Below are 550,753 nucleotides of genomic sequence, written 5' to 3'. Positions count from 1 at the left end.
AAATTATGCTAATGTTTAAATATGGGTCCATAGTTTTAGTAAAATGCCCATTTAGCCTTGCTTTTTTTTATCTAAGCTTTGCTATATTAGTGGAGCTGGTAATCTGAGAATGTGCAATGTTTCTTCCGTTTATCTACAACTAAAGCCATATGGGCAATCCATTGTGAACTGCGCGAAAGAGGGTGCTTGCTATTGAGAGAGTTATTACGGCTTCTTCTCCTTCTATTAACGTATCGAGCGCGGGAAGAATGTTTCAATACCTCTCTGCGTCTATAATTAATCTAACCTTGTTCTCACGACACTTATGGGAGCTGTACATAGAGGGTTGTAGTAGGGCAACATTCCTAGTCTCATCATATAGAGCCGGCTAATGAAACTTTGAAAGAAGACTTCCTAAGGGTGGTCTGTGTCTATCTTCAAGCGTCTGCCAGTTCAGTTTCTTCAGCAATTCTGTGAGACTCTCCCACAGGTCAAGCAAATCCTTGACCATCGTGCTGCCCTACATTCAATATCCCCTACTACTCTAATTAGATACGGCTCCCACACTCGCAGACAGTACTCTAGGATGGATGATTTGTAAGCAGAACACTCTCCTTTCTACATTGATTGTATTTCCCTTGTATTCTACCACTACATTGAAGTCTGCCATCTGCTTTACCTAGGACTGAACATAATGGTGGTTCTACTCGCAATTCATATCCCGATAGTGTTACACCCAGGTATTCGGATGCGTTGACCGATTTCAACTGCGACTCGATGATATTGCAGTCAGGATACGACGTTTTAACTTTTTGCAAATGCACAATTGTACATTTTTGAACGTTTAAAGCATGTTGCCAGTTTTTGCACAATTTCCAAATCATTTTAGATCTGACTGAATGTTTGTGTACCAATTTCCAGAGAGTACTTCATTACAGAAACTGCGTCATCTGCGAAACTTCGGGGATTACTGTTACAATTGTCTGTCTGTAGGGTCCCACGAAGATGTTCATGTCAGTAGTCTTCCGCCATTTACATTGTTTTGTGCTGGTCCCATAAGCGCTATTTTATCAATAAATCGTTTCCCTGCCACTGAAAACTGTTTGAGCACATGAAAAAAATTATGCTTATTTTGCATAATATACGTCGCTCATGCAATGAATGCAATTGGAATCAAATTATCGGTTCGCGAAAAAAAAGAAAGAAAGAAACAGGACATTACATTCAACTCAGTAAAGTTGGTCAAGTTTACTTTCATTGCAGTGGAAGCTCTGTCGAATGCACCTAACAATAGTGTTCTACAAGTATGTTGTGTAGTAACAGCAGATGATTGTTTCAAATGTATCACCCCATTTTGGCGTACGGTATACATGTTTCGAATGGGCCTGTACTGCTTCAGACAAGATACAGAAGCTGCAAGTGCTGCAGAAATTATTCTTGCGGCGACCATTACACGCCCTCACTTCATTAGGGTCGCTGAGTTGCCTGCAAAACATTCATTAAGCATTCCTCCAGTGATAAAAGACGCTGGCAAACAATTTTTGTCTTTTCTGTGGTATGGATCGAAACCATCACATCTGGAACCCAAGGACGTACGACAAGAACGATGCCTGGAACCTCAGGCTGCCGTTGTGGCAGCTAAGGGGGGCAAAACGGATAAATAAGCAGTAGCAGATCATTCACTAGAACCTGGAAACAACCACATTTGTTTCTCTGACACTGTGGTTTCAGCAAGATCTAATAATTACTACGTTAGGGTGTGCAGCTATGCCAAGGAAATTCAAATGAACACAAAAAATTTCAACAAAAAGGAGCACTGAATCAGACGACTTGTGGGCCTTAGCGCTAAATAAAACAAACAGCGCCAACTGTTCCCCACTACAAGCACCACAACATATGTCGCTACATCTCCACGATTTTAGGCAGTCGTCTGATAGCGTTACGAATCGACCATTGCATAGAAGCATATAAACAATGGGGATTTCTGAGCTTGTTTGAGTGTGTAAAGGCCATTTCACACTGCCCTTCGTGGCACCATCATGCCACGGCATCATCACGTCAAGGTATATTCATACTGTTTGATACATTACTGCATGTCAAGACAATTTAAGTCATGTGATCTCAACTCGCATGGCCGACATCGACTTTTTTTTTTTAAGCAGTAATTGCGATCCTCGAAAGATGATTTTCAATTGCTTCTGTGCGTGAAGGTCACATATCCAACAAGGTATTTTAGGTACATGGATGATGGAGTCCAAATTTGTGCCAAAATGACATTTTTTGCATTCAAACGGTTCGCAGCTTGCAAGGGTAGCTTGCATATTAGAGAAGGAAGACAGAAGTGCAAAACAACACAAAAAGTGTGGGTCTGTAAAATGTTGCCATGTGGCACAGAAGGGGAATTTCACACACTATGCAACCTGCTCGAGTAAGAGGAATCTTCATTTCATAAGTATTTTAGAAAGTCGAAGCATGAGTTCTTTTTTCATTTCTTATGTCAAATTGGACCCAGAATTAATAAAAGGAACATGATGGTACAAGCTGCAATCACATCCCTTGAAAAACTGATTTGTTTAAACTTAAACTTAAATTTAGTTGCCAGTCCAGTGCAAATTTTTGTGGAACAGTCGTATCTGCCTCAGTACGTTTCACTTCAGGATTTATACGTTTCCTTTACATTTTGTATTTGGATTTCAATAGTTCCTCTGCCTCACCCGTACTGAGGCTCGGTAGTGAAACCACGTAAATATTGATCGCTAAGTTTTTTCAAGTTGTTTCACACACAACCCAGAGATCTACTTAACAATTAATAAACTTGTCACAAACACATATCTAAACAAACACATCTAACACATTACCTGATGTAAACTTCACAAAAAACATTTACCTAGTGTTGCAGTGCCTGAAGGTTTCATTTAATAATAAATGCCTGACAACACACAAATAAACTCCACTTACTAATCAATCTGATTCTATCCACAGTACTCTTTTCACTTCAATTCGTAGCCATTTTGCAGTTCATTTCATTAAAAAATTATAAAAATTGTACAGTCTGTAAAAAACTCCATATTAAAACTGTAATAGATGGCAAGTAGTTTTGTAGACTGAAGTTGTATAATTCAGACCACTGCCTCACTACTTGAATTAATCTTTCGTCATTTATTAAAAAATCATAGACTTTAACGAAAAAACGACGAAACAAAACAATTTATAAAAAACAACAAAAACAACCAACAACCAATTTGCACATGGCCATGTATCAGGAGGAAATGGGCTCGGGTGTCACATTATCCACAACTGATGTAAGCTAGCAAAATGTCTTTCCCAAGAAACCTTGATGGCGCTGAGATATGACACGGTGGGACAGGATGGCCAGTGTGGATTCCGCCATTTGAAATGCATTGCATATTATTTTGATGGGATGTAATGTGATGTGACAGCCAGTGTGCATTGGCCTTAATGGCCATCTGGGTCATTAAAACCTCTGATGGTATCTCCACAGTGTAAGACGATACATCAGGGAGAGAATTATGCCTTGGACCACGCCTTTTTCACTTTATTTTAGTTTATCTTTTTGAGTCATCAGTCTTCTGACTGGTTTGATGTAGCCCACCACGAATTCCTCTCCTGTACCAACCTCTTCATTTCAGAGTAGCACTTGCAACCTACAGTCTCAATTATTTGCTGGGTGTATTCCAATCTCGCTCTTCCTTTAAAGTTTTTGCCCTCTACAGTTCCCTGTAGTATAATGAAAATCATTCCCTGATATCATAACAAATGTCTTGTCATCCTGTCCCTTCTCCTTGTCAGTGTTTTCCACGTTTTCCTTTCCTCTCCAGTTCTGTGCAGAACCTCCTCGTTCCTTATGTTATTAGCCCACCTAATTTTCAACATTCGTCTGTAGCACCACATTTCAAAAGTTTCGATTCTCTTCTGTCCCTGTTTTCCCACAGTCAATGTTTCACTACAGTACACTCCTGTGCTCCAAACGAACATTCTCAGAAATTTCTTCATTAAATTAAGGCCTATATTTGACACTAGTAGATTTTATGTCCTTCTTGCTTTGTCTGTCAGTGGTTATTTTGTTCCCTAGGTAGTAGAATTGCTTAAGTTCATCTACTTTGTGACCATCAAGCCTGATAAGTTTCTTGCTGTTCTCATTTCTATTACTTTTTATTACTTTCGTCTTTTTTCGATTCATTCTCAATCCATATTCTGTGCGCAGTAGACTATTCATTCCATTCAATAGATCATGTAATTCTTCTTCACTTTAGCTCAGGATAGCAATATCATCAGCACATGTTCTCATTGATATCCTTTCACCCTGTATTTTAATTCCTTTTCTGAACCTTTCCTTTATTTTCATCATTTCTTCTTCTATGTGCAAGTAGTGCAGTAGGGGCGAATGATTACATCCCTGACTTACACAATTTTTTATCTGAGCATATTGTTCTTGGTAATCCACTCTTATTTTTCCCCCTTGGCTCTTGTACTTATTGTTTATAACCCATCTCTCTATAACTTACCCCTATTTTTCTCAGAATTTCGAACACCTTGCACCATTTTTCACTGTTGAGCGCTTTCTCCAGGTCGACAAATCTTATGAGTGTGTCTTGATTTTTCTTTAGTCTTCCTTCTATTATCAACTGCAATGTCAGAATTGCCTCTCTGGTACCTTTATCTTTCCTAAAGCCAAACTGACCACCACCTAACACATCCTCAATTTTCTTTTCCATCCTTCTGTATATTATTCGTGTCAGCAACTTAACTGTATGAGTTGTTAAGCTAATTATGCGATTAGTCTCGCACTTGTCAGCTCTTGCAGTCTTCAGAATTGTGTGGACGATGTTTTTCCGATAGTCAGATGGTATGTAGCCAGACTCAAACATTCTACACACCAATGTGAATAGCCCTTTTGTTGCCACTTCCCCCAATGATTTTAGAAATTTTGATGGTATGTTATCTATCCCTTCTGCCTTAATTGACCTCAAGTCCTCCGAAGCTCTCTTAAATTCTGATTCTAATACTAGATCCCATATCTCTTCAAATTCGACTCTTGTTTCTTCTACTATCACATCAGTCAAATCTTCCCCCTCATAGAGGTCTTCAGGGTACTCTTTCCACCAATCTGCTCTCTCTGCTGTGGAATTCCCGTTGCAGTCCTCATGTTAACACCTTTGCTTTTAATGTAACCAAAGGTTATTTTGACTTTCCTATAAGCTGAGTCAGTCCTCCTGACAATCATTTGTTTTTCGATTTCTCCATATTTTTCATGAAGCCATTTCGTCTTAGCTTCACTGCAGTTCTTATTTATTTCATTCCTCAGCGGCTTGTATTTCTGCATTCCTAGATTTCCCTGAATATTCTTGTACTTTCTTCTTTCATTGATCAGCTGAGTATTTCTTCTGTTATCCACAGATTTGTGGTAGTTACCTTCTTTGTACTTATGTTTTTTTTCAACTTGTGTGGTTGTCCTTTTTAGAGATGTCAATTCCTCTTCAACTGTACTGGCTACTGAGCTATTCTTTATTTCTGTATCTATAACATTAGAGAACTTCAAGCATATCACAGCATTCTTTAGTATTTCCTCGTCCCACACTTTGTGTACTGATTCTTCGTGACTAATCTCTTAAAGTTCAGCCTACTCTTCAACATTATTACATTGTGATCTGAGTCTATATCTGCTCCTGGGTATGCCTTACAATCCAGCATCATATTTCGGAATCTGTATCTGACAATGATGTAATCTAACTAAAATCTTTCTGTAATACCCTGCCTTTTCCAAGTATACCTCCTCCTCTTCCGATTCTTGGACAGAGTATTCGCTATTACTAGATGATATTTATTATGGAACTCAATTATTCTGTTTCCTCTCTCATTCCTTGTCTCCTGTAACCTTTCTTCTACTCCTTCCTCTGCAACTGCATTCTGGTCCCCCATGACTATTAGATTTTCCTCTTCCTTTATATACTATATTACCCTTTCAATATCCCCATATACTTTCCCTAAATCTTCATCTTGCGACATTGTCATATATACCTGAACTACAGTTGTTGGTGTTCGTTCACTGTCGATTCTGATAAGGACAACCCTATCACTGAACTATTTAGAGTACCACACTCTCTGCTCAATCTTCATACTGATAACGAATCCTATTCCCTTTATATCATTTTCTGCTACTTTTGATATTACTCTGTACTCATCTGACCAGAAATCCTTGTCTTCTTTCCATTTCACTTTCCTGACCTCTGCTATATCTAGATTGAGCCTTTGGATTTTCTTTTCAAGCCTTATTCCCATACATTCCATAAATCAAATATCAGCAGTACGTTTTATATCTTCTATGTACAGTATTGTCCTAGTTTCATCGAGCTATGTTACTGGGTAGTGTGGCTTCATGTGAAGTTTACTTTTGTCCTGTAAGTTTTGCACACCCTTGCAAGCTGATAGTTTATCTGCTTTTATCATTGTCACACCAGTTGTTCCACATATGGGTAATGAAAAAATTATCAATATTTTGTATCGATATTGCATCAAATGTAATGTCTATTTTGGAAACTTCGATATTCATGTGTCAGTTTTTTAGATTCTTTTTGGAAACTAAAGGAAGTTATCAGTGCTCTCTCCTGTTGTTTCAGCAAATGTTGAAAGATTTTCGGCTACAAGCTTGTGTTGTCCAGCAATTGACGTTTCCTCACTTTCGAGAATGTCTGCTCACTGTCATGCACTGTGTAACTCCACGATGGAGACACGAAATTTCGCACATCTTCAAAGAAAGCGATTTCCTAAGTAAAACCATGGCGATGTTAATATAATTACCCTTTTTGTATTTTCAGTTCTAATCTCTAATGTTTTTAATTACTGTAGTTTATTTTATAACTCACTTTATGTATATTTTGTGTCATTTTTACTTCATTGTATGGATATTTGCAGGGCATTTTAGTTACAATTTTCAAAGTATTTCGGGTCATTGCAATCTGGGCCCCACAGTTACAAGTCTTTTCTCATATTCGTAAAATAAACAGAGTCTCACTAAGGTCAACTCCCCTTATTGCTCCCCCCCCCCCCACCCCCACCCCATGCAGGCACCACTGTCTGTAAGTTAATGAATGTCGAACATGAACAGCAAGGACCCCAACACACTTCTCTGGGGCGCACCTGAAGTTTCTTCTAATTCTGTCGATAATTCTCCATCGAAAATAACATTCTGCATCCTCTCTGCCAAACAATCATAAATCCTGTCACAAATTTCGCTTGATACCCAATACACTCACTCTTTTGATAATAATCAAATGCTGCCTGGAATCGAGAACTACTGCAGCTACCTGAATGCCTTTCCCACGACTTTCAGGATGTCATGTGAGAAAATTGCAAAATGAGTTTCACATGAGTGTATTTGGAATCCATGCAGTTCGAATGGAGGAGGCTATTCTGTTTCAGATACCTCAGCACGCTTGAACTAAGGATATATTATAGATTCTACAACAAATAGATGTCAAAGGTATCAGACAGTAGTTTTGTGGATCATTTCCTCTACCCTCTTCATATACAGCTGTGTCCAATGCTTTCATCCAACTGCCATGCATGGTAGGTGGGTTAACTCAGCTGCAAATTCTATATACTGAACAAGATGGCACAGTGGTTAGCACAATGGACTCACATCCACGAGGGTACTGGTTCAAACCCAAACCCAGGCATCATGATTTAGGTTTTCTGTGATTTCCTTAAATGGTTTCAGGCAAAGGCCTGTGTAATGTGTTTGAATCCATGAGTCATTTGAATAAACAACTGGCCATTTTAATTCTTATGCCTCATGTTTTTGTATAAAAATCTCATGTTCGTTATTTTTACAAGTATGTTCTCTTGACTGGACAGAATGATTCGTCCAGTCAGCCACCTTTTAAAACCCAATTCCATAGATGGAACAGTTCTTTTTAGTTTCTTTGCTAGCCTGAAAGTACAGCTTTGTATGACGAAAGTTGTAAAGCTTTTGGAAAGATGGCGTTTCTTTTTAATTTTTTATTTGACTTTGGTTGTACACCATTTAGTCATTTATGTGTGATAATAAATATTTTATAAGCTTGATATTCATTTCTATTGATATAAATTAACCTTTAATGTCTATGGAGTTGAGTCTCATCATTTATATCTTCACATTTACATTACCTATAAATCAGATAATGCTGTTCTAGGTTGTTATGTTGGATGCAAATAACAGCGACTAATAGTATTCATTATTTTGCGGAAATTCGTGTTTAAAGTAGTGCTAGATTGTCAATTATAGTGTGCAATATTTTGTATTGTGCAATATTATTGATCATCTAGATTGAAGGGTATGCAATATATTGTACAAGATATCGATAGATTTACTGATATTAGATTTTTATTGGACAAATTGGCTAGACTGTACAGGCTCTTGTTAACATTTTATATCTCTGTCATCTCAGTCCCATATGCCAAATTTCTTATTTTGAACGATTTCTTGTGTTGTAGAAACTGAACTGTGGAATTTGCCGTATAATTCCCCAGAATGTACCTTCATTTATAATTATTGTAAATCTATAGGGGCTTCACAGCTTCATAGTGTGTAAAATCTAATGAATACAGTAACAGACAGAAGAAAACTATGCAATACAATCAGGTTTTTTTTCAAATATAGAGAAATTTGTCCAGAAGCAGGTAAGTGTCAATTAAGGTCAATTCACACTGTATGTCAGGGCACCAACACATCAGATGATGTCACATCAAGATGTATTCACAAGTTCATCACGTCACAACACATCAAGTCAAATCAAGTCATATGATCTCAACTCGCACTGCTGTCTTCAACCGTCCTTTTCAGGGGCTTGCGATCTTCACAAGATGATTTCCAACCATTTTTACAGGCGAAGTACACGAACATAAAGCGGTAGCTTATATGTGTGGAAGCTACATTTGTAGAAAAATGACATTTATTGGACTCAAATTATTTGCAGCCTACAGGGATAGCTCATATATTAGAGAAGGAAGTCAACACAATAAAGAGTCTGGCCCTGAGAAATGTCAGAATGTTGTATAGAAGGGGAATTTCACACACTATACAATGAGCTCGAGGAAGGGGAATTGCATTTTATATTTTAGAGAGTCAAAGCATCAGTTTTTCATTTCATACATCAACTGGCAACCATAATTACTGAAAGGAGCACAGTGCTACAAGCTGCCATCACATCCTGTGAAAAATTGGTTTATGTAAGGTTAAGTTTAGTTGCTGGTCCAGTGCTAATTTTAGTGCAATGGTCATATCTCCCTCAATACCTTTCCCTTTAAGATTTATAGGTTTTTTTTACATCTTGTATTTGGCTTTTAATAGTTCGAGTGCCTAACTTGTACTGGGATTAGCTAGTGAAACCAAATATATAGTGAGCACTGATGCTTTCAAAACTATTTTATACACACTCCAAAGAGCTACTTAATAGTAAATATACAGTGTCAGAAGATTTCAGTTTATTTATTTATGAAACACTACAAATACCTAACAAAATAAAGATACATTCTACCTAATAATCAATTTGATTCTACCCACAGTACTATTTTCACTATGAGTAGCAGCCAGAATGCAATCCATTTCACTGTAAAATAGTAAATACGGTACCAGTACATATAGAAATCCACTTTATTAATGAAGTAGACGCCAAGTAATTTAGTGCCCTCACATCATAAAATTCAGACTGCTGTCACTCTAATTCAATTAATCTGTAGTCTTTATTTTAAATTTTAACAAAAGTCATAACGAAATGAAACAATTTGTAGCAAATAACAAACAACAAACAACTGATATCAACTACAAAAAGAACAACAAAACGAAATATGGAGATCTGCTCAGGGCTGTGTATCTGGAGGAAATGAGCTTGTGGGTTACATGATCAGCAACAGATGGACAATGCTGCTTGTCAAAACTTTCCTCCACAGAAACCTTGATGGTGCCCTGACACGATGTGACGTGACGGGATGGACACTGTGGATGCCATAATTTGAAATGCACTACAGAATGCTTTGGTGGCATGGGACATGATGTTTTTTTTTTTTTTTTTTGTGGTTTTAGGGCGCAAAACTGCTATGGTCATTAGCGCCCAAAAGGGACATGATGTGACATGATGGCAAGTGATAATTGGCCTTTAGTAATCAAGTTAAATTCACTAAGCACGAATTTCAGGAGGACACTGCATTGCACGAATTTTGTCTTTGGAATGTTTGCCGAACCATTTAAATGTAAATTAAATGAAGAATTTCAGAAAATTCTGACAGTCATTGGCTCACATATCCTCAAATCACACCACAAACTTTCATTACAAGTTGTCCTCTCTTATACAGTTCCTCTATTCATGTACACTTCTCCTGGCCTTTCCACAAGCACACATCCAACAGCTGGTGACCATATCGAAAGCATAAAACTTAAAGATAAAAAAGGATTTGCACAATGTCATTCAGTTGTTTAATTTTAATTATGATGGTGTGCTACACCCTGACGATTGTAATAGTATCAACTCAATATTGGCAAATATGAAAGCAAATTCATATTTTATGAAGTTATATAAGACACATATATGCCTGTTTGTCTCCAACTAGAGAAACATGGTTTCTGATTTTTGCAAATGAAGCCTGTTGTAGACTCTTGAATATCCACAACTTAAACCGATAGTAATATGGTAACCTCATACCCTCTCACTACGCATGTAATTGTAACAGGTAACAGTTATTAGCAGTTTACGTGAAACACAATAAATTTATATGTATACCATTCTGTCAACAAGGATGCATTATGCCCTTTCTCAGTAATGAAGTCCAACACATTTTCTGATAGTGAAACTGTATCTAAGAATAAAACGCTAAGCTGCAAATTCTCACATAATACATTACACCTGTCACAAATTAGCTGAGTATTAATTGCCATGCTTGTGTGTAAGGACAAGAGGAATGTTCGATACGAATCGTCGGCTTTGGCCAGTGATGTAATCTTATTATCAACTTTTTGCTTATCAAAGGAAGCTGTACGTCGTCTTTTCAATCTTTTATGTGAGTTAGTGGAGCATATGAGGGTTAGGTTAGACTATTCTCTGTTTTCTTAAATAATACTGTTTATTTGTGGTAATACGCATTTGATTTCAGTCCTTCGGAAATTGTGTTGTGTTATTTATGTACATCAGGCACCTTAAAATAGTGATTCGTGCAACAAGAGTCTCATTTCTCTAGAGTGTGTCACCATTGCTACAGTAGTGGAAAGGACTGCTTCGTTTTATTTAGTAGACAGTGCCATTATAGACTTAACCAAATCGAAAAAACACATCAGTTACGTGTACTATTCGTATTAACAGATTTTCTGTTTTAAACAAAACATCCGTTTTTCGTCTTGCAAAATTTTTGACATAACAGTAGTGACCCAGTTTCACTCAGCCACATTACGTCAATAGTATAAAATATTTTTCACTCTGTTTTCTATTGAGACTGCCGCTTTTTGTGAACACCACAGCAGTGTCAGAACAATTTTCCGCCTTACAGTAAAAATATTAGGATCACAGGCACACTAATGCTCCCTCCTCTCGTTATTCACTGAAGCCTGTGAACTATTTGTGCTTCCTCAGCCTAAGTTCAACACTGTAAGATTAAGAGGAAAGTGACCCTTCTTCCCCAGCTATAGAACGTAGCTGTTGTGTTTCTCAATTATCTGTATTTTCCACATAAGCCCACCCATACTTATCATAAAATAATAGCTATAAATGCATATTATAAAAGCAGAACAGGAGTCGACTTACTAAATCTTCAGTAGCTGTAACATGTGGAAGGAGTGCCTGGAATGCCGTTTTTAACATCCTTTAATATCAAGTTATTTTCGTGTCGTCCTTTATGTCAAACTGTAGCTTGTTGAAGATAATTTAAATTTAAATTTCTTGTACTGTTCTTGTGTGACAATTTATATATGCCCAAGAACTGCAAAATGGATGCATAAATATTGTTTAATAACTCAACAAAAGTATGTTCTCTAGAACATCCACTGTCGTTGTAATGAATTAATCATTCTAAGACATAACTACAACAACAAACTAGCCAGTAACACCTCTCCAAATTTTCAGTCAAATGAATTTCTATTATGTCTGTTTGTCACAGTCTGTTGGATGGACTGCAAAGAACAAGTATTTTACAAAGTGGATCACAGTTCACAGTTGCTTCTGTATTACATGTCTACCTACAATTCACCATCTACCATATAGCTACATCTAATGGAATACTGACATGTCCTGAAATGTTGCATCAGGAATCGAACTGACTTTGGCGTCCTTCTGTTGACAACTTTATCAAATAGTGTATTTCATTGTACACAATTTGGAACTTACAATCCCTGTGATGGGCGCGACCAGTTTGTAGTCTCTGCTACATTTTCTGGAGATTATATTTACGTGTTTCTTTCTTTAAAAAAATTAAAATAAAAAATCATGCATCTGTAATAGCTGCTCTGTCGATCTATAGGAAGTTACTTATGAGCGAACATGTTGCATATTTTTCCCATGCTTTATTCAGAATCCTAGGAAGATCTCTTACTGGTCAAACAATTAATACCTAATCTTTAACTAATTTCAAGATATATCATTATATAATGATACATACTAGGTCTGGAGCTTTAATAATGGCAACTATTTATTTACAGCTCAGACAAAATAGATACGTGTTTCAAAGTTTTACTGACCTTCAAAGTAGTCATCAGAATTGTGTATAAACCGTTGCTAGCAATGTGGAAGTCGTAGGATACTCTTAGCAGTGCCAGTTGTACTGACAGTTCGAGCGGCGCAGTCTACTGCCTGACGAATTTGTAGCAGCTCTGAAGTGAATGCCGTGAAGTGTTTCCTTCAGTTTAGAAATCGAGTTGAGCTCACGAGGGCTTAAGTCAGGGGAGTGCAGTAGGTGGTGTAGCACTTAGCAGCCCTATCAGTCAGACAAATCAGTAACAGCTTGCACTGTACGTGCTTAAGCATTTTCCTGCAAAATGATGGTCAGGTCCTGCAGAAAGTGTCATCACTTTTGCCTCTATGCTGTTCATTTTTAGAACACAACCTATGACCAGCTTAGAGACAGAAGTGATGACACTTTCTGAAGGACTTGACCATCATTTTGCAGGAAAATGCTCAAGCACGTACAGTGCAAGCTGTTACTGATTTGTGTGACTACTGCGCTCCCCTGACTTAAGCCCTCGTGAGTTAACACGATTTCTAAACTGAAGGAAACACTTAACTGGCACTGCTAAGAATATCCTACGACTTCCATATCAATAGCAATGGGTTACACATAATGCTGGTGACTACTTTGAAGGTCGGTAAAACTTTCAACACGACCTGTAAATAAATGGTTGCCACTATTAAAGTTCCAACCCTTGTATAAGTATCCTACCAATTTAGTTAAATGTTTTACACTAATATTTTCATTGAATGAGACTACAGCAGTTTTTTAGTTTTATACTACGCTATTGAACGTATTTGCAATATCTACCTGTCTCAAAGTACCCACAAGTGAATAGTTTTGCAATACAGAACACTTACTACTCATACATGACGCGCTATTTCTGATGACAAAGTAAATATGAAATGATGTATGTGAAACCACCCAGAGTGCTCTTCATTTGTTGCCAACTTAACTGGACATGAACACTATTTCATGAATAACTAACCAATGTATAAAATGGTGTCATACAACATGCAGTCCAAGTTAACTCATGGTTAGCCTATCATTAAGTTAGCTATCCCCAGTTTTATCCCGAGATTTTACGAACAGCCCTCAGTGACCTCTATCCTACCTAGATGTAGATTTCTGGTCTCAGAGCATGAAGCTTCTCCATGCCTGCAGATTCTTGTCATCTCCATAGACCGCCACGTTGCCGTTACATAATAATTACCAACAGTCTGTATGTGATGAAGAGTCTTTACCCGTTTCTAGCTTTGAACTTTAGATCAAAATGTGATGTAGCAGACTGATCTGGGAGCAGATTCGAAATGTATTTTTATTTTGTGCTCTCATGACAGTTTGTGGCAGCCATATTGTAATTATGTAAGAAACGAAATACAAACTTCTTTGGCTGGCACTTGCAGACAGCTGGATTTCGACATCCAGATAATAATAATTTTATTGTCATTTGGCCTTTACAGCAATAGAAGTGACACATATAATACAACACAACTGATAATTTAAGAGAAATAACAGGCTTATTGTTAGTGTCATAATATTATATTAGAGTTGAAACATTCATTTATGTCATAGAATGGGTGGGTAACTAATCAGTCATACAGTATTTATTTGGAGGCTTGTTCAAGTAATTCTTGTACAGGCTGTGGAATCCTTCTAATAATTTGTGCAACGTGAGTTCATAACCGTTTGGTGATTTTCACATCTCTAGTATAGAGTATAAATGCAACTTTTCCCTCTCGTATTGTAAAAATGTACATTTTCTCCACATTTTGTTTCTGGTAATGTCTATTTTGTGTAAATTAAATCATAGTACACGTATATATTTATTACAGTCATAATCTTTCGGTCGCAAAACAATAGTTTACAGTATGCCTTATAAGAAGAACCAGTAATCACCCTAATAGCTTTCTTCTCCAGTATTAAGATGTTCTGCACACAACTAGCTGTTCCCATAAAATAATACGATATGTTACTGTGCTTTGGAACAAAGAAAAATAGGATGTTCTAACATATTTTCAGGTACACAATCCATAAGTTACCTTCTTATATAGGTTACTCCTTACAGCTTGTCACTAATGTATTGTACATGATGATCCCAAGATAATTTATCATCTACATATAGCCCCAAAAACTTAAAATAACTAGGATCATTTGATTTGAGTTTGCCTTTCAGTTTAAAAACCATGTGCTGTGTTTCCTTATTATTCAGTAAGATGTCATTTGCTCCAAAAAGTTTGCATGCTTGATCCATTGTCTTTACAGGCAGATCATTAATCGTTATTAGGATTAGAAGGGCCCAGTACAGATCCTTGTGAAACATTTGCCTTACCTTGTTCTACACTCAATATTTCCTTGCCAACACAGACAAATATCCTACTGTTCTGTAGACATGGTTTTAATAGTTCAAGGCTGTTACCTTAAATGCCATAGAATTCCTTTTTTCCAGAAGTGGTGTGTGCTCTGCACAGTCAAAAGCTTTACTCAGATCACAAAAACTGACTTAAGCAAAGCCTTTTTTCTTAAAACCATACTGTGATTCACTAATTGTTCCCAGATTTTCAAAGTAGACAGATAACTGTTAATAAATTACCTGTTCCAGTACTTGAAAAGCCTAGTCTGCAGAAATTGGCCTCTAAATTTTTTTATGTAGTGGAACTATCCTACACAACCCTAGCTCACCTGGAAAATATCAATCAGATATACACTTGTTTATGTTAAAGAATATACAATACAATGTATTACTTTCATTAACATGTTGCAAGATGTGTCACATATATCTACACTGTCTGATTGTTTTAGTTGTTTTGCTACTTTGAGGACGAGACTAGGCGAGAGCTCGGAGAAGCCAGACATGTTTGCGTTTCCAGGTGATTTACAAACATTTTTTGATAGAATCTCTGATGAACTATATTATCAGGTTTGACAATAGCTTTCTCTGCTTCTTCAGCTTGTTTAATAAAAAATCATAGAATTTTTGGATAGGTATACTAATTTTCTTCTTTCTTTATTTTTACCTTTACTATCTATTAGTTTCCACGTGGCTTTGCAATTATTGGTGGAATTCTCAATACTGCTGAGATTGTGTGCATTTTTGGCATCCACAATGGCTTTTTCATACTAGTTCCAATATTTAACGTAGACTAATCTGGCAAGGTCAGTCCTCAGTCTTTTACAAACATTGTACAATAGCATAAAACGGTTTTTCGGCTTTTTTGTTCAGTATACCACGGATTTTTTTTATTTGCAACCTTACTTTTGAAGTCTTTGTCAATTATTTTGCATTTCTTTATGGAAAAGTTCTCATTAAATTGTGTCAAAAATTCTTTAAAGCTTTTTCAAATATTAGCTTCGCTGACAAATTATTACATGACTTATAATGTGTGTCACCATAACATTGGCCAAACCAGTCTCTGTCAGCATGGGAATTACGAAACCAGATAATATTATCATTTGTGTCAGATCTGGCGACTACAACTTTTGGGACAGGCCTTGCAGTATTACTTGTATCAGCAGAGAATCTAATTATATAATTTAAAGATACAGAATCATGATCTGAAAATGGAAATATTGTCATATCACTAGATTCCTCTGTACTTTTAAAATAGACAAAAAGATGTCAGGACATGTTTCATCCCTTGTGTGTCTATTTTTGATAAAGTGCAAACTGTGGTCTCTTTCAAGATTTTTTAGTTCAATGACACCACATTCAGCTCTCCACCTATAACAGTGTCATGTGCAGCCATTTTGTCTCTCTAGGTACATCTAACATTATGAGCAGTTTTTCTAGAAATACACTGGTGATATCATAAGGTGACCTGTGCAAGAATATTATAACTAATTCAAAGCTGTCAATAACTATACCAGTAACTTCAAAATTCTGTTTGTTGCACAAGTACTCTCGATCTATCCTATTAATGGAGCAACTGAATGACTGGTTAATACAGATTGCTACACCACCTCTTATATGCAATTTTCTACAGTAACCATTTGCTATACCACAACCATTAAGGTTGACGACTGTAAGTTCACCCTCTGTAGCCCATGTTCATTCAAACAAAAATATAAAATTAATTCTTTAGTCCAAAACTGTTCACCAAACATTCTTTATTTGTTACTCCTTTAATGTTTGGGAAGTAAATTTTAATCTCGAAATTGTTATTCCCTTCAGAGAGAACATTTGGCGAGAAGCTGTAGTATCGTTTACACTACTTATCTTATGGGCTTTTTCATCTTGCTGTGTTCCACTAAAAAAGGTTCAACAGAGAGGGGGCACTGTTCTCTGCTTACCTGCAACATTTGACACAACTTCTTCAACTGCACTATGGAGATCCCTGCGCTATAGAATCACAGTCCATATTTTAGACTGTGATGTCACCAGTAATCTCTACCACTGGACTTCACTATCTCATCATCATAGATAGTAGGTACAAATACTTCAAACAAAGAATTGTAACGTTAAATACTGGAATAATGTATTACCTTATATCACGATTTTAAGGGTCATTGTTGCTTTTAGTTCCCTAGAATATTGTTGTTCCTCTACATGTTGTTGTTGTTGTGGTCTTCAGCCCTGAGACTGGTTTGATTCAGCTCTCCATGCTACTCTATCCTGTGCAAGCTTCCTCGTCTCCCAGTACTTACTGCAACCTACATCCTTCTGAATCTTGCTTAGTGTATTCATCTCTTGATCTCCCTCTAAGATTTTTATCCTCCACACTGCCCTCCAGTGCTAAATTTGTGATCCCTTGATGCCTCAGAACATGTCCTACCAAGCGATCCCTTCTTCTAGTCAAGTCGAGCCACAAACTCCTCCCCAGTTCTATTCAATACCTCCTCATCAGTTATGTGATCTACCCATCTAATCTTCAGGATTCTTCTGTAGCACCACATTTCGAAAGCTTCTATTCTCTTCTTGTCCAAACTATTTACCATTCATGTTTCACTTCCATACATGGCTACACTCCATACAAATACTTTCAGAAATGACTTCCTGACACTTAAATCTATACTCGATGTTAACAGATTTCTCTTCTTCAGAAACGCATTTCTTGCCATTGCCAGTATACATTTTATATCCTCTATACTTCAACCATAATCAGTTATTTTGCTCCCCAAACTGCAAAACTCATTTACTACTTTAAGTGTCTCATTTCCTGATATAATTCCCTCAGCATCACTAGACTTAATTCGACTACATTCCATTATCCTCGTTTTGCTTCTGTTGATGTTCATCTTGTACCCTCCTTTCAAGACACTGTCCATTCCGTTCAACTGCTCTTCCAAGTCCTTTGCTGTCTCTGACTCAATTACAATGTCATCGGCGACCCTCAAAGTTTTTATTTCTTCTCCGTGGATTTTAATGCCTACTCCGAACTTTTCTTTTGTTTCCTTTAATGCTTGATCAATATACAGATTGAATACAGGGGCTACAACACTGTCTCACTCCCTTCCCAACCACTGCTTCCCTTTTGTGCCCCTCGACTCTTATAACTGCCATCTGGTTTCTGTACAAATTGTAAATAGCCTTTCGCTCCCTGTATTTTACCCCTGCCACCTTTAGAATTTGAAAGAGAATATTCCAGTCAACATTGTCAAACCTTTCTCTAAGTCTACAAATGCTAGAAACGTAGGTTTGCCTTTCCTTAATATTTCTTCTAAGACAAGTCGTAAGGTCAGTATTGCATCACGTGTTCCAACATTTCTATGGAATCCAAACTGATCTTCCCCGAGGTCGGCTTCTACCAGTTTTTTCATTTGTCTGTAAAGAATTCGCGTTAGTATTTTGCAGCTGTGACTTATTAAACTCATAGTTCGGTAATTTTCGCATCTGTCAACACCTGCTTTCTTTGGGGTTGGACTTACTGTATTCTTCTTTAAGTCTGAGGGTATTTTGCCTGTCTCATACATCTTGCTCACCAGACAGTAGAGTTTTGTCAGGACTGGCTCTCCCAAGGCCGTCAGTAGTTCTAATGGAATGTTGTCTACTCCCGGAGCCTTGTTTCGACTCAGGTCTTTCAGTGCTCTGTCAAATTCTTCACGCAGTACCGTATCTCCCATTTCATCTTCATCTACATCCTCTCCCATTTCTATAATATTGTCCTCAAGTACATCGCCCCTGTACAGACCCTCTATATACTCCTTCCACCTTTCTGCTTTCCCTTCTTTGCTTAAAACTGGGTTTCCATCTGAGCTCTTGATATTCAGACAAGTGTCTCTCTTTTCTCCAAAGGTCTCTTTAATTTTCCTGTAGGCAGTATCTATCTTGCCGCTAGTGAGATAAGCCTTGTCCTCTAGCCATCCCTGCTTAGCCATTTTGCACTTCCTGGCGATCTCGTTTTTGAGACGTTTGTATTCCTTTTTGCCTGTTTCATTTACTGCATTTTTATATTTTCTCCTTTCATCAATTAAATTCAATATTTCTTCTGTTACCCATGGATTTCTACTAGCCCTCGTCTTTTTGCCTACTTGATCCTCTGCTGCCTTCACTACTTCATCCCTCAGAGCTACCCATTCTTCTTCTACTGTATTTCTTTCCCCCATTTCTGTCAATTGTTCCCTTATGCTCTCCCTGAAACTCTGTACAACCTCTGGTTTAGTCAGTTTATCCAGGTCCCATCTCCTTAAATTCCCACCTTTTTGCAGTTTCTTCAGTCTTAATCTACAGTTCATAACCAATAGATTGTGGTCAGAGTCCACATCTGCCCCTGAAAATGTCTTACAATTTAAAATCTGGTTCCTAAATCTCTCTCTTACCATTATATAATCTATCTGATACCTTATAGTATCTCCAGGATTCTTCCATGTATACAACCTTCTTTAATGATTCTTGAACCAAGTGTTAGCTATGATTAAGTTATGCTCTGTGCAAAATTCTACCAGGCGGCTTCCTCTTTCATTTCTTAATCCCAATCCATATTCACCTACTGTTTCCTTCTCTCCCTTTTCCTACTCTCGAATTCCAGTCACCCATGACTATTAAATTTTCGTCTCCCTTCACTACCTGAATAATTTCTTTTATCTCATCATACATTTCTTCAATTTCTTCATCTTCTGCAGAGCTAGTTGGCATATAAACTTGTACTACTGTAGTAGGCGTGGTCTTCATGTCTATCTTAGCCACAATAATGCATGCACTATGCTGTTTGTAGTAGCTTATCCCTATTTGATTTTGTATTTATAACCCTGTATTCACCTGACCAAAAGTCTTGTTCCTCCTGCCACCGAACTTCACTAATTCCCACTATATCTAAGGGATCTGACATTCCACACTCCGATCCGTAGAACCCCAGTTTTCTTTCTCCTGATAACGATATCCTCTTAAGTAGTCCCCGCCCGGAGATCCGAATGGGGGACTATTTTACCTCTGGACTATGTTACCCAAGAGGACGCCATCATCATTTAATCATACAGTAAAGCTGCATGCCCTCGGGAAAAATTACGGCTGTAGTTTCCCCTTGCTTTCAGCCGTTCGCAGTACCAGCACAGCAAGGCCATTTTGGTTAGTGTTACAAGGCCAGATCAGTCAATCATCCAGACTGTTGCCCCTGCAACTACTGAAAAGGCTGCCGCCCCTCTTCAGGAACCACACGTTTGTCTGGCCTCTCAACAGATACCCCTCTGTTGTGGTTGCACCTACGGTACAGCCATCTGTATCGCTGAGGCACTTAAGCCTCCCCACCAATGGCAAGGTCCATGGTTCACTGGGGGGGATGTATTTCATATGCACTCAAATATCATGATCCCAACGAGACTGAATATTTATATGCATATAATAATTGTTTCAACTCACTTTTGGCAGATTTTTTGAACATAAAAGATGATAATACGTTTTTCACTGTAGTACCTGAAATTTAAGTTAGTGGAGCAGACAAAGATCCAGCAAGATACTTAATTAATGTCCTGTCGACAGTGAGGTCATTAAAGAAGGAACAAAAGCTCAGACGGTTTCCAGGATGGGGAAGGGATCAGCCACACCCTTTCAAATGACCCTCCCAGCAGTTTTCTGGAGTGATTCACGGAAATCACGAAAAACCTAATTCTGGATGGCCAGAGATAGATTTGAATCGTCATCCTCCTGAAAGTGAGTGCAGTGTGCTAACCACTGCACTACATCACTTTGTCTTGCTCTAATGATCAGTTGCTAGTGTGCAGTGGTGGTGATAATAAAACAACAAAGTCTTACAACATCAATACTTTATATGAAGATTAGAAATAAATAGCGTAACACTGTCAGAAGTTGCAAAAATGAAGTACATTCCACAAAATCATCACCTTGATCTAATTTCTTTTATCAAATTGTTTTCATCTTCTCAAAGAATGGGAACTATTCTGTTGTGACTTAAGATATGGATAAATTTTGATGGAGATGCTGCTCTGTTGGACTGAGAAAACCCAAAAATGTTGGTTGAACAATCTTATCCACAATAAAATAAAAATTTATGGAGATTTCTGAATCATTTAACTACTTCAAAAATAATAAATGGACATTCAAATTACAGAATTTTCATTTAATTTTTCTAACTATAAATTTGTATTGAACACCTGAAAGACCTTCTAGTTGAAAGACTCTTTCACCCCTTTCCTGTCCTGTGTAAAAATACAAACCAAGTGAAATGTAAAAGTCTAAACACTGCAGTTTTTATAAATTTGAAATATAAAATCAAAAGAATGTGAAATAATTAAATGGACTAGCTCCTGGCAATGGAACTTCATGGAATGCTTGGCAAATTTTTAATATTTCGATTATTTTAGTTTCCATTACTGACTTCTAAATGTTTTAATGAAGAAGCATATTGTTAAGCTTTTTTTGCAGGATTACTTATAAAAATTACTGGACGCTTTTATTTATTAAAGTAACAAGATCTAAAGTGTTAACTTTTTAGGGAAATTGCAAAACAGACTGAGTTTCTACAAATGCCACAAACAAAATTACATATTTTGTTTTCTGGAAGTCAGATGAAAAAACTGCAAACATTTAATACCTTAATTTGTCATTAAGTAACAATTTTTAAAATATTAATCACCAATTTTATTACTTGTCTGTGGGAACAGTGCACAAAAGAGTTTCACAATCCAGTGATAGCAGTGCACAGTGAAGTGTCTACTTCTGAAACAGTTAGTTTGCACCAAGCGATGACGATTGTAAGACATTCCTGTATCGTGATGTATAAAATAAATGCTATATGTTGAGGTTCTATGTGTCTGCGTACCATTGGGTCATTCCCAGTCCATGGCACAGAGGAAACAATCCACACTGAGATCAAAGCACATTTCCGGAAGTCTAACATAATTTATTTGCTAACATTTTCATTGGGGTTCATAAGGAAGAAAAAAGGTGGATTTGTGCAACTGTTTAATATGAGTTTCACATTGCAGAGTCACAGGGGTAACTTGTACCAGTGTCTATATCGTTTTCTTTGCTAATTTGGTCTCAGATTCCCGAAAACGTTATAAAACTTGCACCTACTGTGCATTTACAGATGAGAGAACTGTGAACATTTCATACAAAGTATAAAGGATAATAATCATAAAATGGAAGATTGTAGGAATACTTCTGTGAATGATAGTGCATTCAATTTGAAACTATCAGTGAGTACCTGAGTTCTATAATTGTTGACAGTTAACTGATATTTGTATCATAACATTACAATGAAGTAGCGCCATTTGAGACCTTATATCTGTTTTATACACAATACGATATGGCTAGGGACAGTGCGTGCTGTGACCAGCACAAGCTGAGTTGGGTACTGTCTGTAAACAGCTGGAAGTTGCGTTGGCTTCCGTTGACAAGCTTCTAGCTAATGCTCGAAGTTGCGGTGACATCGGGGGCAATGACAAAGGTGTCACTGGAATCCCCTGGGGACCCACACGTCATGCGGCTTCCGATACGTAACATCTGACTGGTCTGTCCTCACTCCAGAGTGGGTGGAAGACAGCGAAAGAGGGAGCAGGCCGTGCAGCTGGCTCCCTATGTCTTAGGAACAGGTACGAGGTGCTTCCCAGTGTTGATGATAGCTCTGAGCCTGCACGGGATGCCTCTCCTGTTGGGCCAGCGATCTATTTTCCAGCCCATTCCGGACAAGTACAGAGGGTGGGTATGCTAGTCATTAGGAGCTCCAATGATGGAGCTGCTCAGGAGATAGCAGGCAAGGCGAGAAAGAATTCCAGTGTGTATTCGGTATATTTGCCGAGAGGTCTCATCTGGGATGCGGAGGAGGCCCTGCCAGCGGCTATCGAGTGCGCTTGGTGCAACCGGCTGCATGTAGTGGCACGTGTCGGCACGAATGACGCCTGCCGCTTGGGTTCTGAGACCATCCTTGGTTCCTTTCGGTGGCTGGCTGATTTGGTGAAGGCAACTAGCAAAGCACATGGGGTGCAGGCTAAGCTGTCTATCTGTAGCATCGTATCCAGGGTTGATCGCGGTCCTCTGGTTTGGAGCAGTGAGGAAGGTCCAAACCAGAGCCTCAGACGGCTCTGCGACGATATCGGATGCGAATTTCTTGACCTCCGCTATCGGGTGCTGAATTGTAGGGTTCCCCTTAATATGTCACGCGAGCACTACACGCAGGAAGCGGCTATTAGGGTAGCGGAGTATGTGTTGCGTGCACATGCGGCTTTTTTAGGTTATAGGACCCCTCCCTTGGGAGTAAACACTATTTGCCTGTTAAATCAGCCACAGAGACCGAGAGAATCTTGTTCCCCGCATGTCAGAGATAGAAAAGATGATTTTAGTAAACTGCAGGAAAGGTCCCACAATTAGTATCGCTTATTGAAGGTTATAATGCACAGACAGTATTGGGAACAAAAAGCTGGTTGAAGCAAGACGTCAATTACAATGAAATCCTAAGTTCAGACTGAAATGTTTATCGTAAGGATAGGTTAGTCGCCAATGGTGGCGGCGTGTTTATTGCAGTAAAGAACTCGATAAAATCTAGCAAGGTTATCGCGGATTCCGAATGTGAATTAATCTGGGTGAAGCTGAGTATCAAAGAACGATCAAAAATGGTGATCGAATGCTTTCATAGACCACCTGGATCAGGATCTGTAGTTGTAGAGCTTGCAGAATATCATTAGTAATTTTCCTGATCATTCCGTTGTAATAGGGGGTGACTTCAACTTGCCAGGTCTGTAGATTGGGAGTGTTATGCCATCAAAATTGGTGCCAGAGACAGGGAATCATGTGGCATTGTTCTGGATGTCTTGTCCGAAAATTACCTTGAGCAGATGGTTAGAAAACCAACGCGTGAGGGTAATGTCTTAGACCTCTTGGCAACAAACAGACCTGAACTTCTCGAATCAGTCAATGTAGAGGAAGGTATCAGCGATCTTAAGGCTGTGACAGCATCTATGACAACGGGCCCTACAAGGAATGTTAAGAAGGTAGTAAGATATACTCATATTTGCTCAGCAAGGGTGACAGGGCGAATTTCAGAATATCTTAGCAGACAGCACCAAATATTCGGTGATGAGGACGAAGATGTGGAGAACAAGTGGAAAAAATTCAAAGGCGTCGTTCAATATGCCCTAGACAAATATGTTCCGAGTAAAGTTTTATGGAATGGGAAAGATCCACCATGGTTTAGTAGCCGTGTTAGAAAAGCGGTACGTAAACAAAGAGCACTTCATCTCAGATTCAAGAGAAGTAAAAACCTAGCCGATAAATAAAAGCTGAACGAAGAGGAAATTAGCGTATGGAGAGCAATGAGAGAAGCGTTCAATGATTTCAAAAGTAAGACGTTGTCAACCGACCTGTGTAAAAATCCTAAGAGATTTTGGTCATATGTAAAATCAGTAAGTGGGTCAAAATCATCTATTCATTCTCTCAGCGACCGCACCGGCACCGAAACGGAACGTAACAGAGAGAAAGCCGAAATACTGAATTCAGTCCTCCGAAGTTGTTTTACCGCGGAAGATCGTAACATTGTCCCCCCTTTCAATCGTCGTGCGAACATCGAAATGGCAGATATTGAGATAACCGATCGCGGAATTGAAAAGCAACTACAATCGCTTAGTAGTGGAAAGGTCTCAGGACCAGATGAGATACCTATAAGATTCTATAAAGATTATGCAAAGAACTTGCTCCCTTTCTAGCAGTAATTTATCGTAGATCGCTTGAGCAACGAAAGGTACCTAACGACTGGAAAAAAGCTAAGGTCATTCCCGTTTTTAAGAAAGGCCGTAAAACAGATCCACACAACTATAGACCTATATCGTCGATGTCAAACTGTTGTAGAATTATGGAACATGTTTTATGCTGACGAATTATGACATTTTTGGAAAATAAACAACTCCTCTATAAAAATCAACGTGAATTCCGTAAACAGAGATTCTGCGAAACTAAACTCGCTATTTTCCTCTATGAGATCCACAGCGCAGTGGACAACGGCGCACATGCCGTGTTCCTTGACTTCAGAAAGGCATTTGACATCGTCCTGCATTGCCGTTTAATGAAAAAATAGGGGCTTACGGAGTATCGGAGCAGACCTGCGATTAGTTCAAGACTTGCTTGCAGATAGACTCAACATGTCGCTCTTAACAGAACTAAATCGACAGAGGGAAAGGTAATATCCGAAGTACCACAGGTAACTGTGATAAGACCGTTGCTGTTCGCAATATATATATATAAATGATCTAGTAGAAAGCGTCTGATGCTCTTTAAGGCTATTTTCAGATGAAGCAGTTGTTTATACCAAAGCAGCAACGCCAGAAGATAGTAAGAATTTGCAGAACGACCTGCAGAGAATTGATAAATGGTGCTGGCTCTGGCAGTTGACCCTGAACGTAAATAAATGTGACATATTGCGTATACATAGGAAAAGAAATCCACTACTGTACAGCTACACTATTGAAGAGACACAGCTGGAGACAGCGTCTGGCGTAAAATATCTAGGCGTAACTATCCAGAGCGACCTTAAGTGGAATGACTGTATAAAACAAATAGAGGGAAAAGTAGACACAAGACTCAAATTCATCGGAAGAATCTTAAGGAAATGTACCTCATCCATGGAAGAAGTGGCTTATAAGGCGCTTGTTCGCCCGATTCTTGAGTATTGTTCATCTATCTGGGATCCCTATCAGGTAGGACTGATAGAGGAGATGGAGAAATCCAACGAAGAGCGGCGCGTTTCGTCATGGGATCGTTTAGCTGGCGAGAGAGTGTTACACAGATGCTAAACAAACTCCACTCGCAGACGTTACAAGAGAGACGTTGTGTATCATGGAGAGATTTACTAATGAAATTTCGAGGCAACACCTTTCAGGAGGAGTCAGACAACACATTACTTCCCCCACAAACATCACGCGTATTGATCACGAGAAGAAAATTCGAGAAATTAGAACCAATACCGGCAGTTACCGACAATCATTCTTCCCAAGCACTATTCGCGAGTGGTACAGGATTAGAGGGATCAGATAGTGGTACCGAAAGTACCCTCCGACACACACCATTAGATGGTTTGCGGAGTATGATGTAGATGCAGATGGACGAGTATATGACGTAAAACCTTATCAAATGGATTGCTTAAGCCAATTTTCCAATGTTACTTGAAGCTAATGCAAAAATATCACCACCACTTCACTGCAATAATTACTCTTCCCACAAATTGCAGCCATAATGTATATGTGACATTTTAAATGTGGCGCCATATAGATTGTGATCTATGGAGATGTTCATCTAGTACAGAGACTAAATAAATTTAACAAGAAAAAGATCAAACTTTTCTTATGCTTACACACTCAAACTTTTCCTGTTAAACGTGTGTCCTTAAATAGAGCTATTTTATATTAAATCAGCATAAAATCGCACAACTAATAGTTATGTCCTGAAAATACTGTGTATCGTTATTAAAAGGATACCTTCCATATGGAAGCATGGTGTCACATCATCAGAAACAGTTGCTACCATTTAACTTCCACTTTTTGAAAAAGGCTTCTCTAGACTTTTCCATGAGATATAATCTTCATTCTCATGCACCCATGTTGCTCCTACATGTTTTCTAATGCCACCTACCCATGGTCCATTAAATCACTGCATCAGGCTTTCCTTACCTCGAGGAATTTCTTTATTTATCATCCATTCATCTTTCTTTATCATCCATTTGCCTGGCTACTTATTTATTTTTTACCTACATTTAATTTTCATCTAAGTTAGGTCTTCCACTCCAGTTTGTTTTCTGTTCTGTTGTTTATTTTTCTGTCACTTCTGTTGTTGCTATAATACTTCTCTCCATTTCTTGGTGAGCTACAGTCTATTTTTGAATGGTTATCGAATTTAAAGCCTATATTCTACAGCTGTAAGTGAATACAATAGCCGACCGGGGTGGCCGAGCGGTTCTAGGGGCTACAGTCTGGAACCGAGCTACCGCTATGGTCGCAGGTTCGAATCCTGCCTCGGTCATGGATGTGTGTGATTCCTTAGGTTAGTTAGGTTTAAGTAGTAGTAAGTTCTAGGGGACTGATGACCCTAGAAGTTAAGTCCCATAGTGCTCAGAGCCATTTGAACCATTTTTTTAAATACAATAATATACACAAGTGTAAAATTTCTATTTCAGTTACAAGAGGATCTTGTTAATGTGCTGGTTCTATGTCTGCATTGTTAATTTGTAATATTTAGTTCTCACTGTGTTCGTTGCTTTCAGCTGTCTCTGTTAAGATTATTCTTTAGTTGTAGAAGTTTGTTTTCGCTAGAAAGAACAAATTTTGTTGTTATCAGTGAAATGTAAATAGTTTAAGTATATTTTATTTATCTATCCATCATTCATTCATCCTTTGATCGATGTTTAGGCCAATATTGGATATGTCATATACATTTACAGCTACTAGATAATTAATTTAGTTTACAAGATATAGGCACTCAGTTTCACTTTGTATTGTAATGTTCTATTAAAACACATTCATTCCTCTATTTCCCAGACTAAGCATATGGAGACTTCATCTGAAAAGAAGGGAAGATTATGGTTTAGTGTTCCATTGATGCCAAAATCATTAGAGATGTACGACAAGTTCATATTTGGGAAATGTAAGGAAGGAAACTGTCCATGACTTTTCAAAGGATACATTCCACCATTATCCTTGTGCTGTTTAGGAAAATCATGTAAAACCAAAATGATGATGCCAGGCTGGAATTTCAGTCACTGTGTTCCTGAATGTAAGTCCAACTGATCACCTCACTTGGTAAGACTTTCTGTAAGAATGCTAAGAATAGTTTTGCTGATATGGAATCTCCTTGCCATAGTTCTCCTTTTTTCCTTATTCTTAAACGCCCTCCCAATCCAAGAAACCCTGATAGAAGCTGCTGTACTGATGTAATGTAATGTCCTTCACTATGTTGACTTAGGAAGCATCAAAACCTTGTACTCCAAAACCTGTTAGCATAGACTTCATTGGAATTGCGTCAAAACGATCCCCTAAATCTATGCATACCAGGAATAGTTGTAATTCACACTCACTGCTTCACTTTATGAACTCCTTTATGACCTGCAGATGCTCCATTGTGGTTCACACTCTCCCACAAACATACAGTCGCAACAGTTCTCATGACCCGTAATGCAGAAAAAAAATGAGAATTATGTCAGCTTACTTCTAGGAGACAACAAAAAAGGAAACAAATTTCAACTGTTGTTACGGTTTTGTGGAATTTTATTATTCCACAGAGTAAAATTATTTACACAATTTCTTCTGGTGTCCCATTTTATCCCAATTTAAAGTGAATTAACACTTTTCAGAACGTCACCATGACGGAACCGTCACGTTTTTGAGTATCGACGATCAGAGGAATTCCTGAACATCCATACTACACGGCACGTCAACGCCGAAAGAACGTTGTTCCGTTATAGCTAGTTCATAATAAACACATTAGAGGAACTATGAATATTTCATACTGTCGAGACAGCAGTTTTTTACCTGTTAAGCAAGATACAAATAACAATTACGAAGAGAAAATCAAGATTTAGGCGTCTGGTATCACTAAGGCAGAAGCTGATGGTTTGCCTAAGGTATGTCTACATGGGCCGTTATGCTGAGTTAAACAAAATGTCACGTGACTCCGTCAATGGCCCATCAAAACATTCTTCCTGAGAAATATTGACGTGATACTGACGTGACATAGCGTGTCGATTTCTTAGCATTAGCGCATATACTTTTTGAGAAAAGGCTTCTAATGACATGAAAAATGTAAAACAGAGAAAACGAAGTTCAAAGATTTTCTTGTCATACTTCTACATGTAATAAACTTACCTTAATTTTAAAATCCTCCGTTCTGATACTCCTCATCCTCTAGGTTTCTCTTCTCTCCTCTTCGAATCCGCCTGGCCTGTATTTGCAGCTAAGACACTGATCTGTTAGCTTTCTTGATCCTGCTCTCGTCGATGTTATAAAATGCTTTTGTTGTAAACACACCAAGATCTATACCAACTCTCTTCAGCATTTCAATTCTGCCAGTATTTCCGTTACTGAAACATAAGACAGCATCACAGACGCCCATTTTGAGTACTTCAAGTCTACAGCATCTAATTCATATTAAAGTAATGAGGCTTTCACTTGCATTTTGTGTCTTTCCACGTAGACACTTCCTCAATAACACAGGGTCTGCAAGAAACCTGAATGTGGGCTTAATTGCATTCATAACAAGTTCTGGTTATGAGTGGTTATTTGAATATGTCTCATTTCTGTTGCTGAATTTACACCAATCGTCTTTTGGACACAAATTGTGTATTGGTGTTTCATCAGTGGATAGTTTATGGAAAAAATTGCCCATACAGCCCACCTCATTGCCTCTAAATTATGTCTGTTTTTCCTGATAGCTCTCCCATAAAATAACTGAAGAGAATCAATTCCTTCCAGAGTAAGCCTGCCTTTTCCTACTAGTGGTTTTCCATTCTCAAGTACTTCACCTTCCTTCTCTTTCAGCAAGTGGCAAAGCCTACCACCAAGCCTTTTTTGGATGTGCCAACACATTCCAGCTTTTCTATTGTGGTATTGTACGAATTTTTATCAGTTACAGCTTCGAACGAATAGGAGTCCCCATCACCAAGGTATTTATTATATCTAACACCATACTGGTCCTCAGGTGGGAGTGGCCAGTGCAGAGTTAACCAGTTTAACAATTTAAAGGCATTTCTAAAGCTGCTATCACGATAAAATTCACACACAGCATAGATTAAACTGTGTAGATCAAGAAAATAATATTTTTTAAACATCGATTTTTTGGACCAAAATCCATAATATCATCCCTTAACATCTTCTGCTGAAACAGTCGCTTTGTTATTTTATGCTGATGAAATTTGCTTTAAGTGTGTCCATCATAAACATAAATTAGTGTGCATATTAGTGAGATCATGCAAGCAACTATGTATTATACATTTCATTCCACAACTACAAAGTCTCCATAAACAGAAATCTACAGAAACAGAAATCTCTGGCAAAGCAGAATATATTTTAGATGCATTGACAAAATTAACTCTCTATTGGCTATGTTTTTGGATTTCACTGCAGATGAACGTAATATGATGCTCCTTTCAATCATCGCATTAACGCCAAAATGGGAGATGCTGAGATATATGACAGCGGAATATAAAAGCAACTATAATCATGTATCAATGGAAAGGAATCTGGATCAGATGAGATACCTATAAGAGTGTAAGAAATTATGGAATAACTTGCTCTCATTCTAGTAGCAGTTTATCAGATGTCGCTGGAGTGAGTGGAATGACCACATAAAACAAACAGTAGGAAATGCAGATGCCAGATTCATAGGAAATTCAAGATTCAGGCGTCTAGTATCACCACAGCAGAAGCTGATGGTTTGCCTAAGGTATGTCTATACAGGCCATTTTGCTGAGCTAAGCAAAAGAAAGAATCTTTGGGAAGGAAGAAGCTTTAGGAAATATAATTCATCCACAAGAGAAATGGCTTACAAAACGCTACAATTCCAGATATTGTTCAGCGTTTGAGAGCCTTACTATGTTGGATTAATAGAAAAACAGACAACAAAGGGTGGCGTGTTTCATCATGGGATAGTTCAATCGGTGCGAGGGCGTTGTGAAGATGATCAAAAAAACCCAGTGGCGGACATTGCAAGAGAGGCAATGAGTATCAGAGAGGTTTTTTATTGAAATTTCGGAAAGAACGTTCCGAGAGAAACAAAGGACCCTCTAGAATACTCAGCAGTTGGTATGGCTTTTGAGGGGCACATCTCATTCACAAGGATTGAGAATTCGGGAGGGTGATATCGCGTCCCTGTCGGGTTTTTGGAAGCATTCCTCCCTGTCTTGGAGACTGAGCTCCTCAAAGTCCTAGATGATCCAAGATTTAATAATTACTGCTTGTACGACACCCTCCTCAGCTCCCTCCCTAGGCATAGAATCATCTAGAAAGAAAAGAAAAGAATGACTCAGACAGCTCAGTCTAGGCACTTGGAAAACCAATAAATATTACACGAAATTATTTTATCCAAGAACTACGTTTTACAAATGTACATACATTCACGCTGTTCTCCTGCCCTCTCGACCTCTAGCTGATGGGCTAGGTCAGCTAGCATGCAAAGGATGGATTCTAGAAAGACATAAAAGACTGAGTATAATATCCAGTATGGAAAAAAAATCTCTGTAGCATACATACACACATGCACACACACACACACACACACACACACACACACACACACACACAATCTGTTAAAGGGCGCAGCAGTCTGTGGACTGTGGCCCAAACAGATATTTGATAAACAAACACATAACACAGACATATAATATGTTAAAGAGCGCAGTAGTCTGTGTAGACTGCAGTCCAAAATAGATATAACACACACAATCCGTTAAAGGACGCAGCAGTCTGTGCAGCCTGCGGTTCAAAACAGATATTACACACACAATCCATTAAAGGTCGCAGCAGTCTGTGTAGACTGCAGTCCAAAACAGCTATAACAGAAACAAACATTGAACACTGAATCTGTTAAAGGGCGAAGCAGTCTGGACTGTGACTCAAACAGATATTTGAACAACACCGAAAAAGTACTCACCAGGATATTGATCTTCATCTCCTCGGCGGCGCTTGCAGCTGCTGCTGCTGTCGTTGCTGCTGCTGTTAGTACACTTCATGATGAAAGTACAAACGATTGACCTCTGGGAAACTCGTAGAAGTACAAAAGCAGAATGATGGCGAGTTCGGTTATGGCTTGGCTTATATAGCTTCTATGATGTCAAATCACGTCACTGATGCAGTACCAATAGGAACGCAGCATTCTAGGATTGGGGGGGTGCTACGTCATGAATGATCTATGAGTGCGCTCCTAGTCGGAAAACCTCAAACATCTCTTTTGATCATTGAATCTCCAACTGATACATTCAGTTATCGAATATCATTAAAATCGGAATGGAATTAAGTACTTAAGTAACTCATACATTAGATGAGTGATGTGTCAGATGTGTTACATTACAACCGATAGCATATTTCTAGAAGACGATCTATGACATCAGTATGAGTGTGCAGGCTAGAGGCCATGACATCAGCATTCGCGTGCTCGGACCTATACACATGGCACATGCCCTGTTAGAACAGCATGAGAAAGAAATCATTACAACATCTCTTTCTCAGTGCTTGACTGCAGGTAGAGAGGGGGTGACGGGACTTTCACATACTGCAGACAATAGCGCTCTCTGGTGGTGGTACTGTGTACTAGACAATTTGGGCCTCATAGGGAACACACTGTTTGCTGTCATCTTGAATAAGGGTACTTGTGTCATCAGCTGATGTCATGTCCATCATCTTGGATGACAGCGCCCTCTGCTGGTGGTACTGTGCACTAGATCCAGACCTCGTGGTGAACATCCTGTTAGTCGCCATCTTGGATAATGGTACCTGCGTCATCAGCTGATATCGCGGCCGCCATCTTGGATTATGTAACAGGACAAACGACACAACCCTCTGGTGGTGGTACTGTGTATTAGGTCAGTTGGAGTCTGGACCTCATGGTAAACACACTGGATGGCTGGACTGCCTCAAATTGTTTAAATAAAGTCAGTCTGCTAAATAGAGACTTATTTCCAGAACAGGCTGAGTCCTCTCCCAGCCATTTCCTAGGAAGAGATGGCGGTCTGGTGACTTAGTGACTTAGGTTTGTGGAGATAACATTTCTTTCACGCCATTTTCTTAGCTTAGTAGAGATAAACGAATTGACCTTTCTTTACAACCAAAATTCGAACTTGGCACCAATTCCTAGGAAGAGGTGACAGTTGGGTGATTTAGGTTAGTGGGGGTAGCCCAAGTGATCTATCTTCCCCCGATTTTCTTAGGTTAGTAGAGATAACTGTGGTGTGATGCATCACCCTGTTGAAATTTGAACTTCCCGCCTTTATATATTTATATATTTTTCTAGAAGAGAGAGGGGGGTTAGGTTAGTGGAGATAGCCCACTTTTCCTATCTTCCCGCCAAAATTCAAACTTCCCACCAAAAGCCGCCATCTTGGATGACGTCATGGCCGCTATCTTTGATACATCTGGAAACAATGCAGAATGGGCTAGAATCCCCCTTGCCCCAATACTGGTCAGCACAGTAGATCTTGCTGCCACGTGATGTATGCCCTAAGTCAGCATATAACAACTTCAAACTCCTCTTTCTTTGATAAGAGCTATTTAAAACACTGCAGATTTAATAGCAGCAACTTTATCTCTGCCACCTGAGGCTTATATAACAATCATCCTCAGTTTTATCCACCACAATATATATATGTGTTCGCCATGCCACACATAACCCGAGACTGCCTTCCATTTCCATTTAGAGAATGTTCTAATGAGTAAAAAGGCGGTAATTTTGCCGCTAAAACTCATCCACCGGAAAGTCCCTACTGATTACGTCTTAAAACTAAGGTCATGACCCTGTACACTTATATTTACATAAGCTCATGACAATTGCAATGATGAAAGCAGTTTTACAAAATATAGATAACAATACACAAGTCATTATTTGAACAGTAATGTTAAAAAAAATATATTGACGATTTAAGATTTCTTATTTACCTGTCTAGTGGCAGCACTGTACAGTGTTAGGTGAGCTCAGTTTATCCCTGTTATTGCTAGATGGCCTGAGGGGGTATTATGCTTGATTCAGATTACAAATTCCTGCAGATCCTTGTGTGGATAAAGGCCCTTGTCCTTTTCTCTCATAGGTGATGCTAGTCTATATGATCCTCAATGAGGCACTTATGTAATTACAAACAGGCCAATGTATAAGAGTAGCCATTTGTGGTTAAGTTTTCCGTGATTAATAGCTAGTAGACTTCAGGTGCTTTGGGAGCAATACTTCTTGTCCTATATGGAATTGTACAGTGTGCCCTACACTTTTGTCATAAGACTTTTTTCTCTGCTCGGCCTTTTGTCCTATATTTATCAAGGCTTGGTGTATTTTTTCTTCAAATGACATATCTCCCTCAGGTACTTTAGGCAGTGGTTTATCCCACTATTCTATTTCTCATTTCTTAAACATTAATTCTGTTGGTGTAAAACCTGGCGAAGTATGTTGCAAGTAATTAATGATTTGCTGCAATGGCAAGATGAACTCGATGCATTTGGTATGTTTCTTGAGTGTGTAGCTGCGTATAAATCGATTAAATTCCTTAAAGATCCTTCCTATAGCGCTTGCTTCGAGGTGGAATCGCGATACCAATATGTGTTTTATTTTATTTGTGGTCGCGAATTCCTTCCATTTGTTACCTGTGAAGTGCATTATCAGTTAACAGTATCTGAAGCTTCCCTACTCTCAGGTGATAATCATCTACAGTTCTTCGAATAATAGAATCGGTGGTCACTGACCTCATTGCGCACAACTTAACAAACTAGAAAAAAAATCAAATAAGATAACTACATACTGTATTATTAAAAAACTAAAAACCGCCTCGATTGCGAAAAAAAGCAGCTAGTGTTAAGTGTTAACCCAGGTTTCGGTGTAGATAACTACACCTCCTTCAGAACAACAATAAAACCCACAAGTGCCTAAGAAGACCTTTGTCAATGATTAAAAGAATACCATAGCTATAAATTTATAAACGAAAAAGAAAAGGAAAACAGAAACAGTACATATGTACAAAGTCAAAACCACTACTTAACTTAATGGTGTATGCTCCACCTCACATCGGCCTATGTCTGATGGGCCATGACCCGCCATAAACTGCAGCCACAAACAGTGGCTCACTTACAATCCTGATGTGCTATCTATGCACAAGTGCAAGACAAGGGAAGTTACTTGAATGCGCATGTACATACGAAAACGAGAAAGTTTATACATGGGTTGGGGCTAAATAGCCCATATGTTCCCAACCGTGGAGCAACGTATATCAAAAAATGAAATGGATAGAACAAGAGACGTCCTAAATAGGAGATGAAACCTAAAAATAACCACACACGGTTGCTTATGCTAGTAAAGAAACTTATATATGAAGCTAAGTGTTAACCCAGGTTTCGGTGTAGATAACTACACCTCCTTCAGAACAACAATAAAACCCACAAGTGCCTAAGAAGACCTTTGTCAATGATTAAAAGAATACCATAGCTATAAATTTATAAACGAAAAAGAAAAGGAAAACAGAAACAGTACATATGTACTGACCTCATTGTGCACAACTTAACAAACTAGAAAAAAAATCAAATAAGATAAGGAGGAACTCTTAAAAACTATATCTAAAGCCAGTAGTTAGCCTGGGGGGGGGGGGGGGGGATGAGTGGATGTAATCTAAAGACGTCGTGGTAATAAAGCTATAGGGATAAAACGTGAGGTGTTCAACAGGCTAAAATAACCTTCATCATAAAAGGAAAATGAGGATATAAAGAAAGAACATGAACAGCTTGACCAACCACGCTCGCCAATCAGTGTGCGCATGTGATAATCGCCAGATCCTCAGATTTACAAGCATGAAGAACAAAGTAAAGGCACGAAACCTTCAAAAAATTTTCTATTTCTTAGTAGGAGTTGGTCATTGAGAATATTGTCTTTACCATGTTGCAGATGCTTAAAGATCTGCATTTCTTCCAAAACATCCAGTTTTAAGCCCTTAACCTCGGCATGAAGTAACACTAGGTGTTTTTTTTCGCAATCGAGGCGGGTTTTTAGTTTTTTAATATATTAAAAAACGATTGCTGACGTGCTGCGAAGTTGAAGGTTCTACAATTACATACTTTTCACCCCCTTTTCCTTTTGGATAGCGACCAGCAGCATCCAATGATACTAATTCTAAAGGTTTCGTGGGAACTACTCGATTCAGTTCAATTATCTTTCATTTATTGGCGCGTCTGGTCTTCGTACAAGTAATACATTTTCGAATTACTTGGAGAATTCGGCACCGCATGTTGGAGATTGTGTGTTCACCTTATCAGTGCATTAAGAAACACCATAATGATCCCATACATGAATTCATCTACAAACTTTTAAGGTAAACGTACGTACCACCATTTTAGTTAGATGTATGTCTGTGAAAAAGTACTCATTCCTCAATAGTATAAATATTTTTTAAGTTATACTCATTATCTTTTTAAAGTAGTTTGAGTCTTTCCCTTTTCCAACGTGGATCTTCTTCTTACAATTGCTTCAGGCTATAGCAGATTTTTACATATTAGAGTTGGTGTGTTTTATCTTGCATAAGTAGGGCATAGATTTCAAAATTCTGTTCAGTGACTTCTAAAAATTTATTTAACTTTTGGGTAGCCTCGTCAAGGTGTTGGCAGTTATGTTTCACATCTGAGTACATTACCTCGAAACTGAAATCCTGCAAGTAAAGACACCATCTGGCTATTTCTCTGTGCAGCAATTTACACATCAAGAGAAAAGTACATGCTTGGTCGTCACAACAGACTTTGGTGTGTTTTCCCACAAATAATATTCGAATTTCTTGAAAGCCCACACTGCAGAGAAAGCTTTGAGCACCGTTACTGAAAATGATCAGTCACATTCACTAAGAATTCTGCTCGCAAAACAAGTTATCTTGGGTGGTTGTTGTCCATTTGTCTTGGTGATTTGAAATACGTATGCCCCCAGACCCTGCGAAGGCGCATCAGGGCTTAAAAAGAACTCTTGAGACCTGTCTGGATGATGTAATATATTTGCACTGAATAGAGCTTAATTTATGTTGTCAAAGTCGATTGCACACTGGTGCATATCCATTAGTTATCCTTCCATAACTGATTGCATCTAGTTTTCTCGGATCTGGCAGAATATCTTGGATAATATGATGGGTGCTAGGAATTTGGCCTTTTCCTTCACAAATTGAGACTTCTTTACATATGCTATAACACTGTATTCTGAGGAACGATACAGTACATTCCCCAGTAGTGCAAATGCTATTCCCAGATAGGCATTGCTATTAGCTGGTCATCCTCATAGAATGTGACTTTATTAAGAAGTTCTGGACCTAAGCCTTTTTCTACCATGGAAAAGAAGACACCTGCGTCCACATTTAAACTGAAAGGCAAGACACAAAATTCATAGCTTTTGCCCCACCTACAAAGGCTACGTACTTCCTACTGTCTTCATGGAGGTATCTGCCAATACAATGCGTTTCAGTCGATTATGGTAATGTATTTGACTTTATGGATCCTTAGTAACTGTTTTTCTAAGTGGTTGGGACTCGTCCTAACCATCGGCGATAGCTTATATAGGTCTACAATATGGCGAATATGAGTGTTGTATGACACCCCAGTCAATCAGTCTCTCAATTTTCTTTTACTGTGTCCTTCTTGGACCAAGGTATGGGCTATGATGAAAAACAGAACGTTTCATATGGGTAAACGTCCATTTTACATGTGCAGTCTTATATTTCTCCTCGGAACTTTACAAATACATATGCTTACCCAAGTATTAATTCCTGTAGCTCCTCTTTCTGGTCTTCTCACAAGCAAACTGATCCACTTACTTTTGCTTGTACTAGTGTTAGACGCGTACTGTTTTCATGTGGTTGTTCATCTTTTTGGCCATCTCCAAACAATACATCTGAATAAAACAAGTGTACTCTAATGTCTGTATTTGGCAGAGTTTTGTTTCCTATTGTACTTGTTCTGATTAAATCTACTGATATCCTTTGTTCGTTAATTGTAAAGAAACACTTTCCCTGTCCTATGTCAGCTGTACCTTGTAATGTCAGAAGGTCTCCATACCAATTAGTCAATTAACTACAAGTTTTCTAAGACTAGATACAAGCATTTTAAAGAAAATTTTTTTATAGGAATGGATATTATTGCTTGAAGTCTCACCTCTTTAGATTTGCTCCCTACTGCAGTCAACATTCAACAGTTCTGCACCGGGAAAGTTGGTATGTGTTTTCTCTTTTGTAGCTCAATAAATAAACCTTATGAGATCACATTTGTTAATGTACCTGTATCCAGTACAATGTACATATCTAAATTAACTATCCTGGCATTTATTAAGGCTTGTACAGACTCCCTTCTGTTCTCTTCCAAATTGTCAACATTTTTCTGATACAGGTCCTCATTGTATCTACTTCTTTTCCATATCTCAGAAAATCATTTGTAATTAATTTTATGTCCCCATCTCCTTTCTCAGTCTGTGAACGAGGGTCTATTACGCCTGTTTTGATTTTCCTGATTAGCTGGGGGGAAGGGGGTAATCTCTTCACTCTGGGTAACCTCCACTTTATGCACAGGGTCTTGGAATTTGTGTCTTGCGATGCCTGTGAATTAAATGCCCTTTGACCTTGACCTCCGCCCAGCACAGAATTGTTGTTCCACTGGTTGCAGCTATGGAGATGGGGTGGTGGTGGGGGTGGGGGGGGGGACTGCGTCCTGGCTACCACAGGTTGGCCCTTGCCAATTATTATATTGGTTGTTACCACACACCAGGATTTCATTTTGAATCTGTTGTCCAAAACTTCTCTGTTTGGTATACACAGGTCCCTTGTAATTAGGGTTGCAGTTTTCTTTGAAGTCTTGTTTATGTCCTTGGTTTTCCCGGTACCAAAGTTACCTCATCTGTGATCATTATTACATGGGTATTAAGGGTGGCCATTGCCTCCTTCATTACTACTTTGCAAACCACTGATTCAAGGGGGTTCACTTTACACATTATTGTTCTGTTGTTGTGACTGTCCTTCTTCATAAATCAGGGTGGTTGAGTAAAGAACGGATAACAAATATTCTATATCATTCTTGGGAATTGCGATCAATAATTTTTCTTCACATGTGCTGGTAACTGACTTTTGAGTATTTTTAGAACATCCACATGAGAGAGAGGATTTGTCCACTTCCATGTTTTGTTCAGATATTCTTCAAAATTCTTCCAGATCTCCCATGTTGTCTGCTCCTGCACTGCTATGTACCAGAATTTCTCCAAGAAGGCACACTCAAATTGTTCATAAATATGGCACCACTTGGCCATATTGGTAACATCGCCTTGGTTGTACCCCACAACGAACATGATCTTCTGTGCCTTAGTCCAGCTGCATAGTAGCAAGTTGCAGAAGGCTCTGATGAATACCACAGGGATTCTTCTTTTGCCGTCTGTAGCAAAAATCGATAACTGCCAATGCCGGAGTAACCCTTTGTCAGCTAGAAGAATAAACAGGCAGGAGGTACCATCTGCTACTGCCATTGCATGTTTCAGTTGCATACTGGTAAACGCCGTATATGCTGAGGCCACTATTATTGACACTGGCAGTGCCTGTTGCATTTTATATTCCCCATCCTCCGCTCTTGAAGGACTAGTGGTGAACTGCAGACAGGTATTTCAGCTCTCTGTTCACCTGAGTGCAGCAGATTGCTAGTCATTAGTGACTCCTTTGTGATATCAGTAACACTAGTTAAATTTTTCTTCAATTTTTCTTCTTCTGCCTTTAAACCTGATTCAATCCTGGCAATTAATTCATTTTCCTTCTGCTTGACTACTTTTTCTACCCCTTCTGCACAGACATTATGTTCTTGCATTCCCTTCTGTGTCAGTGTTGTCCCTCATCTAGTAATCCTGACTTGGCGTCTCCATTAAGTTCTTTATGTCTTTCTTGTGGTTTCATTACGAACTTACTGCTCAATTTTGAATTAGTTATTTCTACAGACAATTCCTGTACTTCCTCAGGCAAATCTTTACATATAGCTCAATAATAGTATCTTGCATCTCCTTTACACTTTATTAATTTCTGATTGAGTCATCTGCATTTTGATCTGTATGTCACACACATTTTTCTTCTTACCTGCCATTTCCTCTTGTGCCTTGTCAACATCCATTGCCATTTTACTTAGCTAATCTAATTGCTGAGACAGATCTGTGAATAGCTCCACTTTTAATTATTTTCCTATTTCAGTCGACTTACATGTTAAAGCATTTGACAGGGCAGTGTGCAACTTTTTAATTAGGTCCTCAAATGTTTGCATTTTTTTCATTTGGAAGTTACTTAAATCTTTTTGTGTCACATGATTTCTAAAATCAGTAAATGTTTGTGTACATGGTTTTGAAGAATCTTCGACTTTTTTTGTTAAATTATTAAATTTTTGTGTCAGATCATTAAAGTTTTGTGTTTGTTCATTAAATTTTTGTTTGATCATCCCTACAATCATTTAACTTTTTATCATCCTTTGAATAAGCTGTACCAACGTTGGGATATCATTTTGAGCACCTACTGAGCTATATCTGATTACATTCGGTTCCACTTCGCCCGATGTGGAAATTTTAGTTGTACTAGAATCTGTGCTATCATGCCTTTCATTGCCCTCATGTGAAAACATGATTCCCAGTGATATTCAAGAATTTATTTCGTCTCTCAAAAGTAAAGTCATATTATTAATCACAACATTGGTATCCTCAGTCATAGCTGAAATTAAATAATACTCGCGGTTGTCATCTGACTCACCAACATTTCCACACTCACTATCACTTGTTGCTGCATTAGTTGAGGAGATATTTTGTGCTTGTACATTAATTTCAACAATGGTTTCATCTGCTGTATCCATTTCTGTCCTTGTGATTTACTAACTACAAAATTTTAAAATGAATATCCCTTTTTTACTTACTCTGAGAAAATTTTCTAAATTATCGCTTGATGTGTTGTGAACATACACTGCAACTCAGTTTGTTAGCTCTTACACTTACTCAAAATTACCAGCCAAATAATCATTTTTAATAAATAAACTTTTTACTACAATTTAAAATCCTTCAGTTTTAGGATGGAATGGGTGAGGTACGACTGCTGTTAGATAAGTGTGAGGTGCTGCCAACCGTAACCATGCAAGCTATACGTTGGAAGTTGCCTCCCTTCTCGATGGGGTTTTACAATTTTTTGTTGGTAGTCCCTATAAATACTTTTTCTCCCTCTGTGCCTATCCTTCTTTCGTGATCTTTCCTCTATTTCTCTTGGCAATATTATTCGTTTCTTGTAACAAAGAAAACAAAAGAGAATTAATACAATGGCTAATTCTTACATCATGTTTTATATATTTTAAATACTGCAATTATCTATATATGGCACCATCATTTTTATGGTCGCCATTTATACTAATATTTAAGTACTGGCGCCGTAAGAAGGTGCAAATAATGTGGATTACTTCGAGGCATGTGGGTTGTGGATACTTCCATCAGCAGCAGTTCATACTACTACAGTCTCTCGCTATGATTACCGCTGTAACAGTATAAATTGATTGACATAGTATCACTCCTTTGAACAGAGTGATTTTTACCTCTAGTTTCATGAACAAAAGGATGCACCATCCAGCTCCATCATAACACAATTATAAATAATGTCCTGTGTTTTCCAAAGTTTGCAGGCTACGATGTATCCAGGTATCATTTTCAGGATGAAACAATTCAGAAATGAAAGAAACTACCTCCATTTCCAGAATATGTTGTAAAAACTTTTAAACAAATACGTATTGTTGTCTGACTTACATGCAATATGTCCACCCAGAATCATGGACGGGAAGAGACAGATAGCTGAAGAGTGAAAAATTCGATATTGACTTCTAGAAAGATTAGAAGATAGATTTATCTTCGTCTTTCTTTTCGAACCTATCTCTTTTTGGCACAGGCGCGTTTATATTACATCTTTTCCCTGCACAGCTCCCTGATAATTATTAAATGACGTATGTTTTATGGCTCAACAAAAATAAGATCTACCACACAGGCCACAAATGATCCATTCCACAGACACATGCAAACTGTTACTTCGAGACTGTGTGTCATCAGCTGTAAAACTGCAGCAACTCACCCAGTGTTACCTCAACATCACACAAGAAATACTTTCCCTCCACAAAGAGAACCACACAAAATGTTATAAAATTCGCATGTCTAATGACAAGCTCACTGCTGCTCACTGTTCTTGGAAAAACTCACTTGAGAACAGTCTTGTAATTCGGACATTATAGCCGTGGCTGGATCATCAGATGTGGGGCACAACAGCCATACACATACCATTGAAGCAGGTTGCAATATCTGAACTGACATCAACATAGGTCCGTGCAGTTTATCCTTCTTCTGGTGCCCACACATTTGTGTGAGTTTCTCCAGCTACACTATCTGCAATGGAGCTGTTCATAAAATTGACGCCATACCAGGCCCACAAGTCCAACACAAGGTGCTTAGATTAGCTCCAGTTAGCCGGCCGAAGTGGCCGTGCGGTTAAAGGCGCTGCAGTCTGGAACCGCAAGACCGCTACGGTCGCAGGTTCGAATCCTGCCTCGGGCATGGATGTTTGTGATGTCCTTAGGTTAGTTAGGTTTAACTAGTTCTAAGTTCTAGGGGACTAATGACCTCAGCAGTTGAGTCCCATAGTGCTCAGAGCCATTTGAACCATTTTTTTTAGCTCCAGTTAAACTTCATGTGGTCAAGTTGACTATGGATGAGTGATTAGAAGTCAGCATAATCATACAGTCTCATAGTCCTTGGGTATCACACATTCACCTCATACCAAAAAAGGAAGGTACATACACACTTTGCAGCGACTATTAGGCCCTTAACAGCTGCTTAATCCCAGACAGTTATCCAATTCTGAATATTCAGGACTTAACTCATTATTCAGGATGTGTATTTATGTTCGATGCATTGAACGGTAAAAAGACTTGTTGAAGATTCTCATGAACCACTAGGGTGTGCCAAAGACAGGTCTTATCACCACTTTCAGACTTTAAAAAATCCTTTACATGACTCTTGGTCTTATAAATCCTGCCCATACTTGGTCAATGTTCATAGATAATGTTCTTTTTCCTTTTACTACTCCTAATTTAGTCTTCTCTACTTCTCAGCATGAACATAAAGAGCGTCTCTGACAAGTTTTCGATGCCCTACTTGTGCTCTGCAGGAGTGTCAATTACAATAAATGTCAACTGCAACAGTCAGAGGTTACCTTTCTTGTCTATCCAGTTAGCAGCTGAGGCAAAACAAGCATTGTATCATTGCAACAGGTTCAGAGGAGACCGAGTGTGCTCAGTCTTACCCTAGTTCACCACTACCAGCACCACATCACCATAATGCACCTGTGCTTCACATACAAAAGATTACACCATAATTTAGAAGTGAAATTTGAAGTTAAAGTAAATTTTCCAAACTTCTTCAATGTATGTTGAAGTCTGTTAATTTTAACATTGTAATGTCTCAGAATGATCAAATGAATAGATTAGGTAAAATATACGATCTTAAAAAAAAGGCGCTGAATAATAAAAGTAAAACGCTAAAATTACTCAGAATATGCAAATGTATGTCGCAATTACAAGAGACAAGTCTCAACTTGATCAAAACAATATTATTGGTGGTTTTATAAAAAAATGAAGCCACTAATTATTGAAGCTGAAAATTCGTTTGAGCCTGAGTTTCATGTAAAAAAATTAAATACATGATAACAATAAGCTACCTCTATTAATTTTCAAGTTTTTCACTAAAAACCAAATTTCTAACACAAATGTCCTTATTTGTAGTAGATTAAATATCACTTCTATTTAGAACAGAAAGTTCTAATTACAGCGCTCGATTATATGCATGAAATAATACAGCTGTACCAAGTTCCAAGACTGTATTGTAAGTAACAATTGTTACAAGGAATTTTAAACAGGCACGTCAGAGGTCATGTTCTACTATTCATTCCATTCTAAAAATTCTAATCGGCAAAGTTTAAATGCTGTCGAGCTAAAATGTTTTCAGTAACTAAACTTAACTCTATTTATATAACATTAAGAATTTGTAAATTGTCAAATGGCAGAGCTATTAACTAATACATATTGGAGAATTGGATTATTTAGATACTACTGGTCATGCCTAGGTCAGTTGAAAGAACATGTTCTGTTTGGCGCTCCACTGCGCCTCTGTATAAATATAGCCAGAGAGGCAATGATAAGAGACACTTTGGATGAATATATCATGTCAGTCAAATGCCCACGTGTGTTGTGCTTCGGATGACGTCAGCGTCAGCGTCAGTGTAGTTTTCAGGCTCTTGTAGATGGCGAAGGTACATAGAAAGCATACCCAGACAATTTGAAAGCCTTTTCATAATTACATAATGATTGTTACCCATCACTCCACATATGGTCTGCTCACAGGATACCGAAGTGAAATACACCGAAACCAATGCGAGAACAACGTTAAGATTCGCTCACGAGTGCGGGAACTATCTTGTGAATGTTAGCCACAGAAGAAGACACAACATCGCTGCTACCGCTGCCGCTGAGGTTAGAAGAAGGTAGTGGATCATCAGGGAGCTGCATGGACCTGTAAGTTACCTACATGCTACTTCACGTGCCCCCTAATGCCCATGAGCCCCTGGAGTTAATGCAGTAGGCAGCATCTGCAGCCATCCTCACCACCATAGCTGCTGTTGCTACTTCCTTTACATCGCAAAATGTCACATCATGTTTGCTGGTATACTCCGGCAGCATCACTCATCGAGGTCAAGCAGTGAAGTGAACTCAAGAATATCTAAAGTATTTATTAATTGGTTGTAACAAGCTTTTACAAATGGAATCTACCGATAAGAATGATGTGAAAGTTAAGATGGAACCAGTCTCTGATGATAAATTCTCAGAATTAGAAACTGAAATTAATGAGGAGGGTTCTGCCAAAGTAATAAATCCAAAATCTGAAGGTGATTTGTCAAAAATAGAATCGGAGATAAATTTCAATGTTGCTGCAAAACTGGAATCAATTTATGATGACGATTTAACTGAAGTTGAAGTCAAAAACGAAAAGAAGAATTAACAGAATTATCAGGTGATGAAATTGAGTTCAATATTTCTGAAATCCAGCCAAGTCAGGGAATGCTAGACACTCATTTAAAACCGGTTGAAATGCCAAGTGGCAATGTAGAGGCACCAAACTGGATGCAATTACTGTATTCTAAAGTTGAATCGCATCATAAGGAACTGGATAGTAAGGTTGATTCTAGTAGTAAAGAAGCAAAGGATAAATGAAGTTAAAACTGAATAGCTTAAATTATAAAATGATTCTAACCACCATGATCTGTATGTCAAAGTATGGCAGCAGTTAACATAATTGCTTAGTATTTTCAAAACCTAATTATGAAATTCATAAAGATTTCAAAGATGCAGATAATCTTTTGGAAGAGAAGTTGTCAGAAAGAATAGGAAATGAATCCAAACTTGGCTCTAATTGGTTTGAGGAAGTAACTAATACAGTCAATTCTTCTCTGGAATATTAAGAAAGTAAAGTATGAGTGTTTAAAATTATGTGAGGAAATTGATATTTTATGACAGAATGGAGTCAGTTGAACTACAAGTAGACGAAATAAATATTAGTATTACTAACACAGATAAATAAGAGTAAACTTTGGTAGCTCTTATAAAACTGTTGTTCAGCATGTTGTTGAGTTAGCACAGGATGCTGTCACTTTTTAGGTTTTGATCTAGGCAAACAAATTCACCTGTTGAATATCCGTTTTTTACATCATATGTTTGCCTGTTAATGCATTCAGCAGTGGTGCCTGCATGGCAGCTGCATGAGGTAGGTTGTTGTTGTTGTTGTTGTTGTTGTTGTTGTTGTGGTCTTCAGTCCTGAGACTGGTTTGATGCAGCTCTCCATGCCAATCTATCCTGTGCAAACTCTTTCATCTCCCAGTACCTACTGCAACCTGTATCCTTCTGAATCTGTTTAGTGTATTCATTTCTTGGTCTCCCTCTACGATTTTTACCCTCCATGCTGCCCTGCAATGCTAAATTTGTGATCCCTTGATGCCTCAGGACATGTCCTACCAACCGATCCCTTCTTCTAGTCAAGTTGTGCCACAAACTTCTCTTCTCCCCAATCCTATTCAATACCTCCTCATTAGTTACGTGAACTACCCATCTAATCTTCAACATTCTTCTGTAGCACCACATTTCGAAAGCTTCTATTCTCTTCTTGTCCATACTATTTTTACTTCCATACATGGCTACACTCCATACAAATACTTTCAGAAATGACTTCCTGACACTTAAATCTATACTCGATGTTAACAAATTTCTCTTCTTCAGAAACGCTTTCCTTGCCTTTGCCAGTCTACATTTTATATCCTCTCTACTTCGACGATCATCAGTTATTTTGCTCCCCAAGTAGCAAAACTCCTTTACTACTTTAAGTCTCTCATTTCCTAATCTAATTCCCTCAGCATCACCCGACTTAATTCGACTACATTCCATTATCCTTGTTTTGCTTTTGTTGATGTTCATCTTATATACTCCTTTCAAGACACTGTTCATTCCATTCAACTGCTCTTCCAAGTCCTTTGCTGTCTCTGACACAATTACAATGTCATCGGCGAACCTCAAAGTTTTTATTTCTTGTCCATGAATTTTAATACCTACTCAAAATTTTTCTTTTGTTTCCTTTACTGCTTTCTCAATATACAGATTGAACAACATTGGGGAGAGGCTACAACCCTGTCTCACTCCCTTCCCAACCGCTGCTTCCCTTTCATGCCCCTCGACTCTTATAACTGCCATGTGGTATCTGTACAAATTGTAAATAACCTTTTGCTCCCTGTATTTTACCCCTGCCACCTTTAGAATTTGAAAGAGAGTATTCCAGTCAACATTGTCAAAATCTTTCTCTAAGTCTACAAATGCTAGAAACGTAGGTTTGCCTTTCCTTAATCTTTCTTCTAAGATAAGTTGTAAGGTCAGTATTGCCTCACGTGTTCCAAAATTTCTAGGGAATCCAAACTGATCTTCCCCGAGGTCGGCTTCTACCAGCTTTTCCATTCGTCTGTAAATAATTCGCGTTAGTATTTTGCAGCTGTGACTTATTAAACTGATAGTTCGGTAATTTTCACATCTGTCAACACCTGCTTTCTTTGGGATTGGAATTATTATATTCTTCTTGAAGTCTGAGGGTATTCCGCCTGTCTCGTACATCTTGCTCACCAGATGGTAGAGTTTTGTCAGGACTGGCTCTCCCAAGGCCGTCAGTTGTTCTAATGGAATGTTGTCTACTCCCGGGGCCTTGTTTTGACTTAGGTGTCTGCAATAAAAATTTGCCATACAGAGAAATCAGCATAATTCTTGAAAGATCCATGGCTATGGTAGTTGATCAATGAGCTCTGTCTGTTTTGTAATAGGCTGTATGCCGTTACTGTTGGAGCGTTGGGATGGGGGATAATAATCACATTATCGTTACATTGTTATGTCATTTGTTCGTGAGTGCTTTCCACCTACCTTCGCCATCTACAAGACCCTATTTTCGCGGTCAACCAGAAAGCGATGGAAAACATACTGACCACAATTTCCAATCTGCAAGTCCACATTACTCCTAGAGTTCACCGAAAGAAAACGCTCATACTTGCTACCTACTTAGTGGGATCAGGAACTATGACTATAAATAACAGTTTTGAGTTTGACCTGACTGATTGTGCAAAAGTTCACATGCACAAAATATAAGTCTCAGTATTTAATTAGTATCCTTATAGGAAACAGCACTATTAACAGTGCCAGAGGCGACCTTTATGGGAAACTCTAAGTAGAACGGTCTACCTCCCTGGCTTTTATTCACCAAAAGGTAAATGCTCAACTTAAAAGTGGAAAATAATCTCACCAATTGCCATGCAGTTTTTTCAACATTACAGGCGGCACATAAACAATTACTTCTGTGAAATCTAAGCGATCCAGGACAGTGAACGGTCCTCACGAGTTCACTCCTTACTTTTACCGAAAATGCATTCAAGTCTGTCCAGCCCTAACGTCATTCGAGACACAATGCACTCGTGCATTTGACTCATACAAACTCTAACTATAAGAATTATTTGCAAAAATTTCTCATCATTCACGTTTCATGTGTGAAAAGTCATGCTTTTGCATATGAAACTGCATTTCACAAAAATGTGTTGCACTTTAAGGCCAATTCACGCTGGCCATCACATCACGTCCGATCCCATCAAAACATTCTGCAATGCATTTCAAATGGTGGCATCCATGCTGGCCATCCCATCCCATCCCACCACATCATATCAAGAGACCATCTAGGTTGCTTGGGAAGAAAATTTGATGGCTGAAGTATCCATCTGTTGTTGATCACATGGCCCCAAACGCTCAATTTCTCCCAATACATCGCCATGCGAAGATCATATTTAATTCTATTGAGGTTTTTGTGGTTAATATCAGTTGATTTTTCTTTTTTTGTTTGTTATAAATTCTTTCGTTTCCTTTTTTCTTTAACTAAAATTTATAATACATGGGGAAAGGTTACTCGAAACACTGAGGCAGCACTCTTAATTTTACAAAGTGAGCATGCCAAATTAGTTGCCCTCTACTACATTTATAAAGTAGATTTTTATAGATACTGGTACCAAATTTAATATTTTACAATGAAGTGCATTCCAGTATAACTGTAACTTGAAATGAAAAATGTATTGTGGGCAGAATCAGACTGATTAGTTAGTGGAATTAATTGCATATTATCAGGAATTTGTAGCTTTTCGTAAAGGAATGGACTGAAACCTCCTGACATTGCAATTTGTCTGTTTAAGTATGGGTTTGTGGTGGGCTTATTTATTGTTAAGTATCTCTCTGGATTGTGCGTGAAAGAGTTTTGCAAGTATCTGTGGTCAACATTTATGTAGTTGCACTAGCTAACACCAGTACAAATAAGGTACTTGAACTACTAAAAGCAAAAAAAAAATTGTAAAGAAAGCATATAAATCTTGAAAGGAAACATATTGAGGGAGATATGACTATTGCACAAAAATTTTCACTGAACTAGCAACTAAACTTACCTTTAAAGAAATCAGTTTTTCATGGGATGTGATGGCAGCCCTTAACACTGTGTTGTTTTTAATAATTCTGGGTGCAATTGGAAGTAACAAAAGAAAAAATTGGTGCTTCAACTTTCTAAAATAATTATAAAATGCAGATTCCTCTTCCTTGAGCTCCTTATATAGTGTGTGAAATTCCCTTTCTGTACCACGTAATGACATTATTCAAACCACACTCTTTTTTGTGTTGTTTTGCATTTCTATCTTCCTTCTCTAATACACAGTGTATTCCTGCACGCTACAAAGAATGTAAGTTCAATAAATGTCATTTTCGTACAAATGTGGACTCTAGCATCCAAGTACATAAGCAACCACATTGTGCATGTGCACTTTGTGCATAAAAACAGTTGAAAATCATCTTGTGAAGATCACAATTCTCGTGAAAAAACAGTTGTGGACAGCCATGCAAGTCTATATTAAGTGACTTGAATTGACTTGATGTGCCATGATGTGACGGCCAATGTGAATTCACCTTGATGTGATTGTGCCATCACAGACAATATGAATTGGCCTTTAAGCACTGCATTTGTATATAATGTAAAAAACAGGTTATTACAGTTGATTATCGTTTCGTTGTTTATACATAAAAGATTTTGTAATTCACATAGGTCATCACAGCACCATCACATCAAGGTGTATTCACACTATCCGTCACTTCATGGCACATTAAATAAATACAAATCATGTGATATGAAATTGCATGGCTATCCACAACAATTTTTCACAGGAATTGCGACATTTGAAAGATGATTTTCAACTGTTTTTACGAGCGGAGCGCATAAACACAACAAGACAGCTTATATTTGTGGATGCTGGAGTCCACAATTATACAAAAATTACAGTTATTGGACTCAGTTGCTTTGCAGCTTGCAGGGAAAACTTGTATATTAGAGAAGGAAGATGTTAGTGCAAAACAACACAAAAATAGTGTGTGAGTCCGAAAAAGTCACTAAGTGGTACAGAAGGGGAATTTCACACAGTATACAAGGAGCTTGGTGAAGAGGAATCTGCATTTTATATTTTAGAAAAGTGAACGCCAGTTTTTTATTTGTTAGGTCAAATTGTACCAGAATTACTAAAACAAACACAGTGTTACGAACTGTCATCATATCCTGTGAAAAATCGGTTTGTTTGAGGTTTAGTTGCCAGTTCAGTACAAATTTTTGTGCAATTGTCATATCTCCCTCAATTTATAAGGTTTCTTTACATCTTGATTTTGGCTTTTAATATAGTATCTTATTTGTACTGAGGTTAACTAGTGAAACCAGGTAAATATTGACCACTGATCCTTGCAAAACTCTTCCACATATCATCCAGAAAGATATATAACAATAAAAAAGCATGCCATATATGCATATTTAAACAAACGACTGTAATACATTACTTTATTTATAGTTCATAAGTAATGCATATTGCCTCTATTGCAGTGTCTGAAAATTTCAGCCTGATTGTCTGTCAGACATTACAAATGTCTGACAATGTACAAATAAATTCCACTAATTAATGAACCTGATACTACCCACAGTACCTCTTGCACTTTAAGCTGCAGACATACTACAATCCACTTCATTGTAAAATATTAAAAATGGTGCTGGTATGTACAAAAGTCCACTTAATAAATGTAGTATACTACAAATAATTTAGTATGATCGTATCACACAGTTCAGACTACTCCCTCACTGCTTCAATTAATCTTCATCATTTATTACAAATTCTAACAAAAGAAAAAATGAAACAAAATAATTTATAAGAAATAATGAACAACAAGCAATGACATCAACTACAGAAACCAAGATGAAATGAAATATGGATCTTCACAGGGCCGTGTATCTGGAGGAAATGAACTCGGGGGTCATGTGATCAAAAGCAGAGGGACGATGTCAGCCATCAAATCTTTCTTCCCAAGAAATCTTGACAGAGCTAGGATGTGACATGACAGCCAGTGCGGATTTGTCTTTAAAGCTTTATGGTTGACAATGCATAAAATTAAACTAACCTGAAATGTCCTACACAAATAACTGTCTGAAAAAACGGGTACTTTATTTCTAAGCAATAGAAAATGCTTTACTGCGTTTTCTCCAAAAACTGCTGTGATATCTTGTAGAAAATTTGATAGTATTTTGTCATGCATATATTGCTTCACAGTTCTGCTTATTTCAGTGATGAATTCCATACTTAATTCGAGGAGGCAGACTAACAGTGGCCACCTCAAGCAACATAGTTGGAAAGACAATACAAATAACCTATTCCAGATCAGTCGTCCAAATCAACAAAAATCTACATTGGTTGCAAAGTTATGGCGGTCCAATGGCAAAATTATGATAAAGTAAGCCTTAGGTACCAGGATGAAAAATATTCCTGTCGCAGCACAAAAAAGGTGAAAATGTCCTGGGCAGAGTTAGTGATGTGAAAGAAGGGAACTAGCTTTTCGACTTATCTGGCAGCTTCAAAGACATTTAAATCAGAATATCTCTTAGCTGCAAGGAGCTGGCATGTCTGCATATTGTAGTCCCTAAACTATGCTAAAAATCGATAAGATTCGTCAGGCATGGTAAATAATACATAGTACCATATGGGTGAAGAGCATACACTTAGTAGCTAAAAAAGTTTTTCTGGGGTGATAAAATTTCTGGAGTGTATCTGATCCTGGGATACGCTATTTATCTATTTATTTATTTTTATTTATGGGTGGCGAGAGTTGATTTTTTCCCCAAGGGGACCATTTCTCCCCCAAGTCCAACTCCTGTTACATGTATGGTGAGGGACGTAAGAACAGAAAGACATGAAGTTTTGTGCTTCTTGAGAGTAGGAATACCATGTTGGATGACATGATGGCATGTGTCATGTTGTACAACATTACATCATGTGTCATATTACTTTACTTGACATGATCCATCACATTACATGACATAATTAATAATACTAACAAGTAAAACAGCCCGATTGTGTCAGGATATTTTTATTTAAATGTTTTTGAAACTGCCAGTTAAGTCGAAAAGCTAAGTCCATCTTTTACACCCCTACTCTGTCCAGGAAATATTTTTTGTGATATGATAGGAGCATGTTTCATCCTGGTAAAATATATTTATTTAATGATCTAGATTTTGGCCATAAATTATTTTCAAATGCCACGCTGTATTGATTGTTTTTCTTATTTGGAAGTGGATTTTGTCATCAGGTGGATGCAACTGGGTCTGAAGACCAAATACACTTCAAATGCTTCATAGTGAACAATAACAGTGTTCCACTAGAAAATAGCCTAAGGTCGAAATCTGGAACAAGATATAAGTATGCTTTATACAGTCAAATGGCATTAGTATTTTGTACATGACTGTTAGCTGATAAGCGACATGTTTTTACTGCTTTATTTTAGGGGCAGGGAAGGTTGTTGATATGTATTTGAGATTGAGGGTGTTAGAGCGCTTAATAGTCATATAAATAGGGAACTAAAAGTGATCTTGACAATATTTAACGAATCATCATGATACCCTGCAACACATCGATTATGGCACCCATGGTCAACCTGCTTTCAGTCATAAAAGATGGTTTTACCAGTCACACATTGCACATTTCATACAGTTTCATGATTTGACATCTTTAATGTCTTGATTTCTTTTATGGATTTCAGCCATCGCTTGGACGTGTGTGTGTGTGGGTAGTTATGGGTGCTCAACAGGATTACCAGTGCTCTTAATAAAATAATCGGACAAATGTGGTTAAAATACCTAAAGTATTAAAAAAAAGAGATAAAATACAGTTTTGTAAGTTTCACTTACTCCCTGCCAATTTCACTCATGCACAGCAACACACTCACATTATCACACGAACTTTAAGATACTGTAAATCTGAATTTTTATTTTATTTTACGAGTCTACTTCCATAGGATCCAATTGTAGATCAAATCTCCATGGTCATGGAACATGTCAGTACATGAAATTACAACTGAAACATAATTTTGCAGGTAAAATAAAATGTTTGTGGATCCTAAAAACACCACAAGCCTTAAGTTTATATAAAGTTACTCAAGAACATAACACAGTAATCAGCTTAAATTTTCAAGGAACTCCTCTACAGAATGGGAGTGACCCATTAGGAACCACTTCAGTTTAGATTTGAAAGCCTGTGGATTTGTGTTAAGATTTTTGAATTCTTGTGGTAGCTTACTAAAAATGGATGCAGCAGAACACAGCATGCCCCTCTGCACAAGAATCAAGGAAGTATCATCCAAATGCAGATTGGATTTCTGTCTAGTATTAACTGAGATAAAGCTGCTAGTTCTTGGGAATAAGCTGATACTGTTAACAAAAAGAGACATTAAAGAGTAGATCTAGTGAAAGGCTGTCAGAATGCCAAGACTAATGAACAGTGGTTGACAAGGAGTTCGCGAACTTGCACCACTTATTTCCCAAACTGTCCCTTTCTGAGCTAAAAATACCCGTTGAGAATAGGAGAGTTACCCCAAAATAAAATACCAAATGTCATAAGTGAATGAAAATAAGCAAAGTGGACTGCTTTTTGTGTCAAACTGTCACTTACTTCAGATACTGTTCTAATAGAAAAAAGTCAGCATAAAGTCTTTGAACAAAATCCTGAACATGAGTGTTCCACAAGAGTTTATTACCTATCTGAACACAAAGAAATTTGAATTATTCAGTCTCACTTGATGTAAGCCCATTTTATGTAGCTAAAAAGTCAGATTTTGCTGAACTGTATGTTACAAATTTAAAATCTGAGTCTTATTGTGATTAACTTTTACTTTATTTTCTACAAGCCATGACATTACATCTTGAACTGCTCTATTTGAAATAATGCCAACTTTGCACACATCCTTTACTATCAAGCTAGTGTCATCAGCAATCAGAAATATTTTAGAATCACCAGCAATACTAGAAGGCAACCATTTATATAAATAAGGAAAGGTAGTGGCCCCAGCACTGATCCCAGAGGTACATTCCATTTAACCACGCCCCACCCAGACCCTACATCATAGCCATTCTCAGTAGTGTGGAGCATGACGTTTTGCTTTCTGTTCTTGAATGATGAGGTGAATCAGTTGTGAGGTACTCCCCATATTCCATAATGGTCCAACTTCAGGAGCAATATTTCGTGATCAACAAAATCAAATGCATAGTGAAATGAAAAAAGATGTATAGCGTTCGAAATCTTTCGTTTAATCCATCCAGTACCTCACAGAGAAAAGAGAATATAGCATTTTCAGTTGTTAAACCACTTCTAAAACCAAACTGTACATTTGATGACAAATTATGTGAAATGAAATAAACATACAAACACAGCTCTTTCAGTAACTTTAACAAACAATGATGGCATAGAAATAGGTCTAAAACTGTCTCTAACATATGCTGTGCAGTACTTTAGTATTCTGCCAGGTACTCCATCCATTAGAGTCAATATTCCTCAATGATTTAATCATTGACTCAATCTCCCCAATCATTATCACAGAGGAACAGTTCAGATATCAGTCTCAGAAAGGCATTTTCCAAGAGAGTTACAGATTCCCTGTAAAGGCTGTTTTTATTTAATTCACCAGCAATGTTCAGAAAATGATTGTTAAATATTCTACATATATCTGACTCAGGTGTAAAGGAAACATTTTTTCTATGTACTGACTTTATATCCTCGACCTTGTGCTGCTCATCAGATACTACCCCCATGACTGATCATAAGGTTTTGACTCTGTTCTGTGAATTATCTATTGTATCTGCATTCTACTTAAACTTTGCCTTCCTAATAACATTTTTAAGCATCTTAGAGTACTGTTTGTAAGGGGATTCTGTAGCTCGACTGTAACTACTTCTAACATCTTGATGTGATTCTCACTTTCTTCTACATAATATCCTTATTTCACTAGTCAGCCATTCAGGCTGCCTTTTACTATTAGTACCCTGTTTTCAACGTTCTAATGGAAGGTATCTTTCAAAGAGCATGAGAAATGTGTTAAGGAAAGCATTATATTTGTCAGCTATGTTATCATATGTTATCAGCACTGTAAACATCCTGCCACTCCTTTTCCTTTTTTTTTTTTTTTGTCATCAGTCTACTGACTGGTTTGATGCGGCCCGTCACGAATTCCTTTCCTGTGCTAACCTCTTCATCTCAGAGTAGCACTTGCAACCTACATCCTCAATTATTTGCTTGACGTATTCCAATCTCTGTCTTCCTCTACAGTTTTTGCCCTCTACAGCCCCCTCTAGTACCATGGAAGTAATTCCCTCATGTCCTAGCAGATGTCCTATCATCCTGTCCCTTCTCCTTATCAGTGTTTTCCACATATTCCTTTCCTCTCCGATTCTGCGTAGAACCTCCTCATTCCTTACCTTATCAGTCCACCTAATTTTTAACATTCGTCTATAGCACCACATCTCAAATGCTTCAATTCTCTTCTGTTCCGGTTTTCCCACAGTCCATGTTTCACTACCATACAATGCTGTACTCCAGACGTACATCCTCAGAAATTTCTTCCCCAAATTAAGGCCGGTATTTGATATTAGTAGACTTCTCTTGGCCAGAAATGCCTTTTTTGCCATAGCGAGTCTGCTTTTGATGTCCTCCTTGCTCCATCCGTCATTGGTTATTTTACTGCCTAGGTAGCAGAATTCCTTAACTTTGTTGACTTCGTGAGGATCAATCCTGATGTTAAGTTTCTCGCTGTTCTCATTTCTACTACTTCTCATTACCTTCGTCTTCCTCCGATTAACTTTTCCTTAATGAGGTTTAAAAAGCTCTCTGTTGTCATTGGATTAGCTTTTCTACATAGTTTTTAATTATATATAACATATGTTTGAGTAGAAAAACCTTTAAGTGTTAAAATTTGTGCATCATGATCTGAAATGGCATTCACTCTTTTCTAAGAGAAAGCACATCTAGTAATGAAGAATGAATAAAAATATTGTCTATGATTGCGTTACTGTTTCACTACTCCTTCATTGGAAAAAATAGTTTGTTTCAGATCAAATGACTTTAAGAGATCTTCCAATGTCCTTTTTTTACACAATCAGATACAAAATTAATATTGAAGTCACCATGAACAACTAATTTTTGGTATTTCCTATAGTGTGAACCAAGAACTGTCTGTAGCTTGAGCGTAAATGCTCTGAAGTCATAGTTAAGGGACTTATAAATAATAACAATTAGAAGTTTAGTTCCACTAAATTCAACTGCCCCTTCACAAGATTCAAATACCTGTTCAGCGCAGTGCTTTGATACAGCTATGGACTCAAATGGAATACTGTTTTTTACATACATGGTGTTTATAATTAAAGTTAAACTTTCAAACTGCTGTAGAAATAACATCATTGATCAGAATGACGTTGAATTGCAACGGAATATTATCGGAGAAGGGCAGAAGAAAAATAAATAGTTACAAAATGTAGCAATAGATGGCACTGTAAGTATCATAATTTAATCGTAGTCGATTACAAATGACAAATGAATCATACAACAATGTTTAAGGTGTATGTTTGACGTTAAACAAACTGTACTACTCATTGTGCATGGCTGTAAAGGTATGATACTGTTAGTTACATAAGCCCATCCACCACGGCAACGTCATACCACATTGGATGGGAAAAATTGGTTTTTAATTGTCCTGAAGCGAAATAGCGAATAAAAAGCGTCAATCATATCGGTTTTTAATTGTCCTTAGGTCAAAAACCACATAAAAAGGATAAATCAAAATCAAATCGGATTATTGATTTCCGTGTTACTGGCGCATAGTATGTTCAATATGATGTCCACCGTATTCTGCAACAAGTTGAAATCGAGAAAGAGCATGTTCCACAACTGATCGAAGTGTTTCTTGGGTCACGTTCGGAATGTGTTGCGCAATGCATGCTTTCAATGTAGCTAAGTTTGCAATCGGAACACTGAACACATCTTTCAGATAGCCCCACAGTACAGATTAAGATCAAGTAATGAGGATGATCCGGCTGTAGGGAGATGGCAGTTGGTAATTCTAGCATTTCCGAAATGGCGCTTCAACAGCTGCTTAAGTGGATTTGCAATGTGCAGAAGTGCGTCATCTGCATAAAAATGATCCCGTCCACACATCCACGCTGTTGGAGAGCTGGAATGACATGTTTCAGCAAAAAATACTCATAGCACTTACCAGTGACGGTACAGATAATAGAATCAGAAGCACCCTTCTCTTTGAAAAAATATGGGCCTATGATAAATGATGCTGTAAACCCACACCACACAGTGACCTTTTCAGGACGAAGTGGTACTGGTTGATTTGCGTGTGAATTTTCCGTTGCCCCGATATTCGACAGTTCTGTGTATTGACATATCCTGTCAGATGGAAGTGGGCTTCGTCTGTCCACACAATCTTCCACAGCCAATCATTGTCCACATCCATGTGAGCAAGAAATTCTAAAGCGAAGGTCTCTCTTGCTGGCAGTTCAACAGGAAGAAACTCGTGTGCATGGGTGTTTTTGAATGGATAGCAAAGAAGGATGTTTCATAGAATTTTACGCATCATGCTCACAGGTATGTCCAATGTTCGGGCAATTCGTGCACTACACGTTTGCACACCACCGCTCGTCTGCTCCTGCATTGCTGTGGCCACTGCTTCCACCTACGTCGAATCAACACGTTTCCTCCCTCCATTTTACGTTTCACATAAATTTTCTCAGCCTGTTATAGTCTTAGGTGGAGATTTCAATTTACCAGATGTAGACTGGGACACTCAGATGTTTAGGACGGGTGGTAGGGACAGAGCATCGAGTGACATTATACTGAGTGCACTATCCGAAAATTACCTCGAGCAATCAAACAGAGAACCGACTCGTGGAGATAACATCTTGGACCTACTGATAACAAACAGACCCGAACTTTTCGACTCTGTAAGTGCAGAACAGGGAATCAATGATCATAAGGCCATTGTAGCATCCCTGAATATGGAAGTTAATAGGAATATAAAAAAAGGGAGGAAGGTTTATCTGTTTAGCAAGAGTAATAGAAGGCAGATTACAGACTACCTAACAGATCAAAACGAAAATTTCAGTTCCGACACTGACAATGTTGAGTGTTTATGGAAAAAGTTCAAGGCAATCGTAAAATGCGTTTTAGACAGGTACGTGCCGAGTAAAACTGTGAGGGTCGGGAGAAACCCGCCGTGGTTCAATAACAAAGTTAGGAAACTACTGAGAAAGCAAAGAGAGCTTCACTCCAAGTTTAAACGCAGCCAAAACCTCTCAGACAAACAGAAGCTAAACGATGTCAAAGTTAGCGTAAGGAGGGCTATGCGTGAAGGGTTCAGTGAATCTGAAAGTAAAATTCTATGTACCGACTTGACAGAAAATCCTAGGAAGTTCTGGTCTTACGTTAAATCAGTAAGTGGCTCGAAACAGCATATCCAGACACTCCAGGATGATGATGACGGCATTGAAACAGAGGATGACACGCGTAAAGCTGAAATACTAAACACCTTTTTCCAAAGCTGTTTCACAGAGGAAGACCGCACTGCAGTTCCTTATCCAAATCCTCGCACAAACGAAAAAATGGCTGACACCGAAATAAGTGTCCAAGGAATAGAAAAGCAACTGGAATCACTCAACAGAGGAAAGTCCACTGGACCTGACGGGATGCCAATTCGATTCTACACAGAGTACGCGAAAGAACTTGCCCCCTTCTAACAGCCGTGTACCGCAAGTCTCTAGAGGAACGGAAGGTTCCTAATGATTGGAAAAGAGCACAGGTAGTCCCAGTCTTCAAGAAGGGTCGTCGAGCAGATGCGCAAAACCATAGACCTATATCTCTGACGTCGATCTGTTGTAGAATTTTAGAACATGTTTTTTGCTCGAGTATCATGTCGTTTTTGGAAACCCAGAATCTACTCTGTAGGAATCAACATGGATTCCGGAAACAGCGACCGTGTGAGACGCAACTCGCTTTATTTGTTCATGAGACCCAGAAAATATTAGATACAGGCTCCCAGGTAGACGCTATTTTCCTTGACTTCCGGAAGGCGTTCGATACAGTTCCGCACTGTCGCCTGATAAACAAAGTAAGAGCCTACAGATTATCAGACCATCTGTGTGGCTGGATTGAAGAGTTTTTAGCAAACAGAACACAGCATGTTGTTATCAATGGAGAGACGTCTACAGTCGTTAAAGTAACCTCTGGCATACCACAGGGGAGTGTTATGGGACCATTGCTTTTCACAATATATATAAATGACCTAGTAGATAGTGTAGGAAGTTCCATGCGGCTTTTCACGGATGATGCTGTAGTATACAGAGAAGTTGCAGCATTAGAAAATTGTAGCTAAGTGCAGGAAGATCTGTAGCGGATAGGCACTTGGTGCAGGGAGTGGCAACTGACCCTTAACATAGACAAATGTAATGTATTGCGAATACATAGAAAGAAGGATCCTTTATTGTATGATTATATGATAGTGGAACAAAACAGTGTAGCAGTTACTTCTGTAAAATATCTGGGAGTATGTGTGCAGAATGATTTGAAGTGGAATGATCATATAAAATTAATTGTTGGTAAGACGGGTACCAGGTTGAGATTCATTGGGAGAGTCCTTAGAAAATGTAGTCCATCAACAAAGGAGGTGGCTTACAAAACACTCGTTCGACCTATACTTGAGTATTGCTCATCAGTGTGGGATCCATACCAGATTGGGTTGACGGAGGAGATAGAGAAGATCCAAAGAAGAGCGGTGCGTTTCGTCACACGGTTATTTGGTAACCGTGATAGCGTTACGGAGATGTTTAGCAAACTCAAGTGGCAGACTCTGCAAGAGAGGCGCTCTGCATCGCGGTGTAGCTTGCTCGCCAGGTTCCAAGAGGGTGCGTTTCTGGATGAGGTATCGAATATATTGCTTCCCCCTACTTATACCTCCCGAGGAGATCACGAGTGTAAATTTAGAGATATTCGAGCGCGGACGGAGGCTTTCCGGCAGTCGTTCTTCCCGCGAACCGTACGCGACTGGAACAGAAAAGGGAGGTAATGACAGTGGCACGTAAAGTGCCCTCCGCCACACACCGTTGGGTGGCTTGCGGAGTATAAATGTAGATGTAGATGTAAATGTAGATGTACCAGGTTGCTCTCACCAAAAGGAACCGTCTTTCCGAATTTGCGAATCATTTTCTCCAGACCCTGGTAGTTATCGGACCAGCGCCTTTTTTCAAACCCTTCAGTGTGCGGAACTTCTGCAGAGCGACGTGTGCGCAGTCATCATTCTTGTAACACAGCTTTACAAGCAGAGCGCGATCCTGCATTGAGACAGTATGGCGAACGTCGCAGACGCGAAAGGAGGAAAAGCTATGTACCCAGCGTTTTTATACCAACTTCAATGGTTCGTGAGCATGACAGGTGTTTTCATTTACGTATTCTGAGACATACAGCGCCATATATTGATCAATTTTCACACTATTTTTTCCTTTGCTGTACGTTTTCCCCCTTCTCCGATAATATTCCTTTGCAATTTGACGCCATTCCGACCAGTGGTGTTATTTCTACAGCGTTTTGAAAGTTTAATTATAATCACCTTGTATATAGCCACTCCCCCAGTTCACAAAGAATTCCTTGAAAAAACAGCCGGCTAATGTGGAGCCTGGTAAAGGAAGTCTCTGAATGATCATATTATTTAAGTGATACTCTGATACACCAGAAATGTCAGAGTCAACACTTATAAGCAGTTCACTAACAGTATCTCTAATACCTCTTATATTTTGATTAAATATGTTAATTTCTTCACTATTTGGATACCTGACCTTCTTTGAAGGTGGTTTCTTAGAGGGACCTCCTTTAGGAACGGATACTTATTGGCTGACTTCAATCTAAAAAAGATGCAGCTCATACACCAACTGCTGCAGGAATTTTCCCATAAGTGATTCCACCGCTGCCCACTAAACACTGTCACCTACAAGCTTTGCAACCTCCTCTTCCCACACCTACTGAGGTGCAGGCTCACCTAGTGATACTTGATCTATTGATAGAAATGACTGACTCCGCCGCATGTGAGTCATGCTTTCTGTCATCAGTTCATTCTGAAGTCTCATGTTAAGGCACCCAACATCAGCATTAAGATGAGGCTGATCATGTCTCCGAAACAGTTGCATGAAATGCACATTTATGCCACCAGTTTAAGTAGCTATCTTTTCCAGGTCACCACCTGCATCACACTCCCCATCCCTGTCCAGACTATTCCCAGATCAACCCACAATTATTACCTGATCCTCTTTCATAGAATGTTCACAAAACTCCCCTAAGTTAACAGTCACTTGTGTCAAGCTTGCACTAGGCTCACAATGCTGGTGACCTGGTACTCACTCCCCAATACTTCCTGCAAGCCGGCCGAAGTGGCCGTGCGGTTAAAGGCGCTGCAGTCTGAAACCGCAAGACCGTTATGGTCGCAGGTTCGAATCCTGCCTCGGGCATGGATGTTTGTGATGTCCTTAGGTTAGTTAGGTTTAACTAGTTCTAAGTCCAAGAGGACTAATGACCTCAGCAGTTGAGTCCCATAGTGCTCAGAGCCATTTGAACCATTTGAACTTCCTGCAACTGCAAGAAGCCTCTCTCTACTAAACTCCAACAGCTGGTCAAATCTATTGGTGATATGCAAAGTGTAATTTTCTGAATATTCCTCATCCTAGCTCCCGTTTTGCCAACTGTCAGTTCCCTTTCCCCAGCGCCCTTCTCCCTCCTCATCCTATCTAATTCCTCCTCTGCATTTTGTAACTGCACCTGAAGAGCGTGGGTCTTATGCCCCTGTTCCTCTATTAATCTGCTACAGATTCTCCATTTTCAGGAGAGGATTTTGCTAGAATGCCCACTAGCACACTCACTGCCTTCCCCACTGCATCCCCCTCTCCCCATGAAGATACGTGGAACTACAGATACTGCAACTCCAGGAGAGGATTTACCTAGAATGCCCACTAGCTTCCCCACTGCATCTCCACCCCTCCACCCCACCCCCCAAATGAAAATACTTGGAACAAATCTCACACTGTAACCCACTACTCACAAACCTACAACAAAGCCCACACTTCTCACTCATGATAAAATGTTAACAATTACTGAAAAACTATGTTCAGTTACTACAGTAGAATGATTTAAAGAACTAACAACAGTGATCTCGAATTTCGCTCTCCACTAAGAAAGCAACTACATCTACTAATACTACTAAACCACAACTAATACCAATGCCATAAAAACTTCACACAATTTCTTGTCTAAAGCCAAAAATCCAAACGTCCACTGGAACATCAATGAAACTATACATAGTGAGCGACAGTTTTAACCGAATATTTCACTAGGAGCAGCAAGAAACATTGGCTGTAAACCACCACACTAAATTTAATAAATGACTACAATGCACAAAAACTTCATACCACACAGTGAGTGAAAGCTTAATCAAACTGTTATTCCACAAGAACTGGCACAAGACACTGCTGAAAACTACTAAATTTTTTTGTCGAATATAGTGCACTGAACTTTGTCAGCAGTTGCAGCTTGTAGATACACATTCTCAGTGATGAGAAATTTTTAAATTCAGATAAATATGAGCCTGCAAAATTAATAGCATCTGCTGTACAATAGTTATGCTTATCAACATATTTATACAACTTCAGTCACTGTCAATAACAATAATAATAATGACAATGATGATGAAGACGATGATAATAATAATAATAATGTGTATAATGTGCCTAAAAACGGAACAATTTTTTGTGGAGTTTTGTTGTTTTGTACATAATTAAGATCAGTTAATGAAAAGAATGGAATAATGTATAAGCTTTCACTAAGCCCCATTTCGCATTATTGTGTAAGTGAGAGTTTTCGTGCTATTTTTATTTTTTTGGACAAATGTACAAAGATCCCTACTACATGTCTTAGTTAATGAATTAACTTCTGGCCAAAAAAATCATACATTATTATGTTGCACCCACACAACAACTTACACTTATTATAGACTTTTTTCTTAAATTTTCGCTTGTAGTCACTCTTATTTAATTTCATCACTTTCTCAGGCAACGGATCTGGTCTGGGAGCCCTACATAATTTGAGGTTAACTTTTTGTGGTAATTTCCTGTTCTGTCAGCACGTAGTGCAGGTTCAACGGAGTTAATGTTGACACTGCACAAGTTAAGCCGATTCCTGCACAGTAAACAATCAACTCCTAACACAAACTGCCATTAGCGGAAAATATTAAATACAAGTAGTACTATCTACCAACAAGGTAACTTGTATACAAATGGGGTGCTGAGAGCCGTAAGGGCCAAAAGCACACTGTCTTTGAACCCCCATATTTATGTGAATATCAGAGAAACCAGTGAGACAGCTTTCTGCAAATGTTCAGATATACATACAATTTGGGCCTACAGTACAGATTATTTTTCTTTTTTGAATTTCAATTCCCCACATGGGGCGGGCTGGCAGCAGCATATGTGCTGCTCTTCAGCCAAAAAAACAATAATGATACAATGGAAGACATTTAAAATTACAAAGGAGAAAACATGGCAGACAAAAAGATAAAAATAGGGAATATAATGGACGAGAACAGAGAAAAAGGGGGCGACTGTAAAATGGAGACAAAAACCTTAAAAAGTATTGAGCACAAAAAACCACACACTGAGACAATTAAAAGAACACAAGGCGAAGTATGGCTGCAGCATAAAAGTATCGATGGATGGCATAGCACATAACGATCACTGACAGTAACAATATGTACAAGTCCACCACATTATTAAAATCACAGCACTTGACGCACAGGAGAACAGCACCAAACACAAAACTGACGTAGCACATTCATGACGATGAGCAAAACACAGGATCTTCCAGGGGCATGGAGATGAGGGAGAAGGGAGGGTGGGAGGGGGAGACGGGCGGTGGTGCGACGAAGAGGTCTGCGGAGGGAAGGACGTGTGAGGGACACAGTTGAGGAGGGGGGGGCAGGGACTCAGGGGGGGGGGGGGGGGGGGGAAGGAGGAAAATTCGTTCTGGGAAGAGGGAAGAGGAAAAGGGGACCCTGGGGAGGGGAAGGAACAAGGGCGGATTACAGTTGGAAGGAAGGGTAGATGTCACGGCGAAATTCAACATCCAGGAGGGGGAGAGTACAGATAAACCTGACATACCATAAGATCAATAGATGTCAGATGCATAAATAAATGCTAGAGCCTCACAATCGGCCGTGATGTGCTTTATGGTTTTCAGCGCATCAAATGGATTACTGTGTGGCAAAATCCAAAACTTAATTTACTGTACCTCATTAAGAATCCCACAAAATAGTTTTTTATCTGTGTAATTATAATACATAGTGATGTACAATCTAATTTCACTATACAGTGAGTGAATTGACAAATGTGTAGCGTGTGCTACCGTCTAGCCGGATTTATGCCAAGCAAATGTGGGTAAGTCTGCTGCTGTGTGCTTCCACCTGGTGGCATTGACCTAAACTTGTAGTTGAGTGGTAAGGCCTTGCACTGCCGGTGTGAACCGTGCAAATTGTTTATCAAATCCATATGTATTGGGCCCATAAGGCAATTATGCCACGCCTGCTGCGCAAGTGCAGAAGCTCCTTAAAACATCCACAACTGGAGGTATGCTCGCAACCCGGACGCCAAATTTCACCGTGTCTAGTGGAGTAATGTAGAACAGCGTGGTAGATGTAGTGCCGTGTATTTCAGATTACCGCATCTGCATTACGTTTAAGAGCATTCAAAGCAAAATAACCAATAAATCCGCAAGGTGTCAAAAGTTAGGATTATAGGTAGTGTGGGGGCAGGCGTGGTAATTACAATGATAAATAATCATTTGCACACCCGTCACTTACTGTGAATATTTTATTCTCGCAACGTAATGCGTGTAGTATAGAGCGCGTACTACAGAGAACTGATCTGGCAAAGTTACAGTTCTTCTTGCTGTGATAGGGCAGCGATATTATTGGAGGGTAGAGCCAGTGGTTCTACATCCACATAGGGCTTTCACGTTCACTTGTGCTCTTACACAATATGCGCCACTGTTTGTCAGTACTTACAAGGGCATCTCCTCATCGCACACACCTCAGATTTAGTGGTAAGGTGGCGCAGTGGTTAGCCTGTCAAAATGAACACAGATCACGCATGAAAACAGAAAGAAGGTGTACTGAACTGTGAAAAAAAAAAGTAAAATAAAAACCATGGAGGTAAGAATAGAGGGAGACGCCATGACGTCACAACTGTGAAGCTATGTGAAGCCGAAGGTAGCCATCTCAATCCGACCAAAACATTGCTGCTGTAAGCTTGTGTGCATAGGCTTGTCGCTCGCTTTTGGAAGGATTTTGCGCTATTATGGTGACTTGTGTGGTGTTCGGATGTACGAATCGTTCTGATTGTGATGCGAAATCGAGGGGAATAACATTTCATGTGTAAGTTGTCTCGTTAAGTGTGATTTTACAACTTCATTGTGAATGAACGTGTGCTACATCGGTACTTGTACTATAGCGTGTTTTTCTCCTGTATGATTTTAGATTTCCTAAAAATGAAAGTCGGAAAGCTGTGTGGGAGAATGCCGTGAGGAGGAAGAATTGGCGTGCGTCTAAATGGAGCACTATATGTTCTCAGCATTTCCGAGAAGAGGATATAGACCGAACTTCCCTTTCAACAGTAAGGCTCCGAGAAAATGCTGTACCATCAGTTTTCCCTACACACCCAAAACATTTTCAAAAGGTATGTTAATTCAAAGAATTAAATTCTTAGTTTTCAAGTTCACGTTTCAGTATAATACGTACGTATTGTCGATAATCGAAGTGTTGAGTAACTCACTTTGTCTTCATCATGTACCAAATTAAAAGCTAACACTACATTAACTGGCGTAAAGTATAGGCCTAAACAGGACACTGTGTAGATTTGCCATTCTATGTACCGTATTTCAGTAAATATTGGTGGTAATGAACAGTGTTTCCCAGTAGTGTAACGTAACTGAAATGTCCCAGTACGTATTACAAACAAGATGTATTTATGGGGCGTCGGAGGGAGGGAGGGTATAGCTAACTTAGTTTTCAGTTTCTATTATTTAGTTTGTGATACACGTTTATTACTGAATTAACAAAATTGTATCGTTTACATTGAAGGCTAGCTATTCGTAATATTACATTAAAAACTATTTTTAATCAGAAGAAACACAGAATTTCGCCTTTACGAGATTTTATTTTAAACAAAAACTTTGAAACAACCAATCTGATGACGTTACATGCGTATATGGTGCAATTAGCGACTGTAATACACGCAGCGCTATAGCACACTGGCAATGTTTTGGTCAAAGTGTCATGGCAGCGAGCCACGCCCCCATGGTTTCAAAACGTAGTACGGCTGGGATACGTAGCGCCATCTCCCCTTATTCTTCTCCATGATAAAAACAGTGAACAGTCCAAGTTTAACAAGTGCAGTATCGAGAAAAATCGAGCAGTTGCGATATCGTAGTTCAGTGGTCATTTATTTTTATTTATTTTTTTTTCCACAACATTATGAACTGTCTTTCCGGTCATTGAATTGTTTGTTTTCCTTCTGTAGTCTTGGCAGTTGTCATACTATACGTAGGTTATAGAATATGAGTCATGTGGTAAGAACTCGTTACCACTGCAAGTGCCGGCCGCGGTGGTCGTGCGGTTCTAGGCGCTCCAGTCCGGAGCCGCGCTGCTGCTACGGTCGCAGGTTCGAATCCTGCCTCGGGCATGGATGTGTGTGATGTCCTTAGGTTAGTTAGGTTTAATTAGTTCTAAGCTCTAGGGGACTGATGACCACAGCAGTTGAGTCCCATAGTGCTCAGAGCCATTTGAAACATTTTTTTTTTTTTTTTTGGAACCACTGCAAGTAAATCTGATGAGTAGCGAGAGCAGGCGAGATACTACATAGGCGTCTCACAGAAATGAAAACAGTAAATGAATTGATGTGAACTATGCTACAACAAAGGAATTCAAGGGTCAAAACTTCCAAAACGGATCGCAATTTCAAAGTTAAGAACATATGTTTTGACACAGCAGAGAGAAACTATGTGATTGTGAACTGTTGCATTATTTTTTGCATCTTATGTGAGAAACTATCATATTTCCATCATTTCCTTGGGATTAATCACATTCACAGTCATATGAACACCTAAATCGGGCAAGGAAGCATAGGTCACTTACTTCCCAGGCATACAAATTACCAGCCCTGGATCTACGATATCTCCGAACCGGGGCAAAAACTTGATGATGGCGCCCCGTCGAGTATTTGAGATATGACGCCAAAAATTTAATTAAATCATATGTTCATTTTGTAGTGCACATTTTTCTGTAGTGTTGGATACATAAAACATACGTTCGAGGAAATGTAAGACATGTTACTTGGTCCTGCAAAAGTGCACTGCCACTACTCTTCACACAGCATTCTCCGGTCGCACGTCACGGTATTTCGCTCTGTGGAACTCAAACTCATTTGTTTTATATTGCAAATGGACATTACACCAAAATATACACACAAATTTGGATACATCGAATAGTGTGTGGGGGGGGGGGGGGGGGGGGGAACTGGCACGAAGGAGGTTTAAACACGACTCGTCCGCTTGGCAGTCCAACACCGTGACCACTTAATGACGACACCGTTCCTCTTTCATGCTGCTCTATGTAGCACTTTGTGTCCTTGGACTGTTCGCTGTTTCTATTTTGCTTCTTTCTTTCTTTTTTTTTTATAATTCAGTACACCTTCTTCCTGTTTCCATGCTTGATCTGTGTACAATGTTTGAAGGGCTGTCCACTGTGCCCTCTTACCACTAAATCAGACAGGGTTGCGATGTGTAGTTTCCCTTGTTAGCTCTAGATCCGCTGCAACTGTACGCCGCGAAGAGTAAAAACTTCTCTTAAAACATGACTAATATAAGGAGAAAATTAGAGACACCAAAGGAAAATTCCAGGCGAAAATTGGAGTGACAAAAGGTAGAAATAGTAAAGATATAACAGAAGGGTAGGATGTTGAGGAAAGGTGGGCAGGATATGTAGGAAATCTGTACAAGATAGAACTGCATACTGACAATGCTGACAGTGATGAAGTTAGTGTTATATTAGAACTAGAGCCTAATATTTTGGAGAGTGAAGTCAAATAGGATCTCCAAAATATGGCTAAAACCAAAAATAGTGGACATGATGAAATTCCAGCAGAATCGTTCACAGTCACTGGAAACAATTCAGTGATAGTGCTGCATTCTATGTGCTATAAAATGTGGAGGACGTAACAGTTTCCAGAAGACTGGAAAAGATCAGTATTATTCCCAATCCCAAAGAAGGGAATTTCTAAAGAATGCTCAGATCACCAAACAATAACACTTATCTCACATGCTAGCAAAGTCGTGCTGAAAATCATGCAAAATAGACTTCGCCAGTATCTAGAGAGAGAACTATCGGAAGAACAAGCTGCATTTCGTAAAGAAAGAGGAACCTGAATTCAAATTACCAACATTTGGTGGATTATGGAAAAGGCAAGAGATGGTTCAAATGGCTCTGAGCACTATGGGACTTAACTTCTAAGGTCATCAGTCCCCTAGAACTTAGAACTACTTAAACCTAACTAACCCAAGGACATCTCACACATCCATGCCTGAGGCAGGATTCGAACCTGCGACCGTAGTGATCGCGCGGTTCCAGACTGAAGCGCCTAGAACCGTTCGGCCACTCTGGCCGGCAAAGGCAAGAGAATTTCAGAAAGACATATACCTCTGCTTTATTGATTACGCCAAAGCCTTTGACTATGTCAATCACAGTAAATTATGGAAAACTCTCAAAAATATGGACGTACCAGATCACCTCATTTATCTCATACGGAATTTATACTCTGACCAAGAAGCCAGGGTGAGAACTGTGTATGGAACAATTATATAGATTAAATGGAATTAAAGTAGCTGGGAAAAATATAAACAACCTTAGATACGCAGATGATACTATACTGTTGGCAGAAACTGAAGAAGAGTTGAAGTTTCTATTGATGATGGTGAAAGAAGAAAGTGAAAATGCTGGTCATAGGCTGAATATTAAGAAAACGAAAGTTATGTCAACTATACCTATCATTTCATGGCATACAGGAGCAGCAACACTGAAAGCCATGTCTGCGTTCAATTACCTCAGTTCCTAGAGTTCTGCTGATGGTGACTGCAGCCACGAAATCAGGAGACGCTTGCTGCTTGGTAGAAAGGCAATGTCAGACCATGACAGGATTTTAAGGAGTAGAAATATAACTTCAATAACAAAGATCCATATTGTAAGGGTTATGGTCTTTCCAGTTGTGATGTATGGATGTGATACCTTGACCATTAGAAAGACATAACGGTGAAGAATAGACTCCTTCGAACTGTGGTGTTGGAAGAAACTTCTTGGAGTCCCATGGACTGCAAATAAATTGAAGACGTCAATATCTGAGAAAATAAAACCAGAGTGCTCCCTGGAAGGTCTGATAATAAAGCAAAAGCTAATCTACTTTGAACACATCATGAGAGGACATGTTTCACTGCAAAAAAACACCAATGCTAGGGAAAATCGAAGGCACTAGAAGAACAGGACGTCAGAAGATGAGGTGGATCGATGGTATCACAGATGTAATGTGTTACAACATATAAAGCCTACGAGAGAAAGTACAGGACAGACGAAATTGGCGTTCTTTGGTTCATGGAGCCACAGAGAGTCAGAACCGACTAACTGTACAGAGAGAGAGACAGACAGGCAGAGAGAGAGAGAGAGAGAGAGAGAGAGAGAGAGAGAGAATACAAGGAGGAGGCTAAATCAGTTATGTGTGGTCACTTACAGCAAACATGTATTAGTTAGCCTCCCTGAAAACAAATAAAAAGTTCCTCTGTAATATTTTAAGTCTTTAAAACAATACATAGGAATTCTTAATTTAATTAATAAGTTGAGCAAGTTGGAAATTTCATAGAATCTAAAAAGTTGAGCCACAGTCCTCTTATTGCTTGCCCACTCTCAGGATATAAAACAATCAACAAAAATATGGTACATAGCAATCTGTTCATCACAAACATTGCACACTTGAGGGATCTCAAACTGGAGCAAGAAGCTATGGGTGATACGACTATGTCCTAAATGTAGATGCATGAGATGGACCTTTCTCGAATGTGGGGCTGAAATGAGGTATGCCACCATCACATTATTGACTTTACTAGCTCCAATGTCTGGTCCATCACTTCCAGCTATTTTTCTCTTCATCTACGCATGACTCTGTGCCTCAACAGTAAGATGGTTACACGTTAGGGAGTTTTCATTTCTACACATATGCCTTGAATCTGTTTCTGTTCCACTGCAACATGGGAGCTATCTTAGTGGCGAGGCTTACCTCTGTATTTCCTCTTAAGCTTCCATAAAATCGTGGAACCTAAACTGGATGGTGGATTGAATGAGGGCCTCACAGACTGAAGTCTGCTGATGTGTCACCGATTCCATCAGAGAAAATAGAGTTGAGTGGTCTGACAGCCTTGGACGTAAGTTTTCTACTTTTATACTAGGCCTAACTTTCAGTCATAATGGAGATTTAACTAGCATACAGGTGCTAGTTTGTTCTTTATGTAGGTGTTGTTTGCTGTGCACTATTTGTAAGTGTGGTCTTATAGTAAACCGCTTTGTAGTCATTGCATTTGCAGGTGCATGGTTTTTTCTAAAGAGCTACATATAAAGAAATGGCATGCCCAGTGGGAGGCGGCAGCTGCCTCTCCCTCTCAGAAAAATAGTGATCTTCAGAATTCAGTCACATCCTGCACTGCGCAAAGACAAACATATCAATTCAGTTTCAATCTGATAAGCAGCAAGTATACCCAGAACCATTTACTGAGAAACCTCAAAACTGTTTTATCATTCACTATGAAACTAATCAACTGTTCTTGTCTACATGAAGGCTACAGCTTTAGCAAAATTGAAACAGTTATATTTTGCAGAGATCAGTATGCAGAATTACAAGTATATGCTTGTGAAAAGCGACTAAAGAGTACCGGTATGTCATAAATAACTGCAGCAGTTCCCAGATTGCCATTTGCATACTTTGAACAGTTCATTACATATAATGATTCTTTGTTATGCTATCTGGAAAACAAAAACCATCAGATAATGGTCTGCAGTGATTTTGATACACATTTTCAAACGTATTCTGAGAGGAAAAATGATCTAGAAACACTATTTGGATCACAATTTCTTCCTCTTCTTCTTCTTCTTCTATGGCTGACTATGGTTGCTCCTATTTGTCTATCTTATTTCGTGGATTTACTGGACCAGCAGCTTTCCCTCTCTCAGGTGGTTATCTGGTTAGTTGTTCCACTTGTGGTCATCTGTGGTTACAGATTTTAGCTAGTCTTGTGGAGTCCGTCCTTTCAACATGATCCAGTTTCTTCTTCTTGTCATCATTCATTTATTTATATCTCGTATTCTACTCTATTCCTTTAGCAGTAGCCTACATTTGTTCTTTGGTCCCACATGATTACACCTTGGATCTGTTTTAGTACCTTCATTTCCACTGATCTTAACTTTAGTTTTATCCTTTTGATTTCTGCTGCATATGTTGTAGTAGCACACACAATTGTTTTATATAATTTTATTTTCCCCTCAATTGTCATAAATTTGTTTCTTCATACAATATTTTGCAGGCATTGAGCCAACCTTTCTCTTTAGATTTTTCACTTCAATGCATTTATAGGTCAAAGTAAGTAAATAAATTTCAAAATAACGTACATAGCTGGAGCAGCAATTGTATGATAAAATTTTCTTGTAGAATTAATAAACAGCCAGTCAGTTGTAAAATATAATGTTTGTTTAACCCCTCTGCCATAGTTTCAAAGTTTACAGGTACCATAATATCTCTTTAATACAAAAGACTATTCAGGCTTACTGGTTTGCAAAGTGGTTCAAATGGCTCTGAGCACTATGGGACTTAACTTCTCAGTTCATCAGTCCCCTATAACTTAGAACTACTTAAACCTAACTAACCTAAGGACATCACACACATCTATGCCCGAGGCAGGATTCGAACCTGCGACCGTAGCGTTCGCGCGGTTCCAGACTGAAGCGCCTAGAAACGCTCGGTAACTCCGGCCGGCTTACTGGTTTACACATTGTGACGTTCACCTCCATAATAATTAAAACATGCAGAACATGGTTGTTGTCACTAAGTATTAACGTTACCCATGTATAGCTGGTGCACTGTCATCACGTACGCAACATTTGGGCCAAGGAAAGCTTCCGGCAAGAAAGGCACTAGTAGGATGCGCGAGTGGTTGCCTGATAGTGAATGAACATTATTAATACTAAACTTGCTTAAAGATAGTGCGAATAGGACACTACAGCAAAAAATGAGGGAGAGAGGGGGAATGGGGGTAGAGGGAGGTGAGGCGAGCATTATTCGGTCTAGAATCTTACTCATAGTGCGAAACACTCATTAAACAAAACAATTTATCCCATATTAATGTAAAACACGGAAATGCGTTCCACGCAGAAAAAGTACTAAAAGTTTTTTCTTATTCATGCCATTTATTCAAAGAAATTATACATCAGTATTATGTACTTCAATATTCATGATAGACAGCTGATTTTGTTTTCCTACTATCGCAAGTTGAAAAAAGAGAGAGAATCAGAGAGGGTGATATTTATACGTGTATATGATAAATACCTTCGCTCAAAATTATTTTTCTTCTTCATGCCTCCTGTGTGTTACCACAGATGAGGTGTCACTGATCTCATTTGTGCTATGACTGCAGTACACGCGAGGTGCCTATTTGCTTCCACTGCCGTGAGTGGAATGCATAAGTTCTAATAAATGTTCACCAACCTGCAGTCTCCTATAGTTGTTGTCCCCTGCGCAGAAAACAACACATAGGTCGTGAATCCGTAATCTTGAGGCTGTAAGAAACGCTTAGCGAAGAACTGTTGTTTTATAAATAATTAAATTTCCAAACAGTTTGTTTATAGGGCATGCCGCTCATTTTTTTTTTTTTTTTTTTTTCAGAACACGAGAAACTGCATATTCACATTCCACTTTAGAGTCACAAATATTTTCCATTTTTCAACAAAATAATTAACTGCGTATTTCTGTAATTACAATCACACTGTTCTCAACTAGACATTGCAAGTTAAATCTTAACATACACGGCGGACATGACCGTCCTCCGAGACTGCCAAATGAGCTCTGATCTTAACGGCCGAACCACTTCGCCCGCCATCCAGGTTAGGCTCGATCCGAAGTGCTTTGTCTGGCTTTTTGTTTTGCAGTTGTTTATTATTCTGCTGGTTATTAATACTTGTGAAATAATGGAATGATAGCACACTATTGAGAGATGCTTTAATTTGAAATTCAAGTAAATACGCTATTTAGTTTGTCTAGTATTAATAATAGAAGATTACCATTTTGGTGCGCAAATTCCGAACGCAACAGCCACTCGCGGAGAAGGACCACAATTTAGGCGGTCTTTCTCACGAAACCTCTACCGAACAAAATCTGTCATCGGTACCTCACATCACATTACGTCATCTTGCCCTAGCTGCCTTCTCAACTGCTCTAAGAAGAACTTCTTGTAGCCGAATATGATGGCTGGAAAGCTTAATAATATTACACTAGGAAGCTATCTATAGTCATTTGTTTCTGCCCACACCTCAACACTTGGCGGAAATGCAACATAATATTATCATCAAATAAATTTGTAGCACGCTTAACCACTGCTTTATTGGTGTGATGACTTTTCAGTGTATGATGCAACCGATTGCCATGCTTTCAGCATTTCTCTTATTGCACCATAAGATTGCTGCTTCTCTGTTGCTGCCTCCTCCTCCTCCTCCTCCTCCTCCTCTGAAGAGCTCCTCTCTACAACTTCCTGCTGTAAAACACACTGCAACTCCAGAAGCTCTTCGGTAGTCATTTCATGGCTGTGATCTTCCACCAGCTCATCAATATGATTGTTATACATTTCTAGTCCCATGTTCTTGGCCAAAGACACAATCTCGTTGACTACGGGCTAGACAGGTACTGATTCAAATGTCTCAGAATCACATTCGACAATGCACTCCGGCCAAAGTTTCTTACAAGCCGAAGTGAGAGTTCTCTTTGTAACCCCCTCCCACGTCTTTTCGATCATCTTGGTGCAGGCAATAATGTTGAAATGATGTTTCCAAAACTCTCTGAGAGTGAGATTGGTAGCTTTAGTCAACTCGAAGAACTGTTTGAAGAGTGCTTTAATGTAGAGCTGCTTGAAGTTAGAAATAATCTGCTGTTCCATAGGCTGGAGTAACGGAGCAGTGTTGGGAGGCAGAATTTGGATCCTGCTGAATTGAAATTCTTCAAGGAGGTGGCCTTGTAGACCTGGAGAGTGCGCAGAAGTGTTGTCCATAACAAGCAAGACATGGAGAGGCAGATTCATCTCAAGTAAATATTTTTTTCCCCGAAGGACGAAACACTTCATTGATCGAATCACAAAAAAATCACGTTCAAAATGGTTCAAATGGCTCTGAGCACTATGGGACTTAACATCTGAGGTCATCAGTCCCCTAGAACTTAGAACTACTTAAACCTAACTAACCTAAAGACATCACACACATCCATGTCCGAGGCAGATTTCGAACCTGCGACCGTAGCGGTCGCGCGGTTCCAGACTGTAGCGCCTAGAACCGCTCGGCCACTTCGGCCGGCAAAAATCACGTCACCCAAGCCTTGTTGTTGGACTTCTACATCACATTTAATCTGCTCTTCTGGACTAGACACTTTCTAGAGGCTCGTAGAGTTGCTGAATGGTAAATAAGCAGCGGTTTAGTTTTCAAATCGCCGCTTGCATTGGCATAGAATAGCAGTGTGAGACGGTCTTTCATCAACTTGTGACCGGGCAGTGCATTCTCCTCTGCTATTATAAAGGTACGCTTCGGCATTTTTTTCTAGAACAGACCCGTCTCTTCACAATTAAAAACCTGTAGTGGCAGATAACCCTCAAGATCTACGAGCATCTTGAAGTTTCTGATGAAGTTCCTGCTCCCTTTTTGTCGGAGCTGGCTGCTTCCTGTACCTCACAATGCTGTGGATGCCGGTTCTTTCTTTAACTTCTCGAACTACTCACGGCCTCCCTTAAACACTTCTTCGGCCCGTGACACCCTGGCATCTTCTTAACGAGGTCGGCGAAAATAATTTTCGTTAATGGTGTCGCCTTGCAATTGCTTCTCATTTATCCGTATAAGAAGCAACGTTTCGACATCGTCCAGAATAAGAAACTGTTGTTTGCATACTTTAGTCACTCCCTTTGAAGCATCTGCCTCTTTAATCTTGTTCTTGAGGATAGTGCAAATAGTTAATGTAGATCGATTGTATGTGCGTGCTAAATCAGCAACGCTCACATCACGTTCGCGTTTTTCAATGATTTTACGTTTCATTTCTAAGGTCATTTTCTTTCTCTTGTGATCATCTTCTTGCAGTTTTATCCTCGGGGACATTTCTACGAAGGTTATTAAAATTTGCACACAAAAAACACTGTGTGAACCCAAGTTTAGATAAATGTGCGATCACAAGCTGCTGTAAATACTAACAGAAAGAGCACTACACCCAGATCGCAATACATACGTAAGACACTGTTCGTATACCGCTGCCGGCAATGAAAGGTGTTCATGTTGAACGTTTCCCCCGCCACGTGTGAACGGCTGTTAACATCGTACTAAATCGTCGTCACTCTTTATGAGAAACATTGCTCGTTAAGTGAATCATTGTTTTACAATTTGTTTTGCTCGTTATGCGAATTATGCGTTATGGAAGATGCTCGTTAAGCGAGGATCCACTGTTACCTTACAAATATATCTGAAATACTGTTAACATCATAGCATCTAGAAATACATTAGCATCATAACAAAGAAGAAACACAAGTAGCACTAGCATTAAAAGATGAGGAAAATGACATATCCAATAGTCATGTGAAAGATCGAGCCACTTCTCTGTTTCATTAACGGAAATACGGCTCTGAAACTATATGGAATATTTCTGTTTTAAGTTGCATGGATCCATCTTCTAGCATGTCAAGCCTGTAACCTTTCCTTTCTTTACGAAAATGCCCTAACTGTTCTAGTACTCTGCTGGTACTTGGGTTTCTTCTTTTTTATGATGTAAATGTATTTCTAGAGCTTTTAATGTTCACAGTTTTTCGAAAATGTTATATTTTTGAGTTATAGATTGTACCAACTTCCCCTCCCCCCTACCCTCCCACCTGAAAATCTCTTTCCACCACCTTTCCTCTCCTTCCTCTATCCCAATTCCCCCGTGTCTGTTTTTCTTTGCTATTGTTTTCAATGTGCTCTATCTCACAGTTTACATAATTTGTGTTTACCACAATGACCTTTTCTAGATGGTAACTTATTATTTGTCATATTTTATTAATTTTAAATATGTACACAGCTAAATATGACCTGGGTATTAAAGTTATAATTTTAATTTCAACGTCTTAAGCAAGTTTAGCATAATAATTTTCATTCAGCATTGTGCACATCAACCCACATACTACTAGTGCCCTCTCTTACTGGAAGCCTTCCTTAGCCCAAGCATTGTGCATGCGATGCTGGCACACCAGCTGTACATTGGTGAGATTTATGTTAACTATAACAACCAAGTTGTGCATGTTTTAATTAATATGGAGATGAAATATTATATTTGGCTCACGCCTTTTGGCTATGTTGTTGTTGTTGTTGTTGTTGTTGTGGTCTTCAGTCCTGAGACTGGTTTGATGCAGCTCTCCATGCTACTCTATCCTGTGCAAGCTTCTTCATCTCCCAGTAATTACTGCAACCTATATCCTTCTGAATCTGCTTAGTGTATTCATCTCTTGGTCTCCCTCTACGATTTTTACCCTCCACGCTGCCCTCCAATACTAAATTGGTGATCCCTTGATGCCTCAGAACATGTCCTACCAACCGGTCCCTTCTTCTGGTCAAGTTGTGCCACAAACTTCTCTTCTCCCCAATCCTATTCAATACTTCCTCATTAGTTATGTGATCTACCCATCTAATCTTCAGCATTCTCTGTAGCACCACATTTCGAAAGCTTCTATTCTCTTCTTGTCCAAACTATTTATCGTCCATGTTTCACTTCCATACATGGCTACACTCCATACAAATACTTTCAGAAACAACTTCCTGACAGTTAAATCTATACTCGATGTTAACAAATTTCTCTTCTTCAGAAACGCTTTCCTTGCCATTGCCAGTCTACATTTTATATCCTCTCTACTTCGACCATCATCAGTTATTTTGCTCCCCAAATAGCAAAACTCCTTTACTACTTTAAGTGTCTCATTTCCTAATCTAGTACCTTCAGCATCACCCGACTTAATTCGACTACATTCCATTATCGTCATTTTGCTTTTGTTGATGTTCATCTTATATCCTCCTTTCCAGACACTGCCCATTCCGTTCAACTGCTCTTCCAAGTCCTTTGCTGTCTCTGACAGAATTACAATGTCATCGGCGAACCTCAAAGTTTTTATTTCTTCTCCATGGATTTTAATACTTACTCCGAATTTTTCTTTTGTTTCCTTTATTGCTTGCTCAATATACAGATTGAACAACATCGGGGAGAGGCTACAACCCTGTCTTACTCCCTTCCCAACCACTGCTTCCATTTCATGTCCCTCGACTCTTATAACTGCCATCTGGTTTCTGTACAAATTGTAAATAGCCTTTTGCTCCCTGTATTTTACCCCTCCCACCTTTAGAATTTGAAAGAGAGTATTCTAGTCAACATTGTCAAAAGCTTTCTCTAAGTCTACAAATGCTAGAAACGTAGGTTTGCCTTTCCTTAATCTTTCTTCTAAGATAAGTCGTAAGGTCAGTATTGCCTCACGTGTTCCAGTGTTTCTACGGAATCCAAACTGATCTTCCCCGAGGTTGGCTTCTACTAGTTTTTCCATTCGTCTGTAAAGAATTCGTGTTAGTATTTTGCAGCTGTGACTTATTAAACTGATAGCCGGCCGGAGTGCCCGAGCGGTTAAAGGCGCTACAGTCTGGAACCGCACGACCGCTGCGGTCGCAGGTTCGAATCCTGCCTCGGGCATGGATGTGTGTGATGTCCTTAGGTTAGTTAGGTTTAAGTAGTTCTAAGTTCTAGGGGACTTATGACCACAGCAGTTGAGTCCCATAGTGCTCAGAGCCATTTGAACCATTTATTAAACTGATAGTTCGGTAATTTTCACATCTGTCAACACCTGCTTTCTTTGGGATTGGAATTATTATATTCTTCTTGAAGTCTGAGGGTATTTCGCCTATTTTATACATCTTGCTCACCAGATAGTAGAGTTTTGTCAGGACTGGCTCTCCCAGGGCCATCAGTAGTTCCAATGGAATGTTGTCTACTCTGGGGGCCTTGTTTCGACTCAGGTCTTTCAGTGCTCTGTCAAACTCTTCACGCAGTACCGTATCTCCCATTTCATCTTCGTGTACATCCTCTTCCATTTCCATAATATTGTCCTCAAGTACATCGCCCTTCTATAAACCCTCTATATACTCCTTCCACTTTTCTGCTTTCCCTTCTTTGCTTAGAACTGGGTTTCCATCTGAGCTCTTGATATTCATACAAGTGGTTCTCTTATCTCCAAAGGTCTCTTTAATTTTCCTGTAGGCAGTATCTATCTTACCCCTAGTGATATACGCCTCTACATCCTTACATTTGTCCTCTAGCCATCCCTGCTTAGCCATTTTGCACTTCCTGTCGATCTCATTTTTGAGACGTTTGTATTCATTTTTGCCTGCTTCATTTACTGAATTTTTATATTTTCTCCTTTCAGCAATTAAATTCAATATTTCTTCTGTTACCCAAGGATTTCTACTAGCCCTCGTCTTTTTACCTACTTGATCCTCTGCTGCCTTCACTACTTTATCCCTCAAAGCTACCCATTCTTCTTCTACTGTATTTCTTTCCCCCATTCCTGTCAATTGTTCCCTTATGATCTCCCTGAAACTCTGTACAACCTCTGGTTCTTTCACTTTATCCAGGTCCCATCTCCTTAAATTCCCACCTTTTTGCAGTTTCTTCAGTTTCAATCTACAGGTCATAACCAATAGATTGTGGTCAGAGTCCACATCTGCCCCTGGAAATGTCTTACAGTTTAAAACCTCGTTCCTAAATCTCTGTCTTACCATTATATAATCTATCTGATACCTTTTAGTATCTCCAGGGTTCTTCCATGTATACAACCTTCTTTCATGATTCTTAAACCAAGTGTTAGCTATGATTATGTTGTGCTCTGTGCAAAATTCTACTAGGTGGCTTCCTCTTTCATTTCTTAGCCCCAATCCATATTCACCTACTATGTTTCCTTCTCTTTCTTTTCCTACACTCGAATTCCAGTCACTCACGACTATTAAATTTTCGTCTCCCTTCACTATCTGAATAATTTCTTTTATTTCATCATACATTTCTTCAATTTCTTCGTCATCTGCAGAGCTAGTTGGCATATAAACTTGTACTACTGTAGTAGGTGTGGGCTTCGTATCTATCTTGGCCACAATAATTCGTTCACTATGCTGTTTGTAGTAGCTTACCCGCATTCCTATTTTCCTATTCATTATTAATCCTACCCCTGCTTTACCCCTATTTGATTTTGTGTTTATAACCCTGTAGTCACCTGACCAGAAGTCTTGTTCCTCCTGCCACCGAACTTTACTAATTCCCACTATATCTAACTTTAACCTATCCATTTCCCTTTTTAAATTTTCTAACCTAGCTGCCCGGTTAAGGGATCTGAAATTCCACGCTCCGATCCGTAGAACGCGTTTTCTTTCTCCTGATAACGACATCCTCTTGAGTAGTCCCCGCCCGGAGATCCGACTGGGGGACTATTTTACCTCCGGAATATTTTACCCAAGAGGACGCCATCATCATTTAATCATACAGTAAAGCTGCATGCCCTCGGGAAAAATTACGGCTGTAGTTTCCCCTTGCTTTCAGCCGTTCGCAGTACCAGCTCATCAAGGCCGTTTTGGTTATTGTTACAAGGCCAGATCAGTCAATCATACAGACTGTTGCCCTTGCAACTAGTGAAAAGGCTGCTGCCCCTCTTCAGGAACCAAACGTTTGTCTGGCCTCTCAACAGATACCCCTCCGCTGTGGTTGCACCTACGGTACGGCTATCTGTATCGCTGAGGCACGCAAGCCTCCCCACCAACGGCAAGGTCCATGGTTCATGGGGGGGGGGGGGGGGGGGCTTTTGGCTATATTTTGACATATCTCTGATATGAAACTACACGTGATCCAGCAAGTTTGAATAATATTTTGAATTCATAATGGGATATTATTAAACCTTTTCAAATACGTTTTTTTAGATTGAAACACTGGTAAAGGGTTTTAAATAAACCTTCAATTTTGCAACTGATTGGTAGTTTATTAATTCTGCAAGAAAATAGATGTCTGCACTGTAACTAACAGACTCTCAGATCATGATGCACAGGTTGTTAGGGTAAACCGCATATTGCAAATGGTTCAAATGGCTCTGGGCACTATGGGACTTAACATCTGAGGTCATCAGTCCCCTAGAACTTAGAACTACTTAAACCTAACTAACCTAAGGACATCACACACATCCATGCCCGAGGCAGGATTCGAACCTGAGACCGTAGCGGTCGCGCGGTTCCAGACTAAAGCACCTTTAACCGCGTGGCCACAATGGCCGGACCGCATATTGCCAACATGCTTTCCATATTAATCATCGTCCTCTCTGAAGCATGTAACGCCTCACTAACACATTTTTCCAGACAGATAAGAATATGTAATTGTTCAAACCGTCTATAAGGAAGGTGATAGGAGTCGTGCAAAATCACCTACGCATTTCGTCTGGCATAATTTTCTAACATTTTTGAGAAGGTTGTGTACTCTACTTGGTGATTCAAAAGAACGCTTACAAATTGACATGGCAAAATAGGCATAAAACAAGGACCAGTTATCACACGGGAACCAAAGGTTGCAAATGCCGTGAGAGGGTGCTACGTTCACGAGAGGGCGTTACTATACAACTAAGGGCAGAGTGCATGAAGACCGCCGCCATTCACACTGTGGAAGCGTTGGGAGTAACATGGCTTCCTGGGACAGTACTGGAAAGGGCTTGTGTCTGAAACACCTGCTACATTGCCACAGGATTGTTGCTGCAGCAGGATGAATACCAGGTATCTTTGGCATGGTGCGCCATTCACTGCAACGTCGACATTGACATTCCTGCTTTATTTTTTGGTTGATAGTCGTTGGTGTCGACGCATTGCATTGTTATACTGGCTAAAAATAGGGGGTGGAGGTGGAAGTTCAACACTGACTACTGTAAATGATGTAGGACAGTTGCACTGTTGCATTTCACAGTTCTTTACTTTCACTGTTCACAACCCCCCAATATTACACAATTATATGGCCAGTTCATTATAGGTAAATGTTAAGCCTCATTAATAGGGTGCAGGCAAACATCAGCATACTTCTACAGTAGTTTGCTGCTGAACGTGTATGAGCTGTAAATACCTAATCACACCTTCACAGTTATTGCAGAATAATGAGGTACGCGTGACACAATAAATTGAACAGACACTGTCATTGTTTTGACCCATAGCCTATTTATGTTACACTAATTTCACTGTTATGTTGATGCATTGTTGTTCAAATGGTTCTGAGCACTATGGGACTCAACTTCTGAGGTCATTAGTCCCCTAGAACTTAGAACTAGTTAAGCCTAACTAACCTAAGGACATCACACACATCCATGCCCGAGGCAGGATTCGAACCTGCGACCGTAGCGGTCTCGCGGTTCCAGACTGCAGCGCCTAGAACCGCACGACCACTGCGGCCGGCGATGCATTGTTGTTACTTGAAACAACAAAACTGAAAATTGGCTGTTGACTGACTGGCTCGGGACCAGAAATCGGGCCTTGGAAGGGTTGGAAGTTTAATAGTGGCAACTACTTATTTACAGCTCATACAAAACAGATACGTGTTTCAAAGTTTTACTGACCTTCAAAGTAGTCACCCGCATTGTACATAACCCGTTGCCAGCGATGTGGAAGTCGTAGGATACTCTTAGCAGTGCCAGTTGTGTTGACAGTTCGAGCGCCGCGGTCAATTGCCCGACGACTTTGTAACAATTCTGAAAAAGCTGTTGCTGATATGTTTGACTGATGGCGCTGCTAAGTGCTACACCACCTACTGCACTCCCCTGACTTAAGACCTCGTGAGTTTAACTCGATTTCTACCCTGAAGGAAACACTTAACGGCATTCGCTTCAGAACTGCTACAAATTCGTCGGGCAATAGACCGCGCCACTCGAACTGTCAACACAACTGGCACTGCTAAGAGTATCCTATGACTTCCACGTCATTTCAGTACATTATGGTTCTCATTTAAACTTACTCGTTTTCATTACCCCCTACCATTAAGTTTTAGAACTCTGTCTTCATCATAAAATTACAGTCATATTCAAACATAAAATCTGTTCCCAAGACGATATTCATTGCCAAGATAGGCACAAGAAGCCTACTTGTTTTAAAATAGCTTCCATCTATCCAAATCTCGAACAGCTTGCTGCTCCTATTGCTGGACAACACTGGGCCATAACAGAACAAGCATTAAATAGAATAAGGCAGCAGCTTATAAAAGAACTACTTAATTTTTTTCTTATTGATAAATGTGTAGATAATTATTCGACTCTCAGAGCAAAGATCCACTTGAAAAGTAGCTTTATGCTCTTCGTTTATTAGTTTTAGTATCAGTTACCTTTCGTTGTTCTCATGTCCAGGTGACAAGACGTGTGTGTAATTTTAAAGTAACATTGTGATATGCAATGAAAGAAATTTATGAACAATGTGATTTTTTGACTTACAATAGGCCGAGCGGTTCTAGGCGCTACAGTCTGGAACCGCGCGACCGCTACGGTCGCAGGTTCGAATCCTGCCTCGGGCATGGGTGTGTGTGATGTCCTTAGGTTAGTGAGGTTTAAGTAGTTCTAAGTTCTAGGGGACTGATGACCTCAGAAGTTAAGTCCCATAGTGCTCAGAGCCATTTGAACCATTTTTTGACTTACAATACCATGGATTCCAGCTCCTGTAACTCTGGAAGATTATTATTATTTTAATTTTGTATGGAGAATATACGTGGAGGCGACGCTACTCAACAGTAGAGGTACTTGAATGTGTTCATCTTTTTCCCTTCGTGGCCGCCAATGACAATTTCAATATATTTGCAGCGACATTCAGAACCTGCAATCTTTCTTTTCATTTAATTGCGAAGTCCGATTACTTTCTTTCTCAGATGAATAAATGCATTTCATTTAATTGCGAAGTCCGATTACTTTCTTTCTCAGATGAATAAATGCATTTTAACCACAATTCTTTTTACCCAGGCAAAGGGGAATGATAGTACTTTAACGTACGTGCCTCTATCCCGATCGTAGATTCTCGTATACTTGAGTGTGCACCAACATAACTATACTTATGACCTGTTTCCTTTACAGTATTAATTCTAATTTTGAACCACTCACTCTCGAATGTACATGCCCTCTTATTTTGTATAGTCAGCTGGGTGTACTCCTTAGTATCATTACTTTTAAAATTCAGTAGATTGGTTTCCACAATTGACCTTTGCCTGTGTCGCAATGGCACTTCACGCGAAATACTTATTACGTGACATTCATAATAACTCTCATTTTAAAATTACGGCACTGGCTGACTAAGCTTCTAACAACTGTAACAGGGCAGTTACGATGGCGACCATGACAGGACCTTTGTTTCAGAAAAAAATAGTACAAATTTTAAGTTGAAATATTTAAGTATTTTTTTCCATCCATTATTGCGACTATAACCAATTGTTTCTGTTACATGTTCCGCCAACTGCGTACTAGATAAGAAAATTATTACCTAAATCAGTCTATGGGATTCACAAATATTTATCCCAACAAAAATTTGGAAATGAAGGAACTTTTGGAGCATTAAATATTAGACTGACTACCAAGAGAACCGACCGGCTGAAGAAAATACATAACGTAAGAGCAAAAGCACTACTATACTTTTGGTTGATCGTAAATGTGGGCTAGTTTTTCATTTTTCCGACACCCACTGCGTAGAACGCATTAATATTTCCAAATTCTTTTGATATGAATTTGCGAAAAATTTAGTAGTCTACTTATACGTGAATGTATCACAAGATGGCGCATCATTTTCATTGATTGCGCACGTAGAAGTCATTTATCACTCTACTGTTTCACCAGAGACACATTTTACTACATTGAATTTCACGAGCGAGCGCGACATCATCTGTGATTTGTTTACGTGTAGTAGGAGCTGCAAACGTAGCGAAGTTCGGCTGCACGCTGGTTTACAGTTACATACAGTTATGTTGAAATTAAGATCACAAACCAAAACGATGGATAATTCATCCGACGAGGACTCAGTTGCTCAGCCTATGCCTAACACAGAGGGAAAAAAACATTGCAGATACTGATAACGCAGTCGCAGCGACCAGTGGTACTCAGTCGCAAGTGACAGACGATAATGTGTCAACTTTGGAAACTATTCCATATTCCGCAGATGTACAAGGTGCAGTAGAGCCAGACATTATGCAGATGTTTAGAGTAATGCACACAGATTTGATGTCACAATTTGTAACACAAATAACAGCCCAAATAAATACACAGATAGGGAATGTAACAGCCCAAATAAATACACAGATGGGGAATGTAACAACCCGAAGGAATACACACATAGGAAATGTCACAGCACAGATAAGCAATGTCACTACACAGGTAGACACTGTCACAACACAGATAGGGAATGTAACCACTCAAATGAACAAGCCAGACAGTGATGTATGAAACCTTACTGATATGCACAGTAACCTGACAACACAACTAAAAAGAGAGGTAGTGGATCAGGTAACAGAAGTGGTGCGTGAAGATTTAAATTCCATGAATCAGGCAGGGTATTGATAATTTGATAACCACAGTTAAGGATGTGCCAGATCAGATACGTAAGTTAACTGAAAATTTAAATGCTATGACTGTACAGCAAACCGAACTCCATACAAAAATGCAGGAAACTGTAAATCAAGTTGAGGATATGACAAAACAGCAGTCGGAGGACTTTTTAGAAGAAGCAGACACACACATAAACCGTACTATAGAAACAGAGCTACAAAAAGCAATAAGCAACACAATGGAACAAGTATACACTACACAAAACTAATCTGCAGGTAAACTGCGAACTGACATGGGCCAGATACAGGAAACTTTGACACAGGACTTACTAGGCTGGCAGAATCAAATAGTCGAGCAACTTAACAGGAAATTTAGTACAATGAAAGTTCGACACCAACACGCCGAAGAAGAGCTTGACAGTATACCCACAGGCAGTCGCGGCTCGTGGTTTCTCTACTGGAGAAGGCTGCGCTATTTATCGATCGGAGCCAACATAGAGCTCGGGTTACGCTACAGATTAGTCTGACATAAACAACTAAGAATTCATAGTGGGGGGGGGGGCATATCACCCTCTACCCATAATTTTACGTACTGTGTCTTTTGTAATCAGGTATTAAATATCATTAGAAGCTAACTTCGAGTTAAAATCTTTGGTTAGTGTTTTTATACGTCATCATTACATTTTCTGACACTTTGCAGCAAATCATATGAAAAGACGCGTTTCGGAGAGATCTTTAATGCGATGAATGTTAACTTTGTGGCTGCTTAATATTTTAGGTGTTTTCAATTCTAAACTTAAGGCGTTTATTGTGGTTTACCTCCAAAGCTCGAAGTTTACGAGTTCGCATGACGATATTGTGATCTTTTGGTGACGTCACATGTCTTGTGCAAGTAAAACTCACTAAAATCTTGCAAAATACACTCCTAAAAAGAAACTTGCTAATATCACACGATATCAACAAAAGCAGTCAGCATCAGCAAGCAAGGAAAGTAAAGTAATGGAACAAATTTCGCGCGCTTTGTTCTCTAATCACTTATGAAACTCTCGCTAGACGGCAGTACTGTTTTGTTACTGTAGTATAGTGCACTCTGGCGGGATATTTGCAAACTTATTCTAAATGTGGATAAAACAGGCAATGGCAGAAAGAAAACAACTATGTAAAACATTGTCAAAACAATAATACTAAATGTCGATTAATGACGCATCGAAGCGTAGTAGAGATGTGCAGAGACAGAGATTGGATAGCGAAGTTTTGGCCACTCTACATTCCTTTATTACATAGATACTGGAACGTGAAAAACGTGTGGTGGTTGGTATGACACCCTTAGGCTGCAAGCTCTGAGCCTTTGGGTCGCCCATAAAGAGCAGTACTATGTAGAAGCCACGCCCCCAAACCGCTACTATATGCAGCTTACGGACGTTCCAAGGCGCAGCCTAAACACTATTAACCGTTCGGAAAACATCTATCGATACAAACAGTTCCAAAAACGTTGACCATCGTTATTTTAATCGGAATGGGAAATATGCGAAATTCGTCCTGATAATTTAAATTATGTAATACGTTCTTGCAAAATTTACTTTAACATATATTTTGGGGCGGCTCCGCCTCAGAGCCTTTAATTACGAGCCGCGCCTGCCCACAGGTAAGAGCGATAGTGTAATTCGTGACCATCCTACCCCAAACGTACAAGTGTGTTCACCAAATTATGAGATGTAGGATAACCAACGACACCGTAATGAAAGAAAGCACCAGCAGATAGCTGAACCCACTTTGTCATCAGTTTTGTTAGAAGACCGTCTTATAAAACACAGGCAATTTCAAGTGTTTATCCCTCAAAAGAAGTCTGTGCATCTGGTAATTTTTATAAAGTCATTCAAAAATGTACTGCCTAAAACGTGGTCGGAACAGCAAAAGATTCTGTATGTTATGGGTTGTATCCAAGGCGATGGAGCGTTATGGGCGATGAAAATGTCAGAAACTTGTAAGACATTTGAACAGTTTAAAGCGTTTCTTTCGAAGTACTAGTCACATGGCATTCAAGAGAGGTTAAGAAGAGCGTTATTAAACCGAGCGAGGTGGCGCAGTGGTTAGACACTGGACTCGTATTCGGGAGGACGACGGTTCAATCCCGCATCCGGCCATCCTGATTAAGGTTTTCCGTGATTTCCCTAAATCGGTCCAGGCAAATGCCGGGATGGTTCCTTTCAAAGGGCACGGCCGACTTCCTCCCCCGTCCATCCCTAATCCGATGAGACCGATGACCTCGCTGTCTGGTCTCCTTCCCCAAACAACCCAACCCTCTAAGTCACAAGTTGCACACAAGAGCGTTATTCAACCCTGAACAATAAAATCCACAATTTTGATCATTGCAAAAGTATTTTGGGAAATATTTAAAAAAGACGAGGTTCTGGGATGAGCCAGTGACACACACTGACGTCACGCGCATTCTGAAAGCTAAACTACCGCTTAATATTCGGGAAAAGCTAGTACAAGTATCCGAAAGCAATTTGGAGTATTTTCTACCTGTCTTGGGCTCTAATGACTTAATTAATGAAGATGCAAGACAGAGCTACACCAACCAAAATAATTTCCGTAGCAGTGGTGGCAACCAGCCTCTGCAGCGCCAGCAGCCGCAACATGGCGTCAACAATGTAGCGTGCGCGGCTGAGTCACGACCGGCTATTTTCGATCCCGTCACAGCAGCGCATGTGCCAGGCCCGAGTTTGGGAGGCAATTTTAGTAATAACTATAGCCAAAATTTTAACCCAGAATATAAAAGGAAAAGAAAAAATGGTGACAGAAACTACTCTGGCTACTTCGGTAACCGGAAACGAAATGGGAATAGAAACGAAAACGGGAATCAGTGGGGTAACACAGTAATTTTCAGCCTCAATTTAATAACACGGCTGACTCACGAAATGTGCAGTGGCAGTACCCGATTAGTAATCAATCCTATCAGTCCAAAGCGCAAAATAATATTACGCCTATAAACTAGGGGCAGAATCATGATGGGGATGCGCAACAGAGGGGTGAATATTATAGAAGTAACAGACAAAACACCTACAAACAGTAATAACGGGGCCTTAAATTAAACGTGGCCTCATTATGTTCCCCAGTGTTGGCCATGGATAGCTGTGGGGGCGATCCATGCTACCATGACAGTAATTTGCTAAGGTATCAAAATGAAGCATCACATCTGTGTCCGCCCCCGGTAGCGGAGTGGTTAGCGCGACAGACTGATAATCCTAAGGGTCCGGGTTCGACCCCCGGCTGGGTCGGAGATTTTCTCCGCTCAGGGACTGGGTGTTGTGTTGTCCTAATCATCATCATTTCATCCCCATCGACGCGCAAGTCACCGAAGTGGCGTCAAATCGAAAGACTTGCACCAGGTTAGCGGTCTACTCGACGGGAGGCCCTCGTCACACGCCACTTATTTATTTATCCCATCTGTAACAAGACAACCAGTAGATTTAAATGAAAAGGTAAGAGAGGTTTTGGTCTCTATTACAGAACAAGCTCAACGTCATAAGAGGCACTTTGACAAACAGCCACATGGTGTTACCAGATTTGTGGTTAGACAAAAAGTATTACTTAAGACCCATGTGAAATCTTGTCTGTTCAAGAACGCTAAGTGGCAAATAAGGTATACTGGTCCGTATATTATTGTACATATTCCGCATGACGGATGTTATTTACTTGCGCATCCTAACAATGGTAAAATCAAAGGACTCTCTGCACACAGACACTTGAGGAAATTCCACCATGTTTAAGTATCACACTTTACATCTATGCACACGAGTGAAATAAGTAACCTATGGTAAAAAAAAAAAAGGAATACGATTAGGGTAAAGTAAGTATATTTTATGCAACTACATAAATCAGAGCACTTCACTATTTCTGTTTCCATTTGTCAGTGACTGTGGATACAATACACAAGCAAGCTAGGACATGGTTCAAATAGCTCTGAGCACTATGGCACTTAACTTCTGAGGTCATCAGTCCCCTAGAACTTAGAACTACTTAAACCTAACCTAAGGACATCACACGCATCCATGCCCGAAGCAGGATTCGAACCTGCGGTCGCGCGGTTCCAGACTGTAGCGCCTAGAACCAGCCACTCCGGCCGGCGCAAGCTAGGACATACACATCAATTGATGTGTAGCAATACTGGCACAGGGTGTACTTGGCAGGTTTGACTGAATAGTTCATGATCACAGTGGTGTTTTAATTTTACGTTTATGCATGAAGGATTCTGGAGTGAACAATTAGCACAGACCTCGAAACAAAGTACCGGTACCTGTAAGTTTGTTTTTATGCCGCTTGTGCATTAAGGTTGTAAGGTACAGGGTAAGTTACAGAAAATATTGGACTCCCTAAAATACTGCACAAGTGTATGGTCACGCAAGTACATGTCATGGTGCAGAGAGATTTTTTTTTTTGGGGGGGGGGGGGGGGGGGGATATCCACACCACTAGGCATTATCTATGAATATGCCGAGAAAAACAATATTTTTTTTCTTTGTATGCTGCGATGATGAAACGACTTCTGGCTGCTAATGAAAGCCGGCCGGAGTGGCCGTGCGGTTCTAGGCGCTACAGTCTGGAACCGAGCGACCGCTACGGTCACAGGTTCGAATCCTGCCTCGGGCATGGATGTGTGTGCTGTCCTTAGGTTAGTTAGGTTTAATTAGTTCTAAGTTCTAGGCCACTGATGGCCTCATAAGTTAAGTCGCATAGTGCTCAGAGCCATTTTGCTAATGAAAGTTTAGTGTGCTATATACCATACGCACGATAACCTAATCTAAGTAAAGTGCATCTAAAGATATAACCTATGCATGAAAACTAGTGTGATCTTACTGAAATACAAATATTTTTTTTCGACTTTATACCCACGTTTGAATGCAAGTACGCTGTTGAGGTAAGATTTCTAAATGTTATCTGAGGCAGACTTAAGACTATCTCTTATGATAAAAACAAAACAAAAAATGTACGAGTTAAGTTACAGGAAACTGGCCAGAAGAGAAATTAGGTAATGCCGAAACAAACATAATACTTTACAGGTGACATTCATCGAGATGCTACGAGACTTCAATCAGCGATGAGAAGCAACTATGTTACACTAATGTCACTACGATTTACGATCTATGTTATAAAATATTACCAAGATCACTGAGACGTACACTACTGGTCGCTCAGTAACACCATAGAATTTTAATAATTTGTCTTTTCTTCGGACTGAAAATACAAAGAATCTATGTTTACTTTAAAGGAATACACACACAGATTCTCTTTTATGTTTATAATATTTTATCCAATCTGAGTTGAAGATATTTTGTGAATGAAATAAAGTAGGAAGTGACTAAGGTCACGTTCAAAATATATGTATACGGGGCAGTACATCTGAAGTTTCGGATGAGATTATCTCTAAAACTATACGTTGGGTAAAAATAGTGGGGAAGACAAGTTCGTAAGCTCAAAGGAGGACATCAAATGATACTACACGTAACCCCCAGCTCCGTCCCCTTGGACGGGGTGGGGCAACTTTTAAATCTTGAATGGAAACTTCAATTTTTATTGCAGATTCGGATTCTCCTTAAAAAAGTAATCAAGTTTTGTCTGAAACATGTTTTTAAACCATTGGCAGATGGCGCGAAATCGAGAAGAATTAAAATTGAGGGAAGAACTCCGATTTATTTAGAATGATCCGAGAAGGATGCATCAAATCGATACAAAATGTGCACCAATTCTTTCATTACGCCAAATTAAGCTATTTGTTTACAAAATGTATGTTACCCACCACAGTTTTTGATGGAGTGAGGCGGAATGGCATTAAAATCTCGTTAGGGAACTCTTCACAATTGCATTACTCACCCGACTGTGGCGCTACCGTGGCCAAACTGCGGAGTATGGCTCACAGGCTCAGTATAAAGGTCGGTGCAATGCGATCCGACACACAGGAAAACAGTCAACAAGACATCGAGACTGTAACCCACACTACCATCCCCCTCACAGAAGCAACACGGGCGCCACAACCTCTGTCACAAAACATAGACACAAATAACACAAATGCCACTCCTAACAAGACACCAAACCCGCACAAGCGGCCGCTAACTCTACAACAGCACCTCAGGCTGCCACACCCAACACCAACACATCATCTGGTGGAGTACTGGAAACACTATTCCCTCGACACACGACCGTTCAAATCCTTACCAAGGTGCTGCCGGTCGTCACTACAATCATCACCCAGCTCATGAGCGCCGAACCCGGGCAATACTGGGCTGTCATACACGCTGCCATCACAACACTCTTTCACATTCTTACATGAATAACATACCACACCTGGCCCGTAACGCAAACCCGCCCACACTATCACAGATCCTGTTCTGGAATGCAGACTCGATCCACAACAAAAGGGCAGAATTTGCCGCGTTCATGGAGCGCAAGGGAGTCCTTGTCGCGCTACTGAGCGAGACTAAGCTTAAACCGCACAAACCGTCAAACTTTCCTGGCTACTGCGTCTATCGTACCGACCGACCGGGCGACGCCGTGGCAGGTGGAACTGCAATCGTCATACACAAAGCCATTGAGCACACAAACATAGAGCTCCCTGAACTGGAAAAAATCGAGGCTACGGCCGTCAGAGTCAAGTTCAACGGAGCCTACACCACACTGATATCGGTATACAACAGTCCTGTAGGCATTTCAACACGCGATATCAGCACACTACTCAACATCTCACCGCGAGTAATAGTCGCTGGAGATCTGAACGCAAAACACCCAGAATGGGATTCATGCATACGAAATCCCAACGGCAAAAAACTGTATGAACATTCACTAGGCAGAAACTACATTGTACTAGCGCCGACTGAACCGACGCACATTCCCTATCAGATGGGACACAGGCCAGACGTGTTAGACATGGCCCTCATCAAGGGCTTTACATCGACACTCAACGTAGCCGTTGAAAACGATCTGCCCTCAAACCACCAACCTGTAATACTATACATTGAGGAAACACTGCAGCACATGGAACAACGCAGGATGTTGGACTACGGGCATGCGAATTGGACATTGTTCAAGGAAACGCTCAATAGCCACATCCCACCCATACACGAAATTAACGAAACAGCACAAATTGACGAGGCAGTAGAAACCCTCACTAACGCCGTCCAGGACGCAATGGCGGACACCATACCTGATCGCACCCCACAACAACACAGTGCTGCCCTGCCCCAGGAAATCCTGGACCTAATCTCAATGAGGAATCGCCCGAGGAGACAATGGCAGCGCACCAGGCGTCAGTACTTCAAACGACACATTAACAGGCTACAGGGCATCATACACGATAAAACACAAACACATAGAACACAACAGTAGAACCAAAAAATCGAAGGGCTGGACACCACGCGACCTGGCGTGTGGCAACTAGCCCGACACTTCACCAGGGAGAAAATATACACCCCAAAGCTTCAAGGGCCTGCCGGACCTGCATACTCAGCGGAAGAGAAAGCAGAACTAATGGCCCGCACACTCGCAGCGTCATTCACACCGAACTTGGTACCATCAGATCCAGTGTTCACACTTGCTACTGACCAGGAGGTTACACGCATTTTAGCCCAACTATCGCGCGACGACATGCGACATGCTAGCACAGCCGAAGTCTGCTGGGCTATAATGCATTCCGCTGCTAGGAAAGCCCCTGGTCATGATGACACTCAAAACCGTGTCCTCCAGGAGCTCACAGATAAAGCAGCTGAGTACCTAACACACATAATGAATGCCATACTAAAACACCAACACTTCCCTGCCTTTTGGAAGACGGCCAAGGTCCTGATGTTCAGGAAGCCAGGGAAAGACCACAGCCTCCCACAAAGTTACCGACCCATCAGCCTTCTGAGCTCGCTCAGTAAGATTGTTGAGAAGGTAATTCTCAAACGCATCACTAGGCACTGCATAACAAATGACATCCTGCGACCGGAGCAATTCGGCTTCAGGAATCAACCACTCCACAACACAACAACTCTTACGGGTCGTTGAACATATAACACATGGCTTCAACACAAACAAAGCAACAGGGGCAGTGTTCCTGGACATCGAAAAGGCTTTCGACCGTCTATGGCACAACGGCCTCATTCGCAAACTCAGCGACGCGGGATTCCCCGACGGGCTGGTGCGTCTAATACACTCATACCTCACAGACAGGAGTTTCAACACTGGCATGCAAGGAAAACAATCAACACGACACGGTATACACGCAGGAGTACCCCAGGGAAGCATCCTAGGGCCCCTACCGTTTAACCTCTACATAAACGATCTCCCAACAACACACAACACAACGATGGCAATCTACGCGGATGACACAGCCATCCTCGCGCAAGATTGGAAACCATCAAACATTACGTCACGCTTACAGACTGCACTCAAGAGTGGCTGAGCCTTGGTTGGAGAAATGGCGTGTTAGAGTAAACATCGACAAGTGCGAAGCCGTTCTGTTTACTAGAAGACCGAAGCAACTGCGCAATCAGCGATAATGCAGACCAATAACTCTACATGCACGCCAAATACGTTTCCGTGAGAAAGTCAAATACCTCGTGTCTTGCTGGACCGGAAATTACTCTGGGGGGACCACATACAACACATGACCAACCGAACAAGCGCGAGGCTCAAACAGCTGTACCCTATGCTCAACAGGCGTAGCACACTGAACAGAAGGGTGTCGAGGTCCATGTACATGACACTTATTCGACACCTGATGACGTACGCAGCTCCTGTCTGGAGACACGCTGCGCCTACACCCCTGCGCCGTCTGCAGCTCATACAAAACAAAGTTCTCAAAATCATAAGCAATGCTCCACGATACACACGCATCGCGGACTTTCACCGGGAATACCGACTTGAGACTCTCACGGAGGTAATCCACAAACTCACCACAAGACTATACAGAAACTCCAGACATTCGCAGAACCCGTTTATTCTGAATCTGGGGAACTACGACCACAACCATAGATGGAAAAATAAAAGACCAAAAGACATACTTGTAAGGACCTAACATCTATGGCCAAGCACACGCAAACACAACGGTCCAGGTGAGCCCCTGTTAATCAGACGCCATTACTGGATGTCCAGCTGGAGCAAACTGCCGATGCCGAATAACTGGCACCACGCAGGGAAGCCGTAAAGTACACTGCATGCAGACAAGCTCCACCCCCCCCCCCCCAAAACACACACAGTGAGATGATCTATGGCCGATCTCCCTCTACTATATAACGATCTTGATTGTTCCGGGAATGCAGCGGCTGCAGCAACTGAGCCTTCGCACTTTTTTCCCCTCTGCTCTTCAAATTGCTACCCTCATTCGCGTTTCGTCCACTATCTATCACCTGATGGGCCGTGTTAATGCGTAGTCTTACCCAGACGCACGGATATCACAGCCCAGCATCCTGTGATCCACTTACTAGGTAAATGTTGACGGAGGTGAAAGTAGAACTTTTGGTCTGGTCACTACGTTGGAGCGGGCGTGGAGGGGCCCCATCTCTATTTGATCAGACGTCACTTCACTTTCAGATTTTGAACCGTAAACATCAACTGACGAAAGTAAATTATTCTTTAGCGAAACATGGCTCACTATCCTCCTACAGAAATTGTTGATATGATGTTAATTTTAGGTGAATACCATAACAATTACGCTGCAGCTGCGCAACTGTATGCGGGTCGTTTCCCAAACAGACGAAATCCAAGCGAAAACATTATTCGAAATTGCACTTTAACGAGCTCGAAATGGATACATGCACCGTCCACCTCGTCATCGCAAATACAATGAAAATGACGCTCGTACCCTTACCGTTCTCGCCTGTGTTCAACTGGATCCTGAAATTAGTAGTCCTGCGATTCAGAGATAAACTGGAATACCGAAATCAACTGTTTTGAGGATTTTGAAGGCACATAATTATCATGCGCATCATATTACACTGACACAGGCATTAAATGCAAATAAAATATGCAAATAAATGTGCATTTCTACCAATGGACCTTGGAAATAATGAGAGGTGAAAAAAATGGTTTAAGTAGTTCTAAGTTCTAGGGGACTGATGACCTCAGAAATTAAGTCCCATAGTGCTCAGAGCCATTTGAACCGTTGACAGTTAACACAAATGGTCGTTAATGGTCTGGTGTGGAATTTTAAACGGTTACTTGATAGAACCGTATTTTTTTGACCGAAATGTTACTGGGGAATCTTATTTACAACTTCTCCGCGATGATTTGTTGGAGCTAATGGAAGATGTTGATTTAGAAACTAGGTAATGAATGTGGTTCAAACAGGACGGAGCAGCTCCCCATTATGCTAAAAATGTGCGGAACGTTTTAAATTTACGGTACCCTGGTCGGTGGATAGAAAGAGGCGGACCAATTCAGTGGCCTCCACGTTCACCAGTCCGAACATCTCCTGATTTTTTTCTTGTGGGGTTATTTAAAAAATATTGTTTATGAAAGACAGCCCACAACCAAAAACGATATGGAGCAACACATTCGAAGAGCGTGTGTGGCCATACCACGGGATGTGCTGCTCAAAACTGTGGACAACTTTCGTAGACGATTGACTTTATGCATTGAAGCAAATGGGGATAATTTTGAACAATTTCTCCGGGGCTAGTTCCATTAATTAAGCACCCCAACATGTGAGAGGCAAGGGGAATCACACTAACGAAGCACCCCATGGGAACATCATTCTACTACGTCCATGCTGTTGTTCCTGGGTGACGCTAAAAGTAGGATACAGTACATTTTGTGCAAAAATAGCTTAATTCAGCGTAACGAAAGAATTGGTGCACATTTTTTATCGATTTGATGCGTCTTTCTCGGATTATTCTAAATAAATCAGAGTTCTTCCCCAATATTACTTTTTTCTCGATTTCAGCGCCATCTGTCAATTGAAACTTCCTGGTAGATTAAAACTGTGTGCCCAACCGAGACTCGAACTCCGGACCTTTGCCTTTCGCGGGCAAGTGCTCTACCAACTGAGCTACCGAAGCACGACTCACGCCCGGTCCTCACAGCTTTACTTCTGCCAGTACCTCGTCTCCTACCTTCCAAACTTTACAGAAGCTCTCCTGCGAACCTTGCAGATCTAGCACTCCTGAAAGAACGGATATTGCGGAAACATGGCTTAGCCATAGCCTGGGGAATGTTTCCAGAATGAGATTTTCACTCTGCAGCGGAGTGTGCGCTGATATGAAACTTCCTGGTAGATTAAAACTGTGTGCCCAACCGAGACTCGAACTCGGGACCTTTGCCTTTCGCGGGCAAGTGCTCTGCCAACTGAGCTACCGAAGCACGACTCACGCCCGGTCCTCACAGCTTTACTTCTGCCAGTACCTCGTCTCCTACCTTCCAAACTTTACAGAAGCTCTCCTGCGAACCTTGCAGAACTAGCTCTCACTCGTGATACATATATAGGGTGGTCGATTGATAGTGATCGGGCCAAATATCTCACGAAATAAGCGTCAAACGAAAAAATGTGTGTGTGTGTGTGTGTGTGTGTGTGTGTGTGTGTGTGTGTAAATTGTGCACATACGAGTGATACAATGACGAGCACATGAACATGAAAACGTGTACAAACACAGACATAGATTTAGGAAGCAGTATAGCATACAGCAGCCAAGCTTCATTATCAATCTGTTTTTCGTACTACCTAGCATTTTAATTTTCTATTTATGTGTGAATTTAAGTATAGTGGTTTGTTTATTTATGTGTTATTATTTCATTCTACTTGTTTTTGATGCGTGTACCGTGCTTTGTTACAATGTTGGGTGACGTAAAGAATTCTCTCCCCCCCCCCCCCCCCCCCCCCCCCCAAGTACCTTGCGGGTAGTTGATGCACAGATTTTGCTTCATTTGGAGACAATTTCTATAAGTACTTTTCGTGTAGTCATTTTTTTAATAGTCGTTTCAACGTATAAGTGCATTTGTAATACGATCCTAAGTTAGGGAAGTGCTGTTGCTCTCGAAAACATGTTCTCTCATGCCCTGTGAGATGTCAGATACTATCGCGACCGCGAATTGTAGTACTAAAGGCACGTATTTTTTGAGAATTCATTCGCCTACCAACTTGTGTAATGAAATATTTTGAGTAATATGTACACCTTTAAAGATCTGAAAGAGAATACAGGAGCAAATACCTAACCTGGGCATAAACTACTAAAAACTAGCCAGTTGTCTCACGACCACAGTTTTTTCTCTTTTTTTTTTTTTTTTTTTTTTTTTTTTTTTTTTTTTGAATGGTAAAAATGAACGAAACAGTGTATAGTTACTCAACGACAGTGAGTTATTCAGTGACGGCGATTTACTCAGTGATATGTGAGTTACACGCATAGAGGCAAGTTAGCTTCGAAATAAAGGAGACTTGGTGAATCGAGGAAGCCTGCTACGGTACGGGTGTTTGTGCGGACAGTGTGCCGCTGGCAAGCTAAATAATAAAATGCAGTACTTACCTTCGTGCAGTGAACGCAGGAGGTGACCTGGGGTCCCTTCTCACAGCCAAGGTGTTCGACGAGTTGAAGTAGGCGCAGTAGTTTCGATAACGCTGCGAACGGCGCACAAAACATTTCATAAAGATGTATTGACCGTCACGGCTTGGCAGTGAGTGCACGATTAATGGACTCCAAACGGTGCGTAGTAGCATGCTGCCAGACTAACGGTTGCGTTTGTGGATACTTGTAACTGACGCATTACTGACTGACGGCGTGATGCAGGGGGACAATCTAAATGGAAAGCAAACTCTATTTTCAAATGGACACTCACCGTATTGCAATGAGATGTAGAGACACTGACCCACTAAATAAAGTCTTACCACTATAGTTCATGATCTACGTCCCACGTTACGAAGTAAAAACGTCACCCAGGGTTCACTGAACTTAAGGCACAACAGCACCTATGTTTATGTATATGTTAGTGCTAAGTTAGACTAAGTACTAATCTCTGTGAATTTTATTTGTTACATGTTTATCTTCCCCGCTGTTGAGACAACTATAAAACCCAGAAAGGGGATATACTGGGACGTTATCAAAATATCCTAGTGTAAAAGAGATAGGCAGCGGGAAGCATAAGCAGCCGTAATGAAGAATTTATCACACTTACCACTATACCCTTGCTAACCCTACAGCCTGGATCGGCACACCGAAATATACGACGTTATTGTGAAGCTTTTTTTTATTTTCGGGAAAAATGTAATTGTAGAATCATAAAAAAGACTTGTGAAATGTAATTTTGTTGTCAGCAAGCTACTGAAAATGTTATTTGTATGCAGGACCAATAACGATGCAAACCGTCGTAAAGAACTGAACTATGGACTTGTATAAAATGTAATGTAATAATCATGTATTTGATGTAAAGGACGATGCAGTAATTTTTGTGTTTAGTATGTAAGTTAATGTTTATTTTGTGTATCCTAGTGTAAAGATTTTGTTTTCGTTGCTAAGTGCCAGGGCTGGCAACAGAACTATATAAGCAAAGTGATGGTCAGATATCCCTTTAAAAGACACGAACAGTGCAATTCAAGTACGTGTGTAAAGGAGTGCAAGAACTACCAGTGAGTAAAGTGGATGGGCTCATTGCCCGGAATTTGACATTTCCTCGGACAATTCGCCCAGGGGAGGGGGGGGGGGGCGATATAGAGGAACTTTATAAGGATTTAAGTATTGTGCAGGTACTGGGACCAGCGAGTGGCTGCTGGACGAGTATTTGACGCTATAGTGTGATCGGTGTGGAGTAAATGTGTCTGGGCGGCAGGGAGAAGCCTGAGGGAGGCCGCTGTCGGTCACGACACGTCCCCCCTTCTACCTGGGGGCACGATGGAGTGTGCCGCCCGCCTGTTTAGCGCAGTGTACCACTGAGGGCTACGGTGGGGACGAAGTCTCTCCGTCGTTTCTAGGTCCCCAATTCAATACATACAATGTACAGATAATTACTCGACTCTCACACCAACGATCCACTTGAAAAGTATTTAACACTGACTGACAAAAGAAGCTTTATGCTCTTCGTTTATTAGTTTTAGTATCAGTTACCTTTCGTTGTTCTCATGTCCTGATGATAAGACGTGCTGTGTAATTTTAAAGTAACATTGCGTTATACAATCAAAGAAATTTATGAACAATATGATTTTCTGACTTACAAATACCATGGATTCCAGCTTCTGTAACTCTGGAAGCTTATTATTATTTTAATTTTGTATGGAGAATATACGTGGAGGCGACGCTACTCAACAATAGAGGTACGTGAATGTGTTCATCTTTTTCCCTTCGTGGCCGCCAATGTCAATTTCAATATATTTGCTGCGACATTCAGAACTTGCAATCTTTCTTTTCATTTAATTACGAAGTCCGATTACTTTCTTTCTCAGATGAATAAATGCATTTTAATCACATTTCTTTTTACCCAGGCCACGGGGAATGATAGTACTTAGAACGTACGTGCCTCTATCCCGATCGTACGTTCGCATATATTTGACTGTGCACCAACATAACTATACTTATGACCCATTTCCTTTACAGTATTAATTCTAATTTTGAACCACTCACTCGCGAATGGACGTGCCCTCTTATTTTGTGTAGTCAGCCGGGTGTGTTCCGTAGTAACATTACTTTTAATATTCAGTGGCTTAGTTTCCACAATTGACCTTCGCCTGTGTCGCAGTGGCACTTCACGCGAAATACTTATTACGTGACATTCATAATAACTCTCATTTCAAAATTACGACACCGGCTGACTAACTTCTAACAATTGTAACAGGGCGGTTACAAGCTAGAGACAGGAAAACCTGTGTGGATACAGGAGCGCGAGAATATAGTTTTCGTATTGGGGAAAAAGTTTTGGTGAAATCTTTTCGGCTTTAAAATAATCAAAAACAGAAACTCCAAAACGTTTTTCTCAGTGCACAATGGGCCCTACATGGTTAAAAGAATCGCCCTCCAAAACACGTACAAACTTGCAGGGCAAGAAATCCATTGGTATTCACCACATATCCCACATCAAGCCGTTTGTGGTATGTCTTGTGTGTGAAACAAATGGGAAAATTTTGTAAAATAAACTGGGTTAGAAAACATCTTTCCGTTGTATACATAATTTGTGTAACTTGTACGGGCTACAAAGCGACATATGATCTTGCGCGATGTTGGTTAACTCTGAAAGCGAAGATAGGAGCTGTGTCGGACGAACTCACTTTTCTGGACTTTCCTTTACATGGGGGAGCCAACACTCTTCCGAGTCAATGGAAACACAGACTTGATATTCATGTAAGTTTTGTCTTTACACCATACCTATTACTATGTCTTTGTTGAGGAAGAGTTACTGGATGTATATCGACAGTGTTCTGGGCACGCCTTACAACGTTGCACCATTTGTTTGTTTACGCAGTTTTTGTCACAGATGTTATGGGCACACTATTGCAGTGTTGCACCTATTTTCAATGAGATTTTCTTTCTTTCGTTGGTGCGTTGGGTGCACCACAGTGCATTGCACTATACTGGTTCAAATGGCTCTGAGCATTATGGGACTTAACGTCTAAGGTCATCAGTTCCCTAGAACTACTTAAATCTAACTAACCTATGGACATCACACACATCCATGCCCGAGGCAGGATTCGAACCTGCGACGTAGCTGTCGCGCGGTTCCAGACTGTAGCGCCTAGAACCGTTCGGCCAACACGGCCGGCTGCACTATACTCTTAGGGTTTGGAGGCGGATATACAAAGGTGTACCCGCCCATGCCGCTGCTGCTGGGAGTAACCTTTCTGGAGTGGGGCGAGTTTCTCGCACGATGGTATGTCCCGTCCCTGAACGTGTGCGGTCGTCGGAAATTATCGTATGAGTGGCGTATTGCAGAAGGTTTGTAAGTTGCGAAGCCTGCCGTGTTATTTGTGTAAATTTTCCAGCATAAGTTTCAGTACATCAAGTTCCATCTCAGACGAGCAGCGACTGACAACTTATCGGCTACGCCAGAGACAGCAACATCAATCTAGTTGTCTCAACGGGGCAGCACAGGGGCATATGTAAGATAAACAGGTGTAGTTGATAAGTTACATTAGTATTTTTATTAATTTCCATCACTGAGGAAATTGCAGCTAATTTTATCTGTCTAATATGCGTTCATTGTGTGTTTGTGTGCAGTCACCATGCCTTGAGCAGTTTCAGGGATCCATCGAGGCCTCTGGGATCAGAGACGGCGAGGCGCAAGCAGTGGCGCCAGTAGATGTGTAGTTAGGGAAGTTGTGAGCATGCTCCTGTGATGGGTAGGCTGTAGTTGCGATTACGTATAGTAGTTTAAGGTTACGGGTAGTGTACTTCAGAGTATTCTTTATCTTAATACGTCAATAATTACACACACACTAATATTAACAATGGGCCCATAGGTTAAGTCACCATTCTTTATAATTAGTACTACTACAAATTCTGTCAGCAGAGTATAAGACATTTTATATTTATAATGAATTAGTGTAACAGTTCTATTCATGTAAATATTCATTTCTATAATTTCTTTTTTTATTGTACAAAATATTACCTGAGATAAATGTATGAATTTCTTATTGCTTTATTTGTAAAAAAGTTTTGGGGAGGCACACTTTATAAAAGGATTTAAGTATTGTGCAGGTACTGGACCAGCGGGTGAATGCTGGACGAAAATTGGCGCTACAGGGTGGTCGGTGTGGAGTAAATGTGCCCGGGTGGCAGGGAGAAGCCTGAGGGAGGCCGCTGTCGGTCACAACACATCCCCCCCTTCTACCCGAGCGCTCGAAAGTGTTGCCACCTACCTGATTAGTGCAGTGAATGTAAGATGGGGGCTCACTTGGTGGATGGTTCTGGGTCAGTTGCGAGCGGACACAACCCTCAGAATCCCCCCGGGATGGGGGAACCTCTTAGCGACTGGCAGGGGAAATAGCATGGCGCCACTCAGCAGTGATGCAGAAATGGGGACTCCAATGCATAGTAGGAGCCGGACAACGAAGGTGTGCTCCAAGAATTGTGGCACGAAGTGTCGGAGAGAAGGGCTCTTGAGCCACACTTATGACAGTTGCCGTTTTCATTTCCTGCACGAGTTTACATAACTAATTACAATAGGCCGGACTGCATGCCCAAAGCAGTTCTGTGCTGGGTATTGCTGGACTGCAGTTTGTTGTGATTATCTCCTCTCCTACAGAGAGCAGTTGAGCAATCAAGCACATTGATTGATCTATTATCCTTGTGTTAACCTAAATTGGATGATTCCATGAGTGTTGGGAGTCACTATAATAGTAGTATCCCGTATTGCAATTTTTCGGTCTATATAAGACCAAGTGTCACTGTCTTCAGACAGCCAACTACCTGTCCCATGGATCTGTCCCAAATCTTGCTATCCCCAATGACAATCAGAGCCTATACATGTGCTTGCCATCGCACGGCACAGTACTTCAAATCAACAATAGGCTGTCCTACCACCACATGAGCCTCCTGTCGACTGACGACACAGCTACAGAGAGAGAATGATAGTGGAGACACCTGTCGCTCACACCACTAGTCAGTCACACTCCTCCCAGCAGGCGCTCTTTACTCCACGCCAGGGACCACAACCCCACTCCATAGACAAGTGCAGAAAAGTCCGTGTTTTGAGTGATTTGTTGCGTGATGTTGGGGCGTGAAAGATGTTATGGTCAACTATCCTTTTTCGCTCTAACAGCTGCATGAACCCAGTAAAATTTCAGAGACAATGTCAACTACATGTATATTGTTTTGTTATATAGCTTCCAGTTTTTTTTTTCATACATATTCATGTTCAACATATCTTGGTCGCCTATCACCCAGTCAGCTTGGAACAAGGTTTTTTTTTTTTTGTGATGAACACTATGTTGCATTATCTTGATCACACAGGTACACTTACACAATTTCTGTCTTTTTTGTGTATTCCATCTTACTTATGTTGATGCCTGTCAATTACTGTCACTATGTGTACAAATTTCTTGTGTATGCGCCAATATTTACTAAATGCTTTACACAATAATATGCCAAGTTACACGAGGGTATTTTTGTTTGTTTTGTGTATGAACAGGACATCAGCGGTACAATTCTGGTTAATGGACCTTCAGTCAACCAACCAATCACTTTGAAAAATTTTCATCCTTTCTGTTCAGGGAGAAAGAGAGAGAGAGAGAGTGTGTGTGTGTGTGTGTGTGTGTGTGTGGTTAAATGTTTCAACCACGAAGCATAGAAATATTGTTTGGCGTTTTGGCTTCATGCAGAAGTATGTGTGAGTTTGAGTTGGACACCAATCGCTAATTCTTAAATGTTACCTTAATGAGAAGCTTGCAAGGCCAATAAGTCCACATTTTACTGCAGCTTCGAATTTGGCCTTCTGGCATGTGTTCAACATTTGTATGAATGTGCGAGAATGTCCATGAATGACAGTGGCTTCCCTGAGGGTGAATCTGTGTTGGGTGTAACTTATTCGTCAATGTAAGATGTTGGCAAAGTCATAAGAAAAATTCCACCTTTCTTTTTATCAATTTCCCATTTAATCTGGCAATTTATTGCGACATTCTGGAAACCGTTTAGACAAATTCTTTTGGGGTGACAGACACACTACCTCTGTCAAGTGAATCAAGCACTACCAAAAAATAATCTGAAGTGACTGGGGGAGGGGAGGGGGGTAATGAGAGGTTTCATGCATTTTTTTTTGCATGTTGCCTCTTATTTTCATCAATTTTATTGATGTTTTTTTTATCATTTCACAGTGGAAACTGGCCGAAGAAGGTTATTCTGAGAGTATCTGTACTGAGAGTTCAAATTACTTTTCACTTGATTGCTATGCATGTTGGGAACTGTATCTGGTCTTGCTTTTAGTTTTCTCTGTTACTTCCCAGTGTGGTTCATTGTGAGATGAACCCCAGATGACGTGACATACTGCGTTTACGTGAACAGGGAGAGGGTGATACACTTTGGGCTTGAGCACCTATCAGGGCTACTGACCTCGGTGGAGTTTCACCTACTGTATGGAGGGTGAAATGACCTGCAAGCCACTCGAGTGTCGTCACAGTTTGTGTGTTTACCATTCTGGTGCATCTGGAACGAGGATTGCTGGTGCCATCTGACTGTATTGTCTTCATGATTCTGATAATTCTTGTGGACGGTGCCCTGCTGTGTTCAACTGCCTGGTGCCGGTGGTCCTGGCATGTTGTTTTTGAGGCCAATCAAACGACAAGTTCAGTGCCCCAGCTAAATAGCAGAGGCACGATTGGTCAACTGAAATTGAGGCCAGTTGATGTCACAAAGCCCTGAATGAAATTGGAGGGGACAGTTGCTATTGGTGCGAATGATGTTCTGAGATAGTGTGGGGGAATTTTGGAATCAGCACTGAACGCTGATTCGTGACTTTTCAAGGACAGTGGGGAGTTGAATAACGTTGGCTTCGCTCTTGCACTGTGCGAACGCATGGCACTCTGGATCTGATCTTCATCAGAATCGCATGATCTTGCCACACGACTGTCGCACTTTTTCGAATCGTTGTAGAGCATGACTTTGGTCATACTCCAGTTTCATTCTGCAACTTAAGACCCAGATTCTGACTCTGTGTTTTCGCACATGTACAGGGCGAGTTTAGGTGGTTTTGCTGTCTCTCTTCCTGGAGATACATCCTTGTGCATCCAGGAGTTTCCCTGCTTCAGCCACTTGAGAACTTAGAATTCTCGGAAAGCATTCGAGTCCATGGGTTAAAACAGAGTTGCTACACAGCAGGAGTCGGCACCTACATCATCAGAACACTGCCTACCGACGATGTGTTGCAGGTTCAAGTCTGGTAAAGTATTTTGTGGCTCCGGCACTGTAGGAATCATTTTTACACTGAAGTCCTCAGCATCACGCACACTTGCTTGGCTACAAGCCCACCTTATTTGTTTCTCCATGTGTTCCCACTGGAGCTCTCACTATTAATCGTGACACTGCACTATAGTCGGGGGAGTAATATTTGATTTATTTGGACCTCCAGTCATTATCGTCAATCTATTGCATCACAGAGAGTAGGAGCCCCTTGTTCTCTAGCCAACTCATCCTCATAATAGTTCAGTATACCCTATCCTTTAGCCTACTTTTGGTATTTACAATCAAGTACCTTTATGTTCTGATTTATAATAAATCTCATTGTAATATTTAATCCGCATATCATTTCACAGATTGATGCAGAATCCCATTTCCTGTCGTTTACAATGATAAAATTCCCTTTTTTTACTGAGTAGATTACAATTTTTATTACAATATTGTGAGCGTGCACTTTCTATTTTACCACCTAACAGGGTCCACCATCAATTCCTTTTGTTACTGTTGTGCACATAATTAATTAGGTGGTAGTTAAGGAGGTGGTCGAGTGTATGTCTAGTTGTCACGCAAAATTCGCCAGAATTAAAGATGTACAAACTCTTCTCCACCCCAGCACCTTGCATAGTGACTCAAAACACAAACAAGAGGAAGGTAATTTCTGCTGTTCCTTCTGTTAAGTCTCTCACTTGCTGCTAGGACGCGATGTCTTGCAGAAGGCGATATCAGCGATCATAATTTGTGGCAAAGAGATGATGCAGTGGCGGAGCGGAGACACTAGTTCAGCGGCAGCAGGGCAGAGATGACATGGAGGCGGCAATGGCAATGATGCTGCAGTATGATGTGGAGATGGCACAGAGGCATCATGGTACGAGTAGCAACATGGTGGCAGCATCAGCTGAGATGCTGTGGTGCTGCGCAGCTTGACGATGATGGCACGAAGATGATGTGGCATTGGTTGTGACACTGAGGCAGCAGCCATGCCATCAGGCAGCAGCATTGCAGCAACACTGTGACACCTGAATGCTGCAGAACAGTGTAGAAAGACTGTGACATTGGCAGACAGTGGTGTGGTAAGTGGCAGCCCCTTGATGACAGTAGCTCTGTGGAGACTAATGTAAACATGTGGCACCCGAAGCTGTGAGTCAGAGACTGTGCTGTATACACTGTGGCATCACGTGATTGCAACCACTGCAACAGCAATTGTTCACTTATGCACAACGATTGCACTGCCTTTAGCACAGAGCTCCCACACTAACTGTTCAGAGACCAAAACCTTTAGAGGGACACCGGCCCCAATATAAATCATGGAATGGAATGCAATCTGTTCCAGATCAGTCTATCCTCTTGCAATGTACTGAGTCCGATGGTGCTTTATTTTTGATGAAAACTAACCAATTTTCCCAAACCAGGTGGACAAGCACACAACAGTTTAAAAGATTTAGTGGCTTTACTAACAGTGTGGGGATGTGGTTGTGTGCATTGCACCCTTTAGAAATTCTTTAGATAATTGACCCACCTAATGAACAGTCAATGAATAAATTGAAAGCACAATTAAATAGAATAATGAAATAAGATGAACTGGGAAAAGTTTGTTTGGACAATCACATACCTTAATGCTGATTTAGATTAAACTTCAGTTTTATTAACGTCAAAGAAAAACATTCCCCAAGATGGTGGCCTTTTAGAGACTAATATTCACAATAATTAAATACAGGGTGTTTCAAAAATGACTGGTATATTTGAAACGGCAATAAAAACTAAACGAGCAGCGATAGAAATACACCGTTTGTTGCAATATGCTTGGGACAACAGTACATTTTCAGGCAGACAAACTTTCGAAATTACAGTAGTTACAATTTTCAACAACAGATGGCGCTGAGGTCTGGGAAACTCTATAGTACGATATTTTCCACATATCCACCATGCGTAGCAATAATATGGCGTAGTCTCTGAATGAAATTACCCGAAACCTTTGACAACGTGTCTGGCGGAATGGCTTCACATGCAGATGAGATGTACTGCTTCAGCTGTTCAATTGTTTCTGGATTCTGGCGGTACACCTGGTCTTTCAAGTGTCCCCACAGAAAGAAGTCACAGGGGTTCATGTCTGGCGAATAGGGAGGCCAATCCACACTGCCTCCTGTATGTTTCGGATAGCCCAAAGCAATCACACGATCATCGAAATATTCATTCAGGAAATTAAAGACGTCGGCCGTGCGATGTGGCCGGGCACCATCTTGCATAAACCACGAGGTGTTCGCAGTGTCGTCTAAGGCAGTTTGTAGCGCCACAAATTCACAAAGAATGTCCAGATAGCGTGATACAGTAATCGTTTCGGATCTGAAAAATGGGCCAATGATTCCTTTGGAAGAAATGGCGGCCCAGACCAGCACTTTTTGAGGATGCAGGGACGATGGGACTGCAACATGGGGCTTTTCGGTTCCCCATATGCGCCAGTTCTGTTTATTGACGAAGCCGTCCAGGTAAAAATAAGCTTCGTCAGTAAACCAAATGCTGCCCACATGCATATCGCCGTCATCAATACTGTGCACTATATCGTTAGTGAATGTCTCTCGTGCAGCAATGGTAGCGGCGCTGAGGGGTTGCCGCGTTTGAATTTTGTATGGATAGAGGTGTAAACTCTGGCGCATGAGACGATACGTGGACGTTGGCGTCATTTGGACCGCAGCTGCAACACGGCGAACGGGAACCCGAGGCCGCCGTTGGATCACCTGCTGCACTAGCTGTGCGTTGCCCTCTGTGGTTGCCGTACGCGGTCGCTCTACCTTTCCAGCACATTCATCCGTCACGTTCCCAGTCCGTTGAAATTTTTCAAACAGATCCTTTATTGTATCGCTTTTCGGTCCTTTGGTTACATTAAACCTCCGTTGAAAACTTCGTCTTGTTGCAACAACACTGTGTTCTAGGCGGTGGAATTCCAACACCAGAAAAATCCTCTGTTCTAAGGAATAAACCATGATGTCTACAGCACACTTGCACGTTGTGAACAGCACACGCTTACAGCAGAAAGACGACATACAGAATGGCGCACCCACAGACTGCGTTGTCTTCTATATCTTTCACATCACTTGCAGCGCCATCTGTTGTTGAAAATTGTAACTACTGTAATTTCGAAAGTTTGTCTGCCTGAAAATGTACTGTTGCCCCAAGCATATTGCAACAAACGGTGTATTTCTATCGCTGCTCGTTTAGTTTTTATTGCCGTTTCAAATATACCGGTCATTTTTGAAACACCCTGTATGATTTTAGTATAGCAGGGCAAAAAAATAATTGGTACATACACAGGCAACATCTTACTCATACAGTAGCATTGCCCAGTACACTAACTCTTAAGTGTGTCAGTTCCCAAAATTTAACTAGTTCACACAGCCTACTGAATGACTGAATCTTAAATAATAGAATTGTTCATACTAACAAACAATGAACAAAAATGGCAGAATTGCAAACTGTTGCAACAAAATAATTAAGTTCAAACTATCTGCCAACCACATTGTCGCAAACTAACATCATCAGAACTTACCCCGCAAATCTCTCATCGAGACTGAGTACACTGACAATAGAACCCTACACATGTGCTGCTTTCTTCCTTTCCAACTTGATCACATGACCACTACTGTAGTCAAATTAGCTTTTATGTTCTAGACCACCATTTGAAATTATTTACAATTTTTAAACATATTTAATATTAAGCATATAAGATACAGCTCCGTGATGCATTTGCATACCATTATTACTGATAAATTTGGAAAAAATGGCTTTTGAATACTATTTTTATGTGACAATACAGAACTGCACAAACTTAGTCAAGTTTATAACTTCATTCTTCATGCCCTTATGTTGCTATTCCAATCAAATGACTCACTTACAGCATTAGATTATCAGAATTCCATAAAAGACAACAACACAAACTGTTTATGCAGTGAGTGTGTGTGTGTGTGTGTGTGTGTGTGTAAACTTCAATAACATTACTGATTTTTTTGTAGTACACAAATGATGATAACTTTCTTGGGATTATCGTTCTATTGTGATTTTTTAGTGTTTTCTGTGACAATATAATTTAGTTTTAGATATGCTTAGAACCTCGCCTAACATTGTGGTATTTCCTGCAAGCTGGATCTGTGTATTTCCTTCCACTTCAAGATTTACTTCCCTTATTTCTCATTTATATTACAAGGATGCACTATTACACAGATTATGTTCCACTTCTCGTATTTTCCACACACAATAAATACCTCCAAAGTTATTTACAGCTACAAGTAATGTAATCATTATGTGCAATTCTGATTCACACAGAATTAATCATCCCCGCTAGACACTTTCAGAGAGCTTCAGGCACTACTTCCATTCCAGTTGTTCATATAACCGTACAACATACAGTGACATTATTTTATCATAGTCAAACAACTTATCATTTGTCTGTTTCAACAGCCATACTTCTCACTATGTTGTTGGATCACAAAATAAGTTTCTCCAAATTACTTTCAGCTGCTACTTCACATCCATGTTAATATCTGAACACTGCTATGTGTGTGTTTACAAATTAACACCAACCTCCCTAAAATCCTCACTTATGCATGGGATTAATATTTTCTGAAAGTGCTTGGTATGTAGTATTAAGTAGCTAAACTCTACCATTGTAGAGGGTGTTTCAAATGAATATACGGGTTTTAAGGCTTTGTAGCATTTATTACATTCATATTAGAAATATTACACCAAGTAAAAGAGTTACTCAAAACATTTTGTTTGTATAGCTGTGCACCATGGGATGTGTCTGAAACGACCAAAAGTGACTGAAGAACTTGCTAACTAGGTGTGTTTTTTATGCGCATGGCCCCAAGATAGCAGTTTGGAAGGTTAGTCATGAATTAGCAGTTTCAGTGGTGTCCTTGGTCAGATTTTTAATGTGATGCTTACAACTATGTCCTTACTGTCTGCAGTTACTACATGCTCTAGGGCCTACAGGCTTTGATTTACATGCCAATTTTGCAAATGGAATGTTGCTGCATGACAACAAATATTTTCTGGATCATATCATTTTCAGTGATGAATTGACATTTCACATACACCGAAATGTAAACACACACAACGATTGTTACAATTGCAGTGGAATGACTGAAAGCTTTTTGTGCCATATCCTGATGAAAGTTTATGGGCCTTCCTTTTTCAATGGAGCAACTATAACTGGTGGTTCTTGTCTTGATACACTAGAACTATGGCACAACTGCAAAAAGCTGAACCATAGAACTTTATTTGGCAGCAGGCCAGAGCTTGTTTTGCATGACTTCCATGTTCACACACAATTTTACCGTCAGGGTTCATAAAAGATCATCTGCATGTGCCTCCACTACCATCTGACCTACTCAACTTTAGAGACAGCATTGTTATAATTACTCCGGACACACTGACCAAGGTTTGGAAAAAGCTCGCTTGTCTACTCAGTGTGTGACAAATGGTGCTCACATTGAACACTTGAAGAGAAACCGTAGGAGTAAAAAAAAAAAAAAACACTAATGGTAAGGTCTAATGGGAGCAAACGGCATCGGTTCGGTCCCTAAGCTACACACACACACACACACACACACACCTGTGCCCGAGGAAGGACTCGAACCTCCGATAAGGGGTGTGGTGCGGACCGTGACAAGACGACTTAGACCGCGTGGCGAGAAACCGTTTGAGTTGCACTAAGCTGTTTGAGCTGCTCTTTCAGGTGACTCCTGGAAATGGAAAAAAGAACACATTGACACCGGTGTGTCAGACCCACCATACTTGCTCCGGACACTGCGAGAGGGCTGTACAAGCAATGATCACACGCACGGCACAGCGGACACACCAGGAACCGCGGTGTTGGCCGTCGAATGGCGCTAGCTGCGCAGCATTTGTGCACCGCCGCCGTCAGTGTCAGCCAGTTTGCCGTAGCATACGGAGCTCCATCGCAGTCTTTAACACTGGTAGCATGCCGCGACAGCGTGGACGTGAACCGTATGTGCAGTTGACGGACTTTGAGCGAGGGCGTATAGTGGGCATGCGGGAGGCCGGGTGGACGTACCGCCGAATTGCTCAACACGTGGGGCGTGAGGTCTCCACAGTACATCGATGTTGTCGCCAGTGGTCGGCGGAAGGTGCACGTGCCCGTCGACCTGGGACCGGACCGCAGCGACGCACGGATGCACGCCAAGACCGTAGGATCCTACGCAGTGCCGTAGGGGACCGCACCGCCACTTCCCAGCAAATTAGGGACACTGTTGCTCCTGGGGTATCGGCGAGGACCATTCGCAACCGTCTCCATGAAGCTGGGCTACGGTCCCGCACACCGTTAGGCCGTCTTCCGCTCACGCCCCAACATCGTGCAGCCCGCCTCCAGTGGTGTCGCGACAGGCGTGAATGGAGGGACGAATGGAGACGTGTCGTCTTCAGCGATGAGAGTCGCTTCTGCCTTGGTGCCAATGATGGTCGTATGCGTGTTTGGCGCCGTGCAGGTGAGCGCCACAATCAGGATTACATACGACCGAGGCACACAGGGCCAACACCCGTCATCATGGTGTGGGGAGCGATCTCCTACACTGGCCGTACACCACTGGTGATCGTCGAGGGGACACTGAATAGTGCACGGTACATCCAAACCGTCATCGAACCCATCGTTCTACCATTCCTAGACCGGCAAGGGAACTTGCTGTTCCTACAGGACAATGCACGTCCGCATGTACCCCGTGCCACCCAACGTGCTCTAGAAGGTGTAAGTCAACTACCCTGGCCAGCAAGATCTCCGGATCTGTCCCCCATTGAGCATGTTTGGGACTGGATGAAGCGTCGTCTCACGCGGTCTGCACGTCCAGCACGAACGCTGGTCCAACTGAGGCGCCAGGTGGAAATGGCATGGCAAGCCGTTCCACAGGACTACATCCAGCATCTCTACGATCGTCTCCATGGGAGAATAGCAGCCTGCATTGCTGCGAAAGGTGGATATACACTGTACTAGTGCCGACATTGTGCATGCTCTGTTGCCTGGGTCTATGTGCCTGTGGTTCTGTCAGTGTGATCATGTGATGTATCTGACCCCAGGAATGTGTCAATAAAGTTTCCCCTTCCTGGGACAATGAATTCACGGTGTTCTTATTTCAATTTCCAGGAGTGTATATATAATTGTAAATTGAATACAATGAGTACCACAAAGCCTTAAAACCCATGTATTAATTTTGAAACACCCTGTATATTCTAATTTTTCTTAAGTCTTTTAAGTTATGTCACGCCACATTTGACACCAGAATCTAATTTCATGGAATTAGTAAACAGACAGCCTATTTATAGAGTACACTGAATCAATGACAGATACCATAAGAACTGGAAAAGTGTTATTTATTCTATGAAATTTCGGGCAAATTGCTGGATGGAAGTAACAGCGGCAACAAGTTATTGACGTCTGGCAGATTTTCTGAAATTTCATGGAACAATTTATACACCACAAAAGTTTTAAATTACACAAGGTATTATTTATTTACAGAAATGATGCACATTATAAAAAGTATCTAAATGCTAGTTTATTTAAAGCCCACAGACAATTGCACAAGTAAGTTATACAAGTGTGAATTCTAACGAAAATTTCATTTTAGATCTCAGAATTTTAAACTGGCAACTACTTCATATACTGCACTTGGAGATGGATGCTGACGTCTGTAACAACGTGGCCAGATTTAATGTGAACATATCTCACTTCTCGGTTTTGTCAATGCGTGGCACTATACTATCAAATTAATACAATCTAGTAGATAGTAATACTTCTGGCAGGTATTCCGACTGAGCGTAGCTCAACTGCATTTCTAATTACAAATTGTAGTAGCTTCTATGAGTGAGACATTTATGCCAAGAAACTGGTGGTGTCATCTTGCAATGAAGGGGCTGGATCTCTGAGCTACGAGTACAGAGGGTCTCATGGCCAATAACACATGGAAGTAGGTTTAACATGAAAATCAATACCTATGTGAAACTAGCTCATGTTCTGAGCTTCCCTTCTTCTCACAACAGGTGAATCCCTTCCAACCATGGATGAGTGACCTGTCATCTCCATAGCTCCTCCCCTTTCTCCATTCCGAAACTATCCAGCTTTCCTATCTAAAGGAGTAACATATACTTCTATAAGCCAGGATTACCATTTTTACCTTTCAAGTGTGTGTATCAGCAGAATTAGGACTGGTCATAAGTACTAGCCAGCCATTCCATCTATCTTTGCAGTTTTTACAATTTTGTCAACTGAATTTTCTATTTGATACAAAACTTTTGATAATATCACTAATACCACCATTAAGACAGTTTCATTACATTCTGACATGTCATTTTCAAGCAAAAGCTGAACACAGCAATTAAATGATAATCAGTTGCCTAAAATGTCACTAAGCTTAGTGACAACTAAGAGGAAGTGGAAAATCTAATAAACTGGTCAAATTTGAATTGAATTATTTGTGTGGATATGATTACTGCAAAGTATTCAGAGATCTGTTTCGCAGATTGTCTCCTGCACGGTAAATCTCACTAGTGACTGCATGACATTAAGAAGAAATTTTTTTTTACGATCAGGAGAAAGGCTACTAAAAAGCCAATTGAGTCTAAAATTTGATGACCTTATGTCTTATTAGCACTGTAGCAAATCACCAGGAGTGTTTTATTGTGCTGTCATTTGCAAAACATAGGGTGGTTTTTGTGGTTAAGAAAAATAAATATATGGGTTATGTAACTACTGTAGCTACATCTATTGCTGAAGCTTGTCAGGAAAACATTCTGTGCGAATGGTAACTGATATGGTGGAAGTACTTCAGAACTTGTGTTGCCCGACCATACCTACATCAGTGTGCAACTCCTGTTTTGTGAGATCTCTTAAAGTTTTTGATTACTTTAAGGGCATGACCATGAAATGGGAAACAAATTACCACGAAGTGTAAGAAGGCTTCTGTGAGACACCATACATTGACCTGTATTCTGGACATGCCCTAGTTATAAATACCATTATTCAATTCCCATGGAATGTACTTAACAGAAAAGGAAGAATAAAGAATGCTTATACTGATTGTCATGTAGTATGGCTGACCAGAATATAGAAGAAATCGATTCAATTCAAAGCAAAAATGCAGGCACACAATTTGATATGAGTATCTGAAATGTGATACACCCAGTCTTGTAAAGCAAGCTAGAAAGCTGCTTGAAGAGAAAAACAATTACATTGATATTCAGCTGTCAGATTTAACAATGGAATAGTAGTGACACCCTATTCTCATTTCAGTCTTGATTTTCCAGAAGGCTACTTTCAAACCAATCGAAACACGACGCACTTAACACTGCCATTCATTCTGAAGCTTGTTATGAACAGATACATTCCTATGCCAACAGAGGATTAAATTCTTTACTCTTGGCAGTGAATATGCCATCTTGAAAATTTCTGAAAAGTGAGTTTTAAGGTCCCACAAAGCGATCATGTATCAGCAATTATTTTATATTAATTGTGATTTACAGTTCATATTAAATTTTTGCAGTTGAATACAATCTATATTAGTAGAACATATGGCTCAAAAATAATTTTTCACTGTACAAGGAAAAGGGAGGGGGGTTAAAAGCAGCTAGAGTACCTTCTTTCTATGGGTGGAGGAGGTATGATAGTCCTGCCATGTTTTTCTAGTGAACTCTAGTTTGAATCAGATAATAAACTATAATCGATATGGAACTATTAGATTAGAGTACAGTACAGCATCAATTTTCTGAGCATCAGTCAACCAAATGCCTGCTTAACTGAACTGTAACTAACTCACACATGCCGCCATTCCCTGCCACAGTCTAGCTGTCCCCTTCCTCTTGCACCAACGCCAAGTTGCAGACAATAATAACCATTTGCATTGTTACGATCACTTGTGCCAACTTTGCCGCATAAAGTAAACTTGTGATATAAAACACCTAAATGTAAACTTGTTATCCATTCTGTGGGAGATAAGTACAAGATCAGTATAAGGTTAGATGAAGGTGAATCTGCAAGCAAGTTTTTAATGAATACAAGGTGGATAAGCTGACAATTACGGATACAAAAACACGAAAGACTTGCACCGCAAATTTTATATCGAAGCTGATGGATCAACAAATCATAAAACTATGAAGGTCGCTATGAACATGGATCTAGATCAGGCTCATCCAAGAATTGCTCCTGGCGGGTGTGGCTGCGCTACGTGGGCGCAAGGCACTGTAGTTCAGTGCCCCGTACATGACTGTGTGTCGCTAATGCCGGCATAGGAGCGAGAGAGATAGCTGTGGAGCGAGTGAGATCCACAGCACTGCTCTGTGCTGGACTGTCCCGTGGTCAGATCCAATGTAAATAAAATAACAGAGGAAGTGCAGCTCAGTAAAAGTGATCAGGCAAACCATTTACTGTTTAGGTAACAATTAGTGTTCGTGTTGCAGAATTACTACGCAAAGCTGTAGAAAACAATATACAAAACAAGAATCGAAGAACTACTTAGAAGTTGTGGAATAATCGGGTCTACTGCTGAGCAACACAAACATCTGGCAGTAGACCCGAATATTCCACTTGTCAAGATCTCGCCGGGAAAGCCTGCAGAATTAAACTTAGAAGTTTTCTGACCCACAGGTTGAGTCTGTTAGTACTGTACATGCACACTCGTCATATGAACAGCAGGTGTCTTTTGAAAGGTATATCAATTTCTTAAATGAACTAATGTCATAAACATTGTATTTCAGAAATAATTTTATGTGAGGGATATAGTGTCATTCCTATTGTTAGTAGTTACAAGTCAATATTTTTTGTTGAATTTTGTGCTATAGCTTTTTGTATCCTTTTTCAGAGTTTAGACATTGGATCCTTAGTTTGCTGTTTTGTACGCAATATTTTAATTGACCAAGTTTGAAAACTAATTAAAAAATAGATTTAAAGTTATAAAGATCTTTAATCCTTACAGTCAACATTGTTAAAGATACAATTAACATTTTACATGTTTTTCTTCCTCGAGGAAATGATTATATCTAGGTTTGGTACAACATTCTGGGAGACTGCTACCTTCAAGGGAATTTTGTGGTAAGGTTCTATGGGACCAAACTGCTGAGTTCATCGGTTTCTAGGCTTACACACAAATTAATGTTACTTAAACTACATTACGCTAAGGACAACACAAGCACATCCATGCTCAATGGGGGACCTGAACCTCCGATGGCGTAGCCGCACGAACCGTAACAAGGCATCTCAGACCGCGCGGCTCCTCAAAGAATTGGTCAAATTTGTATCGCTAAGTAGTGAACGGTTCTTAGTTCTAGCAAGCTTTAAATGGGAGAAAAAACGCTCACAAATATATGTAGAATGAAACACTGAGTGAACTTTGGCCGTGTGCTTGTGCAGAAAGAGGATACTTCTCTCATGGAAAACAGCTGTAAAAGTCATTTAAAGTTTTACACATAAGAAAGCAGTCCTTCAGGTGAAGATCACAGTGCACGTGAATCAGCTCTAGTTGGAACACTTGTGAGACGTCCTCTGGTCAAAGGGAAAATTGGTGAGAAATATATCTAAGGCAGCTGAAGCTCACTTATCTTCAAAAATCTGTTTTCAAACTCTCCTTGTAATTCGCAAATGATTTGAACATAATCTGAAAAATCCTCATCTTCTAATGCAGGGAAGCGTCCACAATTCTTCTCGCGCAACTATTTTTCCCGCAAAATAAGTTTTTTGTTATGCTTTGAAATCGTCTGCACTAAAATAACAACAGAGTGGTTTTCGCCTCGGAGTGATTGTTCGAAGTGTTTAAATGACCAGTTAGGTCCCTCAAAAAAGTGAAATTCGCCACCCACTTAGGATCAAGAAGTAATACTTCTGGACATCCTTTCACTTCCAAAAAGATATTGATATCGTCCTTCAAGCAGAAAAACTGATTAGGCACCTTCCCTCTACTCAGCCATCTTACTTTGGCATGGTAGGGCATGTCCGGGTATTCCGCTTCGATGTCAGCCAGAAGTTCTTTAAATTTGAGATGTGCGAGTCCATGCGAGTGAAGATAATTAACCGTTTGAACAACTGTGTCCATAATATTTTTTATGTTGACAATGTTTGCACAAAGTGCCTCCTGGTGTATTAGACAATGGACTGCCGCAAATAAGGAACAGCCAACTTCAGCCATTTTTGACCTGACGTAACCCTGGAATCCAGTATGTATCCCTCTTAGCGCAGGGGCTCCATCCATTGTTACACTGGTCAGGCATTCTCATTTTAAATCCATTGACTCAAACACATTTTCCATGGATACAAAACTTCCAAACCAGCTGTTGTGTCGAGAAATTATTTGGTGACGTGGAGAATGTCGTCAGAGCCCTGAATGAGTACGACGAGCTGAGGTCTGTCTGCAACGTCCGTGAACTCGTCAAGAGTGATGGAAAATGAAACGAAATTTGCCACAGTCTCCATTAATTGCTACTCCATATCTGCGGCCATATCTTCGATTTGGCGAGCAACAATTTGAGGCGGAAGACTTATGTTTTCATATTTTTCTGTGGGGTCTGCTGGACAAATACAGGCCGCCTAGTCGACCAGGCAATCCTTGATGAGATTCCCAGCTTCAAAGCGTTTCACTGCATTCGCAATTCTCAGTGAGCATTTGTAGCTTGAGTGCAAACTTTACCCACCCGTTTTCTGCCACTGCCACGGTAATTTTTTTTTTTTTTATTATTAAAAAAAGAGCAACAACTTAAAATTAATTTTGTACAATCCTGTTTTTAAAATACTTATCATTTAACATGTTGTGAAGACCACAACAACAACAACAACAACAACATCATTTTAACAATTAATTGTTTCATTTGTTGAAACCAAAATAAAAAAAATAACAAAAAAAGATCAGTTTTAGGTGCGTTTTCTCCAGTTCCTCTGAAAAGTGGTCATAGATGCAAGTAAGGACAGCGAGAAGTGATCGCAAAGTAAATTTTTATCTATTGGAATATTTGGGTTTTAATTAATTGAAAACATAGATCAAACTACAGCATATGCTTTTCCATCCGCCATAACACAACAACAAAGAATGACTCTTAATGACACTTTGCTGTCCAAGAGAGCACTTTTGACGGCTTTTCAGAAAGTGGCAAAAAAATAATGCACCTGAAACTTTTTCTTGTGTCTGTGCGACACAATTTAATGCAATCCAAATATAAAAATCAACGAAAAAGAAATGTTCCTCGTTGCTGACAATCTGATATTCGATAACTGGCACATTGCCAAGTGACGTATCGGATTATAAAATATAGTTTTATTTATCACCTTTATGTATAGTAAAGAGTCATACAATAGGAAACACTTACTTCACTGTAATGCTGCTTGAAATTTTCTTTCAGATCTCCTCTTGCGCCAAATTTTCAAACTGATCTTTGTGACAGGAATTAAAGTGCTGTTCAATCGAGTACTTTTTAAAATACGTGAGGTTCTGATGACGTAGTACACATTTGGCATGATTTTTGACTGCAGTACAAAAGAAATTAATTTCCCAGTCTGGTTTCATAGTGTGGACGTTCTGCTCCTCCTCTTTTTTTTGTCTGCTGCTGTTGACCATCCATCTCGATCTACTGTAGTCTTACATCTGTTGACTAATGGCTTTGTGTTGTATCAATGCTTTTAACCACAGCTGGTGCGGCGGTCTGTTTTCCGTACGAAGTGCTCGTCCAATGGTACGGCGAGGTGGGACGGATGGACCACATGGTCAGCACATGACACGGCTCAGCCACTGCAACAACATACGAATTCGCCCGGTGTGCTGGCCTCGAGTGATTGCAGGCGCTAGTGCCCCAGGGGCACAGTTTGGATGAGACTGATCTAGATGATGCCTTAGCCAGGAGATGATGGGTACGAAACTCATCGAGACGTTGCAACCAACGATGCCACCACTCGGCTGATATCCCGAGAATTCATCATTGGAATACGTCGAGAAAGACTGCGATCAAACAAACCATGTTGTTTCAAAAACGTTAATGTGTCTGCGATGCCTATTGTTTACATCTCACAAAAGAGCACCTGGGTGAATAATATGATCTCCAAGGCATTATTGAGACGTTCAAACGGTGTTATAGAAAAGAACTGTTACAAAAGTTATTGTTAGAAAGGGAGGAGCAGAGGAGGGATAGGGAAGTCTATAAAGAAAGCATAAAAATATTGACTTGAAAGATACATTCGGAGCAGTAGAGGATAGGGTAAGGAACAGAACTTGATAGAAGTGTGGAATAAAATAATCATTATGATAAAAGAACTTAATTGCTATGAATGTGAAGAAGACTTTCAAGAATGGATGAGAGTTGGCAACGCAAATTAAGGGCACCAAATCATGCAGAATAGTGAAATTGTAAACCTTACCCCTGATAATCTTATCAACTAGAAGTCCATAAAATGAAGGTGAAAATATATCAGCTGCTTCTGAAGCATTTACATGTTTCGGCACTGCCTTGCAATGATTTGACACTCAGGATTGAAGCAACCACTATCAGAGATTTGCCCTGGAAAATGTGTGTTTTGTTTTGACCATTGTTTACAGAGACGTGGTGCTATGTTGGAAAATAGTGTGATGTAACCATGCCACTTTGAAGTGTGGCGCAGCATTCAAATAAAAGTTACCTGGCTTGCCACATTACTGTGTAACTTACTTTTTGAAGTCCACTAGTATTCTGCAAACGCTTTCACATATAGGGCAATTTTTGTTTCATATCTTTTATGTGCTGAAAATACTTACCTTTTAGGATACCTTTCATTTTAGGGAACAGCAAAAAGCTGCAAGAGTCAAGATCCAGTAGGGCAGATGCAAAACTGTTGTCATTTTGTTTTTGGTAAAAGAGTTTCATGACACTAAATGCTGTGTGATTGAGCTTGTTCCAATGGAGCAGCCGGTGCCACAATGCAGACAGTATTTCTAAGTGTGCCTCATACATTATAGGGTTCCCACAAAGCATCATTTGAAAAATGTTTAACTTGGAAACTATTAGAAATGAGAGGACTATAGTTTGTTGTTAGCAGCACTAAAAGCTTTTTTCCACCCTCCTTTCAAACAAAGGAACAAGTTGTTCCTAGAGGAACAACAACAATAGGGTTCTGGGCAACTCTTCCAAACTCCCACTATTTCCCACACCTCACTAATCCTTTTCCTTCATATGTATTCTTTCCCCTTCAACACTTCTGCCAGGAGGAGGAGCCACTGTGTCTGAAAAATTCCAAATTTCAATGTCTTTATATGTGTGTACTCCCACTGCTGCTTGGTGAGGACAGACTGCTACTCACCATATAGAGGAAACACTGAGTCACACACAGGCACAACAAAAAGACTGCTATACGTTTGAGCTTTTGGCCAATAGGCCTTCTTGTAAAGTAGAAAATACAAACATATTCAAACAAGCACACCTCATGCACAAATGACCACTGTCTCTGGCCACTGAGCACAGAAACTGCAGCTGATGGGAGAAGCAATCTGTGGGTGGTGGTGATAAGGAGGAGGCTGGGACTGGGAAGGATAGCAGGGTAGGGTAGGGTAGGGTAGGGTAGGGTGGGGTGGGGTGGGGTGGGGAGTGTGCTGCTTGTGGAAGTGTGCAAGAAGCAGTGGGGAAGTCTGAAGGGAGGGGGAGACAGAAAACAAGAAACAGAGGACCGGAAAAAAACTGATGATTACATTAGTGGTATAAAAGGCTGTTTAGTGCTGGGAAGAAAGCAGGGAAGGGAATGGTAGGTGAAGGACAGTAACTAGGAAAGATTGAGGCCAGGGGGGTTACGGAAATGAAGAATATATTGCAAGGAGAGTTCCCACCCGGGCAACTCAGGAAAGCTGATCTTGGCAGGAAGGATCCAGATGGTGCAGGCTGTGAAGCATTTTTTGAAGTTAAGAGCACTGTGTTGAGCAGCTGTTCAGGAACAGGACGGTTCAGCAGTCTTTTGGTCACAGACGTCACTCATGCAGACAGTTTGTTGGTTGTCACACCCATGTAGAAAGCAGCATAGTGATTGCAACTTAGTGTGTCGATTACTTGACTACTTTCATAGATAACCTTGTCTTTGATGGGACTACATGCCTGTGACCAGACAGGATTATATGGTGGTCGGTGGATGTGTGGGACCCATCTCGCATTTAGATCTATGCAGGGATATTAGCCACGAGCCATTTATGCATGAATCAATAAAGCTATCAGAATTGTTGATTCTGCATACTGAACCATACATGGCTGGACTTGGATATCACCTGGGTCTTTTAAGAGCAAGTAATGCACAAATTTAAATTCTGGAAAAACAGAAAAAAAACTTAAGAGCGCTGCTAAAAATCTGACGTTTCCAAGTTATGATTTTTTCGAACAAAAGCAGGACATTTTGGGAACCCTGTAGTTTTAGCACTTGACAGTTGTATGCTGGTTAACTGGGTAAGCTGCAGAACCATTTGTGGTAAACCACACCCTTCATGGTAAAAAATTAAATCAACATGGTATTCCCAATGTTTATCATTCATTAGGCTTTCTTTGACCTTGATTCTGCAGTAATCTTCAAACGGTTTGACTACTGTTTGGTTTCTAAGCTGAAATTGTACCATCACATTTTGTTGCCAATAATAATTACTAATATAGTTTGATGCTAAGCATGTTCTATCACATCTGCAACGAGAGAAACAATGTTCATGAAATCAAGCACTCCAACATAACATCTTTGCAGATGGTGATTGGTTAACTGATTCAAACCACTGTGCAGGGATGTAGCAGGAGAATCCTACACTACGATCAGTTAACTTGCAAGGAATTAATTCTTTTAGGCCACCACTTCCATTCATAGCCTCTTATCCAAGTTCATTTTCCCATTGACAAGATACATTAACTTCTCTGTAAAACAATATTTCATTAATTCCATCTGAAGGCACATCCAACTGCTCCTACGGAATAAAAGTTTTCAGAAGTTAATACTGTGCAAGATAAAATTTAGCTTTTGAGCCGGATCCCTTATGAAATCCTCAAACTTAACTGTTGAGACAACATATTATCAAAGGTTTTTCATGCAAATATAAATAGAGTGGCTGAAAGAAAGAATGAGAAGAAGATCTGACAACTTTTGTTTGATGTTCATGGAAGAAAATGATTTTAAAACTTCACTTTGTTTGCAGTACTACCAACAAAAGAAACTGAATCTCAACTTTTACTTTGTGCTTTGATAAGAGAGCATATAAGCTTTTTCTAGCTGTTTTCCACAAACCAAACCACAACAATTGTATGATTGGGTGTTATGTTGGTGAATGCCACTGTTAAATAAATGATATTCAGTGTGACAATTGCCAACACATTTATGACTATTTGAGTTCTCAGACACAATACAGGACAGCATTGACACTGAAACAATACCACATAATTTCAATGTTTAACTAACTTTGTCAAAATTGTTTGAGTATTCCGCTCCTTAATGAAAAACATGAATTACTTGTTGTTGCTCCAACATTTAATTACAAAAGGAATGACACAAAATTATAATTCATAACAATGATCACAGTTTAATAAGTTACATATAAAACATTTAATGTTGTCTATAATACAATGACAATTTGTTTTCAAGTTAAGTACAAAATTAATGGACTCAATTGACAAGGCTTCTGCTGTACAAGCATCACTTCTCACGATGTTTAGCAAACCAGTTTTTGTTTTAAATATAAAAATACAATTTATTTGGTTAATAAAAAGCAAAAGCCCCATCAACTTTTATCCACAAATTTTGCCTTGATCTACTATGTACAATTGATAAAATATCTCAACACAATACATATACACAATAAAAATGTACACTAACAAAAAAATTGCCATTACGGTCAGTCCATACAATTCAGCATAAAATATACAGCATTTTGAAGGAGTTTCTCTCTCTCTCTCACACACAAACACAAACCACTTGGGGAAAAAACCACAAAAACTTATGGATAATAAGAATGTTTACATGAATTGTCACGTTAAGAAGTCCTTTTATTTGGGTGATGATCATCTTCCATCTGCAACAAATTCAAATCACAGAATAATACACATTAGATAAAATATAAAGGAAGAAAATCGACAAATGAGCTTAGGGATAAACTGGAAATTTATATGTAGCAAAATAAAAATTTTGGTATTTCTTCAAATGCCGAGGGTGCAACAAGAGATATGAGAATTTATAAATAGGGAGATAAGTTCACTGGAGTGTTGAGGTGTGTTAGAGAGTGAGACACACACACACACACACACTGAGTGAGTGAGAGAGAGAGAGAGAGAGAGAGAGAGAGAATTTTTCCTTGCCGTGTTGTCATGAAAATATGATAAAACACACATTAGTTTCTGCTGACATTTCAAACTGTTACAACATACACCCTTATAGTTTACTGATGGGAGCTTTGCTGGTACTATTCAGCATCTTAGAATGATGCTGTTAAGTCCTACTTTGTGTTTCAACGTATCTCCCTGCACCATGCCACCTAGCCCTTTATCTGGAATAGTTCCAAAACATAATCACATGTTACATATGAGAAATGAAGTTTGCCAAAAGCATGGTATTGCAATGGATATTGTTTTATAAATAGTTCTGATTTGGTTTCAAACTACAAAATATGTATGCTCTTCTTAGCTTTCAGATGCTATAAAATACAAATTAAATTATGGGAATCAGTGCACAATAGAATGTTATAAATCATTTGAAACTCATTTGCCTTTCATTCGTATGTTTGAGTGTATTAAATAAATAAAAGAAGCTGCCAAATTTATAAAAATCAAAAAAGTCTAAAGAACGGAATAAATACATGTGAGTAAATTATTTAAGCAAAGTGGACTTGGACACACATTGAAAGCTATTTACATTCCTTTTATGGGGGATGCAAAGAAGCTGAGATGTGGCCTCAAAGGTTTTTGGGACAGCATTATTTACCAAAATTCTCTGAAAAATTTTGCACTACTTATTTAGAAGGGATACACTGGTATCTGCAGCCCACCATTTCTCAAAGACAGTGAGTTAGAAAGCTCAGATTGTTACTCATATGAGGTGTGATTGGAAAGTTTTAAGAATGGATCCCCTACTGCTTACTGCTTTGACGAGCAGGTACATGGAGGGTGGGGAGTGAGTCATTGCCTTGTACTTGAACTCCCTCTGACAGGAAACCGCGTTTCCTTTATTCAGTTCATTGTGAAAGCTGGTTGAGTGCGGGTCAGTTGGCTTGTTGCCAGATTCTGTCTGCGTGAAAATGAACATAAAAACAGAGAAATGAGTTTGTGTGAAAATTTTGTTTTAAAACTGGGAAATCAGCTTCTGAGACTTACGAACTATTGGAAACAGCTTTTAGAGGTAATTTTAGAGGTAATGTATGAGCCAGTCAAATGTTTTTGTCTGGTTCAACATGGCTGCAAATCATTTGAAGATGAAGCATGGTCCGGCCGTCTTTCACCTCAAAAACGAATGAAAATGTTGTAAAACTTGGCGGATTTAGTGCGCTCTGATCGTAGACTTACAATTAAGGAGATGGCTGATGAACTTAAATTAAGTTTCTATGCAGTTCAGTCAATTTCAACAGAAGATTCCAGGTTCACCATGACCGAAAAAAGCATGGAAAAGTCAGTCGAAGGTGAAGACAATGTTGGTGACTTTTATTATTATTATTATTATTATTTTGTATTCTACTGGTATTGTGCATCATGAATTTACCCCTGGAGGACAGACAATTAACCAGGTACACTAAAAATGTGTCCTTGGGTGTTTGCGCAAAAAGACGCAGAAGAAAAAGCCTCCATTGTGGAAAGACAGGAGTTGGGTGATACACCATGACAATGCTCTGGCTCATAGTGCCTACTCCAGCGTTGAATTTTTGACCAAATTCAAAACTCCTGTGCTTCCACAACCACCATATTCCCCTTATTTGGCCCCTGTGGACTTTTATCTGTTTTCTAAACTGAAATTTTCACTGAAAGGGAAGCGATTTGACTCTATTGAAGACATCCAGGCAAACACAAAGAGCGTCCTTAACACACTCCAGAAAAAAAATTCCAGGACTGTTTCCCAAAGTGGAAACACGGTTGGAGCTGCTATGTTCAGTCAGAAGGGGACTATTTTGAAGGAGATGCATCACAGTAGCATGTAAGTACCACCACTGTACAATTACAAGCCCATTTTTAAAAATTCCCAAACACACCCCATATGTGTGAGAATTTCACACTTCTTTGAACGACCTCTAAAAACATTTGTGTATATTTACATAAAAAACTCACAAGATTCAATTAGGAATTTACTGAAATATATCAAGAGAGGATTTTTACACGTAGTTGGTAGGTATATCCAGAGTTTATATGCAAGAAAAAAAATTGCTTTCAAAATTAATGATTACATACTGGAAAGTGACTGCTATTTTTTTTTTTAAAGGAAAATGTGATTGAAGTATTATCAACAGTAAAACCTCAACAGTACTAGCTTCTTTACATAAGGCATTACTGTAACGTCTAAACACTGACATGGACCAAACTAGAACAAGAACTGGTCCAACAAATGTGCTACACTAACTTTGAAAGGAATGTTGGTGTTTTCATAATAGCTCATTTTAATGCCGAGAATAACTCAAAAAAGCATAGCCATAGAAAAATTGTGTGTTATATCCTACAACAATTAAATAGAAAGAGGAATCCATTTCCAGATCATAGAAAGATGTTTTTAAGACTTAGTACAGTAAAATAAAATAAAGTGGAAGATACTAATTCATCAAACATCTGTAAGTACTCTGCGAGTTAAAAATTAAAGCTCAAGCTGTATTTGATAACCGATCTTACATTTAGAGATATCTTGCATTGAAGAAACTTGACCAGTACTTTCACCAGTTACTAAACGGTAACATTCATTTTTTTCAAGAAGGATTCTACAAATGACGCAACTTTTTGTCAAAGAGGTTGCATTACACAAAGGTTAACCAACACATTCTTCAGTCATCATCAAGTGTGTTACTATTAATCTATCAATTTATGTTCACAACTGCCATACATACACAGCAAAGCACCAACGTCACTTGGGTGTCTTTAATGACACCAATGCCTAAAAGATATTCCAGATTAGACTAACTGTTTTAGAAAATGCTAGACCCCAATTTTCCATTTTTTATTACCTTTGTTCCCATTTATAGACAAGATACACATTTAGACGGGCTGCTCAATAAAAAATGATGATAATTTTTTTATACTCATAATTTCTTGTGCTAGAATTTAACTTAATGTGTAACACACTATACTAGTTTCACTGTTGGCACTCCTGGCTCCCAACTGTGAGAGGTAGGCAAGCTGAGACGTGTGCAGTATCACCTACTGCAGTAATAGAGATGACGTGCAATGCAGATTTGAAATTCTGCTTTTGTCTGAAAAATCTTTGACTGAGGTTATGCAACGATACAAGAGACTATGGAGACTGTTCTTCCCTATGGCACAATCTGAGAAGGGTCGAAATTGTTTAAAGAGAGGAGACAATCAATCAGTTTCAATGGAAGGTGGACCCAGTGCTCCAGTTACTTCTCTTTATGAAGAAAACATCAACAGCATTGCTGTAATTGTGCAAGATGATGGACAAATAATCTTTTGAACACCTTCTGAAATACTGGTGGAAGCTGCACCACGATATGCACAGCTGCACAGTGCAAATGTTGTTACTGAATACCTCGCAAAAATCAATGCTAAGTGTATCCCTTACTCTCAATCATTAGCAGCGGTAGTGATGGCTGCAGAGGTGATTCTGAAAGGTGTTTCGAAAAATCATTTCCAACATGTCTTTTGCAGACTGGCGGAAATGCTGGGACAAATGCATATCATTCTCCATTGGCCAGCTCTCATATAAAGACGTAAAAGATAATAAAAATTATACCAGCAGGAAATGTAACTTGTTTGTGGACATAAAATTCAACATTTAGATAAGGGCTTTAGAAGAGGATCGTCAGTTTGCATGGATGATGTAACAAGTATAGCACATCTGACAGATGACTAGTGTGGCAGTTAAAAATAGTGAAGGAGGGTAACATTTGGCATTTGTAAGTTTCAATAGATTAACTTATCAGCAATATCTTGAAGTTAGAAACAATGTTGCATGACCTCTTGTCACTTCTTAGTTACAAAATATGTGCTTTTGTTAACACTATTTATACCCACTGGCGTTCACAAAACAACCTACACAGTATACTGTAAACATACTTACAATTTAATTTATTCAGAAATATGTGTCCCCACAAACCATAGACCATGCAGTGGTGGGGTGTCTTGCACGTCTCAACATTACAAGTGCAACCACACCAGAAGGCTATCTACAGAGTGGTCGCCGAAGATGGGCAGCAGCATTCCCAGTAGTTGCACGGGCAAGTCTAGATAACTGATGTGGCCTTGCTACATTAGCCAACATGGCCATTCTATGTTGGCAATGTGGCACAGCTGAAAGCATGGGAAACTACAGGTATAATATTTCCCAAGAAAGTGCAGCTACATTGCATGGTTTAATGATGATGCAATACTCCTGGTTAAAATGTTCCAGATGGAAAATAGTTACGCATCTGAATCTCTGGAAAGGGATACTAAAGTGGATGTTCTTACCAGGAAGAACAAAACTGGCATCCTATATGTCATAGAATGGAATGTTAGATCCTGTAATTGAGCATGTGGGTTAGAGAACTTGAAATGAGGAACAGATAGATTGAGGTTAAATATAGAGTGGTGTAGTGAAGAAAAGGATTTCTGTTTAGATGAGTACAAGATTATAATCACAAAATCAAAGAATGGTAACAAAGGATACGATGAATAATGAATTAGAAACTACGAAATTAATAGGAAGTGTAGTGAATACATTGTCATGCTCAAGATAGACACAAAGCCAATCTCACTAAAGTAGTGCAAATGTAAAGACGAAACTGCAAAATTATATGATGAGATACAATAAATTATTCAAAATACACTGAGGTGACAGAAGTCATCGGATACCTCCTACTATCATGTTGGACGTCCTTGTACCCGGTGTAGTGCAGTGCAACTCGGCGTCGCAAGGACTCAACAAGTTGTTGAAAGTCCCCTACAGAAATCTTCAGCCATGCTGCCTCTATAGTTGTCCACAACTGCAAAAGTGTTGCTTGTGCATGATCTTGTGTACAAACTGATCTCTCAATTACATTCCATAAATGTTTAACGGGATTCATGTTGGGCAATTTTGGTGGCCAAATCATTCGCTCTAACTGTCCAGAATGTTCGTCAAACCAACCGCAAACAACTGTGTATTGATGACATGGTGCACTGTCGCCCATAAAAATTCCCCATTGTTTTGGGACCATGAAATCCATGAATGGCTGCAAATGGTCTCCAAGTATTCAAACACAACCATTTCCAATCAATGATCGGTTCGGCTGGACCAGAGGACCCTGTCCATTCCGTGTAAATACAGCACACACCATTATGGAGACACTGCCAGATTGCACAGTGCCTTGTTGACAACTTTTGTCCATAGCTTTGTGGGACCTGTGCCACACTCAAACCCTACCATCAGCTCTTACCAACTGAAATCAGGACTGCAGAGTCCCACATAAATGGACCACAAAGAAACCGTTAGTACAAATTCTTCTAAATTTCGCCACAAACTTTACAAAAAGATCGACAAACAACTAAAAATCACCTTTTCTTATACATTGCAGTAAAGTCAATGAAATGAAGCAGACTCTCGCACATCGACATCATCACATAGAAATGGCATAACAAACAAAAAATGCACTTGAAAATGGGAATCATTTCCCGAAACATGTTGAGCGAAAAATAAAGAAAATCACGAATGGTAGCAGATGAGTTATTTGTAACCAAACCTATTGTTTTCACAGTCACAGGCTTTCAGAACAATTTATGATTGATCAGATCAGATTAATTCTTGCTAACACCTGCTTGAGACAGAAGGCTTGTATGCATTGGAGAGACCTGGAGACAATGTAATTCAGCAGCTGATGCTGAAGAAATTGCATTATGGTTGCAAAGGGGACCTGGATAACTTGGGACAACCAGAGGTTGTTGAGATTTACAAAGAGATGATAACAGGTAAAAGAAACATGATAGAAGATGAATGGGTGCTTTTTTGAGATGGATTACTGAAGACAGCAGGAACAGCTAGGCAAAGTCACAAAGGCAGCAGAAATCCTTGGGTAATTTACTTGACTAAAGAAGAAAATTTGGAAATGCAACAAGTGAATATGGCAAAAGAGAGTGAAGATGTCTCAAAAATGAGATTCACAAACATTGCAAAATGGCAAAGCAGGATAGGCTACAGGAGAAGTGTAATGCTTTAGAAGAACGTATGACTACAAGAAACAAAAATACTGTGTATAGGTTTATTTAAAAAAATAATAACCTTTGGTGGGAAAAAGACAAGTTGGTCGGTGAATATCAAGAGCTCAGATCATAAGCCAGAACTATGGAAAGAAGGCAAAGCTGAAGAGTGGAAGGAATATTTAGAATGGCTGTATAGACGAAAGAAATTGTACAATATTTGGGAAAGGGAAGAAGAAAAGGATGAAGATGAAACAAAGCATACAATACTGCAAGAATAACTTGAGAGACAGCTGAAAGACCCAAGCAGAAACAAGGAACCAGGAGATGACATTCCCCCACAATTATGATTCTTGGCGAGGACCAATCATGGCGTAACTGTTCCACATGGTATGCAGCATACACAAGACAAGTAGAGAACATCAGTCTCTAAGAGGCATCTTATAAAAAGATGGACTTGCCGTGAAGTGTATGTATGAGTCATTGGTTCAATAAGTCGTGGCTGAATAACACTAACATGAATCTTCTACAGAAGAAGGGATGATATTTATAAGTAGATATGGAGCAAGAAAAATATGGCTTCTGGAGAAATTTAGGAACATGTGAGGCATTACCAAACTTGTGAATTATATTAGAAGGTGTGTGGTGGTGGTGGTGGTGGTGGTGGTGGTGGTGGTGGTGGGGTGGGGTTTGCGGCACTCTTTATAGCATCCATAGATTTAGAGAAAGCTTTACATAATGTTGACTGGAATAGCTTCTTTGAATTGTTAAGTTATCAAAAATATAATACGGCAGGCAGAAGGTCTTCTACAGCTTGTAGAGAAACTAGACTGCAGTTATAAGAGTTGAGAATGCAGTAGAGGAAACCAAAGGGAACGTCAAAAAAGAAATTAAAGTTTAGGGAGAATAAATAAAAACATGGAAGTTTGTTGATGAATTTAAAATTCTCCCTAAGAGTTGCCAAAGACTTGAAAGATCAGGTAAATGCAATGGAGTGTCTTGCAAAGAGGTTATAAGATGAACATCAACAAAAGTAGTTGAATTAAATCAACTGAAGCAATTAGATCAGAAAATGAGAAACTAAAAGCAGTGGACATGTTTTCCTATTTGGAAGCACAATAACTGACAATGGTCGAAGCCGAAGCAGAGAGGATGTCAAATTGCTGACTGCAAATAGAAATGTATTTCTGAAGGTTATTTTGCTGGAGTGTAGCCTACATCTACATATATACTCCACTAGCCACCAAGTGGTGTGTGGTGGAGGGCACAATTTGCACCAAAGTCATATTCCTCCCCCCTCTGTTCCACTCGCAGATCGTGTGAGGGAAAAACGACTGTCTGAATGCCTCAGTACGAGCTCTAATTTCTCTTATCTTTGAATGGTGATCATTGTGCGATTTGAAAGTTGGTGGTAATAATATATGCTCTACATCCTAGGTGAAGACTGGATTTCAGAATTTAGTGGGCAGCCCCTTTCATTTAGCGGGTCATCTATCTGCAAGTGTGTCCCACTTCAAACTTTTAATCAGATTTGGTACACTCTTGTGATGGCTAAATGTACCAGTCACGAATCTTGCCGCTCTTCTTTGGACCTTCTCAATCTCTTGAATCACACCCAAGTGGTAAGGGTCCCATACAGATGATCAATACTCTAATAAGACTGGACGAACTAATGTACTGTAAACAATTTCCTTTGTTGAAGGACTGCAGCGCTTCAGGATTCTACCAATAAACCACAATATAGAGTTCGCCTTGTTCGTTACTTGTGTAATCTGCTCATTGCATTTGAGATGATTTTGAATAGTCACACTCAAATACTTGACGGATGTTACCACTTCCACAGACTGTGCATTTATTTTGTACTCTTACATCAATGGGGATTTTCGCCTTGTTATACACAGTAGGTTACACTTACTAATAATGAGAGATAACTGCCAGTCATTACACCACGCATTTATTTTCTGCAAATCCTCATTGATTTGTTCACAACTTTCATGTGATGTTACTTCCTTTAGACTACAACATCATCGGCAAACAGTCTAATACCACTGTCAATACCATCAACCAGATTGTTTATGTAAATAGTAAAAAGCAGCGGACCTATTATGCTGCCCTGGGGCACACCTGAAGTTATGCTTGTTTCTGTTGAAGTCACCCTGTTCAGGATGACATACTGCTTCCTGCCTGTTAGGAAACTTTCTATCCAATCGCATATGTCATAGAATAGACCGAAAGCATGAACTTTTTGTAGCAAGCGACAGTGCGGAACGAGTCGAACACCTTTCGAAAGTCGAGAAATATGCCATCAACCTGGGAGCCGGTATCAAGAGCCTGTTGTATATCATGCACAAAGAGGGCCAGCTATGTCTCGCATGACCGCTGTTCCCTAAAACTGTGCTGGTTTCTGCAGATGAGCTTCTCAGAATCTAAAAAGGTCATTATGTCTGAACACAAAATATGTTCCATTATTCTACAACAAATTGACATCAGTGAAATTGGCCGGTAATTATGTACATCAAATTTTCTACCCTTTTTATAGATTGCTATGACCTGGGCCTTCTTCCAGTCCCGTGGAACTTTCCGCTGTTCCAATGATCTCTGATAGATGATTGATAAGAATGATATTATATTTGTAGCATATTCAACATATAATCTTATGGGGTCACAGTCTGGGCCAGATGCCTTCCTGGTGTCTAAGGATCTTAACTGTTTTACAATCCTAGATTCACTAACCACTATGTCAGCCACCCTTGAGTTTGTTCAATCATTGAAAGGGGGAATGGTGCTGCAGTCCTATACCGTAAACGAGCTTTTGAAAGCTAAGTTTAGAATTTCGGCCTTCTGTTTATCATCATCCGTTACATTACCCGCACTGTCAGCAAGAGAAGCTATTAAATTATTTGTAGCATTCATAGATTTTACATATGACCAAAATTTTTTGTGGTTATTTTTAGAAACTGCAGATAAAATATTGCTTTCAAATTCGTTAAAAGAATCTCTTATTGACCTTTTGACAGCTGTTTTCATTTCACAGAATTTCTGTTTGTCAGCGGAGCAGTGACCACACTTAAAACGACTGTGCAAAATTCTCTACTTCCTCAGCAACTTCCTAATGTTTGTTGTACTACGGTGGATCCTTTCCCTCCCCTGTATTTTTGCTAGGCACATAATTCTCTAGCACATAGTGGGCAATACCTTTAAATTCCTACCAAAAATGCTCAATATCTTTGTGTGCCGCGGTGAATGCTTGGAGCTGACTATGAAGATATTCATTAATGACACTTTTATTTGCTTTCCCAAACAAGAAAAATCTACACTGTTTCTTTGGTTGTTATGCAACTTCCACTGACATATAAGCCACAATGACATTATGGTCACTAATACCTTCTTCTAGATTAACTTCCTCAAAAGATCAGGTCTGTTTGTCATCAAAATATCTAATATGTGGTTTTCTAACCAACTGCTCAAGGTTGTACGTTGAGAGTGCTCCTAGAATAACTTCACACGAGTCTTTGCTTCTGCCTGTAGCGTCGCAGCTATTACATGTCTGCAGATTTTTGCAGTAAGTTTTGTTACGTTATGGCAAGCTGTTTTGGAAGCCTGCAGTATAGTAGCATTCGGCGACGGCCGACTTGTGGCCTGCCGAATGCGTCATAGCCACACCTGTAGCTAAAGCGGATCGTGAGAATGCTCACTGTGGCACGCACTAAAATCACTTGTTCACTTCACCTAAGAAACTAAATAACTATGTTAAATATTATCTGTTTTATTCCTAATTTGGTACATGATCTTTTGTTATTCAGATGAACTTTGTGTCAAAATTGGATATCACTACCTATAATAGTTTCGGAGATAAGAAACCCATTAAAAAAACCACTTAACCGACACTTAAGAAAGTAAGTTCAGATAGGAACAATAACAGTTTATATTTATTTTGTTATTTGAAAACAGTAATAGCACTCTCAGTGTGATGATTTATTTTATAAAGAATTTCAATTCTAAACTTTTGGTAATTTTTCTTTTGTAATGAAAATAACAGTTTTAAAAGTTAATATTTATATTTTGTGTTAGGGTGAGAGTAAATGAGAGTGAATGTGAGCTTGTATGTGGGACATGCGTCAAATTTCAATTCCATATTGTATTACACCTCACACAACTAACAAGTGTTACGCCACCAGGGTTTCATGAAAGCAGTAAATTGCCCTAAATGGCGGATGACTTACGTCTATGAGTATTTGCTTTTGTAATAAGGAAGCCAGAAAGGTAATAAGAGGATAATCAGTTCTAAAGTATATTTCAAGCTCAGTTTTCGTTTGGTTTGGTTTGGTTTGGTGGAACATTTTGTTAATATTTGCAGCTTGAAATGACATAAATGCATCTGCGAATGTTAATTGGAGTAAAACAGTTTAAGAGCGAATATGATCTTGAAAGATTGATCTGATTGGCTGTTCATTTTGATCAACCAATCACAGTTAAGTCTTCCCCACACATTGGAATGAGTTATATGCCCTGAAAGCAACGGCGTTCAGTCAGTCGTGGACTAGCTGCTGGATGAGAAGGTAATGTTAGACATGTCCGAAAAAGTTATTTGTAAAATGAAGAATAGACTGTTATTTCACATTTGGCTTATATCGCCATGCAAGCAGATGCAGTTACGGATAGTTCTGTGAATTTTGGGAGATTTTGGAGTGTTTGTTGTAGAGAAAACTGCGTGTGAAACTATCGATCTTTGTGAAGAATTCTGTGTGGCGTGCTCAGTAAGCATTTACAGAACATTTCTTGGTGAGCATCTTCCTTTGAAGAATCCAATGAAAAGGACTGAGTGTGAAACTTATTTTGTAGCAGAGTATTGACTGTATTAATCTTGTAATATTTCGGGTTGGACTTAGTACATTTCTGGCTGTCTTGCGTGTGATATAAGCTGTGTGAACTAGCAGTAGATGTGCTACTGACATAAATGTGGGCTTGTTGACAATAAAAAACATTAGTATCGAGAAGAGGACATTTTCAATGAAGGAAGGAAGCATCCACTTTTGCCAGTTATTGCTAGAGATTTATAGGTTTATTTTGTTACTTGAGTTACAAGGACTATGTAATTGTAAGTATGGATGATGGTTTTCTTCAATGCTGCTCTTAACATCAACTATGTAGTACCTACGAATGCAGAGCAATGGATGGTGAACGAACGCTGTACTGAGGTAGGTGAACATTGATTTGCAGCTTGCTTCACTCAGTGCTGGCGAATATTTTAACACCACTCTGCCGCATGCCCCCTGTGATAAATGCATAATTTTCCCAGTCAATGGATGCTAGATTAAAGTTTACACCTATAACTAATGGATAATTTGGATATTTATTTCCTTTGTACTCAAGACATTCCCTGAAAGGTTCTGCGACATTTGTTGCGGATGCTGGAGGTCTATAAAACATCTTTATACAATGGTCAATCCTTGTCTGATTGACAGCTTTATCCAGACTATTTTGCAGTCTGATCCTAACTGCAATGAACACACCACCTCCCATAGCATCAGTTCTATCCTTTCTAAACGCCATCCAATCCAAGTTCAAGATTTCACTGCTACTTATGTCTGGTTTTAACCAGCTTTCGGTACCTAATACAATATTGGCATTGCTACTGTTTATTTCGGAGAGTAACTTGGGGATCTTGCTACAGACACTTCGATAATTTACTAACTGAGATTTAGCATATTTAAATCCTTTGGAATGACCTGTTTAGGCGAACTAACAATTTTTACAGTTGGCACACCCACGTGAGTGTCATGAACCGGTAATTTTTCAGGCCAATGGTTTGTTTCCTGTGGGGAGGAACTTAATCTAAGAAACCCCCATGTGCACGCCCAAAGTACTGTGCTACCCATGTAGCCTTGTACAAAGTGAAATGTGAGCGATAAACATTTCAGGTGAGAACAGTGTAGCTAAGAGATCTAAATGTGCTGATACGAAAGGATACTGAAGATTTAAATCACGTAACCAATGGAAGAGGCACTAAATTGAGCACAAGGGAACAAATTCTTATGGCATAACCTGACTAGAAGACTGAAAAGGCTGATATAATGCATAATAGGACACCAAGAAATAGTCAATTTGGTAAAGGAATAAAGAGTGAAGGAAAAAATGGTAGAGAGGGACGAAATCTTGAAAACACGTAAGTATGATGCAGTACTGGGCAAGAGAGAGACACTTGCACGTGGTAGATTAGTGTGTTTAGATCCATCAAATCTATTTCTGGGTTGAAGATCATAACACAAACATGAATGGCAGCATCTTCAAGGTCTTCTTATACTGGAGGAACAAATGAAGAGGCTGAAGTAAATTTTTAGATAACACGGTTGGAGATAAATTTGCAATAGATTGCTGTTTTATCACTTAATGAGACAGCCAAGATTGCAAATAATCATTCATTTAAAAGGATGACTGGTTTTGGCCTTTATGCTAGCCTTCTTCGGACGTATGGCACCATATGGCTGAAACTGGTGGTGCCCAGAACAGACTCCTATAAGTACGAGCTGGTACATCCGCCATTTTGTTTCCCAGAACTCTGAAGTGTAAATAGGGAGTTTATGCAGACAAAAACCACCCTTGTAGTTCATCTTTTAGCGCAAATCTTTCTGAAAAGTCTGAAACATAAAGCATACGTGTTCGAGGAAATCTAAGACATGTTACAAGGGGGAACTTAAATAGTGGCAACTATTTATTTACAACCGATACAAAAGATTTACATGGTTGCACCTTTTACTGACCTTCAAAGTAGTCACCAGTGTTGTGTAGAACCCATTGCCAGTGATGTGGAAGGCGTAGTACACCATTAGCAGAGCCTATTTTGTTGATGGTGCGAATGGAAAGGTCTACTGCCTGTCGAATCTCTACAACAGTTCTGCAGCGAATGCCACGAAGCGGTTCCTTCATCTTCAGAATCAAACCAAAGTCACAAGGACTTAAGTTCCATCGACCGAACAGAGCAACCACAGCTTACGCTGTATGCGCCCAGGCACTGTCGTGCAAAAAATGGGTGGATTGCGCAGAAATTGTCGCAGCTTCTTCCGCAAAGCTGGTCGCAGGTGATGCTCCAAAGACAAACAGTAATACTGTGAAACTTCTTGGCAGATTAATTGTTTTATGTTTCAGACTTTTCAGAAAGATGTGCGCTACAAGATGAACATATTTTTGAAAATTCGATTTCATTCTAGTAATGCTGTGCATTGATGGTCTGCTGTGGGGGAACGTAATGCGTTAGGATATCATCAGCACAGTCGTACACGAGAATCACCGTAACTGCTAACGGTGTACTACGCCTTCCACATTGCTGGCAACGGGTTCTACACAATGCTGGTGACTACTCTGAAGGACACTTTAACAGGTGCAAGCATGTAACTCTCTTGCATCAGTTATGAATAATTTGTCGCCACTATTTAAGCTCCAACCTTTGTATTTTGTCTTATGTGTGAAAAAGTGCAGTGCCACATCTCTTCATACAGAATTTTTCTGTTGCACGTCACTGTATTTCACTCTGTGAAATTGAAACGTGTATATTTTGTAATGGACCCCATCAAACTATATTTAGGACAGTGGAAATTGAAATGTCCTGTGGTGCCCCTCCTGCACCCAGTTGGTTGGATTAATCTCGCAATTAATAGCAGATGGGATTATTCGTAATTGGGAGAACAAGAACTCTTCAGAAAATTTGCACTCTTTATTGCCTGTTAGCTAATAACTTGCTGTTTTGTGTGACGTAACCAATATAAACAAGAGACAAACAAGAAAGTACACATTTCTTCAGTCCTTAGCTCCCGGCATTCTTTTCTCTGTAATCTTGCTACAGCTTTACACGGGGTGCTTTCCTTTCTGCAAAAGAATCTATTACCTCATCAAACGTTTTGCTACATGAAAAATCGAAATGTCGTTATCTAATACTGAAAAAGTTGTTAATACAAATAATACCCAAGACTGGTGTGGTTTCTCGATTGGTTTCGTGTATTTTGTCACTGTCTGCTTGATAAAACAAAATAGCCCTTTCTAATATTGCAGCAGTTTTATAACGCACACCAAATAAACGAGACTGTTTTGGCACAAACGGTCATTTTTATAAAACGACAGAATATAATTCACGAAGTACCAATATCAAATGCCTATTAGGCCTACTACAAGCACAAAGCTTTACGTTTGGAAATAGTTTCACATTTCATTCATACGCTCCAGCTTCTCAAGCATAGGATCGAAAAGTAGCAGTACGAGATTTTTATATAAATTTGGAATCGTCATTTTCTTCCATAATTTGTGTGATGTCCCCGTTTCTTATCCTTCCTGGTTCTAACAAACAATCCTGTCATTTCTAATTCTGTAACTATTCCTACCAGCGTCAAAACCTATTCTCCGGTTAGCTTCACTAACCCTGCCACAATCACTGGTTTAGTTTTCCCGTGTTTATTCTCTGGTTCGGCGTTATAACGTGTTCATACAATGCGCTTTCCGCGCTACTCCCAGAATAGAACTTAGGCGGCTGCTACCGGGTACTGTACTACTGGCCCTTACTAGTGTAGCGGTTGGGCCAAAAATTTTCTATAAAAATTTCATTTTCTTGGCTACACCGAGAAGACTATACGTAACCTTTCTTACCTGTTATTCATTTATTTCCACTCTGGTAGTCTGAATCTACGGATTTCAATGGCAATAATAACAACGCTGATCATTTACAAACCCAGTCAACCACATAAACAAACAGCGATTGGCATTCACCCGTTCGGCTTTATTCCGCTCAGCTCGTATAGCCCCATCCCCTTCTGTCTGCAGGAAAGTTCATTCCTAAATCCCCACATTCAAAAATCAACAGGGATGTGTTCAAAATCATATGAATAATCAATAGACCAACGTGCGCTGGATACTAGGTGCTTTGTGAAACAAGGTTTTTTTCCTCAAGAATATGAATTTACACCCCCCCCCCCCCCCCCCCCCCCCCCCCCGAAATTGTGGCTCCGGGCAGATACCCTAGTTTTCCCCCAGTGAATCTGGCAGCTTGCGCGTGCCAGTAACATTTTTCAGAATAGCATCTTGCTGCTTGCTGCTACTGCTTATACAGCTAACAGCCACACTTCTGTAGCCAGAAGTGAGAGAAGGCACTACACATGCACGACTAAACTGCGCATATGCATGAGCCCGCTCGTAATTGCTAAAACCAAGCTAATGTAAACCATTGTGATGTCATGCTCACTGGAGGCAGTTTGTTGTCATGAAGCACTGCACAGTATTGCTAAAGCCTTGGACACATTTTGCTGTTGGCAGACACTTGTATGAGCACTGTGTTTTGTTGTTGTATATGGCACATTTCCTTTGCAACTTAAGTTTTATTTTCATTCTTTTTCTCGCTTTGCTTTACTGCTGCAGTATAGTTCTGTAGTAGCAGGACTGTACATGCTTTGTTAGCGTATTGTTCCTTACCAGCCAAAGTTACAAAAATTTCACTGAAAACTAAAACAAACAAAAAATTCCCACAATTCTAAAAAAAATCCTGGGTTTTTCCCAGTGTTCTCCCAGATGAAAAAAGTTTCAGATTTTTCCTGGATCTCCCGGTTGTCCAGGGGCATATACACCGAGGTAAAAGTTCTGCAGTGCTATAGGATTTGCGTCAAGGCACTTTAGCACAAAATTATGGGGATTGCGCTGCCATAAACTGTTCTAACCATTACAGAAGTGGATTTAGAATGGTTTGTTTCCCCAGAAGATTCAGAAAGAAGAAAAAACTGGACTGTTAACTGTTGTTGCTAAAACTGGGAACCTGGATGGAGCGCACAGTTATGTATTGTAAGTAAACAACATTTATTAAGACCTGAAGCAATATTTAATAGTAAAAATCGTATGTGATATTCTGCCTGTAGGGAGTTAGCAGTCCACTGTAAAAACTACAACACTGTATTAAGAAAAGTTATTAAAAAACCAGAAGTATGTGCATTATGTCTGAGATTAACTCCTCTGATAATAAAATTAAAACAATCTGGAATATTGTTAAAAGGGAAACAGGACAACCAAGAGCACAGGAAGACTGTATTTCTGTCAAACTCAATGAAAAGTTTGTTAACAGAAAGTCAAGAGGTAGAAAATATTTTTAATAATAATTTTTTAACTGTTGTAGAGAAAATAGGATCCAGCTGTTCATTACATAATGCAAGGCTGTATTTGGAGGAGGCAGTACCTATGCAATTTGATGAAACTGAAATTCAACCAACCTCTCCCACTGAAATTAGGAAAATAATAAATTTTCCCTCAAAAGTAAAAGCTCACATGGAATTGATGGCATTTCCAACAGAGCACTAAAAGCTTGTACCCAACAGATAAGTAGGATTCTCAGCCCCATATGTAGTAGCTAACTGACAGATGGCAGTTTTCCAGATAGACTGGAATATGCTATTGTTAAATTACTGCCTAGAAAGTGGGATATGTCTGATGCTAACAACTATCGCCCAATCTCACTTCCGACAACTTTATCCAAAATTCCTGAAAAAGTAATGTATACAAGAGTAGTTTCATATATTTGTAAAAATGAAGTACTAACAAAATGTCAGTTTGGTTTTCAAAATGGCTTCTCAAGAGAAAATGCTACATATGCTTTCACTCCCTCCCCCATGAACCATGGCCTTTGCCGTTGGTGAGGAGGCTTGCGTGCCTCAGTGATAGAGATAGCTGTAGCGTAGGTGCAACCACAACAGAGGGATATCTGTTGAGAGGCCACACAATTGTGTGGTTCCTGAAGAGGGACAGCAGCCTTTTCAGTAGTTGCAGGGGCAAAAGTCTGGATGATTGACTGATCTGGCCTTGTAACACTAACCTAAACGGCCTTGCTGTGCTGGTACTGCGAACGGCTGAAAGCAAGGGGAAACTACAGCCGTAATTTTTCCCGAGGGCATGCAGCTTTACTGTATGGTTAAATGATGATGGCGTCCTCTTGGGTAAAATATGTCGGAGGTAAAATAGTCCCCCATTCGGATCTCCGGGCGGGGACTACTAAGGAGGATGTTGTTATCAGGAGAAAGAAAACTGGCATTCTACGGGTCGGAGCATGGAATGTCAGATCCCTTAATTGGGAAGGTAGGTTAGAAAATTTAAAAAGGGAAATGGATAGGTTAAAGTTAGATATAGTGGGAATTAGTGAAGTTCGGTGGCAGGAGGAACAAGATTTCTGGTCAGGTGAATACAGGGTTATAAATACAAAATCAAATAGGGGTAATGCAGCAATATGTTTAATAATGAATAAAACAATAGGAATGCGGGTAAGCTACTACAAACAACATAGTGAATGCATTATTGTGGCCAAGATAGACACGAAGCCCACGCCTACCACAGTAGTGCAAGTTTATATGCCAACTAGCTCCACAGATCACGAAGAGATTGGTGAAATGTATGATGAGATAAAAGAAATTATTCAGATAGTGAAGGGGGACGAAAATTTAATAGTCATGGGTGAATATGGAATGGGGCTAAGGAATGAAAGAGGAAGCCGTCTGGTAGAATTCTGCACAGATCATAACTTAATCATAGCCAACACTTGGTTCAAGAATCATGTACGAAGGTTGTATACATGGAAAAAGCCTGGAGATACTGGAAGGTGTCATATAGATTATATAATGGTAAGACAGATTTACGAACTGGGTTTTAAATTGTAAGACATTTCCAGGGGCAGATGTGGACTCTGTCCACAATCTATTGGTTATGAACTGTAGATTAAAACTGAAGAAACTGCAAAAAAGTGGTAAACTGAGGAAATGGGACCTGGATAAACTGAAAGAACCAGAGGTTGTAGAGGGTTTCAGGGAGAGCATTAGGGAACGATTGACAAGAATGGGCGAAAGAAATGTAGTAGAAGAAGAATGGGTAGCTTGGAAAGACGAAATAGTGAAGGCAGCAGAGGATCAAGTAGGTAAAAAGCCGAGGGCTAACAGAAATCCTTGGGTAACAGAAGAGATATTGAATTTAATTGATGAAAGGAGAAAAAACAAAAATGCAGCAAATGAAGCAGGCAAAAAAGGAATACAAACGTCTCAAAAATGAGATTGACAGGAAGTGCAAAATGGCTAAGCAGGGATGGCTAGAGGACAAATGTAAGGATGTTTAGGCATATCTCACTAGGGGTAAGATAGATACTTCCTACAGGAAAATTAAAGAGACCTTTGGAGGAAAGAGAACCAATTGTATGAATATCAAGAGCTCAGATGGAAACTCAGTTCTAAGCAAAGAAGAGAAAGCAGAAAGGTGGAAGGAGTATATAGGTCTATACAAGGGCGATGTTCTTGAGGACAATATTATGGAAATGGAAGAGGACGGAGATGACGATGAAATGGGAGATATGATGCTGCATGAATAGTTTGACAGAGTACTCAAAAGACGTAAGTCAAAACAAGACTTCGGGCGTACACAACATTCCATTAGAACTACTGATAGCCTTGGGAGAGCCAGCCCTGACAAAACTCTACCATCTGGTGAGCAAGATGTATGAAACAGGTGAAATACCCTCAGACTTCAAGAAGAATATAATAATTCCAATCCCAAAGAAAGCAGGTGTTGACAGATGTGAAAATTACGGAACTATCAGTTTAATAAGTCACAGCTGCAAAATACTAATGCGAATTCTTTGCAGACGAATGGAAAAACTGATAGAAACGGACCTCCGGGAAGATCAGTTTGGATTCCATAGAAATGTTGGAACACGTGAGGCAATACTGACCGTACGACTTGTCTTAGAAGAAAGATTAAGGAAAGGCAAACCTACGTTTCTAGCATTTGTAGACTTGGAGAAAGCTTTTGGCAATGTTGACTGGAATACTCTCTTTCGAATTCTGAAGGTGGCAGGGGTAAAATACAGGGAGCGAAAGGCTATTTACAATTTGTACAGAAAGCAGATGGCAGTTACAAGAGTCGAGGGGTATGAAAGGGAAGCAGTGGTTGGGAAGGGAGTGAGACAGGGTTGTCGCCTATCCCCGATGTTATTCAATCTGTATATTGAGCAAGCAATAAAGGAAACAAAAGAAAAGTTTGGAGTAGGTATTAAAATCCATGGAGAAGAAATAAAAACTTTGAGGTTCACCGATGACATTGTAATTCTGTCAGAGACAGCAAAGGACCTGGAAGAGCAGCTGAACGGAATGGACAGTGTCTTGAAAGGAGGATGTAAGATGAACATTAACAAAAGCAAAACGAGGATAATGGAATGCAGTCAAATTAAAACGGGTGATGCTGAAGGAATTAGATTAGGAAATGAGACGCTTTAATTAGTAAATGAGTTTTGCTATTTGAGGAGCAAAATAACTGATGATCGTCGAAGTAGAGAGGATATAAAATGTAGACTGGCAATGGCAAGGAAAGTGTTTCTGAAGAAGAGGAATTTGTTAACATCGAGTATAGATTTAAGTGTCAGGAATTCATTTCTGGAAGTATTTGTATGGAGTGTAGCCATGTACGGAAGTGAAGCGTGGACGATAAACAGTTTAGACAAGAAGAGAACAGAAGCTTTCGAAATGTGGTGCTACAGAAGAATGCTGAAGATTAGATAGGTAGATCACGTAACTAATGAGGAGGTATTGAACAGAATTGGGGAGAAGAGAAATTTTGTGGCACAACTTGACTAGAAGAAGGGATCATTTGGTAGGACATATTCTGAGGCATCGAGGGTTCACCAATTTAGTATTGGAGAGCAGCGTAGGCTCGCATGAAGGGTCGTACTTATATGAGCCTGGTGCATGATTTAATAAACATCATTATCGAATATTTAATTTGAATTCTGCTAATAAAATAAAACAAAACAAACACAATTCTCCATTCAGACAGCAAAGAAAAGCAGCAATAAGCAAATAATATGCGAGATTTTTGTGTCTAATTCACATAAGTGGAATGAAAGCTCAAAGTAGCATGATCTAAGGCCCTATGCAGGACACTTCTAAAATATTTCAGAGAACTTGAACACAGTTCGCATAAGCTACGTGTTACGTTTAGCATTCGTTGGGAAACAAAATGGCTGTTTTGCCAGCCTGTGTTTTTAGGAGCTCTACCAGAACAGTTGTGTCATGCCACAGTCACACAGTAAACAACCATGGCATCATGCAACTGTTCTGTGCACTGCCAACCTCAGCAATATGGGTCATGTATCTGAGGATGGTTAGCATAGAGGCCAAAACTGGTCATCATTTTTTAAATAAATGATTATTTGCGATTATTCATTATGGGACAAAGTTAACTGCAACTTTTACTGCTAACTGAACACTGGTTGCACAGCATGGAATGCACTCTCAGCATGATAAAGCAGTTTAACATTTTAACATTTTGTTTTAAGACAATATCTCAGTCAAACTTTTCTTAAGCAGTGGATAAATGGTGGTAGCACTATTACATGGCCAACCGGGTTATCTAATGTAGCAACCTTGATTCTCCATGAACGAGACTGGACAAAATGAATCTCACACAGTAGAAATATGCTTAAAGAAACTAGACTACTAGCTAATATAGCTGATGCTGCTGCCTCTAATAAAAAAGGAGAGAGCTGCATCAACAAAGAAATGATCACTCTTATGTAGAAACCTGTTTTGATTTTTCCTGTTGTTAATAAAGCTTACAAATATTCCATAGGCAAAATTTTAGCTGCCAACATGAACTCAAAGGTATTAAAAGTTATGGAATATGATTGTTTCCGCACTTGAAATTGCCTGGTTTACAGAATGTACTCCCTCACAACTAACCCAGTGCTCTAGTGACTGCTTGTATTGATTTGCATGACTGCTGAACAGCCAAATGAAAATGATTGAAACATAATTAAGTATTCAGAGTGTGAAAAACAAATGTATATTCCACCTGTAACATTCTTTCAAAATTATAAAGGGCATAAGCAAAACAAAACTTCCAATGTATGACTTATTGTAACTAGGACACAACTGTGAATACTGATACGATGCTTCAAATAAACATTATTGAAATACTTTCTGCAATCAGAGCTCCACTGCTCTTAACTTATGCAGGAAAGACATATTAAAACAATCAAATTATGAACATTAAGTAAATAAAATAAAACTGCCAAATTATAGATAATTTTTATCCTTTTTGACTAGTTTTCATCTTAAATCAGGATCAGGTTAGCAAATAACATTGACATAACATATCAACATTGAGGTTTTACAACACTATGTTGTATATTTAGATTAACTAAAAACTATCATTTGTAACAAAAGTGTTAATATCTTCAGCTTCAATCATATACTTTTTCATGATTCCTGATATAAATTTTGTAATCTTTCTAGATGCAATTTTATATGATTTCTTGAAGGGAGTAAACCAAAAACGAATATACTCAATCTGGAAATAATTTTAACTGATGTTGGTATCCAAAATAAGAGTTATATAAGTTTGCAATGATTTCTGGCTTCTGCTAAACTTTTGTGGGCCAAAATGCCATGAAAATTTTGTACTTCTTTCAGTATATTGCCTGTAGCTCAAAAACAATGCGTCTTACATAAAATTTCATTGTACCAAAATGAAAGAGCATAAAATTTCATGTAAAATGGCTTACTTGAACACTGAAATAAGTCCAGTCATTTAGCCACAATTGATTATCAAGCATTGGCAATTTTTACCAATTCGGCAAAAAGTTGAGTTATGCTCATGTTCCGATGCCTCTTACTAAAAAATGGCCAATCCAAATGATAAATACCATGAAAGTTGAAGAGCATCAAATCCTGCATAAAAAAAAATCTCTTAAGTTTTAAAATACACTGTCCTACACTCGTACTCTCTGCTGGAAATATCACTTTGCCACAAAGAAAAATAATCCTAATCCTACTCCTAATGATCCAACTCCCCAAGACACTATCCAAACTGAACCCTGCCAGGAACAGTTCCGTCCTCCGTCACAGCGGGACTCGCCTCCTCTTCCTCAAAATCATCCTCTCCAAACCTTCCAGGTATTTCTCACTTCCAGCCTTGCCTCTCAATTCTTCTTGAAAAACCTTAATCCTACTCCCATCATCACCACTGCTGAAGCCCAGGCTATCCGGGATCTGAAGGCTGACCGATCCATTGTCATTCTTCCGGCGGACAAGGGTTCCACGAGCGTGGTACTTGATCGGCGGGAGCATGTGACTGAGGGACTGCGTCAGCTATCAGACAACACTACATACAAAGTTTGCCAAGGTAATCCCATTCCTGATGTCCGGGCAGAGCTTCAAGGAATCCTCAGAACCTTAGGCCCCCTACAAAGCCTTTCACCTGACTCGATCAACCTCCTGACCCCACCGACACCCCGCACCCCTACCTTCTACCTACTTCCCAAAATTCACAAACCCAATCATCCCGGCCGCCCCATTGTAGCTGGTTACCAAGCCCCCACAGAACGTATCTCTGCCTATGTAGATCAACACCTTCAACCCATTACATGCAGTCTCCCATCCTTCATCAAAGACACCAACCACTTTCTCGAACGCCTGGAATCCTTACCCCGTCTGTTACGACCCGGAAACCATCCTTGTAACCATTGATGCCACTTCCTTATACACAAATATTCCACACGTCCAGGGCCTCACTGAAATGGAGCACTTCCGTCCACGCCGATCACCTGCCACCCTACCTAAAGCCTCTTTCCTCATTACCTTAGCCAGCTTCATCCTGACTCACAAGTTCTTCACTTTCGAAGGCCAGACATACCAACAATTAAAGGGAACAGCCATGGGTACCAGGATGGCCCTCTCGTACGCCAACCTATTTATGGGTCGCTTAGAGGAAGCCTTCTTGGTTACCCAGGCCTGCCAACCCAAAGTTTGGTACAGATTTATTGATGACATCTTCATGATCTGGACTCACAGTGAAGAAGAACTCCAGAATTTCCTCTCCAACCTCAACTCCTTTGGTTCCATCAGATTCACCTGGTCCTACTCCAAATCCCATGCCACTTTCCTTGACGTTGACCTCCATCTGTCCAATGGCCAGCTTCACACATCCGTCCACATCAAACCCACCAACAAGCAACAGTACCTCCATTATGACAGCTGCCACCCATTCCATATCAAACGGTCCCTTCCCTACAGCCTAGGTCTTCGTGGCAAACGAATCTGCTCCAGTCCGGAATCCCTGAACCATTATACCAACAACCTGAAACCAGCTTTCGCATCCCGCAACTTCCCTCCCGACCTGGTACAGAAGCAAATAACCAGAGCCATTCCCTCATCCCCTCAAACCCAGAACCTCCCACAGAAGAACCCTCAAAGTGCCCCACTTGTGACAGGATACTTTCCGGGACTGGATCAGACTCTGAATGTGGCTCTCCAGCAGGGATACGACTTCCTCAAATCCTGCCCTGAAATGAGATCCATCCTTCAGGAAATCCTCCCCACTCCATCAAGAGTGTCTTTCTACCGTCCACCTAACCTTCGTAACCTCTTAGTTCATCCCTATGAAACCCCCAAACCACCTTCCCTACCCTCTGGCTCCTACCCTTGTAACCGCCCCCGGGGTAAAACCTGTCCCATGCACCCTCCCACCAACACCTACTCCAGTCCTGTAACCCGGAAGGTGTACACGATCAAAGGCAGAGCCACGTGTGAAAGCACCCACGTGATTTACCAACTGACCTGCCTACACTGTGATGCATTCTATGTGGGAATGACTAGCAACAAACTGTCCATTCGCATGAATGGACACAGGCAGACAGTGTTTGTTGGTAATGAGGATCACCCTGTGGCTAAACATGCCTTGGTGCACGGCCAGCACATCTTGGCACAGTGTTACACCGTCCGGGTTATTTGGATACTTCCCACTAACACCAACCTATCCGAACTCCGGAGATGGAAACTTGCTCTTCAATACATCCTCTCTTCCCGTTATCCACCAGGCCTCAACCTCCACTAATTTCAAGTTGCCGCCACTCATACCTCACCTGTCATTCAACAACATCTCTGCCTCTGCACATCCGCCTCGACTGACATCTCTGCTCAAACTATTTGCCTTTCAATATGTCTGCTTGTGTCTGTATATGTGTGGATGGATATGTGTGTGTGTGCGCGAGTGTATACCTGTCCTTTTTTTGTGTGTCTATCGACGTGCCAGCGCTTTCATTTGGTAAGTCACATCATCTTTGTTTATATAAAACGCTGGCACGTCGATAGACACACAAACAAACACAAACATACACACAAAATTCAAGCTTTCGCAACAAACTGTTGCCTCATCAGGAAAGAGGGAAGGAGAGGGAAAGACGAAAGGATGTGGGTTTTAAGGGAGAGGGTAAGGAGTCATTCCAATTCCGGGAGCGGAAAGACTTACCTTAGGGGCGAAAAAAGGACGGGTATACACTCGCGCGCACACACACACACACACATATCTATCCACACATATACAGACACAAGCAGACATATTTAAAGACAAAGAGTTTGGGCAGAGATAAACTCTTTGTCTTTAAATACGTCTGCTTGTGTCTGTATATGTGTGGATAGATATGTGTGTGTGTGTGTGTGCGCGAGTGTATACCCGTCCTTTTTTCCTTTTTTCCCCCCTAAGGTAAGTCTTTCCGCTCCCGAGATTGGAATGACTCCTTACCCTCTCCCTTAAAACCCACATCCTTTCGTCTTTCCCTCTCCTTCCCTCTTTCCTGATGAGGCAACAGTTTGTTGCGAAAGCTTGAATTTTGTGTGTATGTTTGTGTGTCTGTCGACCTGCCAGCACTTTCATTTGGTAACTCACATCATCTTTGTTTTTAGATATATTTTTCCTAGGTGGAATGTTTCCCTTATATATATATATATAGATAGAGAGAGAGAGAGAGAGAGAGAGAGAGAGAGAGAGAGAGAGAGAGAACTATTACACTATTTGAGTACTGAAGAAAAGTATCTCAAACCAAAAGTGCGGAAGAACCAAGAAACACAACTATATGCCTGCTGTAGAAAGATTAGTGCCACATAACTACTGTAGAAAGATCGTATTATCAAACTAACATTTGAACTTTGCCTCATCCCAGATGGACATTGGGGGGGGGTGTATTATTGGCACAGCTGAGACACATGATCAGCAAGGAGGGGATAGGGAAGTACTGGAAGCTTGGACCTGTTCTAAAATATGAGAACTGTTCAAAAAATTTTGGAGCATTTTTAATTTTGCGCCAATGGTGTGTCGGAGCGAAGTGTGGTTGCCATCTACGAACACGCCTGTGTTTAATGTGTAACCGTTGGAATTTTCAGTGTTGTACGTCTGTCAGTTATTGTTCAGTGCTGTATTAAGTAGAATGTTGTGTAACACGGTTTGCGAATTTCCAGATGGCAGAGTTAAGAAAGAGGACGAACACATCCGCATTAACTTTTGTGTGCAATTCAAGAAAACCTTTACAGAGATACACCAAATGATGCAGGAAGTCTATGGTGATTAGTGCTTAAGCGGTACTCGGTGTTACGAATGTTTCACATGATTCAAAAATGGCCAGACGGAAGTTGAAAATGAAACTCGTTCAGGATGCCATTCAACGTCTACCGATGACACTCACATCAGGAACATCATAAAATTGTGTGTGCCAGTCAAAGACTCATTGCCACGAGATTGTAGAAGAATGTAACATTTCAGTTGGATCATGTTATGAAATCCTAACACAGCCCCTTGGAATGCATCGTGTTATACACCCCCATCCCCCAAGTTCACCCCTGGCTCATGAGTCAAGACCAGAAAGACCTTCACCTCACAATCAGTGAAGAGCTTTTGGATTGTGCAAATGAGAAAGAAGTGTTCCTTAAGAGAATCATAACTGGTGATGAGACATGGGTCTATGATCATTATGCTGAGACTACGGTTCAGTCTTCACAATGGGTCAGGAAAGGTTCTGCAAGATCAAAAAAAGCTCGTCAGGTCAGGTTAAAGGGCAAAGCTATACTGATAGTTTTCCTTGACTTTGAAGGGTTAGCTCATCATGAATTCGTGCCACAAGGAAAAACTGTTAATTGATGGTACTATCGGGATGTCTTGTGAACCTGCCAAAAAATGAGAGAAGGAAATGGCTTGAAATGTGGTCAGTCAATTCATGGATCTTGCATCACAATAACAGACCTGCAAATTCATTCCTGTTGGTGTGTGACTTTTGCACAAAAAATGAAATCATTGTGCTGGCTCATCCTCCATACCTGGCCCCTGTGGACTATTTTTATTTTCGAAGTTGATAACCCTGTTGGAAGGATTAAGATTTGCAGCGATAGATGAGAAAATTCACAGACAGCATTTCACGTGACCCAGCAAGAGGCATACCAAGACTGCTTCCAGAAGTGAAAACAGTATTGGGAGGGGCGTTTCAACTGTGGAGGAGAGTATTTCAAAGGAGACAATGGACGGTAAGTGAAAGGCAATGTAGAAAAACTTTGTGGGCAAAGTTCCAGAATTTTCTGAACAGATCTAGTAAGCTATGTCACATACCATGTGGGCTGTAATTACTGTAGAGTCTTCCTATGTGGTCATGGCAACTGGTCAGCTGTCTGCCGATGTGAATAGTCACAGGTAAGATGTCGCTAATTGCAAATTTGGTTACTAAACAAGGGCAAGAAGGTTTTCAGTACCACTGGCTGGAGGTAGATTAATTTTAGTAACAGTTAGCAATGGTGTTCATGGTGTATAATTTTCAGACAAGAAAAACGGGGTGCAATATGACAACAGAAGGGTAGAGTGAGGGCAAAGGAATGAAGATTGGGTAAAGAGGTAGAAAGGGTGTGGTCAATGACATGGAATAGCAGAGGTGAAGGGCAGGTGGATTGAGTGAAAATTCACATCTATTTGGTTTGTGAGGAGCTGTTTCTAGAGGAAAATGCAAATGGCTCAAGTACTGTATGAGCTACTGAAGTAATTAGTGTTACTTGGTGCATGTTCAGCAAGTGACTAGTTGAATTTAAAGTTAGTGACAATTTAGTAATGTTAATTATCACAATTATACCGTTAATTAGTTGTCATATGTAAATAGAATTGTCTTTACCGGGATTTTGACGATCTGGTAATGATAATTAATGCAATCATATAGTTAATTAGTTGTCATATGTAAATAGAATTGTCTTTACCAGGATTTTAACTATCTCATGCTGTGTCCAGATATGAAAGATATTTCACCCAAATCTCTACTTACAGTCCCCAAAGAGGCACTCAGCTGGCCACGTGTCCTAAACCATCCCTAAATCACTCATATTCACAATCTTGCACACCTTGGAGCAATCCCATTTAACTACCATCTACCTGTCATTATCCCATCAAAGGTTGGACCATGTTTAAAATAAGCCATCATACACCAACTGGGTTACAATTACTTTGAGAGTTCTAAGTGGGAACGGCAACTAATTAGCAGTCTGTCCAAGTGAACAGTCACTGGTAAACTGTGGTTAACAACCAATTAGGTTTCTGAACATACTGTACAAAATACTAATGACTTCAACAGTTGGTTCGACACCAGTACCGTTTTGGATGCTTACACCCCCTCCCTCTGGGCACATCTTCTGTTTCACCAATCCTGCAAATGGTAAAAGGGAGGGGGGGGGGGGGGGGGGGGGGGGGAGAGAGAGAGAGAGAGAGAGACCAGGGAGTGGGGTGGGAGAGGCTGTTTAAGCAGATGTTGAAAAGGTAGTGCGACATTTTGATATTTAAAATGTACGGATTTTCTTTCTATCCTGGTATTTCCACAACTGAAAAATCATAAAATATGGAAAACAGTACAGTAGTGATCAATAAGAAAAAAGAGCAGTGGATCATACCAGTGAAGGTGAGAAACTGAAATTAAATGTAATAGAAACTAAATGATTTTGAGCAACATAGCAACAGAGACTGCAGTCCAACCGGTAAGGACACTAGCTCTCTTCACAATAGAAATAAAAATTAATCTGAAACTATTATCACTGACTGCCAGTGGCAAGAGCTGCCAGGGAAAATAGTGTACAAGTGATCTCAAAGGTCTTCAATGTGTAATTCCCATTGTGACTGTGAATGAGGCAGCAACATTAAGTACTGAGAAAACATTATAAAGTTTGAAGATCACTATGTGTGACAATGGATGTTGCTGTACATCAACAGTCTAATATTAACAACAAGAATGGGAAAGAAGAGAAAAAAGAAAGTGTTAGTATTTTACGTCTTACTGATAAGGGCAATTTACGGCTGCATTTGTTTTAAAAAAGCTTTTTACTTACCACTGGAAAGCTAAAATTATAGATGAAAGACTTGCAACAGCAAAACTCCCTTTGTCCCTATGTCAAGCATCAAATCAACAAAGTTCTTAACTAACTCATATTGCATAGTCCCACCTAAAGCTCTGCAAACGTCCACAGAACTACAGATGTAAGGAAACCAAGGATGAGGTTGAGTAATTTTCCCTGAAACAACAGGCTTTTCTAACCTTTCACCAACGAAAATTTAATAAAGTCAGTAAACCAAGACATAAAACCAACAAAGGATGGGTCAAGATATTTTTATCATCTACAATTTTTCAGTCTGAGTTGCATACAAAACCTGCCTTTGTAGATTAGAGAACAGCATCAACTACTGAAGAGATCAAGGAAATTACCTGTTGCTTCCATAAGAAATTATTAACAGAATCCTACTCAAAATGATTGAAATGTGGCCGAAAATTTATATGAATTCACCAAGTTTTTAAAATGAATTATTACATTATATGCAAAGGACCTCTCATCACACATTCAAGAAGATGAGATGGTTCTCTTCCCCGACAACGTGTTATAGAGCTGGTTAGTGAAGCTATTTCAACAACAGGAGAGCAAAATGAAATTTACTTACATGTATCACTCACATGAAACAGCTACAGCATTATAAGAGATCCTTGTATAGTGTCTGCTTTCACACTGCATCGGTTATCTATTGAGTGCCATAACTGAGAGCACTTGTGGAGATTTCCTGATCATAATACGCAGCATGTTGCCAAATGTTTTCCAACGATTAACATCTTGCGCAGTCCGAAAATATTCCCCTTCAATGTAAGGCAAATATTCAGATGGTGTAGCATCGTGGTTATCAATAATTTAGGTGACTATATGGCTGATCATGTAATGTTCAGATAGCATGCGTTCGTCCTATCAATGATTGCTAGTCGGTGGCTGAGAAAGTTCCACATGTCCAACGCTCCACCACAAACAAATCTGTGAGTCGATATTCCCGCATTTGTGGCAGGCGGCTGCTGCACTAAGGTGGATTCAGTGCTGTTTATCGACTGTGGGGATTTGGTCATCAATAATCAGATATCGCCATGAGTAAATCTGTGAAGCCATTAATGACAGGTGACTGTTTCACCACAGCACTGTCAAATTCACCAGTGGCTCCTTTTCTTCAACGGTGTTTTTACATGCAGTCCTTGTCATGATTGTGTATATTGTCTTGTTGATGAGCTGCGAGGTAACTAAATTTGAGGAAGTATTTCTGGATGTGTTGGTATTCTGGAGAAATTATCGCGAAATGTATTGGTGGCACTAAGCTCATTGGTCTCATTTAATTTATGAGGAGTGCTGCACTTTTGTGTCGGACATTGATTACCCCAAGGTCTTGCTGTGAGAGGGGCAGGGCGAGCAATGCAAACTGCACTTTAAAGATGTTGTCACAAAGAAGAAATCAGCTGAATGCCCGCTGAATATTCACCGCCAAAGCTGCAGGAAGCAGACGTAATTGGGCCGTGTAGTATATTTTGCTTGAGATGGATACACGAATTGTTTGCACCTTTTGCAGGAGGTTCAGGTGTCCATTGGAGTGCAGTGTCAAGTGTGGCCCTGATGCTGTTCAGGTCTGCACAGTTCTTAGTTATCATGCAGCCAGGTGTGCCTCACAGTAATGCCCAGAAGAGAATGGTGCCAGGTATTTTGCTCAGCCCATGTCACTTCAGAAGTGTCGCCAAATCCACAACGAAGGGGAAGTACAGTCATCTTCCTGCTGTTGATCAGAGCACCACACGCCTTCATGTAGATTTTAATTACACCTTCCAGGAGGCCAGGTTCTGTTAGGAAGACACAACAACAGATATGTCGTCTGCATATGCTGTGCAACAGATCAGTGTGTTCTGAACCACTAGTTCTCTAATTCTGTTTTCAATTATATGTAGTAGTAATACAATGGCTATGGCATATAGAGCCATGCAGTGGGCATTCTTGGCAGGCAGAATGACGAATGCGGAGAGATTTTGTGAGGTGACCACAAAAGGAAGCATTTGATAACAGACAGAAGAGAATATCTGTAGTACCATTGCCATGTCCCACCTTCTTCAACGTTTCAATTAAAAACTCATGGCTCACACGACCTACATCTTTAGAAAAGTCTAAAAGTACAACTGTTCCATTAGTTCCGGCTGCTGCTGCAGAGCATATCACGTCTTTTAGTTCACATGCTTCAATAAGGATCCGTCTACAAGGGATGGCACAATGTTGCTAGCTGCCTAAAGTGTTCTTCAAAAGTGTTTCCTTACGAGTACTGGTTGCACTTGTAATGATTTTGAAATCTGTATTAAGCAGCAAAACAGGCTGCAGGTTACTTACAGGCGTGCTTTGACCAGGTTTCAGAAGTACAACTATCCATCCTTTCAGAGGGTCAGGTACTGGTATGCCTTGCCGCACATCATTAGCAATAGCCTGAAGAGACACCTGAGCATGTCCCAATAGCATTGGTAGAATTCTGCTCAGAGGCTATCAGGCCCTGGTGATCTTTCCTTAGCTGAGTGGAAGGTTGCTTCCTCAATTTCGTCAATCATGAATGGGGCTTCCAGAATGACTCTATTGACTTCTTGCAGGTGTTCTTGGATGGTGTTTAGCACTACGTGACAGGCCTGATCATCGGTATTTTGTCTTTCATGTAGTGTACTATATGCATGGGGACAGTGCATAATTCCCCTCCGGGTATCTACTCACTGGCCAGAGTCATTCACAACTCCAATAATTAGTTGACCTTTCTGTCAGCATGCAAGGGGTGGGGGGGTGGGGGGGGGGGGGTGGGGGGGGGTGGGGGGGGGGGAAGTATCAGCAATATCCTTTCTTTGGCCACTATGTCTTTTGGTCAGGACTGAACAAAGACTCGAGAGAGCTGTGTTCGTTGTGTGTCAGTGATCAGATTTAAAGAACTTGAGTTTTGCATACAGATGCAGTGTCTAGGACAATAGTTCTTTGATAAAGGTCTCTGATACATTGATAGTAAAACTCTATGCCTGATTTTTGCCAGAATCGTTTCTGTCATGTGCACTGTTTCACTATAGACTGAAGCCTAGGCTTTGTGTAGCAAATCCGCCATGTCAAAACGCCGGGACACAGTGTCTTTGAAGAAGAATTTGATACCAGCTGAGTCTTGTTTCATTTCTAAGCTCGGGGTCCTGCAGGAGGTTATTATTCAGCTTCCAGTAGCTGAAAAATTGAGAGACTTGTTGCTGTTGAAGATTTACAAAACAGGAATAGGCACAGAGGTCAGAAAAAACTGGCACTATGTCATCACTCATGACAGGTGGTTGCAGAGCAGGAGAAACATGTATCCAATCCAGACTGCTTGCTGCACAGTGGGACAGACAGGTAAATGCTACACGGGGGGCCATGTAACTTTTCCCAAGTGTCAACGAGATGAAGACCGATGACCAGAGTTCCCAGTTTGTAACACTTACTGAATTTGGGTGATTGATCATTAGCACGGACGACACAGTTGAAGTCTCCAGCAACGAGCAGCAGACTGCCATGGGTACCAATAAGACTTGGTAACTCTTATTTAAAAAACAGGGAGCACTCGTGTCGTTTAGTTGAGCCTGATGGAGCATGTATGTTTATTATCTGTGTTTTGTCTATGGTACATCAGCTGCCTGGACCATTAAGATGATGCTGGACATTTGTGAGAGGAATGCCATCATGCATCAAGACAGCGGTTCCAGTAGAATATTCACTAATCACATTAAAAATGGCAGTATGACCCACGACAGCAATACTGGTAGTATTAACTACCTGAAGAAAAACAATATTGACTGCTGTGCCGTCCAGAAAGTCTGCGAACATGAATTTTATGACCAAATGTAATCTGGTTAATACTGAGTGCAGTAATGGTGTAATTCTGGCCCTACATTGGAAGGCTGCAGCTTCATTGCAGCAGGTGGAGGCATTCTCGTCTTGATTTCAGTCCACCAGGGCAATGTTTTGCAGCTGGGTCTTTTTCCTTGGCTGTAGTGCCAGCAGTGACACCAGGTGTAGATTCTGACGCAGGTGCAGCACCATTAATGGACATGACTGTTCTCAATAAAGTAGGTTTTAGTTGTTCAGCTTCCTTCTGTGCTCCAGGATGCATGACACAAATATTCCTCTTTTTGGGTGACCACTGGAAGGTGTGTCCATTTCCTTTGCCAGTCGTGTTCTTGTTATGTTGCTGTTTGGGTTGCATTTCGTTGTTGGAACACTTAGTGGAACCTGTGGAGTTAAGGATGGGTGCGTCAATAATTCTAACTGGAATTACACTGCTTGATTTGCCAGCAATATTGACACCCGAATGAGTGGCAGATGTTACCATTTCAGCATCGAGGGTGCCTGCAGTGAGCATCTTCCATGTTATGTGATGGCACCTTCTCCATCACCATAGCTTCCTCCAATTCAAGAGTATGGTCTTGGGTAAGAGAAAGTGCAGCTGCTTGCTCAGGCTGCTGAGCAACAGCAATGGGATTGCCATTAGTGGCTGCACTGGCCATGTCAACCAAAACACTGCACGAGAGTGATGCATCGTAGTAGCTATTTCTCTGCTGGGGCAGCGGCTGGCTCACTTCACAGGGACGTTGCACCATTCTGCACTTACTACAGGATGCTCTCATGTGCTCAGTGAACCTGCTAAATGAGCAGGTGGGAGACTGTCCACTGTACGACATGAATGTGTGTATGCCACCAACGGAGAATTATGAAGGTATATGCTTCTTCAAACCAATTCAAACATTCCTAACACCGCTGTCAACTTGGCAGATGTAAGCAAACAACCAGTTTTCGTTACTGATGCTACGGCCAGTTCCATAGGGACTCTGTCATCCTGACAAATTCAAATGGGAGATTGAATATCATACATTATGGATCCCATAGCCAGCATGTACAATTTCTAAATCACTATTAGAGCCCTCAAAATGTTTAAATTTTTGTTTACCGCCAGTGGGAGTTACAATATTTTCACATAACTCCTAACTTTTCATTCTTATAAATAGAGAGTTCAAAATGAAATCCAATTGAAATCCCATATCATATTCATGAGCAATCTGTGCTGTTTGATGCGGTCAGCCATTGTCATCTATAAAAATAAAGTTGGGCCAAATACCCCTGAAAAAATGCACACAGGGAAGGAACACTGTGTCACAATAATGTTGACATGACAAGTGAGTGTACTGTTGTCAAAGATTTGGAGCACAGTATGCCTACATAATGTTATGTCTCCCCACAACATAACACCTTGACCACCAAAACGATCTTATTCAACAACGTTCCTGGATGCATTACGTGTTCTCAGCTCCCGTCATGTGCTGGTTTGTTGTTGAATATGATTGTTTTGGGAATCCAGGTGTTAAGCGTGTGGAGGCATGATGTTGCATGGACATACTGACCTCCAGTTACACTCACTGGTCAATGTTCATGTGACACTGTACTCCCTCCTCACGGTCATTTTTTCAGGAGTGCATTTGGCCCTGGCTTCTTTTATGAATGACAATAGCGAATGTAGAGGAGCTCCTGGAATGTGAGGATAGTTGGTGAATGGACTGGTCTGCCTGTTCCCCCAGCTTAGATCTATCAAGCACATGTGGGATGTGTTTGGGAGACATATTGCAGCACACCCCCGTATACCAATCATCACTCACAGATTGTCATTCATGCTGGAGGAGGAATGAAGACCCTACAACCAGGACTCTTTACCAACTGTGTGGCTAGCATGGGAGCAAGTTGCAGAACTTATATTGTTGTTCATGGTGATCACACACACTCCTAAGGACCACGTTCCAACTTTTTCTATGCCCAGGGGGCCATCACAGATGACGGCAATTTCAGTGTAATTATTTTCTTTGAATATATATATATATATATATATATATATATATATATATATATATATATATATATATATAATAGAGGGAAACATTCCACGTAGGAAATACATATCTAAAAACAAAGATGATGTGACTTACCAAATGAAAGTGCTGGCAGGTCGACAGACAGATTGTGTGTCTGTCGACCTGCCAGCACATTTATATATATATATATATATATATATATATATATATATATATCCCCTTTCGTCTAACTGCATATTTCTGCCTGTTACCTTCTGTACTATACTGTAGCAGTTCTTTCTATGTATCGAGCTACGTGGTTAGGTAGTGACGCATCATACAATGTTACTTTCATTTGTAAGTTTAGCTTAAACATTATCAGGCAGCCAAAAAAGAATGAATCTTGGTCAGCATCGTTCACACAGATGAGCAATTACAGTTTAAGCATTCGAGTAGCATAGTACCAAGTATTTCTGTTTTCACTTAAGGTAAGACAAACACAGTAGTAGTTCCCTGGCACAAGTATCACCATTACAGAAGAGTAACAACTGAAGGGAGACAATTATGTTTTGAATACTACTTACACATTTCCACAACATTTAGTAGTTTAAATGCACCCATGACCAAATAAATGATCTGTAATTGAAATTTATAAATTTCTTTGTGTGTCATGTCATCTATTGGCAATCATACTGCCAACTGTTGCAAGAAAACAATATTAACTTACAGAACTGTACTTATTTCACAGATAGTATGCAATCTTTTACCATCCTTTCTAGATGAATAAATTACATAATCGTAACTCATTTTTGGGAAAAGAAGTGTTGCATAGTTTTTGAGCTTCATTTCCAACGATACAGAGGTCTTCCTCCAGATAGGAGAACTGAGGCAGCACCTGCAAGTGCCTTATCTATTCTGCAGTTCTTTTATGCAAATCTGTGGATATTACATTTTCGGAAATCCTTTTAACCTAATTGGTACTTGAGAGATCTAGCATGATGACGGTTCCTGGCCTAAATATTTGTTTGCTGAAGTCAGATCTTTTAATTTACATTCCACTGACTAAAAACGTAAATGCCAGCTATAGCCACATTTTAATACAACACATCCAGTGTTATTCTGGACACATTCTTTCTATTGCAATTAGATGAAATGGATTTTGTGCATTTCTTGTGGAAAATAAGTAGGGGTAGACAAACATTAAAATGCATACAACAGATACTTGAGGATGTGGGGTTGTGGGGTGTAGGTGCTCCTCTGAAATTACGTAATTGGCACAAGAGATGAAATCATGGTGGGACTCTCCAAATCAGTGTGTGTGTGTGTGTGTGTGTGTGTGTGTGTGTGTGTGGGGGGGGGGGGGGGGGGGGGGGGGGGGGGCATGCGCGCGCAAAAAGGCAAAAGTGATGTTTTAATAGGGTAGAAAATATAATCTTCATTGTCATAATCCAATGAAAATAGTTTGTCCTTTCAGTGTATTACAATAAAGCTGCATTCGCACGGAATATGGTTTTTGTTAATGCTGCACGAAACATTTAGTTCTATGCAGAATGCCTTTGGGTAATTTTTAATACACACGGTTAATAAAAACACGCATTTCATAAATAATTTCAATAGATCTGTGGATATTGGAACACATACAGGAGTGAAACAAAAATATGAAACACCAAAAACATAACACGGTATCATGCCTATTATAGTAAAGGAAAAGCCCTGGCATTCAAAACAGTTTCTAGTTGCCTCACCCTGAATTGTTTTTCAAGGGAATATTATACAATTCATACTGAAAAATAGTGGCAAGTTCAGGTAACGATGACTGAGGTGGAAAGCAATCGTGCACCCTTCTCTCCAAAGCAGACCACAAAGTCTCACAAAATAAGTCCTGGACAATGTGAGCTGTATGAACATGGACCCTGTCATCTTGGAAAATAGTGTGACCACTGGGGAACAAACACTGTACCATGGGATGGACTGGATCAGAAAGAAGGGTCACATAATCCTTGGCTGTAATGTGACCTTACAGTATGGCTGCCCAAATCACCACCCAACTCCCGTCACATTTCATTCTCAGGACATAAACTTAGCTGGAAGTTGGAAACGGTTCTTACTGAGATTCATCCGACCAAGAGACCAATTTATGGAGCTCCCATTGTGTTGTGTTGATGCTGATAGGGTTCATGAGTGTGGCATCAGTTCCACGATGACTTTTGCGTTCTCTTATTTTTTGCCACAATCCTCTACAATGACACTCTGCCACCACTGTTCAATGTACACATTTTCATCTACACTGTGATTTAGCATATTATAAATTTTCACTTTCCCTGTATGCCATACAAATGTTTCAAACAACACCTCTTGAAACACCAAACACTTCGAATACTTTGATTACGAAAGCATCCACCATAAGAGCACCGACAATTTGACCACGTTTGCATTCAGGCGTTTTTCGCAGTGTTTCCATAGTTTCGTCCAATCCCTGTTTGCATAAACACAAACTTCTTTTAATGGTGAATGTTTTTACCGACTAGCACATGTCAGAAAATTGCTCCACACATTGCTCACACTGTAGTAAACGTAATTTCTGGAATACTTGTTACTGAGTTCTACAAACAAGTCAAAAAGGGAGTGGGCTGATAAATCTAGGTGATGTCATGACTACAGAAATCGGGTATATTTCTTCACTCTAGAAAAAAATTCTTTTCTTGTTTAACGATTGTCATTGTGTGCTAAAAACAAAAAGGGAATGAAGTCACACAGTATTTTGTCTGGACCGCTATTGTGTAATGTTAACAGTTTTCATTGTACATATACAACATTCCTAACCCCTCCCCCAGAAGCACACAAATATCATCCGGTACTTAGTTACTTTGTGAAACTTATGATAAGAAACGAAGGATGGAAGGGGAAGGAAAGATGATTAATAATGAAATCATTGTACACAGGGAACAAGCACAGATAGATAAAGGAAATTATACACAATGAACTAGCAAGGCCATCATTTCGAGTCCATATCAGGAACCATCACAGTAGACACCTAACAAATTCAAAGGTGTAGTGGCTTGTCCATATCACATGAACTATATCAGCATTTGACTTCAGTGATTTTGAAAAACCATGGGAAAACTAAACCTGTAGTATGGCTGGATAGATTTCAACCCTTTCCCTTCTGAATATGACTCCAGTGCCGTAAGTATATATAAAGGGGAGGAAGGAGACAGATTTGTTTCAGATGTGACATAACAAAAGGGTATTACAGAAAAAGCTCACTACAGCAGATATATGTGGACTGCTGATCACCAAACTAAAAGTGGACAAGCCACCCACTTTGCAACGCATCAAAATCTTCCAATTACACAGGGCCCCAGATATGTGTATCTCTCACCTCAACAGGGGCCCACACACACACACACACACACACACACACACACACACACACACACACACACACACACACAAACGCGCACGCGCACACACACCTATGCCCCATATTGGGCAATACCCAGTTTTAGTTGGAGGTGACTTTAACCTACCAATATAGACTGGAACGTCTACGGCAATTAGTCTGACTTCTGAACGCATTTTCCAAAAACTAACTTGAACAACTAGTTAGGCAACTCACATGCAACAGGAATATTTTAGACCTTGTAGCCACAGTATCAACAGTATCAGTATAGTAACAGGACTTAGAAATCACGTCATCGTCATAAAGATGATCGTTACCAAAATTAATAAATCTGCCAAGAAGGCCAAGAGCGAGTTTATGTTAGAAAACAAATTAATGATATCAATATAATAGAGGGAAACATTCCACGTGGGAAAAAATATATATAAAAACAAAGATGAGGTGACTTACCGAACGAAAGCGCTGGCAGGTCGATAGACACACAAACAAACACAAACATACACACAAAATTCTAGCTTTCGCAACCAACGGTTGCCTCATCAGGAAAGAGGGAAGGAGAGGGAAAGACGAAAGGATGTGGGTTTTAAGGGAGAAGGTAAGGAGTCATTCCAATCCCGGGAGCGGAAAGACTTACCTTAGGGGGAAAAAAGGACAGGTATACACTCGCGCGCACACACACACACATATCCATCCACACATATCCATCCACACATACAGACACAAGCAGACATATTTAAAGACCAAAGTCTGCTTGTGTCTGTATGTGTGGATGGATATGTGTGTGTGTGTGCGCGCGAGTGTATACCTGTCCTTTTTTCCCCCGAAGGTAAGTCTTTCCGCTCCCGGGATTGGAATGACTCCTTACCTTCTCCCTTAAAACCCACATCCTTTCGTCTTTCTCTCTCCTTCCCTCTTTCCTGATGAGGCAACCGTTGGTTGCGAAAGCTAGAATTTTGTGTGTATGTTTGTGTTTGTTTGTGTGTCTATCGACCTGCCAGCGCTTTCGTTCGGTAAGTCACCTCATCTTTGTTTTTATATATATTTATGTTAGAAAAATCAGATAAGAAGTTGTTAGCACCCCACTTAGAAAATGAATGGACATCATTTAGCTACTGTATAAGGGACACAGAGGGATTACGGGCAAAGTTTACACTGATTGTAAATCACACTCGGGTGGTGTATGTGCCTAGTGGATTAAGGATGGAACTGGCCCTCTGTGATCTAATAATCAAATTTGGAAAACGCTGAGGAATTTCCTTAAGACAGAAACTCTTCTGTCCACAAATCAGCACTGATTTAGAAAACATCGCTTGTGCAAAACTCGGCTTGCTCTTTTCTCAAATGGACAACAGGCTGATTCCATATTACTCTATTTCCGGAAAGCATTGGACGTGGCATCCCACTGTACATTGTAGACAAAGGTCTGAGCATATGGTTTAGGTTCACAGATTTGCGAGTAACTCCACCACCTTTAAAGTAATAGAACCCAGTATGCAATCCTCAATGACAAGTGTTCATCAAAGACGAGAGTATTGTCAGGGACAAGGGTATTGTTAGAAGTCTCTCTGGTAAGTGTGATAGGACCACTTTTATTCTCTGCATATATAAATGACCTGGTGGACAGGCAGAACAGCAATTTACGGCTGTTTTCTGATGATGCTGTGGTGTGCAGGAAAGTGTCACTGTTGAGTGACTGTAGGAATGTGCAAGATGACAAAATTTCTAGTTGGTGTGATGAATGTCAGCTCTAAATGTAGCAAAATCAAAGTAAATGCAGGTGTGTATGAAAAACTGCCCTGCACATTCAAATACAGAATTAGTAGGGCGCAACTTGACAGTCACTTCAATTAAATATTTAGGCATCACAATGCAAAGTGATATTTTAATGAGGTCAGGTTGGCAGTAGGGAAGACAAATGCCCAACTTAGTTTTATTGAGAGAATTTAGGGGAAGTGTAGCTCTTCCATGGAATCATCATCTGGTCAGATTAATGGAAGACACTGAAGCAATTCACAGGCAGGCTGCTAGGGTTACGTGATATATTTTCTAAAATTTCTCACCTCAAAAACAACTGTTTTCTTCTAATTGACAAGATGGTGACTGACTGCAACTTTGGTGTAACGTATGACATTCACCTCACACATATCTAAAAAGACAGCTCTTAAGGATAAATCCCACATGATATCGCTGCTTATAAATGATTACTGAAAAAATGTTAGATGGGTAGAAGAACAATGATACAGTATGCAAGCACCTAGACTATATGTGTGCAGTACAGTTTGTAAGTTTGTGAACTGGAGACTCACTAACCCCACTACAGACAATCTTGGTCTGCTCTCATGTTCTATAAATTGCACATTTTAAAATACTAAATGCTTCAGGGACAAAGTGCCTTGAGGAAGAAATAATAGATTCTAAGCAAAAACAAGGATTGAAAACTGAAGTTAATTTTTAAAATTTATAACAGGTCTTTCAAAGTTCAGGCAGGTTGTAAATAACACATTAAGAATATACGTAGGGGATAAGTGGCAGACTTTTCAATTGAAAACTGAAAACCAGTATTGTCTGGCCACTCCAACAAATGGTGTGGTCATGCTGCAAGGCATGAAGGACTAAACACTAAAAAAGTTGATGACAAGTAAAGAACACTAAAGAAGTCCACTTACCGTGGATGTAGTACTACTACTTGCAGCTATTGCAAACATCATCACACTACCTTGATGGGCACAGTTCTCTTGTTCGAAGCAGTCAGATGAGACATCACCAACTTGATAACTAAAATTATGTGAGAAGAGGAAGCTTGGTGAAATAAAAAACAACAAAAAAACCTAACTAAAAATAAAAAATGGAAAAAATAAAAAAATTAAAGGAAGTCATCACCAGAGTTCCATACATCTGGCTGCCAGAGAACACTGTCTTTCAGTAGCAACTTTGATCTTCTCAAACGCAAAGAAAACACACATGTAGAAAAACTTCTTGTGGATTAATCGGCAAAGCGAACTGGTATCTCGTCTGTAGTCAGATCAAACTTGGTCATGTGACGAGGCACAGTTACTTTCTAATACAAAGTAGCACACATTGTTAATTCACAATGTGAGCGTGAATAGTAACAATAGGCGACTGTGGAAAAAACAGTAAGTTGCAACAACTTTCTGTTAACACCATTAGTTTTAGTGACAATGGAAATGAGAAAGGTGTGATAGGTGATGGAAGTTGCAAGTAAATGTTGGCAATTAAGTCAATGGTGTGAAAATTACAGGAGGGGGGACACGATGCCAAGTGGAGCTGAATTTGAGGATAAGTAAGAGGCATAAAACACACATTTAGTTAAGGACGTAGAAAAATGTATTATCAGACAATTTCTGTGATATTATGAACATTATAAAGAAAAACGTATCTGCAAAAACTTCACAGGTCTTGTAACAGAGAACTGGACTTACAGGCTAACAAGGAAACTCTAAAAAAGCTGCTCTTTTTATATAAGATCTGATTTTAAAAGGTGCCCCCAATAAACAAGTAATTAAATGTAGAATAACAGGAAAACTTTGAAGCTTTTCGCAAAGGAGCACCAACCTTCTCTACTTTATTTCACTGACAAACTTTTACAACAAAATGGCTCCTCACCTACTGCTGATATACCATCTAGATCTAAACCCTATACAACTGGTCTGGAATTTGGGGAGAATCAGATCAGTAGTTGTAATATGTCAAGCATCTTGCTCTCTAGCCCAAAACAATAATGGCTGACACTTTTGCTGCTTATAAATAAATATAATGTGTCAATCCACCTTGTGCAAGCCTTTCAACACACTGATACTTCGGTGACTTGTACGTCAGTTTTGCTACTTTTATATTAACATAGCTTTTCAATTACCCTCACAAGGGCACAACCTTTCCATCAGAAAAATATCTGCATTGGTTGCCGGGAACTGAACCTGGAATGCTGGAAATACTGGCGAAAAACACTAACCACTGCACCATGTAGTCACTTTGTTTTTGCTGATCTGATAATAGTTTTTACTGTTGTTATGGCATTAGAAGACTTGAAATACTATGTTATCACGCCAAAAAAGTGTGTGATCACTACTGGAGGGGAGATACTATGATGGACAAAGGAACAAAACATTATATAAACGGTTGGCACAAATTCTAACAAGGAGTCAGCATTATCATTCGCAAATGAAACAGCAGACGAAGAATCAATAGACACTACTGCGAAAAACAGTGACATCATTGGGGAAGAAAGATTTACGGATACTGGAAGCGAAATGTCAACAGCAAAGGTGAGTACACTGTACGTTCCATTTTTGTTCTTCTAAACAAGCACTTCATCAACTGACGCATGAAGGCCTATAGTGCATTGTAGTAATCCACTTAGACGAGTACTGGAGTATACTCTATTGCTACCCCTTACCTCCCTGCTTTTTGGCGTAAACACGATACTGCTGCAACCCTGGCCAGATAACCAGTTCGCTTTGCCGTCTAATAACTATCTGCAGCGGTGTCCAATAATCAATGCAGGATTAATATTAGACAAGGAGAAATTCTCTTCACTTAGCAAAGAATGGTGATGGTACAAATGAAAATTTGTTTTGTAGATGTTATGTAACAGTCAAATGCCAAGTATCTATAACATAATTTTGTTGATATGGGTTTATAAAGTAATTTTGAGTGTTTTTTGTTCAGATGGATTACCTAGAATAATGAGCTTTCATAAAATACTTTGTGCCTGGTAGAAAACTTACAACCTTGCTCTTGCACTCCCCTTCATTCAATGTGAAACACAAAGTGACAAATACCGCTAATCATCAAACTAACATTGAAAATCCTTCTCACTAATACTGAAGGGATGGGGTGAGGGATGATGACTACTAAATTTGAGAAGTACTTCCTGGAAGGTAACAGTTCTCTTTTCTTGTAAATGATGGAGGATTACAGTACAATTTCCTACCAACGACGTCGTTTGAGACAGCAGAACTACTTCTGGCCTGTAAGCCATATGGCCATTAATCAAAGAGTTTTGGAATTTTACAAAGTAAAGTTACACGTACCTAAAAATTCGGAAAGGCAATCAGAAGGGTTATTTTCAATGGAATCATCTTTGCATCTGTTTAAGTAATTTATGGAAACAACAGAAAAATTAAATCTGTATAGCTGAATGGGGATTTAACCACTGCATTCCTGCCTGCATTTCTATTCACACTTGTTAAGTGAATATCTTCACACATCATTCTTACCTTGTCAGGGCCATTGTGATCTCGCTGCCAAATATCTTTAGCATATAGCTGTAGTGAGAGGGATGGGGAGAAAACTATGGAAGAAGAGAGTGTGTGAAGGAGAAGAGTTACTTTATAACGCAACAAAAAACTTACCAGCTTTGATACACTCCTGGTGAGTGGCCTTGCATTTAGGTTATCTCTGCCTTTCTTCTGCTTTTTTACAGGTGACTTGCGATCTGTAAATAAAATTTATTTTCAATTGAAACCTATTTGTTGATATATAATTTAACTTAAGGGGAGTTGGAACGCCCTATACCGACAATGTTAAATTTAGTGACTTTGCTTCTGTGTATTTCTGAACTACAATAATTGCATTTCTGCCACTACTTTGGGAAATACAATTTTTTAATTACACGGTTCAAATTTTGTGTACTTTTTTGTATGTTATCCAGAATAATTTTAATTATATATAACATTATGTTCTTCTTTTAGTTCAGTAGACTCAGGATATGTCATATTACTCCCTGAAAATTTGAATACTCTACTCGAAGTGGTTTCTGAGTTTAGGGAAAATGCAACAAAAAATGTAAATTTTCAGGAGCGGCTTCTAAAGTTTCAAAAGACTGTAACTCAATATATGCTTAATTTTTTATTTTTAGACACTCAGAAGCACCCTGCACCATACTGTATATAATTCTCTTGATCTTTTTCCAAGTTTTTTCTTCTTTTCTTCCTTCTGGACTCCTTAGTGGCCAACTATGCTGCATACTCTGTTTTATCAATGCGAACTTTGTCCATCTGTTAATAGTTCTCTGATGCAGTTTGCTCCAGGAGTAATTCCCATATGCTGTAGCTCTTTCACCCTACTAATGTTGCCATCACTGACCCCCCCCCCCCCCCACTCTAGTGTCATCATTCCAACAAACATCACTGATCCCCCCCTCCCCCCACTCTAGTGTCATCATTCCAACAAAAACACTTTTTGGTAAGAGAGTCCATGTAAGATTACTGAACGATTCATTGGGATTTTGAATCTGACCATGCAGACACTTCTTCAGTAATTCAGGATTTGCCATGTCTCTGTAAATAGGTTTTATGATATCCCTTACTGCTGTTGGGATAGCCTGCTTATATGTATGAACTGTTTGAGTACTGAGCATTGCAGTAATTGCACCCTGAATCAGGTCCAGAAGGCCAAAGGTGGTGTACTGGTTTTTCATCAGTTGACAGTATGTGGAAGAAGGTAGCCCATACTGCCTGCTTAACTTTCAACAAATCCTCAGTATTACTTCTAATGGACATCCCATAATACTGATGTGGTTCATCAGTCATTTCGCCTGTACCCTGCCTCTTATGGTTTTACCATCAGAAAGTTTCTTGTCCCTCAAACTTTGTTTCAACTTCCTCAACCTGGTGTCCACCCTCTTCTGGACATGGCCAACAGTGTTAACCTTTATAACACAGCAATCCACAGCCTTCTATATAAAAAATTACCAATTTTATTAGATCTTGAAGTAATGCAAGTGAAAATTTTAACATTTTCAACCGGTGTAGATTATATTTAAAATAAATAAGTAAATAAAATACTTCCCATGTGAGTTTACAAGTGATGTATACATCATTTTATTCAGAAAATTGCAAATTTTATAATGAGATAAAAATCCGAAAATGTGGAAAGTTTTTTTTCCCCTGTTCTAACTCCCATTAAGTTGCACATTACAAACATATTTTACAGTACTCAAATATGAAACACATAGTTATTTAGAAACATGATCACTTCTGCCTATGGCTTAGAAGATTATTTAGCTTTGGATTTCAAATCACTGCCTTCAACAATTTAAAAAAATTTAATTGTGCTTATGATCTGGATATTGTGATTCTATGACTACTGACTATTCATAAATGAGTCAATATTCATCAGCAGGCTATTGTACGCAAGAATTAATTGACATTTGTTTTAATGGTCAAAATTTAAAACCATGTTACTTCAAAGATTTAGTTTATAACTGCAATAAATTTAAACAAACACACACACACACACACACACACACACACACACACACACACACACACACACAAACCAATGCATTTGATCTATGAAGATTCCAGTTTTTTTATTCTCTTATTAATGAAACTCATTTCAAAGTCTGAATAAAACTTGTTTACAGCATAAAAGCATTTTCATTTGTAGATACTTTCATTCTTCTAAACCAATTTTTAGGTTAAAGAAAAGTCACATGGGGGCCAAATCTAGAGAGCAGGTCGATCAAGAACTGTTTTGAAACCTGAGTAATTAGCTTTTGGCACTGTAATGGCTGATGTGTTAATGGGTGCAATGTTATGAAGCAAGAACAAGTTTTTGCATGCTAATTTGCTCTCTTCTGTTTAAACACACTATACAAACAAATGAAAAGTTTTGTTTAAATCGATAAAGTTATCGTTTTACTATTTCCTAAAAAGTTAATAATGACGACACCCTATGGGCATAAAAAGCCTTCAATACTTTCTGCATGGACCACTTGCATAGTTTTGCTGTTATGGTTTCAATGATCCAATGTTGTGGGTGTAGTCTAGTCCCAAGGATGTAAAACTGAAAGCATGTGTAATCTACAGTAAAATAATGGTAGGAAAGGGTTTTAAGATTACACTTCATCTTATACACATCTAATTCTGAATTTTTTAAAGTGTTTTTAGCATCATCCAACAAATTTGACATTTACTGTGCTCTGTTTCTTCATAAACAGAATTCAATTCAGAATGATAGGTGCACCTATTTACATTTGTTCAATCCTGACATGATGGTTTTCTATCCTAAAACTATGCATTTTATTAACCATTTGTTCAGAAGAAACCTCATTACACGTCTACAACATGATAAATCTTCAGTGTTGGTGCACGGTCTTCCTCAACTATTCCCAACTGAGTTTTTATCTGGTCTGCATCTGAAGTCACTTTGATACCCTAAGTTGTGGCAATGTTGAACGTTGCTTGGAGAAAGGGTCACATGGGCACCAAGGAGAATATTTCACAGAAGATTTTACTATCTCCTGTGAAGAAGAAAACATGATTGGGATTTAATGTCCTGTAAATGATCAGGTACTGAGAGACAGGGCACAAGCTCTGATTGGGAAAAGATGGAGAAGGAAATCTGCTGTCATTCACAAATAAACAATCTCACATTTTTCCCAACATGATTTAGGGACACCATGGAAAATCTAAATTTTGATCAATGGATGGGTGTGTAACTCTACTCAGTCTTAATACAAATCTGGTGTCTTATAATTGCCCATAAGTGCCTGAATCACTAAATGAGCTTTTCTGCTCAAACTGTATCAGAATTAACAGCAGAGGCCAGTATTCATGAGGCAGAAGGGCATTCATTAGCTTTCACCAACTGTAAGAAGCACAAAATTTACTACAATGCTCCGACTATGATAATAGTATGTGACAGATCCATTTCCATGAGCTTGTTGTGAACTGAAAACCTGTGGTTGAGAGAGCTTTCATTGCATAGGGTCTTACACTCTAACAAAAACTCTGTGCCTCTTTACGAATATCATAATTTTTGCCTTTTCTGTATGCCTGTTGTCACACATAGTTTACCAATTGATTTGCATACAAAAGTTATGTTCAGAGAATATTCACATCAGTCTGGTCTCAAACAGATACAAATGGCAAATCCACTCAGACAGAAATCCCATTTGTTCCAGTAAATCCAACATGTATATGAAGTTTAAGAACATCCCATAGGTGCATGGAAAAGGTGGTTCACCTTAATAGTCATTCTCAACATTAGCAAATTCCTTACCTTGAAACAGGATTTTCTTATTGATCTTTGATATCGACAGATAGTCACAGATTCTATTACCTTCAGCATACTTCATTTCAGTGATATAGTGAACAATGGCTACTGTATTTGGCCAGACTGACAGAGAAAGTATTTGCTATTCTGAGTATAAATTCTTCTCAAAAGTACGAACTACAAAGAAAAATAATGTTATTAAAAAATAAATGTATAACTATTTTAAAGGACTTACTGTTCTCTAACACTCTGCTCTGTCTTCTACACTTTGGTGGAGGCGGCCCTGGAATATTTGAAACACTTTACTAACACATTTTATTTTTTTACATAGTAATAGTTACTTTTACTGGGATACTGTGGTCAGTTGTTGAAAAAGAGAGACTAGTCAAATCAATGAACTACAGTGGAACCTAGCTTCATGAGCACCTCTCAAAACGCGCAATTCACATAAAGACTTGCTTCACGAATGATGTATCGCTTAAAGAGTGATGATAATTTATTGTGACATCACCAGCTGTTCATGCCCAGTGGGAGAAACGTTCAACAATATGAACATCTTTCATTATCGGCAGCAGCATATGAACAATGTCTTTAGTACGTACTGCAATCTGGGTTTAGCGCTCTTTTTGCTATCATCTTAGTGCAGCTTGTGATCACACATGTTTTTAAATCTTGTGTTCACTCGTCCCCGAAGGTAAAGCCGCGAGAAGATGACCATAATAGAAAGAAAATTACCTTAGAAATGAAACGTAAAAGCATTGAAAAATGTGAATGTAGTGTGAGCTGATTTAGTGCAAACATACAACTGGTCTAGATCAACTATTTGCACGATCCTCGTCAAGAACATGGAGACAATTAAGGATACAGGTGCTTCAAAGGAAGTGACAAGAGTATGTAAACAAAGGTTTCATATTCTGGACAATGTCAAAAGGTTGCTCCTTATATGGATAAATGAAAAGCAATTGCAAGGTGACACTGCTAATGAGAAGATCATTTATGAGAAGGTGAGAATGATTTTCGCTGACCTCATTAAGACAACGCCAGGATCATCGCAGGCCGAAGAAGTGTTTAAGGGAAGCCGTGGGTGGTTTGAGAAGTTTAAGAGAAGAACTGGCATCTCCAGCATTTTGAGGCACAGGAGGCTGCCAGCTACGACTCAAAGGCAGCAGAAAACTTCATCGGCAACTTCAAGATGCTCGTAGATCCTGAGAGTTATCTGTCGCAACAGGTTTTTAGCTGTGACGAGATGAGTCTATCATGGAAAAAAATGCAGAAGCGTATCTTTATAACAGTGGAGGAGAATGCATTGCCCGATCACTACCCAATGAATGACCGTCTCACACTGATATTCTGTGCCAACACATGTGGCGATCTGAAGATTGAACTGCTGCTCTGCTGCTTTTTTACCATTCAGGAACACCATGAGCCTTCAAGAAGTGTGAAATCCAGAAGAACAGGTTAAATTTGATGTAGTGGCCCAACATCAAGGCTTGGGTGACACATGATCTTTTTTTGTGATTGTATCAATGAAGTGTTTGGTCCTGCGGTGAAAAAATATTTGCTCGAGATGAATCTGCTACTCCCATGTCTTGCTTGTTATGGACAACATTCCTGCCCATTCTCCAGGCCTATAAGTCCACCTCCGTTACTGCAGCCTATGGACAAGTAGATTATTTCTAACTTTCAGAAGCTCTGCACTAAAGCACTCTCCGAGCAGTGCTTTGAGTCGACTGAAGCTACCAATCTCTATCTCAGAGAGTTTTGGAAATGTTACATCAACATTGTTGCCTGTGTCAATATGATTTAAAAGGCATGGGAAGAGGTCACCAAGAAGACTCTTACTTCTGTTTGGAGTGAACTGTTGAATGTGACTCTAAGGCATTTGAATCACTAAATGTAGAGCCTGTAGTCAACAAGATTGTGTCTTTGGCCAGGGACATGGGATTAGAAGTAGATAACAATGATACTGATGAGTTTGTAGGTCACAGACAAGAAGTGACCATCAAAGAGTTATGGAGTTTCAGTGTGTTTCACAGCAAGAAGTTGTGGAGAGGAGTTCAGAAGAGGAGGAGGTGGTAACAACAAAGCAGCAATCTTCTGGTGCAATAAGAGAAATTGTGAAAGCATGGGAATCATCACCCCAATAAAGCAGTGGCTACGCGTGCTATAAATATATTTCACGATCATGCTGTGTTCACATTTTTGCAAATGTTGAAGTGTCGGCAGAAACAAATGACTATAGATAGCTCCCTAGTAAAAAAGAATTAGTTATGTATTGTAATAAAATGCATAATACTGTACATATAATTTTCATTGAATAAATGGCCTGAATAGGATAAAACATGTAGTACTTTTTCTGTATGAAACACATTATCTTATTTTACATTAATTTATATGGGATAAACTGATTTGCTTAATGAATGTTTCAATCTATGAGTAAGATTCTGGAATGAATTACACTCGCTTCACGAAGTTCCACTGTATTGATGTCACAGAGATAGTAAGCAAAATAAATAAATAAAATAAAAATTAAGGTCATTTCTTTTTGTTTATTTCATTTCTCTTCTATTATCAATATACAGACAATCAATAAATGAGATAAGATAGGTATAGTTATTGTGTTAACTTTCTTGGTCAGAAATTTGATATCAATAAAACAATTTGTAATTTTGATTAGTCAGATTATGTCAAAACAAAATTATCTCAAGGAACCTCTTAAAAGGATGGTCATCTTACAAACATGTAAATATGGTAATTAGGTCTGGGTTGATACCAATAGTGTAGAAAGTTCAGGCAGAAGCACTGCTCTTAGAAAAATATTCAAACTTTACTGTCTGTAAAAATCATGTGTACTTCAAAATTTGATCTCGCTTATTTTGGGATTGACAAATCTAATTGAAAGCCTTTTTTTTCATCTTTTCTGAAAATTGTTCAAAAGTTATATTTATTCAAGTTTATTAGCTTCTAAATTGACGTCCTTTCAAAATTTCAATGGTACTGTGTTGCACTCCTGAACTTTTTGATTCTAAAAATGCGTAACATCCCTAGCATAACACATTACTTTATGAAATATAAAAATTTGAAAATTTGAGTTTTCAGAATATTCTTGATGGGCTTTTGCATACTTGAGTGCATGCTAATACTTCCGCAACACAAAACATGAACATCAGTTGTAACTATTTAAGGATGTCCAACCAATGGTTAACCAAAATGACATATTTATCTAATCTGAATCTGTATTATATGTTTTTTCTGTTTTCTATGTTAATATTTAGAAGGTAATGGCTTTATATGTTAAAATTTTGTAATATCTGTTCTATGCACATCTCAAAATAGGTGTAGCGCGCACAGCCATAATCAGTCTGTAACCAGTCATCAATGATTGCATACCCTATGTAATGTTTTGTGTCAATAAGTAATATTTTCAACTCAGTAGGCAGCATACATTAAACCTGTACAAATGTTCGGTTACTCAGTTGTTTAAAGCAAGTTTGCATCTATCAGCGACTGTATAGAGTTCTACGTAATCATCATCTATTATTACCATTTGCATGTGAACTTGCCGACCGGTTACAGAAAAGTGTGAATATTAATCTACAGATGATCAGCACCATGAATCATATTATTACTAAACACGTATAAATGAGAGAGAGAGAAACTTTAATTTCTTTTTCAATCTGTGATTGGCTACTGATGTAAAGAAGACAAACAATGAGCACAAAAGCAGGTCAGTAAAGATCCACAATGAACAGCTTTAAAGTTTCCTGGCCAGAAGATAACTTGTATATTTTGCTACTAACATTTCTTCACAGTACAGTAAGTAATTTCAATGAAAAAGATCTGTTCAATTTGTGAGCAATAATGGACACAAAGACTTACATAAACTTGGCCTGCTTAGCATCAAACCACTGAACTTGAAGAAATGAAAAGCTCTTTCATTCCCGATGGTAAGTTCAGTTGATTTTGTAGTATTGCCTGATGATAATCAAGATATTTTCATGCTGTGATAATGCATTGCAATGTCCTACAATAATTCTAAGTATTAGCATGATGCTAGATGACGGAATGAGCAGGTGAATTTCACATAGGTGATGGGTGTGGAACAATGAAATCTTGAAGTGAAATAGATTCTCTCAGTTCTGGCAATAAATCACAAGATTTATTATTAAATGACAGGTCAGCAATGAAGTAATCTTACCCTATAGTTGATGTTACATTACTTTTAGAGCACCAACTTGCTAGACATTACATTATACAATATACAAAAATATGATTACACCATGTTCCTGAGGTCTTATACTAAGTTTAGAACTGTTGTACCACAAGCCTTGCAAAGGGCCTTCATCTTGCCTCATAACATCAAAAAGATTTATTTTCTGTGTGCAAGTGTTTCACAAATGCACTGACTGCCCCACCTGTTGACTTAATGATGACAACTTATGGTTTCCTGTCCCTGAATTTATTTCTGAAAAAATTCAGATCCATTATAAAAAGATGAAGCTGGCTGATTGTCAACTTCCATCTTAAATGCGACCCTAGTCCACTACTGAAAAAATTATCAAACTCACCAACCAAACTACGTTAAAAAAATCACTGTCTTCAATCACAAATCTTTAGTTTTTCTATTTAAACAGCTCATGTAGATAGATCAGGATAAAAATAATAATACAATGGAAAACAGATACAACTAGAAATTTAAGTAGCATTTGATGTTGATTATAAAAATGATCTGTGTTTTACTAGTGTAAACCCTTTAACTGCTCTGGACGCGTTAATACACGTGCCTTTGAACCTGTCCCTGTGTGCTCTGAACGTGTTTACACGTGCCACCAGTCCTTCTACGCGTAGACACGTTCAGAGTACCAGGTAGAAGGACTGGTACAAACGCGCACACGTTGACACGTATAGAGCAGTTAAAGGGTTAATACATTTTACAGTGCAAAGTACTTTTGTTGTCAATCCATTTTCAGCCAAACTACACACATAAAACAGTATGCAATATGTTTTTACCAGTTTATGGCAGTTACTAAGTGTTGATTCCCTTGCCAACTTAAAATACTGGTATACAATTATATAAAACAGCAGCAGTAAGAAACATATTTTGACTTTGTGCTTACCTTCATCTTCTTTAACAGCTCTACCAGGCGATTTCAAACAATATCTTGTTACCCGATTAACGGTAGTTGACTTCGAAGCTGGCCGTCCTCTACGACCTAGTATACAGTACAGTATAATTAATTTAATTTAAAGTCTTAAAAAATGTCGAGTAAGAGAGAACAATTATTCTGCCAATTACAACCAATGCTATTAACATAGTTACATAGTCAAATTTATAAGACTTTTTGTTTGTTTTTACAAACATACAAGTTTTTATTTCTTCTGTTAATGTGTTACAAATACATGAAAAAACTGAAATCTTACCTCTGAGGTGTATTTCCTTTGCATGTTGGCAACTGTTCTTCCAGATTATGTCATAAAAATTTCAACTGGTTTGCAATAAAAATGCAACTGAAGCCAATTTCATAATTTAACGTTGCAAAGAAAATACACTATAATCTTTTGCTTTCTGTAAATTTTTCCGGTTCTTTTGAATTTCAGTTTACACAAATGCTTCTTTACTGATTTGATTCCTTTTAATAGTATGCATTACTATCTTTTGACATGATTGTAATATTTTAAGGTATACCTTTACATCTTTTCTGAACTCTTGAAACTCCTGCCTTCCTTCTGATATACTAAAAATCGGCACATACTGATGAAATGAATACTTTTGCATTTTTCATTAGCTTTTAGAAAAAGTATTTTATTTCTTTTTTAAATCTATTGCGCTCTACTTTTAAGATTTTTCTTTTTTCATTTTTTATTTGACTGATGATCATCATCCTTATTTGCAGGCTTATAATTAGTGGAGTCCTTTACAATACAACAGTTTCTTAACACAAACAAATTCTAGTTCAGATACCTTTACCAAGTCCTTTCTGTTTAGTAAATACCTACATATATACTTTCATTTGTCATCACTGAATGCACCATTTTGCGTATTTAAACTCCATATTTAAATTAATTTTCAAATAAAAGTGCAGATCAATGCCTCCATAATGTTGTTAACCTAGTCAGAGCAGCTGCTTATGCAAAATTAAAAGATTTACTCTAAAAGGATTTCTGTTTCTCTTGTTACATTTTTATGCAATGCTCGGTTTATTATAAACTCACACCACAGCCTTAGATTTCATACTTTTATATCAAAGTTAAAGGCTGGTACACATACACACTTTTGCCAGCTTTCGTTTCAATGTCTTTCTGCCTATGCTGTTATTAACTTTTTTATTCAAATCTTATACCTCAAAATTTTCAACAAGATGCTCGTTAAATCTAGTTCAACAGAAACAGTATGAGCTGATAAATTATATCACTGAAAGAGTGTTTTATATTGACTAACATCTCTTCTGAAATTTTTTGATTCACAATTTTTTTTTTTTTTTTTTTTTACTTTACTTTGTCCTATCCACCAAATCAGATGTATTTTGTATGCCACATTTTCATTTTCTTCCAAGTCTTCACATAACTTTGGCCTCTGTCGTGATGGGTTTTTCTTTGTTTGCTATTCATAACTTTTTTATATATCTCAATGCTTCGTCCAAATGATTTGTGGTTTAGATATCAGGATGAAATGTCTACTACCAGTACTGTTTCTGCTGCTTTCACTTGATACCGCTCTATTACACTACTGAGATTTTAACTAATTTATGTCATAATGCAAGAATTCTTGACAATTACTCCTGTGACCTAATAGTTTATAATGGTTACTTCTCTGCCACAATTCAGAGTTAAATAGTTGTAGATTATGCAATCATGTTGAAATAACACTGCATCTGTTGTCGACTCTGTTCTCTTCATGTTCGGATGATACTTCTCTTGTTCTTTAGTGATCATATATGAAATTATATATTACGTTTATTCCTGGAACAGCTGTAAAACTCTGGTCTTCTTGTTATGTTCTTCAATTTCTTCAGGTACCACCCAATTCATTCTTCTCAACATTTTACCATTACAGACCCGTTAGTTCTCTGCTACGACCCAGAAGCCACATTGTTATAGAGTATGCAACCATGTTGAAGTAACTGTGTTCAATGTTCTGCATTTCATTAATCAATTTCTTCGATAATTTGCTTTCCTTTTAACTTCAAACTCTCCTTCTACAATCTCTGGAACGTTCCACAGGAATTCAATTTAGCTTGTACATGCTAGCACACTTTAACAACTGCTTTTAGAAAATGATATTAGTCTCTAAACAATATTTGCTGTCTCAGTTTTCTGTAAGTGTTCACACAATAGTCATTTATTATTGAAGGATTTGGAATATGCATTTATTTGATCTGTGTATTTTTCTATCCATTCTTTCCAATAAAAACCATTCTAATCTTGAGGATTATGTTATTTGCAAGTACAATCAACACATTTTATGGTAAGCATAGGAATTCTGTCATTCTCTTTGTATCGTTGTCGTTGCATGGGAATGGTTCCTGGTTAATTGCACTCTGACTAGTCTTAAACAGATTTAAATTAATTTATCAACAAATTCAATATAAATTTTTGCTCAAATTTCTGTAATATTTTCTTGTAAAAATCTCTATGTGAACCACAAAATTTAATTGATACACGAATGAGCAAACTATTGTACAGAAATATCAATAAGCCAGAATTTCTGCGTAACAACAAACTAATTGCTCAGTTATTATCAAAACTAAGGCAGAAATATTAACTAAGGAACATGCTTCACACTTAAATCTGTTGTCAATTTTTGTACAAATGAATGGCCACACAGAATACTGAGATGACACACAATTATAAACATTCCTGATTTACTAGAATATTTTACTGAGACGGAATCACCAACACAAAGAAATTTAATGCTTTCAATTATACCAATCGCTCAAAGAATGTTGAACCATTGTCTGGCTCAACAACCTACGGCAAAATAGAACTTTTTTCATCATCTTCTGCATTACAGAATGACTCTCGTACATTCCCATATCTTGAGATATTTCTCTCAACTTTCATTCTTTACACTCAAAATATCTGCTATTATGTCTTCTATGTGGCTTTTTATTTGAATTCATTTTATCGGTGTATTTCCTGATATCATGTGAGCCTCATGTTGTTATCCAGAGCACTGGATGCACAGATATCTTGGAATTTCTTGATTCGTATACTGCATATTTTGTACGACTATAATATTGTTTCATCCTGTAAGTAGTTGTGGTATTTTTCCTGTATTTCTCACTGTTTAATCAACATCTCTCACACACAGAACAGCTTAAAAATTTGAGCATGTACTGAAGAATGAACTCTTCAGTTTTTTAAATACTACAGAAACATGAAAAGAAGTACTTTTCCTTTGCTATAACACACACAAATAAAATCAAGTTACGATAATCACAGCCACCAATAGTTTCACGCATAAATACTGTGTTTGCTCTTGAAAGTAATGCGAGTGAAAATAAATTGATCCCAGGTCTTTCCTACTGCTAAAAATATTTAAATATTTTGTAAAATCTGTCAACACTTCTTCACACCTTCCATTAGAAAAATATAATAGTTTGATCAGACTTTTCAATACATATGCAACTAAGCTATATAATAACTTTGAAATATCTAATGCGAGAAGTTAACCTAATAACAGTGAAATGCATAATTTATGGTAACAATAACATGACTAACTCCATATGCAAATGAAAACTGCTCAGTATGATAGTGAAAAAGTATCAGACGTATAGGTAGAATTTACAAAATAATCAGTCTTAATATACCAGAAACACTATCAAATTTATACCATGTAACACTTTCTATTCGAGGTATTTAACAATTTCTTTCCAGTTTAAAAAATACAAAACAGTTTATGATACAAATTCAACATTAAAACACCACATCAAATCGTTTCACAGTATTTACTGACTAGGGTTTGATTAACTTTTTGTGAAACATATCCCTGAGCTCATGGAATATGGTTTCCATTGCCTTAATGTAGTATACCTGAACTGTATTTACAAACCATATACATATATTAACACTTAGTTCTTACACCAACTAAGACCTGAATACTATAACACCCTGAATAGGATGATCTAAGTCTTTATTAACAATCTGCTATCTGTTTAAATTTTTGCGCTTCCTTTTATTTTCAAAAGACTTCATGAAATCATCAACAGTTTCAGCTTTCTGTATGACTGATTGATTCCTCGATCTACTTCTTTTACCTGAACTTTTTGAATGACTGTCTGAAGTGTGACACCTCTTTTTCCTTGAACTTTTGTGTGTTTTTGTTTCACTAACTGTGTTTTCATCTTCAACAGATAAATCCAAAATACTATGCTTTGTTGTACTGTACCCTTCTCTTGAAGATAAATAGTCAACTTCACATTTAGGAACTATGTATCTGTTGCTCTCTACAGCCCTCTCTGCATCAGGAGTCCGTTCACTATTCCTCTGGTCCAATAAAACAGAACTTTTGTCGTCTTCTTTCTTCATTGCAGAATAACTGATGTATGTTCCACTCTCTTCAGGTATTTCTTTCAACTGCGCAGGAGTTTTGAACTGTCGTCCTGAATACTCATAATTTACTTGAGAAGAATTGACACTTACAGCTCCGGTAGTATATTCAGATTGATATGACTGAGAATACCTTGGATCTTGACAGGGATTTAACACTTGTCGGTAAGCATATGGAGCTACACTTCTGTGCGAACTATGTTCTACTACAGATGGAGGAACCACACCACGTACATAATGATGCATTATATCTCTTGGAGGTTTTTTGTCTGGCACATCAACAACAATCTCTTCAGGGGGATAGTCTGCAGGAAGCACATTATAGTTTTCAATACGATAAAATTTATTGTTTCCTGGGTATTTGATATATTTTGCAAAACTGTGAACTTTTTCTAGCTCAGCAATACTCATCATTGGTTTTCTGGGATATGATGGAAAACCATCCAATTTTTTGGATTCTTCATGTTCCTCTTTTATTTTTGTTTCTGCTTGAACACGGGCCATAGTTAACCTCTTTTTCAAAGGCAGAGATGAATCTATGTCAGTTTTACATTTTGATTCATATTCATCATTAGGTTTTTCACATTTAACAGATTTGTCTGCTATCAGCGATTCTTCAATTTTTCTCAGCAGCTCCTGGTCCTCTGCTTTCAACTTCTCCATTTCCCTAACCGTATCTGAACTAGTGTATTGTAAAGGACTCTCATAACAATTTAAGCCTGCATTATAATTAGATAAACGTAAGTAGTAATTACTGTAACATTCACTACAGGCACATTCAGGATAGGCTGGCAAAAACTTACTCATTTGTACAGGTGCCGGATAGGTATAAGGATACAGTCCCTGCATAGACAGATTTGTATATGTTAACTTACCACGTGAATTGTTATTTTCCACAAACATACCTCTTTGAGATGGTTTTGGCAGTTCCTTTACAGGTTGTTCTGATACTTTACAAGAATCAGATTCAACACTTGGAAGGCACTCTGCCAATTCTGTATTATATTCAGAAACAGTAACCGTAACACTCTGATACTGGGTGTCTTCAACGCAGTTTTCTTTGATCGGTTCAACACAGTGTTCTTTAACCGTCTCAACACAGTGTTCTTTAACAGTCTCAACACAGTGTTCTCTAACTGTCTCAGTGTTTTCCAGGCTTCTGGGAAGAGCTTTTTCAGTTGATGGTTTTTGAAGAGTTGCTACATCTTCTTCTCTTAGTTCAGGAACTTCTATTCTTTCAGCACAAGGCTGGGTCCTCGTCTCAACATTCACGACAGGTGTATAATTGTCAATGGTCTGAATCTGAGATTCTTCACTGGATGTACTACTAGCAGAACTCAGAGGTGTAGAATTAGCAGTGATGTGTGGCTGAGAAGGTGCTTCCCTAATACTACTAATTTCACAAGCATTACTCTTACTATTAGGGAATGAATCATCTGCTGTTGCACTTTGACGAGTATCATTTTCAATACCATTACATGAAGTATCATTTTCTATACCATTACATAAAGTATCATTTTCAATACCATTATGAGAAGTATCATTTTCAATACCACTATGAGAAGTACCATTTTCAATACGGTTACATGAAGTCTCATTTTCAATACCATTACATGAAGCATCATTTTCAATATTGTTACACGAAGTATCATTCTCAATACCATTACGTGAAGTATCACTTTCAATATCATTACGTGAAGTATCATTTTCAATATCATTACGTGAAGGAGATTCTGCCGCCAATTCTTTATCTTTCACAGTCACACTGACGCAACCAGTGGAAGAAATTACTGCAGTTGGTATGACCTTCCCTCCTGCGCGAAGCCTATTTTTGTCAACATCATCACTCTGTGGTCGAGAATTTTGACATTCGTAATAGTTTTCAGTTTCTTCATCTGTTGAACCCCCATCTCCTTCCATAATCTTTTTGCTTGGTTCTTCTGTTTGTACATTCACAAATGCTGCCTTTGTTGCTGACGAAACTCCACGCAAAATGCATTCTTGTTTCTCCTGTGAAAAATCCTCTTTCGCACTGAAGAAATTATTCATCATGTTATTTAAATAAGCTGTCTCAAATGGATCCAGAGTTTCTGCATCTGAGGAATCATGACTTACATGGGGAGAGGAAGAGAGAGTCATATTGTGTTCAGGCAGATCGCCTAACAGTTCTATTACAAATGCTTCATTTCCAGTATTAAACAAATTATTTCCATTATTAAACAAATTATTTCCAGTATTAAACAAATTATTTCCAGTATTAAACAAATTATCTATGTTGTCTCGTCTAATAAATTCATCTGGCAAAACTTCATCTTCTTCACCATCACATTTAACACCACCCCGTGATGCGAGATCTGACAACATCTGTTCATCAGCATCAATGTCCATTGGAGCTTCATTGTAGAGACTGACTCCTGGAGTACAAACATCAGTTGGCAAAGGAACCTCATTTTTTACAGAAGAGTCACAAACATATGAAACTGTATCTGGTACTTGTGAATTAGCAGTTTGACTTGACACCAAAACAGGGTCCCTAACAACCTTTGGCAATACAATGTCAGTATTTGTAACTTCTGTATGTTTGGTTGCTAATGCTTCATTTTCTGTAGTCACTGGAACCAACTGACTAGATCCTACAGATACATCTGGAAGCTGGATATGTGCTGTCACATCGACTGGTGGACTACTGCTGCTACTTGGTTGTACTACATCTGCCATATCAACAACCTTAACAATAACCCTACGCTGAGTTTCAAAAGCCTCCTCTGATCCAGCACTGTTAACAATATGCACCTGATTCATAGGACTTCGTTCATTTTCTGAGGACACTTTCTTGATTTTGTCTTTGGGCACTGATAAAATAGAAGTTTCATTTGAACTAGCACTATTTACAAGGTCAACCTGGTTCAATGGTTCATTTATTTGTACTATGCTGTCACCTTTTGTTACTGCTAATGAATTTTGCTTGACAATCAATGTTGTTCCTACACAAACACTCTCTTTCTGCAGAGCATCTGTATTTTCAAAACCCTCTTTCTTTCCACTATCAATTTCTTTAACACTGCTGACACTAGTTTCCACTTTAACTTCAACAGTTTCTTTTAAGAGCTGTTTCTCACTCTCTTTATCTGTACCTAATAAATTGTCACATTCATTTGTTTTTATATCTCCCACTGGCACAGGACAAACATTGGAATTCTCTTTTAGTATTTTTTTCTTTTTCGTCTTTTTTGCCTTATCCCCTTTGCAAAGTTTTTTCAGAAGAGAAATATTACTTGCAACACTACTGCCTAGTAACATTTCACCAAACCCCACAATTATTTTCTTTTTTAGTTTTTTCTTTTTCATTTTTTCAGGATTTTCTTCACTTGTGACCTTTTTGTCATCTTTTTTCTTCTTAACTTTCTTTTTAACAGACTTGTCCTTAATTTTCTTCTTTTTGACTACTTGTTCCGTGTTTTGTTTTTCTACTTCTAAATCTTTCAGCTGACTGTTGTTCTCCAATGCAGAACCCACATTGCATATACTTGACCATATGTCATTTATTAAGCTGCCACTTCCTCCACCAATCTGAAATGCACACAAAAAGCCAATTGAGAATTAACTGATCACATGACTCACCACACACTTTTCAATATGTTCAAACTTACGTCCTTTTCATCAAGACCCGTAGGTGAATTGGCACGACCATCCGCATAGAATACAGGTTTGTCAATACTTAAAGCTAATGCCTGTGAGAACCCAGGTTGCTGTGACTCTCTGCAAGTTTTCAGGAAAGCCTGAAACAGCATTCAGTAAAATTTGCAGAAACAAATAAATATGCAACAAGTCTTGCCGACTTCACCACTTCTTGTTCTCAAACATGTTTCAAATTGTCACAACAACAACAATACTCAGGGAACTTAACTTTGCAGAACAATATACCACCATTACACTGCAATCAATTCCAAGGAATTCTGTTACTATGAATTTTCGGAAGAGCCTGCTGTAATGAAATATGCTGTGAGTATTTATGTTACATGGACGACCACCAGCTTGTCTTTTGAGTATAAACGGCACAAAAAGTTAAATTCTGAAATGCACTAGCAGATAACAAACTAAACAGTATAAGAGGAGGAGGAAAATAGTGTTTAACGTCCCATCGACAACAAGGTCATTAGAGACGGAGCACAAGCTCGGATTAGGGAAGGATGGGGAAGGAAATCGGCCGTGCCCTTTCAAAGAAACCATCCTGGCATTTGCCTGAAGTGATGTAGGGAAATCACGGGAAACCTAAATCAGGATGGCCGGACGTGGGATTGAACCGTCGTCCTCCCGAATGCGAGTCCAGTGTGCTAACCACTGCGCCACCTCGCTCAACAGTATAAGAGAGCCTACTGTTGAGATATGATGACAGAATACAAAGCAAAGGGCAACAACCTACATATATACAAGCAACTATGCATTAGCAAATGCAGTGTGCTGTTTGTATAAATCCAGTTCCTTTACCATTACGTGTTTGGCTTTCACATTTCATACAGCAAGGTCATTAGAGACATACTCACATTCGCTCAGATCTGACAAATAGTGTCGAACAAATTGTTTAGTCAAGGCACTGAGTCACTTGAACAGACACAAAGAAACTACTGAAATGTAAATAATGATGGTCTTGCAAATTTTACCAGTTTATATGCCATCTATAAATCATTTTGAAACAACACTATTTCATTCTTTGTGGAAAAAAGCAATGTGTACAAGGCCTAATGATACATCGCAATTAAATAATGTACAGAACACAATTTCATTTTGCATCACAGCAAGTTAGCGCAGCACAGTACAACTCCTGCAAAGAAATCAGCAACTGCACAGAAATGAGGTAGCTAGACTTTTATGCTTGTTTCCTGAAAATATTTATAATGAGCAGTCAAATGAAAACATGTCAGATGGAAAAAAGGTAAACTGTTTATTATTTCAAAAGTAATCACCATAATTGTTAATACACGTATCTCACTGCGAGGCAAGGCGATCAATACCTTTATGGAAAAATATCAGAGGTTGCCTACAGTACCATGTTGTACCCATCTGTGCATGTCTTCATCCAAAGGAAATCAATGGGCACAAACGTCTTTCTTCAGGGCTCCAAAAATAAGGATATCACATGGGGAAGATTGAAATTGTGTGGAGGATATGTAGAGGCTTCCCTGTTAAACTTCTGCAGCATATTCAAATCACTCTCTGCAACACATGGGCAGGTTCATCTTGTCTCACAGTGGGATAATTGACTTAACTGTTATGGAGATTACTTCTGAAATAATAAACAGTTTACTTACTATTTTCCAAGTCTTATTTCCACATGACTGCCCCTTATATCATCTGGAAAAGAATAATAAAATGAAAAAATAAACAAATAAAAATTAAATACCAGCAATGATTTCCTCCTTCGAAGTAAAACTAAATAAATAAATTCACCATCTCCTACACTTTACTGTGAATATCTCTTTGAAAATTGTTGATGCAATGTTTCCAAGATATTGCCACAGCAACATAAATACTTTAAGGAAATAAAAAAATTACACAGAACTGACATAAGTGTCGCATGTACCAGGATACCAGAAAGAGTAGAACACTGTAAATAAAACAGAATGCTACAAAAACCACTTTACAGAAACTTTTGTGTGTTATAACGGAAATTTCAACAGTATTTGCCTCAGTTACCAATATTTTGAAATTCAAGAGAAAACACACCAAAGTGCTGCGAAAGGGGGTATCAGGAGAAAACCAAAACAAACTGATGAAATCAGTGACCAACCAACAGATTTACCATAAAGAAAACATATTAAACTGCAGACAGGCACAACTAAAAAACACTTACATAAAGCTTTTGGCCACAGCCTTCGTCAGCAAAAGATAAACACACACCATTCATACATACAAGCAAACACCCCCCATGCACACATGACCGCCAACTACAGAATCTCAGGCTGGAATGCAACTATCATGTGGGATGCAAGCAGCAATCTGGAGAGGGCGAGAAAGGGGAAAGGATAATAGTATACGGGTGGGGAGAGAGATTAATGTCATCTGGCGAAGTGTTAGGTACTATAATGCCAACAGGCGCAGTGTCAGGAGGTTGTGGGGCAGTGAGGTGGGGAGAAACAGGAGTGAAAAGGAGAGGAGTGGTGGGAAATGTGCATTGGCAGAGGGCAGCAAACAAAGAGAGTGGGAGATGAGAACGAGGAGGAGATGATAGGACAGAGAGGATGGAAACTGTTGGGTAGAGGATATGGCAACAGTATGTATGTTACCATAGGTTGAGGCCGAGATAACAATTACCCAAGGGAAAGAAGAAAACAAACAAGACGTACAGCACCAGCACAATAACAGGAGAAAGGAAGAACAAGAAAAACGACATGACAACAAACAGTACAAAGGACAAAACAGGACAAGAAAACCACAGAGAGACGCACGAAACAGGGAGAAGGGATTAAAAACAAGAAAACAGATTACCATGGCTGGCTGACCATGAGAAAAAAAAGGAGAGGCCAGCCAAAAACCTTCACTCTAAAAGACAGGGTGGAGGAGACAGAGGAACAAAGGACACACACTAAAACTCAGATCAAATGATAAAAGCCACCCTCGCAAATAAAACTTAAAACTAAAGCTGCTGTTGAGGCATTGTCACCCAACACCGAAGGTGTGGTGCTGCGAAAGTTAAAAGTCCACCGCAGAGCAGCTAAAAGTGGGCAGTCCAGAAAGAGGTGGACAACTGTCATTTGGGAGCCACAGCAACACTGAGATGGGTCCTCGTGCCGAAGGAGGTAACCATGTGTGAGCCACGCATGGCCAATGCGGAGCAAATGAAGGACAACTGATTCCCTGTGACAAGCCTCCACTTCCACACATTCGCAGTCTCCTTAATGACACGCAGTTTGTTGTGCATGCTGTTATGCCATTCCAACTCCAAAAGCCGAAAAACCTTGTGGCGTAAGACAGAACGCAGGTAAGTTTCAGAGGTGCCCATCTCCAGGAGCAGTTTCCTTGAAGACTGTTTTGCCAGCCTGTCAGCGAGTTTGTTGCCTGGGATTCCGACGTGTCCTGCGGTCCACACAAATGCCACTGAACGACAGGACCATTCCAGGGCAGAGATAAGACTCCTGGATGTTTGCTACCAAAGGATGGTCGATAGCCTGTAAGCTGCTCAGGGAGTCACAACAGATAAGAACCAACTCACCAGAAGAAGAACGGATTTACTGAAGTGCACGAGATACGGCCACAAACTCTGCAGTGAATACATTGCAACCAGCGGGCAAAGAATGCTGTTCAATATGGCCTCTGTGGACATAGGCAAAGCCAACATTACCATCAGCCATTGAGCCGTCGGTGTAAACAACTTCAGAGCCCCGGAACACGTCAAGAATTGAGAGGAAGTGACAGTGGAGAGCAGCGCGGTTAACGGACTCCTTAGGACCATGAAAAAGGTCCAGACAAAGCTTCAGCCAAGGTGTACACCATGGAGGTGTACTTGAACGGACCTCAAGCAGAGGTGGTGAAGGAAAGGACTCCAGTTCGGAGGGAAGGGATCGCACGTGAACCAGAATTGTGAGCCCTGACCTGGGTCCCTGATGCGGGAGATGAACTGCCGCAGGTGGGAAAAGGTGACGGTAATTCGGATGCTCGGGAGAATTACGAATGTGTGAAACATAACTGGCGAGCAGTTGTGCACGTCGGATCCGCATGGAGGGACCCGGCCTCCACCAGGACACTGGTCACCGGACTTGTTCTAAAAGCTCCTGTTGCTAGGCGAACGTCACAGTGGTGCACTGTGTTGAGTAAACCCAACACTGAGGGCGCCACCGAACTGTAAACCAGGCTCCCATTGTCAAGGAGGGATCGAGCAAGGGCTCTGTAGAGCTGCAGCAGCATAGAGTGATCTGCACCCCAGTTGGTGTTGCTCAGGCAGTAGAGATCATTGAGGCGCTGCCAGCACTCCTGCTTAAGCTGACAAGGTGAGGTAGCCAATTCAACCGGGCATCGAAAACCAGTCCTAAGAATCGATACGTCTCCACAATAGTGAGTGGATCTTCATTAAGATAAAGTTCAGGTTCCGGACGAATGGTACGACGCCGACAGAAGTGCATGACACACGACTTCACAGCTGAAAATTGGAAGCCGTGGGCTACAGCCCATGTCTGCGTCTTGTGAATGGCTCCCTGAAGGCGCCACTCAGCAACACCAGTACTGGAGGAGCAATACAAAATGCAGAAGTCATCTGCATACAGGGAATGGGGGACTGACGGTCCTATAGCTGCTGCTATGTCGTTAATGCCCACCAATAATAGAGATACACGCAATATGGAGCCCTACAGAGTGCCATTCTCCTGAATACTGGGGAAACTATGGGAGGCACCAACTTGGACATGGAAAGTACAAAGCGACCGGAAGTTGTGGATAAAAATTGGGAGCGGTCCCTGGAGATCCCACTCATACAATGTGGTAAGCATATGATGTTGCCAGGTCGTGTTGTATGCTTTACATAAGTCAAAAAAGACGGCAACCAGGTGTTCGCGTCTGGAAAAGGCGTTCGGATGGCAGACTCAAGGGATACAAGATTATCAGTGGTAGAGCGACCCTGCCGAAAGCCACCCAGACATGGAGCCAGGAGGAAGTGTAACTCCAGGACCCAACCCAACTACCGACACAGCATACATTCGAGCAACTTACAGAGAACATCGGTGAGGCTGATGGACTGATAGCTATCCACATGAAGTGGATTTTTACTGGGTTTTAGCAACGGAATGATGGTGCTCTCCCGCCATTGCGATGGGAAGACACCATCGCACCAGATCCGGTTGAAGATGCCGAGGAAATGTCGCTTGTAGTCAGATGAGAGATGTTTAATCATCTGAATGTGGATCCGATCCGGCCCAAAAGCTGTGTTGGAACAATGTGCAAGAGTGCTGAGGAGCTTCCACTGTGTAAAAGGGGGATTATAGGGTTCACTGTAGTGTGTAGAGAACGAGAGGGCTTTCCTTTCCATCTGCTGTGTGAGGGTGCGAAAGGGTGGGGTGGGGGGTTGTTCTCTGAAGCAGAGGCTAGAGCATAGTGGTCAGCAAAGTGCTCGGCAATCGCGTTTGTTTCAGCAGAAAACACCCCATTGATGTTAATGCCAGGGACACCTGTTGGGTTCTGATACCCAAAAAGATGTCCGATTTCTGTCCAGACTTGGGAAGGTGACGTATGGCACACAATGGTTGACACCCACCTCTCCCAACACTCCTGTTTCCATCATTTTATAAGCAGCTGAACGCGGGCACGGAGCCACTTAAAGGCTATTAGGTGCTCTAGGGAAGGATGCCACTTATGTTTCTGTAGAGCTCGCCGACGGTCTTTAATTGCCTCAGCAACTTCCGCCGACCACCAAGGGACTGTCTTTCGCCGGGGGCACCCTAGAGAACGAGGGATCGCGTTGTAGTGACCTGCTCAATCACATCATCAATGGCACCACATGGGGAGATTCAACGGTGACAGGAGAGGTGAAGGCTACCCAGTCTACATTGTTTAAAGCCAATCTGGGCAGGTGTCCGTGGAAACGATGCCGGGGGAGTGACAGGAAGATGGGGAAGCGGTCACTACCACACAGGTTGTCATGTGCTCTCCCGTGGATAGAGGGGAGAAGTCCAGGGCTGCAAATCGATAAATCAATGGCCGAATAACTACCATGAGCCACACTGAAATGTGTGGTGGCCCCAGTATTTAAGAGGCAGAGACTGAGTTGGGACAGTGAATTTTCGACATCTCTGCCACAGCCAGTAAGCATGGTGCTACCCCACAAGGGGTTATGGGCATTAAAATCTCCCAAAAGCGCCAAAGGATTGTTGTTGTTGTGGTCTTCAGTCCTGAGACTGATTTGATGCAGCTCTCCATGCTACTCTATCCTGTGCAAGCTTCTTCATTTCCCAGTACCTACTGCAGCCTACATCCCTCTGAATCTGCTTAGTGTATTCACCTCTTGGTCTCCCTCTACGATTTTTACCCTCCGCACTGCCCTCCAATACTAAATTGGTGATCCCTTGACGCCTCAGAACATGTCCTACCAACCGATCCCTTCTTCTAGTCAAGTTGTGCCACAAGCTCCTCTTCTCCCCAATTCTATTCAATACCTCCTCATTAGTTATGTAATCTATCCATCTAACCATCTAATCTTCAGCATTCTTCTGTAGCACCACATTTCGAAAGCTTCTATTCTCTTCTTGTCTAAACTATTTATTGTCCTCGTTTCACTTCCTTACATGGCTACACCCCGTACAAATACTTTCAGAAACGAAACGACTTCCTGACATTTAAATCTATACTCGATGTTAACAAATTTTTCTTCTTCAGAAACGCTTTCCTTGCCATTGCCAGTCTACATTTTATATCCTCTCTACTTCGACCATCATCAGTTATTTTGCTCCCCAAATAGCAAAACTCATTTACTACTTTAAGTGTCTCATTTCCTAATCTAATCCCTTCAGCATTCTCGTTTTGCTTTTGTTGATGTTCATCTTGTATCCTCCTTTCAAGACACTGTCCATTCCGTTCAACTGCTCTTCCAAGTCCTTTGCTGTCTCTGACAGAATTACAATGTCATTGGTGAACCTCAAAGTTTTTATTTCTTCTCCATGGATTTTAATACCTACTCCGAACTTTTCTTTTGTTTCCTTTATTGCTTGCTCAATATACAGATTGAATAACATCGGGGATAGGCGACAACCCTGTCTCACGCCCTTCCCAACCACTGCTTCCCTTTCATACCCCTCGACTCTTGTAACTGCCATCTGCTTTCTATACAAATTGTAAATAGCCTTTCGCTCCCTGTATTTTACCCCTGCCACCTTCAGAATTCGAAAGAGAGTATTCCAGTCAACATTGCCAAAAGCTTTCTCCAAGTCTACAAATGCTAGAAACGTAGGTTTGCCTTTCCTTAATCTTTCTTCTAAGACAAGTCATAGGGCCAGTATTGCCTCACGTGTTCCAACATTTCTACGGAATCCAAACTGATCTTCCTCGAGGTCGGTTTCTATCAGTTTTTCCATTCGTCTGCAAAGAATTCGCGTTAGTATTTTGCAGCTGTGACTTATTAAACTGATAGTTCGGTAATTTTCACATCTGTCAACACCTGCTTTCTTTGGGATTGGAATTATTATATTCTTCTTGAAGTCTGAGGGTATTTTGCCTGTCTCATACATCTTGCTCAACAGATGGTAGAGTTTTGTCAGGACTGGCTCTCCCAAGGCTGTCAGTAGTTGTGATGGAATGTTGTCTACTCCGGTGGCCTTGTTTTGACTCAGGTCTTTCAGTGCTCTGTCAAACTCTTCAAACAACCTGTCAAACAAAGGTTTAGGGAGCTGATAAATCAGTGCAGCCAATACGTTCTGGCGTACCGCACCATCTGGAGGGAGATATACGTTGCCCAGTTATTTCCTGCATCGTCCATTTCCTGACAGCCACAGCTTCAAGAGGAGTTCAAAGGGGCACAGGTTCACTACATACCGAGTTCAGGACATAAACGCGAACTCCACCTGACACTCTAGTATATTCGCTATGCTTCTTGTAATATCCGCTGTAGCCGTGAATGGCAGGCGTCCGCATTGCTGGAAACCAGGTTGCCTGGAGGGCAATGCAGAAAGCAGGTGTAAAGCTTAACAGTTGCCGTAGCTCAGCCAAGTCGTGGAAAAAACCACTGCAATTCCACTGGAGGATGATGTGATCGTGACACTGTGAAGGCATGAAACACTCAACGAGGCAGTTTATGCCTCAGGGTCAACTGCTGCCACCAACTTATTTCCTGAACAGACTTTATTCATTGTGTCTGAGGTTCTGGCGAGATCTAGGCCCTCAGCTGATGCCAGAATCTTCACTTCATCCTCAGACACAGAGCTTGCAGGCATCGGTGGTGTGGGTGCAACCACAATTCCCTTGGTCTTGGGGGGTCTTCTTTCTGGATTTCTCTCGATGATCCTTGGAGTTTCTCTGGCTGGGATGGCTTCACTGATTCAGTCTCTGGGATGGAGGATGATCATGAAGCTTTATGACCAGCTGCTTTTGGGCACTTCAGCCACTGGCAGGTGTCCTCTTTCCCACCAGCAGAAACCTGGGAACGGAGTGACCCAAGGGACTGCTTTCCTAGTGTGAGGAGCCGAAGAAGACTTACACTGCTCCGGCTGAGAAGTGGGCACTGGTGACCCCATGGTGGGGGGCCAGTGCTCCTGAGGTAGGTGGTGCAGGAGCAACAGGGAGGGAAGTGCCCCCCGCCATCAAGGGGGCAGGTGTAGTCTTCTGGCTCTGAGAGCCGACTGGAACTCATGGAAATGATGGGGCTACAACTGTTCTTGTAGCGGCAGCATAAGAGGAGGTCACAGCCATAGGATATAGGCGCTCAAATTTCCTCTTAGCCTCAGTGCAGGTCAGTCGGTCCAGGGTATTTTATTCCACGATTTTACTTTCTCACTGTAAAATCCTGCAGACTGATGAGCAAGGGGAATGATGCTCTCCACAGTTGACACAGATGGGAGGAGGGTCACATGGGAGTATTGGGATGGGACGGACATCCACAATCTCGACATGTGATGCTTGAAGTACAGCGGGAAGACATATGGCCGAACTTTCAGCACTTAAAGCACCGCATTGGGGGAGGGATATATATCTTGACTTCATGGCAGTAGACCGTCACTATGACCTTCTTGGGTAATGTGCCACCCTCGAGGGCCAAGATGAAGGCACCAGTGGCAAGCTGATTATCCCTCGGACCCTGATGAATGTGCCAGACTAAATGAACTCCTCAGCGCTCTAAGTTGGCACGCAGCTCATCGTCAGACTACAAAAGAAGGTCCCTGTGGAATATAATACCCTGGACCATATTTGAGGTCTTATGAGGCGTGATGGTAACAGGAACATTCCCCAACATGTCACAAGTGAGTAATGCCCGTGACTGGGCAGAGGATGCCGTTTTTATCAAGACTGACCCTGACCGCATTTTGGACAAGCCCTCCACCTCCCCAAACTTGTCCTCTAAATGCTCTACAAAAAACTGAGGCTTTATCGAGACAAATGAGTCCCCATCAGCTCTCCTACATACAAGGTACCAGGGCAAATAAGGTTTGTTGCCATCCTTAGCCTGGTGTGCCTCCCATGGTGTGGCCAGGGAGGGGAACAATTTAGGATCATACTTCCTTGCATTGTACTGAGACTTGGAACGCTTAGAGACTGCTGGCGTTTGATCATCAACAAGTGATGACATGGTACACTTCATCGCGCATCGTCTGCCCTGATGCCACCCACTCCAACCAGGGGGCCTCCCCATGGGTGCCACCAAGCAGCAGCAAAGGCCACATGGCAGGACGGTCATTGCCGGGAGTCCCAATGCCCCAGGATGACGGGCATACACTCCTTGGCACCTGTGGGGAGTTAAACAGTGCAGGCATCAGCAGAGCGATCCCTGCGTAGTCAGGGGGCTACAACCAACAGTGTACATGGCGGTCCCACCAACAGACTGGCTACTGTGATGGATATAAGGTGCAAAGAATTCCATGGTCATTGTCGGCGCAGAAAACGACACTGCATAGTGGGTGGAGGAAAACACATACAGGAAGGCATCCTCATCCAAGAGATGAAGGATGAGAAGGACTGCAATGCCTTGACGAGAAAGTGGGCTAAAGATCTCAATGCAGATGATGGACACGATGCACCATGCAAGGCGCCCTTCCCGAGTTGGCTTGCTCTTCAAGAAAATTTTGAAAAATGGAAGTAAAACCCTACAGGGGACAATCACATAAAGGTCGAAAGGTGTGAGACTCCTCTCAGTTGCCTCTTACGACAAACAGGAATACCTCGGGCCTATTCTAACCCCTGACCCGCAGGGGGAACTGGTGGTAGAGGAAATAATCCGATTGCTTGGGTAGTGAAGCAGTCATTGAAATCAAGTTTGTATGTTCAGCTATTGCGCCACATGGTAGTCTGCTTTGCTCTTGGTCACAGTTTGGCAGTGGCTGTTCATCTTGGTGGACAGCTGGTTGGTAGTCATACAAACACAAAAATATGTGCAATGACTGCAGCATAGCCAGTAAATGATGTGGTATCTTTGAAAGCAGCCATGTCTTTTAGAAGCTGTGCTGCAATCATTGCACAGCTTTTTGTATTGGTATTGGCCCACCATTCACTGCTCCTCTCCTTTTTTGCTCCTTTTTACCCCACTGAACAACCTTCTGACACTGCGCCTGTTGGCGTTCTAGACCCTGCACACTCTACCATACAGCATCATCTCTCTCCCCACCCATATACTACTATCCTTTTCTCTTTCCCTTCATCCACCCCATCCTGACTGCTGCTTGCATCCATCCCAAGTGATATTTGAATTTCGGCCTGTGATGCTGGAGTTGGCTGTCATGAGTGCACAAGGTGTGCTTGCTTGTGTGTATGAATGGCGTGTGTTAATTTTTTGCTGATGAAGACTATGGTCAAAAGGTTCATGAAGTGTATTTAATTGTGCCTGCCTGCAACATAATGTATCTTCTTTATGGTGTAGCCATCTATCTTTTCCTACATTGTTAACATTCCTATCTGGAGTTAACATTCCTATCTGGAGTTTCCATTGTTTGGTTCTATCAAATAGACTACTACTTCCCATCCAGTATTAGGTCTACTGGTCTGTTACACTCTCAACTAATCTCAATACATCTCTTCTACCTCTGGATTGGCATTTAGAGGATTTTTTGGGGAATCTTACTGGTCTTCATTTGTACTACATGGTCTTTTGTTCAAGGCATTATGTAGTTTTCTACTGTGCTGAGAATTGGTTTTACTTTGAGATCCTTAAGGATGCCATCAGATATTTTCCTGTCCCACAATGTGTAGCCAGTTGTTCTTATGAAATGGTCTCGAGGTTCATTAGTCTCTGCTCGTCACATCTACAGAGTGTTTGACCTCTGCTGCCATACAAGAGGGTAAGTTTGGCCAGGGTGTCGTATTGTTTCAATCTGGTGTGCCACTGAATAAGAGATGGTCTGAAGGTGTTATTTATTACTCCAATGATTTTGTGTTGCATTTAATTTTCTTGAATATAGCTCAGGCTATACATTCAGAATCTGAATGTTGATACTTGCTCGAGGGTTGCGTTGTCTATTGAAATTTCAGTTCTCTTGCAATCTTTCCTGGTGAAGGCCATAACTATGGTTTTATTGAGGGAGATCTCCATGTTCAACAATCCTACTGCTGTGAGTGGGTTACACTGATCTCTTTATATCATCCTTGGATTCTGCATAAAGCAGCTGGTAATCTACAAACAGTAGTATGTCTATGTCAGTTTGTCTGTCTGCTTAGATTTTGCTATGAGGATTTTTCAGCCATTTATTGACAACTTTATATATATATTTCCTCCAATATTGGTTCCAGGAAGGAAAACCATGCGCACATGGCTACTTCAGAATCGGGATGGTAATTGAGGGGAAAAATAAAAAATCCAGTATGGATACACATCTACTTTTTATTGATCTTAAATAAACTTTCAATACAGTTGACAGAAGAAAACTTCAGAAAATCATGGCAGAAGATAACATAATGTCACCCATCATAACAGCAATTCATAACATTTACAGTCTAATATATTCAGCTGTTGTTCGAATCTGTCTACAATCTTATTTAGGTTGTAAACATTCTGAATTGCTTTTATAATATGTGACAGTGCATTATCTTCTCCCATGGCTTTCCGAAGTTTTCTTGTGTCTACAGTATTGAAAATTTACTTAAGATCAAAAAAGGTAGGTGTCTATCGATACTGGATTCTTTATTTTATTCTCAGCTAGCATCCCGAGTCTGAAGTAGCTATGTGCACACGATTTTCCTTTCTGGAACCTACGTTGAAGTAAATTTTTTGTGTTGAGTAAGCTCATTTCTCTACAGTTACTGCTGTCTCTGACATCACTATTTTTTATGGATTGGGATAACAATTGCTCTCTGACATCTTCATGATGGAGTTTCTCCTTTTCTGATTCTGTTCATAAAGCTGAGCAACTTTTACTTGAATCTGGAGTCACCAAGTTTAAGCAATTCCCTATTAATGGCATTCTCAGGGAATCTGTTATTTTTAGTGGATTTCAGCACAGATTCTAACCATTTACAGTGGATTACATCTACTGTGCTAGTTGTTGAAACAGGAGTAACTGTGGCATCTCAAGCATTCAGAACCTGAAAATACCTATGTCAGGAGGAAAAGGTTCTCACAGGGTGGGGATAAACAGTACATGAAGATGAAGGAAAACGAAAATTACTCCAGATTTTACACTAGAAGCACTAAGTAATGAACCTGAAGCAATTATAAAATGTAAAAACCAAAATTTAAATTTCAGAACTGCAGCAAATCACTGGGTTAGAGATGAGAGACAAAAACTGAAAAGAATGGTGCAAATATAAGAGGAAAGGGCTTTTCAAAATAATTTTAACCCCTCAAGCCAGGAGCCCGAGTACATACTTGCGCGCTGCGAATGTCCGCACTGGCGGCATCCCGACCACATGCTCGCCAGTTGCAGTCTCGGAGGTAAAACTGTATTGCTCTTCCATCTGTTGACAACAGCCGATACTACTTCATCAGCTAACTACAGACGTATCTGTGCTGCTCTGCTTCGAAGATCTTTGTCACGAAGTGAGGCAGTCGGGAGAAATAACGTGTTGTATCTTACAGTCCGAGCGACACTCTCGAACGCAAAACGATGCAGCCAAACACTTCGCGTGGTCTTACTTCAGAGCAAATTCTCACAATGGCTGACATCGAAAAAAGTGCCCAAGGAACAGAAAAGCAACTGAAATCACTCAACGGAGGAAAGTCCACTGGACCTGATGGGATACCAATTCGATTCTACACAGAGTACGCGAAAGAACTTGCTCCCCTTCTAACAGCCGTGTACCGCAAGTCTCTAGAGGAACGGAAGGTTCCAAATGATTGGAAAAGAGCACAGGTAGTTCCAGTTTTCAAGAAGGGTCGTCGAGCAGATGCGCAAAACTATAGACCTATATCTCTGACATCAATCTGATGTAGAAATTTAGAACATGTTTTTTGCTCGCGTATCATGTCATTTGTGGAAACCCAGAATCTACTCTGTAGGAATCAACATGGATTCCGGAAACATCGATTGTGTGAAACCCAACTCGTTTTATTTGTTCAAGAGACCCAGAAAATATCAGATACAGGCTCTTAGGTAGATGCCATTTTCCTTGACTTCCGGAAAGTGTTCGATACAGTTCCACACTGTCGGCTGATAAACAAAGTAAGAGCCTACGGAATATCAGACCAGCTGTGTGGCTGGATTGAAGAGATTTTAGCAAACAGAACACAGCATGTTGTTCTCAATGGAGAGACGTCTACAGACGTTAAAGTAACCTCTGGCATACCACAGGGGAGTGTTATGGGACCATTGCTTTTCCCTAGTAGATAGTGTCAGAAGTTCCATGCGGCTTTTTGCGGATGATGCTGTAGTATACAGAGAACTTGCAGCATTAGAAAATTGCAACAAAATGCAGGAAGATCTGCAGCGGATAGGCACTTTGTGCAGCTAGTGGCAACTGACCCTTAACATAGACAAATGTAATGTATTGTGAATACATAGAAAGAAGGATGCTTTATTGTATGATTATATGATACCGGAACAAACACTGGTAGCAGTTACTTCTGTAAAACATCTGGGAGTATGCATACGGAACAAATAGAAGTGGAATGATCATATAAAATTAATTGTTGGTAAGGCGGGTGCCAGGTTGAGATTCATTGGGAGAGTCCTTAGAAAATGTAGTCCATCAACAAAGGAGGTGGCTTACAAAACACCTGTTCGGCCTATACTTGAATATTGCCCATCAGTGTGGGATCCATACCAGGTCGGGTTGACGGAGGAGATAAAGAAGATCCAAAGAAGAGCGGCGCGTTTTGTCACAGGGTTATTTGGTAAGCGTGATAGCGTTACGGAGATGTTTAGCAAACTCAAGTGGCAGACTCTGCAAGAGAGGCGCTCTGCATCGTGGTGAAGCTTGCTGTCCAGGTTTCGAGAGGGTGCGTTTCTGGATGAGGTATCGAATATATTGCTTCCCCCTACTTATACCTCCCGAGGAGATCACGAATGTAAAATTAGAGAGATTCGAGCGCGCACGGAGGCTTTGCGGCAGTCGTTCTTCCCGCGAACCATATGAGAGTCGAACTGGAAAGGGAGGTAATGACAGTGGCATGTAAAGTGCCCTCTGCCACACGCCGTTGGGTGGCTTGCGGAGTATAAATGTAGATGTAGAATTCTCAATTAACCAACGAATGGTTTAGATCAGGGGCGGGCAAATGTTGCACGTGGCTCATGAGCGCACAGCGCTGCACGTGTGCTGCTCGCGTGCAATCGTCGACCAGGGCAGTGGCGACAGCTGGCGGTGTAGTACCAGGCTAAGCTGCGGGCGTTGATGTGAAGCGACCACTACATAGTGAACGTTGTATTTCAACAACCGGAAAATGCAGAGTGAATCAAGGAAACTGAGAAGTGGAGATTTGCTATCTTTTAAAAAGCAATGGGAGAATCATTTCTTCTTTGTGCAAAAATGTGAAAATTCCAAAGGTTTAATATGTGGCAGTATTCTCACTGGTCAGCAGAAAAATGGTTCAGATGGCTCTGAGCACTATGGGACTTAAAACTGCCGAGGTAATCAGTACCCTAGAACTTAGAACTGCTTAAACCTAACTAACCTAAGGACATCACACACATCCATGCCCGAGGCAGGATTCGAACCTGTGACCGTAGCGGTCACGCGGTTCCAGACTGTAGCGCCTAGAACCACTCGGCCAACCCGCCGGCGGTCAGTGAAAGTTTAGTTTTGAACGCCATTATCATAAATATCACAAGTACGAGTACAATTTATTGTCAGATTCTGAGCGGATAGGGAAATTAACTGAGCTTAAGAAGAGCGATCTGATGATACTAGAGGAATCTGACGTAAGCTGCTGTTGTCACGAGAGATCTGCGCCTTTGTTTCGTCGTGTCACTTATCTAACTGATTTAACATTTTATGGAGCACTGTTTTCAATTTTTGAGGACGACAACAACAACGATAGCCCAGCAGAACGTGCAAGTCATAAGACTGTGCTTAATATAGCGAGAGCTGGAAAACCATTTGCTGAAGGTGAGTTTATAAAGGAGTGCATCAATGACGCTGCTGATTTACTTTGCGCACTGAATGCAAATCAGTTTCGAGCTACCACTCTTTCTCGGCGGACTGTAAGTTGTCGTATAAGTGACATGGCAGGTGACGTTTACCGTCAATTAAGGAGTGCAGTGCAGGAGTTTATTGCATTTTCCATCGCACTTGATGAGTTCATAGATATTTCAGGCACCGTGCAATTAGTGATTTATGTCCATGGCGTGGACACTGCTCTGCACACAACGGAGGATTTTTTTTAGATATGATATTTTTTAAAAGCACGTCACCAGCGCAGACATCCTAAAGCCATTGAAGAAGCTGTTGATTGAGCTGGCTTAAACTGGGAACATTTGGTGTCAGTGACAACAGACGGAGCACCTGCAATGAAAGGGGAACAAATGGGATTTGTTGGATTATTAAGAAAAAAGCTACAGCATACAGAAGAATCATTGTACAGCGTCCACTGCATTTTGCACCGAGAAGCACTCTGTGCAAAAGCAGCAAAACCGGGGGCCGTCATACAAGTGGTTATTCGGCCAGTTAATTATTTGAGATCCCACGGGCTTACACATAGACAGTTTCACACACATGTAGCTGAAATTGGGGAAGAGTATGATGACATACCATATGACAGTGAAGTCCTCTGGCTTAGCCGCAGTAATGTACTCAAAAGATTTTTTGAGCTGAGCCAATAAATCAGGATTTAAAGGACAAAGGAAGGCACGACACCAAGTTAGAAGATCCAGAGTGAGTTGCCGACCTTGCATTTTTTGTGGACATTATCGGACATATGAATGCATTGAACACAAGTTTGCAAGGAGGAAATCAGCTAATTTGTGAAATGGCTGAAAAGGTGCAAGCTTTCACTAGCAAGCTTGAGCTGTGGGAACGATAGCTCTCGTCAGGGAATGCAGTGCATTTCCCTACTCTGTCTGCTGCGTGAGAACAGAATTGCAAAGAATATGTTTCCGTACTTACAAGGGGAGGCCGCCAATTGTGAAATTCAGATTCGATTCATACTGCGCATAATAAAAGCTCATGGCCAGAGGTGTAATGTGGCAAAGCACCAAGATGCACTTCTCAGCCGTTGTCGAGAAAATCGACAGTTAAAAGAAACCGTTGCGGTGAAATACTCTCTACTATTAATAATTTTGTATAGCGTCGTGGCGCAGCGGTAAGCGCTTTGGTTTGTAATCCGAAGGTCGCCGGATCGAATCTCGCACCATGCAACTTTTTTTTTTTTTAGTATTTGTTTCTTGTAATTCAAATGTGTGTGTTATATATATATATAAATTGCCTTCATAATGTTAACCACGTATAGTTAACGGAAGACGTAGAAACGATATTCCGAAACGAATACGTATAGGCTAAGTCAAACGTTCGAATTGGAATAGAGACCCCACTAACACAAATTCGCTGTGGCAGGTATGAAATATAAACTCCGTTACTCGCTCGTTACACTTGAAGGACAGATGAACGGGCCGAAACGAGCCGCCGCATAACAGTGTAGTTGCGTGCTAACTTCGAAAGAAGGTAGATGCGGTCCCTAGCGCAACTTATAACATCGTCGAAAATCAGTGCGGACGGGAGAGCTTTGGTACACCCTGTTAAAAAAACGGAAAAATGGAGGCGGTACAATTGGAGAGCGATCCGCCTTCACCAACATGCATAAGCAATTCATTAATAGTTTATATATATATATATATATATATATATATATATATATATATATATATATATATATATATATATATATATATATTTTAATTACAAAAAACTAATAATAAAAAAAATTGCTCGGCGCGAGATTCGATCCGGCGACCTTCGGATTACGAACCCGAGCGCTTACCGCTGCGCCACGATGCTGTACGAAACTATTAATCGTAGGGAGTATTTCACAGCAACGGTTTCTTTTAACTGTCGATTTTCTCGACAACGGCTGAGAAGTGCATCTTGGTGCTTCGCCACATTACACCTCTGGCCATGAGCTTTTATTATGCGCAGTATGAATCGAATCTGAATTTCACAATTGGCGGCCTCCCCTTGTTAGTGCAATGAAAGAGGAATTTCTCAAGCGATTTGGGGATAAATCATATTCATCCCAAGTTTTTGAATGGTTCTCGAGACATTTGCTGTTTCTGTAGATGATATTCATCCCAATTTGCAAACAAATTAATAGATCTACAGTGTAATTCTCGTCTGAGAGACAAATTCCTTTTGGCAAGACGTGTAATAGACTTTTATCACGACTTTCCACAGCAAGAGTTTCCTCGTCTCCATTGTGAAGCCGCGAAGATAATGTCAGTGTTTGGCTCGACATACGTTTTTGAGAGATTTTTTCTCTTATGAAAATTAATAAGTCTCTGTTAAGAGCAAACATCAGTGATGAAAATTTACGTAACTGTTTGCATTTGTCTGTATGTAGAAATTTTGTTCCAGACATTAAACGTATTGTAAACTCCACTTGTGATAATTAAATAAAACGTGTCGTAGGTAATAGGTACTCTTTCAAACCATGATTTCTTTCAAGCACTCCTACTGACCTTATTCCTTCATTCAATAAAGCAAGCTAGGAAACAAAACGCATTACAGAGGAAGGAGCGGTGAGATGGTATGGTGGGGAGGGGAGAGAAGCGGGAGGGGGGGGGGGGTAAGCTTGCCCGTGTGCACGCAGAACACCTGCTAACTGCACGCGTGCAAGTGCACCGCACACGTGCAGGATTCCTGCCCGCCCCCGGTTTGGATAGTATAAATGACAGTGGGAGTGATCTAGATGTTGACAAAGAAAGTTATTTTGACTGTTTGGAAGAAACACCCGAAAGAAGTGAAGAAGAAATGGCAAACAGTGATGATAACATCGAACAAGGCGCACCAGTGAAATGCGCACAGTATGAAGAAGACTGGAAATGGCAAGAAGTTGACAGCTCTTATGTCTCTTTGAAAACACCATTCATTGGTATATATGGACCTGTGATACAGGTAAATTCTGGAGCTGAAGCATCCAAGCTGTATTTCGACGAAACCATCATAGAAACAATTGTGTGTGACACTAACCGTTAGGCTGCAGATTGTATACCAAAACAGACTGTTCTACAACCTTGTTCTAGGCTACGAAACTGGGTAGATACTGACAAAGATGAGCTTTATGTGTTTTTCACACTGCAAATGTTGATGGGAATTATTCAGAAGCCATCCATAAAGTTGTATTTCAGCAAGCATCCGCTTTTGAACATGCCGATTTTTTATCAGAGTATGCAACAAGACAGGTTTGAGCTACTTTGCAGATCCCTTCATTTTGTAAACAATGAAGACCTGAATACATTTGAAGGCAATAAGAAATTGTTCAAGTTGGGTTCCATCATTCATCATTTAAATGATACATTTAGAAATACATACAACATGGGAGAAAACATTTCTGTTGATGAATTTCTTGCGCTATGGAAAGGAAGGCTGGCAATAAAAACCTATCTACCTCTGAAATCAGCAAAGTCTGGTATAAAGTCCTATGAGATCTGTGAATCTTCCATAGGTTATTTATGGCAATTTATTACTTATGCAGGAAGTTCCACAGAAATAGAAACAAAATTTCTTTCTGCAGATACCCTGAAAACCAGTCAGATTGTAATGAAGCTTGTTGAGCCTCTTTTCAACTTAGGCCATACGCTCGGGACGGACAATTATTATAACAGCGTCCTTTTGTGCCACTTTTGAAGGAAAGAGGTATGAATGTTGCTGGCACACTTCGACTGAATAGGAAGAATGTACCTGATGCCTTGAGACGTGCAAAACTAAAGAAAGGTGAACTCATAGTGCATCATTTATAAGGCGTAATGGTACTGAAATGGATGGATAAAAAGCGGATGCCTTATTTCTACATTTCATAATGATGCAGTTGTTACAGCAACCAAAAGGGGCAAAGAGATAAGAAAGCCTCAGTGCATAAAAGAGTACAATAGTTTTATGAGCAGTGTAGATTTGAAGGATCAAAAACTACAACCTTTTCTCATGGAAAGGAAGAAAGGTGTAAAGTGGTATATGAAAACGTTTAGCAGGCTGATGAATGTTGCAGTGCAGAATGCTAAACACAAATTAATTTCAGGTTTCTGCTCATAACACAATTGCTGGAAATTCACGGGAAGAATGTAACTTCACCTCAATGTGGACGACCTTCAACAAATCCTGTGCCTGAACGGCTCACAGCAAGGCATTTTATTGAGAAGACAGAGAAGAAGAGTAAGCCTACAGAGAGATGTGCACAGTCTGGTGCAAGAAGACAAAGAAATGTAAGGAAACAGCGTTCTGGCTCAAGGACTGTGGTGTAAGACTTTGTTTTGAAGATTGTTTCAAAATATCACTCAAAATTCATTTGAAGTGACAATGTACGTTTTAATCGTAATAAATATGTATTGATACCAAGTCCTGAAATATTCGTAACATTTGAACAAGCAATTCCCATCCTAGAGCAATTTCACTGAAACGCTGCATTCTGGAGCCAGCCAGCCACATAAACTACCGCCAGTAGGCTAGGCACGCGCCCAGAAACTATCGGCTTGAAGGGTTAACTTTCAGAGAATCCTTTCCAGTTTCAAATCTTCTCTCTGTCCCAATGATTGCTGTCAGCACATAATTAGTGCTGCGAACATTCATCTGGGATTTTACAGCTGACAGTCAACTCTATACAACAACGGTTGCGTCTCCTACTCACCTTAATATCAGAACTGCATGAACAGTCAAATCAATCATTTTCAACATTTGTGATATTTATTTCTTTTGAGCTGAGAGTGTACTATATAAATTACAGACCTGTAGCTACAATCACTGCTTTTCTTTATCATTGGAGACCTAGAATTGTGTGTGTGTGTTTGGAGTTTACAGACACTTAAGGAGGTATGAGGTTAACAGCATTCTTACAAATAATAACAAGAAACTAATTTGGACAAAAGGGCTAACCATTTTGTAGCAACATGAGGACTAAATATATTAAATGATACTCACTCACTGTCATATCACTTGCACTGACACACCTAGAACTGCAGAAGCACTCACTTTTGACCAATGTTTTCTTCTATAACTGTATCACCTAGAGTAGAATCCAAAGCTTCTGAGCTAAATATTGGACCTTGCTATACCTAAGGTGCCTGGTTGTGTGTAAATCATAACACAAGATATAAAAAATGGATGATACATTTTCAGACAAGCAAGTAACGAAATGTTTACACAACCTGCAGCGAGTTCCAGAGCAAGAGTTTGGAGGTAAATATGTTGAAAACACAAAGAAACCAATATTTATGATTATATTCCAGATAATGTTGGATCAAATGAAAGTGTTGGCGAGATGTCACATGAAAAACTCTTATAGCAGAAGACAAACCATCAAAATCAGCATATCATTCAGGAACAGAAGACATTTGATACAAAAGAGAATGACAGGGAGGAATGTGTAGGTGCCAGTTACTGCTGTCATTTTGTGTTCAATGCTCAGAATTCAGAGGACAGGAGAGCACTGCAGATTTTGGTTCATATCTTGAATGCTCTTGTAAGACTTCAAAACCAAAATGTTTTATGAGAGCAGATTCAAGTACAATTGGAAAGAGAAACATTAACAAAATCCAGAGTTCTTTAGTGCTAAAACATATCAAAGTGTGCACAGTGACAACTCTGAAATTGCAGTTGGTGTGTTTTTCATTCTGATCTGATCTAGACTTAGTCATGGTAGTTTTGAATGCCTATAGTTTTTGAACGGAATTTGGGGGCTTATGGTAAAAAAAAGGGGGCACAGTTATTTTGCAAATCAAAATCAAAAGAGAGAATCAGACATTATAAAATTGATATGCTTTGGTAACAGGGAACAATGTTCATTAATACTAAAAACAGGCAATTCTGTTTTGATGTCAGAAGTTAGGAAACATTTAACAGGAAATTGCTGAAGAAAAATCGTAACTTATTAACAGCTCTTTTCCGCTAATGCCACATAAGAATATACACAGTGCATTACAGGTAAGCCAGACAGATTTCAGGTCAAATGTTAGTTAGCTGTGGGCAGCAAAAACCAAATATCTATTCAATTTCCACACCTATGAAAGGATGAACATAAACCAGAGAATCAAATGTGTTTTGAATATAGTGTCACGCACTTCACAGCACTATTCCATAGAAGCAGCAGAAGGAATGTGAAAACAACTTTCGCACGTCTTTGCACCTGGCTGAAATACTGAAAAGTTCAAGAAGAAAGATAACAATAATAGTAAGACTATATAAAGCAACACTGATTAAACAATCTATGGGTGTACTTTCGGTTCACAGGGGGCCCATGGCCGACTTACACTATGGTGACAAAAGTCATGGGACGGGAATTAACAGATTTTGAATGTGGAATGGTAGTTGGAGCTAGACACATGGAACATTCCACTTCATGAATCATTAGGGAAGTTGATATTCTCAGATCCACAGTGTCAAGTGTGTGGTGAGAATACCAAATTCCACACATTACCTCTCAGTACGGACACCGCAATGGCCGATGGCCTTCACTTAACGATCCAGAGCAGTGACATTTCTATTGAGTTGTCAGTGCTAGGAGACAAGTAACACTGCGCAAAATAACTGCAGAATTCAGTAAGGAGCTTAATGTATCCTTTAGGAGAGTGCAGCGAAATTTGGCGTTAATGGGCTTTGGCAGCAGAAGACAAACGCAAGTGCCTTTGCTGTCAATGTAACATCATCTGCGGCACCTCTCCTGGGAAAGTGACCATATCACTCAGACCCTAAATGACGGGAAAACCTGCCCAGATGAGACCTGATTTCAGTTTGTAATAACAGATGGTAAGATTCGAGTGCAGTGCAGATCCCATGAAGCCATGGAGAAAAGTGGGTAACAAGGCACTGCGTCTGGTAGTGACTCCCCAAGGGTGTGGACTGTTTTTACATGGAATGGACTGGGTCCTCTGGTCCATGGTATGTTTGTATTCGATTGTATGACATGATTCTTGGGCAAACAGCACTTTGTGACTGCTAACTTGGAAGTCATGGCACATGAAGTATTAGTTTTGTGAGAACATTGCTTTCCTGTCTACTTTTTTTGGTAGGTTATGGTAACCATTAGCACTTTTACTTATGCGGGTTCCTCCTATATGCTGATATGACGTGAAGATATTACCTCCAGTGTATGAAATCGGACGTCATACAGTGAAAACACAGCAAACAGCTACTGCGGATTTAAACTTTCACTCAGTTTAATATAGATTACGTTCCCGTCTCTGATTTTAAATTGTTTGGTTGTCATTTGTGTTATATACTTTGATTTTTATGGTGTGCAAGGAACTTTTTCTCTTGACAACTTTCCTAGTACCTGTCTGAATCAAATGAAGTATCAGACTATTAAAATAATATTTTTGTCACAATAATCATGTCAAAACATTAATAAATATGTTTTACATTTCAGACACATATACCTAATAACCTCATTGCTGTAATTATATGAAGGAAATGTGTTAAGAAAAAAGGCCACACCTGTTATCACCAAACAATAATTATACCAGTCAACTAAAATCATCATCCACCATACTTAGACCAGACACATTTTCTTACCACACAAGCAGCTTTCAAATTGAACTTTGCTTGCATAAAAAACATGGTCACATTCTTCTTGGACTTTGGTATTTTTGGCAACACTGTGTTAAACAGTTTAGACTTCTCTACAAAATGTGGAGGTGGAATCAATTTGGCAACAGCCAATTTGTTTATACGGCGGCGTTCATCAGCATTCGCAACAACTTTCTTCCACAGTTTGAACACCAACAGATAACGTACATACAATGTTTCATACATATTGTATGTGTGACTCCTGTTAAGTATTTTCCTGAAAAATAAGGAAGTAAGAACATTATATTAGACAGGGAAGTAAGAACATTAAATCACACAGAAGGAATTAAAACAATATGAGAAACTGTTGAAACAACAATTAATAAATTGAGTGAAATGAAAAAGTTCTAATTTACATTGAGATATCCTCCAGTGCTGGAGACATCATCAAGGCTTTAACAACACTAAACGCAGTTACAGTTGCAAACAAGCTCATCAAGTCGAACTGTTTAAATGTATTCATGCAACAATTGGTTTGTGATGTCGTCATCAGACCTTTCTCTAAGATAATAGTGTCTATGGGGCTTACGGAGGGGAAAGAGTGGGCACCATTTGTTTTTCACTTTTCCCATGGTGAACTTAATATGAGAATATATTTCCCAATGCAAGTTCCGTAACATACACTGGCATTGTCCGAGATCTCAGGCAGTGATGTGATGATGTCACAAACCAACCACTCTGCAGATACACAAATAGTTCAGCTAGCTGGGCTTGTTTGTGGCTTTAGCTGAGTCTGTGGCGATGGCCCCAACATTGGAGGAAGAAACATTAGACAGAGAATTATAGCTTGGACCATGGCTTAATGCCCGTAAACAAATATCACCAATAATAAATGATTTCAATACTCTAAGGGTAGAGTTGACCCTATGATTACTGCGAAAGGTTTCATCAAAACAGGATAGTGCAGGGTAATCAATTGTCCATCTCCCTTTGTGTCTGACATAGCGTATAACTGGAATCCAGTCACTGATAGATTAATTCCAGCACAGTATACAAGGTGTCAGACAATTCAAGGGAATTGTTTTTGCAAAACAGGAAAGACTTGAGGCTATCAGGGTTGGCCAATATCTTAACGCAATCAAGATTTTTGTTTGAAGTAAATGACACTTTATAAAAATCTGTTAAATACTGTAATAGCGAATGCAAAATATATATGCAAATGTTTAACTACTAAAAATTTCAAACAAGGATTGAGTATTTCATCTACTCTACTACATCCATACTCACCTGTACATTCACAAATATTCACTTTAACGTATTACTTGGGTTCATACTTGTCCCATTTCAATTACTTTTCCTAGTTTCTACACTGTGGTGTTTTACTGCTTATTTTAAGAGAAATTTAAGTGACAAGCAAGAGCAATATCCCTAAAGTTTGAAGACAATGGAAGTTTGGCATTTAATGTTGACACCAAAGCCATTCCATAACGGCGGGCAATGTGCAACATCAGGGCTGCAAGGTGGATGCAGTATACAAGTAATACTGAACTGAGTCAGAGACAGTACGACTGGAGTTGTGACACGAGGATGCACATTGTCATGACGAAGTCACCACCCAGTCCGAAAAAGTTCTGTCATTTCCTTGGAATATGCTTCCTCTGTTTAGACAACACTGATGTTATGTATGCCACTGTAACAGTAATGTGACTGGGAACTGCATGCTGGTAAATTATTCCATGACAATAAAAAAATGTGATCACCATCACTTTTCTTGCAGATGCAACAACTTTCACCTTTTTTGGTGCCAGAGAACCTAGTGACTTCGAAACTGTGCGGCCTCTCTTTCCTAGGATTATAATGATGCAGCTATGACTCTCCACAAATGATAATTTCAGAAACGCGTACCTGCTGTCGGCGAAGAGACACAGCATCTCACTGGTTGTATCCATTCAAACAGCCTTTTGCTCAGGAGTCAACAAACATGGTACCTGACAGGCACAAATGTGTGTCATGTGGGGGATTGCACAATTGCAAAGACACTGCCATAGTAAATTCTCAACACTTCACTGAAGTTATGTAATGTCATCCATTAATCTTCACTGACAATCACAGCAGCTGTGTTTACTGACTTCAGACACAGCAGGAGCTGATACATGAAGCCCATCTTCCTTACCACAAAATTGGTCTTCTGTGAAGTCCACGAACCACCTTAACACTTTTGGACAAGGTAGTGTATCTTCACTAAAAACTTGCTGCAATCTTCCGCAAGTTTCAGTGGCTGTATCATTGAAACGAACACAGAATCTCAAAGCATTGTATTGTTCCTCTCACATCGCCTCAGTTGTTTGGAATGTGGAATGCAATGAGAGTCTACATCATAGAGCATTACTACCAACCCATCGATATGAGAGTACTGCTGCCCGGAGAGTACACACAAATACAGGTAGGAAACTATCACAGAAGCTACATGAAAAGATCAACCTCAGTCTTTGTTAATCAGCCCTTGTATTTCTGACAGATTGTAGCGATGCAAGGGGTACCAAATGTTATAAGAGTCAGTACATTACTCAACATATATCATTTTTCAGCACAGGTATTTTGTTCACACCAAGTAAGTGTCGATTCATGGCGTCATCGTCCAGACACGAGTTGACTGTAATCTGAATCCATTTTAGCAAATACAAGTTTTTGAAGTTTATACAGATTCGGAAATGTTTGGTTAGTAATTACATGCCATAATTTATTTGTTTAATATAAAGGTGTTTTGAATTTTGTACGCATAAAAAAAAGGGTGAATTTATGTGCAGCTTTTACTCTGAGACGAGTTATCAATTAAGAGTGCTAAGAGTGTGCACGTACAGTTCACTGATCTATGTGGTGAATTTTATTTTGTGATCTTGACCCGAATGGAGAGTAAATCCAGTTTCATTTAAACTTTACGTGAGAGAGACACATCACATTATGACAAAAGAGTAGTTTAGCCCATTAGGGAAAACTGAAACCCGCATGCTCTATGTGAAATATGTTACACGCCAGTGCGTGTTCGAGCTGTCCAGTAAATCAAGTACAATAGTTGCAAATGCGTTTGGACTTAATGCACGGAGTTGGACATTAATTTTGAGACAATTGTTGATTTGGACAAAAAAAAAAAAAAGAACTAAAGTTTATTCAAAATATTGACGTCCAGTTTTAATTGAGACACGCATCACCTTGTTGATTATGTTGCCTAGCAACACTGTAAAGCAGCTTAATTAATTGATTAGAATGATTTGCGACGTAGTAAGGCCCATTACACACACAAAATGTTACACGAAGTTTGCTGACCGCATGAGGGTATGAGTGTGTTTTCTTTCCATAAATGCGAATAAATCAGCAGTTTCAAAAGTTAAATTGTTAACTGTTGTGTAACTTCATTGATTGTCCTACACCACTATGGAACTTGTTGTATCGTGTCTTCACAAGAGATCTCAAGAAGCCGGGATAAACAAGAAGAAGAAAAAGACTAAAGAAGAGGCAACGGTATAAGATGTCGAGCAACTACTTACAGCCCAATGAACCAAAAATGATGTCAAAAATCTCGAACTTTATGGATAAAATTAAATTCCACATTCACAATGGGAAACAAAAAGTAACTAGTACAGAACAAACTCTAATCTTACAAAGATGGGGAAAGAAACTTGGCCTTGTTTAAGAAGCTCTTCTGGTATTTAGCTCAAGTGATTTACAGGAATCATAACAGTGGAAAGAGATTTTAGTTCCAACCTCTCACGTAGGATTTCAGTGAGCTAACCACTGTGCCCCTTTACGCAATTAAAGTTTACAGTGCAGTGATTTCACGTTATGTGAGGTTTTACATGTTACCCTTCAGCTAATGATGCATGTTTTGTCGTGGTGTGAATGGATTACACAATCAGAATGAGATTTTCACTCTGCAGCGGAGTGTGCGCTGATATGAAACTTCCTGGCATATTAAAACTGTGTGCCAAACCAAGACTCGAACTCGGGACCTTTGTCTTTCGCAGGCAAGTGCTCTACCTCATCTCCTACCTTCCAAACTTCAGGTACTGGCAGAAGTAAAGCTGTGAGGACGGGGTGTGAGTCGTGCTTGGGTAGCTCAGATGATACAGCACTTGCCGGCGAAAGACAAAGGTCCCGAGTTCGAGTCTCGGTCCGGCACACGGATTACACAATGTTTGCATGGTATGTGTGGTAAGTTTCACAGTGGACCGTTAAGAGGATGAGACAACTGCATAATAGGTATCAAAGCACAGGACTATAGAGAGATGTTGAACGAAATTTGTTTGGCTGTCAAGAGTGCAACACGTGAAGCCTTCAATGACTACCACAGCAGAATACTGTCAAATGATCTTCCACAAAACCCAAAGAAATTCTGGTCATATGTAAAGGCTGTTAGAGGCATCATAGTTAGTGTATAGTCACTTGAGAATGAGAAAGCAACTGAAACTCACTAGTGAAGAAAATGCTGAAATGCTGAACTCTGTTTCTAAACATTCCTTTACAAAGCAAAGGCCATGAGAAACACCCCAATTTAATCCTCTTACCACTGAAACAATGAGTGAAATCAGTATTAGTATCAATAGTGTTGAGGCATAGCTGAAGTCATTAAATTGAACAAAGCTCCAAGACCTGATGGAATCCTCCTCAGGTTCTATACTGAATTTGCAGTTGAAATAGCCCCTCTTCTAACTATAATCTGACGGAGATCCTTTGAACACAGAACCACGCCCAGTAGTTGGAAGAAAGCACAGGTAACAACCATCAACAAGAAGTGTAGTAGAAGTGATCGACAAAACTACTGTCCAACATCTTTGTCATCAATTTGTTGTAGAATGTTAGAATATACTCTGAGGTATTTTGAACAAATGACCTCCCCTTCATGCCAACCAGCATGGATTCAGAAAACATTGATGTGAAACCGAACTCGTACTTTTCTCACATGACATACTAAAAGCTTTGGATCAAGGCAGTCAGATATATGCAGTATTTCTTGATTTCTGAAAAGCATTTGACACACTGCCAAGCCTATGCTTACTTTCAAAGGTACGATCATATAGTGTACCAAGTGAAACTTGTGACTGGACTAGAGACTTTTTGGTAGAGAACGCAGCATGTTATCTTGGATAGAGAGTCATAATCAGGTACTGAAGTAACTTCATGTGTGCACTAGGGAAGTCTGTTGGGACCCTTGCTGTTCATGTTAATGACCTTGCATACAAAATTAACACCACTTCAGATTTTTCACACATGCTGCTATATACAATGAAGTACCATCTGAAACAAGCAGCACAAATATTTAGTCAGATCTTGATAAGATTTCAAAGCATGGTAAAGACAAGCAAATTGCTTTAAATGTTCAGAAATGTAAAAGTGTGCACCTCACTAATTAAAAAAACATATTTACCCAAGTTGCTACTCACAATACAGCGGAGTTGCTGAGTCGCAGATAAGCACAACAAAAAAAACCTATCACAAATAAAGCTTTTGGCTAGAAAGACCTTCACAAAAATAGATGGCACACACACACACACACACACACACACACACACACACACACACTTCTGCAGTCTCAGGCAACTGAAACCGCACTGCGAGCAGTAGCACCAATGCTTGATAGGAGTGGTGACTGGGTTGGGGTAAGCAGGAGGCTGGGGTGGGGAGGGGGTGGGGTAGTAGGGTAGGGGTGGCGAACAGTCAAGTGCTGCAGGTTAGACCGAGGGCAGGGGAGAGGTGGGGACGGGGTGGTATAGCGGAAAAGGACAGAAGGAAAGACTGAGTGCGATGGTGGAATGGTGGCTGCACAGTACTGGAATGGGAACAGGGAAGGGAATGGATGGGTGAGGACAGTGACTAATGAAGGTTGAGGCCAGGAGGGTTATGGGAACGTAAGATGTATGGCAGGCTAAGTTCCCACCTGCGCTATTCAGAAAAGTTGGTGTTGGCGGGAAGGATCCATATGGTATAGGCTGTGAAGCAGTCACTGAAATGAAGGATGTTGTGTTTGGCAGCAGGGTGGTCCACTTGTGGGATGGATGAGAAAGATAGTGGACAGGACATTTATCATTTCAGGGCACGACGAGAGGTAGTCAAAGAACTGGCGGAGAATGTAATTCAGTTGCTCCAGTCCTGGATGGTACTGAGTTACGAGGGGAATGCTCCTCTGTGGACCCAGACTTCTTGATATGGAACGGCTGTCAGCTGTCGAAGTGGAGGTTTAGCTGGTAGCTAGTAGGTCTCCCACCCCCTTCCAAAGTCCCACCGTTCGGCCACAGAGGAGCATTCCCTCATAACTCAGTGCCACCCAGGACTGGAACAACTGAATTACATTCTCTGCCAGGGTTTCAACTACCTCTTCTCGTGCCCTCATATGGGAAATTTCCTTCCCACTATCCTTCCCACCACTCCAACAGTGGTATTCTGCTATCCACGGAACATATACAATATACTCGTCCATCCCTATACAGCCCCTTCTTCCAATCCCTTACCTCATGGCTCATATCCCTGTAATACACCTAGATGCAAGACCTGTCCCATACATCCTCCCACCACCAACTACTCCAGTCTAGTCACAAACATCATCTATCTCAACAAATGCAGGGCTACATGTGAAACAAATCATGTGATCTACAAGCTAAGCTTGAACCACTGTGCTGCATTCTGTGAGGGCATGACAACCAACAAGCTGTCTGTTTGCATGAATGGCCACCAGCAAACTGTGGCCACGAAACAAGTGGACCACCCTTTTGCTGAGCACGCCGACAAACATGACAACCTTCATTTCAACATTTGCTTCACAGCCAGTGCCATACGGAAACTTCTCACCAACACCAGCATTTCTGAATTGCGCAGGTGGGAACTTTCTCTACAATACATCCTATGTTCCTGTAGCCCCCCTCACCTCAACCTTCATTAGTTACTGTCCTCACCAATCCAGTCCCTCCCCTGTTCCCATTCCAGCACTATGCAACTCTCATTCCACCATCACACCCAGTGTTCTTACTTCTCTCCTTTTCCACTACAGCCTACCCCCCTTCCCACCTCTCCACTGTGCCTCTGTCACCGCTATCCTACTACCACTACCACTACACCACCCCCCTCCTTACACCACCCTCCTCCTTACCCCCAATCAGTCACCCCTCCCATCATGCAGTAGTGCTACTGCTCACAGTGTTTCAGTTGCCTGAGACTCCGTGTGTGTGTGTGTGTGTGTGTGTGTGTGTGTGTGTGTGTGTGTGTGTGTGTGTGTGTATTTTTGACAAAGGCCTTAGTAGCCAAACGCTTTTTTATAGATGAACAGTTGGGAAAAGGTAGGTTTTTTAAATTAAAATACAGAACGTAGGTACATTTGAACATTTTATTTCGGTTGTTCCAATGTGATACATGTACCTTTGTGAACTTATCAGTTCTGAGAACGTATGCTGTTACAGCGTGATTAGCTATAAATACCACATTAATGTAATAAATGCTCAAAATAATGTCTGTCAACCTCAATGCATTTGGCAATATGTGTAACGACATTCCTGTCAACAGCGAGTAGTTCGCCTTCTGTAATGTTCGCACATGCATTGACAATGCGCTGAAGCATTTTGTCAGGCATTGTCCGTGGATCACAATAGCAAATATCCTTCAACTTTCCCCACAGAAAGAAATCCGGGGACGTCAGATCCGGTGAATGTGCAGGCCATGGTATGGTGCTTCGCCGACCAATCCACCTGTCATGAAATATGCTATTCAATACTACTTCCACCACATGCGAGCTATGTGCCGGACATCCATCATGTTGGAAGTAAATCGCCATTCTGTCATGCAGTGAAACATTTTGTATTAACACCGGTAGAACATTATGTAGGAAATCGGCATACATTGCACCATTTAGATTGCCATCGATAAAATGGGGGCCAATTATCCTTCCTCCCATAATGCCGCACCATACATTAACCCACCAGGGTCGCTGATGTTCCACTTGTCGCAGCCATCGTGGATTTTCCTTTGCCCAATAGTGCATATTATGCTGGTTTACATTACCGCTGTTGGTGAATGACGCTTCATCGCTAAATAGAACGTGCGCAAAAAATCTGTCATCGTCCAGTAATTTCTCCTGTGCCCAGTGGCAGAACTGTACACGAAGTTCAAAGTCATCGCCAGGCAATTCCTGGTGCATAGAAATATGGTACGGTTGCAATTGATGTTGATGTAGCATTCTCAACACAGACATTTTTGAGATTCCTGATTCTCATGCAATTTGTCTGCTACTGATGTGCGGATTAGCCGCGACAGCAGCTAAAACACCTACTTGGGCATCATCATTTGTTGCAGGTCGTGGTTGACGTTTCACATGTGGCTGAACACTTCCTGTTTTCTTAAATAACGTAACTATCCGGCAAACGGTTCGGACACTTGGATGATGATGTCCAGGATACCGTGCACCATAAATAGCACATGCCCGTTGGGGATTTTGATCACAACAGCCATACATCAACACGATATCGACCTTTTCCGCATTGGTAAACGGTCCATTTTAATACTGGTAACGTATCATGAAGCAAATACCGTCCGCACTGGCAGACTGCTGTGATACCACGTACTTATACGTTTGTGACTATTACAGCGCCACCCATCACAAAGCGAAAAAAGTGGTTCAACTAAAACATATTTATTTATCTACTATACGAATATGTAGGGTGAAGTGGGGTAAGTGTAACCATGTTTTGGCATAGTTCAACTTTGACGCCAAATTGCCAACTTGTTATAGAAGATATGATTTTGAAATTTCTCATGTTTAAAGTTTGACTTTTAAACAATCTACATTTTGTTTTTGAAAAAAGAAATTATATGGTCAATTAATTGTTTTCAAAATTTTGTGTTGTGAGGTTACACTTGCCCCATGGTTCGGGGCAAGTGTAACCCCGCATTGTTGTACCCATACAGAGCATTGTAAAAGAGACTTGGGGTAAGTGACCTGATTACCCAATTTTTACTGAATTTGAGAATTTTTATATTATTAAAATATCTTAAATTTTACTCAAGATGTGAACTTTTCTGCACACGCCTCTTTGTATATTATGAAATACACAGAAAATGTTAGCTAAACTAAAAAATAAGTGTTAGCCTAAACCATAAAACACTGAAACAGAATGCTTCATAGATGATTTATTTTTGTTTTAGGCCAGTAATTGATTAGTTTAAATTCTACAAAAGTATTATTTTTTCTTTAGTAGGCAATTTAACAAAAATAATAAAATACCTAGTATCAAGAAAAAAGAAAAATTCACTTTATAAGTTCACTTTCTATTACTTTTCATGGTAATTGAACTAAAGTTGTTGGCAATTTTTGTTTAACGCTAAACTGCCCTAATTCAACTTATTATATTCACACTTAGGCCCTAACTATTATTTAGTCACTGAATGTTGTATGAATCAAATGTAACACCAAATGTCAGGTCTGCGACTCAAAGTAGGCTCAGGCAGCACTGAAATGACATCAGAGGATGGAACTTCCGTCTCATCTCTTCTATCAGGCCAGTAGAATGTGGTGCCATGCTATTTTTGCATCTGAGGAAAATCACTTCTGGATCTCCTAAATCACTAATTTTTGAAACTTGGCCAATAAAATGAACTTTCTTACATTTTGTTGCAAAAGCTACCAGAACATAGTTTCCAACTGTATTTTTATCTTTGGCTTCAAAAAAGTCTGCCTCTTCTTCCTCTTCTTCTTCACAGTTTATCATTTCTTTCCTGATATTGTCTCATTTTCTTCAACACTACTTATATTAAAGATAGGCCTTCAGTTTCACTTTCTTCACTTGCTGATTCAACTTCCAGTCTTTTTTTTCTTGATTCCCACATGAGCAATCAGGGACTTTTTTCCACAACATTCCGAGATGCCATTTCGAATAAAGTAACAGCACTTTGCTTGGATGATTTACTTTTCATTACCAAGCCCTTTTTTATGTCGATAATGCTTTTTCGTTTTGCTTTCTCCTTATTATTCTTGGTTCCTTTAAAATCTTTTTCTTTATAGATGGCTGGCATCTTGAAAAGTGACAACTTCAGCTCCTGGTGCAATCCTTTTCTTCTTTGTTTTACCAGTGGGACTACACTGTCGGACAGTGTCATGTTTTATAAAAGGAAACGTGGTTTAAATATAGTAGTATAGTAATATAGTAAATATAGTAGACTTAAATAAAAAATAAAATATATCTCACACAAACTCAGTAGGCCTACAAATCCAGCACATCAAGTATTCTGGTATCCATATGTACAGGAAGGCCAGTTCAGTTGATCTAGTGTGATAGCAAAAACAAGGTTACGGCTCAAATAAAAAATCTGTTCCGGTAAATTAGTTTGGGGCAAGTGTAACCCCCCCCCCCCCCTGGTTACACTTGCCCCAGCCTGTTGGTTACACTTGCCCCACATGGGAAATGGGAAAAAGTTGGGGTAAGTGTAACCATGCCTGGCATATCAAGAGCTTTATCAGTAGAGTAAAATGAATCTAATATTTGAAATTATTATGCAAAAGTTAGTTTGTAACCAAAAAATTGTGCAGTTATCTTTAAAACTGCAAAAATGACAGACCACCAAATTCTGAGCATGTCACTCACTCGCAGAGTGAAAATGTAGACGCTAATTCAAGTCCAAAAATCAATTACCAATTTATGTCAGATTTGACAACTTATGGTGAAATATAACAAAGAAAGGAGTAAATTAATATGTGTGATAGGTCAGAGGTAAAAATACAGCTTCTTTAAGGCACCATAAGCCGTGGTTACACTTACCCCACTTCACCCTAATAAAAAATGGAGGTTCCTATTTTAAAAAAATGCAGTTGATATCCGTTTGACCTATGACAGTGCCGTCTAGCAGGCCATTTGGTTTCCCCCTTCACGCTAGATGAGTTTCGTTCTTTGTAGTTTTTTTGTTTGATGCTTATTTCATGAGATATTTGGCCTGGTCACTATCAATGGACCACTGTGTGTGTGTGTGTGTGTGTGTGTGTGTGTAGACTACACACACTCACTCACTCACACACACACACACACACACACACACACACACACTTTGATCTTATTGTGACTACACACACACACACACACACACACACACACACACACACACACACACACACTTTGACCTTATTGTGACATCTCGCCAATTTTACTGTGTTTTCGCCTTTCGCTGTTGTTGACTCCCTCAGATTTAATCTTGTTTCCCCCTTTTGTATCCGTTTCATCTTTCTCGTGATTTTTTGCACATATTTGGGTGTATTTTCCGAAATTTTTCTGACATAATTCTATGTTATTTATGTAATTTTTCACATTTTTCCCACCACCATAGATCCTTGCTCCTCCCATCTGCGTCAATATGGAAAAGTTTCCTTATCCCTAGCCAGAACCCAGTACCACATACTGTTCCTGCATTGTTGCTTGGCTCATGGAATCCCCCCAAATGGCCTTACCATCAAATTATCCATCTCCGTCTGCCACTCCTCCTTCCACAATGACCTCCATTTTTTCAGATTCCACCAATCCTTGGCCCTCACCAACAGTCTTGCAAAACCATATCAGCCACGCCAAACCTCCTTGCAGTACCTTCTCTCCATCCACAAAATTCTCCTGCTATGCAATCCCAAATTCCTGGAACCCGTAACACACACTGAAACACTTGCTTTCCAGAAAGAGGAGCAACATACACAACGCCACCTCAAAAAGCTCTCCACCCTGGTCACTTTCTACTCCCACCTTGGAGTACCACTATCCACCATCTCTATAACAACCTCCAAACCTCCCCCAGGTCCCTCATAGCTGACAAACCCTGTCTCGCAGATTTACTACACTTACTCCACCCTCCAAAGCAACTCCCACCACCACATAGAATCCAGAACCTAAACAGACCTGTATCACAATTATGAACCTTTCCTCCACAAGCCTTACCAACCAGTCCTTTGCCCCACTTCCAAATTCAACCATGCAGGACCTGTTAAAGACCGTCTCTCCTTCTCCCAGTTCCTACATTATAAACACATTTTCACTACCAATCACACTCAACCAAAGACCAATGTTGAACCCAGCATCACTCAGTTCACTCCTCCATGCAACGGTGATCCACCCCCACTGTCCCCAAATCAGCCCCTGATAACTTTCCTGCATTCGTTAACCTCGAACCATGCCTCATCATCATACCCCAAATCCATCAACATTTAAACCAATCTTATGTCCGCAGAAAGAACTGTAGTCCAGCATCTAAAAGCTGATCCAAACCTTGTAATCCTACCTGCAGACAAATTTCCACCACTGTTGTTTTGAACCGCAAGGATTACCTGGCAGAAGGACTCCGTCAGCTGTCAGATACTTCCACCTAAGAACCATGTCACAGTGACCCTATTACAGAAATCTCGCAGAATCTCTAGTCACTCCTCAAATCCTTAGGCCCATCCCAGAACCTCTCCCCGAAGTCAATCTCTCTGCTCACCCCCACCACTCCTACCTTCTACAGGTTTGCTAAACTTCATAAACCCAACCATCCAGGACACCCTGTTGTGGCCAATTACTGTACCTCTACTGAGAGACACTCTGGTCTTGTAGACTGACACCTTCAACTTATTACTCAGAACCTCCCCTTCTACATAAAAGATACCAATCACATCCTCCAACTCTCCTTTACCATGCGGTGCCCTGCTCATCACTACTGATGCCCATGACCTTATCGCTATTGAACAATATCTTTCCCAATGCCCGACAGATGCCAAACCAACAACCTCATTCCTAGTTGCCATGACCAACTATATTCTCACCCACAGTTACTTCTCCTTTGAAGGAACTTACCTATAAACAAATCTGGAGTATGGCTATGGGCACCCACATGGCACCATCCTATGCCACCTAGATGAATCCTAAGCCCCTCACCTAGTTCATATTCATTGATGATATCTTTGCGATCTGGATGCAGGGTGAGGATACCCTATTTTCGTTCCTCCAGACCATCAAGAACTTTTCTCCCCTTTGCTTCAACTGGTCCTACTCAACCCATCAAGCCACCTTCCAGATGTTGACCTCCACCTCAAAGATGGCTACATCAGTATCTCCATCCATATCTAACCTACTAACCACCAGCAGTACCTCTACTCTAACAGGTTCCACCGGTTACATACCAAGAAGTCCCTTCTATATAGCCTAGCCACCCATAATCGTCGCATCTGCAGTGACAAGCTGTCCGTCTTGAAATATACAGTGTGTCTCACTGAAGCCTTCACAGACCGTAATATCTTCTCAACCTTGTACAATAACAAATAACCTCTTCCTTATCTTTCCAGACTTCCACCACCTCCCGAAGTCTCACCATCCGGCCACAGAGGAGCATTCCCCTTGTAACACATACCACTCAGGACTGGAGCAACTGAATTACATTTTTCGTCAGTGTTTCGACTACCTCTTGTTGTGTCCTGAAATGAGGAATGTCCTTCCCACTATCCTGCTCATCCCTCCAACAGTGGTATTTCGCCTTTGACTGAACCTACACAATATGCTCGTCCATCCCTACACAACCCCTGCTCCCACCCCCTTACCTCATCGCCCACACCCCTGTAATACACCTAGATGCAAGACCTGTCCCATACATCCTCCCATCACCACCTATTCCAGTCTGGTCACAAACATCACTTATCCCATCAAAGACAGGGCTGCCTGTGAAACAAATCGTGATCTACAAGCTAAGTTGCAACCACTGTGCTGCATTCTATGTGGGTATGGCAACCAACAAGCTGCCTGTCTGCATGAATGGTCACTGACAAACAGTGGCCAAGAAACAAGCAGACCACCCTGTTGCTGAGCATGCTGCTAAACATGACATCCTATATTTCCATGACTGCTTCACAGACTGTGCCATAAGGATCCTTCCCATCAGCACTAACATTTCTGAATTGCGGAGGTGGAACTGTCCCTGCAATACATCCTACATTCCCATAACCCTCCTAGCCTCAACCTTCGTTAGTCACTGGCCTCACCCATCCAGCCCCCTTCCCTGTTCAGCACTATACAGCCCTCATTCCACCATTGTACTCAGTCACTCAACTTCTCCCCTTTTCCACTACACACTGACCCCCTACCCATCTCTTCCCTGCCCTCTGTCTTACCTGCAGCACTTCACTGTCTGCCACCCCTACCCCTCTATCCCTCCTCCTCTCTGCCCCAGACTCCTCCTTAACCCCACCCAGTTACCACTCCCATCATGCACTGGTGCTGCTGCTTGCAGTAAAGTTTCAGTTGCCTGAGACTGTAGATGTGTGTGTGTGTGTGTGTGTGTGTGTGGGGGGGGGGGGGGGGGGTATTTTTGACAAAGGCCTTACTGGCCAAAAGCTTTACTTGTGACAGTCTTTTTGTTGTGTCTATCTCCAACTCAGCATCTCTGGTATATCGCGAATAACAACTTTCCTTTTCAATATTGTTACATTCCACCCTTGATTTTGCATTGTTTGATTTGTACTTACCTGAGTGTAAGATGATACCCTCTTTTTTTAAGAGGCTCCATGAGGAAGATTTTTTTTTTAACTTATTCTGTCCAACCGAAATTAAAAACTTTCATTCACATATGGTACCCGCCTAACAAGTTATATTACACCTATTCCAAGCTTATGTCATTTATTCATTGTCTACATTTTACATTTTGATAATACACAGAGAAATAAAATCAACAAAAAGGAATTGTTTGTGGTGTCACCGCCAGACACCACACTTGCTAGGTGGTAGCTTTAAATCGGCCGCGGTCCATTAGTACATGTCGGACCCGCGTGTCGCCACTGTCAGGGATCGCAGACCGAGCGCCACCACAAGGCAGGTCTCGAGAGACTGACTAGCACTCGCCCCAGTTGTACGGACGACGTAGCTAGTGACTATACTGACGAAGCCTCGCTCCTTTGTCGAGCTGATAGTTAGAATAGCCTTCAGCTAAGTCAATGGCTACGACCTAGCAAGGCGCCATTAGTAACATTGCATGTATCTAAAGAGTCTCACTTGTATCGCCACAATCTCCAGATGTACCAAAAGGATGGATTAAAGTTAAGTATTCCAGAAGCTACGTACTTTTCTTTATAGCATTCAATACGTATCCTGTTTCAGCCCTCACGCCATCCTGCTTTAGCTTAGCGCGTGCCTTTCGGCTTCCTCTCATTGTGTCTAGGCTGTCTTGTCTAGACACAGCATTGTTAACACTGATTTTTATCTCCACTGTCTATTTTGCAGCAGCTGACTAACACCCAATAGAATGACCTTGCCCCTTATCATCCTGGTCATAACTAATAGTGAGTGTCGGCAACATTGCTGCATTAAATACGTCACTCACCCCGTCTAGATTTTTAGCATTTCCCACAGAAATGCATGCTATTATTGGGTGGTTGTCCAGTTTTAAAGTCAATTTCATTCTGAGTACAAATGGATTCTGGCAAACTGCAGTTTACACATGATAGATGCCCATAAAAAGCCAAAGTATGCAGTATACAATACAAGAGAAGGAAAGTTGCTACTCACCATATAGCGAAGATGCTGAGCCGCGATAGGCACAATAAAAAGATTCACACAATCTTTTTATTGTGCCTATCGTGGCTCAGCATCTATGCTATATGGTGAGTAGCAACTTTCCTTCACTCGTATTGTTACATTCCATCCTGGATTTTCCATTGTTTGAAAGTATGCAGTATAGATTCTTTTGGTTTGCAGCACCACAAAGTTTGCAGTATGCTCACCTCTTCCCTCCCCTCACCTAACTCATCATAGTTCCCCCTCCAGCCCTTCCGTAGTGCTTTGCTTGAGCAATAATGAAACATAGATGGAAATGTCTTCTACAGTGTGGGTCGTATGCAACAACAGCAACTAATTCATAAATAAAAGATCGCAATCACGATTCAGTCCAGTTCTCAAACTTTCGCTCATCCCACTATACAGTGATGTCTGTTAGTGCTGCCTTCACAATGGGTCTTTTCACTTGAAATTATTCTAGCGATAACAATTGCTGTCAGTTTAACATGATTTATTTCATTTGTTAGACATTTAATTCTGGACTGACTTTCCTTCTTGTTTCATTTTACTGTCACTATCTTGTTCTAAAACTAATTAAAAGTTAGTGACATGAACAGCCACCAAATTTCTCTTTTGCAATCTGCTTAATAAATTATTACAGTTTCTCACAACCAAACAGAATACCGAGTTGAGTTCAGAATGAAGTAATGGTTTTTGAAAGAAGTTGAATGTTACCTTTATTTAAAAAGCCACATAAATGTATGTAGGGCCTATACAGTATGCAAGCAGGTATGAGAACTTATTTGCAAACCTGGTGAAATACAACAAAAGTTTGTATGACGATAGAATTCAATGCTGTTTCCTCCTGTGTCTCACAAAATTGTCAATTTTTTAAGCAGAGCATTAGATTGTTGCAGTGGTTAGCTCATAGCTTCTCGCGTATCCCTTGTTCTAGCACTGCGAGACAAATGTCACGATGTCACGTGATTGATTGTGCAAGGTTGATAATGCATCGAGCACTTTGGCGTATAAGGAAATCTTTAGTCTTTTAACAGGACAGCATTGTTTGCTCAGCCCTATCCTTCAGAACTCTTCAAAATAAATTTTTAAAAACCTCAAAGGCCAAAGCTTCACCTATAAGTATAGGACAATCCCTATATTAATCTATTAAACAATGTAAACCCATTGACTTCAGCAGTAGTAATTCAGTCCACAAATATAAGATGACACCATTATGTTTGGAATGATGAATTTTGGGAAAAACCTCATCTTATAATTGGGTAAATATGGTAGTCTCCTGAGACTATAACATTGAGGCACAGTTGGAATTGCACACTTCATACAAATACATGGGTGTAACATGTTGAAGAAATATGAAATGGAATGATCACATACACTCAATCATGGGTAAAAGCAGATGGCACACTTCAGTTAATTGGTAGAATATTGGAGACATTCCATCAGTCTACAAAGGAGATTGCTTACAAATCACTTGTGTGATCCATTCAAAAATGTTGCTCAAGTGTGGGGTATCCATACAGAGAAGTGCAGCATGAATGGTCATAGGTTTGTTTAAGCCATGTGGTGATGTCACACAGATGCTGAAGAAACGGAACTGGCTGACACTCCAAGATAAAAGTAAACTACCCCAAGAAAACCTATTTCAAAATTTTAAGAACTGGCTTTAACTGATGACTCTAGGAATATATACAGCCACCAGTGTATCGCTCACATACACATCGTGAGGACAAGATCAATTACAGCACACACAGAGGCATTTAAGCAATTATTCTTTCCACACTCCATATGTAAATGGAATGGTAAGAAACCCTAATAACTTGCACAAAGGGACATACTTTCTGCCACGTACTTCACAGTGGTTTGCAGAATATACATGTACATGAATATTAGGGCATATTATTAAAAGTGCATCTCATTATTAACAATACTTCAGAATTTGAGCATGGCTGTTAGTGCTTTGTAACTACATAATAATTTTCTCTTACTTCTCTCTCTCTTCTGAATCAAGGGATCACCCATTTAGTATTGGAGGGCAGCATGGAGGGTAAAAATCGTAGAGGGAGACCAAGAGATGAATACACTAAGCAGGTTCAGAAGGATGTAGGCTGCAGTAGGTACTGGGAGATAAAGAAGCTTGCACAGGATAGAGTAGCATGGAGAGCTGCATCAAACCAGTCTCAGGACTGAAGACCACACAACAACAAAAAATCACTCCTTGTTTGTTATTTTTGGGCCTAAAAATTGGATTTTTGAAAATTTGGATACCCAACTTTGGAGGTCATTTTGACTGGTTATTTTTGGATTTAGGGTATTTTGTGTAATAGACAATGTTGTAGAGGACACTTTTCTAAAAACAATCATTTCAATTGCAATGTTGTAACTTAACCCAGTGCAGAGATATTCAAACTGAGAAATCGCCGCATGCCTACAAATAAAAATGGCGACCATCCAGTAAAGGTGCAAGATACATTATTTTTTAAAAAAACTGTTTTGAACTTTTCAAACATAGGGCAATCACCAATAAAAAAATTAAAATATTTAAAAATGGTCAAGCAACCATCACTGGACCACTCCATATGGATTGACCCTCTGCACACCACCATGGGGAGCATACCAGAAGGTATGTACCATTGTACCAGTTATTAGGATTTCTTCCTGTTCATTCACTTATAGAGTGTGGGTAGAATGACTGTTTGAATGCGCCCGCGCACGTGTGTGTGTGTGTGTGTGTGTGTGTGTGTGTGTGTGTGTGCAGTAATTATTCTAATCTTATCCTTACAATCCCCAAGTGAGCAACACATAGGGGGTTGCATCGTATCCCTAGAGTAATTATTTACAGCCAGTTCTTGAAACTTTGTTAACAGAATTTTTTGAGACAGTTTACGTCTGTCTTCTGTCTTTAACAGTCTGCGATTTCAGTTCATTCAGTATCTCTGTGACAGTCTCCCATGGATTAAACAAACCTGTGATCTATCATTTGTACAGTCCTCCTCTGTATATGTACAATATCCCCTGTTAGTCCTATCTGGCATGGGTACCACACACTTGAGCAATAGTCCAGGATGGGTCGCAGGAGTGATTTGTAAGCAATCTCTTTTGAACACTGACTGCATTTCCACAGTATTCTACAAATAACCAAAGTCTATCACCTACTTTACCCATGACTGAACGTATGTGATCATTCCATATCCCTACAGAGTGCTACACCCACGTATTTGTATGAGATGTCCAATTCCAACAGTGACTCACCGATATTATACTTGTAAGATACTAAGTTTTGTTTTGTTTTGTGAAGTGTAAAATTTTACATTTCTGAGCATTCAGAGCAAATTGCCAATCTCTGCACCAATGTTGAAATTTTGTCAAGATCTGACTGAATACTGAAGCAGCTTCTCTGAAGTATTACTTCAGCATAGATAACTGCGTCACCCGCAAAAAGCATGACTTCTCTATCAATATCGCCAGCAAGATCTTTAATATACAACATGAGCAGCAAGGGTACCAAACACACTTCCCTGGGGCACACCCGAAGTTATTTTTACATCTGACGATGACTCTACATCCAAGGCAACATGCTGTGTCCTCCCTACCAAAAAGTCCTCAACCCAGCCACAAATTTCACTTTATACTCTACAAGATAGTACTTTTGACAAAAAGTGTACATCCAATTCAGAGTTAAATGCTTTTCAGAAATCGAGAAATACTGCATCTATCTGACAGCCTTGATCCAAAGCTTTCAGTATGTCATGTGAGGAAAGTACAAGTTGGGTTTCACAAGATCGATGTTTTCGAAACCTATATTGCTTGGCATAGAGGAGGTCTTTCTGATCAAGGTAGCTTATTATGTTTGAGCTCAGAATATGTTCAAAGATTGTACAACAAATCGATTTCAAGGATACTGGATGGCAGTTTTGTGGATCACTTCTACTACCTGCTTGTTGATGGTATGACCTGTGCCTTTGCCCAAGAACTAGACATGGCTTTTTGTTTGAGGGATCTGCGATAGATTATAGTGAAAAGAGGGGGCTAACTCTGCTGCAAATTCAGTATAGAATTCGACAAGGCTTCTGTCGGGGCCAGGAGCTTTGTTCAATTTTAACAATTTCAGCTGCTTCTCAACACCAATGACACTAATATTTATTTCATTCACCTTTTCAGTGGCATGAGAATTGAATTGGAGCAATTCTCCTTGGGTTTCCTTCGTAAAGGAACATTTGAAAACGGAGTTAAGCATTTCAGCGTTTGCTTTGCTACCCTCAATTCCAATTACTGTCTCATCCATTAGGGACTGGACACTAACTTTGGTGCCACTAACAGCCTTTACATACAACCAGACTTTCTTCGGATTCTGTGAAATGTCGTTTGCCATTATTCTGCTACGGTAGTCACTGAAAGAATTACACATTGCTCTCTTGACAGCCCGACACGTTTCATTCAGCATCTCTCTATCTACACATCTACGCTTCGTTTTACATCTATTATGCAGTAATCTCCGTTTTTTTTTAGAAGTTTCTTTACAGTGACTTTATATCATGGAGGTTCCATCCCATTATGAAATGTTCTACTGGGTACATATCTACCCAATGCATGGTCACTTTCTTTTAAACTTGAGCCAGAGTTTCTCTACATCCTTCTGACCTGTGCTGAAAGTTTGAAGTTCCTCACTGAGATACGGCATTACTGATTTTTTATCTAGTTTACTTAACATATATCTTTCTTCTTGTTTCAGTTATCCTTTGTAATTTGGTGATCACTGCTGCCACAACCACATCATTGTCACCGATACCAGTTTTGATGTGGACATCCTCAAAGAGGTCAGGTCTATTTGTTGCCATCAGATCCAAAATATTTCTACCACGAGTAAGGTTCCTAACTGCTTGTTCTATGTAGTTTTCAGAGAAGGCATTTAGTAAAGTTTCAGAACATGTTTTATCACATCCACTGCCAACAAAACTAATTTTCTGGACTTATTGTTGGATGATTAAAGTCTCCATCAAATCATCACAGTAGGTTTGGGGAACTTATGCACAAAGGAACTGAGGTTTTCTCTGAAGTTTTTGGTTACATCAGGAGAAGAATCTGATGTGTGACAGAAGGATCCAATTATTTTATGCCCACAGGTACTGGGTCTTGTGCAAACAATCACACATGCAGCTTCAATTTCTATCTTGGTGGATTTAAGTTTTTTGTCTACTGCAACAAATACACCACCTCCATTTCCCAAAAACCTCACTGCCATCAATTCCATGTTTCAACCAGCTTTCTGTACCTAGTATTATGTGAGCTTCACTGATTTTCATGAGTGCTCTGGCATTTGTTGCGAATGCTTCGGCAGTTTACATTTTAATACTGTCACTGTAGGAAGCATTTCTCTCGATCTTACACTGATATTTCTGGGTTCCCTACAGCTTTCCTCGTCTGGACTGGATGGAGAGTCGGCTAATCAAAAACCCTTATGTGCACCCCACAAAGAGTCAGCTACCTGAGTAGCAGCCTCTGATGTGTAGTGCACCCCTGACCTATTTGGGGCGCTCTGCAGTTCTCACAACCCTTTGGAGCAAACCCAGGAAGCAGCAGCCTAGACTGTCACAGAACTTTGTAAGTCTCTGGTTCAGTCCTTCCAGTACACTCGGAACAAAAGGGCCACGATCAGTTCTGAGGACAATGCTGCAAATTGTGAGCTTTGTTGAAACTCCAAGATCGGTCTTCTCAACCTTCTCTGCCTGTCACCATAATGACCCTAGATTGACTTCGGAGCCCACAGGACCGGCATCATTTGTTCCAATGTGGGCCACAATCTGCAGTTGGTTGCACCCTGTTCCCTCAATGGCTGCTGAAATAGCCTCTTCAATGTGCTGAATGAGGCCTCCAGCCATACACATTGAGTGCACCTGGCCTCCTTTCCTCTTCATTGCTACCATTTCCCTAAGGGTAACACCATTTGCAGTGTGTTTGAACTGTGGATGATTAACAGATCCATACCCTTTTGTGTTTGCCCCCTCCTGACATAGGAAAGAGGATTCCCCACAACAGGTGAAGTGAGTCCCACCGGGTCAGATTCAGTTTCAGTGAAATGAACTTGTTGGTTATGGGGATAGGTCGTCACCCTGAGTCCACCCTGGTCCCTGTGAATCCCGTGTAGGACACCTAGATCTACCACTACATGCCACTCACAGTCAAGTGGACAGGTTAATGACAGGTCCTGTACTTTCTGCAGACGAAACAGGATCCACAGGAGATGATAGTACCTGAACACCTCTGGTACAGGTATCACAGCTACCTGACTCTCGGGAGCTCTTCCAACACACCAAATCGCAGCAGCTGTCGATTTTTAGACAGTAGTCAGGGCGATTTCCAGCTGCTTACGAACATCAACCAACTCATCCTGTCTTTGAGAACAGAGTTCACGTTGGGGCTGCATTTTGTCTAGTGCAATGTACTACAAGGCAGTGAACAAAGGACTTTAAATCAAACCTGCTGATTATCGTTTAATCCGTAAAGCTAAAAAGTTGCTAATTCCTTATAAGAATCGAAATAGGTACACAAAATGAGATTTCTATTAAGTAAACACAAAAACCTATCGTAAAAATTACTAGTTTCCTAAAATGTTTTGATGTTAAAGTTGTTAGCAAACTCGAAAACCAAGTCAATTTATGATAAATGCAGATAATATATAGAGCTACTCCTCTCTAAGGGAAAACTTGATGCAACACAATATGTTAGTTCGAAAATCTGCTACAACAACTACATCACAAACACCAATTTGGTACCAACTGCTGGTAGATAATGCAGAGGACAATGGTAGCTTTCGAACATTCTCAAAACGCACATTTATTTGAGTTGATATACAATGAAATTGAGGGGTGATGAATACTTTGGCTGAACTGTGAACCATAAACACTGATTTGCTACAAAGTGAATTATGTATCCAGAACACTCATAGCAGTAACTTACGAAAGTATTGACTTGTAAGTGTCGGAAAATTCTGAAGCTAACCTATTTCTGGTAACTGCGCAATGAAATTAAAGAGTATGATTGTTTTGAATGAGGATAGGCCTACTGTCCTTAAAAATTTTACAAGAGCGCAATATAGTTTAAGCCTACAACTGACAATACCAATACTAGTTTATCATGGCACTCACGAATGATCGAAATTTCACAATACAAATGGATATTGATACAATCGATGAAAGATTACACAGAAGGAGCGAGTCAGTAAAATATGTGAATATAGACCTTTAAATCGACACACGATCTTGTACAAGTGATCTCAAACGAGAAAATTCGGAAGATACCTTTTATATATAAATAAACGTGCATATTGCACAGATTTTTCACTTGGCTGATTCTGTGCATTTCTACACTGGTGTGCCAAAAGAGGACACTGCAGCATAAGTTTTATCTCGATGAAAATCGGTAAAATTTGCAGCAGCAACAAAGCATGTCTTCTGCCTGTTTTGAGCTAACAATGCACAATACTGCATACTTTATTATTATTTATTATGGTATTATTAGTATTATGGTAATGCTCCACAAATTGAAATGGGAATCCCAGAAGGGAAGAAGACTTTCTTTTCATAAAACACTATTGAGAAAGTTTACAGAACTGGCACTTGCAACAGACTGCAGAATGATGCTATGGCCACACACATACAACCTGCGCGAAGACCACAAAGACAAGATAAATCCGGGCTCATTTAGAAGCAGGTAACAGTCCTTTTACCCTAACTTCATTTTTAAGTACAACAGGGAAGGAATGATTAGCAGTGGTATAAAGTACCCTCTGTCATGCACCATGTGGTAGCTTTCGGAGTGTGCATACAGATGTAGAACAGGACTTGGCAACTAATACCTTCATATATGCAAGTCATCCTGTGAACTAAGGATGGTACAAGATATAGAACATTTAACAAATATGTGAGATTTATGTCAATATGGCCCTTGCATGCTAACCACAATAAACAAGACAGAACATTTGAAAACAATTTTGAAGATGAACAGGAATTAAATAATAATAATAATAATAATAATAATCACATAGATGAGGAAGTGTGGCAGCTGCATACCAGTTTGAAATGTAAGTGCTGCCACTGCGCAATACTGACAAAAGTTTCTATCATTTATTATGTGGAGAAGAACAAGAGAAACCTGAATATTTTTTGAGGCATTATGCTATAGCCAATTACATGCAAAAATATTGTTTCCAAAACAGAAAGAACACTAAGTAGTACTTATCCCATATCAAAAAGGAGCCAATGAAGGTGAAAAGCATCAACCGCTGGAAAAACAATGCTAACAATTTCCTGGTGTTCTAGTGATGTGCACATGAGAAGGCAAGAATTGGAGCAATGCAGAGCAACAAGGGCAGCATATCACATTATGCTCCATTCAATAATGTCATTCAGCTACATCTATGTGTAACGTGAGTGTCGGGGGCCAGTGCAGAACATTTAACATTTATTTTCATGTTAGTTTCAGTATGGTTAAGATATTTAGCCACCCTCATGTTTATCATGGGTGGTATAATGCACATACATCAAGTATTACTTTAGAAAGTGACAGTAATAGGTTGCCCAAACACACAACTTTTCTAGGGTGAGCCAGGAGCAGAAACAGTGGCCTAATGTGGCACTTGTCCCAGTGTTGCCAGTTAATAGTGAGGACAAAATTGTCCCCCCCCCCATGCACACCACTATAGCATGATATTATACTTAAAAGATTAGTAAATCTCTATTGCGCACTTTAATTTACATAATTTTTACAAATAACTGATGTTAAACAAACCTATTTATCTAACTAAAATAGTTATTTTACATGAAACAGGATACCTGCTCACAATCTACCACTACTGTTGCCACACTGTCAATATCTGAATACAATATTACCATATTTACTTGAGTATAAGACGAGGTTTTTTCCCAGTTCACCATTTCCAAAATGCAGGGTTGTCTTATATTAGCAGATTAAAACTATTTCCACTGAAGTGAAAATTGTTACGTTGTTTAATAATGTAGAGGGTTGTCTTAGATTTACAGATGAAGTTTTGGCTATTGAGGTCATGTGCAGATTTGTTTCGATGAATTCAGAATGGTAAAGCTGGTCAAATGATACTAATCTTTGAACCAGCTCAATATTTTCCAATATGCTGAAGCATACAATACTGTATCGATATTGCTCGAACAATCACATTACATTTGACTCTTGCAGCACTGGTGCAAGGAGTACGTGAGAAACTGTGAACTGGCCACTACAACAATCTATTTCTCTGCTTAAAATGTGACAATTTTGTGAAACACGGGTGAAAACAGTACCAAATTCTATTACTTTACAAACTCTTGTTGTATTTGAACACGTTTGCAATGAAAGTTCCCATACCTGTATGGATGCTGCATACAAACAATACGCTGCTTTTTTAAAGTAACGGTCAAACAATACGCTGCTTTTTTAAAGTAACGGTAAAATTAAGAAGTGGAATGTTGTCCTTCAAAAACGTTACTTATTTTGAATTCAGATTAATATTTTATTTGATTATGACACATTGTAATGGTTTACTAAGTGGATTGCAATTTAGTTGCTATTTGTGTATTTGAATACTGGGCGAAAATGTTGCCTGCTTTAAATCAGCTGACATTCAGATGAAACAAGATGGAAAATTCATAGAGAATGAAATGCCTTAACAAACTAAAAATCATACTAAACTGACTGTAGTTGTTGTCATGAGAATAAATTACAGCTGCCTGTCATGGAAATAGTACCAATAGACATCATTATATGGTGGGACGAGAGCTGTTGTTAATGTGTGTTTTGTGCTGCAATGTTGTCGACACTCACCGTGAAGTATGCCGGGAGTAAAAGGGAGTGTGTCAGCTAATTATATGTTTAGAAGATAGACACACTGTAACATTTTCACGTCAGTATACAAAAATAATTCAAAACGTATTCAGATAAAAACAGCTGTTTTCCCACCTTGTCAGACACTATACCCACCCACATTCCTACCAAGACCATATCCTACCTGACCTTCCCTACCCCCAAAAGGCCTATTACTCCTCCAAGAATCCCATATTATGTACCGCTCCCTCTTGAAGTGTTGTCACCCAGATACATTCACATGCCACGGGCAAATACAGAGACATATAAGGCATTTATTAAATGCAAAAAAGCGCTGGGACTGGTGCCAGATATACTACAAACTCAACGCTACACTCCCCATTAACTGTTCCAGATATTATAAAACATTCCACTGACACTATACCTTACTACTCACTTCTCCACGATAACCATCCCTTACTTGACAGTCCGCAGCTCGTGGTCGTTCGGTAGCATTCTCGCTTCCCACGCCCGGGTTCCCGGGTTCGATTCCCAGCGGGGTCAGGGATTTTCTCTGCCTCGTGATGACTGGGTTTTGTGTGATGTCCTTAGGTTAGTTAGGTTTAAGTAGTTCTAAGTTCTAGGGGACTGATGACCACAGATGTTAAGTCCCATAGTGCTCAGAGCCATTTGAACCTTACTTGACAACCCGAGGAAAGCTAACCACTTTGCATCCTATCTGTCTGACATCATCTCCATCCCCGATAAGCCACATTTTGAGTACTCTCTTTTCCCTACTGTCCATGAAGTTACCAATACCACTGTCCCACCCCTGGCTCCTAGCTTCCAGTAATTGGACAACACACCAAACACAGAATTAAGTATACCAATTACAGCAAGCTACATAAAACAAGTACTCCACAAAAAAATGTAACATTTCCCCCCATCATGACTGCATTATTTATCGACACCTCAAAGAATGCCCCTCTCCTTTCTCATTACTCTTGCAACCCTTTACACCACTATCCTCTCGACAGGTTATTATCCTCAACAATGCAAAACACCTAAAATCCTACTTTTCCACAAAACCCCAAAAACTTCCTGCTGATATCTTCTCCTACTGACCCATCTGCCTCACCTCAGTATTTTGCAAGGACTTCAAACCCATCCTCCCCCAGCATCTCCATCAACAACTGAACCAGTACCACTTTCTTCCAGTTAACTAGTGTGGCTTCTGTCCCAATTTATCCTCTGATGACCAGCTCCTGCACTTCACCCATTTCCTATCTCACCAACTCAACTCTCATAAATCCACTATTTTTGTCTACACTGACCTATAAAAAGCCTATGACCATGTATGGCATTCCAGTCTCCTTTTCAAACTCAAGGCCTACACTTTCCGCCTCCACTTCTTCTACCTTACCATTTACAACCATCCTACCCAGAACCAACACACTAAAATATCTTTGACTGACCCTTGACTGGCAACTAATATGAAATCCTCACCTACTAACCATCCTACCTAGACTAAAACTATTAATATGCTGGGATTACACCCCTCCACTGTTCTCCACACCTAAAAAAGCACTGATTCGACCCATCCTTTTTTATGCAAATGTTGTGTTGATCTGTACCCCACCAAAGTTCTACAAATCCCTCCAAATTCTTGAACACCACACACTCCATCTCACTTTCTCCATCCATTTACATTCCCCGACATGAGTTACGTACTATCTCAACAAATACCCATCCCTCCTAACCCACATTGGACAACTTCACATCTCATATACCCACCGCAAACTAGTTTCCAGTAACCCCATTGTCTCCCCTTTGATCGTCAACCCTTTTATGCTGCGTGGCCGTCACAAACACTTCCCTCCGCCTCTGTAGGTACACACACTCCATATCCTATTCCAATGCAACTTCAACCAACTGCCTTTCCCAGACAACGAGATCTCCCCTGATAGTTATCCCTCCCACTACACAACAGGGTTCCTCTCTCCCCTTTATTTCTCCATCCATTCCCATCTCTTTCCTCTTGCAACCACTGCCCTACCCACATAACACACTACTCCTCACCCTCTGTCTTTCCTGCCAACTGCATTTTCCCCTATCCACCTCAGCTCCTCCCTCTCATCTTCACAGTTTTTGTTTCTAACGGACCCCTACTTTCCTACCCACATCCCTCAATCCTATGGGATATACTTTCGTCTCCAGCAATACCTCTCACCCTTATGCAGATCCTTCAGAATTTACCCTGAAACTGCAGAGCTTCAGTGTTTTTATCCGAAGGTTTTCACCTTCCTCCGAAGTGTTTTAAAATGCATAAATATTTCTGTTGTTTTCAACTGTCCATCTTTTATTTTTAATTTAAAACAGAAAACAGTCTAACATTTTCTTTGTATTTTTCATCATAAATTTTTTAATTTGCTTGGCTCAAGAGCGGAGAATTGCACTGCTGACAGCCCCCCCCCCCCCCATATGCAGTGAGGGGCATGGAGGGGGGAAGAAAAAAAAAAAGAAGCTTTTTTTTTTTTTCAGGTCCCACAGTAACTACAACCTCGGAAATCACAACATATTCAAAAGAAATATGTATGACAATGAAGATATAAATTTCACAGCTGCACCATGAGGATCATGATGATTAAAAATAGTGAAACTACAGATGCTCGTGTTAGTAAGTGAAAAATGAAGAAAAGAAAATGGTTTGTAAATTAATATAAACCATTTGTTTTTGTTTATTTTATTTTTACTTATATAATCAAAATGCAGGCAATCAATAAACGGCATAAATGTAGAATAGGTATAATGTTAATTTTTTAAGCAGGTAATTTATGTCAATAAAACAGTTTGTAATTTTGATTAGTCAGAATATTTAAAAAAAAAAAAAATTTGTTCTCCAGAATTCTCTTGGACAAAAGAGAATCGTCTTATAATCAAGGTCGTCTTAATACTCTGGTAAATATGGCACCTTATTCTCAAAATATTGCGCTTTGCATCTACTTTCTCTGAACAAGAAATAGCTTACTAACAAGAAATACACAGTGAATGAAGAATGCCTGAGAAATTTTTATTTCTGAAAGATACTGATAACTTAAGAGAAAAATTACACAGAGTGGATGGGGCTAAAGACAGATTATGTTGAGAACAAAACTTACAATTTTTCTTCTATTCAACTATAACTGACTTCTCCTATCATATGTACATACAAAATAATTTAAAATATTGTGATTATACTTACCCTAAAAGAGGAGCACACAATTCTCTATGGTGTTTGTTTATAAATTTTGCTTTCAGGATTGCATCCAACATGTGTTCTTCAGAATTATCTGAAAATTATTTTCAGGATTAAAGCCAGGAAGAAATAAATTAACAATCAAACAACATTACCTTTGTGTGTTTCTATGAACTACTTTCCAACATTAGAACAAAAATGATAACATTAAAATTGGTCCAATGACTTATTTCCTCTCTAAAACATGCTTTCATGAACTTATCTGGAGCTGCGAAATTCTTTAGATGAAACTACAAGAGACTAGAAGAGGCTAATTAAAGAATGTTACAAAACTGAAATGTTATAATGTACTAATTTTGGAATCATTATATAAATTTCCACTGGTATACTCTAGACTACAGCTACCAAAACCTGGATTTGACACCCTGCACTGAGTGTCTGACTGAGGTTTTAGCAGCTATCATCTGGAGCATATCAATGGAAAAATGTGTATCCACGCTATTTTGTTGAAGGAGTTTAGAGTTGACTGCTGAGATGAATGGACCCTTGTGCGAGAAGGTGCAATAATATTGAGATATAGATAAAATTAAATAAATAGGTGGATATAGATGAAGACTGGACTTTGGTTACCCCAAAAGATTTTATTTCCTCCCCTTTAACTTCCGAAGTTTCCCTTTGTTTCCTTCACAACTTGCTCAGTTACAAACTGTACAGCATGGGGAATAGTTTCTGACAATCTCCCACTCCCTTGTCAAGTACTACTCCCATTTCATATGCTTTGACTCTTTAACTGTAGTCTGGTTTCTGTACGAGTTGCAAATAACCTTTTGCTCACTGTATTTTATTCCTGCTACCATCTGAATCTCATTGTGTATTTTCATCACCACTGTCAAACTTTTTTATAAATTTACAAATGATATGAACATTTTCTTCAGCCTATCTTCTAAGGTAGGTCGTCATGTACACCGCGAGTTTCACAACTTGTTCAGAACCCAAACTGATCTTCCCTGAAGTCTCCTTCTACCAATCTCCCCAATTTTTCTGTAAATAACTTGAGTCAGTATCTTACAACTACAAATTTGCCTTATCACTCCTAGAACATATCAGAGTTGCTAAGTGGATAACAGTATGAACACGAATCTATAATTGGACGTGTACTCTCTCCACGATACAGGATCTGCTGTGCATAAGAGCAACTGGAAGTTATGATGACAGATAATTAATTTATAAGTAACAAACTACATATGAGACAATTAAATGTGATTAGATGAATAAAAAATTCTACTCACCAAGCGGCAGCAGGAGAACACACACACACACACACACACACACATACACACAAAAGGTTTCACTTATGCAAGTTTCAGAGCCAGTGGCTCCTTCTCCCAGCAAAAGAGTTGAAGGGGAATGAAGAGGGGAGAAAATAAAGAACATGAGACGTTTTTCGCTGTTACAAACTAAATATGTGGTAACAACGCCCAAGGCTAGTAGTCAAAGTCAAACGCATTATACTGCATTCCATGTCACATGAAACAGTGAAACAGTCAGTGTTTCTTTTTCAGATGATGGTTCACATCATGTTCTCAAATTAGTTGGTCATTTATCAATGTAAAACTACCAATCACAGTAAATCACTATAGCTTGTACACCTGTTTTTTGCTAAGCACAAAATTGTGAAATTTTTAGAAAATTTTACAGATTTTAATCAGAGAGCAAAATAATTGACGAAATTGTGTGGAATCGGATAATTTGTAGTCGATGGTGAAAATTTGATCTGAGTTATGCAATGATATGCAAAAATCGATGACAACTGATTCTAAACAAACTTCAGTATACATCAATATCTTATATGGTATGATGTAATGCTAACTTCATTTCCTCTGCAGGGAAGTAAGACATCCAACGATGTCCAGCGCATTCTTTGATCTGGCAGTGTATTGTGTGTTGGAAATTGGTGCTCATCACTGGTGCCCACTCTTATATTTTGAGATTTGTTTTTGTCCTGCAATTTCTTAATATAGTAGTGACGGTTTTCGCTTGAGAAAAATAATTTTCACCAGAAGGATTTTACATGTTAGACACAACTAGAAAGATACTTATGTGCAAATACTGCAAACTGAATGGCCGCGAAAGGACATGTGCCTAAAACATATTAGTAACAGTTTTCCCCATAAGAAGAAAAAGGAGAAGATGCTAACAATGACAGGCGTCAAAAGAAATGTAACTCCCTCAGACATCAGTGTGGCAACAAAAACGAGCTTTTGTTGAGGCTAATATTCCATTGGAAACATTCGATCATCCAAAGCAGAGAGAGCGAATGAACAAATATGTACCAGGTTTGTGTAATATTACACATTTTTGGAGGAAAGGAAATACAATTTACCTTACACTGGAGTCGATTCAATTGTGGGGCATCGGAGCAATAATTTTCCTAGTGTTATTAAAAATAGACAGACATGGTTTTATGTAGTGAAATGTAGCTAGCAGGGAAGATAATTCCTTCATGTTTGCCTACAACCCACCATTCTATCCCACCCCAAAAACTATCTTATTTTTTGTGATAAGAATGAAACAGAGACCTTGTCAATCAGCAAAATTTGGACTTTTCTGTGCTGACAACTGTCATGCTTCTGGATTTTATAACATTTACATCATGAAGTTTTGGGATGATGTATCGAAAGTGGTATGCCTCTATTTAAATGTGCGCGAGTCAGCTGCAACAACGCGTGATTGCTGCGCAGTTGCGTGTTAGCAATGAGAACTCCCGAGTCAAACCAATACCCATATTTTTCACAATATTACTTACTATGTTTACATGGGACCTGGAATTGAATACACTTTCTGTACTCAGTACGTTAATTATTATTCTGATATCAGGCATAGCAAAATATGAAGACTAATGAGCTGAAACCATTGAACACAAATGCAATTGCAGGTGGAACACATTCGGCACATATGATGATCAAACATCCATAGGAACATTTTCAAATAGATTTCAGTACCCCTGGATAATTACTAACCGTATGGTTGTGCTCTTTCTCTCATTCAATGATATTTACACTTAAGTAATACATGCTGGATCCCTCACTCATTTCAAAGACATGGAAATTAATAATTTAATTCCATAAATGGTGTTCAGTAGTACTCTAATATTAGACCGGTTGATATTTTTAAGGTATTAAGGGACTTTCCCTCAGCTGGAAGCTTTCATGGAGATTCTGAACCTTCATCAAAGAGGAGGAAGAAAGATTAAAAGAAGCCGGGAGAGGTTGGAGTGTTTCAGTTCTTTGTGATGAAATGACAGAAAGATAAGAGAAGTGTGTTTTCATAGTTCTGATGAAAGTGCTTTGTTGCAGCGATTGAGCACTACAGAAGTTGTTTGTTGGGGGAATGAACGTTGTTGCAAATGCAAATGCTTCAGAATGTTCACAAGCAATTACACGTGTAATTCAGAAACTTGATATTCAGACCCAAAATGTACTTTCTGTAACTTCGGATTCAGGCTGTTATATGTGCAAGTGTTTAAATGCAACCCTTTCAGAAGTGTTAGTACACAAGCAGTGCTGAGCTCATAAATTGAATTTGGTGGGCAGTGTGTGGACCTCGTGATTTGAACCGTAGTATTGTGCTGACAAAACACATCTTCCTCAGTACCCGAAAGAGAAAGTATGCTATTACATTCAAATCTTAAATCAGGAAGATGAAGGTAAATCCACATAAGCTAAGCTTTTTTCTATTCTTATAACCACCACATGGAACTCATGGTTTATAAGTGTCACGTACCTTGGAGAATACAGCAATGATACAGAAGAATATACTTGAAAGTGTTGAAGATGTGTGTGTTGCTGTGAACTATTTTAAAGTCTTGACCTCCAATGAAAATTAGGTGCCTAGCTGTTTTTCTTTTTTAGCACTGCTCAAAATGTTGTGATTTGCTGCTGATATTAGAGAGCATCAAGACACCACTAATTCATGTTCTACAATCTTAGTGACCTTTCAAAGAGCATTAAACCACTAGAGGATACTTTTTTTGGTCTCAGAGAATCTCTCCATAAGCTGCCAAGCAGCCTGATGAAACTGAACAACTTCATGGAGTGTGACACTGGGAAGATTGTCACTTCTTCCATCAGTAAATCGTTTGATCTGAGAAACATAATGAAAGGTTACTTAGACATTGTTGAAATCTCTCATCTAATAAAGCGAATTCCCATCCTACAAGAACTTTCAACATCAGAATATCTTGAACCATACACAGTGTTCTTGCAGAGAAGGTAAATACAGGGTGTCTACGTGGACAAGGAAAAAAAATTCCCAGATTTTTCCCGGATTACCCGGTAAAAATACACTTTCTCCCGGGCGAAAATACACTTTTTCCGTGTTAAGTGACCGTATACTATGCCTTGGCACTGTAAAACTCATCAATCCTTTGAATGTTTATGGTTTTATATACCGAAGTAGAATTTCCTATCATTTTAGAAAACGAAACTCAGGGGGGAAAAAAAAGACGTTTTGAAACACCTTTGATGTGCAGCAATATGTACACTGCATATTTTCGTATTACGAAGGTATAAATTCAAATTCCACCAAATACCGCATGTTACTTTCTGAAGCATTGAAATTGAGACTGTGATGCGCTTTTGTAAGCCACTCATCACTCATGCCATGTGATCTCGCCAGCTGATGACAGCATAGGACACGTGATGCAGTCAGCGAATAGCAAGGTCACTCTTAAGTAGCGCGAAAACACAAATGAGAAAAGTTAATGGTTTAAATTAATATACATAGTGTTCACATATAATATTGGTCTCCAAGATTAATAAGCTGGAAAAGAAGCTAAGCTTCCACATATACCGTTTTCTGCGCGTGATACACTTTAATATACATCACACAAATGTGCCAGTAAAATTTTTAATAATGACATAAATGTGTGATCTGCTGAGCTCAAAATTCTTCTAAATGGCCGTCCCCAAAGAGTTGATTTTTAACTGAAAGTCAAAACGCTTTGTTATTTAAGAAATTCATCGTTCATTCTTGCACATAGTTCATCTTGCATAAAAGGAAATTTGCTTTTAATGTATGTAACGCTGATCAAACCACCGTTCGCAATATTTTCCCGCTATCTGTTAGAAATACCGTAGTTTCGTTTCAGCAGTTGCAAGAGAGCACCAGAGAAAAGTCGTGACCGCGCGATAACGCAGGAAGGCCATATGTTCGTACGTGTAAAACATTAAAAGATCTTACATTAGGTCATAAAAGAAACAAGACATCAAGGGATACTTCAAGAGCATCGGAATTTCGTGAACCATACTAAAATGCATAACTCGGCTTACAGTGCACATTCGTATGTCCAGATTCGGATGTAAATTTTCTTGGAGTACCAGTATTGTATTATCTCATGTTTGGTACTTTATTATGGCATAATGTCATACGAGCACTTGTAATTAGCGAACAGTTGAAACCAGCCAACAGTGTGAAATTAAACAGTTCGTTTCAAATAAACTGGCTGCCTCAGGAGAAAAGATTAATAAAAGCCAAATCTCTTTAGCCAACCGACAAAAATAACTTCATTGTTCTGCAAGGCGATTAATGCTTGACTGTCAGAAAGGTGGAAATAAAATCTGAAACTAATGACATATTTTAGCCATCTGTGATTATGCGAACGTATTTTAATTCATTTGATATCTCCCGGTCACAAATATCCGTTTTATCATTTAACGTGAGAGCAATAAACAAAGAGGAAACAACAAAATTACTGAACGTAAACACAGGTCACGTGGAGACGACCCACCTCCCCACCGCAACTCAGACTGCTCTGTGCATCAGGCCTGGATTTACTATATTTCTGAACTGGTGCAATACTAGGTAGTGGCGCCAAGCCACACTTCTGTAACAAGAAGCGCGAAAAGATACGCGTCTCAACTATGCATGCACAAGAACCCGCCCGCAACTGCTCAAAGGAATCTAATTTAAACCGTTGTGACGTCATGCTCATCGAAGGCAATTTGTTGTTATGAAACATTGCATACCGTATTTACTCGAATCTAAGCCGCACTTTTTTCCGGTTTTTGTAATCCAAAAAACCGCCTGCGGCTTAGAATCGAGTGCAAAGTAAGCGGAAGTGCTGAAAAATGTTGGTAGGTGCCGCCACAACTAACTTCTGTCGTCGAATATATGTAGCGCTACGCAGGCATGCTTCGCAGGCACAAAGACAAATACTGGCACCAAAACCTCTGCGTCAGTAAATAAATAATAAAAAGGTGGAAGACGAGCTTTTTTTTTCTCCGCCCCGAGTTTCGACCACTGCATTTTCATATATTATCCAACGAAGTAAATACACATTCCGTATTGTTCCTCTTTGAACGTAGCAGCATTTCAATGTACTATGAAAATCCGACTGGCAAGACTGTTTGGGATATTTGTCAATATGGCCAACTTTGCTTTCTGAATTTTTTCCTAACTGTGAGAAGAAATGGTTGCTAATAGGAACTTTTATGAATTGTGAATCACATGCAGTATTCTCTTCACCATAAGAATAATACGAATATAAACATTTGGCCATGTATTCTTTCGTGTTTGCTGCTATCTCATTTAAATCCTGTCCGCCTAATAAACTACGAAACTAGAGTGAGAAAACAGCAGACGCGGAAGAATATACATACCATGTCATGTTTATATTCGTATTATTCTTATGTCTAATAGTGATACAGTCAGAAATGAAGCACGGCAATTGACTAGATTTTTAAATCTAAGATGACTCTAATTTCTGTGCACAATGTAATGTACTAAAGAGGCGTCTGCAAAGATTTTCAAACGGAAAAAATTTTCGCTAAATTCTCGTTCAGAACATCTTCTATCATACGCAGTTTATTATTTGATTCTTGTTGATCATTATCAAAGAAAGCAGCAGTGTAAGTAGCAACGAATAGCAGTTTCATGCCATTGTTTCGCTAATGAGACGATTCCTCTCCTCTTTTTTTTTTTTTATTTGTAAGCGGCGGTAGCATGCACAAAAGCGAGCCATGCCGCGAGCGGCGACAGGCCGTAAACCCTCATTTTCAGAATGCGACAAGCAATGCATGACACAGTACAGTAATGCATTTTCAGCTTTCAGTGACGGAAACACCTATAACAAAGAGAGCTGCACTTGTCAGGTCAAAGAAAAATAAGCAATCAATTCAAACCAGACAAAGCACGTGAAAAAGGAAGGGTACCCGCATAAATACGGATGGAGCGCCTGACGCATAACACAACGGCTACCTGGTAAAGCGTAACTGCTAAGCTTACGACTCGAACCAAACTACTACAGCTGTATCGTCATTCATTCAACCTAAATTGTGTCTCATATTACAATGGACCAAGTTTGTTTCAATTTGGAAGTGAGGCCTAAAACTTTTCTCTCCCCTTGAATTTCAAGTCTCATTTTTCAGGTGCGGCTTAAATTCGAGTAAATACGGTAGTCTTCCTAAAGTCTTTGACACATTTTGCTGTTGGCAGACGCTTGTATGAGCACTGTGTTTTGTTGTTGTATACGGCGCATTTCCTTTGCAACGTAAGTTTATTTTACTCCCCCCCCTCATTCATGTTTCGTTGCTGCTGTGTTATTCTGCAGTAGCGGGGGTACAGTAATATCCTTTGTTAAGAGTATTGGTTCTTACCACTCCAAATCACAAAAATTTAATTGAAAACTAAAACAATGAAAAATTCCCAGAATTGTAAACAATTCCAGGGTTTTTCCCAGTTTTCTCCCAGATATAAAAATTCCCGGGTTTTTCCCGGATCTCCCAGTTGTTCCGGGTCGTATACACCCTGTAAATATGTTGATGTGATTGCTATTCTTCTTTTTCTGAAACCAGAATATGGGCATTTCGTGGAAGTTGCAGTGAAGGCTCTGAGGATCTCAGTCAGCAATGGTGATAAGGAGAGGTGATTTTCAACAGATTGTGATAAAATGTCTGACAGGAAAACATTTACGAGTCTCCTTGTAATGTGGAAGTCATGGTATCCCTGTCTTTCTCATAATGATTTGTAGATTATGTACATAGGTTAGCCTCTACTTATTAAAATGGCACGATAAATTTTATCCAACATTCATGCTTTGAGGTGTGTGTTTTAATCAGATTTATAATTCTCAAGATTTTTGAATTTATGTAAAAATAAAAGCTGTTCCACTGCATATATGCTACCAATGATTTTTGCTTTAGCCTTTACTGTTGAAAAGAGGAAACAAAATTTAGCAGAATTATTGACAAAATGATTTAAAAATAGCAAAAAATATACCAAAATAGCTTTTTAAAAATAGTAACAAAATCAAGCAAAAATTTTCAACACTAACAGGTTCCTCTAACTGTTGCTCTTTCACATTGACAGAAGCAAGTGAAATACTTGTTTGCCCTCCATACATTCTACACGTCCATCGGGCATGTTGTGGTCCACCAGTTCAAATTCGATAACCAGCAAATACTTGTTTGGAGTTTATCATTTCTGGAAGTTTCTTGGTGTTCCTTATATCTATAATGTTTCTTTATTCTACAATATTCTATGTTCATATAGCAGCTCTTTCAGTCCAGCAGTGTGTTCAGTTCTGTCTGTACATTGGTGTCCATAATAAACACACTTTCAGTGCTAAGTGTTGTATTTCATTGTTGATGTTTTCGGATTTGGACTTGATTGTTATTACGATGCCTAGTGGAGATGTCAGGTATTCAAAACACCTGTATCATCATGGCTCCAATTGGTTGATGTAAAAGCCACTACCTATGGGATAGGACTCCGAAAACAAGCAGGACATTGGTCCCAAGGTTTTTATATTCAGGAGATCAATGGATTCCAGAACAGCAGTACTTCAGCTGCCCATAAGGCAACCATCAGGTTTTTGTTCGGAGATGCTGTTTAGGACTGAAGAAATGGCTGAAGGAATTCTGCAGAGAAAATAAATTAGGTGACAATCAGCAGCAAGTCTTACTTACAGAATGTTTTGGCGTCAAGCCACATTGTGCATCCAAATATAACTGAAGCTGATAAAATCTCTCACAAGGCATGTACCAAACTCTTCTGGTAAAGGGTGTCATGACAACTGAGGGATTTATCAAAGAGTGCCAGCACACTGAGGAAATACAACAGAAAAGAATAGAATGAAAGATGTATGATGAACTCCCAAATGTGGTCCCTATGGCAGTTGTGGAAGATCACCATTACCTCATCTGTCTCATACAACAGTTTGTAAGACAAGTGATACAGAGTTTTATATCACCCAGACGTGTCGAACAAAGTACACACGAGTCATTAATGTCAATCCCATACGTTAGGAGGTAATACAGAATGTTGAAGAAGAGGTGCATTGATCTTTAGCATCAATCTCTCTCAACAGTTGAACACACCATGTAGAACGAACTCTGCAATGCCACAGCCATCAAACAGCAACTCAGCATCCAACCAATCAAGATACAAACAAATCGACTGCCAAGTGTAAAGCGGGTATTACATGACAATCCATCGTGAAAGGTACTGGTCTAGTGCGACATCTATCTAGTGGCAGAAAGGGTTAAGCTACGAAAATTACCAGACACATTATCCGCGCTCCAGAATAGAGAGCAGTTCTAAACTGCCACCAATCCGCGCATGTGCACTAGGCAGCAATAACTTGCGCATGCACAAAAGGGGATACTGCAAGTGCTTTCTGTTTGTTATTTTTTTATTGTTAGATGGATAGTGGCTAATTTCAGACTTTCGTGTTAGGGATTTTCCCGCATTTTTCTCAGTACTAGGTTTCATAAATGCAGAAAGAAATTTTTTTTTTGACAGTAGACTCTTCTATATTAGTTGTTTGTGAAAGCATTTTTTCTGTGGATTGCTTCATATTCTAGAAATGAAATGATGCAAAGAGGCGTTAAGTGTATTAATTTGGGATATAGTGAGGAAAGGTGTATGTATGGCTCGTTGTATCATAATAAAGTATGCCAGCATTCATTTCTTTCCGAGTCATATGCATAACATTATACGGTGATTTTCAATTTGTATCATAATGCCTTACTTATGAAAGTTCATGTTTGATTTGATTGCATCTCTTGCCTTATTTCAGCATGCCCCAAAGGGAAACGCAGTGATAGGGGAGAAAGTTGCCAGGAAACTTAATGTTACAACCAGTCTGCAACATAACAAGGCTTTTACCGGTTATTTTATTCGTAATCTGGGCTGGTATGATCACAAAACGTATAAACATATGACCTAATTCTTACTTTTGAGAATGTGAGACAGCCTCCCTCATGACTGTGTCACACTTGTTACTTCCATCTTCTATCAAAGACAGCAGCTTCTCGAAACAGACCATGTCCATCCTCCTGAAGTTTCAAAATACTTGCGGCTCTTCGAGCCTCAGTTCTTTCATAAGCAGTGAACATAAACCCCTCCCTTCATCCCTTCTTTTCGGCCAGGGTCAAACTCAAATAACTCAGGCTTTTCGTTTCCATCGCCGTTCTGCCTTAATCTGAAGATTTACTGCCACTGTCAGGGCAATAGCTCCAAAAATAAGTGGGTTCTCCATGTGCAAAATGCTGTATAAATACATATATCTTTGTAACCAAGTGTCGTAATATAAAACTAACGGTTGAATCTGTAATTCAGAACAGTAGCAACCTACATAAGAGAATAACAATTACTTAACAAATACTGATAAAAACAATTTCTTATTAAATAGGAACCTTGAGCTCACATAAATAATTTGAACGAATGACGTTCCAATATGTCCCACAGTCCCCCTTGTGTTTCGCGCGACAGAACTAACAACTTTACAAGAGATTAGACAGTTCTATCTGTGTTTTGCATGTTATTACTGTCTACTGCACATGTGAGCCAGGTATATCCTGCGTGGATGGTGTAATAGGTCTACGTGAAACAGCCTGTAGTTACAGATAGGCACACTTGGGGCACTGGTGCATAGGTGTATGGTTTAGGTGCATCATGCAATAGAGGCTTAATGCCCCACAGAAGGGCAGACATTAGGTGCCACGTGTAATGCCCAGCAGAAGAGCAGACATCAGGCATACAGAGGACACCACGCCAGTATGTTTCCACTGTGGACACCCTCAGTACAATGTAGGCTACTGCAGAGGAAGAAGACGAGGAGGAGGAGGAGGAGGAGCAGTAGGAGAAGGAGAAGGAGAAGGAGAAGAAGAAGAGTGTTCGATGACTATTATGGTGCAAGACAACACCTATTACAACAGTCCTATTCATGCTAGTCAATTGTGCATGATTACAGTCTGGCTGTTGAAAGAGTGCAGAAAATCTGAGAGTTGAATTTACCATTAAAGACACTGTTATCCCGTTGTTCTTGTTGTCTAGATGCACAGCTAAATGGTGAACTTTTGTAGATTGCAAAAAACTGCTCAGGCTCACAAAAGAAATCTCCATACCAGTAACAATCAGAAGCATTGTAGGTGGTGAAGAAGAGCATTGGATCACTGTTACATGCAGCCACAACTCATCCCTGTAGTAGTATGTATGTAAAACAGTCAAAACAGCCCATGATGGACATCTTGGTGCCATTAATGAAGACTCATGCTCTGTCATCAAAAAAGTGCGCGTCTTTTATGTTGGCGGCCGAGTTTAGGTTCGTTCTGCGCATCTGACGTCACAAAACACAGTCAGCCAATGAACAGAGAACGACGTTGCCAGATCTCGACTGCAGTGCAGAGCACGGACGAGTGTCTTCAGTTTTAGAAACGTTCAATCATAAATAACGTAATCGAACAAAAGCAATGTCTTGATAGCAGACTTTCTTTTATAGAAAGTTTGGAAAAAGCATTCTTTATACCAATTGCTTCATATTCTATTAATTAATTATATCAAACAAGCAATAAGACTCCTAATTCAGGCGATAGCAAGGAAAGGTGTTTGTATCAATCTCACGAACCACTTTTTTGCAATGAAGAACAGCGGTAATTGTTTATTTCCTATTGTACTTCGACGAATTCATAGTAATACCAACAGTGTTTGTCAGTATTTTGCGTGACGTGTTAGAATCCTCATGGAGTTACCTTCTGAGATGAGCTGCGGTAGCGTAACGGTTAAGCTGTTGGGCTACCAAGTGAAAGGTTGTGAGTTCAAACCTTGCTTAGTGTTTAATATTTCCTTTATTTAAAAACAATATCATAGTGTCTTACTTCACGAATTTTATTCATTAGAATGCAATTTTTTGAAATTTCTAGTGCTTTGTCTCTTCATTAACCCTTTCGCTGCTGCAGACACTTGCTCCCCGCATTCCGCGCTGTGCGCGATTTTGTCATCACTGCACTGCTCGCCTGTGCAGACACATGGTGTTCCCACTGCTTTGACACACTTGTCATTCGATTTCACAAAAACTATTTGGCCCAAAAATTTGATTTTTACACATCTTCTTGACTGATACCTTCCCCCCATAAATGACTTAATTTTGTTTCGATATTCAACGCAGTTATTGTGCAGCATTAAATGTAGTAAACCATTGCACGAAATTTTGAAGAGTTTGCAGAGGTAAAAAAAAGTCCATAGCGTATACTTTCCGTATGGTCGATTTTAGTTGCCACAATGTTGAGAATGAAGTGTGGACAAGATACCTAAATTTCATATAAAATTTACTGTATAACAATATCTCATTTAATTTAAGTACCACATAGCTGTCGTATGTAATAATGAGAAATATTCCGTCTTTCGCGACTGTAATAAAAGTTTTATTTACATCGGGCGTGTTTGGCTTTATTTTAAAGCACTTCAATCAATGAAAGGTATGGCACATACACAATGGTACTCAAGTTCTCTTTCTTGTTTTTGTTCCACAGTCGCAGTTTTACCAATGGTATTGAAATATATTCCTCTTCTGCAACTGTAATAAGCGACTTATTTAGACCAGACGCGTTTCTCTCTTTTGAAGCATCTTCAGTGGACAGTATTTTGTCTCCTCCATTGCCAAGTCACCTTTCGTAGTTTTGTGCTGCGGTAACACAGTATTCAACGTTTGTGTCGGCTGATCAGTATTTTAGCAAATAAAGCTCAGAGCATTTCACTGATAGACGGTATATTCAAGCCCTAATGTTTTTGTAAGTCCACAGTTTTGTTTAATGTATTTTGTCTACTTCCTTTTGATCGATTGAAGTGCTTTAAAATAAAGCCAAACGTGCCCGGTGTAAATAAAACTTTTGCTACAGTCGCGAAAGATGGAATATTTCTCAATATTACATACGACACTTATGTGGTACTTAAATTAAATGAGATATTGTTATACAGTAAATTTTATATGAAATTTAGGTATCTTGTCCACATTTCATTCTCAACATTGTGGCAACTAAAATCAACCACACGGAAAGTATACTCTATGGACTTTTACCTCTGCAAACTCTTCAAAATTTCGTGCAATGGTTTACTATGTTTAATGCTGCATAATAACTGTGTTGAACATCGAAACCAAATTACGTCATTTATGGGGGGAAGGTATCAGTCAAGAAGATGTGTAAAAACCTAATTTTTGGGCCATATAGTTTTTGTGAAATCAAATGATAAGTGTGTCAAAGCAGTCGGAACACCATGTGTCGGCACAGGCGAGCAGTGCAGTGACAAAATCGCGCACAGCGCGGCATGCAGGGAGCACGTCTTTGTAGCAGTGAAAGGGTTAATGTGGCCGTGGTGGCTTTACTTCATGAACTGCGCACTCCCCCCTAAACGTAAGCTTGCGAACTATGCTATACTATGGCGCGAGCCGCCAAGATAAAATAATTGAACTATAGACACCCAGGAAGCTACTACTGAAGTACCAATAGAAACTGGTCTGATCAGGGAACAACAAGGGCGAGCGTCAGATGTTTGCTGTGGCACTGTACGATTTCATGATTTGAATCTAATGTCATATAATCAATGACACCAACAATCCTTAGTTGCAGGCTAAGCAAACACAGCTGTTTATATCAATGATACTCCTCCTCCTCTCTGGTGAACTCTGTTAACTACTAAACATTGGCTATAATGAAGAAGGTTTGTTCCACTAAGAAATTATGTCATTTAAACATTATTTATTTATATAAATCAACTTTTCATAGTATAAACTTTTCAAAACACACATCCACTGTCAATACTGCAAGCCACCAAATCAAAGGCAAAAACCATTTTTCTACATGGCTGCTCATGTGTCATCGTAGACAGACACTTTCATTTGCCGAGCCTGCTGCTAAGCACTGTTGGCATCAGCAATTATACTATATTAGATTCAAAGCATCCAATGGTATGGCGCCTTTACACAGCCTTATCAAAATTGAAAACTTCAACTTCTTCGTTTGTGCCTAAATGTTCTGTATACAAAGATGTCTGACAAAGTGTGAGGTCTATCCCCAAAGCTGTGAAATATAATTTTTTACTACACCCCAACCAGCCACAACATGTTTGAGCCATTTAAGATAGATTGGGAGGAGGGGGAAGCACCCTCAGCCTTTGCACTGCAACATGCATTGTTGGCATCAGAATTGCTGATTTAGGACACCTGATTTGATTCAATGTCATGGCGGATACTTTCGAACGATGTTGGGTGATCAAGTTCTGCACACAAGACAACAAAAAAGCTGCAGAAACTTGCACTGCTTAACAAGCCTAAACCATCAAAAGGAAAAACTGATGAAAATGTGATACGTGTGTGGGCTATTGCTTGTTGAGTGTTGATGGGACCTTCTACATGGGCATTTCAGAAAGATCGAGGAAAAGGATCTCTGGAAGTGAAAAGACAGCACCGCTACCTCGCTCTTGTGTCACAATAATGTGCCTGGCCACATGCCTCTCTGTGTCCATGAGTTCCTGATGAAGCACAACATTGCAATCCAGCCAACTTACAGTTCCGATTTCACTATGAGCAACTTCTTTCTGTTCTCAAAGGACGTGCTTTTGACAGCACTGAGTCAATTCATGCAGCTGTGACAGCAGCTTTACAGGAAATTACTGTCACACACACACACACACACACACACACACACACACACTCTACTTAAGATTTTTATCAGTCCTATTTATTTTTTTACAGTAACAGACATGTAATAAAAATAAACTCACCCAACAACACATTGAGACTCGATGATAACCTCCAAGCGATTTTCTTCACACTTTCTTTTCTTCGCCTGAAACATTTTGCTATGTTTAAGAGCTGTAACGAACAAATCAATGGAACTGATATTAAATATACTCACCATGAGAAGGCAGGAGAACACACATATAAAAGGTATTACACAAACTGTAATATGTTTTATATGTGTGTTCTCCTGCTGGCTCTTGGTAAGTAGACCCTTTACCTATCCAATTACATTATATTTTCAAACCTTGATTATTTTCATTGATAAATTCAATGGAACTGTAAGTCTTAACATTTAATTACATAAAAATGAGTCCTTTGCTGTTTTAAATTGCTATAAAATGTTGGTTGGTTGGATGGATGATTAAAAGCACCAAACTACTAGGTCATCAGTCCCTTTTCCCTTGAACAGACAGATCTACATGACTGTACATCCGAGATGGTCTACTGTGCCAAGATCCAGAGGAAGAAAACCCCAAGATCTATCAAAGATCAACAAAGGTAAGATAAGGGGCAAAAAAGAAGAAAGTGAGACATAGGAAAAAAGGCACGAAAGGTGCCCCATCTCGGGAGCAGATGGAAGTCCCCGAAAGCAAAGTGCAATGAGGGAACACACATCCCCCAATTACTGCCACTTTCCAGAGGTACCTTGCTCAGAAACTGCCTAGGAAAGACTAGCAACACTGACAGGGCAAGAGAAAAAGACGAACTAGTCGAACAGACCTTGCGAGAGGGGAGAAGAAGAGTAAAAGAGCAGGTAACTGGATCACCAAGCCCAGACAGCTGCAACCCAGTCCGGGCAGAGAAGGCAATAGAGTCTTCTGCCAACCCCTTAATGGGCTGATAACATAAGTGGGCCTCCCTTAGCATGAGTGGTAAAAGCTCCCTTCAAGCGTAAAACTTAAAACACATTCAGCCACTGAGGCATCGTCTCCTAACACCGGGGGCAGCAAGTCATGGAGGAGTCCGCTGCAGGGCAGCTGGTTTGGGACAGTCCTGCAAAATGTGGAGCACCTTCAAATGGGAGCTACAACAATAGTGAGGCGGGTCCTTGCGACAGAGGAGATGACCATGAGATAGCCAAGTATGGCCGATGCGGAGCCAGCAAAGGACCGTAGTCTTTGCAAGAGGTCTGCAGTCAGGGCCTCCACAGATTCAAATTCTCCTTAATCACCTGTCATTAGTTTGGTGGAGTCATAGTGAGCCATTCTGTATTCCAGATTCCTAGAACTTGATGGCATAATACCGACCAGATGTCTGTTTCCAGAATAACAATCTCAAGGGTCAGCTTACTGGTAGCCAGTTCGGCCTGGCTATCAGGGAGTTCATTTTCCAGGATCTTTATGTGGCCCGGAGTCCAGATGATGGTCAATCGAGGATCCACATAGTTCAACGGCATATAGTAAATCCTGGATAGCAATGACAAGGTGTATAAGCGGGCAAGAAGAAAGACGAAATTCCCCGATCTCCTAGTTAAAAACGCATGTTTTCCCCACATGAAAATACACTTTATCCATGATAAGCAACCACTTGCTTTCCTTTGGAGCTGTAACAGGGTGTATACGAGCCGCGACATCCGGGAAAAACCTGGGAATATTTTCATCCAGGAGAAAATTGGGAAAAACCCAGCAATTTATTAGAATTCCGGGAACTTTTCATTATTTTAGATACCAGTTAATTTTTTGTGATTTTGACTTGTAAGAACAAATACTCTAACGAAGGATATTACTGTATCCCGCTTCTGCAGAATAATACTGCAGCAACAAAACATGAACGAGGGGGGGGGGGGGGGGGCGCTTGAGTCGCAAAGGAAATATGCCATATACAACGTCAATACCAGCGTCTGCCAACCAAAGGCTTCAGGAAGAATATGCAGTGCTTCCTAGCAACAAATTGCCTCCAATGAGTGTGACGTGACAGCTGTTTACATTAGATTCATTTGAGCAGTTGTGGGCGGACTCTTGCGCATGCGCAGTTGAGTCGCATATGAGTAGTACCTTCTCCCACTTCTGGCTACAGATGTGTGGCTGGGCAACACTATCTAAATTGCTATGGTTCGGAAATATCGTACATCCGGGGCTGATGCACAGATAGGGTGTATACGTGGACAAGGAAAAAAATTCCCGGATTTTTTCCAGATCTCCCGGTTAAAAATACATTTTCTCCCAGGTGAAAATACACTTTCTCCGTGTTAAGTAACAGTATACTTTCCGTCTGAACTGTTATACTTATCAACCCTTTGAATGGATATGGTTTTATACAGCAGCGTAGAATTTCTCGGCACTTTAGGAAAAGAAACTCAGGGGAAAAAACAGGTCGTGGAAAGATCTTTGACGCACAGCAATATGTACGCTGCATACTTTCGTATTACGAAAGTATATATTCGAATTCCACCAACAGGAAAAGATAATTGTTTAAGTTAATATACGTAGTGTTGCTACAAGAAAAGAAAAGCTTTTGCACATAATATTTGCCTCTAAGATTAAAAGCTACAAGAGAAACTAAGTTTTCACATATAATGTTGATCTGTTTAATGCATGTTACACTTTAAGATACATCACACAAATACGCCAGTAAAATTTATAATACCGACACAAATCTCTTATCTTCTGGGCTTGAAATTCTTCTAAATGGCTCATCATCAAAGAGTTGATTTTTAAAAAAGAGCAAACTCTCTGTGATTTAAGAAATTCATCGTACATTCTCGCACATAGTTGATCTTGCGTAAAAGGAAATTTACTTTGAAAATAACGCTTTTCGAACCACAATTCGCAATATTTCCTGTAACCTGTTAGGAATAGATTCATTTCAGCAGTTGCCTGAGAGCGCCAGATAAGAGGCGTCACCGCACTTGCGCAGCTACGGTGACGTAGGAAGCCCTATGTTTGCGTGTAAAACATTAAAAAGATCTTTCTTACATTGTGTCATAAAAGAAACAAGACATCACAGAAAACTCCAAGAGCGTCGGAATTTCGTAAACCATACTAAAATGCAAATTCGCCTTAAAGCGCACATTCTTATCTCCAGATTTCCAATGATGTAGGCCTCGATCGGTGTGGTTTTCGGGACGTAAATTTTCTTGAAGTGCCAGTACTGTATTCTCTCATGTTTGGTTCTTTATTATGGAATAATGCCATACACGCTAGAAGATGACTTTAAATGCAGCGAACAGCTGAAACTAGCCAATAGTGTGGAATTTGGAATTTACTGCCTCAGCAGGAAACCCTAATAAAAGCAAAATTTCTTTAGCAAACCGACAAAATTAACTTTATTGTTCTGCAAGGCGATTAAAGCTTGACTGTCAGAAAGGTGGAAATAAAATAAAATCTGAAACCAGTAAAATATTTTAGCCTTCCGTAAGTATGTGAACGTATTTTAATTCACTTGATAGCGCCCAGCCACAAAAATCCGCCTTGTTTTCATTGGACGTGAGAGCAATAAACGAAGAGGAAACAGAAAAACACTAAATGTAAACACGGGTCACGTGGAGACTAACCCCCCCTCCCCCCCTTCTCCACTGTAAGTCAGACTGCTCTGCGCATCAGAACGTCAAAAATTAAAAAAGAAAAGACTTTTCAAAAATAAGTTCATTTTGTAGCGCACATCTTTCTGAATAGTCTGATACATAAAACAATAATTATCGAGGAAATGTAAGACACGTTATTTGGTCTTAAGTGTGCCGAAGTGCAGTGCTGCAATCGGAATTAATACTGGATGGGATTATTTGCAACCGGCAGAACAAGAATGCTTCAGAAAATCTGGACTCTCTATTGCCTATTAGCTAATGACTTGCTTTCCTGTGTGACATAAAATTAAATATAGGATACTTAAACCAGTAAAGACAAGAGACAGGCAAGACAGTACACATTTATTCGATCTTTAGGTCCTTGCGATTTTTCTCTCTAACCTTGCTACAGCTTTCCTTTCTGTGAAAGAACTATTACCTTATCAAAGTTCGTCAAACGTTTTGCTACACGAAAAATCGAAATGTCGTCGTCTAATAGTGAAAAAGCTGTTAATACAAATAGTACCCAATACTGGTGTGGCTTCTCAATATGATTACGTCTCTTCTGTCACTGTGTGCTGGATAAAACAAAATAAGCCTTTCTAATATTGCAGCAATTGTAACACACGCCATATAAGCTAGACTGTTTCGCCAATAATGATAATTTTTATAGTACGATAATATAATCCACGAAGTACCAATATGAAATACCTGTCTGGTCTACTACAGTCAAAAAGCTTCATGTTAGGAAATAGTTTCTTATGCACTAGACCGAAAAGTAGTAGAACGAAATTTTTGTATAAATTTGGAATCATCATATTCTTCCATAATTTGTGTGATGTCCCCTTTTCTTCTCCTCCCTCGTTCTAATAAACAATCTTATTAGTAACTCTGTAACTATTCCTACCACTGTCAAAATTCATTCTCCGGTTAACTTTAGTAACCCTGCCACAATCACCGTTTTAATTATCCAGCGATTATTCTCCGGTTAGGCGTGGTCGTACAATGCATTTTCCGTGAAACTCCCAGAATGGAACTTAAGCAGCTGCTAGCTGGAGACTACAACTGGTCCTGTCTAATGTAGCGATCAGGCCAAAAATTTTCTGTCAGAATTTCACTTTCTTCGATACACCAAGAAGATAATACATAATCATCCTTGCCTGTTATTCCTGTTAGTTGTTTATTTCCACTCTGATAGTCTGAATGTATGGATTTCGCTAGTAATTATAACAACGCTAAACATTTGCAAACCGAATCAAACACATCAACAAGCAGTAGTTGGCATTCACCGGTTCGGCTTTATTCCACTCAGCTCGTATAGCCCCGTCCCGTTTTGTCTGCAGGGAAGTTAATCTCCAGATGCGACGAGCATTCCCCTGGCAGAGACATCACGTACACTATGCACGCATTCAAAAATCAACTTGTAATTCATTCACAAATCAACTTAGAAAGTGTTCAAAAATGTCCAATTACCAGCGGGGGTGCGTTTCAAAATTAGATGAATAATCGATAGACCGATGTGCACTGGATGCTAGGTGCTTTGCGAAACAAGGTTTTTTCCCCTCAACAATATGACTTTGCCACCTCCCACCGAAATTTCCGCCCGGTTCAGTTACCCCGGTTTGCCCCTCCCAGATCCGGGCCTGCAGCATACGCGTGAATCTAGCAGCGTGGGCGCGCCAGTAAAATTTTTCCTGGTTCCCCATGTGGCTGGTTGTTGCTACTGCTGCTTACACAGCCAACAGCCACATTTCTGTAGCCAGCAGCGGGAGAAGGTATTACTCATACACGACACAACTGCGCATGTGCATGAGCGCACTCGTAACTGCTTAAATGAATCTAATGTAAACAGTTGTGACTTCACGCTCATCGGAGGCAATTTGTTGTTACGAAGCATTGCATAGTCCTCCTAAAGCCTTTGACACAGTTTGCTGTTGGCAAACGCTTGTACATGCACAGTGTTTTTTTATATGGCGCATTTCCTTTGCAATTTAAGTTTTATTTTCGTTTTTTTCTCTCGTTCATGTTTTAATGCTGTAGTATTATTCTGCAGTAGCGGGATACAGTAATACACTTTGTTAGAGTATCGGTTCTTACCAGTCAAAATTACAAAAATTTAACTGAAAACTAAAACAGCGAAAAATTCCCGGAATTCTAAAAAATTCCCGGGTTTTTCCCAGTTTTCTCCCGGATGAAAAAATTCCCCGGTTTTTCCCGGATCTCCCGGGTCGTATATACCCTGACAGAGCAGTCTGAGTTGTAGTGGGTAGTCTCCACGTGACCTGTGTTTACACTTAGTGATTTTGCTGTTTCTTCTTCGTTTATTGCTCTCACATTAAATGAAAACAAAACGGATTTCTGTGGCCGGGAGCTACCAAATGAATTAAAATTCGTTCACATAGTTACGGAGGGCTAAAATATGTTGTAAGTTTCAGGTTTTATATCCACCTTTCTGACAGTCAAGCATTAATTGCCTTGCAGAACAATGAAGTTATTTTTGTCCGTTTGCTAAAGAGATTTGGCTTTTATTAATCTTTTGCAATGAGGCAGTCAATTTATTAGAAACGAAGTGTTTAATTTCACACTGTTGGCTAGTTTCAACTGTTCGCTGCACTTCAAGTGTAAGTTTTCCATCTTCTAGCTCATATGGCATTATGCTATAATAAAGAACCAAACATGAGATAATATAGTAATGGTACTCAAGAAAATTTACATCTGAATCTGGACATACGAATATGCACTTTAAGCCGAATTATGCATTTTAGTATGGTTCACGAAATTCCGATGCTCCTGAAGTATCCTTTGATGTTGTGTTTCTTTTATGACACAGTGCAAGATCTTTTATGTTTTACACGTACAAGCATGCGGGCTTCCAGCATCATTGTGCACGCCTGTTACCTGGTGTTCTCTGGCAACTGCTGAAACGAACCAATTTCTAACAGGTCATAGGAAAATATTGCGAATGGTGGTTTGAAAGTGTTACTTTCAAAGAAAATTTCCTTAACTATGTGCGAGAATGTACGATGAATTTCTTAAATCACAGAGCATTTGACTCTCATTTAAAAACCAACTCTCTGAGGATGACCACCTACAAGAATTTCGAGCCCAGAAGATCAGACACTTACATCGTTATTAAAAATTTTACTGGCACATTTGTGTGATGTATCTTAAAGTGTAAAACACACAAAAAGATCAGCATTATATGTGGAAGCTTAGCTTCTCTTGCAGCTTATTAATCTTCGAGACCAATATTATTTGTGAAAGCTTTGTTTTTCTTGTAGCAACACTATGTATATTAATTTAAAGCATTATCTTTTCTTTTTTGTGTGTTCACGCTACTTAAGAGTGATTTTGCTATTGGCTGATTACATCACGTGTCCTGTGCTGTCATCAGCTGGCGGGATCACGTGACACTGGCTTACAAAAGCGCGTCGCAATCTCGATTTCATTGCTTCGGAAAGTAATATGCAGTGTCTGGTGGAATTCGAATTTATACCTCCATAGCACTAAAAATGCAGCATACATGTTGCTCCACGTCAAAGAGCTTTCCAAAACGTCCCCCCCTGCTTGGGTTCGTTTCCTAAAGTGCCGACAAATTCTCCATCTGTGTAGAAAACCATAAACATTCTAAGGATTGATAAGTTTTACAGTGTCGAGGAAAAGTATAGTGTCACTTAACACGGAATAAGTGTACTTTCACTTGGGAGAAAGTGAATTTTCAACCGGGAATTTTTTTTCCTTGTCCATCTATACACCCTGTGTAAAAATACCAATCCTTTGACTGGTAAAGGTCTTCCCAGCACTTTAGAAAATGAAACTCAGCATGAGGGGTGGGAGGAAGAGAAATGCCTTTCAGAAAGGTCATTGACATGCAGTAAAATGTACGCTGCATATTTTCATATTACGAATATATAAATTCGAATTCCACCAAACACAGCACATTACTTTCCGAAGCACTGTGATAGAGATCGGAATGCACATTTGTAAGCCAATCATAGCTAGCTCATGTCACGTGATCTCGCCAGCCAGTGACGAGAGATATTCAGAGTGGCACTGTAAGTAGTGTGAACACACAAATATGAAAAGTTAATGGTTTAAATTAATATACGTAGTGTAGCTACAAGAAAAGCTAAGCTTTAATGTACATTCTGGTCTTGAAGACTAATAAGCTACAAGAAAAATTAAGCTTTCACATATAACATTGGCCTTTTTAGTGAGTGTTACACTTTAAGATACATCACACAAATGTGCTCGTAAATTTTAAATAATGACAATGTCTCGTCTTCTAGGCTCCAAATTATTCTAAGTTGCTGGTTCTGAAAGGGTTAAGTTTTAAATGAGAGCCAAATGCTCTTGTGATTTAAGAAATTCATTGCACTTTCTCACATGTACCGTAGTCCATCTTGCGTAAAAGAAAATTTCCTATGAAAAGAATGCTTATCGAAGAACCATTCACAATATTTTTCCGCGATCTCTGACACATGGGTTCGTTTCAGCAACTGCCAGAGAGCGTCAGAAAATAGGCGTTACTGTGCATGGGCAGATATGACGACTTAGGAAGCCCATATGTTCATACGCATATAGCAGTAAGAGATCTTACATAACGTCATAAAAGAAATAGGACATCAGAGGAGACCGTAGGAATTTTTTTAAACCATTCTAAAATGCCTAATTCGGCTTATAGGACACATTCATATGTCCAGATCACAATGAAGTAGGCCTCAACCTGATATTGAGCTTTAGAAAGCACTTTTTGGGATGCAAATTTTGTTGGAGTACCAGTACTATATTGCCTCATGTTTGAGTCTTTATTATGGCATAATGCTATAGGTGCCATACGATGAAAATGTGCACCTGAAATTCAGTGAACAGTTGAGCCAGTAGTTTGGAATGAAACACTTTGTTTCTTATAAATTGACTGCATCTGTAAAAAAGATTAATAAAAGCCACATTTATTTAGCAAACCGACAAAAATAACTTCATTGTTGTGCAGGATGATTAATGCTTGACTGCCAAAAATGTAGAAATAAAATAAAATTACCAAAACTAATAACAGCCTTCCGTAATTATGTGAATGTATTTTAATTCACTTGACAGCTTCCAGCCACAGAAATCCATTTTGTTTTCATTTGACATGCAAACTGTAAAAGAAGAGGAGATAGGACATCACGAAACAGCAAACTCACTAAATGTAAAACGGGTCACTATCCCCCTCCCCACTAAAACCTGGACTGCTATGCGCATGTGCGAATCTGACAGCTTGGGCATGCCAGAAAAATTTTTCTGTGTAACATGACTGCTTCTTGCTACTGCTGCAGCCACACTTGAAGTAGCCAGAAGCAGGAGAAAGCACAACTCATATGCAACTCAACTGGACATGTGCATCAGCCCACTGGCAACAGCTCAAAACAAACTTAAAGTTAACAGTTGTGATGTCACGAACATCAGAAGCAGTCTGCTGTTATGAAGTATTCTACAGTCTTTGTCCTAAAGCTTTTGACACATGTTGCTGTTTATCCGTTCTTACCAGTAAAAATTACAAAAATTTTAATGAAGACTACAACAATGAAAAATGCCAAGAATTATAAAAAAATTCCCATGTTATTCCCCTGTATTAGGTGGCAGACTCCGGCATGAAGCCGCTTAAAGGCAATGAGGTGCTCCATTGATGGATGGCGCTCATGGTATTGGAGAGCTTGCCTATGATCTCTAAAGGTTTTTGTGATTTTTGATGACCACCAAGGTACTGTCTTCAATAGGGGCAAGCCTGAGGAATAGGAGTCGTTAAATCAGCTGCCAAAAGAATGGCTGCAGTTGTACTCTGGACTGCCTCACCAATATCTCCATGCAGCGGAGACCCAAGAGCAACAGCAGAGGCAAAATTGCCCCCGTCAACACTGTTGACAGCCCGCCATCCACAGGAGTGGCGTTGGGGGAGGGACACAAAAATTGGGAAGTTGTCACTACCACACAGGTCATCGCAGACTCTCCAGTGGGTGGATAGGAGGAGACAAAAGCTGAAAATTGCAAAGTCAATGGCCGAGACAATTCCGTGGGCCACACTGAAGTGTGTGGGGACGCCAGTATTCAAGATGCAAAGGTCAAGTTGAGCCACTAAGTTTTCGAGGTTTTTACAGCAGCCAGTGACTGTGGTTCCACCCAACAAAGGGTTATGGGCTTTGAAATCATCCAAGATCAGGAAAGGTGGGAGGAAGCTGAGGAACCAATGCAAACAATATGTACTGAGACACTTAGCCATTGGGAGGGAGATAAACATTGCAATGGTAATATCCTGAAATGCCCGTACTCAAACAGCCATGGCCTCAAAAGACATATTAAGAGGCACACAATTCGCAATATAGTGTGTCCAGACCATATGTACAAATTCTGGCCAACACCCTGTCATACATAGCACGATTCTTATAATATTCTCGGTATCCACAAAGGGGCATGGTCTTCACTGCTTGAAACCAAGCCTCCTGAAGGGCAACACAGAAGACAGGGGAAGTGCTAGAAAGATGCTGTAGTTTGGCCAAGTTATGGAAAAAACCACTAAAATTCCACTGGAGGATAATATTGTAGATGTACTATGATGGTGCAAAGGGACCAAGGAGGCAGGTTATGCCCTAGGGTCACCTGCTGCAACTGGCTGAGGGCTTACGGTATCAATACATACAGGTTCTGGGTTGCGTTGAGCGGTACAAACTGGGATCACCGGAATCTCAGGCAATTAACTGCCCTCAAAGGTCAAGATGAAGGTTCCAGTAGCAACCCAATTGTCCTTTGGCCCCTGGGTATGCAATGGACATAGTGTAGACCCCCCTTCGCTCCAAGTTGACTTGCAGCTCATAATCAGACTGCAAGAAAATTATGCCCTGAATCATACGCTACTGGCCATTAAAATTGCTACACCAAGAAGAAATGCAGATGATAAACGGGTATTCATTAGACAAATATATTATACTAGATCTGACATGTGATTACATTTTCATGCAATTTGGGTGCATAGATCCTGAGAAATCAGTACCCAGAACAACCGCCTCTGGCCGTAGTAACGGCCTTGATACACCTGGGCATTGAATCGAACAGAGCTTGGATGGCATGTACAGGACAGCTGCCCATACAGCTTCAACACGATACCACAGTTCATCTAGAGTAGTGACTGGCGTATTGTGGCGAGCCAGTTTCTTGGCCACCATTGACCAGACGTTTTCATTTGGTGAGAGATCTGGAGAATGTGCTGGCCAGAGCAGCAGTCGAACATTTTCTGTATCGAGGGAGCCCCATACAGGACCTGCAACATGTGTTCGTGCATTATCCTGCTGAAATGTAGGGTTTCGCAGGGATAGATTGAAGGGTAGAGCCACGGGTCGTAACATATTTGAAATGTAACGTCCACTGTTCAAAGTGCCGTCAATGCGAACAAGAGGTGACCGAGACGTGTAACCAATGGCACCCCATGCCATCACACCGGGTGATACGCCAGTATGGCGATGACGAATACACGCTTCCAATGTGCGTTCACTGCGATGTCGCCAAACACGGATGCGACCATCATGATGCTGTAAACAGAACCTGGATTCATCTGAAAAAATGACCTTTTGCCATTCATGCACCCAGGTTCGTCATTGAGTACACCATCGCAGGCGCTCCTGTCTGTGATGCAGCGTCAAGTGTAACCGCAGCCATGGTCTCCGAGCTGATAGTCCATGCTGTTGCAAATGTCGTCGAACTATTCGTGCAGATGGTTGTTGTCTTGCAAACGTTCCCATCCGTAGACTCGTGGATCGAGACTTGGCTGCACAATCCGTTACAGCCATGCAGATAAGATGCCTGTCATCTCTACTGCTAGTGATACGAGGCCGTTGGGATCCAGCATGGCGTTCCGTATTACCCTCCTGAACCCACCGATTCCATATTCTGCTAACAGTCACTGGATCTCGACCAACGTGAACAGCAATGTCGTGATACGAAAAACCGCAATCACAATAGGCTACAATCCGACCTTTATCAAAGTCGGAAACGTGATGGTACGCATTTCTCCTCCTTACACGAGGCATCACAACATAGTTTCACCAGGCAACGCCGGTCAGCTGCTGTTTGTGTATGAGAAATCGGTTGGAAACTTTCCTCATGTCAGCACGTTGTAGGTGTCGCCACCGGCGCCAACCTTGTGTGAATGCTCTGAAAAGCTAATCATTTGCATATCACAGCATCTTCTTCCTGTCAGTTAAATTTTGCATCTGTAGCACATCATCTTAGTGGTGTAGCAATTTTAATGGCCAGTAGTGTATTTACACAACTATGGGGAGTGGCAGTTACTGGTATGTCTCTCAGGTTGTTAAAAGCGAGTAATGCCCATGACTGGGCAGGGAATGCTGTTTTGATCAAAATTGACCACCAACTTTTCATTTTAGAGATGGCTGTCAATTCCCAAAACTTCTCTTCTATGTTCTCCATAAAGAATAACGGTTTTGTGATTGAGAAGAAATCCCCCTCAGTCACCACGCAAAATAAGTATTTGGGGGGAGGGGGGGGGGGGGGATTATTTCTCTGCTTGCCACTTAGCCTTATGTTCCTCCCACAGCCTAGCCAGGGAAGGGAACATTTTAGGGTTTTATCTCTCTGCATTAAACTAGGACTTTCCTTCCACAGAGACTGCTGGGGCTGTATCACCACCTGCAGGAGATAACTTCATCTTCTTCATTTGCTGCTCACATGCCATGTTGCCACCCACTCTGAATGGGGTGTCTCCCCTTGGGTGCCACTCAGCCTCAGCAATAGCTACCTGGCCACTAATCTGTTGCTCAGTGTCCCCGTGCCTCAGTAACGATGGGCACATACTCCTTGGCATACATGGGGAGGGAAGAGTGCAAAGATGAAAGGCACAAAGGTGGAGCACACACCACATTAGGCAACCTTCCCTGCACGAAACGCACTTCTGGTGAATTTTGAAACTTGGTAGCAGGTGAAATTCAACAACGGGGACCATGTGTTTATTTAAAGAAAGTTGAAGAAATCGCTGCAAGTGGAAACTTGAGTTCCGTATCATAAACCAGGTCCATGCAGGGTCTGCACCAAGGAAACCATCCGATGGATATGCAGAGGGGGAAAGGAATTTTGGATGCACAAGCTTGTAGCACAAAAAGGAAGTAATGTTAGTAATGTTGCAAAGACTGAGTGCCAGTCGTAGCCAAGCATTGTGAGCCACGGGGTGAGGGAGGGGGATATAAAATGGGAAAAGTTTTATTTGTAACTCAGCTGCCTCTGTTGCCAATACTAGTTCCCACAAACCAAATGATCTGTCTTTCTGGAGAAAATATGCACCAACAGTTATTGTGTCCTTAATTTTTATGTATATCTTCCAGAGGGAACAAGTAAATTACAGATACAGTTTAAAATAATCTCCTAGCTGCGAGTTGACGTAGTACATATTATAGTCAGGCAGAACCAGTGGAAAAACTGTAGCAAAAACATAAATAAATTAGTTTTAAAAAATTAGGAAATTATGTCACTGCTTACCTAAGAAAGATTGTTGCAGGTTGTTTTAATAACATGGACATGCACAAACCACCTTTTCTATTTTGGAATTAAAAATCTGAAACTGAAACTTGCTTCTCTTACTAGTATGTTTTACATATCTATTTTTTTTCCTATCAGCTCAATACAGATCTGTCTTTTAAGACTGTCATAATGTTAAGAGGTAGTATTTTCATTTCAGATATACCAGTCACAGTTATTGCTTAATTTCTGGAAATGAACAGTAATTTACTTCTGAAAGCTATTCACTGCTAAAAACAAAACTGACATTTTACTTACTTCTTTACCTAATTAGTTCAAAGACAAGTAGCAAAAACTGGGCAGCACTGGAAGTAACAGATCGAAGTGATCAAAATGATTATGCTGCACTGTGTGGTGTGCTTTTTTTATTTTTATTTTCTTGGAGGGGGGGGGGGGGGGGGGTTAGTAATAAACAGAGCAAGGCATCACCAAAGTATTAAATGCTTATTGTACAATTTAAACTAAATGCAAACAGAACAAAAGCTAACATCCAGACTGCTCGTCAATATAATTTCATTTGCAACAAAAGAAAAAGGCAGCTTACAGTTGCTTATAGCTGCAGAAACTCCCTACATCTACATCGATACTCTGCAAATCACACTTAAGTGCCTGGCAGAGGGTTTATCGAACCACTTTCACAATAACTAACTATTATTCCAACTTTTCACAGAGCGCGGAAAAAACACCTATATCTTTCCATGTGAGCTCTGATTTCCCTTGTTTTATTATGATGATCGTTTCTCCCTATGCAGGTCAACGTCAATGAAATATTTTTGCATTTGAAGGAGAAAGTTTGCAATTGAAATCTCATAAGAAGATTCCACCACAACAAAACATGCCTTTGTTTTAATGATGTCCACCCAAATCCCTTATCATATCAGTCACACCCTCTCCCCTATTTTGCGATAATACCGAATGTGTTGTTCTTTTCTGAACTTTCATGAAGTACTCTGTTAATCCTATGTAGTAAGGATCACAGACCCTGCAGCAGTACTCCAAAAAAGGATAGACAAGCATAGTGTATGCACTCTCTTTAGTAGATCTGTTACATTTTCTGAATGCTCTGCCAATAAAACGCAGTCTTTGTTTTGCCTTCCCCACAACATTTTCTGTATGTTCTTTTCAATTTAAGTTGTTAGTAAAGAATTTTATGACTGATCCAGTCAAAGGCCTTTGATAGGTCAAGGCACAGACCCACTACCTTGCAACAAGAGGGTGAGTGTGTCTAGTCCTATTTACAAACATCTCATTACTGACCAAACGGGAAAGTAGTGAAACCTTAAGTCCACACTGTCAGAAACTATTATGCCAATTAATAGCTAGCTGAAATAGTAATAAAAGGACACATTAAAGTTGGGTCAATTTCAAACCTGCTAACTAAAAGTTGATAACTAATAGAGGCTTACATAAGATCCAAACTGAGACGAATTTTACATCATGAAAAAAGACAGGTAAATTTTAAATTAGTGAGGACACACAATGATGCAGCACAATAATGCACATAGTCATAGGACAAAAAATGAATAACATGCAAACTTCTATTAAAAGAGGACATTTTCCAGCTATGTAAAATGAACTGGATGGATGCTTGTAAATAGGAGTGGCACATGTGTATGTTCTTTTAACTGATGACTGTGGTGTGTTTTTACGTCTAGCCACATATATATCCCCACTAAATTAAGAACTTGAATACCACTTGGGTAAAGGAAAAAATTTCACTGCATTTCATGGTTTGTACATGAAATTTATGTCGCCAGCTTCCACTCAGTTTTACTGCAGTTCTGTACTACTCCTTTACGACACATAATGAACTTTCTGTATAATGTTTCCTTTTTTCATTTTAAATGTAAATCAGTAATTCAACTGAACATCTGGGCTAGTGACCCAGCATTCTTATTCCTGTCAACAGATGACAGTACTTTTGCCATTCTGGTTTACCAGTTGGCTCCCTCCTTCATGAATGCTAGTCTGCGCTCTGGACTCGCTGGTAGCACACCGCATCTTGCACTCATCCACCGCGGCACTCGGAGTCACAGCACCAAGTGTGGGTGTCCTGGTATTCTTGGCATATTTCTTTACTCAGGCAATCTTCTGCAGTACTGTCTGGTGTTACTTTGGCATTGACTTACATTTTAGAGGACCTAGCCCAACTAGTGGTTTTTAAATTTTAAGAAATTTTTTGTTTGTGTATTACTGCATGTAAAAATTACCTCCTATCTCTTGCTATTTTCAGTACGACATCTGAAGATGGCCGGATAGGAGCCCAAAACTGGTTGTGTCCTAAATAAAAGAACTTTACAACCGTAACGGTATTTTCAAGCTCTGGTATAAAGTTCGGTTGCGGATGTTCCTCAAACAGGATTGTTTGTGTATATATTCAGTTTTTGCTCGTTTATAACTATCTTTGTGCAACCCATTTGCACTATTTACAAAGAAGTCACACACACATTAACAGTGTTTGCCATTCACATCACCATATAAGAAAACCTAAATAACTATGGTCAAATTGCAACAATGAAAACCTACAACATGTAAATATGAATGATTACCTCATTGGCAGCAAAGATTTTGACTGATTGTAGGGCTTAACCTAGATACTATTTTGAGGAGGTAATGACTCACAGATCGTACGAATTATTGAAAAATCATGGTTGCACACAGCTGTATCAATCACGTTATAAAACAAACAGTTTCGATAATAAACAGACCATCTTCAGGAGTATTGTATCCTAATTAGACGGGTTACAACACACAACAACTAATAAGAAATGTGCTGCAAACCAACATCTCCATTCAATTATAAATCTGGGGCACATACAGCTTACCGCAAATCTGTGGGGAAACAAAATAACAATAATCATGTCGTGTGCTTGCCTCAGATTTATTATACACTGCATGTGCTTCTGATTTACAGTTGAATGGAGATGTTGATTTGTAGCATGAAATTTGATAGTGGTTATAAGTTGTCACATTCCTGAACATTATCTGTTTATGAATAAATTGATTAACACAGCTGTGTACAACCATGACTTAAAAACTAGATACATTGAAAAGCAGCATTTGAAGAATGTAACATCACTATATTATCTAGAACTAAGTGGCAATTTTCCATTTTGTATTCAGTCAAATACACAGCCTACTTTTTGGAAAACAAGACACACTGTGGAGGATTACAATACCTTGAAGCCTTTATTTCCATGTCCAAATACATAGAAACCAACTCAGTCATTCGGTCAAGATAGGTGGAATGTTCCATAGACTGAAAACAAACAGAAAATATGTTTTACATTACAGAATGATTATTGATGATACACAAAAGTCTAGAGGTTAACAGGGATTATTAAAATTATCTAAATGATTTTAAAAAATTAAACTGAACTAGACGATAAGGACACAAATTAGGGATACAATCAAATAATATTCAAGGAAGCATTCTGGAATCAGCCTCTAGAGAGGAAGCAGCTGAAAACTAATTTGAAAGTGGGTAAACAGGGAACTAACCCCACTACTCCTGAATATAATTTTTTTGTCTTACTGTCATATCAGCCTGCACAGTTTTAAATTTGTTGGATAGAATTATCTACTTTTATATGCATTTACCAGCAGTCAGAATCTCACTTCTAAAAGTAGATTCTCCCTTCTTGACAGTGTGAAGCAGGCAGCAATACTGTCTCCTTTTAATTGCATTTAAAAATTAAAGAATTAGTGTGAAATGCTCTGCAGTAGCTAGTGAGCAAGTCAGGTAACTAAAATTAAACAAAGCATTTAAAAACCACAACTTTTATTGCAATGGATGAATGAATGAAATGGCAGACAAGTCATCACCAACTGGCATATTTTCTTATTATTCCTCAGTTCACTGTAGTATTTAACAAATTATGACAGTATTTTTGGTTCATTTGGTTCCGTGCTACAAAGGATCTTACAAGAGGAACTTACAGAATAGCCCTTTTCAATTTTCTTCATATTTATAGGGTTTGAAGGTGTCTGAATATAGATTTCCTAAAAAAATAAGACACAAGGCTTTAATAATAATAATAATTGTAATAATAATAATAATAATAATAATAATAATGGCTTTTGGAGATTAACCCTCTGTGACGATGTGGTTTCATTTGAAGCCACCAATGACGTTTTGATTCTGCACTGTCATCTAGCGATGAAAATTTGAACTACGTCAATATTTCTCACGTGGTTGCAGTTAGCTATTCAAGTATAAGTGCCATTATTGTCTGTGGTATGCTGGTTCTCTTTTTCTTGATTTGTGATTGAATTTGTCTTTGAAATGTAAGTTTCACACATGGAACAAATTCATAATACTTTGTATATAAATACATGTGATATGTATTGCAACAATAATGAAAATCATGTACTTTTTCCGTATTTACTCTGGTGGTTTTGTTTGAAACCACTGCGGCTGCAGGGGTAGTATTAGAAGCTTATCTCTCTCTCTTTTTTAATTTCAGTTTTGCGAAATGTTTTCTCGCAAATTAAAGGATGAGGAAGTTCTGACATGTCTTTTAGAAGAAATTACTTCTGTCGTGGACTCTGAGACTGGCAGTACCAGTGATAATGAAAGTGATATTTTGGCTGAGGACAGTGATCTTGATTCACAAGTGCGAAGACCAGTAATGTCTAATGTTGTTTCTGAAAGTGAAAATCGTTCTGAAAATGACAGTGATTACAGTTTCAGTTCTGAAGATAACGTGCCACTAGTAAGGTCTTAGAGGAAGTTGGTGTCAAAGGAAAACTGAAAGTGAAGGTATGCTGCCAGTTGATTTCTTTTTATAGCTATTTGGGGAAAATTTGCTCAGGTGTTTTTGGCTATAAATATTCTAATGGGTAACAAACAACCCTGCGCATATCGTGATTGCTGGTCATCGCACAACGAACTCAGAGATCAGTCCATTTCTTCACTTGTGTCATTGAAAAGATTTTGCTGGATTTTATCTCATATACATGTAAATGACAACACCCTTATGCCACAAAAAGGGAATAAATGTTACTATAAATTGTATAAAATTTGACTACAAATTAATTAATTACTGACAAGTTTCAAAGAATGTTATGCTCCCAGTAAGGAGCAATCTGTTGCTGAATGCATGGTGAAATTCAAAGGGCAAATATCATTCAAACAGTATATGCCTCAAAAGCCCATCAAGAGGGGGTACAAAATATGGGTCAGAGCTGACAAAATGGGATATACCTGTGATTTTGGGGTATATACTGGGAAATCAGATGGTGCAGTGGAGAAATGTTTGGGAGAGAGGATTGTTAAGAGATTTGTCTAAAGGCTTAGAAGGCAAAGGATGTCACATATATTTTGACTTTTTTTAAACTAGTGTTCCACTTTTGCAGACACTAAAACTTGATGGTATCCTAGCCTGTGATACCATTAGAGTCCACAGAAAAGGACTTCCTCCTCTGAAACGGGACAAAGAGTTGCGAAGAGGAGAAAGTGACTGGTCAGTTCGTTCTGATGGGATTGCATGCATGAAATGGAAACATAAACGTCTTGTCACAAATTACTATCAACAATTGGCTCACATGTAACTTTGAAAGAAGTCGGTAGGAAAGAAAAGGATGGCACAATTACAAAAATACCTTGCCCACAGATAGTGAAATCTTGTAATTCGAACATGGCATGTGTAGATAAAGCGGACATGATGAATAGTTTCTATGCAATTGACAGAAAATCTAGACGCTGGTGGCTCAGACTGTTTTGGTATATGATTGATATTTCTGTTGGAAATGCATTTATATTGTTTCGACTAACCAAGCCAAATGAAAAGAAAAAGCTAAAGGAATTTCGGCGGTGTGTTGTTGCTGGCCTTGTGGGATCCAGTGTTTTCAAAGACAGTCCTGGTCACCCAAGTGCATCATCTGAACCATCCATCCGATGTCACCGGCGTGCACACAATCGAGGGAAACACAGTCTTGTGAACAAGCTGTCTAACTTAAAGATGTCACTATGTTTTTGAACGCATTACGCTACCCTAACACATTACGTTTCTCCACGGTAGACTGTCAATGCACAATGTTATTGTTTGTTTTTGGGGCATCACCTGCAACCAGCTTTGTGAAAAAAGTGGCGACACTTTCTGCGCAACCCACCCATCATTTTGCACAATAATGCGATGCCGCATACAGCGCAAGCTGGGGCTGCTCTGTTCAGTCGATGGGACTGGCAAGTATTGAACCATCCACCATACTTCCCGGCCTTAAGTCCTTGTGACTTTGATTTTATTCCAAAGATGAAGGAATCACTTTGTGGCATTCGCTTCAGAACTGTTCCATAGATTCGACAGGCAGTAAACTGTTCCATTCGCGCCATCAACAGAACAGGCTATGCTAACGGTATACTATGCCTTCCACATCGCTGGCAACGGGTTCTACACAATGCGGGTGACTACTTTGAAGGACAGTAACAGGTCCAAACATGCAACTCTTTTGTATCAGTTGCAAATAAGTAGTGGCCACTATTTAAATTCCATCCCCCGTATTTTAATTCACTTGATAGTTCCCGGCCGCAGAATCCGTTTTATCATCATTTGACGTGAGAGCTGTAAACAAAGAGGAAACAGCAAAATCATTAAAAGTAAACAAGGGTCACGTGGAGATTACCCCCTCACCGCTAGAACTCAGACTGCTCTGCGCATGTGCGAATCTGGCAACTTGGGCGCAACAGAAAAATTTTTGCAGGTAGCATCTGTCTGTTTGCTGCTATTGCTGATACCAGCTACACTTCATGTGGGCAGAAGTGTTGCTCATATGTGGCTTAACTGTGCATGCACATGAGCTTGCTGTAAATTGCTCAAATGAATCTAATGTTAACAGCTGTGATGTCACGATCATTGGAAGCAGCTTGCTATGAAGCGTCCTACAGCATTTGACACATTTTGCTGTTGGCAGACACTTGTGTGAACACCCTTGTTTAGTTTTTTATTTTATCTTTTCCCCCTCTCAGTTATGTTTTATTGCTGCAGTATTATTCAGCAGTTGCAGAATACAGTAATATTCTTTGTTAGAGTGCAGGTTCTTACCACTCAAAATTACAAAAATTTAACTGAAAACTAAAACAATGAAAAATTCCCAGGTTTCTCCCAAATGAAAAAATTCTTGGGTTTTTCCAGTATTTCCTGGGCCTTATACACCCTGTTCTTTAACCGTTTTTGGAAATTCAGGTGTTAAGTGGTGAAATAGGGACTAAGAATTTGAGAAAATATTTCAGTATATCAAAAACATTTAAAGCTAAATCTATGAAAATTGCTACTACACTTCTGGGTTGGAGAGAAAGAAATGTGTCTTCAGTAAAGAAAGTTTCTATGGAAATATTACAAGAATGCAATATGCACGATAAATAAAATCCTTGGACTCAAACTACCAGAACTGCTCTTTGGTCAGGAGCACACGTGGAAAAGACCACAGTTCTATGGACTTAATTAGCATGGAAGTTTAGAAAGTGTTGCAATTTGAGAGCAACATAATTTTTTTTCTTAAAAATAGAGAGATTGAACAGTACTACTGATGTACATAATTTTTTTTAATTTGTCAGTAAGGCACTTTGCATGCCTGTATCATATTTTACTTTATATATGGCCCATACATTTTCATTAAAAATTTGTGATTCAACATTTGTTTACAGATACAGAATTCAATTAATAATAATAATTTACGTAAATAAAAAAATAGTTCTCTAAGTGAGCTTCAAACCAGCAAATTCATGATTACAACAATTCAATGCTATGCACACAGCTATCAGCAACTATGTTAAAAATCTTATATATATCTTCAAAGACGCCCCCCAACCCGCGGCTTTTCGGAAAACTGTGCTGTACTGATTGAAGAAATTAATGTCTGGGCAGTGATCCTCAAATCTCACAAATATTAAGAAAATCTGAAGAGTGCCAGTGCCTAGGGTCCCCTTGTTAATTTACACTAAGGTGACTAAAGTCACAGAATACCTCCTACTATTGTATTGGATCTAGTTTTGTTTTGTGTACTGCTGCAACCTGATGTGGCATGGATTTATCAAGTCGTTGGAAGTTTCATGCAGAAACACTGAGCCATACTGCCTCTATAGCTAGCCACAAATGTGAAAGTGCTGCCAGTGCAGGATTTTGTGTACAAATTGACCTCTCAATTACGTCCCATAGATTTTCAATGGAATTCAGGTTGGGTGATCTAGACAGCCAAGTTGTTTGCTCAAACTGTCCAGAGTGTTCTTCAAACCAATCACGAACAATTGTGGCCTGGTGACATGGCACAATATCATCCATAAAGATTCCATCATTGTTTGGGAACATGAAGTCCATGAATGGCTGCAAATAGTCTCAAAGTAGCCCAACATGACCATTTCTAGTCAATGATTGGTTCAGTTGGACCAGAGAACCCAGTCAATTCTATATAAACACAGCCCACACCGTTATAGAGACACCATCAGCTTGCACGATGCCTTGTTGACAACCTGGGCCCGTGGATTTGTAGTCTTTGTGAAATTGGGACTCAAATGACCAGGCCACAGTTTTTCCAGTCTTCTAGGGTCCAATCAACATGGTCACGAGCCCAGGAGATGCACTGCAGGTGATGTCATGCCGTTAGCAAAGGCCCATGTGTCAGTCGTCTGCTGCTATAGCCCATTAATGCCAAATTTTGGCACACTGTCCTAATGGGTATGATCGTTGTACATCCCATATTGATTTCTACCCAAATGTGGCAGCTCTCAGTTATCAAGTGATCAAGTGACGGCTGTCGGTTATTTCATTGTCCATGACGAGAAGTGAAGTCTGAAACTTGGAATTTTCAGGCTCCAAAATGTTATGTTCCATACGTCTAGCTCCAATTACAATTCTGTATTCAAAGTCTGCTAATTGCTGTCATAATCACATTGGAAACCTTTTCACATGAATCACCTGAGCACAAATGATAGCTCTGCCAATGCAATGCCCTTTTATATCGCATGTATGTGAAACTACGCCACCTGTGTATGTGCATATTGCTAGCCCATGACTTTTGTCACCTCAGTGTAATTTAGATTATTTTTCATATTAATTGTGTTGTATTTATTTTAGTCGTATGACTAACAACAACAACAACTACTACTACTACTACTACTACTACTACTACTACTACTACTAATAATAATAATAATAATAATAAGTAATAATTCTTCTTTCAGCTATTTAATGTTTGCTTCACTTTGGTTACTAAACTGCCACTAAAGTTCAGCAGCATATTTGCTTCACTACATTAGTTTTCAGTCAACTTTATGTTCATAAAGATGAACAACTTTGCTATTATAGAACTATAACTGTCATCTATGAATTTGCTTCCTCAAGATTACAAAGTATCATCACGCACACGCACTCGCACACAAAATTGTTAATTACACAGTATGTCAAATGCAGTTGCGAATACTGAAATAAAACATGGCAGCAGTTGCTCTGTATCAATAAATAAACACACAAAATAATATCTCGCATCTGTGAATCTGAAACACTATATGATGTGGCTACCAGGGTAGTATTTCACACATTTACAATTATATTTTTGGATGAACTACAATGGAATACACATTTCACTCACATAAAAAACTACTTGTTTCACTGAATGAAAAGTCTATTTTCGTTACATCTATCAGTTTTATGCTGAGCAATGAGGAGTAAGCCTACTATTGGTTTTACACTTTATGTCTTATCTAATACTATTTTAGCCTGTGAGAGAAGTTTCGTAGGGATTTATGCAGGACATACTACATGTAAGTATTTTTGTTGTTGATGTACCATGTAACTGACATGGAATGGCGAACTCGCAAGAAATTTGCTAGCATGAATGCAGAAAACAGCCAACAAATAGCATACGGCTTGTCAACCAATCTTGTAGGTGAATATTTAGTACATTATCAAAATCAGCTAAATTTAACAACATACCACATAATATTCCTAAAATGATGGTTAACAATAAAGATCAAATGCCCCATATCAAATCAAGTACAAGTAGTCACAGGCATTCTGCTTTTAACACCACTATCTAACTATAACTGTAAGATTAACAGGAAAACGAAGATATAATAATAAATAACAATAATTTTTATTTATGCTAATATTAATCCTGAATAAACAAAGAATATTCTCTCTCCTTAAATCTGTAAGTTAATATCTTTTGGTCTTGCTGATCTCGTGTTTTTCAATTTGTTTGCAGACTATGGCCCAATTAAAATTACTTGTTAGTTGACATCTGTCACTTGCCACTACAGTGTTGCCACAACAGTTGCTGGCTATTGATCGGTTTGTAGGTGACACACAAAAAATACGGCGGGTCACTTCACAAGTTTGAAGCTATGTTTGAAGTGGCCACCATAATGTCTGATGGGAACATGAGATGCTCAGCTGATAGCTCATTTTAAGCGACCAACGAATGAACTTGAGCAGACGATGCTTTTTGTAGCCTTGAATTTAAATGTGTCTCCTAACCTAACAAACGCGATTAAACCTAACCTCTATGAGCAGACAGAAAAATTTCATTTCGAGCACTAAAAGCAAACTGTAATTTCCTGCTGACCTGAAACTATCCTTACATTGGCTACACGAGCTGGCACATTACCAATCGATGAGAGTCCTGGTTAAAGGTTATAGGTGACACATGCAGATACCAAAGGAAAAACGAATGACAAGAAGCAAAATAAGAGCAAATAAAAAAGTCAATATTATGATGAAAATAGTGCAGCAAATATTAGAAATAAAAAATATGCTTACTTCAACTTACTGAATAAAAATAATAACCAAAGTCATTTTGATAAGATTTAGAAATAAATTTCCAAGTATATGTCGAGTTTTGAACACTCGACCACTATGCTACACCACCATCCTGTATTACACCGTTATATTTGAAGCTTTACAAAGCCAGTATCAGCCATGATTTGCTGCCTTCAAAAGGTTTGGTCTCAGATACAAAGCTAATCTAATGTAGGCTGATCTGTAGGCTGATCTCTGTGCTGATGATGATAACTGTATGTGTGATGATGAATTGCATCTTGTGCAAAAGAATCCCGTAGTGTCTGGTTAGTGTTGTACATGATAGGTGTGTATTTCATTAGCACCATCATAAGCATGCTATTATGTCTGATGAAATGCAACATAAAAGTGGCAGGCTCTGGAATCAAGAAACGAAACTCCAAACACTCAAGACAGCCGGAAAAGGAATTGGAAGTGAACTGATCAATTGCTTGGGCAGTTTGGCAAAAGCAAACAGTTCGATCATAATGTTAAGCACTCTTGATTGGAGGACACCAGCTCCAACATTTGACGTGTCAACCAACAAGTAATTTTAATCACACTATAGGATCACAGTGAGAACAAGCTTCTAATATGAGTGCATGGAATACCACCCTCTTCTCTTTACAATCTGTGACTGATGCAGAATGAAGGCAAAGAAGCTAATTAACACATTAAACTTATTCATGGCAATGTTGGCCACTAAACATTTTTAGGGGTAATTCGGGATTCGTGATAAATGATGTGTGACCAACAAACAGCACATAAGAGCAAAGCATTACACATGGAACTGAAAATGATTTAGTTTTCTCCTGCACCCAAAATAGTTAGGCAGTAACATGCCATGACAACAGTGATAATTCTTTCTTTCTTAAATATGCTAAACACGATTTGAATCCTTTTTTATGCAAAAATAGCAAACTAGTTTCCTGCTCTCCTCCCCCAACCATGATTTTTATAAACTAATACAAAATGCAAACATCTTCTCTCAGCAACTACTGTAACACCAAACAAAAAAACTTATTACATATCAACTAAATTACAAACTGATAACATGAAATGCACATGTAGAGAACTTCCGATTGATTGACACAATGCTGTACTCCACATGCTGAGAAATAGGTGTGTACAACAATACATAAAATAAAACTATGGAGGCTTTTTGCATGCTGTCTTGTATTAGTAGCGTGAGATACTGACAGGAGTAGCCAAAGTTGCAACACTGGCCAACAAAATTTTGGTGCCGGGGGTGGGGTTGGCACAGATTAGGCACCCCCACTGTCAGGTGTTGGCTATAAGGAAGCCACAGCCTTACTGTCTCTCTACATGGTACTGGGACTGGCTAGAGCACAGAACAGAGAAATAAGTGCTCGTCATTGTCAACTTTTGATGGTACTCAGTCTGAAGTCAGGAAAGAACTCATGGCTTTGAGAGCTATGACAGACAAGGTGTGGTAGGCATCTTGAGGCAAAGGAAAAAATAAGACAATTCTGATTGGCTGGGAAGATCCATTATGGTGCGGGTCTGACTATGTGAGAGGTGGGTCAACAACGATGTCTGTCAGCAGGTGAATCAAGACGGACATGGTACAAGATCTTCTGACAGGCCAGGAAGGTCCACCATGGCAGGGGTTCAATTTTGCAGCAGTGATTTGGCAGTGAGACATGGCACCGCTCTGTTTCACAGGGAGGCGGCATGATCAGTCAATGGGTGGGTCACACAGTTCCTCAGATGCAAGGAAGTTGGTAATGTAATAGGAGGTGCGTGGCTAGCTGGCAGTGAGGGCCATGTGGCTTAGAGGTGAATCGGGTGCAGAGAGGAGGCAGCACAGTTGCGGACACACTTAAGTAAGGTGAGAAAGGGGTATAACATGCCACAAAATGAGGAGGGAGAAGGAAATGATAGTAATGTTGCATAACTGTCACCGATCAAGCAGGATATTATTTTAGGTGATACATTAAAGTTACTGCCAAAACCTTTTAAATGCAACAAAGGTTAGTTAAATGAGTCTTTGGATAACTATGATACTGCAATTAAAGTTAGTGGTCCCAGGTCAGCACTATGTCTTGCTTAAGCTTGTTAAGGCATGAACAGTACGAGCTGATGGAGAAAATTGTTTGTCAGGGATTCGACAGGCACCTGGTCTGCTGTATGTGCTATCTTAGTGGCTTTTACAGAACAAAAAGTCAAAAGACCCGTTTAACAATTCCAAAGACAATATTACAACTAAAGATTGTATGTAAGTGCATTGTATCTTAGTCCAGAATTAACTTAGTATTAAGAAAACAGTCTTAATTGCGATTTTTTTATTTATTAAGTGCCGACCGGTTTTAACCCATCGCAGGGGTCATCTTCAGGGCGAACATACTGTGAAATTACAATATATATCTCAGACAAAACTAATGACAACCATCTTATAAGAGTGGATTATGTAAATATAATGTTTTACCCATTGGTCGACTGCTGGTGGCGTCAAGTCTACCAAGGTGTGACAAGAGACTGTAAAGAATTTGCCTTATGCCTGGTTTTTCCTTCCCCCATAGTATATTACAAATGAAGATAAGGTAACTTACTATATAAGTTTGACATTGGAAAGTTTTTCACATACTTTTTTATGTTTATTTATATAACAGTGTTTTTTAAAATGAACATTGTTTCTTTAAATTGTAAACTTAACACAAATTGTATTTATACTTCAATTTTTAAGCCTAGACATCTACCATTGGTCACCGCTGGAGACGTTCGTTGCTTACGCTCACAACCTCATAGCTTGCTATATAAACCCAGGCGTAAGGCAAATTCTTTACAGTCTCCTGCCACACCTTGGTAGATGTGACGCCACCAGCAGTCGACCAGCGGGTGAAACATTATATTTATGAAATCCACTCTTATAAGATGGTTGTCATTAGTTCTGTCCAAGATACATATAGTAACTTCACAGTACGTTCGCCCTGAAGATGACCCCCTGCGATGGGCTGAAACCGGCCGGCACTAAATAAATTTAAAAAAACGTGATTAAGACTGTTTTCTAAATACCAAGTTAATTTTACATCAATCGCTGTTGCTCCACAACCATGCTGTCCAAACAGCTTAGTCCAGAATGTTTGGTTCATAAAAAAACACTCTCCTTGTAAACAATAGCCAGTAGTTATCTGAAGATGGCCTAATGAGCCGAAAACTAGTTCATACAAATAAAAATCAGTAGAAGAAAAAACCGCCTAACTGTTATTCAACCCTCAACATGGAAGTGTTCTATCAAGAAGCGACAGAAGAATCCATAAATAAAACATTTCCTGCCAGTTCATCTACTAAATAATGTTCATCTTAATATTCATCTGTCTATATTTTAAATGTTAAGTAGCCTACATATATTTACGGCTACTACATGGCACTCATGGTATGATGTTCACCTGCCCGCAATTGCTAACGCGGGAAACTTCTGTCTAATGCTACCTGTGGGTTGATATGTATGAGCAGCCCATAGTGGCTTGCCTTCCATGTATTCTTTTTCAAATTTTAATTTCAATTTTTGTGACTAAAGCTTTATTGCTTGATCTTAAACGTAGCATATAAGCATTGTTTCTTACTTGGACTGTTAGTCAGTACTTACACTTTTATATAAAATGTTTTCCCATAATTTTTTACTTGTGTTATAGGCCAATTTGAAAGTTTAATTTCTGATGAAGGCACTCACAGAAGTGTCGAAACCAGGTGAAAAGACTTTAATTTTTGTGACTGAGGGCTGTAATAGTAAATATGAACGAAGAACCACATAAACACGAATCATACGAGCAACATAACGCTGCTGGTAAGAACAAAGGTATGACCTACAGAATACCATAGAAGCAAACAGCCTGTAACCATATAACTTCACTGACAAAACTGTCAATATAGCTCTCAAGTAACACCATTATGAAATGAGCTTTTGTCATTCAATAATTTCACAAATAACTGCTCCAGCAAAGGTTTAACACTTATTATAGCTCCACCGATATCAAAGGAACAAACTTATACTGCAGTGTGATGGCAACATAGACACCAACATCATATGGTTATCAAGACCATCTGATGTGCGTAGCAAACAACAGTTCTATAGTAAGTTAAATTATCTGCTTCAGACTTTGAAATATTGTGCCAAACTATGTAATTTCCAGAGATAACTTGAAGAAGACAATCATGGCGAAATAGGCCTTTTATAACAAACAATACAATCGAACACAGCAATATCTTGGTCTCATAGAACGACATATAAAAATGATGTGTTAGAGAAGAACAAAAATGCTGTTAAGTTTAACTAGAGAAGAAGTCACAATAGTAAAAGGTAAACTAACAAGTTTTAATCAGACATGAAGTTCCACAGCAAGAAACAAACAGATTACACAAGGAATGAGAAGGCTTAGTCTGTTTGAGAATAGTACTGATAGAAGGCTACAGAGAGCTGCTATATTGACAATCATGAATAAGCAACTAATATCCATCTTTAATGAGCTTGAATGGGAATATGATTTGCTAATAAGAACAATTAAATGTGCAGAAAAGTATCTTGGAACCACACCTAATTAATTCTGCGGAAGTAGTTAAATATCTGGAGTTGATAAAACGTGACATTAAAGGTAGATTCCCAATAGCAGTTACAGGGGCAAAGATTATATACTGCTTAAAGTAGTTCATCCTGATGTATTCGTAACTGGCAATATTTTAAGTTATGTATTAAATATTCCCTAGAAGACAGTAGCAGGTTTGATATGTATAAAATTTGGCCGCTTTCTGTTGAAGTAGATGCGAGGAAACATTTATTTAAATATACAGCCCTAGAGAGGGAAATATCTACATCTACATCTATACTCTGCAAACCAGCATGTGGTGCGTGGCAGAGGGTATGTCCCTTTGTACCAGTTATTAGGGTTTCTTCCTGTTCCATTCATATATGGAGTGTGGGCAGGAGATTGATTGACTGCCTCTGTGCGAGCAGTAATAATCCTAATCTTATCCTCACAATTCCTTTGTGAGTCATATGTAAGGGGTTGTAGTACATTCCTACAGTCGTCGTTTAAAGCAGGTACTCAAAACTTCGGGGTCTTCAAGAGTCTTCCAGTTCAGTTCCTTCAGTATCTCTGTGACACTCTCCCATGTGTGATGAAGCAAGCTAGGATCTCTTTACTTCCTCTATTGTTTTGCCATCTGCCTCTCGAAATTCATTTTATTTTCACTTTTGCCTAATTACCATTAACATGCATGAGTATAATATGCATTTCCGTAAAAGAGAAAGGTTGGCCCTCAGTCTTAAGGAATATATCACCAGGTCTAATTCTGTGCTTAGTTTTATGAATATAATAGAGGGAAACATTCCACGTGGGAAAAATATATCTAAAAAGAAAGATGATGAAACTTACCAAACAAAAGCGCTGGCAGGTCGATAGACACACAAACAAACACAAACATACACACAACATTCTAGCTTTCGCAACCAATGGTTGCCTCGTCAGGAAAGAGGGAAGGAGAAGGAAAGACAAAAGGATATGGGTTTTAAGGGAGAGGGTAAGGAGTCATTCCAATCCCGGGAGCGGAAAGACTTACCTTAGGGGGAAAAAAGGACAGGTATACACTCGCACACACACACATATCCATCCACACATACACAGACCCAAGCAGACATTTGTAAAGGCAAAGAGTTTGGGCATTTTTTGGGCAGAGATGTCAGTCGGGGCGGATGTACAGAGGCAAAGATGAAGTTGAAAGACAGGTGAGGTATGAGCGGCGGCAAATTGAAATTAGAAATTAGCGGAGATTGAGGCCTGGCGGATAGCGAGAAGAAAGGATATGCTGAAGGGCAAGTTCCCATCTCCGGAGTTCTGACAGGTTGGTGTTAGTGGGAAGTATCCAGATAACCCGGACGGTGTAACACTGTGCCAAGATGTGCTGGCCGTGCACCAAGGCATGTTTAGCCACAGGGTGATCCTCATTACCAACAAACACTGTCTGCCTGTGTCCATTCATGCGAATGGACAGTTTGTTGCTGGTCATTCCCACATAGAACGCTTCACAGTGTAGGCAGGTCAGTTGGTAAATCACGTGGGTGCTTTCACACGTGGCTCTGCCTTTGATCGTGTACACCTTCCGGGTTACAGGACTGGAATAGGTGGTGGTGGGAGGGTGCATGGGACAGGTTTTACACCGGGGGCGGTTACAGGGGTAGGAGCCAGAGGGTAGGGAAGGTGGTTTGGGGATTTCATAGGGATTCCTTATGAAATCCCCAAACCACCTTCCCTACCCTCTGGCTCCTACCCCTGTAACCGCCCCCGGTGTAAAACCTGTCCCATGCACCCTCCCACCACCACCTATTCCAGTCCTGTAACCCGGAAGGTGTACACGATCAAAGGCAGAGCCACGTGTGAAAGCACCCACGTGATTTACCAACTGACCTGCCTACACTGTGAAGCGTTCTATGTGGGAATGACCAGCAACAAACTGTCCATTCGCATGAATGGACACAGGCAGACAGTGTTTGTTGGTAATGAGGATCACCCTGTGGCTAAACATGCCTTGGTGCACGGCCAGCACATCTTGGCACAGTGTTACACCGTCCGGGTTATCTGGATACTTCCCACTAACACCAACCTGTCAGAACTCCGGAGATGGGAACTTGCCCTTCAGCATATCCTTTCTTCTCGCTATCCGCCAGGCCTCAATCTCCGCTAATTTCTAATTTCAATTTGCCGCCGCTCATACCTCACCTGTCTTTCAACTTCATCTTTGCCTCTGTACATCCGCCCCGACTGACATCTCTGCCCAAAAAATGCCCAAACTCTTTGCCTTTACAAATGTCTGCTTGGGTCTGTGTATGTGTGGATGATGGATATGTGTGTGTGTGCGCGAGTGTATACCTGTCCTTTTTTCCCCCTAAGGTAAGTCTTTCCGCTCCCGGGATTGGAATGACTCCTTACCCTCTCCCTTAAAACCCATATCCTTTTGTCTTTCCTTCTCCTTCCCTCTTTCCTGACGAGGCAACCATTGGTTGCGAAAGCTAGAATTTTGTGTGTATGTTTGTGTTTGTTTGTGTGTCTATCGACCTGTCTGTGCTTAGTTTTGTGTATGTAATTAATTTCCTAATTAATATCTTTCGTTATAGGGTGAAATCAGGAATTGTTTTGTGGCAGATCCTATTTTTGACTTATAAACAAATATAAATTTTGTACTAATTATAAACTTTTGAAAGAAGAACTACTAGGATTCTTAAAGTATTTATTGGCTCTATTCGAAAACATATCAGCAAAGCCAGCCCTTAATTAATTCCAAAATACTTAGGAGGTTTGTCAAAAGTGTTGTTTGTATAAATATATCTGTTAATTTTATTATTTAAACAAATAATTAGGCCTAACCTTTGTGGTAAAAGGGACTGTTAAAAAGGAGGAATTTTTCGATGTATTCAGTTAATTGAATTAGTTATGTTCTAATTGTAATTTCTGTAACTTAAACATAAATTAATGTATAGTCTCAGTGCTTATTATTGTGGAGATATATAAACAACCGATTTTTGGTCCCGAGACAGTCGTCCATGGTCAATTTTCAGATGGGAATTACGTGTTGGTTAAATTAACAACAATGCATCAATTTAACTGTGGAATAAGCGTACACAAATAGGCCGTGTGTTAGACCAATTAATGACAATGTCTGTTCAATTTATTTGAGAAATAGTGTCACATGTACCATATTGTTCTGCAAGAACTGTGAACTGTGTGGTTAGGTTTTTACTGCTCATACATGTTCAACAGCAAACTTTGTAGCAGTATGCTGATGTTGCATGCATGATGCTTATCAACATTTACCAACAGTGAACTGGCCATATAATTTTGTAATATTTGGGGGTGGGGGTTTGTAAGCAGTGGAAGTAAAGAACTGTGAAACACAATTGTGTAACTATCAGCTACATCATTTACAGTATTCAGTGCTGAACTTCCACTTCCCATTTTTCAGCCACTATAACAATCCAGTACGTTGACACGAAGGACTATCAACAAAGAAACGGATTAAACAAACCTGTGACCATTCGTACTGCCCTTGTCTGCATGCGTCCAATATCCCCTGTTAGTCCTATCTGGTACGGGCCCCACACACTTGAGCAATATTCCAGGATGGGTAGCACGAGTGATTTGTAAGTGATATCTTTTGAAGACTAATTGCACTTCCCCAATGTTCCACCAACAAACCAAAGTCTACCACCTGCATTACCCACGACAGAACCTATCTGATCATTCCATTTCATATCCCTAAAAAGTGTTACACCCAGCTATTTATAAGAGTTGATTGATTCCAATGGTGACTCATTAACATTATAGTCATATGGTACTACATTTTTTCAGGTGCAAAATTTTACATTTCTGAGCACTTAGAGCAAGTTGCCTATCTCTGCTCCATGCTGGAACAAAACAAAGATCTAACTGAATATTTATGCAGTTTATTTCGGCTAGTACTTCATTATAGATAACTACATCATCTGCAAAAAGCCTGGTTTTACTATTAATATTGTTTGCAAGGTCATTAATATATAGCATGAACAACAAGTTTCAACACACTTTCCTAGGGTAGTTACTTCTACATATAATGATGACTCTACATCCAAGACAACATGTAGTGTCCTCTCTACAAAAAAGTCCTCAATCCAATCACAAATTTCACTTCATACCCATATGATTGTAGTTTTGACAATAAGCATAGGTGCGGTACAGACTCAAAAGCTTTTCAGAAATCAAGAAACTGCATCTATGTGACTGCTTGATGAAAAGCTTTCAGTATGTCATGTGAAAAAAGTACAAGCTGGGTTTCACGTGATTGATGTTTTCGGAATCCATGCTGGTTGGCATGCAGGGGAGGTCATTTGTTCAAGAAATCTCATTATACTTGAGCTCACAGTATGGTCTAACATTCTACAACAAAGTGACGTCAAAGATGTTGGACAGTAGTTATGTGGATCACTTCTACTACTTTTCTTGTTGAAGGTTGTTGCCTGTGCTTTCTTCCAAATAGTGGGCATGGTTCTTTGTTCAAAGGATCTCTAACGGATTATAGTTAGTAGAGGGGCCAACTCAGCTGCAAAATCTGATAAGGATTGCCTCAGGCCTTGGAGCTTTGTTCAATTTAATGATTTCATCAGTTTCTTACCACCACTGACACTAATAGTTAATTCATTCATCTTTTCTGTGGTATGAGGATTAAACTGGGACAATTCTTCTGGGTTTTCCTTTGTAAAGGAACATCTGAAAACAGAGTTAAGCATTTCAGCTCTCGCTGAAACTGTGCTGAAACTTTCAAATTCTTCATTGAGAGATGACACTATTGATTTTTTATCTAGTTTACTGAACACATATATCTTTCTGCTTGTTTTAATTGTCCTTTGTACTTCCGTAATCATTGTTGCCACAAACACGTCATGGTCACTGATACCAGTTTTGATGTGGACATCCCCAAAGAGGTCACTGTTGGCATTGCATCCAATGTATCTCTATCACAAGTGGGGTTCTTAACTACCTGTTCTAGGTAGTTTTCAGAGAAGGCATTTTGCCATGTTTCACACGATGTCTAATCACATCCACCACTGACAAAATTGTAATTTTCACAATTAATTGTTGGAGATTAAAGTCTCCACCAATCATTACAGTATGTTTGGGGAACTTATAAACAATGAACTGGGGTTTTCTCTAAGTTTTTGGTTACATCAGGAGACGAGTCAGGTGGGCGATAGAAGGATCCAACTATCAATTTATGTCCACAGTTACTGAGTCTTGCCCAAACAATCTCACAAGCAGCTTCAATTTCTATTTTGGTGGATTTAAGTTTTTCGTCTACTGCGACAAATATACACCACCTCCATTTCCCATTTGCCTATCTTTTCAACATACACTTAAATTTCCCCCCAAAATCTCACTGCTTTCAGTTTCAGGGTTCAACCAGCTTTCTGTACCTTGTATTATGTGAGCTTCAGTGCTTTCCATGAATGCTTCAAACTCTGGCATTTGTTGCGTTATGTGGATTGGGTGGAGAGTTGCCTAATCTAAAATCCCTTATGTGCACCCTACACACAGTCAGATACTTGAACTGTATCCTCTGATGCGTGGTGCACACTTGGCCTATTTAGGGGGACCCAACAATCCTCAAACCTATGGCACAAGTCCAAGAAGTCAGAGGCTAAATTGCCAAAGAATGATCTCAGTCTTTGGTTCAGTTCTTCCACTCAACTCAGAACCAATGGGCCACGATCAGTTCTGGGGACAATGCTGCAAATTATGAGCTTCACTGAAACTCCACATGTAAGGCTGGTCTTCTCGACCTCCTCTCCCAGTTGCTGAAATGATCTAAGTATAACCTCGGAGCACAGAAAACAGGCATCATTTGTTGCAACGTGCACCACGATCTGCAGTTGACTGCACCCTGTGTTCCCTCAATGGCTCCTAAAATAGCCTCTTCAACGTGTTGAATGAGGCCCCCAGGCATACACACTGTGTGCACTTGGCGTCCTTTCCTGTCCACTGCTACCATTTCCCTAAGGGGTACCAACATTCGCCCTACGTTTGAACTGTGGACGATTAATAGACCCCTACCCCTTTGCATTTGCCGTCTTCTAACATCAGACAAAACAAGTTTCCTCAAAACAGGTGAAGTGACTCCCAGTGGCTCAGTTTCAGTTTAAGTGGAAGACAGCACCTCAAACTTGTTTATTAGAGAGGTCAGTTCAACAGCCTGTGTCCTCCCTGGTCCCCATCCACCACATGCCACAAGCCTAGATCTACCACTGGCACACCACTCCGCAGTCAAGTGGACGGGTAATGACAGATCCTGTGCTTTGTGGTCAGATCCACAAGATAAGATAGTACTTTAGGTATATCCGGTACAGGTACGACAAGCACATGACTCTCAGGATCTCTTCCAACACACTGATTCGCAGCAGCTGCCAATCAGTAGAAAGTAGTCATGGTGATTTCCAGCTGCTTATGAACGTCAACCAACTCATCCTGTCTTTGAGAACAGCAATTGCAGTGGGGCTGCATTTTGGTTGGTGAAATGTATTACAAGGCCGTGATTAAATAACTTTAAATTAACCCTGCTGATTATCTCTTAATCTGTTGAGCTAAGAGGTTGTTAATTCCCTATAAGAGTTCAAGCAGATGCACAAAATGAGATTTCTATTAAGGCAGCACAAAAACCTGTGGTAAAAATAACTTGTTTCCTAAAATGTTTTAATGTTAATTATTGCTGTTAGCAAACTCGAAAACAGAGTTAATTTACAATAAATGCAGGTAATATACACGACTACTACTCTTTAAGGGAAAAGTAGTTGATATACAATGAAATTCAGGTGTTATGTATTCTTTGGCTGAACTGTGAATCATGAATGGTGATTTGCTATGAAATAAAGTGCGTGTCCAAAACACTTGTAGTGGTAATGTAAAAAATATAGTTTTCTAAGCATCCATAAATTCTCAAACTAATCTATTTCTCGCATAATCGTACAAGGAAATTAGAGAATGATTGTTCTAGTGAGAACAGGCCTACTGCTCTCAAAAATATTTAAACAGCACAATTTACTTTAAGCATACAATTGACGATAACACTGCTAGTTTATCGTGGCACTTGTGAATGTTAGAAATTTCACAGCACAACACAACAAAATGGGCACCGATACAAGCAATGAAAAATTATGCAAAGGAGATGTGAACAGTAAAATATATGGATCCAGAACTTTAAACAGGCACATGACCTTGTACATGTAGTCTCACACAAGGGAAATTTCCTTAAGTCAGCTACCAACCTGCTTGGAGAGATTTAGAAGAAAATGAAGGAATCATGCCTGAGAGAATGCCCATTAGACAAGAGGCTAGAGATAGTGGTAATGTTAATGTATGAAAGAAGCATTGTACCAACAACATGTTGGGAACATCTAGAGCAAAGACAGCTCTAACTGCTAATGACAAGAACAGATAAAAGATAAACCGGAGAAATGACATGGTAATACACAAGGAGAGTTTACTTGTACAGTAATTTTAATGAAAGTACAGCCAATTGTTGTGTGCCCTTGGAAGGAAAAAAAAAATAAATAAATAAAATAAATACAGATCGTGTTTAGGATAAGAGTTGCTTGAGCAGACATACACAAGGTGAGTCACTAACTATTGCCACCAAGAATAACTCCAAAAGTATGATAGGAGCTGCAAAGTTTGTGGGACAAATGTTGCATGGGACAACGGGCACTATAATATGGTGGTTTTTTGCTGCTAGGTGGGGTTGCATCAGAGATATGGAGGTCAACTTTGTTTTTTAAATAGGATGCTATAGTTTGGTACTTATTTTCTGATAGCGGCTATAGAGACAAATCTAACAATGTGTAACAGTAAGGTCTTTGAAGATCAACAAAGGTCATGAAGGCAGTATGAATGTCCATTTACAGAAGGTATTTGAAGTAATGACCAATGGCATCAATGCAGTGTTGCAATCTTCTTCTCTTGGACTGAGTGGTGTTCCTTATCACATCGGCACTTATCGAAGCACACACACTGACAATTCTCTCTCGCATATTTTCAGGTGTTGTTGAAACGTCTTTATAAACAATGTCTCTTACGAATCCCCACCAGAAAAAATCCAGAAGCATGAAGTCGGGCGAACGAGCCAGCCACGACGCATCTTCTCTGCGTCCAATTCAACAATGTGGGAACTGTCCCTGCAACTCATTTCTAGATGGTTCAAATGGCTCTGAGCAGTGTGGGATCTGAGGTCATGAGTCCACTAGACTTAGAACTACTTACACATAACTAACCTAAAGAGGCCTTGAGCAGCCACTGGTGAAGTATCAGTGCAGTAGCGAGTCGCATATTTAGCTTTCATATTTGTTTTGTAGTTTGATTCTTAATTTCTTTCTGAGTGTTTGTGTGCTTGCACGTTTAATTACATAAAATCCTTACATTTTCTCGTATTTGAGAGGAGTAATATTGCTTATCGATAGCTGTAGAGTATAAATTCGCGGAGTCGTTAGATATTAGCAGTAGGATGGATAGGGTGTGTGTGTGCTGTGCGGGCGCAGGAGGAACTGGCCGCGGTTCGCGAGCAGCTGAGCGTGCTGTTGGCCACGGTCAGCCACCTTCAGGCTGCTGCCTCAAGGTACAGCGACGGCGGAGGGTCTGATGCGTCACTTGAGACACCCCAGGTGTCACTTGCAGCGTCCGCTGACTCAGAAGCCGAGGCACCTTCTACTGTGCCCGGCGCGTTGGGGTCGCCCTCACCTCAGGGTGAGTGGCGGACTGCAACGCGTTTGCGTCGCTCAAGGTGGAGGGCCGATGTGGAGGCTGGTCGGCTGGCCTCGCCCGTTCATCCTGTCAGTGGGCAGGTGGCCGCTCCTTCAGCAGGGCCCGAGCAGGCACATGGGGGCAAAGGCTTGCTGGTTATTGGGAGCCCCTTAGGGAAATATCGTACAGGACTGGGAAGAATTCCAACGTGCACTCGGTTTGTCTGCCGGGGGGCCTCATCCAAGATGTGGAGGCGGCCTTGCCTGCGGCTATCGAGCGTACAGGGTACAGTCGTCTGCAAGTAGTTGCTCACGTCGGCACCAATGATGCCTGTCGCTTGGGTTCTGAGGCGATCCTCAGTTCGTACAGGCGCCTGGTGGATTTGGTGAAGACTGCCGGCCTCGCACGCGGGGTGCAAGCAGAGCTCTCTATTTGCAGCATCATTCCCAGAGTGGGCTGGGGCCCTTTGGTTTGGAGCTGAGTGGAGGGTCTCAACCAGAGGCTTCGTCGACTCTGTGACGGTCTTGGCTGCAGATTTCTAGACTTGCACTATTGGGTGAGGAATTGTAGGACGCCCCTAGATAGTTCAGGGGTGCACTACACAAAGGAAGTGGCTACTCGGGTAGCAGAGTACATGTGGCATGCACATGGTTTTTTTTTAGGCTAGGCAGTAGTGCGAGGTGTCCTGATGAACACTCACCAGTTGACGTGCAGGCAGGGAAATCAGGACGCGCTCAGTGTAAAGACACTTCAGCTATCAAGATATTAGCAGTAAATTTTCAGAGTGTTAGGAATAAAGTTCCTGAATTTACTGCCCTCCAGAAAGTGTGTGGCACGCAAATTATTCTCGGGACTGAGACCTGGCTGAACCCTGAGACAGGGAGTTCTGAAATATTTAGTGAGGGTTGGAATGTGTATCGGAAAGACAGATTAGACACCGTAGGAGGTGGTGTCTTCATTGCAGTTGACAAAAATATTGTGTCTACTGAGGTCGAAGTAGAGTGTGATAGTGAAGTTATCTGGACATATTCAACAGGGATAGGAGAAATAAAGTTAATTGATGGGTGTTATTACCGGCCAACAGGTTCCACCGTGACAGTTCTAGAATCATTCAAAGAGAGTCTACATTCTGTATCGCAGAAGTACCCGGAACATGCTATATTAGTCGGAGGCGACTTCAACCTACAGAGTATAGACTGGGATGTCTATGGATTCATTACAGGTGGTACAGACAAGCCGTCGTGTGAATTACTTTTGGACACATTATCTGAAATCTGTCTTGAGCAGCTAAATCGACAGCCAACACGTAATGGAAATATTTTAGATCTGGTAGCCATGAACAGACCAGACCTCATCGACAGTGTCAGTGTTGGGACAGGGATTAGTCATCATGATGTTGTCATTAAGACTATGGTTACGAAAGTTAAAAAGTCAGTCAAGAAGGCTAGGAGTGTATTCATACTAGAAAGAGCAAATAAGCAGTTGTTAGCGTCCCACTTAGTAAATGAATCGACTTCATTTACTTCCGGTACGATGGACGTGGAAGAATTATGGGCAAATTTTAAACACATTGTATATCACGCACTGGACAAGTATGTGCCGAAAAAGTGGGTTACGGGCGGAAATGACCCACCGTGGTTTAATAGCGCAATTCGGAGAATGCTCAGGAAGCAAAGGCAGCTGCACTCGCAGTACAAGAGAGATCGGGAGAATGAGGACAGGCAAAAGTTAGTAGAGATTAGTGCTGCTGTAAAAAGAGCGATGTGCAAAGCATTCAACCACTACACCGTCATACCTTAGCAAAAGATCTTGCTGAAAACCCAAGGAAATTACGGTCTTACGTAAAACTGGTAAGCGGGTCGAAGGCTTCCATCCAGTCACTCACTGATCAGTCTGGCCTGGCAACGGAAGACAGCAAAACGAAAGCTGATTTTAAATTTAGCATTTGAGAAATCTTTCACGCAGGAGGATCGTACAAACATTCTGTCGTTTGAGTCTCATACAGATTCCTTTATGGAGGACATTAGTGATAGACATCCCCGGGGTTGTGAAGCAGCTGAATGGGTTGAAAATAAATAAATCGCCAGGTCCTGATGGGATTCCAATTCAGTTTTACAGAGAGTACTCTACTGCATTGGCTCCTTACTTAGCTTGCATTTATCGCTTATCTCTTCCCAACGTAAAGTCCCGAGCGACTGGAAAAAAGCGCAGGTGACGCCTGTATATAAGAAGGGTAGGACGGATTCTCAAAATTACAGACCAATATCCTTAACTTCGGTTTGTTGCAGGATTCTCGAACATATTCTCAGTCCGAATATAATGAATTTCCTTGAGACAGAGAAGTTGCTGTCCATGCATCAGCACGGCTTTAGAAAGCATCGCTCCTGCGAAACGCAACTCGCCATTTTTTCAAATGATATCCTGCGAACCATGGATGAAGGGTATCAGAAGGATGCCATATTCCTTGACTTCCGGAAAGCGTCTGACTCAGTTCCCCACTGCAGACTCCTAACTAAGGTACAAGCATATGGGATTGGTTCCCAAGTATGTGAGTGGCTCAAAGACTTCTTAAGTAATAGAACCCAGGGCATTGTCCTCGATGGTGAGTGTTCATCAGAGGTGAGTGTATCATCTGGAGTGCCCCAGGGAAGTGTGATAGGTCCACTGTTGTTTTCTATCTATATAAATGATCTTTTGGATAGGGTAGACAGCAATGTGCAGCTGTTAGCTGATGCTGCTGTGGTGTATGGGAAGGTGTCGTCGTCGAGTGACTGTAGGAGGATACAAGATGACTTGGACAGGATTTGTGATTGGTGTAAAGAATGGCAGCTAACTCTAAATATAGATAAATGAAAATAAATGCAGATGAATAGGAAAAAGAATCCTGTAATGTTTGAATACTCCATTAGTAGAGAGCACTTGACACAGTCACGTCGATTAAATATTTGGACGTAACGTTGCAGAGTGATATGAATTGGGACAAGCATGTAATGGCAGTTGTGGGGAAGGCGGACAGTCGTCTTCGGTTCATTGGTAGAACTTTGGGAAGATGTGGTTCATCTGTAAAGGAGACTGCTCATAGAACGCTGGTGCGACCTATTATTGAGTACTGCTCGATCCCTATCAGGTCAGATTGAAGGAGGACATAGAAGCAATTCAGAGGCGGGCTGCTAGATTTGTTACTGGTAGGTTTGATCATCACGCGAGTGTTATGGAAATGCTTCAGGAACTTGGGTGGGAGTCTCTAGAGGAAAGGAGGCATTCTTTTCGTGAATCGCTACTGAGGAAATTTAGAGAAGCGGCATTTGAGGCTGACTGCAGTACAATTTTACGGCCGCCAACTTACATTTCGCGGAAAGACCACAAAGATAATATATCTACATCTACATCCATACTCCGCAAGCCACCTGATGGTGTGTGGCGGAGGGTACCCTGAGTACCTCTATCGGTTCTCCCTTCTATTCCAGTCTCTTATTGTTCGTGGAAAGAAGGATTGTCGGTATGCTTCTGTGTGGGCTCTAATCTCTCTGATTTTATCCTCATGGTCTCTTCGCGAGATATACGTAGGAGGGAGCAATATACTGCTTGACTCTTCGGTGAAGGTATGTTCTCGAAACTTTAACAAACGCCCGTACTGAGCTACTGAGCGCCTCTCCTGCAGAGTCTTCCACTGGAGTTCATCTATCATCTCCGTAACGCTTTTGCGATTACTAAATGATCCTGTAACGAAGCGCGCTGCTCTCCGTTGGACATTCTTTATCTCTTCTATCAACCCTATCTGGTACGGATCCCACACTGCTGAGCAGTATTCAAGCAGTGGGCGAAAAAGCGTACTGTAACCTACTTCCTTTGTTTTCGGATTGCATTTCCTTAGGATTCTTCCAATGAATCTCAGTCTGGCATCTGCTTTACCGACGATCAACTTTATATGATCATTCCATTTTAAATCAATCCTAATGCGTACTCCCAGATAATTTATGGAATTAACTGTTACCAGTTGCTGACCTGCTATTTTGTAGCTAAATGATCAGGGATCTATCTTCCTATGTATTCGCAGCACATTACACTTGTCTACATTGAGATTCAATTGCCATTCCCTGCACCATGCGTCAATTCGCTGCAGATCCTCCTGCATTTCAGTACAATTTTCCATTGTTACAACCTCTCGATACACCACAGAATCATCTGCAATAAGCCTCAGTGAAGTTCTGATGTTACCCAGAAGGTCATTTATGTATATTGTGAATAGCAACGGTCCTATGACACTCCCCTGCGGCACACCTGAAACCACTCTTACTTCGGAAGACTTCTCTCCATTGAGAATGACAAGCTGCGTTCTGTTATCTAGGAACTCTTCAATCCAATCACACAATTGGTCTGATAGTCCATATGCTCTTGCTTTGTTCATTAAACGACTGTGGGGAACTGTATTGAACGCCTTGCGGAAGTCAAGAAACATGGCATCTACCTGGGAACCCGTGTCTACGGCCCTCTGAGTCTCGTGGACGAATAGCGTGAGCTGGGTTTCACACGACAGTCTTTTTCCAAACCCATGCTGATTCCTACAGAGTAGATTTCTAGTCTCCAGAAAAGTCATTATACACGAACATAATACGTGTTCCAAAATTCTACAACTGATCGACGTTAGAGATATAGGTCTATAGTTCTGCACATCTGTTTGACGTCCCTTCTTGAAAATGGTGATGACCTGTGCCCTTTTCCAATCCTTTGGAACACTATGCTCTTCTAGAGATCTACGGTACACCGCTGCAAGAAGGGGGGGCAAGTTCCTTCGCGTACTCTGTGTAAAATCGAACTGGTATCCCATCAGGTCCAGCGGCCTTTCCTCTTTTGAGCGATTTTAATTGTTTCTCTATCCCTCTGTCGTCTATTTCGATATCTACCATTTTGTCATCTGTCCGACAATGTAGAGAAGGAACTACAGTGCAGTCTTCCTCTGTAAAACAGCTTTGGAAAAAGACGTTTAGTACTTCGGCCTTTAGTCTGTCATTCTCTGTTTCAGTACCATTTTGGTCACAGAGTTTCTGGACATTTTGTTTTGATCCACCTACCGCTTTGACATAAGACCAAAATTTCTTAGGATTTTCTGCCAAGTCAGTACATAGAACTTTACTTTCGAATTCATTGATCGCCTCTCGCATAGCCCTCCTCACACTACATTTCACTTCGCGTAATTTTTGTTTGTCTGCAAGGCTTTGGCTATGTTTATGTTTGCTGTGAAGTTCCCTTTGCTTCCGCAGCAGTTTTCTAACTCTGTTGTTGTACCACGGTGGCTCTTTTCCATCTCTTATGATCTTGCTTGGCACATACTCATTTAACGCATATTCTATGATGGTTTTGAAGTTTGTCCACTGATCCTCAACACTATCTGTACTTGAAACAAAACTTTTGTGTTGAGCTGTCAGATACTCTGTAATCTGCTTTTTGTCACTTTTGCTAAACAGAAAAATCTTCCTACCTTTTTTAACATTTCTATTTACGTCTGAAATCATCGATGCAGTAAGCGCTTTATGATCACTGATTCCCTGTTCTGCGTTAACTTTTTCAAATAGTTCGGGTCTGTTTGTCACCAGAAGGTCTAATACGTTATCGCCACGAGTCAGTTCTCTGTTTAACTGCTCAAGGTAGTTTTCAGATAAAACACTTACAAAAATTTCACTGGATTCTTTGTCCCTGCCACCCGTTATAAACGTTTGTCTCTCCCAGTCTATATCGGGCAAATTAAAATCTCCACCCAGAACTGTAACATGATGGCGAAATCTACTCAAAATATTATCCAAATTATCCTTCAGGTCCTCAGCCACAACAGCTGCTGAGCCAGGGGGCCTATAGACACATCCAATTACCATGTCTGAGCCTGCTTTAACCGTGACCTTCACCCAAATTATTTCACATTTCGGATCTCCGTCAATTTCCTTTGATACTATTGCACTTCTTATCGCTATAAACACGCCTTCCCCTTCACTGTCCAGCCTGTCTCTGCGGTATACATTCCAATCTGAGTTTAGGATTTCGTTACTGTTTACGTCTGGTTTCAGCCAACTTTCTGTCCGCAGTACTATGTGGGCGTTGTGACCGTTTATTAATGAGAGCAGTTCTGGGACCTTTCTATAGATGCTCCTGCAGTTTACTATTAGCATATAAGAGAGATTAGGGCTCGTACAGAGGCATATAGGCAGTCATTTTTCCCTCGTTCTGTTTGGGAGTGGAACAGGGAGAGAAGATGCTAGCTGTGGTACGACGAGGTACCCTCCGCCACACACTGTATGGTGGATTGCGGAGTATGTATGTAGATGTAGACATCACACACATCCATGCCCAAGGCAGGATTCGAACCTGCAAGTGTAGCAGCGACGTGGTTCTGGACTAAAGTGCCTATAACTGCTCGGCCATAACGGCCAGCACCTCTTTTCTAGCCCGACACCCATCACGTTGATACCACATTCTGTTCCTTGTAACTAATGGTATTTCTTCCAGTAACAGACCTAACGTTTCTGGCAGGAATGTGGTGTACTTCTACCTTTAAAATTTCCTTTGATGAAATAAGGGCCTAGAATTTTGTCCTCCAGAATTCCACAACATCCATTCACTGACCATGGCTTTTGGTGGGCAACTTGCCGCAACCAACATGAATTTTCAGTTGTCCAATAATGCTTGTTATGCACATTAACATTTCCATGGTTCGTGAATGTGTCATCCCTCTGAATCTGGAGTTGAGCCCACAGGCAGAATTCAATGTGATGCATACAATCCGCACCAGTTAATTCTTGGTGGAGACTGATACAGTAAAGATGATATTTATGGCGATGCAGAACACGAACAACTCTACTCTGGCTCATGCCAGATTCCCTTGCGATTTGACGCGAACTAAGTAGCAAGAGTACCAATTTCAGTTTCCTCGTTAGTAACTTTCCTTTGTCCGATATGTTTCTGATGCGTTAAAAGATCCAGTTGTTTTCAATTTGTCATGCACATATTTAAATCACATTCTCTTGATTTGACGATCTGGTCTTACCATTCCTGTTAGTGTTGTGTTGCGAAACCGTCGAATGGTGTTTACATATAAATGGCACATTAGATGGACATGCCGTATCTGGTGAATATTTACTATTTGCACGATATACGAGAGAGAATTTCCAGAGCATGTGCTTCGATAAGTGCTGATGTGATGAGGAATACCGCTCAATCCATGATAAGAAGATTGCAGCACTGCAATGATACCAATGCTCATCACTTCGAATACCTTCTGTAAATGGACATTCATGCCACCTTCTTGACCTTACTGTTACACATCATTGGATTCATCTCGATAGCCACTCCCAGAAAGTAAGTATCCAACTGCAGCGTCCCATTAAAAATATATATATATATATATATATATATATATATAAAAAGAAAGATGATGAAACTTACCAAACAAAAGCGCTGGCAGGTCGATAGACACACAAACAAACACAAACATACACACAAAATTCTAGCTTTCGCAACCAATGGTTGCCTCGTCAGGAAAGAGGGAAGGAGAAGGAAAGACGAAAGGATGTGGGTTTTAAGGGAGAGGGTAAGGAGTCATTCCAATCCCGGGAGTGGAAAGACTTACCTTAGGGGGAAAAAAGGGCGGGTATACACTCGCGCACACACACACACATCCACACACACACACACACACACACACACACACACACACACACACACACATATATCCATCCACACATATACAGACACAAGCAGACATTTGTAAAGGCAAAGAGTTTGGGCAGAGATCTCTGATATTAAGGTTTTCGGTGTGGTTTTTGGGATGTAAATTTTCTTGGAGTACCAGTACTGTGTTATTTCATGTTTGGTTCTTTATTATGGCATAATGCCATACATGCTAGAAGATGAAAACGTGCACTTGAAAACTAAGTCAACAGTTGAAACTAGTCAACAGTGTGGAACACTTCGTTTCAAATATATTGACTGCCTCAGCAGAAAAGAATAATAGAAGAAAATTTCTTTAGCAAACTGACAAAAATAACTTCATTGTTCTGAAAAGCAAATTAATGCTTGACTTTCAGAAAGACAGAAATGAAATAAAATCTGAAACTAATAACATATATTAGCCTTCCGTAACTATGTGAGTGTATTTTAATTCACGCAATAGCTTCTGGCCACAGAAATCCATTTTGTTTTCATTTGACATGAGAGCAGTAAATGAAGAGGAAACAGCAAAATCACTAAACGTAAACATGGGTCACGTGGAGACTACCCACTTCCCCACTGTAACTCAGACTACTCTGCACATCAGCCCCGTATCACGGATCAATGATATTTCCGAACCGGCGCAATACTAGATGGTGCGCATGCCTGATTCTGGCAGCTTGGGCGAGCCAGTAAATTTTTTCCCGGTAGCATCTAGCTGCTTGCTGCAACTGCTACATTTCTGTAGCCAGAAGCAGGAGAAGGTACTACTAAACTGTGCATGCACATGATCCAGCTTGTAACTGCTAAAACAAATTTAATGTAAACAGTTGTGACGTCATGCTCATCAGAGACAATTTGTTATTACGAAGCATTGCATAGTCTTCCTAAAGCCTTTGACACATTTTGCTGTTGGCAGACACTTGTATGCACACTGTGTTTTGTTGTTGTATATGGTGCACTTCCTTTGAAATTTAAGTTTTATTTTTGTTTCTTTTCTCTCGTTCATGTTTTATTGCTGCAGTATTGTTCTGCAGTAGCAGGATACAGAAATATCCTATGTTAGAATATCGGTTCTTACAAGTCAAAATTACAAAAATGTAACTGAAAACAAAAACAATGAAAAATTCCTAGAATTCTAAAAAATTCCCAGTTTTCTCCCGGATGAAAAAATTCCCGAGTTTTTCACAGATCTCCCAGGTCGTATACACCCTGAAATAATATCTTTGAGCAAAGTAGGCTTATATTATGTCTTCACACGAATATCTTTGTAACAAGCAACAACTGTACAGCACATGCTGGATGCTGGCAAAGTTTCGTTACTTTGCGTATATACATACATATTCCGTAAAAGTGAGTGATGTATTACCAACTGCCATTGCAATGGAAGCAGATATATGGATACCGAAACAAAGCTGTCCATACTGTCGCAATAAGTACAATATTCAAATTTGGATCCAAATTCGTGCACAAACAATACTCATGGTGATGCATTAAAGCATGTTCCATCTTCTTGTCGGAGCATTATGCATTATGCTTTGAAATAGCTATGTAACCTCTCATGCACCATCTGAAGCAGAGGCTGAAAATGTTTGAAAACTGATTCATGGAATAAATAACTGTTTCAAAAAAAGTGACTGGTCGTAGTTTTCTGTTTTTATATCAGATATTCAGGGAATTGGACACATGATGTAGTCAAGCTAAGCTTTTACATATAATGTTGATCTTTTTCGCGTGTGTAACACTTTAAGATACACCACACAAATGTACCAGTAAAATGTTCAATAATGACATAAATGTCCAATCGTCTAGGTTCGAAATTCTTTAACAAAGGCTTGTCATCAAAGAGTTGAATTTTAACCATGAGTCAAATGCTCTGTGATCTTGCGTAAAAGGAAATTTTCTTTGAAAGTAACACTTTTCCAACCGCAATTCGTAATATTTTCCCACAGCCTGTTAGAAATAAGTTTGTTTCAGCAGCTGCGAGAGAGCGCCAGATAAGAGCCGTCACTGTGCTTGCGCAGCTAAGACGATGTAGGAAGCCCGTATGTTCGTATGTGTAAAACATCAAAATAGCTTACTTTATGTCATAAACGAAACATCAGAGGATACTCCAAGGGCATTGGAATTTCGTGAACCATACTAAAATGCATAATTCGGCTTAAAGTGCACATTTGTATGCCCATGTTCCCAATGAAGTAGGCCTCGATCTGATATTAAGGTTTTCAGTGTGGCTTTTGGGATGTAAATTTTGCTTGGAGTACCAGTACTGTATTATCACGTTTGGTTCTTTATTGTGGCATAATGCCTAATGTACTAGAAGATGAAAACCTGCACTTTAAACATAGCAAACAGTTGGAACTAGCCAATAGTGCAGAAATAAAAACACTTCGTTTCAAATAAATTAATATAAATAATATAAATTAATATAAATATTAATAAAAGCCAAATTTCTTTAGCAAAATGACAAAAATAAATTCATTGTCCTTCAAGGCGATTAATGCTTGACTGTCAGAAAGGTGCAAGTAAGATAAACTCTGAAACTAACAACATATTTTAGCCTTCCGTAATTATGTCAACGTATTTAATTCACTTGATAGCTCCCGGCCACAGAAATCCGTTCCCCTCCAGCCATTCGACGTGAGAGCAGTAAACATAGAGGAAACAGCAAAATCACTAAATGCAAACACGGGTCACGTGGAGACTACCCACCTCCCCACTATAACTCAGACTGCTCTGCGCATCGGCCCCAAATCTACAATATTCCCGAACTGTGGCAATACTAGATAGTGATTGCCCCCCAACCAACAACAACAACCAACAACAACAACCACCACCACCACCACCACCACAAGCATTTGAGATAGGACGTAAAAAGAAAGAGAGACTTTACAAAAATATGTTGATTTTGTAGCTCACACCTTTCCGAGGAGACTGATACATAAAAATGTTCAAGGAAATGTGACCTGTTGTTTGGTCTTAAGTGTGCCAAGGTGCAGTGTCACACCTCTTCACACATTATTCTTCTACTGCAAATCAATGTGTGGAACTCAAATGTATATATTTTGTAATGGATGCCATCAAACTATATTCAGGACAGAGGAAATTAAAATGTCCTGTTGTGCCCCTCTTGTTCTGTCAGCCAGTTTGACATCCTCCCCTCCTCCTTTTAAAAAACCGTCATAATTAACACTGGATGGGATTATTTATAGGATACATAAAACCAGACAAGAAACAAGCAAGACAATCCACATTTCTTCAATCAGGTCCTAGCATTTTTCTCTCTCTAATCTTGCTACAGCGTTACACGGCATGCTTTTTTTCTGTGAAAAAATTTATTACCTCTTCAAAGTTCGTCAAACAATTTGCTACATGAAAAATCTAAATGTTGTTGTCTAATACCGAAAAAGCCATTAATACAAATAGTATCCAAGACTGGTGTGGTTTGTTGATCTGATTAAGTTGTTTTACCACTGTCTACTAGATAAAACAAAATAAGCCTTTCTAATATTGCAGCAATTGTAACACACACAAAAAAGCGAGTCTGTTTCGACAATAACGGTCATTTTTGTAACACGACAGAATACAATTCACTAATACCAATATCAAATGCCTATTTGGCTTACTACAAGCGAAAAGCTTTATGTTATGAAGGAGTTTTACATTTCATATTCTACGGTTAACCTTGCCCAGACTGCCAGAACCACCGGTTTAGTTACCCACCTTTATTCTTCGCTAAGCCATTATTACTTATTCGTACAACGCATTTCCATGCTATTCCCAGAATAGAATTTAGCAGCTGCTAACTGCAGACTGTACAACTGGCCTTTAACAGTGTAGCAAAAATTTTTTATCAAAATTTCATTTTCTTGGATACACTTACTTTATTACCTGTTATTTCTGTTAGTCGTTTATTTCCACTCTGGTAGTCTCAATCTATGGATTTCGCTAATAATTTTAACAATGCAGATCATTCACAATATTATTAGAGGCATTTTTCATAAAAAGAACTCTGCAGATCTGAATTTATAGAGATATCTTAAAAAACAAAAAAGACTACTTATTTCCCATTTTTCTGGCTCAAGCTCATTTCTTGCTCACCAGAACTTTTGATATTGCCTTCCCTAGAGAGTATTAAACATCTGTAGAACACAATAAGAGATGTCAGATTTGAGTAACAGCTGAATATGGGCCCATTTTCAATGCACTTCCACCTTGCCATTGTTTTTAGGGTCTTATATGGTCACACTGCAAAACCAAATATAGTTTTCAAGTGGTTTACGACAGGGTCCTTCTCATAAAAATAGTTTGAAAGAGTTTGCAGGTGATTTTTTCTTTGTAAAAGTGGCCCAAAAATTACCATTTTTTAGAAACACTGTCAACTTTTTCCTCAAATTGTAAACTACTGGAAAGCAATAGGAGAATGAAATTTTATAAGACCCTGCATTGGTAAGTTATGGTGTGCAAGGTTTCACGTTTATCCTGCAGTTACTTCTAGAGATATAAAAAGCTAACTTTTGCATTTTTTTGAGCACCTATTTTTTCAGCTTACTTTGCTTCTATTAACTGTATTAAAATTGCTCTAGAAATCACTTTTTATTATTTCTCATAAGAGGGTGCAAAGAGTTGTACAAGATGGAGTATCACCCCCCCCCCCCCACCCCCTCCAAGAAAATACCGCTACTGCACTGCTGACAGCTGTGCTATGGAGTCAAACAAATGACTATATCTCTGGAAGTATGGAATTAGTGATTGTGAAACATTACCAATTTTTACTGGGATCATGTCTGAAGGTTTACACAAAATTTCACCAAAATCCATGTTTGGTCATAGGAGACTTTATCCAAAATTAGACGACTTGGCATGGAAAAGACCAATTTTAAGCATAAAATTATCCATGAATCATGGTTGCAACGGTGAAACCTGGGAGAAAATGGTGTTACTTTGGTTCATTTTGTCACACAGTACATGAAATACCCTGACACTTGTCAACAAATGTGTACAACAAGCTGTTCTATCTCTGCCCCATAGAGCAGAGGCTGTCACAGATAGCCTGCCAGCAGGTGCAGGTGAGCAGGCTATTTGCCATTGCATCAAATTCACCCCTCATTCTGGTGTGAATGAGAACCATTTATCAACCTTTGCCTGTTTGCACTTAGCCGAGACATACAATTGTCTATGCTGATCATGTGACTGCATAAGTGTCAGCTGTTTGCCCATGCCTATCCATCTCTGTCCACAGGCAGGTACGTGAGGTGCAGCTGGCTGTATACCAATATTTTGGGCAGCCCTATTATGAAAATGGAAACACAAAACCGATTGTCAACATACCTCTTGCATGTCATGGTAGCACAGATGGAAGAATACCAGCACATCATTCATAGACTTCTTCAGCTTAGCTGCACGATTAGGTTTCATGTAGCAATCTTTTACACTGCCACTGACTTTCCTGTAACACATGTTTTACAATTTTTACTTATTTTGTGTGGAAGTAAACTTAGTTATACAAACACTCCAACAGAAATAATACTAAAATAAGATTTGGACAACTGAAAAATAGTTACTATTACGTAAAATAAACAGACAAGAATAAGAGCACTAATCGGATGGAAAAGATTGGGTACTTTAGATTGAATGAAAACACAGCAGACAAGGTAGGAAATACTAAGTTTGTGTAACACATTGTTCAACATTTGGAGTAAACAGCATACCAAGAAAAGTGCAAAGAGATTAACAGCGTATGAACCAGCTGGTTGCACATAGTAACTTAGAGGATCCACAAGAATGCATAATGAAGGAACCAGCTAGTATTCAATCACAAGCTTGGAATAAAAAATTCCTGGAGAATTTCAGGTATGAGGAGGAAGATGGTATCAAAAAGCAACACAAAATTCCACGAATTTTCATGAAATTTCTGAAATTCCCTGAGAGTTCTCTGATTTTTTCAGGTAAATTTTAATTCCCTGAGAATTCCAGGTTCTCACTAATGCACACACTGATTCATGAGCAAGGCTTTGTCTATAATTTCTAAATACTTCAAGCTCTACTTGGTGGGGTAGCTGATAGGAGTAACTCATTTGAATGAAGATATCACACCAATCATATCCACTTCCAAACTGTCTCTACTGCACAAACGCAGTTTTGTGATTGTTGAGATCATTGTGACACCTTTGTTGAACCATATTTAGCATGTTTCACATCATATGGTCACTTGGAGCACTAGTTGCCACTGTCATTCACATTGTGTTGCTGAAATGTTATTAGTTTGCAAATAGCACCAGCTATGTATTTTATTCATGCTGAGCAAAATCTGTTTCGAGAATTTATTCTCGTTGTCAAGTGCAGTATTTACGTATGAATTTTTTCTGATGTTACACAAACAAACAATGTTAGTTATAGTTTGCATGTGTGTGTGGTTTTCTACATAACTGATGAGGCACGGTACTGGATAACGTCAAAAAGACGACTACAGTGCAGGAGACGCAGAATAACACATATTCAAACACCATACGAAATACATATTTGCATTTGACAACGAGGAAAAATTCTCAAATGTGTCGTAAAGCATAAAAAATACATAACTAGTGCAGTATTTCATTATTTAAATAATGAATGACAGCTGCAGGCTTTCAAAAACATTGATTACGACATACGAAATTGAGCCAAACGTTCCTACGTCCCACACATTTATCAGTTCCAGTTACATCAGTGGTTTTTATTAAATAATAAACCTTCATTAGATAATAAACAAGTCTCTGACAAGTCTTTTGATGCCTGTTATGTACAGTCAGACATGAAAGCTGACCGCCGGCCGGCCGCCACAGAGACTAAGTCCAAGTCGAACTTTTAAGGTGGACAATAAAACAGACCGCCTCTGACAACGCTTAGTCTGGCCGTCTGCACAATATGGCAATGCTGTAAGATGCGGAAGTGTCAGGAGGAAGTGTTGTGTACTTACAAGATATTGTGGGGTTGTGTTAGCCCATGGTGTAGTGGTAATTGTGCATTCTAACCATATAGTCATGTGTTCGCGTCCAATTGTATCACTCTTTCATTTTAACCACATTTCGGCCCTCCTCTAAAGTTATGAGTCTGATTGAACATCGAAGATAATTCGCTTCACATTCTACCCACCAGTAATAACAAATGCTTTCAGAAACAATTCTGCAGCACAGCTCGTGGTTGCGTCGCGATCAGTACACCTTATGCTCGAGCGTTTCGTCGCAATGCAGTGGCCACCCTCCATCTACAAGATGTCACCCACTACCTGAAATTGGGTGCCACCCAGGTGAACACGGCGCTACGCTGTCAGTGTATGTATCAACTGTCATTTTCGAATTTGAAGTTCTAGTTATCGTCTTCCAGTTAAGCATTGGATTTTGCATACTTGAAAATCATGAACTACAGTTAAACATTGTAAAATTGGGTTGTAAGTGGGAAAAAAGTGTAACATCTGCAACACAGTATTTACTTTTGGTATAACAAAGGGGTGAATGCACAGGAGGTAGCTTGAAAGATCTGAACCGTGAGTGGAGCGAATGCTTTAGGGAAATATACGCCACAAAAAGATATTCTTGCTTCAAAGAAGATCTTTCTAGCATGAATGATTTTCCACATTAAGAAAGTCTCAACTACTGATGTAAGCAATGGATTACCATTTAACCATCATGCGACATTTGCATTCAACAGGCAAGGGTCAGAAGTCTGGTGTAGGAGTCCTGCACGCTCTAATTTGAAACAACAAAAACCAATGGAGTGACTATGAATGCAGTTTTGCTTGATCATCATCAGGTCGCTCATTGAGCATTCCTATGCAATACTATTACTGGTGACTAGTTATGAAGCCTTTATTGTTAACTTCCTAACAAGAAATGAAAGGCTGAGTGCGCAGTGAAGGTATTGATTGCGTCTTGCCACTGGTGTGCTTTATGTATAACGAGAATCCCTTTGGGTTTTCTGCCAGATTTCAAGACAGAATTTCGTTTCGGAAATTATTAAAAGCATCTCGTATTGAAGTACGCACTATATTTTGAATTTCTGCAAAACTTTGCCAGTCTTGGGGATTTTGCGTTCTTTTAAATTTGGCATGCTTTTTTTGTTGCTTCTGCAACAATGATCTGACCCGTTTTGTGTACCATGGGGAATCAGTACCATCACTTATCAACTTATGTGGTATATATCTCTCAACTGCTGTCGATACTATCTCTTTGAAAACATTTCACAACTTTTCTACACTTACATGATCAGATCGGAAGGAGTGAAGACTGTCTCTTAAAAAGGTGTTAAGAGCATTTTTATCAGCTTTTTTTTAAATAGATATACTTTGCATTTCTTTTTGACGGTCGTAGGTGTTACGGTATTCAGCCTAGCAGCAACTGCCTTGTGGTTGCTAATCCCTGTATTCGTCACAATACTCACTATTTGTCCAGGATTATTTGTTGCTAAAAGGTCAAGTATGCTTTCGCAACCATTTACGCTTCAAGTGGGCTTATGAACTAATTGTTCAAAATAATTTTATGAGAAAGCATACAGTACAAGCCAGGGCTGCATATCGAGGGTAGATTAAAGTCACCACCAACTATGAGTGGGGTACCTATTTGAAATGGAACTCAAGTTTTCTTTGAACCGTTCAGCAACTATACCTTCCGAGTCGGGGTTGGTAAAACAATCCAATTAATAGTTTAATCTGATTCTCAAGTATAACCTCTACCCATACTATTTCACAGGAACTATCTACTTCAATTTCACTACAAGGCAAACTACTTCTGACAGCAATAAATACTCCACCACCAATTGTATTTAATCTATCCTTTCTGAACACTGTTAGGTTATTAGAAAAAATTTCTGCTGAGCTTATTTCCGGCTTTAGCCAGCTTTCTGTACCTATAACTATTTGAGCTTTATTGCTTTCTATTAGGGCTTGGAGCTCTGGTTCTTTCCCAACACAGCTACGACAATTTACAACTACAATACCAATTGTTTCTACAACTAACTTACTGTGTTTTACCCGCCCCTTTTAGACAGACACCCTTTCTGTGGTCCCGAGGCTCTCTAAAACACACCACCCAGTCCCTTCCACACAGCCCCCACTACCACCTGTGTAGCCACTTCCTGTATGTAGTGGACTCCTGATCTATTAAGCAGAACCCAAAAACTCTCCACTCAAAGGCACAAGTCAAGGAATCTGCAGCCTACACAGTCACAGAATTGCCTGAGCCTCTGATTCAGACCCTCCACTTGGCTCTGCACCAAAGGACCACAGTCGGTTCTACCGACGATGCTGCAGATGGTGATATCCACCTCAATCTCGGGAGCAAGACTGGTAGTCTCTACAATGTCCACTAGGCGCCCAAAATCAGAGAGAATCTCCTCCGATCCATTGCGACATACATGACTGGTACCAACATGAGCCACAACCTGCTGTTGGCTGCACCCTGTACTCCTCATGGCATCTGGAAGCAGCCTTTCCACATCCAGAATGACCCCCCACCCCCCACCCTGTATGCACACTGGCTTTCTTCCCCTCCTTGGCAGCCATGTTCCTAAGGGGGCCCATTACATGCCTAATGCTGGAGCTCCCTACAACCAGCAAACCCACCCTCTGTGAACGCCCAGACCTTGCGGGCCGCGAAGTTTCCTCTGGAACAGGGTGGACGTCTGCATCTGGCTCAGAGACATTGTCAGCCACAGATAACAATCGAAAACTGTTCGTCAAACGAAATTGGGGATGCCTAATATCGGCCCCTCGGAAAGGGGGCTGCCTGCCAGACTTTGGAATGATCTCCCACTCGACCATGGGTGAGGGGTCAACCTCAGTGCAGGCAGTACCTGGGGCGGCCACAGCAGTGCACCAAACGGGGGACAGGTGGGATGTGTCCTACGTCTCTCGCATCCCCGCAGCTGAGACCCCCCCCCCCCCCCCCCCCAGCCAGAGATGCCTCTTGGCAGAAACCTCAAGCTGTGTGATGGAAGCCAACATAGCCTGGAGCTGTGAGCGAAGGATCACCAACTCAGCTCGCGTCTGTACACAGTAATCACAATACCTATCCGTTACTGCGGTTGCTCCCATTTGAAGGCCGTAAAAATACACAACAAACAAATGGTGTACTCGCCTTCTTAGCAGCAGGAATGCGAGGTGCTCCGCCACTGATGGTCTAACCGACACTGAACTGTACTAACCAAAACAAACAAAAGCCTGTACGATATGGTGGTACAGTACGCTACACTGTAATTAAAATAAAAGCTTGTGTGTAGCAAGCACTCGAACACGCAAAAAATTACTAAAATAATCTAGTAGTATATAAGTCGCTCATGCTGGAAGCTCACAAAAATGTACAACAAACAAACAGTGTACTCGCCTTCTTAGCAGCAGGAACACGATGTGCACTGTCACTGACGCTCAATCCACTCTATTTGGATCCCAAGAAAATAGGAACCTTCTCACAAAGTAATGTGGGGTGATATCAAAATTTATCCAACACAAAAAAATTAACTGCAGCGCTTTCATACACGCAGTAGTCGCACACAAGGATATATTATGACTTAGAAGCGTACATTTCAGTTCCTCCTCTCATATCCACACCCTTGTTTTAGTATGAAATGAGCATGTAAGTCATTTCTTCTTCTCATGTCATAGCTTTTGTTTTAGTATGAAGGGTTCTGAAGCACAATATGACACCAGGTTCTTATCGTAGGCCCTATCGGAAATGCAAAAAGCAGGGAGCTCTCCATTCTCTTGTCCAACAGTCTGTTTCCTTTCATGCATTACTACCGCTTTCAGATTCTTATATAAGGACTTGCAGGACTAAAATTCTTCAGCAGAATGAGCTTTATGCTGTTGTGTTAATTACAGTATGGAAAAAATGCACCAAAGACGAGATCCCCTAGATCAGTGAAGATATTTGCACATGTCTGTATTCCGCAATGACTGCGGGCTGCCACAATACTTTATAGAATTCATGCGGCAGGCAACAAAACTGTGAGTGCACTTCAGACATCATTCGCAAGTCAGCAGGAGAAGGACGGAAACATCAAATTAACGTTGCTTTTCTAGTCGTATTCAATCCAAAATGAGGTGTTATTAAGGTAGTTGAGCGTTCTAGGAATTACACTTCGATAATTCCCATATGAGTATTCCGATAGCCTAAAGAACCAGTCAGTGTGAAACCTTCGGGAACTACATTAATATTAAACTGCAATAACTTGAGACAATACGTGGACTATTCCCTTCTCTGGGTAACCTCCTACTGTTAATTAGGATTCTCTCTGTCCTACACGTAATGCAAATGGAACTTAACATTCATGAGGTGCTTTCTGCTATTCTTGACAAACATCAGCAACTTGTAATCACAGCGAGTAACAACTGCGTGATGATAATGGTCCGGGTTGCAGTGGATGTGGTAGTGTTATGTTGTCAAACTGCTTACAGTAACGTTAATGGTGGTGCACATAATCTAGCGCTGATTACCTATGTAAATAAAGAAAGTGTGGTGGCCTCACTGCTTCTCTTTATTTGGCATCAGCTTGAGTAACCTGATTCAATGAACATATTACTCCATTCACAAGCTGCTAATGATACAGTATGACTACAGAGATAACCGCGCAGGTATTACATTACTTCTACAGTAAATTGCTTGACAAATATTATCATCAGCTATGCAGCTGAAATGATTAACTGTATAGGTACTCTATGTTGCACTTGGTTAAGTGAGCAGCTGCTTCCTGCTTCTACTGTTCGTAAATGCTTGTACACTGACCATTCATTACTTGACTAAATATGCGCTACAATCTGATTTGCATGTGTATGACATGGGTTAGCGCCATCACAAAGCAATGACTAAAGAACGGATGCCGTTGAAGTCCCGTTAATTGATGGCAAGACAAACATTTGCAAATCACTTGTAGTGCCTCAAAAAACAATTGCATCTTAAAAATTGAAGGACAGAATTGCATCTTAAATATTGAAGGGCAGACGTCCACACTGTCACAGGGTGTTGAAATACAGCAACAACGGCAGATGAAAATTCGTGACCGCCCAGGGTTGAACTGGACCTCCTGCTGACAAGGCAGACGCGCTGACCATTGCACTAGCGGGACACAACGTCCAAGCTGCCTGCAGGACCTAGCTATACATGCTCCTCGTCAGATGAAAATTCCCATCTTTTCCACATACCACATACGCGATACCCCTCCCATCGATTATTGCACTCGCTGCCACACTGTACTCTTGCGAAGGTTCGGACGATGTCATGCGTCTAGCACTGAAAACCTTCAATGGCCTGTCAAGACCTGAATAATTATACAGGATGTTTCACGAGAATAGTAAATATTGTAGGAGGAGGCGGTAGTACAGATAAATTGCAGAAAAATGCCATATAACATGTGTCCAATATTTATTGAGTACATACAGCTGGGTTCAATGCATTTTTGTTTCATTTGTTGGTCCTTACAGGACCCCACTGTCTACACTTCCTTGAAAATGAGATTCCAGCATTACTGGAAGAGGTTCCTTTTGCTACAAGAATGCGTATGTTCCTCCAGTGTGACAGGGCTCCTGCTTTTTCTACTCATCATGAGACACATTGTCCAAACCTAACATTTCCTGGATGAGGGATCAGTAGATACGGGCACTTTTCTTGGCCACTGAGGTCCCCGGACCTTATCTCTTTGGATTTTTGCCTGTGGGGATGGTTGAAAGGCGAAATCTGCACAGAAAAAGTAAACTCAAGAGCCAATTTGATCCATTTGGGTTTGAATAGTGCAGCCCTCATAAAAGAACACAAAGACGAACTCAGAAGAGCTACACGTGGTATTATCAAGAGAAGTCAAAAGTGAATTGAAGTTGGTGGGGGATTTTTGAAACTCAACTTTCAAAGTCATCATTTGCCTTTGCTTTGAGTTTGATAGGGTTATGTACTAACGGCTGTATCTCTGCACTCAATAAAAAGTGGACACATTTATATGAAATTTTTTCATGCAACCCCCCCCCCTTCCCACCCCCCCACACACACACTTCTATTTTAAGTGCTATTGGGAAAATGTTTGCCAACTCAGTGATAGTGACGGACTGGAGCTGCATTAATCTACTCATTTCAGTAGTAGTAGTAGTAGTAGTAGTAGTTGTTGTTGCTTTTGTTGTCTTCAGTCCAGAGACTGGTTTGATTACTGCAACCTACATCCTTCTGAATCTGCTTAGTGTATTCATCTCTTGGTCTCCCTCTATGATTTTTACCCTACGCACTGCCCTCCAATGCTAAATTTGTGATCCCTTGATGCCTCAGAACATGTCCTACCAACCGGTCCTTTCTTCTTGTCAAGTTGTGCCACAAACTCCTCTTCTCCCCAATTCTATTCAATAACTCCTCATTAGTTATGTGATCTACCCATCTAATCTTCACCATTCTTCTGTAGCACCACATTTCGAAAGCTTCGATTCTCCTCTTGTCCAAACCATTTATCGTCCATGTTTCACTTCCATACATGGCTACACTCCATACAAATAATTTCAGAAACGACTTCCTGACACTTAAATCTGTACTCGAAGTTAACAAATTTCTCTGCTTCAGAAACGCTTTCCTTGCCATTGCCAGTCTACATTTTATATCCTCACTACTTCGACCATCATCAGCTATTTTGCTTCCCAAGTAGCAAAACTCCTTTACTACTTTAAGCGTCTCATTTTCTAATCTAATTTCCTCAGCATCACTCGACTTAATTTGACTACATTCCATTATCCTCGTTTTGCTTTTGTTGATGTTCATCTTACATCCTCCTTTCAAGAAACTGTCCATTCTGTTCAACTGCTCTTCCAAGTCCTTTGCTGTCTCCGACAGAATTACGATGTCGTCGGCAAACCTCAAAGTTTTTATTTCTTCTCCATGGACTTTAATACCCACTCCGAATTTTTCTTTTGTTTGCTTTACTGCTTGTTCAATATACAGATTGAATAACATCGGAGACAGGCTACAACCCTGTCCCACTCCCTTCCCAACCACTGCTTCCCTTTCAAGCCCCTCGACTCTTATAACTGCCATCTGGTTTCTGTGCAAATTGTAAATAGCCTTTCGCTCCCTGTATTTTACCCCTGCCACCTTCAGAATTTGGAAAAGAGTATTCCAGTCAACATTGCCAAAAGCTTTCTCTAAGTCTACAAATGCTAGAAATGTAGGTTTGCCTTTCCTTAATCTATTTTCCAAGATAAGTCGTAGGGTCAGTATTGCCTCACGTGTTCCAACATTTCTGTGGAATCCAAACTGATCTTCATCGAGGTCGGCTTCTACCAGTTTTTCCATTCGTCTGTAAAGAATACGCGTTAGTATTTTGCAGCTGGGGCTTATTAAACTGATAGTTCAGTAATTTTCACATCTTTCAACACCTGCTTTCTTTGGGATTGGAATTATTATACTCTTCTTGAAGTCTGAGGGTATTTCGCCGGTCTCATACATCTTGCTCACCAGATGGTAGAGTTTTGTCAGGACTGGCTCTCCCAAGGCCGTCAGTAGTTCCAATGGAATGTAGTCTACTCCCGGGGCCTGTTTTGACTCAGGTCTTTCAGTGCTCTGTCAAACTCTTCACGCAGTATCGTATTTCCCATTTCATCTTCATCTACATCCTCTTCCATTTCCATATTGTTGTCCTCAAGTACATCGCCCTTGTATAGACCCTCCATATACTCCTTCCACCTTTCTGCTTTCCCTTCTTTGCTTAGAACTGGGTTTCCATCTGAGCTCTTGATATTCATACAAATTGCTCTCTTTTCTCCAAAGGTCTCTTTAATTTTCCTGTAGGCAGTATCTATCTTACCCCTAGTGAGATAAGCCTCTACATCCGTTACATTTGTCCTCTAGCCATCCCCGCTTAGCCATTTTGCACTTCCTGTCGATCTCATTTTTGAGACGTTTGTACTCCCTTTTGCCTGCTTCATTCACTGCGTTTTTATATTTTCTCCTTTTATCAATTAAATTCAATATTTCTCCTGTTACCCAAGGATTTCTACTAGCCCTCGTCTTTTTACCTACTTGATCCTCTGCTGCCTTCACTACTTTATCCCTCAGAGCTACCCATTCTTCTTCTACTGTATTTCTTTCCCCCATTCCTGTCAATTGTTCCCTTATGCTCTCCCTGAAACTCTGTACAACCTCTGGTTCTTTCAGTTTATCCAGGTCCCATCTCCTTAAATCCCCGCCTTTTTGCAGTTTCTTCAGCTTTAATCTACAGTTCATAACCAATAGATTGTGGTCAGAGTCCACATCTGCCCCTGGAAATGTCTTACAATTTAAAACCTGGTTCCTAAATCTCTGTCTTACCATTATATAATCTATCTGACACCTTCCAGTATTTCCAGGATTCTCCCGCATATACAACCGTCTTTTATGATTCTAGAACCAAGTGCTAGCTATAATTAAGTTATGCTCTGTGCAAAATTCTACCAGACAGCTTCCTCTTTCATTTCTTTCCCCCAATCCATATTCACTTACTATGTTTCCTTCTCTCCCTTTTCCTACTCTCCAGTCACCCATGACTATTAAATTTTCGTCTCCCTTTACTACCTGAATAATTTCTTTTATCTCATCATACATTTCATCAATTTCTTCATCATCTGCAGAGCTAGTTGGCTTACAAACTTGTACTACTGTAGTAAGCATGGGTTTCGTGTCTATCTTGGCCACAATAACGCGTTCACTATGCTGTTGGTAGTAGCTCACCCGCACTCCAATTTTTTTTATTCATTATTAAACCCACTCCTGCATTACCCTTATTTGATTTTGTATTTATAACCCTGTATTTCAGTAGATGTAGTTGTAATTTTCTGAACCATTCATGTTTAATAAGTGACAGTGACAGTGTCTCTCATCGTATGCTTTGTGGGAAACCTGCTTCTTTCTTTCCTTGCCTATACCACAGTGTAGAGTGATCGCTCACACTCTTGATACCTTACTGGATGTACTACAGCAACTAAAGATTGCACTCCCGCTGGAAAAGTATATGTCAAGTCAGATGGTTTTGCTCCTCCTCTACTGTCGTTGAAAATGATCACAACGAAATTAAGTATAGGAATCCTACGAAATCCTGGAGTTCACACTGTGGTGCTGTGCAGATGAAAAAAGTAGTTTTCACAATTATCAGATGACACATGGAGTTTGTCAGATTCCACTAATTATGACTGCATTATTAATTGTTCATTCACAACCGCTTTCCTGATGCTTATTGCAAGTGTTTTTTGAATGTTAGAGCTGGAGGAATAGAAACACCAGATTTTCGTCATATGGAATATTCAAATTCATTTCAATTTAACAATGTAAGGGATTTTCTCTTGAGAAGAGATATAAGGATATCAGTTAATGCTTTTGAGTCCACGAAAGTCGTTCCACACAAGAAATACAACTACATTCATCTCTTATGTTGCAATTTATCTGTCATAGCAACTACTGCGCCAATAAGTAACTCGCAGATGCCGCACCTTTTTGCTAGCTCCGAGGTAACATGCTTGCCTGCCAGTTACAAGCTGCTTATGTTCACCTTTTGAGACTCGCTGAAAGCCGTATTTTTAATTCTTCTGCAGCAGAGCTACAAGCAGGCAGATAGAAACTCAATACGGAAATCGTAAGGCAACGCTCAAGAAAATTCATCTTGATACTTTCAGTAACCCTTAGTGTCAGAGGAAAAACCTTATGGTACTGCAAAATTCATAATGCCACTTTTGTTTTCTGCTGACATATTTTTTGTTGCTGTGAATACATAATTTCATCAATGAACCGGCGCATTTGCATAATACTTGAATATTATACACAACATGAAGTAAATAGAGAACTTTTTGAAGTAATTTGTGTTGAAATAGGTGCAGTCTTCTTACAGACGCTTAATGCTTTATTAAGATAGACTGCCGCAGTGATGTTTCCGTAGTAAGTTGAATTTAATTTGTATTAGCAAAGTGAATATTTAAATTCTCTTTGATGATTATGGTTGTGTTCAATAAACTAATGGAAAATGCAATTATATCAGCAACAGTATATTCTTTCACTATCTCTAGAACAATCTGACAACACAAAAGTAGTTTACAAATTATACACCTGTAGAAACCTAATGGCTCTAACACAGTAATTAAAACAGTGTAGTTTAAACGGCATTTTCGTCTAGAAATGAATTGCCTTGACAGTTGATCGATCAAGAGTGAGAAAGGTAAAATTTTATGAGTACACAATCACAAGGACTTCACTATCAATCTCCTGGATAGTTTTGTTTCTCAAACTAACAGAGTACGTTATCATGCATTAGCACACTTGACATAGTTTTGTCAGATGGTTTTCTTACAAACGACCGAAAGGTGTCTCAATTTTGGCAACAAATTCCAGCTGTGATACACACACCCTCGGGGAAGAATTCGTAGTGCAAAACACACTTTCGGAACATCAGATGGAAAATATTGTGTTCACACTAATCTTTTCTCAAGCTTACGTGTTTTGGGGGGCCTCAGCCTTTCATTTCTTGTTAGGAGGTTAACAATAAAGGCACCATAACTAGTCACCAGTAATAGTATTGCATAGGAATGCTCAATGAGCGACCCGATGACGTTCAAGCAAAACTGCAATAATAGTCACTCCATTGGCTTTCGTTGTTTCAAATTAGAGCATGCAGGACTCCTACACCAGACTTCTGAACCTTGCCTGTTGAATGCAAATGTCGAATGATGGTTAAATGGTAATCCATCACTTACATCAGTAGTTGAGACTTTCTTAATGTGGAAAATCATTCATGCTAGAAAGATCTTCTTTGAAACAAGAATATCTCTTGTGGCGTATATTTAACAAAAGCATTCGCTCCACACACGGTTCAGATCCTTCAAGCTACCTCCTGTGCATTCACCCCTTTGTTATACCAAAAGTAAATACTGTGTAGCAGAGTTATTTCCCACATTTTACACCATTTTGCTGAAGTCTCTTGGAAAGTGTAAAAGCGGGATTTCACTGTAGTTTTCTACACTTCAGATAATTGGGCCATAATACTGTTTGCATTATCCATAAATGTAGTCAAGTTTTTGGGATAACAGTTCTTTTCTCTACACTGGAGACAGTGCATGGTGTATACTGTCACTTCAGTCTGATTTAATATGGACGATATATTAAACTCTTGCTGTACATACATCAGAATACTGGTTGCCAACAACCCCCTCACCTTGCAAGATAAGTTCTAGTTTTTCCTCTCAGCCAAAAACAATTCTACAAAAGTGAAACATATTGTACATATTATTTATAGTCTCCCGAGTGAGAGCACGAAGTTTCTGTCCCTTCCAACAGATAGCATAGCTGCAGGACAGTTTCAAAATGGCGTCTGTAGGTGATGTACATTACAAGCAACGTGCCGCCATTGAATTTCTCACTGCAGAGAAAGAAACTGTGGGGAATATTCACAAACACTTGTGCAAAGTGTATGGAGCATCTGCTGTTGACAGAAGTACAGTTAGCCGCTGGGCGTGGAGAGTGAGATCATCAGAAGGTGGTTCGTCAGAGCTCCACGTCTTGCAATGGTCAGGAAGACTATCCATGGCTGCTACATCTGACATGTTGCAGCGAGCTGATGCTGTCATTTGCGAGGACAGATGCATTACAACTCGGCAGCTGGCACTGCATCTGTCAATCAGTAAAGGAAGTGTGGGTGCAAATATTTCCACTTTTGGGAATGCCTTTGTGTCCCAGACTGTGACAGGTGATGAAACCTGGGTTCACCATTTTGAGCCCGAAACAAAACAACAGTCGATGGAATGGCACATCCCCACTCCTCACAGAAGAAAAAATTCAAGCAACTGCTTCCGCAGGTAAGAGCATGATCACCATGTTCTGGGACTGTAAAGGTATGAACACATCACAAAACAGTGTCTCAGAGTTTAACACCATCCACCCTACTTACCTATTACAAATTGTAATTACTCTCAATCATTGTACCCAGTTTTCAATTTAATCTGTTTTATGGGGTAGTCGGCATTCATCTACTGCTCTTCAATTTCACTATGTGTATAGACTCTTCTTGCACCTTTTACATATAGCTGGGGTAGTCGGCATTCATCTACTGCTCTTCAATTTCACTATGTGTATAGAATCTTCATGCCCCTTTTACATATAGCTGTCAACAGACCGCCAGCATGCAAAATACAGTGAACACACAACACTTGACCCACCCATGACACGCAATATGAACTCCTAATCATATAGCACCATGCATAAAATATGCCCCTCATCAGGAGACCACAACTCAAACGTAAATTCCCAAAAACAGTCCGATGCAACTCTAAAAAATTCTCGAGAAAATCGACTTTGAAGTTTTCTGAGCAATTTGGGAGGGAGGGGCTGGTGATGGTGATGACGACAGCGACGACTACGATGATGATGATAATCAAGAACTTTTACATTTAACAGTTTAGTTTTGAATAAATATAAAAAATTACAAAAATTCAGTTGCCATGCTGAATCCTTTTTGGTCTGCCACAGCAAGGAATGTCTGGTTTAAACCCTGCATTATACTCCCAAATGACCCTGTAAATAATGCTGTAAATGGCACTTATGTAGCATACATACTGGTGATGCTCTGCAAACCTCTGAAAGAAAGTGAAGATACTTTCATATCTTCATGATAAAAAACAGCATTGACATTCACATGAGAAACAGGTGGTTGCTTATTGCACCATATACTCTGAATTGCTCCTCGGATAACTTCTTCCTGCTGGAGGAGAACTTCTCCCAGTATTGGACTCCTTTCCTTACAACAAATACATATACCTACATTGTAACTAGCGGTTGATGAAGGAGAAACTGTTGGTCAAAAAGGAGAGGAGTGAAGGCAGGCTCTGACTAAAATGAAGACAATTACACTTACTTACTTACTTTTATTTGAATTCATATCAGGCCACTAATAACGACAAACTATGTTGGATTAAAGAAACTTTTATAAACTCAATGTTACTCAGAGGGAAGCATAGGGACACAAGCTGTTAATATGTGGAGAGATAGCTAATTAGTTACTTAAATTGCAGGCATAGAAGAAGGGTAATGTACACACACACACACACACACACACACACACACACACAGAGAGAGAGAGAGAGAGAGAGAGAGAGAGAGAGAGAGAGAGAGAGGAAACAAAATGGAAATGAGAGAATTGTTGTGTGTGTGTGTGTGTGTGTGTGTGTGTGTGTGTGAGAGAGAGAGAGAGAGAGAGAGAGAGAGAGAGAGAGAGAGAGAGAGAGTTTTGAGCGCAAAACCACGAAAAAAGAAAACTAGAGATGAGTATTCCTGTATCTTTGGACAGTCAAGCATTGGTTTACAGATTCAGCCATGATAACTGTGTGGTTTATATTTATGCTGGACAATAATTTATTTAGTGGATATACTTTTTCATGATCAGTTATTTTACTGAATTCCTATAAAAACCAAGTTATTGTGGTCAGGTCTTACAGCTAACTTTATTTATTGACATGGTCTTCCAAAGAGGCCAGAAAACTTGGGCCACTTTTCTTGATTTAACTACTGCCTACAACACTGTATGACTACATGGACTACTGCTTAAGCCGAAGTAAACACATGATCTGCTAAGCTCACTAAACTATTGGAGACTATCCTCAAAAGTCACTCATCCAGAGTTAAAAAAAAATATTTGACCAAATAAAATAAGATAAAATTTATTTGCCAGTATCATCATCTAAGACAATCTATGATATACATGATATTGCTCCTTCAACACAAGGAAGGAAGAAAAGCCTTCTTGGAGGATCTACATTAGCTAAATACATATAAACAGTTGCTGCTCCATCCCAACCCCAGCAAAACGTGTGTGTATTCCATTGAATTAACAAGCTTGCTGACATAAAACTTTATATCAACTTATGTGGAGCACTGTTAAGCCACAACCCCCATGAGAAATATCTAGGTATTATACTTAAATTGTCATCTTAAATTTAGGAAACGTCTTGAAATAACCAAACACAAGTTAAAACTACAAAGAACATTATCAGGAACTGACCGAAAGAAACTGGGAAGCCCAAGCAGACTCTTTACATACAGCAGCACAAATGAATGTGTCTACTGCTGTCAAATGATATGCTTCTGTGTGGACTAGAAGCAACAATGTCAACAAGATTAATGTCCGGCTTAACAATACAATGAGAATTGTAACTAAAATTAACACCAGTTCTTTGGATTCATTTCTTGTCTAATACAGCAACACCAGAACTCACGCGACGACACAAAGTGGACCTAGAGTGGCATTAGAATGAAAAGGATCAATTCTCAGGAAGTCACCAATCAACAAAATTCTTTCTTATCTTCCACATACTAGACTTTATCTAGATAACCTGTGTAGGATCTCAGGAATCCCACCAACCTACTTCTTAGGATTTAGAGGAGTGCTTGAGAGGTAACTGAACACTGCTAGACAAGTCCTGGCAATTGGTTGAAACAGCCCTCTCACCTACGGTCACGAAGCTGTGAAGAAAATTCAGGAGTTGCTCAACCGTATCGGATGCTAAAACACAAAACATCCGATAAAAATGGGTGACTGTACACAGCCCCAAATGTGATTGTAGCACAATGGAGCAAACAGTAGACCATATTACTTGTGAATTCCCAATAAGAAGATTTCAGAGACTGTAACTACTTCACAAAGTCCTCTCCAGAGGCTTCTGTTGGGTTAAATTCCATAGACTAATGATTTTGAAAGTAATAATTCCTCTAAATGTTCACATACAATAATTTTATACAAGTTTAATAATACTTTAATTTATATCTTTTTTACTGTTTCGCATGTGTCACACATTTAATTCTGCCATTAAAAAAAGTTACTGACACATTTGGTACTCAAAATTTGGAAATTGTTTTAAAAATTGGGAGGTATAAATGATCGAGAAACTGTGGCTTATTTTCAGTATAATATTGAGACAACTGATGTGAGTCTCTACCATGTTTCAACGCTATACAGTGGCTACAAAAATGCAAATGAAAACATCGGATCTTTCACAGACTCAATAATGTACAGAAACTGTTCCAAAAAAAAACAGTGTTTTACTTTCCTACCTCAAGGAGAAATAAAGCACGAAATCAAACACTATCATTATGATGAATAAGATACACATGAAATAAAATGTATCACACAAAAACAAAGGCTTTCAGGGATTCAGTAACACAATAGCACAATCATCCATTCTAAAGACTTATACCAATTGAAAAAAATGAATAACACGTTTTTCACGTAATAACAATGATAATACACGAACCCAAGGCCAAACAGAACACAACACTGAGAAATACAAGTATACATTTTGCAAACTGTGTAGGAATGAAGACAAATAACAATCAATATACAGATCACTTCCTGATTTCTATAAACTTTGATACATATATTGATTAAAAACTACTACTGAGCGAAGTACTTCCCACCATAGGTAAAAAAGAAATAGAAACTTTTAAAATTAATGTATTAGATTTCATAATAATTAGCTAAAAATTGGAAGAAATAATCGAATAATTGCGAGGTGAAAGAAAAAGGGAGGAATCAAAGACTCCTGCATAAATTGGGAGAGTTAGCAGGTATGCAATATTATTGAACCTGGAACTGAGGGCACTTTGGTCAATTTATCGTGATATTTCACAAGGACATTGTGAACCACTTGATAAAGTCAAACAACAGAAGATCCAGGTTGGAATATCAACAACATAAGGAAAACATAAGACTGCTACTCACCATAAGGATGACACTTTGAGTTGCAGGCAGTTACATACAAACTTTCAGCCACCACCACCACCTTTAGGAAAGGAAGCATGAACACATTCATTTACAAAAGCAAGCACACGTCATCCACACATGACCGCCATCTTCAGCAGCTCCGTCCGAGGTGTCTGTACCATAACCTTAAGGCCGTGCGACTAATATGTTAAACATCCCTTTTTTAAAGCTGAAGAGCATTACATGAAATTCTGAATATTTTTTTCCGTCAATTACTCATAGATGAGGACCCCATCAGGATGAATAGCTGAACTGCATGGTATGAAACTTGGGTTCTTAACCTATATCACCGTGTAGACAATTTCAAAATGTCGATCCCACCACTAGGGATATCTCATTGTTTATCAGGCACGGGAAATGCCTAAAAACAACACCCAGGTTGACATGCACACCAGCCCTCGTCGTTAACCCTCAGGACAGATTCGAGCCGAGGCCAACACGCCTCCCAAAATGCTGGAAATGGTATGCTACCAAACACGAACAGGTATTTAGACAGGTTCATGACTGGAATTGTCTCTCTAATGTAAGTCATTAGAGAAGATACATCATATTGCCTGTTTTTCTAAATGGACTACACCAGCAGAAAGAGAACCAGCTATTTCCAACACGCAAGTGACACAATAAAAATTGTCAGAAATCATGTACATACAAGCGTGTAAGAATACTAGTTAGATATAGAGAACTATGGTACAACTGCTTGTTAACTCCATGGAACAAAACATTGTAGATTACAGGCAGTAAATGAAGACAGAGACAAATCCGAAGACCATTAATTTGAAGATGTCTGTCTGACAAACCAGAATTTGTATGTATTCTTGAAACAACCAAATACTGGTTTCACTGGAGTGAACAAAAAGAAAACAACCAACTGAAATAAGCATTCCCTAAAGTATAAACAGCAGATAGATAGGCGTTAGCTCATGTTCCAAAGATTCTTGGCCATTCAATGATTCATCACAGAAAATTTACAAGCCCTCTGCTGGTAATAACATATCAGCTGCCTACAGGTGACACAGGTCCCAATGCGTCAGAGTAAAACACTAATATACGATATGGGCATGCATGTGACTGACAGAAAACTAAGGTCTTTGTTATCATCATCAGAATCAGCATGGACAAATGCTGTCAAGGGCCTGTGGTACCTTCCATTGGACTATACATTGGAAACCATTTTTAGTTCAGTATTTTTTAAAACACATCTTTTGTAATAAAACCATAACTGATTGATCTTAAAAATGTATGCACACAGGGTTTACATATTCATAAAATGTATGATTCATGAAAACGGCGAGCCATGTTTTACATGTGAGTACAGGCATAAATAAGGACATGCAACGTCCTTTATAGAAATCAGTTTACAACAAATGTGTGATGCATTTAATAATAAGACTAATGGATTAGAATCTATTCACAAAAATTCATGCAACAAGAGATTTAAATTATATGAAGTTACTTAAAACCATGTACGTCCATACCAACTGCAATGATGTAAGCAGAGGCTTCAGTTCTCTGTCAGTCACAGGCATGCCCATATCATGTATTAATGTTTATACTCCAACACAGTAGGACCTATGTTAATTGTTGGCAACTGATAAGTTATTGCCATATCCTTACTCATGGATTCCTGTACCTGTTGTATTTCATACATATCTGTTGTTGATTTCATCTTTCCTTGTATTTATTTAGCACTGATGTTGACTGTGTAATAGTCAAAATCTCAATCTGCTTCAATAAACGACAGATCCTGTGACTGACTCCTGTCTTTCCTTACACTGAAATTCTCAATGGCTGCTGCACATGCAGGGATTCTGGTGGATTCCAATTTAGCTTTATTTCTTTTTTTAATTTTTTTGCTTTCATTACTGAACATGAATTCTGTTAGCGATACCACAGGCTTAAGAGAAATTGAGTGTTTGTAATCAGATGTCGTAAGTGCTTGTGGCATCTAATAGTAGATACAGAGCATAAAATGCCTCAAAAGTAAAAGGCTTGGAAGAAAATTGCCAAATCATTCAAAGGTCTGATTGGAGATGTAAGGAAGAATGTAATCACAAGCTTTTGTTGGGTTGGGTTGTTTGGGGGAAGAGACCAAACTGCGAGGCATCGGTCTCATCGGATTAGGGAAGGATGGGGAAGGAAGTCGGCCGTGCCCTTTCAAAGGAACCATCCCGGCATTTGCCTGGAGCAATTTAGGGAAATCACGGAAAACCTAAATCAGGATGGCTGGACATGGGATTCAACTGTCGTCCTCCCGAATGCGAGTCCAGTGTGCTAACCACTGCGCCACCTCGCTCGGTCAAGCTTTTGTATTTATTTTCATTAAGATGGAACATTCTGAATGTAATATATACAAATACGTATCAACACTACTGGCCCTTAAGACGAAGAAGGATAGCAGACACTTACGCTTAGTATCTTGTATTATCTATTGTTCCCACAAGTGCAAACATTTGTTTGCAAGTACACAAGAATAGTAGTAAACATAGCAAATAGGTCTGTGAATGCTCATTTGCTACTTTGTTTCTATTTGCTCCCATGCAACTGAGGCTAAAATGTAGTAGTTTGAGAAATTACATGAATGTGTTTGCAATGCAACTACTTAAAAACATTTAATATAGAAAAACAGTTTCTTTATTGGTTCAGAAACAACGCATTACACCGAAGTACGGCATCATCAGGAAATACAATAGAAAATGGATATAATAAATGACATGGCAAGGTCTTATCTGGAGCTACTGAACTCCAGATGAATACCAAAAACATAAATAAGCAAGTCCAAAAGAACTGGAAAGCAAGTATAATATATTGTAATTACCGTCAAAACTGTTCATCAATTACACCTAAAATACTCAGAAACCAAACATGAAGAACACCACTAAGAATAAAACTATAGGAGGATACTTGTAAACATGACCCTGGAACAAAGTGCCATGAGTGTTTTTGCACTCACACGGTGTATATACAGTAGTGATGGAATCATAGGCAACTCGTAGTGTCAGTAAAGATAACAAGTACTAGGGGCACCAAATGGAGGTAAGAAGCTATCAATAAAAAAAAAGGTAATATAGCAGAGAAACAAATTCTCAAAAGTGAGGTACATACAGGTAAAAATAAGATATAGATAGTATAATTATTATAACGGAATGCTGTTCAAGAACAGAGGGGTGAGGGGTGTTCCAGTATGCAAATGTTGTACAATTAAAAAAAGTGCTGGAGGTATGTAACATTATACAATAAACAGAGTCGAAAATTATGTGAAGGATAGACTGCTACTCAAGGTCAAGATGAAACACTGAAATTCAGAGAGGCACAATGAACAAACTGTTACACATTAGGCTTTTGCCCAAAGCCTTCCTCAGAAAAAATACATAGGCACGCACACCTCACACACACTGCTAACTACGGCTCCTCAGGCCAGACAAACTACAACACATCACGTGGGAGCAACAATTCACAGTGGAGTGGGAAAGGGCGTGGGATAGAATAGTATGGGTGGGGAGTGGAGGGTGGCGGGGAGGGAACAGTGCTGCCTGGCTCTGTGTGTAGGGACTAGAGGAAACAGACAAGGCTACCCGTTGCAGCACTGGGAGGCTGTGGGAACAAGAGGAGAGGAAAAGAAGGGAGTGAAGACAAGATGAGCAGAGATGGGGAAAAATCAGCTGGTGCAATGGCAGAGAGCAGTACACAATGAGGGTGGGGGCATGAGTCAGGAGAAGGTGTAGGACAGAGTGGGTGGAAACAGGATACCTTCAGCCACAAGCTGTGCAACAGAATGGTACACTTTGTTCTTGGTCACAGTTTAATGGTGGCCATTCATCCTAATTGATAGCTAGTTTGGGGATGGGGACAGGAGTTGGGAGGTGTAGGACAGAGGGACTGTAAGCACAATATGTTCAAGCTGCATGTTGTGCAACATGGTGGTCCACTTTGCTCTTGGTCACAACTTGGTGGTGGCTGTTCATCCTGGTGGCTGGTTGGTATTCATACCAAGAAAGGAAGCTGAGTAATTTTTGCAGCAGAGCTGTTACATGACATGGGTGCTTTCGCAGATGGTTTGGCCTCAGATGGGTGGATAAACCTCTGACAGGACTGGAATAGGAAGTGCTACATGTGCAGATTTGGTACGCCTTGCACCTGGGTCATCCACAGGGATATGGTCCCTGTGGCAAGGCTTTGTGATTGGGATTGGGGTAGGGATGGACTAGGATGTAGTGGAATATTCTTTTGCAGTGCATCAGTCTTGCAACATAAATTTGCTTTAATTAGACTCTCTCTCTCTCTCTCTCTCTCTCTCTCTCTCTCTCTCTCTCTCTCTGTGTGTGTGTGTGTGTGTGTGTGTGTGTGTGTGTGTGTGTCTGCAAAAGAGAGAGAGAGAGAGAGATTCAAAATTTCCGGTTACTCAGGCTGTTTGAAATGTTTCTCACATTTTCTTACCCAAACCATTTCGGATTTTACGCAATACTTTCATTGTATATTTGAAAATATTACTCATCAATAAAAATTAACGCAAAAAATTACTTTAAATTTAGTAATTAATCAGTTCTAACATACGCTAGGTATTCCAGTATAAGATTTTCCAACACTTTAACGTTCTTCGTTCCGACAGAGCTCCGACAAGTTTCCCAGAAGTCAGACAGCCAAGGGAATGTTTCTTGAGTTTTTCTTGCATCCAAGTTATTGGTTGCTGACAAATCACCTTTACGGCGTTCATTGCAACCATCGGCACCAATGGCAGAACACGAATTCAATTTGCTGACTAAAGCTGATACACCTGTAAGAAAAACAAATGAACAAATTAAACATAACACATTAAGATGCATTAAATCCAAGGATAACTGAAAGTGATGATGTATTTTAATCATGTATATATATCTAAAAACAAAGATGATGTGACTTACCAAACGAAAGCGCTGGCAGGTCGATAGACAAACAAACAAACACAGACATACACACAAAATTCAAGCTTTCGCAAACCACGGTTGGTTCGTCAGGAAAGAGGGAAGGAGAGGGATAGATGAAAGGATGTGGGTTTTAAGGAAGAGGGTAAGGAGTCATTCCAAGCCCGGGAGTGGAAAGACTTACCTTAGGGGGAAAAAAGGACAGGTATACACTCGCACACACACCCATATCCAACTGCACATACACAGACACAAGCTATATATATATATATATATATATATATATATATATATATATATATATGGGGGGGGGGCGCAAAGTTCAAGAGAAAGGATACTTCAAACCAGTATTAGTGAGTTCAAATGGCTCTGAGCACTATGGGACTCAACTGCTGAGGTCATTAGTCCCCTAGAACTTAGAACTAGTTAAACCTAACTAACCTAAGGACATCACAAACATCCATGCCCGAGGCAGGATTCGAACCTGCGACCGTAGCGGTCCTGAGGTTCCAGGCTGCAGCGCCTTTAACCGCACGGCCACTTCGGCCGGCTAGTATTAGTGACTTTCTGCCCTATTACAACTGCAGAGGCATGCAGCAAGGGAAAAACGACTGCTTCAGTACACATTTTAATTGCTATTTTCTGTTTCCCATGGTCCACATGTGAGATACATGAATGAGGAAACAGAATTGTTGCACTGACTTTAATAAAAACAGTTCTCCAAATTTATCCAACAGAATATGGTGGAAGTTTCACTAGTTTTCCTTTACAGACAATTGCATTTTCCAAGATTACTCCATATACATCAAAGTCTTTCATTTGCTATCACCGCTACTGACAACCTTACACCTCTCTTGAGAACTGTTTACCTCCCATCTCTGTCAGTGGTTGACACTTTGCCTTCAACTTTTTGGCCTGAGGAGGCTTTTGAGCCGCAATCACAGCAGTGGTAGTGGCAGCACTGGATGGTAGACCAGATTAAACCTTTGAAGGGGCAAGGAGCACTGCAACATTGGCAACCACAGCCTTTTCCTGGTGTTCTGGTGTGGGTGGATGGGTGGGGGGGTGGGGGGAGGGAGTTCCTGCTTCGAAATAACTGCTGCAGCACAAGTGCATTGACAAATTCAGGTGCTAGTGCTGACACTTGCAACCTTCGGTTTTCTGAACTAACTGTTTAAGAACTGAAGCAGAGGCAGCATCCACTGTGGGAGCTGCATGGCCTTGTAGATCTTTTTGGCTAGAATCCATGCCTGAATTACTGTAATCTGTGACAATTCTATACAACGTGTCACTCTTATTCTCACATTAGTTGTATTTTAGCAGACTGTGAACCACATAGCAGCTCCATTGTAGATCTGCACCAAGGAGGAAATGACAGCTGTGATTTGCTTTTCGTTTGCAGACAGTGTTAAAACTGTGGAAATTATTTGTTGAATCAAAAGTGCAATATGGTGACAGCTGTTTATCACAATGCAAGATGTATGAATGGGCAGAGTTCTTCAAATGGGGAAGAGTTTCTCTATGTGATGAAGAAAGAGCAGGTAGGCCATCGACATCAAGTGAGGACACTTTGGAAGTCGTTCAGGGATGGAAAACAGACAAATCACAGCGGATGAAATTGCCTATGCTTTACATATCAGTCATAGTTCAGCACATTCCATCTTATACGACAGGTTAAATTTTCAGAAAGTGTGTGCAAGGTGGGTACCAAAAGAATTGTCAGTACAGTATAAAATGCAAAGGACAGACATCTCTCATAAACATTTGGGCCATTACCATTGCAGGGAAGATGGATTTTTACAGCAAATCGTTACTGTAGACCAAACGCGGGTGCATCATCAGGAACTGGAAAGTAACGCTGAGACCGTGGTTTGCAGACACCCATCATCACTAGAAATTAAGAAATTTACATTTCAACCATCTGCTGGTAAGGTTATGCTAACACTATTCTGGGACATGGAAGGTGTGGTACCCATTCATTTCAACCAAAGAGCCGAAACTGTTAACAGAGAACTATTGCAATGTGTTGCAAACTAAGCTGAAATCTGCAATAGAATGCAATCATCATGGAAAACCGAGAAAAGCTGTCATCCTGCAGCCACATTCTGATAAACTGATGGCTGAAACAATAAAGGAGTTGGGATTCAAACTGCTACAACAGCCCCCATACAGTCCAGACCTGGCTCCAACAATTGACATATGTTTGGACCATTGAAGGAAGTGCTCAGGGGAGAAGATTTGCAACCGATGCAGAAGTCATTGATTTAGTGTAAAACTGGTTATAGGCACAATTAAAAAACTTATTTTTCCACAGAATCAAAAAAGTTGTGAAACACTGAACAAAGCACATTGACGTACAGGGAGGTTATGTACAAAAATAATGTATATTTCAGTTGGGGAAAAAAATACAGTAGAAGAAGACTGGGTAGCTCTGAGGGATAAAGTAGTGAAGGCAGCAGAGGATCAAGTAGGTAAAAAGACGAGGGCTAGTAGAAATCCTTGGGTAACAGGAGAAATATTGAATTTAATTGATGAAAGGAGAAAATATAAAAACGCAGTGAATGAAGCAGGCAAAAGGGAGTACAAACGTCTCAAAAATGAGATCGACAGGAAGTGCAAAATGGCTAAGCAGGGATGGCTAGAGGACAAATGTAACGGATGTAGAGGCTTATCTCACTAGTGGTAAGATAGATACTGCCTACAGGAAAATTAAAGAGACCTTTGGAGAAAAGAGAGCAATTTGTATGAATATCAAGAGCTCAGATGGAAACCCAGTTCTAAGCAAAGAAGGGAAAGCAGAAAGGTGGAAGGAGTATATAGAGGGTCTATACAAGGGACAAGGGCGATGTACTTGAGGACAATATTATGGAAATGGAAGAGGATGTAGAAGAAGATGAAATGGGAGATGCTGCGTGAAGAGTTTGACAGAGCACTGAAAGACCTGAGTCAAAACAGGCCCCGGGAGTAGACTACATTTCATTGGAACTACTGACGGCCTTGGGAGAGCCAGTCCTGACAAAACTCTACCATCTGGTGAGCAAGATGTATGAGACCGGCGAAATACCATCAGACTTCAAGAAGAATATAATAATTCCAATCCCAAAGAAAGCAGGTGTTGAAAGATGTGAAAATTACTGAACTATCAGTTTAATAAGCCCCAGCTGCAAAATACTAACGCGTATTCTTTACAGACGAATGGAAAAACTGGTAGAAGCCGACCTCGATGAAGATCAGTTTGGATTCCACAGAAATATTGGAACACAATAGGCAATACTGACCTTACGACTCACCTTAGAAGAAAAATTAAGGATAGGCAAAGCTATGTTCCTAGCATTTGTAGACTTATAGAAAGCTTTTGACAATGTTGACTGGAATATTCTATTCCAAACTCTGAAGGTTGTAGGAGTAAAATACAAGGAGCGAAAGGCTATTTACAATTTGTACAGAAAGCAGATGGCAGTTACAAGAGTCGAGGGGTATGAAATGGAAGCAGTGGCTGGGAAGGGAGTGAGACAGGGTTGTCGCCTATCCCCGATGTTATTCAATCTGTATATTGAGCAAGCAATAAAGGAAACAAAAGAAAAATTCGGAGTAGGAATTAAAATTCATGGAGAAGAAATAAAAACTTTGAGGTTCGCCGATGACATTGTAATTCTGTCAGAGACAGCAAAGGACCTGGAAGCGCAGTTGAATGGAATGGATGGTGTCTTGAAGGGAGGATATAAGATGAACATCAGTAAAAGCAAAACGAGGATAATGGAATGTAATCGAATAAAGTCGGGTGATGTTGAGGGTATTAGATTAGGAAAAGAGACACTTAAAGTAGTAACGGAGTTTTGCTATTTGGGGAGCAAAATAACTGATGATGGTCGAAGTAGAGAGGATATAAAATGTAGACTGGCAATGGCAAGGAAAGCGTTTCTCAAGAAGAGAAATTTGTTAACATCGAGTATAGATTTAAGTGTCAGGAAGTCGTTTCTGAAAGTATTTGTTTGGAATGTAGCCATGTACGGAAGTGAAACATGGACGATAAATAGTTTGGACAAGAAGAGAATAGAAGCTTTCGAAATGTGGTGCTACAGAAGAATGCTAAAGATTGGATGGATAGATCACATAACTAATGAGGAGGTATTGAATAGAATTGGGCAGAAGATGAGTTTGTGGCACAACTTGACTAAAAGAAGGGATCGGTTGGTAGGACATGTTCTGAGGCATCAAGGGATCACCAATTTAGTATTGGAGGGCAGCGTGGAGGGTAAAAATCGTAGAGGGAGACCAAGAGATGAATACACTAAACAGATTCTGAAGGATGTAGGTTGCAGCAGGTACTGGGAGATGAAGAACCTTGCACAGGATAGAGTAGCACGGAGAGCTGCATCAAACCAGTCTCTGGACTGAATATCACAACAACAACAACAACAACAACAACATCATTAGAATAAATATTTCTTTTCTCAGAGTACCATTTACTTTTTTAATTCCTCTTGTAAATTAGAAAGTTGAGTCACCTTGAGGTTAATCTCTGGCACAGCATGGTCAAAAATGAAGTGCGGTGGGATAGGAAACACAACTGTGATCCAGCAAAGTAAGGTCTGAAATGACGCAAAAGGATCACCTGCTGTTCTCAAAAGAGAATTGTACCTGACGAATGTGGGTCCCTTAGCTCCAATTGTCTTTTACGCATTTGAAATCCACTTTTCATTTACTTCTGAATTCTTTTGTTGACACACTTTCTTTACATAAACAATGTCATACTCTGCTACCTGCAACGAGGAACACTTGACAAGAAACATACATGCTTGGGGACCGGTCTGCCAACATGGTATTTAATAAAACCAATGACATTGACGAGTGATCCCAAAGTGAACAGGATATTTTTGAAAAAGATCAACTCTGTTCCTCTTGGGAGTTCAGCTGCTGCTTCTGGTAAGTTGTGGCCTATATTACCTCAGCCTATAGCTACATCTATGCTTGCAAACCACTGTGAAATGAATGGCAGAGCGTACGTCCCCTAGTACCAGTAAATTTTCTCTCATTCCTGTTCAATTCACCTATAAATCAAGGGAAAAATAATTGATTGAATGCCTCTGTGTGTGCTGTAATTATTCTAATCTAGTCCTCATGATCCCCAAGCGAGCGATTTGTAGGGGGTTGTAGTATATTCCAAGGCAGCGCTTGAAACTTTGCTAGTACCATTCCCTGGGTTAGTTTACCCTGTCATCAAGAGTCTGCTAGTTCAATTTCATCAGCATCACCATTAACAGTCTCCTGTGGTCAAACAAACCTGTGACCATTCGTGCTGCCCTTCTCTATATACATTAAATACTGCTTTTAGTCATGTTTGGTATGGGTCACGCACACTTGAGCAATATTCTAGTATGCACTGTACAAGTCATTTGTAAGCAATCTTTCTTGTAGACTGATGGCATTTCCCCAGCATTCTACTAATAAAATTAAATCTACCACCTACTTTTCCCATGTCTGAGCCTCTGTTATCATTCCATTACCTATCCCTTCAAAGGGTTACATCTATGCATTTGTATGAGGTGGTAGATTCCAGTTGTGACTCACTGATATTATAGCTTTAAAAGATACTACGTTTTTTGGTTTTATGAAGAATACAATTTTACATTTCTGAACATTTAAAGCAAGTTGTCAATCTCGCCCACACTTTGAAATCTTATCAAGATCTGACTGAATATCTGTGCAGCTTCTTTCAGACAGTACTTTATCATATGTAACTGCATCATCTACAAAAACTCTAAAGTTACTATTAATATTGTCCACAAGGTTATTAACATACAACATGAACAGCAAGGTTCCCAACACACTTCCCTGGGGCACACTCAAAGTTAGTTCTAGTGTCCATCACACCAAAAAAATCTCAATCCAGTCACAAATTTCACTTGATACTGCATATAATCGTACTTTAGATAATAAGCATGAATGTGGTACAGAGTCAAATGCTTTTTGGAAATCATGAAACACTGGCTCTAACTGACAGCTTCGATCCAAAGCTTAGAGTTTCACACGATCGATGTTTTCGGAAGCCATACCAGTTGGCATGGACGTCATTCACAATATGTTCTAAGATTCTGCAACAAATCAATGTCATGGATACTAAACGATAGTTTTGTGAATCACTTCTACTACCCTTCTTGTAGACAGGTGTGACCCACAATTTCTTCCAACAACTGGGCACAGTTTTCTGTTCAAGGGACCTACCACAGATTATAATTGGAAGAAGGGCTAATTGAACTGCAAATTCAGTATAGTATCTGATAGGGATTTCATCAGACCCTGGAGCTTTGATCAATTTTAACAATTTCAGCCTTTTCTAAACACCACTGACACTAATAGTTATTTCACTCATCTTTTCAGCAGTACAAGGATTAAATTGGGACAGTTCTCCTAGGCTTTCCTTTGTACAGGAACATTTGAAAATGGAGTTATGCATTTCAGCTTTTGTTTGTTACCCTCAATTTCAGGACTGGACACAAACTTTGGTACCACTAACAACCTTTACATACGAATATAATTTTTTTGAGTTTTGTAAAAGATCATTTGACAATATTCTGTTGTGGTAGTCACTTGAAGGCTTCACGCATTGTCCTCTTGAGAGCCAAATACCCTTTCATTCATCATCTATCAACCTTTAATCCTGTGTTTTTTTTTAACACCTATTATGCAGTAGTCTCCGTTTCTTTAGAAGTTTTTTACGGTGACTATAGCATAGCAGGTCGTCCTCATTATGAACTGTTCTATTGGGTACATATCTATCCACTGCATAGTTAACTATTCTTTTAAACTTGAGCCATAGTTCCTCTACATGCTCCTGGCCTGTGCTGAAACTTTCAAGTTTCCCATTGAGATATGAACTACTGATTTTTATCATCAGCTTTACTGAACATACATACCTTTCTGCTTGTTTCAGATGTCCTTTGTACTTTGGTAGTCGTTGTTGCCACAACCATGTCATGATCATTGACACCAGTCATGTGTCGGTTTCCATTCAAGGTATTTTTCAGAGAAGGAATTCTGTAATGTTGCACAGGGTATCTTATGATGCCCATCACTAACAGAAATTTAATTTTCCGAATTAATGATCAGTGGAGATGTAAATCATCCAACCATCAAGTACGGTTGGGGAACTTACAAGCAAATTGAGGTTTTCTCTAAAGTTTTCAGTTACGTCAGAAGATTAGTGTGGTGCACAATGGAAGGCTCGAATTATCATTTTATGCCCACTCCTGACAATGAGTCTCGCTCAATCACACATTCAGTTTCAATTTCTCACTTGGAGGATTTGATTTTCTTGTGTACTGCAACAAATACACCACCTCCACATCTCACTGGCCTATCCTTACAACCTACATTTAAATATTCCCCAAAAATCACACTGCTATCAATTTCAGGTTTCAACCAGCTTTCTGTACCTAGTATTAAGTGAGCTTCACTGTTTTTCAGTAGCACTCTGAATTCTGGCACTCTGTTGCAAATGCTTCGGCAGTTAACCACAAGAATTTCAATACTCTCATGCAGGGAGGCATTTCTTCCAATCTTGCACCAATACTTTTGGGTTTCCTATATGTCGCGAATGGGTCGCAGAAGTGAGTAGAAATGCATGAGATGAACATGTAGGAAAGCAACCTAACGTCAGCCAGGGCACTGGGAAGCGGGAGAGGTTGCATTTTTGTGGCAAGGGACACTGGAGCTACATGACCAGCTACGACAGAATGTTCTGGAAGGACGACAAGACAAAGGAGAACGCGTGTGATCACGGGGGATTGCATCAGACGAGCCAATATAAGCAGGACCACTGGTGTTGCTAGATATTCCTTCAACAGTTGCCTCAGACGCTGGACCCGAGTTACTCTGTCCTCGGGACAGGACTTAGTTTCTCGGGGCACTTAGCTGCACAGGGTACATGCAGGATTGCACAACTTACATTCAATGCGTTGGTGCCTCTTACGGTTCAACAGTGGTCTTATCCTACCTCGTATTTCATCTCAGTTATTTCATCAGAAGTATACGTTCTTTATCCCACCAAGTTCCCTTATCTGCAAAGAATTTCCAGCTTGTTTTCCAGCACCAGGACTTTGAGTTGGTAGAGCCACCTCATTACTGGATTTAGCATCTAGCTCCCACATCCTGATCCGCTCCAAGGAAACTACAGACGCAACAGACGATCAAACTTTTTTTTGGTGCCAGGTGTGGGGTTGGCACAAATCAGGCACCCCTTCTAACAGGTGTTGGCTTTTTGTGGAAGCCTTAGCCTTACTATTCTTCCACACAGTACCAGGATTAGCCAGGCCACGGATTTGAGGAATAGGTGTAGGACGACTTTAACTTTTGACAGTACTCAACCCAAAGTCAGGAAAAGACTGACAGCTTTGAGCATTCAATCTGAGACAAGGAGCGTACTAAGGCGAAGAAAGAAGACGACAACTTTGATGGGCTGGGAAGGTCTGTCATGGCGTGGGTTCGACACGTGGGAAATGGTTAACAGTGAGGCGTAAACAGTATGCAGCTCCAGAGAGGGAGGCAGCATTATCGGTCTTCGGGAGGGCCACAGAGGTCCGTCAGCTGCTGGAGGCAGATAATGAGGCGCATGGCTGCCGAGCGAGGCAGGCAGCAAAGGAGGTGTGGCTGAGAGCCGACGATAGCAACGAGAAGCGGTGCACACATCAGTGCAGACCACAAAGACTAAGTAAGACAAATCTTGTTGGTACAAAATGCCGCAGTCAGGGTAGGCAGAATCGACCAGTAATAATATTGCGCAATCATTACCAATCAGGCAACACATTAGTTTGAGTGATGTGTTAAAGTTGTTGCCTCAGCCTTTTAATGGTAATAAATTTCAGCTGAACAAGTTTCTAGGCAACTGTGATACGTGTGTTTGAGCTAGTGGCCCAACATGACGTGGCATGAACCAGATTCATGTTTGAAGTATTGCTGGAGGGAAATGACACCATGAATCCCGCAGGGCTGTCCATAAATCTGTAAGAGTACAAGGGAGCAGAGATCTCTTCTGAACAGCACTTTGCAAGGCATCCCGGATATGCTCAATTATGTTAATGTTTGGGGAGCCCTCAGAAGAGTGCTCCTGGAGCCACTCTGTAGCGATTCCGGACTTGTGGGGTATTATACTGTCCTGCTGGAATCGCCCAAATTCATCGGAATGCACAACGGACATGAAAGGATGCAGGTGATCAGACAGAATGCTCATGTACATGTCACCTGTAAGAGTTGTATCTAGATGTATCAGGGGTCCCATATCACTCAAATTTCACATGCCCCACATCATTACAGAGCCTCCACCAGCTTCAACAGTCCCCTGAGGACATGCCGGGTCCATGGATTCACGAGCTTGTCTCCATACCCGTACACGTCCATCCGCTCAATACAATTTGAAAGGAGACTGGTTCGACCAAGCAACATGTTTCCATACATCAATAGTCCAATGTCTGTGCTGACGAGCCCAGGCAAGGCAAAAAGCTTTGTGTTGTGCAGTCATCACAGGTACACGAGCGGGTCTTCGGCTCTCAAAGCCCATATCCATGAAGTTTTATTAAATGGTTCGCACGCTGACAGTTGCTGATAGCCCAGCACTGAAATCTGCAGAAGAGTTGCACTTCTGTCATGCTGAACGATTCTCTTCAGTCTTCATTGCTCTCGTTCTTGCAGGATCTTTTTCTGGCCACAGCAATGTTGGAAATTTGACATTTTCTTGGATTCCTGATATTCAAGGTACACTCATGAAATAGTCACATGGGAAAATCCCCACTTCATCGCTACCTCAGAGGTGCCAAGTCCCATCGCTCATGCGTCGACAATAACACCATGTTCAAACTCACTTAAATCTTGATAACCTGCCATTGTAGCAGCAGTAACCAATCTAACAACTGAGCCAGACACTTGTTGTCTTATATAGGCATTGATGACCGAAATGCCGTATTCTGCGTGTTTATATATCTCTGTATGTGAATATGCATGCCTATACCATTTTCTTCAGCACTTCAGTGTACATCACAATACAAATGGGTACTGATACCATCAGTGAAAAACTATGGAGAAGTGACGCAAATATTAAAATATGCGAATATAGAATTTCAAATTGGCACACAAACCTTCACATGCAGTCTCACACAGAGAAAAATTCTAAAGTAAACTTTTAAATATAAATAAGTGTGCGAATTGCATGGATTTGTTACTTAGCAGTTTCTGTGCGAAATTCTACACTAGAGTGCTGGGTAACAACACTGTAGTGTGAGTTTATCTCAGTCAAAATATAGAAAATGTAGAGCATCAACAAAGCATACATTCTGCCTGTTGCAGCTAACAATGATGCCTTAAAAGAAAGTATTTCTGCAACTCTCGGAACACTGGGTGGTCAGCTGGTTGGGGGTTAAGAGACTAAACACAGATGTTATCAGTCTCTCAAGAGGTAGCTCATCTGGAGTTAGTGACACATGCCAGAAATTTGATCAGATTACTTAAGTATGTACGAGTGGTAAAATCGAGGCATTGAACGCAATAAGGATACCAGAGCTGAGAAACAATTTAGGAAGTAAAACTATATGGGTTTGTTTGGTACCTATGCTGCACTGTGCAGGGGGTCTCATCTGTGTCAAGAGAAACCCAACTGCACCTCCCCCCCCCCTCCCCAAACAACCCAATTAAAGGTAAAGACAGTAAAAGAGCAAAGAATGCCTTCTAGTCAAGAAATTCATAATAGTAAAGGTGACAATCCTAAAAACAGAATGGATGTCAGTTGGATCAACAATAACAAAAGAACGTGGGAGAAATAATTAGATTGGTAGGTGGGTGGGACCAAGCGAATGCCCCCCTTCCTGGGACTGCATGCAATGGGATCACTCCTCCCATAGCCATCCCACCCAAGATCTGTTATGGTCAAAGCAATGAACAGAGAGCAGCATCTGCTATTCACTAGAATTCTCTCCTAAGATGGAAAACAGGTTGTAATCAAACAATGGAAAATCCAGGATGGAATGTAACAACACCAGAGAAGGAAAGTTGCTACTCACCATATAGCGGAAATATTGAGTGGTGATAGGCACAATAAAAAGATTCACACAATCATACCTTTCGGACATTAAGGCCTTTGTCAGTAGTACACACACACACACACACACACACACACACACACACACACCCCACACGCACGCAAAAGCAACTTGCACACACATCTGCAGCCTCAGAGAGCTGGAACTACACTGTCAGCAGCAGCACCAGTGCATGATGGGAGTGGCAACTGGGTGGGGGTAAGGAGGAGGCTGCGGTAGGGAGGGGGAGGGATAGTGTGGTGGGAATGGCGGACAGTGAAGTGTTGCAGTTTAGACGGAGGGCAGGAGAGAAGGTGTGGAGGGGGGAGGGGGTAAGTAGGGGAAAGGAGAGAAATAAAAATACAAAGAAATTAAAAGACTGGGTGTGGCAGTGAAATGACAGCTGTGTAGTGCTGGAATGGGAACAGGGAGGGGGCTGGATGGATGAGGACAGTGACTAACGAAGGTTGAGGCCACCTCCCTGTAGACTAACATTCCTAATGCCCATGGCCTTACTGCTATAAAACACTAACTTTCCAGACGCCCTATGGATTCCAAACCAACAACCTCCTTCCTAGTCTCCATGACCAACTATATCCTCACCCCCAATTATTTCTCCTTTGAAGGCATTACCTACAAACAAATTCGCAGTAAGGCTATGGGCACCTGCATGGCACCATCCTATGCTAACCTATTCATGGGCCATCTAGAGGAATCGTTCCTAAAACCCCAGAATCCTAAACCCCTCACCTGGTTCTGGTTCACTGATGACATCTTTGCTATCTGGACTGAAGGTGAGGACATCTTATTTCCATTCTTCCAGAAGCTCAACAACTTCTCCCCCATTTGCTTCACCTGGTCCTACTCAACCAACAAGCCACCTTCCTAGATGTTGACCTCCACCTCGTAGATGACTACATCAGTACCTCCGTCCATATCAAACCAACTAACCACCAGCAATACCACCACTTCGACAGCTGCCACCCATTCCATACCAAGATGTCCCTTTCGTACAGCCAAGCCACCCGTGGTCATCGCATCTGCAGCGTCGAGCAGTGCTCCTCTAAATATACTGAGGGTCTCACTGAAGTCTTCACTGGCTGCAATTATCCTCCCATCTTTGTACAAAAACAATTCGCCCGTGCCTCATCTTTCCAGTTTCCCACCACCTCCCAAAGTCCCACAGCCCGGCCACAGAGGAGCATTCCCCTCTTACTCAGTACCATCCAGGACTGAAGAAACTGAATTATATTTTTCACCAGGGTTTCGATTACCCCTCGTCATGCCCTGAAATGAGAAATGTCCTGCCCACAATCCTTCCCACCCCTCCTACTGCGGTATTCCGCTGTCCACTGAACCCACACAATACATTCACCCATTCTTACACAAACCCTGCTCCCAATCCCTTACCTCATGGCTCATACCCCTGTAATAGACCTAGATGCAAGACCTGCCCCCTACATCCTCCTACCACCACGTACTCCAGTCTGGTCACTAACATCACCTATCCCATCAAAGGCAGGGCTACCTGTGAAACCAGTCATGTGACTTACAAGCTGAGCTGCAACCACTGTGCTGCATTCTATGCGGGCATGACAACAAGCTGTCTGTCCGCATAAACGGCCAACGACAAACTGTGGCCAAAAAACAAGTGGACCACCCTGTTGCTGAACATGCTGCCAAACATGATACCCCTCATCTCAATGATTGCTTCACATCATGTGCCATATGGATCCTTCCCACCAACACCATCTTTTCTGAATTGTGCAGGTGGGAACTTTCCCTGCAATACATCCTACGTTCCTGTAACCCTCCTGGCCTCAACCTTCGTTAGTCACTGTTCTCATCCATCCAGCCTCCTCCCTGTTCCCATTCCAGCACTACACAGCTGTCACTCCACCGCCACACCCAGTCTTTTAATTTCTTTTTATGTTTATTTCTCTCCTTTCCCCTCCTTACCCCCCCCCCCTTCTGCACCTTCTCTCCTGCCCTCCATCTAAACTGCAACATTTCACTGTACGCCACTCCCACCACACTATACCTCCCCCTCCCCTCCCCAGTCTGCTCCTTACCCCCACCCAGTTGCCATTCCCATCATGCACTGGTGGCTGCTGCTCGCAGTGTAGTTTCAGCTCTCTGAGACTGCAGACATGTGTGCGGGTTGCGTTTGCGTGAGTGTCTGTGTGAATGTACATGTGTGTGTCTACTGCTGACAAAGGCCTTAATGGCCAAAAGCTATGATTGTATGAATCTTTTTATTGTGCCTATCACAATTCAGCATCTCCGCTATATGGTGAGTAGCAACCTTCCTTCTCTTGAAAACTGATAAATGAGCTCACAGCATCTAAAAGGAATTATAACAGGATAAAAGAGCAATGATTGAAGCAGTTGGTAAAGAAAGTAGAGTTGATCATCCCCAGACCCAGTATGCAGTGAAGCCCAACCCCCTCACCCCACCCTCAAAAATAGTTTAAAATGTTTTACCTGAGAATAACAAGTACTCTCATGGAGGAAACGGAGAACCAGCTGAACTGTCTGCGAGTCCTCTGCCAATAATAGAATCAAAGAATCCAGAAGATCATGATTAGCATGGGGAACCAGGAGGAGGGGCATTCCACCAGGATGTGAGCTACTGTCTGTAAGGCTCCACAACCACAATATGGGGTGGCTTGTTCCATAACATAAAACTATGGGCCAATCTGAAAGTGACTGATGTGGAGGTGACAAACGATGATGGATTCCTTCCCGGATGAATGAAAGGAGCAGCACCTTGCAGCAGTGGTCTCCTCAATAGTGCAGAGTTTATTAGAATGGGCAGTAAGTCACCACATGATGTTCCATTTCCAAGTGAGGAGATGGTCTTATATGCATCTCCATATCTGCATCTTGGATCATCAAGGCATATGTTGGATGAGTAATTGCTTCTCTACCCAAAGGGTCAGCAATATCATCCCCTGGGATACCAACATAATGTGGGACCCACAGAAAGATAGCAAAGCAGGAAGTGTAACTAAGATCAGAGAGGTAGTCATGAACAGCAGACGTCATGGGGTGACAAGAATAACATCAATCAATAGCCTGGAGACTGCTCGCTCAATCATTACAAAATACAATTTGATTAAGGGAGGTTTCTTTAATAAAATGTAGGGCTCTGATAATGGCCATCAACTCCACTTAAGAACACTACATGTTACCAGTAACAAATGTTGTTCCTCATCTCCTATCCATGGAATTAAATCCATCACTGTAAAAGATGGTAGCTCCCTGACACTTCTGAAGCACGGAGAGAAACAGATGCCTATAGGTCAAAGGGATGACAAACTTTTAGTACCTTGAAAAGACCCAGTTTGTGGTCTGGATACTAACAGAAAGGAGAGGGTGGGGACGGCGACAAGGGGGAGTACATTCTGAGAAGCTCAGTCACGGCGGTCCCAGAAGAAGGCATAGAAGAGTATTCTAACTGGTAACCAACCTGGGGCAGGTGCCGAAGGGTCAATGCGCCCTGTATGCAAAAAGAATTTTTTAAGTTTGATTACTAGCAAATAGTCACATGGTGATTGCATAAGTGAGCAAGAGTTGGTACCATTAGGACTGAAGAGGGTAGATCTCAACTTTGGCAATTAGACAGTCTACAGGACTAGTCCAGATGGCATCAATGGCTAGCCTTAATCCATGGTGATGGACTGGGTCCAACAATTTCAAAGGTGGAGGTACCGGTAAGCCATAAAGCTGGTAATCATAGACCAAGCAGTATGAGACCTTGGTCTGTTAGATATGGCAATGACCCACACCCCAAGAGGTGTAGGCAAGGAAGCAGAAAGAGTTAAAGTTTCACATGTAGCTTGTCTTTAATGAACACACAAGGGGGCAACCATGTCAAGTTTTTATTGAAGAGAAGTCCCAAAACTGAGGACTGTCTGATGACTTCCATTTGTTGTGCACCCACATAGAGTTCTGCAGACTGTGGTATGGCAACAGAAATACCCGACTCGCATTTTCATGCGAGGGGACTGGAAGCTGTGGAGGAGAGTTGTAATGGATCTGGGAGATGTGTTATTTTCTACCGGATTTGTCGATACCAAATTGTAAATGTTTTCTTATATTTTTGTCAGAATTTTTTAAATTGTAATTTGCCTTATTATATGCTAATTTACTTATATTTTTGAGAGTGACAGCATATTGATTACTATTAGTAAATGTGACAAAGAATATCAAAGAGACTGATTACAAGCGGAAGCTTGTGTGTTGTGTAAAATGTCTTTGACGCTGGAGTTGTCTTTGACTGTAGTCAGTCGGCAGTGAACTCTTGGTGTGTGTTGACGGTAGAACAATGTGCAGGTCGCCGTCATAAATAATTTGCTAGTGAACAGGAAAAAATGAATTATGTTTCTACTTTTTCTATATAAACTGTAAGAAGAAACCACATTCGAAGAAATGGTATTTGAAGCACCAAAAATGAGGCAAACGCATTGAACCAGGTCATTTCTGCAGCCGAAAAAACTGCATTGTGGAATCATACTTCCACTAGATAACTGAAGCCAAGACAAATATCGCCTTGTAAACATTTCACGGAATAGGTACTGTCACGAAATATGCCAAATTTAAGTAAATAAAAAATAGTGAGCATATTTCAGAGTCCAAGCAGAGACCTTTCGGATCGTATCTTGAAGCTGGTCTTCAACAAAGGTTACTCACTGGGAGATATACCAAATGCAAAAGCTGTCAATATACAGCATAGAGGTGACCAGTGTTCTGATAGTCATTCCCTCCCATTGATGACAATGACCAAGAGTATAACACTGAAGCTGGAACCCTGCAAGGATGCCATTTTTTTTACCTGTGGGATAAAAATTTATGAATAAAAATGGGTACAGAGGCTCAAAATATAAAGTCATGGAGAGTAAATAACATGACGACATGAAGTCGTGTCATAAGCCTTATGCAGCTCATAAAAAACCACAATGAAGTGTTGGTGATAAGGAAATGCCTGTCAGATTGTTGTTTCCAGTGTTAACTAGGTGAACAGTAGTGGATCGCCCTCCTTGGAATCAAGCTAACAGGTGGAGAAAAAACCCCATCACTCAAGAACCCAGCACAAGCACTGGGCTGCCATCCTTTAAAGCAACCTGCAAAGTACATTCATTTATCTGTTAGTAGGCATGAACGAACACTGTGTTTTTGCCTGGTTTAAGGATTGAGACAATGAAACTACCTCACTACTGTGAAGGGAAAACACTTCTCGGTTGAAGACCCTGAGTAGAGTCTTTGAGTAACATTCAGTCCTCTCTGGAACAGATCTCTTACTGACGAGCTTGTAGGGGTCCCGTACTGATGAGCAATATTCAGGTATTGGTCGAATTATTGTTTTACATACACTTCCTTTGTTGAAGGAGTACATTTCCCTAGGATTTAATTAAAGAATCAAGATCTAGCATCTGCCTAACTCACAATTAATTTTGCGTGGTTGTTCCACTTCAGATCACTTCGTAGGCATACTCCTGGGCATTTTATGGAAATAATTGCTTCCAGTGATTGTTCTGCAATTTTGTAATCACACAATAAAGTTTATTTCTATCTATGTATTTGCAATATGTTACATTTGTTTATGCTGAAGGTCACTTGCCACCCCCCTGCACCAAGTGTTGATCCTCTACAGGCCTTCCTGCATTTCGTAACAATTTTCTAGTGTCACAACTTTTCCATGTACGGCCACATCATCTGCGAAAAGCCTCAAGGAACTTCCAAAGTCATCTGCTAGGTCATTTTTACATATATTGTGAAAAGTAATGGCCATATAACACTCCCCTGGGGAACACCCGAAGTTACTTTTATGTCTGAAGACTTCTCTCCATTCAAGAAAACACATTGTTTTCTGTTTGCTAAAAGCTCTTCAAACCAATCACACAGTCGGTTTGATATTACATATGCTTGTACTTTGTTCATTAGGTGGCAGTGCAGAACTGTATCAAATGCCTTTCGGAACTCAAGAAACACGTTATCTATCTGGGCGCTTGTATCTATTACTGTGTCTCATGAATGAACAGAGCAAGCTCAGTTTCACATGAAACTGTTTTTGGAACCCATGTTGGTTCCTAAAGGAGATTATCACTCTCCGGAAATGTCATAATATGCGAGCATAAAATGTTTCAGAATCCTTCAAGAGACCAATGTCAGAGATATATTCTTATGGTTTTGCGTGCTGTTCGGCAACCCTTCTTGAATGTTTCATAGATGTCAGTCTGACAAGAGGGGATGAAGCTGACAGCAGAGGTATACAACTGCCAGTTGGCTCTTCGAAGAGGCCTGAATGGTAACTGGCCAATCAGATGGCGACAAGGAAGTGTCAATATCACTATAAAGTAGCCAATGTCATGAAGATTGTTGTGTGGTGACCACTACATTGGAAATTGGGGGAAAGAGATCTTAGGGTTGATAGCTGAGAAGATAAAAGATGTCATAGGCAGCACTGAAGTGGGTTGGAGTACCATCACTGAGGATACTTAGATCAAGATCATAAAGAAGCTGAACAATCAGAAAGCACCTACCAGACAAACCAGTATTACCCCTCTCGGGAGGGGTGGGGGTGGGGGTGAGTGCATGCAAACTGAAACCTTCAAATAGGAGAAAACGGTGGGAGAGTTACAGAGTTACAAATGGTGATCCCTGGGGCTATATGCATTCTGACTGCTAGTGCTTCCAACAAGGAAGGTACACAGGGGAATCGTCTCACTGACGACTCTGTGCAAACTAATGTATAGACATCTTTCGGGGTCAGTACAGTTCTGACAGAGTGCATGTTCACATTGAAGAATTAGGGAATGGTAATCAGTGAAGAGTGTTTCTTGGAGAGCAACACACTGCATAATAAGAGGGAATTAGCCATTGAAGCTGTGGTAGGTGATAGTAATCCACTGCCTTCGAGATAATCATGCTGAGGATTTTCTGGTTAGGCATGAAGGATCCAGGAGAACAGATAATGCCCCAGGATTATTTCTCCTCCTCCTCATCTTTCACAACTTCTCACAGTCAAGATTCTACTGATGGTGTATCCACTCCACTGTGTGTGTGTGTGTGGGGGGGGCTGGCATTGGGCTTCCGATTTTTCCAGAGAAGGGAGCTGGTTCTCTAGCCAGGTGGAGGCACTGGTTCCTGAAGATGGTGCCATAGGAACCAAGAGAGGGGAGAGCCTATTGGCAAGCTATAGTCAGAGATTAAAATTTGCAGTACAGTAAAGGAAGAATTACTGCCATGGTTAGGGGGCCCATGCTCATCACATAGACATACTCACAAAAAGTTATGAGCCCCTGGGTGGACTAGGACATTGTCTCATAGTTGAGAGCTCTCCACAACCTATTCTAAGACATCCAACATAATAAGCCCTTAATTCTCAACAATGTGGCTCTGACATTTGGAGATCTGAAATGTTGTACAAAAGGCAATAAGAATCACTCCAAATACTAAGAAGTTAATCAAGTGTATCAAGAAATTCAATGAGGCTGAAAATGATGAAACTGAGCCTCACTGCATGAACTACAGAGTAGTCGTACAGTTTGCCAGTTATCCACTGTTGAATGTTAAAGTCTTTTAGTTTTATTTTATTTCACTGGCAGCTGACATGGAACCATTCCTCTGAGAGTCAATCCAACACTCCATTAGTTTTACTTCTAAATACCGCTGAACTTAATTTGGAAATTGTGGTGGAATGTATTTCTAAATCATGACATGCTGACTAACACTACAAGATGTTCAAAACTATGTTAAGAGCAGAGCTTGTTTATTTGGGATTCGGTGCTAAAACAGAGCTAAAGATGCTTAAGAGCTTTACAACAACCAAACTGCTTCAGTTTCTAGAAAAAAGTAAATCACTACTCGAAAAATTTATCTCCAATGACACACAAGTTGACACAAACTGTAAGAATTCTTGATCCCACGGTTGGAACTAATTTTAATTTGAGACAGAAGCAACTGGACACACTTCTTTCAATACTTTAGGAAAAGAATCACGTTTGGGGTTCTGTAGTTGTCTCAGTAATGTGTGTATTGCATAAACTTTTAACTTGCTCATGCACTAAGGCATAACTTGCTGGTGCGCTGAGAACCTACCACTGCACGGAAAACAGTTTGACCATTTCTAAAGAATCTTTTCTGGACGAGACTTTAAAACTTCATGTATGTAGTTAAAATATACCTATCTTTTGTGAACGTACAGCAAGGTTTCCCTGTGAAAGCAGCGTGCTTATTTGAAAATATGAAAGAATAGTCAGTTACCAAATTATGATACTCTTGTACAAGATTATGGGGTAAAGAACGTAGCCCTAACAAAATATTTTTTACTCAATTTTAGAAAAGTATGTGCTTTGCACACTCAAAAAAGATATAGAGCATCATCATCGAAAATGTGAGACTTTGATACAGGAGACATGAAAGTGAAGATGATACTATTGTAAGTAAAAGAATGGGAGGCAAAATATACGAAGGATTTAGCATATGCCAAAAACAAGGTAAATCTGTGACCATTTGTACTGACCTCCTTTGTATTTATTCAATATCTTCTGTTAGTCCTATTTAGTATAGGTCCCCCACACTTGAGCAATATTTGAAGATTGGATACACATGTGTCCTTCAGCAATAACCTTTGAATACTGACTGCATATTCAGTAATCTACCCACGAAGTGAAATCTGTCAAGCTGTTTCCATTGTGATCATTGGTACTGGAGTAATATTTGTGTTGTATGAAGTGTTCAATTTTACATTTTTGTGTTGTATAAAGTGTTCAATTTTACAGTTTTGAACATTTATTGTCAGTCTCTGCGTCTATTTTAAAATTTTATCACAACCTGACCAAATATTTGTGCTACTTTTTCCAGATAGTACTTCATTACAAGTAACTCCAGTCCATGCAAAATGTTTGGGGTTACTACTAGTATTGTCAGCAAGCTCATTACAACATAAGATGAATAGTAATGGTACTAAGATGCTTCTCTAGGATACATCTGCAATTTTAACATCTGTTGTGACTCAACATCCAATATAATGCATCCTCCCGACCACAAAATCCACTGAGAAATTATATTCCATACTCCAACAAGATTGTACTTTCGGTAATAAGTGTTAGTGTGGTACAGTATCAAGTGCTTTTTGGAAGTCAATAATTACTGCATCTACGTGACTGCCACACTCCACCGCTTTCAGGATGTCAAGTGAGGAAAACATGAACTGAGTTTCACACGACTGACTTCTTTGGAATCCACGTTGATTGGGAAAGTGTAGAGGCCATGCTGTTTGAGATACATTTCATTTGAGCAAAGAATATGTTCTAAAATTATAAAACACAAAATGTCAGTCATATTCAATAGTATTTGGGCATATCTCTTTGCCTCCCTTCCAGTACAAAAGTATGACCTTCACTTTCTTCCAACTACTGGCACAAGGGTATGGTTGAAAGAGGAGCTAATTCACAGCCAGAAATTCTGTATGGAATCTGAAAGGAATTCCATTAGGCCTTATTCAATCTGACTAATTTCAGCAGCTTCTCAAACCTGATAACACTAATATCTCTAACACTTACCCTCTGCAGTATGGAAGAATTAAATGAGTAAGTACTCCTGGCTACTTCCTTGTAAAGCAACATTTGAAAGCAGAGTTTAACGAGTCAATTATATTCTCTACCCTCACTTTCAGTTAATGTTTTAACCATAAACACTTACTTTGGTGTCAATGAAAGCCTTTACATATGATCACGATATCTATTTTGTGCTTGGTCAACTGTTTTTCTCAACTTGGGTCATAGTTCCTCTACAAGTTCCTAACCACAGCTATATGTTTTAAGTTCCTCCTTCAGATAAAACACTATGTCTCTTTATGTAGTTTAAATGTAAACCTTTCTACTTGATCTAGTTAGCCTTGATAATTTGGTCCTCCTAGCTGCTACAACTGTCTCATGGGCTTCAGTACCAGTTTCCACGTGGACATATTCAACGAGTTTAGTCTATTTGTTGTCATTTCTATCTTTCCATCATGACTGGTCTTCTGAATTATCTATTCTAACGAGGGGAGGCCACAACATTCAGATATGAATTTCCTTCAAACACTGTACAGTTTTTTTTAGTCCATTAGGAGAATATAATGTGTAAGTAGTAAGGCATACGACTTCAGCAATTTTTTTAAAAAAAAAAAAATAAATAAATAAAAAAATAAAAAAAAAAAAATCAAGAGACGTTTTACGCAGCAGCGACATACCAATGTGTTGTGACCTGAGCATTAGGTGGCAATGGATACACAGTTAGCAGTCAAGCTCTGTAGTCAGTGAATTGTTGAATCAAGTCCCACTCAAGCTTTATATATGATGTGACTTACCAAACGAAAGTGCTGGCAGGTCGATAGACAGACACACAAACATACACACAAAATTCAAGCTTTCGCAACCAACCGTTAATTCGTCAGGAAAGAGGGAAGGAGAGGGAAAGACGAAAGGATGTGGGTTTTAAGGGAGAGGGTAAGGAGTCATTCCAATCCCGGGAGCGGAAAGACTTACCTTAGGGGGAAAAAAGGACAGGTATACACTTGCGCGCGCACACACACACACATAACCATCCACACACATACAGACACCAGCGGACATATTAAAAGGCAAAGAGTTTGGGCAGAGATGTCAGTCGAGGCGGAAGTACAGAGGCAAAGATGTTGTCGAAAGACAGGTGAGGTATGAGCGGCGGCAAATTGAAATTAGAAATTAGCGGAGATTGAGGCCTGGCGAATAACGAGAAGAGAGGATATACCGAAGGGCAAGTTCCCATCTCCGGAGTTCGTCAGGTTGGTGTTAGTGGGAAGCATCTAGATAACCCGGACGGTGTAACACTGTGCCAAGATGTGCTGGCTGTGCACCAAGGCATGTTTAGCCACAGGGTGATCCTCATTACCAACAAACACTGTCTGCCTGTGTCCATTCATGCGAATGGACAGTTTGTTGCTGGTCATTCCCACATAGAAAGCTTCACAGTGTAGGCAGGTCAGTTGGTAAATCACGTGGGTGCTTTCACACGTGGCTCTGCCTTTGATCGTGTACACCTTCCGGGTTACAGGACTGGAGTAGGTGGTGGTGGGAGGGTGCATGGGACAGGTTTTACACCAGGGGCGGTTACAAGGGTAGGAGCCAGAGGGTAGGGAAGGTGGTTTGGGGATTTCATAGGGAAGAATTAAGAGGTTACAAAGGTTAGGTGGACGGCGGAAGGACACTCTTGGTGGAGTGGGGAGGATTTCATGAAGGATGGATCTCATTTCAGGGCAGGATTTGAGGAAGTCGTATCCCTGCTGGAGAGACATATTCAGAGTCTGATCCAGTCCCGGAAAGTATCCTGTCACAAGTGGGGCACTTTTGGGGTTCTTCTGTGGAAGGTTCTGGGTTTGAGGAGATGAGGAAGTGGCTCTGGTTATTTGCTTCTGTACCAGGTCGGGAGGGTAGTTGCGGGATGCAAAAGCTGTTTTCAGGTTGTTGGTGTAACGGTTCAGGGATTCCGGACTGGAGCAGATTCGTTTGCCACGAAGACCTAGGCTGTACGGAAGGGACCGTCAACGTCAAGGAAAGTGGCATGGGATTTGGAGTAGGACCAGGTGAATCTGATGAAACCAAAGGAATTGAGGTTGGAGAGGAAATTCTGGAGTTGTTCTTCACTGTGAGTCCAGATCATGAAAATGTCATCAATAAAACTGTACCAAACTTTGGGCTGGCAGGCCTGGGTAACCAAAAAGGCTTCCTTTAAGCGACCCATGAATAGGTTGGCGTACAAGGGGGCCATCCTGGTACCCATGGCTGTTCCCTTTAATTGTTGGTATGTCTGGCCTTCGAAAGTGAAGAAGTTGTGGGTCAGGATGAAGCTGGCTAAGGTAATGAGGAAAGAGGTTTTAGGTAGGGTGGCAGGTGATCGGCGTGAAAGGAAGTGCTCCATCGCAGCGAGGCCCTGGACGTGCGGAATATTTGTGTATAAGGAAGTGGCATCAATGGTTACAAGGATGGTTTCCGGGGGTAACAGACGGGGTAAGGATTCCAGGCGTTTGAGAAAGTGGTTGGTGTCTTTGATGAAGGATGGGAGACTGCATGTAATGGGTTGAAGGTGTTGATCTACATAGGCAGAGATACGTTCTGTGGGGGCTTGGTAACCAGCTACAATGGGACGGCCGGGATGGTTGGGTTTGTGAATTTTAGGTAGAAGGTAGGGGTGCGGGGTGTTGGTGGGGTCAAGAGGTTGATGGAGTCAGGTGAAAGCTTTTGTACGGGGCCTAAGGTTCTGAGGATTCCTTGAAGCTCCGCCTGGACATCAGGAATGGGATTACCTTGACAAACTTTGTATGTAGTGTTGTCTGAAAGCTGACGCAGTCCCTCAGCCACATACTCCCGACGATCAAGTACCACGGTTGTGGAACCCTTGTCCGCCGGAAGAATGACGATGGATCGGTCAGCCTTCAGATCACGGATAGCCTGGGTTTCAGCAGTGGTGATGTTGGGAGTAAGATTAAGGTTTTTTTTAAGAAGGATTGAGAGGCAAGGCTGGAAGTCAGAAATTCCTGGAAAGTTTGGAGAGGGTGATTTTGAGGAAGAGGAGGTGCTTTTGCATCCCGCAACTACCCTCCCGACCTGGTACAGAAGCAAATAACCAGAGCCACTTCCTCATCTCCTCAAACCCACAATCTCCCACAGAAGAACCCCAAAAGTGCCCCACTTGTGACAGGATACTTTCCGGGACTGGATCAGACTCTGAATGTGGCTCCCCAGCAGGGATACGATTTCCTCAAATCCTGCCCTGAAATGAGATCCATCCTTCATGAAATCCTCCCCACTCCACCAAGAGTGTCTTTGGGCCGTCCACCTAACCTTCGTAACCTCTTAGTTCTTCCCTATGAAATCCCCAAACCACCTTCCCCACCCTCTGGCTCCTACCCTTGTAACCGCCCCTGGTGTAAAACCTGTCCCATGCACCCTCCCACCACCACCTACTCCAGTCCTGTAACCCGGAAGGTGTACACGATCAAAGGCAGAGCCACATGTGAAAGCACCCACGTGATTTACCAACTGACCTGCCTACACTGTGAAGCTTTCTATGTGGTAATGACCAGCAACAAACTGTCCATTCGCATGAATGGACACAGGCAGACAGTGTTTGTTGGTAATGAGGATCACCCTGTGGCTAAACATGTCTTGGTGCACGGTCAGCACACCTTGGCACAGCGTTACACCGTCCGGGTTATTTGGATACTTCCCACTAACACCAACCTGTCAGAACTCCGGAGATGGGAACTTGCCCTTCAGTATATCCTCTCTTCTCATTATCCGCCAGGCCTCAATCTCCACTAATTTCAATTTGCCGCCGCTCATACCTCACCTGTCTTTCAACAACATCTTTGCCTCTGTACTTCCGTCTCAACTGACATCTCTGCCCAAACTCTTTGCCTTTACAAATGTCTGCTTATGTCTGTGTATGTGTGGATGGATATGGGTGTGTGTGCGAGTGTATACCTGTCCTTTTTTCCCCCTAAGGTAAGTCTTTCCGCTCCCGGGATTGGAATGACTCCTTACCCTCTCCCTTAAAACCCACATCCTTTCGTCTTTCCCTCTCCTTCCCTCTTTCCTGATGAAGCAACCGTTGGTTGCGAAAGCCTGAATTTTGTGTGTATGTTTGTGTGTCTATCAACCTGCCAGCGCTTTCGTTTGGTAAGTCACATCATCTTTGTTTTTATATATATGTATATATATAATAGAGGGAAACATTCCACGTAGGAAAAATATATCTAAAAACAAAGATGATGTGACTTACCAAATGAAAGTGCTGGCAGGTCGACAGACACACAAACAAACACAAACACACACACAAAATTCAAGCTTTCGCAACAAACTGTTGCCTCATCAGGAAAGAGGGAAGGAGAGGCAAAGACGAAAGGATGTGGGTTTTAAGGGAGAGGGTAAGGAGTCATTCCAATCCCGGGAGCGGAAAGACTTACCTTAGGGGGAAAAAAGGACGGGTATACACTCGCACACACACACATATCCATCCACCGTATCCATTGATGGATATGTGTGTGTGTGTGCGCGAGTGTATACCCGTCCTTTTTTCCCCCTAAGGTAAGTCTTTCCGCTCCCGGGATTGGAATGACTCCTTACCCTCTCCCTTAAAACCCACATCCTTTCGTCTTTCCCTCTCCTTCCCTCTTTCCTGATGAGGCAACAGTTTGTTGCGAAAGCTTGAATTTTGTGTGTGTGTTTCTGTGTCTGTCGACCTGCCAGCACTTTCATTTGGTAAGTCACATCATCTTTGTTTTTTTATACACACATACCAAATGGAATGTTTCCCTCTATTATATATATATATCTAAAAACAAAGATGATGTGACTTACCAAATGAAAGTGCTGGCAGGTCGACAGACACACAAACAAACACAAACATACACACAAAATTTTGTGTGTATGTTTGTGTGTCTGTCGACCTGCCAGCACTTTCATTTGGTAAGTCACATCATCTTTGTTTTTAGATATATATTTCCTACGTGGAATGTTTCCCTCTATATATATTATTTCACACATATTACATTTGAAGGGTAGTGCGATCAAAAGACACATTTATTTGCATGAACTTTTATAGAAGTTTCAATGTTATTTGGTTATTTGCTAATTTTTATCATAACAAGAAATGCTATATTTGCAATCATCAAAAAGTAAATCGCCAAACGAATAAAGTTTTCATGAAAACATATGCCTGTCACAATTTCTGAAATGCTTTATATCTGCAGTCAGAAGGCACCAAGACCCACTTTGCAACTTGAAGCTTGAATCTGCAGGTATGGGTTTCAAGGGCAAGGAACAAGCTTGGAAAGCCCACATAAAACGTTGATAAATAAGGGTGTAAATAAGTTTATTCAATTATACAGTGAGTCGCAATGAGCCAGAATATGAAGGCACTGTACGATTACTCAACAGATGCGCTTTCAACAGTGCAAGTTGCAGGATGATATTTTTCATAAAGACATGGAAAAAGTAAATTAAAATGGCAGCTATTACATCAAACTAATGCATTTTCCCCGACATGCACATGAAATCTTCAGAGTTTCTTAGAAAATACAAAGTTCGTTGACATTTCAAAAAATTTATCTTTATTCCGACAACTTAAATGCAAACCATGCGTAACGTAACATTTCAAAAATATTGGTGCACAAAAATGACGATGCGGATTGAATGTATTTCAATAGCATCTTTATGAAAACTACTACTCATTTGTTGTCAATAAAATATGAATAAGTTTGAGGGCACTTGATAAAGTTTTCAACTTGCCTGTAGAGATAAAAGTCGCATAATGTTTGTTGTTATAATATAAATTAGTAAACAGCCACATAACATCGTAAATTCAATAAAAGTTCACGCATATACATATGTCTTTCCATCATATTACCTTTCAAATGTAATATGTATCAAACAAAATGACTAGTATTTGGGGGTGGGGGGGGAGATAAGTGGGACTTGATGCAGCAATCCACAGATTACGGACTTACGTATTTTTGTGCAGGAATGTTGTGAGCACATGCCGTGAGGTATGATGGGAGCAAAAGAAGGTATGTCAGCTGTTTGTGTTATGCAGCCAAGGGGAGATCAGCAAGAAGACTTCAATCACACCCACAATCGTACCTTTTATTTTGAACATCCCCTTATATAACCACCCCAATCAATTAGTCTTCTCCAAAAATGACAAGTATGATTGGGGACGAAGTATTTTCAAGCTGATATTTTCTCTAAAGTTTTTGATTACATCTGGTGGTGAGTCTCATGGGTGATAGAAGTACCTATTTATAAATTCACAATCACCCCAGATACATTGTCTTGTTTTGCTCACAGCTTCAATCTTTATCTGCCAGACTGTGAGTATGTTGTCTACTGTGACAAATACATCACCTTCATTTCCCACTAGCTCATGCTTTCAATACTGTCAGTTTTAGGTTTTGGCCAGCTCCTCATACTAAGTTCCCTTCTTTTAAGGAGTGCTTCAAATACTGTCATTTTGTTGCAAATGCTATGGCAATTGATCACTGAGATTTTAATACTCTTTATCACTGAGGTATTTATTTAGCTTTTACAAGAATGAATCAGGGTTTCCTGCAGCTTATCATTACCCGGCCTGGATAGAGTGGCTTAATCTAAAAAATCCTTGTACACATCCCACACTGTCTCCTACCTACGTAAGCAGTCTTTGGTATGTACACCATCCATGAGCTTTTTAGGGGAATCCTAAAACTTCTTAAACCTATGGCCCAAGTCTAGGATGTCACATTCCAGCTTGCCACAGAAGCTTGTAAGTCCATGGTTCAAGCCTTGGGCTTGACTTGAACCAGGAGGCCATTATCAGTTCTGAGGCATTTTTTGAATATCATGAGTTTCGTCAGAATTCTGAGAGCAACACTGGTTTTGTGAAACTATCATTCAGTCCACATCGTTGGCATTAGCTTTTTAAAGTGGTTGTGGTGAATGACTAACTGCGGCTCAGCCCAAAGCTAACAAATTTGTTATGACAATAATCTGCTGAAAACCCTATTTTCCCTCTGACGTATTATATTTTTTAGATTTTTAATGTGTCACAAACATCCCTTGCCAAAGCCGCCATATTCCGATGGGGGATTCGATATGTTAGTTGAATTTATGCGCATGTATAATACAGTCACAATAGCGGTTTTGTACTCCTGATGTACAGTGATGAGCTAAAACATTATGAACACAGTCCACCACAAAACCAAATGCTGCCTGGTGGCACAGTGGGCACACGACACAATATGGAAAATAAATAAGCACTGGACAGATGTACATGACTTTGGCAACGGGCAATTTGTGATACCCATTGCCTGGGAATGAGCATATTGGAAACAGCAAAATTGGTCAGGCTGCTCAAGTGTTACTGTCTTCAGCATCTATGGAAAGCAGTGGCTGAAGGATGATGAAACCACGAGTAGGCAACACGGTATTGCACAGCTACACCTTATCACAGAATGTACATGGTGGTTGGAGGCTTGTCACTTCCTAAAGCAGGATCAGTGACGATCTGCAGCACATCTGATGACAGAATATAATACTCTTGCAGGTACAAGTGTTACAGAGCACACCATCCAGCGCACTTTATCAAACACGAGGCTCCACAGCAGACAATCTCTACATGATCCCACACTGACCCTACATTATCAACAATAACGATTGCAGTGAGGCGAGGATCATCAAGATTGGACCTTGGAAACATACTGCCTGGTCAGGTGAATCATGATTCTTTTTACACCATGTTGATCGTGCATGTGGCTATGACGTCATCCAGGTGAACGACTGCTCCCAACACATGCATGAAGGATGAAGGTTGGGGGGATCAGTATTTTGCTATGGCGAACATTTAACTGGGATTATATTGGACCTGTTGTAGGAAGCGAAGACATGATGACGGCTCTCGACATATGAACATTATTGCAGAGCTCCTGCATTTATTCATGCTTGGGCATCATTTAGCAGGATAACTGTCTGTGCCAATAAGCCAGAATCATGCTACAGTGGTTTGAGAAGCATGATGGTAATCTCACATTGACATCTTGATCAGCAAATTTGCCTGATCTGAATCCAAACGTATATATCTGGGACACTATATGGCACCAACTCTACACCCACAAATCACTGACCAATAACTAATTGGAAATATGTTGCCTCTACATAGATATCTGGTGCCACATACCTCCAGAAACCTTCTAAGGACTATTCAAATCCATGCCACACAGAATCGTTGTTGAATTGCATTCCAAAAATGGCACAACATACTACTGAGCAAACAGTCATAATGTTTTGGCTGATGAGTGTCAGTTTCATTGTAGCCAGTGTCGCTGGTAAGAGCTTCCACGTTGTACTGTGCTCTCCACACTACTTCCTAGTTTTACAATCATCTTAAAAACAAAATGACATATGGTGAATGTTGTCTCATTGCTTACAGAGATAGTGTTCCATTTAAACATAATTACCACCTAAAGTACATAATGTTGTTGTTGTTGTGGACTTCAGTCCTGAGACTGGTTTGATACAGCTCTCCATGCTACTCTATCCTGTGCTGTGCTAGCTTCTTCATCTACCAGTACCTGCTGCAGCCTACATCCTTCTGAATCTGCTTAGTGTATTCATCTCTTGGTCTCCCTCTATGATTTTTACCCTCCACGCTGCCCTCCGTACTAAATTGGTGATCCCTTGATGCCTCAGAACATGTCCTACCAACCGATCCCTTCTTCTAGTCAAGTTGTGCCACAAACTCCTCTTCTCCCCAATTGTATTCAATACCTCATTAGTTATGTGATCTACCCATCTAATCTTCAACATTCTTCCGAACCACCACATTTCAAAAGCTTCTATTTTCTTCTTGTCTAAACTATTTATCGCCCATGTTTCACTTCCATACATGGCTACACTCCATACAAATATTTTCAGAAACGACTTCCTGACACTCAAATCAATACTCGATGTTAATAAATTTCTCTTCTTCAGAAACGCTTTCCTCGCAATTGCCAGTCTATATTTTATCCTCTCTACTTCGACCATCACCAGTTATTTTGCTCCCCAAATAGCAAAACTCCTTTACTACTTTAAGTGTCTCATTTCCTAATCTAATTCCCTCAGCATCACCCGACTTAATTCGTCTACATTCCATTATCCTCATTTTGCTTTTGTTGATCTTCATCTTATATCCTCCTTTCAAGACACTGTCCAATCCGTTCAGCTGCTCTTCCAAGTCCTTTGCTGTCTCTGACAGAATTACAATGTCATCGGCGAACCTCAAAGTTTTTATTTCTCCTCCATGGATTTTAATACTTACTCCGAAACGTAGGTTTGCCTTTCCTTAATTTTTCTTCCAAGATAAGTCTTAGGGTCAGTATTGCCTCACGTATTCCAACATTTCTACGGAATCCAAACTGATCTTCCCCGAGGTCAGCTTCTACCAGTTTTTTCCATTCGTCTGTATAGCATTCGGGGTAGTATTTTGCAGCTGTGACTTATTAAACTGATAGTTCAGTAATTTTCACATCTGTCAGCACCTGCTTTCTTTGGGATTGGAATTATTATATTCTTCTTGAAGTCTGAGGGTATTTCGCCTGTTTCATACATCTTGCTCACCAGATGGTGGAGTTTTGTAAGGACTGGCTCTCCCAAGGCCGTCAGTAGTTCCAATGGAATGTAGTCTACTCCCGGGGCTTGTTTCGACTCAGGTCTTTCAGTGCTCTGTCAAACTCTTCACGCAGTATCGTATCTCCCATTTCATCTTCATCTACATGCTCTTCCATTTCCATAATATTGTCCTCAAGAACATCGGCCCTGTATAGACCCTCCATATACTCCTTCCACCTTTCTGCTTTCCCTTCTTTGCTTAGAACAGGGTTTCCATCTGAGCTCTCGATATTCATACAAGTGGTTCTCTTTTCTCCTAGGGTCTCTTTAATTTTCCTGTAGGCAGTATCTATATTACCCCTCGTGAGATAAGCCTCTACATCCTTACATTTGTCCACTAGACATCCCTGCTTAGCCATTTTGCACTTCCTGTCGATCTCATTTTTGAGACGTTTGTATTCCTTTTTGCATGCTTCATTTTCTGCATTTTTGTATTTTCTCCTTTCATCAATTAAATTCAGTATCTCTTATGTTACCCAAGGATTTCTACTAGCCCTCATCTTTTTACCTACTTGATCCTCTGCTGCCTTCATTATTTCATCCCTCAAAGCTACCCATTCTTCTTCTACTGTATTTCTTTCCCCCAATCCTGTCAATTGTTCCCTTATGTTCTCCCTGTAACTCTGTACAACCTCTGGTTCTTTCAGTTTATCCAGGTCCCATCTCCTTAAATTCCCACCTTTTTGCAGTTTCTTCCGTTTTAATCTACAGTTCATAACCAATAGATTGTGGTCGGAGTCCACATCTGCCCCTGGAAATGTCTTAGAATTTAAAACCTGGTTCCTAGACCTCTGTCTTACCATTATATAATCTATCTGAAACCTTCTAGTATCTCCAGGGTTTTTCCATGTATACAACCTTCTTTCATGATTCTTGAACCAAGTGGAAGTTATGCTCTGTGTAAAATTCTACCAGGCAGCTTCCTCTTTCATTTCTTAGCCCTAATTCATATTATCCTACTATGTTTCCTTCTCTTCCTTTTCCTACTGTTGAATTCCAGTCACCCATGACTATTAAATTTTCGCCTCCCTTCACTACCTCAATAATAAAGTACTTGATATTACCCTCATAACCCTATTGCCACAAGACAGGGATCCTGTAAACAGCTTTGACACACTAGTATTATAGGTGGTTTTACCTACACATTCTGCTTCTACTTTCAGTACAGTAGGGGTTGTGTTATAGTCTATTATGCAGAGCCAGTATATAATCATCAGGACTGCAGATCTCTTGTAAACTGACAAGCTAAGCGCTGTGAATGAGGTAACACATGAAAGACAGTGAGTATCCTACACCTAAGAGCTGTACAAAGAGAAGGGTGGATGTAACAGACAATACAAACAACTTTCTGATAAAACTCTCCCGTAGGCATTAATTCACACAAAATACACGAAAGTATTAATAGATGGTGAATATTTATAATAAAATTCGCAAACAAAGAGCAATAACAATGTGGTGCTAATACCTATTTCTGTTTTCAATGTTGACAATCTTCATATCATCATAAAAAGTTGTTGAATTCCAGTTACTTTACATCAGTGGAACAACATAACACTTTAGGTAATACAGGCTACTTTTCTTCTAGACCCACACCGAGTGCAAAAGTAGACTCACCACTGAACAATGTCTCACATAGAGGCATTTGTAAAAATGAGATATGGTGGCAATTTTTAAAACACACGCACACTCTACAACTAACGGATCGAGAATTAGAAATAATATCTCACTAGCTCAAACTGATGAACCGTACCGAAAAGGTGACGCGAAATGATTAATACAGGGCAGTGCACAATAGGTGTCAAAAAATTATTGTCTACTACATCATATGGGGTGACTTATGCTGTAATGGACAACCTGAAGATCAATACAGAAAGTTTTCAAAGTGCTCGCCTTCCGCAGCCTTAAACTGAATTCCGTGATGCCTTTCTGGAGAACATCACTTTTGACTGCTTTAATGTCTCTGAAAATTACTGTAAGAAGACCCAGGAGTGTTGAAGTGCATCTTTGAAGACTGTACTTCAGATAACACCATAAGAAATAATCACACAGATTGAGATCAAGACAGTAAGAGGGTCATTCCAAATTGTGTCCAACGAATGCTAAAGGTGTCCAGGGCAACGAACCAATCTCTGAATGTCACCTGAAGAAAATTGTACTAGTCCATGTGCACAAAGGGGATTATCCACAACATACTGTGGATATCTTCAAATACTTCCTAATGCTTATTTTGCACCACCCTGTATAAAGAGTCAATACAAAAATTTTATCGGTCAACTGAACCTGCTGATATCACACAATTAGATTTGTTCTGTGGCATAATTATACTGTGATTAAAATCAGACATGAACAGGAAGAGAACTGGACACTGACCCTATACTTTTACTTCTACATAATGTTTTGGATTATAGGTTATGGTGACTGACTGATCCATAGTATAGCCCAAGGTATAGGCACATCAAAAGACATAAATATGGCAGTGAGTGAACAAAATCAATGAATGAGAACACAAAATCTTAGCTGCAGTGAGTTTAGACCCAAGCCTAGGTTAGGTGCAAAGATGTGAGTTGGCAAAGTTGTATCAAAGCCTTAATTCAATTATATTATAAAATCTCATAGCTACAACTGAGCATTAGACAAATAATAAAGAAATGTGAGGCTCTTCACAAGTACAAACAAGAAATGTTTATGTCTGGACTAAGAATTGGTTACACTAAAAAATGAAAATTTCATTACGAGACAGGCACTGTGCTATCTTCAGTAACATGCATAGTCTAATTATGAAAACCCTCAGTACAACAGCACATAATTTTTCAGTCCACAGCAAACAACTCTGCTTACATGAAACAAATTGCAACATGTTACCATGCTAGTGTCCTAGACAACTGCTTACAAACCACGGAAAAACATTACCATATATTCAAGTGACATAGCCAAGATTAGTTTAAACGTGAGTAAAATACACGAAATTATTACAAAAATAATTTAACAACAAACCATGATCCTTCAAAAAGTCAATGAAGAAGGTTGCAGTTCTACAGAATATCACTAAAAATGTAATTCACCTCAGTATAGCTAAGTTTCTTATATATAAATATACTGACTAAAAGTTTCCGGGTTGCAGCATCTCTTATATTGCTGGAAATCCCTTTTCAATTAAAGCCAGCTTTGAATCAAGTACAGTGTCACAATGCCATAGACTGGTTCAACACTGATGTTTACATACAAAAAAGGTAAACATTACATCATGCGTTAATCACGTCATCTAAAGAATAATATGCTAAAGTTAACTGCATCTCCATATCAAAATACGGATATTATCCTAACGAGAATTGCGATAATTATACTTCGTCCTATATTCGTAACTACTACTAAGTATGGAGTAAATGACAGCATTTATTTAACGGACATCAAACAACAACCGGACATAACATATCAAACTTTACTACAAAGTCTGACTATATTAACTGTAACACATTTCCTCATAGCGAGATAGGTTTACAACAAGGATTTGTTAAGTTTTATTATTGTATAAAATGGCCGAATGTACTTACTGGAAATGGTTTCCTTCTCCACCCGAAAGGTGTCTTGCGAACTGGAAACTCTGGCTTCCTGGGAATGAGTCATGATGTCCTCCTACGAACACACAATTTCACACTTATCTCAAACTTACAGAACTGACGTTCCAAATATAGGAAAACGTCTCTTTCGTACAACTATCATCCGACAGTTCGTCGTCCATCGCAAGCGACTACGCTGATCACACATACTAACCAGAGAGTCTCACTACACGCATAAACAAACAACAATCGCCATGCGCCTCTCTAAGAATATTCTCGTACAAACGACGATTGGTTTAGGCACCTAAAAAGAGCGTTCACAGTACTATAATAAGCGTTTCTGGAGGAAAACTACTACTGCCTACTTCACAACGCATTCGTCATAGCTGTGAAATATGGTTTGCGCTAGGAAAAAAAATCAGACTTCCATTTTTTTTCTTAATAACTAACTGGATGGAAAGGTAGGACAACAGACAGCCTCACGGGTTTGTTTATAAACGAAGTTTTTCATGGGGACCCATAGAAAAAATGCACTGCCAACTAAACACTTTCTGAAATTCCGTATTTTTCCTTTGTCTTAGTATATGAAATTAACACTTAAATGTTCCATTATCAAAGAGCGCACTCTCAGATAACAATAACGACAGCTATGAACAAATATTTGCCTCATATAGTTACATTTTCCTTTTATGCCAACATTACACGCACTCGCATTGAAATTAACAGTTTTCAGTACTGTAATGATCTGAAGCAGATGAACGTTATAAATTCATACATTCTTTCTTTCACTTTTTCCTTTACGCTCTTTAAGTGAGTCTCCCACGAGTCCAACCCCTCATCCAAGTCGTGGGAGACGGGCAACGGCATGAAGTAGGGGATTGCCTGTGGGAGCGAGGTACAGTGGGTACTGCGTATGTCCCGGTACCGCTAGGGTAGCTGTGAAGGTCCTACAGCAACCCTGGAAAGTGACGGCTAACGGGGCTCTGGTAAAACTACGATAGGTCTAGCAAGCCCGTAGTGGATTATGATTTCTGCTTCCAAACATAGAACGGGCCTCGGAAAGGACGGATTTAATCGACGACGACCTGGCTATAAACAAGGACTAAGGTTTGGAACATTGAATATACAAACATGACTGGAAAGATGGAGGAGATAGTAGACATGATAGAATGAAGGAAGTTAGTGGTTAGGTGGAACGAGAAGAAAAGAGAGAACTGAGGAAAGGCTACAGACTGTACTGGAGTGGAAATGAGAAGGGAAGGAGAAATGGAGTCGGAATAGTAGTAAGAGATAAGAGTGAGTGTTTGTTTTTGTGTGTGTGTGTTACGGGTGTTCAACGTCGAGATCATCAGCGCCCTGATGACACACACAAATGTGGACACATTTAGTAAAATGGAAGCATACACGCAAAGAAAGCGGAAAAAGATGAAAAATACTGAGCTTCCCCCCCCCTTCCCCTTCCCCCCCCACCACCCCCCGGGTACACTTTGCAGCCACAACTGCGGTTGAGGGTGTGGCAGCAATGGACAGCGTACCAGACGGAACCTTTGGAGGGGCAGGGAGCTCCACAATGTCGGCAACCGCAGCTTTTTCTGAAGTTCTTGGGGAAGGAGCAGGCTTAGAAACGACTGAAGCAGCACAAGTGCAGGGACACAAGCAGCCTTCGTCTGTGTGGCAGCACCAGCTTTCTGTGTGGGCTGTTTAACAACTGAAGTGAAGGAGGTGGCAGAAAATGGGGGCAGAATTGCTTTATACAGTTTTTTTTTTTTTGCTTCAGAATAGGGGATGCGCTTCATAGTTTTAATCTCCTGTATCTTCCGTTCTTCCAGGGACACGCTGCAATCCCGACTACAGATGGGGTGAGGTCCAGAGCAACTTACACACTTCAATGGAGACGAACAATGGACACTGTCATGAGCAACCTGACCGCACTTGCCACAAGTAGCTTCTCCGTGACACCTAAGAGTAGTATGCCCAAAGCCTGGCATTTGAAACACCGCATTGGGTTGAGTACGTAAGGCTGCACACTTAAGCGAAGGAAACCTGTCTTAATATGCTCGGGGAGTTTTGTGCTATTAAACGTCAGGATAAAGGAGTCGGACTTAACAAGAACCTTATCCACCCTCTTCACGATACGAGAGTAATCCCAAAAGTAAGGTCTCCTATTTTTTGTAAGTACATAGACGTGTTTATTTTTACAATGGTTTACATCAGTTTACAGCTTGAACATTTAGCTATTTTTCGACATAATCACAATTTCTGTCGATGCATTTTTGTAGCTGCTGTGGCAGTTTTTGTATGCCCATGTCATACCAGCTCGCCGCCATGCTGTTCAGAAAGTTATGAACCTCTTCTTTCACCTCGTTGACGGAGCTGAATCGCTTTCTGGCCAAATGTTCTTTTAACCTAGGGAACACGTGATAGTCACTGGGCGCTAAGTCAGCACTATAGAGTGGGTGGGTGATTATGTTCCACTGAAACTGTTGCAGGAGAGCAATGGTTTGCCGAGCGATCTGTGGGTGAGTGTTGTCATGGAGAATGTGTACGCCCTTGCTCAACATTCCTCTTCTCCAATTCTGAATTGCCCGTTTGAGTTTTTCCAGAGTCTCACAGTACCTGTTAGCATTAATTGCGGTCCCTGCAATTCAGCTCCGACGACGAGGTGAAAGAAGAGGTTCATAACTTTCTGAACAGCATGGTGGCGAGCTGGTATGACATGAGCATACAAAAACTGCCACAGCATCTACAAAAATGCATCGACAGAAATGGTGATTATGTCGAAAAATAGCTAAATGCTCAAGCTGTAAACGGATGTAAACCATTGTAGAAAAAAAGGTCTATGTACTTATAAAAAAAAATGGAAGACCTCACTTTTGGGTCGAATTTTGCACATCAGCTGTTCCTGCTGGAGCCTACTCATCTTTCAGTTCCTTTTTGGGAACGTCTACCAGATCCCTACACGTCACAACACCTTTGCTGTAATTCAAGGTGGTGTGCAGCTCAGTTTCGATGGCATATTCCCCAAGGGATTGCGCGTTCTGTAGATTCTTAGCTTGTTGGGAACTAGCAGTTTCCACCAACAGCATCCCATTACGCAACTGCTTGACGGGTTTCAAACTGCCAGCAATGCCCTCGAGCCCTTTTTGAATACAGAAACGTGAAACTTTCTCAAAGCTGCCCTCTTTCCTTTTAAAGATTAAAAACACCTGACCACCAGCATGTGTTTTGTTACTAGTCATGATACCCTAAGATTTTGCTCCTGTGTCAGGAGGACTGGTTACACGTGCCCTCTTGTTGGATTGGGTGTTGGTGCCTACCAGCGGCCCACCCTTTCTGCTGGGTGGAAGCAAAGAAGATTTCGAAGGATCCATGTCGGTCTCACGAGCAGCTAGGGAACTAAAAGTACACCTAGACAGAGCCTGGGTGCCTAGGTAAGACTTACACAAATGAGGTGTGGCAGGTTCCCCAGAGGTTGCTCACTAACGACTATTCCACCTCAACAGTCACACATCTCATCATCACGCAGCACATCTTGAGATTGTGGGTTTTTGTACAGAGGTTTATTCCATCCTCGCAATACAGGCAGTCAAGCCAAGATCCCCATTCCCTGAGACACAGAACGTTCCACGGCCGCGCCACATGGTGGTCGCTGAAGAATGCCCAGAGCTTACGGTGAGAAGGGACTGGCGGTGCTTACCAATCTCCAGCTCAGGATCCCCGGGGTCGCCAAGCCTGTACTCAGCAAATGAATGCCGAGCCTCTGGGGCAGTAAGATAGGGATTAAAAGAGGAGGTGAAGGGACTAAATGATAGGACGATGCAGAAGAAAATATCACAAAATTGTACACGCCGCAGGTGGTTTGCACTTCTGAGGAGAAGCAAGAGTTTGAAGAGGAAATGCAGAAGCAGATGGGAAGGAAGAATATGATAGTAATGGGAGATTTAAATGCACACATTGGAAGAGAAAGACAAGGCTGCGAAAGTGTGCTTGGACCAGAGAGTTGGGGCTGCCGAAATGAGGAAGGTGAAAGACTATTGGAGTTCTGTCAAAGGAATGGCTTGCTGGTTGGGAACTCTTGTTTCAGGAAAAAAGAGAGCCACAAAATTAACTGGTACAGTCAAGACTTAAAGAGAAAGTCAATAGTTGACTACTACCTGTATGACAGTGAGACAAATAGGAACATCATTGACATTAAGGTAATACCATCAGAGGTCTTGGATAGGGACCACCGCTTGCTGGTAATGAACCTGAGAGGGACTAAGGATAATACAGCGACAGAAAACCAGGGAAGACCTATAAGGGTATGGAAGTAGGAGGAGGAAGAAAGCAGGCTACAGTACCTACAAGTAGTAAAGGAAAGCATTCCAAAGAATGAACCAAAAACGGTAGAAGAGGAATGCGGTAGATTCAAGGGAACATTAGTAAGTGTGGCAGAAGCAATATGTGGAAGGACAAGCAACAAAAAGAGATGGAAAGAAACACCCTGGTGGAATGATAAAACAAAGGATATAGTACAGAAGAAGAATAGAGCCTTTAGGGTATGGTTCCAGAAGAGAACAGTAGAGACAAGAGTATCAGGCAAGCAAGAAAGAAGTAAAAAGAGTGGTGGTGGAGGAAAAAAGAGAGTGGGTGGAACAATGGACCAGAATGATGGAGGAGGATAGTGAAGGTTCAAAAAAGCTGTTATATGGGATGATTAAAAGTATGAGGAAGAACGGTACGACAGATTATGCTCAAATGGTGAACAAAAGTGGACAAGATGTAGAGAATAAGGAGGAATTCATGAATAAGTGGAAGGAGTATTTTGAAGAACTCCTGAACCTGAATGAAGACCTGGACGAGGAGGAACAAGCCGAGGAGAAAAAAGAGGAGGAGCAGCAAATAGAAAAAGACCTTACATGGGGAGAAGTGGAAGAGGAATTGGGCAAGATGAAGGGAGGGCGGTCACCAGGTATGGATGAGCTACGTGTAGAAATGGTGAGAGCAGCAGGAGAGGTGGGGATACAATGGCTATATCGAGCAATGGAAATTGTGTGGAGTCAGAAGATGATCCCAGAAAACTGGAAGAAGGGAATAATTGTCCCGATCTTTAAGAAGGGAAATAGAAAAGAGTGGAAGAATAATTGGGGGATAACATTGATGATTCATTGTGCAAAGATTTTTGAGAAAATTTTGGAAGCAGGAATTCAGGCAAAACTAGAAGGAAGAATGAGAGAAGAGCAACATGGCTTCAGAACAGAAAAGGTCCACGGTGGATCTAATTTTTGCTGTAAGACAACTGCAGGAACAACACTATGAATATGGAATAGATCTACTAATGACCTTCCTGGACACTGAAAAAGTGTATGATAGTGTACACAGAAGCAAAGTGTGGAAAGCCCTGGAGAACAGAGGAGTATCAAAACAGATTATTTGGAGGATAAGGGAAATGTACCAAGGAAGTGTGAGCCATGTGAAAGTGGGCGGAGAGAGATCAGCTTGGACTGAACAAAAGAATGGCTTGAGGCAAGGAAGTGCATTTTCACCATTACTCTTCATTGCAGTGATGGATGATATAATGAGTACAGTAGCACAAATAACTGGTGAAAGGAATATGAAAGCTATGGTGTTTGCAGATGATCAGATGATTTGGGAGAATAAGGAGGAGGAAGTATGAAAGCAGTTGGACGTAAGGGAACCAACAGTACAAGAATATGGGTTGGAATTTAGCATAAGTAAGAGTGAGAGTGAGGTGATTATCACAACAAGAAAGAAGGAGAGAGGAAGAACAACGGGGGGGGGGGGGGGGGGGGGGGGGGCTGAGGAGAGTGGAGAGTTTCAAGTACCTAGGAAGCCTGATACAGGAAGCTGGAAAAAAACGACAGAAAAATAAACAAGCGTGGGAAGAAAAGCAGAAGCATTTCGGAAGAGTGTCAGAAGCCTGATATAGAGCAACAATGTACCCCAAATCAGTAAAAAGGTTGTATACCAGTCATACTACGTCCCAATCCTAACATGTGCATCAGAAACTCGGGTTATGAAAGGAAGAGAGAAAAGCAAAGTACAAGCTAGTAAGATGAGATCCTTGAGAAACAGTATTGGAGTGACAAAGATAAACAGGTTAAGAAATGATAGAATCAGAGAGTTAATGATGGTGGAACTATTAAAGGAGGAGATGGAGAAATAAAGACTGAGATGGTATGGACACGTTAAGAGAATGGAGGAGAATGGATACCCAGGAGGATATAAGAAATGAAACTGGAAGGAAAGAGACCAAGAAGAAGACCAAGAGACAGATGGCTGAAATGAGTAGAGGAATGCGTCCAGAAGAAAGGAGAAGACTGGACAAAGGTGAAGACTGAGAGACGGTGGCAAGACAGAAGACGATGGAGAGGCCTATGTTCCATACAGACCCGGCCAGAGGCTGGAAACTGTCCAAGATGATGATGAAGTGAGTTAGTTTGGTGTAAGAAAGGAAGCAAAATACGTGAAGGCGAAATTTTTCCGCAGAACGGCCAATTGGTGTTAAAACTGTTAGTTGACAAACATAACGCAGGGAATGGCGCTGTCTGTCAAAGGAATTCATACTGGATACTGCTGACGATATCTACGTAACGTTGTTCTGTTTAAATACTGTCTGCCCTATTTTTTTCCCCATCTAGAGTAACGATAACTTTGACCATTATGAGACTGGGAATCCTATCGAACCTAATGACAGGAATTTGCTATGAGTGGAAATTAAGTGTATAGCTATAGCTGTGGCTGACACTGTAAAATTGATACATACATAAAATGTTGACATATGATATTAAACTAATTTAAAGTCCGTCGCAATAAACACTCTTTTCATTCACACTCAATCTTTACTTACGGACAGTTTCCATGACTATACCAAACTGCACATTACCGATTTCTGCTACATCGTGGCTAAACTCCGATTTTATTATCTCTGGTAATGCAAGCCATTACATCCACAACCTTTAAGTCATCATCGGGGTGGCCAATATCCAACTTCAAGGTTTGCGGCTGCTTAATTTTTTATGAATTACATACAACACATCATGTATCAGTGTCTTATAATTGATTCGTTCATTCAATGCCAACATTTAGTAATAATCATACACAAAATACAATACATATGGTTCCTGATGTATCTTTAGCATGAGCAAGAATTAAGAATTAAGTTACAATGTTCTCCATGTGCAAAGTAATCAATAATGATGATGTCCTTTAGTACTGCGTAAAGCCTTAATGTATTTGTTCTGTCTGCCTTCACAGTCAGTGTGTATGCCTTGCACATAGATAACTCAGGTTCAATCCCCACTACTATCAAACAACATGCCTTTGTAGAAGTGGAAAGATGTTTAGTCTCATGGTCACAACTGACAAGCTACGAAATAGTGGCTCCGATTCTAAAAGTTGGTGTTAATGATAGAGGGTGTGATTTGTTTCTCATATATCCATCCAGTACTGCTGTCCAATGGCATATGAGAAGGATGAAGCAGGAGTAATCAGTATACAGGCTAGTATCTTCCAGAGCAATAGCACCAAATAATTTAGTTTACTTTAGTATGATTTGTGACAATACCACCACAGAATTTAGTTTAATTTCGTATGATTTGTGACAATATCTGTATAAATGTAGGTAAGTTTCATGATAGTGAACATAAAAATGAAAAGTGCCAATGAAATAGGTAATGGAGCTTTAAAGAGGAAAGGTTATTCAAAGTGTTCCTCATTGTCACTGGAACAGGCACACATTCATTTAAAAGCTGACTGAAAATTGAAAATGCACAGCTGCAGAGTCTAAATAAATCTCCAACTACAACAAGAAGTCTTGGCAGTAGAATCATGCATGTTATTTTTATGTAGAATATAAATCACTGACTAAGTAATAGTACTGAGCACAATTTGTATTGTGTGACAATATTATTATCAACAGAGTGTATGCTGTTTACTGTGCACACTTGAAATGCCACTTTTGTAGCATAATGAAATGATGATAATGTGTCAATAAACAAGACCATCATATTCTGGAGACCTTATACAGTGGGGTACCTTCAACGATGAGGAATGAACTAAACATGATTGAGTACGAAGAAGTAGTTATCCCACAACTTCTTTAGGTTACTTTAATTACTAACTCATTACACATGGCAAATTAAAACTGCACACTTAGCAGAAACACAATCTCAGATAGCCACTTTTGTGTGTATTGTACCACTTATTTTGTTACCTTTGCTTGTCTCACATAGCAGCTCTAATCTTTAACTTGTCACAGAATATCCCTCCAATTTGTTCCAAATCCTGTAAAAGAGTAGATTTCCACCTTGTTACACTTTATGCTTACCTAGGCTACAATTAGTAGACTAGCCCTTCAATGTAGGAAAAAAAAATGTACTCAGAATTATACAAAGTAGCTGCTGAACGTAACATTTTTGTAAGCAATTGTCAGAGGATAACAGTTATGTACACGCTATACAAATTAGGGCCTAAGATTTATTTACAACGAGCATTCTTATTTGACACACTTCTACAAAGGTTTTCTGTGATCCATTCTACATAATTTAGTGGTCAAGATACCAACTCACTGAATAGTAATGAAGTGCACCCCCCCCCCCCCCCTCTCTCTCTCTCTCTCTCTCTCTCTCTCTCACACACACACACACACACACACACACACACACACACAAAATTAAACTGAGGGTGTGGTGACTCGATGTCTCTACTATTCAGGGAGTTGTTAACTTGACTCTTAAATTATTTACATTCTGCAAGTACTTTCCACACCATATGTCCATTACAAATATCATCATCTGTAGGTGGCTAATATAATATTTTTACATTTCTTTTGATTTTGCAAGGATTTCCACATTCTGGCCTGATGTGTATAGGCAGTTTGTGAAAAAAGTGAGCACCAGATTAACGCACTCTACACCAAACCAGGATCAGCTCAATTGCATATGTGAAACAGACAGTTCCCTATGGCACTGAAATTCAGAGGATGCCTAATGTGGAGTGGAAGTCCGTAAAATTACAACAAACTGGGTTTTCTCGTCATGTACTTTGTTAGTGGTTTTGCCTTCTGACAAGCATATTGTAATTGTAATCCTGCTCAACAATGATGTTACAACAAACTGGGTTTTCTCGTCATGTACTTTGTTAGTGGTTTTGCCTTCTGACAAGCATATTGTAATTGTAATCCTGCTCAACAATGATGTTACAACAAACTGGGTTTTCTCGTCATGTACTTTGTTAGTGGTTTTGCCTTCTGACAAGCATATTGTAATTGTAATCCTGCTCAACAATGATGTTCACAGGTCTAAATTATCCTACTAGCAATCCCTACATCTCTCCTGGCGCACCTCCTCAATAGTTGATAAACTTCTGTTCTGCCTTGCACTATGACAAATGCAACATTTAAAAAACAACATTATGCAAGAAAGTGAAGAGAGACCATATTCTGACACTCTATTGACCCACTTCTTTCCCATTTCTGACACTGTTATACTGCTATTATTATCCTGTTTCTATTTTATAATTAACATTGCAAACTTCTACTAAATTCATTTCTTATGCTTTATAATTGTTTTGTGTTATCCACTGAAATACCATAATATTACAATTTAGAGTTCTTTTTTGGTGGGAGCGTTTCATGCGGCTGTTGTGTACATAGTTCCGCGTAGTCAGCGCGTACACAACTTTCTCACTAGAGCGCGCCCCGCTAAGCACAACAGCGCAGGCGCAGAGCTCGTCCGTCTCCGCACTACGAGATGGCGCTGCCATAAAGACGGACCAAATTCTGCTTCTGTCAATCCACGTATTAATATGTAACGCAGCCAATGAGATTGCTGCTAACGAAGAACCTTTTCTCCTCGTGGATCACACTTGCGCAGTGATACCTGAACGAGCGAGGTATTATAATGAGTGTACAGACCTCTGATCAGTGAGTCTGCATTTGTCTGCACCAGTATGTACCAGTCTGCAATAGTCTGCATCAGTCTATAGTCAAGTTTCAGTCTGCGCCTAATAAGATTATCATATTCCTGTACAGAGCCATGAAGATAAATGTAGACACTTTGTCAAGTATCAGAGATATGTGAGAATAAGATTAACTTACCAAGACCAAAGGAACTTCAGATTGTCAATTGTAAACAGCATCCAGAATCAAGTTACGTAACGTCTATGATTTTTATTATTTCAATACATGTGTGTGAAAATTAATCAAGTTCTGTTTAAAGTTGGTCACCGTTAATCTGCTACTCTAAGCGTGCAAGTGGCATTTCTATCGTCTGACCTAACGGTAGAAGATAAACACGCCACGATAAGACCACGAGACATATTGCTGACATTCGCCTACTTCGTTAGAGCGACAAGTCAAATAATCTGACGGAGTGTGTACCGAAGGTCTTACAGTATGCACACCACAGCGGCCTAATGTAAAATTCATTTCTTGTTTTGTATTATGACAGTGCAAATTAAGGTTCATTTAAAATCATTTTCTATTACCAGAGACAAATACAATTTGAGAAAAATTACAGGAAAGTCAGTATAAGAATACCAACATCTTTCGGTGACATCCTTACAAGATGTTGCTCTATTACCCCAGACAATAATTCCATAATAACCTGCGGTACAACCAATTGTACTGCAATCAAGTACACTTTTAATATTAATGTGAAACTAGGGGACTGATTCAATGTGGCATCTCTTAAGATTCCAGATAGTGCTCATTTGGGTTGGAATCTGTTGAACCTGAGAGCCCCTGAGAAGATAAATCCCCACATTCTATGGCTCATAGACACTAAAGTGCAATTTCACTGCGCAGCTGGCAATGATAGTAATTAGGGGACAAGTCTTTGCAAATTTCTGTACTCAGATGGACAGTAGCTATGCCTCGCAGACTGTGAATCACTCAAGATTTGGATAGGAGCAATGCCGCTATCTGACAATGTCAGCAAGAATGGGTGAACCATGGCTGAACACAGCACCAAGAAGGAAGAGGGTCACAGCCTAGAGAGATGACAGAACACAAGAAATGATCAACTGTAGAAGAGGCATTCAGAGCCCCAAATTCATCATTATCATCAATTCAACAAGCTACTGGTGCTTCAGTGACCACAAGGACCATTAATGGGCTGGTGATAGAAAGGGGGCTAAGGTTAAGGCAACCCTTGCACTGACTACCACTGACCATTATGTTCCAACAAGGCTGTTGGTTGGTTTGTGGGATTAAAGGGACCAGACTGCGAAGGTCATCGGTCCCTTTTTCCAAAAAAATTAAAACCGCCCAAAGAGAATAAAAAACGAACAGCAGGAAAGACGTCAGACGACACAGGACGAGAAAGACTCCGACAGAGATCAGACAAAACAAATTAAAACACACAGAGGGTGACGGTGGTTGGCCGACCATAGAGAAAAAAAGAGGAAAAGCCAACCACCAAGAACACATTAAAAACTCAGTTTAAAATCAGAGGCTAAAAGCCAGAATCAACACTAAAAATCATAAACACTCAGATTAAACCATAAAAACCCCCTGCCCGAATAAAACGCAAAACTAAGTCCACCATGGCAGAGTCATCTAGTAAAAGGGCAGGGAGCATATCAGGCAGCGCAAACGTCTGCCTGAGCACAGTTAAAAGCAGACAAGTTAATAAAATGTGCACCACCGTCAAAACCGCCCCACAGCGACAGAGAGGCAGGTCCTCACGACGCAATAAATAACTGTGAGACAGTCGGGTGTGGCCAATGCGGAGCCGACAAAGAACAACTGAATCTATGCGAGCGGCTCGCATGGATGACTGCCACACACACGTCGTCGCCTTGAGAGAACGGAGTTTGTTTGGCGTGGGCAGATTGCGCCATTCAGTGTCCCAAAGCGAGAGACCTGCGCGGCGGAAGACTGCCCGCAAATCAGTCTCCGGGAGGCCAACATCCAGGGTGGGTTCACTGGTGGCCTGTTTGGCCAGGCGGTCAACACGTTCATTGCCCAGGATGCCGATGTGACCGGGGGTCCACACAAAGACCACATAGCGGCCGCAACGCGCAAGAGTATGCAGGGACTCATGGATAGCCATCACCAGACAAGAACGAGGAAAACACTGGTCGAGAGCTCGTAAACTGCTCAGGGAATCGCTACAGATAACGAAGGACTCACCTGAGCAGGAGCGGATATGCTCTAGGGCACGAAAGATGGTGACCAGCTCAGCAGTGTAAACACTGCAGCCATCCGGCAAGGAACGTTGTTCAGAATGGTCCCCTAGAGTTAGCGCATACCCGACACGACCAGCAACCATCGAACCGTCAGTGTAGACAATTCCAGAGCCCTGATACGTGGCCAGGATGGAATAAAAGCGGCGGCGGAAGGCTTCAGGAGGGACTGAGTCCTTCGAGCCCTGTGCCAAGTCGAACCGAAGGCAAGGGCGAGGAGCACACCACGGGGGTGTACGCAGAGGTGCCCGGAAAGGAGGTGGAACAGGGAAAAACCCAAGCCTGGAGAGAAGCTCCTTGACGCGTACGGCGATCGGACAACCCGACCGGGGCCGACGGACTGGCAGATAGACGACTGACTGCGAGAACAGGACACGGTAATATTGGATGCCCGGGCAAGCTAAAAACATGGGCAGCATAAGCAGCCAGTAATTGTTGGCGTCGTAACCGCAGTGGAGGGACACCTGCCTCCACTAGTATGCTGTCCACAGGGCTGGTGCGGAAAGCACCAGTGGCAAGGCGTATCCCACTGTGGAGAATGGGGTCCAGCAACGCAGATGGGGATGCTGAGCCATAAGCCAGGCTCTCAAAATCCAGACGGGACTGGATTAACGCCTGGTAGAGCCGCAACAAGGTAGATCGGTCAGCGCCCCAGTGGGTGTGGCTCAAGCATCTCAGAGCGTTTAGATGCCGCCAACACGCCTGTTTAAGCTGCTGGATATGAGGCAGCCAAGTCAACCGGGCATCGAAAACCACCCCTAAAAACCTGCGTGATTCCACCACTGGAAGAAGTTCGCCGGCAAGATAAAGCCGCGGCTCCGGGTGGACAATACGTCGCCGGCAGAAATGCATAACGCAGGTCTTGGCTGCCGAAAACTGGAACCCATGAGCTACAGCACAAGACTGTGCCTTGCGGATAGCGCCCTGTAGCTGACGTTCAACAGCTGCAGTGCCAGTAGAGCTGTAGTAAAGGCAGAAGTCGTCAGCATACAGGGAAGCGGAGACAGAATTTCCCACTGCCGGAGCGAGCCCGTTAATGGCTATTACAAACAGGCAGACACTTAAAACAGAACCCTGTGGCACACCGGTCTCCTGGACATGGGAGGAACTAGACGAGGCCGCGACTTGCACGCGGAAGGTACGATACGACAGAAAATTTCTGATAAAGATCGGCAGAGGGCCCCGAAGACCCCATCCATGAAGCGTGGAAAGAATGTGATGACGCCATGTCGTATCGTACGCCTTCCGCATGTCGAAAAAGACAGCGACCAGGTGTTGACGGCGGGCAAAGGCAGTACAGATGGCCGACTCCAGGCTCACCAGATTGTCGGCGGCAGAGCGGCCTTGACGGAACCCACCCTGAGACGGAGCCAGAAGGCCCCGAGACTCCAGTACCCAATTCAAGCGCCGGCTCACCATTCGTTCGAGAAGCTTGCAAAGAACGTTGGTGAGGCTAATGGGGCGGTAGCTGTCCATCTCCAAAGGGCTCTTGCCCGGTTTCAAAACGGGGATGACAATGCTCTCCCGCCATTGCGACGGAAACTCACCCTCGACCCAGAGACGGTTGTACAGGTCGAGGAGGCGTCGCTTGCAGTCCACTGAAAGGTGTTTCAGCATCTGACAGTGGATGCTATCTGGCCCGGGAGCGGTATCAGGGCAAGCGGCAAGGGCACTCTGAAATTCCCACTCAATGAATGGAGCATTGTAGGATTCAGAAGTGTGGGTGCGAAAAGAAAGGCTCCGACATTCCATCCGCTCTTTAATGGAGCAGAAGGCCTGGGGGTAATTCGCAGAAGCGGAACTCATAGCAAAATGCTCTGCTAAGCGGTTTGCAATGACGCCGGAGTCGGTACAAACTGCTCCATTCAGGGAGAGCGCAAGGACGCCGACAGGGGTCCGATAGCCATAGAGGCGTCGGATCTTGGCCCAGACCTGCGATGGAGAGACATGGAGGCCAATGGTGGACACATACCACTCCCAGCAGTCCTGCTTGCTTTGGCGGATAAGGCGGCGGGCCCGCACCCGCAGACGTTTGAAGGTAATGAGGTGTTCACTGCAGGAATGTCGCTTGTGACGTTGGAGCGCCCGCCGGCGATCTTTAATCGCTGCAGCGATCTCAGGCGACCACCAAGGCACAGTCCGCCGCCGAGGGGACCCAGAGGAACGGGGAATGGCAGATTCGGCGGCAGTGGTGACCGATTGAACCACCGCATCAATGTAATCATTAGAGAGAGGCTCAATAGCGGCAGTGGAGGAGAACAAGTCCCAGTCAGCCTTATTCATAGCCCATCTGCTAGGGCGCCCAGAAGAGTGATGCTGTGGTAGTGACAGAAAGATCGGAAAGTGGTCATTACCACACAGGTCGTCATGCACACTCCATTGGACAGACGGTAAGAAGCTAGGGCTACAGATTGAAAGGTCAATGGCGGAGTATGTGCCATGCGCCACACTGAAGTGTGTGAAGGCACCATCATTTAAAACCGAGAGATCGAGCTGCGACAATAAATGCTCAATGGTGGCGCCTCGACCTGTTTCCACTGACCCACCCCACAGAGGGTTATGGGCGTTGATGTCGCCCAATAGCAAGAAAGGTGGCGGCAATTGGGCTATCAGCGCAGCCAGGACATGCTGCGAGACATCACCATCCGGTGGAAGGTAAAGACTGCAGACAGTAACAGCCTGTGGCGTCCACACCCGAACAGCGACAGCCTCTAAAGGTGTGTGGAGAGGGACAGACTCGCTGTGCAGAGAGTGAAGGACATAGAGGCAGACACCACCAGACACCCTTTCATATGCTGCCCGGTTCTTATAATAACCCCGACAGCCATGGAGGGCGGGGGTTCGCATTGCTGGAAACCAAGTTTCCTGAAGAGCAATGCAGAAGAAAGGGTGAAGGCTGATAAGTTGGCGGAGCTCAGCTAGATGGTGGAAGAAACCGCTGCCGTTCCACTGGAGGATGGTATTGTCCATGGCGGAGAAAGGCGTGACGGGACTGGGAAGGCAGATTACGCCGCTGGGTCACCTGCTGCCTCCGATGGAGCACCCGTGCAAGTGCTATCCATTGTGTCTGAGGGACCGGCGAGATCGAGGTCCTCAGCGGACGCAAGGATCTCCACCTCATCGTCAGACGCAGAGCTTTTAGGTAGCGGTGGAGTAGGTGCCACCGCAGGGGTCTTGGTCTTATGGGTCTTCAAAGTCGTTTTCTCTCGCTGTTCCTTTGGTTGCCGTTGTTGAGAGGGGTTATTGGAGTCAGTCTCCGGGACCGAAGAGGATCGCGAAGCCCGTCGACCAGCGACCTGTGGCGTCTGCAGCCACTGGTTGGTGTCTGCTGTGCCACTGGTAGGAACCTGGGAAGGGAGTGACCCAAGGGATCCCTTCCGAGCGAGAGAAGCCGAAGAAGACTTACGCTTCTCCGGCTTAGAAGTGGGGACTGGTGTCCCCAGCAGTTTAGTGGGTGCTGCTCCCGAGGTAGATGGTGTGGGAGCAACAGCGAGAGAAGGGGCCCCCATCGTCAAGGGGGCAGGTGAGGTCCTCTGACTCTGAAAGCTGACGGTATGACTTGCAGCTGAAGGAGCTGGAGCAGGAGTGACAGTGGAGGCATAAGATGACATCATGCGCACGGGATGTAGCCGTTCAAATTTCCGCTTAGCCTCAGTGTAGGTCAGTCGGTCCAGGGTCTTATATTCCATGATCTTGCGTTCTTTCTGGAAGATTCTGCAGTCTGGCGAGCAAGGTGAATGGTGCTCCCCGCAGTTGACACAGATGGGAGGCGGGGCACATGGAGTATCGGGATGAGATGGGCGTCCACAATCTCGACATGTGAGGCTAGAAGTACAGCGAGAGGACATGTGACCGAACTTCCAGCACTTAAAGCACCGCATCGGGGGAGGGATATAGGGTTTGACGTCACATCGGTAGACCATCACCTTGACCTTCTCTGGTAATGTATCACCTTCAAAGGCCAAGATGAACGCACCGGTAGCTATCTGATTGTCCCTCGGACCCCGATGAACGCGCCGGACGAAATGTACACTACGGCACTCTAAACTGGCGCGCAGCTCCTCATCAGACTGCAAAAGTAGGTCCCGATGGAAAATAATACCGTGGACCATATTTAAACTCTTATGTGGGGTGATGGTAATGTTAACATCCCCCAACCTGTCACAAGCAAGTAACCTGCGTGACTGGGCAGAGGATGCCGTTTTTATCAAAACTGACCCAGAGCGCATTTTGGACAAGCCCTCCACCTCCCCAAACTTGTCCTCTAAATGCTCTACAAAGAACTGAGGCTTCACGGATAGAAACGAGTCACCATCAGCTCTGGTACAGACGAGATACCTGGGCAAACACACGTCACTGTCATTCATTGCCTTTCGTTCCTCCCATGGTGTGGCCAGGGAGGGGAACGATTTGTGGTCATAAACGTTAGCTTTAAAATGAGCCCTCGAACGCTTAGAGACTGCTGTTGGCTGGCTGCCAGCGAGAGATGATGTACCACGCTTCATTGCGGGTCATCCGCCCTGATGCCACCTACTCCGACCAAGGGCCCTCCCCACGGGTGCCACCCAGCCGCAGCAATAGCCACCTGGCGGGATGGCCATTGCCGGGAGTCCTGATGCCCCAGGGAGATGGGCATCTACTCCTTGGCATACATGGGGAGTTAACGGCGCAGGCATCAGTAGAGCGATCCCTGTGTTGTCAGGGGGCTACAACCAACAGGGTACATGGCGGCCCCACCACAACGGACTGGCTACCGTGCTGGATCTTAGGTGCAAAAATGTCCAAGGTCGTCGTCGCAGTTAAAAGCAACACTGCAGAGTGCAGCGTGGGAATCGCGCCCAGGGACGGATCCTCGCCCAAGAGATGGAAAACGAGCGGGACACCATTGCAACGACGAAAAAGCCGGCTAAAGGTCTCAATGCACGACGGATACAGTGCACCATGTAAGGCGCCCTTCCCCAATTGGCTCGCTCTTCGGAATAATTTAGAAAGATGGAGGTCAAACCCGAGAGGGGACCATCACATAAGGCCGAAACATTTGAGACTCCTTTTAGTCGCCTCTTACGACAGGCAGGAATACCGCGGGCCTATTCTAACCCCCGAACCCGCAGGAGGGAACAAGGCTGTTCTCGTTGGACACACTGAGCATGGAATCTTCTTGGTTGGATTAGAATTATCTTCAGTGATGAGACCTACTTCAAACTGAGCCCTGATGGCCAGCGAAGATGTGTCTGGAGACACTTCGGACAGCATTGGGATAACAACATGATTTGCCTGCCATATGGCTCGACAATCAGGAGTTATGGTCTAAGGTGTCATTTCCTTTCATTGCAGGATCCCTCCAGATGTCATCTGTGGCACAGCGATATGTTAATGATATTCTACACTCTGGTATGTTGCCCTTCATGGTAAGCCATCCTGGGCTTGTATTTCAGCAAGATAATGTCCCCCCGCAAAGGGCATGAGTTTCTACTGATTGTCTTTGTGCTTGCCAAACCCCGCCTTAGCCAGCAAGGTCACTGGATCTCCCACCAATTGAGAAAATTTGGGCAAAATCCTCCAACCAGCTCCGAATTTTAATGATCTAATGTGCCAATTTGGCAGGATTTGGAATAATATTCCTCAGGACATCCAACAACTCTATCAATCAATGCCAAGCTGAATAACTGCTTGCACAAGGGCCAGAGATGGAGCAACACGTTATTGACTTGCTTGATTTGTGAAGCTATTTTACTTGAATAAACCATCCCAATTATTCTCTAATGTGTTACTGACTTGCTCAATTTATGAGGCTCTTTCTCTTGAACAAAGCATCCAGATTTTCTGAAAGTGTAATCATTTGCTTGTCTATAAATCTATACGCACTTGTCTATAAATATACAGATTTCTGTCTCATTCACATAATTTCTTCATAGTGCATCATGTTTCTTACCTTAATAGTGTATTTACATTACATTTCGAGCTCTTGCTCTTTCTCTAGTGAAAGGGCACACATCACACTCACAACTGTACAGGCACTCAAATATGCACACCTGTGGCCACAGTGAGACTGACTTGACAACCAGTTATTGAAAAGAGTTGCCAGGTTACATGAAAGTGGTGAGATTGTAGGGAAGAGCGCACAATGCGACAGACAGGTGACTCAGTGGCTGCACAACACAAGACCAAAGTAGTTCAGAGGATAGAGCATATAGGATATAGAGAAAGGGAGGGGAGGAAAGGAAGGGGGAGACAGGGAGGGAAGAGGGAGAGCAACAGGGGTAGACCAGAAGAGTGGGGGAGAGAAGAAAGAAAGGGAGATGGGGGGGAGGGGGGGAGGGGGGGAGGAGGAGGAGGAGGAAGAGTCATAAGAGAAGGCAGTACATGATCAGGAGGGTGAAGGAATGGTGTGGACAGAAGCGAGAAGGGGAAAGGTAATGTAAGGAAGTAGGAAACTGGTTAGTAGAGGTTTACATCAGGAGGACTGGGAGAATACAAGATATGCTGGAAAGACAGTTCCCACCCATGTAGTTCAGAGGAACTAGCACTGTAAGCGAGTATCACACAGCTCATATATGAAAGCAGTTGTTCAAGTCATTTGTTTTGTGGTGCACAGCACATTCGGCAACTGGATGATCAAATCTATGGTTTGCCACAATTTGGTAGTGGTCATTCATCCAAATGACAGTTGGTCATCCCTGCATAGAATTCTGCACAGTAATTGCAGCATATGTGACCTTGTCTTTTATTGGATAAGAATTTCCTGTGACTGAACTGTGGTAGGAGGCAGTGGGTGGGTGGGTGCGTGAGACAGGTTCTAAACCAGGGCCGACCGCAAGTGAATGACCCAAGGGCTGCATGGATGGTAGCAGGACTGGAGTAGGGATAGACAAGAATATTCTGTAGGTTGGGTGAGAGGCAGAACACTACTTTGGGTGTTGAGGGTAGGGCAAGATAAGAGGTAGACGAAGCCCTGGTGAAGGAAGTGGTTGAGCTTTTCAAGGCCAGGATGATACTGAATGATCAGACGAGTGCTGGTCAGTGGATGGTTAACAGGTTTACTAATGCCAAAGGAGTAGATGACGCAAGAGATTTGTTTATTGAAGAGATAGATACCTGTCAACAAAGACTATGGTAAAGTTATTGGTACATTTCAACAACACTTGCCTTCCACTGCAGACACAGCACCCATGGGTGGTGAGGCAGTAAGGAAGAGACATTTTGACATGGAATGGTTGACAGCTGTCTAAGTGGACTAGCTGTTGCTGGTTAGTGTGTTCGATATGAACGGATGTATTTATGTTGCTATTTCAGATGGCTTCATAAATACATCTGTTTGCATCAAGTGCACCAACCAACAACGGTACCTCCACTTTGACAGATGTCACCAGTTTAATGACAAAAAGTCTCTTCCTTACAGCCTTGCCACCCATGGACGCTGCATTTACAGTGGAGAGCAGGAGCTGTCTCAATACACCGACAACCTACAAGAGCCTTCAGTTACAGACAGTATCCTATCCTCGTCATCTATAAACAAATCCCCTGTGTCATCTGCTGCTCTGACAACAGTAAACCTGTTAACCAGCCACTGACCAGTACTCTTATGATTGCCCCACATCAACCTGGCCTTGAAAAGCCCAACTACATCCTCCACTGGTGTTTCGACTAACTCTCATCATACCCTAAGAGGAGAGATACAGTAACAAAAATTCTACTCACATCCCCCAAAGGAGTGTTCCACCACCCATCCAACGTACAGAATATCCTTGTCCATCCCAATTCCAATAATATTCCCACTCCTGCATCGCATGGGTCATTTCCTCGTGGGCAGCCCAGGTACAAGACCACATACACCTCCAACATAGCCCTGTCACAGGCTCTTCTTGCCCAATGAAAGACAGAAGCACATGCGAAAGCATCCGTATGTATCACCTGTGCTGCAATTACTGTGCAGCATTCTATGTGGGCATGTCAAACCAACTGTCTATTCACATAAATGGCCACTGCCATACAGTGTCAAAAAAACTTGACCAACTAGTTGCCAAACATCCTGGGCCTTACACCACAAGTGACTTCAACAGCTGCTTTAATATGTAAACTATTTCTGGTACCGCACGCCACGGAATTTGAATCCGCGCCAGACGTCATGGACGTCGAAGACCCATAGAGGTCTCTACACCATCGCGCCGCAAGCTGTGGCGGCGCTCGCCTCCTGGCCCGTTTTTAGTGTGGGGGTGCCACAGTGGAACACGTGGTCCCAGCGGCCAATAGCGGCGCCCCCGAGAGCGTACTTAAGCGCCGGTCACTCACTCAGCCAGTCAGTCCAATCTCACTTACATCGGTTTACACCTCGCTTGTGCTAGACTGCTTTCTTCCTGGTTCATGTACGAGTTTGTTTCCTTGTGACTCTGTTGTTCGGTCTTGTCGTATTCATTCTGTCCTATGTTGGTTGTGTCCGTCTTTTCCGTTGTGTTGTTGTTCACGGGCCTCTCCGCGGGTCCCGCCGCGCCTTCCGTCAGTGCTACCCCGTGACTGTCCTGGTCGCAGTTACAACACTATTTGCATACACTCTTCCAGCACTAGTTTCTCTGAACCACATAGGTGGAACTGTCTCTCCAGCATATCCTGTGCTACAAAATTGTTAAGGCTCTTGTGGCCACTTGTTGACAAACAGCCTATTGGCTTCTGTCTCAGGTTCTTTGGCCGATATTTGTCTGATGATTTTTCTGACATTTCACCAGCACAAGTGGCTGGCATTGTCAAAGCTTCACTCTCCAGTCAACCTTGCAGCTGCAGACTATATTTACCTGGTGCGGCAACATCCAAGGGCTTCTCCAGAGTCATTTCCGGTGTGGTTCTCCTCTTGCTACCTGCCATGGTCATTCACTGCAGCACAGGAAGCCAGGATCCATTTACCTTGAAGCTTCCTTCTTTCTTCGTGAAGCTACCCTTGTGTTTGTGTATTTCTATAGCTTCTCTGAACAAGTAGGTGTGATAGCTCTTCTCTACAGCCAGAACTTACGTGTTGGCGAATTTTACTATGTGGTCGGCCTCACACAGTGAGTGCACTGTTATGGCCGATTTTTCCAACTGCCCCAACCTGCAATGTCGCTTATGATCTGTGTTCCTGGTATTAATTGATCATCCAGTCATTCCAACATGAACGTTCCCACATGTGCATGGTATGCAGTATATTCCCAACACTGCAAGTGGGTCCCTTTTCTACTTTGCCAATCTGAGACTCTCTCTTATCATCTTTGTCGGTTTGCAAATAATCTTTTCTGGCTTGGTTAGTGATTTGACAGTCTGTGCAGGTATCGGTCCCTGTGCGTCGGTTTTCACCATCCTTTGTGACCAGCACATCTATAAATGGTAGTTCTTTGTCCTTTTATACTTCCATGATGTTGGCATGGAGGCTTTCCAAGTGTCTTAGGAAGTCACTGAGCTGTTCCTCACCATGGCTCCACACAACGAAGGTATCATCGACATATCTGTACCACACCTTAGGTTTAAAAGGTACCAAGTCCAGTATCTGTGCTTCAAAATATTCCATGAAAAAGTTGGCCATCACTGGACTAAGAGTACTACCAACAGCGACACCTTCCACCGTTCATAGAACTTGCCATCCCATGTGAAATAGTTCGTGGTGAGACATGCACGAAAGAGCTTGACAATGTCTTATGGAAAAATGGAACCGATGGGCTCTTGGATGCCACTGAGAGGCATTTTTGTAAACAAAGAACCAATATCAAAGCTGATCAGCCAGAAAAAGAGGCAAGATTAATACACTCGTAATGCGAGCACCTCAGACACAAAATGCAACACCTGGAAAGTGCTCTGAGGAGCAATGGGTATTCCACAAGTTGTATTAGAAGTATAACAGAGTCAAACACTCAGTGATGTGACACAGCAGAAAGAGAAATGACGGGTATGGCCTTTCTGCCACGCATGTCCAGAGTGATGGACAGAATCAGCTGTATATTGTGCAAACACAACGTAAAGACTATTAACAAACTGAGAAAGAAGATCAAAGAGTGTCTCAGATTGAAAAAGGGGAGAAGGAACCCACCTGTGATGTTGCGAATATACTGCGTACCATGCATATGCAGAAAAATTTATGTTGTAATGACTGGATGATCAATCAACACCAGGATCACAGAACATAAGTAACATTGTGGGTTGGGGCAAGTGGAGAAATCAGCTGTGGCAGATCACGCGCTTTGAGAGACCAACCACATGTAAAATTTGCCGACATGGAAGTTCTGGCTGTAGAGAACAGCAATTGCACCCATTTGTTAAGAGAAGCTACAGAAATACACAAACACCAGAACAGCTTCAACAAGAAAGAGAAAGCCTCAGGCAAACTGATACTGGCTTCCCGTGCTGCCGAGAATGACTGTTGCAGGTAACAAGAGGAGAATCACACTGGAAATGACCACACAGAAGCCCTTGGACGTCAGTTACATATAATCTGCGGCCGCGAACTCGGCTCCAATCCACCACCAGCAATGGAGGGTGAAGCTTTGACAATGCCAGCCAATCATGCTCGCAATCCGTCAGAAAAATCATCAGGCGAATGTTGGCCAAAGAACCCGAGACAGAAACCAACAGGCAGTTTGTCATATCCTGTACTCTTGCAATGCTCCTGGCCTAAACCTCCAATAACTTGTTTCCAACTGCTTCACCTTACCTTTTCCCCCCTCTCTTCTGTCCATACCAATCCTTTCCTGTCCAGATCATGTATTGCCTTCTCCTACTATTCTTCTCCCCCTCCTCCCATGCTAGTATATTCTCTCTCTCTCTCTCTCTCTCTCTCTCTCTCTCTCTCTCTCTCTCTCTCACACACACACACACACACACACACACACACACACACACACACTCCGTCTCTCCTTTCATTTCCACCTTCCTCTTCTATCCTCCTCTTCTTTTCTTTATCACTTATATAATCTACCCTCTGAGCTCCTTTTGTCTTGTTGTGCAGCCACCGAGTCATCTGTTGAAGGACCTGCCTAATACTATTGCGCTACCCCCTCCTCACTTTGTGCATCCTTCCCTATCTCCTCTCCACTTTCATCTACCCAGGCTACTGCTCTCAATAACTGATAATCAAGTCAGTATAGCTGCAGTCATAATTGTGTGCATCAGCATACACTTTTTCTAGAGAAAATGCTTGGACTCAAAAGCTAGTGTAAATACTATTTTCTGTTGCATGTTTCTATGCACCATACATACATCAGTCAGCTGTGAATGAGAAGTGCCTTTCTTTATTTTACGTATTATTCCATCCAGGAATTTCCGTTGTTGTTAGACCCCAGATTGTGTCACTTGAACCACTCTTGCACAATCATAAACAATAGCTATTTTGGGTAAATGTGCAAAATTCAAATATACCAAGCCACAAGGAGATTACGATACTGGAAACCAATTATGCATTTGAATGAGGTGTGTTCTACCAGCATAAAGAATAGGTGATTTATAGTGTTACACACTTCATGATTATCATGTACATGACATCTGAGGATAGAAATGTTAGACTGACAGAAACAGAAGAATTTCTGTGTGATTAATCCTCGCACCACTGAAAAGATGAATGAAATAAGTATTAGGTCAGTGGTGATGAGAAAGAGTTGAAATTGTTAAAACTGAACAAAGATCCAGGTCCAGATGGAATCCCTGTCAGATTCTATACCTAATTTGCAGCTGAGATAGCCTCTCTTCTAACTATAATCTATCCTAGATCCCTCAAATAAAAAACAGTGCCAAGTTCTTGGAAAAAGTCACAAGTCACACCCGTCTAGAAGGACAGTAGAAGTGATCCACAGTACTACCATCCAGTATGCTTGACACTGACTTTTTGTAGAATCTTAGAACATATTCTGAGTTCAAACATAATGAGGTATCTTGAACAGAATGATGTCCTCAATGCCAACCAGCACAGATTTCAAAATTGTCGATCATGTGAAACATAAGTCCCACTTTTCTCACATGACATACTGAAAGCTTTGGATCAGGACAACCAGGTAGATGAAATGTTCCTCGGTTTCTGAAAATCATTTGACTCTGTATTGCACCTATGCTTATTATCGAAAGACGATCATATGAGGTATCAAGTGAAATTTGTGACTGGATTGAGGACTTTTTGGTAAGAATGGCACAGCATGTTGTCTTGGGTGTGTGCGTAAAAAAAAAAAAGAGCAAAGTCATGGCGATGAAGCATATCTTGGAGCTACGGGTACCAGTGTCAAATGCACTGAAAAATCTTTTGAAAGGTTGACCAAGTGAGAGAGAATTCCCATGAAAGAGCTTGACCACTGGCTGCAGAATCTGAGGCATGTGCTGCATGGTTGACTATAGCTACAGCAACTTATTCAACAAATGCCACGGGAACAGGCTGCCTCCCTCTTCCTACTATGCCACGTAATTCATCTGTTTCTTCAAATTTATCGATAATATTCTTTATCGCATTTATTAACATGCAGCTTCTCTGCAGCTGTTTCTGTCAATGATATTCCCGCTATGCAGTGCTGCTACTCCTGCCATTCTAACAAAACAACTTCACCAGCAGAGCATGGTCCTTCTTCTCAACAGCCATTGCATTTCATACAGAAAACTTCAACCTTCTTATCCCCTTATACCAACACTCACTTCACAAAAGAAATCAACATGCGTCACCAAATGACAAACACCAAATGATGTCAAAACGTGAAATATTTCACATTCTGACTGCTTGCAGTGCCATATTTTCAACTGATGGCAGAAAGTGCAACTATTATTTTTGTCAACATACTCCAAGAGCACACCGTCAGTTTAATTATAACCACCCGGTACGTTGTAAGCACTGTAGATTTGCTGACTCTGTGCTTGCTTTGTTTTACTCTTAGACGACTGACACTTTTGTTACCAACAGTGTTATATTCGACACAAGCATGTTTACTCCACAGTGTGTAAAGTGATATAAAAACTAGCAAGCAACGACTCATCTTGAGAATGGCTAAAACGTCAGACAAAATACTGGAACAACAGTTAAAAATATTCCAGATGCATGGCTGAAAAATTATGGAATATTTGATCTGCCAGGAAAACATCGATAAACACAAGAAAAATTATATTCATCATTGTAAATGGTGACAAAATGTGGCCATGTCAGTTTTATGCAGAAGCAAATTGGTAGCCATGACACTACATTTCCTTTGATCACATCTCACAGCAGCTGAACAGGCGTGAGACTAGTGGCAATCAGTGGATTTCCAAAATGTTTGTAACCTTACTACTCAATGGCTGCAAACTTTCTAAATATAATTGCATGAAGCTGCTACAATTTTCCCAATATGTATGGCTACCAATATCTAGTTTTGTGGCGCAAGCAGTAGTGTGGTTTGCAGAAACAAAATCTGCCGATTACTGTGCAAAGAAATTATCGTTGTGTGTTTGAATGTGATCCATCTGATGTGGAAACAATTAAGAAATGGTGTAGGAAGTTTCTGGCAACAGGAAGTGTTCAGAAACATTCTGGCGGTGCACATTACGGAGTTTTGAAGAGACAGTGGAGGACATCAGACAAACATTTCTCAGAAGCCCACTTAAGTCAATTCATCGTGCATCTAGGCAACTTGATGTACCTCGATCAACATTGCATTGTGTACTTCACCAGCTTCTTTGTATGTGTGCTTACAAAGTACTAATTCTGCAACATCTGACGCCAAACAACAAACCACACCGAAAATTTGCTGCGGATATACAGCAGTGTATTGATATGGATGCCAGCTTCCTGGAAAGATGTTTATTCTCAGATGAGGCAACCTTTCATCTACCAGGAAGGGTTAATAGGCATGATTTTCGGATTTGGGGTTCACAAAATCCACACATTGTCACTGAACATGTTTGTGATAGCTCTAAACTAAATGTCTGGTGTGGGCTAATGCGTGACAGGATTGTAGGACCATTCTTCTTTGCGGAACAAACAGTGAATGGGTCAATGTAACTGGACATGTTGGAACAGTTTGTGTACCTTCAGATACAAGACTTGCAACCCAACATCATTTTTCAACAAGATGGGCTCAGCTGCATTGGTCAACGGCTGTTTGCAAGTTCCTGGATAGGAAATTTCCCAATAGTTGGATCGGATGCAGAGGACCCATTGCCTGGCCACTACATTCACCCAAAATTACGCCGTTTGATTTCTTCATGTGGGGATTCATGAAGGACCGTGTATATGTGCCCAAAGTGGACGATATTCCTACATTGCAACATCGTCTCACTAATGCGATTGCAACAATAACTGAGGAAATGTCACAAAGAATTTGGCAAGAAACTGAATATAGACTCTATATTCTTCGTGCTACAAATGGTTCACATGTAGAAGTGTATTGATGATAAATAAATAAATTCTTTGAGATGCTCTACAATGTGGTGCATTTTTCATTGTCATATTTATTGTGGTTTTTTTTCCCCCCAGGTCTTTGAAATCAGGGAGGTTTGAGTAGGACATCCTGCACTTTGTCTGTCCGAACACCATGTAACAGTGGGGATGGAAAGTGTCAGCATAAATGGGTACAATTTAGCACCTTACACTTGCAGATGTAGCATGGATAAAGGAGGAATTGCCATTTACACAAAACAAGGGTGTAAGTACAAAACTGTAGAACTAACCAAATTTTGTGTTAACTCCCACTTTGAAGTCTGTGCATGTGAACTACAGCTAGATAATGTAGTGTTGTTATTAAAAATAGTGTACAGATCCCCATTAGGAGATTTGGAGCTATTCATAAAAAAGTTTGACTCCCTATTATGCTGTCCGTCAGAGAAAAAGAGGAAATTATTAATCTGTAGTGATTTCAACGTAAACTTTCTAAGCAATTCTGATAGGAAAAGTGAACTAGAAGTGTTATTAATGACATGTAACTTAGAATCAGTGATCAACTTCCCTACACACACGAGATGTATTCAAAAAGTAAGGCGACTTTATATTTTTATGAAAAAATATTTATTTATTCATCAATATTCATAGTGTCCCCTTCAAAGTAATCACCCTTAGATACACTACACTTGTGTCAATTCTTCTTCCAATCCTCGAAGCACTTCTCATAGGCACTTTTTGGTACAGACTTGAGTACTTCCAGCAAAGCAATTTTTATTTCCTCAGTCATTGAAAATCTTCATCCTTTCATAGGCCTCTCCAGTATTGTCGTGATGCAAAAGCCATGAATTATTTTTCCATGATTCTGAACGTTTTTTTGTGTACTGCTTCTCACAAAGGGCGCATAATGTCAAGGTAATACTCCTTGTTGACCGTACAACCTTGAGGCAAAAATTCATGATGCACTACGCCACAGTAAATGAAAAAAACAGTGAGCAAAACTTTGACATTTGATCAAACTTGGCATGCTTTTTTCAGTCTTGGCTCTCCAGGACACTTCCATTGGGACAATTGGGCTTTGGTTTTGACGTCATAAACATAAACCCATGTTCATCACAAGTTATGACCATTTTCAGCAAATCAGAATCATCACTGATGTCATTCAGAAACTCCTGAGCAATGCTCACACAACAGTCTTCCTGCTCAAAATTGAGAAGTTTTGCAACAAACTTCGGTGACACACGTCTCATGCCCAAAATACGAAAAAATTGCACAAAACGAGCCAACTGATATGCCAACATCTTCAGCAACTTCTCTTACAGTATTTGATGATTTTCCAAAACAATTCTCTTCACAACTTCGACATTATAATATGTTGTTGATGTGCTGGGATGTCCAGAGTAAAGTTCATCATTGGCATCTTCTTAGACATCTTGAAAGAGCTTGTACCACTTGTAAACATTTTTTTTACTTAGAGCAGACTCGCCGTATGCCACTGTCAACATTTCATGTGTTTTAGAGCACTTGATTCCATTTTTCACACAACATTTGATGAAAATTCTTTGCTGCACTTTTTATAATAATCAAAAATCGCTGAGCACACTAAAACATGTCTAACCTCTCTATTTGTCAAAAACAAACAAAGTATGCTGTACACTTGAAACTGTGAGCATATATTTGGGACGTGTGTAAAAGTCACCATAGTTTTTGAACAGCCCTCATATAGCTCAAGACAGTAGCACTCTAATAGACAATGTATTTGTAGCAAGAGGATGTAAAACTAACACATGTTTTTCCTGTGATAAATGGATTATCAGACAATGATGCACAACTGGTTAACTTACAAAACCTAGCAGGGTGTACAGTTCAGAAACCATTAAGTACAAGGTGTAAGGCTGGTTAATCTGGTATCTATAGAGCACTTCAAGGAAAGCTTATGAAATGTTAATTTGGGAGATGTATACAGGGTGGTCCATTGATAGTGACCGGGCCAAATATCTCATGAAATAAGCATCAAACGAAAAAACTACAAAGAAGGAAACTCGTCTAGCTTGAAGGCGTAAAACCAGATTGCGCTACGGTTGGCCCGCTAGCTGGTGCTGCCATACGTCAAATGGATATCAATTGCATTTTTTACAATAGAAACCCCATTTTTATTACATATTCGTGTAGTATGTAAAGAAATATGAATGTTTTAGTTGGACCACTTTTTTCGCTTTGTGACAGATGGCACTGTATTAGTCACAAATTTATAAGTATGTTGTATCACGTAACATTCCGTCAGTGCGGACGGTATTTGCTTCGTGATACATTACCTGTGTTAAAATGGACCTTTGACCAATTGCGGAAAAGGTCGATATAGTGTTGATGTATGGCTATTGTGATCAAAATGCCCAACAGGCGTGTGCTATGTATGCTGTTCGGTATGCTGGACGACATCATCCAAGTGTCCGGACCATTCACCGGATAGTTACGTTATTTAAGGAAACAGGAAGTGTTCAGCCACATGTTAAATGTCAACCACAACCTGCAAAAAATGATGATGCCCAAGTAGCAGTCAAATTATGTGAGAATCGGGAATTTCAAAAACGTCAGTGTTGAGAATGCTACATCAACATCGATTGCACCAGTACCATATTTCTATGCACCAGGAATTGCATGGCGACGACTTTGAACCTCATGTACAGTTCTGCCATTGGGCACAAGAGAAGTTACGGGATGATGGCAGATTTTTTGGACGCATTCTATTTAGTGACGAAGCATCATTCACCAACAGCGGTAACGTAAACCGGCATAATATACACTATTGGGCAACGGAAAATCCACGATGGCTGGACAAGTGGAACATCAGCGACCCTGGTGGGTTAATGTATAGTGTGGCATTATGGGAGGAAGGATAATTGGCCCCCATTTTATCGATGGAAATCTAAATGGTGCAATGTATGCTGATTTCCTACGTAATGTTCTACCGATGTTACTACAATATGTTTCACTGCATGACAGAATGACGATGTACTTCCAACATGATGGATGTCCGGCACATAGCTCACGTGCGGTTGAAGTGGTATTGAATAGCGTATTTCATGACAGGTGGATTGGTCGTCGAAGCACCATGCCATGGCCTGCACGTTCACCGGATCTGACGTCCCCGGATTTCTTTCTGTGGGGAAAGTTGAAGGATGTTTTCTATCGTGATCCACCGACAACTCCTGACAACATGTGTCAGTGCATTGTCAATGCATGTGCGATCATTACGGAAGGTAAACTACTCGCTGTTGAGAGGAATGTCGTTACACGTATTGCCAAATCCACTGAGGTTGATGGACATCATTTTGAGCATTTATTGCATTAATGTGGTATTTACAGGTAATCACACTGTAACAGCATGCGTTCTCAGAAATTATAAGTTTACAAAGGTACATGTATCACATTGGAACAACCGAAATAAAATGTTCAAACGTACCTACATTCTGTATTTTAATTTAAAAAACCTACCTGTTACCAACAGTTCATCTAAAATTGTGAGTCATATGTTTGTGACTATTACAGCGCCATCTAAACAAAACGAAAAAAGTGGTCCAACTAAAACATTCATATCTGTTTACATACTACACGAATATGTAAAAAAAATGGGGGTTTCCATTTTAAAAAAACGCAGTTGATATCCGTTTGGCATATGACAGCACCATCTAATGGGTCAACCATAGCGCCATCTGGTTTCCCCCTTCAAGCTAGACGAGTTTCGTTCTTTGTAGTTTTTTCGTTTGATGCTTATTTTATGAGATATTTGGCCCGGTCACTATCAATGTATAATGAGCCAAATGTTAATGATAAATGCAACACACTTATCGATAAATTTATATTCCTTTTTGAATATTTTTGCCTCAACAAAACTACTAAATGTAACACCAAACAGTTTCCTAAGAAATCTTGGATTACTGCAGGTATTAATGTGTCTTCAGAAAGAAAAAGAAAAATTGTATGAGACAGCAAGAATGAGTACAGATGCAGTAGTAATTTTACACTATTAAAATTATTGTAACATACTGAGAAAGTTGTCAGAAAATCAAAAATATATATATTAGAGATGAAATTAACAACTCGGGCAATAAAATCAAGTCAGTATGGAATGATTTGATTTGATTTGATTTTTTTATTGGTCCAGTTTTATCATATAGCACAAATTGTACAATTGATATTGGACAGGTCAAAGATAAGTTACAATAATACATAGTAGTTGTTGTTGTGGTCTTCAGTCCTGAGACTGGTTTGATGCAGCTCTCCATGCTACTCTATCCTGTGCAAGCTTTTTCATCTCCCAGTACCTACTGCAACCTACATCCTTCTGAATCTGCTTAGTGTATTCATCTCTTGGTCTCCCTCTACGATTTTTACCCTCCACGCTGCCCTCCAATACTAAATTGGTGATCCCTTGATGCCTCAGAGCATGTCCTACCAAGCGATCCCTTCTTCTGGTCAAGTTGTGCCACAAACTTCTCTTCTCCCCAATCCTATTCAATACTTCCTCATTAGTTATGTGATCTACCCATCTAATCTTCAGCATTCTTCTGTAGCACCACATTTCGAAAGCTTCTATTCTCTTCTTGTCCAAACTATTTATCGTCCATGTTTCACTTCCATACATGGCTACACTCCATACGAATACTTTCAGAAATGACATCCTGACACTTAAATCTATACTGGATGTTAACAAATTTCTCTTCTTCAGAAACGCTTTCCTTGCCATCGCCAGCCTACATTTTATATCCTCTCTACTTCGACCATCATCAGTTATTTTGCTCCCCAAATAGCAAAACTCCTTTACTACTTCAAGCGTCTCATTTCCTAATCTAATTCCCTCAGCATCACCCGACTTAATTAGACTACATTCCATTATCCTTGTTTTGCTTTTGTTGATGTTCATCTTATATCCTCCTTTCAAGACACTGTCCATTCCATTCAACTGCTCTTCCAAGTCCTTTGCTGTCTCTGACAGAATTACAATGTCATCGGCGAACCTCAAAGTTTTTATTTCTTCTCCATGAATTTTAATACCTACTCCGAATTTTTCTTTTGTTTCCTTTACTGCTTGCTCAATATACAGATTGAACAACATCGCGGAGAGGCTACAACCCTGTCTTACTCCCTTCCCAACCACTGCTTCCCTTTCATGTCCCTCGACTCTTATAACTGCCATCTGGTTTCTGTACAAATTGTAAATAGCCTTTCGCTCCCTGTATTTTACCCCTGCCACCTTTAGAATTTGAAAGAGAGTATTCCAGTCAACATTGTCAAAAGCTTTCTCTAAGTCTACAAATGCTAGAAACGTAGGTTTGCCTTTCCTTAATCTTTCTTCTAAGATAAGTCGTAAGGTCAGTATTGCCTCACGTGTTCCAGTGTTTCTACAGAATCCAAACTGATCTTCCCCGAGGTTGGCTTCTACTAGTTTTTCCATTCGTCTGTAAAGAATTCGTGTTAGTATTTTGCAGCTGTGACTTATTAAGGTGATAGTTCGGTAATTTTCACATCTGTCAACACCTGCTTTCTTTGGGAATTAGCAATTAAAATTAGGTACCTACTACAATTAATTTTGTTACTTATTCAGAAATTCTCTGACAGAATAGAAACAGTGCTTTATTAGAAATGCCTTTAGTTTAGCTTTAAATATTGGATGAGTAGTATTTTTTATTTCCTCTGGTATCTTATTGCGTAGTATTACACCTATGTTAATTATGCTCATCTGATAGGTGGTTGTTCTGTGATATTTTTGATGTATATTTCATTCCCTTCTGGTACTATAGTTGTGTACACTTTTGTTCTGTAGCAGTTTGCCTGTTTTCAGGAGGTAGCCCCTAGCGAATAAGATAGTTTCATAAATGAATAAACTTGGAACATTTAGAACACCAAGCTCAGTAAAATGGGATTTACAGGACTCTTTCTTTTTAAGGTCACAAATTATTCTTAAAGCTCTTTTTTGCATTCTAAAAACCTTTACACTGTGAGTTGAGTATCCCCAGAAAATGATCCCATATCAGATTAGTGAGTGGAACTGTGCATAGTATGCCTGCAGTACTGTTGTTTTGCTTGTTGTAGCCTTTAAAATTCTTAGGCCATAGCACACAGAAGATAGTTTTCTACACAAGTTATTTATATGTGTGTCCCACTATAAGTCTTGCTGAACGCAAAGACCAAAGAATTTTGTGACACTTACATTTTCTAGGGGATCATTTTTTAATTGGGCTTGAATAGACATTTGATTAGTTGGAGGAATCAAATGAAAATCGACACACACAGTTTTTTCAGTATTTATAATGAGTTTGTTTTTTGTGAACCACTCAGAGAGTCTTTTCATAGAACTTTCTGCTGTGGACCACAAAGTTTCTGGACTGGATCCAGTGAGCAATATGCTGGTGTCATCGGCAAACAGGATAGTTTTTGTGGGACTCATATATTCAACTAAGTCGTCCACATAAATCAAGAAGAATAGTGGACCTAGGATTGAGCCCTGTGGTACACTATATTTTATTGGTAATTCCCTAGAAAGAAAGGAGTTGTTTCTTGTTTTATTCATCTTGATGAATTCATACTGAAGTGATACTTTCTGCCTGCGGTTTTTTAGGTATGAACACAACCAGCTATGTGCTACACCTCTTACTCTTCGTCTTTCTAATTTTTCGAGCAGAATGTTATGATCCAGGACATCGAAGGCTTTTGATAGATCTAGAAAAATACCTGCAGCTAATTTATGTTGATCAAGGGATTTTAAAATGCAGTCTAAGAATTCGAAAATTGCTGTCTGTGTAGATTTAGACTTTCTAAAACCATGTTGTTGTACTGTAAGAGGTGCATATTTATTTATGAAACTTAAAAGCCTGTCATACAAGAGTTTTTCTAGAATTTTTGAGAAGGAACTTAACTGTGACACGGGTCGGTAGTTTGATATTTTTTCAGAAGAACCTTTTTTTAGCAGTGGTGAAACTTTTGCTATTTTAAAAATATCTGGGAATACACCAGTTTTTAAAGAGAGGTTGAAAATTTTTGCCAAGGGGTTTGCTATGTGGCGAGCACATGCTTTTAATATTAAATCATCAAGACCACTTGACATTTTATTGCTTAATGATTTAATGTTACTTATAATTTCATTGGGGTTTGTTTCATACACATACATAGAAGCATTGAAGATCACTGACTTGCTGGAGAAACTTGGGACTGGTCCTTGACAGTGTACTTGAATGAGGTCTTCAGCTAGTGAGGTGAAGTATTCATTGAATTTTTCCACAACTGAATTTGGGTCTGTGACTTTTGAGCCTTCTAGTGTTAATGATACATTCTTTTTCTTTGGCACTGAACTACAAGTTTCTTTCTTTACAACTCTCCACGTGGATCTCATTTTGTTAGATGAGTTTCTTATCAAATTGTCATTCCACATAATTTTTGCCTCTTTGACTACTCTACCATAGATTCTTTTGTAGGCTTTTGAATAATCTGCGAATTCTTGGGTTACTCTATATTTCTTACAAGAGTACTGCAGAAATCTGTTTCTCTCACTGGAAATTTTTATGCCTTTAGTTACCCATTGCTTATTATTGTTAGGTTTTACTGTTTTTACTACTTTTGGAAATGCTACATTAAAATAGTGAACAAAGATGCTCTGAAAACTCATGTACATGCTATCAACATTGTTCTGAGTGGCGATGCTTTCCCAGTTTTCCTTCGCCAGTAAGAGATTAAAAATTCTAATGTTATCTTCAGAAAAGGTTCTTTTTTCAACTACTTTTCCAGAACTGATACTACTTGTTGGCATTTCTTACACAGCAGCTGTGCCTCATGATCACTATAACCCATGTTCAGTACTCTGCTTGTGAATCTGTAAGTTGTGCTGTTTGAAGAGAGACAGGAGAAGTAACCACTAGAGTAGGTAGTATTACTACTAAAGAGAATGAGACCATCTTAACCAACCGTATACAATTAGCTAATGTATTTAACAACCATTTCTTAAGTGTAGGTGAAAAAATTGGTGAGAACAGTTCAAAAGAAAAAGCCAAGCAGTACATGGAAGAGTCAGTTCTGAGAAATTGTTGTCAGATTAATTTTCATCTAACAACCACTTGTGAAACAAGAAAAATCATTAAATCTTTGTAAAATAAATGTTCTGTTGGAGTAGATGACATCTCTAACAAGATATTAAAACAATGAGGAGCAGTTACAGCTGATGTTCTGAGTCACATCTGTAATGCATCACTAACTAAATTTTCCCAGCCAGGTTAAAATATTGCATTGTCAAGCCTCTATACAAAAAACGGGACACCACAGATAACAATAACTACTGGCCAGTATCTTGGCTTACAGCATTTTAAAAAATCACCGAGAAAGTAATGTACTCAAGAGTGATTAACCATCTCAACAGTGATAAGATACTTAGTAAATCACAGTTTGGATTTCAAAAATGCTGTTCTACTTGAACAGCAATACACAGTTACACTGCCCATATAATAAAGTCCGTAAATAACAAAATGCCACCAAGAGCAATTTTCTGTGACTTATCCAAAGCACTTGATTGTGTGAACATGACATTATGTTACAGAAATTACAATTCTACGATATAAATGGAACAGCATATGAGTGGTTCAAGTCATGTTTACGGAACAGGAAGCAAAAAGTTTCTTTATATGGTTTAAGTTATTTAAGGAAGTTTCCCACTTCATCTAACTGGGATGAAATTACATTAGGTGTTCCACAGGGTTTGATCACGGGTCCCCTTCTGTTCTTAATATATGTGAATTACTTCGCCTCTTATCTGACACAGGATGCTAAACTGACACTGTTTGTTGATGATACAAGCATCATATTAATCCAGTAAAAGAAACTCCAATAGAAAATTATGCAAATAATGTGTTGGTAAAAGTTGATTGGTTTTCTGCGAATGGGCTTGCTCTGAACTTTGAAAAAACACAGTAAATTCAATTTTCTACTGCAAGGAGTACAGTTCTTCCAATAAATATAACACATCAACAGAATTCAGAAGCCAGGGTAGAGCATACTAAGTTTTTGGGTGTACATATAGATGAGAATCTTAATTGGAAAATTCATATTTTGGATCTCCTAAAGCGGCTAGGTTCAGCACCTTTTGCAATCAGAATAAATGCTAATTTTGAGGACACAGAAATTAGCAAGCTAACATACTTTCACTCTCTCATGTCATATGGAATAATATTTTGGGGTAACTAAACACTTAAGGCAAAAAGTATTCACTGCTCTAAAGAAAGTATTTAGAAGAATGTGTGGGGCTCAGTCACACATCTTGTAGGCATCTGTTTAAAAGGTTAGGAATTATTACAACTACCTCATATTACATTTACTCAGTAATGAAATTTGTTCTCAACAGCAGGGGCCAATTTGAAAACAACTGTGACATTCATGATTATAATACCACAAGAAAGAAAAACTTACACTAACCTCTACTTAACCTATCTTCGGCACAAAAAGGGGTAAAATATGCTGCTGTAAAACCTTTCGATAAATTACCAGAAGAAATAAAATGGTTGACAGACAGCAGTAACTTAAGAGTTCTAAAATTAAATTGAAATCATGTCTCCTTGACAATTCCTTTCACACCATATACGAACGCTTGAATAAGAATAAACAAATCTGTAAGTATAACATATGCATTTTGTGCCATTTAAGGGAATGGGGTAGGTGATAAAATTTTTAAGCTTTTATTTTTTTTTAAATACCCCTTTGATCATGTGTGGATTTCTTATGCAATTGACATGTTCCACATCATAATGGTTACTGTGAGATTGATCAATGGAACACGTAACTAACTAACTGACTAGATACTGCACTGATGCCAATATATTGATAATGTATGAAGGTTTGTTATCACACTAGAAGGAATTTGCATCATTTTGCAATAATGTACCATATCCTTACAAACAAGCAAATAACCTGTCTCTCCTCAGATCTGTTGTTCTCTAAGTAATGAGTTGGGGTGTTAAGAATGGAATACTGAAAAATGGGATACAACCTGTTGGCTCTGACCAATAATGTCACAAATTACCACAGATTAGACATTGCAAAGACTTAAAAGCATAGACAAATGTTGAGAAACAAATGACTGTAGTACAGAGAAAACAGATCATGAACATACCTCACATGCATCCATGTTTCGAACATAATGTTACATCTATCACTTTTTTCACAGTAGAAAAGCCTAGTATCCTATTCTTCTGTTGACCTTTATAGGTCTAGGATACTAGTGCTAACAAAAGCAAAGAAAAGTGACATAAGTAACATTGGTGTGGAGTACTCAGTTGACATATATACAAATTTTACATATATCTGTTTTTTCACCTTCAACTGTATTACTATCAACTGAAGAACAGGATACAAGTATTAGCGAGGGTGAAAAAAGTGACAAATATAAAATTTGTGTCCTGTACTTATGTTGACCAATATACGTCAATGAAAAACAGGATACAACCTTTGTAGTTCAGCTGAGGTACAGGATGTACATCACTTTCTCTGCTTCTGCTAGTACTAGTGTCCCATTCTTCAGTTGATATACACAGTAAAAGATATGAATCAATTGCAGAAGAAACCGCAATTGGAATGACTCATTATCAGACAAAGGTGAGCTTCAAAACATGTACACAAATGATTTAAAATTAGCAGAAATGTGAGGACGCAGTTTTTAGCTGTGGAGTGATTTATTACATAGTGTCAAGATTGACAGGGTCATTTACTCAGTAGTCCCCTTTCAAAATGATGTACAACTAGTAACACAAAAGACGATGCAGGTCTTGCCATTCATTAGGGTAGGACTAATTTCTGTTCAGTCATGTTTGTGGAGTACAGTCACCCTGAGCTATGGGGACATAATGCACTTACGTATTAGTACTGTTACAGTGAAAACCCTGTAAGTCAGGACGATTTAATGAGAAATCTAACAGTTGCGTATGGGGTATTGTGCTGACTGCAGGTAACAAGTGAAATGAGAGGTAGCTGTCCACTAAGACACTTTTCTTTATAGCTATACTGTTTTATCATTATAGCTAAGCATGTAGACCAGTACAAAAATTTGTTCCCTAGCACTCAACTACAAGACAAAGGCAGGAAGATTCAAAGCTTTATATTGTGTTCTCTGTGGTACAAACATAGCAACATAACAGTCTTGATTAGTGTGAAGATGTGCAGAAGATACTATTGGAAACTGCACATAAATCACAAACACTTATGATTATGGCTTGATGACATTATTTGGTTGTGTGCTATACTAAAAGTTTGTGGCCTCAAAAATAGTAAAGGTTTCTCAAACAAGCAACAACTACAAGTAACGTAAGTAATGACAGCTTTACTTACTATGTCAGATTCCCATTTTTAGCATCATATATACACTGCCTGACAAAAAAAGTGATGCTCTCGAAAGACAGGGTCAGATGTGTGAGACAGCATTGTCAGCAAAGTTTGAAAGGGGTCTCATTGAGGGTCTCTATTTGGAGGCTGATTGAATTGTGCAATATCCAGGTTTGTGTGTGTTTGGATGTGACAGTGACCTGATGTTGGATTGTGTGGAAATCTGAGGGCAGGCATATTCATCATCAAGGAACTGTTCTACCCTATCTGGCCACAAGGGAGGATTGCCATACTGTGTGTCAGGCACATTGTAACCCCTTCGCATCTGCACCTGCCATTCGAGAACAAGTAATGGTCTCCATGCAACATTCTGCATCATCCCACCCATTGGATGGAGACTAGCAGCAGCTTGACTAGGGAATTAGCATCCCGTGTGCAAGCTGTCATTAATACCACAACACAAACAGCTGCATTTGGCCATGGCCAGGAAGCATGGACTGCTGATGAATGGCATCAAATAGTGTTTAGCAATGAATTGCTGCTCTGTACTACCCCAAATGACCATTACTGGCATTTTTGGCTGTGACCTGGGTAGTGATTCCATACTTCAAATGTTCTAGAGATGCATGGCAATGTTATTCTTGGTGTCATTAAATGCAGAATCATTGGGTATGACTTCAGGTCACACCTGGTAGCGATTGAAGGAACTATGACAGCAAAACAGGACATCATGTATATCTTGCATCCTTATGTCTTCTCTCTCATGCAACATTATTACGGTGTCATTTTTCAACAGACAAGGCTGTGTGCATAACACAGGTATCTATGCACTGTCTGTATCGCCAGCAACATCCCCAGACCCCTCCTGAAGGGACCGTGTGGGATCAGCCCGGATGTCAACACCATCCCAGGATGTCAAGGACTAGTTATAACAATTGGTGGGTGAGCATGCATCTGAAGAGGATACATCAGCTTAATGACACCCTTCCTAACCAAATCAGTGGATGTACCCAGGCCTGAGGTGATGCAACGTCATACTGATAAATGAGCTCATACTGCCAAGTTCTTTGTAAATATGACTTAATTTTGTAATCACTTAAATGACATCACATACCCTATCAAACCATGAGATTTCACTTTGTTTCCTCCTCCCCTTCTGGGTGCTTCACTTTTCCTATTAGGCACTGTATAAGTCTTAATTAAACTTTCGCTATTTGAGAGGGCCCCCATGAAATGCACTTGATCGTGGAGCAACGAAACTTTGTGGTAACATTTGTAAGGACATGCAAAAGAGAAATAACAAATAAACCATCGAAAGAAATGCATTTTAATTTGGACATGAGAGGGTGACAGTTGTAACCCTATACTGCGAATGCATGTAACAAAACAGCGCGTGATCCAAGTGCCTCCACAGCCGGCCTAGAGAGGTTACCTCACAACCTGGACAGATGGTACAACAAGCACAGTGCCATGTATGCAACAGCCCAGTACAAGCCCAGCCTTTGTCAAAAGCATCCACAAGTGTCGCACAGAGCTGGGGCACTGGAATTTAATGGGCTTAGCCATTGTGTGAATTTGCTGCCACTGCTTCCTCTCCTCCTCGGACGACTTGTGGTTGTGCAACCGTGGTTTCCATGTTGCATGAGCAGCAGCAGTCTGCATCACAACAGTGACTGCACCTCCACTTCCATCGTGCCCTTATCCTTTTGTTCAACACTAGCAAACCACATGCCCAAAGTGTCAGGCAACATGCAACCATTGAAAAAAGAAAAGGGACATACTGCGTCAGTATGCAGCTCTCAACCTCCTTCAGACACGAACATGGTTGTGAACAGTATTTCCCAAGTGATGGAAGCCCCAAACATACTCTACATTGAAGTACATGCAATGGACAAGATGTTAAAAATGCAAGTGGATGTGGGTGCAGCAGTGACTTTGTTAAATTCTCAAATCTATGAGGATCTTGGATCACTGGAGTTGTTCCGTCTCTTGTCGGTTGGTGCGTTACAACAAATACCCACACTAGCAGACAGTTTTATACTTCTGTAGTGTACAAAGCAGTTGTTCATCCTGCAACTTTTCTAGTAGTGGATGATGCCAACACTGAAAACATATTTGGGTTCTCAATTTCTGAAGAAGTGCATCTGATATCTGATCAAGTTTCATAGCAGCAAATGGATGTGCTCTGCTCAGAATATTCCTCCTTGTTTTCAGGAAGTTTAGGATGTGCTATTGATTTCAAGGCTCACATAACAATGAAACCAACGGCATACTCACATTGTTTTCCTGCCCGCCCAGTCCCAGTAGTCTTACAGGAGCAAGTCAAAATGGAACTAAACGACTTACATCTTTGGGTGTCATCATGTCTGTTTCTTCTAGTGAAGATTCTACTCTGTTGGTAATTGACAAAGAACCTTATGGCAATATTCGGGTGAGTGGTGATTTTAAAGTGTCTGTAAATTCACAGTCTGTTATTGATATATATCCCTTACCCTGTCCAGATAAACTCATAGCATGGCTTTCTGGGGGCCAATATTTTTCCAAGATAATCTACTAACAACTGCCTCTGGATGGTGATTCCAAATGTGTCCTTAGAGTGAATATCCACACTGGGTTATATCAATACCAGCGACTGCCATTCGGAGTAACTTGTGCCCCTACCTTTTTCCAATGATCTTTGGAGCAACTAAGGTCCTCCATTAGGGGTGCATTAACTACCTGGATGATATTGGGGTCCCAGGTCCCTCAATAGCAGATGAACATTTGCAGAACCTTCGTGCCTTTTTTACAGTGCTACAGTCTGGTTTGAAATGTAATTTGGAAAAATTACAACGTTTTCAGCCATCTATCATCTATCTCGGTTTTGAAGTCTTGTGTGCTGACATCAAACCTTTACTCCCATTACAGCTTTTCTGTGCCTTACCAATGTCAAAGAGTTGCAAGCCTTTCTTGGAAAGATTGCATATTACCATAAATTTCCCCCTGGTGCAGCTACAGTGGCCCAGACACTTTATGCTCTCTTACGTAAAGATGTTCCTTTTCACTGGCCGCCCACGTACAAGTATGATTTTTACCCTATTAAGGGCCAAATTACAGTCGGCACCTTGCTTTGTTACCTACCAATCAGGCCAACATCTCGTTTTGGCCATAGATGCCTCCCAGTATGGCCTTGCACACAAATATGTGGACGGTTCTGAATGCCCTATTGCGTATGCTAGCAAAACCCTGAATCAGGTACAACAGCACTACTCGTATTGTCAAAGAGCACAATATCACCATATGTACGAGTTGAAACAACAGGTTTTAATGACTGGTCTTTGAGAATAAGTTTGTTATAGTGTAGCATTTTGCCTTGTACAAAACATTCTATTATTAGAAACATATGAGTGGAACTAATGGATAGTGCAAAGTGACCACAGCTTGGGATGACTACTGCCATGTTCATACAGCTATAATGGAAGGCAGAAAGAAAATAAAATTAAGGTTTGATAGTGAGGTCAATGGAGACAGAGCTGAAGCTCAGATTTGACAAGGATTGGGAAGAATATTAGCCATGGCTTTGTAAAAGGAATCACCTTCGCATACGCCGTCAAAATTACTCTTATGCCTTACTTGGTACCACAGCAAAGTGTACAAATTGTGCACAGTGTTGACTAGTCTCTGGGGCACAGCACTGAGTGTGGAACTGTCTGTGTCAACAGTTCAATACCATCTGCTCCAGGTTGCGATGGTGGTGCTGTTGCATCAGCTTAAATTGTCCAGAAACCACAAATACCTCAACTTCAATGGGTACGAGGTACAATCACTAACATAACTTCAAAGTTACATAAAGGAATATACAAGATGTGTGAGAATAGTAATGAGACTGAAAACACTGTGAGTGATCTGGCAACGCTGTGTTGTGTTACTTGTGTAGACCAGTGTGTTCATCCCTTACAGATGCTCAGACCAATTTTCAGCTCGGTACAGCCATCACATGATTTTTGAGAGTGCCATCAGTGAAGTTGTGTTTTGCAAAAACCGAACAGCAGAAATTTGAGCAATATAATGTTATTAAATATTGTTGAACTTGGGGGATCTGCAAATGTGACACTTGCAAAGTTGAAACGAGCATATGGGGAACATAAAGTATCAAGAGCACAAGTTTTTCTCTGGCACAATTCATTTTTGTACATAACAATGAAAATATTCAATTATAGATATATAACGTAAAAGGATAGGTAAAAAATCTACTCACCAAGTGGCAGCAGGGGAACACACATACAAAAAGATTTAACTTTTGCAAGCTTTTGGAGCAAGTGGCTTCTCCTCCTGGCAGAAGAGTTGAAGGGGAAGGAAGAGGGGTGAAGGAAAAGGACTGGAGAGATTTAGAGAAAGGGATACAGTTCAGAAAAGTCACTCAGAACTACGAGTCAGGGGAGACTTAACCGGATGGGATGAGAAGGAAAGACTGATTGTTGGGTACTGCACTACATGAGATCTGAAAACCTGAGAGCTTATAGTTGGAAGACAGGGTAATAGTCAAGACAGACATTACTACTAAAACATCATGCATGAGTTAATAAGAGTGAAAAGCTAAGTGCATTGTATGTAACAGGGATGGGACGGGGGACAGCAAAAAACAGACAAGTCGGAAAATGTAAAATGCAGAAAACTAAAATGGGGAGAAGAAAGGAGTAGTTACTGTGAATAAATGTTGAGACAGAAGGAATTAATGTAAATTAAGGTCAGATGGGTGGCGAGAACCAAGGACATGTTGTAGTGCTACTTCCCACCTGTGGAGTTCTGAAAAACTGGTGTCTGGGGAAGGATCCAGATGGCGTGTGTGGTGAAAGAGGCACCGTGTCATACTCCCTTGGGGGTAGGAGCCATAGGTTAGGGAGATGGTTGCAGAAACAGCATAGTGTCTGACAAGGATACTGCGGAGATCGAGAAGGCAACGAAAAGCTATTCCAGGTGTGTGGGTAAAATCTCAGACAGAATGGATCTCATTTCAGGGCATGATTTTAGGAAATCATGGCCTTGTTGAAGAAGCTGATTGATACATTCAAGACCAGGAAGGGATCAGAGTACCACGATAGGATGTGATGGCCTGGGAAATCTGCTTTTGAACTAGGCTGTTGGGTAATTATGTCCAGTGAAGGCTGAAGTAAGAGTGGTGGTGTACTGCTGTATATAGTCTGCATCGGAACAAATACATTTGTCTTGAATGCCGCGGCTTGCTCCGAAAGCTTGTAAAAGTTAAATTATTTTGTGTTAATGTTCCTCTGCTGCCGCCTGGTGAGTAGATTTTTTATCTATCCATTTATATTATAAACAATTCTTGGAAGGCTGAGAACACATTGCAGATGGTCTCCTCAGGGGGATGAAAACATTGAACGTGTGGGTGCTCTTGTGAGATCAGACAGACGTTTAACAATTAGGATGATGGGTGACTTTTAAACATTTTCACTATACGTAAAATTTTGACCAAACTTTTGCACATGTGAAAAGTTTGTGCCTAAATGGTGCTGAAACACCTCATGATGGAGCACATGGGCATTGAAGAAACATGTTTGTTGATCATCTTGAGAGGACTGCTCATGATCACAATGGTTCACTCATATGATCACAAGTAATGAATCTTGGATATTTTAGCACGATCCTGGGGCAAAGCAGCAACTTGAGCAGTGGCACTCTGAGATATCTCCTTGGCCAAAAAAAGCTTGATTGAGCTAATCAAAGATCAAAAGAACATTGATTTGTGTTTTTGACAGTAGGAGTATTGTGCATAAGGAATTTGTTCCTCCAGGACAAACTGTCAGCCAAGTGTTTTACAAATATATCGTTCAAGGCTCAGGTAAAGAGTGAATCGAGTGAGAATGGACATTGCAGACATTGCTGCATCATGGCAACGCCCCATGTCACGTGGCTACCTCCATCATGAAATTTTTGATCTAAAAAGACATTCCTATTGTTCCACAGCCCCCCCTCCCCCTTCCTATTCATCTGATCTGCGTCCTTGCGGCTTTATTCTTTTTCCCACAACTGAAAAATGTGACTGTAGAAAATTCAAAAGAATGTGATTGACTTGTTAAAGGCCCAACCAGTTGAAAACTTTCAGCACTGCTACCAAGACTGGGAACAATGAATCTGACAGTAGTCTCATTATTTTTCTCACGCATCTCGTACCTCTCTTATCTAAGTCTCCTTCTTCTTACCTTTTTTTCTGGGGGTGGGTCAGTATTTTGACAGTTTTGATGCAGGCCGACACAATCTCCCTTTCATACAAATCTTTTCACATCAGAGAAGCACTTGTACTTGACATCATCAATAATCTGTTGTGTACATTCCAATCTCTGTTCCCACCACTGCCACTGCTTGACAAAAAAACACACAGAAGGGAAAGAGGAAACAAAATGAAACTTCACAGGTTGAAAGAGTATGTGATGTATGTTCAGTGACTACAAAATCAAGTGAAATTTACAAAGAACTTGGCAGTATGAGCCCATTTATCAATATGATATTGCACTCCCTCAGATCTGAAAACATGCATTGATTCAGTTGGGAAGGCTGTCATAAAGCCATTGTACCCTGTCCTACGGCAACTGGCCTACAACTACTGTCACTGGTCATTAACATTGTTGATTTTACTTTTGGGATGGAGTTGATGTTCGAGGTGATCCAAAAACATCCTATCAAGGAGAGAAATAAGGACCTTTCTAGCCAGGACTACCTCAGCATCATGCAGACATTTCATAGATATATGTGCCATGTATGGACGATCACTGTCCAGTTAAAAATTGGTACCATGATACTGTCGCATGATAGTTAACAAGATGTCCCTGACATGTTATGACAGAAGAGTTTCCTAGTCATTACCCAGCTGTGACCTGAAATCATACCCAATGGCCCCCCACACTACGACAGCTCCCCATACCATGATGCCAAGCATACCAGCACTATGCCCTCCCCGAAACACTGAAAGAATGAACCTCACCCCAGATTGCCATCATATTGCCAACAATGGCCATCCAGAGTAGTGCAGAATCACAATTCATCACTGATTACAAAGCAATACCAGTCATCAGCAGCATACCCTTCCCCATCACACCACCATTCCAAATTCAGCCATTTGTGGTGCTGTGTTAATGGCAACCTACCATGGGATGGTAATCCCACAGTCCATTTGATGCTAGTCTCTGGACAATAGTGTGGGGTGACACAGACCATCACTTCTTATCAGATGATAGGTCATACATGTGAAGAGGTTACAATGTGTTTGGTGCACAATATGGTGATCCTCCTTTGTGGTGGTCAGACGTGGGTGACCAGAACATTGATGATGAGTATAATCACCTTCAGGTTCCTGCAATCCAACATCAAGCAATCGTCACATTGGAGTACCCCACAAATGTGTGTAATGCACAATTTGACCAGCCACCCAAACAGAGGGTCACAATGAGGCCCCTTTCAAACTCTGTCAGAAGCTAAAATGCTGTCTCACATAAGTGTGCAGCATCTCTGTGTTATTCATGATGATCATTTAACATCTGATGCTGTTCATTTTCCTTAAGCAGCCCCTAGACAGTTGACAATATTGTGCAATACTACTGACATTCTCTCTAGACTGCTCAATAATACTGTGACTTGAAATGTTGGGCAATGCAGACCTTGCTACTATGATAACTGCTCCACTTTGTTGCATGAAGAAAAAAAAGGTGAACGAAAAATTGGTCCAAGGAGCGACAAAGATCATACACTAAAACTTTGAAAAAACTCAGGTTGAACATTGCTACTGGCAACTCTGTCAAAGGTCTGAAATTTGGAAGTTCGGTTTCCCTGTACCCACATTTGAGACATAGTTATGGAAACATGCCATGCAATAATATGTGCAGTAAATGATTATTTTTAGGTACATAATGTATACACAGGATAAATATCTATTTATATTTTTATATGTATTAATTAATTTTTAAATACTTTCCTTCATGACCATTTTTCTGAGTAACACATTATATAATTCATTATTCTTAACAGTTTTGGTTTTGTATTCATCTGCCCTAACGTCCCACAATGCTGGTGATCATTTATACATTTTAATGCACTCAAACAAGGCAAAAGAGCCTTGTTATTAAATTTATTTTCCACACAACAACAAACCTAACCTGCAGGGTGTAGCACATGAGAGTTTCAAGAATATTGCCAACACTGCCCACAGATGGCAAAATATTTCCAGGTAGCGCAATGTAATTCCAAAGTTTCTGGTTTTCACAAAATTGATGTACAGCTTATCAATCTCACCCAATCAGGCCTCGTTACAACATTAAACATGAGCAACACCAACACTCTGTGGCCCCTGTTTGATGGAGCACAAAGAATTGCAACTCATCATTTACATACCCACTGATGATGTGCGTGCATACTCAGTTACACTGACATCAGACGATGTCTTCTAGGTGTTTCATTTCTCTCTCTCTCTCTCTCTCTCTCTCTCTCTCTCTCTCTCTCTCTCTCTCTCTCTTTTTTTTTTTTTTTTTTTTTTTTTTTTTTTTTTTTTTTTTTTTTTTTTTTTTTTTTTTTTTTTTGGGCAGCATATTTTTACTCTGTGCAACTCTGTCTGGCAGCGTGGAAGTTGTTTGATTTTGTTCATCATGATTGATGATTTTGGAAAGCCTGCAACTGTCTCATTCATTATTTAAGTCAAGAATTGATGTCTTAACCCATGTTCCATCATCTTGTCTCTTCTTTTAGTCAATGTTTTCCACACACTGATCTCCGCATCAACTCTGCAGAGAACCTGGAAATAATACAGCAGGTTACATCTACCTTAACATTCAACCAAACATCCCAAACCTGATGTAATGCTTCAAATACCAAAAATTGGGTCATACTATCACAACGTTTAATGGCGGGGCTACGTGTGGGGATTTTGACGACCCATCACACAGATTAGGTGAATTTGTATCTCTCGTCCAAAACATATAAACTGTTCCAGAGATCACTCTGTGTGGAGTACTTAGGAACAAAAAATTCTAGAATTGAAGGAGACAAGAAGAATCCCTACAGTGAGGCTAAAAAAGGCTTTAAAGCAATGCAGCCTCCAGAATTTGTCACCTCTTTTGCAAAAGTCCTTCGGAAACCATTCAGCAAAATGCCTCAACACAAATGCAAACTTCATAGTCGAGCTTGAATACTTGTTTGAGTCTATGCACCTGTGGAAGTAAAACTACTCTCACACTCTTTTTCTTCCATTGGTCTAGCCCTATACACCTTGATCACCTGCCTCCAAGGAACTGTCTTGGATTTGGTGACTTGCTCGCTGCAAGCTCATCCCAGACAAGCTATTAATCTGGTCTACTCATCTAGATCTTTGACCATCAACTTTTTTCCTTTATGATTGTTCTTTCTATTGCCTCTTGCCTTCTAACAATGTGACCAAAATGTTTCAACTGATTTAGGTTGACAATATTCAAGTCTGTTCTGATACCGAGATGCCTCAAGATTGATTCATTAGTTTTATGTGCTGTCCCTGGTATTCAAAGTAATCTTCCATAGCATCACATTTCTGTAGCATCAATCCTGTGATGACCTGTCCAAGTTTCTGTTGCATAGGTCATGATAGGAAAGATTAGACTGGGAAGAGACGAGCTGTGCCTTGGCAGTGATGGAGGTATCCTTCCAGATGTGAGCAAGTGTTGCTGCAGAATTTTTTACAATTGAAATGTGGTATGGGTCTCAGGCTTGCAATCTCCTGTATCACTGACAACCGAGCCTAAATACTCAAAGCAACTGATGACCTCATAGCTAACAATTCTTGTGATGTCGGGTCTGTTGTCATTATGATGATCTATAATCATCATTTTGCCTTTGTGTTGTTGATTTCAAGATATATTCTCTTCATTCGGTCAACCTACACATGGTGGTCTCCTGCTCATGTATACTTTGGTGCACATTGTGTTAATAAATGATTGTACTTGTTCCTCACATGTTGTCCTAATTATTCTGTTTCAGAATGTGACCATAGCAAGCATGTTAGCAGGATATTTTCCTATAGCCATGGAATTATGTAGCTGTGGTCACTTTCTGCTACCTTTGTGTTGGGCTCCTAATTTATTTATTTATTTATTTATTACTTGTCATTAGCCAACATTTGTTGAAATAGACAGTTTTGGATATTGCTGAAAGTAAAGCCAGCTATTTCATTACTCTCAACTCAACTGCATACTTTATACAAACATTCTCCTCAATTTTGAGGTTGTCTTGTTTATAGTGAATCTGTCCTGTAGCCAGCAGGCATTCTAGGGCCCTTTTCCAGTCAGTCTGGAAAGAAATCATTACACAGTTAAAAGGAAACCACTAAAGTAGATGGTTAACAGGGCAAACTGGACACAATACAACCAAAACGCTGTATTTGAGCAAAAAGGAAGGAGACACTGTACCATATCGCCTGAGTGATGAACCAAATTGCCAACGAATCCGCACAGGAATCTAGCAACTGTATCTAGAGAACCTGTCTGTTGGCAGGAAGAATAATGTCACTTGGCAATCAGAGTCAAGCATATAGCTCTGTGATGACAATGATGGTTTGTGGGGCACTCAACATCGTGGTCATCAGTGCCCATAAGAGTTCAAATCTTTCCATTTCCAGTCTCACCACTACCCAAATGATGATGAGATGAGGATGACGACACAAACACCCAGTCCCCAGGTGGTGAAAATCCCCAACCTGGCCGGGAATTGAACCCGGGACCCTGTGGTCCAGAGGCAACAATGCTAGCAACTAGACCATGAGCTGCAGACACATGGCTCTGTGAAAGTTCAAATACAGTCCATCAGCAAAAAATCTTACAGTTTTCTGGATTGTAAGGGCAACAGAATGAGTGAGTGAAGAAAGGAAGAGAAACTCTTGGGAGCAATTTGTGAGTTCCATTATGCATTCCACATCAATTAAGCACATTTGGAAATCAATAAAGAGAACTGCACTCCTCTTAGAGCAATATTCAGAAATGGAGTTTTGGTGAGATCACTGAGGGATATGGCTCATGCAACAGCTAACACTAAGGTTTTGGTGACTTCACTCGAGGATATGGCTCCTGCAACAGCTGAACACTATTTTAATGTTACTGCATCAACCAAACTCCAGAATTCCAGGAACTCCTCATAGGCGGGAAGGTTGAGCTGCTTCTTGAATAAGGCAACATTCAACCATCCGTTCTCCATGTGGGAAATGGACTCACTCTACTCACAACCAAAGAAACAGCCTCCAGACCAAATAACAACCATTATGCTTGGGAGCCAAAAGACACAATACTTTTGGTAAAATCTGTTGTGATGGACAGTATCCCAACTGGTATGGAGAGAGGCAATATTGATTCCTTTTACAGAAAACAAGCAAGGATTGTATGAGCTTTAACAGTTATCAGAGCACTGTTCTCACCGGCTGTATTGGAAATACAGGCAAGGTCATGTCTCATGCTGTTTTACAGAATATCTGCAAGATTCTGGCTATATTATAGCCATGTTGTTTACCTATCAGCATGAGTGTCCTACCTCCAGGGGCTAGAAGCTATCCAGTGTGCGAATATCAGGCTATCAACAGCAAGATATTGGAACAGCCTAGTTGTGTGCAGACCTTTAAATATGTCTGCTTGTGTCTGTATGTGTGGATGGATATGTGCGTGTGTGCGAGTGTATACCTGTCCTTTTTTCCCCCAAAGGTAAGTCTTTCCGCTCCCGGGATTGGAATGACTCCTTACCCTCTCCCTTAAAACCCACTTCCTTTCGTCTTCCCCTCTCCTTCCCTCTTTCCTGATGAGGCAACAGTGTGTTGCGAAAGCTTGAATTTTGTGTGTATGTTTGTGTTTGTTTGTGTGTCTATCGACCTGCCAGCGCTTTCGTTCGGTAAGTCACCTCATCTTTGTTTTTATATATAAGGATATATTTATGTCAACAAAGCTAGACTCTCTGAGGAAATCTGCTAATGTGTGTTCTTGCATTTTGCTTGTGAGAACAGGCAGCATTCAAACCATGAGATGTGTACACTGACTGTCGACTACGCTGCTGAGTGCCCAAAATCCAACACATCATCATGATTATTTTCAGTATCCTTCTGTAACACCACCCTTCATATGCCTCGATTCTTTCTTTTCCTGATTTCTCTTAAGTCCATGATTCACTACTGCCCAAAGTTTTGTTCCAGATGCAAATTCTCAGAAATTTCTTCCTCAAATTATGGCTTATGTTTGATAATAGTTGACCCCTTTTCTCCCGATTACTCATCCTTTTATTCGAAACCCTATTACCCCTAGACCAGACTCCTGGTTCCTACGTTCCTTTAAACCTACCAAAATGGGATTTGTGATTACAATGCTAACTTTCTCCCAAAGGTTCTAATTTAAAGTTCCCTGTGCATCTCTGTTATTGTTACACTTTTGTATGGACTATACCTACATGCCCTAGTAGTTAACCACATAATTACTTTGATGTCTGTTATCAGGCTTATTTGATAATGGACCAAAAACCTTTATGCAGCATTCTACAAAAGGTTGCATTAACTTTTTGTATTTGGTTTCCGAAATGAGTTTAATATGTTTGTCATGTTGCTTCATAGTATTATTCCTACATATCTGAAAATAGTATGACTGACTGCAAAAAGTTTTGCTGCTATTGTTTTAATTCTGTCAGGTTCTTTCTCTTGGTTATGAGTATTATCATGCTTAAGGATGTGTTGTGGGTACTTTACCTAAATCATCATACATCTACCTTATGACCTACATAATGGCGACTTCGATATTCTTTAGTGATGGCACAGGTACTTGTCACTGAAGAACTTCCAAAACTATCATTCCAGTTACACCATCAAATGAGTTCCAGTTTTTATGTGAGTATAACTAAGTGAAGCATGACACCACTAAACCATCTGACCACAGATGAGAAAAACTTTCATCAGCAGAAATAATGATGCACGCTCTTTATTTCTAAGCATTTATCTTACAACAATAATCAGTGATGGCAGCCGCTGTTATTCTTCTGCATCCATTATATCACTGTCAGCCTAACATGTGGTTGCCTTTGTTTCTACATCTACAAGTAATCTCTGCAAACCATCGTGAGGTGCATGGCAGAGAGTACATCCCACTGCACCAGTTTTTACGGTTTCATCTTGTTCCATTTACATATGGAGCACAGGAAGAATGATTGAATGCCTCTGTGCAGGCAGTAAATATTCTAATGTTATCCTCATGATCCCTATGTAAGCAGTATGTAGGGGATTGTAGTATATTTCTAGAGTTGTCATTTAAAGTTGGTTCTTGACACTTTGTTAAAAGACTTTCTCAGGGTAGTTTACGTCTATCTTCAAGTCTTCCAGTTCATCTCCTTCAGTATCTCTGCGACTCTCTCCCATGGATCAAACAAACCTGTGACCATTTGTGCTGCCCTTCTCGGTACATGTTCAATACCTCCTGTTAGTCCTATTTGGTATGGGTCCCACACACTTGAGCAATATTCTAGAGCCGACCAAATGAGTGATTCATAAGCAATCTTCTTTGTAGACTTATTGCACTTCCCCAGTATCCTACCAATAAACAGAAGTCCACCACCTGTTATACTCACAAACTTAGCCTATGCGATCACTCCATTACATATCCCTCCAAAGTATTACACCCAGTTATTTGTTTCACTCACAAGAAATACATTAGTAAGTACAGTGGTTCAGCTGACACTGACTGGCTGACCAGTATGCGTGTGGAAAAACCATGGTCCCATGTCTAGCACCATAAAGGCATGTACTGAACCATTAGGGGAAGTTTGGTGTGCCCCTGGAAGACACAGGTCCACTAAGTGGACGGAAGAAAGGCCCCAGAGAGGGCCATATATGAAGCACCTTCAATCTTCTTCAAACTTGATGTAGGAATACTTCTATTCAAACAAAAAGTAGTAAGACATGGTTTTAAAAGGCAGATACTCTTAAAAACAACAGGCCGGACTCATCCCTGGCCACAAAGGCTGAAAGAAACAAAATAGTTCTTCTGTAAAAACATATTTTATAATAGAGAGATTAATCATAAAATTATTACATAATGTGCTCCAAATGAGTATAAGTGTGGACTACTGGCGTGACTCAGAAAAGTAGCTTAATTACGAATATTAAGGAAACTGACATATCTGACATCACATTCTGCTAAAAAGTTATAAATAGAGGTAGTGTCCCTTGTTCTCAGCAGATCCAGACAGGTGTTGACTGAGGTCTGACAATGTAACTGGTGGCAGCTCAATCTGAGTGGCACATTAAGCTTTGTTGCTAGTTCATCTGATGCTTGCAATGTGTAACTATGTAGATTTACATAAGAAGTGACTCTGGTACTGAAAAATTATATTTTTAACTGTAACAATAACTACTGATTTAGATAGGGTTAGGTCAGAGGAACAAAGCTTATGCCATGCTATTACGTCATGTTTCACATTGTACTGGTAAGCAGAGCAGCTCTTATTATCTTACAGTGTGTATACTCAAGTGTTGTGGTAGATAATCACAGATGGCATTCTGGTCACAATTGTGTGTGGAAATTTAACACTAGCGGAAAATATTATGGGTTGACATGCTAAGCTGTACAAGAACTTTCCTGAAGTTTCTCTTGAAGTCCTAAGTGGTAACATATTTTGGCTGCTGTTCCCCGGGGGCCGATAGTTCATCAAACTTACATTGGGAAATACGATTACTTCGCATTGGTCGCTTCTAGGAAGGTTTAGTGAATTCTGATCTGATGTACATTTATCTTTGATTTGCAACTGATACTGATGTACACCAACTTAATTGGAGGACAAAAGACCTCAACTATTTAATCTGTTGGATACTTACACACCTGCCTATCAACCTCTTCCCAGATCTGTCATTTAATTCAAAGATTGTGTATGTGCCACTAATTGGGCACAACTGTGTCAAAATGAGTGCAGACCAGGTAAGGCAGGTGAGATTTAACAGGTCTGTGTGTTGCTGGTATGGATAAAGTGGCAGGAATCATCAAGTGGGGCCATTGTAGTGCTAGATTGCACGCACCTGTTATTCCTCCAGTTATGAGTGCAGAGAGCTCTTTTCCAGAGTGATGTTGCACATTTTTGTCCTTTTCACTGACCTTGTAAAAACTGGCGCATAAACATTAATGGATGAGGTGAATTAGGTTACACTCTGGCTAAAAACCCTTGGTGAACTGCTGAACAAACAAACTGATTTTGCACATAGTAATTATTATGGAATCTTTAAAGACATGTTCTTGCCTTAATCAACACACCATGTTCAGATGGAACAGAACACTTTACCCCACATTTGCTGCATCTACCAACTGTGCAATGATAGCATCAAGTTTGACATGACAGCACAAACCTAACTGCGGCACTACTTTCAGCATGGCATTTATGTAGCTCCATTTATGCTGGTGTAATAGAAATGAGACTGAATACATTCTTAAAGTTTTTAACTGTTTCTCTTTAGTAAAATATGATTGTCAAATTAAACTAAAATATGATTGTCAATTGAAGAATTCATCTCCAATGTTTTATATTAAATGCTTTGTATGTTTTAAGCATAAATTTTTTACTTATCTCCTTTCCCACCCCCTGCCCCCTCCGCCAAGCCTCCCATCTGTGTGTACCTTTCAGCCTACCCTCCCCCCATCATGTGCCTGTAACTTCCCACAAGCAGCACTTTACTGTCCCCCATCCATACCCTGCTCTCTCGTCCCCCACCCAGAGTGATTCTCCCTTCATGCACTGTTACTCACAGTCTGGCCTCGATAGCCGGAGACAGCAATCATGTTCCTCCCACCATGCGCTGTTGTTTGTAGTCTGGCCTTGGTGGCCAGAAAAAGTGATTTTGTGTGTGTGTGTTTTTTGTCTAATTCAGAAGAAGGCTTTTCGATGAAAGCTTACTTGTTCAGCAGTCTTACTGTTGTGCCTGTTTGCATGTTCCATCCTGGATATTCCATTGTTTAACTATTTAAAGATTGTATTTATAATTAAATTAGTACATGCAGAGGACACTCATTAACAATAATACAGGCTTACACCAATCAGATTCGTTACAAAATTTTAATATAAAGTGGAAGCTTACTAGTCTGGCTTTAGTATATGACAGTGAACCTTTGTTCCATTAAGGCAGGTTACTCTGTAACTATGAGAAACAGTATGTATTATATTCAGACTGAATTTTTTTTAGTTCTGTAAGACTGTAAACACAGGATTAGAACACAGATCTGAAGATGGGCAACAGTACGTGAAGCTATCCAGTACGAAATAATAAAAAATATGGACTGAGATATAGAAAATGTCTCTCATTATCTTTTTCCCCCCTTGTCTCCCCTCCCCCCGTAAAGTTTCCAGCCATTGCTGGCAGAGTTAAGAGTATATATTTACAATACTTGCATTATTTATATTTATATGTAACATGTTTTTATTGCCTCGACTATAGAAATGTTCAAAGCTGTGGAATATCCATACATTACAATGATACAAGCCTAAAGCCGGTTATTGTTGATAATTTTTTTGTTAGACTTTTGAAGCAAGGAGAAGCAAAGAGTGTTTCCTTCCATTCTTCACAAATAAAGGTTTGTTCGAACAGCAGACAGCAGAATGTTAAATGTGGTGAGAGGCCACCTATATCAATGCCACCAAACTGGCACAAAAGTTTACTACAGCTTACAAATAAACAAACAAGAATTACAAAACCTCCACAACAGTCAAGTTGCACCATAGGTACATCAAGATCAGTGCATGACTCCAGTTTTAGAATGCTCTAACAGTATACTGATATCACAGCATTAACAATATTTCCTGATTTTTTTATAGCAAAATATTAGCAAAGTTGCATAAAAAGATAATGAAATTTTGACTTTTGTTTTTGATGTTAACAATCATACAGACTCACACTTGAAGGACACAGCAACATGCATTGCTGGTGTAGAGAAGCAACTGAGAGAGAGTCAAAAACAAGTAAGTTGCCACGTCTGAATGGAATCACAATTCAATTTACAGAGAGTGCTCTGGTCAATTGGCCATTGCTTTCATTGAAAATATTTCGCCCAGTACAAAGTCCCAAGCAACTAGAGAAAATTCTAGAAGACTCCTCAGTTTATAAGTAAGGTAAAAGAATATGTTCATGAATTCTACAGCAAACTGATGTTAAGGATATTGGCTTTTAATTTTGCAGGACCATTTTCAGTTCAAATATAATAGATTTCTTTGAGACAGAAGATTTTCTGTCCACAAATCAGCACAGATTTAGAAAGTATCGCTTGTGCAAAACTCCGCTTGCTCTTTCCTCACACGATATCCTGAGAACCATGGCAACAGGCAGATTCCATATTCTTAGATTTATGTGAAGCATTTGAGACAGTGCCTCACAGCAGACTGTTAATGAAGGTAGGAGCAGTTGGAATAGTTTCCCCAGACATGTGAGTGGCTTGAAGATTTCTTAAGCAACAGAACAGAGAACACTGTCCTTGACAGTGGGTATTCAGAAACAAGGGTATTGTCAAGAGTGCCCCTGGGAAGTGTGATACATTCGTTCTTATTCTCTATCTACATAACTGACCTGATTGACAGCAGCAATCTACAGCTGTTTGCTTATGATGCTGTGGTATATGGGAAAGTGTTGTCATTAAGTGACTATAGGAAGATAAACGATTAAGTTAATGCAGATGAGTAGGAAGAACAATCCAATAATGTTCGAATACAGCACTAGTAGTGTACTGCTTGACATAGTCATACTGACTCTCATCTGTAAAGGAGGCTGCATACAGAACATTGGTGTGACCCATTTTTAAATTCTGCTAGAGTGTTTGACAACCCCACCAGGTTGTCTTAAAGGAAGACATTGAAGCAATCGAGGTGGGCTGCTAGATTTGTTATCAGTAAGTTCAATCAACATGCGAGTATTATGGAGATACTTCAATTACCAATGTGGGAATCCCTGGAGAGAAGGCAACATTCTTTCTGGGGAATACTATTGAGAAAATTTAGAGAACTGGGATTTGAAGCTGACTGCAGAACAATTCTACTGCCACCAACATATATTTCACATAAGGACCAAGAAGCTAAGATAAGAAAAATTAGCACTCATCCGAAGGCATGTAAGCAGTCTTTTTCCTCAGATAGATACTGCCGAAAGGAAAATTAAAGAGACCTTTGGTGAAAAGAGAACCACTTTTACGTATACCAAGAGCTCAGATGGAAACCCAGTTCTAAGCAAAGAAGGGAAAGCAGAAAGGTGGAAGGAGTATATAGAGGGTCTATACAAGGGCGATGTACTTGAGGACAATATTATGGAAATGGAAGAGGATGTAGAAGAAGATGAAATGGGAGATACGATACTGCGTGAAGAGTTTGACAGAGCACTGAAAGACCCCGGGAGTAGACAACATTCCATTAGAACTACTGACAGCCTTGGGAGAGCCAGTCCTGACAAAACTCTACCATCTGGTGAGCAAAATGTATGAGACAGGCGAAATTCCCTCAGACTTCAAAAAGAATATAATAATTCCAATCCCAAAGAAAGCAGGTGTTGACCGATGTGAAAATTACCGAACTATCAGTTTAATAAGCCACGGCTGCAAAATACTAACGCGAATTCTTTACAGATGAATGGAAAAACTGGTAGAAGCCGACCTCAGGCAAGATCAATTTGGATCCCGTAGAAATATTGGAACACGGGAGGCAATACTGACCCTACGACTTATCTTAGAAGAAAGATTAAGGAAAGGCAAACCTAGGTTTCTAGCATTTGTTGTCTTAGAGAAAACTTTTGACAATGTTGACTGGAATACTCCCTTTCAAATTCTGAAGGTGGCAGGGGTAACATACAGGGAGCGAAAGGCTATTTACAATTTGTACAGAAACCAGATGGCAGTTACAAGAGTCGAGGGACATGAAAGGGAAGCAGTGGTTGGGAAGGGAGTGAGACAAGGTTGTAGCCTCTCCCCGATGCTTTTCGATCTGTATTTTGAGCAACCAGTAAAGGAAACAAAAGAAAAGTTTGGAGTAGGAATTAAAATCCCGAAGGAGAAATAAAAACTTTGAGGTTAGCCGATGATATTGTAATTCTGTCAGAAACAGCAAAAGACTTGGAAGAGCAGTTGAACGGAATGGACAGTGTCTTGAAAGGAGGGTATAAGATGAACATCAACAAAAGCAAAACAAGGATAATGGAATGTAGTCAAATTAAGTTGGGTGATGCTGAGGGAATTAGATTAGGAAATGAGACACTTAAAGTAGTAAAGGAGTTTTGCTATTTGGGGAGCAAAATAACTGATGATAGTCGAAGTAGAGAGGATATAAAATGTAGACTGGCAATGGCAAGGAAAGCGTTTCCGAAGAAGAGAAATTTGTTAACATCGAATATAGATTTAAGTGTTAGGAAGTCGTTTCTGAAACTATTTGTATGGAGTGTAGCTATGTATGGAAGTGAAACATGGACGATAAATAGTTTGGACAAGAAGAGAATAGAAGCTTTCGAAATGTGGTGCTACAGAAGAATGCTGAAGATTAGATGAGTAGTTCAAATAACTAATGAAGAAGTACTGAGTAGAATTGGGGAGAAGAGGAGTTTGTGGCACTACTTGACAAGAAGAAGGGACCAGTTGGTAGGACATGTTCTGAGGCATCAAGGATCACAAAGTTAGCATTGGAGGGCAGCGTGGACGGTAAAAATCGTAGAGGGAGACCAAGAGATGAATACACTAAGCAGATTCAGAAGGATGTAGGTTGCAGTAAGTACTGGGAGATGAAGAATCTTACACAGGATAGAGTAGCATGGAGAGCTGCATCAAATCAGTCTCAGGACTGAGGACCACAACAACCACAACTTCCCTCCAATACTAAACCGACAATTCTGTGATGTCTCAGAATGTATTTTATTGTTAATCCCTTCTTTTGATCAATTCATGTTGTTATCAGGAGAAAGAAAACTGGCGTTCTACGGGTCGGAGCATGGATCCCTTAATTGGGGAGGTAGATTAGAAAATTTAAAAGGAAAATGGATAGGTTAAAGTTAGATATAGTGGGAATTAGTGAAGTTCCGTGGCAGGAGGAACAAGACTTCTGGTCAGCTGAATACAGGGTTATAAGCACAAAATCCGATAGGGGTAATTCAGGGGTAGGTTTAATAATGAATAAAAAAAATAGGAGTGCGGGTAAGCTACTACAAACAGCATAGCGAACGCATTATTGTGGCCAAGACAGATACGAAGCCCACACCTACCACAGTAGTAGAAGTTTACATGCCAACTAGCTCCGAAGATGACGAAGAGATGGATGAAATGTAAGATGAGATAAAAGAAATTATTCAGATAGTGAAGGGAGACGAAAATTTAATAGTCATGGGTGTCTGAAAATTCGATAGTAGGAAAAAGAAGAGAAGGAAATGTAGTAGGTGGATATTGAATGGAGGTAAGGAGTGAAAGAGTAAGCCGCCTGGTAGAATTTTGCACAGAGCATAACTTAATCATAGCCAACACTTGGTTCGAGAAGCATGAAAGAAGGTTGTATACATGGAAGAAGCCTGGAGACACTGGAAGGTGTCAGATAGATTATATAATGGTAAGACAGAGATTTAGGAACCAGGTTTTAAATTGTAAGACATTTCTAGGGACAGATGTGTACTCTGTCCACAATCTATTGGTTATGAACTGTAGATTAAAACTGAAGAAACTGCATAAAAGTGGTAAATTGAGGAAAGGGGACCTGGATAAACTGAAAGAACCAGAGGTTGTACAGAGTTTCAGGGAGAGCATTAGGGAACAATTGACAGGATTGGGGGGAAAGAAATACACTAGAAGAAGAATGGGTTGCTTTGAGAGATGAAATAGTGAAGGCACCAGAGGATCAAGTAGGTAAAAAGACGAGGGCTAATAGAAATCCTTGGGTACCAGAAGAGATATTGAATTTAACTAATGAAAAGAGAAAATACAAAAATGCAGTAAATGAAGCAGGCAAAAATGAATACAAACGTCTCAAAAATTAGATTGACAGGAAGTGCAAACTGACTAAGCAGGGATGGCTAGAGGACAAATGTAAGGATGCAGAGGCTTATCTCACGAGGGGTCAGATAGGTACTGCCTACAGGAAAATTAGAGAGACCTTTGGAGAAAGGAGCTCAGATGGAAACCCAGTTGTAAGCATAGAAGGGAAAGCAGAAAGGTGGAAGGAGTATACAGAGGGTCTATACAAGGGTGATATGCTTGAGGACAATATTATGGAAATGGAAGAGGATGTAGGTGAAGATGAAATGGGAGATATGATACTGCATGAAGAGTTTGACAGAGCACCAAAAAACGTAAGGCGAAACAAGGCCCCGGGAAAACACAACATTCCAGTAGAACTGCCGATAGCCTTGGGAGAGCCAGCCCTGACAAAAAACTACCATCTGGTGAGCAAGATGTATGAGACAGGCGAAATACCCTCAGACTTCAAAAAGAATATAATAATTCCAATCCCAAAGAAAGTAGGTGTTGACAGATGTGAAAATTAACGAACTATCAGTTTAATAAGCCACGGCTGCAAAATACTAACTCGAATTTTTTATAGACGAATGGAAAAACTGGTAGAAGCCGACCTCAGGGAAGATCAGTTTGGATTCCGTAGAAATGTTGGAACACGTGAGGCAAAACTGATCCTACGACTTATCTTAGAAAGTAGATTAAGTAAAGGCAAACCTACGTTTCTAGCATTTGTAGACTTAGAGAAAGCTTTTGACAATGTTGACTGGAATACTCTCTTTCAAATTCTGAAGGTGGCAGGGGTAAAATACAGGGAACAAAAGGCTATTTACAATTTGTACAGAAACCAGATGGCAGTTATAAGAGTTCAAGGACATGAAAGGGTAGCAGTGTTTGGGAAGGGAGTGAGACAGAGTTGAAGCCTATCCCCAATGTTATTCAATCTGTATATTGAGCAAGCAGTAAAGGAAACAAAATAAAAATTCGGAGTAGGAATTTAAATCCATGCAGAAGAAATAAAAAATTTGAGGTTTGCCAATGACATTGTAATTCTGTCAGAGACAGCAAAGGACCTGGAAGAGCAGCTGAACGGAATGGACAGTGTCTCGAAAGGAGGATATAAGATGAACATCAACAAAAGCAAAACAAGGATAATGGAATGTAGTCGAATTAAATCGGGTGATGCTGAGGGAATTAGATTACGAAATGAGACGCTTAAAGTAGTAAATGAGTTTTGCTATTTGGGGAGCAAAATAACTGTGATGGTCGAAGTATAGACGATATAAAATGTAGACTGGCAATGGCAAGGAAAGTGTTTCTGAAGAAGAGAAATTTGTTAACATAGAGTATAGATTTAAGTGTCAGGAAGTCATTTCTGAAAGTATTTGTATGGAGTGTAGCCATGTATCGTGGTGAAACATGGAGAATAAATAGTTTAGACAAGAAGAGAATAGATGTTTTCGAAATGTGGTGCTACAGAAGAACTCTGAAGATTAGATAGGTAGATCACATAACTAATGAGGAGCTATTGAACAGAATTGGGGAGAAGAGAAATTTGTGGCACAACTTGACTAGAGGAAGGAATCGCTTGGTAGGACATATTCTGAGGCATCAAGGGATCACCAATTTAGTATTGGAGGGCAGTGTGGAGGGTAAAAATCGTAGAGGGAGACCAAGAGATGAATACACTAAACAGATTCAGAAGGATGTAGGTTGCAGTAGGTACTGGGAGATGAAGAAGCTTGCACAGGCTAGAGTAAGCAAGGAGAGGTGCATCAAACCAGTCTCTGGACTGAAGGCCACAACAACAACAACAACAACAACAAGTCACAAATTTCTTTTCTTCTCAATTCTGTTCAGTACTAATTCATTAGTTACATGACCAACTCATCAAATCTTCACCATTCTACTGTAGCACTACATTTCAAAAGCTTCTATTCTCTTCTTGTCTGAATTGGTTACCATCCACGATTCATTTCCATACAAGGCTGGAATGGCGACAAATATCATCAGAAAAGAATTTCTAACACTTAAATTTCTATTCGCTGTTAACAAATTTCTCTTCTCCAGAAACACATTCATTGCCATTGCCTCTGCTTTTGCTATTACCAGTTATTCCATTACCCTTGTTTTGCTTTTGTTGATATTCATCTTCTATCCTCCCTTCAGGGCACTGTCCATTTCTTCAACTGCCCTGTTTCTCACAGAATTATAATGTCATCAGCAAATTTAAAAGTTTTCATTTCTGATCCCTGAATTTTAATTCCTTCTCCAAATTCTTCTTTGGTGTTCTTCAATGCTTACAGGCTGAACAACATTGGGGATATGCTTCAACCCTGCCTCACTCCCTACTCAACTTCTGCTTCCCTCTCAGGCCCTTGGGGCTATATTTTTAAATAACTCTGTTTTCTTATCATTGTGAAACAATAATATGAAAATTACAATGAGGCATTTTAGGATCATCAATAATTTATTCTTCCTTTACTTTCCGGAAGTCAGCGGCACTGTCTCATGTCAGTAGGCTACAGGTAGTAAATGCTGCTACTGGAACTCCTGAATGCTATCAGTTTCATCATCTTGGTCACAAGAATTGACCCTCTTTGATTTCTCTGAAAGGCATCTACCCTCAGAAACAATTTGCACAATTTGAGGGGAAATGAAACTGTCCACTGACCAATTCTTCAGACTAATAAGAGCCAATCACTAATTCAACAACAAACTGTCAGAATTTTTAAGTCCAGCAACCTAAAAAAACTCCTAGGTCACATTGCAAGTGAGATCAAAGCAAAGAACTGTGCGATGGATAAAGACAGCACAGTGTGCAGAGTGTGGGAGTGATCACTTCCTAGTACAATGCCGGCTACAAGTACAACCCATAATCAGAGTCAGAAACAATCCCAAGAAAGTAGTACGCTACAACATCGATTGCTCAAAGATTCTACAAATAGACAGAAACTTCAGTCCAGCTCAGCAATTGGTTTGAAATTCTGCAGGAAGAATATGCACAAAAGAACCCAGAAGAAGTGTGCAAAAAGGTCGAGGATGCTGTAAATGAGGTGGCAAATGCAGTCATCAAGTAGCGGATCAGAAGCAAGATGATTTGGTTTGGAGATGAATGTATTAACACATTTTCCAAGAGAAAAAAAAAAAAAAAAAAAAAAAAAAGCCAAGGCAGAAATTTTGCAAAAGGGAATGCACAGTTTGAAGATGCACACAGAACTACTCAAGTAACCCTGAGGAGAGCAAGGAGAATTAACTTCAAAGGAATGATAGAGGAGACTCGACAAGATTGCTCAGGAAAAGAGGTGCTAAAGAGGTGTCATAAGCTAACTTCTTTAAGAAGGGGTACCAGAGGCAATTCCTCAAGGACAATAATGAAATCTTATACACCGATGAGTTCGACACTGATGAGAGATGAAAACAATGATTCAAGGAGCTCCTCAACTGTGAGGAACATAAAGATCTTTTTGAATTTCAGTCTCTTGAATTTGTAGACCTGAATTATCTGCCACCTACACTGGAGGGAATAAAGAATCAGACAGTGAAGCTGAAGAAGAAAGGAAGTTGAGAAGATGATGAAATCCAGGCTCAATGAAGCTGGAGGGAAGAGACTCCACAAGAAAATTCACCAAACAAGCAAGTGAATTTGAATTTTGGAGGAGATTGCAGAAGATTGGAAGACAGCAGTCATCTATCATATGCACAAGGAGGTGACAAAATGGACTACACCAACTACAGAGGAATTGCCCTTCTGAACTTCTGCTCGAGATCTTGTCCAATTGTATACTGGATAGAATCCATCCATTTGCAGAATAAGTGATTGGTAAATACTAGGAGGGGTTTAAGAAAGGGCCATTCAACTGCAGACAACATCTATGTACTGTAACAACTTACAGAAAAGATTCAGTTTAGTTTGTGTTTGTCTCACTGATTAAAAGGTAGAATGAAGCTTGGGAAACAAGTCACTCCTCTGTGAGAGCTTTTACATAAACACAGGGTTGAGACAAGGAGATATTGTTCGACCTGGTGCTTGAAAAGATAATGAGGGAAGCTTTCCATAAGAATTTCAAGGGGATGGAAGTAGAGAGTGAGAAAATCACTCATTTCACATCTGCCCGTGATATCGCTCTGTTGTCCAGATCTAAGGACAAGAGACACCTTGGAGGTGACAGAGAGTAGGATCTGTCATCTTGTGAGTGAATAAAGACCTAGTAGCAGGTGACTTATATCTATTCAATAGTTCCACTTCAGCCTCTGTTAGTTGGAACCCAATCCTACAAAAGGGTTCATAATTCTACATATATGGGGGTAATTTTGTGAGGTAGAAATCAAAGCAAGGATCCAAGTGGCAAACCAATCATACTTCAGTCTGAGTCAGTTTTTTAAATCACATAGTCTCTCAAGGAATTTCAAACTCAAGGTGTACAAAATCTTGTTCTGTCCTGTTGGGCTATATGGTTGCAAAAACCATAAGATTATTTACATAATCTACTTGTTTTTGAGGAGAAAATCTTAAGGAAGATCTATGGTCTGATGCAAGATGAGACCACTGAAGCACAGAGGGTAAGACATAATTGTAAGCTGGATGATATTACAACAGAGCATGCATTATGAGAAGCAAGTGGCTTGAGTGGACAGCACATATAACTCAGGTGGAAAAACACCAATGGCCTTTGAAATCCATTTTGCTCCCTGTGGTAGATTACCATTAAGAAGATAACAGAAAATGCGGAGAGGTGGAATCCACAAGGACCTGCTGTGGATCGACATATAGGATGATTGGTGACAGAAGACAGGAAACAGAATCCGGTGGTTATGAATGGGGTACTAACAGTAAAAGGCAGCCTGTGTGGCTGACTAGTGGGATAAGGATATCATGTAGAACAAAGCGGAAATTGTATCAAAATGTTAGAAGCAGTCACAATCAAACTACAGTAGCCCATTGCAAACAGTATTTTAAGGTGCTTAAAAATGTTATTACAAAGGCAAAAAGTATGTGAAAGGCAAACAGAACAGCTAATTCACAGGATAAAATAAAATAATATGGTCAGTTGTGAAGGAAGTGTGTCGTCAGCAGCACAAGGTCGATGATATAAAGAGAGATTTAGTAAAAAATTTTTGTTACTGATAAGTCAGATATACGTACAGTATTTAACAATCATTTTCTGAGCATTGCTGGTGAATTAAATGAAAATTTAGTTTCTACAGAGAATCGTATAACTCTCTTGGCAAATGCTTTTCCAAGATTGATGTCTGAAATACTCTTCTGTGATACTGACAAGGGGGAGATTGAGTCAATAATCAAATCACTGACGACTAAGGACTCTCTCATGGATATGATTTTACTATTTGAATGGTATCTGAAATGAGCGAGCCCTCAACATGAAAATTAGTCTAGTTTGCTTATTTTCATTCACTTACGTCTTTTAATGTTATATATTGGTGTAACTCTTCCCATTCTGAAAGGATATTTTTGGCTCAGAAACGAGCAGGTCGGGCAATAAGTGTTGTAAGTTCACGAACCTCTTGCTGACCTCTGTTCACTAGTCTGCGTATTTTGATATTGACCTCTCAAATATATATATTCTTTACTGTCCTTTCTTGTTAACAATATCAGCTTATTCCCAAGAATTAGCTTTCACTCAGTTAATACTCAGCAGAAATCCAATCTGCATTTGGATTGCACTTCTTTAACTCTTGTGCAGAAAGGTGTGCAGTATACTGCTGTATCCATTTTCAATAAGCTATCACAAGAATTCAAAAATCTAAGTAGTAATCCTAATGCTTTCAAATCGAAACTGAAGAGTTTTCTCATGGGTCACTCCTTCTATTCTGTTGAGGTGGTCTTTGAAAAATTAAGCTGATTCTTATGTTATATTGTTGATTACGTTTATCTGAACTTATGGTTTGACATTTTTTGGGTTCATAAACATATTATCTTTTATTGTTTATTACTTTTATGTTGTAATTTCATGTACTGACACGTTCCATGTCCTTGGAGATTTGCTCCTAAATTTGGTCCAACAGAACTAGATGTGTAAATAAATAAAATAAAGGAGTGTTGCTGCTGCATACAGTCCTCTGGGCCTGATTGTGTAAAGTACAGAACAGTAAAGTAAGTAGACCACAAAAGCTGCCTACACTGTGGGCAGCTACAATTTATAAGAGTTTTCAATCATGAGTCATTCCATGTCAAATCAACACACCTATTTTAGCTCACCCTCTTAGATTTTGCTGAAAGTTGGTATACTTACAGTGGGCACTGAGACTAAGAAAAATACCAAATTTCAATTTTTTATCTCAAACCATTCCTGAAATATGGCTATGGTTTCAAAAACCAGCCAAAAATGTGTAAACAGACTTTTTTTAAATTGTCCTAGGAGCTGCCCTAATTGAGCTAGAGAACTGGGAAAGGCAGCATTTTGCATGCTCTTTCCCGGGATATACAACAAAACATAGCTTCTAAATAATAATAACCTTTTCCAAAATACTAATTAATATTTTGATTTAATTTTAATTTATTTACAAAAAGTACATAATTGAAAATTTTCAAAATATTTCCATAACTACTTCATACTATTGTAAATCACATGGCAAAATATAAATCTGGGATGATGATGGGTTCATTGTTAAAAAAAATTATTCCGGACTCTTGTTTTTCACTAACGGCCCTAGTTTGACCAAATTGACCTTTAACAAACAGGAATTTCTTTAAAATATACTGAAAGGTAAGTAAAAAAAGTATTAGAAACATCAAAACATCACCTTATTAAACCAAAACTAATCAGCATATTTTATAATTAAGTTGATTCCTTATTTTAATTTCATACAACTTCACTAACAGTATATTAACCGATATAACAAAAACAAGAAATTGAGCATTTAACTACAAACTGAAATAAAGTATGAATAAGTACAAGTATTTACACAATAGTTCTGGTCCATGATGTTTGAAATGGAACTATTAAACAAATTAAATATGTAATGCTTGTTTTTGAGTAACAGGTGTCTGTATATAGCTAAATTTAACACAATAGCTACTAACAATAATTTTGAAACAACTTTCTATAAAATATACATTAACACTAACCTGAGACAAAAATTAAGTTTTGAGTTGAAAGCAGTTTCCCAATAAATTGTCTTGGAACTTCACATATTACATTTTAATAAAGCTGACTGGGTTTGGTTCACATCACTTTCATTAAGAATGTATGTTCTCCCTGTCAGAGTAAATGGATTCACTTTTGTGAGAACATCCACAACTGACACCCACAGGACATCTGCATGTGCAGGATAAGAGAATGACTTAGCTGGTCCACATGGAAGAAGAAAAGTTATTTTCACTTCATCAAGTTCTTCGTTTTTTTCTAATATGTACCCAAGCCACCAGTTTCTGCCACATACAATGGTGACATAGCCTGATACATCTTGTAACTTCAGTTTGTCTGGTGATGCAGTTACTTCCCTCTCCCAACTCTGCATATAACCTGAGAAGTATTTGACTATTAATTTTAATGTAGTGTTGGGAATGAAAGCGTGAAATTGCTGTGTTCCTTTGACTGTCAATGCCTCTTCAAGTCGGGTTTTTAAGAATATTTCTGAAGCAGCGTAGTCTTCTTGAGTGGAATATGCAAAATCAACATTTGTGATATTATCTACTGCCCACTCAAATAGATCTCGTGCGGTTTCGGATCTGATTTTGGTATGGCCCTTGGCAAACTTGCAAGAGCTGCCAGTCTCTTTACTGAACCCCCTACTCCATCACAAGGCCTTTTCCCACTTGCTGTGGCTGAAAAGTGCCACTCAGTTTTTATGTTGAAGTCTTCCTCATGATTGTCAATGCCTCTTCAAGTCGCCTTTTTAAGAATATTTCTGAAGCAGCATAGTGTTCTTGAGTGGAATATGCAAAATCAACATTTGTGATATTATCTACTGCCTACTCAAATACCAGATCAGTATCAGTTGCAAAGCGATTTAGAAAAGATAGCTGTATGGTGTGGCAGGTGACAGTTGACGCTAAATAACTAAAAGTGTGAGGTGATCCACATGAGTTCCAAAAGAAATCCACTGGAATTCGATTACTCGATAAATAGTACAATTCTCAAGGCTGTCAATTCAACTAAGTTCCTGGGTGTTAAAATTACGAACAACTTCAGTTGGGAAGACCACATAGATAATATTGTGGGGAAGGCGAGCCAAAGGTTGCATTTCATTGGCAGGACACTTAGAAGATGCAACAAGTCCACTAAAGAGATCGCTTACACTACACTTGTTCGTCCTCTGTTAGAATATTGCTGCGCGGTGTGGGATCCTTACCAGGTGGGATTGACGGAGGACATCGAAAGGGTGCAAAAAAGGGCAGCTCGTTTTGAATTATCACGTAATAGGGGAGAGAGTGAGGCAGATATGATACGCGAGTCATAAGTCATTAAAGCAAAGACGTTTTTCGTCGCGGCGAGATCTATTTACGAAATTTCAGTCACCAACTTTCTCTTCCAAATGTGAAAATATTTTGTTGAGCCGAACCTACATAGGTAGGAATGATCATCAAAATAAAATAAGAGAAATCAGAGCTCGAACAGAAAGGTTTAGGTGCTCGTATTTCCCGCGCGCTGTTTGGGAGAAGAATGGTAGAGAGATAGTATGATTGTGGTTCGATGAACCCTCTGCCAAGCTCTTAAATGTGAATTGCAGAGTAATCATGTAGATGTAGATGGCAAAGGTTCAGGAAGTTTTTCTCATTTTTATACTGAGCGGCAGAACCGTCAGAATAATAGTATATCTTTTTTGGAATCTTTTGAAATTTGTTAGATATGAAATCAGCTTCTTTTGAAAGGTGTAAACTGCAGTTGTATTGTGCTCCAGGCAATCAGAAAGAATGGCAAAGCTCATATGCTCCATTTTGTCTTCCTGTTTGTAATATATAACAAAAGTATGAATGGTAATCTGTTGTCTTGTCCAGTGGAAACTCTGAGCTTCATCCTGTAGAACTATACTATAATTTTCTGAAATATCACAGATGACAACAAATTCAGATTCCATAAGATTTTCTGTTGTGGAGTTAAGGAATGTTCGTTGTTGCTTGGCAATGAAGTCATGCCGAATCAAAGTCGACATCTTACTACAAAATAAATCTATGAATTCTTCAGAAGTTTTCTGAACAATTTCCAGATTACATCGGTCAACTGGCATCCACTGTCGGAACTGAACTTGTTCAATTAAGTTTTCATGAAAAGAGTCTTTTAAAATTTTACGTATGACAGTTTCTCCTGGGCAGTATTCACAGTTTCCCATGTTGCAATCAACTGATGATGGGTTGCAAAGCACTTTTGCAATGCACTGCTTATAATTGTTTAAGCTGTTGTTTGTTACTGTATTTAGTTTGGCATTTTCTATCATTAATTTTATGTTTTGGTGAGTTGTGCACACGCAGACAGTGTGTGCCTCTCCGACCAGCTAATACACAATGTTTTGGTCTCAACTCAGCAAATTTAGAGGAACCTACAGGGTGATTCAAAAAGAATACCACAACTTTAGGAATTTAAAACTCTGCAACGACAAAAGGCAGAGCTAAGCACTATCTGTCGGCAAATTAAGGGAGCTATAAAGTTTCATTTAGTTGTACATTTGTTCACTTGAGGCGCTGTTGACTAGGCGTCAGCGTCAGTTGATGCTAAGATGGCGACCGCTCAACAGAAAGCTTTTTGTGTTATTGAGTACGGCAGAAGTGAATCGACGACAGTTGTTCAGCGTGTTTATACCAACGTTTAATACACCACCTATCAGGAGGTTTAACACCATACTTCGTTCGAAATGCACGCATCCAGCAAGCATTTGTTCACAGCCTGTGACAGAGCACTTCATCACTGGCCTCCAAGAAGCCCTGATCTTACCCCCTGCGATTTTTTCTTATGGGGGTATGTTAAGGATATGGTGTTTCGGCCACCTCTCCCAGCCACCATTGATGATTTGAAACGAGAAATAACAGCAGCTATCCAAACTGTTACGCCTGATATGCTACAGAGTGTGTGGAACGAGTTGGAGTATCGGGTTGATATTGCTCGTGTGTCTGGAGGGGGCCATATTGAACATCTCTGAACTTGTTTTTGAGTGAAAAAAAAAAACCTTTTTAAATACTCTTTGTAATGATGTATAACAGAAGGTTTTATTATGTTTCTTTCATTAAATACACATTTTTAAAGTTGTGGTATTCTTTTTGAATCACCCTGTATTTTTATGTTAGGAAACTTATTTTTAAAATGATTGTAAGCTTCTTTAAGGTTACACAAAATAAGTCTTTTTGATATTTTTGTTTTATTTCCACTTGTTTCTGTAATTGTCACACAATCTTTAATACCTGGCATTGCCCTGCTAACTTCATCATTTTAATAAAATGACAGTCTTGACAGTTTCTGTTAGTAAACACTTCCCTGGTTTTGGGTTTGGACCTTCCATGAATCCTTTCTCTTTCAAAATTTTTTTGGACTGCCGAACAATGTAATTAGGAGCATTAAATTCCCTCATTATTTTCCTGACACTCCACTTTTCAGGTAAACTTGTAAGAATCATTAGGTTTTTTTGCTCGACTTAAAGAATTTTTAAAGTTTCTTTTAAGATTTTCAAGAACGGATTCATCAGTATCAGTATCTGACGAAGAAGTTTCAGGAGCAAAAAAAAGTTTACGTGTCATTGATGAGATTTTCTTCAATTTTGATTTGGCGTAATGCCTAGATGTTAGTTTTCTCTTGTCAATTGGGGACTCATCTAGTTCTTGAAGTATTGTGTTAAATGTTTTAACAGCTATTGAAGTTGGAGTGAAGTCAGGGTCTTGGTCTCAGATGATTATCTCTGATCCAGAAGATTCTTCTTCAACACTTTCATCACTGATGGGCTCTGGTGTATTTTTCAATTTGGTTAGATCTTTCCTACATTTATCACAAATCTTGGCACCACTTGGTATTTGAGGAAATAATTTGGGCATCCTTGTTGTGACATTTCTCAGTTTTTTTCTGTCTCTAATAAAATGATTTGACTTCTTCAATGGATTACAACACTGCACTCTTACAGCACTGCACTTTTTACTTGGTTCCATATTTATACAAAAACCACTTATAAACTGTCCTTCAATGTATAGATTTACTTGAAAATGAACTATTAAATATAATAGATACAGACTGGTCAACACAGAGGTAACAATTGATTTGCACTAAAACCACAGTGTACAATAATGCTGTAGGCACACAACACCTTAGAAGGTAACAATGCAGACTACATCATCTCAACAATGACTCCAGTCTCTGAATTACTGTACAGACATCAAGCCCCCTATGTATATGGTCCTCTACTGACGGACTACCTTCAAGGTCAGTTTGGTCCAACTAGGGCCGTTAGTGAAAAACAAGAGTCAGGAATATTTTTTTTTTTAACAAGGAACCCATCATCATCCCACATTTATATTTTGCCATGTGATTTACAACAGTATGAAGTAGTTATGGAAATATTTTGAAAATTTTCAATTATGTACTTTTTGTAAAAAAAATTAAATGAAAATATTAATTACCATTTTGAAAAAGGTTATTAATTAGAAGCTACGTTTTTTTGTCTATCACTGGAAAGAGCATGAAAAATGCTGCGAAATGACACCATTCCCAGTTCTCTAGCTCAATTAGGGCAGCTCCTTGGGCAATTTTAAAAAAGCCCGTTCACACATTTTTGGCCAGTTTTTGAAAAGTTTACATGACCATATTTCAGAAATGGTTCGAGGTAAAAAATTGAAATTTGGTATTTTTCTTAGTTTCAGCACCCACTATAAGTATACCAACTTTCAGCAAAATCTAAGAGGGTGAGGTAAAATTTTTATTTAAAATGTGCTGATCTGACATGGAATGACTCTCATTTGAACGATATAGTGATGCATGTGGCAGTTGTTAGTGGCAAAAAGTGTGCAATATTGAAAGCAGAAATCCAATGTTGGAAGACCTCTAATATTTTTATAACACATTTTATCTGTTTGCTGAAAGTATAGTTGTAATCACAGCATACTCGCAAGTTATTTCATTTCTGACAAACTGATAGTAGCAATCACCACTAAATATTTCTTCAACAGGTCTTGGCTTGCTGTCTACCTACGGATATCTTGTGCTCCATCGACATGGATATCCTTTTCACACAAATATCCTCTTCACTCTCAGGACCACCTTCTGCTCGTCACTTTATTACTGTGGGAATTTCCATGGAGCATGTTTAACAGAAACACAGATTCAGCAACAGTTTTTGAGATGCGTCAATAGGTTCCTGAAGAACTTAAAAGACAAAGTGATGCAACTGATATTACGGAAGAAGAACGGCCCCACTCGAAATCTCCTTCACATAAAGTTTCAATGATGTTCACTCTGCTAACATATTACGTTACTATGCAGTATTATCTGTATTAATGACACATTATTCCATTTTTCTTTCTCTTCATGGTACAGGTCAAGAATACAGACAGAACCATTACTGCAAAATTTTCCAATAATAGTTTCTCTCCAATGTGTCTCCCACATTAACTAAAAAATGCCACATTGCATTTAATTCACATCAGCCTCTGGTAATTGGGACCCAACCCTACAAAAGGGTTCATAATTTTAAATATCTGGAGGTAATCTTTAGAGAGGACGCATCTCATGAGATGGAAATCAAAGCTAGGATCCAACTTCAATTCTGGACATGACTTCTGCTGGCTATTTTTTATACTGTCAAGTGCATCTCTGTACTACAGGAGCTGCACTAAACCTACATGACAACATCAGGTAAACCAATAGAGCACAGCATTGTAAATAAATGCAATTCAGTATTTCGTGCAATAGTCAACTCGGTTTACCTCAAATCTCACACTGTATGTTTGTTCTGTTCTCATGTGTCATGTTGCTACTTGCTGTTACCCTCTTAGACCCTTGCCATGCCAATAGCCAATTTTCTAGATGAACTCTTAACATCCTATGAAGCTCATAGATTAAATAATTAATAGCAACACACATATCTTGTCCTGTTTAAGGTAACTATAGAATGCACTGCTGTTGCTTGAGGCAGGCCTATGTCAAACTGATTTATTTTGTAAATCTGAATCACAGTTCATTTTTGTTTCTGATTTACAGACACCAGCGTATGTTATGGATGCCATATGAATTATTGAAACCAATCTGGATGTCTACGAAGGATCTAAGGTAGTGTGTTGCTTCTATTGCGTAGCATGAGATAGTCATGGTTCTAATTTGAGGATGCAGCTTTGATGTAATAGTTAAGTCATGCCATGAAAACGGTCACTTGGATAATTCTACCACATTGATTCAATGCCCACAATAGTCCAAGTGAGACTTAACGACTGATTAAAATTGTCATGAGGAACTGCTTGTTCAAACATCAGCCTAGCACTTCTAACAGGCTATCGGTTCCAATCGATCAAGAAAAATCTGTGGGTCGTTATCAAATTAGGCAGATTTCGTTATTAAAGTACTTAAAGTGCAGAAAAATTAAGATTACATCAAAGCGTAAACAATAAACGAATGGTTCTCAAAGCTGGTTGTATCCCATCGTAGAAAACAAGTCATAATACTATTAAACGCACGCAAAGGCGAAAAGCATGCATGTAAGAAACCAGGAGGAACCAGACTAAAATGGCGTAGATACGTAAAAAAATGTTTTAAAAATTGCGTAATAAGGACTGTGCAATGGCGTAGGATAACTCAATTTACTACCATTGATTGAACAAAATTAATATAACTGCGTTCTCTGCAAATAAACGTTCGTAATTCCTGCATAAAGACGACTTTGAAATACAGTATGAAGAAAACAACTAATCTGCTAACGCTGACCCCGAGTCCGAGAAAGAACAACGAATCTCTAAGTTTATGGTATACAGGTCCAGTGCATCATTTGTGAGGGTACATCGTATCGGGACCACTGATGAAAATAATTTTTTAAGATAGCTAAATTAAAAGCAGGAAGGTCACAGAACCGGAACCTCCTTTTTTTTTTACCAATCAAGCATCATAAGTACTGTGCCAAATGAACGATTATAACAAATAATTATATGGAAGAAAAATATTTACGTACCACTCGTCTCCAAAATTCATCAACTGGGATGGAGCTGATTAACATCTCTAAAAGTAAACGACGATTAATCTCTAGCACTATAAACTGATGGGCCCACCGTCAACAGTCGAGACCACATGGCCTCCAATACAAACGGTACGAATAGCTGAGGCCAGAATATGTCACTCAGAACAACATTCCAAATCAAACGCGTGATCCATAAGAAAACTGCAACAAATACCGGCAGTGAAATGAAACTGCAATGGTTCATCTCAACACGTAGGCTACAGTCGCCACATGAATGGTCACTAGTTTATTCAATTCGCGGGAGAGTGTAACGGTAACGTTTGAAAATCTGAATTGATAAATGTTCAAAAAGTAAGTGAAAATCTAGTAACAAGTTTCGAAAAATCTATTTCCAATGACTAATCTGCGAACCAAAACCCCACTGAATGAATTGTAACCAGCGCAAGTGTACTGTAAGCATTCTTTCCTCGTCCATTCAACGAAATGAACAACAAAAATACCATATTTCAACTATAGCACTTGAAATGTAGCCTACACGCCTCGATGCGCTTCACGCTGATCTACAAATAAAATATGTATATATGTTCATTTTTTTCCTTTAATGAAATCTATAATAACGTACGGTATTTCGTGGCTTATATCTACATTCTACACTACCTGTAGCAGTTTTCTATGCGCCTGTGGCGATTTGAGGGTACTAATTCAACAAATATACTTTCTAGTTTGAAATGGCACCACAACCCGCTTTCTTCTGCTACCTTAACACTGGTATATACTCATAAAAAATGCGCCAATTCCTATTTTTACTTTAACAGACACAATAGTGAACTATGGGATGTTTGCATGGTGAAATCAGTATCATATATCCGTTGGCAAATAAGTCTTTGCACTGCCTGGCAAGTTGGTATCAACTATCAAGTTTTGGCGCCTTGGGCGATCTTCCTTCCGCAAATTTGCCTCATTCGCCCTGAAAACGACTCGAAGCTGTAGAATAAAATCGAGAAATGTACTCAGGAAATAAACAACCGAGTTATGTCGCCGATCTAGATTAAATACAGAATTCTGTACCTTCACAACGGCCGAATAAAAGTAACAAATGCACGAGGGGAAAACTACAAGCAGGTAGTTCCAAGCCACTGGTCTAGCCTCTCCATACCTAACTAGATATTATTATAACGTGATATTTAAATTCCAAATTTTTTGCTCACACAAATTTTTTGCTCTTTACATGCAATACTTGAAATGGTTCAGTCACTGTAGCGGAGCTAGCCAAAACGTGCAACATTCCAAATTTTTTGTCATTTTGCCTAAAGATTAGGCCTACTTCGCAGATAAGACTGGCATTACTGTGAAACTTGCTGCATCAACTCACTACTAAGTGTAGTAAACAGCTTAAAAATTGTATCAAGGCTGAGAAAAAATTAATCAGATCAAACATTTTCCAAAGTTTCAGCAGTAATTTTTACTACACAAAAAACTTCAGGAAGGCTTCCTTTTGTAAGGATGTAAAGTACCCTATGATTAGCAAAGTCACCAAATCCTAGGTGTAACGATTACTTAAGTTATGTTTGAAGATAAACAAGATTCCTAAAAATTCTGCACAAAATTTTACCGCTTTTTGAAGCCCTATATACAAAACCAACACATTCAACTTTTTAAAGGTAACTACCATTTGAAAGAGTTCACTTTTTGTTTCATGGGGTCACTTTGAAAATAGTCTTTAAATGACAGAGTAATGCCTGCCAAAATGCTTTCATGAGTTCAAAATTTAGCTAATTGGGTGAATGAAAAATAAACATTGTTGGTCCATGGTGGCTTTGGCCACTACTAACTTGGTGTCCACATCACCAGGGGGCCACACCTAATACCCAGGCAAGTCCATCGATGAGAGGGGCACTTGCTCAGATTTTCAAGCCCTCATATTAACTGAGAATCCCAAGCTATGATTGGTATTTTATTAGATCCCAGCCTCCCAGGCTGAAACACAAAAAGAAACTAGATATCACAACAAATTAAATATGCAATGTAGTCTTCTTCTGAAAACCAACATATTTGCCAACATTAACAAGATCAGTAATCCTACTAGTTTCAAGCAATATGTATTGCCATCTGCAGATCTATAAAAAGAAAATATACTGAAATTACACGCTTACAGTCTCTTAAAAAAATGTACATAACAGCTCACTGACAAAAATTACATACTCCCAAAACAGGGCAGTGATTGTTACATAATACAATGCTTAAACCATTCTGTCACTTTAGGACTATACAATAGTGTGTAAACTAATAAATCTCATAAAAGTTTGCTCATATGGACAAATATAATCCAAAATCAAAATATAATACTGAATGCCTCTAATAAGTAAAATTTAAATAAAAATGGACCATAAAAAAAGTTGAGGCATTACAATGACAAGTCAAGCTGTCATAATGTATATAGGACTTGCAGTGCAAATGGCATGAACAAAATAGATACATGTCACATCTTGCCTCTTCGTGATACAGTGCCATGTTGGCTTTGACAGAGCAACTGATGACTGGATTTGGAGGACAACGGAAGCTAGTGCTGAGAGGTATCACACGAAAGCAGTCGGCACTGCATGACATCAATTACAACTAGTGTAACAGGGTCACACTTTTGTTTAACATTGGAATTAACAGGACTGTGACATCAAAGTAGTATACACCAAGTAGTCATAATGGCAAAGTTTACACAAACTATTTATAACGGAGACGCAGCAAGAGGTGTCATGGATGGCTGCCTACACCATCAGATAAAAACTGGGAACATTTTGTGATGTAATAATGACATAATATGTAACATAAATTAACATATTTATGCCATACTATATATCTAATGCAATATTCTTTACAGGAAAGCTATGCTGTCAACATTTACAAAAGTATGAAATAGAATTTGACTTTAACGGTCGGTTTCGCTGCAATTGAAGCTGACAATTAACGATCACATAAAAGGGTACAAGCCCCTACACAATGTAGGATAGTTATATAAAATACAATTCTGGTATTAAACATTTTGACCTAGGCCTTGAGCTACACTGTAACAATAAAGAGAGCCAAAGGTTCTTGTAATCAGTTTCAGCACCAATTGTACTGCAACAACTAGGGGCAAGTTTCAGTAATGAAAAGATTGCGAACTGAGTTAATCATACCAAAGGCTACGTATGATGAGTATTATACACTTCAGAATTTGATTTTCTTGTCACATAGAGTGTGCCTACAACCATTTACATACTGTACATTTTTTTAAAATATGGAAACAATGTTCTCCAAGTTTTCTGGGTGTTCATTTTTATCATTTTTTGGAGGCTATTTATGACCTGGTCCTCAGAGTGGGTCTGACTTAGACCTCAGGCTACACTGTGCCACTTTGTGTGGTGTTCCTGGCAAAGCCTATGGCCCAATGGTTACAAGTGCCTTACCACTTTGATGTCTTTGGAAGGTTTTTATTATTATTTTGTTCGCTATGTAGTAACAGTCAATGTAGCTTGAGTATTCTGACCTAGACCTTGAGCTAAATTGTAACAGTGCACTGGGACAAGAATTTTTATAGCTACAGTTACAGCATCAAACTTATTACAAAGGATATGAGTAATTGTAAATAAGGCTTCCACTCAATCCCTTGTTGACCAGTCTGGTGTGCCAGTTGATGATAGCAAAACGAAAACCAAAGTTTTAAACTTCACGCTCAAGAAATCATTAACACAGGAGAATCGTGCAAACATACCATCATTTGTTCAATTGACAGACTCCCCTATGGATGACATAATGATAAGCATCCTTGGTGCAGAGAAACAACTGAAAGATTTGAAAGCAAATTAATCATCAGGTCCAGGTGGAATCCCAATTCAGTTTTACAAAGACTACTCTACAGCATTGGCCCCTTACCTAGCCTGAGCCTGCATTTACTGTAGTCTCTTACCCTGCACAAAGTTCTAAGTGCCTGGATAAAAGAACAGACCCGCAAAATTACAGACCAAGATCCCTAACATCAGTTTGCTGCAGAATCCTTGAACATATTCTCAGTTTGAATATAATAAACTTTCTCGAGATTGAGAAGTTTATATCCCCAAATAAGCATGGTTTTAGAAAGCATTGCATGTGCAAAACTCAGCTTGCCCTTTTCTCACATGATATACTGTGAACTAGGGATGAAGGGCAACAGGCAGGTTCCATATTTCTTGATACCCATGGAGCTTTTGACACGGTGCCCCATTGCAGGCTGTTAATGAAGGTAGAAGCATGTGCAATAAGTTCACAGATATTTGACTGTCTCAAAGACTTCTTAAGTAATAGAACCCTGTATGTTTTCCTCGATGGTGAGTGTTCATCAGGAAAACATTGAAGCAATTCAGAGGCGGGGTGCTAGATTTGTTACCAGTAGGTTCAAACAACATGTAAGTGTTACAGAGATGTTTCAGGAACTCAAATGGATATTTCTGGAGAGAAGGTGACATTCTTTTTGAGAAACACTATCGAGAAAATTTAGAGAACTGGCATTTGAAACTGCCTGCCACACAATTCTACTGCTGCCAACATGGCGCGTAAGGACCATAAAGATAAGATACGAGAAATTAGGGCTCATACAGAGGCACACAGACAGTTGTTTTTCTCTTGTTCTACTTGTGAATGGTACAGGAAAACAACTGACTAGTAGTGATACAGGGTATTCTTCGCCATGTGCCATATAGTGACTTGCGTAGTATCCATGTAGATGTAGAACCAAAAGATTAGTAGCCAAGTTAAGGTAACCATAAGTTGCACATACAGCTTTGTATACCTCAGTGTTTATTTCCTTTTTACTTAGAAAGTTTACATTATTTTATGGATGACAGTGATGTATGGTTTCTTCAAGTATGAAAGTAATTTCTCCATTTTTCACAGAAGTTCAGCTTTATCTTTAGTACTCTCTTAGGACTTAATGTAGGACCAAGGCTCCAGCTAAGAAGTGTCTTTCCAATTTAGTCAAAATCGTCAGCAAGCTACAGGAAGGTAATCTTGTGATCTACATTACACCTAAGTACTAATAAAAGATTCTTACATTGCATATGTCACAGAACTTATGACAATAACAAAAGCAAAATATTCATAATGCATGGTACTGATATATATGTACTTCATAAACCCATAAGTGCATTACAGATATAAGATGAATATTAAATAAAAAATAAAATAAATAAAAAACTGCTGTTCATACCAACTGGTTCAGGAAATGTGAAAGTAAGGTATCATTGCAGTTACGTAATGTAGCTGGCCGATACGTGTAACTTTGTTAAGTTCCCTGATAAATAGTCCTACAATGTATTCTCAGAAATGATGTCTAATGATTATAAACCAACTACAATTTTGCTTGTACAATGATGGCATCTTGATGTAAATATGAAAATTAAATAAATAAATAAAAGGTAAATTTTGTATGTAATTTTATACTGGTACATGTTTTTCTTTAAAAAATGTTTTATACATGAATTGTATTTTATATTGCTATCTACACAGTGTTGGTTTTATTTAAGTTTTCTATTACACAATTATTAATTGTCATCCTTTACTTGCAGAAAAACTGACCAATAAGGCCAAATTTTATTTCATAATTCCGTAAATGTTGGGACTATGTAGCTTTCCTCTTAAGTTAATTATATTATATACACTGTATGGCACAAATTTGTTAATGTATGTACCATATCATATCATCATTACATCACAAAATGTTTTCCCTTTTCATGTGATGGCGTAGGCAGCCTCCATGACACTTTACAGCATGCTGTGTCTCCTTTACATACAATTTATGGAAACTCTGCCATTATGATTACTTCATGTATGCTACTTTTATTTCATAGTCCTCCTGTTAATTCAAATGCTAAACAAAAGTGGAGCCCTGTTACATTGGTTGTAACATCACATAGTGCAGACCATCATCTGGCGGTACCTATCAGCACCCACTTCCATACTACTCCTAATCCAGTTTTCGTTACCCTGTCACAGCCAAAATAATGTGCCATTCACTCTCTAAATTGTACATACATTACTATATCCTGGCGTGTCACTGTGATGCCTTGACTTTCTTACTGTATGTTTTTACTTAAGTTTTACAACTTTATTAGAGGTATTCATTATTATTTATTGACTTTGGTTTGTGTCCATTTATATGAGCGGAATTTTATAAGATTTATTATTTTACAACATATGATACAATTACAATGTGACAGGGTGATTTAAGCAATGTATGGGTTAACTGCCACTGCCCAGTTTTACGAGGTGCATTCAAGTTCTAAGGCCTCCGATTTTTTTTCTCCGGACTGGAAAGAGAGAGAAACATGCGCATTGTTTTAAAATGAGGCCATGTTCATTGTCAATACGTCCCAGAGATGACAGCACCGTACGGCAGATGGAATTTTACTGCCAGCGGCGAGAATGAGAACTGTTTTAAATACTTAAACTGGTGACGTTTTCCTTACTTGAACAGCATGCAATCATTCGTTTTCTGAATTTGCGTGGTGTGAAACCAATTGAAATTCATCGACAGCTGAAGGAGACATGTGGTGATGGAGTTATGGATGTGTCAAAAGTGTGTTCGTGGGTGCGACAGTTTATAATGAAGGCAGAACATCGTGTGACAACAAACCGAAACAACCTCGGGATCCCACAAGCCGGTCTGACGACATGATCGAGAAAGTGGAGAGAATTGTTTTGGGGGATCACCAAATGACTGTTGAACAGATCGCCCCCAGAGTTGGCATTTCTGTGGGTTCTGTGCACACAATCCTGCATGACGACCTGAATATGCGAAAAGTGTCATCCAGGTGGGTGCCACGAATGCTGACGGACGACCACATGGCTGCCCGTGTGGCATGTTGCCAAGCAATGTTGACGCGCAACGACAGCATGAATGGGACCTTCTTTTCGTCGGTTGTGACAATGGATGAGACGTGGATGCCATTTTTCAATCCAGAAACAAAGTGCCAGTCAGCTCAATGGAAGCACACAGATTCACCGCCACCAAAAAAATTTCGGGTAACCGCCAGTGCTGAAAAAATGATGGTGTCCATGTTCTGGGACAGTGAGGGCGTAATCCTTACCCATTGCGTTCCAAAGGGCACTACGGTAACAGGTACATCCTACGAAAATGTTTTGAAGAACAAATTCCTTCCTGCACAGCAACAAAAATGTCCGGGAAGGGCTGCGCATGTGCTGTTTCACCAAGACAACGCACCCGCACATCGAGCTAACGTTACGCACCAGTTTCTTCGTGATAACAACTTTGAAGTGATTCCTCATGTTCCCTACTCACCTGACCTGGCTCCTAGTGACTTTTGGCTTTTTCCAACAATGAAAGACACACTCCGTGGCCGCACATTCACCAGCCGTGCTGCTATTGCCTCAGCGATTTTCCAGTGGTCAAAACAGACTCCTAAAGAAGCCTTCGCCACTGCCGTGGAATCATGGCGTCAGCGTTGTGAAAAATGTGTACGTCTGCAGGGCGATTACATCGAGAAGTAACGCCAGTTTCATCGATTTCGGGTGAGTAGTTAATTAGAAAAAAAATCAGAGGCCTTAGAACTTGAATGCACCTCGTATGGGTATGTGAGTTTTGTTAGTGAGCTGTTGTGTATGCCTGCCCTACTACATATTTTATGAGACTGTAAGCCTGAAACTTTGATATATCTTCTTTTTATACATCTGATGATGGCAATACGTATCACTGAAACTAATAATCTAATAACTGTGTTAACTTAGTAATCTTGGCTAATAAATTGGTTTTTATATGAAGGCTAGAGTACAAATTTATATATCACCTCCTCCAATGAATGATCATCACGTACCCATAAATTAAACTTGGTTTCCACATTTTGGATGACAGCATCTGGAAAATTGTACTAATAGCCCATCGAGGTAGCAGCACATGTAGCAAGAATTGCCAAAAGATGCTGCTCAGCATTTGAGCATGAATTTTTCCTTAATGGGCTCCGGAAAGAACATGATGGCCCACAAGGACACATGAACTTTATCGGTTCTTGATGATGCTCAGTTGAGATCTCACACACATTTCCTACCACCATTTGTCATCATAGATGCAAACAGCATACTGCCATGGCTGTAGACTGTAATGTGACAGATCAAGATTCACCAACTGAAGTATATGATATGACTCTTTCATTAACATTTCAATACAGGGTAGCTTCACTGCATAAACATATATTTGCAATTACGTCATGTTTTACAAATTATGCTAAACACTGTATAATGAAAATGAAAATAATAATTGACCTACAGAATACAACATGGCAACAAAATTTCATTAGATATCAGAACAACATGATCATTATATAAACAAGCTTAATATTTATAATTGTTAGTATATGATGGAATGGCTTCAGTTGTATAAAATTATAAAAAACCGGGATTGTAGTTAGTATTATTGTAAGTAGTAAAATACCAATTTATTTTTAATAGTATCTTATATATTTGTGTACTAATTGTTCAAGAGATTTATTTTATGATTTTTACCACAGAAAAGAGTTTTGCTTTACAAAACAATTTATTTAAATTTTGTTAATAATTCCTGCTGAGTAGAGTATGTTGCCACATTTAAATTAATTTTAACAAGTTAGTTTTCACTGTAAATTAAGAAAAATTGGAATTGTAATACTATAAAAAAATTACTTACTGCCATTTATGTATATACAGACCAGTGTTATTCGGAAGTCAGTGCTGTTTGTGACTTGTAAGCTGTTGTAAGGCAGCAGTAGTTGTGAGTGCCATGCGAGTTTTTGGAAGTCAAATAATAGGAGAAATTGCACAACATGGATGTAACTTTTTTTATTTGAAAGTAGAGAACCTGTTCCATACCATACACATAATTAACAAATGGAAAATACACAATTTTTGGTGGGAAATGGAATGAACGATTATCACAATCAACAATCATTGGCATCACTGATCTTTTCAAACTAAGTGGACAAGATGTCATGACATGTCTGCTACTCCAAAACCCTTAAGATATTGCAATAACCTCATTAATTTCCTGAGAGTGATGCAGTTCAGGATTAAAAACCTTTTGTGTCAGTTTTTCATAAACATACAGGAAGCAGGAGTGTTACAAAGTTCACTGCTACACCTTCTGCTAGCTTAACACTGGCACCACAAAGCTTCACTATAAACGACCTTGAGTCTCCTGAAATTCTACTGATCTGTGTTCTGTGTAAGTCAGCAAGAATGAATGTATAGTTTTTCCTTGTTATGATGACAGTGGAAGCAGATGCAAACAATTCTTCTTCAGCAGGTTGAGCAAGGTCAATTTCTAACTTTTCAACAAATGCCAGGGGATTTTCCATTGTTAGTTCCAAAAACATTCTACTCATCTTGAATTTTAAAAACTTCATAATGAAACAAATTTGAAAAGCACTTAAAATTCTTGTGCTGGTTGGAGTATCCATCACTCAAGATCTAGTTCAGTGTCTGCTTTTTAAAAAATTGACTAACCAGCATACAAATACATGAACTGCAGCAATGACATGTTTTAAATTATTGCCTCTAATGCACAAGCTTTTGCACTTCAACTGCACATATTCGATGAAATATTTAACAACAGAACAAACAGTTGCCTGGTTGTGATTGTAGTGATAACCCTAAACACCACCTTAATGAAAAATTAATATTTTTTCTGCAAAATGCCACCACTTCACCGAGTTTCAAGTTTTCTTTCACCACCTTCAGGTACTAAGTTTGGGGCTCTTACACAAAATGATGGATTGAAAGATCTGCAATTCTTTCTAATAATTCACCAACATAATCTTCAGTTTACAGCTGCTGTAGAATTACTGTAGCTTGAGAAGTCTGAATCCACTGCCTATGCCAGCACTCAGTGATTTCCTTAGGATTTACATCACTGCATACTGAAGTAAGGTACGTTTCTACTCTTTATTTTCCTGGGCATTTGTTACAGTAGCAAAGAATATTGTCTGTTGATTCTATTCTGTAGCCTGTGGGATCAGCTGAAACTCTGTAGTCTTCTTCACCAATGCTAATATATAGCATCAATTTTACATTTTGATTAATAGGGCATGCACAAATTGAATTCATTCCAGCAGAAAGATCAGTGTCACATTATTTTGGCCTTAAGACACAAAATTTTTAAAATCTGTTGTTTAATCACCAAATACATTATGATATGCAACATACAGTTCTTTAAATTGGTTAAGAGTAACCTCTCCTACTTTTGAATTTCTTCACTGCCAATTATAAAATTATACATCGGAAAATCCAGAATGGAATAATGAAAATATTATGAACAGGACAGACTGCTATTCACCATACAGTGGAGGCCCTGAGTCACAGACAGGCACTATAACAAGATTTTCTACCAAGTAAGCTTTCAACCAAACAGACCTTCATCGGAAATACACACACACACACACACACACACACACACACACACACACACACACACAAAACCACAGTCTCTGGCTGCCAAGGCTGCACTGCGAGCAACAGTGCATAATGGGAGAAGCAATCTGAGTGGTGAAGGTTCAAAAATGGTTCAAATGACTCTGAGCACTATGGGACTTAACATCTGAGGTCATCAGTCCCCTAGAACTTAGAACTACTTAAACCTAATTAACCTAAGGACATCACACACATCCATGCCCGAGGCAGGATTCGAACCTGGGCCCGTAGCGGGCGCGCGGTTCTAGACTGAAGTGCCTAGAACCGCTCGACCACACCGTCCGGCAGTGGTGAAGGTAAGGAGGAGACTGGGACTGGGACGGGGAGGAGGAGGAGGAGGAGGAGGAGGAGGAGGAGGAGGAGGGATAGTAGGGTACAAGTGGGGAATCATAAAGTGCTGTTTGTGGGAGCATACAGGGAGGAGGTGGGGAGAGGGTGGGGCAGCTAAGCTAAGTGCAGTCTGGAGGTTAGAGACAGTGGACATGGGGCCGGGAGGTAGGGGGGGGGGGGGGAGGAGACAAGTAAAAAGACTGTGGGTGCACTGGTGGAACAGAGGGCTATGCAGTACTGGAATGGGAACATGGAAGGAGATGCGTGAGTGAAGGACAATGACTAATGAAGGCGGAGGCCAGGAGGTTTACAGTAACATTGGATGTATTGTAGGAGGAGATAACATCTGCGCAGTTCAGAAAAGCTGGTATTGGTAGGAAGGATCCAGATGGCACAGGCTGTGAAGCAGTCATAGAAATGAAGAACACTGTGTTGGGCAGCATGCTCAGCAACTGGGTGTCCCAGCTGTTTCTTGGCCACAGTTTGTCGGTGGCCATTCATGCAGACAGACAGCTTGTTGACTGTCACGTTCACACACTATGCAGCACAGTGGTTCCAGCTTAACTTGCAGATAACATGACTGGCTTCACAAGAAGCCCTGCTCTGATGGTATAGGTGATGCTTGCTGTCGGACTGGAGTAGTTAGTGGAGGGAGGATGTATGGGACAGGTCTTGCATCTAGATCTATTAAAGGGATGTGACACATGAGGCAAGGGATTGGGAGCAGGGGTTGTGTAGGAATGGACAAAGATACTGTGTATGTCTGGTGGATGGGGGAATACCACTGTTGGAGGGGTGGGAAGGATAGTGGGCAGGAAATTTCTCATTTCAGGGCACAAAAAGAAGTAGCTAAGATCCAGGTGGAGAATGTGTTTCAGTCACTCCAATACTGGGTGGTCCTGAGTCACGAAGGGAATGCACCTCTGTGGCCAAATGGTGGGACTTTGGTAGGTGCTGGGTGGTGTGGCTAGGATGTGAGGATGGTTCTTCTTGGTATGGAATTGGTGGCAGCTGTCAAATTGAAGGTATTGCTGGTGGTTGGTATGTTTAATATGGACAGAGGTGCTGATGTAGCCATCTTTGAGGTGAAGTTCAACATCAAGGATGATGACTTGTGGGGTTGAGGAGGACCAGGTGAAATGCATGATCGAGAAGATGTTGAGGTTCTGGAGGAATGTGGACAGGGTGTCCTCAACCTCGATCCAGATCACAAAGATGTCATCAGTGAATCTGTACCAGGAGAGGTGTTGGTCTTCTGGGTGGTTAGAAATGATTCCTCCATATGGCCTATGAATAGTTGGTCATAGGATGGTGCCATGTGGGTGCCCAATGCAGTACCCCAGATTTGATTGTAAGTGATGCTTTCAAAAAGAACTAACTGTGGTTGAGGATGTAATTAGTCGTGGCAACTAGAAAAGAGGCTGTAGGTTTGGAATCCATTGGGCAGTGGGAAATGTAGTGTTCAACAGTGGAGAGGCCATGGGCATTAGGGATGTTAGAGTATAGGGAGTTGGCATCAATAGTGATGAACAAGACACCATGAACCGAGCGAGGTGGCGCAGTGGTTAGACACTGGACTCGCATTCGGAAGGACGACGGTTCAATCCCGCGTCCGGCCATCCTGATTTAGGTTTTCCGTGATTTCCCTAAATCACTCCAGGCAAATGCCGGGATGGTTCCTCTGAAAGGGCACGGCCGACTTCCTTCCCCATCCTTCCCTAATCCGATGAGACCGATGACCAAGCTGTCTGGTCTTCCCCAAACCAACCAACCAAGACACCATGAAGTAAAGGAACAGGATCTGTGGAGAGTTGGTGGAGGAAATGGTCGGTATCTTTTATATAGGAGGGTAGATTGCGTGTAACAAGCTGAAGGTGTTGGTCTAGGACAGCACAGGTTCTCTAAGTAGGGGTACAGTAACTGGACACAATGGGATGTCCCGGGGGTTTGGGTTTATGCACTCCAGGAAGCATGCAGAAGATAGGAGTGTGGGAAGTGGTAGGTGTGAAGGGAGAGATGGGCTCCAGGAAAAGGTTGTGGGAGGGGGCCTAAGGATTTGAGGACAGACTGGAGAGCCTACTGGATTTCTGGAATGGGGTCACTGTGGCAAGGTTTGTAGGTGGATGAATCTAACAGCTGGTTGAGTCTTGCTGCCAGCTAATACTTGCAGTTCAAAACAACAATGGTGGGGCCTTTGTCAACAGGTACGATAGTAAGTTCAAGATCAAGTTTTTATGTGGTGGATTGCAGTTCGCTCTATGTACATAAGGTTAGCTTGCCTTTTGAAGGATTTGGTGAATGATGATGAGGCAAGCTTTGAGGTTAAGAAATTCTGCAAAGTTAACTGGGAGTGATTAGGGGGCAGTGTGGTTGGATCACAGTTGGATGGAGGAGTGAATTGAGTCAGGCAGGGTTCAACATTGGTCTTTGGTTGAGTCTCATTGTTAGTTTTGGTGACAAAACAATATTTCCACTCTAGGGACCGGGAGAAGGAGAGAAGGTCTTACACAAGTCCTGCACGATTGAATCTAGGAGTGCGACTGGGCTCTTAAAGGAAACATCCACGACTGTCTTTTGGGTTTGTTTAATGTCTGGATTGTGTATGATAGCGGAAGGTAGGTTTTGAGGATGTGGTAAATGCAGTAGATCTGAGAGGCAGAGTTTGTCAGCTATGAGGGGAAGGGGGAGGGGGAGGTTTGGAGCTTGTTATAGAGGTGGTGGACAGAGAGAGTCAAAGGCAGGAATAGGAAGTGAATGAGTTGGAGAGTTTGTTGAGGTTGTTGGTGTGCAAATGTTTCAGTGTGTTATATGGGATCTAGGAATTTGGGATTGCATAGCAGGAGAATTTTATGGATGGAGAGGAGGTACTGCAAGGAGGTTTGGGCCTGATTGACATGGTTTTGCAGGACTATTTTGGTGAGGGTTACGGACTGGTAGAATCTGAACAAATTGTGGTCATTGTGGGAGGAGGTGTTGCAGCCAGAGATGGGTAATTGGATGGTAAGACCATTTGGAGGGATTCCATGGGCCCCATGGGCTAAGCAACAACACAGGAACAGTATGTGGGCCAGGGTTCTGGCTAGGGATAAGGAAACTTTTCTGTATTAATGCAGATGGAAGGAGAAAGGAACCATGGCGGAGGATAGAAATGCATAAAAATATGCAAATACATTAGAAATAGTGCGAAAAATTCCAAATGCCTCACCTTTTGCCCCACTCCAAGATTTAATCCTGTATGACTTGTTAAAGACTCTCTCTCCTTCTCTCAGTCCCTATAGCATAAAAACCGTTTTTCATCACCAACCCTACCAATCAGACTCACCCAAATACCAATGTTGAATCCTGCCTGACTCTTCACTCCCCCATCCAACTGTGATCCACATCCACTGCCACATAATCAGCTCCTGTCAATTTTCCAGAATTTCTTAATCTTGAGCGTTGCCTCACCATCATTCTCCAAATCACTCAACATGTAAACTAACCTTATATCCCTGAAAGAACCACAATTCACCCTCTAAAATCTGATCCCAACATTACAATCCTACCTACTGACAGAGGTCCAATAACTGTCGTTTTGAACCACAAGGATTACCTGGCAGAAGGACTCTGCCAGCTGTCAGATTCATCCACCTACAAACCCTGTCACAATAGCCTCATTCTAGAAATCCAGCAGGATCTCCAGTCTCTCCTCAGATCCTTAGACCCATCCCAGAACCCTTCCCAGAGTCCATCTCTCTCCTCACCCCTATCTCTTCCTGTACTGCTACCTTACATATGCTTCCTAAAGTCCATAAAACCAATCATCCATGATGTCCGAGTGTGTCGGTTACTGTTCCCCCACTGAGAGAAGCTCTTCTCTCATAGACCAACAACATCAGCCTATTACCTGCAACCTACTATAGTACCTGTTGCTTTATGACATGGTGCCTTAATAATCCCTACTGATGCCACCCCCTTGACACTAATATCCCTAACACCCACAGCCTTGCCACTATTGAACACTCCGTTCCCCAACACCCAATGAATTCCAGACCTACAAACTGCTTCCTGGTTGTCATGACTAATTATATCCTCACCCACAATTAGTTCTCCATTGAAGGAATCACCTGCAAACAAAGAGTATGACAACGGGCACCCACGACACCATTCTATGCCAACCTATTCAACGGCCGTCTACAGGGATCCTTTCTGGCCACCCAGAATCCCAAATCCCCTCACCTGGTTCAGATTCAATGATGACGCCTTTGTGATCTGGATCAAGGGTCAAGACACCCTATATACATTACTCCAGAACCTCAACACCTTCTCCCCCATTTGCTTCACCTGGTCCTCCTCTCGCCAACAAGTCACCTTCCTCAAGGCTGAACTCCTCCTCAAAGTTGGCTACATCAGTGCCTCCATCCACATCAAACCTACCAACCACCAGACCAGCAATGTCTCCACTTCAACAGCTGCCACCCATTCCATACCAAGAAGTCCCTTCCTTACTGCCTAGCGACCCATGGCAGTAGCATCTGTAATGTCAAGCAGTCCTTCATGAAACATATCGAGTATCTCACTAAAGCCTTCACAGACCATAATTATCCTCCCAACATTGTACACAGACAAATCGTGCCTTATCTTTCCAGTCTCCCACCACCTTCCAAAGTCTCACCATGTGGCACAGAGGAGCATTCCCCTTGTAACCCAGTACCACCCAAGACTGAAGCAACTGAATTACATTCTCCACCAGGGTTTTGACTACCTCTCGTCGTGCCCTGAAATAAGAAATGTCCTACCCACTATCCTTCCCACCCCTCCAACAGTGGTGTTCCACCTTCCAATGAACCTACACAATACACTTCTCCATCCCTATGCAACCACTGCTCCCAATCCCTTACCTCATGGCTCATACCCCTGTAATAGACCTAGATGCAAGACCTGTCCTATACATTCTCCCTCCACCACCTACTCCAGTTCGGTCACAAACATCACCTATTCTATTAAAGGCACAGCTACCTGTGAAACCAGTCATGTGATTTACAAGCTAAGCTGCAACCACCATGCTGCATTCTATGTGGACACTAAAACCAACAAGCTGTCCATCTGCATGAATGGCCACTGACAAACTGTGGCCAAGAAACAGCTGGAACACCAAGCTGCCGAGCATTTTGCCTGACATAACATTATTTGTTTCTATGACTGCTGCAAAGCCTGTGCCATCTGGATTCTTCCCATCAATATGAGCTTTTCTGAATAGTCCAAGTAAGAACTCTCCCTGCAATAAATCCTACATTCCCGTACCTTCCTGGCCTCAGCCTTCATTAGTCATTGTCCTTTACCAACATATCTCCTCCCCTGTTTCTATTCCAGCACTACACAACCCTCTATTCCACCAACACATCCGCTGTCTTTTTACTTCTGCCCCTTTCTACCTTCCAGTGCCCTCTGTCTAACCTACTAACTGCATCTAGCTGCCATATCTGTCTTCACCTCGTCCCTGTATGCTCCCACAAGCAGCACTTTAGTGTAAACCATGCCCACCCACCATCTCTCCCCCTCCCCATCCCAAGCCGCCTCCTTATCCCCACCACCCAGATTGCTTCTCCCATCTTGCACTGCTACTTGCAGTCTGACCTCAGTAGAGACAGTGGTCAAGTGAGTGTGAGAGTTGCATTTGCATGTGTGTATGTATGTTGTCTAATTCCAATGAACACCTTTTTGGCCAAAATTTACGTGTTTTACAGTCTTTTTGTTTTGTCCATCTGTGACTCAGCATATCCATTATATACTAAGTAATAATAATCTCTTCACCTTATGAACCATGGACCTTGCCGTTGGTGGGGAGGCTTGCGTGCCTCAGCGATACAGATGGTTGTACCGTAGGTGCAACCACAACGGAGGGGTATTTGTTGAGAGGCCAGATAAACATGTGGTTCCTGAAGAGGGGCAGCAGCCTTTTCAGTAGTTGCAGGGGCAACAGTCTGGATGATTGACTGATCTGACCTTGTAACACTAACCAAAACGGCCTTGCCGTGCTGGTGCTGCGAACGGCTGAAAGCAAGGGGAAACTACAGCCGTAATTTTTCCCGAGGGCATGCAGCTTTACTGTATGATTAAATGATGATGGCGTCCTCTTGGATAAAATATTCTGGAGGTAAAATAGTCCCCCATACGGATCTCCGAGTGGGGACTACTCAGGAGGACGTCGTTATCAGGATAAAGAAAACTGGCATTCTACAGATCAGAGTGTGGAATGTCAGATCCCTTAACCGTGCAGGTAGATTAGAAAATTTAAAAAGGGAAATGGATAGGTTAAAGTTAGATACAGTGGGAATTAGTGAAGTTTGGTGGCAGGAGGAACAAGACTTTTGGTCAGGTGAATACAGGGTTATAAATACAAAATCAAATACGGGTAATGCAGGAGTAGCTTTAATAATGAATAAATAAAATAGGAGTGCAGGTAAGCTACTACAAACAGCATAGTGAACACATTATTGTGGCCAAGACAGACATGAAGCCCATGCCTGCTACAGTAGTACAAGTTTATATGCCACCTAGCTCTGCAGATGACTAATAAATTGAAGAAATGTATGATGAGATAAAAGAAATTATTCAGGTAGTAAAGGGAGACGAAAATTTAATAGTCATGGGTGACTGGAGAGTAGGAAAAGGGAGAGAAGGAAACATAGTAAGTGAATATGGATTGGGGGAAAGAAATGAAAGAGGAAGCTGTCTGGTAGAATTTTGCACAGAGCGTAACTTAATCATAGCTAACACTTGTTTCAAGAATCATAAAAGAAGGTTGTATACATGGAAGAATCCTGGAGATACTAGAAGGTATCAGATAGATTATATAATGGTAAGACAGAGATTTAGGAACCAGGTTTTAAATTGTAAGACATTTCCAGGGGCAGATGTGGACTCTGACCACAATCTATTGGTTATGAACTGTAGATTAAAGCTGAAGAAACTGCAAAAAGGTGGGAATTTAAGGAGATGGGACCTAGATAAAATGACTAAACCAGAGGTTGTACAGAGTTTCAGGGAGAGCACAAGGGAACAAGTGACAGGAATGGGGGAAAGAAATACAGTAGAAGAAGAATGGGTAGCTCTGAAGGATGAAGTAGTGAAGGCAGCAGAGGATCAAGTAGGTAAAAAGACGAGGGCTAGTAGAAATTCTTGGGTAACAGAAGAGATATTGAATGTAATTGATGAAAGGAGAAAATATAAAAACACATTAAATGAAGCGGGCAAAAAGGAATACAAACATCTCAAAAATGAGATCGACAGGTAGTGCAAAATGGCTAAGCAGGGATGGCCAGAGGACAAATGTAAGGATGTAGGGGCTTACCTCACTAGGTGTTAGATAGATACTGCCTACAGGAAAATTAAAGAGACCTTTGGAGAAAAGAGAGCAATTTGTATGAATATCAAGAGCTCAGATGGAAACCCAGTTCTAAGCAAAGAAGGGAAAGCAGAAAAGTGGAAGGAGTATATAGAGCGTCTATACAAGGGCGATGTACTTGAGGACAATATTATGGAAATGGAGGAGGATGTAGATGATGATGAAATGGGAGGTAAGATACTGCGTGAAGAGTTTGACAGAGCACTGAAAGACCTGAGTCAAAACAAGGCTCCGGGAGTAGACAACATTCCATTAGAACTACTGACAGCCTTGGGAGAGCCAGTTCTGACAAAACTCTACCATCTGGTGAGCAAGATGTATGAGACAGGTGAACCCTCAGACTTCAAAAAGAATATAATAATTCCAATCTCAAAGAAAGCAGGTGTTGTCAGATGTGAAAATTAACGAACTGTCAGTTTAATAAGTCACAGCCGCAAAATACTAATGCGAAATCTTTACAGACGAGTGGAAAAACTGGTAGAAGCCGACCTTGGGGAAGATCAGTTTGGGTTGCATAGAAATGTTGGAACATGTGAGGCAATACTGATGCTATGACTTATCTTAGAAAATAGATTAAGTAAAGGCAAACCTACGTTTCTAGCATTTGTAGACTTAGAGAAAGCTTTTGACAATGTTGACTGGAATACTCTCTTTCAAATTCTGAAGGTGGCAGGGGTAAAATACAGTGAGCGAAAGGCTATTTACAATTTGTACAGAAACCAGATGGCAGTTACAAGAGTCGAGGGACATGAAAGGGAAGCAGTGGTTGGGAAGGGAGTGAGACAGGGTTGTAGCCTCTCCCCGATGCTATTCAATCTGTATATTGAGCAAGCAGTAAAGGAAACAAAAGAAAAATTTGGAGCAGGTATTAAAACCCATGGAGAAGAAATAAAAACTTTGAGGTCCGCCGATGACATTGTAATTCTGTCAGAGACAGCGAAGGACTTGGAAGAGCAGTTGAACGGAATGGACAGTGTCTTGAAAGGAGGATATAAGATGAACTTCAACAAAAGCAAAATGAGGATAATGGAATGTAGCTGAATTAAATCGGGTGATGCTGAGGGAATCAGATTAGGAAATGAGACACTTGAAGTAGTAGAGGAGTTTTGCTATTTGGGGAGCAAAATAACTGATGACGGTTGAAGTAGAGAGGATAAAAAAATGTATACTGGCAATGGCAAGGAAAGCGTTTCTGAAGAAGAGAAATTTGCTAACATCGAGTATAGATTTAAGTGTCAGGGAGTCATTTCTGAAAGTATTTGTATGGAGTGTGGCCATGTATAGAAGTGAAACATGGACGATAAATAGTTTAGACAAGAAGAGAATAGAAGCTTTTGAAATGTGGGGCTACAGAAGAATGCTGAAGATTAGATGGGTAGATCACATAACTAATGAGGAGTTATTGAATAGAATTGGGGAGAAGAGGAGTTTGTGGCACAACTCGACAAGAAGAAGGAACTGGTGGTAGGACATGTTCTGAGGGATCACAAATTTAGCATTGGAGGGCAGCGTGGAGGGTAAAAATCATAGAGGGAGACCAAGAGATGAATACACTAAGCAGATTCAGAAGGATGTAGGTTGCAGTAAGTACTGGGAGATGAAGAAGCTTGCACAGGATAGAGTAGCAGGGAGAGCTGCATCAAACCAGTCTCATGACTGAAGACCACAACGACAACAACAACAAATAATACTAATCAATACTTTTCTTAATTATTACATTATTATATAAACACAATCAATCTCACTAGGACAAAATTGACAGGGGGGGAGGGGGGGGGGGGGAGACAACTCACCTTATTATTTCCTCAGAAAAGAGTTCTTCCCTTCTTATTCTTGGCACTGCAAGTACATCCTTTTAATTTTTTAACTGTTGTGCACTTTTAACCATTCTTTATAAAATATACAGAGGTGACAATAATCATGGGATTGTGTCGGACCTCCTTTTGCCTGGCGTATTACAGCAACATGATGTGGCATGGACTCAACAAGTTGCTGGAAATCCCCTGCAGAAATATTGAGCCATGCTGCTTCTATAGCCACCCACAATATTGTGAAAGTGTTGCCAGTGCAAGATTTTGTGCATGAATTAACCTCTCAATTATGTCCCACAAATGTTCAACGGGATTTGTGTAAGGAGATATGACTGCCCAAAGCATTCGCTAGGAATGTCCAGAATGTTCTTCATGCCCATCATGAATAATTGGAGCCCAGTGACATGTGCACTGCCATCCATGAAAATTCCATCATTGTTACAGAACACACAAAAATTCCTTCATTGTTTGGGAACATGAAGTCCATGAATGACTGCAAATGGCCTCCAAATACGGTAAGCTGAACATAACCATTTCCAGTCAACTATCAGTTCATTTGGACCAGAAGGCCCAGTCCACTTTAGGTACGAACAGTCCATACCATTATGGAGCCACCACCAGCTTGCACAGTGGCTTGTTAACAACTTGGATCCGCGGCTTCGTGGGGTCTTTGCCATTCTTGAACCCTATCATCAGCTCTTACCAACTTAAATTGGGACTCACCTGACCAGGCCATAGTTTCCAGTCATCTATGGTCCAACTGATATGGACACGAGCCCAGAAGAGGCACTGCAGGTAATGTCTTGCTGTTAGCAAAGGTGCTCACATCAGTTGTTGGCTGCCACAGCCCATTAATGATAAATGTCACCACAATGTCCTAATGGACACATTCATTGTATGTTCCACATTGGTTTTTGCAGTTATTTCACTCAGTGTTGGTTTTCTGTTAGCACTGACAACTCTAAGCAAACGCCACTGCTCTCGGTCATTAAGTGAAGGCTGTTGGCCAATGCATTGTCCAAGGTGAGAGGTAATGTCTGAAATTTGGTACTCTCGGCGCACTTTTGACACTGGATTTTGACTTCCCTAACAATTTCAGATAAGGAATGTCCCATGCATTTAGCTCCAATTACCATTCCACATTCAGCTTATCAATTCCTGACATGAAACTTACAGGTGTGCACTGACTAACTTGCCTCAGACCTTTTCAGTCTGACTTTAAACAGGATTAAAACCGATTCTTTGTAGAAACTCAAGCTTTGTCAAAAGCAAAGCCTCATGATGCACACGAATCACCGATACCTCATCAAATTTCAAATTTGGACACAATATATAATTATTACTACCTATTGTAACAGTCTCCATATTTCCTATCCTTTCATTGAGGCCAGAGTATTACTACTAACTATTGTAACAGTCTCAATATTTTCTATCCTTTCACTGAGGCCAGAGCAGAGAAGTGGGGACACACGTGCTGCACCACCAGTGCTGATGTTGTGGCACCAATCTTGAGAGACTGCAGTTTTCCATCATGTCTCCCTCTATGTAGGGCCTCTGTACTGCTTTTTCCAATAAACTGCTCATCAATGATGCCCCCTTCTTATCATCCTAAAATTCACATGTTACCATGTTGCCCAGTCTCCTAGCTTGGACATTCTGTACGTTTGTACAAGTTTTAAGGAACTGTTTTTTCAATCATTAAAAGTCTCATGGAATTTCAACTTCTTTCCCACAGATGTCAAAAGATGATACACATCTTGTTTTGAACTCCAAACAGTACACTTTGATTGTATCACTACCTGTATCTATGATGAAATCTAGAAAAGTTTTTTCACTTTATATTTAAGAATTTCAGTAACAATGCTATGTTGACTGTACTTCACATATTGGGGAACAACATTAACATTTGCTAGTTTCCTTTTCTGCAAAGATATTCATAAATATGCATAGCTCTCAATTAACAAACACAATCTTCTGAATATTCTTGAAGAAGTTATACCTAAGAAAACATATTTAAATCATTTAATGAGGGTTTATTTTCCACTATATATTATAAATGATATTTTTAATAACTATTTCACTTCTTCAATTGACCAATCCACCCATATTATAATGACAACTTTATAAAAAGGGTAGACTGTTGCTCACCATATTGTGGAGATGTTGAGTCACAGTCGGTCACAACAAAAAGACTGCTAAACATATTTTCTTTTGGCCAAAAGGCCTTCTTCTAGAGTATGAGGGCTATCCAGAAAGTAACATACATTTTGAAGTAATAAATTAAAAATATGGAAAAACCAAATTTTATTACATTCATTTTAAAGGTACACTCTTAAGCTATGTAGCTACATAATAACCATTCAACTTGAGACACTTATCATACTGCGGCATAAGTTTTTCAGTCTCATCTCTGCAGAAATCTGCTGCCTGTGACTGCAAACACTGGTTATACTGGCATCCAGTTCAGTGTCAGTATCAAAGCGTTGTGTAGCGAGCCATGTCTTCATTGTTAGGAAGAGGTGGTAGTCGCTCAGCACCAAATCCAGGCTGTATGGTGGATGATCAAACAACTCCCATCCAAAACCCTGTAGGAGGTATGACTGGCCGTGTGTGGATGCGCACTGTCATGAAGAAAACAAAACTTTTGCACTAAGTTCTCTCTGATGCTTGCTTCTTGTCACCTGCCTTCAAAATTTGCAGTAATCAATCTTCTCTGCTGCAATTTCACACACCAAACTCTGTTAAATTTCAGGAAAATGATGTGAAAGTTCTGTAATTGTAAAACAACCATTTTCACAAATAATGTCATGAATTTTCATCACCAGTTTGTCCATCACAAGACGACCTACCACTGAAGTCCTCATCGTGAACACTGGTATGGCCATATTTAAAATCAATGCACCATTGCCTCACTCACTTTTCACTCATACATCACAAAGTTCGTGATAAGCTGCAATTGGTTTGCAGTTTTTTGTCAACAAAAACCTAATCACAGAATGCACCTCACAAGTGGTGGGATTTCGACTGCAACGCACGTTTCAATATGTCACAGAAATCAAAGCAGAAGAGAGACAGATCCCATTCTACCACCACTGGATACATACTGAGTACAGAAACATTTTGGCAGGATGTGAAGTTGCTCGCAGTCCGGCCTCAGTGGCCAGGGATGGTGGTCGTGTGTGGAGTTGTGCTTTTGTGTGTGTGCGCGCGCGCGCGTTTGTGTGTGTGTGTGTGTGTGTGTGTGTGTGTGTGTGTGTGTGTGTGTGTGGTTTTGTCTATTTTAGAAAATGGCCTTTCAGCCAAAAGCTCACATGTTCACCAAAAGCTCACATGTTCAGTTATCTTTTTGATGTACCTATCTGCGACTTAACATCTACACTATATGGTGTGTAGTAGTCTATCCTGGATTTTTCATTGTTTGCTTCCACCCATATTATGGATGCACAGGGCAAGAACCCATGTCACTTCATTCAGTGTGCCAAGTTTGAATTTATGAAATCAAATGTGCAGATAAGTACGCAAGATAAAACACATGCTAAAGAAAACATTTTTAAGTGGATAAGATGACATACCCGGTACAGTTACTAATGTGTGCTTAATATGAATCTCCAAACTGCTTACCTACCTTGCGTAGCCTTGGAGAAAACATGTATCTAACTGTTTGAAAATGAGTGATGTGAAACCAATGTGTACAAAATGAAATAAGGAAGACATTACCAACAATAGTCCAATATCATTAATTCCTGCCTTTAGTAAGATATTTGAAAGCATCAACCTGTCTCAACTTAGAGCCATTTTCACAAAAAACAGCCTGCTTGTAGATACTCAGCATGGGTTTAGAAAAAGAGCAAAGCATAGCTACAGCAATCATTCATTTATTGAGGGTACTGGATGTATTCCTGTAGACTTGGTATGCTTTATAGGCTACATAGCTGACTTGGTGCTACCACTTGTACTCATATTATGGGTAACTATATCATCCCATCAGTGCAACAACTGAGAGATTAATCTGTTTACAGCAGGATCAATCTCCAATGCACATGTCATTTGTGGTGCAGGAGAGGTTTGCAGACAATAATTATATTTCTTTTCACAAATGGTCCTCTTCTGCTCTAGACTTCAACTGAATTGAAAATGTATGCGTGCGTATGAAACAGACCTAACAAGAAAGCCAGTGACCTCACCCAAAAAACCCACTATGACACCTACTGCATGTTGCCATAGGTACCTGCGAAGAGGAGGCAGAAAATGAGTGATTTATTACTCACCTCAAAGACTCCCTTCCTTGCAGGATGCAGACAGCTATTGATCAAAGAAGTGAAAGTACTTTCTACAGAACATTAGGTAGTAAAGAAACCACATGCTGTGCCCTTTTTAAGGCCTGAAGAGTTCATATTAAGGACTATGAACTGTCCCTTCTGTTAATTTAGTATTTTCTATAAATTAAACATATTAACATAGTAAAACAAATGTTAAATGTTACAACTTGTATTTATTCTGAATACCACAGTCATGCATTTGCTTTTCAGTCTGTAAACTACGTCATCAACCTACAAAGTCACTATACTAAGTGCTGTGGTATTTGAATACATTATTTCTTACTGGTGTTCTCCCCTCAACTCCATCTCATGACCTATTTGAAATCTAGGAATGACATAGAGCAAACAGACATCCTTCTGTGCTTTTATAGTGCATGTATTTTGTGCAGTGCCCATACGGCACAAGTCCCTCACTTACACTCACCATTACATGTGCCCTGTATTTTTATGATCAGTATTGTACATTCTATAATGTGAAATGTGCAGCGTAACAATGACGGCAATTCAAAATTTCAGCTACTGCCACTTGTGCTGTCATGTGTACACACAAGTATTTTCAACATGGAACTATTTTGTTATCTAAATTACATACAATTTTAATATAGAACATATCAGAACATAAAGTTAGACTATTATAAATTATATGACATGTTGTAACATGTCCAGTAATATGTCCTAATACAACATATATTTTGTGTGTGTTTGTCCAGGTCCGCATGATGACAACAATAATGATGATATGACGAGAGAAAATTGTTGACATTATTTGCAGCAAAATAGTTCTGTATCAGCTTTTTGGTGATACATATTAAAATATCTCTTAAAAATGTATTTTCTTGTCATTTCCATAATCTCAGTAAGTCACTTTAGTGGAAGAATCTGTTGTTAGCAAAGGACGTCTATTCAACAAAATGCTTCAGGACATCCCCCAAAGCTTAAATTCTTGCAAGAGAAAATTTTTCCCTAGCTGAACTGAGAAACAGCAGAACTTTTTTTTTTCTCCATGCTACATAAGTAATTAATCAGTAGACATTTGGCCTGCACCCACCTTCACTGGCTGCCAGTATTGATTAATTATCCACTGAACTAATAATGTATTACAAATAAAGCAGTGAGAATCAATGAAAGTATTTGTATGGAGTGTAGCCATGTATGGAAGTGAAACATGGACGATAACCAGTTTGGACAAGAAGAGAATAATAGAAGCTTTCGAAATGTGGTGCTACAGAAGAATGCTGAAGATAAGGTGGGTAGATCACGTAACTAATGAGGAGGTATTGAATAGGATTGGGGAGAAGAGAAGTTTGTGGCACAACTTGACTAGAAGAAGGGATCGGTTGGTAGGACATGTTTTGAGGCATCAAGGGATCACAAATTTAGCATTGGAGGGCAGCGTGGAGGGTAAAAATCGTAGAGGGAGACCAAGAGATCAATATACTAAGCAGATTCAGAAGGATGTGGGCTGCAGTAGGTACTGGGAGATGAAGAATCTTGCACAGGATAGAGTAGCATGGAGAGCTGCATCAAACCAGTCTCAGGACTGAAGACCACAACAACAACAATCAATGAAAAGGACATAATTCTGCATTATACTTTGACTGATGGCAGCAAAGGACTTTAACTCCGAATGAGACACAGGATATCATTTTGCAACACCACATACTGCTGGAGCTGTCAGTCTTTCAAGCTATACTGGAGATTATCTTCTGTGTCTGCTTGACTCAGCATAGAAGAGTTCCAAAAGCTTACTTCCATTTCAGGCACACTGAAGGAGTCTCTCTGAATATATTTACATGAAAAATACAAGGAAATTACTGCTCTAGAATAACAGTGTTCCTCCAGGTATTCTGTCAAGTTGTTGTCTCCATTTTATGCAGAACATTTTGGTGACCAACCTAGCTATCACATTCAGCTGCTCTGACTTTTGTTGTAATGTGTACTCACCACCTAGACCCCAATCAGACTTTGAACTTTTGTTGGTCTCAAGCCATTATTTATAGGTGAGATCAATTCCTGACACTCACTCACTACACCCTTTGGTGCTCTTTTGTTTTTCATAGCCCACACTGATATTCTGTCAAATGGAAATTCTCTCAAATTTTGCACATAAGATGGAAACAACAACTCGGCAAAAAAAACCTGGAAGCACAGTATTAATTAATCACTCCAAGGAAACCTAAAAGATCACAACACTCTGGAATACCAGGGACAGCAAAAATCTAACACCATTGGCCAACCTTTCAACTACCAGGAGACATCTACCTTATAAGTTTTCCTGGGTCGACAGAAGCGTCCGATCCAACGCGTCGGCTTTGACCCGAGACGTAAGGGTGTTGTCGTGTGTGACGTCATGACGGCGCGGAGTTTGGTTTGAGTGTGGCTGTCTGCAGTTCTGTTTTATCTTATGTGACATCGAAATAAGTGTCCAAGGAATAGAAAAGCAACTGGAATCACTCAATAGAGGAAAGTCCACTGGACCTGACGGGATACCAATTCGATTCTACACAGAGTACGCGAAAGAACTTGCCCCCCTTCTAACAGCCGTGTACCGCAAGTCTCTAGAGGAACGGAGGGTTCCAAATGATTGGAAAAGAGCACAGATAGTCCCAGTCTTCAAGAAGGGTCGTCGAGCAGATGCGCAAAACTATAGACCTATATCTCTTACGTCGATCTCTTGTAGAATTTTAGAACATGTTTTTTGCTCGCGTATCATGTCATTTCTGGAAACCCAGAATCTACTATGTAGGAATCAACATGGATTCCGGAAACAGCGATCGTGTGAGACCCAACTCGCCTTATTTGTTCATGAGACCCAGAAAATATTAGATACAGGCTCCCAGGTAGATGCTATTTTTCTTGACTTCCGGAAGGCGTTCGATACAGTTCCGCACTGTCGCCTGATAAACAAAGTAAGAGCCTACGGAATATCAGACCAGCTGTGTGGCTGGATTGAAGAGTTTTTAGCAAACAGAACACAGCATGTTGTTATCAATGGAGAGACGTCTACAGACGTTAAAGTAACCTCTGGCGTGCCACAGGGGAGTGTTATGGGACCATTGCTTTTCACAATATATATAAATGACTTAGTAGATAGTGTCGGAAGTTCCATGCGACTTTTCGCGGATGATGCTGTAGTATACAGAGAAGTTGCTGCATTAGAAAATTGTAGCGAAATACAGGAAGATCTGCAGCGGATAGGCACTTGGTGCAGGGAGTGGCAACTGACCCTTAACATAGACAAATGTAATGTATTGCGAATACATAGAAAGAAGGATCGTTTATTGTATGATTATATGATAGCAGAACAAACACTGGTAGCAGTTACTTCTGTAAAATATCTGGGAGTATGCGTACGGAACGATTTGAAGTGGAATGATCATGTAAAACTAATTGTTGGTAAGGCGGGTACCAGGTTGAGATTCATTGGGAGAGTGCTTAGAAAATGTAGTCCATCAACAAAGGAGGTGGCTTACAAAACACTCGTTCGACCTATACTTGAGTATTGCTCATCAGTGTGGGATCCGTACCAGGTCGGGTTGACGGAGGAGATAGAGAAGATCCAAAGAAGAGCGGCGCGTTTCGTCACTGGGTTATTTGGTAACCGTGATAGCGTTACGGAGATGTTTAATAAACTCAAGTGGCAGACTCTGCAAGAGAGGCGCTCTGCATCGCGGTGTAGCTTGCTCGCCAGGTTTCGAGAGGGTGCGTTTCTGGATGAGGTATCGAATATATTGCTTCCCCCTACTTATACTTCCCGAGGAGATCACGAATGTAAAATTAGAGAGATTAGAGCGCGCACGGAGGCTTTCAGACAGTCGTTCTTCCCGCGAACCATACGCGACTGGAACAGGAAAGGGAGGTAATGACAGTGGCACGTAAAGTGCCCTCCGCCACACACCGTTGGGTGGCTTGCGGAGTATCAATGTAGATGTAGATGTAGATGTAGATGTTATTTACTTTTCTGATCTGTTCGTTCTATCCCGTGAGATTTTTGTTTTAAAAAGACAAAAAACACTAATCAGCTACTGAAGCATCTTTATCTTCTATGGGTTGCAGGGGTTACGACCCGTGGGGAGGTGGGTGGGTATTCATGCATGGCTGTCTTCACTTACACGTTGTAGCTACGCAAGGCGTCTAAATTTGTTTATATTTAGTTTGCCCCCCACCCAAAACACCCCATTTTCCGCGCTTGTCCCGTTAGTGTCATTAGGCTTCTTGTGGAAAGTGTGTGTGTTTGTTTTTGTTTCCGCCATATTTGTGACGTCATGGGTCAAAGCAGACGGGTGGGATCGGACGCTTCCGTTTTCCTTAACCCATTATTTACCAATCTCCCTTTTTTGCGAAACAAATATTTTATTTATTTCTACACAAGCAACAAAACTTTTAGCTTTGATTGTTGTACCTTAAGGTTGAACTGACTGCTATAAAGCCTGCAAATCGAAAAGAAATAATTTTTCTCTAATTAGCTTATTTTAGGAAAGGAATTAATCTGTCTTGTTTCTATTGCACACTTGGCTGCACTTTATGCCTGCTGGTAGTTTCTGCACAACAATTAACTGTGAATTAGTTGTATTGGTGTGTTTATTATGAACATACGGGTGTTCAAGTAAGTGCAATATCAATTTATTTTATACATTCCAATACTGGAACAATGGCATGTTGCATTATCGCTCCTTTTGTAGAGGTGTCTATTACCATATACAAGAGTTACAAATAAAAAATACTATTTACATTCTTGTGATTTGCTTTCATAACATTGTACGAGATTTTGGCCTGGGTTAGATAGCAGAGTTAAATATTTCCTTTCAAATTTTACAATTTCAATTGGATAAAAACATGTTGTGTGGACTTACAGTTGAAGTTCTAGCACAGCTGGAGAGCTACGAAGTAGTGAAGATGAAGCTGATGAAATAGAAATGGCGATTATTCGACCCAACATGAAGAAAATAACAGATAAAGAAGGAATTGAAGAAAATACACTGAACAACAATTATATAGTACAAGACGCAGGAGCTACTTTAGAAATTATAACCAGGCAGCATGAAGCTAATGTCACTGATTTAGCTCCATAAGCTAAGTAAACAGAAGCATTGCCACACGGAGTAGAAAGTGATGCATTGTCACAAAAACACAGATGTAAGTTGTATAAATGTGAACCAACATATACAAACACTAATGAACCAGATAAGAGCAATGAAAATTATGTTGCAGAATGTCTAGAAAATAAGACAGTTTGAGGAATTTTCTTCTGTGGAACTAGTGAATACTATTATAGGACAAAGCAAATCTATGCTTGTTGACAGAATAACATAAATTTTCTTCTAACCAAAGAGGAGCTAAAATCCTTTATTGGCAATCTATTTCTGAATGGTTATCACAAGATTCCCCTTGAGAGTATGTAGTGGGAACAGACACTGATCTACTGGACAAGCAGATATCACTTTGTAGGCCGAGGATAACATCAAAGAAGTGTAGATGGTCATCATTCACCTAGATGATTGATACCTAAATGGTAAACACATGGTGTGCATATCAAGCTGCTAATCCAAAAGAGGAACTCTCACTTTTTGATGCTAAAAGAGAATAGCGATGGTGTATCTTTCAAAGCAAACAAAATCAACACCAAAAAGGAGAGGACCACAAGGAAGCAAACTGATATGAGGACAGGTGAGCACAGATGTAAAATAGATCCAGGATACCACTTCATTACGCCAAGTAAAACAAAGAAGAAATGTCACACTGCAAGAAAAAAAATTACAAAAATGTCAAATAGGTGAAATGTTGGTGTATGTGACAAGTGTTCTGTTCCATTTCATACTGAATAGACATTCAATAATATTACAAACAGTGTTTTGATTTTGTTCACAATGTTTCTAATAGTTTTCAGCAGCGACAGTAATACTGTACATTTTGATAGCTATTTTTGCCTATGGCCCAAAAACGGGATGGCCTATAGTTTTTGTACTAATATAGTGAAATTTTTCAAAGCAGCTTTTTCCTTCATTTATCACTCAGGGTATAACATTAATGTAAAAAAAGGTCGAAAATATAATAAATTGTGTCACTTCCACTAACGCACCTGTGGCAACTGTTATTCGTACTTTTGCAATTTCTATGGATGCTATACCTCACTAATGATTCTACACAATTATCCAAGATATCTTCATGCATCTGCCAGTTCTAGATTTTGGAATTTCTGTACCACTCTGCAAGAGATCAAAAAATATTACACCATTTGTGATGTTGCTTATAAAATCGGATATATACCACCTGTTAATCAAAGTAAATATGACTCCCATAGATGGAACATTCAGTAAAGGCCCAAGCTCTGAAAATACTGAAGACAGTAGCTCTTTTGTAGAAGAACTGCAGTTGCTGTCTACTATAACAATGAACCAGTTGTTTTTGCTACATCTGAAACTTTAAGGACTGTTTCATTATACATCCCAACATACTTTCCTTCCATGATATTTTTATGGTCTGACTGATTCCAGTGGTATCTCATTAATTACAAAACAAATATTTACTGAATTTTTTATAGTTTCTGAAGTAGAAAAGTTCATATTTCTCTTTGTCTAAACACAGTTACCATTTATTTATTTATTTAATCTGTGTAATATTATAGTACACAGCATATAATCTTTGCTCAAAGTTGACACTTGATCAAGGTGTACCTGCACATGCAAAAAGTGCTAGCCTCTCACTTCTTTTTATTCTTAACAGTTAATATACCATCACTGATAACTGCATCATCTACTCAGCTGAAGTTAAATTAAGATTATCTATAAAGTCATTTTTACCATGTAAAACAAATTTTTTATTTAAAACATAAAAATTACTGCATAAGGTAACATAATGAAAATGGTATTGATGGAAAGGAAATTCTACAAATTTGCTTTCAATACATAATAATTGTTCAAGTTGCACATTATGTGGTATAAGAAAGGCATCAAATCAAACAATGGGAAATTCAGGGTGGAACAGTCACAATATTACGAAAAGTATAGTTGCTACCCACTATATAGTGGAGATGATGAGTCAAAGATAGGCACAACAAAAAGACTGTCAAGCAAAGCTTTCAGCCAAAGAGACATTCATCAGAAAAAGATAAAAAGCACCTGTGTGCACGCACAGACTGTGAAGCAGTCACAGAGATGAAGCACGTCATGTTGGGCAACTTCCTCAGCAACTTGGTGTTCCAACTGTTTCTTGGCCACAGTTTGTCCATGGTCTTTCATGCAGACAGACAGCTTGTCGGTTGTCATGCCCACATAGAATGCAGCTAGGTGGTTCAGCTTATCTTGTAAATCACATGACTGGTTTCACAGGTAGCTGTGCCTTTGATAGAATAGGTGATGTTTGTGACTGGACTGGAATAGGTGGTGGAGGGAGGATGTATGGGACAGGTCTTGCATCTAGGTCTATTACAGGGATATGAGCCATCAAGTAAGGGTTGGGAGCAGAGGTTGCACAGGGATGAACAGGTATATTGCATAGGTTCGGTGGATGGCAGGATACCACTGTTGGATGGGTGGGAAGCATAGTGGGCAGGACATTTCTCATTTCAGGGCACAACGAGAGGTAGTCAAAACCCTGGTGGAGAATGTAATTCAGTTGCTTCATTCTTGGGTGGTACTGGGTTACAAGGGGAATGCTCCTCTGTGCCACATGGTGAGACTTTGGAAGGTGGTGTGAGACTGGAAAGATAAGGCATGGGATATTTGTTTTTGTACAAGGTTGGGGGAATAATTACAGTCTGTGAAGGCTTCAGTGAGACCTTCAGCACGTTTCGAGATGGACTGCTTGACAGTAGAGATGCAACTGCCGTGGGTGGCTAGGCTGTAAGGAAGGGACATCTTGGTATGGAATGGGGGGCAGCTGTCAAAGTTGAGGTATTGTCGGTCTGGTGGTTGGTAGGTTTGATACGGATGGAGGTACTGATGTAGCCATGTTTGAGATGGAGTTCAGCCTTGCAGAAGGTGACTTGTTGGGTTGAGGAGGACCTGTTGAAGCAAATGGGGGAGAAGGTGTTGAGATGCTGGCGGAATGTAGATAGGGTGTCCTCACCCTTGATCCACATCACAAAGATGTCATCAGTGAATCTGAACCAGGTGAGGGATTTGGGATTCTGGGTGATTAGAAAGGATTCCTCTAGATGGGCGGTGAATAGGTTGGCATAGGATGGTGCCATGCAGGTGCCCATTGCAAAACCATGCATTTTTAGTAGGTGATGTCTTCAAAGGAGAATTAATTGTAGGTGAGGATATAGTTGGTCATGGTGACTAGGAAGGAGGTTTTAGGTTCAGAATCCATTGGGAATAGGGAAACATAGTGTTCAATAGTGGCAAGGCCATGGGCATTAGGTATGTTAGTGTAAAGGGAGGTGGCATCAATAGTGACGAGCAGAGCACCATGTGGTAAAGGAGTGCGAACTGTGGAGTGTCAGTGCCGGAAATGGTTGATATCTTTTATATAGGAGGATGGGTTGCAGTTAATAGACTGAAGGTGTTTGCCTACACCAGCAGAGACTCTCTCAGTGGAGGCACAGTAACTAGCCACAATGGGGCATCCTGGGTGGTTGCGTTTATGGACCTTAGGTAGCATGCAGAATGTAGGAGTGCAGGGAGTGGACTCCATGGAGAGGTTCTGGGATGAGCCAAGGGATTTGAGGAGGGACTGGAGGTCCTGGTGGATTTCTGGAATGGGCAGAGTTTGTAAGTGAATGAATCTCGAAGTTGGTGAAGTCCTTCTGCCAGGCAATCCTTGCACTTCAGAGCCCACCTAGCTCCTTTCTTGCTCCCATTCCAGCACTATACAGCCCTGTGTTCCTCCAATCCACCAATAGTCTTTTTACTTCTCTCCTCCCCCCCCTTCCCCCCTCCCATCCCCTTCCCCGTGTCTGACTCCCGACTGCACCTAGCTGACACCCCCCCCCCCCCAAAAAATCCCTGTATGCTTGCACAAGCAGCACTTTAACATCCTCCACCCTCACCCTGTTATCCCTCCCCTCCCTGCACCTGACCAGCCTCCTGCTTACATCCACCATCCAGTTGCTCCTTCCATCATGCATTGCTGCTCACAGTCTAGCCTTGGCAGCCAAAGACTGTGGTCATGTGTGTGTGTGTGTGTGTGTGTGTGTGTGTGTGTGTGTGTGTGTGTGTGTGTGTTATCTATTTTGATGAAGGCCTATTTAGTCAAAAGCTTTGTTTGACAGTCTTTTTGTTGTGTCCATCTGCAATTCAGCATCTCCACTATATGGTGAAAGGCATCAAATCCATTGTCAAACCTATCCCAATATGACACACTACAACATCTGCTGTTACATGTACATGAACAACTGACACAATGGCTGTATTTGTATTTACTTACACATTTATTTGACTTGGAAAGATTAGAGCCTTCAGACCAACTCTTACATCTAATCAGGCATCCTTTATGAGTTGACATTTCAATATGCAGAATGAGAGTTATAAACAGTCATAATAATAATAATAATAATAATAATGAATGTGTAGTGTGCTAACATTATTTTTATTGTGTTAAGTAATTTCCTCATTTTGTTTCTTTAAGATGTAAGTTATGACACACTAACAGAAAGGCATGGCAGCAGTACGGACAGAGTCAGATGTCGAAAATAAACTGATTGGCCTGGTTTAGAGTGAGAAATATTGGGGAAGTAAACAGTGGGGATGGAAGAAAGAAAACAAAAATAGATATTGATGAATGAAAGCATGGATAGTGTTGGCAGTGTGACACAAATACTGGTTTTCTGTTGGACAAAAGGGAAGTGTAGCTATACATAACACTCTAGGGGAGAGAGGCATGCGTCTACATCTCCTTATATGCCCACAACAAAAGTAATTTGTATAGTAAGAAAATAATAATGTAAAATAACATCTAACATACATATTCAGACATTGTGCATTTGCTCTAGCCATATTGAGGGACTGCACACATCTTCAGTATGGGGCAGTGGTCTTGGTGACTTAGAAAACAGAAATAACTGCTGCAATGCAGTAAGCTCAAGGAATCCTCAGAACCTTAGGCCCCCTACAAAACCTTTCACCTGACTCCATCAACCTCCTGACCCCACCGACACCCCGCACCCCTACCTTCTACCTTCTTCCTAAAATTCACAAACCCAATCATCCCGGCAGCCCCATTGTAGCTGGTTACCAAGCCCCCACAGAACGTATCTCTGCCTATGTAGATCAACACCTTCAACCCATTATGTGCAGTCTCCCATCCTTCATCAAAGACACCAACCACTTTCTCGAACGCCTGGAATCCTTACCCAATCCGTTACCCCCAGAAACCATCCTTGTAACCATTGATGCCACTTCCTTATACACAAATATCCCGCACGTCCAGAGCCTCGCTGCGATGGAGCACTTCCTTTCACGCCGATCACCTGCCACCCTACCTAAAACCTCTTTCCTCATTACCTTAGCCAGCTTCATCCTGACCCACAACTTCTTCACTTTTGAAGGCCAGACATACCAACAATTAAAGGGAACAGCCATGGGTACCAGGATGGCCCCTTCGTACGCCAAGCTATTCATGGGTTGCTTAGAGGAAGCCTTCTTGGTTACCCAGGCCTGCCAACCCAAAGTTTGGCACAGATTTATTGATGGCATCTTCATGATCTGGACTCACAGTGAAGAAGAACTCCAGAATTTCCTCTCCAACCTCAACTCCTTTGGTTCCATCAGATTCACCTGGTCCTACTCCAAATCCCATGCCACTTTCCTTGATGTTGACCTCCACCTGTCCAATGGCCAGCTTCACACGTCCGTCCACATCAAACCCACCAACAAGCAACAGTACCTCCATTACGACAGCTGCCACCCATTCCAAATCAAACGGTCCCTTCCCTACAGCCTAGGTCTTCGTGGCAAACGAATCTGCTCCAGTCCGGAATCCCTGAAGCATTACACCAACAACCTGAAAACAGCTTTCGCATCCCGCAACTACCCTCCCGAGCTGGTACAGAAGCAAATAACCAGAGCCACTTCCTCATCCTCACAAACCCAGAACCTCCCACAGAAGAACCACAAAAGTGCCCCACTTGTGACAGGATACTTTCCGGGACTGGATCAGACTCTGAATGTGGCTCTCCAGCAGGGATACGACTTCCTCAAATCCTGCCCTGAAATGAGATCCATCCTTCATGAAATCCTCCCCGCTCCACCAAGAGTGTCTTTCCGCCGTCCACCTAACCTTCGTAACCTCTTAGTTCATCCATATGAAATCCCCAAACCACCTTCCCTACCCTCTGGCTCCTACCCTTGTAACTGCCCCCGGTGTAAAACCTGTCCCATGCACCCTCCCACCACCACCTACTCCAGTCCTGTAACGCGGAAGGTGTAGACGATCAAAGGCAGAGCCACGTGTGAAAGCACCCACGTGATCTACCAACTGACCTGTCTACACTGTGACACATTCTATGTGGAAATGACCAGCAACAAACTGTACATTCGCATGAATGGACACAGGCAGACAGTGTTTGTTGGTAATGAGGATCACCCTGTGGCTAAACATGCCTTGGTGCACGGCCAGCACATCTTGGCACAGTGTTACACCGTCCGGGTTATCTGGATACTTCCCACTAACACCAACCTATCCGAACTCCGGAGATGGGAACTTGCTCTTCAATATATCCTCTCATCCCGTTATCCACCAGGCCTCAATCTCCGCTAATTTCAAGTTGCCGCCACTCATACCTCACCTGTCATTCAACAACATCTTTGCCTCTGCACTTCTGCCTCGACTGACCTCTCTGCCCAAACTCTTTGTCTTTAAATATGTCTGCTTGTGTCTGTAAATGTGTGGATATATATATAAAAAAACAAAGATGATGTGACTTACCATACGAAAGCGCTGGCAGGTTGATAGAAACACAAACAGATACACACATACACACAAAATTCAAGCTTTCGCAACAAACTGTTGCCTCATCAGGAAAGAGGGAAGGAGAGGGAAAGACGAAAGGAAATGGGTTTTAAGAGAGAGGGTAAGGAGTCATTCCCATTCCAATCCCGGGAGCGGAAAGACTTACCTTAGGGGGAAAAAAGGACGGGTATACACACACACACACACACACACACACACACACACACACACACACACACACACATACATATCCATCCACACATATACAGACACAAGCAGACATATTTAAAGACAAAGGGTTTATGCGTGTGTGTGTGTGTGTGTGTGTGTGTGTGTGTGTGTGTGTGTGTCCTTTTCTGGTGAAAGCTTTGGCCAAAAGTCTTTTTGTTGTGCCTGTCTGCAACTCAATGTGTCATCTTTACAGTGAGTAGCATTCTATCTTTTTCCTTATATTGTTGATCTTCCAACCCAGATTTTCCATTGTTCAGCTTACTGATTTCTCTCCCCCACAAGATCTACAATGAATCTAAGTGAAAATGTGGCTGAACTATGTTGTTTTATGAGTTCCAAAATTTGCTTTTTCCTGTTTAAATTGTCATCAGTGTGGACACCAAAGGAGTTTTTAAGTTTCCACCGATTTCTTATTTCCTCACCATATGTTAAGCTTATCATTGGTGTAGTACCCATTGATGTGCAGAACTGAATATGTTGCATCTTTTTAAAAACTGAGAGAGAGTGTAAGAGAGACCATTCACAGAAAAGCAGTCAATGCAATTTTTAAAAACATTGTTTACTATTTCTTTTGCTTCTATATGTAATGCTTGGATTGATTACAATACTATCACAACCCGCAAAAAATAACTAATTCTGCTTGTTGTATATTAGACAGAATGCTTGTTGTATATTAGACAGAAGATTATTTACATAAATGAAGAACAATAATGTACATAAGATAGAGCCTTGAGGAACCTTATATGTAATAGCTCCCCATGCAGAACTACATCTACAGACTCTATTGGTGGAACTACTAAGGACAACTTTCTGAATTCTTTTGGTTAGATATGACATTATCCAATGGTTGGCTATACCATCAAATCCACAAAACTTCAATTTATCTAAGAGAATAATGTATCACACAGTCCTATCACCTATTATCAACACAGATCAATCTACTGATACACTGATGCCTTAGACAGGTCACGAAAATACCAACTGGCACTATTTTGTTGTCTAATGCTTGCAAAATTTGGTGAGTGAACATGTAAACAGCATTCTCAGTAGAGCAACTCTTCTGAAACCCAAAGTGGGATTTGCTGGGGATATTATTATTGCTAAGGTGAGATGCTATTCTAGAATACATCAACTTCTCAAAAATTTTAGAAAATGATTTCAACAGTGAAACTGACTTCTCTCCTATCACCTACTATCAATAAATATCATCAGTCTGCTGATACAATATTGCATTTTCAATGATAATATTTTGCTACGGAGAAATGTTTACATCCAACATCTTAAGTTAATCTGTCTTGAACATTTCTAATTTATGGTAGTAGTAAATTACCAGACACAGGATGGCAGGATATTCATTTCTTGGTCTAGCAGACATGATGTTTACATACTGTTATGAGAACCATGGACCTTGCCGTTGGTGGGGAGTCTTGCGTGCCTCAGCGATACAGATAGCTGTACCGTAGGTACAACCACAATGGAGGGGTATCTGTTGAGAGGCCAGACAACGTGTGGTTCCTGAAGAGGGGCAGCAGCCTTTACAGTAGTTGCAAGGGCAACAGTCTGGATGATTGACTCATCTGGCCTTGTAACAATAACCAAAACGGCCTTGCTGTGCTGGTACTGCGAACGGCTGAAAGCAAGGGGAAACTACAGCCGTAATTTTTCCCGAGGGCACACAGCTTTTACTGTATGATTAAATGATGATGGCGTCCTCTTGGGTAAAACATTCCGGAGGTAAAATACTCCCCCATTTGGATCTCCGGGCGGGGACTACTCAAGAGGATGTCGTTATCAGGAGAAAGAATACTGGCGTTCTACGGATCAGAGCGTGGAATGTCAGATCCCTTAATCGGGCAGGTAGGTTAGAAAATTTAAAAAGGGAAATGGATAGGTTAAAGTTAGATAAAGCGGGAATTAGTGAAGTTCGGTGGCAGGAGGAACAAGACTTCTGGTCAGCTGACTACAGGGTTATAAACACAAAGTCAAATAGGGGTAATGCAGGAGTAGGTTTAATAATGAATAGGAAAATAGGAATGCGGGTAAGCTACTACAAACAGCATAGTGAACGCATTATTGTCGCCAAGATAGACACAAAGCCCATGCCTACTACAGTAGTACAAGTGTATATGCCAACTAGCTCTGCAGATGACTAATAAATTGAAGAAATGTATGATGAAATAAAAGAAATTATTCAGATAGTGAAGGGAGACGAAAATTTAATAGTCATGGGTGACTGGAATTCGAGTGTAGGAAAAGGGAGAGCAGGAAATGTAGTAGGTGAATATGGACTGGGGCTAAGAAATGAAAGAGGAAGCCACCTGGTAGAATTTTGCACAGGGCACAACTTAATCATAGCTAACACTTGGTTTAAGAATCATGATAGAAGGTTGTATACATGGAAGAACCCTGGAGATACTAAAAGGTATCAGACAGATTACATAATGGTAAGACAGAGATTTAGGAACCAGGTTTTAAATTGTAAGACATTTCCAGGGGCAGATGTGGACTCTGACCACAATCTATTGGTTATGACCTGTAGATTAAAACTGAAGAAACTGCAAAAAGGTGGGAATTTAAGGAAATGGGACCTGGATAAAATGACTAAACCAGAGGTTGTACAGAGTTTCAGGGAGAGCATAAGGGAACAAGTGACAGGAATGGGGGAAAGAAATACAGTAGAAGAAGAATGGGTAGCTTTGAGGGATGAAGTAGTGAAGGCAGCAGAGGATCAAGTAGGTAAAAATACGAGGGCTAGTAGAAATCCTTGGGTAACAGAAGAGATATTGAATTTAATTGATGAAAGGAGAAAATATAAAAATGCAGTAAATGAAGCAGGCAAAAAGGAGTACAAACGTCTCAAAAATGAGATCGACAGGAAGTGCAAAATGGCTAAGCAGCGATGGCTAGAGGACAAATGTAAGGATGCAGAGGCTTATCTCACTAGGGGTAAGATAGATACTGTCTACAGGAAAATTAAAGAGACCTTTGGAGATAAGAGAACCACTTGTATGAACATCAAGAGCTCAGATGGAAACCCAGTTCTAAGCAAAGAAGGGAAAGCAGAAAGGTGGAAGGAGTATATAGAGGGTCTATACAGGGGCGATGCACTTGAGGACAATATTATGGAAATGGAAGAGGATGTAGATGAAGATGAAATGGGAGATACAATACTGCGTGAAGAGTTTGACAGAGCACTGAAAGACCTTAGTCGAAACAAGGCCCCCGGAGTAGACAACATTCCATTGGAACTACTGACGGCCTTGGGAGAGCCAGTCCTAACAAAACTCTACCATCTGGTGAGCAAGATGTATGAGACAGGCGAAATACCCTCAAACTTCAAGAAGAATATAATAATTCCAATCCCACAGAAAGCAGGTGTTGACAGATGTGAAAATTACCGAACAATCAGTTTAATAAGTCACAGCTGCAAAATACTAACGCGAATTCTTTACAGACGAATGGAAAAACTAGTAGAAGCCGACCTTGGGGAAGATCAGTTTGGATTCCGTAGAAATACTGGAACACGTGAGGCAATACTGACCTTACGACTTATCTTAGAAGAAAGATTAAGGAAAGGCAAACCTACGTTTCTAGCATTTGTAGACTTAGAGAAAGCTTTTGACAATGTTGACTGGAATATTCTCTTTCAAATTCTGAAGGTGGCAGGGGTAAAATACAGGGAGCAAAAGGCTATTTACAATTTGTACAGAAACCAGATGGCAGTTATAAGAGTTGAGGAGCATGAAAGGGAAGCAGTAGTTGGGAAGGGAGTGAGACAGGGTTGTAGCCTCTCCCCAATGTTATTCAATCTGTATATTGAGCAAGCAGTGAAGGAAACAAAAGAAAAATTCGGAGTAGGTATTAAAATTCATGGACAAGAAATAAAAATGTTGAGGTTCGCCGATGACATTGTAATTCTGTCAGAGACAGCAAAGGACTTGGAAGAGCAGTTGAACGGAATGGATGGTGTCTTGAAAGGAGGATACAAGATGAACATCAACAAAAGCAAAACGAGGATAATGGAATGTAGTCGAATTAAGTCGGGTGATGTTGAGGTATTAGATTAGGAAATGAGACACTTAAAGCAGTAAAGGAGTTTTGCTATTTGGGGACCAAAATAACTGATGATGGTCGAAGTAGAGAGGATATCAAATGTAGACTGGCAATGGCAAGGAAAGTGTTTCTGAAGAAGAGAAATTTGTTAACATCGAGTATAGATTTAAGTGTCAGGAAGTCATTTCTGAAAGTATTTGTATGGAGTGTAGCCATGTATGGAAGTGAAACATGGACGGTAAATAGTTTGGACAAGAAGAGAATAGAAGCTTTCGAAATGTGGTGCTACAGAAGAATGCTGAAGATTAGATGGGTAGATCACATAACTAATGAGGAAGTATTGAATAGGATTGGGGAGAAGAGAAGTTTGTGGCACAACTTGACCAGAAGAAGGGATCGGTTGGTAGGACATGTTCTGAGACATCAAGGGATCACCAATTTAGTATTGGAGGGCAGCGTGGAGGATAAAAATCGTAGGGGGAAACCAAGAGATGAATACACTAAGCAGATTCAGAAGGATGTAGGTTGCAGTAGGTACTGGGAGAAGAAGAAGCTTGCACAGTATAGAGTAGCAGGGAGAGCTGCATCAAACCAGTCTCAGGACTGAAGACAACAACAACAACAACAACAACATGAGAATAGTAATATCAAAATGTACTCAAGAGGTAGAAGAAATGTGAGTTATCCAACCTTAGTTGCTTTTTACCATCATCTTGTGGAGACTAAATCTATAGCACAATAATGAAGTAAATAGAACAAGAGAAGATCATGCTTCCTGTCTGGTCAAATCCAACCTAACTGAGTACAGGAAGGACTGGCGTGAGCAAACACCCTTATGTTGCGTGCATATTTTACTTATGTGTTCAATGCTAGCTTGACTCATTTTGAGTTTTTACTATTTGTGTCATTCTGAACTACATCACAGTATTAAAGGTTTGGCAGAACTACACACTGAACGAATTTATGTTTGGTTTGAGGTGGGAATATTTTTCTAACTTTTTGAATTGCATTTAGGCAAGCTGCAACAGTTTGTTCTTCCTAATTTAGATGCTCATCCAAGATTATGTCAAGGTCTTTTACAGTTTATGTCAAGGTCTTTTACAGTTTTTTGAAACAGTAATTGCATCTGAAAAGTATGGGGGGATTGATTCATAAAAACTTCCACTGATTAACTTTTGGTAAGATATGAGGATGATCTGTGACTTCTTAGGGTGTTAAACAAGGTTTTGTATTCACTGAGATACTAAAAAAAAAGTCATCATTTATATTGCACTTGGCAAGAGGACTGTTCTTAGGGCTCACATTTATGTACAAATGGCTAGTATCAGCATATAAGAAGTGGTTAGAAGACTGAGTATCGCTGAATACAACTAGAGAGGCAATGGGCCAAAGAAAGAAACTTGGGGGATTACACAGAGAACATTTTTCCATGGTGACTTCTCCGACCCACAGGTGGCTCATTGATATCTGTTTTTCAAGTGGCTGCTCAACCACAGTTTCAGTATCCAGCAGTGATTCAGATTTTCCACCCAACCCAGATATCAATATGGAGGAAAGGTCAGAAATACTTGGGCTTCATAACAGGGCTGCAGCTCACTTCTGCAGATGGCACCTACAGAGGTGCAGGCATGTCGCATGGGCAGATCCACTGATGTGAGAATACTAGTACATACTATCGTCCTGCATTTCCTTAGTCTCACTATTTCACTAATGCCTTTAGTAGATGCCATTGATTAGTAGTGTGATTGACTTTGACTGAGTTTATATTTTTGATTCAGATTGCTCCCTGGACTGTTTGTGCATGCTTACAGTGACCTTTATTATGATCTGCACTTTGCTTCTGGCTAGCTATTCACTCCCTGAACTCCACCAGCACTAACTAAAGGAATCGCCTGTTTGTTCCACCGGTCTCTGCGTCACCGTCAGTGCAAGTGATCATATACTGTGTTTTACATGTGCACAGTAGGAAAGAAAATGGCAATGAGGATTTTTTCATCGTGAAACTATCCACCGTGAAGTTAGGAGGCTGAGATCCTAAGATGCTGGTGCAAACACCTGCAGCAACAGCAAGAAAACAGTGGAAATTCCAACAGCAGCATCAGAAATTGCTGTTACACCTACAGTAAAACCAATAACATTCTGCAGCTGCAGCATCATTGCTTCTCCTTCTGCCATTCACTTGCTTTAGCAAGGCAAACAAGAGTTGGGACGTGTAGTTACAATATGTTGCTCTTCACTGCAGGGCATGTCAAATAACTGATCCAGAACATCAAAATGCACTCTTACTGTCTTCTAGTAACAAACTGTACAGGCTGTGCAAAACCTATGCCCACTCTTGGACCCCAGTAGTTTGAGCTTTTATGATGTTCGTGGTTTACCAACCATTATCACCACCAAACCCACTTAGTTGCAAGTAGACTCAAATTTAATCAATGTGCTAAGCAACATATGAAAACATATTTTGTATTCACTGAGATACTAAAAAAAAAGTTCGAAAGGTTCTCGGAATCACCAAGAGAGATCAGTGCTAGTGCGAATTGTTCGTGTGATATTCAGTGAACTGTTGCCTGTAAACACGTGCCACAGCAGTGCTCTTGGAAGAGAGCTGTGGGGGTGGCGTGGCTCTGTTGTTGTTGCCACGTAGTGATTTGCGAAGATGGAAAAAAATAGAGATTCAAGCAGTGATTAAGTATTTTGTAAAGAAAGGTATGAAAGCAAAGGATATTCATGCCCATTTCCATAATACGCTGGGGGACTCTGCTCCTTCATATTCAACTGTTGCCATGTGGACATATGGATTTAAATTTGGTTGGGAGAGCTTAGATGATGATCTGCGCAGTGGTCAGCCAAGATGTGTCACTACTCCAGAAATCACTGCAAAAGTGCACAAAATGGTCATGGAGGATCACCAATTGAAAGTGCGTGAAATTGCTCAAGCTTGCCAGATATCACCTGAAAGGGTACATCATGTTTTAAGTGAAGAATTAGAAATGAAAAAATTATCTGCAAGATGGGTGGCACAACTCTCAATGCTAGATCAAAAATGCATGAGAATGGACACACTAGAACAATGTTTGGTCAATTTTAGGAGAAACGAAGAAGATTTTTTTGTGCTGGTTTGTGACCACAGATGAAACTTGGGTGCTCTACTATACCCCAGAGACAAAACAACAGTCAAAGCAGTAGAAACATGCTGATTCTCTGCCACCAAAGAAAGCAAAGACAATTCCTTCAGCAGGAAAGGTCATGGCATCAGTGTTTTGGGATGGGAAGGGGATTCTGTTTGTAGATTCTCCCCCCATTGGGCAAAAAATTACTGGAGATTACTATGCTACCTGCCTGGACAAATCGCAACAAAAGATACGCGAGGAAAGGCCAGGTTTAGCAAGGAAGAAAGTCATCTTCCATCAAGACACTGCGCACCTGCACACATGTGCCATCGCCATGGCAAAATTACACGAACTAAGGCTAAGGTATGAACAGTTGCCACACCCGCCTTATTCACCTGATATTGCTCCATCAGACTTCCATCTCTTCCCAAAACTGAAAATTTTTCTTGGTGGACAAAGACACTTCAAACGAAGAACTGAGAGCATGGGTTGACAACTAATTTGCAGGCCTGAAGGAAACTCATTTTTGAGATGGGTTCAAGGTACTGGAACATCGTTGGACCAAGTGCATTAATCTACAAGGAGACTACATTGAAAAATAAAAAAAGTTTCAGTAACATAAGTACTTTTTTTCTATTCTATTCCAAGAGCTTTTCAAACCACCCTCATACAAGTGAAAACATACCTGGTGTGGGCTGCTGACTTGCAAGGCTTAGCACACAGGTGTGATTTTTCTGTAATCAGTATTGCACATTGCATGTGGAATAATTAACCCATGATATTGTTATATGTCTCATTCCTGATAAGAGACATAGTAGTTGCCACTGTGTGCTACAATCAAAAGACGACATCCAATCAATGTCATCACCTGATTTACCAAACACCCATTCATCTGGTAGTCCATCAAAATGTGATCATAGACAATACAGTGGTTAGCGATACCTCATCCTTGGGAGACGTGCACAAACAGAAGCACTTTATGTGCCGTCATTGTGTCCCAATGTGAAAGGAAGCTCATACAAGTTTCCCCCTTGTTGTGAAAGAGTCCTAGAAAAGTTTGTGCAATAAAGTCATGTCCATATAAAGACCCAAGGCATCAATAGCATTATTGTCCCTTCCATTACATCACTGGTTTACGTACCACAAACTGGGGCATCTAACAAGTGTCTGCCTTTGCTTGTGAGTGGCAGCAGCAGCAGCAGCAGCAGCAGCAGCAGCAGCAAATGATACTTTTCCAGTGCCAATATTGGCAGTAGACAGGATGCAGATGTGCATATTGCTGCTGGACATTAATGAAGCAACGGCACATTTCTTGTTGGACAAAGGTGCAGGTGTGTGTGCGATTAATGTGGACACATACTGGTGCATCAGCTCCCCACAGCTGTGGTACCCTCAGAGCCATGTGGTGAAGTACAATGGACAGTTGATTCCATTGCAGAGTCAGATTATAGTCCAAGCTAAGTATCAAAATTAAGCTTGGCAACTAACCTTGTTAGTAGTCAACTCTTGGATGACAAATAACATTTTTGGCTGAAATACTTTTGTGCTTTTTGCTTTCCAATTTCAAGACCAAGTGAATCTAGTTTCAACTGTGATACTATTCACAGAACTTGATATGTTATGTGTGCAAAATAAGCAACTTTACATCAGGTCGTACATCAGGTTTCCATGGCCACATATCCGTAACACAGACAGTAAAGGCTAAGTTTTGTAGTCACATGTGCTGCCTTCCACTGTGTGTGATCAAGTTAGGTAGTTTGCAACATCATCTAGCCAGTGGGCCACACTCACAGCAGTAGTTCAGAAGTCAAACAGATCACTTAGAATACGTGGGAATTTTAAGTCTACTGTACCATCAAAATTCTGTCAAATGTGCATTGGATGGACAAAATGTAAGAAAAAAGAGAAATAAAAGGTGCGTGTTATTGTAATAGTCCAAAGAAGCCGTTTCTAGAAAGTTCTTCATAATTAAGTGTGTGTCTGATGTTAAGAATGCTTTTACTTTTCTTCTGGAAGCAAAAAGCTACAGATGTATTTTCTTGTAGAGGTTTATGAATGTAAGTGTCTTTTCACAATAAACATATTAAAAGTAATTGTGTGTTCCTTCATTTCATCTCTCCTTACCTCCCCCCCCCCCCCCCCCCCACACACACACACACACACACAAGAAATGAAAATAATAATATAAGAATCTAGAAGGGAGATTCTTATAGCCATCTACTTTTTGTTTGTCATAATGGCACATGGGCAGCCACTATGTTAAACTTCACCTGACAAGATAAGTGTCGGAAATAGTTTCAATCAATTTTGCATAATATTGAAAGTCGTAATATTAAATTCAGACTGATTACAATATGAATTTAAATGAGAATAAAAGTTCAAAGCTCTAGCCTGGATCAGTAATATCATCTTTGCTCAATAACAGTGAGACAACAGCTTTCATTAAAAGCGAGATTAATTTCTATTGAAATACTTAAAATCATTTTACCATTCGGTGAGACAACAGCTTTCATTAAAAGTGAAATTAATTTTTATTGAAATACTTAAAATCAGTTCACCATTAAAATCACGTCAGAACAAGATATTGTCATTATGAACATTGCCACAATATAGTTACATAGGTGGTCGATCATCTCCCTCCATAGAATTGTTTTGTTCTGGGCAATATCGATACAATTTTTTAACAAGCCGCTTGTATGGTATATGCTGGGGGCAGTTTTGTATTGGGAAGCAAACTTCCAAAAAGAACTCATTTAATCTGTTTTTGCCATTTCATTGTTACCAGCATATGAAACAAGCTGTTCATGTGAATGTGGAAAAACCCATGCAGAAAATTATTGACACACTGAATTAAAGAAGGGAGCGATAATATAATTGCCACCCAAACATTTTGCATCTTGAATCAGATGATATATGTATTAAATAACTGATGTATGTCACGATAATTATTGTCCGTTTTCTTTTCCATGTCAACCAAAGATAGGCCCTAATGGAAAAATACATCAATGGAGAGTATTCTTGGCGGCAATAAAGACAACACAAGCACAAAGGAACATTAAATATTACAGCAAAAGAAAAGAAAATAAGATGTGTGTAAGTCACAGTAACAAATCCAGGTAAGGGCAAGAGTTAGTGGATAAGAAGAAGAAGATATGTAGAAGATTTACTAATTGCTATGGCTACATGCGAAGATCATATAAAAGTAATATAGGAACTTCTCACAAAATTCACCAGTGCTACTGTGACACCTAATCCAATAAAGTCAAAGTTTGTTAGGACCTAAGTAAAGTTTTTGGGATATATCAAACAAAAGAATAGTTCCTGACCTGAAAAAGCTAAATGCAATTTGTGAATTTCTGCCACCACAAAAAGGAAACAATTAAAAGCTTTCATCGGGCAGGTATCTTTTTTTGCTGGTTTGCGGATGATCAACTGTTGAATAACAAGGAGCTACAGAAACTTTTACATAAAAACACATCGTGGATCAGGATGGCAGAATGCCAACATGCATTCAATAGTATCAAAAATGCTTTAATACAATGTAAAGTGGAAATCAATAATGGGCTAAGTGCCAAAACACTGATTCTGAGTTATTCAGTTTTTTTTTGGACAAAAATATTGTAATGGAAAAATCTGAACAATATTTTTTATTTGTTGTGTACAGTGAGAGTGATACAATTATTGCAAAAATGTTTTAAGTTCCCTTCATTTTGTCAATGAAAATAAATATATTATTCCGAACATACTAAATGCTATACAGTTATCAGCAAAAACGAGATATGTGCCAATGAAAGAAATCTCAAGCATTTATCAGTTCTTTTAATAATAAATATTTTACAGATACACTACCCTATGATTAAACTCTTTTTAATAATATATTTAGTTTTACAGAGTAAAAGCAATTTTAATTGATCAACTGTTTGAAAAATGTTCTATTATCTACTTTCAGATATGGTAGCATCTGTTGCAGATCCTTTTTCTTTTCATTGTTGTGATGGGAAAATGAAGTTCTTTATTATATCAGTGGTAACCCCTTTCTTGAAAATATGGTAGGTGCTCCATCCTTCAAGTTCGGTGAACACTGTTCTCGTCTTCATGATGCCAGGAACACTATTTTTCACTTGAATCTAACAACACTTTTTTTTTATCAAAAAAGTCTTCAGGCTGAAGGATAGTAACTGTGAATGGATTGTTAGGTGTCGCATTCTCTGTAAGTTTTACAAGGTCCTTAGGTACTCGACAGCCTTCCAGTCTCTTACGTTTCTCAATGTGGTAAAAATCTCTGTCCATGATATAAATGAATGGCCAGAGACCAAAAATTTATGATTTGTCTCATCATACTTTCCTAAAGCAGTCAGATAAATCCAAAGAAAAAGCATAATTTTATTCTTGATCTGTTCAATGCAGTTATGAGAGCAGATGTTAAGCCTCCATTTCCTACAACACTCTGGTCTCCTACGTGCTTTAAGGAGGCATGAAGCAATTTCATTGCTGCCCCTGCCTCATGCCACAAAAACATTAGCCCCGTATTGTTGTCGCCAACATGCACACACAGATTGTAGCACGAGAGCTGACGTGAATAATACATCTGACTGTGGTTTAGAGAAGGCAAAGATAACAATTGTTCATAATGTATCGAACACACAGTCACATCATTATTAGAGAGCTGAGAAGATATAGTATCTTCTTCCACTGCTTCTCTTGCTTTCTCAGCTTTTTTTTGTGCTGTATTTCTAAAGCAGTTTTTTCTTTTCTGTTGCCAGGTTTTGCCGACAGCTCAACTGATAGAAAGTCACATTTAGAGCAAGTGGTCGATGGAATGAAATTTGCGGGAAATTATTTTTAAATAATTTATAATAAAACTTACATGTAGTTTTGGAGTCTGAATTTCTATCCTTAAAGGTATGGTAAAGCCTGCTGACATTCAAATCTTGGCTCAAATACTCCTTGTTATTATTTCTTCTTCTGTAATGACTCTCATTCCTTAGAAATAAGTTGACTGTCTCCAAAATAAGCTTCTCATCTGCTTCTGTCAATTTATTTCTTTGTGCTTTATTACCCCACTTTTCTGTGAACACTATTTCACCTTTCTTTTTTGCCGACAAGAGTTTCGATTCTGCATTTTTTACTGCGAAAACATGCATAAAAGTGTTCTTACAGACCTTTCCATCTGGTAATGAGTAACAAACTGTAGCTTGCTGCCTGCTGTCATTGGTGTCTTCATACTGACCATGACACCTTCTTTTCACACTTTTAATGATCATCAAACACATCAAATAGGCGTTTTGTTTCACATGGTCTTTGAGGGCTTTTAACAGAACTTTTCTTTGTTTACATGGGACACAAGCACACGAATGTTTGCACTTGCAGCTGAATTGAAGTAAGACAGGATACACATTTATTTAGTCATCACACAAACTAGTAACCTGATAACTAATTCCTTTGTAAAAATTCCACAAAACCACCAAATATTACATAATAACATAACATATTGGTAATGAATAAATAATACACACTTCTTCTGCAGCTTCAGTTTTTCCTTCAACCAACAAGCTTCTACTGTTCACGTAAGATTTTCCTTCACTTCTTAAAAGCTTTCTTTCATCCGAACTGATTCTTCCTTCTTCCTCTTCCTGCATGTATCACTGTGTAGATTCATCGTTTTCACAAAGTGCTTTCGTGAGTTTAACAAACAAAACAAACTGATAGTGTGTGGCTGTAGAGAACTGTCACAGACAATACTCTCAAACAATGCCAAAACTTTGTGGAACTTATCCCACTTTAGCCTCTCCTGTGGACTGGCACACACAGCTAATGGCATCTGACAGGCCTTGTACACACTATTAGAAATGATCATAGCAATTATCCCACTTTCCAGGTTGTTGGCAATGACACTTAGTACAGTTTCTTGAGTCAAGCCAAAAAAATTTTTTTTTGACACACAGCCCGTTATTGATTTCCTCTCTACACATTCAAATATACCAAAACATTCAGATATGAACCAAGACTTTTGTCTAGTGACTGATGCCTCCTTTTGTGGTTTGGGAGCTTGTCTGTTTCAAACAGACAAAATGCAAGGTGGAAAGGATACAAGTAATAGGTTTTGATAGCTGCATACTCTCACATTGCAAGAGGTCATACTATACAACAGAGATCGAAGTCTCGGTAATCGTGTGGGCACTGAAGAAGTTCTGCTATTATGCATATGGCAAACGCATAAAAGTCTTTTGTGACCACCAATTGCTCAGCTTCTTACTATTTTGTAAATTGTTACATGCAGGACTAGCTTGATGGGCATTAGTCTTGCAGGATTATGACCTGGAAATAAACCACATAAACAATAGTGACAATGTGGTAGCAGGTGAGTTACCACAACTGCAACAGAGGCTCCTGAAATTTAGGGAACTGTTGGAAAAGAAAAAAAAAATGCGAATATAAAGTGCTGCTGATAACAACGATCAGTGATACAGACTACAATATGCATACATGTGTCAAAATATGAGCCAACTACAGCAAGCAGAAAAATGGAAAGAAATCTTTCAGAACTGGCAGGAAATCTGGGTAATGAACTAGCCCAATATTTTAAGATTGAAGATGACATCCTTTTCTATTGTAAGGAAACTGACGAGAATACTTGATGTGTTTGTATCACTTCCAATTCATTACAAAGCGTAATATGGTACACCCAGAATACATGGGGCACTTCCGCGTACAAAAATGTACATGGAAAATTGCTGGGTACTATTACTTCCCCAACCTTAAAAGCCGGTATACATGCTGTTGAGAATTTGTACCATTTGTCAAAAGGTGAAACATGTAACCATCTCCACCAAAGCAGAATTGCATCCAGTAATACCTACTAACCCCTCAAACTTACATCAGTTGATATATGTAGACACAAACCAATCACCCATTGGGGTGTAGAATACATTATTTGTGTGTTCAGTTACACCTGAGGAATTGTCCAAAATTATAAATAAATATTCAGTGGGTGCTCATGATATACCAGATACTATCCAAGAGCAACATTTATTGAGGATCCAACAGCAGGCATGGTAAATTCATCACTTGAGAGAGAGAGAGTGGTGTATTTCCAAATAGTCTAAAAATTCCAAAAGAAGGGTACCAAATGAGAAATTGTTAATTATAGGCCAGTTTCAGTTTTGTCAGCCTTCAGCAAAACTATGGAAAAAATCGTCCTTAGAAGATTAACAGCCTTCTTAAATAAAGAATGACCGATAAAGTGACTCATGACATGGGTTTAGAGCTGTAAACTCAACCCAGTGAGTAATTTTTGCCTTTTTAAATGAAACACTAACAGCAGCAGATGATAAGTGACATATATATTCAGGAGGATTTAAAGTGGGAGCTGCACCTTCACAATCTAAAAAAAAAAAAAACTGTCCATTTTTGAAAATATAATGTAATTGTATAGATAAAAAAATCTATTCACCAAGTGGCAGCAGGAGAACACACATATAAAGGTGTTAAAGTTTGCAAGCTTTCAGAGCCTGTGGCTCCTTCTTCGGGTAGAAGGGCTGAAGGTGAAAGGTGAAAGAAAAGGGTGAAGGAAACGGACTGATGATCCTTAGGAACACGGGCAGAGTTAGGAAAAGTCACCCACAACCTCAAGTCAGGGGAGATTTACTGGACAGGCTGAGAAGGAAAGACTTGATTGTTGAGGACTACACAAAAAACTGAATACACTTACACACACACTTAGGATTCTCACTCAAAATACAAAGCTACTAACTGGTGGTGACAATGTATCATTGCAGTATGCAGTTACTACTAATGTACAGAATAAATTTCTTGGTAAATTCTACAATTTAAAAAAAAAAATTAAAATACAGGAGAAGATATCAGACTGGTACAGAAAGCCAAATACAGGGATCACTGTAGATCTGTTTTTTAAAAAGCTGAAAATACTACCATTATCTAACTTGTATATTCATGAAATACTAATTTTTACAAAAGGGAGCATCTTAAAAAAGAAAACACACTCAAAAATAACTATGGTCGTGTAAGTGAGTCGTGCTTGTGTGAATGTATGTGTGTGTGTGTGTGTGTGTGTGTGTCAGTGGTTCCGAACGGGTGGTCCGCGGACCCCTGGGGTCCGCGAGTTATGCCAGAGGGGTCCGCAAGATGCTATTTGAATAAAAAATATAAAAAATATATTAAATATATTTTGCATGATAACAGATTTTTTTTTGTTTTGGCCGCTCAATATTTTTTCAATAATGAATATATCAATGTTTTTTCTGAGTACCAAAAACAGAAAACGTATAAAAAGTCTCTTAATTTTACTTTTTTAGGTACTAGATATTGTGATACAACAAGGTACCAATCATGTTCGATGAGGGGGTCCTCGAGAAAATTTTGTTGGGAACCCCTGGTGTGTGTTAACTGCTTTAGAAGAAGATCTTTCAATTGAAAGCTAATGTGTTAAGCAATCTTTTTGTTGTGCCTGTCTGCAAGTCAACATCTCCTCTATATGGTGAGTAGTAATCTAGCCTTTTCATAATACTGTCATTATTCCAACCTGGATTTTCCAATGTTCGATAGCTATGATATACTAGTGTATGAAATTAGACAGAAGCTGAACCTATACATAAACTCAGTAAGTACAAATTTTTGCAAAAGAACCATATATCATATTGGAGTCACGTTATACATTGATGGAAAAAAAACTGCAGTACTAAGAAGGAGTTGTGCGACAAACAAAAGTTGGTAGGCATGTTTCTACATCCAAAAGATGATGTCTACTTACATTTCGTGGCAGTCACATAAGAGTAGCGTTAGTAGTGCCACTATGAGGATGCAATTAAGATTTGCTTTAAATACAACGTGTAACAGCCATGAGCGTTAGTTACCTCTGAGGCTGGATGTGTTGCGTTGATGCTAGTCATGAAGCCTTTAAGGTGACAAAGCCACCATTATCAACACCTCACTGAGTTGAGGTCATGTAATAGGGCTATGAGAAGCCGGATGTTCATTCTGCTATATTGCAGAAAGACCTGGCAGGAATACAGCCACTGTTAATGACTGCTGGCAGTGGTGGTCACAAGAATGTATGAGCACAGTAAGACCAGGCTTTGGACAGCTACGTGACACTACCGAGAGGGAAGACCATCATGTTTGGTGTAAGATTCTGGCACATCATACTGCATCTGCAGCAGCAATTTGTGCAACAGTTACACAACGACCTGTAACAAATCGATTACTTCAAGGACAGTTCTGAGCCAGACATCCTGTAGCATGCCAAGCAAGAGCTCATTGGAAGGCAGAGTGGAAGTCTGTTGTATTTTTTTGATGAAAGCTGGTTCTGTCTTGGTGCCAGTGACGGCCATGAGTTGGTTAGAAAGATGTCAGTTGATGCTCTGCAACCAACCTATCTATGTGCTAGACAAACTGGATCTACACCTGGGGTTATGGTCTGAAGTGTGATTTCGTATGGCAGCAGGATCACTCTCTTAGTTATCCCATGTAACCTGACTGCAAATTTACACGTCAATCTGGTGCTTCAATCTGTTGCGCTGCCATTTGGTAACTGTATCCCAGGGTGTGACTTCAAAACAGGATAACACTCGCCCACATACCACTGTTGTAACCCAACAAGCTCTGCACAATTCAAGCACATATAGGACATCATCAGACAACTCCAGCATCATCCACAAAAAGAATTAACTGTCCCTGTATTGGCCATCCAAGTGCAACAGGCATGGAACTTCATCCCACAAACTGACATCTGGTACCTGTATAACACAATGCATGGACGTTTACATGCTTGCATTCAAAATTCTGGCAGTTACACTGGTTATTACTGTACCAGCATTTCATATTTGCAATGGCTTATCTCACACTTACATTAACCTGTGATCTTGTAATGTTAATCACTTAAATATGTAAATATGTTACCTAGACAAATGAATTCCCAAAATTTCAGTAATGTAAATTCATTTATTTATTTTTTTCTTATGTTGTGATTTTTTTTTGTCAGTGAATAACTACATGCTTTCTTACTTAAAATGCATACCAACATTAAATACATTTAAGGCACTTGTTTTATTCTTTCTCTTGCGGAATTATTTTAATAGGAACAAGGGACCAATGACCTAGCAGTTCGGTCCCTTCTCCCTCTTTAAACAAACCAACCAACCAACATATAAGGCAATGTTAAAACAGTTCTTGCTTGACCACTGCTTCTATTCTGTTCCTGCATTTCTGGATCATCATAGTAAGTAAACCTCATTTACCAAATACTGTTAATTGTATATTATTTCACTTCATACTATAATTTACTTTGACAATGTAGGAAAAGACAGATTGCTACTTACCACAAAGAAGACACAAGTTGCAGAAACGCACACTTAAAAGGCACTCACATAGTTTTTGGCTGCAGCCTTCATCAGTAAAAGAGACACACATGCCATTCACACATACAAGCAAGCACACCTCACGCATACATGACCACCACCCCCAGCATCTTGGGCCAGAATGCAACTACCATGTGGGATGCAAGCAGCAATCTGGAGGTGGTAGGGAAGGGGAAGGGATAGTAGTGTATGGGTGGGGAGAGAGACGAATGCTGCCTAGTGGAGTGTGCAGGGACTAGATTGCCAAAAGGTGCAATGTCAGGAGGTTGTGGGGCAGGGAGGTGGGGAAAAAAGGAGCAAAGAAACAGACGAGTGGGGAAAGGTGGGCAGATGCATTGGCAGAGGGCTGGAAATAACAAGGGTGGGAGATGCGAATGGGGAGGAGATAATATGACAGATGGGGTGGAAACTGTTGGGTGGAGGGCATTGGGACAGTGTGTTACCATAGGTTGAGACCAGGATAATTATGGGAGTGGAGATTGTGTTGTAAGGATCGCTCCCATCTGTGCAGTTCAGAAAAGTTGGTGATGGAGGAAGGATCCAGATGGCACAGGTAGAGAAGCAGCCATTGAAATAAAGTGTGTGATGTTCAGCTGCATGTTGTGCCTTAGGGTAGTCTACTTTGTTCTTAGCCACAGTTTGGAAGTGGCCGTTCATCCTTGTGAACAGCTGGTTGATAGTCATACCAACATAAAAAGCTGTGCAATGAATGCAGCAGAGGTGGTAAATGACACGGCTGCTTTCACAGGTGGCCCAGCCCCTGATGGGGTATAATAAACCTGTGACAGGAGTGAAATAGGAAGTGCTGGGGGTGGATTGGGCAGGTTTTGCACTTGGGTCTTCCAGAGGGATATGATCCTTATGTCAAGAGGTTGGGATTGAGAGTGGCATAAGGATGGACTAGGATGTTGTAGAAGTTGGGTGGGCAAAGGAAAACTGCTTTAGGAGGGATAGGAAATATCTTGGTTAGGATGTTCCTCATTTCAGCGAACAATGATAGGTAACCAAAAGCCTGGTGAAGGATGTCGTTGGGGACAATCCTTTGTGGCTGGTTCTTGGGGGTTGTGGGAGGATTGGGGGGTATGAGGGGAAATGGCACTGGAGATCTATTTGCAGATTAGGTCTTGGGGCCAGTGCCTGTCTGTGAAAGCCTTAGTGAGATCCTCAGCATACTGGACAAGGGAGTTTTTGTCACTGCAGATGCACCGTCCCTGGGTGGCTATGCTGTATGGAGGGCATTTTTTCATGTGAAAGGGATGACAGCTGTCAAAATGTAGGTACTGTTGGTGGTTGGTGGATTTAATGTGGACAGAGGTGCAGACGGGGCCATCAGAATGGAAGTGGTCAACACCTAGGAAGGTGGCATGCTGGTTTGAGGAGGACCATGTGAAGCAAATAGGGGAGATGGTGTTGAGGTTGCGAAGGAACAAAAGTAGAGCATCTTGGCCCTGAGTCCAGATCATCATGATATCATCAATGAACCTGAACCAGACAAGGGGGTTTGGTGTTTTGGGAGGCTTGGAAAGTCTCCTCTACATGGCCCATAAGAAAGTTGGCATAGGAGGATGCCATGCAGGTGCTCACAGCTGTGCCGTGGATTCGTTTACATACCTACCCTTCAAATGAGAAGTACTGGTGGGTTACGGTAAAGTTAGTAAGGTGTATGAGGAATGAGGTACAGGGTTTGGATGTTGGGAAAGGAAGTGTTCAATAGTTGTAAGACCAGTCATGAAGGATGTGGGTGTAAAGGAAAGTGGCGTCAACATTGACAAGTAGGGATCCAGGAGGTAAAGGGGTGGGGATGGTGGAGAGTCGATGAAAGAAGTGGTTGGTGTCTGATGTGGGAGGCTAGATTATGGGCAATAGGTTGGAGGAGATGGTCAATGAGGGCTGAAATTCTTTCAGTGGGAGCACAACAACCAGCCACAATTGGGCGTCCAGGATTGTTGGGTTTGTGGATTTTGGGGGGCATGTAAAAGGTGGGTGAGTGGGGTGTCATAGGGGTGAGGAGAGAAAAGGATTCAGAGGAGATGTTCTGGGAACGGCATAAGACTTTAAGCAGAGATTGGAGTTGTGTTGGACTTCTGGGATGTGATCACTCTGGCAGAGTTCATAGGTGGAGGACTCAGATAACTGGCATAGGCCTTCTGCCAGGTAGTGACTGCAATTCATAACATAGGTCTTTGACAAATTCAGGATGGTTAAATTTGGGTGTAGGGCTAAAGGTGAGGCCTTTAGACAGGACTGAAACATCTATGGAGCTGAGGATTTTGGTGGAAAGGTCTCTATTATTTACTTTATGTTGATCATGTAGTCTCACTTAATAACTAGTGCTATCATATGTAGAAGCGATGCAGTATGTCAGTTTATACTAATATGTACTTTGGTTGTGTTGATCACATGGTCACAATGACTACTGTAATCAGAAAATTAATTATTATTACCTTGTATCAAATAAAAAAATTAAAATAAAATAAATATTTTGTGGCAAAATAGATAAAGATCTGAGGAAAAAACTAGGCGAGTGTTTTTTTCTGAAGTGTGACACTCTATGGGGCAGAAACATGGACACTGAGACAATAAGATGAAAAAAAACTAGAAGTATTTGAGATGTGGATATGGAGGAAAATGGATAGGATAAGGTGGATGGAAAGAGTGAGTACAAAAAGTGTTGGCAAGCAAGGGTTGAGTGGAGAAGACTGCTGTGGGTTATAAGAAAAAGGAAGAACTGGATGGGACATTCGTTGAGATGGGAGTGCTTGCTGTCAGATGCTTTGAAGGTCTAGTTTATGGGAGGAGATTGAGAGGAAGGAGGAGCTACATGTTGACAAACAACGTAAAGGGAAGCAGAAATTACATGGACCTGAAGAGGATGTTAGAAGACAGGAGAGCACAGGGAACTACTGTATGAAAACCTGCAGTTAGGCAGCACACTAATGATGATAACTTGTGTATTGCCAAGGGGAAAATAATATAACTCTTACTGCACAATCAGTAGTTATATTGCCAAAATTTGAATTAATTACACACACACACACACACACACACACACTATAATTACAAAAAAACAAATAATATGTCCCGCCTTTTCCATCTGAACATGTTAAATAAAATTTTAGAGGCTTCAAACATAGGTTCATAATATCATATAAAATCATAATTTAAAATTTTTTTTCGAAAAACATTGTGTACCACAGAAGAAACTTTTGTTGACTTACCCAAATGGTGGAACTTCCATTTGCTTTCTGCATTTTGCCTATGGAGTTGAGATACGAACATGAAGAAGTCACTTCGGAATTCATCAAAATAGCAGCACACAACTTTAATGGATCTGATTCTCGCAGTAGGTACTATACTTTCTTCCTCAACCTCTACTTCGTACTGTCTGCACTTCTGATGTGCACAATGTTCTATTCAGAGAAATGCAGAATAGCATTAGCATTAAATATGAATGTAAATAAAATGCCAAGTTTACACATGATTCAAACATAATGCCAACATTTCACATATAAAACATTTAATTACATCTGGACGCATTCAACAAATACTTTCCCTCACAAGACAGAGACAGTTGTTTTAAAAGATTTTCAGAGCTGTCTTAGTATTCTAAATCTGCATGCATACTCTGCAAACTACGGTGATGTGCATGGCAGAGGGTACCTCCCACTGCGTCACATTAGGGTTTTTTCTCTTCCACGTGTATATGGTGTGCAGGAAGAATGATTGCTTAAATGCCTCTGTGCTCATGGCGATCAAGTCAAATATTTTCTTCGCATTTGCTATAGGAGTGATACACAGGAGGATACAGCATATTTCTAGATTCCTCACTTAATATAGGTTCTTTAAACTTTTTGAAAATTTATAGCATAGCAAAAGCAGACCGCATCAGCAAGGCGAGGGTGAGGGTGAGGGTGAGGGTGGTGGTGGTGGTGGTGGGTGGTGGTGGTGGTACATGACATAACAAAAAAGGCTCCACCCCTTTACAAATCAAAATAACAACTCCATCTCGTTGATGTTGTAAAGTATTTTCAAACTGTCACAAAAATTTTTAGAATAATATGAAAGAAAATGATAACTGTCATCTTCTCGACATTTTAGATGTGAAGATGGCACAATTCATACAAAATTGGTCACCACTTCAAGAAGAATATAATAATTCCAATCCCAAAGAAAGCAGGTGTTGACAGATGTGAAAATTACCGAACTATCATTTTAATAAGTCACGGCTGCAAAATGCTAACGCGAATTCTTTACAGACGAATGGAAAAACTAGTAGAAGCCGACCTTGGGGAAGATCAGTTTGGATTCCGTAGAAATACTGGAACACGTGAGGCAATACTGACCCTACAGCTTATCTTAGAAGCTAGATTAAGGAAAGGCAAACCTACGTTTCTAGCATTTGTAGACTTAGAGAAAGCTTTTGACAATGTTGACTGGAATACTCTCTTTCAAATTCTGAAGGTGGCAGGGGTAAAATACAGTGAGCGAAAGGCTATTTACAATTTGTATAGAAACCAAATGGCAGTTATAAGAGTTGAGGGGCATGAAAGGGAAGCAGTGGTTGGGAAGGAAGTGAGACAGGGTTGTTGCCTCTCCCTGATGATGTTCAATCTGTATATTGAGCAAGCAGTAAAGGAAACAAAAGAAAAATTCGGAGTAGGTATTAAAATCCATGGAGAAGAAATAAAAACTTTGAGGTTCGCCGATGACATTGTAATTCTGTCAGAGACAGCAAAGGACTTGGAAGAGCAGTTGAACAGAATGGATAGTGTCTTGAAGGGAGGATATAAGATGAACATCAACAAAAGCAAAGCGAGGAAAATGGAATGTAGTCGAATTAAGTCGGGTGATGTTGAGGGTATTAGATTAGGAAATGAGACACTTAAAGTAGTGAAGGAGTTTTGCTACTTGGGAAGCAAAATAACTGATGATGGTCGAAGTAGAGAGGATATCAAATGTAGACTGGCAATGGCAAGGAAAGCATTTCTGAAGAAGAGAAATTTGTTAACATCGAGTATAGATTTAAGTGTCAGGAAGTCGTTTCTGAAAGTGTTTGTATGGAGTGTAGCCATGTATGGAAGTGAAACATGGTCGATAAATAGTTTGGACAGGAAGAGAATAGAAGCTTTCGAAATGTGGTGCTACAGAAGAATGCTGAAGATTAGATGGGTAGATCGCATAACTAATGAGGAGGTGTTGAACAGGATTGGGGAGAAGAGAAGTTTGTGGCACAACTTGGCTAGAAGAAGGGATCGGTTGGTAGAACATGTTCTGAGGCATCAAGGGATCACCAATTTAGTATTGGAGGGTAGCGTGGAGGGTAAAAATTGTAGAGGGAGACCAAGAGATGAGTACATCAAGCAGACTCAGAAGGATGTAGGTTGCAGTAGGTACTGGGAGACGAAGAAGCTTGCGCAGGATAGAGTAGCATGGAGAGCTGCATCAAACCAGTCTCAGGACTGAAGACCGCAACAACAACAACAACAACAACAACAATATATAAAAGCAGGTCACTGTTTCTCCTGGCAACACCAAGCCATCTTTGAGTATTACATATCTGTCCAATTAATTGAAAAACAATATAATGTTTAATGCCCCATCAACAACTAGGTCATTACAGATGGAGCACAAGCTTGAAATGTTTCAAGGATGAGGAAGGAAAGTGGCCTTGTCTTTTCAAAGGGAGCATCCTGACAATTGCCTGGAGTGTTTAAGGGAAATCATGGAAAACCTAAATTAGGATGGTCAGATGCGAATTTTAACCGCTGCTGCCGGCATGCGCGTGCAGAGTGCTAATGACTGTGCTAACTAGCTCAGTATCTTTTAATTAGAAAGATAAAGATGACATTATAGGAAACATCTCAGGCTTCCAATGAAGGCAGATTACCTGGAATACAATTGTCTATGACAATTTAAAACAGTGTGTTGGACATAGATTTGAATCTGAGTGCCTAACTTTGTGTGCACTGTATTGCCTCTTACAGCATCTAAACATCTCCCATTAACAAACTAAAAAAAACTTGTAATATGCTGCTTCTTTCCTTCTAAACACTGTTTCCAGTTTAACTTGTCACTTACAACATCACAGCAAATACTCTGCGTAGAGTTATATCTTAAACTCTCTGCTAGAATGTAGTTTTAGCAACCGTACTGAAGGTTAAACAGTGTGTTGGATGCGTTGCAGTTTTCAAGGTAGTGGAAGCATAGATAAACATACACTACCGACCATTAAAATCGCGACAACTTGAAAATGGCATGCAACAAATGTCAAACTGACACACATGCTAGGATATAAAATGACTAGCATTTCAGCACAAACACACAAAGTACACAGGAGTAAAAGCACAAGGAAAGAGTACACAGCACATTTCTCATTTAGAAATTGCGGTTGAATGTGGATTGTCTGTGAGAAAATTATGGTATGCCTTGTGTAAGAAGGAGAAACACCTAGCATAAGTGGAAATTTCATCATGGAACTATCATGGCCTACCAAGACTGTAGTATATGGGCCCACGATACTGCTGCTCACATTAACTGCGATCCCAAGGCTGTAGTATAAAAATGGAATTGATGGATTCAGAAAGGCTATACTCACTGCCAGGATCTCAGTCGTCATGAATGACTGGCACCTGAGAGGACAAGACATTTTTCACATGGCCATGTAGGCTCACACAGCCACATGATGTACCTTGTGTCAGAAAATGGATTTGTTTGCAGCATGTCAGGTATCCACACTGACACTGTAACAATGTATGATGTAACACAAAATGACAGCACAGTGAGCACAAGTGCAGATTTCTTTGATGCAACAGCAGACAGAGTCCCACCAGCAGTGGTACATCCAATGACAACAATGGACACAGGTGTGGCACCATATCTTTCTAGACAGGTCCCTTTTCTGCATACAGCATTACAATGGACATGTGCTTGTGTTGAGGCTCAGAAGAGAACAAGCATTGCCAGATGGCACTCGTCAGTCACGTGGCCCCAACACTTGGCATGACAGTATGAGGTGCCATTGGGTACACAACACAATCATCTCCAGTTCATACAGCCGTTAATCTGAACAGCAGTCATGACATTTCTGATATGGTAAGTCTGGTGTCTGTGCCTTACCTTTCAACAAGAAAACAAGATTGCATGTATCCTGTGTTATCCTGATCACTTTGATACAGAGTGTGTTTATTTTTTCTGGCCAACATATCTCCAGATCTCTCACCTACTAAAAATATCTCGTCATGGGTTCTGAGAGAGTGGGATGCTATCACTCACCAGCACCTACAATTAATGAACTCTGACACATACTTGAAATATCATAGAATGATGTACTTGTACCTGTCATCCAAACTTAATTTGACTTAGTGCCTAGGCTGCTCAGAGCCTCCATCTATTAAATTTTGCACTTTGTATACCGCCAAATCACTGACACATTTCATCACGTATTCTTCCTAATAAGCTCCTGTACTGTATACGCACAATCAGTAAAGTTTTGTTATTTGTTGTCCTTTCTGGTGCTGCAATTTTAATGACAAGCAGTGCATATAAAAATATTTAAATATCTTGGCGATCTGCAAAACAAGATAACTGCTTTTTGTTAAAAAATGGTTCAAATGGCTCTAAGCACTATGGGCTTAACGTCTGAGGTCATCAGTCCCATAAACTTAGAACTACTTAAACCTAACTAACCTAAGGACATCACACACATCCATGCTCGAGGCAGGATTCGAATCTGCGAGCACAGCAGCAGCGCAGTTCCGGACTGAAGCACCTAGAACCGCTCGGCCACAGCGGCACTACTTTTTGTGTTGTGATTTTTACCATGTTCTGTCGAGCACAGGCAGTGAAATCAATTAATGCATACATGAGTTCTGGCAAAACACCATCAATGGTGACTGACAGTTCACAACATCCAGTTGTCACAGAATAAGGTCATGGAATACTAAACCTAACTCTACACTCACAGGCCAATAAAAGCAGCGCAAATTGAGCATCTAAGGCCAGATGTCAATTTTCAAACCTGATCAACAACAATAGGTAAATGGTACATAGTGCATGCAAATTGGACAACTCATATTTGAAAACAGCAGTGAAAAGAGGAAAAATATCCCTCATTGTGTAGTAACTTAGTCAGTAGAGTTCTTCCTTCATCTGCTGGTAGAATACCTGAGCACCAGAAACGGTCTAATAGCACACATGTAACGTGTGATTCCTAACTAGACAGTTGATTCTTTGCTCAATGGTTGGAGTTAGTAATAAGTATGCATACAGATTTTTTGGGCACTACAATTATCAAAATACCTGAAAATCATTTAATTATTAACTTGAAAAGAGTAATGTTTACTGGAAAACTGTTCTATTTAGTCTGCATTTAAAAATAAAATAACTATGTCAATTACAATTGCTGAAGTGCTCCACAAACATTCCACCTAAAATTATTTTAGTGTGGGATAATGGAAATTTCAGGATGGAACAACATACAACTGCTGAGGTGATTAGTGTTGCAGCATGCAACATGATCAGTAACAATGCCTTCAAGCTTGCAGTCTGCTACAGTTTGGTGGCACACATGTTCAGCTGTTAACTTATTACACCTACAAAGAATGTTGCAAAGTGGTTACAACATAAATAGTATTTCAAATGTCCACTGTCATATGTGGTCCCTTTGGGTCATTCACAGAAGAAAGTTCCACAAGTTGTGAGGTTGGTAACAGTATTGGCCAAGGAATGGACTAGGACATTGCACAGGATCACACAACGGGATACTGCTGCAAAGAGGGGGAGCAGGATTTGGGGGATGTCTCTCACCTCGAGATATGAGAGAAAGTTGAAGCTCTAGGAAATTGTAGAGTTTTATGCTGAGGAGCATTGGGTAGTAAAACAGGAACGGAATACTGGTTAGCAGTGATATTTGGTTTCATTATGAAAAAGATATCTATCTATGAACTAGCTGGTAAGAAGACTATGTCTGTAGCGGCTTTGGAAGGTTATCAGCACATATCGATGACTTTGTCACTCCTTTGCAGCTGCAGAACCCACAGGCACAAAGGTTGTAGGGATACAATTTTTTATGCGGAACAAATAACAGCCTCTTACAAGTAGGTTCTATTTGTGGTTAGTGTATTTGTTATGGACAAAGATTTTCATGGAACTATCTACGGTTTGTGCTATGTACAGGCAGGTAGCTCAGTGAGGCAAGAGGGTCCATGTGAAGTGAGAAACGAGCAGAGGATAGCTTGTACATATTCCAGGGCAGACTTCCTCCATTCTTTTTTCCTTCCAGCTAAATGGGGTTCCTGCCATGTTCAGAGGAGGAGATATCAGATAAATATCAACCTCCCTTATACTGGTATCATGAAAGATATATATTGTACTAAGTGAGGAAATTATCATTTTATTACAGCTTCTCTTTTTCTATTGATTTTGAATTTCCATTTTGTTGTTTCTGCACCTGAGACCAAGGTAACAAACATTTAGTCGGGATATAAAATATCTATTTGCTGGGGAACTGTGGTAAGCAGAGAGAGATTTGCAGTCATTTTTGTTAGAATCTACTGGAAAGACACACTACAAATTTTCTCAAATGCATTTCCATAGGGGCACTTATGATCACATGTATTTCTGTATGGAGCACCAATGTCTACTTTTTGTTGAGAAATAAGGATGGTGAAATCAGATTTTTAACAATATGAACAAATAATGGTGAGAAAACTCACAGGTGCAGGTATTATTTTTCTTTCAATCTAAAACTGAAGTAATCATTACATAACTTCAACTATTTCTTTGGATTTAATTGTGAAGCTCTTGTAAAACAGATTTCATTTGAACTGTTGACCTCTCAGATTCTTTAAGTGGAGTAGATGTTCATATTTTGGAAGAGAAGTCTCATGCTATTTGAAATGTTAATGCCTGCCTGGCTAAGACTTGTTTTATATCACACATAGTTGAAGGAAACCAACTATCCACCTAGGTTGTGTTCCCCAAGTTGTGTAATCCTGAATCAATGAAGGCCTAATCGATGCCCCAGACATGACATTCTAGTGGGAAGTTTGTGTCAACATATTTCTACTATCTGGTTCACTCTACCCCTTGAATTGTAAACAAGCTTACTTTAGGCCTGTAACTAATTCACATTCCAGATGTATGGCTACATGTTCACCCACTGTGCCAGGCAGTGAACACTGAAGTATGCATTTGCTACTGAGAGGTAAACCACAAAAGATCTTACATTTCACATGTTATAATAATTAGTGCTCACAGTAGGAAGTTCAAATCTTATCTGGTAACATATGTCAGTAGCAAAATGTCGTTAATGTTTGGATAGCTACAAGAAAGAGCATCATGCATAAACTTAGCAACATTTTCAGTCTTTAAAAATTAATTTTTATTTTGTTGTCTCAGTTCTGCATACATATTTCTGATAGGACTAGTTTTGATCACCTTCTGAGTATGGATTATGTGTAATTCTATACGGATGTGATGGGTTGTTTGTGCAAATACACAGATCTGAATGTGATCAATTTTAACTAAAACAATATTCTGAGAAGGAAAGTTGCCACTCACCATATAGCGGAGATGCTGAGTCGCAGATAAGCACAAAAAGATTTTCACACTTAAAGCTTTCAGCCAATGGCCTTTGTCAACAACACACACACACACACACACACACACACACACACACACACACACACACACACACACACACGACTGCAGTCTCAGGCAACTGAGACCACACTGCAAGCAGCAGCACCAGTGCATGATGGTAGTGGCAATTGGGTGTGGGAAAGGAGGAGGCTGGGGTGAAGAGGGGGTGGGATAGTATTGTGGGGATGGCAGACAGTGAAGTGCTGCAGGTTGTGTGCCAGGCAGGGGAGAGGTGGGGGAGGGGGGGGGGGGGGGGGGGGGGGAGAGAGTAGCAGAAAAGGAGAGAAATAGAGATATATAAATTTAAAAAATATATAAAAATAAATAAAAACGATTGGGTGTGGTGATGGAATGACGGCTATGTAGTGCTGGAATGGGAGCAGGGAAGGGGCTGGATGGGTGAGGACAGCAACTGACAAAGGTTGAGGCCAGGAGGGTTATGGGAACGTAGGATGCATTGCAGGGAAAGTTCCCACCTGCGCAATTCAGAGGCACTGATGTTGTGGGAAGGATCCATATGATACAGGCTGTGAAGCAGTCATTGAAATGAAGGATATCATGTTTGGCAGTGTGTTCAGCAACAGGGTGGTCCACTTGTTTCTTGGCCACAGTTTGACGGTGGCCATTCATGTGCACAGACAGCGTGTTGGTTGTCATGCCTACATAGAATGCAGCACAGAATTGAAAATAGTCATATCAAAAAATAAATGTTCAGCTGAGACACCAAATTAATGGCAGATTTCAAACATCAAAATATTGCTTAATCTCTCACAATGAATACACTGAGGAGACAAAAGTCATAGGATACCTCCTAATATGATGTCGGACCTCCTCTGCCTGGTGTAGTGCAGAAACTCAACATGGCATGGACTCAACAAGTCGCTGGAAGTTCTCTGCAGAAATATTGAGCCATAATGCCTCTATAGCCATCCATAATTGCAAAAGTGTAGCTGGTGCAGGATTTTGCGTAGAAATTGATCTCTCAATTACGTCCCAAAAATGTTCGATGGGATTCATATCCAGAGAGAAGAGTGGCCAAATCATTCACTCGACTTGTCCAGAATGTTCTTCAAACCAATCCTGAACAATTGTGGCATGGTGATATGGTGCAATGTCACCCATAAAAATTCCATCGTTGTTTGGACACATGAAGCCACAAATGGTCTCCAGGTTGCCAAAAATAGCCATTTCCAGTCAATGATCGGTTCATTTTGACCAGAGGACCCAGCCCGTTCCATGTAAATAAAGCCTACACCATTACTGAGACACCACCAGCTTGCACAATGCCTTGTCGACAACCTGTGTCCACTGCTTTGTGGGGTCTGCACCAAACTCAAATCCTACCATCACCTCTTACCATCTGAAAATGGTACTCAGATGACCAGGCCATGGCTTTCCAGTCATCTAGGGTCCAACCAATATGGCCACGAGCCCAAGAGAGGTGCTGCAGGTGATATGCTGTTAGCGAAAGCACTCGCATCGGTCATCTCCTGTCATTGCCCATTAATGCAAAATTTCACTGCATTGTCCTAACGGATATATTCATCGTATGTCAAACATTGATTTCTGCAGTTATTTCATGAAGTGTTGCTTGGCTATTAACAATGACAGCTCTATGCAAACACCATTGCTCTCGGTTGTCCATGGCGAGAGACAATGCCAGAAACTTCGTATTCTCGGCGCACTCTTGATACTATGGGCCTTGGAATAGTGAATTCCCTAACGGTTTCCAAAATGGAACGGCCTACATATCTAGCTCCAACTACCATTCTATGTTAAAAACCTGTTGATTCCCACTGACAGCCATAACCACACCAGAAACCTTTCCACATGAATCACGTAAGTGCAAATGACAGCTCTGCCATTGCACTGCCCTTTTACAACTTATGTACATAATACTACCTCCATCTGTATATGTGAATATCACTATCCTATGACTTTCATCACCTTATTGTATATCAACAACAGTGATTTTTCAGTCTAGTTTTTGTACCTATCAACACCCAATGTCTCAGATATACTGTGAATTATTACATTTACTTCTTCCATTATTTACATTACCCCAAAGATTTTTCATTATCACATTTGATATCTTTATGTACAAAGAGAGGACCAATGCAAGGAAATATAGGCATGATACAAGATAGCTCTGCGCAAAGGATAACATAAACTGAAAACTGAGCTCAAGATTTTCCTGAAGTGTGGGACTGTTTTCCGACAGTCAAGAAAAGCATTTAATGGAAAAGTGACCCAGCTGGCTGATCAGATTACAGATATTATACAGTAACATAGGAATTTCAAAATACCATATTTTAATTGTCTTTGTGGGTCAACTGCAATTCTACATTTCAAATTTCTAAGTTACATTTACAGGGAAAATGTTTTCAGTAACACATTTCATTCTTTATACAAAATGTATTATATATATTCAAGTGACTGGAATTCATTAGTTACAACTGTGCATCAGCTTCCTCTGTTTTTATTTTCTGTTTTTCTCCTTTATTAAACTTTCACAGTGTATTTAGTGCCAATACCGGTTTAATGTTCAATTTTGAATAAAATAACATAATCATCAAGTTCAAGAGTTATTTCACAGTCTGTTTAATGGAAATTCATTTCATAAAATCTGAGAATATCACATGAGAGCATCACAGTTAAAGAAAAATATATGAACAATTTGTATTACAATAAATGCATATTGCTCTTTTTTTTATGAGAACTGCTTGTAATGAAAAATAAAATTTACGAGTGGCAACACATAGACAGTCACAGATTTATAAATTGCTTGTAATTTTCGTATGATTATTTTTACACACATTTTTTTACACTGCAAATGAGAAATGAAATGTTAATATTGTGCACTATAAATTTTATGAACCAACAAAAGTTGTCAACTGTGCTGTGTTACTTTTGACCACGTACTCTCTGAAAAATTGCTGAAAGCTAAATACGAAAAAATATTTTTTACAGTATGGATTAATGCCCTATCAATCATGAGGTCAATGGAGATGGAGTACATACTTCGTGTGGCAAGACGGGGAGTTGATACCAGCTGTTTCCCTTTCAAAGCATTATTTTGCCTTGACTTATTTACAGAAATCATAGAAAATCAAGGTAATCTGAATCCCACTCCCTCAAATGCAAATCTGTTGCTTTAAAGATTACAGTTCTTTACTTCAGTGTTTGCTTACTAAGACTTTTATCCTTTTCTCTTGAACGTTCCTCTGGGTAAAACAAGATTTAAATGCTCAAAGTCCACTGGTATTCCTGTTCAATATGTAACAGCGCATTAAAACAATACAACCATTAGACACAACCTATTAGATTGTTTGCTTGTGTGTGTGTGTGTGTGTGTGTGTGTGTGTGTGCGTGCGCGTGAGAGAGAGAGAGAGAGAGAGAGAGAGAGAGAGAGAGAGAGATCCGCCTGTTTACTGGTTTGATGCAGCCTGTACATATCCTTGCATATTGACACTACCAGGTATTTTATGGGATGGCTGAAACTACTTTTAATTAAAACTATACAGGCTGTAACAAAAAGATATCGCCAAACTTTCAGGAAACATTCCTCACAAATACAGGAATAAAATGTGTTATAGGGACATGGGTCCAGGAATACTTTATTTTCGTGTTACAGCTCATTTACTACTTCTCTTCATAATCACATCAATCATGGAAAACGCACAAACAGAACGAATCAGCATTACATGAAACACCTTCTTATATGAAATGTTCAAAATAACATCCTGGTTACATTTGGTTAGAATGTACAGTAAGTTCTAATTCTTAGGTCTACCATCAATGTTGGTTGCTCCAATTGAATGAAGGTAATTTTGAAATGTGATTAAGTCACTGCTTGTGTTGACATATGAGTAACTTAACTGTGCAAATGGCATCAACAACATAGCTTCAACTGTTTAGTGTTATCACAATCTTGGTTTCCGGTATTGTGCAATGGAAGTTTACTCACATGCAGGGTTGGCAGATGCCAATTTGCTGTATGGATTAGCAGATGGTAGTGGCTGTGGCGCTCACTGTTTGTATCAGGAGAGCTTTCCAGAACAATAGAGCAGTAACAGGATGATGACTGAAGCAACTGATCATCCTTTCAAGGATTATGGGACCATTTAAGCCTATCCCTTGTGATTAGGGGAGGCCTAGAAGGATGAGGACAGCTCACCTGAAGAAGGAGATTCTCTGTGCAGTTGACGACAACCCTAGGACAATTAGCTGCAACAAGTAATGTTGACCACATGAATCTCTGGAAAATGCTACATGAGAACATGCAGTATCTACACCATGTGTGCAGGTGCTGTCAGCAGCTGATTTATCTACACATAAACACTTCTGGGAGTGATTCATTCAACAATGTGTCAACCCTCACTAAAGTGCAAATGTACTGTTCACAGATGAGGCTTTGTTTCAATGTAGATGATTGATTTGGTTAAAAGTTGTAGAAACTGTGCTCTAATATGAGAATAAAGCATTTAGAACCCATGTCCACATATATTTTCTTCCTCTATGTGTGAGGACTGTTTCCTGAAAGCTCAGCCACACCTTTTGCATTACACCGTGTATATCAATAATTATACCAAAACTCCAGTCTTAATCACTTGTGATATTCTTGCTATATAATTGGATAACATTTCCTCAATGACAGTTAACATTACCTGAACCAAGATACGGCCTGTAACTAATATTATCTACCAAATCATTAGAAGCAATAGCTGTATCACACTTTTCTCAGACTACATCTGTGTCTGTGGATGGATATTAATGTAAATAACACACTATTTTCTGTTTCTGGAAAATAAGTAATCTAGTAAGAAATCTGGCTAGAGATCTCAGATGAACGCATTTCCTTTTATAAGTGCCCTATTGGATCAACAGATTCTCTAAAAGAAAAGAAATGCTGAATCATTAACATGACTATATGTTCAATCTGGCTGAAGGTAGGGAAGGAAAGTAGTCATCACATGAAAAGAACCAACCTGATATTGGCACAACTTGAGGTGAATGAGGAAAATAATGAAAAACTTAACTTTGAAAGGAACAGTAGCAATTTGTTTTCCCACTTCTCAAAAATGAGTCCATTGCTTTTCCGACTGCATCATCAAATTTGGAATACTATCTCTAACAGTTCCTGCTATTTTGCAAGCTACTAATATTTCTGTTCATAATGTTCATTCTGGTTTGTTACTGCTTACTAGGAGTCACATTTCCAAGCTTGTTCTCAAATTACTGTCACTTGTGAAAGTTTATAGTCCGTCATCTGATGTCTTGTGCAACGTCTTGTTCATTCATTTCAAAATGCAAACACATATAATGCCTGTTAGACTAAGCTTCAACTAGCATCAGAAGAAAGTGAACGAGTCACGTAACTTCTGGTTGGTCATTCAGTGGAGTCTTAGTTGACAATGTTATTTCCTGTTCTCAAAGTTTAATACACCTTATGCTGACTCTTTAGTTCAGGATGTGGTTGTGTATCTAGCTTCTAAACAAGAGTCCAGGAAACAACAACCCACTCTGATTCTAGTAAATGCAAGGTTCTTCACTTACCTCAGTTATCTGAATCTGCACAAGCCATACAATGAGCACTTAACACTGACTAGTCAAATGCATAATGTACATCTGATGTTAACTTAGGTAAATAAAAAACGCATTTGAGACAACTTTGTTTTCTAACTGAATTGAAGACAGGTTAAGGTATCACCTATATATCCCATGGCACCATCACACGTAAGTACAAATAAGACAATTACAAATGTTGTTACAAACTCACCACAATGGTTAGAGAATCTTATTAAAAGGGATACTACTAGCTGCAAACTATTTAATGACATTGTAGCTTCTGATCTACCTGGGTGCAATACCTAAGCACCTGTTTAATGGCTTAGAGGGCTCAAATATAAATTAATACAAATGTAATTTGCTCCACTGGAGCATCCAGTATCCCGGCCACATACTGAGTAAAGGTAGTCTCAGGCCCATATCATACCCTGTCGAAGTGTTTGATAATCTCTCCACACACATAGAATTGAAGGTGCTCCAGTTGTTATTGTGCAAGGTAAATTACAGCAAATATTTACAAATTCTGTGCAGTTATCACATCCCTTCAAGCAGATTTCAAAAGAGAGTCAAATTTCAGTGGTCCACCAATAGTTAGACAGTGTCATTAGAGCTAAAAAAATGTTTGAAGTCTGCTCCCTCCTGCCCAACTTTAAGGCAGGAAAACATTTAGTTCTGGAACAGATGATTCACAATTCAAGATATGAGCTCTTCTCTCAAGTACATCCCTCGACAGCATGGAACAACTGGTTGGATATCCATCTAAACCACTAACAGTGGCACAGGTGAATTATAGCCAAATATAAATGAAGGCATTGGCTGTAATCTACAGTATCAAAAATTTAATTTGTTTCTTAAAAGGAACAAAATTCTACCTGCTCAGAATCCACATGCCACTAATTTTGCTTTCTGGTGTCCCAGCTGTTCTTACCAAACAAGATGGTGCAACAACTGCAGTAGTGGGCACTGTTTTTGAGCAATTACCATTATGAGATCTGCTATCAGCACAAAGCTCAACATACCAACAGTAAAGCCCTGTCTTGTCTAAAGATAAGTCCTGATCATAAGTTCAATAAGTAAAGGGTACTCACACACAACAGGCCAATTCCCTATGATAACCCAGGAGGTAGAGCACTGCATCCATATGGTAATTGTGAGTGCGCGGAAGTAATTCCCCATCACATGCTATTCACGCCGTAGGGCATCACTTGATTTTGGCAGGTACGTACTCACCCCATATGATCAGACAAGTGTATGGCTCCTTCCACATGGCTAAGGAAGCATGGCAGTTAGCTAGGTCACAAAACAGTGAGAGGCCAATGGGTGAACACTGAGCCTATGTACATCCGCATTCTGTCCACATGGTCTTGGCAGTCAGAGACTGTGGCCATGGTTTGTTTGGGTGTATTTTATCTATCCTGATGATGGCCCGTCTGGCCGAAAGCTTTGACAGTTTTTTTGTTCCACCTACCTGCGACTCAGCATCTCCGCTATATGGTGAGTAGCAACTATCCTTTTCATAATATTGCCACAAGTTCTAAAGTCAAAATGCCATATGGTTTGTTTTTCCCTGTATAGTACTAAAATTACTGTCAAGATATGTTGATTAAACGGGAACTAAAGCAGAGATGAGAATTGGATTCAATTATTGTGCTCTTGAAACATGAGCTATATATGTTGTTCATATAGCCTATCATGGTCTAGGTAGGTCACTACTGTGAATCACATAGTGTGTGGAAAGAAAACTCAATGGCCAAGGAGGCAGTATAGAGCAAAAATTCGAACTGCAAGTAATGCGAACTCACATCAGTAACAATGAATAAAGCCAGGAACATCTTAAACTGTGATACACAACCCAAAGTTTCAAGTTAAAATCCACATCTAGAAACATAAGTTAAAAAGTTGCATTTGAAAATCAGTGCACAGAGGTTCAGTAATGAGACATGAACTCCCAATCCACCTGCTTAAACCAATAATTACTTCCTGTTGAGGGCTTTAACAGCCATTTGCTGCAATCCCCAGAGCTGTGGTTGCTAAAGGTGGGACTACACACCATACAATTAATATTGTTGCAACTCTATCAGTCTCCCAGTCTGTCTCCATATCACTGAAGTGGTGGGATTTATAGATCTCCATCTTTTAACCAGCCCATGGATTGTGATGGTGTCTGGTGTGGGATTGAGACTGGCAACACAGGGAGTCAGGGGAGGCAGGCATCCCTGCCAACAACTTGATAACAATTGCTGATGTGGGCAGGGCCTCCAGGGCTCGTTCCCGCAGCATGAAGGGGACTTCTACAACTGGGATCGGTGGTTCAATCTCCGTTCACTCCCAATAGGTCATTATTGCCTTTAGTCTTAGGGTGGTGGACCTATGGCACTGTAGGACGTTGTATCCAAAGGCTTGGAGGTGACAAGCTTCAGCAGGTACTATGATGACATCTGAAGACAGTGGTCTGGACCTAGGCTAGCATAAAGATATAGTTAACACTAGTGTAGAGGTATAGTCAACAGTAGTGGTGGGTGTCATAAGGTGGTTACTAGTTCACTGAAGAATTCGTGTTGGGGATGTAAGATTATGTCTCATGAGGTGCTCTTGTCTGCCATCAGCTCCAAACATTTGGCACCATTTATGACCAGAGATGACCCCTCAAATCCACCCTCTTGCAAGTGTGAACCCAGACTAGATAGACCTTACTACTGGAAGGGCATGGCTGTGAGAACTATGCTCGCTGGGGCAGCTGAAGGAGATTGGAAAGGAAAGGATATTGTTTGTGAGCCTGTGCAGGATATTGGCTGGGCTGTGGCTGTGTACAGAATTGGATCAGTAGGAAATAAGGAAGCACGTCTTGGTTTCCTCAGGGGTCAACCATCGTCATTTTGTCCAGTTAATGTCTTTATGATTATGCCAAACCCCAGTGCTCTACAGTTTGATGAAACGTGAAAAGGAGCAGTGGTCAAGTGTGTTACACCATTCCTTTGCCAAAACAAACAGTGCCATTGTCAGATACAACGATTTGTGGCACTCATTTTGTAATGAAGGTAACTGATAGTGCCTGAAATGCAGTCATCTCTTTCTTCGACATAAGAAAATTTTAAAGAAGTCTTTAAACTGGGGATTCACTTTTTGTTAATGTTGTAACATGAAAAATTTACAATCCTCCAAAGCAATATGTGCTTCATGTTTGTCTAAAATCGGTGTCATTTGTTTTTACATTTGGATTATCACGCATTGTTAGTCAGCAACACTAGATACGACTGTTTACAAATATGTTACAGTTAATAATATGTCATCTTCTATTGTAGAGTAGCCTATCTAATTTTGTAATGAGGGATGGTAATGAAAAGTGCTTATTCACAAAAATCTCCCATAAATGTTTCAATGAAGTCATTGCCCTCAAATCATCAATCATGATGCATCAAGTATAAGAAACATTCAGTTCAACTTCCAAGAGAAATAGAGAAAGAAAATAAATATGATACAAAGAAAAATTAAGTTGCAAGATGGAATTAAAATATTTACTTATTGACATACGGATTACATAAAGCAATACCAAAGCATGAGCTGAAGCAAATAGTGTTCACAATGTGCCTCCTCTCTCACCAAGCATGTCATCCACAATACGATGCATCAAAACAATGGGAACATCAATCCTATGACAATGCAATAATCACCTTTCCACACCAGGTGATGGGCCACATAATCTATTACAAAGCTCTACACAAGAGACATATGGGATATAGTCAAAATACCAGCGGTGAGCAACAAATAACTAAGGAGTGTATATCTGCCATTATACTATGGCGCAGGAACTGAATAAAGTAATTTGGAGAAACATGTGCTATAGTGTGAATGTTTCCAGTACGATCAGGGTCAATAAAAACTTGGCATTGGACAATATGGTTCACGAATGAGACAGAGTTTCACTTACCGGTATCTATGTCAATGTATACTTTTTTCTTGAGTCATTTAAAAAGGTGTACTTTATAGGTAAATAATAATTCTGTGATGTATAATACGTCAGTTATTGATACACAAGTGCAGTTATGTGAACTGAAATAAAGCATAACAGCACTTTTTTATATGCTACAGTACACATCAAGGCTCAGATTCAGCCCTATGTTTCAGTTCACTTTTACTTGGATTGAAATAGTCTAATGAATGACAGCAAAGTGCTGTTATGAGTGGAAGATAAATACAAAACAAGAGGAAAGTGGTGACAGCCACAGGAGGAAAGGGTTCTTCATTTCCTATATATGCTTGAAGTGAAGTCTACATTGCAAAGACAACACAGACAGCAAACAGATGGGAGTCTGATAAAGAAGAACCAACTCATGTGTGTCACATTGTTTGAAAATAAATATGCACTTGATGTCAGATTCACATAATACTATATGGCAATTAGTGCGATCATACCTAGTGTACTGCGCAAAAGAATTTTGTACCATGGATTTCAGTTATGAGATGTACATCCATTCAAGTTATGTCATTTAGTTTTATTACAGTACCGTAAGTGTATGTGGGTGGGTGGTGGGAAGTGTTTGTGTGGTGTGGAAAGATGTCTGCCAGATTGGATTAATTCTCATGTAAATGTACAGGGTGTTCATTTTAACTGAAGACATTGAAATATGGATGGAAACAAGATATAATTCCAATTTGTTTGTCTCGGGGTGGGGACATCCAAGATACCACACTCGATCCGCCACCCCACCGTGTACGTGGGTTGTGGGGGCCAACTTTGAAATCTTCAATGGGAAATCCCATTTTTTATTGCAGATTACAATTCTATGGCAAAATCTACATATGTTTTGTCTGAAGCATTTTCTTTGTTTCACCACAGATGGCACAGTAATTGGAGAAATGGAAAGAGGTCCACAATCGTAATTTACAAAATGCTACTCAATGGCCCATGAATATCCAATGGCATGTGGGTTGGTTGGTTTTGGGGTTTGATGGGGGCTAAACATTGAGGTCATCAGTCCCTAGTTAAAAAAACAGACATACTTGTAAAAGGCCTATACACTAAAAGCATAACCTCTGCACCCAGAGGGAGGGAACACCAAGGGGTACAGAGCTAAAATGAACACCGCAGTAACACAAAATAGAGGATACTTAAAAGGAGCAGAGCAAATAGTTGACTAGAGTAAAACAGACTACAGTGGTTGACGATGGATCAGGTAAAAAGTCAACCACTCATCTACAAACGAAGAACCTCCAGCTGGAAAGTGTTGATAGAGGTACCAACACAACTTGTTACCATAAAAGACACTATTTTGGTATCCACGTCACAATTAAAAGTCGCTGGAGTGGGTGTAGCCTGAGAAATCATGCGAGAGCGCCCACACTAGAGCGAGTGATAAAACCCAGCTGCATGGATAAAACGTAAAACTGAGTCAGCTATAGAGGCATCGCCACCGAGAATTAAAGGAAGTGCAACTGGTAAATTAAAGGACTGACACAAGGGGGCTAAAAGGCGGCAGACCATCAGAAGATGGACCACTGTCAGACCTGCATCACAGCGACACTTGGGTGGGTTCTCACAACGAAGGAGATAGCTGTGGGTCAACCGCATATGTCCAATTCGGAGACGGCAGAGAACAACTGAGTCCCTACCCATGCCCCTCAAGGATGAGTTTCAGACGGCCGTGGACGACTTGACCATGCGGAGCTTATCTGCCGTGTTCAAGACAGACCATTCAGAGCTCCAGACATCGTGGACCTTGCGATGTAGGGCTGACTGGAGGTCTGTTTCCACGAGACCAAGCTCCAGGGGTGGCGAAGTGGTGGCCTGCTTGGTCAACCGATCGACACGTTCGTTTCCTGGAATGCCAATGTGGCCAGGGGTCCACACAAACGTCACTGAACGACCACACTCGGCGAGAGCAGAAACAGCATCTTGAATACCGCGCACCAAAGGGTCCTGAGAGAAACACTGGTTGAGTGCTTGCAATCCACAGGGAGACACTGCATATGACAAATGACTCCCCAAGGCAGGAGGAAAGGTGAGCGAGTGAAGGCATGTGGGACCCCACCTCCATGCTACAAGGAAAGGGCAGGTCAGTACTTCATAATTTGTAACTGGAAACCCCCATTCGCAACACTGTATTGCTTTGACATATCGAACAGGGGACTACTCAACATGCCACCATGGCCATGTAGCGAACTATATTTCATAACAATCTGTAAACTGCGACCAGAACTCACGCATCGTGCAGAATGTGGCTCAAAACACTACAATACTTGCACAATGTTTATTGCCTTGTTTATTTGGAGGATGGACATGCAAGTGGATGATGAATGTTGCAACCACAGAAGAAAAAATTTAAATGATCCTGATTTATGGAGAAGGTAGGAGAAATGATGAGGCTGCTGTTCCCTTGTATGTGGTGCGATTTCCAGAGAAAGCTTGCTCTCATTCGTTCTTTTACAAGGTTGCGAACACCTTTATGTCTAATGGTAGCAAACAGATTGGTGGAAGGGAACAAAGCAAACATGTTACAGGAGAAGCTAATGAAACAGTTGCACTATCAACAGTGCACCACAACCCATGAATATGTACCTGGCAATTACATCACAATTCCAGTATGTCTGTAGGTAGTATTGTCACAACACTGCATCATCATAAGTACCATCCATACCACATCTCACTGTATTAAGGACTTCATGGCGCCGATTTCCATAACTCAGTAGTTTTGTGAATGGGCACGTAAACAAATGTAAATGATCCCTATGTTCTTTGCTGAGGTACTATTTTCTGATGAGTCTACATTCACAAACTATGGCAGTGTTAACCAGCATAACATGCATTACTGGAGTGTAAACAATCCCCACTGGTTATGGCAAGTTGACCACCAATGGCCTTCATTTGTCAACACATGGTGTGGCATCATGGGGAACAAACTCATTGGTCTGTATTTTATCAATGGCACGTTGAATGGACACAAATATCAAATGTTTTTTGAACAGGAACTACCAGTACTACTTCAGGATTTGACCTGAACATTTGACATCGTATGTGGTTTCAGCATGATGATTGCCCAGGACATTATGCAATTGAAGCATGGAAGTCTTATACTATGTTTACACTGGTTGGTGAATCGGCAGAAGTGGGGCTATTATTTGACCCACTAGGTTTACACATCTGACTCCGCCAGATTTCTTTTTTTGGAAGTATTTAAAAGATAAGCTGTACCAGCAAGTGCCAACAGGTCGTGAAGACATAGTCGACTGCATGAAAAATGCCTGTGCTGACATTCCCACAGATATGCTTCTGTCCTGTGCACGGTCATTTGAAAAGTGCATCACTAAGTGTACTGAAGTTGGCACCACTATATTTTAACACTTACACTAATTGGAAAAGTGGAGTAGCATTTGCCTTGAGCCACGGACACAGTGGTGCACTCAGTAGTCCCTGTTAAATATGTTGGAGGAATACAGTGTTGTGAATGAGTTTTCCAAGGGCCATTGAGTAGGAGGTCGTAAATTACAACTGTGTACCCATTTCTGTTCCTTCGATTACAGAGCCACCTGTGGCAAAACGAAGAAAACGCTTCAGACAAAATGGATGTAGATTTAGCTACAGAATAGTAATCCGCAATAAAAAATGGGAGTTAACACTGAAGATTTCAGAGTTTGCCCCATTACCCACACACAGGATGAGGTGGGGGCTCAAGTGTGGTAAAACTGGATGACCAAGAGAAACAAATTGGAATTATAACTTTTTTTGATCAAATGTGTAGTTTTTTAGATATTTCAATGTCTTTAGTTAAAATGAACACCCTGTATAGTCAAAGGAGCATAATATGATAAATCACATTCTGCTGGTGTCTGGAGCATTGCACAATATCTGAATGCAGTCACAGGGTCTGTAAAGTGCTCATCTTAACTGATCACACTGGTACGACATTCTGTGTGAGAGGACAACCAAGAAACTGCAGCTCTTTGTGATATGATGATCTTCTAAAGATTTGAAAAAAAAAATAATTTTGGATAAATAATTTATACTAACTCAGAATTGTGTATACTTCCTCATTGTTCCCATTACTGGTTTATTGTTTTGAATAAATACTTAAGAATAAATTAGTTTAGCCATAATACAGTAGATATACTCTACTTATGAAGAGCATTTAAACTAATAATTTTCTTTGAAATTCTTTCCATCCAAGTTTATTACAGGGTGGTCCATTGATAGTGACCGGGCCAAATGTCTCACGAAATAAGCATCAAACGAAAAAAACTACACAGAACGAAACTCGTCTAGCTTGAAGGGGGAAACCAGATGGCGCTATAGTTGGCCCACTAGATGACACTGCCATCGGCCAAACAGATACAACTGCGTTTTTCTTTTTAAATAGGAACCCCCATTTTTTATTACAATGTAGTACATAAAGAAATATGAATGTTTTAGTTGGACCACTTTTTTCGCTTTGTGATAGATGGCGCTGTAATAGTCACAAACATATGGCTCACAATTTTAGATGAACAGTTGGTAACACGTAGGTTTTTTAAATTAAAATACAGAATGTAGGTATGTTTGAACATTTTATTTCGGTTGTTCCAATGTGATACATGTACCTTTGTGAACTTATCATTTCTGAGAACGCAAGCTATTACAGCGTGATTAGCTGTAAATACCACATTAATGCAATAAATGCTCAAAATGATGTCCGTCAGCCTCAATGCATTTGGCAATACATGTAATGACATTCCTCTCAACAGCGAGTAGTTCACCTTCCATAATGTTTGCACACGCATTCACAATGTGCTGACGCACATTGTCAGACATTGTCGGTGGATCACGATAGAAAATATCCTTCAACTTTCCCCACAGAAAGAAATCTGGGGACGTCAGATCCGGCGAACGTGCGGGCCACGGTATGGTGCTTCAACGACCAATCCACCTGTCATGAAATATGCTATTCAATACCACTTCAACCGCATGTGAGCTATGTGCCACACATCCATCACGTTGGAAGTACATCGCCATTCTGTCATGCAGTGAAACATCTTGTAGTAACATTGGTAGAACATTACATAGGAAATCAGCACACATTGCACCATTTAGATTGCCATCGATAAAACGGGGGCCAATTATCCTTCCTCCCATAATGCCGCACCATACATTAACCTGCCATGGTCGCTGATGTTCCACTTGTCGCAGCCATCATGGTTTTTCCGTTGCCCAATAGAGCATATTATGCCAGTTTATGTTACCGCTGTTGGTGAATGACGCTTCGTTGCGAAATAGAACGCATGCAAAAAATTTGTCATCGTCCCGTAATTTCTCTTGTGCCCAGTGACAGAACTGAACATGACGTTCAAAGTCGACCCCATGCAGTTCCTTGTGCATAGAAATACGGTACGGGTGCAATCGATGCTGATGTAGCATTCTCAACTTCACTGTTTTTGAGATTCCCTATTCTCGCACTATTTGTCTGCTACTGATGTGCAGATTAGCCGTGACAGCAGCTAAAACACCTACTTGGGCATCATCATTTGTTGCATGTCGTGGTTGACGTTTCACATGTGGCTGAACACTTCCTGTTTCCTTAAATAATGTAACTATCCGGCAAACGGTTCGTACACTTGGATGATGTCATCCAGGATACCGAGCAGCATACATAGCACACGCCCGTTGGGCATTTTGATCACAATAGCCATACATGAACACGATATCGACCTTATCCGCAATTGGTAAACCGTCCATTTTAACATGGGTAGTGTCTCACGAAGCAAATACCGTTCACACTGGCGGAATGTTACGTGATACCACGTACTTATACGTTTGTGACTATTACAGCGCCATCCATCACAAACCGAAAAAAGTGGTCCAACTAAAACATTCGTATTTCTTTACGTACTACACAAATAAGTAATAAAAAATGGGAGTTCCTATTTAAAAAAACGCAGTTGATATCCGTTTGACCTATGGCAGCACCATTTAGCAGGCCAACCATAGCGCCATCTGGTTTCTCCCTTCAAGCTAGACGAGTTTCGTTCTTTGTAGTTTTTTCGTTTGATGCTTATTTCATGAGATATTTGGCCCGGTCACTATCAATGGACCACCCTGTATATTTTTGCTATTATTGAAAAATAATAGAAATAATGATAAGTAGGACTTAATCTTAGTATATTCAGAAAACAATATTATTATTACTATTTGCTATGGCACACTAAATTGCTAACATAATTCAGGCTTTAGGAAGTATTTATGAAACTACACCACCTTTATTATTAGCGAGTAACAAAATGTTAATATCTACATTACTACAGTCAATTTATTTTAATCTACAAACAGATAATACTTAATTTTTAGTAACTGTTTTCATTAATGGTTGAGATGATGATGATAACGATATAGTGATGTGGGCGCAGAAAAGCCTAAAAGCTTAGGATGGAGTCCAGACACTACACAAAATTTTGAAAGTTTGACCACACTCACCTCGTTACCAGCTGAATTATAGGGCAGAACCCCAGCTAAATTTGCTTTATCACAAAATAAAAGGTACTCATTTATAATGTGGCCAACAGAGGAGGAAACCACGTGTTATAGTACAGTACCCAATCCTTAGGCAGGTTAGAGCCACTTCATACCAGCAGAGTGACTGGCATGAGGAACATCACAACCTGATAGCTGGCTTTGTCATCCACAGCTTACTGTCCCTCCCTGCAGCCACTGCTGCTCCCAGAGTTGCATACATTGCCAACTCACCAGTGAAGTGACAACGTGCAGCGGAATAATACCACACTGTTTCATGTCATGTTCCCTGCAGACATCCTTGGCAGCTATGTCTATTTGTTCATTTACCCAAATTCCCACATGTCCTGGTACCCAGCAGAGTGACACCCGCTTCCCACAGTGCTATAGGATGTGCAGTTGATAACGTATTACCTGAACCATTTTCTCTGCTGGCTGTAAGTGCTGCAATAATGGTACTGTACTATGGGAACTGGAGCAAATGAGAAACTGTTTGCTTTGAAGACACCTCATCTGCCGCAGTGCTTCCAGGATCGCACAGAGCTCTGCAGTAATTACAATATATTCATGGGAGAGGTGAATCCTGAAGACCAGGTTGGGGAACACTACTGAACAGGCAGAGTATTCCCTTTGTTTAGGTCCATCAGTGTACACAGCTTTAAAACTGTGATGCCTACTAAAATGTTAAAAGCAGATACTGAAATGTAAAATTGCAACCTTTATATTTTGTCAAGTCTAAAATAATTCTGAGTTTCTGTAAGGGCCAAGGTGGACATTTTCTCATTGGTGTAAAACTTAAAAATCAGCCACATCCATCTCTAAAATGCAATCCTTTGAATGAATTCATTGCTTGTTGTATTTATGAAAAAGTCTTTCCAATGGTGGCTGAGCAACTGTATGATATGCACGTGTATTTTGCATATCAATCATTTTAAAAGCTTGTCACACCATGGGGAGTCATTGCTTGATGTGAAGCGGCAGATCACTAGCCTCAAGACTTCGTACAGGATTTGTTCTAAACGCTTCATTGGCCAGTGAATTGCTGCATGGCGCGCCTAGTCCAACATTTTTAAATAAGATGGTTGTGCACACCCATACACCCATAACCACATCAAGATTGCATGAAGACCCTGTACACCTGGAGCAGACAAGTTCGGCCTGCTCCTCATGAAATGCAGCAAAGACATTTTCAAAAACTGGGTGCTTTTTAGGGACTGTCTTTTCAGGACTAGAAGGTGAGGCAACCTTGCAAATTTAGAAGTAAATATGAAGCCCAAAAACCTCACTGTGTCTTTAAAATTAAGAGGGGTGTCCCTCCACCTCAACTCAGGAAAGTTTAAAATAAAATGAGAATGGTTAGAAAGAACATACATAGACCGCTCAGCAGATAAATTAAAATCCCTCTTCTCTGTCCATTCCTCCAACTACTGAATACCCACTTGCAACTGACAAGTTATTGTTGCAAGGCTTGAGAAGTAACAAAAGCCAGAGAAGTCATCGGCAAACAGAAAACAATGGACAAGATGTTAACTACCAACATGATACTGTTAATAGCTGTGAAAAAGACAGTCACACTTACAACAATACCTTGAGGCACACTGTTCTCCTGCTCAATGTTATCAGAGAGGTTGTCACCAACTCAATACCTAATTTAGCTTGCTGAGAGGGAGGACCACATAAAGATGGGAAGACATCCTTGAAAACCCCCATTCATGGTATTCCCCACAATGATAACATTTCTCCAAGTAGTATGATAGGAATTTTAGATGTCAAAAAATATACCTGTTAAGCGATGTCAGCACTGGAGAGCCTTCCAGGAGGGCCAGGTTATCAAAGGTGGAACACTGAAAACAACTAAGGAGCTGCCCAGAGTCTAACATTCAGACAAGGCAGCAAGTGAGCACCCATCCCAAACTCTTAACCATGCTGCTAATGAGGGCACACTATGGTAACTACTCAGGTATGGACAGTTCTTCCTAGGTTTTAAAAGTGAAACGAAATTTGCTTCACATCATGAATCAGGAAAGTGTCCTGACTCCCAAATGAGGTTAAAAGGGCAAGGAGGATTTGTTTGTTTTGCCCTGTGAGGTGCTGCAACATACTATAATGGATCCTATTGTGCCAGGTGACTTGTGACGAGCTGCAGGCAATGCAGAATCCAACTTCCACATGGAGAACAGGCAGTTGTATTCTTCACCACTGCACGCTGCAGCAGAAATGAAATCCACATTTTGAGCCATTACTGAATTGGGTGTAGGATGGGGGGAGGGGGGGGGGGGGGAGTCCACTCAATAAAGTACTGACATTCAACACTGGTCTTTGCAATTAGCTCCAAATGCATACGGCTGGAAAACATTCACATTTCATTCTTGGTTTCAAGAACAATGAAACGGGGATTTAGTCACAAAAGAATTCCACTGGTACTTGATTTTTGCATATATGTCCCATAATTAACCCAAAAACAATTCTGCTATAGAGTTTTTACAGAAAGGCAAATGGTTAACACCGAAGTAAACATTATTTTGCTATCCTCAGAGCAATAGCATGGCTGAAAATGTTCAAATGGTAATGGTGTTACGGCATTCTGACGGAAGAGTGGGATGAAAAGTTAAAAGATAGGGTTTAATGTCTTAGCATCGTTAAAGCAATTTGAAACGCACTCATGTTGAATATGAATCCAACGTCTCTCGAACGTCTCTCCAATGTCTCAACCATTATACTATATCGTTTGGTGTGAAGGATGAGAAAAATGTTAGATGCAACCTTACAAATTATTATTTGTCCAAAAACTAGTGAGATAAATCAGGAACTGCACCGAACCTCAACTGTTTGGCAACAGAACATCTCTTAATGGCTGGTAGCAACCACTCAAAAACATTACAAATAGCTGCTCCCTAGTCCTCATGTAACAAACGATAGAACTATTGCTGAATTTGTTACATGAATTCCAAATTTTCTCAGAGTGCAAGGAGTGAAGTTATTTGTCACCTTGGACTGATATTATGGTTTGCTACAGCACATACAGGACCAGCCTTAGGCATGTGTAACCTGTGCAGCCACAAGGGTCCCACGCCTCTAGGGGCCCTGGGCAAGGAATCAGAAGGGAACTTTAAAACACCAACTGAAATTTTGGTATTATAGATAAATTGAAAAAATAAACTAAGGTGTTTCTGAAACAACTTTTAATTTTAATATGAATGCAATGTAACTGAATTATATACCCACTGTAACATGACTACATAGCTACTAGTATACTTCACAGATAACTATTGCTGTATCGGAGTCAAGAGAACCAAGGACTATGATAGGGATGCAAGATTGTAATGTCTTTTGTTAACATATGGCTATTGCTCATTCTTAAATTAAAATATATCCAAGTCATTAACTCTAAGCTTCCCTCCAAGCTCTTGCAACTCACTGTTGTCGTTAACAATCAAGCATTACATTCATCAATCAGCGGGTGACTGTCACAGAATAATTCGTTCATTGGCACGAGTTCAAGTATAAGTTTCCAGTTCACACTGTTTTGTGTGTTGTGTGTGCATTCTGTGTTAAGATATAGTATTTTTCCTGTGCTGTGAAGTTTAAAGTGCAGACAGGGAAATGTCTTATGTGAAGGGCAGATTTAGGAAATATAATTCAGGTACTCTAAAGAACAAGAAAAGGCTACATCATGAACAATTTTTGACCAATATCTTCACTAATTAAGAATAAAAATGTATTTTGTTTGGAAATGGTGATGGCATTAGCAGTAGCCACACATCATTTAGTGCTTTAGATATAAGTGTAAATGAAGTATTGGAACGCAAACTTCCTGCTATCCCACATTCCAGTAGGCTGGGAAATAATCACAAATCCGGACCCAGGTGCTTGACCTAATAATGTTAACATCGTCCATGACAGATGAAACTGTATAGAAAGATCCTATTAAAATTGTAAATTCTGATTGTCCTTTATATGAAAACAGAAGAAAATTTTCAACTCATATTTACTTAAGTACTTTGTTCAATGGAGAAATAAGGGATGGAAAATGGTTTGTGTATTCAACATTTACTGACAACGATTTTGTTGTTGCTGTAAACTTTTCGGATTTTGTTCAAACAACCTGTCGAGTGATTGGTTCATTAAGGAAAATGGCATCATGAGCATGGACAAATATTTAACCACATAATATATACAAAAAATGAACAGAATGTGAGGTACAGCTGGAAGAAAAAAGTCGTATTGATTGAATTAACCTTGAACTACTACAAAAACATAAAGAACACTGGTGTCTGGTCCTAAAGAGAATTATACTCTCCATCAGAAAGATGGCGCAGTGTGATATGGCCTTAAGAGGAACCAGTGACAAACTGATCAAGATAATAACGGTAATTTTCAGGGTTCGACTGACATGATAGGAGAATCTGACTCAGTTTTACAGGAACATTTAAAGTTGGTAAAAATCTATGAAAATATTTTTTAGTCATCAGTTAACCGTACTCCTGATCGCAATGCACAAATGACAATGATTGTTCGGTTTGTAAACTTAAAACAAAGAGACTGCAGAAGAACGCTTTCTCGACTTTCTGAATGTCACTCCAACAGGAAACCCTTTTGTTGAAACTAGATCAACTAAGGCTCAATATTCACAATTGTTCAGGCCAAAGTTATGATACTGGTGCAAATATGAAAGGTCACTATCTACTATCATACATCACTTAAGTGATGTTCAAGCCTGAATCCTAAAGAGTGATCCAAGAGCATTTTATATGTCATGTGCTCTGCAGAGTCTTAATCTTGTGGTATCAGGTGTGACTACATGCACAGCAAAAATAGTCACATTTTTTGGTATAATTCAAAGAATATACATTGCTTTTGGAGTGCAAACCTAACAGTGAAGAGACTTTCAGGTACTAATGGGGCAAATAGGTTGGAGAGTGTCAAAGCTACGAGGTACTAGGCAAGAGATGTAAAAGATGGCCTTCTTCAGATGAGCAATAGCACTGTTGAACTGAAAACAAAGAGTGAAGCATACTCGCTTTCTGTGAACAAATTAGAAAACTTCCGAATTTATTGTAGGTGTTGTCATATGGTGTCAGTTTCTCTTTATCATTAACACAGCAAGTACAGCACTTCACTTCCAGCAGAAAATGTGGATGTAAAAGTAGCAACTAAATCCCTCAAAAGTTTAGTAAGTTTATTGAGAATTTCCATGAAGAAGGTTTTGTTAATGCACAGATAAGTGCAAAAAATATACCTCAAAGTTTACTGACTGAGCCAAAATTTCAAGAAAAGAGAACTGAAAAGAAGATAAAGCAATTTGATTATGTAAGTGATGACATGGTTTGTGGGCCCAATTTCCAGAGGAGAAATACAAAACTGAGTTTTTACTACCCTGTAGCTGATACAGAATTGAAAAGTTTGAAAGAAATGTTTGGGCAACTGACTACATAATCTGAGAGATGGGGAGGTAGAAAGTAGAGATTATAAGCTCTTTTACTTAGGGGAAATCAAGAGTGGTGAAAACAGAGTAGGAATTTTGATAGGACAAAAGTTGAAAAATAAGGTAATGAAGGTACAATACATTGATGATGAAGGACTGATGATGATACGACTGAAGGGTAGTTCAAAAGATTTGGTGTTAATACAGGTATATATGCCAACCAGCCAGCACAGAGATGAGGAAGTGGAAGAATATTATGAGAAAATATAAGAACTCATTGAGAAATAAAACAGAAATGCTGCATTATCATCATGGCGGACTGGAATGCAGTAGTGGGCGAAAGAAGAGATGAAGATACAGTAGGTTTTTTTTTTTTTTTTTTTTTTTTTTCGTGGCATTTTAGGGCACAAAACATCTAAGGTCATAAGTGCCCAGTAAAGAACCAGAGAATGCTGGGACTGCGAGGGAAAAAAACCATTATGAGGTCCAATGCAAAATGGAAGAAAAAAACAAATCTAAAACATCAAGATGTTACGGAAGAGTAACTAAACGATGTCGACAAGAAACCGGAGTCACCAGGCAGAAATCAAATCTCTTTTGCCATTTTACTGCATTTAAAAAAACTTAAAACGCGAGCCACAGCTCACACATCATCTGCTACAATGTCCGGCAAAGCGGGCGGCAGCCCGACCCTGAGACATAAGTGGCTAAAATAAGGGCAGAGGATCAGGAAATGTCTGACTGTTAATGGCTGGCTACAGAAAGGACAACTGGGTGCAGGGTCGCCACTCAACAAGTGGCGGTGACTAAAGCGGCAGTGCCCTATTCACAACCAAGCTAACATTACTTCCTCATGGCGAGACGGCCGGGAGGAAGTCGACCAGGCTGTTGGGAGAGGTTTCACTTCTCTGAATGTGCTTCCATGAAGGGAGCACCAATGGTAATGTGATACACTGATAGAGGAAAGTACAAATATCTTGTGAGGGAACAGAGTAAGAAGCGGGCCGACCGAGATGGACGGCGGCCTTGGCTGTAGTATCATCAGCATCATTCCCAGGCAAACCAACATGGCCAGGAACCCACATGAACATCACTTGGGCTCCCCCATCCAGGAACAAATGGAGGCAGTCCTGGATCCGTCAAATGATGGGGTGGACTGGATCGGGATCATTTAGACTCTGAAGTGCACTGAGGGAGTCAGAGCAAATCACACAGCGAGCGAGCTGGTGCCTACGTACGTAGTGAACAGCCTGATAGAGGGCAAAAAGTTCTGCTGTAAAAACTATGCACTGGTCGAGAAGCCAGTATTGAAACTTATCAGCCCCGACAACAAAAGCACAGCCAACACCGTGGGCAGACTTCGAACCATCAGTGTAGAAGAATATGCTATCGGCAAGTTGTGAGCAAAGTTCGAGAAATTTGCAGCGATAGGTCAGCTCAGGAGTCAAATCCTACGGGAATGAGCTGAGGTCAAAATGAACACAAACCTGTGTCTGAAGCCAAGGTGGTGAAGGGCTTTCCCCTATTCAGAAAGTGGTAGGAAGTGTGACCTGCAGCTGCTGAAGCAGGAGACAAAAGTGGACGCCTGGAGGCCGCAGAGAAGAAACGTACATCTCATACTGGCGGTCAAGAATGTCATAAAAAAAAAGGGTTAAAGGTTGGGTGGCCTGCCATGGAAGAAAGCCGACACGCACACCTACTGAGTAGGATGTCGCGCCGTTATGTCAGTGGTAGTTCACCGGCTTCTGCGTAGAGACTCTCAACAGGGCTGGTATGAAAGGCACCAGTGGCAAGACGGATACCCAAATGGTGTATTGTATTTAGACGGCGTAAGATAGAAGGCCATGCACAGAAGTAGAAAATGCATCCATAATCCAACTTGGAGTGGATAAGAGATCGATAGAGGCAGAGGACAGTCTGGTCAGCCACCCAAGAGCTACCACTGAATACATGAAGGACACTGAGGGACCGGGTGCAGTTTGCCGCCAGGTAGGACACATGGAGTGACCAACTGAGTTTTCTATCAAATGTAGGCCCTAAGAACTTTGTTGCATCCAAGAACGGGAGAGCATTTTGGCCCTGTCACAAGGACAGTGGAAGAAACGCCTTGTACCGCCAGAAGTCGACGCAAACGGATTTGATAACAGAAAAGCGGAAACCATTTGTGACACTCATCAAATAGAGACAGTCCAGACAACACTGAAGACAGCTTTGTAGAAGACACATCTGCTGGGAGCTGCAATAATAGCAAAGTCGTCCACGAAAAGAGAGCCGGAAATGCCAGCTGGAAAGCAGTCCATAATGGGGTTGATGGCTATGGCGAAGAGGACGACACTCAGTACGGAGCCCTGAGGCACCCCATTCTCCTCTGAAAATGTGTGGTATAAGGAGGAACCCACACGCATCCAGAAAACTCGGTCCGTTAAAAATTCCCAGATGAAAGTGGGAAGACGACCACGGAGGCCCCATGTGTGCATAGTACATAGAATGCCTGTCCACCAACAGGTATCATAGGCTCTCTCCAAATCAAAGAAAATGGCCACTGTTCGTCGCTTCTGCAGAAAATTGTTCATGATGAATGTTGACAGCGTGACGAGATGATCAACCGCGAAGGTGTGCTTTCAGAACCCACACTGAACATTAGTGAGAAGATGATGTGACTCCAGCCACCACACTAATCGACCATTGACCATGTGTTCCATCACCTTACAAACGCTGCTGGTAAGGGAAACTGGACGATAGCTGGAAGGAAGAGATTTATCTTTACCAGGCTTAGGTAGGGGAACAATAGTAGCTTCACGCCAGAGCATGGGAAATACACCGACAGTCCAAATACTGTTGTAGGTATTGAGGAGAAAGCGTTTTTCCACAGGAGGAAGATTCTGCAGTATAAGGACATAGATTGTATCAGGCCCACGAGCAGAAGACCTGGATGAGGAGAGAGTACGCTCAAGCTCCCCCATAGTAAAAAGAGTATTGTAGCATTCTCGATTCAAAGAAAAGAGATTGCACAAGCCTCCTCCGCCTGTTTCCGGGGAAGGGAGGTAGGACGGTAATCGGTGGAACTTGAAACCCCCACAAAGTACCGACCCAAAGCGTTGGAAACATCAACAGGGTCGACAATAACGTTTCCCGTCACAGTCAGACTAGAAATCGGGGAGTGGGTGGTAGCCCCAGAAATCCGGTGCAGACCACCACAAACAAGAGAAGACGGAGTAAATCTGTTGAATGAGCTGGTGAAGGAAACACGGCATGCTTTCGTGCTTTCCTTAATAGTGCGACGGCACTGCGCACATAGTTGCTTGTAGTGGATGCAGTTTGTTAACGTAGGATGACGGCGAAAAACATGAAGCACACGTTGTCGGGCACAAATCACACTGCCGCACTCCACAGTCCACCAAGGGACCGGGACCTGACGGGAAGAAGTAGTAGCACGAGGCATAGAGGATTCGGCAGCCAAGAGGATAATGTCCACAAGGTGCTCGACCTGATCATCGCAGTTGGGAAACGGTCGGTCACCAAAGACTGTCAAGGAGGAATATAGCCTTCAGTAGGCAAGAGAGAATTTCCAATGAGCGAGCCGCTGTGGCGGGGTACGATTGTATAGGTGAGTCACACATGGGAAGTGGTCACTCGGGTAAGTATCGGAAAGAGCACACGCTCGAGACATCAAGCGAGCTGGGCAGAAAAGATCGAGAGGTCTAAGTGGGAATAAGTGTGCGTGGAATCAGAGAGAAATGTGGCTTTGCCGGTGTTAAGGCACACGAGATTAAGATGATTAAGAAGATCCGCCAAAAGAGAACCTCTCGGGCAGGCGACAGGCGAGCCCCAAAGAGGATGATGGGCATTGGTGTCACCGAGGAGCAGAAAGGGTGTAGGAAGCTAAGCAATAAGCTGCATCAGGTCTGCTCTAGTGACGGCGGAAGACAAAGGGATATAGATGGTGCAGAGGGAAAAGTTAAATTTAGGAAGGAAAATATGGGCAGAAACTGCTTGCAGGTGGGTGTGCAAGGCGATAGGATGATGACAAACATCATCTCGTAGAAGCACCATGACCCCACCATGAGGAGGAATCCCTGCCATAAGGGAAAGGTCCATTCGTAGTGAAGTAAAATGGGAAAGAACAAAATGGTCTTGAGGACGTAGCTTGGTTTCTTGGATACAGACTACAAGCGGACATTGCGGTCGCAGGAGTAGCTGGAAGCCCACCCTGTTACAACAAAGGCCACAGATATTCCATTGTAAAAGGGCCATAAAATTTAGGAACACCAGAGAATGGAGAAGAAACACTCACCTCAGCAGCCACTTAGGGCAAGCCATCAAAGGAGGATGGCCACTAGAATCCACAGTTGGAGGATCTTCGTCAATCAACACAGCAGGATCGATGGAACTTGTCCGGTGTCGGTCAGTTGAAAGGGACCGACGAGTTGAAGAGGACCAATGAGTCGGAGAGGGAGAAGGCTGTTTGCCTTTGGATGATTGTTTTGGCTTTTGGCGATTGGCAGAAGAGCCAGACGGCCGCGAACTCGGGGTACGCAAGAAATCTTCCTGGGAATATTTCTTTTGGAATTGATGGTTTGCTGGCTGCATTGCAACCATCTTTGCCGGTGAGGGCGAAGAACGGGTAGCAGAATCTACAGCCCGGGAAGTGGGAGACGAAGTGTCAGCTTGAAGGCTTTGCCAACATTGGACTGAACTGTAAGTCGCAAGTTTGCGTAGCCATGTTTTTCGTGGGACGGGGAAAGGCTAACACAGTGCTGTAGCTTCCAGACGAAGGGGGAGGGGGGGTGAGATACAGTAGTAAAATTTGAATTAGGAATAAGAAATGAGAGAGGTGAATGACTAATTAGATTCTGTAAAGAAAATTCATTAGCAGTGGTTTACACATTATTTGAACACCACAAAAGGAAATGTTACACATGGATATCAAATCTGAATGGTAAAGATATCATTTGGACTACATCCTGATACAAAAAAACGTTCAGAAACTGTTTGAAGAATGCCGAAGCTTATCCAGGAGCAGATATAAATTCAGACCACAACCTAATAGTGGGAGAAATACAAGTGAAGTTGAAAAAGGTCTGGAGAGGTAAAGCAAAAGAAAGACTAAACATAGAAAGACTCAAAGAGCTAGGAAAGGCATCAGATTTGGAAAACAGATTTATGAAAAAATGGTAAAGAGGTAGTGTTGATGAAAGGTTAATGACAAATGGATAAAAATGAGGGAAGGACTCATGGAATCTATCAAAGAAGTACTAGGAGTTAGAGTATCCCAAAGTACCAGGAAAGAATGGATAACAGAAAACATGTTGCAAAGGTTGGAAGAGCGAAGAAAGTGGGAAAACGTAGAAACTGAAGAAGGAAAAAAGATGTACAGGAAGCTGAATAATGAGTTAAGAAGAGAAACTGAAGAAGCAAGGGGAAAATTGATAAAACAGAAATGTGATGAAACAGAGAAAATGGAGATAGATTGAAAGTACGAAATATTGTGTAGACTGGCTAGTGAGATAGTTTTTGAATGTAAAAGAAAGAGGAATAACATGGAAATAGAAAGAGTGGATGGTACTCTAGCAGAAGAATCACAGGTGTTTTGAACAGATGGCAAGAATATATTGAATGCCTGTATAAGGGGGATGAAATAGAAAGCGAAATTAAGGTTGAAGTGGAGCAATTTGTGCTGGAAGATGGAAAGGGCCTTACCATCTTGGAAGCAGATGTAGAAAAGGCACTGAAGGTGATGTAGAATAGGAAGGCATGTGGAATTGATGATTTGCCAGCAGGACTATTGAAGAATCTGGGAAATAAGACAAGAAAAGAAATAGTCTACCCCTGTAATGAGACATATGATGAAGGGGAATGGCCTGAGGACTTCCTTGCACCAGTTATTATACCAGTAGAGAAAAAGAGAAACACTAAAAAATGTGATGAGCACAGGACCATCAGTCTAATTTCTCATGCAGCTAAGGTGTTGCTGAGAGTGTTGAACAGAAGGCTATATGGCAAGCTGGATAGAGGGATTGCAGAGGAGCAGTTCGGATTTGGAAGAGGAAAAGGAACAAGAGATGCTATTGGCCTTAAGAACTATAGGGGAAAGATATATGGAGAAAGGTAGAGAAATCTTTGCTGCTTTTATACAGGGTGTTACAAAAAGGTACAGCCAAACTTACAGGAAACGTTCCTCACACACAAATAAAGAAAAGATGTTATGTGGACATGTGTGCGGAAACGCTTAATTTCCATGTTAGAGCTCATTTTAGTTTCGTCAGTATGTACTGTACTTCCTCGATTCACTGCCAGTTGGCCCAATTGAAGGAAGGTGGTGTTGACTTCAGTGCTTGTGTTGACATGCGACTCATTGCTCTACAGTACTAGCATGAAGCACATCAGTATGTAGCATCAACAGGTTAGTGTTCATCACGAACATGGTTTTGCAGTCAGTGCAATGTTTACAAATGCGGAGTTGGCAGACGCCCATTTGATGTATGGATTAGCACGGGGCAATAGCCGTGGCGCTGTACGTTTGTATAGAGACAGATTTCCAGAACGAAGGTGTCCCGACAGGAAGACGTTCGAAGCGATTGATCGGCGTCTTAGGGAGCACGGAACATTCCAGCCTATGACTTGCGACTGGGGAAGACCTAGAATGACGAGGACACCTGCAATGGACAAGGCAATTCTTCGTGCAGTTGACGATAACCCTAATGTCAGTGTCACAGAAGTTGCTGCTGTACAAGGTAACGTTGACCACGTAACTTATGGTGAGTGCTACGGGAGAACCAGTTGTTTCCGTACCATGTACAGCGTGTGCAGGCACTATCAGCAGCTGATTGGCCTCCATGGGTACACTTCTGCGTATGGTTCATCCAACAATGTGTCAATCCTCATTTCAGTGCAAATGTTCTCTTTACGGATGAGGCTTCATTCCAACGTGATCAAGTTGCAAATTTTCACAATCAACATGTGTAGGCTGACGAGAATCCGCATGCAATTGTGCAGTCACGTCATCAACACAGATTTTCTGTGAACGTTTGGGCATGCATTGTTGGTGATGTCTTGATTGGGCCCCATTTTCTTCCACCTACGCTCAATGGAGCACGTTATCATGATTTCATACGGGATACTCTACCTGTGCTGCTAGAACATGTGCCTTTACAAGTACGATACAACATGTGGTTCATGCACGATGGAGCTCCTGCACATTTCAGTCGAAGTGTTCGTATGCTTCTCAACAACAGATTCGGTGACCGATGGATTGGTAGAGGCGGACCAATTCCATGGCCTCCACGCTCTCCTGACCTCAACCCTCTTGACTTTCATTTATGGGGGCATTTGAAAGCTCTTGTCTACGCAACCCCGGTACCAAATGTAGAGACTCTTTGTGCTCGTATTGTGGACGGCTGTGATACAATACGCCATTCTCCAAGGCTGTATCAGCGCATCAGGGATTCCATGCGATGGAGGGTGGATGCATGTATCCTCGCTAACGGAGGACATTTTGAACATTTCCTGTAACAAAGTGTTTGAAGTCACGCTGGTACGTTCCGTTGCTGTGTGTTTCCATCCCAGGATTAATGTGATTTGAAGAGAAGTAATAAACTGAGCTCTAACATGGAAAGTAAGCGTTTCCGGACACATGTCCACATAACATATTTTCTTTCATTTTGTGTGAGGAATGTTTCCAGAAAGTTTGGCCATACCTTTTTGTAACACCCTGTAGATTTAGAAAAGGATTTTGACATAGTTCAGTGGAATAAGCTGATGGATATTTTGAAAAGCAAGGGAGTAGATTGGAAAGAGAGATGCCTAATACAGAATTTACACCAGAAAGTAAGGATAAGGATTGGAAATGGAATGTCAGAAGGAAGCAGCATTGGACGAGGTGTTAGACAAGGTTGTTGCCTCTCCCCACTGTTGTTTAAAGCATACCTTGAAGAGATTATTGCTAAAAGCTTAGATGGGAAAAGAGGAATATGTATTGGTGGAAAGAGAATAGAATGTATAAGATTTGCTGCTGATATGGTATTAATGGCAGAAAGTGAGGAGACAGCAAATAATGCTGAAAGATCTGAATGGAGCTTGTGTGGAATATGGGATGCAAATAAACACAGCAAAAACAAAGAGTATCTACCATTAACCAAGTAAGTGCATTTAAATATCTTGGAAGTACAATAACTGAAGACTTGAGATGTCACCAGAAGGTGAAAACTCAAACCGCCATAGCAAAGGAGGCATTCAACAGAAAGAGGGACGTCGAGCAGATGTGCAGAACTGTAGACCTATATCTCTAACATAAATCAGTTGTAGAATTTTGGAACACGTATTGAGTTCAAGTATAATGACTTTTCTGGAGACTAGAAATCTACTCTGTAGGAATCAGCATGGGTTTCGAAAAAGACGGTCGTGTGAAACCCAGCTCGCGCTATTCGTCCACGAGACTCAGAGGGCCATAGACACGGGTTCACAGGTAGATGCCTTGTTTCTTGACTTCCGCAAGGCGTTCGATACAGTTCCCCACAGTCGTTTAATGAACAAAGTAAGAGCATATGGACTATCAGACCAATTGTGTGATTGGATTGAGGAGTTCCTAGATAACAGGACGCAGCATGTCATTCTCAATGGAGAGAAGTCTCCCGAAGTAAGAGTGATTTCAGGTGTGCCGCAGGGGAGTGTCATAGGACCGTTGCTATTCACAATATACATAAATGACCTTGTGGATGACATCGGAAGTTCACTGAGGCTTTTTGCGGATGATGCTGTGGTGTATCGAGAGGTTGTAACAATGGAAAATTGTACTGAAATGCAGGAGGATCTGCAGCGAATTGACGCATGGTGCAGGGAATGGCAATTGAATCTCAATGTAGACAAGTGTAATGTGCTGCGAATACACAGAAAGATAGATCCTTTATCATTTAGCTACAAAATAGCAGGTCAGCAACTGGAAGCAGTTAATACCATAAATTATCTGGGAGTACGCATTAGGAGTGATTTAAAATGGAATGATCATATAATGTTGATCGTCGGTAAAGCAGATGCCAGACTGAGATTCATTGGAAGAATCCTAAGGAAATGCAATCCGAAAACAAAGGAAGTAGGTTACAGTACGCTTGTTCGCCCACTGCTTGAATACTGCTCAGTAGTGTGGGATCCGTACCAGATAGGGTTGATAGAAGATATAGAGAAGATCCAACGGAGAGCAGCACGCTTCGTTACAGAATCATTTAGTAACCGCGAAAGCGTTACGGAGATGATAGATAAACTCCAGTGGAAGACTCTGCAGGACAGACGCTCAGTAGCTCGGTACAGGCTTTTGTCAAAGTTTCGAGAACATACCTTCACCGAAGAGTCAAGCAGTATATTGCTCCCTCCTACGTATATCTCGCGAAGAGACCATGAGGATAAAATCAGAGAGATTAGAGCCCACACAGAGGCATACCGACAATCCTTCTTTCCACGAACAATACGAGAATGGAATAGAAGGGAGAACCGATAGAGGTACTCAAGGTACCCTCCGCCACACACCGTCAGGTGGCTTGCGGAGTATGGATGTAGATGAAAGAGAAGACTGTTATGTGGCAAATTAGATAAAAGTTTAAGGAAAATGCTTGGCAAATATTTTGTCTGGAGTGTGACATGGTATGGGTTAGAAACATGGATACTGAGACGAGAGGATGAAAAAAAGGTTAGAAGTATTTGAGATGTGGATGTGGAGGAGGGTGGCAAGGATAAGCTGGATGGAAAGAGTGAGTAATGAAAGAGTATTGGAAAGGTTTGGTGAGAGAAGATGTCTGCTGAAGATTATAAGAGAAAGGAGAAAGAACTGGTTGGGACATTCATTGAGAAGGGAGTGCTTGATAGCAGATGCTTTGGAAGGACTGGTTTGTGGGAGAAGATGGAGAGGAAGACGGAGAGACAAGATGATAGACGACATAAAAGGAAGAGGAAATTATGCGGACCTGCCAGAGTTCTGGCAACTCGGATCACGGACTGCTACATGTGGCGGTGCTGTAGGGACAACTTATGGCCCTCCATAAGGTGTAGTACCTGGTTTGACAGGTCTAGGTTGGGCATGTGAGATAGTGTTGATGACGTATTATTTTTGTTATGGATCCTCCCATAGTTTTTGTACACATGAGACTGGTGTTAGTGAGAGGACAGTTTATGACTGCTTTTAATTTTGTAGGGAAGTTTTTTATGAATATATTAAGTACAGGGGTCAGTTGGGTGTGCCTGGGGTGGTTGCGCAGGTTGACGAGCCGCAGTTTGGGAAGAGAATGTATGGGAGGGGTAAGTCTCTGGTTGGTTTATGGGTGTGAGGGGCTGTTGTATCTGGGGGTGGTTTTTCAGAGTGTGTTTTTAGGGTTTTGGAGGGGCACATGAAAAGGGAATTGGTGGGATTTATTGAGAAATTTATAGAGGAGGGTAGCACAATAGTTTCCGATGCTATCTCATCTTATAGGTGGTTGGGCCAGAGGGGGTATGATCATTTAGTTGTTAACCATAGTTTAGAATTCAAGATTTATGAGACTGGGGCATGCACAAATACAATAGAGGGGGTTGGGGGGGGGGGGGGGGGTTAAGGCAGTTATTGGGAGGGGGAAGAGGCGTTCTTCTAACCTTCAGTCTGATTTAGATGAGTATTGTTGGCGGAAGAGCATTCCTGGAAACTATTGCATTTTTCACTTTTTTTAAGGGCTATTAGTAAAATGTATAGGCCACAGGTGGTTGGTTAAGGATGTGTTGTGAGGGGAAGGGGGGGGGGGGTTGCTGTGGCTCAGGTGGGGGTTGTTGGTAACGTTTGTGGAGGTAGGTGGGTGCGGGATGGTGGTTGTTTTATGATTATGTTGTGGAGGTTCTATTTGGTTGCAGTTGCTTTTGAGTTGTAGTGTGTGATTGAGATCTGTTTATTTTTTGGTTTTTCTTTGTTGATGGATCTTTGATTTTGGGGGGAGGGTGGAGGTTGGGTTGGGAGTGGGGGAGGTTGGTAGGTTGTGGGTGGGTTGGGAGTTTTTTCTAAGGCTGTGGCTGTGTGTGATTGTGGTGTCTGACCTCTTGTGTAGAGCCAGAACTCTTTTGTGGTAAGAAGTCGTTTTTTTGGTTGTATTTTTCTTGTGTTATGATGGTTGGTGGGGTATTTCTGTGTTCTTTGGTTGGTGGTATTTACTGCATGTGTTGGTGGTTGATGTTTTGGTATTGGCAGTTAGGGTTGATTTACATATATTTGGGGTAGTACTTGATTTAAATTTTATTGGTATCATTAGTTGTTTTTGAGCTTTATAGGTAATGGGAAGTGTCTGATTTCAATATGTTCTTGTAGCTATGTGTGTTTTGGTATCGTGAGCTGCTGTTGACCTATATAGATCAAGGGAAGTGTATATAGTGCTTTTGTACAGATTTCACAAACCTGTAGTTTTACGCAGGGTATAATACAAAGGTAAAGCCACACTTCTAAGAGAAATACCTCACAAAAAAAAACATACATGCATCCTTATGCATTTTATTTCCATGTTGGAACTATTTTCTCCTTTAGTACTGTTACGTGTGTCATTCTAGCATTGTATTGAATCCTGGAGATACAGATGCAACCCTGGAGCATAGACACACAGTTCTGTGGCATTCCACAAGATGAAGATTCTTTGAATCTTCTACAAGGGTTTGATATACAAAAACTTTCAAATGTCCATATGTGGACAAATCTAATGGGACGTAGGTCCAAAAAATACAGAGGCCAGGGAGTTTGTCCACCTCTTCCTATTCACCTCCCTCCATGTATGAAAGTGTTTTATGTCATATGTTCTGTTTCCTCATTTAGTCATAATCCATTGTAGATGCCTTATACAAAAAAAAACTGTGCCCACTAGTTGGAAAAATACACAGGTCACCAGTATCCTTCACATATATTTGTTGTAGAATCTTAAAATATATTCTGAACGCAAACACAATGAAGTTCCTCAAACAGAATGACCACCTCCATGCCAACCAGCATGGATTCCAAAAACATCGACCATGTGAAACTTCACTTGCACTTTTCTCATATGACATTTTGAAAATTGGAGTGAGGATGGCAGGTAAATGTAATATTACTTAATTTCTGAGAAGCATTTGAATCAGTACAACACCTACACTTATTACCAAAAGTATTTGTACTGGACTGAAAATTTCTTAGTAGAGAGAACACAACAGGATATCTTGGAAGTGTGTCATCGGCAGATAAAGAAATAACTGTGGATGGGCCTCAGGGAAGTGTGTTGGGACCCTTGATATTCCTATTCTACACTAATTACACTGCAGACAATATTACTAGCCACCTCAGTTTTTTTTTTTGTTTTTTTTTATATATATATATATATAAAAAAGATGATACAGCTATAATGCTGCACAATTACCCACTCAGATCTTAGTAAGGTTTCAAAGAGGTGGAAACACTGGCAACTTGCTTTAAATACTCAGAAATGCTTGTGCACTACACACAAAGAAAAAAATAAATGTAGTACCTATGACTACAGCATTAATGACTCACTACTGGAATTAGTCAACTCTCACAAATGTTTGGATACAACAATTTATAGGTATATGAAATAGAATGGACACATATACTAAGTTGTAAGTAAAGCAGCTGACAGAATTTAGTTCACTGTTAAACCGTTAGGGAAATGCAATCTGCCTACAAAGAGAAATGCTCACAAGATGTTATGAGACCCATCTCAGAATATTTTTCCAAGCGTGTGGGACCCTTACAGAATAAGACTAACACAAGATATTGAATGTATACACAGAAGGGCAGCAAAAATTGTCACAGATTTGTTTGCTGCGTGGAAAAGCATCACAAGGTGCTGAAAGAAGTGAACTGTCAGAAACTTCCAAATAGATGCATACTATCCTGAGAAAGCCTGCTAACAAAATTCAAGGAATGACCTTAAATGATGAATATAGGTATATACTACAAACTTCTATATGTGTCATTCCCATAGGGAGCATGTGGATAATGTTAGATTAATTACAGACTTTGTATTAGTGTTTCCCTCATGCTTAGTAAGTGAATGGAATGAAAAGGAGCACTAATAATTGATACAGTGGGAAGTACCCTCAGGCAAGCATATCACTTACTGTTCCGCAACTGAAAATTCCCTCTACAAAGGGTGAATCACAAAGAAATGAGTTCTACTTTCATGGAGAAATGTTTTTCTTTTATTCTTGGGTTACAGTGTCATCAAAACAGAAGATGTTGTGGATGGTGTCATTTACTTTGAACAGTTGGTGTTGTGTGCATAAATAACTGATTAAATACATGAGTACAACTTGATACCACATCTCTTAACTCTTCCAGACACTGCCAAAACATGAAGTATTTAAGCAAGACAGCCTCGCTACATAAGACTGACTATAAGTTAGGAACCATAGGGAGTAGTGATGGCAAACTCAGTTGTCATTCACCTCAGATGTGTAATTGCATAGCTTCGATGGCAGGACTCAGAAAACATGCACTTACAATGTACCACAGCATTTCTGTAGGGTGCTGCTGAAGATAAAGGTTCACGTGATGAGTGAACACAACAAATCAAGAGTCAGATTTGAATAACCATGCACACTTGTAATTTCCTATGATTCGTTAGAAAGTCAGCTGGTATTCTGTTTCACTCAAAGCAATTCAAGCTCAGCTGTTAGGTCCAACCCTAGCCATAGCCTTGTAAATCATGACATTCAGAAAAATGAGAAAAATATTTGTAGCAACAAAGACTATAAACGTCATTGCTGCTGATTTCACTCACAGCAATTTAAGCTGTGCCATTAGGTTACAACTAACAGCCACTTCCGAAATCATGACATATCCGGGAAAACACAGCATAATATTTGTTACAACCCTGATTATAAGATCTAGAAACTTTCATGGATACCATATAATATCAACTAATTGGCTACAACCAATGATGAATTGCCAACAGCAGCATGCAACAGAAGAGCCATAGTATACCATAAGTGCACTACAGGTAGAACAGGATTCTGCCCAAATAAGACAAACATATTTTGTTCAAGTGCCAGTAAAGCACAAAGATTCATCTAGTTACATAGATTTGCTTCTTCACAGGCTATGAAACTTACACTGCTGGGTCGACAGAAGCGTCCGATCCCACGCGTCGGCTTTGACCCGTGACGTAAGGTGGTTGTCGTGTGTGACGTCATGAAGGCGCGGAGTTTGGTTTGAGTGTGGCTGTCTCCAGTTCTGTTTTATCTTATTTTATTTACTTTTCTGATCTGTTCGTTCTATCTCGTGAGATTTTTTTTTTTTTTAATTTAAAAACACTTATTACTTATTTTAATTATCTGTTTCCTCGAATTTCTGTTTTAGTTTATTATATTTAGCTTTCTGATCTGTTTGTTCTATCCCGTGAGATTTTTTTTTAAAAAGACAAAAACACTAATCAGCTACTGAAGCATCTTTATCTTCTATGGGTTGCAGGGGTTACAACCCCTGGGGAGGTGGGTGGGTATTCATGCATGGCTGTCTTCACTTACACGTTGTAGCTACGCAAGGCGTCTAAATTTGTTTATATTTAGTTTGCCCCCCCACCCAAAACACCCCATTTCCCGCGCTTGTCCCGTTAGTGTCATTAGGCTTCTTGTGGAAAGTGTGTGTGTTTGTTTTTGTTTCCGCCATATTTGTGACGTCATGGGTCAAAGCAGACAGGTGGGATCGGACGCTTCCGTATTTCCACACTGCTATTACCACTTTTAAGAAATAACACTTTTCTATAATATGTTTTGCAGAACATTACTATTACAACAAATTCATGAAATAAGTTGTCCAATATCACAGACGGCATTTGTCTCAACTCACGACCTTTATGAATACGAATAATTCCAGAGTTTCCTTAGTAGACATCAAACAATATAAACTGTATATTAAGGATGGATTATCACTTTAAAAAATTTTACAAACCACTAAGTTCGTACATACAGCAGAACTCATACAATACAAGCACATAGAAGAGACGTCCTTTTAAATAAACACGTTTCCTGTAGTGTGGCTAACAGCAGCCACAGCAGGTGGCTCTGCTATCCTGCCGACAGCCTTGTGGCAGTCAATGGCCGAGCGGTTCTAGGCGCTACAGTCTGGAACCGAGCGACCGTTACGGTCGCAGGTTCGAATCCTGGCTCGGGAATGGATGTGGGTGATGTCCTTAGGTTAGTTTGGTTTAATTAGTTCTAAGTTCTAGGCGACTGATGACCTCAGAAGTTAAGTCGCATAGTGCTCAGAGCCATTTTTGAGCAGTCAATGTGTTAAATATATTTTAACATTCAAAGTTGTCAATATTTGTAAATTCTACTACTGTCGTGAGTGTTGTGTAATTTACAAGGTCTAAATGATTGAAAGACTGGTAATTATTAATATTTGCCAAAACTATTTTTCAAAAAGCTGCTTTGAGAATGACCAACTAACTCAGTTAAATGGCGAACAAATGAAAATAACAAACTCCTTAAGAGAGTACTTGTTACAAGAGGAAAAACATCCTTTGATGCTCTGAATTCTAAAAGTACACCTGATGCCTTACATGATTCTTTGATGTTCTGGATTCTAAAATACACCGGATGCCTTACATAGTTCTCTCAGTAATTATGGCCTGTCAAGATTACAGCCAGAAGCAAAATGATCTCCAGTTCCCAAATGCAGACCACTTTATGGTACGTACAACACAAAAAGACAAGAGTCCTTTATTGAAAAATTGCTTTTTCTGATCGTAACATTAGGGAGACTGAGAAGATTATCTTAATGTATGTCCTACAAAAATACACTTGCTCCAGCAAATACAACTATTAGATCTTTGTTTTGCTGACCAGGAACTTTACTCGACAGGAAGAAAAACTTTTATTACACAAATATTATTTGCATAGAACACAGAATTTACAATGACACTTCCAGCGATATATATGCAGGTTAGTTTCTACTGTCGTTTAAAATTTCTGTAACATTTACGAATGAACTAAGGAATTGGAAATTAAGAAAACAAAATATAACAACAATAAAAAGTGCAATGGCATGATGGCTGTGGACTACATGTTTACATTAAAAGCAACTGACACCTGACAGTTAAATTAGGGAATTTTATGAAAGCTGTTTGGAGCACTGACTACTACAATCTATTAATATGATATGAAAGGGATATTTCCGTCTGGTTCTACACATGCTTAACCTATGACAGCACAGACTACACATACAGTTAATAACTGCAAGGTCACAAATATTAAAAAAGAAATTTTAACAACTTTCTTGATACAGTAATTTCATCATCAGCGTGCACTCATGCTAGCTAGGAAAAAGAGTATCCTATTTATGATGTAACACGTTATTGATGGTTGTCTTAATAAACAGCCCATCACACTAACAACAAATAATAAAAGGAAACTGAAATAAACATTTGAAAATGCATAAATAAAGAACATGCAATAACATGTGATATTAAAACGGGCAACACAATGCTTCTAATGATACACAATGGGCTGAAGTATCTAGTGGGCTAAATCAAAAGAGTGACCGAGTACTGCAATGTAAGGGAGAACCGCAACCCCTAGGGGATTTACCTCCAGGCAACTTGGAATAGCAGAAAATTGAACGTTACGGCATATACGCTGCAAATAAATCAAGTATTCGCGAGGCCTAGCTTATTAAAATTATTTTTCGCGTTAGTATTAATTTTACTTTTGCGTTTGCACTTCGTAAATACTGACTATAATACGGTAAGTGCTACTAACACGTACATTTAAACACCTGCAACTTTCTCGTTCATATTTATCCACTATGATTTCCTAAGATCTTCGTTTGCTCTACTGTTTATTCTTTTTCAGTTTTAAGAGGCACAAATATGTCCGTCGTCTGTAAATGATAGCATAAAACAGCTTATGCAATCGAACATCTACTGTCCGTCTGAGGTATATGAGCCTTTGTGCCAGATTCATTCAGCAGTATGACTTCAAGCGTAATTTCAACGCGTTGTAGCAAAATGGTGCGCGAAAGTTACACCGAAAACTTGACAAACTTCAGACACAGCTGTTTATAAACACTGAACAAATGAAAGTTCAAACTGAAGCCGGTCTAGACAAGGAGGTTAGAATATTCATTATTGAAATCTCCTTGGGTCCAGACATAGATTAATAATATCTCTGGAGTGAGCATTGAGATCTGCGCATCTGGTCAACATTACTCTGCGAGTGTCACGTGATCTCGAGAAGACGCGGTTTTTTTTTTGTGCTTGCGACTTAGGTCGAAACATCTAATATTACAGGTATTTGTTGCGTTTTCGCCATTCGTTTGTTCGGAACAGCAATAGAGAATTATTGTATTTGCTGCAGGTGCAAAGAGAAATACATGGACGGAGAAAAGTTGGTGTTTGTATGCATACGTTAATGTACCGATAGCGTTCTGTGCTGTTTTGTTGCATTTTGAATAAATATTATAATCTATTATTATGGGCGCAAAATTTGTAGGATTGTTGAGCAAAGTTTTTGGTCAACTGCTTCAGACATTTCTTGGTATCTGTGTGCATAAGAGGCAAGAAATCCACAGCTCAAAAAATGGCCTTTTCCTTTGACAGTGGTGAATCTAAAAAAAATGCTGGTAGAAGAAAGACTTTTTTCTTTTTATATATTTCTGACAGCTCTCACCCGCTTAATTTAAGGCCAGTTAGTTTAAACAAATTTATTTCCCGAGGGTACCATGTAATACACTGAAACAGACTGGTGTTTTATACAAAATAAAAATGTTCGTGAAATATTCCACTCTTGGTTGGATAACATGTTTAGTAGGATAAAGAAGACACACACACACACATGTGTGTGTGTCTTCTTTATCCTACTAAACATGTTATCCAACCAAGAGTGGAATATTTCACACACATGTGTGTGTGTGTGTGTGTGTGAGAGAGAGAGAGAGAGAGAGAGGTAGAAAGAGAGAGAGAGAGAGAACTGAAAGTAAACAGGAAGTTAAATATATGTGAAATCAGGATTCGTGAAATATGTTCCGCTGGAAAATATGATGTGCTGTACTGAGTAAAATTTCAGCATTTTTCTGAAATACATTTTCGGTACAAGTCTGATACAGAATACTTCGTTTATTTATTATCGCAACACTGGCATCCTCACACCAAGTCCTGTTTTGCAAAGAGGTCAACAAGAAATCAACAGACTGAATGTGAACCATAATAAATTTGAACAAAAATCACACATACACACACACATTGTAATCAAAGAAAAAAATTCAGCTGCCTTTTTGGAATTATCTTCAAGTTGTTGTTTTTACCATTTGATTAACAGGCATGAAACAATAGTAGATTAGATGCCATCAAAATCACGATATACACCGCAACGGACGGCACTGTGAAGCATAAGTAAATGTTATGGAGGCAGCAGTATTGTAAGTTCATGCGATCTTAAGTGTGTTGAGGAGGAAGTGAGAAGAGAGTGAAACGTGTCACATATATTTTTAATATTGGGGATGCATTTCGCTTTCTAGTACATTTAACCAGCGATCAGAATTTGTAGTTTATAATGTAGTGCGAGTATGTACACTAAATGCACTAAATAAATACGTCAGAGTGTTACTAGTAAGCAAAATTGTGCTCCGGTCTAGTGAAAAGAGGAAAGTAAATATACAAAAACAGGACAAAACCAAAGAAAAAGTAGGTGATATAATAGCTAATTTGGGGTAAATTCAATATTTTGGGGGCACTTTCAAAGGCACTGAGTTGCCATTAAGCCGTTTTGCAATGCTATCTCAGTAAAAATTTTCCTCAACAGCCCCAGCAATACCATACAATTCTGTATAAGACTCAAAGATCGTTGTGGCTGTCCCAGATATCGAAAAATGACTGCATGTAGGCTGTGACCCTGGTCGCAAAGAAGCAAAACTACCTCTTCATTTTTCTCTTCAAAGATAAAGGGTCCAGTTTATTATAGGTACTAAATGAAAATAGTTATGGTGTTTACGATGTGTCTATACCAAATCCATGGCACCTAGAAAGAGAATCTGTTTGTACTGGCGATGTAGAGTCATTCTAAATGTACATCGCGGTTTCCAGACAAACCCATGGCGTCCCAAAATCATATGACCAGGGTGGCTATGACAAATCTACAGCATCCTGAGATCACATGACCAGGGTGATTATGTTGACAAGACAAAATCTATTCTGTGGATCCGAATTCTCACTCCTCAATTTTAGAATAATATTGTTACGAGTTTTTATCTTGGCAGCTGTATTTTCAAGATGTTTTCTATATGAAAGGGTGCAATCAAGGATGACACCAAGGTGCTTAGGGTACTTGTTATGGCAAAGAGTGTTTCTGTTAAATTTCACTCTGTGCTCCGCATTAGCTTGTTTGTTTCTCCAACGGAATGTACATACTTCAGTTTTACTTCTACTAGCTTTCAGTCGCACCTTCTAAAACAGGCGCTCTTAACGGCTAGATCTTCTGTGAGAATTGTCTCCGCTTGTCCAAGATCCTTTGTTCTACAAGCAAGAGCAATATCGTGTGCATAGCAGAATTTTATTGGCCTGGTATTGGGGAGATCGGAGATAGATAGGTTGAATAATAGGCAGGCTAAGACAGAGTCCTGTGGTAACCATTACTTAATTTCTTCTCGTTGCTCACATTTTCTCCCAAGTAAACACTGAAATATCTATTTTTTGTCATGGTTTTGACGAGAGTTACAGTTTTTCTTCATCAGATTGCTTTTAGTAATTTGTATGTCATCCCTTCTCTCCACACTGTGTCATATGTCACAGTAGTTCCACAAATGCGACAGATGTCCTTACGTTTTCTTCGAAATCAGCCTCTATGAAAGTTGTTAGGACCAGTACCTGGTCGCAGCAACTTCCATGTGGCCTGAAACCTGCTTGCTCAGCTGGCTCATATTCCAGAATGAAGCCGCTAATTCTGTTATAGATGAGCAGCTCAAAAGGAAAATTGGTCTTTAACTTTGAGGGTGGTCAGTTGGTTTACCTGGTTTCAAAATTGCTAGTATTTTTGTACTCTTTAGCTCGTTAGGCAATGATCCAGTGTCCAGGATGTTGGAGAAGAGGCGGATCAGCTATTTTTTCCCACCATTACCCATGTTTATCAGAAATTCAGGATTTATATTATCCATGTGCTTTACCATGTTTAGTTTTTTCAAGGGCTCACCCAATTCAATCAGTGGAAATGGTGGAGAGAAATTGGATTCGTTTGGGCACTGAGCTGTTAGAGAGATGAGTTCTTGTTTTATTTTAGAGGTATGTTGTTTGTCACAGGATGATCTAGACGTTTTAACTATATGGTTAGTGATTTGGTTACCTGAAATATCAGGTTTCTGCCCAGGTTTATTGGAGGCTCCGCTAAGCTTGCGTAGAAGGCTCCATTCCTTTCTACTTGACTGTCTGAAGTTTAAATTTTCTACCATCTCACACCATTGCACTCTTCTAGCAGAGTCAAGACTATGGAGGAGGTCGTCTGCAATATCGCTGTTCATAAAATTGTCCACTATGTTCATTCCAGTGTGATGTATATTCCTTTCTGCACCCACGATAGATAAACTTCTTAGCAGCAGTCCCAACGAATCGAGGGCAATTTGCGGTTCTGGTGAAAAAAAAAGAAAAAAAAACCAGATATATTTATCTAGGTGGTCAGCAAAACTCCGCCAATCATCACTGCGGAAATTTCAACCGGGTCATGGTACAGATTTCGCTATTGGGATGCAGAGCCTCATATCAAGGATTACTGGCCTGTGCTGGCTGTCTGGGAAGCTAGGTATGACCTCTCTGGATATAGGCACTGGGTACCCTCTGCATTCCTGGAACACAAAGCAGAGATCCAGGTTGTAATCTCTTCACCAAGCAGCCGATATGAAAGTCCCCAAATCATTGGCATCGTAAACCAGATATAGATTGAGAGGCATCCACATGCCTTGCTCATACTGTGGCATCAAGCAGTCAGGCCTGCAAGATGAGTGATCTGCCAAGCGAGTGGATTTATTCATATTTCTCAATAACTGATTATGAGCTCTAGTACCCACAATTAAACTACAAATTATTCTTCTATTTGAATATTACGCTACGGAAACGGATAACGCACATCTGACTATTAGTAATTTACACAACTCTGATTGTTCACTATGCTCTGGCAATTCCAAATTTTCTTTCTTACCCAACGGCTTTCACCAACACGTGGCCATCACACTGAATATGAATGCCGCACACATTATAAATTCTGGGTATCATGACTACACACTACTCGAAGAACAAGGTCACCAATCTTATTCTTTTCACTATCCTTTTTATTCCGATAAATTATATTATGATTCAAAGATTAAACACACCATTACACATGAGAAACTCCACCTAGTGGGCATGGGTTTACATTGGTGATTCTCTATCGTATGGTCTCGTAATTATTTAACGCTACAGTGCACTTTCTAGATAGGATGGTGGATCTTTTGCTATATCTCACACTTCGACTCTCACACCCATCATCACGAAAACTTCCTCCAGATCGAGCGGTACAAAAAGGAACATGCATGACCCACTGCCTCTGAACCTACCTTGCTACTTTCCCATGCAAACCACACATACTTAAATTACATGAAATACATCACACTGGCAACATACATCACGAAGAATAGTCACAACGTTAGAATCACTTCACTTTCAGCTTTCCCACTTCAATTAGTATTCATCCCAGTTTCACATGACACTACCCCACTTCGTAACTTTTCTTTCCTACTACGAACTCTGGGGGATATGTGCATGTCTTCCTGTGCAATGCAAGCCAAGTGGCGTTGCTGGATAGACGGCTGACTCACCTTGCTTCTCTCTCAGAGTATTAGAGTTTGAATCCAGCATCACACCGAAACATAACACGCAAAGTAATATTAAGATCATATTCATCACACACGTGAGTCCTTAACTGATACCATGGACGAATGCTTCTCTTTATCCTTTTGTCTCATACACAGATTGAGACTCACACGGTACTCACCATGTGGAAGTACTCGTCTCTAATTTCAAGTCCTGCACACGCCATTTCTTAATTATTTCCAACTTATAGTACACACGCTAGTAATTCAGCTTAACTTTAGCACTCGGAAGTATTTCAACTTAGTACTTGCACTCGCAAGTATTTCAGCTTATTGCTACACGTGGTTGCACTGTGACCATTGGTCACTTCTGAAGATTACTACGATCCCCTTAATATTACCTGTCTGTCATTTAATTCTCCCCCCAAAAGTTCCTGAAATAGAGAAATAATTATTCCAAACTACTCTTAAGTATTTCACATGCATACCATTTTCTCCACTCTTTTGTTTTACGGAGCACACCTAAGACAGGTCTTACCAACACAAGATCCAGCGCCAGAGTGCTGAAACATGGCCGTTCTTCAGGTCATCTCGCACCTCTGCCGAAGTGGGGGAGCATCTTGCTACCGTATTGGTCAGCCACATTTCAGGTGCTCAAAGCTCAGGTAAATTTCATCTCTTTGGTTCCACCAAAGCTGACCAAAGGACCGTCTTAAAGATGGTCATATATTGCACATTAACTATCTGTGGTTAGCAGATGACCATACATTCATTCATTTCACAGATCTCACCAAATTGGGTGTAGGGATTTATTTTGTGGGAGTGCACATGTGATCAATTAAATTAAATAAATTGTCATTCTTTCCTACACTGGTATCTGGCTTCGGTGTATTATGTGAAATTGAATTATTATTACAAAAAATATGTTGTTCTGACAAGAATAACGAAGAATGTTGTACCTATTTTCAATGTCGGGCGGTACTGTACCCTTTTACCACCGGCTACCCACGCAGAAAAAATGGCATGTTACTATCCTTGCAATGCGAGAGTAGTTCCGAACATATTTTTGTACCTATTTTCAATGTCGGGTGGTACTGTACCCTTTCACCACCGACTACCCATGCAGAAAAAATGGCATGTTGCTATCCTTGCAATGCGAGGGTAGTTCCGAACATTTTTTTAAGAAAGCTATATTTGAACAAACGTAGCAAGTCATCATAATAACCAGGACGAGACCTTAGCCTCTGGTGACCTCAAATAGACGACCAAATGCTGTTACTTTACCAAATTATTGACACAGTTGTTGCATTATTGTACTCTCCACAATCCGGAGTAACATACACATACAAATTTACAACAATCCAAATGACAAATAAAACGTAACATCATACAAATAAAAAGTAATGGTGAGATAAAAATTTGCTTAGTTACCGGGATCTCCATTATTTTTAGGAGTAACCCAAACTTCACTAATTCTATAACAAATAAAAAAATAAATACTAATTGTACTCATGAAATTTTAAATAGCTCACCATCCAAACACAGAACAAGTAATCTGACATTCATAAATTGCGTTGTAATAATCTTTACACAGCAATGTCTAAATACAAAACAAAATCAACAAAAGACAAAAATTGCGTACACTAGTTACCTGTGGAATGTCAGGCTCCATACCATTACTCTAAAATGTACATCAAACCTACAGAGAAATAAAACTGAGCAAAAAATAACAATGAAATATACCACAAGTTACATACTGGTTACGTAATATAGTTCATCTAACACATCATGTCATACCTCATTAACTATCTTCACTTAAGCAATTGCCACCATTACTCGACTGTGAGTTTAACCTTATCCTTGTCCACCAGTACAAATACCTGCTGCTGAGCTAGTCAGTCCAGCAACTTTGATCAATACACGCAGTAAATAGTGCTGCTCATATCTCTGTTGTTACATATTTAGATGACAAGAACTAGCATTTCGGCTAGCCTCCGTTACACTTCAATGTGAAATATCACCACTGTGATAATGCAAATAAGTGGCTTCAGTCAAACACCAACAAGATTATTACTGTCCACAACATCAAAATACATCAGTTAATTCCGATATTTGTCGTGCAATGCAAACTCTTGTCCCCTGTGACAACCTTACTGACCAATGCAACAAGAGCCGCTACATTAGTATTACGCCACTGGCTAATAATTAAAGCATCCTTGTACCAAATATTCTAATAAACATGCTACGTGAACTTGATAACCCAGAACAACAAAAAAACCACACTAACTATTCTAAACACATACGTTAATTAAATACAATTACACTTGTTGTCCCTTAAGTAATAAAACATATAAAAAAATTTACACAATTACAAATAGATTATTCCCTATCTTGCGAGTCACACGGAATCATTTCATTGTGTGATTTTCTTGGGGTCAAAAAGTTGCTGACAATTTTCCTAGAAACACTGTCTCGGTGTCAAAGCTCTCCCATGGTTACCCGGACGAAAGTCTTTAGGTCACTCAAATCGGCATTTTGAACACGCATTGAACAGTAAACTGTATCTCACATTAAACACAAATGTCATAGTCACTCTCAGATTACGATCCACACGAATCTGGTCGTCCAGAAATGGCCCTACAACTACTATTACCCACTATCCTGTCCTTTCAGTTCATGGTGTAATTAAAAGTCTTAAGTTCCAACAAACAGCACTTATTCCTGCACCAATTAAAGAAATGTCTCCTCCTACAAATGCAAATGTCAATGTCCCACTTTAGTTTCTTGCGTTCAGCCAATAATTAGTCACCAAACGACAACTGTCCTCTTTAAGTATACCAAGTGTCCCACATGCATTTTACAAAGCACACTTAACAAGTCACTCCCAGAGGTTTATGGATCCCACAGTTCAGTGGTCAAGACAAAACAAAACAATCGTCCCGTCTGTTAAAGACTAAATCTTTTCCACCACTCACAACGTGGAAACACCAGTCCTTCACTCTCCAACTTATTGAGACATATGAGCATTCATCTTGTTTCACGGCTCCACAGTCCAGTACTAGTGAATAGTTCCTGTTTAAAAATCCCAGCCTGACTCTGCTGCACGTCGTTCATTCTGCCGTCGCGCCGCCACTGCGGGAGGCGTTGAGCAGAAAAACCACCCACTGTTGCCTCCGCGGAATACTGTCTCCAGTCGTAAGGGTGGCGCAACTTATGAATGGCCAGTGGTAGGTGCGTGTCGCCCCAGGCTGTTGACCTGTTGTAGCCGGCGCGTGGAGTGTACCTCGACCGACAGTGGAGTGGGAAGCGCCGCGGCTCTGTCGCCTCTCCCATGGCGACGTCGGCTTGGCCTCCCACATTTTTATGTAGGTACAGGCGCGTTCTGCGTGGGCACCTCAGCGCTATGACACCCAATCAGTCAGACCCTTCCGTGCATCTCACAACATTACAGACAAAAGGATATTCTTACAGCATTTAAATACTCATTGATTACATGTATGATCTATTAGATACATTGGTAATAAAAGAATCTTTGTTCTAAAAAACATAAAATCATACACCCTAGTTTTCTACACATACAACATCAACATTTATCCCTTTTCTATATACATCCCACACTTGTGCTATTGATTGTACCTGTAGTACATCATACAAAACATGAAAGTGTTCAAAAAAAGGAATAAGAAAAACATCCTATCACAGTGAACATATTAGAAACTGTTGATCCTAAAACTAGAATACACAATGCACCTTTGTGCTTGTGACAGACTGAAATTAATACCCCTTGAAAGTGGTCTAACAAAAAAATAGGAAACAATCTATACAGTTCACAATTACCTATTACATAATATCAAATAGTAAACTACTTTAACATCCTAACACAGTAAACATTTTAGAAACTGATGACTCTAAATCTACAACATACAATGCACCTTTGTGCTTGTAACAGACAGAAATTGGTGCTCTTTGCATATTTTACCTTTTATTATATATAACAACATTTCTAGGACATGTATGTACCATCCACATGACGTCATATCCTGACCTACCATCGAGGTTCATCCAAATCAAACAATGAAGCACAATAATGTTTTACTTATGGATCGGTAACATCCCCTTTACAGGAGTGTGCACATTGATCACACTACTCTACGACTCTCACTCAACAGACACCACATTTTCCTTCTCATTCAATCCATTAATACACCAACAGGTCTAGAAGTCAGCTAACCTTAACACCACCACACTCACGTCAACATACCATACCTTTGCTCCCTCATACTCAACCACATAACATATGGAGTTGTTTCGGAGATAGCATTCCAGCCTCCGATTTCGTTCTTTCACTCCAGCATCTCTCTCCATAAGTTTACCTCTGCATTCACTTTACCGATTATTCATCTTGCTAAATATCAACTTAGAATTGCGACATTTCATCTAAGAAGAAAAAAATACACAAATTATTCATCCTGCAAAATAAGTGTACACATTCTTGGTACCGTTTTGATTAGTTATACTGGTACCGGGCTTCAACAACAACAACAAAATATTATTTTTGCCATATTGCAAATGTTATGGTAAGAATTAGATTTACTCTTATATTACATCTTACGTCAGTATTCCACAACGTTCACCATATGGATCTCATACTCCCTTTGTCCTCTCACGTTGTGCAGTTGTCCTCATCTCTTCATTCATATGTCGGCTCTCCGTCCGTCCATTACTCCATCATTTCCTGGTCTTCCTTCGCCATTCGCATCAATCTCGATTGCAGCATACGCAGGCCTCTCTGTAACATACATCTAAGACATCTCCAGATTATTCAATTCTACTCACCTTTATTTACCACTGTTTCATCACGTCGAATCTCTCGTTATTAATCACGTTGATTCACGTCGCTTCTCTCCTTAAATATCACCTTTATCAACTACTATTTATCACGTCGCTTCTCTCTCTATCTACCATCTTTATCCACTCATTAATCATCACGTCGTTTCTGCTTGATCCTTATTCATATGACAAAAAATATGTACATACACCACTCTGTCGACTCCTGTTCATGACTCATTCGACCAGTCTATTCCATCATACTTCCTGACATCCCACCTGAAAATTCTTATGTTCGATTTGACCCTGCACAACGTTACACACCACAAACAGATACACTGACTATCTACCATAACTTGCCTACTTTCGATCTATCCTTAACTTTTCCATAATTTGATGTTAGATGATGTTGATGTGATGAAGCCCACGTGATTATTTTCTCTTGATCGTCTCAATCAGTACAGCATTTTCACGGACAATCCGCCTCACTCTGAATGGTCCACTATACACAGTAAAGAATTTGCTAGTTATGAATCTGTGCTTACATGAAAATTAAATGTGTGCATAGAATATACAAGCTGGGAGAAAGGGACAGCACAAGTGTTAGAAACTTTGGTGCCAGTGGCCTCTTTCCCTAACACCAGATTCTGAACAACCATTCGCAGCACTTCATTATGACTGTCACCACGACAATGACATACTATAGATCAGATGGCATCTAATCTAAAAACTTCGATCACATTGCTGATGTTACCTGTAACAACAGTGTAAACATGCCAAACAGATCACAATGTTGACTTTTTTTACATGATGTGCTAAGTACCTGCAATAGTCAAATCGCGCTAATTAAACTGGACTCATTGGCATTATTACATAACATTTTTAGCAACTGGTTTTTTGAGGAAACAGTCCTTTTATTTTAGTGTTCCAAATAAAAATTTGCAAATTTTGCTCTGATAGACCAGCCTAACAGATGCCATTAGAGGTGTTTTATTCTATGATCAGAAGTATGGTATTTGCATTCCTACATATCAGTACAGTATGTCTGCAACATAGACGATTTTCAGTGCCAGTGGCATGTGTTTTAAGACAAAATGCTAAGGGATGACATGTTGGATTAGTTTCTCCTATCCATCAATCCATTATGACAAGAATGAAATGCCATGCTCTCCTGTTATTCTGATAGTTTCTGCCATTCCTATTCTCGACTCTGTCGGACCTATGAGTCGTCTCTCCGTTCACGATGTTGCTCTCATTACCCAGTTCCTGTAACAAGTGGTGAAATGACGCAGAATCGTCTAAGCCTCTGCCTGCTATCGCTATATCTCTGCGCAATTTCATTGGCAACTTCGTTATACAGATCCTAATGAGCTCGCCAGGTTCGTATGGCACATCCAAACCTATTTCGTCTCAGCATTTCCTGATAGCATGCCACTGGACCCCTTATACCACCTTTGTTACAATTTGGCATCATCAATATGGTTTGCTTAATCTGGTCGTGCTTACTTTCGGACCGGAATTCATTTAAAAACTTGTCACAAAATATCTTGTAGCTACTACAATCTTTAATAACTTCCTGCATTTTCGCTCTAGCCTCGTCCCTCAAATGGTTACACACAAACTTCATTTTGAGGAGCGGTCCCCACGATGAAGGTAATGAATCTTGAAACTGAGACAGCCACAGGCATGGATGTTGGTAATTATCAGGATCCGGAAAACAAGTGTACGTTTGTACCGACACGAAGTGCCTCCTACATTCTTCTTCCCCACTTACGTTTACCGACCTTGGACTATACCCAGTTGGGTTTGCCGCCTGTTTTATCCGACACAACCGTTCTTATAACTCTCTGAGTTCGTCTTCCTCTTTCTGCTTATTTTCTTTTTTTGAATTTATCTCACTCTCCCTCTCCAATCTACCTGGCGGTGTGTCACCTTCACTACTGCACGCCAATTGCAATTGTGCTAGTTCTTCCCTATGTTTCCTATTTATTTCTAGTTGTGCCTCTTTTAATTGTAATTATGATTGTATCTCCTCCCGGTCTGCATAAACCTCTTGCTGCATAGCGTTAGAGCCTCTCTCGCCTCTTATACTGATCTTTTCTACATCTCCACTAATCTTATTCATTCTGACCGCTACCTCCGCAACTTCATCCCTGTGTTTATTTAGCGCCACTTCCTGCCGGGTGACTTGAGCTTCCACACTGTCTAATGCCCCTTGTTTATCTGCAAGTAAGTTCTCCACTACCTCTTTGATTTTGCTCATCAGGCAACACATCCCTACGTTCTGTAATATCACTCTCTATTGCAATTATTCATACCTACAAATTATTTGCTTTTTCTTTCACGGCGTCACATACTTGCTTCAACGCACCCAGATTCTTCTCCCCCTCATCTAACCGATTATTAACTGTGGATAGACGCTCATCGATAACTGAGTGTGGCTTACTCATTGCCTCTTTATTTCCTTTATCCTTTGCCTCCAATCTTTCCTTACTATCTTTATCCATCGCTTCCAATCTTTCCTTATTCGCTTCCAATCTTTCCTTAGTCTCCGTATCTCTCTCCTTATTATCTCTATCCATCCTCTTTAAAAACTGCAGTAGCGCATTGTCATTTGCTACTTTCGGTGCGCTCACCTCGTTCGCCTGAGAAACAGTAGCTTCGCTAAGGGTAGCTACACCTTCACTGCATACCTGACCTAGTCCCGACTCGTCCGCATTGTCGGGAAAAGCCCCCGATTGTTGACAAAGCCCGCCGCCTAACGGATCACCTACCTGCGGTCCGCTGACCAATTCAGCGCCTTCTGAATGTTCGCCATTCTCGCTCATTAACCCAAGGTCGACAACTACTTCCTGCTCCACTATGCCGCCTGCTACGTTCACCCCAGAATCACTCTTCTCCATGGTGACTATACTTTTCGACTGCGACCTAGTTGCTACGGACATTGCACAAAAAAAATTATACAACGATCTTCCAGCCTTGGACGACGTAGCAATCAATAAAAAAAAATATCCTCACCAATCCAGAAAGATCTGCAAACAAAAAATTTTACTTCTTAGCGCTATCACAATATACGTAAAAATCTTGACAAATCCCAACAAAAAAAAAAAAATCTTCACAGCAAACCCTAACAGCACAATCCTGGCAGGGTCGAAATTATGTGAGGCACCCACATGCCTTGCTCATATTGTGGCATCAAGCAGTCAGGCCTGCAAGATGAGTGGTCTGCCAAGCGAGTGGATTTATTCATATTTCTCAATGACTGATTACGAGCTCTAGTACCCACAATTAGGCTACAAATTATTCTCCTCTTTGAATATTACGCTACAGAAACAGATAACGCACATCTGACTATTAGTAATTTACACAATTCTGATTGTTCACTACGCTCTGGCAATACCAAATTTTCTTTCTTACCCAATGGCTTTGACCAACACGTGGCCATCACACTGAATATGAATGCCGCACACATTATAAATTCTGGGTATCATGACTATACACTACTCGAAGAACAAGGCCACCAATCTTATTCTTTTCACTATCGTTTTTATTCCGATAAATTATATTATGATTCAAAGATTAAACACACCATTACACATGAGAAACTCCGCCCAGTGGGCATGGCTTTACATTGGTGATTCTCTATCGTATGGTCTCGTAACTATTTAACGCTACAGTGCACTTTCTAGATAGGATGGTGGATCTTTTGCTATATCTCACACTTCGACTCTCACACCCATCATCACGAAAACTTCCTCCAGACCGAGCGGTACATAAAGGAACATGCATGACCCACTGCCTCTGAACCTACCTTGCTACTTTCCCATGCAAACCACACATACTTAAATTACATGAAATACATCACACTGGCAACATACATCACGAAGAATAGTCACAACGTTAGAATCCCTTCACTTTCAGCTTTCCCACTTCAATTAGTATTCATCCCAGTTTCACACGACACTACCCCACTCCATAACTTTTCTTTCCTTCTACGAACTCTGGAGGATATGTGCACGTCTTCGTGTGCAATGCAAGCCAAGTGGCGTTGCTGGATAGACGGCTGACTCACCTTGCTTCTCTCTCAGAGTATTAGAGTTTGAATCCAGCATCACACCGAAACATAACACGCAAAGTAATATTAAGATCATATTCATCACACACGTGAGTCCTTAACTGATACCATGGACGAGTACTTCCCATTATCCTTTTGTCTCATACACAGATTGAGAATCACACAGTACTCACCATGTGGAAGTACTCGTCTCTAATTTCAAGTCCTGCACACGACATTTCTTAAATATTTCCAACTTATAGTACACACGCCAGTAATTCAGCTTAACTTTAGCACTCGGAAGTATTTCAAGTTAGTACCAGCACTCGTAAGTATTTCAGCTTATTGCTACACGTGGTTGCACTGTGACCATTGGTCACTTCTGAAGATTACTACGATCCTCTTAATATTACTTGCCTGTCATTTAATTCTCCCCCCAAAAGTTCCTGAAATAGAGAAATAATTATTCCAAACTACTCTTAAGTATTTCACATGCATACCATTTTCTCCACTCTTTTGTTTTACGGAGCACACCTAAGACAGGTCTTACCAACACAAGATCCAGCGCCAGAGTGCTGAAACATGGTTGTTCTTCAGGTCATCTCGCACCTCTGCCGAAGTGGGGGAGCATCTTGCTACCGTATTGGTCAGCCACATTTCAGGTGCTCAAAGCTCAGGTAAATTTCATCTCTTTGGTTCCACCAAAGCTGACCAAAGGACTGTCTTAAAGATGATTATATATTGCACATTAACTATCTGTGGTTAGCAGATGACATCATTCTTTGACCCTGCAGGAGGAGGTGACCCAATTCTATTTCAACACCTATTCTGATTCTTTGGGCACCCAGAAGTTTACATTTTAATTCTGCCAGGATTTGGAATTATTTCTCACATTGTATGTCAAGAAAGAGGAAAAATTGAATCATTTGGAACATTAGGTTATTATTTTAATTTAGCTTCAATTTAGATGAGATAAAGTCGTAACATAGTAGATGTACTGGAAAGACTATCTAGGAAGAGTTTCAAGATATAACTTATTAGTAAAGTGTTTCATTTACACTGAAAATTTTTCTGTGCAAATCAGGATATCTTGATTATTTATTTTATTATATTTATTTTTTGTTTATTTAATTATTTAATAAATATAATTTCGTCGAATTTTGTCTTAGTATATTTTGTAGAATTGATTTTTTAGAGTATAGTTTATTGGTAATGTAATTGTTTTATGAAATATTATTTTAAATTTTTAAAAGTAGATTTTATTTATTGTACCTTTTGTATCAGGGTTTATCAAAATTTTAGTATTTACTTTACTTGTCTCGATTTGGGTTGATTTATAAATAATTCTTTAAATTTGGTAGGTGAACTTAGATTATTAAATAGAATTATGTCTTGATCTTCTTTTAGATTTTTTGCTTTAATTTTTTTGTCTTTTTTTAGAGCTGTTTATACTTTATATATGTATTCTTATTCTCAGCATGGTAATTATTATTCTGGTGTTTATACTTGTTCTCTTGGTTATTTTCGTGAATATCATCTTTTACTTTTACATTGATTGCCTTTAAATATTGTTTGTTTAAAGGGAGAGTATTTTTTTGTTTAGGTTGCTAAAGTATTTTAATTAAAAATGTTGTTTTGTGGAATCAATGATATGAATTTTTTCATCTTAGGCCGTGAATTTGTTTTCTATTTGTTCTTTGAGTTTTTTTTCTTTATTTTTTTCTAGAACTATAATTTTTATTTTGTATACCAATAAACATATACCAATATACCAATATACCAATAAACATATACCAATAAACATTCATTTATTTCACAGATCTCACCAAATTGGGTGTAGGGGTTTATTTTGTGGGAGTGCACATGTGATCAATTAAATAAATAAATTGTCATTCTTTCCTACACTGGTATCTGGCTTCGGTGTATTAAGTGAAATTGAGTTATTATTACAAAAAATATGTTGTTCTGACAAGAATAACGAAGAATGTTGTACCTATTTTCAATGTCGGGCAGTACTGTAACCTTTCAAGAATTTCATTCTCAGTCCAGTCACTGAGTGCAATACCACACTCATTGTCATGTGCATAGTTCCAGGGACCATGGTGACTATTAAAATCTCAAGCATAAATCAATGGGCGAGCAGTAATTGGCAGAACATCCAGTGACCATGACACATTACGTGGCTTGTAAAAATTATTTATAATGGTCTCCTCCACTTGTGTAGAGACGTAATGGATCTCATTTTCAGTATTTGTGGAAATGAGATTAGCACCTTGATATTGCTCCTTACATAGGTGGCAGCACCTGTGATATGTAGCACCCATAAGATAGTAGTCATGGATCCTACCTCTCCTACGCAGGTCTTCCATAGTTAGTGAACGTGTTTCCTGGATTAGAACTACAACAATATCATTATCTACAAGTAGTTTAGATAGGTACTCGCTTTAGTTCGGCTAATACCTTCTATGTTTATATGGTATACTCGGATTGAAGGACCAATCTTTTAATCAGTTGCTCCTGAAAAGGTCCATTTTTCGAAGTGTTTTGATTGTGATCTGTCTGCATGTCTGTTGCCAAGAAATCCAATATCTGGTCTGGCTGCCATTTTTTTCTAGCTCTTTTAGTGTTACCCAGGGTGCACGTGTAATATTCCACTATGGTCATGAGCTAGTTTACAGTCCATTTAACAGTTAATTTCGTGTGATACACAACAATGCCTGATAATGCTTTCAGAAGCTGGTTGGCAGTGCAAAATTGTATCAACATCCTCTTATATGAATTGGATGTTCTAGTTTAAGATTTATTGCTCAAATTGGCTATGCAAAACAGTTGTGTATGTTATTGCAATGTAGTAGTAGTTATAGATAGTGGTTTGTAATAATTATACAACTGCCAACCAGTCTCTGTATGTATTGTTAATCTTCCAATGAGACAGTGAAAGGTTTTTGGAATCACATTGATGTCTACCAATAGTAGTATAAATAACACATTGTATCATATGGCAAAATTATTACAGTTCCAGGCCATAGGTCTCAAACAAAGTCTGCTGAATAGATGCTGTATACTTGAGCAAATGTTGTAATATTGCAGGTATCAAATCAGAGATGTGTTTGAAGAAATCCTGTATGCAAAACATGAAGAAGAGGTGAATGAACAGTGAAGAAGTTCTCAAAAGAGTAAGTTTTACACTGAATATCAAGCAACTAGTGCAGTGGTTCCCAACTTTTTTCTCCTGTGGATCCTTTTGGCTGAATAAGTTTATACAGTAGAGCATCTTTAGCCAATCTTACATCTTATTTGCTACTCGTATGTAGGCTTTGTGATAAGAGGGAGGAGGAGGTCAATGAGATTCAGTTTTTATTTTATGTTATTGTAGTGACAGTAGAGGTCATTGGGAGGGGTGGGGGAAGGATGTATGCTGAATACTTAGGAATTTATGAAGCAAAAGGTGTGACAACATATGTTGATACTTTAGGAATTTCATAAATCTGTTTGTTTACACACACACACACACACACACATACATATATATATATATATATATATATATATATATATATATATGTATATATATTACTGCTCATCCAAAGAAAAGATTGAACACAGTGTGTGAAGAAAATAAGCAGTACCATAAGAAAATAAAGCTTCTTCCGCAAAAAACTGTAGCCTCAGGAAGTAAAATATTAATTTGAATACTGTAACGAAGGAACTGCTAAAGAATAACTATATGGATGAAGAAAATGTTTCATTGCTGAAAAGTGTATCAGGAACAAGTGAATAGTTGTTATCATATCAGTTTACAAAAACTACAGGTTCTGTTGTTCCTAGAAAATATGATGCAGCTTTTAACACAAAATCATAATTTTCTTTCTTGAAAATTATATTGGCTAATGTGTTTTGCTGTTTGGAATGTCCAGAGAATACTTCCACCACTTTAAGATTAGGAAATTTATTTTTTTTAAGTTCTAAAGTATTTGCTGATTAAAAGCATGACCAGGTAGTTCATCATGCTATAGATAATCGGATATAATATCACACGAAACTCTGTTGGCCATTTCTGTGTAGATAATGATTTATTTAGAACTTCAGTGAGCACTCTGCGCTTTATGCTGGTGAGAATTAGTGAAGGTCTTGGTAAAATCAATCTGGAGAACTTAAATTATGCTAACTGAAAAATTGTAAGCTTTTGTCACTTCAAAGAAAGGTTTGCTTACATTTGGTGAAACAGTAGATAATAAAACACTGTAATTTGTTGTTCAACATTTTGAAAGCAACACCCATAGAACCTTTCAGCATCACTTTAATTAGTCTTCCTGACTTGCCATTATTTCACTGGTATTAGCTGACAAATTTATCTGAACAAGCATGCAGTGAGTTAAGGAATTCTTCCTAATTCTTTGAATTTCCACATTTCTGGGCTGTGCCAAATACCTAAGTTTTTTTATGTTTCACTTTACAAGCTGTCTGCATTTCATTGGAAAACGTTTTGATACTTTTGAATGTGCTGGATAGTAGAAGACTGAAGTTACGATAATTGCAAATGCAAATATTTGTTGAAATATTGGGAAAAAGAATTAGACATGGTCAAAAAATATAAAGAATGAGAAAGCAATTTCGAAATCTGGATGGTCCATTTCAAACAATTCTTACCCTTAATAAGAGGTCATATAGGGATACTTCTTTTGTTGTTTCTCTTCACAAAAAGCTGTTCTAGTGACTACTGTTATTTCTAATAGGGACCTAATTGATGTATCAATATGTATCTGAAACTTATTGCCATACACTTTGTGACTTCATCCAGCACATTGCCACAATTACTTTTTAAACTTTTTCGTTATTATTATTATCTCAAACTTTAGAGAAGCATCAAGTATTACATACGTAACACAGTTTTTTGCAGCTGTGATGTTTTAAAATATTTTTTCACTGGAAAATTATCTGTAATGGCCAATTAAAAGAGCACAATAAATTATGTTTCGGTAAATAAGATATTGTAGATGTAGAGCAAACTTTTTCATGTAATTTGTTACTGATGAAGAGTGAACATGTTCCCTGAACTATTTAATCCTTGAGTTTAAAAATGTAGAAAAGGTTTAGAATTGTATGGAGATATCTGAATTATTTATTGAAAATAATGACGTACCAAAGTGGTACATTTTGCATCAAAAGGCATTAATTTTTATCCATTTTGAGTAATAATTGTCATTCCTTTTCAGCAAGAATAGAATGTATACACAGCTGTGGTGTAAGAATTGGACAGTTTCAGAAATTGTACATTCTGACTTTTGAATTGATACACAGGAACGCAAAATCTGTTCCATTTCAGTTACGCAATTTGGTTTCACTTTCTATAGAATG

The 550,753-nt window shown here is 40.2% G+C and overlaps 1 protein-coding gene across 4 annotated transcripts; it reads right to left on the bottom strand.

The window, feature by feature from the left end:
* Window positions 1–122,064: 122,064 nt before the first annotated feature.
* On the bottom strand, window positions 122,065–531,816 carry LOC124613192. 4 transcript variants are annotated; one of them, XR_006979618.1, is made up of 16 exons: window positions 531,450–531,816; window positions 485,808–485,999; window positions 355,660–355,741; window positions 321,485–321,704; window positions 299,498–299,615; window positions 265,605–265,684; window positions 249,344–249,408; window positions 234,290–234,377; window positions 205,700–205,970; window positions 182,590–182,718; window positions 179,845–182,509; window positions 174,508–174,603; window positions 169,626–169,673; window positions 165,742–165,824; window positions 163,036–163,144; window positions 122,065–122,665 (listed from the first exon to the last, which is right to left on the bottom strand). XR_006979618.1 is itself a non-coding variant. In XM_047141846.1 (15 exons), exons 2-15 carry the CDS (start codon window positions 485,889–485,891, stop codon window positions 122,627–122,629), a joined length of 4,068 nt encoding a protein of 1,355 aa, XP_046997802.1. In that variant the 5' UTR covers window positions 485,892–485,999; window positions 531,450–531,816; the 3' UTR covers window positions 122,066–122,626. The 4 variants fall into 4 exon arrangements, 2 of the variants coding, with proteins under 2 accessions (XP_046997802.1, XP_046997803.1); XR_006979619.1 differs by lacking the exon at window positions 122,065–122,665 and adding an exon at window positions 122,673–123,136; XM_047141846.1 differs by lacking the exon at window positions 163,036–163,144 and having other exon boundaries at window positions 122,066–122,665.
* Between the last annotated feature and the right edge of the window lie 18,937 nt (window positions 531,817–550,753).

Source organism: Schistocerca americana, chromosome 4 (assembly GCF_021461395.2).
Source record: "Schistocerca americana isolate TAMUIC-IGC-003095 chromosome 4, iqSchAmer2.1, whole genome shotgun sequence".
NCBI lineage: Eukaryota > Metazoa > Arthropoda > Insecta > Orthoptera > Acrididae > Schistocerca > Schistocerca americana.
Note: the sequence above shows the minus strand (reverse complement) of the source record. Positions and strands in the feature narration are given on the sequence as shown.

What these genes read in the sequence shown, in the direction of transcription:
- LOC124613192 (XM_047141846.1), bottom strand. Translation starts at nt 485,891, where the DNA reads ATGAATTCCGAAGTGACTTCTTCATGTTCGTATCTCAACTCCATAGGC. An exon ending in GGAGAAGGAAACCATTTCCA is followed by an intron (nt 321,705 to 355,659) that starts GTAAGTACATTC and finishes TTTTTCTTACAG; the next exon opens with GTGTATCAGCTTTAGTCAGC. An exon ending in AGCTGTTAAAGAAGATGAAG is followed by an intron (nt 169,674 to 174,507) that starts GTAAGCACAAAG and finishes CAAATATTCCAG; the next exon opens with GGCCGCCTCCACCAAAGTGT.